Source organism: Hypanus sabinus, chromosome 4, assembly GCF_030144855.1.
Source record: "Hypanus sabinus isolate sHypSab1 chromosome 4, sHypSab1.hap1, whole genome shotgun sequence".
Classification (NCBI taxonomy): Eukaryota; Metazoa; Chordata; class Chondrichthyes; order Myliobatiformes; family Dasyatidae; genus Hypanus; species Hypanus sabinus.
In genome coordinates this window covers 185,394,468-185,971,183 of record NC_082709.1, presented here as the reverse complement: position 1 = coordinate 185,971,183, position 576,716 = coordinate 185,394,468, and the positions used below count along the sequence as shown (strand labels likewise).

Sequence of the window (576,716 nt, the reverse complement as noted above, 5' to 3'; positions counted from 1 at the left end):
GACTCAACCTGCAAACTTACTTTTAAGGAATCCTGCATGAGCACTCCCAAATTCTTTGCACCTATATTTTTGAGTTTTCTCTCCATCTAGAATATAGTCAACTCTTTCATTTCTTCTACTTCTGACACTGTATCCTATCTGCCACTTCTTTGCCCTTTCTCCAAATCTGCCCAAGTTCATCTGTGGCCTCTGTGCTTCCTCAATACTACCTGCCCCTCCATGTATCTTCATATTGTCTGTGAACTTGGCCACAAAGTCATCAATTCCATCATCCACTATATAAAGGATGTAGAGCCTTTTGAGAGGATGCCGAAGAAGCTCAGCTGGTGTTGTCTGGATTAGTGAACGTGTGCTATACAGAGAGGTTGGACAAACATGGGTTATTTTCTCTGGAGCAGTCGAGGCTGAGGGAAGATCTGATAGAAGTTTATAAGGTTATCTGAGGCATCGATTGAATAGATAGACCGTATCTTTTTCCCAGGGTTAAAAAAAGCTAATAATGTGTTTAAGATGAAAGGGAGAAATTTAAAAGGAGATATCTGAGACAAGTATTTTCAGAGAGTTGTGGGGGCCTAGAAATGCACTCCCTAGCGTGGTAGGTGGGACAAGTCAGATAGAGGCATCAAGGGACTCTTAGAAAGGCGCATGAATGTGTAAATGTGAACATTGTGCAGACAGAAGGATTGGTTTAGTCAGGAGTTCATTGCTAGTTTGAGTAGGTTAGCACCTGAAGGGTTTCAGAATCAGGTTTATTATCACTGACATATGTTGTGAAATTTGTTGTTTTAATGCAATATTTAAAGAGATAAATAAAAAATTTTAAAAAGTGGTGAAAAAGAGAGTAAATTAGTGAGGTAGTGGGCTCATGGTCCATTCAAACCAAAAGATGAACAGTTCCTTTCCTCCCACAGGTGCTGCTTGACCTGCTGAGTACCTCCAGCAGACTATAGGCCAAAGGACCTGTTCCTGTGCCGTACTGTTCTATCTTCAAAGCAGACTAGGTTCAAGCTCACAATTGGAAATGTTTTTTTATGAAGTTAATTAGGAGAAATGTGCCTCTGTGGCCAGTGGAGATATCAGGTGATCGGGGGAAGAATAGATGAGAAGAAATTGTTTACACAGTAATTAGTTATAATCTCAGACTCGGTGCCAGAAAGGGTGGTGGAAGCAGATGCAATAATAACAGCATTAATAACACCCATTTTGTATATTGCATTTAACCTAGTTATGTGTCACAAGGCATTTAGCAGGAGATTTATCAGGCAGATGCTTTTTAGCAGCCACAGGAGATGTTAACAATTGTGATTAATAGAGCATAGTACATTGAATGGTACTGCTCAGAATAGGCCCTTCAGCCCACAATATTGTGCTGATCTTTTAACCTACTCTACGGTCAATCTAACCCTTCCCTCCCGCAAGCCTTCCATTTTTCTACCATTCACGTGCCTATCTAAAGCATCTCCTAAATGTCCCTAATGAATCTGCCTTTGGCAGGGTATTCCACACACCTACCACTTTCTGGAAATAAAACTTACCGATGACACTCTCCCTTTACGTTCCTGCAATCACTTTAAAATTATGCCCCTGGTATTAGCCATTTCTGCCCTGGGAAAATGTCTCTGGCTGATCACTCTATCTATGCCTCTTATGATTTGTAGAAACTCATCTCTCATCCTCCAGTGGACCTATTAAACTTCACGTCTTTGGGATATGGGAAGGGACAGGAAGCCCTGGAGGAAAGCAAACTTATTCACCCAGAGATCATGCAAACTCCACACAGACAGTGCCAGAGGTCAGAGGCAAATCCTCTCTGTGTCCCCATCCTTCTTATAAATGAAGCAACCAGAGCTGGACACAATACTCCAAGTGTGGTCTGACCAGAGTTTTATAGAGCCGCAACATTGCCTCACAGCTCTTGAACTCAATCCCCCAACTATTGAAATCCATCACAACGTAGGCCTTCCTAACCATCCTATCAACTTGCATAGCAGCTTTGAGGGATCTATGGATGGATGTGAGCCCCAGGAACCCCTCTGTTCCTCCACACTGCTAAGAATCCTGCCATTAACCCTGTAATCTGCCTCCACATTCGGCCTTTCAAAGTGTCGCTGTCTCATTGTAACATCCACAACGCCACCAGCCTTTGTGTCATTTGCAAACTTGCCAACGCCCGCCCCCCCCCAATCTTCCGTCCACTCTAGAAGGTCAAGTGTGTGTGCGTGGTAATTTTATAACTGCCACGTGTACTGAGGCGCAGTGCAAGAGCTTTGCTTACATGTCATCCAGATGGATTATTCCATAAATAAGTGTGAGATACATAGAAAAGAAAACAATGCAGAATATAATTACAGAGAAAGTGCAGAGCAGGTAGACAGATAAGGTGCAAGGGCTGTGCTGAAGCAGGTTGAGAGAGTGCAAGGGATTATGGCAAAGGAGTGCATGGGACTGGCACAGATGGTAGTGCTTGCTAGTAGGGGTCAGACTGATCTTCCTCAGAAATGCCAGCTTTTAACCTCCGTGTCCTTGTTCCCACAGAGTGAAGAAGAACTGATCCTGAGAATCAGCGTTGCGAGCCCCACCTTGTCGTTGCCATGGCACCTGTGTGGTGCAAAGAACCTCTTCCTTATTTAATGTATTATGACAGAACCTGTAAATGTGATGTAAAGTCCGAGATACCACAGCCACATGTGTACCCCTTCACCCCACCATGGTCTTTCAGTACATTGTCCATGTACACCCTCCTCTCACCTCACCACGTCTCCATCACTCCCCTTTCCTTCTTCCAAATCCCACCCCTTCTTCTCTGTACGCCCATCACACCCTACTGGGGCATACGCTACCGACAGCAGCTCACTCGAGTCCTCTGCCCTGGGCAGATAGAAGGTTGGTCAGCCCTGTGGCTTCCAGTTTCACCACATGACCTTGTACATCTTCTGGGCGAAGAGTCTTCCTCTCCCAGAAATGAGGACTTTGGAGCTTCTGCTGCCGTTTCTGTAGCTCTGGGTTTTTTTATGGGATGGCATTGCTAGCCCCAGGCCCAACCCCCTTCCTTTCATAGCCAGGCTTGGGACCGTCCATGGCAGGGTTAAATCCCACCCACAAAATAGAAATGTGACAAGGAAGGATAAAAATATGAGAAGTGTAGTTGGTATAATGTAAGAGAGAAGGGGGGAGAGAAGGGGATTTCTTGTGTAAATACTTTTTGTTGCATTGTTAAACAAAACTCACCTTGTTCTTTGACTTTGCATCTTGTAATGTTATTACATTTTTTTATTGGTCTATTGTACTATATTGTCGATTGACTGGGCAGAAATGCCATTAAAAACAGGAACACACAAAAATATGTATTTTTAACATTGTTACTGCATTACTTTCTGTTTGTTTAATGTTGTGTTTTTTGAAGTTTGCACTGATGATTTTGTTTTAGTGATAAGCACAAAAGTTTAAAGCTCCTGAGAAAATGCTGAAGAGTGCGAAGTTGGTCGGATGGGAAGAGAGGGGGATTTAGCTCACCGCGTGTGTGAGCGAATGTGCGTGTGATGCGTGTGCGCTGTTGTGTGGATGAGTGATGGAGGTAAGTGTGGTTGCCTGAGCATACACTTACTGGCCACTTTATCTGATACCTCCTGTACCTAATAAAGTGGCCACTGTGTGTACTTTTGTAGTCTTCCGCCGCTGTAGCCCACCCACTTCAAGATTCGACGTGTAGTGTGTTCAGAAATGCTTTTCTGTGCACCACTGTTGTAACGTGGGGTTATCTGAGTTACAGCCACCTGCCTGTCAGCTTGAACCTGCCTGGCCATTCTCCTCTGACCTCTCTCAAAAACAAAGCGTTTTTGCCCACAGAGCTGCTGCTGCTTACTGGTTGTTTGTTTTTCACACCATTCTGTGTAACCGTTGTGTGTGAAACCCCAGGAGATCAGCAGTTTCTGAGATACTCAAACCACCCTGTCTGGCACCAACAATCATTCTACGGTCAAAGTCGCATTTCTTCCCCATTCTAACGTTTGCTCCGAACAACATTTGAATCTCTTGACCATATCTGCATACTTTTATGCATTGAGCTGCTGCCACGTGATTGGCTGATTTCATATTTGCATTAATGTATAGGTGTACCTAATAAAGTGGCCACTGAGTGTACATCATGTGTGTGCGTGCGCGTGTTGCAAGTGAGCGCACATGGGCATGTGTATGGTATGTGTGTGTGTGGTGTGTCTGCGCGTGTGTAGGGGCACAGGAAAATGCTGCATTCTTCTGGGACCTTGTGACCTTTGAACAGCACAACCAGAAATGGTGTCGAAGTGGGTCTGAGGCTGTTGCAGAGAGAGTCCCTTCACATGTCACTCTGGGACACAGTGCTGGAAAGCCAGCCTTGGAGGACTGAACAGCAGGCAACATCAAGCAGGCCGAAAAAGCGAGGCATTGCCATTCCCCCAGAGGATGCCCTCTGTCCCCGATTACCCCTTGCCCTCTCATAATTATTTAAGACTTTTTCCTTCTTTCTTAATATAAAAAAAAGGCAGCCCATTTCCCACCCGCCCTCCCCCACCACTTTAAATCCGAAAAGACATCACCTTGTTCTGCCAGGAAGCGGCAGCTTTCCAAATTCGCCACTGCTGACCAAGGAGAGTTTCAAAGGATGCTTGATGTCAAATATAGTCTTAAACATTAATCTTAAAGCAAGGTCAGGAGCCTTGTTAACGCTGTTAACGGTAAAATAAAGTGTGTGTCAGTATTAAGGAAAGTTGTTCATGGGTCTATAGTATATTGATTAAAGGCTTGATGTTTTTATGCTACATTGCCTGTCGTGATCTCTACCTGACTGTCTTACCTGGATTTTGAGGCAACACGTACTCCACATCCAAGTTCAGGTTCAACTTTAACTGTCTTTCAACCATATACCTGAATACAGCCACACGAAACAGGGCCAAAACACAGTACCAACAGCCACACACAGCACAGGTCACTCGAAGGCCTCTGTTGGACAGGGACGACCATGGATGTTGCATCCTAGCTGTCTAGATGTGCAAAGCCAGTGCAGCACATTCTCGAGAGCAAGCTCCTGCCCATTTACGTGGATGGTAAGGGTATGGAGGACCAGATGCAGGTCGATTGAACAGACTAGATGGACTGAATGGCCTGTTTCTGTACTATACTTTTCTATGATTTTATGACTTGATGTAGCAAGCTCCCCATCTCCACGCATCTGACGAACCCAAAGGAAAGCAGAGGCCAATACGGTTTGGTACCAGCAGCATCGCAGCAGTTGTCAGTCATCGTTGCACTCAATATAGGACTGTCTTAGTTCCAGACTTTTCCTTGGAGTTTACTCCCAAAGTCTTCCGTATGAGTGGGTATAGACATAAGGCAATGGATGTTTGAGATCAGAGTTTTCCTTCTCCAAGATGGCTGATGTACCCGATCTGCCCCAAGCGACTGGTTTTAAGGTGCCAGTAACCCACCTTTGCTCCTTCTCCTGTCAGTAGAAATGTTTGCACAGGGCTTAGTAGCTAAGCCACATGTGTAGGCCTGGAACTGGAATTGGTTATCAGAAGCTATTTGAGATGAATGCCATTGAGGTAGTGGGAGATTATCCATTATCCTCATTATGGCCTCGCTCCCCCCCCCCCACCCCACTATGACAACCTTAAGGAACAGTTAATCACTATAGCAGAAAAACACACAGTTACAAAAAAATTTAAAATGAATAATATAGCCCTTGGCCTGTAGATTGATGGTACATGGATGCTGGTCTGGATCCACGTTTCTGCAAGAACAAGCAAAAGCACTGCTCATCTCAACTCAATCCAGTTTGACTGCCGCCGTGTAAGTACAGGAAGGGCTCAACTCCCAGCTCCAGCATCTCCTTCCCTGGCCGCTGCAACAGGTAACCCTGAGGCACGGTCCACCCCACAACCAAGGCCACGCAGCTCCCTGCCATCGCTGTCACCAACGCACCAGTAAACCCCAAACCCTAAATTCCAAACACAAGAGATGCTAGAAATCCAGAGCAACACACTAGGGTGTTGACCAGAAACGTTCTTTATTACTTTCCATAGGGGGATCCTAAATTTCTCTCCATCTACAATACAAATAGAAAGTGCTGGGAAAACAACAGCGGGGCAGGAATCATCTGTGGAAGGAAAGCAATTAAAATTTCTAATGAAGGATATGGGCCCAAAATGCCGACTCTTTATTCCTCTCCATAGATACTGCCTGACGTGTTGAGTTCCTCAGGATTTTCAGCAACTACAGAATCTCTGATGTTTCTCAAGCTTCAGTAGTGTGTTGTTTTCCATTCCTGACTCATGCAACATGGCATCTTCTTCTGCCTTCTCTAGACTCCATGAGCTGTTTATCTAAAACCTGTCCTGCAATGCAGCATCCACCCTGCTTGGGCATGCCTGGACAAGGTAGAAAAGATTTCAACTTAAACTATGTGCAATTTTTTAATTAACCTGAATTATAGGAGATTTAAAATATTGGTACATGATAGAGAAATTTCATGGTGATTTTCATGATCAGCAGCCCAAAATCCATAAAATACACCCAAAAGTATTCAGGATGCAAAACCTTTGCTGTCCAATGTATTTAGTGTGGGACAGGCCCTTTTGGCCCAACAGTCACACTGCCCAGCAATCCACCTAGTCACAAGACAATTTACAGTGACCAATTAACATCTTTGGACTGTGAGAGGAGACTGGAGCATCTGGAGGAAACCCATGCACACATGGAGTGGAATGTACAAACGTGCTTACAGAGGATGCAGGAATTGTGCTCTGAGCTGTAACAGCGAACCGCAGCACTACCATATTCCCTTAGACTATCTCTCAACAACGTTACACTGACTCTGAACACACACACACACACACACACTCTCACACACACACACACACACACACACACAGACACACACACACACACACACGCACACACACAGACACACACACTCACACACACACGCGCACACACACACACACACACACACACGCACGCACACACACGCACGCACGCACGCACACACGCACGCACACACACACACACACACACACACACACACACACACACACTCACACTCACTCACCACCAACGCCCCCCCCCCCCCAATATATTTAAGGCGGATGTTGATATTTTCCTGATCGGTCAGTGCATCAAAGGAGGGCGAGAAAGCAGGTGTGTGGGGTTGATTGGAATCTGGGATTCTGGGATCAGCCATGATGGAATGGTGGTGCAGACTCGATGGGCTGAATGGCCTAATTCTGCTTCTATGTCTTACAGTCTTGTGGGCTAAACTATACACACACACAAACACACAGACAGACAGACACACACACACAAAATACATGTATAAACATAAAAGATTTGTTTTATTAGTCACATGTTAATTGAAACATACAGTAAAGTGCATTGTTTTGATTCAATGACCAGCATAATCCAAATACGTGTTGGGGGCAGCCCGCAAGTGTCACCCTGCTGCCGGTGCCATCATGACATGCCTGCTACTCACTAACCATAACCCAGATGCCCTTTTGGAGTGTGGGAGGACAACGGAGCACCCAAAGGACACCCATGCAGTCACAGGGAGAATGTACAAACTCCTCACAGACAACGGTGGAACCGAAACCAGAGCACTGGCACTGAAATAGCATTACAGTAACCACTACACCACCGTAATATCTGCACCTCACCATTTCACACTCTTGTGATGATCAGTTTTACACTCACTTTTTTTCATACAGCAAGCTGAACTTCCCCACTCCAGACCACTTAGGAACTACCTGACCCAGTGAGTCAACTGAAGTCAGGAAAGGTGTCCCCTCTCAAGGAGGCCCATAGTGACCACACTGTTGCTAAACTGATGTACTGGTTGAGTCAGGAAATGAATACTTGAAAGGAAGTAGCTGATCCTGAACCTGGTGGTGTGGGACTTGAAGCTTCCAATGGGAGCTGAAAGAAGATCACTTGTCCAGATGGACGGGATCTTTGATGATGGATGTTTCTTTCTTGGGACGGTGTTTCCTATAGATACTGTGGCGAGCCATTTCCTGGCACATCCGAACTGGCTCACAATTAGATAGCCTACGGGGGTTTGAGAGCACAGAGCTTTGGAGCCGCTGCGCCACGGGGGGCAGGTTGAGGGAGGCTTAAAAGTGAGGCTGAGGATTTCGAATAAAGTTTTTTCCTTCGACTGCAGTTACCGACTCCGTGCCGTAATTTTAGCGCTGCGTGTAGCACACCGCTACAATTGGTGACCCCGACGGTCCAAATGATTTTTGGACCAGAAATGACCAACGCCGCCTCTGTTCATGCGGTTTCGTTGAAACTGCCGGGTTTCTGGACACAGTGACCAAACCTATGGTTCCAGCAAGCCGAAGCCCTATTCCACGTTCGCCAGATCACCTCAGAAGACACCCGCTACTACTACGTGGTGAGCTCCCTCGACCAGGACACAGCAGCCCAGGTCGCGGAGTTCGTACAGTCGCCCCCGGCAGACGGCAAGTACACGGAATTCAAAGCCCTGCTCCTCAGGACTTTCGGACTCTCACGGCACGAGTGGGCTGCCCGTTTACTGCACCTGGAAGGCTTGGGCGACAGACCTCCATCGGCTTTAATGAATGAGATGTTGTCTCTAGCCGACGGACACACACCCTGCCTCATGTTTGAGCAGGCATTCCTGGAGCAGCTGCCCGAGGACATACGCCTGCTGCAGTCCAATGCGGATTTCAGTGACCCCCGGAAGGTGGCAGCCCGGGCGGACTTGCTGTGGAACGCCAAAAAGGTGAGCGGGGCGTCCATCGCACAGATCTCCCAGCCACGCTCCCAGCAGCAAACCAGTCCAGGCCCTGCCGCAGAGCCCACCAACCCCCGGCCCAATGAACACTGGTGCTTCTACCACCAGTGGTGGGGCGCAGAAGCCCACCGTTGTCGCCCGCCCTGCAAGTTCCCGGGAAACGCCAGGGCCAGCCGCCGCTGATGGCTACGGCGGCTGGCCATCGGGATAGCCTCCTGTATGTGTGGGATAGAAGGTCGGGACGCCGGTTTTTGGTCGATACTGGTGCCGAGATCAGCGTTTTACCTCCGACGAGTTACGACACCCGCAGCAGGGCACCGGGTCCCCCCCCCCCCCCCCCCCCCCGAGGGCTGTGAATGGCAGCACAGTAAGGACCTATGGCACCCGTCAGGTGCAGCTACAGTTCGGCTCCAGCCAGTTCACGTGGGACTTTACACTGGCCGCCGTAGCCCAACCGCTTCTGGGTGCAGATTTTTTGCGGGCTCACAGCCTACTGGTCAACCTGCCCAGGAAGAGACTGGTACACGCCGAGACCTATCAGACGTTCTCCCTGGGTACAGCCCAGTTGCCAGCCCCTCACCTCGGCTCCATCACGCTGTCCGACAATGACTTCACCAGGGTCCTGGCGGATTTCCCATCGGTTCTGGCACCGCAGTTCACAGCGGCCATGCTCAGGCACGGCGTACAGCACCACATCCCGACCCAGGGACCACCCCTCCATGCCCGCGCTCGGCGGCTTCCCCCCCCCGGACAAGCTCCGACTGGTGAAGGAGGAGTTCCAGAGGATGGAGGAATTGGGGATCATCCGGCGGTCCGACAGCCCATGGGCCTCCCCCCTGCACATGGTGCCCAAAGCGATGGGAGGCTGGAGACCGTGTGGCGACTACCGCAGGCTGAACGAGGCCACCACACCGGACCGCTACCCTGTGCCGCACATTCAGGACTTTGCAGCAAACCTGCACGGCGCACGGATCTTCTCCAAGGTAGACCTCGTCCAAGGGTACCATCAAATCCCGATGCATCCTGACGACGTCCCCAAAACGGCTCTCATCACCCCGTTTGGCCTTTTCGAGTTCCTCCGCATGCCGTTCGGCCTGAAGAATGCCGCACAGACGTTCCAGCGGTTAATGGACGCGGTGGGACGGGACCTGGACTTCGCGTTCATCTATTTGGACAACATCCTCAGAGCCAGCAGCAGTCATCAGGAGCATCTGTCCCACCTCCGTCAACTCTGCACCCGACTGAGTGAGTACGGTCTTACAATCAACCCCGCCAAATGCCAGTTCGGACTCGATACCATTGACGTCCTGGGCCACAGGATTACTAAAGACGGGGCAACCCCTCTGCCCGCTAAGGTAGATGCGGTCCGCCACTTCCCCCGACCCACCACGATCAAAGGCCTTCAGGAATTCGTAGGTATGGTCAATTTCTACCACCGCTTCCTCCCTTCTGCTGCCCGGATCATGCGCCCCCTGTTCGCCCTGATGTCAGGTCCGAGCAAGGACATTACCTGGGAGAAGGAGTCTGCTGCCGCTTTCGTTCAAACGAAGGAAGCTTTGGCGAATGCCACAATGCTAGTACATCCAAGAATGGACGCCCCTACCGCCCTCACAGTGGACGCATCTAACACGGCAGTCGGTGGGGTGCTGGAGCAACTCATCGCAGGTCGCTGGCAACCCCTGGCGTTTTTCAGCAAACACCTGCGGCCACCCGAGCTCAAGTACAGTACTTTCGACCGGGAACTGTTGGCGCTCTACCTGGCAATCCGGCATTTCAGGTACTTCCTAGAAGGTCGGCCCTTCACCGCGTTCACGGACCACAAACCGCTTACCTTTGCGTTTACGAAAGCGTCGGACCTCTGGTCGTCCCGCCAGCAACGCCACCTGTCCTACATCTCTGAATACACGACGGATGTCTGGCACGTCTCGGGTAAGGACAATGTCGTGGCGGATGCGCTCTCTCGCCCTACCGTTCATTCCCTTTCCCAAGGGGTAGACTTTGAGGCACTGGCAGAGGCGCAGCAGGCAGATGAGGAGATTCCGAGTTACAGAACCGCAGTCTCCGGTTTGCAGCTCCAGGACCTCCCAGTAGGCCCGGGTGAGAGGACCCTACTCTGTGACGTCGCCACCGGCCAGCCCTGTCCCGTCGTCCCGACAGCCTGCGGCGCCGTGTTTTCGACTCCATTCATAACTTGGCGCATCCCTCCATCCGGACAACTGTCCGGATGGTTTCCAGCAGGTTCATTTGGCACGGACTCCGCAAACAGGTCAGTGAATGGGCCAAAACGTGCATGCACTGCCAGACGGCCAAGGTGCAGCGGCACACCAAAGCCTCACCGCAGCAGTTCCATCCCGCCCACCGGCGTTTCGACCACATTCATGTGGATATTGTGGGCCCCCTGCCAGTGTCGCGCGGAGCGTGGCACCTCCTGACTATCGTGGACCGGTTCACAAGATGGCCAGAGGTGGTCCTGCTCACCGACACCACCTCCGAATCTTGCGCCCGAGCCCTGCTCGCCACCTGGATATCCCGCTTTGGTGTACCAGCCCACATTACCTCCGACAGAGGCGCCCAGTTCACCTCCAGGCTGTGGTCAGCTATGGCCAGCCTTTTGGGGACTCAGCTACACCACACAACTGCCTACCACCCACAGTCGAACGGGCTAGTGGAGCGTCTCCACCGTCACCTGAAGTCGGCCCTCATGGCCCGCCTGCGAGGAGCCAACTGGGCGGACGAGCTTCCCTGGGTCCTACTCGGCATCCGCAGAATGCCCAAGGACGACCTGCACGCCTCGTCGGCCGAGTTGGTATACGGCGCGCCCCTGGTCGACCCGGGGAGTTCCTAACAGCCCCACGGGGGCAAGAGGAAGATCCCGCAGCAGTCCTGGGCAGACTACGCGAGAAGCTCAGTAACCTGGCCCCCTTACCCACTTCACAGCACGGGCGGAACCCGACCTGCATACCCAAAGACCTACGGAACTGTAAGTTTGTGTTTGTACGAAGGGGCGGGCATCGGCCACCGCTGCAGCGGCCATACGAGGGGCCGTTTATGGTGCTCCGGAACAACAGGTCCACGTTCGTGCTGGACGTTGGGGGGAAGGAGGAGGTTTTCACGGTAGACCGCCTCAAACCGGCCCATGTGGACCTGGCACAACCGGCCGAGTTTCCTGCACCTCGGCGCAGAGGCCGACCTCCCAAGCAGGTTCTGGCCCAGACTGTGGACATTGGGGGGTGTATTGCCGGTTCTGAGGGGGGGGGGGTTATGTGGCGACCCATTTCCTGGCACATCCGAACCGGCTCACAATTAGATAGCCTACGGGGGTTTGCGAGCACAGAGCTTTGGAGCCTCTGCGCCACGGGGGGCAGGTTGAGGGAGGCTTAAAAGTGAGGCTGAGGATTTCGAATAAAGTTTTTTCCTTCGACTGCAGTTACCGACTCCGTGTCGTAATTTTAGCGCTGCGTGTAGCACACCGCTACAATACTACCAATGGTGAGGAAGGCTGTGCCCATGATGGACAGAGTCCACTACTCTCTACAGCTTCTTTATGTTCCTAGGCTTTCAAGTTGCTGGAACAGACCATGATGCAACCAAAGTTCAAAGTTCAACGTAAAATTTATTATCAGGGTTCATACATACCACCACATGAGATTCTTTTTCAGCGGACATACTTAGCAACAGTAACTATAAACAGGATCTGTAAACTGTAAGCAAACTGTGCAAAGACAGAAACAAGTGAATAGCAATAAATAACAAGCATAAAATAAGATAAAAGAGTCCTTTAATGATTAGATTAGATTATATTAGATTAGATTCAACTTTATTGTTATTGTGCCAATTACAGATACAAAGCCAATGAAATGCAGTTAGCATCTATCCAGAAATGCAAAGAATAGTGTTATTTACAAAATAACTGCGAATAAAAAGTAAGTGCTACAGCAAACAAATATAAAAGTACTGAGACAGTACAATATGGGTGCAATACTGCTTAGCGCTGTGATGTGAGGTTAAGCAGGGTCACAGCCTCAGGGAAGAAGCTTTTCCTGAGCCTGCTGGTGCGGGAGCGGAGGCTCCTGTAGCGCCTACCGGATGGGAGGAGAGTAAAAAGTTCATGGTTGGGGTGAGATGCATCCTTGATAATGCTTTTCGCCCTGCCCAAGGCAGCGTTTATGGTAGATGTTCTTAATGGTGGGCAATTGGGTGCCAATAATCCGCTGGGCAGTTTTCACCACCTGGTGGAGTGCTTTACGCTCTGATATGGGACAATTGCCATACCACACTGAGATGTAGTTGGTGAGTCTGCTCTCAATGGTACAGCAGTAAAAGTCCATCAGTATCCTCAGCCAGAGGTGAGCTTTCTTGATGCTCCTCAGGAAATAAAGTGTAGTTATCCCCTTTTGTTCAAAAGCCTGATGGTTGAGGGGTAGTAACTGTTCTTGAACTGTTCCTGAGACACTTGTACCTCTACCTGATGGCAGCAGTGAGAAAAGGGCATGGCCTGGGTGATGAGGATCTTTGATCAAAGATGCTACCTTTGTATGGCAATCTTTCATGTAGATGTGCTCAATGGTAGGGAGGTATTCACCTGTGATGTACTGGGCTGAATCCACGACCTTTCACAGGATTTTCTGCCGGACAGTGGTGTTCCCACACCAGGCCGTAATGCAGCCAGTTATCACATGTTCCACCTCACATCTTGCTAATGTTTTTGATGACGTACCAAATCTCCACAGACTCCTGAGAAAGCAGAGGTGCTGTTGTACTTACTTGGCAATTATATTTATATACTGTAATGGGTCCAGGACAGGTCCTCTACGATAGTGACACCCAAGAGCTTATGTTACTGACTCTCTGCACCTCTGATCCTCTGATAAGTACTGGCTCATGGACCTCTGGTTTCCCTCTCTTGAAGTCTACAATCAGTTCCTTGGTCTTATTGACATTGAGTGAGGGGTTTTTGTTATTACACCACTCAGCCAAGTTTTCAATCTGACTTTTGTATCGTCACCCCCTTTGGTACAGCCCACAACAGTGGTGTCCTCAGCAAACTTGTGTATGGTATTGGAGCCACTCAGTCATAGGTGTAAGGTGAGTAGGACAGAGGGGCTAAGCACACCATTCTTATGGTGCTCCTGTGCTGATGGAGATCGTGGAGATGTTTTTTGCCAATCTGAACTGACTGAGGTCCACAAGAGAAGAAATCCAGGATCCAGTTGCAAAAAGGGGGTATTGAGGCCCAGGCTTTGGAATTTACTGATTAGCTTAGAAGGGATGATGGTACTGAATGCTGAGCTGGTATCGATAAAGAGCATCCTGATGTATGCACCTTTGTTGTCCAGATGTTCCAGGGTTGTGTAAAGGGCCAACGAGATGGCAATTGCTTTAGACCTGTTGCTTCGGTAGGTGAATCGGAGCGAATCCAAGTCACCATTCAGACAGGAGCTGATATGCTTCAGTATCAGCTTCTCAAAACACTTCATCACTGTGGATGTAAGTGACACTGGGTGATAGTCAATTAGGCAGGCTACCACGATCTTCTTGGGCACCGGTATGACTGAAGCCTGCTTGAAGCAGGTGAGTACCACACAAGAGGTTGAAGATACCCGTGTATACACCAGCCAGTTGGTCAGCACAGGTCTTCAATACTTAGTCGGGTACTCATTCCGGACCAGATGCTTTCCTTGGATTCACTCTCTTGAAGGCAGAACGCACGTCATCTTCAGATACTGAGACCAAAGGATCATTGGGAGACACGGGGATGTGCAGTGGTTCCTCCCTGTTCTCAAAGTAAGCATAAAAGGCATTGAGCTCATCTGGGAGCAAAGCTCTGCTGTCCCCCATGTTGCAAGATTTAGCTTTGTAGGAGGTTATGATATTCAAACCCTGCCACAGCTCGTTGATTCTGGTCTAGTCCAGAATTTCCACTTCGCCCGAGAGATGGCTTTCCGGAGATCATACCTGCACCTCTTGTAGCATTCTTGATTTCCAGACTTGCATGCCTCTGATCTGGGTCTCAGCAGATTCTGGATTCCGTTGTTCATTCAGGGCTTCTGATGGGGGAAATTCTTGAATGATGTTGTGGGGACACTCTCATCCACGGCTGTTTTAATAAAGTCTGTAACGAGCCTGGTGTAGTCATTCAGGTCCTCAGATGAGGTCTTGGCCATGGCCCAGTCCACTGACTCAAGGCAATCCTGTAACTGTTCCTCAGGCTCCCATGACCACCTCCTGGTAGTCTTACTCTCTGGAGCCTTGTTCTTTGCCCTCTGTCAGTATGCCGGTAGTAGGAGTACAGCCAAGTGATCCAAGTTGCCAAAATTCAGTCTCAGGAAGGAACAATGGGCATTCCTTATCGTAGTGTAGCAGTGGTCTAGTGTGTTGGGACCGCTGATGCTGGCGATAGTTGGGCAGGGGTTTCTTAAAACAGGCCAGCTTAACACCACCAACTATAATTTGAAATATAATAGGTTGAGCTGTTTCTCAGAACAGATCCCTGAGGCATACCACTGGTGACCGACCTCCATGCACAACATGACCTGTCTACGACAACTTTTTGCGTTCTGTGGGTAAGCCAATTCTGGATCCACAAAGTAATGTCTCCTTGGATCCCACGTCTCCTTACTTTCTCAATAAGCCTTGCATGGGGTACCTTATCAAATGCCTTGCTGAAATCCATATACACTACATCTACTGCTCCACCTTCATCAATGTGTTTAGTTACATCCTCAAAAACTTCAGTCAGGCCCATAAGGTACGACCTGCTTTGACAAAGCCATGCTGACTATTCCTAATCATATTATACCTCTCCAAATGTTCATATGTCCTGCCTCTCAGGGTCTTTTCCATCAACTTAAGAACCACTGAAGTAAGTCTATAATTTCCTGGGCTATCTCTACTCCCTTTCCTGAATAAAGGAACAACATCTGCAACCCTCCAGTCCTCTGGAATCTCTCCTGGCCCCATTAATGATGCAAAGATCATTGCCAGAGGCTCAACAATTTCCTTCCTTGCTTCCCTGGGGTACATCTCGTCTGGTCCCGGTGACTTACCCAACTTGATGCTTTGCAAAAGTTCCAGCAAATCCTCTTTTTTAATATCTATATGCACAAGCTTTTCAGTCCACTTCAGTCATCCATACAATCGCCAAGATCCTTTTCCGTAGTGAATACTGAAGCAAAGTATTCATTAAGTACCTCTGCCATCTCCTCCGGTTCCATACACACTTTTGCACTGTCATACTTGATAGGTCCTATTCTCTCATGTCTTATCCTCTTGCTCTTCGCATACTTGTAGAATGCCTTGGGGTTTTCCTTAATCTTCTCTGCCAAGGCCTTCTTATGGCCCTTTCCGGCTCTCCTAATTTCGTTCTTAAGCTCCTTCCTGCTAGCCTTATAACCTTGTAGATCTCTATCATTACCTAGTTTTTTGAACCTTTTGTAAGCTCTTCTTTCCTTTTTGATTAGATTTACAACAGCCTTTGAACACCACGATTTCTGTACCCTACCATCCTTTCCGTCTCATTGGAATGTACCTATGCAGAACTCCACGCAAATATCCCCTGAACATTTGCCACATTTCTTCCATACATTTCCCTGAGAACATCTGTTCTCAATTTATGCTTCCAAGTTCCTGCCTGTTAGCCTCATATTTCCTCTTACTCCAATGAAACACTTTCCTAACTTGTCTGTTCCTATCCCTCTCCAATGCTATGGTAAAGGAGATAGAATTGTGATCACTATCTCCAAAATGCCCCCCACTGAGAGATCTGACATTTGACCAGGTTTATTTCCCAATAATAGATCAAGTACAGCCTCTCCTCTTTTAGGCTTATCTACATATTGTGACAAGAAACCTTCCTGAACACAGCTAACAAATTCCACCCCATCTAAACCCCTTGTTCTAGGGTGATTCCAATCAATATTTTGGAAATTAAAATCTCCCACCATGACAACCCTGTTATTATTACACTTTTCCAGATCTGTCTCCCTATCTGCTCTTTGATGTCCCTGTTACTATTGGGTGGTCTATCAAAAACACCCAGTAGAGTTATTGTTCCCTTCCTGTTCCTAACTTCCACCCAGAGAGACTTCGTAGACAATCCCTCCATGAGGTCCACCTTTTCTGCAGCTGTGACACTATCTCTGATCAACAGTGCCACACACACACCTCTTTTACCTCCCTCCCTGAACTTTCTGAAGCATCTAATGCCTGGCACTCGAAGTAACCGCTCCTGCCCCTGAGCCATCCACATCTCCATAATGGCCACAACATCATAGCTCCAAGTACTGATCCACGCTTTAAGCTCATCCACTTTGTTCATAATACTCCTCGCATTAAAATAGACACACCTCAAACCACCGGTCTGAATGCGTCCCTTCTCTTTCACCTGCCTATCCTCCCTTGCACTGTCTCCAAGCTTTCTCTATTTGTGAGCCAACCGCCTCTTCCTCATCTCTTCAGTTCGGTTCCCACCCCCCAGTAATTCTAGTTTAAACTCTCCCCAGTAGCCTTAGCAAATTATAGACAACATCATGCAGTTTTGCGGCTGCTTGCTTACAATCAGCCGCTAGTGGCATGTAAACTGCGGTCAGGATCACAGATGAGAACTCCTGAAGCAAATAGAATGCTCTGCATTTAATTGTTAAATGTTCTAAGTCAGAAGAACAAGAAGCTGACATAACCCCAACGTCCGTGCACCAATGAGAACTGACTGAACAGCATACGCAGCCACCTCTTTTCTTACCAGAGTTCATAGTTTGATCCATTTTGAAACTGTAAAACCTTCTAGTCGTACCACTGAATCCTCATTGAACCAAGTTTCAGTGTACAAATCATTGAGATCAGCCTCATCTGCCTCTGAGACAGCAGCCTTGTCCTGAGATCATCAATCTTATTTTCCAGTGACTGCACATTCACCAACAAGATGCTGGGTGGAGGAGGCCTCATCTCTCTACACTTCAGCCTGGTTTTTATTCTGCCTGTCCTGCTGCATTCTCAGCCAATCCATTGACCCACCCATAATGGCACCACGCTTAACTGCTTCACATTTAACCAACGAATGTGAGATCTGAAGATCATTGATGTAATATCATAGTCCGTTGTTAGAGGAAATTTACATGCAGCAGATTGCAGTGAAAGTCGTTCAAAAGAGGTACGATTTCCTGCAGCCGGCAGAGGGTCATGCATCTACACCAGCACCATCTTGAACCAGAATACTTTCGGCAGTATATCTGTAGATGCTGGAGTGTTTGATAACAAGCTGATCCTCAATTTCCAAAGAAAGTAAAGACACTGGTGTAATTCCTTATTATTAAATCTGTGTTCTAGGCCCAGGACTGGTTGTCCAATATGTTAAGAATCTCCTTTGGTTGGGGTTGCCCATGGATGTTGTGTTTATGTGTCAGTCTATACACAAGCCAGGGCAGTATGATATGGAGAGGAAGCTGCTGCCCATGCACCAGGCTCCTCTCTGCGCGCAGCTGATAAATCCAAGGGAATGGCAGAGACCGATACTGTTTGGCACCAGTGGTGTCGCAAGAGTTGTCAGTCAGTGTTGAACTCAACATCAGAGTGCCTCAGGGACTCCAGCTTTGGATTTTCCCTCGGGGTTACTCCCGAAGCCCTCCCCATGAGTGGGTATAGCCGCAAGGCAGCGGAGGTTTGAGATCAGCATCTTCCTTCCAGGTGAGCTGCCAACCACGGCTGACGAGCCCATCTACCTAAAGCAAGGGGCTTTAAGGTATCAGTAACCCTCCTTTACCCCTTCTCCTGCCAGTTGAAATGGTTCTGCTGGGCTTAGAAGCTAAGCCACAGGTGAAGGCCAGGAGCTGGACTTGGTTTTCAGAGGCTACTTGAGATGTTGGGAGTATTGAATAGGTCATGGGAGCTTATCCCCACTCTCACCCCAGGCTATAACAAGTTTAAGGAACTTCTGATATATTGGCATCCAGGAATTTAAAGCTGATGTCCCACTTCCATCAGACTTGTTTAAAACCTTCCTGAACCCAACAATCAGTTCTTTAGTTTTACAGACATTGAGCAAGAGCTTGTTATCATGGCACCATTCAACCTTGTTGTCACTCTCATGGTCTGAAGAACTATTGGAAGGACAGGGCCTTGGACTCATTGTCCATTGGGTGGCATCGTGGTGTAGAAGTGAGCGTAAAGCTCTACAGCATCAGTGATTGGAAGATTCGGGTTCAATTCCCAATGAGTTTGTACTTCCCCCTGTGACCCTATGGGTTTCCTTCAGGTTCTCTGGTTCCGTCCCACCCCACAAAGACATACAGGTAGGGGTTAGTAAGTTGTGGACGTCTTATGTTTGCACAAGAAGCGTGGCGACACCTTGGGGTTGCCCTAGCACTTCCTCGGACTGTGTTGTTCTTTGTGCAAAATGACACATTTCACTGCATGTTTTGATATCTTAAGGTACATGTCACAAACAAAGCTAATCTTTTCTTTGATCTTTATGATCGATTTGCCAATGACGGAATTTAAGTAATGTAAAGATTCAAGGAAACTTTAATTACAATCTAAACGAGGAGGTGTTTGACTGAATTCAGAAAAGCTGTATTTCCTTGTTGCACTTGGAATGAGTTTTGAAAATGTCTTTGAAGCAGGCCAGGCACACAGCTGAGTTCTGTAACTCAAAAGACTTGCAGACCATTGCTGTGCAGCAACTAGTCGGAAGAAAGGTAGTGATTGAAAACGGTTAAAGGATTTCTCATCTAAACCAGAACACAAAGGATGCCTGGTTAAAAGGGCAATGATTCATTGTCGAGTCACACTGCAGAAAGACAGGCACTTCAGCTCATCCTATTCCAAGCAGACCATCGGGTAACCACCAAAATGTTCTAATTTACAAATGCCTAATCTGTACCCTTCTGTGCCTTGGTGATTCGATTGTTTGTCCAAGTAGTTTTTTAAATGTTGAACATGTCTCAGTTTCTGTGTTTGTGCATGTGTGAGTGTGTGTGTGAGAGAGAGTGACTGTGTGTGTGTCTGTCTGTCTTTATGTGTGTGTGTGTGTGTGAGAGAGAGTGACTGTGTGTGTGTCTGTCTGTCTTTATGTGTGTGTGTGTGTGTGAGAGAGAGTGACTGTGTGTGTGTCTGTCTGTCTTTATGTGTGTGTGAGAGAGAGTGACTGTGTGTGTGTCTGTCTGTCTTTATGTGTGTGTGTGTGTGTGAGAGAGAGTGACTGTGTGTGTGTCTGTCTGTCTTTATGTGTGTGTGTGTGTGTGTGTGTGAGAGAGAGTGACTGTGTGTGTGTCTGTCTGTCTTTATGTGTGTGTGTGTGTGTGTGTGTGTGTGAGAGAGAGTGACTGTGTGTGTGTCTGTCTGTCTTTGTGTGTGTGTGTGTGTGTGAGTAACTGTGTCTGTATGTATGTGTGTGTGTGCGCCTGTCTGTCTATATATGTGTGTGTGTGTGTGTGTGTGTGTGTGTGTGTGTGTGTGAGAGAGTAACTGTGTCTGTATGTATGTGTGTGCGTGCGCCTGTCTGTCTATATATGTGTGTGTGTGTGTGTGACTGTGTGTCTGTTTATGTGGCTCTGTGTGTGTGTGTGTGTGTGTGTGTGTGTGTGTGAGAGTAACTGTGTCTGTATGTATGTGTGTGTGTGTGAGTAACTGTGTCTGTATGTATGTGTGTGTGTGCGCCTGTCTGTCTATATATGTGTGTGTGTGTGTGTGTGTGTGTGTGTGCCTGTCTGTCTATATATGTGTGTGTGTGTGAGCATTGCCTCCTGTACACCCTCTGTGTGTGTTCTCAGTGTCAGCTCTGATAAATTCAGATTGAGATTCATTTATTTATCGCCATACATTGACACACACAGTGAAATGTGCCGTTTCTCTTAGCAACGAACTCAGCCTCAGGATGTGTGGGGGACAACCCACAAGAGTCACTACACATTCTGACACCGCCATAGCAAGTCCACCATATTCAGCAGAACAATACAAGCAACAACAACAATAACAAAATAAGCATTAGCAGCAAATCAAGCCCCTTATTACCTTCCCATCCACTCACACACATAGGAAGGCCTACAAGCCCAGGACTGGCCATTTCCAGGTCTCTCACCTGCAGCCCTTGACCCCAGACTCACGGACATCAGGTCTCCAACTACCAGCCCCTGGCTTGGACTTGCAGACATCGGGCTTCCAACCTCTAGACATGCCAACCCAGGGGCTTCAAACTTCGGGCCTCAAACTCCAAATTTTCCAACTTTTGTCTTCAATCATTCACACTTGGCCTTTGACCTCCAATCTCACTGATTGCTGGATTTCAATCCCCAGCTTCGACCTCAGGATCTGAATAGCAACATTTCACTTTCTCTTGTGTAAGGCTTAAAATTCAAAGTAAATTTGTTATCAAAATTTGCCTGTGTCACCATATACAACTTGCATTGGTGAAATTCCATCAGGGTAATCTCCAATCTGAAGGCATGAATTTCTCTTTCCAGTGAAAAAATTTCCCATCCCCTCCCCTCTTCTTCTAATCTTCACTCTGGCCTCTTGCCTCTTTCTCATCTGCTTATCACCTCCCCCTGGTTTCCCTCCTGCTTCCCTTTCTCCAATGGTCTACTCGCCTCTCCTATCAAGTTTCTTCTTCTCCAGCCCATTAACTTTCCTAGCCACCAGGCTTCACCTAGCACCTTCTAGCTATCTTCCCTCCTCTCATCTTCCCCCTTCCTTTAAGTCCTGATGAATGTTCACAGCCCAAACCATCGACTGTTTATTCATTTCCATAGATGTTGGTTGACCTGCTGAGTTCCTCCAGCATTTTGTGTGTGTGTGTTGCTCTGGATTTCCAGCATCTGCAGACTTTCCTACACATACATCTCCATATACCTCTCTGAGATTCATTTTCTTGCAGGCATTCACAGTAGAACAAGAAACACAATAGAATCAATGAAAAACTACACACAAAGACAACAAACAATCAATGTGCAAAGGACAAACGGTCAAATAGAAAAAATACAAATAATAATAAATAAATACTAATACTGAGAACACGAGTTTAGCGTCTTTGAAAGTGAGTCTATAGGTTGTGGAATTAGTTTGGAGTTGAGGTGAGTGAAGTTATTCACACCGGTTCAGGAGCCTGATGGTTGAGGGTAATAAATGTTCCTGAACTTGTTGCTGTGGGATCAAGGCTCCTGTGACTCCTTCCCAATGGCAGTAGCAAGAAGAGAGCATGGGCTGGATGGTGGGGGTCCTTGATAAAGAATGCCACTTGTAGATGTACTCAGTGTATCAGAATTAACTCCAGTAAGTGTTGAAAAACAGAGCACATTGGCATATGGATTGGCACATTGGAATATAAATGCCACGAAGCCTACAGAACGAACAAGCTCTTCTTTTTTAACAATGGTCAGTCCACACTTTTGAGTATTGTGAGATGTTTTGGGCCCCTTATCTAAGAAAGGATGTGCTGGCATCTGAGAGGGTCCAGAGGATCACGAGAATGATCCTAGGAATGTAAAGGCTTGTGAATGAGAAGTGTTTTATGGTTCTGGGCCCGTCTGTCTGAGGATTCTATCAGTCAGAGCTGACCATGGCTTTTGCCTCCTAGCTGTCCAGAAATGCAAGCCAGGGCAGTATGATATGGAGAGCAAGTTGTGTCCCATGTAGCAAGCTCCCCCTCTCCAGGCAACTGATGAACCCAAAGGAAATGCAGACACTGATACTGTTTGGTACCAGCAACACCACAGGACTGCCTCTGGGCCTGTACTCACTGGAGTTTAGAAGAATGAGGGGTCTCACCGAAACCTATAGAATATTGAAAGGCCTAGACAGAGTGAATGTGGAGAGGACGGTTCCTATAGTGGGGGAGTCTAGGACCAGAGGACACAGATAGAGTGGATGTGGAGAGGATGTTTCCTATAGTGGGGGAGTCTAGGACCAGAGGGCACAGATAGAGTGGATGTGGAGAGGATGTTTCCTATAGTTGGGGAGTCAAGAACCACAGGGCACAGATAGAGTGGATGTGGAGAGGATGTTTCCTATAGTGGGGGAGTCTAGGACCAGAGGACACAGATAGAGTGGATGGGGAGAGGATGTTTCCTATAGTGGGGGAGACTAGGACCAGAGGACACAGATAGAGTGGATGGGGAGAGGATGTTTCCTATAGTGGGGGAGTCTAGGACCAGAGGACACAGATAGAGTGGATGTGGAGAGGATGTTTCCTATAGTGGGGGAGTCTAGGACCAGAGGGCACAGATAGAGTGGATGTGGAGAGGATGTTTCCTATAGTTGGGGAGTCAAGAACCACAGGGCACAGATAGAGTGGATGTGGAGAGGATGTTTCCTATAGTTGGGGAGTCTAGGACCAGAGGACACTGATAGAGTGGATGTGGAGAGGATGTTTCCTATAGTTGGGGAGTCTAGGACCAGAGGACACAGATAGAGTGGATGTGGAGAGGATGTTTCCAATAGTGGGGGAGTCTAGGACCAGAGGGCACAGATAGAGTGGATGTGGAGAGGATGTTTCCTATAGTTGGGGAGTCAAGAACCACAGGGCACAGATAGAGTGGATGTGGAGAGGATGTTTCCTATAGTGGGGAGTCTAGGACCAGAGGACACAGATAGAGTGGATGTGGAGAGGATGTTTCCTATAGTGGGGAGTCTAGGACCAGAGGGCACAGATAGAGTGGATGGGGAGAGGATGTTTCCTATAGTGGGGGAGTCTAGGACCAGAGGACACAGATAGAGTGGATGTGGAGAGGATGTTTCCTATAGTGGGGGAGTCTAGGACCAGAGGGCACAGATAGAGTGGATGTGGAGAGGATGTTTCCTATAGTTGGGGAGTCAAGAACCACAGGGCACAGATAGAGTGGATGTGGAGAGGATGTTTCCTATAGTTGGGGAGTCTAGGACCAGAGGACACTGATAGAGTGGATGTGGAGAGGATGTTTCCTATAGTGGGGAGTCTAGGACCAGAGGACACAGATAGAGTGGATGTGGAGAGGATGTTTCCAATAGTGGGGGAGTCTAGGACCAGAGGGCACAGATAGAGTGGATGTGGAGAGGATGTTTCCTATAGTTGGGGAGTCAAGAACCACAGGGCACAGATAGAGTGGATGTGGAGAGGATGTTTCCTATAGTTGGGGAGTCTAGGACCAGAGGACACTGATAGAGTGGATGTGGAGAGGATGTTTCCTATAGTGGGGAGTCTAGGACCAGAGGACACAGATAGAGTGGATGTGGAGAGGATGTTTCCTATAGTGGGGAGTCTAGGACCAGAGGACACAGATAGAGTGGATGGGGAGAGGATGTTTCCTATAGTGGGGGAGTCTAGGACCAGAGGACACAGATAGAGTGGATGTGGAGAGGATGTTTCCTATAGTGGGGGAGTCTAGGACCAGAGGGCACAGATAGAGTGGATGTGGAGAGGATGTTTCCTATAGTTGGGGAGTCTAGGACCAGAGGACACTGATAGAGTGGATGTGGAGAGGATGTTTCCTATAGTGGGGAGTCTAGGACCAGAGGACACAGATAGAGTGGATGTGGAGAGGATGTTTCCAATAATGGGGGAGTCTAGGACCAGAGGGCACAGATAGAGTGGATGTGGAGAGGATGTTTCCTATAGTTGGGGAGTCAAGAACCACAGGGCACAGATAGAGTGGATGTGGAGAGGATGTTTCCTATAGTTGGGGAGTCTAGGACCAGAGGACACTGATAGAGTGGATGTGGAGAGGATGTTTCCTATAGTGGGGAGTCTAGGACCAGAGGACACAGATAGAGTGGATGTGGAGAGGATGTTTCCTATAGTGGGGAGTCTAGGATCAGAGGACACAGATAGAGTGGATGTGGAGAGGATGTTTCCTGTAGTGGGGGAGTCTAGGACCACAGGGCACAGATAGAGTGGATGTGGAGAGGATGTTTCCTATAGTGGGGGAGTCTAGGACCAGAGGGCACAGATAGAGTGGATGTGGAGAGGATGTTTCCTATAGTTGGGGAGTCGAGAACCACAGGGCACAGATAGAGTGGATGTGGAGAGGATGTTTCCTAAAGTGGGGAGTCTAGGATCAGAGGACACAGATAGAGTGGATGTGGAGAGGATGTTTCCTGTAGTGGGGGAGTCTCGGACCAGAGGACACAGATAGAGTGGATGTGGAGAGGATGTTTCCTGTAGTGGGGGAGTCTCGGACCAGAGGACACAGATACACTGGATGTGCAGAGGATGTTTCCTGTAGTGGGGGAATCTAAGACCAGAGAACACAGATAGAGTGGACGTGGAGAGGATATTTCCTATAGTGGGGAGTCTAGGACCAGAGGGCACAGATAGAGTGGATGTGGAGAGGATGTTTCCTATAGTGGGGGAGTCTAGGACCAAAGGGCACAGATAGAGTGGATGTGGAGAGGATGCTTCCTATAGTGGGGGAGTCTAGGACCAGAGGACACAGATAGAGTGGATGGGGAGAGGATGTTTCCTATAGTGGGGGAGTCTAGGACCAGAGGACACAGATAGAGTGGATGGGGAGAGGATGTTTCCTATAGTGGGGGAGTCTAGGACCAGAGGTCACAGCCTCAGAATAGAGAAGCATCCATTTAGAACAGATATGAGATGCAGAGGATTAAGAAATCAACCATGATGAAATGGTGGAACAGACTCAATGGGGCCAATGGCCTAATTTTGCTCCTATTTCTTGTGGTCTTATGGTCTAAACAGTGATATTAAAAACCTCTCCATGAAATTAGCTATTTAACAAAAATTCTGTCTTGAAGCAGCATTAAAATGATCAAACTGAGGCAATATTTTTCGGAACATAATCCCAAACTTTGGGATTATTAACCCAGTAACATAACCACACTCTAAGGGAGAGAAAGAATCTCAGGGGCATAGGGAAAGGGGCAGCAGAGACCTTGAAATGCTTAAGTCAGAATCATGACCGAAAGAGTTATGTTACTTGTTTAAGAAGAACAACTTTGAGTTAAATGCTGGAGGACGATTTTCCGCTTTTGAAAATTGTCCAGACTCTGTTCTGAATTGATCTGCCACAGGTCACCATGTGTTTGGGAAGCCGGGATATGTAAGTGTTTGGTAGAGTTGTACAATCAGACCATTCATGGAGAGGGAAAAGCTTCATCAGTCACTTCGTTAAAACCTGACTACCTCCTACCATAAATATTTCAACATTTCCTCTCATCTTCCCCGTTTTCTCCCCAGAGCATTTTTCCCTTTCCTGGCATCTCCTGGGGTTTGGAGTTCAGTGAAGTATCGAGTGACGGAATGCAGGGTTGCAGGAGCAATCCAGCCTGAGCAAAACAGACCGTTTCTTGTGTTCACCTCAAATTGTGCCTGTAATCGGTTTAACCTCTGCTTTGGCACAGGCTAGGCTTGTTATCCACTGAACACCTGTCGGGCGATGTGTTAGAAATCGTCCTCATTCAACATGGGATTGATTCCAGTTGAACTCCCTCTGCGGCCCCTTCTACATTCCTGAAACTACATTCCTAAAGAATTTTGGTTATGAACGCACACGAATCCTTGCTGTTTGAGAACTTAAAGTTATAAATGCTTGGTGATAGTAGTGCAATCACTCAAGTTGAACGTGATGATCTCTTAAGGGCTTGTCTGTTGGTGGGTCTATAAAACCATAGAATATAGGAGCAGAATTAAGCCATTTGGCCCATCGAGTCTGCTCCACCATTTCATCATGGCTGATCCATTTCCCTCTCAGCTCCAATCTCCTGCCTTCTCCCTGTATCCCTTCATGTCCTAACTAATCAAGAATTTATCAACCTCTTTCTTAAATACACCCAGTGACTTGGCCCCCGCACCCATCTGTAGCAGCAAATTCCACAGATTCACTACTGTCTTGTTAAAAAAAATCCTCCTCATCTTTGTTCTAAAGGGACACCTCTCTATTCTGAAGCTGTGTCTGCTGGTCCTAGACTCCCCCACCATAGGAAACATCCTCTCCATATCCACTCTACTGAGGCCTTTCAACATTCAATAGGTCCTCTGGTGCCTGTAGAGGCCAACCCAGGATCCACCTATTCTGGGGCAGTGTGGGTAGGAGGAAGTGGTGGCTACGGATAGTGTTTGGGTCTTTTGGCCGTTCACTCTCTCCTTTCACAGCTGCTGTTTGTTTTCCGCAGCAGACTGGAGGTCGTTCTCATGTAGTGCATTTCTCCCTTGAACAAATTTCCTCTAAGTGCGATGACTTCCCAGTTTTTAGATATAATGTTGAATTTCTTCAGGCTGATTTTGATTTTACCTTTGGAACGTTTCCTTTCCCCACCAGAGGCTCGTTGACCTTCTCTCAAATGGGAGTAAAGGATCTGTTTGGGGAGATGTGAGTTATACATCGGATGATGTAACCTCTCCATTGGAGAGGTTATGAGGTTTATCAGGGTGGGGGTTCTGTTCATGTTGGCCTCCTCCACTACACTGGTGGGAATGTGCCTGCCCTTCCAGATGATGCTCAAAGTCTTTGGTTAAGTACACTCACTCTCCTTCCCCTCACTGGGGGCTCTAGAGAGAATGCAGAGGAGATTTACCAGGATGCTCTCTGGATTAGAGAGGGTGTCTTTTGAGGAAATGTTGAGCAAGCTAGGGCCTTTTTCTTTAAAATGAAGAGGGAAGAGGGGTGACTTGATAGAAGTGTACAAAAATGATAGGAGGTATAGATTAAGCTTTTTTTTAATTTGCGCAATATAAAGTGAAAAGTCTAGTTTTAGAACATAAAGAACCACAAAGCGGTACCAGCCCTTTGACCCACAATGTTGTAACCTATTCTCTGATCAATCTATCCCTTCCCTCCGACAAAACCCCCAACTTTCCTATAATCCAGGTGCTTATCTAAGAATCTCTTAAATATTTCAAATATATCCGCCTCTATGGCCACCCCTAACAGCGCATCCAAAACACCCACCCTTCTCTGTGTAAAATTCCTATCTCTGACAGCCCCCCCCCCCCCACCATACTTTACTTCAATCTCCTTAAAATAGTGTCTCTGTATCAGCTATTTCCTCCCTGGGAAAAGGTCACTCAATCTATGCCTCTTATCATCTTGTACAGTTAACGTGCCATGGTAATGTAGCAGTGAGCTCACCATTACATCCCGAGGCGTTCAGGAGTTTGGAGCTCAACATTACATCCCGAGGCGTTCAGGAGTTTGGAGTTCAACATTACATCCCGAGGCGTTCAGGAGTTTGGAGCTCAACATTACATCCCGAGGCGTTCAGGAGTTTGGAGTTCAATTCCAGTGCCATTCTGTAAGGAGTCTCTGGACATCCATCCCCATGGAATGCATGTGCTTTGTCCGGCTGCTCAGCCAGACTTTTTCCCAGGCCATAAATGGCTAATACGAAAAGGCATAGTTCAAGGTGATTGGAGGGAAGTATGGTGGGTGTGGGGTTTGTCAGCGGTATTTTTTTCAAACAAAGAGTTGGTGCGTGTGTGGAACACACTGCCAGGGTGGTGGTGGAGGCAGATGCATTAGGGGCATTTAGATAGGCACGTGGATAAAAGGAAAATGGAGGTAGATATGGGAGATAGATTAATCTTGGAGTAGGTTAATGGCTATGTACAACATTGTGGGCCAAAGGGACTGTACTGTACAGTACAGTACTATGCAAAAGCCATAGGCTCATATATATATATAGCTAGGGTGCCTGAGAACTTTGCACAGTATTGTAGTAATTTTATGTATTGCACTGTACTGCTGCCACAAAAAAAAAACAAATTTCATGACATATGCAACTGATGATAAACCTGATTCTGATATTGTGGACAGAGAGAGGGGAATCATAGTTGGGAAAAGGGGAAGGGAGAAGGGAGGGAGCAGGACACACCAGAGAGACATTCTGTAATGATCAAAAACCAATTGATTGGAATCAAATGACATTTCCTGGTGTCTCAGGGTTGGGTGTGTCTGCATCCATGCCAATGCCTGCCTAGGCACTCCTTCTGTGCCATCTGTCCCACACCTCTCCTGCGATGTTCCACCCATGCCATTCTCAATGTCTTTTGCTCCGTCTCTGCCCCACATTGACAAATACAGTACTGTCCAAATGTCTTAGGCGCCCTAGCTATATATACATGCCTAAGAGTTTTGCAGAGTTCTGTATGTTAATTTAAACAACAATACCTGGTACTAAAGACAATGCTCAAAATATTCTGGAGGAACTCAGTGAGTCAGGCTGATCTGTGCAGGGAAATGGACAGTGGATGTTTCAGCCTTCATCAGGGCTGGAAAGATGGAGGGAAGCCACGTAACAAGAGCTGGGGGGAGGGTGATAGGCAGGTGAGGAACTGCTGACAATGGGAATGATGTACGAAGCTGGGATGTGATAGCCAGAAGTGACAAAGGGCTGAAGAAGATGGAATTTGATAGGACCATGAAATAGAGGGAAGGAGGTGGGGAGAGAACCCATTAGTTCCAATATCAGCTGCCTATAAAAAAGGGGCTGGATGCACATTTGATCATTCAGGAGCAGAGAGGCTTGGAAGAATGGCACAGAGCTGTCAGCACATGACAAAGTAGGGAACAGATGGATACAGATCTAGTCTGTTCTTGACTCTATTGTCATATTCTTAAGCACACGTCTGCACAAATACAGTGAAAATCTGATTTACTGCAGCATCACAGGCACCGAGCATCAGATAATCAGCTTTCACAAGAAAAATATCAACTAAATATAAATTACACAAGTTTTTTACAAGAAAGAACATAATTATGACTAAAAAAGCCCATTTTGTTGCAAATGATTTTAGTGTTGCTGAACTGTAGTGGTGAGGATTTTTGTGAGTTAGTTCAAGAACTGAATGGTTGAAAGGAAGTAGCTGTTCCTGAACCTGGTGATGTGGGACTTCAGGCTTCTGTACCTACTGCCCGATGTTCAGGCAGAAGGAATTAATTTAAGATTCAAGATTGTTCAATGTCATTTCCAGTACACAAGTGTAAAGGAGAACAAAAGAATTCTTACTCTGGATCTGATGCAGCACAAAAAACACACAATGAGATAAAGAATATAATAATAATAAAACAACACAATAAACATATATATAACTTATAGACATATAGATTAGTATTTCCATAAAGTGACACTCGGTACATGAGTGTCTAAATAAGTTGACTCTGCAGGAGATGATAAAATAGTGGAAATTGGGGGTGTGGAGAGGTGGGTTAGAGGGTGGAGTGTTGATCAGCCTTACTTCTTGTGTAAGGTATCTGTTTTTGTGTCTAGAGGTCCTGGTGTGGATGCTACATAACCTTCTTCCTGATGGGAGTGGGACAAACAGACCACGAGCAGGGTGGGTGATTAAATTTTGCATCATACAGGTTCTTTGGCCTATCTAGTCCATGATAATCTGATCTACTGCCTAGCCACATCTGCTTGCATCTGAACCATAGTACTTCATACCCGTCCCATCCATGTACCCATCTAAACTTCTCTTAAATTTAAAAGATGAACCCCCATTCACCTGACAGCACTCTCACTACCCTCTGAGTGAAGAAGTTTGGCCTTGTCTTACACTTCAATATTTCACCTTTCACCCTAAGGCAATGAGCACTCATTCCAGTCTCACCCAAGTTCAGTAGCGAAGGGCTGCATGCATTCACCCTCATAACCTTATACCTGTGTACTTGTACATCCCTCATTTTGCATACAAATGATCTGCATGCACTTTTCTGCATTCTAGGAAATGAAAATGAGGGGGAGATCCTGGTCAACACAGATACTGCAGCCCTCAAAAAGGCAGCATCCATCAATAAGGATCTCCGTCTCCCAGGGAATGCCCTCTTCTCTTTGGTACAGGAGCCTGAAGACACACATTCAGCATTTCAGAAACAGCTTCTTTCCCTCTACCATCAGATTTCTGAATGGACAATGAACCTGTGGTGAACTACATATACCTGTCTGGACATGCCCCCCCCGCCCCCCCCCCCCCCCCCCGCTGACTGCTCCCGTGGCTCCTCCCACAGACCCCAGTATAAAAGGCAATTGGAGGCACAGACCCTCCCTCAGTCTCCAGGATGTTGTGTGGTGGTCACTTGCTGCTTGTGCTTTCTTCCAGCCAATAAAAACCTACCTTAACTCACGTCTCAGAGTTATTGATGGTGCATCAGAACCCACGAACACGACCTCACTATTTTATCCCTCTCCTTTAGCACTACTCATTTAATTTAATTTGCTTTTTTATATAAACCTTATTGTGATTTATAGTTTTTATTACTACAGTATTTCAATGTCATGAGGTAGAAATACATCTCTACCAAAGGAGATGTAAGGTGCTCCTTCCCTCCGCTACCCTGCAGGTCACCCTTGGCCAAGGTGTAGCACCTGCTTAGCCCCACAATCAGGGTCATGTGAAGCCACGGGAACAGGTGATGGATGGTCGTATGAGCTGCTGGCACATATCACAAGTCCTTGTTATACGACCACTGACACCAGGCAGACGATCTCTGAAGAGTATTGATAATGGCTGGGGTCACCTGTCTTGTAGAGACACTGCCCAGAAGAACCACTTCTGTAGAAAAACTTGCCAAGAACAATCATGGTCATGGGACTATGATCGCTCACATCTTACAACATGGCAGATGGTGATGATGATACTTCTGACTGTAACATACTGCTTCTGCAAAACAACATACTGTATTTCACAAGGTATGCCAGTGAAATTAAACTTGATTCTGAATTCTGAAGGGTCTTTTCCTGTGCTATACTGTTCAATTTTCCTGACCCCTGTAAGATGTCCTGAAATGCTTTTCAGCCATTGAAGACCCTGTAGTTCCTGACACAATACAGGGTACTTTAAATACAGAGACAATGGAATTGGTTTGGTGGAGGTTTGGGAGTATGGGTGATGAGGAATGTAAGGCCAGGGTCAGATGAAGCATACTCCCCTAGCCTGATCTGAGATTCAGGCAGGATGAAAGAAGGGAGGGAGAGGGAGAGGGAGAGAGGGGGAGAGAGAGGGGGAGAGAGAGGGAGAGAGAGAGGGAGAGAGAGGGAGAGAGAGAGAGAGAGGGAGAGAGGGAGAGAGGGAGAGAGGGAGAGGGAGAGAGGGAGAGGGAGAGAGGGAGAGGGAGAGAGAGAGGGAGAGAGAGAGAGAGAGAGAGAGAGAGAGAGAGAGAGAGAGAGAGAGAGAGAGAGAGAACCCCACAGTGTAAATTTTAAGCAGCTGGCTTAACACATTTGTTGTTGTAAACGTACACCAAAAATGCAAGTCAAGTGTGCATTCAATTGCTATGGGATTTGCTGTTACTGTTAGCATCATAGAGTGATAGAGCACTGCAGTGGAGGGAAAGGCTTCTGGCCCACCTAGTCTATATCAAACATGGATGGCAAATTCGAGGGATCTTTGGATGTGAGCCCCAAGATCCCTCTGTTTCACACTGCTAAGAATCTTGCCATTAACTCTGTACTCTACCTTTAATTTTGACCTTTCAAACTCTTTACACTTTTCTGTATAGAACTCCATCTGTCACTTCTCTTCCTGACTCTGCAACCTGTCAATGGCAACCTTCTACACTATCTACTATACCACCATTGCTAGTTTCATCGTTAGTCATTTCCTCCTCCTCTCACACCCCCTATGACAAAGGAACAAATCAGACCATTTGGCCCATTGAGTCTGCATTGGCCATTAAATGTGTGGTGTCACTTATGGCCTGCTTCCCAGAACATCCTCGTGTATTTTGGTTGTTAACACAAACACAACACATTTGTCGTATGTTTTGATGTACAAAATTGTTAAGCACATATATATATATCTAGGGTGCCTAAGACCTTTGCACAATACTGTAGTAATTTTATGTATTGCACTGTACTGCTGCTGCAAAAGCAAATTTCATGACATTTGTGAGTGATGATAAACCTGATTCTGATATGGGTCTCTATTGTGGACTGAGAGTGGGAAGGGGACGGGGGAGGGGAATCATGGTTGGAGAAAGGGGAAAGGAGAGGAGGTAGGGAGCAGAAAATGTCAGAGAGACATTCTATTTTGATCAATGAATCAATTGTTTGGAATTAAATGGCCTTACCTGGTGTCTCAGGGCTGGGTGTGACTGCACCTCTGGCCCTCCTTCTCTGCCACCTGTTCCACACCCCTCCCGTGATGCTCACCCTCACAAATCCCAACATCCTTTGCTCCCAATAGATTTACAAACTCACTCTCCACTCCACATTGACAAATACAGGACTGCATAAAAGTCTTAGGCACCCTAGCTATATATATGTGCCTAAGACTTTTGCACAGTATTGTATATGTGACAAGTAAATCTGAATCTGAACCTGAGAGGGGTGGATGGAGTTAGTTCAGTTCCTCTGCCATTAATTCTAGTACCTATTTGATGGGCTGAATGGCTCTTTCCTCTTTCTGACTGCAGGAGTTGACAAGAGCTATTTGTCACTCTGCGCATTAATTGCAACACCCTGAAAGGAAAAGAAAGGGTTGAAGATCAAAGGCACCTCTCGAGGAATACTTGATGACCCTTGCTATCAAAATATGACTAATGTTGGTCTCGTTATCAGTTGAACACCAGACTGTGTGTGACTGAAGAAAAATTGATGGCACTTTCATTGTAGGGTCGAGAGCCTTTGCAGCTTTACCTGGTAGAGCCCAAATATAACAACAAGACAGGGACACAATTCACTGTTCACGTATAGTGCTACGTGTACGTTTGACTTTCAAATGAGAATCCATTGTTCCCTATTTAGTCAATTCCTTTGTACAATAGAAGTGCTGAGATGAATGACTCCTCTGATATCTGGTCACCGTCCTACCCATTAATCAACAGATTTGACAGCCGTTGAGGGGAGATAGACGTCAGGACTTGAAGATGCTTTTCAACCTCCCTTGATGTGTCTTGCGATTTTTCTCGTCTTATGGTAAATTGGATTATTATTATCACATGTACCGAGATACAAGTCTAGCTCCTGGCCTTCATGGGAAGCTTTGCTACTAAGTCCGGTAGAACTGTTTCTTCTGACAGAAGAAGGCAGCTCACTCGTGCCTTAAAATCATTCACTTCTGGCAGATGGGGCTTAACATCCGTGTTTGACAGCTCATCTAGGAGAAGGAAAACTCTGATCTCAAACCTCCACTACCTTGCGGCTATACCCACTCATGGGAAAGGTTTCAGGAGTAAACCCTGAGGAAACATCAGGAGCTGGAGTCCCTAAGGCTGGTGCTAAGCTATATCAGTCTCTGCTGTTCCTTTGGATTCATCATCTGTGTGGAGAGGGGGAACCTGTGACATGGGCATCTCCCACTATTGTACCGACCTGGCTTGTTTGTGTACTGGTTTGCATTGACAGCTAAGGGTGGAACATTGATACAGTAAAGAACTATGTCATCCATACAGATCATTTGAGAAGGCAATGTCATTGAGGTAGTACAAGGGAAAACAGTAAACAGAATAAAGTGCTGTAAGCATGCAGAAAATGCAGTGCTGGCTGACAATAAGGTGCAAAGTCATAACATGGTAAATTGAGGTCAGGAGACCCTCGTATTGTACTAGGGAAAGAGTCCAGTAACTGAGCAGGTTGAGTTCATGGTGAGGAAGGCAAATACAATCTTAGCATTCATTTTAAGAGGACCTGAATATAAATTCAGAAGTGTAATGTTGAAGTTTTAAAAGGCACTGGTCAGACCATACTTGAAGTATTATGATCAGTTTTGGAGCTCTTTATTTAAGAAAGGATGTGCGGCATACGAGAGAGTCCAGAGGAGGTTCACGAGAATGACCCTGGGAATGAAAAAGTACGAGAAGTGTTTGATGGCTCTGGGCCTGTGCTCGCTGTAGTTTAGAAAAATGGGGGAATCTTACTGAAACCTACTAAACATTGAGAAATCTAGATAAAGTGAATGTGGAGTGAATGTTTCCTTCAGTGAGGGAGTCTAGGACCAGAGGGCACAGCCTCAGAATACAAGGAAATCCCTTCGGGAGAGAGATGAGGAGGAATTTCTTAAGCCGAAGGATGGGGAATCTGTGAATCAGTCTTTGGGTGTATTTAACATGGAGTTTGATGGGTTCGTGATTAACGAAGATGGGCAATGTTACATAACATTGTAGGTTTTTTGCAAAATAAATGAAGTGAGGCATTTTATGTTTAATGAAACCTGTGACATATTTTATGGAACTCCAAAGCCTACACACAAAAGAGTGTTAAAAATCTTAACATAACAACACCATCACGGCAGACCAGCTTCTTAAAGAGAAACCCCAACTGAATGTCAGTGGTTGCAAATTATGTACACTTCTCCATGGGTTCCAGCTGCCAGGGTCGTCTACTGTTCATTATGGACACCCTTTCAGGGTGACTCTTCCTGTGCGACACGGGCGCTCAAGTGAGTGTGTTGCCAGCATTGCTTATTGATGGGGAAGGCAAGGAGCAATGAGACCTTGCTGCAGGCCACCAACGGCAGCAGGAATCAGACTTACAGGACACCATGAGTGGCACTCTGCTTCAGTGGGTGATGTTACACGTGGAAATTCTTTTTGTCTTTAGACCTCCGCTCGTGCAGATTTCCTGTGTGCCTAAGGGCTGTTAGTCAACCTTAAGAGAGGCCAGCAAGTGAGTGTCAAGAACATTGGTTCACCAACCTGCTTCCCCACAATAACTCTGTCAAGTGCATGCACCATTTACTCGACTGCTAGATGAATTCCTAGACCCCACCAAGCCCACATGTTTCACTAGTCACAAACCTGGGGCAAGCACCACATTCCCACAACTGGCCCGCCAGCCCATGGCAGACGATCGTGCCAAGACTTATCAGTCAGGGAAGTCCTCAGAGCAGCCTTTAAGGAGCAGTGACACCACTTGCATAGGCCATTAGACTGTGAGTGACACACTGGGGTGTGATGTAGCCTAATGCCAAGATCTGGGTCTTCACATTCCAGAGATCTGAAATAAATTGGGGACGAGAGTCATAGATGGGGATGCTACAATGAGCAACCCAATTGCTGATGAACTCCCAAGCCACACCTGTGGCCATCATTGATACTAGAGGGATGACCTCTGGTCACCGGGTGGTACCGTTCACCATGGTAAGAAGGTACATGAAACAGCAGGGGTGGGGAGGGAGAATGGAAGAGAACTAACAAGTCCACATTAACATGGTCATACCATCACTCAGGGACCTCAGAAGGTGCCAATGGCACCTGAACATGATGGCTAATTTTTTCCCACTGACTCTGCACACAGGCTGCAGCTAAATCACGTATGTCCTTTCTGAGGCCGTGCCATACAAACTTTAGTGCAACCAGTTTCTGTGAGGCCCTCTAGCCCGGATGCAAGATTCCACGTAAATGTCAAAAACAGTCCATCTCCTGTTTACGGGCAACCGGTTGAGACATCACACAGGAGAAAATCCCAGCTTCCCCAAACTTAATGTCAGCCAACTGCAGGCCTGTGACTGCTGTTCTGTAAACCTGGATCTCTGAGTCAGAAACCTGGTCAGCTGCCCTACCGGCAGAGTCAACCCCTATGTGTACAGCCTCAATGGCTGTCCATGACAGGCAATCAGCCACGGAATTATTTTCCCCCTTGATATGTTGTATATCAGTTGTGAACTCGGTCATGTAGGCCAGGTGGCATTGCTGTTGTGCAGACCAAGAGTCTGACACTTTGGCCATCATGTGCATGAGGGGTTTGTGGTCAATGAACGTTGTGAAATGGCGACCGTTTATACGAAAACGAAAATGGCAGTCTGGCAGATAGAGACTGAGAAGCTCACAGTCAAACGAGCAGCACTTCCATTTGTGGGGTGGGGGGGGGGTTGTGTGGAGCTATTTGGCTGAAGGAGGAAAGTGGCTGCCATGCCCTTGACCAGCTGTTCACGCACAGCACCTACCGCGTAGTCCGAAGCATCAGTAGTAACAGCCAAATGTGCGCTGGGGAGCAGGTGCACCACTAGGGTTGCTTTAGGAAGAGCTCCTTTGGTATCATCAAAAGGCCCGGTCGTGCCCGCTGACCAGTCAAGCACTTGATTAGGGGTATTGCCTTTAAGCACACTGTACAGCGAGAGCATAATTTCAGCAGCTCACGGAATACATCATGTCTAAAAACTACTGTTGTTTTTTAGCAGTGTGGGCAGTGGGAAATCAATAACACAAGCCACTTTTGATGGGAGCGGTTTTGCACCTTCTGCAGAGATGTGATAGCTGAGAAAGTCAATTGTTGACAACCCAAACTGGCATTTAGCAGGTTAATAATCAACTTGTGTTGCCTTAGTCACTTGAAAAGTGTGTGAAGGTGAGATGCGTGCATAGATTTGGACACACAGGTGACAAGTACATCAGCCAGGTAAACAAAAAGAAAATCTAAGTCTTTCAATACAGAGTGCATCAGCCGTTGGAAAGTCTGTGCTTCATTTCTCAGTCCAAACAGCACGCATAGAAACTCAGAAAGGCTGGACAGGGTTATCACAGCTGATTTGGGAACATCCTCTGAGCACACGGGCACCTGATGGTAGCCCTTAGCTAAATCAACTTAGGAAGTAATTCATTTTCCGTTTAACATGCTGAAAAATCCTGGATGAGTGAGACTTGGTAATGAATGGGGGTGGTAACCCAATTAAGGCGTTGGTAAACGCCACATGGGCGGCAACCACCATCAGACTTAGGGACCATGTGGAGAGGCAAAGCCCAGGAGCTATTCGACCGGCATACGGTTCCAAGCCTTTCCACTGTTGCCAGCTTTTCTGGGTTGAGTCTACGTGCGTGGGCATGGATTGGCAGGCCAGTTGTGGGAATGCGGTGCTCAACCCAATGTTTTGTGACTGTAGTGGAGAGTGTGGGCTTGGTGAGGTGAGTGGTGATGTATTCACTTGACAAAGTCACGGGGAACTTACTAGGGAGTAGGGTAACAACCCAAAGTCCTAGACATCCACAAGCTGGCAGTTCTTAAGTTCAACTAACAGTCCTCAGGCACACTGGAAATCTGCACCGAGCAGAGGTCTGGCCACTATGATCAGGATGAAGTCCCATGTGGAATGGTGCCCATTGAAGCAGAGTGTCACCTGTTGCGTCCATCAGTTTAGACCCTGCTGCCATTGGTGGCCTCCAGCGAGGTTTCGTCACTCTTTGCCTTCCGATCAATAGGAGATGTTGGCAGCACACTCATTTGAGCACCCGTGCCTCACAAGAAAGGGTGTCCAGGAGGAACAGTAGACGATCCTGGCAGCTGGAACCCACGGTGTTCACAAACCTCTGCCCAGTGCACTGGCACTGTGGAAGCTGGAAGGTGGTCAGCAGTCCCTGGTGTTCATACCAAAGCGAGCATGGTGAAAACATAGGCTCAGCGTCATCTGTCTCGTAGCAGTCCTCATGTTGGGTGCCTTGCTGCCCAGGCTTATTGAAGTTGAGAAAGGAGGAGGAATGATGCACCGCTGCCTAGCTGAGTGTAGACCATCAGCCATTTTAGCAAGCTGCCTATAGTCCTTTACGGTTGCATTAGCAAGGGCTATGTAAACTTAATCAGACATTTGCTTCATGGATGGTGATCTCCCAGGAGAGACGGCATGTGGTCCATTAGCTCTGGTGGCTTAGCATCACCGAGACCAGGCAAATTAGCTCTGGTGGCTTAGCATCACCGAGACCAGGCAAAGAGAGCAACTGTTCGGTGTGCTTAGACTGTGGTAGCCCAAAAGTCCGTAGAAGGTGAGTTTTCAGTGATTGGTATTTATCACGTTCAGTCTGCTGTCACCACTCTTACAGCCATGGAGTCAGTGAGTGACACTACCACATAATAGAATTTGGTGTTGGTGGGGATTTCTCACAGAGAAAATTGGGAATTGGGCTTCAGATTGTACAAATCAAGCGACTGCATTTTACCCCCCACAACTCCAGCAATTTCAAAACAACTGTGTTGGCCAACACATTCAATAACTCTGGAATCATCCAGAGCACTGGGGATCACCAGTGTGGGTTTCATAAATTAAACAAAGTGAGGTACGTTATGTTTAATGAAACCCATAACACATTTTATTGAACTCCAAGAACTGAACACAACAGCACACTAAAAATCTTTATGCAACAATGTCGTCACATCAGACCATCCTCTTCAAGTGAAACCACACCTCAATGCCCAGTGGTTGTGAATTGTAAACATTTATGTAATCTCCCAAGTGCATTACCCTACAGTGTTTTGTGGTGACTACTATGTTCCCCTGGAGCCCACCAGTGGAAGGGGAAGAGAGCCTGTTAAGCTCGAGGGTGAGAGACTCCTGATGGACTGTGGTATAGAGGGATAGTGGAGTTGACTTCAGATGCTGCAGATCAGTTCGATATATCTGGGCAGAGAAATGGCAGAATTTCATCCAAGTAAGTGTGAGGTGTTGTACTTTGATCGATCAAATGTAAAGAGAAAGTACACAGTTTATTTTTTAATCACGGGACAGACCCTTTAAACTATGCTTCCCAGCAATCCTCCCATTTAACCCTTGCCAAATTATGGGACAATTTACAATGACCAATTTACCTACTAACTGGTCATCTTTGGACTGTGGACATGGGACAAACGTATCAACTTTCTTTCAGAGGATGCCGGAATTACCCAGATAAATGTGAGTTGGTTCATTTTGGTAGGTTAAATATGATGGCAGAATATAGAAATAATGGTAAGACTCTTGGCAGTGTGGAGGATCAGAGGGATCTTGGGGTCTGTCTCCATAGGACACCCAAAGCTGCTGCGCAGGTTGACTCTGTGGTTAAGAAGGTATACGGTGTATTGGCCTTCATCAACCATGGGTTTGAATTTGAGCCGAGAGATAATGTTACAGCTGTATAAGACCATGGTCAGACCCCACTTGGAGTACTGCGCTCAGTTCTGGTCGCCTCATTACAGGAAGGATGTGGAAACCATAGAAAGGATGCAGAGGAGATTTACAAAGATGTTGTCTGGATTGAGGAGCATGCCTTATGAGAATAGGTTGACTGAACTCGGCCTTTTCTCCTTGGAGTGATGGAGGATGAGAGATGACCTGATAGAGGTGTATAAGATGATAAGAAGCATTGATCATGTGGATAGTCAGAGGCCTTTTCCCAGGGCTGATAGGGTGAACACGAGAAGGCACGGTTTAAGGTGCTTGAAAGTAGGTACGGAGGAGACGTCAGGGTTAAGTTTTTTACACAGAGAGTGGTGAGTGCGTGGAATGGGCTGCCGGCGATGGTGCTGGAGGGTCTTTTAAGAGACTCCTGGATAGGTGCATGGAGCTTAGAAAAATAGAGGGCTATGGGTAACCCTGGGTGATTTCTGAAGTAAGTACATGCTCTGCACAGTATTGTGGGCTGAAGGGCTGTAGGTTTTCTATGTTTCTAATTGAACTCTGTACTCCGATGACTCGAGTTGTAATAGCTTTGCACTAACTGCTACATTACTGTGGAATGCTAGTGTCACTATCTTTAACAGCACTGACGTACAGTAGGTCCATAGTTTCCTGAAAGTGGCTGCACAAATCGATAGGCCAGTAAAGAAGGTGTATGGCATGCTTCATCAGGACTCCTGATGAAGGGTCTCAGCCCAAAGTGTCAACTGCTTACACATTTCCATAGATGCTGCCTGGCCTGCTGAGCTCCTCCAGCGTTTGGTGTGTGTAGCTTTGGATTTCTGGCACATGTACGCTTTTATTAGTCGTTCCATTAAGTTCAAGAATAAGGAAGTTAGGGTGGAGTCTCGATAAATTGTCATGTGCTTTCCACCGACGTCTCATTCCACGATCCACATTTGAGAAATTCCCTCTCAAATTCCCCTTATATATTTCACCTTTCATCCTTAACATGTGACCTCTACTTCCAGTCTCACCCACCCTCAGTGAAAAAAGCCTGCTTGCATTTACCCTTTCTATATACTTTACAATTTTGTATACCTCTATCAAATCTCCTCTTATTCTCCCATGCTCCATGGAACATATATCATGAAATGTGTTGCTTGTAGCAGCCCTGCAGTGTAATACATAAAATACACTACAAATTGCACTAAGAAATATATATAAAAAGATAAATAATTAGTGCAGAAAGAGAGCAAAACATTGAGGATTCATGGACCATTCTGAAAACAGATGACAGAGGGAAAGAAACTGTTTCTAAAGCATTGAGTGTCTCCTGTACCTCCTCACTGATGGTAATAATGAGAAGAGGGCATGTCCTGGATAGTGGGGGTCCTTTATGATGGATGTCACCTTCTTGTGGCATCGCCATTTCAGAATCAGAATCAGGTTTATTATCACCGGCACGTGACATGAAATTTGTTAACTTAGCAGCAGCAGTTCAACACAATATATAATCTAGCAGAGAGAAAAAAATAAATAAAACAATATAATAAATAAACAAGTAAATCGATTATGTATATTGAATAGATTCTTAAAAAACATGCAAAAACAGAAATATGGTATTTTAAAAATTGAGGTAGTGTCCAAAGCTTCAATGTCCCTTTAGGAATCAGATGGCAGAGGGGAAGAAGCTGTTCCTGAATCGCTGAGTGTGTGCCTTCAGGCTTCTGTACCTCCTACCTGATAGTAAGAGTTGAAGATGTCCTCGATGGTGGGGAGGCTAGTGCCCAGGATGGAGCTGACTGAGTCCACAAACCTCTGCTGCTTGTTCTGATCCTCTGCATGGGAGATGGTGATGCCACCGGTTAAAGTACAGTCTACGTCACATCTGTAGGAAGATTTGGTGACATACCAAATTTGCTCCAGCAGAAATGGGCGACAGAGAGAAATTGAGGCAAGAATAGATTTATCTTACAGCATTTTGCAATTGCAAGAACCAAGTTGATGCAAAATGCTTGCGGTGACGTGTTCCAGAAGACCAGAGGCTGACTTCAAAAGCAAGAATAATTCATTGTATACAAATCACTGTGAGATGTTGGAGAGAGGCGGGAAGTGGTTCCATAAATCACCTGCTGATGGGAGGAGAGAGGGCAGTGCACTCACATTTATTTTACTTGTCCAGTGGCAGCATTCCCAGGTGCAGGAATATTTCTCATCGTATCCCAGTGAACAGGTGCCAGGTTTGGTTGGTCACACCAACAAACTCAAAGACCGCAATGAAAAATAGTTTGCATAGGGTTTATGCAGAACTATTAATCACTCTAGAAAGGGATTTGAAAACAAAATCTCTTTGCGGCATTTTATCACAGCTGTTGTGAGGAGAAGATTAAGCAGTGCTCAGCAAACAGTAACTTATCTGTTGAAATAATGGATCAAAATAATAACAGAAAGATTGCAATGAGTTAATAAAAGGATCACATCATAATTTTTCTGTCATTGGCCATACTTAGGATTTTGCAAAATAGCTCAAATTGGAGACATCTTCCTCTCATTGCCCCTATTCTTTCCTCTCTGTGTATATATAATTTATTGAGCTGCATTGCAGAATAGACCCTTTCAGCCCTTTGAGCTGCGCCACTCATCAATCCCCAATTTAATCCTGCCTAATCACAGGATAGACTTGGCAGGTTGGAGATATGTCTCCACCAAAGGAGGTGTAAGCTGCTCCTTACCTCCACTAGCCTGCAGGCCACCCTTGGGCGAGGTGTAGCATCTGCTTAGCCCCCTTTTTCCCTGGATCAGAGTCACATGAGGCCATGGGACAAGTTGTGGATGGCGTATGAGCTGTTGGTGCTCATCACAAGTCCTGTTTCTGTGACTGCTGATGTCAGGCATACAATCTCTGAAGAGTATTGATAGTTGTTGGTGTTATCCATCTTGTAAAGACACTGGCCAGAAGAAGCCAGTGGCAAACCACTTCCGTAGAATAATTTGCCAAGAGCGATCGCACACATCATATGACATGGCACATAACAATGAATCACAAGACAATTTACAACAAGCAATTAACCTACTAATCAATACGTCTTTGGACCGTGGAAGGAAGCCAGAGCACCTGGAGGAAACCCATGTAGTCACGGGGAGAACGTACAAACCCCTTTCAGGCATGGCGGGAAATACACCTGGGTCGCTGGTACTGTAAAGCATTGTGCCAACCACTACGTTAGTGAGCTGTTCTTTTATTTAGAGGTACAGTACGGTAACAGACCGTTCCGGCCCAACGAGCCCACACAGCACAGTCCCACCACACGACCAATTAAACTACTAACCCATCTGTCTTTGAACGGTGGGAGGAAACTAGAGCACCCAGAGGAAACCTACAGGTTCAGAGGGAGAAAATATTAACTCCTTATAGAGAACAGCAGGAACATCTCCTTGAAGCGACAGAGGATGAGTGGTGTCCTGATAGAGGTGTATAAGATAATGAGAGGCATTGATCATGTGGATAATCAGAGGCTTTTTTCCCAGGGCTGAAATGGCTAACATGAAAGGGCACAATTTTAAGGTTCTTGGAAGTAGGTACAGAGGAGATGTCAGGGGTAAGTTTTTTATGCAGAGAGTGGTGAGTGCTTGGAATGGGCTGCCAGTGATGGTTTTTTAGGAGACTCTTGAATAAGTACATGGAGCTTAGAAAAATAGAGGGCTATGGGTAACCCTGGGTAATTTCTAAAGGAAGTACATGTTCAGCAGAGCATTGTGGGCCGAAGGGCCTGTTTGTGCTGTAGATTTTCTGTGTTTCTATCTTTCTAAATGAATGCTGGTCATTAATACTGTAATAGTGCTACACTGACCACTACACTACCATACTAGCCCGAGATCCCTCAAACACGACAGCAAACAAACATTAACCATCAGGTAGTTCAAACGTCATCTTTAAAATTGCCAATAAACCACTGTTGCTGGAAAAACCACAGATGGTGATGTTGCATACAGGAATGAGACAGATCAGCTAATGATCAATGGTGTTCCACCAACAACCTTTCACTCAATGTCTGCAAGGATGAGGAACTGATTGTGGATTTCAGGAAGGGGAGGAACACACACCAGTCCTCATCAAGGGGTCGGTAGTGGAAAGCGAAAGCTGCTTCAAGCTCCCTGGCATCAGCACCTTGGAGGAATTGTCCTGGGCCCAACATATAGATACAGTTGTGAGGAAGGCACGCGAGTGTCTCTATTAGGAATTTGAGGAGATTTGTTATGTTACCAAAGACATACAAGATCTTTAGATGTCTGAAGAAGAACATTCTGACGGGCTGCATCACAGCCTGGTGTGGAGGCTCCAGAGGGGTGTAGGTTCAGCTGGCTCCATCACAGGGGCACAACCTTCTTCATCATCGAGCACATCCTCAGGATGCAGTTCATCAAGAAGCTGGCATCCAGCACCTAAGGACCCTTACCATCCAGGACATGCTCTCTTCTCATTACTACTTTCAGACAGGAGCTACAGGATTCAAAGATTCAAAGTACATCTAATATTAAAGTATGTATACAGTACGCAAGCCTGGGATTCAGCCTCCCACAGACAGTCGCGACACAAAGAAACACCAGACAACTTGTTCAATGAAAGTAACAAAACCCAATGTGCAAAAAAAACAAATCGATCAAATGGCAAAATATGAGCAAATAATACACAGAATATTGAACATCAAACTGCGGAGTCCCCGAAGCGCTCTAGGAATGTTCAGATCAGTCCAGTCCAGTTCAACGTAGCGCTGTGTCGTTCATTGGCTGCAGGCCACAGAGCCTGTCTGCCCCGATCAAAATTACAAAAATAGCAATATGAGAAAGGAGTAACCAGAAACTACAAAACATATCATGACATGAACAGCAGCATCCCCTGAAAACAAGTCCAGTCCACAAACGGTGCTGATTAAATCCTGCCCACGAACCAAGACTCTGGCAGCAGTGAGGGAGAGGGAGAGGGAGAGGGTGAGGGGGAGGGAGAGGGAGAGGGTGAGGGGGAGGGAGAGGGGGAGGGAGAGGGAGAGGGAGAGGAGAGGGAGAGGGAGAGGGAGAGGGAGGGGGAGGGGGAGGGAGAGGGAGAGGGAGAGGGTGAGGGGGAGGGGGAGAGGGAGAGGGAGAGGGAGAGGGTGAGGGAGAGGGAGAGGGAGAGGGGGAGGGGAGGGAGAGGGAGAGGGTGAGGGGGAGGGAGAGGGTGAGGGAGAGGGAGAGGGAGAGGGAGAGGGGGACCGGTCAAACGCAGGCCAACAGCACTGAGCATCTGCTTTCTTTCCACTCTCGCCCACATTAACCAACATTCACTGATTCAGAAACAGCTTCTTCCCCTCTGCCTTCAGATTTCTGAACAGCCGTTAAACCCTTGAACACTACCTCACTATTCCACTTTGGTACTAATTATCTTATGTAATAATTTTATTTATTTGCTCTGTATTGCTGCCACAAAACAAGTATTTTCACCTTGTATAAATCAGATTCAGATTAGACCTGCAGGCCAGCTTTTAATCCTGCAGATGGGTGATATTTCACTTCACTGAAAACAAGCGTCCAAGTGCGAGTCAAAGTCCAGATTATTGCCAAATGCCCAAGTGCTTTGAAAACTGTATTTACAAGTACATCCCCAGTACACAGTATCAGATAAGAAGCATTCAAATGATTTCAATTCACTTCCCATTCTGACATACTGGTCCATGCCTTTGTCGAGCTCTTTTGCTCCATCCTCAACAAGCAGGATTTCTCGCTGTCCAACAATTTTAATTCCACGCCCCATTCTGATTCCAACATGTCAGTCCATGCCCTCCTGTACCCCCACAATGTGGTCACTCTCAGGTTGGAGGAGCAACAGCTCATATTCTGGCTAGGTGGCCTGCAACCTGATGGCATGAAGATTGATTTCTCCAACTTCCAGTAATTTCACCCCCCCATCCCTTTTTCCATTCCCCATTCTGGCACCCTATTTCCTCTTCTCTCCTCCTCATCCATGGTCCACTGTCCTCTCCTATCAGATTCCTTTTTCTTCAGCCCATTGTCTCTTTTCACCTGTCACCTCCCAGCTTCATTTCCCTCCACCACCCACCCACCTTCCTCTTCACCTGGTCTCACCTATCACCTGCCAACTTCTACTCTTTCCCCCTCTCCCCCCCACCACCACTTTCTTATTCTGGCTTCTGCTTCCTCCCTTTCCAGTCCTGATGGAGAGTCTTGACTCAAACCATCAACTCTTCATTCCTTTCCTTTCCATACAGCCTGACATATCTATGTCATTCTGGATTTCCAGCATCTGCAGAATCTCTTGTGTATACAAATATGTAGAGAGCACAGATGGCAAAAGGGAGCACACACATACACTCATGGCCACATCAGTAAGTCCTGATGTGGTCTTCTGCTGCTGTAGCCATCATGTCTTGAGTTTGGAGATGCTCTTCCACACACCACTGTTGCAATGTGAGGTTATTTGAGTTACTGTCGCCTTCCTGTCAGCTTGAACCAGTCTGGCCATTCTCCTCTGACCTCTCTCATTAACAAGGCCTTTTCACCCATAGAACTGCCACTTGCTGGGTGTTTTTGTTGTTAAAACATTCTCTGTAAGCTCTAGGGACTGTTGTGCATGAAAATCCCAGGCGTTCAGCAGTTTCTAAGACACGCAAACTACCCCATCTGGCACCAACAGTCACTTAGATCACATTTTCTCCCCATTCTGATGTTTGGTCTGAACAACAACTGTGTTGCTGCCACCTGATTGGCTGCTTAGATATTTACATTAAGTTCAAAATACATTGATTATCAAAATCTCCTATCAGGCAGCCACAAAACAAGGAAACCCAAGAAAAGCATAAAAAGTAGGACTGTCAAACACTCAATGTGCAAAGAGAAAAAAACAAGTCATTAACAAACAAGAGTACAGGTGTACCTAATAAGGTGGCCATTGTGCATGTCGAGAGCCCAGAGGACAAGATGAAACACACAAATATTTGGGAAAGGGTTGTGGAGAGAAGGGAGACGTCACAGATGAGAGCGCTGAGCAGGGAGACTGAGAGAGAGAAGGGAGCAGGCTTGAGAGAGGAAGGGGAAGGTGGCTGTAGTCGGCTGGAACAGAAATGATACACATGAAAGATACCATAAGGAGTGGGGAGGAGAGAACAAGAAATAGCTGTGTGGCAGGAGACAATTGCATGCCCTCAACAAGGGTTGGCTGGGCTCCAAACTCACAGCGTTAGGTTGAGGACATCAGTTAAGCTCAGACAAGCTGGTCAAACTGAGCCAGGCCACCTCCTTAAAACTGAACGTTTTGCTTGGGAAGTTCCAATATGGTATCCCAGATGTAGTGGAGACATTCAATCAAATTCTGCCAATTACGTGCAACTCTATTGTGCCAGAATAAAAGTCTCTACAAGCAGGAATCACTCCAAGACCGGACAGATAAATCCCACAATCCAGTCGGTGCTTTGAACTGATGTACTGTTAAAATCTCAGGTGGATAGAAAAGATTCCCTGTAGAACAATTTTAAGAATATCAGAGAGCACAGGGCCCTGTGGCACAGTATTATTTTGTTCTTTTGCAGAAACAGTGTGAAATAAGCCCTTCTCCTCAGACACCACCTACTTAACCCTAGCTTAATTACGGGACAACTTACAATGATGAATAAACCTTCTTACTGGTACGTCTTTGGAATGTGGGAGGAAACCGGGACACCCGAAGGAAACCCATGTGCTCACGGGAAGAATGTACAAAATTCTTACAGACAGTGACGTAACTGAGCTCTGAACTCTGACAGCCTGGCTGTAATAGAGTCACGCCAATCACTAGGCTACTGTGACACCCTAACAATATGTATGAGACCTTTAGATGGGCACATGGATGTATGAAAAATGGAGGGTGACACTCCGTGAAGGAGGGAGAGGTTAGATCGATCCTGGTGCAGGTTGGCACAACTTTTTAGACTGAAGGCCCCACCCTGTGCTCTACTGTTCTATAGATATATAGTGGAGAACATTCTGACAGGTTGCACGGTGTGGAGCCTCCAATGCACCCAATTGCAGGAGACTGCAGAGGGTTATGGGCTCAGCCAGCTCCATAATGGGCACAGCTCTCCCCACCATCAAGAACACCTTCAGTAGGCTGAAGGCGGCATCCATCACTAAGGATCCTCACCAGCTGGGACACACCCTTTTTTGTTTCTATAATCAGAGACGGGGGACAGGAACCTGAAGACACATACTCAGTGATTCAGCAATAGCTTCTTCCCTCCGCCAGCATATTTCTAAACCGCCCACAAACTGTTGACGAAGGATCTCGGCTTGAAATATTGACTGTTTAATCCCCTGCATAACTGCTGCCTGAACTGCAGAGTTCCTCCGTTATGTTGTGCCTGTTGTTTGTGATTCCTTTTCCTTTTGCACTGTTTATTCACGTTTGTAATTTATAGTCATTTTATGTCTTGCCGCCACAAAACAACAAACTTCCTGTTATACGTCTGTGATAATAAGCCTGATAAATCTGATTCTGAGATGTTCCTGTTGTGCTGTTGTGGGATTTAGGCTCAGTGACAACGAAGAAACAATGATATATTTCCAAGTTCGGAAAGCGTGGAACTTGGGAATCAGCATATGTTGCTATATCACACAAGCAAGACAGCTAATGCTACTTGAGAAGGTCCGAGAACAAGCAGGCAAACAGGTATGCATAACCAAGCTCAGTCAGCTCTCTGTGCACAGTGAACAATGTAGTTGGTAAACACCAGGGGAAATCAAGATGTGAGACTCTACAACAGATTGGTTGTTACTGGATGGGCACCTGGAGGATCAGGCTATTGATTGGGAGACATAGAATTCCAGTTCTATATGGGAACTTGCGTTCAAGTTACAAGATAAATCTGGAATTAAAAAAACTAACAGTACTGATGGTGAACATGAAATGAAGTCTGTCATGAAAAGACATCTGCTTCACAGAACTAATATGGATAAGAGCATTGGGAGGAGGAGCAGAATTAGGCCCTTCAGCCCATTGAGTCTGCTCCACCATTCCATCATGGCCAATTTATACTCTCTCTCAACGCCATTCCCTGTAATTCTTTTGGTCTTATTAATCAGGAACCTATTAGCCTCTGTTTAAAATTTACCTGATGACTTGTCCTCTGAGACTATCAGTAGCAATGAATTACCACCCTCTAGCTAGAGCAATTCCTCCTCCTCTCTGTTCTAAATGGACGACCTTGAATTCTGAGGCTCTGCCCTCTGTTCGTGGACTCCCTACGATTGGAAACATCCTATCTATGTCCACTCTATACAGGCTTTTCAACAGTCAGTAGCTTTAAATAAGAACCCACCCTCATTCTTCTGAACTCCAGAGAGAACAGGCCCAGAGCCATCAAATACTTCTCATACATTAACCCTTTCATTCCCAGAATAATTCTTGCAGACCTCCTCTGGACCCCTCCAATGCCAGCGCATGCTTTCTTAGATACATTACCCAAAACTGCTCACAATACTCCAGATGCAGTCTGACCAATGCCTTATAAAGCCTCAGCATTATATCTTTGATTTTATATTTCAGTCCTCTGGAAATGAATGCTAGCATTCTGTTTGCTCTCCTTAATGCTGACTCAACCTGCAAGTTAACATTCAGGGAATCGTGCACAGTGTTGCACTTTGTGAAGACAGATGCGCGTTTGAGTTTCACAGTGAATAGCAAGGCACAGTGGAGTGTTGTAGATTAGAGAGACTTACGAATCTTCGTTCATGGTTCCCTAAATGTGGAGTCACAAGTATACAGGGTGGTGAAGAGTGCTTTTGGTAATCTGGCTTTCTTTAGTCAAGGCGGTGAGTGTAGAAAGCATCGCACACAAAATGCTGGAGGAACTCAGCAGGTCAAGCAGCATCTATGGAGGGGAATAAACAGCTGACATTTTGGCCCAAGTCCCTTCTTCAGGATTGATAAGGAGGGAGAAAGATGCCAGAATAAAAAAGTTGGGGTTGGAGGAAGGAGGCTAGCTGGAAGCTGATAGGTGAGGCCAAGTGGGAGGGAAAGGTCAATGACTAGAGAAGGAGGAGGGGACCAGGGGGAAGGAATAGCCAAGTGAGAAGAGGTAAAAGCTCAGAGGAAGGGGGAAGTCTGTTTACCAGAAGGGGAAATCAATAATCATGTCATTAGGTTGGAGGCTACCCAGATGGAATACAAGGTGTTGCTCCTCCACCCTTGATCTTCGCACAAGAGGAGGCCATGGACCAACATATCGGAAAGGGAATGGGAATAGGAATTAAAATGCTTAGCCTCTGGGACATCTGGCTTGTGATGGATGGTGAAGAAGGTGCTTAACAAAGCGGTCCCCCAACTTACAACGGGTCTCACTGATGTAGAGGAAGCCACATCAGGAGCACTGGACACAATGCATGATCTCAGCAGATTCGCAGATGAAGTCCTGCCTCACCTGGAAGGACTGTCTGGGGCCCTGAATGGAGATGAGGAAGTAGGTGAATAGGCAGGGATCAGTGTCGGGAGGGAGGAAGATTAGTAGTGAGGGACAATTGGAAAAGGGATTCGTGGAGGGAGCAATCCCTGTGGAAAGCGGAGGGGCAGGGGGAAGCCAAAGATGAGTTTAGTGGTAGGATCCCTTTGGAGGAGGCGGTAGCTGCAGAGATATTGTGCTGGATGCGTCGGCTGAAGGGTGGTAGGTAAGGACAGGAGGAACTGTCACTGTAAGGTGATGAAAAGATGGGATGAGCATGGATGTTCAGGAAATGGAGGAGGTGCAGGTGAGGGCAGTATCAATAGTGGAGGGAGAGAAACCCCATTCTTTAAATAAGAAGGTGTCCTGGAATGGAAAGCAGCAGAGGCAGAGAAATTGAGAAAAGGCAAAAGCATTTTCGCAGGAGTTAGGTGAGAAGAGATATAATTAAGGTAACCATGGGAATCAGTAGGTTTATAAAAGATGTTGGTTGACAGTTTGTCTCCAGAGATGGAAATAGACACATCAAAAAATGGGTGGGAGGTGTCTGAATGAATTTAAGGGCATGTTGATTAAATTGACAAACTCAGCAAGGATGCATGAAGCAGTGCCAATGTGGTCATCAATGTAGCGGAGGAAGAGTGGGGAAGGCTTTGAACATGGACCGTTCTACCTAGTGGGCTCAACCACAAGTTGTTCTAAAAAGCCATCTCATAAACATTCTGAACGTTCACTCTCTTGGGATCTAGTACCAAGCTGATTTTCCCAGTCTACCTGCAAATTGAAATCCCCAACAATTATCACAGCATCACCCTTTTTACATGCCTTTTCTATCTCCATTGTAATTTGTATCCCATATCCTGCCTAGTGTTCAGAGGCCTGTATATAACTCCCATTTGGCTCTTCTTATCCTTGCAGTTTCTTAAATCTACTCAAAAAGATTCGAAATCCCCTGATCCTATGTCACTTCTTTCAAAGGATTTGATTTAATATCAATAGAGCCCCCTCACCCCTTCTTCCTACCTGCCTGTATTGTTAACAGCTCTAATCACTGTTTCCTTTCGCCAACCCGTCCATAAGCAATGCGGCACCTCAGAAATGATGCAGTACCTGAGAAGTTACTTTCAAAAAGGACAATATATAGGGAAAACAAGCTTGAAATATTGTGTTCACTTCTGGCCGTTTCATAATAGGAAGTATGCAGAAGCTTTGGAGAGGAGATTTACCAGGATGCTGCCTGGATTCAAGAGCATGTCTCATGAGATCAGGTTGAGTTAGCTAGGGCTTTTCCCTTTGGAGTGAAGGAGCATGGAGAGGTGACGTGATGGACGTGCACAAGATGATAAGAGACGTAGATCGAGTGTACAGCCAAAGACTTTTTTTTCCTCCAGGCTGGAAATAGCTAATACAAGGGGGCATCATTTTAAGGTGCTTGGAGGGTGCATGTCAGAAGTAAGTATTTTACACGAAGATTGGTGAGTGTATGGTAGAGACAGACACATTAGGGACATTTAAGAAGCAAATAGATAGGCACATGGGGGACATAAAAATAGAGGGCTATGTGAAAGGGAAGGGTTAGATTGATTTTAGAGTAGGCTTAAAGGTTAGCACAACATTTGTGGGTTGAAGAGCCCGTACTGTTCTATGGTCTATGATCTTTAATACATTCCCTTACCATGTGTTAGAATTCTCCTCCCTACAGTGATTGGTTGACATTGAATACCATCATTGCCCACTGTCCAGATTGTAAGATTGGATTACATCTATTTCCTTTTGAAAATAATGCATTGTGACAATCCTGCGTTTTGTCTGCAGGGTTATAAAGCACACACTATTCTGAAGGAAAGCTGTGACTGTCTTGTGACGGGATAATTGTGATATCAGTGTCACTTTCCTCACCGGTTCCCCACCCCCTCCCTACTGCAACATTCCTCTGTGTTCCACACTCACTCACCATCTTTTTCTCCACAATTCAATTCACAGCACGAGCAGGTCACCACCACTACAAAAGAACTCTTCATTGAAACGAACAAAATCTCACTACCTGGCAGTTTTTACCAACCCTTGCAAGGGAGATTTACATTTCTATAGTGCCAGACATTATGGGATAACGAGCAAGGTTTCACTTCTGCGTCGCTCTACGCCATGGCAAGCATGCCTTGGTGTGTGCCAAAACGCTAGCTGGCGGTGGGGTTTCTATGCCACTGTGTTGAGTTTCTTCGCTGAGAAACATGGACAAGGAAATGCATTTCAAGCATTTTTTCATGTCAGCAGGTAGATTTGACAATTTGGTTCATCTATTTCGCATTGGAGTACAGACATGGCGGAGAAGAAGCAACCGGAAATATGATGCTACCAAGTGGACCAATCACAGTTGTTGCGGTCTGCATCATGTGACATGTGAGTGAGTTTTTTGGGGAGGTGCACGTTACCCTACGGCGTAGGGTACATGGCACCTACGGTGCAGATGCAACACAGAAGTATAAATCAGGCTTTAGAGTTTCTGTGTGTGTTTGTAGGTGCATGTGCATGTGAGTGTGAGACTGTGAATTAAGTGAATGAGTGTGTGTATGTGTGAATATGTGAGTGTAAGTGTGGGTGTGAGTATGTGTGAGTGTGAGTGTGAGTGTGTGTGTGTGTATACATCCTCTACCAGTACATCACCAAGGCCTGGACTGACGAGAACATCCCACAGCAATGGAGAAATGCAAACATCACTGTCATTCATAAGAACAAGGGTGACAAGGCCATCTGTGGCACTAGTCGGGGCATATCACTCCTTTCTGTTGCCGGAAAGGTCCTGGCTAAGGTGATGCTTCAGAGGCTCATCAGCAACATCACCGAGTCGATGCTGCCTGAATCGCATTGTGGATTTAGGAAGAACAGGAGCACGATCGACATGATCTTCACAGCCCGGCAACTTCAGGAAAAGTGCCGGGAGCAACATCAAGACCTGTTTATGGCCTTTGTCGACCTCCCCAAAACATTCGACACTGCAAAGAGAGCTCTTACGGGATGTCCTCCTCAGGTTTGGCTGCCCCAATAAATTTGTAAACATCCTCCATGAGTTCCACACTGGGATGACTGCTTGGGTGACCATAGGAGGACAAGAGTCCGAGCCCTCCCTTGTACACACAGGGGTGAGGCAGGGGTGTGTGCTAGCGCGAGTGCTCTTTAACATCTTCCTCTTGTGTGTTACCAAGCTTCTCCACAATGAGATTGAGGACAGCAGCGGTGTGGCAGTGGGCGTCAGATTAGATGGCAACCCCTTTGACATCGGGAGGCTCCACACAACCACCAAACTCCATAGAGAGCGGGTCCTGGAGCTGCAGTATGCAGACAACTGTGCTCTTGTGGCCCAATCTCCGGAGGATCTTCAGGCAGGTGAGAGCGTACAGCAGGATGGGGCTGACTGTCAATACAGAAGTGGTTTGCCAATGGAGTACCAGTGACCCACCCACCCTACCTGCCTTCACTGTTGGTGATGAAAAGCTGTCAGTGGTGCCATCTTTCAAATATTTGGGGAGCATTCTCTCTGGGGATAGCGGCATTGACAACGACACCCAGAGCCGCATTAAACAGGCATCAGCTGCCTTTGGGAGACTTCGGCGTAGAGTCTTTCAGAACAGGAGCCTTCGTCCCTCCACAAAGGTCACTGTATACCAAGTGGTCTGTGTCACCACCCTCCTTTATGGCTGTGAAGCTTGGGTAACCTACAGCCGTCACATCAAGTCCTTGGAGCACTTCCACATAAGCTGCCTTCAGTGCATCCTGGGAATCACTTGGCATGACACTCAGCTGGAGGGCCGAAGAAACACTATAAGAATCAGATGAAGAATGCTATAAGGAATTGCATGATCAGACCCGAGGACCTGGAGGATGTTGCTGCTGACCGTAACACTTGGCGACAGCTGTGTAAGGATGGGGTTTGTATTCTGGAGATGGAAAGAACAACCAGAAGTCAGCAGAAGAGAGCCAGGAGAAATGCAGCCATGGTTGCCATCACTACCACATATACATGTCCCACCTGCAATAGAGCTTGTGGGTCCAGGATAGGACTGTATAGTCATCAAAGATCTCACCGTTAAAGGAGTGGACGTCGTCATCGGATTCCGATGGACAACCGAAGAGGAACTCAGGTCAGGCAGCATCTATGGAAATGAATATTTCGGGCATCTGGGGCAGAGACCCTTCTTGAGGACTCAAGCTTTGATGTTGTCATCTTGTCTTGGTGTTGTTCTGTGAACATTGTGAGCACCCTGTGTTGGTACTAGAATGTGTGACCATGCTTCGGGCTGATCCCAGCATATCCTGAGTGTGTTGGTTGTTAAAGCAAACAACACATTTCACTTGCTGCTTCCATGGACATTTGATGAATAAATCTGAAGCTGTATGTGACTGCTTCTGCTCTCTAAGGTGAGCACGGAACATCTTACAGTATAATTTGGAGAAGGAGAGTGCTCTTGGGGCCCTGATCAATATTTAGACCAGAAGTTTTAAAACTGAAACTTACTGCAGGTTATTTGTTTGAGCTGTCATTTTGTGTGGATTTGCTTCTGCAATTCTAAATTTCCAACAGTGTTTCAGGATGATGAAGAGATTTAACAGTAAAACACAGGACATAGAACACTACATCACAGTCCAGGCCTTCAGCCCACAATGTTGTGCCAACCATTTATGTTACTCTAATATCAATCTAACCCTTCCCACCTACATGTCCCTCCATGTTTTCTATCATCCATGTGCCTATGTGCTTACTCACTGCCCATTACCCGCTGACATTTAGGGCAGTGATGAACTTCCTCCATCTCTGGTGGTGTTCAGGGCTTCCTTCATCATGTCAGTAGTTGGCTGGTTTTCACCAGCGGTCGGTCATACAAACCCCGGGTGGAGACTCAGGAATACCATCACACTCAGATGTAGAAGGATTCTTCATTGCTGATTTACCAGTCCAGGTTTTTAGCCCTGAGCTGAGCCCCCGAACCTGGGCAGGTTCGTAGTCTGGCCTCACCTCCTTGACCTGTTTGACTTGGATGATCCTACCAAGAGCCAAAGCATAAAGCCCTGACTCCAGCCAACATGGCTCTCCAGGTCATTGAGGCAGCACAAGGTTGTGGTCCTCTTATAGGATGCGCCTATCTGGGAGTCTCTTAAATGTCCCTAATACACAGCAGCTGCCTCTACCACCGCCCCTTCAGCACGTTCATGCACCCGCCTTTCTCTGTGTAAAAAAACATACCTCTGACATTTTTTCCTCCAAGCAGCTTATCATTTTGAATTATCCCCTATATATTAGCCACTTCCACCCTGGGAAAAGTCTCTGGTTGTCCACTCGATCTGTGCCTCTTATCATCTTGTACATCTCTATCACGTCGCCTCTCCTCCTCCTCCTCTCCAAAGGGAAAAGCCCTCGCTCGCTCAACCTTTCCTTGTATGTTTTAAATGAAAAGGATTTTTAATATCTCACTTTGTAGAAAGAAAGATAGTAATCTGTCTCTGAACCAGCTGCCTTTCTCCCTCTCTGCACAACTTCACAGAAATCTGATACGGTAAGTTGATCTCAGATTTACCCAGCTCCACAACGGAGAATTAGTTGTCCATGGGATAATGCGTTCCCTTCACGCAGAGTGAAAGAATTACAGACAGAAAGGCAAATAGAGGAGAAGAGAATGAGAAATGGGAAAGAACCACAGCGGGGTGCCATGGCAGCATAGTGGCTAGCATCTCGCTACATACAGTTTGGGCCTTCGATGCTTGGAGTTCAATTCCAGTGTTCTCTGTAAGCAAGCTTGTATCTACTTCTCACGCCAGAGTCAGAATCAGGTTTAATATCACCGTGAAATCTGTTAACTTTTCAGCAGCAGTATAATGCAATACATGATAATAGAGAGAAAAAAACTGTGAATTACAGTAAGTATATATTTATGAAATAGTTAAATAAGTAATGCAAAAATAGAAATAAAAAAAAATTGTGAGGTTGTGTTCAGGTATTCATTGTACATACAGAAATCGGATGGCAGAGGGGAAGAAGCTGTTCCTGAAACGGTAAGTGTGTGACTTCAAGCTTCTGCACCTCATTCCTGCTGGTACGCGTGGGTTTCCTCCGGGTGCTCCCCTTCCCTCCCACAATCCAAAGACATGCCAGTTGTTAGGTTAATTGGTCACTGGAAATTGTCCTGTGATTAGGCTGGGGTTAAATCGGTGGGTTGCTGGGCAGCACGGCTCGGTTCTTTCTCATTCACTGTTCCGTACTGTCTCGTAAAACAAAATAAATAAATGAATAAATAAATAAATAGGTTAAAAGGTTATCCCAGACCTGCTTAAGCTGCAGCAATTTAGAGGGCCAGGAGAGTCAGTGAAATCAAAATCTGGTTCATTATCACTGACATATATTGCGAAGTCTGTTGTTTTGTGGCAGCAGTACCATGCAAGACATAACATATTACAATAAGTTGCAATAGGAAACATAAAAAAGAATAAACACGAGATTTTGCAGATGCTGGAAATCCAGGACAACACACACACAAACAAAAGACTGGAGGAACTCAGCAGGTCAGACAGCATCAACTAAGCAAGCTGAAACCCTACTTCAGGATTGGAAAAGAAGTGGGAAGATGCCAGAGTACAAAGGCAGGGGGAGGAGAAGGAGGATTGTAGAAGGTGATAGGTGATAGGTGAAGCCAAGTGGGTAGGAAAGGTAAAGAATTGGAGAGGAAGGAATCTAATCGGAGAGGAGAGTGGATCATAGGGGAAAGGGAAGGAGGAGGGCACCCAGGAGGTGGTGATAGCCAGATGAGAAGAGGTAAGAGGCCAGAGTGGGAAACAGAAGATGAGGGGAGGGGGAGGGAAATTTTCTAATACCATACGGAAAAAATTGATGTTCATGTCTTCGGGATAGAGGCCACCCAGAAAGAATAATGTGGTAGAGTTCATGGCTTCATAGATCGTTCAGAAATCGAATGGCAAAGGGAAAGAAGAGATATGGTTGACCCTTTGGGTGAGTCCCTATATCAGGTTCTTGAATCAAGTTGCACAACCCTAACCCTTACTAGAATTTAGAAGAATAACGGGGGATCTCATTGAAACCTATCAAATATTTAAAGGCTAAGATAGAGTGGATGTGGAGAGGACATTTCCTATAGTGGGGGAGTCTAGGACCAGAGGGCACAGATAGAGTGGATGTGGAGAGGACGTTTCCTATAGTGGGGGAGTCTGGGACCAGAGGGCACAGATAGAGTGGATGTGGAGAGGACGTTTCCTATAGGAGGGATGTCTAGGACCAGAGGGCACAGCCTCAGAATTTACAACAACCAATTAACCTTCCCGGTACATCTTTGGACTCTGGGAGGGAACAAGAACACCTGCAAAAAGCCTAGGGGTTCCATGGGGAAGATATTCCTTACAGAATTGTGTTGGAATTGAACTTCAAACTCTAGAATGTCCTGAGCTGTAATTGCATTAAACAAACTGCTATGCAACTGTGGCACCATACAAGTGTAGAGTAAGCTCTATTAATCTTAACAGCGCTTTGGGGGTGGGGGCTTTGAATGTTGTAGGTTCAAATCGATACCAACAGAGAAACTATTTAAGGTAAAGCTGAAGATTAGCTTTACTTGTTAGGCAGCCCAAAGGGTCGTCATGATTCTGGCGCTAACAGAGCATGCCCACCACTCACGGACCCTAACCCATACATCTTTGGAATGTGGGAAGAAACTGGAGCACCCAAGGAAACCCACACGGTCACGGGGAAAACATACAAACTCCCTACAGACAGCAGCTGGAATTGAGCCCTGGTCGGTGATGCTACACATTTCATTACATGTAATGTGTAACTCCATGTAACTTTACTGCTGGAATCATAAAGCAAGATCTCACCTTCTGCAGATTGATCAACATATCCCATTGTCCATCTTACACTTAAGTTGGTTTATTGTTGTCACATGTACAGGTTAGGGCAACATTTTACAGTAGCACTGATCCGGGTTCAATTCCCACCACTTTCTGTACATTCTCCCCGTGACCACATAGGTTTCCTCTCACAGTCCATGGGAGTACTGGTTGGAAGGTTAATTGGTCATTGTAAATTGTCTCATGACTAGGGCAGGGTTACAGGGCAGCTTGGCTCAAAAGGCCAGAAGAGCCTATTCCACACTGTATCTTAATGAATAAATAAATAAAAATAAAAACTTTGTTTTGCATGTCACCCATACAAATCAATTAATCACATCAGTGCATTGGGGCAGTACCAGGGGAAACAATAACAATAAAAATAGTGGAGTGATGTGGTAGTATAACACAATGCCAGTGACGGGTTCAAATCCGCCTCTGTAAGGAGCTTATACATTCTCTACGACTGTGTGGGGTTCCCTGGGTGCTCCAGTTTTACCCCACATTCCAATGACATACAGGTCGATGCTCTTGGCTGACACTCAGTGGAATTTAGAAGAATCTCATTGAAGCTTATCAAATATTGGAAGCCTAGATAAAATCGACTTGGAGAGATATTTCCTATAGTGGGGGAAGGTCATTTGTGTCAGTGCGAATATTGGATCAGTACAGCTGGCAAGTGTCACTATGTTTCCAAGCCAATATTGCATGCACAGAACTTACTAACCCTAAGCAAACACAAAGTGCACTGCAGATGCTGTGGTCAAATCAAGACGTACAAAAAAGCTGGATGAACTCAGCAGGTCGGGCAGCATCCGTTAAAAGAAGCAGTCAACACGAAGGGTTTTGACCCGAAACATTGACTGCTTCTTTCAACGGATGCTGCCCGACCTGCTGAGTTCATCCAGCTTTTTTTATACAACTTACTAACCCTAACCTGCGTGCCTTTGGAATATGGGAGGAAACAGTAACACCCAGAGGAAGCCCACACAGTCAAGGGGAAATTGAATGAACAAACTCGTTTCAGGCAGCAGTAGGAATTGAAAGCCAGTCATATTGTACATAATAGCTTTATGCTAAGCACTGCACTATGATAACTTTTAAAAGGTACTTGGACAAATACATCAACAGGAAAGGTTTCAGGCCAAACACAGGCAACTGGGACTAGCTGTCAGACTGAGTCAGAATGGACTAGTTAGGCTGAAAGTCCTGTTGTTTTCATGTCGTATGGCTCTATTACGAAAGGAAGAGAAAGCTGTGGTCTTTACCCAGACTAATTTATAAGGGAAAAAGTTTAAAATGTATTGGAAGACAATTAATATGAACCTTGAGGAGGGGGAAACATTTTCACCCAGATGGTGATGGGTATATGGAATGAGCTGCCAGAGGAAGGGGTTGAGGAAGGTGCATTAACAACATTTAAGAGGTACTTGGACAGGGACAAGGATAAGAAAGGTTTACAGTGATATGGGCCAAATGTGGGTAATGGGACTAGCGTAGACGGGATTCTTGGTTGGCATAGAGCATTTGGGCCAAAGGGTCTGTTTTTCATTCTGTATGACTCTATGTCTAAGGAAGAAAAATATCTATGATTTCTTTTGAAATATCCCTATGAACATATGACTATAACTGTCTCTATGAGAGAAATCGTCATGGCTGTGACTAATCTCAGAGTGAAATCTCTGTGGCTATAACTCTCTATCTCTGAGAGAAATCTCTGTGACTATGACTGTGACCCACTGGAGAAGCCAAACATTATTCTGCTTTGGATAGTGGATTTCTTTGAAAGCATATTTTTTAAACCCAAATTCAACTTAAGCAATTCATCAGCTGTTTCCGTCAGGCACATCCAACTAGACACCAGGTCCCAACAGATGGCAGGCTCTCCAAATGATGGACAAATTGTTTTTCAAGGTAATTTTTCACAAATTATTCCCAGTTGTTAATTATGATCTGGGACTCGATAGATTTACCTTCAAATAAACAATGATTAATCTTGAATCTGGTTGTGATGGTGTGAACCACGGTACATCACCTGTCTCTTTGACAGGCTGGCCTTGTTTTCCCTGGAGCAAAGGACACTGAAATCTGGAGCAGCACACAGTATACTGGAGAAGCTCCGTAGGTCAGGTAGTATTTATGAAGAGAAATGGGACCATTTCCCTCCAATACACACAAAATACTGAGCTCCTCCAGCATTTTGTGCGCGTTGCTCGGATTTCCAGCATCTGCAGATTTTCTCTTGTTTATGATTGGCCTCCTTCCCTCCACCTCTTTATAGTGGCTGCCTCCCCTTTGACAAACCTCTATAGATGTGAGGTGGAGAGTATATTAACTGGCTGCATGACAGCCTGGTATGAAAATACCAATGCCCTTGAACAGAAAATCCTACAAAAAAATCATGGATACCGCCCAGTCTATCAGGGATAAAGCCCCCCCAACCACTGAGCATATTTACATAGAGTGTCATTACAGGAAAAAGTATTTTAAGAGACTCTTAGATAGGTACATTGAGCTTAGAAAAATAGAGGGCTATGTGGTAGAGAAATTCTAGGCAATTTCTCAAGTAGGTTACATGGTCGGTGCAACATCGTGGGCCGATGGACCTGTAATGTGCTGTAGATTTCTGTGTTCTATGTTCTGTGAAAGAAGCAGCCATCTTCAGGGACCCCACGAGCCAGGATATGCTCTGTTCTCACTCCTGCCATCAGGAAGATAGTACAGGAGCCTTCGGACACAAACCACTAGGTTCAGGAACAGCTACTAACTCTCAGCTATCAGGCTCTTGAACCAAAGGGGATAAATTCACCCAACTTAACTTGCTCATGCAGTGAAATGTTCACACAACCAATGGACTCACTTTCAAGGACTCTGTATCTCAAATTATTGATATTTATTGCTTATTTATTAATAATTATTATTTCTTCTTTTGTATTTTAATTCAGGAATGGTTATTATTCTATAGAGTTCTTGAGTATGCCCATAAAGAATGAATCCCAGGATTGTGTATGGTGATATACTGTATACACACTTTATTAATAAAATTTACTTTGAACCTTCTTTCAGTCTTTCAATTCAGATGAAGGGTCTCAATGCAAAATTTCAACTGTCCATTTCTTTCCTGCTACATTGAGTTCCTCCAGCAGTATGCATTTTTCATATGTCTATGTTAAACTCCATCAGCCAGTTTCTTGACCCATGAGCTGATTTATATCCTGTCGTAAATTTGGACAGCCTCCTGCAATGTCCACAATACCCATTGCCAACTCACTAATCATGAAACATACGTTCTATTCCAAATATTAAAAAAACAATTCCCAACATGAAGCTATTGTTTTTAGAATCAACACATCACTGGCACCAGTCTGCCGGTCATCAAGGGCATATATACAGAAAGATGCTGAAAAAAGGCCATCAAAATCAGAAAATATCCTACCACCCTGCTCATGGACTGTCTGTCCCACTCCCATCAGGGAGGAGGCTACGTAGCAACCACACCAGGACCACCAGACATAAAAACAGTTACTTTCCCCAAGCAGTAAGGCTGATCAACACCTCCACCCACCAACCCACCCCTCCACAACCCCCGTCACCACTATGTTATCATTCCCTGTCAGTCGCTTTATGTATAGACACTCCTGTGCATAGCGGGTCACACTGTATACATAATCAATCTATGTCTTTCAACCTTGTCGTGGTTTGGAGGCTCGTGTGCCTCAGTGACCCGGAGTGCTATGTTATCTGAAGTCAGGGCTTTATGCTTTGATTCCTGTAGGGCCACCCATGATAAACAGGTCAAGGGGTAGAGGCCACATTAAGAGTGGTCCATCCAATCCCCTGTGTCTGGGGTTCAGCTCAGAGACAACAACCCTGACTGGATAAGCAAAATTATTATCGAAACAACAATGAAGAATCCTTCTACATCTGAGTGTGAGAGTATTCCTGAGTCTCCACCTGGGACTTGTATGAATGACAGCAGCAGAAACTGAAAGGAAGCTACTGACGTGATAAAGGAAGCCCTGAACACCCCCAGAGATGTAGGACCTTCGTTGCTGCCGTAAGTGCCAGTGGAGTAACAGGCAGGGATCTTCAATATATCTTTAAGCTATATTATGTATTTTTATTTGTTCAGCTTTTGTTAATTATTGTGTTCATTACCTTATTGTAATTTTTTGTGCTGCATTGGATCCAGAGTAACGATTAATGCATTCTCCTTTACACTTGTGTGCTGGAAGTGACATCAAGCAATCTTGTAACTTGACTCATATCAGTGTACTGAGGTAGTACGAGGGAAAGCTGGCTTGGTGTGAGGAAGCAGAAGGTGGTGGTGGAGAAGTGTTTTTCACAGTGGAGACCTGTAAACAGTGGTGTGTCGCAGGAATCTGTGCTAGATTCTTTATTTTTCTTCATTTGTAGTAAATACTTGTTAATGATATTGGTTTCATGTCAGTGAAAAGCTTGTCTGACGTAAAGTTCATAAATCTCAAATCATACACAGTCCCATTAGTCAGAATAAAATAAAACAATTACAATGCAGAATAAAGTGTAAAAACAGAGCAGTAAATGCAAGATCACGACTTTTATTATTATTTAGAGATGCAGTATAGTAACAGGCCCTTCCAGTACAACAAGCTGTGCTACAAAATTACACCCATGAGGCCAATTAACCTCCTACTCCGTATCTCTTTGGAATGTGGGAGAAAACTGGAGCACCCAGAAGAAACCCATATGGTCACAGACAGAATGTACAATCTCCTTAAGGACCGTGGCACGAATTGAACCTGGGTCGTTGGTGACGCAATAGCTATACAAATGTGATACTCATCGAATGAAGTAGATGGTGGTTGCCAAGAGTCCATCTTGTTTTACAAGAGATACATTCAGGGTCTGATAACAGGGAACAATCCTGGGATTCGGTGCCTAAATATTGATGGGTTCTGCACACGGCCCTGTGTTGAAGATGATGGAGAGGGAGGAGCGGTTGTGTATCCTGACTATCTGAAGTCTGTTCTCTAGGAATACCCAGTTGCACAGTGTAGATTTGTATGGATGGCATGCCAAACCATACCACGGTACATGTGACAATAATAATACAACTTGCAAATTTAATTTAGATTATTCAGGTGCACATCAAAACATACAGTGAAATGCGTTATTTGTGTTAACAACCAATACAGTCTAGGGATGTGCTGGGGGCAACTTGCAAGTGTAGCCACACTTCCGATGACAACATAGCTGCCTTAACCAGTATGTGTTTGGAATGTGCAAGGAAACCGAGGCAACCAGCTCAAACCGACTGCAGTCACAAAGAGAAAGTACACACTCCTTACAGACAGCAGCGGGAGATGGTGACGAGAATCAAACCACTATCAGTGATAACACAACACACACAAAGTGCTGGTGGAACGCAGCAGGCCAGGCAGCATCTACAGGAAGAAGCACTGTCAACGTTTTGGGCCAAGACCCTTCGTCAGGACTGAAGGGAGTCCTGACGAAGGGTCTCGGCCCGAAACGGCGATAGCGCTTCTCCCTATAGATGCTGCCTGGCCTGCTGTGTTCCACCAGCATTTTGTGTGTGTTGCTTGAATTTCCAGCATCTGCAGATTTCCCCGTTTGCAGAAAATGGATGTCACTGAGAAGGCCTGTTTTTATCACCCTGGAATTCAGCAGGGTGGGGGTATTGAAGGGTTAACGAAAACACTGATCTGGAGACACTATGGGCTGGACTGGTTAAGGATGGCAGGTTCCATTTCCCTCAAGGACATTGGTAAACCAGATGGACTTTTATGACAATTCAGTAGTTTCATGGTCTCCGTTACTGTTGCAACCTCATTATTTGTTTGATTTAATTAATTCTCCAGCTGTCAAGATATAACTGAAATCTGAGACCGTCAGTCCGAACTTCCGAAGCATTGGCCGAGACACTTAACAACAGTGACACTGTGTGCCTTAATAAATAAACTAAACCTCGGTTGAACTGCAGCTGGAACACAAAACTCCATTCTGGTCCACAAATTGCAAATTCATATTCAGATTTATTTATCACGTGTACTTTGACAAATTGCACAAAATTTCTACAAACGTACCAAGGAGCGCATTCTAGCTGGCTGTATTGCTGTCTGAGTGCTGGAGGTGGGGTGGGGGGCCACTGCGCAGGATCAAAATAAACTGCAGAAAGTTCTGAACTCAGTCAGCTCCGTCGTGGGCACTGGCATCCCAGATGCCTTCAAGGAGCAGAGCCCAGGCAGCAGAAAGGAAATTATATACCAGCTAGACTGATCTCTGTGGTTGGGAAGATGTTGGAGTCAATTGTTAAGGATGGGATTATGGAGTACTTGCTGACACAGGACAAGATAGGATAAAGTCTTTAAGGGAAAACCTTGCTTGACAAACTTGTTGGAATTCTTTCAAGAGATTACAAGTAGAATAAAAGAGTGACCAAATATTGTATATTTGGATATTTTCAGCAGGTCTTTGACAAGCTGCCACAGATGAGGCTGCTTACCAAGGTAAGCGCCTATGGTACTGTATGGAAGTTACTAGCATGGTTAGAGCATTGGCTGATTGTTAGGAGGCAGTGAATGGAAATAAAAGGATCCTTTTCTGGTTGACTGCCAGTGACTAGTGGTGTTCTGCAGAGGTCAGTATAGGGACCTCTTCTTTTTATGCAGTATATTAATGATTTAGATTATTTAAATGATGGAATAGGCAGCTTTGTTGCCAAGTTCGCAGATGATATGAAGATTGTTGGTGGGGCAGGTGGTGTTGGGGAAACAGGAAGGCTGCAGAAGGAATTAGACAGATTAGGAGAATGGGCAAGAGAGTGGCAAATGGAAAATGCATGCTTATGCACTTTGGTAGAAGAAATAAATGTGCAGGCTATTTTCCTAATGGGGAGAAAAAAATCCAAAAATCTGAGATGCCAAGGGACTTGGGAGTTCTTGTGCAGAACACCCGGAAGGTTACTTTGCAGGTTGAATCAGCGGTGTGGAAGAGGTCTAAAATACAAGAGCAGGGATGTGATGCTGGGTCTTTATTAGGCACTGGTGAGGCCTCGCCTTGAGTATTGTGAACAGTTTTGGGCTCCTCATCTAAGAAAAGATGTGCTGGCATTAGAGAGGGTCCAGAGGTGGTTCACAAAGATGATTCTGGGAATGAAAGGGTTATCATAAGAGGAATGTTTGATGGCTCTGGGCTTGTAGATGCTGGAACTTAGAAGAATGGGGCGGGGGGGTGGATTCGTTGAAACCTTTCAAATGTTGAAAGGACTAGAGATTGTAGATGTGGAAAGGATGTTTCCTATGTTGGGAAGTCTAGGACAAGAGGACACAGCCTCAGGATAGATGGGTGTCCATTTGAAACAGAGATGAAGAAACATTTCTTTAGCCAGAGAGTGGTGAATTTGAGGAACTTGTTACCATAGGTAGCTGTGGAGCCCAGGTTGTTGGGTGCCATGAGCAGATTTGATGGGCCAAATGGCCTAACTCTGCTCCTATGTTTTATGGTCTTATGTTTAAGGAGTGATGCCTCATGAAGGCAGCATCCATCATTAAGGACCCCCATCATTCGGGGCATGCAGTCTTCTCATTGCTACCATCAGGGAGGAGGTACAGGAGGCTGAATACACACTCTCATCGACTCAGGAGCAGCTTCTTCCCCTCAATGTACTGCTAGTGCAAAACAACAAATTTCACAATCTATCGAGTAGTAATAACCCTGATTCTGAAACATTCAGTGAGATGTGTAGGGGGCCGCCCCAAGTGTCACCACACATTCAGGCACCAGCACAGCACACCCACAATGTTCAGCAGGACAACACAAGCAGCAGTAACAACAAAACCAAACAACACCAAAGCAATGTCCTTTCGTGCTCTCCCACCTACTCACACACACAGACAGACCTACGGTATATACAACCATAGAACAGGCTGCCTCTGGGCCTCCTGGCACTCTCAGACACAGATATTGGGTCTCTAACCTCCAGTCCCTGTCCTGCACCCAAGACTTTGCGCCTCTGACCTGCAGACAAACCGACCCAGGGGCCCCGGGCCTCTATCTATGGACTTCAAGCTTCCGCCTGGCTGACCTCTGGACTTTGATGTCTGGCTCTTCAGACTTTGTCGACTTTTGAGAATCAACACCAGGACTCTCTGCTCACGAACTTGACCTTCAGCCCTCGATCAAAACATTTCACAAAGCACAAAAAAGGGTAACATCAGAGATCAGAGCTATCCAAATTTAGAAAAGAGAAATGCTCTGATTGTGGTCGTTAAGATAATGTGATTCCCCCATCAGACAGGAATAAATGTTCCCACTCCTGCAAAATAAAACTAGAGGTTATATAGGTACAAGATATTATGCAGATGCTGGAAATCTTAAGCAACACACAAAATGGAGGAGGATTTCTGCAGGTCAGGCAGCAAGTACGAAGGGACATAAACAATTGACATTTCAGTCCGAGATCTTTCATCAAGACTGGAAAGAAGGGGGGCAGAAGCAAGAATAAGAATTTTGAGGGTGGGGGAAGGGAAGGAAGACCGTAAGATCATAAGACACAGAAGCAGAATCAGGCCATTTGGCCCATCAAGTCTGTTCTGCCATTTAATCATGGCTGATCCCAGATCCCACTCAACCCCATACACCTGCCTTTCACCATATCCTTTGTTGCTCTGCCGGATCAGAAAATAATCAACTTCCACCGTAAGTATATGTACGGACTTGATCTCCACCGCAGTCTGTGGTAGAGCATTCCACAGATGTGCTATTCTCTGGCTAAAACAATTCCTCCTTACCCCTGTTGTGAAGTTGTGCCCTCTAGTTCTGGATACCCCCACCATAGGAAACATCCTGTCCACATCCACCTATCTAGTTCTTTCAACATTTGGTAGGTTTCCATGAGACCCCCCCTGCATTCTTCCAGATTCCAGTGAGTACAGGCCCAAAGCTGCCAAACTCTCCTCATATGTTAACTCCTTCATTCCCAGAATCATCCTCATGAACCTCCTCTGGACTCTCCCCAATGACAACACATTCTTTCTGAGTTATGAGGCCCACAACTGTTGACAAGACTCCAAGTGCAGCCTGACTAGTGTCTTATAAAGGCTTAGCATTGTCTCCTTGCTTTTAAATTCTATTTCCCTTGAAATAAATACTAACATTGCATTTGCCTTCTTTAGCACAGACTCAACTGGTAAATTAACTTTCCAGGAGTCTTGCACGAGGAATCCTAAGTCCCTCTGCATCTCTGATGTTTGAACCTTCTCCCCATTTAGTCCGCACTATTGTTCTTTTTACCAAAATGCATTATTGTACATTTCCCAACACTGTATTCCATCTGACACATTTTTGCTCATTCTTCCAATTTGTCTAAGTCTTGCTGCAATCGCATTTCTTCATCAGCACTACCTACCCCTCCACCTGTATTCGTGTCATCCATAAACTTTGCCACAAAGCCATTAATTCCATTATCCAAATCATTGACAATGTGAAAAATAGCAGTCCCGATACTGATCTTGAGTTCACCACTAGTCACTGGCAGCCAACCAGAAAAGGCCTCTTTTATCCCCACTTGCTGCCTCCTGCCTGTCAGCCATTCCTCTATCCATGTCAGCATCTTTCTTGCAACGCCTCAGGATTTTATCTTGTTAAACAGCCTCTTGTGTAGCACCTTATCAAAGACTGTTGTCTATTTAATATTTCAGTAAAATTGTTTGAAGATAGAGCATAGAACAGCTCAGCACAGGAATGAGCAATCTGGCCCACAATGTTGTGCCAAACCAGCCAGAAAGCAAATCTAAAAACCCAGACACTAATCCCTCCTACCTACACCATGTCCATATCCCTCCACCTTCCTTACATCCATGTGCCTATCTGAATGTCTCTTAAAAGCCTCCATTCTATTTGTCTCTACCCCCATACTGGGCAAAATTGCAGCATCTAAGTAACAACCTGTCTGGCCAACCAAATTGCATTACCATTGCGGCAGGGGCTCACATACATACAATGCAGGCTTAAAGGTGAAACTTGCACCAAATGCGACAAAATAGAACATATAAAGGACATGTCAGGCACACAAAAGTAAATGGAATTCACAGGGAAGAGAAAAAGAAAAAAAGTCAAATTGCAGTTTCAAAAAGAGCATGAATCTGCATACTGTTGATGAAAAATCTGATAATGATGGGATTGACACACGACTGCGTAGCCTTGAGATTTACAATGTGAAGACAAAAAAGAGATCAGCAATATAGCTTACACCAGAAGTGAATAGCAAAATAATTAAAATGGAATTCAACACTGGCTCGGCTTTTTCAGTCATTCCACAAAATCAGTTTGAAAGTTATTTCAAAGATACTGAACAGAAACTTATAGATATCCAATGAAGAACTTATACTGGAAACAGAGATAACTCCTGTGGGAATGACATTCATGGCAGTGAAATACAACAACCAACAAGTCACATTGGGCTTGTATGTGGTAAAAGCAGGAGGGCCAGCATTGTGGAGTCACAACTTGATTGGAGATCTATCTATCATTTGCATGCCACATCCCCTCCAATCAAGTCAACAGAAAGTGGATTAAAGAAGGTTCTGGATGATGCCACAGCAGTGTTCAGGGACAATACTGGAAAACTCAAACATATCAAGGGTAAAATAGTATAATATGAAATTGCCACGGCCAAGTTTTACACAGCCCATCCCTACTACAGCATAGATGAGGCAAAGGGAAACCAGAAAAGACAATACATGGTCTCAGGTGTTTATGGTCACCTAAAATGGCTGGAATATGCAGCAGAAATCCAATCTTTACCAGCAATGGGATGAATCTACCCTTGACGGGGTTGCCTTATGTAGGGAATGAGAGTTGTTGTACCATCCAAGCTGAGAACTAAAGTGTTGGAGGAGGTACATGCCTGACATCTGAGCATGGTCAACTTGACAGGATTGGCTCAAAGGTTTCTCTGGTGGCCTGGCATAGATCAGCAGATTGGGCAGCTTGCCATGCACTGTATGGGATGCCAACACATTCAGAAGATGCCAAGAGCAGTGCTTCTCCATCCCTGGAAATGGCTTGCATTCCCCTGGCAGAGATATCATGAAGGTTTTGCCAACCACTCATGGGCACACATTTCTTGGTAGTAGTGGATGAAGCTACAAAGTGGCCAGAAATGTTCCCAATGGCTTCCACTACAGCCTCAAACACTGTTGAAATGTTGAGAAAGCCTTTTCTCAAGGACAGGTACTTCCAGAATACCTCATCAGTGACAATGGACCACAGTTTGTTACACAGCAGCTTTGGTCATTTCTAAAATGAATGGAATAAGTCATATTACTTCTGCACTGTACTACACAGCTACAAACAGCTTGGCCGAAAGGCTTGCCCAGAGTCTAAAGAACACACTGCAAGCAATGTCAACTGAACACACTACACCAACACTGAATCAGAAGCTCACCAACTTCCTCCTTGCATATCACAATGCAGCGCACTCCACAACCAGCAACTCACCAGCTATGCTATTCCTGGCTTGCCCCTTATGCTCATGCTTGGATCTCCTCAGTAGCATGCAGGACAGACAGCTGGGATAAATTGAAGGTTCCTGAAGCAAGGAGGTTTGAGGTTTCACTCCTTGACAAGCAGTCCTGGTGAGGGAATACAGAGATGATCAAAAGTGAATTCTTGGAAAGATCTAGGACAGAACTGGTCCACTTTCCTACACACTGATGATTGTGTCTGTTGTCATCTGGAGAAGATAGATCACTCAGTTAAGGAGACCAAAGTCAATTGCTGGATAAGAACTGTCAGAACCACTTCTTGCAGTCCCAGAGTCAGCTCCTACAACCACCACGGAGGAGGCCCCAGAACCTGAGATTGTTTCACAGCCACAAGGCACACCTGCCAAGCAGAGTGAACCCACACCCCACTTACCTTGTCAGGAAAGACTAACCCATAAGAGGAAGAAATCTTCCACAGTGATGAAATCTTTGGGCTGAAAGAAACAATTTAAAATTGACTATGCTGTGTGGATGTCTGTATAGTAGTTGCATTATCTAATATACTGTGGTTTTATATATAATAGATGACTAGTGAGCTATACTTTGCATATTTGAATTGAGTTGCATTCTATACTGAGTTGGAATTTATTGCTAAGCAGGGAGGAGTGTAGTGTATTTAACATTTGAGTAATATTGAAAATGTATTGTCTGATTAAGCATTCTTTGGTTGTTTATGTAATTCATTATGGGTTACACGAAGTACGTGAGTGGCATATGACATTACACACTGCATCATATACAAGTGTCTCTCTAAAGATAAACTCAGTATACCCGTTTCTGGCTCCCGTCTTTTTCTTTCAGTTGGTTTCTGGAGTTATAAATCTTTGCAAGGGCAAGCTGGCAGGTGATTGGAGGAAAGTATAGGTGGATGTCAGAGATAATTCTTTTACCTCTGAGAGAGATGGGTGTCTGAGACACATTGCCAGGGGTTTAGGTAAAGGCAGATATATTGGGGGCATTTGTGAGACTCGGGGGTAGATTGATCTTAAAGTAGATTAAAAGTTTGATACAACATAAAGGGCCTGTACTGTGCTGTATTGCTCTATGTTTGACGTCCCTCTCTGCTAAGAGAATCCACCCTAAAATCCTGGTTATGTGGATCGCAGATCAGCCTCAATAGCTACCTGAGGATAAACTGATTGACAACCCCTTTAGAGAACATCATACTCGACTTGCATAAAAAGACCACAAAACTATAAGATCTAGGAGCAGAATTAGACCATTTGTACCATTCAGTCTTTGCCATTCCTTCTTGCCTTTCAACCCCATTCTCCTGACTTCTCCTCATCACCTTTGCTGCCCTGATTAATGAAGGACCTATCAACCTTTGCCTTAAATATACCCAATGATTTGGCCTGCATGGCCGTCTGTAGCAAAGAATTCCACAGATTCAGCATTCTCTGGCAAAAGAAAATTTTCTTCTTCTGTATTCTAAATGGATGACCTTCAATTCTGAGACTGTGTCCTCTGGTCCTAGACTCCCCCACTATGGAAACATCCTCTCCACACCCACTCTATCCGGACCTTTCAATATTAGATAGGTTTCAATGAGATTCTCCCTCATTCTTATAAACTCTAGTGAGTACAGGCCCAAAGCCAAAAAACACTTCTCATATGTTAACTCTTCCATTCCTGTGATATTTTTCAAGAACATCCTCTGGACTCTCTCAAACACCAGGACATACTTTCATAGTTATGGAAAACAGTACAGTTGATGTTTCGGACTGAGACCCTTCAGCAGGACAAGTGATACCCTCTCTCTATCCTCTACCTTTCCAATTATTAGTTCTGTAGTATATAGCCTCTCTTTTGCTTTTATGCTGTCATTGACTTCCCATGTCAGCCATGCTTGCCTCATCCTCCCTTTAGAATACTTCTACATCTTTGGGATGTATCTTTCCTGTGCCTACCAAATTTCCACAGAAACCCCAGCCATTGTTGTTCTTCTGCCATCCCTGTTAATGCCCCCTTGCAATTAGCTTTGGCCAGCTTCTCTCTCATGCCTCTGTAATTTCCTTTACTCCACTGTAATACTGATACATCTGATTTTAGCTTCTCCTTCTTAAATTTCCAGATGAATTCTATCAGATTATAATCACTTTCTCCTAAGTAATAAAAAAAAGGGCTCCTTTACCTTAAGCTTCTTAAACAAATCTGAGTCACAACATAACACCCAATCCAAAATTACCATTCCCCTGGTGGGCACAACCTCAAGTTGCTCCAAAAAATCATCTCATGGCCATTCTATAGATCCCCTTGTTGGGGATCCAGCAACAACTGAATTTTCCCAATACCTGCATATTAAAATCCCCCAAATCACAACATTGCCCTTTCTACATATCTTTTCTCTCTAACATTGTAATTTGTAGTCCACGTCCTGGCTGCTATTCAGAGGGCTGTATATAACTCCCATCATGGTCATTTTACACTTGCAGTTTCTTAACTCCACCCAGAAGTGTGGGTTCACATTCCAATCCTATGTCACCTCTTTCTAAGGATTTAGAAACATAGAAAACCTACAGCACAATACTGGCCCTTCGATCCACAGTGCTGTGCCGAACACGTCTTTACCTTAGAAATTACTAGGGTTACCCATAGCCCTCTATTTTTCTAAGCTCCATGTACCTATCCAAAAGTCTCTTAAAAGACCCTATCGTATCCGCGTCCACCACCGTTGCTGGCAGCTCATTCCACACACTCACCACTCTCTGTGTAAAAAACTTACCCGACATCTCCTCTGTACCTACTCCCCAGCACCTGTGTCCTCTCATTTTCATTTTTTCCCAACAGAGCCATGCCACCCCCTCTGCCTTCCTGCCTGTCCTTTAATACAATATACACCTTTGCACGTTAAGCTCCCAATTATAATCTTCTTTCAGCCGTGACTCAATGATGCCCATAATGTCATATCTGTCAATCTCAAACTGTGCTGCAAGATGATCTGTATACTATGTACAGCTTGCATTCAAGTATAACACCTTCAGCTCTGAATTCCATCATCCTTTTTGATTTTGGCTCTCTGTTACACTTTAACTCATCCCACTGACTGCAATTTTGCCTGATCATCTGCCTGTCCTTCCTCACAGCCTCATTACGCACTGCATCGGCTTGTATGCCAAATGCCCCATACTCAGCACTATCTCTCCAGTTCCCATCCCTCTGTCAAATTAGATTTAACTCTCCCTTACAGTTCTAGCAAACCTGCCCACAAGGAAATTGGTCTCCCTCAGGTTCAAATGTAACCCATTCTTTTTGCACAGGTTACTCCTTCCCAGAAGAGATCCCAATGATCTATAAATCTGAAAACCTGCCCCTTGCACCAATTTCTCAACCACACATTCATCTGCCAATTCACCTGCCAAATCATCCTATTCTTACCCTCACTGGCACATGGCATAGACAGTAATCCAGAAATTACTACCCAGGAGGACCTGTTTTTCAACTTTCTGCCTAACCCCCATATTCTCTCTTCAGGACCTGCTCTTTTTTTCTATCTAGGTCATCAGTACCATGACTTCTAGCTGTTCTCCCTCCCCCTTTAGATTGCCATGGATCTGATCCAAGACATCGCTGATCCTAGATCCTGGGGGGCCAACATACCAGCCGGGTGCCTCTTTCAATACACAGAATCTGCTTTCTGCTCCACTAATTATGATATCCCCTGTCAATAGGGCATTCCTCTTCTCCCTCTTCCCTTCAGAGCCAGGAGCCAGACTCAGTACCAGAGCCAGAGGGGTCCCCCCTCCTAACAGTATACTGGTTATTGTGGGGAACAGCCACAATAGTATTCTGTAATGGATGTCTATTCCCTTTCCCTCTCCTCACAATCACTTGCCTCCTGCAACTTAGGCATGATTACTTCCCTGTAGCTCCTACCTGTATCCCGCATCATTCTCCCATATGAGCTGCATCTCCAACTCCTTAATATGGCCTCTAAGGAGCAGCAGTTTGGTGCAGATGTAGATATCAGGAAGGCTGGAGGTCTCCCAAAGTTCCCACATCTCACACAAGGAACATACTGCGAACTCTAGATCCATTCTCAATTCATTAATACTAACAGAAAAAAAACTTACAAGAAACTTTCTTACTGTGTCTGTGCTGTGCTGTGTCTCACCTAAGACTGTTGAGTCAAGATCAGACCACTCTAACAATGCCCTATTCCAACAAAGGCCATTCTGCTCCTTTCATTTTATTGGCCCTGTGCTGATTGCCACCTGCTGAGAAAAAGTCAAAATTCAACCAAGCTCTTTTTAAACCTCACACCGCATCACCAACCAATGACTTCTCAGACTGATTGGCACCTGCTGAGAAAAAGCCAAAAGCCCCTGAGCTCCTTTTAAACCTTGTGCTGCATCACTAGTGAATGACCTAACATGCTGATTGCTGCCCATTGATGTTTAAAAGCATTAATCAGACTTCTATGTTTAAAGGCACTAGCTCACGCATCTTTCCTCATAAGCAGTAAGGCTGATCAACACCTCCACACACTAACCCAATCCTCCGCACCCCCAACCACCACTACTTTATCATTTCATGTCAGTCACCTTATGTGCCTTGTGTCACTTTATGGATGTACAATCAATCTATCCATTTAAGCTATTCTATGCATTTATATTTATTGTGTCTTTTTTACTATTGTTGTGTTCTTTATCTTATTGTGTTTAGTTTTTGCTATATCAGATGTAACAATTATTTTGTTCTCCTTTACACAACAACTTCTATATGGAGAGCATTCTGACTGGTTGCATCACTGTCTGGTATGGGGCAGCTACTGCACAGGACCGAAAGGAGCTACGGAGAGTTGTAAAATTACTCAGCTCCATCACGGGTACTAGCATCTGTAGTATCCAAGACATCTTCAAGGGGCAGTGCCTCAGGAAGGCAGAGTTCATCAGCAAGAGCCCCACTACCCAGGACTGGCTCTTTCTCATTGTTACCATCAGGGAGGTGGTACAGAAGCCTGAAGGCACACACTCAACGATTCAAGAATGGATTCTTCCCCTCTACCATCCAATTTCAAAATTGATATTGAACCCATGAACACTACTCTTTTATTTTTGCACTATTTATTTTAATTTAACTATTTAATACACACATATATATTTACCGTAATTCATTTTTCTATATTTATCAAGTGTTGCATTGTACTGCTGCCACAAGTTAACAAGTTTCATGACATGTACCAGTGTTATTTAACCTGATTCTGATTGTGTACAAGAAATTACATGTAACCGTCTTGAATTGTTCTATTTGAAGCAGTATCCTGTTGAAGAAGGATACTGCTTCTAAAAGGTATTTCAGAAAAAGTTTGTTTCACTCTGCGGGTCTTTGCAATCTGGAATGCATCACTGAGAAGAATTTTTTAAAGAAAATTGATAAATACTTTGTGAAACACTATCTGCAGAGCTGTGGTGAGAATGCAGGAGAGTGGGACTAGTTGGAAAATTCCTTCAAGAATTCCAACATGGCTTCGTCCTGTGTCTGAGGGTACAACAGGTAATTTTTCGCTCTGGGTCTAAACAGACTTGTTCACTTTACTCGAAAACAACTTGACTCTCCTCTTAATGGCTTGTGTTGGATTGGAGCCTAGAGAAACAGCACTCTGTGAAAAGTTAGTGGAGTTTTTTTATCTGGCCCCAGAAAGAGCAATTAATTACCAGCACTGCACACGGACTATAGGAGTTTTGTCTGCTTGTGAGTGTGTCTACAAAGCTGGCCAGAGAAACAGATGAAGAATCTGGGATTTTTTTTTGCAATTCACAAGGGCTGGGAATTTTGTTCTACGTTGACTAAGTTCTTACAAAAACATTACACAATATCTTGAAACTCTTTGTGCTAAAGGTTAAAATTCTAGCATCCATGCTGAGATTTTATGCCGGCTGCCATGTTGAAGAAAACCCCATTAACAGTAACACGAGAAAAGAAGTGCCTTCAATTTGAAAGAGGCTGGGTGGTTTTTGATTCTTATGTGAACTTTGGGTTCCATGTCCAACAATACTCTTACTTCTGAGTTTGAGAGTTCTGGGCTGAAATCCCACTCAAAAATCCAGGCAACCATGCAGCGAGGCACAACTCTTGGAAAGCACAGCCTTACCCATTTATTCATTACCTTGGTGCCAGCTAGCACTCAGTGGCCACCTCCTGTAACTAACAAAGTAGTCACTGAGTGTATGTCCATGGTCTCTGCTGACGTAGCTCATCCAGGTCATTTCTATACATCACGAACAGCACAGATCCCTGCAGAACACAACTAACTACAGAGCTCCAGCTCAAATATATCCCTTCAGCCATTACCCGCTGACTTCTATGCACAGGCTAGATCTGAATCCGAACAGGAAATTCGCCATGGACTCCATGCATCTTAATCTTCTGGATTAGCTTCCTGTGATGGACTTCGTCAAATGCCTTAATAAAATCCATATCAACAACATCCACTACAATCTCGCTCATCACTTTGTCAAAAAAATCAATCATGTTGGTAACGCATAACCTGCCACATACAAAGGCAAGCTGGCCCTCCCTAATTGGGCCATAGGTTCCCAAATGCTCATAGATCTTATCCCTGAGAATTTTCTCCAGCAATTTCCCCACAACTGACACTTACTGCAAGTTTATTTGTTAAACCTCTAAATTTCTCCTTTAAAGATTTGTTGGTCTGGTGTATGTGCCACAACAGTAACATAATTTGTTCAGGCAGCCCGGTTTCTGTTTAGGCATTGCAATTTTGTTCATGCTCACTTTCATTCCTGACTGCAACTCAATATCATCTCTGCTGCAGTTTCAGCGCTCTTTTAAATGTGAGTTGTGCTTCAGTTAGGAGCTGTGTTTGAATGTTTCCTTGCAAGATTCCACCAACTCAACATCTCTCAGTGCATCATTAAATCCATTACTGAACTGGCAATAGTCATAGAATCATAGAAATGTACAGCACAGAAGCAGGCCTTTTGGCCCATCTAGACTGTACTGAATCATTTAAATGTCCTGCTCTCATCGATCTGCACCGGTCCTCCATGCCCTTACCATTCATATACCTAGCCAAGCTTCTCTTAAACGTTGAAATTAGGCTCACTTGCACCACTTGCACTGGCAGCTCATTCCACACTCTCATAATCCTCTGTGTGAAGAAATTTCCCCTCATGTTCCTCTTAAACTTTTCACCTTTCACCTGCAACCCATGATCTGTGGTTTTAGTCTCACACAACCACAGTGGAGAAAGCCTGCTTGCATTTACCCGATCTACTGTATATAGAACCATAGAATATTACAGCACAGAAACAGGCCTTTTGGCCCTTCGTGGCTATGCCGAACCATTTTTCTGCCTAGTCCCATTGACCTGCACCTAGACCATATTCCTCCATACCCCTCTCATCTATGTACCTGTCCAAGTTTTTCTTAAATGTTAAAAGTGAGCCTGCATTCACCACTTCAACTGGCAGCTCATTCCACACCCCCACCACTCTCTGTGTGAAGAAGCTCCCCCTAATGTTCCCTTTAAACATCCCTTTTCACCCTTAACCCATGACCTCTGTTTTTTTTCTCCCCTCGCCTCAGTGGAAAAAGCCTGCTTGCATTCACTCTATCTATACCCATCATAATTTTATACACCTCTATCAAATCTCCCCTCATTCTCCTACGCTCCAGGGAATGAAGTCCTAATCTATTCAACCTCTCTCTGTAACTCAGTTTCTCAAGTCCCGGCAACATCCTTGTAAACTTTCTTTGCATTCTTTCAACCTTATTAATATCCTTCCTGTAATTAGGTGACCAAAACTGCTCACAATACTCTAAGTTCGGCCTCACCAATGTCTTATACAACCTCACTATAACATTCCAACTCTTATACTCAATACTTCAATTTATAAAGGCCAATGTGCCAAAAGCTCTCTTTATGACCCTATCTACCTGTGACACCACTTTTAGGGAATTTTGTATCTGTATTCCCAGATCCCTCTGTTCTACTGCACTCCTCAGTGTCCTATCATTTACCTTGTATGTTCTACCTTGGTTTGTCCTTCCGAAGTGCAATACCTCACACTATCCTTCATAATTTTCTATACCTTTATCAACAATCCTCTCAATCTTCTACATTCCAGAGAGTAAAGTCTTAAGCTATTCAATCTTTCCATATAACTCAGGTCCTCCAGTCCCAGCAACATCCTTGTAAATTTTCTCTGTACCCTTTCACAATTATTTGCCCCTTTCCTGTAGGTTGGTAACCAAATCTGCAAACAATATTTGGCCTCTCAATGCTTGGATAATTTCTTCAGTTCAGTCACAAATGCTGAAATGAAATCCCCTCCTGTTAAGTTCGCTTATGAAACTTGAAGTATTTAGCAATCAACAATGGTTTTGGTTCTGAATGTTCCTGCCTTATGTTCACAATATCAGCAAAGTTAATTTTGCCTGGTTTGGTTGGAGTAGTTAAACTTCTAAGCAAACTGTATGCTCCTCCACCAACTGCACTCAGCAAAACTGGCACTTACTTCTCATCAGCTATTCCATTTTCTTTAAAATACTATTCAATTTGTTCAGTATACATCACCCAGTTATCTGTTGTGCAATTGAATGCTGCTATCTTTCCAATGTGGTGAGCCATCTCTGCATTTATTTATTTATTATTATTATCATTTGGTACTCACTGTTATGAATCCATGAATTTCATCCATTTTGTGCCATTTTAACTTAAATGTCTGTCTTTCCCCCTTGCTATGAAAAAAAATGCTGTGCTCCAACAGGTCGGTAATCATGTCAATTTCATTTAAAGTTTCCTTGTCGCCACTGTTATGTTTTGTAACTCCAAAGCATAAGACTATTTACAAGAAGAACACCGAGCCAGGGATAACTTACATACGTTTCAGTTTTCCTTCAGTGACATATGATGTGGTAGCGTAATGACGAATGCCAAACATGTACGGTACTTCTTAGATAGAACCCATGACGAATTATGTAAAGAAATAAAGAATGCTTAATTCACAATATATTTACTCAAATATTACTGAAACATTAAATACACTATAATAACAAGGTAAATTGTGAGGTCAGTGCTTTGTATTTAATATTTCAGTAGTATTTAAGTATTGCTGTAAAATTGTTGTTTGATTATATAATTGATTATGGTAACTAAAAATACGTGAACTGCGTATGTCGCCATGTGATAAGTGTGTGCCTCAGTTAAAGTAAAGAACCAACTTATGACTCACTTTTCTCAGCTCTCTTGCTTTCCTTTGAATTAGATTAACGTTATTGTACTGAGAGACTGATGACAGTGGGATAGAAGCTCTCCTTGAGCCTGCTGGTACTTGCGTCAGGTTTTTGTATCTTCTGCCCGATGGGAGAGGGGAGAGGAAAGAATATCTGGGCTGGGTGGAGGCTTTGATTATGCTGGTTGCTTCACTGAAGCAGCAAGAAGGTACATTCCATTGGTGATTGCACTTTCTCAAAATGAACTTTGAAATATTTGGAAAATGATTTAATTGTTGCTTTAACAATGCATATTTCCTCATTTGAATGTTGCTCCTTGGCAGATCTCCAAAGCTAATTGTCTAGTGGTATCAAAAGGAATAACATATTGACGACAGAGCCGAGACAAACTGGTTTGCGCTTCTTCGGACATGGCGGGTCCTGGAAGAAGGAAAGTAATGAGTGAAACCGAGGAAATAAACTTTCAGCATGATGAATATGTTCATTCGTTCAGAAGGCTTTGGCAAGGGCAGTGGATAGGTTCTGAAGAGAGAACTTAGAGAGCTAAGGAGAAAGCTGAGAAGCAGGACTTCCATTTTGCTGCATATTGCACACACCAGTGAGGTTAGAAACAGACTGATTTAGCAGACAAATGCATGGCCGTGAAGCTGGTGAAGGGAGCGGGGGCAGGGCTTTAGGTTCTTAGATCACTGGGATCTCTTCTGGGGAAGGTATGACCTGTTCAAAAGGGATGGGTTACACCTAGACCCAAGGGGTCTAATATTTGATAGAGGTTTGTTACAGCTGTTGGGGAGGGTTTAAACTAATTTGGCAGGGGGTTGGGAACCAGAGTGAAGGTGCTAAGTTAGGATGGATGGTAAAAGAGCAAAGATAGCATGCAGTCAAACTGTCAGGAAGGGCCAGCAGATGATCAGGCAAAGCTGCAGCCAACAGGGTGAGTATCAATTTGGGATACAGGATCAAGAAGGGTAGCAAATACAGCACTCAAAGTGTTATATCTCCATGCATAGAGTATTAAAAAAAAGGTGGATGATCTCATTGCAATATTACAGATTGTCAGGTGTGATGTTGTGGCTATCACTGAATCGTGGCTGAAGGATGGTTGTAGTTGGGAGCTGAATGGCCAAGGTTACACATTGTACCGGAGGGATAGGAAGGTAGGCAGAGGGGGTGGCGTGGCTCTACTGGTAAAGAATGGCATCAAATCATTAGGAAGATGTGATATAGATGTCACATGTTGAATCATTGGAAGATGTTGAATCCCTGTGGGTTGATTTAAGGAAGTGCAAGGGTAAAAGGACCCTGATGGCAGTTATGTACAGGCCCCCAAACAGTAGCTGGGATGTGGACTACACATTACAATGGGAATTCGAAAAGGTGTGTCTAAAGGGCCATGTTATGGTAGTCATGGGAGATTTTAGCATGCAGTTAGATTGGGAAAATGAGGTTGGTAATGGATCTCAAGAGAGTAAATTTGTTGAATGCCTACCAGATGACTTTTTAGAGCAGTTTGTCTTTGAGCCCACCAGGGGATCAGCTATACCGAAATGGGTGTTATGTAATGAACCAGAGGTGATTAGGGAGCTTAAGGTAAAGCAATCTTTCGAAGGGAGAGATCATGATATGATTGAGTTCAACTTGAAATTTGATAGGGAGAAAGTAAAATCTGAAGTAGCAGTATTTAAGTGTAGAAAAGAAAATTACAGTGGTATGAAAGAGGTTTTGGCCAAAGTAAACTGGAATGAGGTGCTGGCAAGGATTACAGCAGAGCAGCAATGGCTTAAGTTCCTGGGAAAAATGAAGAAGCTGCAGGATAAATATATTCCAAAAACAAACAAATACCCAAATGGCAAAATACTACAATTGTTGCTGACAAGGGAAGCCAACACTAATGTGAAAGCAAAAGAGAGAGCATACAACAAAGTAAAAATTAACAGGAAGATAGAAGATTGGAAAGCTTTTAAAAACCTACAGAAAACAACTAAAAGAATCATTAGGCGGGAAAAAGATGAAATACGAGGGGTGATTGATAAGTTTGTGGCCTACAGTAAAGGAGTAAATTTAGAAATCCTAGCACATTTGTTTTTCAACATAGTTCCCTCCTACATTTACACACTTAGACAAGCGGTCGTGGAGCATACGGATCTTGGACCTCCAGAACATGTCCACAGATGGGTGATTGATAAGTTTGTGGCCTAAGGTAAAAAGAGATTAGTTATACAGCTCTTGTTACATGCACATGCAGTTCAACTCTTTGAGTGATTAGGCAGAAAGTTTGAAGGTAATAACTCATCAAGGGTGATTGATAAGTTCATGGCCTAAGGTGGAACGAGATGAGTTATTAACTTCAAAAGAGTTGAACTGCATGTGCATGCAACGAGAGCTGTATAACTCATCTCCTTCTACCTTAGGCCACAAACATATCCACTACCCATCTGTGGACACTTTCTGGAGGTCCAAGATCCGTATGCTCCACGACCGCTGGACTAAGTGTGTAAATGTAGGAGGGGACTATGTTGAAAAATAATTGTGCTAGGTTTTTTAAAACTGACTCCTTTACCTTAAACTTATCACCCCTCGTATGAAAGTAAGCTAGCAGATAACATCAAAGTGGATAGAAAAAGAGATGAGATTGGATATAAGTCCCCTAGAAAATGAGGCCAGAGAAATAATAAAGGGGAACAAGAAGATGGCAGATGAACTAACTGAGTATTTTGCATGAGTATTTTCCTCGTTACTTATTTCTATTTGTTTATATTTGCACTTGCTCAGTTTGTTATCCATGACCCTGTTTACATTTACTGTTTTATAGACTTGCTAAGTGTGCCTACAGGAAAAGAATCACAGGAGTGCATGTGGTGATGTGTATGTACTCTGATAATAAATTTTACATCTCTCAATAAACTCAGTCTGAGATTTACAAGGACGCTCCCTGGACTGGTGTCCGAGTTATGGGGAGAGGCTGGCCAGACTGGATCTTCCTTCCTTGGAGCATGGGAAAATGAGGGGTGACCTTACAAATGACTCAGGATAGGGATTAGATGGACGGTCATTGTCTTTTCCACAGGGCTGGGCAGTCCAAAACTAGAGGGCACAGATACAAGATAAGCAGGGGAGAAAATTAAAAAGAAACCGAGAGTTAACTTCTTTACACAAGGGTTGTGAGCTGCTGGACTGGAGGACGTGGTTGAGATGGGTACAATTACAATGCTTAAGAGGCATTTGGATGAAGGGGAAGGGCTGGAGAGTTATTGGCTGAACGTGGGCAACTGGGATGAGAAGGGAGAATGCTGTGATCAGCATAGATCAGATTGGCTGAAGGGCCTGTTTCCAAGCTGTATTATTCCATCCTCCACAAAAGTTGGACTTTCCCAGTGACCATCATTTTAACTCAACTGCCCATTCACATTCTGACGGGTCCATGGCCTCCTGAACTGTCACAATGGGGCCATTCTCAGGATGGAAAAGCAACACCACATATTCTGTCTGAGTAGCTTCCAACCTGTCAGCATGAACATTGATTTCTCAAACGTCTGGTAATTCTTCCCCTCCCTCCCCTTTCTCTGCTTTAGAATTTTCCATTCTGGCTTCTTTTTGCACCTTCACCTGCCCATCACCTCCCCCTGGTGCATCACCTCCTTCTCTTTCTCCCATGCTCAACTTTCCTCTCATAAAATTCCTTCTTCTTCAGCCCTTTACCTCTTCCATCTATCACCTCCCAAATTCTTACTTCATTTCCCCTCTCCCACCCACCCACCTATCCCCTCACCTGATCTCACCTATCACCTGCCACCTTCCCCAACTACTGGCTTCTTCCACTTTCCAGTCCTAATGAAGGGACTCAAATTGAAATGTCAGCTGTTTATTCCCCTCCATAGATGCTGCCTGGTTCCTTGTCCCATCTGGTGGTGGTAGTGGGGGTAAGCTCCCTTTACCTATTAAATGTTCCCAACGCCATGCATCTCAAATAGCCTCTGATAACCAAGTCCAGCTCCCGGTCTTCACGCGTGCCTTAGCTACTAAGTCTGGCGGAAACATTTCGACTGATAGGAGAAGGGACAAGCGCGGATTACTGGCACTTAAAACCAGTCACTTCGGGCAGATGGGGCTCTTCAGCTGTGGTTGGCAGCTCAGCTAGGAGAAGGAAAACTCTGATCTCAAACCTCCACTACCTTGTGACTGTACCCACTCATGGAGAAGGCTTCAGGAGTAAATCCTGAGGGAAAAATTGGAGCTGGAATCCCTCAGGGAGTCCTACATGGAGTTCGGTACTGACTGGCAACTCCTGCATTGCTGCTGATACCAAACTGTATTGCTCTCTGCCGTTCCTTTGGATTTATTAGATGGTGGAGAGGGGGAGCTTGCTACATGGGTAACACTTGTTCTCCATATGGTACTGCACTGGCTTGCATATCTAGACAGATGGATCATAATGTCCACTGTCGGCTCTGACTACAGACAGATAGATTCTGCCTGACCTGCTGAGTTAGGGTCATAGTGTCATAGAAAAGTACAGCACAGGAACAGACTCATCTAGTCCACGCCAAACCATTTAAGCTGCCTACTCCCATCGACCTACTGAGTTCCTCCAGTACTTTACGTGTGTTGCTCTGGATTTCCGGCATCTGCACAATCTCCTTTGTTTCTGTATGGCTGTCAATACTCTTTATTCCAAAGACATGTGAATTAATTCCTAGCGCATCAAATCATTCTTGCAGAGGTAACAGCTATGAAATAAACTGTATGACTCTAAATAGAGAGGCTGCTTTTGGAGCTGACACCTACGCACAAAGGACTACACCTCTATTTAACAGACCACTGTGTTTCTCAATTATAGGTAATATTTCACCATAAACAATTTATTTAATTGCTTCTTTTAATGTCTGACACAATGACTGCTCTTTGGATCCACTGCAGTCACACCCCTGTAGGCATGGCTGAATCTGCACAAAGACTTATTGTTGACAAAACAAACATAATTACTTTCTGCTGTCTGAGAAAGGAGAAATTGTATTTCTAATGCACCTTTGGGAAGTTTCAGCACTTTTCACAGCCAATGAATTACTCTCCTGAAAATTGTTCACTGTAAGGACTTAGGAAACAGGGCACCGATATCCCCTCTGCAAGATCCCCGGCAATAGACACAAAATGCTAGCGGAGCTCAATCGGCCAGGCAGTATCCATGGAAAAGAGTACAATCAACATTTCAGACCGAGATTCTCATTCAGGATTCGGGTCCTGATGAAGGGTCTTAGCCTGCAACGTCGACTGTTTGCTCATTTCCATAGATGCTGCCTGACCTGCTGAGTTCCTCCAGCATTTTGTGTCTCTGTGATCTCTGTCTCAGAGGCCATGTTAGGCTGTTTTTAAAGAGAGTGAACCCTCGCAAGGCAGAAGTTCCCGATGGAGTACCTGGTAAGGCTCTGAAAACCTGTGCCAACCAACTAGTGGGAGTATTCAAGGACATTTTCAAACTCTCATTTCTATGGGCGGAAGTTCCCAATTGTTTCAAAAAGGCAACGATTATACCCGTGCCGAAGAAGAATAATGTGTGTCCGCCTTAATGGCTATAGCCAGGTAGCACTCACATTGTGATAAATGCTTTGAGAGGTTGGTCATGACTAGACTGAACTCCTGCCTCAGCAAGGACCTGGACCCATTGTAATTTGCCTATCACCACAATAGGTCAACAGCAGACGCAACCTCAATGGCTTTCCCCACAGCTTTAGACCACCTGGACAACACAAACTCCTCCGTCAGGATGCTGTTCATCGACTATAACTCAACATTTAACACCATCATTCCCACAACCCTGATTGAGAAGTTACAGAACCTGGGCCTCTGTACCTCCATCTGCAATTGGACCTTTTACTTCCTGACTGTAAGACCACAATCTGTGCGGATTGGTGATAACATATCCTCCTAGCTGATGATTAACATTGGCACACTCAGGGGTGTGTGCTTAGCCCACTGCTCTACTCTTTATATACCCATGACTATGTGGCTAGGCATAGGTCAAATACCATCTATAAATTTGCTGATGATACAACCATTGTTGGTAGAATCTCAGGTGGTGACGAGAGGGCGTACAGGATTGAGATATACCAACTAGTGGAGTGGTGTCACAGTAACAACCTGGCACTCAATGTCAGTAAGATGAAAGAGCTGATTGTGGACTTCAGGAAGGGTAAGATGAAGGAACACAGGCCAATCCTTATAGAGGGATCAGAAGTGGAGAGAGTGAGCAGCTTCAAGTTCCTGGGTGTCAAGATTTCTGAGGATCTAACCTGGTCCCAATATATCAATGTAGCTATAAAGAAGGCAAGACAGCGGCTATACTTCATTAGGAGTTTGAAGAGATTTGGCATGTCAACAGATACACTCAAAACCTTCTATAATTGTACTGCAGAGAGCATTCTGACAGGCTGCATCACTGTCTGGTATGGGGGGAGGGGTGCTACTGCCCAGGACTAAAAGAAGCTGCAGCAGGTTGTAAATCTAGTCAGCTCCATCTTGGATAGTAGCCTACAAAGTACCCAGGACATCTTCAAGGAGCGGTGTCCCAGAAAAGCAGCATCCACTATTAAGGACCTCCAGCACCGAGGGCATGCTCTTTTCTCACCGTTACCGTCAAGTAGGAGGTATAGAAGCCTGAAGGCACACACTCAGTGATTCGGGAACAGCTTCTTCCCCTCTGCCATCAGGGAGGGGGTACAGAAGCCTGAAGGCACACAGTCAACGATTCGGGAACAGCTTCTTCCCCTTCTGCCATCCGATTCCTAAATGGGCATTGAACCCATGAACACTGCCTCACTTTTTTAAAATATACAGTATTTCTGTTTTTTTGCACATTTTTTAATCTCTTCAATTTATGTATGTATACTGTAATTTATTTATGTATTTATATTATTTTTATTTGATTTATTATTAATATTTTTCTCTTCTAGATTATGTATTGCATTGAACTGCTGCTGCTCGGTTAACAAATTTCACATCCCAGGCAGGTGATAATAAACCTGATTCTGATTCTCTTAGATAGGCACATTGGTGATAGAAAAATAGAGGGCTTAGTGGGGGGAAGGGTCAGATTGATCTTTGAGTTGGTTCAAAGGTTGACACAACATCGTGGTCTAAAGGGCTTGTACTGTGCTGCATGTTTTATGTGCTGTGGCAAGCTTGTAATTGTTTTATTTTATTTATGTAAAAGTACAACATGGCACGGGTTCTTTGAGCCGTGCTGACCAGCAACACACCAATTTAACCCTTGCCTAATCACAGGACAATTTACAATGGCCAATTAAGCTACTAACTGGTACACGTTTAGCATGTGGGAGGAAACCCATGCACGCACGGGAAGAAAGGTACAAGCTTACTAACAGGGGACACCAGAACGGAATTCCAAACTCCGGCGCCCCCGAGCCGTAATAGCGACATGATTATCACTACAGTACATTCTGGTACCAAAGTAGCATGCTCACATGTTCCACAAAACGTCCCCATATCTGTCCAAATGTTGTCAGGATTATAATTGTACCCACACCTACCACTTCCTCTGGCAGCTCATTCCATATACTCATCACCTTCTGAGTGAAAAAATCGTCCCTCAGCGCTCTTTTAAATCTTCCCCCAGTCACAATAAACCTTTGCCCTGTTTTCCCCAACCTGTGAAAATAACTGTGACCGTCATCTTGTCCAGCCTCACAAGAATTCACAAGTCACTATCAGGTCATTCCCTGTCCACCTTTCACTTCAGGAAAAGACATTCCGGTCTATCCAGTCTCTCCTAATAACTCAAACCCTACAGTGCTGGAAAGATTCGTGTGAATCTACGTTCTCTGGCATGGTAGCCCAGCGGTTAGCACAACGCTCTGCAGTGCCAGCAGTTATCGATCAGCAATCAGGGTTCAGTTCTCACCACTGTCTGTAAGGCATTGGTACACTCCCTCTTTGGCCATGTGGTTTTCCTCTGTGTGCTGAAGTTTTCTCCCTCATTCCAAAGATGTACGGGTTAGTGTTAGTAAGTTGGGGCATGCAATGGTGGTGGGGAAACTTGCGTGGCTGTCCCCTGCACATCCTCGGTCTGCGGGTATTTCACTGTACATGTGTCATCCGAAGCTAATCTCTTCATCTCTAATTCCTTTCTAGCCTAATCACACCCTTCACCGTGGAGACCAGGATCAACATAAAGACTTAGTGACAATCAAAAATCATTGTGGTGGAGGAGTCTATTGAAACCACACCAAACTGATGGGCAAATTCACATTTCAAGATTCAAGACATTCAATATTGTTTAATGTAATTTCCAGTACGTAAGTGTAAAGGGGAATTGAAATAATTGTTACTCTGGATCTGCTGTAGCACAAAAAATGCAAAGAACACAATAATAATTCAATATACAATACATATAAATAGATGCGATAGCTTATATATATGGATTGATTGTATGGCCTAATTCTGCTCCTATATTTTATGGTCTTAAAGTGATGCTGGGTGCAGAAGTGTCTGTAATTAAGGTGACTCTGACAGGAAATGATGGTGTAGTGGTGGTTGGGGGTGAGGAGAGGTGGCTTAGTGGATGGAGGTGTTGATCAGCCTTACTGCTAGAGGATGGTTTTGGAGTCTGGTGGTCCTGGTGTGGATGTTACGTAGCCTTCTCCCTGATGGGAGTGGAATAATCAGTTCATGAGGAGGGTGGGTGGGATCCTTCATGATGCTACTGGCTTTTTTTTTTAGCACCTTTCTGTATATTTGTCCTTGGTGGCAGGTACGCTGGTGCCAGTGATGTATGGGTCAGTTTCAGCAAGTACTTCTGGTGCCTCATGCCCCTTGTAACCCAGCTTCAGACCTGACCATTGGTGTGAAGTTTGCCTGATCTCCCTGTGACTGAGTTTTCCCCCATGTGTTCTGATTCTCTGCAATATTCCAAAGATATATGGGTCAGAGGGTAACTGCCAGCTGTAAAACATCTGTGGTGGGTGGTTGAATGGTGCAATAAGGGAGATATAGGGAGAATATGAGGCAAAATGCTCACTGAACATACACACACAAGCACATTATCCTCTCTCTCACTCTCTCTCTGTCTCTCCCTCTTCCTCTCCCCCACTCCCTCTCTCCCACTCCCTCTCTCCGTTTCCCTTTTCCTCTCCCCCTCTCCAACTTCATCTGACAGTCTCTCTCTCCCTCTCCCCCTCTCCCTTTCCCCTCCATCTCTCTCTCCCTTTGTCCCTCGTTCCCTCTCTCTAACTCCGAGGTGTATAAGACATTGATGAGGCTTAATTTGGAGAATTGTGTGCAGATTTGGTCACTACCTACAGGAAAGAGTGCAGAGAAGAGTTACTACGATGTTGCTGAGTCTGGAGGACCTGAGTTATAAGGGAAGGCTGTATCAGTTAGGATTTTATTCCTTGGAATGTAGAAGGTGTTCAAAATTATGAGGGTATAGATGGAGTAAATGCAAGCAAACTTTTTTCACTGAGGTTGGGTGGGACTACGACTACAGATCATGAGTTAATGGTGAAAGGTGAGAAATTTAAGGGGAACATAAGGGGAAACTTCTTCACTCAAAGGGTTGTAAGAGTGTGGAATGAGCTGCCTGCAGAAGTGGTGCATGCAAGCTCGATTTCAATGTTTAAGAGAAGTTTGGATAGGTACATGGATGGTTGGGGTATGGGAGCAGGCAGTTTCACTGGTTACTAAATGAGCTAAAGGGCCTGTTTCTGAGCTGTACTTTCCTGTGACTATGATTCCATCGCTCTCTCTCCCTCTTTGGTGACAGCGTCTCTCCTCTGGGGCTCAGTTAACAGCAGCAGGAACTGTGCCGTAGTGTCCTTGCCCTGGAATGTGCTTCAGGGAGCAGGAAGAATAACTCATTTGTTAGTATGGGTGTGTCATGAGGAAGCTGGCACCCACAACAGCACTGGCAGTGAGTCAGTGACTCTCATTCCTGGTGGCAATGCCAGGTTCTTGTGTGACAGACATAGTATCATTGGATTCTGAATTGACTTTCTTCAATAAATTAAACACTTATGCTGAAAAATGCAGATAACCACAAACAGATGAATTGTTCAACGAGGAAGCTGAGGAAGGACACCTTTAGCTAAAGGGTGGTGATTCTCTTAAATATCCAGAATGTATCTGCCCCTAAATCAGCATCCTAGGACAGCCCAACATCCACGAATGTCCTTCATCACCCGTTCACATTCCCGGCCTTCAAATGCAGAGCAAAGGCCTGACCTCTATCTCCCCTACATCATGGCCCCTGAACCCTTAACTCCCCTCTCTGAGCCAAAAACCATCCCTGTGAACCTAAAGCACAACTATCTCCCAGCCACAACTTTGATGGAGACCACAGGTCAAAGGTTCTGCTTCCAGACTGTACTTCGTGGTAGCAAATTCCACACACTCACCATTCTCTGTGTAAAACACCTACATCCACATACAAAGAGATCTAGGAGTCCTTGTTCATCAGTCACTGAAGGTGAATGAGCAAGTGCAGCAGGCAGTGAAGAAGGCTAATGGAATGTTGGCCTTTATTACAAAGGGAATTGAGTACAAGAGCAAGGAAATCCTCTTGCATTTGTACAGGGCCCTGGTGAGACCACACCTGGAGTATTGTGTACAGTTTTGGTCTCCAGGGTCAAGGAAGGACATCCTGGCTGTAGAGGAAGTGCAGTGTAGATTCACAAGGTTAATTCCTGTGATGTCCGGACTGTCTTACGCAGAGAGGTGAGAGAGACTGGGCTTGTACACGCTGGAATTAAGGAAATTGAGAGAGGATCTGATTGCAACATATAAGATTATTAAGGGATTGGACAAGACAGAGGCAGGAAATATGTTCCAGATGCTGGGAGAGTCCAGTACCAGAGGGCATGGTTTGAGAATAAGGGGTAGGTCATTTAGGACAGAATTAAGGAAAAACGTCTTCTCCCAGAGAGTTGTGGGGGTCTGGAATGCACAGCCTCAGAAGGCAGTGGAGGCCAATTCTCTGGATGCTTTCAAGAAGGAGCTAGATAGGTATCTTATGGATAGGGGAATCAAGGGATATGGGGACTAGGCAGGAACTGGGTATTGATAGTAGATGATCAGCCATGTTCTCAAAATGACGGTGCAGGCTCGAAGGGCCGAATGGTTTACTTCTGTGTCTATTGTCTATTGTCTATTATCTAGCAGCCTCTATACATCCCTCAAATCACTTTAAAATTATGTTCTCTCGTAATAGCAGCATCCATCTTCAGTGACCCCCACCACCCAGACCACGCTCTCTTTTCACTGCTACCATCAGGAAGAAGGTACAGGAGCCAGAGGAATCACACCAACAGGTTCAGGAACAGTTACTACCCCTTAACCATCAGGCTCGTGAACCAAAGTGTGTACATTCTCAAGCCAAAAGCCATGGATGAACAAGGAGGCCCATCGTCTGCTGAGGGCTAGATCATTGGCATTTAAGTCTGGTGACCCAGGTCTGCACAAGAAAACCAGATACGACTTGCAGAGGGCTATTTCAAGGGTGAAGAAACAATCCCAAACGAGGTTAGAGGAGACATTGTATGCACGTCAACTCTGGCAAGGTGTGTAGGACATCAAAACGAAACCCAACATCATAAATGGCAGTGTTACTTCACTGCCAGATGAGCTCAATACCTTTTATGGCCACTTTGAAAGGGGGAATAAAACTTCAGCTGTGAGGATCCAGTCACCCTGTGGTCTCTGCCTTGGAGGCCTACATCAGGCTGTCTTTCAGGAAGGCAGCAGTCCCTGGTAAGGCTCTGAAAACTTGCATCAACCTACTGGTGGGTGTATTCAGAAGCATTTTTGAACTCTCACTGCTATGGTTGGAAGTCTCCACCTGCTTCAAAAGGGCAACAAATATATCAGTGCCCAAGAAGAGCAGTGTGAACTGCCTCAACAACTATTGACCAGTAGCACTCGCATCTATGACGATGAAATGCTTCGAGAGGTTGGTCTCAACTCCTGCCTCAGCAAGGATCTGGACCCACTGCAATTTGCCTATCACCACAATAGGTCTACAGCAGGTAAGATCTCAATGGCTCTCCATGCGATCTTTGATCACCTGGACAATACAAATTCCCATGTCAGAATGCTGCTTATTGACTATAGGTCATCATTCCTACAGTCCTGATTGAAAAGCTACAGAACTTGGGCCTCTCCAACTGGAACCTCAAATTCCTAACTGGAAGACCACAATCTATGCGGATTGGTAATAACATCTCCACTTTGCTGATAATCAACGCTGGAGTTCTCCTGTCTCTATACCCATGACTATGTGGTTAGTCATAGCTCAAATGCCATCTATAAATTTGCTGATGATACAACCATTGTCATCAGAATCTCAGATGGAGATGAGAAGATGTACAGGAGTAAGATATATCAGCTAGTTGAGTGGTGTCACAGCAACAACCTTGCACTCAATGTCAGTGAAACCAAAAAGCTGACTGTAGACTTCAGAAAGGGTAAGTCAAGGGAATACGAACCATCCTTATAGAGTGATCAGAAGTGGAGAGAGAGAGAGCAGTTTCAAATTCCTGGATGTCAATATCTCTGAGGATCTAACCTCACTGTAACATATCAATGCAGCTATAAAGAAGTCAAGACAGCAGTTTCATTGCATTAGGATTTGAGGAGATTTGGTTTGTCACCTAAAACACTTGAAAACTTCAACAGATACATTGTAGAGTGCACTCTGACTGGTTGCATCTCCATCTGGTATTGGGAGCTGGGGGTGGGGGCAGGATTGAAATAAGCTGCAGAAAATTGTAAACTCAGTCAGCTCCATCATGGGTGCTAGCCTCCACAGTCTCCAAGACATCTTCAGGGAGTGATCAGAAAGACAGCATTCATCATTAAGGACACCCATCACCCAGGGCATGCCCCCTTCTCACTGCTACCATCAGGAAGGAGGTACAGAAACCTAAAGGCAGACACTTAGCAATTCAGGAACAGCTTCTTCCACTCTGCCATCCAATTCCTAAATGGACAATGAACACACGACCACTACCCCACTACACTACATTTTTATTACTGTTTTTTTCACTACATATTTTAATTCAACTATTTTATTTATATGTATATATATATATATATATATATATATATGTGTGTGTGTGTGTGTGTGTGTGTGTGTGTGTGTATATATATATATATATATATATACACATACGTACACACACTGACTGTAATTCAGTTTTTACTCTATTAATCATGCATTGCAATGTATGCTGCTGCAAAGTTAACAGATTTCACAACATATGCCAGAGATATTAAACCAGATACTGATTCTGAACCTCACTCAGCTGCATCACAGTCTTGTATGGAAACACTGATGCCCTCAAACAGAAAAATCTTACAAAAAGTAGTGGATAGGACCCAGACCATCACAGGCAAAGCCCTCCCCATCACTGAGCACATCTACATGAAATGCTGTTGCAGGAAAGCAGCACCTATCATTAAGGACCCCCACCACCCAGGCCATGCTCTCTTTTCACTGCTGTCATCACCAAGAAGTTACAGGAGCCTCAGGACCCACACCACCAGGTTCAGGAACAGTTACTACCCCACAACCATCAGGCTCTTAAACCAAAAGGGATAACTTCACTCAGCTTCACTTTCCCATCGTTGAAATGTTCCCACAACCTATGGACTCACTTTCAAAGATTCTTCATCTCATGTTCTCAATATTTATTGCTTGATTATTTATTATTATTTCTTTCTTTTGGTATTTGCACAGTTTGTTGTCTTTTGCACATTGGTTGAATGCCCAAGTTGGTGTGGTCTTTCATTAATTCTGTAATGGTTATTTTGGTTTTATTGAGTATGCCCATAAGAAAATGAATCTCAGGTTTGTATATGACTTATATGTACTTTGATAATAAATTTACCTTTAACTTTGAAATTTGAATAAGTCTGGGGCTGTCCACTCTAACTATGCCTCCTACATTCTTCTACACCTCTGTCAAGTCATCTCTCATCCTCCTTCACTCTAAAGAGAGAAGCCCAAGCTCACTCAACCTATCCTCATTAGACATGCTGTCTAATCCAGGCAGCATCCTGGTAGATCTCCTCTGCCCCCTCTAAAGTTCCCACATGAGGGGTGATTTCATAGAGGTATACAAAATTTTGAGGGGTATAGATAGGACAAGTGCAAGCAGACTTTTTCCACTGAGACTGGGTGGCACTACAACTAGAGGTCATGGGTTAAGGGTGATAGGTAATATGTTTAAGGAGAACAAAAAGGAAAACTTCTACACTCAGATGGTTATGAGAGTGTGGAACAAGCTGCCAGCACAAGTGGTGTAGGCTAGTGGCTAGTGGCCAGTGGCATACCACAGGGATTTGTGCTGTGTCCTTTGTAGTTTGTCATCTATATCAATGATATGGATGATAATGTGGTTAACTGGATGAGCAAGTATGTGGATAACACCAAGATTGGAGGCATAATGGACAGTGATGAAGGCTATTATGGCTTACAGAGGGATTTGCATCAGCTAGAAAAATGGGCTGAAAAACAGCAGATGGAATTTAATGCAAACAACTCTGAGGTGTTGCACTTCGGTAGGACCAACCAGGATAGGGCATTGAGGAGTGTGGTAGAACAGGGGGATCTGGGAATACAAGTCCATAATTCATTGAAAGTGGCGTCACTGATAGATAGGGTTGTAAGGAAAGCTTTGGGTACATTGGCCTGAGCAATTTGATGTATTGAGTGCAGGAGATGGGATGTTATGTTGAAGTTGTATAAGACGTTGGTGAGGCCTAATTTGGAGTAAAGTGTGCAGTTTTGGTCACCTATCTACCAGAAAGATGTAAATAAAGTTGAAAGAGTATAGAGAAAATTTACAAGGATGTTGCCGGATCTGGAGGACCTGAGTTATGGAGAAAGATTGAATAGGTTTGGACTGTATTCTTTAGAACGCAGAAAATTAAGAGAAGAGTTGATAGAGATACAGATAAGGTAAATGTGAGCAGGCTTTTCCCACTGAAGATGGGTGGAGCTACAACCAGGGGTCATGGGTTAAAGGTGAAAGATGAGGTATGAGGGGGAAAAGAGGGCCTTTTGTGCTTGGCTGCCAGTGACTAGTGGTGTTCCTCAGGGGTGAGTATTGGGACCGCTACTTTTCACGTTGTCACTGATTTAGATAATGGAATTGATGACTTTGTGGCAAAGTTTGCAGATGATATGCAGATAGGTGGAGGGGTAGGTAGTGCTGAGGAAGCAATGCGATTGCAGCAGGACTTAGACAAATTGGAAGAATGGGCAATAAAGTGGCTGATGGAATACAGTATTGGGAAATGTATGATAATGCATTTTGATAAAAGGAACAATAGTGCAGACTATTATCTAAATGGGAAGATAATTCAAACATCAGAGATGCAGAGGGACTTGGGAGTCTTCATGCAAGTCTCCCAGAAAGTTAATTTAAAGGATGAGGCCGTGGTGAAAAACGCAAATGCAATGTTGGCATTTATTTCAAGGGAAATAGAATATTAAAGCAAGGAGATAATGCTGAGCATTATACACAAAATGCTGGAGGAACTCAACCTGCAATATCGACTGTACTTTTTTCCACAGATGCTGCCTGGACTGCTGAATTCCTCCAGCATTTTGTGAGTGTTGCTTGGGTTTCCAGCATCTGCAGATTTTCTCTAGTTTATGGGATAATGCTGAAGCTTTTTAAGATGCCAGTCAGGCCGCACTTGGAGTATTATCAACAGTTTTGGCTTCATATCTCAGAAAGAATCTATTGTCATTGGAGAGTGTTCAGAAGAGGTTCACAAGGATGATTCCAGAAATGAAAGGGTTAACCTATTTGGAGTATTTGGCAGATTTGGGCCTGTACTCACTGGAATTCAGAAGAATGCAGGATAATCTCATTGAAACCTACCAAATGTTGAAAGGACTAGATAAGGTGGGTGTGGAGAGGATTTTTCCTAAGGTTCAGGTATCCAGAACTAGAGGGCACAGCCTCCAAATTGAGGAGGGACCTTCTAGACCGAAGGTAGGGAGGATTTTTTTTCAACCAGAGAGCAGTGAATCTGTGGAATGCTCTGCCATGGGGACTGCAGTGGAGGCCAAGTCCGTAGGTATATTTGAAGCGGAAGTTGATAATTTTGTGATTGGCAAGGATATGGCAAGAAGGCAGGTGTATGGGGTTGAGTGGGATCTGGGATCAGCCATGATGGATTGTCAGAGCAGACTTGATGGGCTGAATGGCCTAATTCTGTTCCTCTGACCATCCACCACTTGCTCCATAGGAACAGAATTAAGTTGGACGTGTCACTGGTCAGAGGTTAAGCAGGTGCTACACCTTGCCCAAGGGTGACCTGCAGGCCAGCAAAGGGAAGGAGCACCTTACACCCCCTTTGGTAGAGACATAGCTCTGCCCTGCCCGCTACACTGCATATAGCACATATAACACTGCACGTAGAACATACGGAGTTATGATAGCAGAAAGGCATAGAGTCATAAAGAAATACTATAGCCCAAGTGCACAGCCTGTAGACTGGTGATGTATGGGATGTTGTCTGGGAGCTACATTTCTGCAAGAAGAAGCAGACAGCATTTCTCTTTTGTTCAAGTGCAGCTGCAGAGGAATGCGATCCAGTTTCCACTGAGTGAACACTGGAGAGCAGCACTGACAGGAGGAGCCAGCCCCCAGCCCAGGACGGAATCCAGTGGCACGCCACCAACTCTGGCGGCCCCTTCCCCGGAGGCCACAATGGATGACCGCAAGGCTAAATAAGGGATTACTGTAGGATCAGTGTTAATGGTCAGCATGGACTCAGAGGTCGAGTGGCCTGCTTCTGTGCTGAATGACTCTGGCACTCAGTGACTCTCTCAAACTGCTGACTTGGGAATCAAAACAAGTGAACATAAAGGGTGAGTCACATGTGGGGAAAAGTTTCACAACTATACTGGCACCAAGGTGACAAGAGCACAAAATCATTCTTAATGACAGGAAGCTGACAAAATTGAAGGTTTCCAAACTGCATTCCAGTACTCAAATCTTTAGCTCCCATCATGCCAGCCAGACTGACTGGAGTCCAAGTGCTTATAAGCACCTAAGTGTGGGCCAAAACAATTAAATGTACAGAATAGTTTGTGTTTTTCCATTTTCTATCCTTCCCTCTTGGGCCACTTGTGCGTTTCACTTTGACAAAAGCCATTAGCTTGGCTGGGAGGGTCGGCAGACCTTCAATGTAAGTCCAAGTGGGCTATTCAACTGCTAGAGGCTTCACAAATAAGATTAAAGGCTAGTGTCCTCTCTGGTTCTCATAAGCTGACTTAGGTTTATAAACAGAGGCCGAAAGCCTGGCCGGTGAACCTCCTCTCAGGCCTAAGTAGCCAAATGGTAATTTCTCCTTTGTCAGAAACATCCCCTTTGCCAGGATGTGCTCACAATGAGCAGCTTTAATGACTAATGTACACAAAATGCCAGAGGAACCCAAAAGGTCAGAAAGCATGAATGGAAGGTAATAAACAGTCCACATTTCAGCCAAAAACATTTCATCCGAACTGGAAAGGAGGGGCACAGAAGTCAAAATAAGAAGGGGGAGGAGTACAAGCTGGCAGGTGATATGTGAGACCAGGTAAGGGGGAAGACATGTGGGTGATGGCAGGGAGTGAAGTAAGAAGCTTGGAGGAGATGGGTGGAAGAGGTAAAGGATTGAGGAAGAAAGAATCTGATAGGAGAGCAGAGTGGACCATGAGAGACATGGAAGGAAGAAGGGAACCAGGGCGAAGTGATGGGCGGGAAAAAAAGGTGTGAGAGGGTCACTAGAACAGAGAAAGGAAGAGACAGAAGGAGGGATAATGCAGTAATTCCTGGAAATTAAAGTAATTAAAATTCATGCCGTGAGATTTGAGGCTACCAAACAAAACATGAGGTGTTGCTCCTCTGACCTGAATTTACCTCATCGTGATGGTAGAGAAGTTTCAATGTTGCCCACACCTTGCCCGGATTGGCTTCTGATAGGGCACAAGGCAGAAAACGCTACAGAGAATTGTAAACTCAGCCAGCATATGACAATAAACTTTACATGACTCATTAATGTAATTTAATTAGACTGTTAATGTTTATTACTGTATTCGGGAAATCAAAAGAATGTTCAATGCCTTTTGTAAGTGATGGCTAGTGACCCCATTCATATGAATCCATGTAGACCAGGTATGGCTGGTTTGTAATGATATTTCTGAAGAGTAACTAGTCCCCTCAGCTCAGTCAGCTAAAGAACATTTGTCGAGCAACTTTGCTCCATCTACAGCAAGCTGGAACCTCCAGTGGCCAACCATTTTAATTCCAATCACATTCCCATTCTGACATCCCTGTCCATGGCCTTCTCTACTGCCACAATGAGACCACTGTCATGCTGGAGGAACAATATCTCATATTCCATCTGGGTAGCCTCCAACTTCATGGAACGAACAGTGATTTCTCTAACTTGTGGCAATTTCCCCCCTCCCCCTCCCCTTTCCCTTGTCCTCTATTCTCCACTCTGGCACTTCTCTTACCTCTTCAATTCTCCTCACCTGCCTATCCCCCCAGTGCCCCTCCTCCTTTCTCTCATCATTCACTCTCCTCTCCTGTCAGATTCCTTCCTCTTCAGCCCTTTACCTTTCCTATTTATCAACTCTCAGCTTCTCACTTCATACCCCCCTACCCCACCCACCTGGCTTCACCTATCACCTTCTAGCTTGTCCTCCTTCCCCTCCCTCCACTTTCTTATTCTGGCTTCTTCCTTTCCAGTCCTTATGGAAGGTGTCAACCCAAAACGTGTATTCCTCTCCATAGATGCTGCCCGGCCTGCTGAGTTCGTCCGACATTTTGTGAGAGTTACTACAGCTGGCGAACCAACCCTGGGCTCAGCCGACATCAGGTGAGACCCAGCGCATTCCAGACGTCTGAGTCACTGAGCAACAGCTCAGAACACAACGCCCCACTGCAGTTCCTCGACATCAGCCCCATCCAGTTCAACGTTTCTGGTCAACAGGAAATCCAAAGATGGAGAAATTTTGGGAAAAGAGGTGCAAATAAAGTGAAGAGATTATGGTAATATTAAGAGATTAAGGTGTATAAAATTAAGAGGGATATAGATAGGTACATGTAAGCATGCTTGTTCCAATGAGGTTGGATGGGATTATAACCAGAGGTCATGGGTAAACATAGAAATATAGAAAATAGGAGCAGGAGTAGGCCATTCGGCCCTTCGAGCCTGCACCACCATTCAGTATGATCATGGCTGATCGTCCAACTCAAACCCTGTACCTGCTTTCTCTCCATACCCCCTGATCCCTTTAGCCACAAAGGCCATATCTAACTTCCTCTTAAATATAGCCAATGAACTGGCCTCAACTGTTTCCTGTGGCAGAGAATTCCACAGATTCACCACTCTCTGTGTGAAGAAGTTTTTCCTCATCTCTGTCCTAAAAGGCTTCCCCTTTATCCTTAAATTGTGACCCCTCGTTCTGGACTTCCCCAACATCAGAAACAATCTTCCTGCATCTAGTCTGTCCAATCCCTTTAGAGTTTTATACTTTTCAATAAGATCCAAATCTTCCAAATTCCAGTGAGTATAAGCCTAGTTGATCCAATCTTTCTTCATATGAAAGTCCTGCCACCCCAGGAATCAATCTGGTGAACCTGTACTCCCTCTATGGCACGAATGTCTTTCCTCAGATTAGGGGACCAAAACTGCACACAATACTCTAGGTGCGGTCTCACCAAGGCCTTGTACAACTGCAGTAGAACCTCCCTGCTCCTGTACTCAAATCCTTTTGCTATGAATGCCAACATACCATTTGCCTTTTTCTGTACCTACATGCCCACCTTCAATGACTGGTGTGCAATGACACCCAGGTCTTGTTGCGTCTCCCCTTTTCTTAATCGGCCACTGTTCAGATAATAATCTGTTTTCCGGTTCTTGCAACCAAAGTAGATGACCTCACATTTATCCACATTAAATTGCATCTGCCATGAATTTGCCCACTCACTTAACCTATCCAAGTCACCTTGCATCCTCTTAGCATCCTCTTCACAGCTAACACCGCCGCCCAGCTTCATCTGCAAACTTGGAGATGCTGCATTTAATTCCCTTGTCTAAATCATTAATATATATTGTAAACAGCTGGGGTCCCAGCACTGAGCCCTGCGGTACCCCACTAGTCACTGCCTGCCATTCTGAAAAGGTCCCATTTACTCCCACTCTTTGCTTCCTGTCTGCCAACCAATTCTCTATCCACATCAATACCATACCCCCAATACCGTGCGCTTTAAGTTTGCACACTAATCTCCCATGTGGGACCTTGTCAAAAGCCTTTTGAAAATCTAAATATACCACACCCACTGGCTCTCCCCTATCCACTCTACTACATCTTCAAAAAATTCTAGGAGATTCGTCAGACATGATTTTCCTTTCACAAATCAATGCTGACTTTGTCCGATGATTTCACCTCTTTCCAAATGTGCTGTTATCACATCTTTGATAACTGACTCTAGCATTTTCCCCACCACCGATGTCAGACTAACAGGTCTATAATTCCCTGGTTTCTCTCTCCCTCCTTTTTTAAAAAGTGGGCTTACATTAACCACCCTCCAATCCTCAGGAAGTAATCCAGAATCTAATGAGTTTTGAAAAATTATCACTAATGCATCCATTATTTCTTGGGCTACTTCCTTAAGCACTCTGGGATGCAGACCATCTGGCCCTGGGGATTCATCTGCCTTTAATCCCTTCAATTTACCTAACACCACTTCCCTACTAACATGTATTTCCCTCAGTTCCTCCATCTCACTAGACCCTCGGTCCCTTACTATTTCCGGAAGATTATTTATGTCCTCCTTAGTGAAGACAGAACCAAAGTAGTTATTCAATTGGTCTGCCATGTCTTTGTTCCCTATGATCAATTCATAAAGGATGAACAGTGAAATATTTTTAGAGAACATGAGGGAGAAATTCTTCACTCAGAGGGTGGTGAGAGTGAGGCCAGCAGAAGTGGTGGATGTGAGTTTGATTCCAACATTTAAGAGAAATTTGGAGAGGTAAATGGATGGCAGGGGTACAGAGGGCTATGGTTTGGTGCAGGCCAATGGGGCTAGGCAGATTAATGGTTCAGCATTGGCTGAAGGGCCTGTTGTAGTGTTCTATTACTCTAAATGGAGTGGTTCACAAGCCAAAAGGGGTAATGGACCAACAAATGAAAGGGGAGGTGCATCACAGTAGGCTTGGCAGAAGATGTACTTCTTGTGACAGTTGGTAAAATTCCATCTGTGCCAGAACATACTGGTTCAATTCTTCACTTTACACTGGCATCAGAGAGAGCATCCTCACATCAGCTATTAGCATTTGGTTTGCTGCAGCACCCTCTCACAATATATGAACTGTCAGTTCAGCATAAAAGGTTACTGGCTGCAGTCCACCATCACTGCAAGACTTGGATGTACCCAGGACAAAGAAACGGGCAGGAATAATCACTGCGGACACTACCCACCCTGCAAACTGCCTTTTTGAAAAACTTACTCCTGGAAGCATTATAGAGCAGTTAAACCAAAAAACTTCATACCATTTTAAAAGCTTCTTCCCCCGGCAGTTCAACTGATCAACCATTCCCATTACACACCTGTGGCACCCTTCATCTATTACCCCAGTCACTGGTTTAGCCTCCCACACCCCCTCTATTAACCCCATCACTGCACTGCACCCATATCATAACGCTCTTTACGTGGTAAACACGTACTTGCTGATATGTATGTATCTAGGCTCATTTTATTCCTATCTCTACTTCAATCTCTAAATTTAAATCTTATATACTATTTTATTCTTACAATTGTTGAATGTTGTTTTTTGTTGCATGACACACCAACACACCACAGTAAATTTCTAATACACGTAAATGTATATGGCAACTAAAATTGATCCTTGAGGATCAAGGATCAGCAGAATCTTCAGCTAGAGAAAGACACTTGGACAAGGAACATGGAGAGGAAAGACTGAGAGACAGGTGGACCTAGTGGTGGCAAATGGGATTATGTAGATCAGCATCTTGGTCAGTACAGTTCAAAGTAAGTCAACATATGCATATGTCACCATATAAAACCATGAGTTCATTTTCTTGCAGGTGTTCACAGTAGAACAAACAAATACAAGAAATCAATGAAAAACTACATATAAAAACTGACAAACAACCAATGTGCAAAAGAAGACAAACAGTAAAAATACAAAAAAAACTAATGATAAGAATTTATAAAGAAAGAAAGAATACTGAGAACATGAGTTGCAGACTCTGTCAAAGTGAGGCTGCTGATTCTGGAATTAGTTCATTGTTGAAGTGAGTGAAGTTATCCCTGCTGGTTCAGGAGCCTGATAAAAGGGTAAAAACTTTTCCTGAGCTTGGTGGTTTACAATGTAGGGCTCCTGCACTTCATGCGCAATGGTTGTAGCGAGAAGAGAGCATGGCGTGGAACATGGGAGTTTTTGATGAAGGGTGCTACTTTCTTGGGGTAGTGCTCCTTGTAAGAGTGTTCAATGGTGAAGCTGAAGGATCTGTTTCTGTGCCGCCAGCTATGAATCTGCATGAAATAACCAAACTCACTGTAGAGTTTAGAAGGCAGTCCAGAGAAAATGAGGTTTTGCTCCACAAGATTAGGAAGAGCTTCAGTGGAATAGAATAAGAGGCCAGAGAGGGAGATGAGGAGCTCAGGATAATGCTTGCGGATGGAATGAACTCACAAAGTTACAAAGGGATACAGCATAGAATCAGCCTACAATCCTAAATTAATCTGATTTCACATGATCCCCACATTCTCGTCAAAGCCCCATACATTTCTACCCATCACCTACACTCTAGGCACACATTACTTTGGCCAATTAACCAACCAACCAACCCACATGTCTTCGGAACACGTGAGGAATTTCTTTTGTCTCATTTATGTCCAGATAGAGTATGGTAACAAGCTACCTATGCTACTCTGCCGCTTCAAATTCTGTTTCTTTTTTACTGTAACCATACATAACCATATAACAATTACAGCACAGAAACGGGCCATCTCAGCCCTTCTAGTCCGTGCCAAATGCTTACTCTCACCTAGTCCCACTGACCTGCACTCAGCCCATAACCCTCCATTCCTTTCCTGTCCATATACCGATCCAATTTTGCTTTAAATGACAAAATCAAACCTGCCTTTACCACTTCTACTGGAAGCTCGTTCCACACAGCTACCACTCTCTAAGTAAAGAAGTCCCCCTCGATTTACCCCTAAACTTTTGCCCCCTAACTCTCAACTCATGTCCTCTTGTTTGAATCTCCCCTACTCTCAAAGGAAAAAGCCCTTCCACGTCAACTCTATCTATCCCCCTCATTATTTTAAATACCTCTATCAAGTCCCCCCTCAACCTTGTACACTCCAAAGAATAAAGACCTAACTTATTCAACCTTTCTCTGTAACTTAGGTGCTGAAACCCTGGAAACATTCTAGTAAATCTCCTCTGTACTCTCTCTATTTTGTTGACATCTTTCCTATAATTCGGTGACCAGAACAGTATACAATACTCCAAATTTGGCCTCACCAATGCCTTGTGCAATTTTAACATCACATCCCAACTCCTATACTCAATGCTCTGATTTATAAAGGCCAACATACCAAAAGCTTTCTTCACCACCCTATCCCCATGAGATTCCACCTTCAGGGAACTATGCACCATTATTCCTAGATCACTCTGTTCTACTGCATTCTTCAATGCCCTACCATTTACCATGTATGTCCTATTTTGATTAGTCCTACCAAAATGTAGCATCTCACACTTATCAGCATTAAATTCCATCTGCCATCTTTCAGCTCACTCTTCTAACTGGCCTAAATCTCTCTGCAAACTTTGAAAACCTACTTCATTATCCACAACACCACCTATCTTAGCATCATCTGCATACTTACTAATCCAATTTACCACCCCAACATCCAGATCATTAATATATATGACAAACAACATTGGACCCAGTACAGATCCCTGAGGCACACCACTAGTCACCGGCCTCCAACCTGACAAACAGTTATCCACCACTACTCTCTGGCATTTCCCATCCAGCTACTGTTGAATCCATTTTACTATATCAAAATTAATACCTAATGATTGCACCTTCCTAATTATCCTTCCATGTGGAACCTTGTCAAAGGCCTTACTGAAGTCCATATAGACAACATCCACTGCTTTACCCTTGTCAACATTCCTAGTAACGTCTTCAAAAAATTCAATAAGATCTGTCAAACATGACTTTCCACACGAAAATCCATGTTGTCTGTTCCTAATCAGACCCTGTCTATCCAGATAATGATATATACCATCTCTAAGAATACTTTCCATTAATTTACCCACCACTGATGTCAAACTTACAGGCTGATAATTGCTAGGTTTACCGTAAGCAACACACACAAAATGTTATAGGATCTCAGCAAGCCAGGCAGCATCTATGGAAATGAATAGGCAGTCAATGTTTCAGTTTGAGACCATTCTCCAGGACTTGAAAGGAAAGGAGTAAAATGTCAGACTAAAAAGGTGGGGAGAGTGGAAGGAAGATATGCTATAAGGTGATAGGTGAAGCCAGGTGGGTAGGGAAGGTAAAGGGCTGGAGAGGAACAAATCTAGTAGGAGAGGAGAGTGGACCATAGGAGAAAGGGAAAGAAGAGGGGACCTGGGAGGAGGGGTTCCGGAGGAGGTGATAGGCAGGTGAGAAGAGGTAAAATGCCAGAGTGGTGAATAGAAGAAGAAGGGACAGGGAGGAATATTTTTTACCAGAAGGAGAAATTAATATTCAAGCTATCAGGTTGGAGTCTACCCAGATGGAATATAAGGTGTTGCTCCTCCACCCTGAGGGTGGCCTCATCTTGGCACAAGAGGAGGACATGAACTGACATGTTGGAAAGGTAATCGGATTTCCAACATCTGAAGACTTACTTGTGTTTATGTTTCACTGTACCTTGTTGGATGTGACAAAAATCAATCAATTAGCAATACCAAGCAGAGCACCTGATACAAACCCATGCAATCATGAGCAAACTTTACAGAGACAGCACTGAAGCTGCATCTCTGTAGCTGTGAGCCAGGAACTCTAATAGCTCTGCCATTTTGGAACAAGCCACACATATAGGTTGTGCGAGCTAGGGCTTTGCTCTTTGGAGTGACAGAGGATGGGAGATGACTTGAAAGGCTAATACATTTAAAATATCCTCTGATAGTCACATGGATGTATGAAAACTAAATAGGAATTATTGTGTATTTAATATTTCAGTGATATTTGAGTATTATCATAAATATATTTCTTGATTAAGCATTCTTTGCTGTTTACATAGTGGATGTTGGGTTATATATAAAAGTACATGAATGACATATGTCATTACACTGCATTTGTGCACCTCACTAAAGTAGAAACATAGACATGTTATCCCTGGCTTCACGTTTTTCTTTTGATTAGTTATGAGGGGTGATTGATAAGTTCGTGGCCTAAAGTAGAAGGAGTCAACTTTAGAAAACCTAGCACAGTTATTTTTCCCACGTTTACACACTTACTTCAGTGGTCATGGAGCACACGGATCCCTTCTAAGTAAAAGTCGGCATCTTGGACCTCCAGAAGTGGTCCACAGCAGGGGTGATTGATAAGTTCGTGGCCTAAAGTAGAAAGAGATGAGGAGAAGTGTCAAACTTGCTGCATTTTCATTCAAAGAGTTGAACTGCACATGCATGGAAAGGGAGCTGTATAACATCTCCTTCTACCTTAGGCCACGAACTTATCAATCACCCCTGTTGTCGTCCACCTGGAGGCCCAAGATGCTCTTGTTACATGCACGTGCAGTTCAACTCTTTGAGTGATAATGCAGAAAGTTTGAAGTTAATAACTCATTTCATTCTACCTTAGGCCACAAACTTATCAATCACCCTGCTGTGGACCATTTCTACAAAGAAGGGATCTGTATGCGCCACCACTGCTGGACTAAGTGTGTAAATGTAGGAGGGGCTATGTTGAAAATAAATGTGCTAGGTTTTCTAAAATGGACTCCTTCTACCTTAGGCCACAAACTTATCAATCACCCCTTGTAAATGTTTCAGAGTTATAAAACATAACAGAAGCAATGAGTAAGTTTTAAAATGAACCCAAGATGATTAATGACCTGTTGAAGCACAGCACGTTATTTTTTTCTTTAGAAGCTCAGCAATACAATTGAGTTAAAAAAGACAGAAAACAGACAAAGTTCATTGATTCATAAATAGAGAATGATAACAAATGGTGATAATAATCATTAATTTAAAGAGCAGATATGGACAGCTATATCAGAAAGATAGATGTGGTTGATTGTATGAAAGATATCTGGATATTGTAGACTGAATGAATTGAGACATATTTTGGAGCGAACGAAATAGCCAATGAAAATCAAGTGCCAGTTTTCCTGAGTGCAAATGGTGAAAGAGCATACAGTTTGTTTCGGTTTGATTGCTCCAACCAAACCCGCTGAAACAAGCTTTCCCAGGCAAGAGAAAATCTGCAGATACTGGAATTCCAAGTAATACACACTCCTGATGAAGGGTCTCGGCCCAAAACATCGACTGTACTCTTTTCTATAAATACTGCCTAGCCTACTGAGTTCCTCCAGCATTTTATGAAACACGCTTTGCTGATATCATGAAAGTAATGCAGGAACATTTAGAATTGAAATTGTCGATTACAGATTGTTTTAGGTTTGATAATCGGAATTAAAAGGAAGAAAAGTCTATTTCAGCTTCCTTGATTGAATTGAAAAAAAAATACCTGAGCAGTGTCAGTTTGGTAATGGTTTTAATGATGTGCAAGATATTGTTTAGTTTGTGGAATCTTACAAGAACACTTTCAAAAATTGCTCCTAACTGAAGCTCAACTCAAGTTTAAAAGAGCAGTTGAAATCATTGTATCAATGGAACTGCAGCCAGAGATATAACTGAGTTGCAGTCAGGAATGAAAGTGAAAATGAACAAAATTGCAATGTCTAATTAGAAACTGACCTGGCTGAGCAAATTCTGTTACACTGTGGCAGGGGGTTCACAAACAGCAGATCAATGCAGACTCAAAGGTGAAACTTGCAGAAAGTGCAGCAAAGTACAGACACAGACAAAATCATGTCAGACTGCACAGGGAGGAGAAAAAACATAAAAGGTCAAGTTGCAGTTTCAAAAAGAGCATTAATTTGCATGCTGCTGGTGGAAAATCTGACAATGACAAGACTGACAAAGGATTGTGTAGCCTTGTGATTTACAATGTGATAAATAACAACAGACAAGCGATATGGCTCCCATCAGAAGTGAACAGCAAACTTCATAAAATGGAATTGGACACTGACTCAGCTGCTTCAACCATTCCACAAACACAGTTTGAATGACATTTCAAAGATACTGAACTGAAGCCTGCAGATATCCATCTAAGAACCTACACTGGAGAGAAGGTAACTCCTGTGGGAATGACCGTAACAGCGAGATACAGCAACAAAGAAGCCACATTGGGCTAGTATGTGGTAAAAACAGGAGGGCCAGCATTATGGGGATGTGATTAGCTGAGACAACTACAACCTAATTGAGGATCCATCCACCATTTGCATACCACATCTCCTGCAATAGAATCAACTGAAAGGTAATGGATTATACCACAGCAGCGTTTAAGGATAGCATTGGAAAAATCAAAAAGTGTAAAATGAAAATGCCACACCAAGGTTTTACAAAGCCCATCCAGTTTCTTACACCATCCATGATAAATAGCCAGTAAGCTAGAGTGGATGCAGGCTGAAACAATTTTTCCCAAGGCTGATTGGAACCCTTGGGCAACAGCAGTGGAGCCAGCAGCTAAGAAGAATGAGGATCTGTGTTGATTTTAAAGTCACTATCAATCCAATACTGAAGTAGATCAATACTCTCTGCTCAAACCTTTCCAGAGGGAAACACTTCAGCAAAGTGGACATAACTGAGGTGACAGAAGAAGAGGTATAAATGTCAGGTGTTGCAACTTGGTAGGGCAAAAGTAAGGGCTGAGCAGAGAGACCTTGGGATCTAAGTTTATTGATCCTTGAAGGTAGCTACACAGGTGATTAAGAAGGCTAATGAAATGTTTGCTTTTATTAGTCGAGGCACTGAGTTCAAAAGTCAGGAGGTTATATTGCAACTTTATAGGCCACATCTGGAGTATTGCATATAGTTCTGGTTGCCCCACTATAGGAAGGATGTTGAGGTTTTGGAGAGGGTGTTTTCTCTGGAGTGCCGGAGGCTGAGTGGGGGGGGGGGGGGGCGGGGTCTGATGGAGGTTTACAAATGATCAGAGACATAGATAGAGTGGACAGAGAGTATCTGTTTCCCAGGGTTGAAATGTCTAATACTAGAGGGCATGAGGGCATGCGTTGAGGTGAGAAGGGAATAGGTTCAAGGTCGATGTGAGGGTTAAGTATTTTAATCAGAGAGGCTTGGATGCCTGGAATATGAAGCCTGGTATGGTGGTCGAGGCAAATACATTAGAGGCTTTTAAGAGACATTTCAATAGGCACACGGATGTAAGGAAGATGGAGGGATATGGACATGGTGTTCGTAGGAGGGATTAATGTTTTGGTGTTCTTGATTTGCTTTTTGACTGGTTTGGCACACCATTGTGGGCCAAATGGCCTGTTCCTGTGCTGTACTGTTCTATGTTCGAAGAGTCCAAAGCGTTTCTCACTATAAACATTCAGAAAGGGCTTCATTGTCGTTCGGCTGATTTTTGGAGTAGCATTTACATTTGTACACTGTCAGCAAGCTATGGACCAGGTGATGCAAGGCTACCTGGCACTCAGCGTTACCTGGATTACATCTTTGTTACCAGTAAGGGTGACAAGAAAAATCTCAAAGCAGTATTAAAAAGAGTAGATTATGGGCTCAGAGAATGACACAAGAAGTGTGAATTCTTTAAACCAAGCATTACTTACTGTGGTATGGAGGGGCTACTGCACAGGACAAAAAGAAGCTGCTGAAGGTTGTAAATCTAGTCGGCTCCATCTTGGGCACTTAACTGCTGCTACTGAGTTAACAAATTTTATGTCACATGCCGGTGATAATAAACCTGACTCTGATTCTGGTCATACCATTGATGCCCAAGGATTACACAAGTGTGCTGTAAAAATTAAAGTGGGGGTGGATGCCCCAAGGCCAAAGGATGTGTCACAGCTATGGTCCTTTTTAGGATTTGTCAATTACTCGACCAGTTTCCTGCCAAACCTAGCTAATGTGCTCCACCCCTGAACTCATTACTACAGGTGGGAAAGAAATAGCACTGGACAAAGCAGTGTAAAGTGGCTTATCAAAAAGGTAAAGGAAATGGTGACATCTGGCATGTACTCACACATTATGATTTACTTTGTCCAGTGAAGCTTGCCCATGATGCCTTGTCTTATGGTATGGGTACACTCACTTTCCCTTACCAAGGCAGAGAAAAATTATGCACAAGTAGACAGAGAGGTCTTAAATTTGGTTCGGAGTGTAAGATGTCCCAACCAGTTCTTATATGGGAGAGATTTTACCCTCATTACTGATCATCAGCCACTGGTGTCCATTTTCTGAGGGATTGTCCCATTTACCAGGTTATTCTCGAGAGGGAGGGCAAGAATCCAGATGTTGTGGTCCATGTAGGGAACAATGACGTGGGTAGGATGAGTGAGGGGGTCCTGCGTAGGGAGCTCAGGGAGTTAGGTGCGAAGCTGAAGAGCAGGACCACCAGGGTAACAATCTCAGGATTGCTACCTGTGCCACGTGCGAGTGAGGCAAGGAACAGAAAGATTATAAAGATTAATACATGGCTGAGAGGATGGTGCAGGAGGGACGGCTTCAGGTTTTTAGATAATTGTGCTTTGTTCCAGGGAAGGTGGGATCTGTTCCGAAGGGACGGTTTACACTTGAACTGGAGCGGTACTAACATTCTTGCAGGAAAGTTTGCTAGTGCTTCTAGAGGGGGTTTAAACTAAATTTGCAGGGGGCGAGGATCCAGAATGTGAGAGAGGATAGCGAGAGGAAGAATAAAGGACAGGTGGGGACTATCTGGAATATTAAGTGTACAGTAGAGAAAGGTGAGGTGGAACAAGTGATAAGGAGGACACATGTACAGAGGGATGGTCTGATGGAACATGGAGTTAAATGTGCAGAAAGAGTAAGTAAATTTAGGAAGGACAACAAAATTCTTGGGGCGTATAGCCCGATGGGAGTTCAGGGAGCTGGGTTAAGCACAATAGGCAGAGATTCAAACAGAGAGAAAAGAAATGGGTTAAAAATTCTATATCTGAATGCACAAGTGTCAGAAATAAGGCGGATGAGCTTGAAGCCCAGGTGCGAATGGGTAACTATGATGTTGTTGGGATAACGGAGACATGGCTGCAGGGAGATCAGACCTGGGAAATGAATGTACAAGGGTATACGTGCTATCGTAGGGACAGAAATGTGGGCAGAGGGGGTGGGGTGGCCCTGTTGGTGAGGAATGAGATTCAGTCCTTTGCAAGGGGGGGACACAGGATCAGGAGAAGTGGAGTCTGTGTGGATAGAATTGAGGAACAGTAAGGGCAAAAGCTTTTATAGATACGTGAAAAGAAAAAGATTGGTCAAGACAAATGTAGGTCTTTTACGGTGAGAAGCAGGTGAATTGATTATAGGGAACAAAGACATGGCAGACCAATTGAATAACTACTTTGGTTCTGTCTTCACTAAGGAGGACATAAATGATCTTCTGGAAATAGTAAGGGTCCGAAGGTCTAGTGAGATGGAAGAACTGAGGGAAATACATGTCAGTAGGGAAGTGGTGTTAGGTAAGTTGAAGGGATTAAAGGTAGATAAATCCCCAGGGCCAGATGGTCTGCATCCCAGAGTGCTTAAGGAAATAACCCAAGAAATAGTGGATGCATTAGTGACAATTTTTCAAAACTCCTTAGATTCTGGATTAGTTCCTGAGGATTGGAGGGTGGCTAATGTAACCCCACTTTTTAAAAAAGGAGGGAGAGAGAAACCGGGGAATTATAGACCGGTTAGTCTGACAACGGTGGTGGGGAAAATGCTAGAGTTGGTTATCAAAGATGTGATAACAGCACATTTGGAAAGAGGTGAAATCATCGGACAAAGTCAATGACTTAGGTGAAGGACGTCAACGATTTAGATGAAGGCATTGAGAATAACATCAGCAAGTTTGCTGATGATACTAAGCTGGGTGGCAGTGTGACATGTGATGAGGATGTTAGAATTCAGGGTGACTTGGATAGGCTGGGTGAGTGGGCAGATACTTGGCAGATGATGTTTAATGTGAATAAGTGTGAGGTTATCCTCTTTGGGAGTAAGAACAGGAAGGCAGATTATTATCTGAATGGTGTAAAGTTAGGTAAGGGAGAAATACAAAGGGATCTAGGAGTCCTTGTTCATCAGTCACTGAAGGTGAATGAGCAAGTGCAGCAGGCAGTGAAGAAGGCTAATGGAATGTTGGCCTTTATTACAAAGGGAATTGAGTACAAGAACAAGGAAATCCTCTTGCATTTGTACAGGGCCCTGGTGAGACCACACCTGGAGTATTGTGTACAGTTTTGGTCTCCAGGGTTAAGGAAGGACATCCTGGCTGTAGAGGAAGTGCAGCATAGATTCACAAGGTTAATTCCTGGGATGTCAGGACTGTCTTATGCAGAGAGATTAGAGAGACTGGGCGTGTACACACTGGAATTAAGGAGATTGAGAGGGGATCTGATTGCAACATATAAGATTATTAAGGGATTGGACAAGATAGAGGCAGGAAATATGTTCCAGATGCTGGGAGAGTCCAGTACCAGAGGGCATGGTTTGTGAATAAGGGGTAGGTAATTTAGGACAGAGTTAAGGAAAAACTTTTTCTCCCAGAGAGTTGTGGGGGTCTGGAATGCACTGCCTCGGAAGGCAGTGGAGGCCAATTCTCTGGATGCTTTCAAGAAGGAGCTAGGTAGGTATCTTATGGATAGGGGAATCAAGGGATATGGGGACAAGGCAGGAACCGGGTATTAATAGTAGATGATCAGCCATGATCTCAAAATGGCGGTGCAGGCTCGAAGGGCCAAACGGTCTACTTCTGCACCTATTGTCTATTACCGTTGGAAAAGAAATACCTGAAAAATTTACAAAATTTCTCTCTTGATGCACTCTCCTGAATGCAAAGCTGATCCAGCTAAAGAAATTTGTCCTCATCTCTGTTCTAAAAGGACACCCCTTTATTCTGAAGCTGTGTCCTCTGGTCTTAGACTCTCCCATCAAAGGAAACATCCTCTCTACATCCACTCTGTCAAAGCCTTTCACCATTCGATAGGTGTCAATGAGGTCACCCCAGAAGATGGCCAGAAGTGTTCCCAATGGGCTCAGCCGCACACACTGTCAAAGTGTTGAGAGGCCTCTTCTCAGACACTAGTCTTCCTGAACACTTAGTCAGTGACAACGAACCATAGTTTGTTGTGGCCAGTGTCATTCCTTCCTGAAAATGAATGAAATAAGACATATTACATATACAGCATACCAACCAGGTACAAATGGCTTGTCCAAAGTCTAAATAGCACACTGCGAGCAACGCCAGCGGAACACACTACACCGACACTGAATCAGAAGCTCATCAACTTCCTCCTTGCATATCACAGTGCAGCGCACTCCACAATAACAACTCACCAGATACGCTGTTCCTGGGTCATCACGTGCTTATGCTTGGATCTCCTCAAACCCAGTCTCAGAAGGAGTATTCAGGACAAACAGCTTAGACAAATTAATGGCTACTGAAGCAAGGAGGATCGCTGTTTTTCTCTCCTGGACAAGCAGTTCTGGTGAGAGACAAGAGAAGTGATCAAAAGTGGGCACTTGGAAAGATTAAGGACAACACTGGACCACTTTGGTACACAGTGGAGGTTGTGTCTGATGTCATCTGGAGACAACATTATCAATCAGTTGAGGAGAGCAGAGTCAAAAGTTAGAGATTAAGGATAGCCAGAGCTGTCAGAACAACTTCCTGCGGTTCCAGACTCAATTCCGACAACCACCATTTGTAAGCTCCAGAACCTATGATTGTTTCGCAGTCAAAAGTACCCCCCCCCCCCCCCAATCAGGAAAGACATTATCCCATAAGAGTAAGAAATCCTCCACAGCAATTAAATCTTTAGGCCTGAATGGGGCAGTTTAAAATTTACAATGCAGTGGATGCCTATATGGTGTCATAGAAAAGTACAGCACAGACACAGGCTCTTTGGCCCATCTAGTCTGTGCTGAATGATTTAAACTGTCTACTCCTGTGTGGCTAGGCATAGCTCAAGTACCATCTATAAATTTGCTGATGATATAACCATTATTGACAGAATCTTAGTTGGAGATAAGAGGGTTTGCAGGTGTGAGATATACCAGCTAATTGAGTGCTGTTGCCTCAATTAGATTAGATTAGATTCGATTCAACTTTATTGTCATTGTGTCGAGTACAGATACAAAGCCAATAAATGCAGTTAGCACCTGACCAGAAATGGAAAAGAATACTGTTATTTACAAAATAACTGTGAGTAAAAAGTAAGTGCTATAGCACACAGATATAAAAGTACTGAGACAGTACTATGTGGGTACAATACTGCTTAGCGCTGTGATGTGAGGTTCAGCAGGGTCACAGCCTCAGGGAAGAAGCTCTTCCTTTGCCTGCTGGTGTGGGAGCGGAGGCTCCTGTAGCACCTACTGGATGGGAGGAGAGTAAAAAGTCCATGGTTAGGGTGAGTTGCATCCTTGATAATGCTTTTTGCCCTGCCCAGGCAGCGTTTATGGTAGATGTTCTCAATGGTAGGCAATTGAGTGCCAATAACTCACCGGGCAGTTTTCACCATCTGCTGGAGTGCTTTGTGGTCCGATACAGGACAATTGCCATACCACACTGAGATGCAGTTGATGAGTATACTCTCAATGTCACTGTGACCTTGCATTCAACATCATTAAGACCAAAGAGCTGATTGTGGACTTCAGAAAGGGTAAGACGAGGGAACACAAACACAATCCTCATAGATGGATCAGCAGTGGAGAGAGTGAGCAATTTTAGGTTACTGGGTGTCAAGGTCTCTGGGGATCTAACCTGGTCTCAAGATATCAATGTAGCTGTAAAGAAGGCAAGACAATGGCTATGTTTCATTAGGAGTTTGAGGAGATTTGGTTTGTCACCTAAAACCTCTACAGATGGACCATGCATTGCATTCTGACTGGCTGCATTACTGTCTAGTATGGGGCTCTACTGCATAGCATCGAAGTAAGCTGTGGAGAGTTGTCAGCTTCACCCAGGTACTAGCCTTCGTAGTATCCAAGACATATTTAAGGAGCGGTACCTCAGGAAGGCTGTGTCCATCATTAAGGATTTCCACCATGCAGAACATGCCCTCTTCTCATTGTCACTATCAGGTAGGAGATACAGAAGAAGGCACACAGTCAATGATTCAGGAACAGCTTCTTCCCCTCTGCCATCCAATTTTTAAATGGACGTTGAACCCACAAACACTACCCCACTACTTTTTTAATTTCTGTTTTTGCATGCCTTATTTAATTTAACTACTTAATATTCATATAGAGTATATACTAGTGTAATTCAGTGTTTTTCTCTATACTTATGTATTGTACTGCTGCCACAAAGTTAACAAATTTCACAACATATGCCGGTGATATTAATGCTGATACTGACTCCCCTCGACCTGCACGTGCACCAGAGAACTAAGAACTTTCTACAGGGACACAACTGAGAGCATCCTGACTGGCTGCATCACTGCCTGGTATGGAAACTGTACTTCTCTCAACTGCAGGACTCTGCAGAGAGTGGTGCGGACAGCCCAGTGCATCTGTATATGTGAACTTCCCATGATTCAGGAGATTTACAAAGGCAGGTGTGTAAAAAGGACCCAAAAGATCATTAGGGACCTGTGTCACCTCAACCACAAACTGTTCCAGCTGCTACCATTCGGGAAATGGTATCGCAGCATAAAAGCCAGGCCCAACAGGTTCTGGGACAACTCCTTCCACCAGGCCATCAGACTGATAAATTCATGCTGATACAATTATATTTCTATGTTTTATTGGCTGTCCTGTTGTACATATTATTTATTATAAATTACTATGAGTTGCACATTGCACATTCAGCCGGAGACATAACAAAGATTTTTACTCCTCATGTATGTGAAGGATATAAGTAACAAAGTCAATTCAATTCATACCTCAACCATCCATGTACCTACTTAAACTTCTCTTAAACACAAGGCCAATGTCTAACCCACAACTTTCTACCTCTTGAATGCCAAGCATCTGAATCTTCTTGACCAGCCTCTGATGCTGGACCTTGTCAAATGCCTTACCAAGTTCCAAATAGGCAACAGCCACTGTCTTATCTTCATCAACTTTTTTGGTAATTTCCTCAAAAAACTCTGTAAGATTGTTCAGACACTACTTACCATACACAAAGCCATGCAGACTATCCTGAATCCATGTCTATTCAATTATTCATGTATCCAGTCCCTTAAAATACCGTCCGTTAACTTTCCCACTACTAATGTCACGCTCACTGGCCAATAGTTCACTGGTTTAATTTTAAAGCCTTTCTTAAACAGTGAAACAACATTGGCTGTCCTCCAATCCTCTGGTACCTCACCTCTGATAAATCTCAAATTACAGGTATTCATCCACCCTAATTAGCCTCAAAACAGTAAGCACCTCCTCCTCTGTAATCTGCATGGAATCCATGAAGTTGATGTTGTTTTGCCTTGCTTCCATAGACTCTGTGTCCATCTCCTGATTCAATACAGATGCAAAAATAAATGCATTTAAGATCTCCCCATCTCTTTTGGCTCCACACACAGATTACCATTCTGATCTTGCAGAGGACCAGTTTTGTCTTTTGCAATCCTTTTGTTCTCACCATACCTGTAGAATCTCTCAGGATTGTCCTTCACCTTGTCTGCTAAGGCAAACACATGCCTTCTTTTAGCCTTCCTAATTTCTTTTTTAAATGTTCTCTTGCATTTCTTATACTCCATAAGCACCTCATTTGTTCCTATCTGCTTATATCTAAAACACACCTTTCTTTTTTCTTTCTTAACCGGGGCCTCAACATCTCTTGAAAACCAAAGTTCCCTACACCTGTTAACTTTACCTTTTATTCTGGCAGGCACATCCAAGCTTTTCACTCTCAAAATTTCTCTTTTGAAGGCCTCCCACTTACCAAGTACACCTTTGCCAGAAAACAGCCTGTCTCAATCCACACTTGCCAGATATAGTATACTCTCTCTCTTAATATGTATTTAGAAGTTGATGTGCATTCAATAGAGTTGGAGTTTATAAGTAAGAAGTGAAGAGCGTAGTGTATTTAATATTTCACTAATATTTGAGTAATATGGAAAATATATTGTTTGATAAGTATTCTACATTGCTTGCATACTTTATTATGGGTTGTGTATAGATGTATGTGAATGGCAATAGTCATTATGCCATGTCATAAGTGAGCGCCTCACTAAAGTAAAAATGTACAGGTCTGCACATTATCCCTTACACTGTGTTTTACTTTTGCTTGGTTTTATATTTTGGAGTTACACAGCGGAACTGAAATGTGGGAAAGAAGGGTTAGCTTGGTTTTGGAGTAGGTTTCTACAGATCGGCATGACATCGTGGGTCAAAGGATTCGTAATGTGCCATACTGTTCTATGTTCCACATTGAAGCATCCAGCATCAAGGGCCCACCATCCAGGCCATACTCTCTTCTTGCTGCTACCATCAGGAAGGAGATAGAGGAGCCGTAGGTTACAGACTATCAGGTTCAGGAACAGTTATCACAATCATCCGGCTCCTGAGCCAGCATGGATAACTTTACTCACCACAACCCTGAATTGAATCCACAACCTACAGACTCACTTTTGAAGACTCTGCAACTCATGTTCTCAGTATTTTTTTTATTCTTAAGCATAAATTCTATTGTATTTCTTTATTTTCCAGTAAATGAATCTCGACATAGTATATAGTGACGTATACATACAGTACTGTGCAAAAATCTTGGGAGTGTGTGTGTGTGTACGAGCCTGAGACTTTTGCACAGTACTATAGTAGTTTTATGTACTGCACTGTACTGTTGCTGCAAAACAAATACGTATTTCATTAACATATGTGAGTGATGATAAACCTGATTCTGATAATGGTCTTTATTGTGGACAAAGAGTGAGAATGGGGAACACCTCCGTCTCCTTTATTATGGAGAGAGAGAGAGAGAACCTGTGGGCTGCCAAATGCCGGATGAATTGCGATAGCCTTTGGGGGGACTGCAAGGTCTGTGTCCTTGCTATCGCTTAGCTCACGGCTGTGCTAGGTAGCAGGTGCGCTTTTTGCTTTGCCGGTGGGCAGAGGGGGGATTGTTGCAATTGTGGTTGGGAAAAGGGAAAGGGAGAGGGAAGCACCAGACAGACGTTCTGTGATGATCAATAAAACAAATGTCCTTTCCTGGTGTCTCAGGCCTGAGCATGTGTGCACCTGCGCCACCCTGCCCCGGCACTCTTTCTCCACCACCCGTCCCACACGCCACCCTCGCCATTCCCCACATACTTTGCTCCCGCTAGATTTACAAACTCACTCTCCACTCCGCTTTGACAAATGCAGCACTGTGCAAAATTCTTAGGCACTCTCGCTATATTTATGTGTCTCAGACTCTCGTACAATACTGTACTTTGATAATAAATTTATTTCGACTTGACTTGGATATTCATTACATCTGCAGAGCAGATCATAGTCAACGTATCCTGTGGAAAGCTATCCCTGATTTATACCATCAGCAAGGCACAAGTCAGTAACCCACTGGAAAGTGCTCTGCTTTTCAGGATGAGTGCAATGCAATATTAGTTGCAAAAGAATAATGCACCATTTACTGCAACAATGCTGCATGTGTCACCAGTTTACAAGGGGCTACGCTCTGAACAACCTATAAGGTGTATTGTATTTTCATACCCTGATACCACTTGCCAATGCAGATGGCATGAAGTTTGGTGGAGTTGTAGAAGGGACATTGACAGGATTTAGAGCTGGGCTGAGAAGTGGCAAATGAAGTTCAACCTGGAAAAGTGAGCAAAGATTTACTTTGGTACATCATCTGATTAATTGCGTGTCTTTTAGCAGTGTATAGGGATCTTGCATTTATCATCCATAGATCCCTCAAAATTGTTAAGAAAGTGTATGATGTGCTGGCCTTCATTAGATGGGCCAAAGGCTGTGAGGTAATGTTTCAGTTCCATAAAACTGTGCATAGAGCAATCCTGGAGTACTGTGTTCAATTCTGACTGCCTCATTATAGGAAGAAAGTGGTAGTTTTAGAGAGGCTGTAGAGATTTACCAGTATGCTGCCTGGATTAGAGAACATGCCTTTAGAGGATAGGTTGAGTGCATGAGAGCTTTTCTCTTTGGAGTGAAGAAGGATGAGAGGCAACTTGATAGAGATGTAGATGATGAAGTTCTTGATTAGTAATGGCACCAAAGGTTGTGGGCAGAAGGCAAGAGAATGGTTTGATGGAATGGTGGAGCTGACTCGATGGACTAAATGGCCTAATTCTGCTCCTACATCTTATGGTCTTATGGGTCCAAATCTTGGAAATCTCTCTCCAACAGCACTCTGTGATGGTCTTCACCAGCTGGTCTGCTATGGTCCAAGACGGCCACTCATCAGTGTCTCCGAGAGGCAGGCAGAAATGGGCAACTGGTGTTGGTCTTGCCAGCAACACCTATGTGATGTGAATATCCTGCCACCACTAAGTTCTTGTCACGAGGATGGCGAGGTGTTTCCCTGTCCTACATGCATTTTTGAATTGTATATTATTAACTTATTTATGGTAATATTTTGATTTATGTGTTGTGTGTGATATATATTTTGTGGGTGCACCATGTTCTGGAGGAACATTGTTTCGTTTGGTTGTATATATGTACAGTCAACTGACAATAAACTTGAACTTGAATGAAGAAAAAATAGTTAAGTATTCTTAAGATCCTGCTCAGCCTTGATGGAACAGGTGCAAAGAGATGAATGGTTTCCTATCAATCTTACGTTGTCTCCTTGTAAGACAACAAACTTGCTCAAATTAAGACTGAGACACAAGAGAGTGCAGATGCTGGAATCTGGAACAACAAACTACCAGCTGGAGGAACTCAGCAGGTTGAGCAGCATCTGTGGGGAGAAAGGGAATGTCAATGCTTTGAGTCCTCATCCTGAACCAGGACTGGGGACACAACGTGCAATGTTCACAATTCTTTTCTCTCTGCAGATGCAGCTTGGAACTCCAGGCCCCTGGAACTCCTCCAGTGCTTTTTGTATTTCTTGCACAAATTGAAAGCTTTATTCAAAGGAACAATCATGATCAATATTCTGCTTTTCTTAAAGAAAAGTCTCTGACACAATGTATCGTGTTTGTGATCTTGAGGAGAATTTTTAATAAATAATGTGGCAGGGAAATTATACGTTCAGGGTTATTAAATCCTCAAATATGTAAATTCATGACTACAGAAAAGAATTCTTACATAAAAAATACCAAGACAATGAGGACAAATTGTCTTAGCACAATACACTGTTGCCCTTGGTAACCACACGAGTGGTTGACAAGAAGTTCAACTTGAACCATCCGTCCGGTGACATGGGTCATCACAGTAGATTCGGGAGGTGTCTAAGGGTGGTCGTTCTGAATGTTTTCCTATAAAGGAAGGCATCCTTGTTGATTGAAGTGTTAAGTAAGCTCCTTCCAATCAGAACCCAGTTTTTCAACATCTGTGCCCTGATCAGCACAGACAAGTCAGTCCAGAGGCCAGAGGTACTTGTGTAAGTTGCATCAGCAAGCATAACAAGGTACTGTACTTTTATTAAGTCGGGTTTGCAGCTGTGGAGATGGAACAGGATCTATGCAGATCAGAAAGTCTTTGTATCTTTGTAAACTGCCACAGGTCCCATCAACATTCTTCACCTTGGCAAGAAATATTTTTTTCATCTTACTAGAGAGAGGTGAATTAAAGGATTGATTCTTCCACTCGCTTCTGCCCAAGTGTGCAGATTCTTCCCAACCCCTCCCAAGAGTTCCCCACCAATCATCCCGATCCCTCCCTCACTCCCCCCAATAAAAAAAACCATCATCTCAATCTCAGATGGCAAAAAAGCTCAGACATTTCTCCATTTTGCTTCCCCTCTGTCACACGTAATACTCCACTAAGATGTTGGAGATTAAACCATTAAAAATGTTTTTTTTTCTTTCCAAATTATAAAGTTTAGTGATTGTGCTTTTGAAACCAAGAAATTAAAAAAAATTAAACAGTGCATTACAACGACACAAAAAAAAAACAATTATATATATTATTAAAAACAATTCCACTTTTTTGCCAGAACAGCCATTCTTTGGAGGGTGTTGATAGAACATGTTACTTATATACAACAGGGCCAATGGGAGGTTGTTGGACTAACAGGGTGTGACAAAGAACTCCAATATGTATTTACAATATGAATCACCCTGTTTCAATGAACTATAGAAAAGTTGACAGGTATAAGTTACAATTGAAAGCTAAGTTCATCCCAACCTCCCCTCTCTCAAAACAAAAGATTCAAAAGTCAAATGAAAAAACAAAAAACTTAACTGATGTGGTCAATCAACATGATGCAAACATTTATAATTTACACAATCCCCTCATTGAACCAGACATTACATCTGGCATCAAATATCTTCCACGGGTAAGGAGTTTTACAAAAACTGGCATAGAGCTCTCCAGAGTTTGATCGGAGTTAATTGCTTGAAATTATCTTCTTTCCTTTAGTTTTCCATATCCTGTGGAGGGAAGAACAAGGAGTCAGCAACCGAAAGCACCAATGTTTTGTTTCTCATATTCATTTTCTACCTCTCTGCCTCATCAGCTCCACTTCAAATGCAATAGCTTGCCAATGGTGGAAATGAATCATACCATCTGGTATGGAAGGACTACTGCACAGATTTGGAAAAAGCTGCAGAAAGTTGTACGCTCAGTCAGCTCAATCATGGCCACTAACCTCCACAGCATCAAGGACACCTTCAAAAGGTGATGCCTCTAGCAGGCAGCATCCATCATCAAGGACCCCCCATCATCCAGAACATTGCTACCATCAGGGAGGAGGTACAGGAGCCCGAAGACACCCACTCAAAGTTTTAGGAACAGCTTCTTCCCCTCCTATTAGATTTCTAAATGGACAATGAATCCATGAACACTTCCTCAATATTTTTTCTTTATTTTTGCTCTTTTTTGCACTACACTTTTGATTGAATTTTTAACGTATAGTTCTTACTGTAATTAATATTTTTTATTATTATATATTGCTGCTGCAAATCAAAAAGATTCATGACATATGCCGGTGATATTAAACCTGATTCTGATAGAAATAGTCAGAGACACAAGAGACAAGAGCAGGAATCTAGAGCAGCAACACACAAAATGCTGGAGTAACTCAGTTGTTTGAGTAATATCTTTGTACCCAGAACATCTCATATTGAAACAGCGACTTCCCATTTCCCTCTGTACCACTGGTTCCCTTTCACCGTTCCCCTTCTACCCCTGATGATTAGGGTGGCATGGCAGTGTAGTGGGTAGCACAATCACTTCACAAAGCCAGTGATGGGGTTCATTCCCCCCGCTGTCTGGAAGGAGTTAGCACATTCTCCCTGTGACCGTCTGGGTTGCCTCTTGGTGCTCTGGTTTCTTCCACATTTCAAAGGCACATAGGTCAGAGTTAGGGAGTCATGGGCATGCTACGTTAATGGAGGAAGCCACTTGCAGACTGCCCCCAGCACAATCCTCGCATATCTGAATTGACACAAACAAGGCATTTCACCGTGTACAATGATATATATTTGACAAATAAAGCTAATCTTTTATTTATCTATAAAGGGTCTAGACCCCAAACCTTGACTGTCCATTTCCCCTATAGATGCTATCTGACTTGTTGAGTTCCTCTATCTCCATGACATGTCCGAATGTGGACCATCTGTTTTGTATTTATTATTTTCAGTAACATTTGAGTAGTCTTGTATATATATATTGTTTGATTAAGCATTTTTGTTCAGTTAAATAATTCATTGTGGTTTATATGAATAAATACATGAATTGCATCACTCTACCATGTGATACCAGTGCACCTCGCTTGAAGTAAATTAGAAGATAGACTCACATTTCAGACCCCTGTGTCTTCCTTTGAATTAGTTTAATGTTTTGAAGTTACAAACCATAACCCCCTCGTGGAAGGGAATCAGATATAAGGGAAAATGACACTTTCCATCTGCCCTCAAAGTCGCAATTTGTTACTGCTTGGAAGTGTATCACCTTCCTTTCATTACTGGGTCTAAAATCCCAAATTCTCTCCCCAGCACAGGACTCTACTGAAACACCAGCACAGGAGCACCTTCTCTAAAAGACAGCAGAAGGTCAAGAAGGGGAGGGGTCTCCTTAGGAAGCCGTGGTAGTGTAGTGGTTAGTGCAAAGCTAGTAGATTGGGCATGTTCAACTTTGGTGCCCTCAGTAAGGAATTTGTACTTTCCACCTGGTGAAAAGTATGGGTTTTCTTTGGGTGCCCTGTTCATCTCCCACATTTCAAAGATGTTCTGGTTAGTAGTTTTATGGTTTATTCTACATTGTCCTGTGATTAGGCTTGGGTGCTGGCTGGCACAGCTCAATGGGTTGGGAGGACCTACACAGTGTTGTATCTCTACATAAATAAATAAACGTGGGTCATTGTCACTTTCTCAAAGGGAAGCGAATTTCAGTATAAATCCTCATCAAGCTCAGATCCCCCACCACAATCTCTGCCCCAAAACCATTCCTCTGGAGGCTCTAAGATTGAATTCTATGACTGCACCCCACCAACTTCACCTGTCCCCAACCCTGCCCCCCCACCCTACTCTTACCCCCATGCACCCAGAATTCACCTCGAACTCTTCCTCTTCGCACTCGGGCATTCCCATCTCCAGCAGACCAGCTTCGGATGCCAATCGACGGGATGAGGCTGGGGCAGTTCCCGGCACCACCTGCTCTCCTCTACGCCGTCCGCCGGACCCTCTCGATGACACGGAGCTGGAGGAGCTGGGCTCCCGGGGGTTCTGCGCCGATGGAAACGTCGGGCGGCTGTAGGGAAGGACATCCTCCACACCTGCACGACACGGGGAAGTTAAGCCCATAAGACAGACGATTCGACCCATCTAGTCTGACCTGCCACTCCATCTTGGCTGATTTATTATCTCTCTCAACCCTTTTCTCTGCCCTCTTCCTGAAACCTTTGGATGCCCTTACTGATTAAGAACCTTTAAATATACTCAGTGACTTGGCCTCCACAGCTGTCTGCGGCAATGAATTTTACAGATTCACCACCACCTAGCTAAAGAAACTCCTCCTCATCTCTGTTCTAAAGACTCCCCCAATTTAGAAAACTTTCTCTCCACATCCTTTCTATCTAGGACTTCTAATATTTGACAGGGTTCAATGGGATGCCCCCCTCATTCTTCTAAATTCCTGTTAAAATGCTCCTCGCATGTTAACCCTTTCACTCCCAGGATCATTCTCATGAACCTTCTCTGAACCCTGTCCAACCCCAGCACAATCTTTTCTTAGACAAGGGGCCTGACCAGTGGTTAAACCCAGGACTCTCACCAGACATGCACTCCCATTACTTAACACTCTGGTGGAACAGGCATGAAATGGTTAACCATTGCCCTACCTTGGATGGGAATTTTAACCCGTCATCTCCTCTGACCCTTGGCAATCTTTGGAAATGGTCACAGCTCCAGAGTCTTAACTATTGACCCCTGTTCACCCAAATCCAAACTAACGGTGGGACCATTTCAGAGAGTTGAGAACAATATGGAGGGAGTGTTATGGAGAGGAGTGAGGATTATAGAGATGATGGATCCGTGTAGAGAGGAGAGAATGTTTTGGAGAGCAGGGATTCCTATGGAGAGGAGAAAGCATAGAGGTATTTAAGAGAATCTTAAATAGGCACATGAATATATTGAGAAAGGAGGTATGTGGGCCTTGTGCAGGTGTCATTAGCATAGTCAGTTTGGAGCAACATTATGTTCCTATGCTGTAATGTTCGATGTTCCATGCTCTTTATCCCAATGTTTTATGTTCAGTTTTCTACGTTCTGTGTTCTAAAGATTAAAGATAAAGATTAGCGTTACTTGTCACTTGTACATCGAAACCCTGAGACATAAAGTGAAGTGTGTCACTTGCATCAGCAACTAACACAGTCTGAGATGTGCTGGGGTCTGTCCACAAATGCCACCATGTTTCCAGGGCCAACATAGCCTGCCTGCAACTTAATACCCATACGTCTTTGGAATGTGGGAGAAAAGCAGAGCACCCAGAGGAAACCCACATGGTCACAGTGGATCATAGTGGTTACAAAGTCATTACAGACAGTGGCAGGAATTGAACGCTGATCATAGCTGTTCTGCTAACCACACTGTCACCGCTATGTTGTGTGTTCTGTGTTACAGAGGAGAGGCTGCTATGACAGGAATGACATTCTAGCCCTTACCTTGAGGAAGCCGTGCTTTGGCTTGGGAGCTCTCACGCTTGCCAGCCTTGTTCAGACGCTGCCTGGCTCCGTGGACCTCGTTTGGCCAATGCTCCGGGGGTTCCCGGCACTCTCCTGGGTTCAGGCGGCCTTCCGCCAGGTGTTGGGGCTCGCTGCCCTCCCTCCCCCGATGGCCTCCTGCCTTCCTGTCTCCGGCTCGCTCTGCCTTCTGCTCTGCACCGTGGGGCCTCGGCACCACCGAGTGCCAGGACTCCATTTGGGTCTTTGTCTGGATGTTGGGAGATTTGATGGCGGGAGGCGGGACTGGCGGTGGAGGCAGCTCTAGGGTGAGGAAAAACACAAAATATATTGCCTTTCCCAATTACATCCCTGAACTTTAACAAGTTTCCTACAACACCTCTTATCCTCAATAATAAGCGTGCATTTATATCATAACTTTAGTGTGAAAAAGTAATTATTTAACATTTATTTAGAGATACAGCCCTTCTATCCACGTTGCCCAGCAACCCACTAGCCTGAGGGAAGAAATCAGAGCAGCAAAAACTTCACACACACAGTAAAAACAGACAAGCTTGCTTACAGAGGACATTGGAATTGAACTCCAAAACCCGATGCCCTGAGCTGTAATAGCATTGCGCTAACTGCTACGCTACAATGGCGCTCCAGATCAATCATCATCACAATTATGTGCTGTGTCGTATGACATGGGTGATTATGGTCTGGACTAGATGGGCCAAAGGGCCTGTTCCTGTGCAGTTTCAACAATATGAATATGAAAATCAAGTCTTGATCCAAATTGGTGAAAACCTCTGTACATTACAGAGCTAGAACAAATCCCACCCACAAAATCCGGGTCAGCCATTTAAAGCACTCCCACCACAATGCTGCATTTCAAATACTTGAAATATTTCTGACTGTCACTGATAGCCAAATACATTCCCAACCTATTAAATATGAATGAATCAATTAAAAATGTAATCAAAAATAATTAAAAGGAATAAATCACTTGAAATGCCTTTAAATAATTAATATCAGTACAGCAAATACAATTAATTTGAAGACATATACCCTCAGTGGCCACTTTATTAGGTACACCTGCTTGTTAATGCAAATATCTGATCAGCTAATTATGTGGCAGCAACTCAGTGCATAAAAGCATGCAGACATGGTCAAGAGGTTCAGTTGTCATCAAGGCCAACATCAGAATGGGGAAGAAATGTGATCTAAGTGATTTTGATTGTGGAATGCTTGTTGGTGCCAGATGGGGTGGTTTGAGTATCTCAGAAACTGCTGATCTCCTGGGATTTTCATGCACAACGGTCTCTAGAGTTTACAGGGGATGGTCTGAGAAACAAAGAAAAACATCCAGTGAGTGGGCGGAAATGCTTTGTTAATGAGAGAGGTCAGAGGGGAATAGCCAGACTGGTTCAAGGTGACAGCAACTCAGACAACCATCGCTACAACAGTGGTGTGCAGAAGAGCATTTCTAAGCACACAACACGTCGAACCTTGAAGTGGACGGGCTACAGCAGCTGAAGACCATGAACATACACTCTGTGGTCACTTTATTAGATACAGGAGGCATTGAATAAAGCGGCCACTGTGTGTAGATAGGATCTCATGCTAAACTGGATCCAGTCATCACCTTGGAACAGTTAGGGCTTTCCTGTACCAATTCTAAGTCATGGGAGTAGGTTCATCAGGATGAGCATGAGGAAGTGAGATGGCAGCTATTAGACCTCAGATCTGGAGCACAGCCTGGACAACGGCAGCAGAGTCTATCCAATAATCTCGGGATGCCTAGAGCAAATCCCAGATATTTACCGCATAGTTGCAGGGATTTACCAGCAAGCTCCAGCCCATGGAGAGGGTCACAATCATATGGAATGTAGAATATAGAACAAAATCAGGTTTAACATCACTGGCATATGTCATAAAATATGTTATTTTGTGGCAGCAGTACATTGCAAATACACGATAATAAAACACTATACATTACAATAGGAGAAGATAATATTACAAATTGAATTAAATAAGTAGTGCAAAAAGAGAGCAAAAAAGAAAAAAATGTTTTATGTTCTAAAACTGCTCCTTTACTCTGGTTGCATCATTGTCTGGTATGGGGACCACTGCACAGGACTGGAAAAAGCTGCAGGAAGTTGTAAAAGGTAGTGTACATGGATTTATTGTCCATTCAGAAATCTGATGGCTAAGGGGAAGAATTAGTTCCTGAAATGTTGAGTGTGTGTCTTCAGGCTCCTGTACCTCCTCCCTGATGGGGGCAATGAGAAGAGGGCACGTCCTGGGTGATGGGGTTCCTTAATGATGGAGCTGCCCTTTTGAGGCATCGCCTTTTGAAGGTATCCCAGATGCGGGGGGAGGGGGTGCTGGGCAAGTGCCCAGGATGGATCTGCCTGTGTTTACAACTTCCTGCAGCTATTCCCAATCCTGTGCAGTGGTCCCTCTGTGCCAATTGGTGATGCAACCAGAGTAAAGGAGCAGTTTTAGAACATAGAACATTGAGCAGAACAGAACAATAAAGACCTTTCGACCCACAATGTTATGCTGACATCTTTACATGCCCCAAAATCAATCTAATCCTTCCCTCCTATACAGCCTATAAACCGCCATTTATCTAACCCAATGGTCTATCTAAGAGTCTTTCAAACACCTGAATTGTATCTTCCTCCACCACCATCCCCACCAGTCTCTGTAAAACATTTACCTCTGACATCTCCCCTAAACTTTTCTCCACTCACCTTAAGCAGATGCCCTCTAGTATTGGCCATTTCTGCCCTGGGAAAAAGTCCCTAGCTGTTCCTCTCACTCACTGCCTTTTATAATTTTGTACATCTCTATCAAGTGTTACGAATCCCGTAACTGGATAACGTACCAGCAAAGATAGAGAGGTCTGTTGAAGTCTGGTGTCACTATTTTCAAACGTTTTTATTTATAAAGGGACACAAAAGTAAGGTTAATACATACATTCAGATAGTGCACATCGTCAACATTCAATCTAAAGCGCGGGGATAGTAATAATCATCATTAAGAAGTGAGCTCTGCTGGTGTCTAGGGGTTAATAGATTGTCCATTGGAAATATAAAAGTCACTCTGAAAGTCTGCAGGCCTCAGCCCTTTGAAAATCGCTGGGTTTTGCGTGGGGCGACCGAGAGAGAGAGATTGGGGGAGAAGAGAAAGAACTTGCCGAGTCTTGATGAATCTTCCGTGAAATCAGGGGAGCGTTGGTTTCCTCTCCCCAATGTTAGTTAAAGCGGTTTTCTGTGATTCCAGCCACAGATTCCAATCCCGGAATCTAATGCACGTGGCTTCCTTCAGAATGGCTTCCCGCTGCTGCGGGATCACTCTCTCGTGTCTTCTTGGTGCGTCTAAGGGGCTGTCCCCCTGAGACTCTCCTTTATACTTCCTCACGGGGTCGCAGGTGTCAATCAGGTTGGGATGATGCAATCTCTCTCTCAACCAGCCCACCTTGCCCGAGGGCTTTTCACGTGGTCTCCATGAGACAATAGTTACTGGCATCTTATTCTGTATCCCTGGTGGGACGTGCAATTTTTCACGTTTCTCTCTCTCTCACTTCCTGGGTCTACTGACCCCCCCCCCCCCCTCAACTGGTGCTCTTGCGATTCTCACAAAGGAGGGGGCTGGGATCATAACACAAGTCACCTCTCATCCTCCTTTGCTCCAAAGAGAAAAGCCCAAGCTCGCTCAACCTAACCTCATAAGACATACATCCTGTTACACTGATTCCACATCCTTTTCATAATGAGGCAGCCAGAACTGAACAGAATACTCCAACTGTGGTCTAACCAGAGATTTATAGAGCTGCAATGTTACCTCATGGTTCTTGAACTCAATCCCCCAACTGACAAAGGCCAACACACCCTACACCTCCTTAACCACCCTATCAACTTGAACAGCAATTTTGAGGGATGTGTGGATCTGCAGCCCAAGAGCATTCTGTCTCACCACACTGCTAAGAATCTTGCCATTAACCTTGTACCCTGCCTTCAAGTTTGACCTTCCAAAGTGAATCACTTCACACTTTTACTGGAATGAACTCCATCTGCCATTTGTCAGCCCAACTCTGCATCCTGTTGACGTCCCATCGTAACCTGTGACAACCTTCTACACTATCCACAACACCACCAACCTCCGTGTCATCTGAAAACCTAGTAACCCACTCCTCCACCCTTCTACTTAATCATACCAGTCATTTAGAAAAATCACAAAGAGCAAGGCTCCGAGAGCAGATCGTAGAGGGGTCACTTCCAGAGTCAGGGTTAATTGATAAGCTTGCAAACTAAAAACACGAGAAAATCTGCAGATGCTGGAAATCCAGAGCAACACAAGCAGGACACTGGAGGAATGCAGCTGGTCAGGCATGATTTTGTGGAAAAGAGTAAGTAGCTTTGGGCTGAGACCCTTCTTCACGACCGAGATGGAATGGGGGAGATGCCAGAATAAAAAGGTGGGGGAGGGGAAGGAGACTAGGTGGAAGGTGATGGGTGAAGCCAGGTGGGTGGGGAAGGTCAAGAGCTGGAGAGGAAGGAATCTGAAAGGAGAGGAGAGGGAACCTTTGGAGAAAGGGAAGGAGGGGACCCAGGGGGAAGTAATAGGTAGATGTGAAAGGTCAGAGTACCAATTTCTTCTCCTGGGTACCCTCCTTCTTCTCGTTTTCCTACGGTCCACTCTCCTCTATCAGATTCTTTATTCTCCAGCCCTTGACCTTTCCCACCCACCTATCACCTTCCAGCTAACCTCCTTCTGTCGAAAATGGCAAACCACTTCTGTAGAAAGACTTGCCAAGCACGATCAAGAAAATTCAAAGACATTGATCGCCCACATCATACGACATGGCACATAATGAATGAATAAATCACAGGACAATTTACAATGGCAAATTAACCTACCAACCGGTACGTCTCTAGATTGTGGGTGGAAACCAGGGCACCCGGAGGAAATCCACACAGTCACAGGAAGGGACACTGGAATTGAACTCCAAACTCTGGTGCTCCGAGCGTCACACTAATCACTGGACTACATAGCGACCCAAGAGTGCAAATCATCTCCGCTGCTCTGCTTTTTGGTCAAGCCTCCTCTACATTCCCTACAGCTGTGAAAGGCAGGACAGGAAAACAGGTCTCTCGGTCTCATTTACACACGCCATACTCCACCTACTGCAAGCTATCCACTATGTGATTGAAGCAGCATTAACAGGATGAGGAAGAAACAATGGAAATATTCCAGAATATTCCAGCAATCCTGCTGGAAGCGTTTAATATTCATCAAAGAAGTCTATGGCTTTATGTCTTTATGCCTGCATCCTTTTTAATTCAAAACATCTGGATTATGAGGTGACCTGGTAAAATGACCTCTAATTAAATACCCTGTTCTTTTTCAATCTAATTTACCTCAGACAAAACCACACTGCATTCCCTGTCCACCCAATCAGATTTTTCATTACACCATCACCTCTGGCAATGAATTCCTAATATCAGGGGTTTAAGCACACAAACCCCCGATCTATTTTAATCTTCCGTTTGATTATTGCTGTTCTCTCAGCCCAATCCTAGCCTGAAGGTCCACTTCTGTGGCGATTAAATCTGGAAATGAAACACATTAAAGTACTTTGGATCTGTCTCTAAATGGCCCTTCCAATGTTTAAAATCTCTGTAGTGCTTGCATTTATATTAAGACCATAAGATAGAAGAACAGAATTAGGCCATTTGGCCCTTTGCATCTGCCCTGCCATTTCATCATTGCTGATCTACTTACCCTCTTAGCCTTTTCCCTGTATCCTTTCATGCCCTGACCAATCAAGAATCTATCAGTCCCTGCCTTAAATATATATAAAGACTTGGTCTCCACGGCTGCCTGTGGCAATGAATTCCTTAGATTCACTACTTTCTGATTAAAGAAATTCCTCCACATCTCTGTTCTGGAAAGATGCTCCAGTCTTCTGAGGCTATGTCCTCTGGCCTTAAGAGTCACCCACCATAGGAAACATCCTTTCCGCATCCACTCTATTCAGGCCTTTCAGCTTTCGATTGAGGTGACATGAGGTCACCCCTCATTTTTCTGAATTTCAGTGTGTAGATGCCCAACAAATGCACTTCATATGACAAGCCTTTCAATCCCAGAAACATTTTCGTGAACTCCCTTTGAACCCTCTCCAGTGTCGGCGCATCCTTTCATAGATAAGGAACCCAAAACTGCTCTCAATACACAAAGTGAGGCCTCACCAGTGCTTTATAAAGCCTCAACGTTATATCCTTGCCTTTATATTCTTTATGATCACTGCTAAGAACGAAATATACCAGGTACATGGATAGGAAAAGCTTCAGAGAGACATAGGCCAAACACAGGCGAACGGGAAAAGCTCAGGTAGGCATTGGCGAGATGGGCAGAAGGGCCTGATTCTGAGCTGGATGACTCTTCCTGTGCTGTTCAAAGTTCAAAGTAAATTTATTATCAAAGTACGTATATGTCACCATATACTATTCTGAGATACATTGTCTTGCAGACATTCACAGTAGAACAAAGAAATACAATAGGATCAATGAAAAACTGCACACAAAGATGGCCAAATAATCGATGTGCAAAAAAGTACAAACTGTGCTAATACAAAAAGAACAAATATAACAACAAAAATAATAATAATAAAATGAAGAAATACTACTAAGAACATGGGTTGTAGAGTCTTTGAAGGGGAGTCAGATGGATACGAAAGGTTTAGAGGGGATATGGGCCGAATTCAGACAAATAGGGTTATAGCAACACACCCAACGTGCTGGAGGAACTCAGCAGGTCAGGCCGTATAATGGATGGAAACAGTGGATTTGACAGGAGTGGCTTAGTTGGGTATCTTGGTTAGCATGGGCTTAAGGGCTGAGTAGCCAGGGAGTTCCTCCCATGCTCCAAAGGTTTGGGCTATGGTTAGTAAGTTCTACGCCTGCTATTTTGGTGTTGGAAGCCTCAGATTGTTCTGGTTGTTGATGCAAATGATGCTTTTCACTGTAAATTTCAATGTTTTGATGTACATGTGACCAATAAAGCTAACCTTAAACATAAGAGATATTGCTGGTGCTGGAAATCCAAAGCAACAAACATAAAATGCTTGAGGAGTTCCTGGCTGACTGACACCCTGGCTTTTCAGTCTATCTGGACTGGAGCTTAAACTAACAAACAACGGAACAGCAAAAGGCTGTGGCACCATGGAGAGAGGAGAGAAGATTGCGGGGAGCGAGCTAAATTGGTTCCCGGACCTACAATCTGGGTTTAAATTGTCTAAACAGCTTATCGTACCTCGGACTAGGACCCTGCTGCAATGAAAGGCTCTAGGCCTACAACCATGCTGCCCAATGACTCACTCCGGGCCCAGATTTTGCCACCCAGCAACTTGCTCTGGGCCCAGATTTCATTGCCCAGTCCCAAGCTGCTTTCAACCTCTTCAAATCATCTTGGCTCCCAGAGCAATCCAACCTCACACACAGGCCAGTTGTATGGATACCGAATCTCCTCTGCCCGGGCCCTGACTGCTCCTTTTGACACCTAGAGCAATCCAATCTTGCACCCAAGCCAGTTGCACGGGCTTTTTATTATGTGCCTCCAAGTACCCCAAAACCTCATCCTTAATAATGGACTCCAACTCTTCCCAACCACCGAATTCAGGCTAACTGGCCTATAATTAACTTTCTTCTGCCTCCCTCTCTTCTTAAAAAGAGGAGTGACATTTGCAATTTCCTGTCCTCTGGAACCATTTTAAAATCTACTCATGCCTCCACAATCTCTTCAGCTACCTCTTTCTGAACCCCGGGATGTAGTCCATCTGGCCCACATGCCTCATCTACCTTCAGAACATTCAGCTTTCCAAGCACTTTCTGCTTAGTAAAGGCAAGTACACTCACTTCTGTTCCCTGACACACTGCTGGTGTCACCCACAGTAAAGATTGTTGCAAAATACTTATTCAGTTTTGCCACCATTTCTTTGTTCCCAGTTACTACCTCTCTAGCGTCACTTTCCAGCGGACCATTATCTACTCCCACCTCTCTTTTACTCTTCATATACCTGAAAAAAATTGGTATCCTCTTTTACATTATTGGTTAGCTTACTTTCATTTTTCAGCTTTGCACTCCTTATAGGTTTTCAGTTGCCTTCTGTTGGTGTTTAAAAGCTTCCTGAACCTCTTTCTCGCTGATCTTTGCTACATTATATGCCTCTTTTTCCTTTTCTGCTGTCTTTGACTTTCCTTGTCAGCTATGGTTGCCTCATTCTCCCACTAGAAAACTTCTTCATCCTTGAGATGTATCCACCCCATGCCTTCCAAATTGCTCCCAGAAACTCCAGCCTTTGCTCTTCTGCCGTCATCGCTGTGAGTGACTCCTTTCAATCAATGTTGGACAGCTCCTCTCTAATGCTTCCCCTTAACTCCACCATAATACTGATACATCTGATTTTATCTTCTCCTCAAACTGCAAGGTAAATTCTATCATATTATGATCACTGCCTCTTAAGGGTTCATTTACCTTAAGCTCCCTAATCCAGTCTGTTTCACTACACAGCACCCAATCCAGAATTTCCTTTCCTCCAGTGGGCTCAACCACAAGCTGCTCTAAAAAGTCACCTTGGAAGTATTTTACAAATTCCCTCTCTTGGGACCCCATACCAACCTGATCTTCCAAGTCCAGCTCCATATTGAAATCCACCATGACTGTAGTCACATTCCCCTTATACATGACTTTTCTTTCTCCCATTGTAATTTATAAGCCACGTCCTGGCTATTGTTCGAGTGACTGGATATAACACCCATCTGGGTCTTTCTACCCTTGCAGTTTCTACCCTGCTCACAAGGATTCCACACCTTCTGATTTTTTGTCAGCTCTTTCAAAGGATTTGACTTGATTTTTTTAAATCCCCTCTGCCTAACTGCCTATCCTTTCGATACAATCTCTATCCTTGGATGTTAAACTCCCTATATGGGTGAAACTGTGGAAAAAGAAAGGGATAACCATATTAATAGGGTATTATAGATCACTCAATGGACAGGGGATTTAGAGGAGCAAATTTGTAGAGAGATTGCAGGCAGTTGCAAGAAACATAAAGTTGTGATAGTAGATGATATTAACTTTTGATATATTGGAGGAAACCAGAGCACCCAGATTAAATTTGCAGAGTCATGGGGAGAATGTAAACAGTGGTGGGAATTGAACCCAGATCTTAATCGTGGGCAGTATGCAAACTGCTATGCTACTGTGCTGGCCATTGTAGTCACTATGGTTGCAGAAACAGAAAATGCTGGTAACACTCAGCAGGTCAGGCAGCTTCTGTGGAAGGTTGGAACAGAATCTAGAACATGTAATCAGAAACACAGGAGATCCTGCAGATGCTGAAAATCCAGAGCAACACACACAAAATTCTGGAGAAGCTCAGCAGGTCAGGCAGCATCAATGAAGAGAAATAAATAGTTGACATTTTGGGTCGAGACCCTTCATCAGAACTAATGGAGGGTCTTGACCTGCAATGTTGGACAAACTTGGATTCTTTCCTCATTAGCTGACGGTTGAAAATTATGAGAGGCATAGTTAGAGTTGGTTGTCAGCCCTTTTCCAGGCTGTAAGTGTCAAATACAAGAGGACAGAACTTTAAAATATCTATTTATATTGTGCTGGCTGAGCTCTTGTTTCTGAGGAAGTTGTGAATTATGAGTTTAGTCTCAGATGGGGATTATTTCCCTAGCTCATATTAAGTTTTTCACACACAGGAGATCCTGTAGGTGCTGGAAATCCAGAGTAACACACACACAATGCTGGAGGCTTGGCAGCATCTATGGAGAGGAATGAACAGTTAACATTTTGGTCCAAGACTCTTCCTGATGAACTCCTACAGCATTTTATGTGTTACCCATCATCAAAACTAGGAATGTGGAGTGCCACAGTAGCGCAGCAGTAAGCATGACGCTGTTACGGCTTGGGCTGAATAAATCTGGAACTCAAATCCAGCGTCCTCTGCAAGCAAGCTTGTACATTCGTGCTGTGACCGCGTGGGTTTCCTCCAGGTGCTCCAGTTTCCTCCCACAGTCTAAAGACCTTCTGGTTAGTACTTGACTGTACTTTTTTTTCCGTAGATGCTGCCTGGCCTGCCAAGTTCCTCCAGCATTTTGTGTGTGTTGCTTTAATTTCTCGCATCTGCAGATTTTCTTTAGTTTGTGGTTAGTAAGTTAATAGGTCATTGTAAATTGTCCTGTGATTAGGCTAGGGTTAAGTAGGTGGGGTGCTGGATGCTGTGGCTGGTTGGGCTGAAAGGGTCTGTTTCACACTGTGTCTCTAAATAAATAAATAATATTAACAAGTTAACAATAAATAGGAGAGATTCTGCAGATACTGGAAATCCAAAGCAACACACACAAAATGCTGGAAAAACTCAGCTGGTCAGGCCGTGTCTATGGAAAGGAATAAACAGTTGATGTTTTGGGGTGAGATCCTTCTTCAGGATTGGAAAGGAAGAGGGAAGATGCCAGATTCGTAGAGAAGGTTGTGGAAAGGTGGAGAAGACAAACTGAACATCTGTGACATGGTGAGGACAGGTCAAATGGGTTAATGAGGTTCTGGTTTGCTTTGCTAATTACAGGTCAGGTGGAGAAATCATGAGCCAACATCACAGATGGATGACTTTCAGTGCCAATGCTACCGAGATAATTACACAGGAACAAGATTCAGGTTCAGTTGAAGTTCAGTGGTTATGGAGGTGACTCTCTCTCCGAGCTTAAAGGTCGTGGGCTCAAAGGAAGCGGAGACGTGAAGTACACGTACACTTCCCAGGGCAGTTAATAAACATAGAAGCTAGCACAGTACCCCACGATGTTGTGCTGACCTTTTAACCTACTCTAAGATGAATCTAATCCTTCCCTCCCACGTAGTTAGCTAGATCTGCTCTCCGCCTTATAGCGACAACCTTGCCATTTCTTCAGCATTTGTCGGTGCTTTTTACGAGGCTGAGTAACTAGTTCAATGTTCAACTTACCCTACCACAGATGGAAAGAGTGCAAGGAGCCGACCGGATTTGAACCCAGGAGCACTTGCCTCGATGTCCGCTGTGGATGCCACTACACCACCCACACATCCCTCCAATCTCCTTCCATCCATTGCTTATCTATGAGTCTCTTAAATGTCCCTGGCGTATCGCCACTGTGACAGCACGTTCCATGCACCCACCAGTCTCCGCATCTGACATGCCTTCTAAACTCTCCTCTAATCACTTTCAAACTACAGCCCTTGTATCAGCCATTTTTGTACTGGGGAGAAGTCCACTCAATCTATACATCTTATCATCTTACACACCTCTCTGCAGTCAACCTCATCCTCCTTTGTTTCAAAGACATAACCCCTAGCTCACCCAACCATTCCTCATCAGACGTGGTAGGGTGCCACGGTAGCATAGCCATTAGTGTAACGCCATTACAGCTCGAGGCACTGGAGTTCAGAGTTCAATTTCAATGGTGTCTATAAGGAGTTTGTAGTGTGTGTGTGTGTGTGTGTGTGTGTGTGTGTGTGTGAGTGAGTGTGTGTGTGTGTGTGTGTGTGTGTGTGTGTGAGAGCATGTGTGTGTGTGCGTATGTGTTTGTGTGTGTGTGCGTGTGAGTGAATGAGTGAGTGAGTGAGTGTGTGTGTGTGTGTGTGAGCATGTGTGTGTGTGAGTGTGTGTGTGCGTGTGAGTGAGAGAGAGAGTGTGTGTGTGTGTGTGTGTGTGTGTGCGCGTGTGTGTAGGTTTCCACTGGTGCTCTGGTGTCCTCTCACGTTCCAAAGATGTACCGGTTAGTAGGTTAACTAGTCATTATGAATTGTCCTATGATTAGGCTTGGCTCAGGTTAAAAAGTGGGTTGCAGGGCGGTGCAGCTTGTTGGCAAGGAAAAGTCTGATCCACGGTTTATCTCTAAGTAAACAAAAACACATAAGGCATGCTCTCTAATCCAGGCAGCACCCTGAGAAATCTCCCCTGCAATTTCTCGAAAGCTTCCACATCTTTCCTACAATGAGACAACCAGAAATGAACACAATACTCCAAGTACGGTTGAATCAGAGTTTTGTAGAGTTGCAAGATGACCTATGACTCCTCTAGTCAATCCCCCAACAAACAAAGGCCAACACATCATGCATCTTTTCAACCTGTGTGTCACCTTTGAGGGATCTACAGACATGGACCCCAACATCCCTCTGTTCTTCAGGAAAGCTGAAGTGATGACTAGTTTGGACAGTGTTAACAGATCTTTATTTCGAGATACTGTGTGGAACTGGCCTTTCGGCCCAGTGAACTGCACTGCCAGCAGCCCCCCAATTAATCCGAACCTAATCACAGGACAATTTACAATCACCAATTAACCTGCTCACAGGAAACCGGAGCACCCGGAGGAAGCCCACACGGTCACGGGAAGAACAGACAATGGGGAATTCAACACTTAAGCAGAAAGACATACTGAATAAAACATGGGCTCCCAAGCTCCCTTCAGAGCCCGATCATGTCATAGAGGCACAGATTCATACAGCACAGAAACAAGCCTTTTGGCCCATCTTGCCCATGCTGACCCAGTCGACGAACTGATTGTGGAGAGCATTTAAACTGGCTGCATCACTGTCTGGTATGGGGGAGGGGTGCTGCTGCACAGGATCGAAATATGTTGCAGAGAGTTGTAAGATTAGTCACCTCCATCGTGGGCACTGGCCCCTGGAGTATCCAGGACACCTTCAAGGCCGATGCCTCAAAAAGGCCGTGTCCCTCATTAAGGCCCCCATCACCCAGGGCATGCCCTCTTCTCATTACTACCATCAGGGAGGAGATACTGAAGACACACATTTAATGATTCAGGAACAGCTTCTTCCCCGTCATCAGATTTTTGAATGGACATTGAACCCATGAACACTGCCTCACTACACTTCAATTTTTTATTTTTGTACTATTTATTTAACTGTTTATATACACACACACACACACACACATTCATACCATACTGTAATTCAGCTTTCTTCTCTATTATTGTGTATTGCATTGTAGGCTGCTGCAAAGTCAACAAATTTCATGATGTATGCTGGTGATAATTAAAGCTGATTCAGTTAGTTGCATTTGCCTGTGTTTGGCCTATACCCCTCTAAACCTTTCCTACCTATGCAACTGACCAAAGCCTTTGTAATTGTACCCACTTCTACTACCTCCTCTGGCAGCCTGTTCCATATACACACCCCCAGCATATAAAAATACCCCCTCAGGTCCTTTTTAAACCTTTCCCCTCTCACCTTCAACAGCTGTGTGTTTTTCTCAAGTGCATAAATTATCTCATACTTTCAGTATGGAACTACCAGGAAAATAAAAGAAGAAATTAATGTAAAAATACTGAATTCCACCATAGAATTATGTGGCTTTAAACTGTGTAATTTAGCATGTAACAAGTGAATTCTCCCTTATAACAATAATTCAGCTCCACACACTTCATAGTTGGGTACATTTCAAAGAAAACAGCTAATGTTACACTGGTACCTCGTAAAAGCCTTACAATTAAAATGCCAGAGCTTTATGTCCTATCAAACGTTCAGAATCCATTTAGTGAGATTTTCAAAAGAATTTAAGTGAAACTTCAGTTGTGATTTAGCCGCCTTGTCAACTTGGAAAGAGAAGGATGCATTCCCTCTGTACCGATAACCACCCCAGTTCAGCATTCATTTAAGTGTCAGCAGTGATCGAAAAATAGAAACGTAATGAGATAGAAAATGGGTTATCAGCAGGGAGGAAGGTGCACAGAGAGAGAGAAGGGGGTGGAAGAGCGGGAGAGGGGGAACGAGGTGGAGGGAGGGAGAGAGACAGAGAGAGGGAGACAAATAGACAGACAGGGAGAGAGAGAGAGTGAGATGGAGAAGAGGGAGGCAGAGAAAGATGGGTGAGAGAGTGCAAGAGAGGGACAAGGAGGGAGGGAGAGAAGGGGACAGGGGAGGGAGATTTATTAGCACTCATTTCAAGAGGACCTGAATATAAAAGTGACGACTCACCCAGAGATACATATGACAAATGACATATACCGATCAGGCAGCAATGAATGAAGTGTAGAGAGATGGGAATGAAGGAAGAGGGAGTTACAGGAAAACTAAGGGATAGGGATAATCTGATGAAGGGAGGGACATACTCTCTCTTACATATACACACACACAAACACACACACACCCACAAACACACACACCCACAAACACACACACCCACACCCACAAACACACACACACCCACACACACTCACTCACTCACACACACACACACACTCACACACACACACACACTCACTCACTCACACACACACACACACTCACACACACACACACACACTCACTCACTCACACACACACACACACTCACTCACTCACACACACACACACACTCACACACACACACACACACACTCACTCACTCACACACACACACACACACACACACACACACACACACACTCACACACACTCACTTACAAACACAAACGGAATAACAACTAACCGATAGTCAGACGAAGGCACATACATAGAAGCCGAGACAATCCTCAGGGAGGCACAGATGGACAGAGGCCGGCAGAGAAAGACGGAAAACAGATGAGATGCTGCGAGAGATAGCAGACACTAGCGGGTATTGCCACACCAAACACTGATATTAGAGATGATGGTTATCTGTAATTAAATGCACTTTTATGCCATTTGTCTATGACAACCCTTACTAGTTGACATGAGGGAAATAATTTCAATACCTTATTAGTTACTTGGCAAACAAAACTAATTTTCCTGGGACACTTATCTTCACCCCTTCATTCAAAGCTTTCTGATTGTACTGTTATCTGATATTGGGCCCTGGCCAAGGCTTGCACCTGGGTCACGTTGGCTTCCACCCAGTAATCATGGAACTCAGGGGTTCCTGCAGTTAGATCTGTCTCCAGGTTGCTGGTGTGTGTGTGTGTGTGTGTGTGTGTGTGTGTGTGTGTGTGTGTGTGTGTGTGTGTGTGTGTGTGTGTGTGTGTGTGTGTGTGTGTGTGTGTGTGTGTGTGTGTGTGTGTGTGTGTGTGTGTGTGTGTGTGTGTGTGTGAGAGAGTGTGTGTGTGTGGTGTGTGTGTGTGTGTGTGTGTGAGAGAGTGTGTGTGTGTGTGAGTGTGTGTGTGTATGTGTGTGTGTATGTGTGTTTGTGTGTGTGTGTGTGTGTGTGTGTGTGTGAGAGAGTGTGTGGTGTGTATGTGTGTGTCAGTGTGTGGTGTGTGTGTCGGTGTGTGTGTGTGTGTGTGTGTGTGTGTGTGTGTACGTGCATGCTGTAGAGAAATTCTGGTATTTCAAGACCTACTTTCCTTTTGTGCTTTCCCTATAATCAATCCTTTACAATAAGATCATAAAACTTAGAGTTAGGCCATTCGGCCCATCAATTAAGCTCTGCTATTCCATTCTGACTGATATATTATCCCTGTCAACTCCATTCTCCTGTGCTTTCCCATAACCTTTGATGCTCTTACTAATCAAGAACCTATCAGTCTCTGCTTCAAATACACCCAATGACTTGGCCTCCACAGCTGTCTGTAGCAATAAATTCTACTGATCCACCATCCGCCGGTGAAAGAAATTCCTCCTTTTCTATGTTCTAAAGGTATGTCCTTCTATTCTGAGGGTGCCTTCTGGACCTAGACTCACACTTTAGGAAACATCCTCCTTATGACCATTCTATCGAGGCCTTCAATATTTCATTGGTTTCAATGAGATCCCCTCATTCTTCTAAATGCCAGTGAGTACAGGCTCAGAGCAATCAAATGCTTCTCATATGTTAACTCTCTCATTCCTTGGATCATTCTCGTGAACTTTCTCTGGATCCTCTCCAATGGCAGCATATCTTTTCTTAGATAAGGGGTCCAAAACTGTTCACAATACTCCAAATGCGATCTGACCAATGCCTTATCAAGCCTCAGCAATATATCTTTGTTTTTATATTCTAGTCCTCTCAAAATGAATGCTAGCATGACATTTGCCTTCCTTACCATTGACTCAACCCGCAAGTTAACTAGATTACTCAGCCCAGATGCTCCATACCAAGCTTCTGGACCTCAAGACCATCTCAGCCCTCTTCATCTCACATCACAACATTTCCTGTTCCTTGCTCCCTTAGTGGTTTATCTAAACTTCCCATAAATCCTTCTCACTCCTTGAGTCAATCATTTCAAGAAAGAAGAATGTTCCATATTCTCATTCTCTGAGGTAAGATGTTTCCAATTGGATTTATTAGCTATTATCTAAGTCCACTAGCTTTGAGTTCTTCCTCAAGTGAAATTGTTTTTCTGGCATAACAGCAGAAGAATTAGGACATTTTCAAGAAGATAGCATTCATCACTAGTGCCTCTCACCAACTGGGACATAGAGAAATAGAAAGGAAAAATGCATACGTTTAGAAAATAGAAATGTAGACTGCAAGGGAGCGATGTGTATATGATTCTATGATAACACACACAAAAGGCTGGAAGTACTCAGCAGGTCAGACAGCACATATGGAAATAAATTTCTGGTGTCTTCCTCTTTCCTTGCCAGTCCTGTCAAAGGGCTTTGACCCACAACATCACCTGTTTACTCTTTTCCGTAGATGCTGCCTGACCTGCTGAGTTCCCCCATCATTTTGTATGTTGCTTTGGATTTCCAGCATTTGCAGTATCTCTTTTGCTTTTGATTCTATGATTCTGTTTAGGCAGACAAACTGTTGATTGGTGACCTGGCCTAAACCTACTCACAATATCTGAAACCTTAACATTACTAAAAAAAAATTAATCATTGTATCATATGAGTAGAAAGTTGCTGTGGAAGACAGCTGACCTATTTAAAAAATTACATCACTTAGGATTACTAAAGGACGCATAATCCAAGTTTTTTTATTGATGTAATTTCTCTCGCCAAAGATTGAAGTTAAACGGTCAGAACAACATTGTGGCTAAAGGGCCAGTACTGGGAAGGACAGTTATATAAAAACACAAAATCCCTGCAAAGGTTAGAGTGGCTTATTGGTTAACTACAAGTTCAAGTTCAGGTTTATTGTCATCTGTCTGTACATATATACAACCAAACAACGCTCCTCCAGACCACAGTGCGCCCACAAAACATATATTACACACAGCATATAAAGCAAAATATTACCATAAATGTTAATAAAATATAGTTCAAAGTGCACAGCAGAGGTAAGCAATAAACTGTATGTTGTCGGACTCATGCTCTGAAGCCTGGACCATTGATCCAGAGACAATGAGCTCAAATCCCATCACATCGCCTGGAAATGTAAATACAACTAATTAACTAAATCTAAAGTTAAAAGCTGTGTCAATAGTGGTGACCTTGAATTAGTGGATTCCCATAAGTAGACATCAGATTTATCAATGTTCTTGATGAAAGGAGGTTTGCCTTCCCTATTTTACCAGGTCTATTTCTGTCTCAAGACACCACTGCCGTTAACTCCTAACAGTGCTTTGCGTCGTGCTTGGAATATAAATGTTGGCTTTGCATACTCCCTTCCAAATTGCTCACCATCCTAATGCAGAAAACATATTGCCTTTTCTTCTGGATCACTGAGTCCCTCCTCAATACCAGTGAGGAAATAACTACAGGCTGGAATGGTTGAGAGCAATACTGTAGGAACGTAAGACATCGGAGCAGAATTGGGGACATTCAGCTCATCTAGTCTACTTCCCCATTCAATCATGGCTGATTTGTTTTCCATCTCAATTACATTCTCTAACTTTTTACCTTACTGTGACACCCTTGGCAGTGTGGCTTTCCTCCCACATCCCAAAGGGGTTAGGGTTAGTAAGTGGTGTGCAAGCTATGTTGGTGCCAGAATTCAGTCAGCTCCATCATGGCACCAGCCTCCCCAGCATCCAGGACATCTTCAAGGAGTGATGCCTCAAAAAGATGGCATCCATCATTATCACCCAGGATGTGCCCTCTTTTCATTGTCACCATCAAGCCAGGGGTTCAGGAGCCTGAGGACACACATTCAATGATTCAGGAACAGCTTCTTCCCCTCTGACATCAGATTTCTGAATGGACATTGAACCCATGAACACAACCTCACTACTTTTCCCTTTTTTCCCTATTTTTCCATTAATTGTTTAACCTCTAAAATGTTATATATTATTTTATATAATTATCTCTCTCTCTCTCCCCTTCGGTTGTCCATTGGAATCTGATGACAACGTTCACTCCTTTAACGGTGAGATCTTTGATGACTATACAGTCCTATCCTGGACCCATACACACTTCTTACTGTAATTCACAGTTTTTATTATTATGTATTGCATTGTATGGCTGCCACATAGCAACAAATTTCACAACCATATGCCAGAGATATTAAATCTGATTCTAATTCAGATGCTGGAACATCAGTGTTAAGAGCTAATTTTAACTGCATTATCATATCACACTGGGGAGCATGCAGCAGGATAACAGAAATTGTACTTCCTAAATCATAACATCATTTCCAAAATTATGAAAGGTTCAATGTATTTGGCAGCATTTGCTAACTGCTACACTATCCTTCCACCTCTAAATTGGAGAGCCATGTAGAAACACATTCCCATGTTTGAACTCAGCATCTCTCGCCCCATCATTGAAATGTTCCCACAACCAATGGACTCTCTTTCAAAGACTCTTCATTTCATGTTCTTGACATTTAGTTCTTATTTATTTATTTTAGCATTTGCACAGTTTGTTGTCTTTTGCACACTGTTGGAGCATCCAAGTTGGTGTGGTCTTTCATCGATTCAATTATGGTTATTATTCTATTATGGATTTGTTGAGTATGCCAGCAAGAAAATTAATCTCTGAGTTGTACATGGTGACATATATGTACTTCGATAATCAATTTACTCTGAACACACACAAATTTGCAATATTGTGTACGGTTCTGGTCACCTCATTCCAGGATGGATGTAAAAGTTTTAGAGAGTGTGCAGAGGTTTACCAGAATGCTGTCTGGATGAGACAGCATGTCCTGTGAGGGCAGGCCATGTGAGCTAGGGCCTTTCTCCTTGGAGTGAAGGAGAATGTGAAGTAACTTGACAGAGGTGTACAAGATGATAAGAGGCACAGATTGTGTGGACAGTCATCAGAGACTTTTTCCCAGGGTGGAAATGGCTTTTACCAAGGGGCATAATTTTAAGGTAATTGGAGGAAAGTAGGGGGTGGGGAGTGTCAGAGGTAGGTTTTTTTACACAGGGAATGGTGGGTGCATGGAACACACTGCCAGAGGTGGTGATAGAGACAGATATATAGAGACAGACAAATAAGAAACTCTTAGATAGGTACATGGATGTTTGAAAAATGGAGGGCTATGTGGGAGGGTTGATCGCAGAGTAGGTTAAAATATCAGTACTGTATTCAGATGTTATGTTCTGTTTTTTGTGATCTAGGGATCAGTGGCCTGTTTGAATGTGAAGGTGTCACACATAGCAACCCCATCTGGCGAGGTCTCTTTACTGCTTTGCTCTAAGCTACTTTTGGGGATGAGAAGCTCCTGGACCCAATATATTAATGTAACTGTGAAGAAGGAGTGCCAGTAGCTATATTCCATTAGAAATTTGAAGAGGTCTGGTATATCACCAAAGACTCCGGCAAATTTTATGGATGTACTGTGGAGCTCATTCTGATTGTTACATCACAACCTGGTGCAGAGGCTCCACTGCACAGCACAGGACAGTTGCAAGCTTAGCCATCATGGACATCTTCAAAAGGCAATACCTCAAGAAGGTGACATCCATCATGAAGGACCCTCTCCATCCAGGACATGCTCTCTCCTCATCACTACCATCAGGCAGGAGGTACAGGAGCCTGAAGACACACACTCAACATTTTAGGAACAGCTTCTTCCTCTCTGTCATCAGATTTTTGAATGGTTTATGAACCCATGAACACAACTTCACTACTTTGCTCTCATTTTGCACACAATTATTTTTTATATTTCTTATTGTAACTCTTAGAAAGATTTTTTTAATTATTAAGTATTACACTGTACCACTGCTGCAAAACAACAAATTTGACTCCATATGTCAGTGATAATAAACCTGATTCTGATGAGAAGAGTGCATGTTGTGGATGCTGAGAGTCCTTAATGATGGATTCCACCTTCCTGATGCGCCACCATTTGGAGATGTTCTCGATGGAGTGGATTGTGCCTGTGATGGAGCTGGCTGAGTCTACAACACTCTGAAGCTTTTTTGCCAATGCTGTGCATTGGAGCTTCTGTAGCAGGTGGTGATGCAACCAGTCAGATATACATCTCAAGGACCCTCACCATCCAGACCATGCTTCTTGCTGCTACCATCAGGAAAGGGGTACAGGAGCCTTGGGCCCCACACCACCAGGTTCAGGAATGATTATTACCCAACAACCATCAGGCCCTTGAACCAGTGTGGATAACTTCACTCACCTCAACCCCATACTGATTCCACAACCTACAGACTCACTTTCAAGGACTCCACAACTCATGTTCTCAATATTTACTGGTGCTTCTCTGCCTTTGTTTGTGTGCAGATTCTCATCGGTTCTGTTATGTTTCTTTTGTATTTGCTGTGAATACTCTCGGGCAGGATATGGTGACAGTATACGTATTTCAATAATAAATTTACTTTGAACTTTGATAGAACCTTTGGTGACATACCAAATCTCCTCAAACTCCCAAGGATATAGCCACTGCTCTTTTTTGTGATTCCCTAAAGGGTAACTTGCAGGCTGAGTTGGTGGTAAGGAAGACAAAAACAATGCTAGCATTCATTTTAAGAGGACTAGAACATAAAGCCATAAGATACAGGAGCAGAATTAGGCCATTTGGCCCATCGCATCTGCTCCATCATTTCATCATGGCTGATCTATTTCCCTCTCAGCCCCAATCCCCTGCCTTCCCCAAATATTCCTACATGTCATAACTAATCAAGAATCTATCAACTTCAGTCTTAAACATACCCAATAGCTTGGCCTCCACACCAGCCTGTGTCAAAAAATTCTTCAGATTCATCACTGGTTCACAAGAATGATCGCAAGTATGAAAGGGCGAATCCCTGAGGAGTGTTTGATGGCTCTGGGCCTTTGCTCACTGGAGTTTAGACAAATGGGGGGAGGAATGTCATTGAAACCCATCAAATATTTAAACGCCTAGAGAGAGCGGATGAGGAGAGGTTATTTCCTATGGTGGGAGAGTCTGGGAACAGAGGGCACAACCTCAGAATAGAGAGTCATCTATTTAGAACAAAGAAGAGGAAGAATTTCTTAAAACAGAGGGTGGAGAATCTGTGGAATTTAATGCTACAGTCAGCTGTGTAGGTTAAATCACCGGGTATATTTAACGTGAAGGTTGATAGGTTCTTAACTAATCATGGTATCAAAGGCTATGGGGAGAAGGCAGGAGAATGGGGTTGAGAGGATTAATAAATCAGCCAGATCAGCCTCGATGGGCTAGATAGCCTAATTCTGCTCCGATATCTCATAATGCTATGATGATTGCAACAGTATGTCACACATACCATCAGTGAAGATCTCTCGACGCATATGTCCTTGCACCTGTTTCTGTTTCCTCATAGGGCGAGACTTCTGCAGCATGGCCGCACTGGCATTGCTGTCCGTGGAGAATGGGCTTGTTGGCCGAGGACAGTGAGATGTCGGGAGGTGCCGTTGCCCTGTGGAAAGGGTTAAACAAGACATGAAATGGAATGACAATGGATCCATTAGTAACTCAATAACCAAGAGGCAGGTACATTATGGGCTTTTCAGAGACTCTTTGATAGGTGCATGGATGAAAGAAAGTAGAAGATTATGAAAAGATACAGCACTATACACCACATATACATCAAAATATACAGAGAAATGTGTCATCTGTGAAGAATCAAATCAGTGAGGGCAGCCTGCAAATGTCACCATGCTTCTGGCAGTTACATAACATGGTCTCAACTCATTAACCCGATTCCATACATCTTCGTATGTGGGAGAAAACAGGAACACCCGGGGAAAATGGAGGGCTCTGGAGGAGGCAAGGGTTAGATTACATTGATCTTGGAGTAGGTTCAAAGGTGGGCACAACATTGTGGGCCAAAGAGCCTGCACTGTGCTGTAGTGTCCTGTGTTCTATGAGTTTGACACAACCACTTTCCACCAGGTAAAATTTGTCGCCTCAGACTGTCTCGGTCAAAAGTAGGCACTTAGTGGGAGGCAGGAAACTAACGAGGCGAAATTAAACAGTATCTGGTATATCACCATAACACATGTCCAGGCAGCAATCTTTTCCTTGTTTCCCAGAGTAACCTATGGCATATCCTGTAGGTCTCTGGCCCAGTACATCATGGGCAAAGCCTACCCAGCCACTGAGCACAGCTACATGAAACACCATCATAAGTGTCCATCATCTGAGACCCTCACCACCCAGGCCATGTTCTTTTCTCGCTGCTGCCGTCAGGTAAAAGGTACAGGAGTCTCAGGACTTGCACCCCCAGGTTGAAGAACTGTTACTACTCCTCAACCATCAGACTCTTGAACAAAAGAGAATAACTACACTCATTTATTGAGATGTTCCCACAACAACTGATCTCATATTAAGGCCTCTTTATCTTGTTATTTTATGCTCTCACTGGTTTTTGCTATTTATTTATAATTGCATTTTCACAGTTTGTTGTCCTCCATGCTCTACTTGACCTTTCATTGATCCTGTTTACAGTTACTATTCTATAGATTTGCTGAGTATGTTCACAGGAAAATGGATCTCAGGGTTGTATATGGTGACATATATGTTCTCTGATAAAATTTACTTTTAACTTTGATTTTTCTATTCTAATGTTTGCAAAGGCTCCAGTGCATCCTTTTTTGACACCAACACGTTGTACCATATTAGCCTCTTATTTCCCAAGATCCATCTTACTGGTGAAAACTGAAACAAGATATTCATTAAGGAACTTCTATGCCTCCTCTGACTCTAGGCACATTTTTCCACTTTTATCCAGATCAGTCCTAAACTCACTCTAGTCAACCTCCTGTTCTTCATGTACAGTATGTGTAGAATGCCTTGTGGTCTTCTTTAATCCTCCTCAGCAAAGCCTTCTCATGCTTCTTTTTAGCTCTCTTAGTTTCATTCCTAAACTCCTTCGTGGCTACCTTATAACTCTTAAGAACCTCGTGAGGCTTGATTTCTAAAGTTAAAGTAAATCTCCTTCTTTTCTATATGGGCAACTATAGGCGAGTTAGCTTAACATTTATAGTCGGGAAAATGCTTGAAGCTGTCATTAAGGAAGAGGCAGTGAAACGTTTAGAAAGTCATGGCTCCATTTGACAGATGCAGCATGATTCAGAAAGGGCAGGTCCTGTCTGACAAACTTTCTGGAGTTCTTTGAGGACATAATGAGTGCAGTGGATAGAGGGGAACAGGTGGATGTCATATACTTGGATTACCAGAAGGTGTTCGATAAGGTGCCGCACAAGAGACTTATAAATAAGATACGGTTGTATGGAGTTGGAGGAAGTGTATTGGTATGGATAGTGGATTGGTTAACCAATAGAAGGTAGAGTTGGTATAAATGGGTGTTTCGCTGGTTGGCAGTCAGTGGTGAGTTGGGTGCTGCAGGGGTCGGTGCTGGGCCCGCAGCTGTTTACCATTTACATTGATGATTTGGAAGAGGGGACTGAGTATAGTGTAGCAAAATTTGCTGATGACGCTAAACTGAGTGGAAAAGCAAATTGTACAGAGGATGTGGAGAGTCTGCAGAGGGATATAGATAGGTTAAGTGAGTGGGCCAAGGTCTGGCAGATGGAATACAAACATTGGTAAATGTGAGGTCATCCACTTTGGAAGGAATAATAGAAGAGCAGATTATTATTTAAATAGTGAAAGATTGCAGCATGCTGTTGTGCAGAGGGACTTGGGTGTGCTTGTTCATGAATCGGAAAATGTTGGCTTGCAGGTACAACGGGTTATTAAGAAGGCAAACAGAATGTTGGCCTTCATTGCTAGAGGGATTGAATTCAAGAGTAGGGAGGTTATGCTGCAACTGTACAGGGTACTGGTGAGGCCACACCTGGAGCACTGTGTGCAGTTCTGGTCTCCTTACTTGAGGAAGGATATACTGGCTTTGGAAGCAGTGCAGAAGAGGTTCACCAGCTTGATTCCAGAGATGAAAGGGTTAACCTATGAGGAGAGATTGAGTGGCCTGCGACAAAACTCTCGGGAATTTAGAAGAATGAGAGTAGATCTTATAGAAACATACAAAATTTTGAAAGGGATAGATAAAATGTTTCCATTGGTAGGTGAGACTAGAACTAGAGGACATTGCCTCAAGATTCAGGGGAGAAGATTTAGGATGGAGATGAGGAGAAACTGTTTTTCCCTGAGAGTGGTGAATCTGTGGAATTGTCTCTCCATGGAAGCAGTTGAGGCTTCCTTACCAAATATATTTAAGATACAGTTAGATAGATTTTTAAGTAGTAGGGGTACTAAGGGTTATGGGGAAAAGGCAGGTAAATGGAGCTGAGTTTATGGACAGATCAGCTATGATCTTATTGAATGGCAGGGCAGGCTTGATGGGCCAGATGGCCTACCCCTGCTCCTGTTTCTTATGTCCTTATGCTCCCTCTTAACTTATAGATGGAGCTTCACTCTGTATCTGACAGTCCCTGTCCTGGGAGTGTGTGATGGGACAGTGTAGAGGGAGCTTCACTCTGTATCTGACTGTCCCTGCCCTGGGAGTGTGTGATGGAACAGTGTAGAGGGAGCCTCACTCTGTATCTGACTGTCCCTGTCCTGGGAGTGTGTGATGGGACAGTGTGGAGGCAGCTTCACTCTGTATCTGACTGTCCTTGCTCTGGGAGTGTGTGATGGGACAGTGTAGAGGGAGCTTCACTCTGTATCTGACTGTCCCTGCCCTGAGAGTGTGTGATGGGACAGGGTAGAGGGAGCTTCACTCTGTATCTGACTGTCCCTGTCCTGGGAGTGTGTGATGGGACAGTGTAGAGGGAGCTTCATTCTGTATCTGACTGTCCCTGCCCTGGGAGTGTGTGATGGGACAGTGTCGAGGGAGCTTCACTCAGTATCTGACTGTCCCTGCCCTGGGAGTGTGTGATGGGACAGTGTAGAGGGAGCTTCACTCTGTATCTGACTGTCCCTGCCCTTTTTTTTTACAAAATCCTTTATTACAAATTTCGGTGCTATACAATATATACAAAACAGTGGCAAACACAATTACTGCACTACAAATAGGCAATAGACATTACACCAGAATGTTGCCATCCCTATCCACGATGGCATTTACACCCCGTGGAGCCCAACGGTCACGAAACTCCTCCAAGGCCGCTGTGGACTGTGCGTGTTCCTTTTCAATAGTTACCCGGGCACGAACATACCCCCTAAACATTGCCAGGCAGTCTGCCCATGGAGATCCTCCCGCCACCCGTTTCCAAGACCCACAGATGGCGTGTGACGGGACAGTGTAGAGGGAGCTTCACTCTGTATCTAACTGTCCCTGTCCCGGGAGTGTGTGATAGGACAGTGTAGAGGGAGCTTCACTCTGTATCTGACTGTCCTAGGGAGGGTGTGATGGACAGTGTCTGCACTCTGTATCTGACTGAATTGTACGTACCTGCTGCTCCATCCTGTGTGTGGTGCCGAGCCACCTTCAGCCCTGCATATTCAGCTGCCGCAGCCACGGCATGCGCAAAGTCGGCGTCAGTGAAGAAGGAGCCATCGGAGGAACTGACAGCACTGGAGCGCCCGCTCGAGCTGTTACCATCCTCCTCGGAGGCCGAGCCCCACCCATTGATCATGGAGCCTGTGACAGAACTCTCCAGGTCCCCCACGCTCGAAGCTGGGGTCTGCTCCAGGCCCTGTAGCAGTAGGCGGTGTGTGTGCATCTTAGCCACTTCTACTTCCTCTTCTTCCTCCTCCTCCTCCTCCTCCTCTTCCTCTTCCTCCTCCTCCTCTTCAGGTGCATCTGTGTCCATGTCAGAGACCAACTGTCCCGAAATGTAGCCGTATGTGTGTGGGGGGGAGATGGGGCGTGGGGGAGGGGGAGGACTGATCGGGTGCCTCCTTGTACAAGAAAGAAACTCGTGTTAGACAAAACCAATAACAGTACTGCTCTGGAATACACCCTTCAACACAACACGTTGTACTATCAAAACCAGAGGGCAGGCATTTAAGGTGAGGGGGGTATTTGCAAAGGAGATGTGAGGGGTAAGTTTTTTTACACAGAGAGTGGTGGGTGCCTGGGGTGGTGGTAGAGCAGATACAACAGGGATTTTTAAGACACAATCAGACAGGCACATGGATGTGAGGAAATGGAAGGATATGGACATTGTGTAGGCAGAAGGGATCAGTTTGGTTGCCCATTTAATTACTAATTTATTGGGTTCAGTACAACACTGTGGGCTGAAGGGCCTTTTCCTGTGCTGTACTGTTCCATTTCAAGATTCAACATTGTTTGTCATCATCTTTCAGTACACATGTGTAAAGTTGAACAAAATGATTGTTACTCTGGATCTGATACAGCACAAAAATAACCGTGGCCGTGTATACATACAATTAGCTTATATACCTAGGCTACATGAAGTGGTATCCATCATTAAGGATCTCCATTCCACAGGAATGCCCTCTTCTCATTGTTAGCATCAAGGAGGAGGTACACTAGGACAGTGAGGTATGGTGTAAAGTGCCTGTGTAGGGAAAGATCAAGGCTGCTGAGTAATCAAATGGCCAACTGAGCTATACAGCATCCATCGAGGAGAATAAACTGCTGAAATTTCAGGACTGTAAAGGAAGGGGGCAGAAACCAAAATAAGAAGGTGGGGGAGGGGAAGGAGTAAAAGCTGGCAGGTAACAGGTGAGACCAGCTGAGGGGGAAGGTGAGGGAAGGAAGTAATGTAAGAAGCTGGAAGGTGAGGGGTGGAAGGGATAAAGGGCTGAAGAAGAGGGAATCTGATAGGAGAGGAGCGTGGACATGGAGGAGAGTGAGGGAGAAGGAGCATCAGAGGGAGACGATGGGCAGGTAAGGAGAATGGGTAAGGGTGGAACCAGAACAGGTAACGGAAAAAGAGAGAAGGGGAAGGTTTAGTAATTACTAGAAGGTCAGGTTGGCAGCTTCCCAGGAGGATTATAAGGTGTTCCTCCAACCAGATGTGTCAGGTTGCAACAGGTGAGACCAAGTGAAGGGAAAATTGACTTATCATCCACAGTTGATGCCTGACTTGCTGAATTCCTCCAGCATTTTGTGTGTTACTCAAGATTTCCAGCATCTGCAGAGTCTCTTGTCTTTATGCCCAACTAATCTAATCCTTCTGCATGTGCAATATCCATATCCCTCCATTTTCTGCACATTCATGTGCCTTATCTAGAACCTCTAATGTTTATCTAGAACCTCCACTACCCCTCCTGGCAGTGCAGTCCACTCACTGTGTGGAAAAAAGCTTACTCTGTACATCTCCTTTGAATTTACCTGCTTTCATTGTAAATAATAGCCCCAGTATTACACATTCTGGAGGCCCCAAGACCGCCCGCCATTGGGTTGGAGGTGCATGTGCGTGCGTGTGCGTGTGCATAAGAGTACATCTGTCAGTGTGTGTGTGAGTGTGAGTGCGTGTGTGAGTGTGAGTGTGAGTGTGTGTGTGTGTGTGTGCGTATGTATGTGTGCGTGTGTGTGTGAGTGTGTGTGTGTGTGTGTGTGTGTGTGAGTGTGAGTGTGCGTATGTATATGTGTGTGTGTGTGTATATGCGTGCGTGTGTGTGCGCTCCAGTATGGGGTGTGCCCCCCCAGGGTAACACTGTTTACCTGCGGTCACTGGCGGAGGGGATGAGGGCCAGGCTCTCCTGACTGTCCTGCAGCATGGGAACCAGTTCCTCCTGGGGCGAGGGTGTCAGGGTGGCAGTGGACTGGTGGCTGTAAGACACAGCTGCCGGTGACGAGGCCGCCCCTCGGATAGGTGGCGTGGGGCCCCGTTCATCCTCCTCCACCTCCTCCAGTTCATCCTGTTCTATGTACATCCTGGCTGGTGGCAGCGGGCACATCCCATCCCGATCATAACTGGAAAGCGTAAGCACATTATGTAGCGAGTAGCACACAGTAGTATAGCAGTTATTATAATAATCACCAATTAGGGCTCAATTCATAAGCTGTCTGTAAGGAGCTTGTACACTCTCTGCGTGCTTCAGTTTCCTCCCTTATTGAAAAAACATGGCAGAAGGAAGACGGGACGAGGGCAGATGAGACCACAACAGAGACAGAATTCCTCTTATCCTTACCTACCACTCCATAAGCCTCCGCATCCAGCACATCAATCTCTGCAACCTTCGCTATCTTCAATGGGGACTACCACTACCATATCGTTACCGTCCCTCCCAATCTCTACTTTCCTCAGGGTTTGCTCTCTCTGTGATTCACTCATCCATTTGCCCCTTCCACTAATCCCACTCCCTGCAAGAGGCCAAAGAGCCACACCTGCCCATTCACCTCCTCCCTTCAGGGTCCCAAACAGTCCTTTGAGGTGAGGCAACACTTCATCTGTTGGGGTCATCTACTGTATCTGATGTTCCTGGTGTGGCCTCCCCTACATTGGTGAGACCCGACATAGATTGGCTTTGTTGAGCAATTTGGCTCCAATGGACAACCACTTTCATTTCACAGCCCATTTCCATTCTGCCTTGTCAGCCCGTGGCTTCCTCTATGCCACAATGAGGCCACTATCAGGATTCATCAGCCTCCAAACTCCGATTGGTGAGCCTCCAACCTCACAGAACGAACATCGATTTCTCTCACTTCTAGTAATTATCCCCATCCTCTTTTCTCATTCTCTATTCTGGCTTCCCTTTTACCCCTTCTCTTCTGCTCACCTGCCCATCACCTCCCTCTAGTGCTCCTCCTCCTTCCCTTTCTCCCATGCTCCAGTCTCGTCTCCTACCAGATTCCTTCTTCTTCAGCTCTTTACCTTTTGTAGCTATCACCTCCTCGTTTCTTAATTGATCTCCACCCATCACCTTCCTCCTCGTCTGGCTTCACCTATCACCTGCCAGTTTGTGTCCCCCCCACCATGTTAATCTGGCTTCCTCCCCCTTCCTTTCCAGTCCCGATGGAGGGCCTCCGCCTGAAACGTTGACTGTTTACTCCTATCCAGAGATGCTGCTTACACTGCTGAATCCCTCCAGCACGTTGTGTGTGTTACTCTGGATTTCCAGCAGCTGCAGAATCCCTTGTGTTTGGAGGTTTAATAGGGACCTGTGGGATCATGTGCAGGCAGATGAAGCTAACAGCAGTGTGACTGATATGTTACTGACTCAGCAAATAGCAGACTTGGGAGAGCTGGTGAGGAGCACTGCCCAGTGCACACGACTGCTTACCTGTCATCAACGGCGACACTGTATTCCTCAGGATTACTCATGTTGGGAGGCGGGTGTGTTGGAGGTGGCGGCAAGAGATCTGCCCAATTCATGCCACCCTGTTTAGGCACCTTCGGAGTCCGCGCACTCTTTTTGTGACCCTGGCTTCCTGGATAAAAAACAGAGAGTTCTACTGTAATTGATATATTTTACTGCGTCTCCCTGTAAATGCCAGCAAGAAAATGAATTTCAAGGTGTACTCGCACCACAGTAACTAGCGATTAATGCAAGGCTATTACAGCTCAGGGCATCAGAGTTCAGAGTTCAATTCTGTTGTCCTCTGTAAGAAAGTTTTACAGAGTCCCGAGTATGTGGATTTCCTACGGGTGCTCTGGTTTCTTCCCACAGTACGTTAATTAGTCACTGTAAGTTGTCCAGCTAGAGTTAAATAGGTGGGTTTTTGGGCTGGTAGGGCTAGTTTCATGTTGTATCTTTAAATAAATGTATTTACTTTGATTGTGGCAGTGAAGGTTTGTGGGCTTCAGTGAGGATATCGGGCCAGAACTGTTCCTTCAACTTCCTGCAAGATTAATATTCTGAAGATGCAGAACTTAGCTACGCATTAGATGCACAGAATAGTTGCCAGGAAAGAGAGACAGGGCAAACAGGGTCAGAATCAGATTTATCATCATTGTTGTATGTCGCAAAATTTGTTGTTGTGCACCAGCAGTACATTGAATTGAATCGCCTTTATTACTTACATCCTTCATATACATGAGGAGTAAAAATCTTTACATTACGTCTCCGGCTAAATGTGCAATTTATAGTAATTTATAATAAATAGTATGTACAACAGGACAGTCAATATAACATAGGAATACTATTGTCTCAGCATGAGATAATCAGTCTGATGGCCTGGTGGAAGAAGCTGTCCCGGAGCCTGTTCCTGGCTTTTATTCTGCGGTACTTTTTCCCTGATGGTAGCAGCTGGAACAGTTTGTGGTTGGGTTGACTTGGGGCCCCAATGATCCATTGGGCCATTTTTACACACCTGTCTTTGTAAATGTCCTGAATAATGGGAAGTTCACATCTACAGATGTGCTGGGCTGTCCACACCACTCTCTGTGGAGTCCTGTGACTGAGGGAGGTACAGTTCCCATACCAGGCAGTGATGCAGCCTGTCAAGATGCTCTCAATTGTGCCCCTGTTCTTAGGAATTGGGGATCCACACCAAGCTTCTTCAAATGTCTGAGGTGAAAGAGGTGCTGTTGTGCCTTTTTCACCACACAGTCAGTATGTACAGACCACGTGAGATCCTTGGTGATGTGGATGCCAAGGAACTTAAAGCTGTTCACCCTCTCAACCCCAGATCCATTGATGTCTATAGGGGTTAGCCTGTCTCCATTTGTCCTGTAGTCCACAACCAGCTCCTTTGTTTCTGCAACATTGAGGGAGAGGTTGTTTTCTTGACACCATTGTGTCAAGGAGATGACTTCTTCTCCGTAGGCTGCCTTGTTATTATTTGAGATTAGGCAAATCAATGTAGTGCCATCAGCAAATTTAATTAGCAGATTGAAGCTGTTGCTGGTGACACAGTCATGGGTATACAAAGAGTAAAGGAGGGGGCTTAGGACACAGCTCTGAGGGCTGCCTGTGTTGAGGATCAGTGGGGCAGATGTGAGGGAGCCCACTCTTACCACCAGCTGGAGATCTGACAGGCAGTCCAGGATCCAGCTACATGAGGTAGAGTGAAGGCCGAGGTACATTTCAGTACATATTCATAAAAACTCTACATTACAGTAGGAAATATATATTGAATTAAACAATTAATACAAAAAAAAAGCAGTGAGGTAGTGTTCATGGGTTCATGAACTGTTCGTAAATCTGATGACAGAGGGGAAGAAGCTGTTCTGGATTTGTTGAGTGAGGCTCTTGTATTTCCTCCTTGATGGTAGCAATGAGAAAAGAACATCTTATGGGTCCTTAATGATGGATGCTGTCTTTTTGAGGCAACGCTCGTTGAAGATGTCCTAGATGCTGGGGAGGCTGGTGCCCCTGACATAGCTGACTGAATTTGCAATTTTCTGCAGATTTTTCTGATCCTGTGCAGTGCACTCTCCCCCCAACCCCCTTACCAGACTGATGCAGCCAGTTAGAACGCTCTCCACAGTACATCTGTAGAAATCTGTGTCTTTGGTGTCATACCAAATCTCCTCAAACTCCTCATGAAATATAGCTGTTGTGCCTTCTTTGTAACTCCATCGATATGTTGGCCCCAGGATAGATCCTCAGAGAGGTCAACACCCACAAACCTGAAATCGTTCACCTTCTCCACTTCCGATCCCTCGATGAGGACTGCTGTGCGTTCCTTTGTCTTACCCATTCCGAAGTCCCCAAGCAGCTCTTTGGTCTTACTGACATTGAGTGCAAGACTGCTGCTGTGACACCACTCAGCTGAAGATGGAATAGCATTATGGCTGCTTTGGAGATTTGGAGATCTTGGAGATACTGGATTCCAGGTGGCTGAGAGGTGATTGAAGATTTTAAACCTCTGAGTTGGACAAATCAGATTAAATGTGCAGAGAAGTATGAACCACGAACAGAATTGGGATTAGTTTATTATTCTCAGATCTACTGAGGTTCTCTAAAAAAAACCTGTCTTGCTTAATGTTCATACAGGTCATATTAATATAAAATATTAAACAGAGAGCGTAACATAGCTGAGTTAGCAGCTTAGCCTAGTTTCCTCTCTGCCATGATCTAAGTGGCTTAGAACATGGGAACATGAATAGGCCATTCAGCCCATCGAGTCTGCTCCAATAATTGATCTGGCCATGGACTCAGCTCCCCCTTCCTCCTTTTTGGGGAGATGATCCCTTAATGGGGAGAAGCAGCAGAATGGGGTTTGGGAGGGAAAATAAATCAGCCATGATCAAATGATGGAACCAAAGTTCAAAATAATTTATTATCAAAGTACATATATGTCAGCATACACAACCCCGAGATTTCTTTTCATCTGGGCATACTCAGTAAATCCACGAACCATAGTAAGTTCAATGAAAGGCTGCACCCACCAGAGAGGGCAAACTACCAACGTGGAAAAGTCAACAAACTGTTCAAATACAGAAGATAAAAGGAATACATCCAGGTACAAAATAGACCACAGAAAACTACACACGTACACCCTGTACGTCCCCCAGTGCAGAGCAAGTCGTGGTGCTCCACGCCATCCCACAAATAGATAGCTGGCAATATAGTTCTCCAGAATAGCCACTCCCCTAGGTGTCCAGGCAAAGACTTTCCCCTCCAGCCCCCTCTCTCTCTGCCAGTTCTCTCTCTCCTTCAGCCCCTCCCTCCCATTGTCTCCCCTCCCCTCCAACCTTTCCTCTATCCCCTCAAGCCCTTCTTCTCTCCCTTCCAACCCCTCCTCTCTCTCTCCAGCCACCCCCACTTTCTCTCACTCCTCCTGTACCCCCTTCCGTCCTCCAGCACCCTCTCACTGGCCCCATCTCTCCTGTTGCCCCCTCCCTCTCCACACCAAGTGCCCCTTTCTCTCCTACAGCCACCCTCTCTCTCCTCCACTCCATTCTCTTTTCTCCAGCAGCCCCTCCCTCCGTCAGGCCAAATGGCCTAAGTCTGCCCTTAGGTCACCTGGTCCAAATAATCACACACCAGGAGAGGCTGCCTCCAGGCCTGCAGTCCTTGGCCCTGGACTCTCTGAGAAACAGGCATCAAGCCTCCAACCTCCAGTCCCTGGTATGGACTCACAGAATCTGACTGAGTTTTGCCCCTGTACCCCATTCTCACTCAACAGTGAGCCTGCTTGCTGTTGATCAGGATCTCTCAAGTCTACAACTTTCCTCCTTCAAATCTGTCCGATAGCCCACGGCTATTCCAGAGAATCTGGCTAAGGCCAGTTGGTCACTAACCAGATGTGTTACTGCCTCTGTCCGAACTGTTGTACGACCCTCCTGTCCCATGGTCACTCGACTGGTTGTAAGGAATCGTAGGAACGCCGCTTGTCTCAACAAGTCGATAATCTGGAAGCAAACATGGGGATCAACAATCAGAGCAGGGTGAACCCGGGAATTAAAGGGTTAACACATGAGGAGCATTTGGAGGCTCTGGGTCTATATTTGCAGGAATTTAAAGGAATGGGGGGGGGGGACCTCATTGAAACCTATCAAATATTGAAAGGCCTACACTGAGCAGAAGGGAGAGGATGTTTCCAATTGTGAGGATGTCAAGAACTAGAGGGCACAGCCTCAGAACAGAGGGACGTCCAATTGGAACAGAGATAAGGAGGAATTTCTTAGCCAGAGGATGCTGAAAGTGTGAAATTCATTGCCATAGATAGCTGTGCAATCCAAGTCATTGGGTAAATTTGAAGTGGATGGTGAAAGGTTCCAGGTTAGTAGGGGTGTCAAAGGTTACGGCGAGAAGGCAGGAGAATGGGGTTGAAACGAATAATAAATCAGTCATGATGGAATGGTGGAGCAGACTCGATGGGCCCAGTGGCCTAATTCTGCTCCTATGTCAACTGAGGACTCCCTCTACTTTGGCATCTGGCTGTTAGGAAAGGTTTTTGTTATCCCAAAGGCATTAGCTATCCCCAGGGCAGGGACAGTCAGATACAGAGTGAAGCTCCCTCTACACTGTCCCATCACACACTCCCAGGACAGGGACAGTCAGATACAGTGAAGCTCCCTCTACACTGTCCCATCACACACTCCCAGGGCAGATACAGTTAGATACAGAGTGAAGCTCCCTCTACACTGTCCCATCACACACTCCCAGGACAGGGACAGTCAGATACAGAGTGAAGCTCCCTCTACCCTGTCCCATCACACACTCCCAGGGCAGGGACAGTCAGATACTGAGTGAAGCTCCCTCGACACTGTCCCATCACACACTCCCAGGGCAGGGACAGTCAGATACAGAATGAAGCTCCCTCTACACTGTCCCATCACACACTCCTGGAGCAGGGACTGTTAGATACAGAGTGAAACTCCCTTCACACAAAGGGGTTCACTATCAGGTATCTGTGGACCCCTCAGTTAATAGTAAGGCTCCATGGTGTAAGGTATAAAATAGTTGGGAACCCCAGATCTACACCGTCCCTCCAATTCTGACCCCTATGTTTCATGATCTTACCCTTGTTGAGTTTGTTCTGTTCCATGATGTTGTACTGTAAGGGAGATATGTCTTGCTTGCTCTGGAGGGCCTGTTTCCAGTGCTTATCATTCATGTCCATGCCACTGCTGTTCATGTTGTTTCCCAGGGTGGTCTGGATGAGTTGCGTGGTGGCATATGGGGTGGGCTGTGCCGTCTGGTTCACACACCGGCCCTCTTTCAGGTTGGGGCTATTGAAGGTCTTCATTTCATTCATCTTATTGCTGAGGTCCATGTCACCATAAACGGCCGTCTCCGGGAGCATCAGGTTACTCTGCTTGTTATCCAGCTGGTTGTTGTAGTTGGCGATGCAGTCAGCTGGCCAGAGGGAGATGGAGAGAACCAGAGTGAGATTTAAAGAATCAGAATCAGGATACTATCACTGGTATGTGTCAGGAAATTCGCTGTTTTGCGGCAGCAGGACATTGCAACACAGAACAATAAAAAATAGATCAACGTTTCGAATGCAGGAGTTGGGACGTTATGTTGAAGTTTCATAGGATATTAGTGAGGTCTAATTTGGAGTACTCTGTGCAGTTCTGGTCACCTACCTACAGGAAAGATGCCAATAATTGAAAAACTGCAGGGAAAATTTATAAGCATGTTGTCAGTATTTGAAGACGTGAGTTATAGGGAAAGGTTAAGTTAGGGCTGTATTCCCTGGGGCACAGGAGAATGAGGGGAGATTTGATAAAGGTATACTTTACAATGAGGAGCATAGATAGTGTAAATGTGAGCCGTCTATCTCCACTGAGGTTGAATGAGACGAAATCTAGAGGTCATGGGTTAAAGGTGAATGTTAAGGGCGTGATTCTTCACTCTGAGAACAGTGTGAGTGTGGAATGAGCTGCCAGCGGAAGTGGTGGATACAGGTTTGAGTTCAACATTTAACAGAAGTTTTGATAGGTACAAGGGCAGAAGGGGTGGGAGGGCTTTAAACCGGGCAGGTAGATGGGTCAGGATGGAATAATACATGGTATGGACTAGATGAGCCAAAAGTCCTCTTTCTGTGCTATAGTGTTCTGTGTCTCGAGGGTCTGTACTGCACTGTGGTGTTCTGTGTCTCGAGGGGTCAGTACTGTACTGTGGTGTTCTGTGTCTCGACGGGTCTGTACCGTACTGTGGTGTTCTGTGTCTCGAGGGGTCAGTACTGTACTGTGGTGTTCTGTGTCTCGATGGGTCTGTACCGTACTGTAGTGTTCTGTGTCTCGATGGGTCAGTACTGTACTGTAGTGTTCTGTGTCTCGAGGGGTCAGTACTGTACTGTAGTGTTCTGTGTCTCGAGGGGTCAGTACTGTACTGTGGTGTTCTGTGTCTCGACGGATCAGTACTGTACTGTGGTGTTCTGTGTCTCGATGGGTCTGTACCGTACTGTAGTGTTCTGTGTCTCGATGGGTCAGTACTGTACTGTAGTGTTCTGTGTCTCCAGGGGTCAGTACTGTACTGTAGTGTTCTGTGTCTCGACGGGTCTGTACTGTACTGTGGTGTTCTGTGTCTCGATGGGTCTGTATTGTACTGTGGTGTTCTGTGTCTCAACGGGTCTGTACTGCACTGTGGTGTTCTGTGTCTCGATGGGTCTGTACTGTACTGTGGTGTTCTGTGTCTCGATGGGTCAGTACTGTACTGTGGTGTTCTGTGTCTCGAGGGGTCAGTACTGTACTGTGGTGTTCTGTGTCTCGAGGGGTCAGTACTGTACTGTGATGTTCTGTGTCTCAACGGGTCAGTACTGTACTGTGGTGTTCTGTGTCTCGATGGGTCTGTACCGTACTGTAGTGTTCTGTGTCTCGAACGGTCTCTACTGCACTGTGTTCTGTGTCTCGATGGGTCTGCACTGTGGTGTTCTGTGTCTCGATGGATCTGTACTAGTGTACTGTGTCTCGACGGGTCTGTACTGTACTGTGGTGCTCTGTGTATCGATGGGTCAGTACTGTACTGTACTGTGGTGTTCTGTGTCTTGATGGGTTAGTACTGCACTGTAGTGTTCTGTGTATCGATGGGTCAGTACTGTACTGTAGTGTTCTGTGTCTCGATGGATCTGTACTGTAGTGTTCTGCGTCTCGACGGGTCTGTACTGTACTGTGGTGTTCTGTGTCTCGACGGGTCTGTACTGTACTGTGGTGTTCTGTGTCTCGATGGGTCAGTACTGCACTGTGGTGTTCTGTGTCTCGAGGGGTCAGTACTGTACTGTGATGTTCTGTGTCTCAACGGGTCAGTACTGTACTGTGGTGTTCTGTGTCTCGATGGGTCTGTACCGTACTGTAGTGTTCTGTGTCTCGAACGGTCTCTACTGCACTGTGTTCTGTGTCTCGATGGGTCTGCACTGTGGTGTTCTGTGTCTCGATGGATCTGTACTAGTGTACTGTGTCTCGACGGGTCTGTACTGTACTGTGGTGCTCTGTGTATCGATGGGTCAGTACTGTACTGTACTGTGGTGTTCTGTGTCTTGATGGGTTAGTACTGCACTGTAGTGTTCTGTGTATCGATGGGTCAGTACTGTACTGTAGTGTTCTGTGTCTCGATGGATCTGTACTGTAGTGTTCTGCGTCTCGACGGGTCTGTACTGTACTGTGGTGTTCTGTGTCTCGACGGGTCTGTACTGTACTGTGGTGTTCTGTGTCTCGATGGGTCAGTACTGCACTGTGGTGTTCTGTGTCTTGAGGGGTCAGTACTGTACTGTGGTGTTCTGTGTCTTGACGGGTCTGTACTGTACTGTGGTGTTCTGTGTCTCGATGGGTCTGTACTGCACTGTGGTGTTCTGTGTCTCGATGGGTCAGTACTGTACTGTGGTGTTCTGTGTCTCGATGGGTCTGTACCGTACTGTAGTGTTCTGTGTCTCGAACGGTCTCTACTGCACTGTGTTCTGTGTCTCGATGGGTCTGCACTGTGGTGTTCTGTGTCTCGATGGATCTGTACTAGTGTACTGTGTCTCGACGGGTCTGTACTGTACTGTGGTGCTCTGTGTATCGATGGGTCAGTACTGTACTGTACTGTGGTGTTCTGTGTCTTGATGGGTTAGTACTGCACTGTAGTGTTCTGTGTATCGATGGGTCAGTACTGTACTGTAGTGTTCTGTGTCTCGATGGATCTGTACTGTAGTGTTCTGCGTCTCGACGGGTCTGTACTGTACTGTGGTGTTCTGTGTCTCGACGGGTCTGTACTGTACTGTGGTGTTCTGTGTCTCGATGGGTCAGTACTGCACTGTGGTGTTCTGTGTCTTGAGGGGTCAGTACTGTACTGTGGTGTTCTGTGTCTTGACGGGTCTGTACTGTACTGTGGTGTTCTGTGTCTCGATGGGTCTGTACTGCACTGTGGTGTTCTGTGTCTCGATGGGTCTGTACTGTACTGTGGTGTTCTGTGTCTCGATGGGTCTGTACTGTACTGTGGTGTTCTGTGTCTCGATGGGTCTGTACTGTACTGTGGTGTTCTGTGTCTCGATGGGTCTGTACTGTACTGTGGTGTTCTGTGTCTCGATGGGTCTGTACTGTACTGTGGTGTTCTGTGTCTCGATGGGTCTGTACTGTACTGTGGTGTTCTGTGTCTCGACGGGTCTGTACTGTACTGTAGTGTTCTGTGTCTTGACGGGTCTGTACTGTACTGTGGTGTTCTGTGTCTCGATGGGTCTGTACTGTACTGTGGTGTTCTGTGTCTTGACAGGTCTATACTGTACTGTAGTGTTCTGTGTCTCGATGGGTCAGTACTGTACTGTGGTGTTCTGTGTCTCGATGGGTCAGTACTGTACTGTTGTGTTCTGTGTCTCAGCGGGTCAGTACTGCACTGTGGTGTTCTGTGTCTCGATGGGTCAGTACTGCACTGTGGTGTTCTGTGTCTTGAGGGGTCAGTACTGTACTGTGGTGTTCTGTGTCTTGACGGGTCTGTACTGTACTGTGGTGTTCTGTGTCTCGATGGGTCTGTACTGCACTGTGGTGTTCTGTGTCTCGACGGGTCTGTACTGTACTGTGGTGTTCTGTGTCTTGATGGGTTAGTACTGCACTGTAGTGTTCTGTGTATCGATGGGTCAGTACTGTACTGTAGTGTTCTGTGTCTCGATGGATCTGTACTGTGGTGTTCTGTGTCTCGACGGGTCAGTACTGTACTGTGGTGTTCTGTGTCTTGACAGGTCTGTACTGTACTGTGGTGTTCTGTGTCTCGACGGGTCTGTACTGTACTGTGGTGTTCTGTGTCTCGATGGGTCTGTACTGCACTGTGGTGTTCTGTGTCTCGACGGGTCTGTACTGTACTGTGGTGTTCTGTGTCTCGACGGGTCTGTACTGTACTGTGGTGTTCTGTGTCTCGATGGGTCTGTACTGCACTGTGGTGTTCTGTGTCTCGACGGGTCTGTACTGTACTGTGGTGTTCTGTGTCTTGATGGGTTAGTACTGCACTGTAGTGTTCTGTGTATCGATGGGTCAGTACTGTACTGTGGTGTTCTGTGTCTCGATGGGTCAGTACTGTACTGTGGTGTTCTGTGTCTCGATGGGTCAGTACTGTACTGTGGTGTTCTGTGTCTCGACGGGTCTGTACTGTACTGTGGTGTTCTGTGTCTCGATGGGTCTGTACTGTACTGTGGTGTTCTGTGTCTCAATGAGTCTGTACTGTACTGTGGTGTTCTGTGTCTCGAAAGGTCTCTACTGCACTGTGTTCTGTGTCTTGACAGGTCTGTACTGTACTGTGGTGTTCTGTGTCTCGATGGGTCTGTACTGTACTGTGGTGTTCTGTGTCTTGACAGGTCTGTACTGTACTGTAGTGTTCTGTGTCTCGATGGGTCAGTACTGTACTGTTGTGTTCTGTGTCTCGATGGGTCAGTACTGTACTGTTGTGTTCTGTGTCTCGACGGGTCTGTACTGTACTGTGGTGTTCTGTGTCTCGAGGGGTCAGTACTGTACTGTGGTGTTCTGTGTCTCGACGGGTCTGTACCGTACTGTGGTGTTCTGTGAATCGATGGGTCAGTACTGTACTGTGGTGTTCTGTGTCTCGACGGGTCTGTACTGTACTGTGGTGTTCTGTGTCTCGATGGGTCTGTACCCATGGTGCATTTTACAATGACCAATTCACTTCTCCTGTCTGCCCTCATATCTACAGTGGGAAGTGAACAGTTGACAGTTTGAGCTGTGACCCTTCATCTGGGAAGAATGGAGGGAAACAGTCCCAATGGAAGGCTGGTGGAAGAACAGGAATATCTTCTGCTCCCTGTCCAGTGCAATCATATCCTTCTGACAGATGCCAAGCAGAACTGCACAAAGCACTCCAGCTGTAGCTCTGCTTCCAAACATGTATTGACAAAGTCATGATCATCAGACCATGAGACACAGGAGTAGAAAGCGACCATTCAGCCCATCGAACCTACTCTGCATTTCATCAATTCCTTCTCAACCCCATTCTCCTGTCTTCTCCCCATAACTTTTCACACGTTGTCGCATCAATAACCTAACAACATCTGCCTTAAATGCACAGTGACTTAACCTCTTCTGCCACCTTTCAGCATTCGATAGGTTTCCATGAGATCCACCAGTGTTATTAGTGGGATCGGCTTAAAGATGCCCTAAAACACAGCATACCATGAAATTTCCCAGTTCATTCCCATCAGTCTCACCTCCTGTAGAGGCCAAGGCACTTGAAAGGCCTAAACAGAGTGGATGTGGAAAGATGTTTCTGATAGCAGATGAGTCTCGGACCAGAGGGCACAGCCTCAGGATAGAGGGACGTCCATTTAAAACAAAGAAGAGAAGGAAGTTCTTTCACCATGGGTGGTGAACCTGTGGAATTCTTTGCCACAGGCAACTGTGGAGACCAAGTCATTGAGTATTTTTAAAGCAGAGCTTGTTAGGTTCTTGATTAGTCAGGGTGTCAAAGGTTACAGGGAGAAGGCAGGAGAATGGGTTTAAGGGGATAATAAATCATCCATGATGGTATGGCGGATCAGACTCAATATGCCTAATGGCCTAATTCTGCTTCTCTGCCTTGTGGTCATTAAACTCCAGCCCATTGGGAAAGCTGGAAGAGAGGCCACCACGTGCATTAAATTCCTGCTCATTAGCATGGGTGCTGAGAGAACCACACCTGGCCGGCTGTAGGTGGTAAGGTTGCTGTCGCTGTTCCCGTGTGTAGAGGTACAGCAGTTGATGCTACAGTCGTTGTGTTCGGTTCCTGTGTTGGGCCATGTGTCTGCCAACCATGGCTGGTTCGAATCTCCAATGTTTAGCAAACCTGGTCTGGTGCAGAGGACAAACAAAAATGAGATGTAGTTTATCACAAGTATTAGAGATCAAAGTGTTTGAGTGTTTTGGTCCCGGTCACTCAGCCTGACACAACACACACAAAATTCTGGAGGCACTGAGCACATCATGCAGCATCAATGGAGAGGGATAAATAGCCTATGTTTTGGACTGATACCCTTCACCAGGACAGGAAAGGAAGGGGGAAGAAGCTGGAATGTGGAAGTGGGGATAAGGGGGAGGAGTACATAATGACAGGTGATGTGAGACTGGGGTGGGGGAGATGAGAGAAGCTGGGAGAAATTAGGTGGAAGAGGTAAAGGGCTGGAGCAGATGAAATCTGATTGGAGAGGACAGTGGACTAGAGGAACTGGAGTGAAAAGATGGGTAGGGCATGAGGAAGAGAGATCAACATTTTGGGCCAATGTCCCTCATCAGGACTGGAAAGGAAGGGGCAGAATCCTGAATAAGAAGGTGTGGAAGGATGCGAGGTGACTCGATAGATGTGCACAAAATGATAAGAAGCACAGATCAAACGTACAGCCAAAAACCTTTCTCCCAGGGCAGAAGTGGCTAATACAGGGGAGCATAATTTTAAGGTGATTGCTAAAAAGTGTAGGGGAGGGTGTCAAAGGTAAGTTTTTTTACACAGAGAGTTTTAAATGCTTGGAATGTACTGCCAAGGGTGATGATAGAGGGAGAAACATTATGGACATATAAGAATGGGCAGGAATGAAGAAAAAAAAGGAGGGAAGGGTCAGATCGATCTTTGACCAGGTCAAAAGGTCAGTACAACCTTGTGGGCTGAAGGGCCGGTATTGTGCTGTAATGTTCTGTGTACGTTTGTCAGATGTGCAATTTAATTATAAGATGGGAACTCGTTTGTATGCATGGGTGTCTGGAAGTCACACATTCTCAACCTGGGGCAGCTGAGAATCCTCCAGTTGATTGAAACCTGAAGCTCTGACCAAGGTGTGCTGGGTTTAACAGTCTCATTCCCTCGCCATGTTCCTCCTTCCCAGGAGGCAGCTTACCTTGCTCCGCCGCTCACACTTTCTCCCCCTCTCTGATAAGCCACTGCAATTAAACACAAATATTTCTTGTTACTTAGCACCCAGCTCGACACATAGACGCAAATTCCATATCCCTCAAATTCCCAGTTGTTCCTCCCCCGTGAAATTTCTCTCGGAATAGCTTTCAGGAAATTTATGCCTCCCACCATTCCCCTACCTTGTTATGGTGAGACAGTTTACTATTTCTCCCAAATACTTCCCACATGGTCCAAGCGGATTCTGGGGACAAGCAGTCTTGTTCCCTATCAGCAACCTCTCTGGAGAAGTCATATGGAACCACATGCATTGCTGGTGAATCGGCATCTGATGCCCTAAAGCCCGTCTGCCATCTACAAAGCACATCGGAACATGGAAGAGTTCAGTTCAGTACAGGACCTACGGCCCACGATGTTGAGCCGAACTTGTAACCTCCTCTAATTTCAATGTAACTCTTCCCTCACACATTTTTTTTCATCCATGTGTCTATCTAAGAGTCTCTTAAATGTCCCAATGCGTCCAGCACAATCACCACCCCTGCAGGACATTTCATACACCTACCACTCTCTGTGTAAAGTCACCTCTCGTCCTCCGTCGTTCCAAAGTGAGAAGCCTTTGCTCACTCAGCCATTCCTCACTAAGATGTACAAACAAGCTGGATGAACTCAGCAGTTCGGGCAGGATCCGTTGAAACGAGCAGTCAACGTTTCGGGCCGAGACCCTTTGTCAGGACTGCCTGCTCTCTAATCCAGGCATCCTCCTATAAAGAGGTGACCAGAACAGAACTGTGCACTTGTTGCTAAGTGTGTTCCAGTCCTAACTACTCTCACAGAGCACAGATGGAACGTTGACCATTGAACGTAGAATAGTACAGCATGTGCACAACTCCTATCCTGCACACTTTTGGATTGAGAGTGGAACCTTGAGCACCTGGAGGAAGCCCACGCAGTTATGAGGAAAATGGATAAACTCTTTACAGAGAGTGGTGGGAACTGAACCGCAATTATGATCATCGCTTCTGAAAATCATTATAGAACATAGAACATTACAGCACAGGCCCTTTGGCCCATGATATTGAGCTGATCTCTTAACTCCTCTGAGGTTAACCTAACCTTTCCTTCCTATGTAGCTCTCCATTTTTCTATCAGTCCAACAAGAGTTTTATAGAATTTAATCCCCGTCTAATGAAAGCCAACACACCACATAGCTTCTTAACCACCCTATCAACTTGCACCGCAATTCTGAGGGATCTATATATAGACATGGACCCAAGATCCCTCCGTTTCTCCATCCTGCCATTAACCTTGCACTCTGATTTTAAGTTCAATCTTTCAGAAGGAATCACCTCACACTTCTCTCGGTTGAACTCCATCTGCCACTTCTCTGCCCAGCTCTGCATCCTCAATGTTCCTTTGTAACCTGCGACAACCTTCTGCATTATCCACAATCCCACCAACCTAATCTACCAACCTGCTCTTGGTAAAGGGGTGTGGAGGATGTCAGAAGTAGGTCCTTTACACAGAGCGTGGAACGATCTGCCGAGGATGGTGGATGAGTCAGATATATTGGGGGATATAAGAGACTTTTAGATAGGCAAATGGATGAATGAAAAACGTGGTAGGGAAGAGTTAGGTTGATCTTAGGATAAATGAATAATCCAAAGGTTAGATAGAATAGGTTGAAATGTTTGCACATTATTGACCACAGGACCTCTACTGTGAGACACTATTCTATGTTGTATTTTTCCTTCAGTGAAAGGCCTCGGATCAATGCCCTCTTGCTGTCTTTCTTTTATTTCAGGTTTTCAGCATCTGCACTATTTAGTTCCTTGTTGCAACGCTATAATTAATGCCCCTTCCTCGCTCTGTTTCAGCCTCAAAAAAGCGGCATCCATTATTAAGGGCCCCTATCACCCAGGACATGCCCTCTCCTCATTGCTACCAACAAGGAGGAAATACAAGAGCCTGAAGACACACGCTCAATGTTTCAGGAACAGCTTCTTCCCCTTCACCATCAGATTTGTGCATGGACAATAAACTCATTAACACTAGCTCATGTTTTCCCCTCTCTTTTTGCACTGCCACTTTTGTTTAATTTTCTTTTTTTAATATTTATTATAATTGATGGATTTATTACTATGTATTGCAATACTACAGAACAACACATTTCAAATCAAATACCAGTGATATTAAACCTGATTTTGATTCTAAAATGCCCACATTCTTGTTATCCAGTCACCCCTGGTTTCCATCTCCTTGCATCTCCCCAGTCCTTGTCCTTCACTACACCTATTATGCCCTGTTTCTCTTTGCCTACCTCTGAAATAAAGTCCATTGTGGTGAAACCTTACTCTCTTTCTCTAAGGACACTTCTCTCTCACAGACGAGAATGTGCTGCTTCACATCAGATAGCAAACATATTTTCTTTTGCTTTCTGATGTAATTAGACTAAAATAATAACATCTCTCTCAAAATCCCTTCAATGCATCAAATAACACAAGACCTTTATTTATTTACAGACGCAGCACAGAACAGGCTCTTCCAGCCAGACAAGCCACGCCACCCAACACCTCATCTATTTAACACTAGCATTTACAATGAACAATTAATATACTAACTGTTACATCTTTGGATTGTGGATGGAAACCGGAGGAAACCCACATGGTTCACGGGGAGAATGTCGAAACCGCTTCCAGACAATGCCGGAATTGAACTCCAAACTCTGTCAGCTAGAGCTGTAATCTCATTGTGCTGTTGTGTCACAATGGTGCCCGGTATCCATCACAGAAGCACAGCAGAGAGAGGGGCAGAGCACACTGAAACCTTGGCAATACAGTGGACAAGTGCAAAGGTTCAAACAGTAGTTCTTTTGGAAAATTGTGATGGTGAAAATGTCCTTCTTCTGTGCAGCCTGATTCCAATAGCAGGCCATTCACCCCTGACTGTCCTTCAAAAGCACAGAGCTGGAGAAACACTAAAATTCCAAGTGCTTTGGTGTGTCACCAAAGACGGGCAAATTTCTACAGATGCACCATGGAGAGCATTCTAACTGGTTGCATCTCTGTCTGGTGTGGACGGGCCACTGCACTGGATTGGAAAAAGCTGCAGAAAGTTGTAAACTCAGCCTGATTCATCATGAGCACTAGTCTCCCCAGCATCTAGGGCATTTTCAAAAGGCCATGCTTCGAGAAGGTGGCAATCATTATTAAAGAGCTCCACTACCCAGGGGATGCCATTTTACCCTCAGGGAGGAGCCTGAGGACACACACTCAGCGTAATAGGAACAGCTTCTTCCCCTCCACCATCAGATTTCTGAATGGTCTATGAACTCATGCACTTTTTTTCCTCTTTTGGGATAACCTATTTATTTATTATTGTAACATAGTATATTTTATGTATTAGAATATACTGCTGCCATAAACAACATATTTCACGGTATACTGTATGTCAATAATAATAAACTTAATTCTGATTTATTTGACCAAGCTCCCATGAGGGAGTCTGACCAACTAAGACCCACCAATATTTTTGTGGCACCATCATCGTGCTTTGGGCAACTGGAGCAAGGGTTTGGCTATCAAAAGCGTGGGGTGCGTCCTCAGACTCCGGGGGTGGGGGCAGAAGTGGAAGGAAGGGGGAAGACACAAACATCACAGTGCATGCAGGAAGGTGGCACATGGGGATATTTACCTGTTGGTGTAAAGGTGAAAGAAGGGACTGAAAGAAAGAAGCAAAAGAGAGGTTATCAGATAGCAGAGAGCAAGGAGAACAGACCCACAAATCACCGGCTGTAAGATCAGTTACCGAGAAAGACTGTCAGCCCTGTCCATGTTTCCTTAACATCAAACCTATTCACCCTGAGTTCAAAGTAAATTTATTATCAAAGTACATGTACGTCACCAAATACAACCCTGAGATTCATTTTCCTGTAGGCATTCACAGTAAATTACAAAGAAACACAATAGAATCAATGAAAGACCTCAACCAACATGACAAACACCCAAAGACAACAAACTGTGCAAATACAAAGAGAAGGAGAAAAAAGAAATACAAATAATAAATAAATAAGGAATAATATTAAGATCATGAGATGAAGAGTCCTTGAAAATTAGTCCATTGATTGTGGGAACAGCCCAGTGATGGAACAAGTGAAGTTGAGTGAAGTTGTCCCCCTGGTTCAAGAGCCTGATAGTTGAGGGGTAAAAACTGTTTCTGAACCTGTAGATTTGGGTCCCAAGGCTCCTGTATCTCCTTCCATATAAAGACCAGAGGGTGGTCTGGGTATGGAAAAATCTGCCCGAGGGAAGCGGTTCAGGCAGGTACATTAACAATATTCACCAGATACTTGGACGGGTACATCAACAGGTTTAGAGGGTGGACAGATGGAACTAGCTCAAGTGGAAATCTTGGCCAGCAAGGTCCAGTTGGATGGAAGGTCCAACTTTCATTCTGTGTAACTTAGTGACCTTCTCTCTCCTCTACCTCCTTGACCATCCTTCTCCCAATGAAGCCACATAGAACTATGTGACTCTCCCTCTCCACTCCAGCGAACTCTCTCCCCACCTTTCTCCCAATGAAGCCACAATTGTTTTGTGATCATATTAAACATCCAAGCTTCCACTGTCTTGCTTTATTTTTCCCCACGCCCTTCCATGAATTAACGGCTTGTGGCCAAGTACATGGACAATGTGAAGATAGGTAGAGGAGCAGGTAATGTTGAGGAAGCAGGGAGTTTGCAGGACTCGGACAGAGTTTAGGAAGTCTATGCTCGTGCATGTTGGTAGAAGGAAGAGAGACGCTGCCTGGACTAGAGGGCATGTCTTACAAAGATAAGTTGAGTGAGCGAGGGTATTCTCTTTGGAGGGAAGGAGGATGATAGGTAACGTGACAGAGGTGTACAGCTAGAGACTTTTTTCCAAGAATGGAAATGACTAACATAAGGGGGCCGTAATTTTGAGGTGATTGGTGGAAAATATCTGGTGGAATACAACTGGTAGGTTTTTTACACAGAGGGTGGTGGGTGCGTGGAATGCCCTTCCAAGGGTGGTGGTAGAGGCAGAAACATTAGGGGCATTTAAGAGACTCTTAGAGAGGTACATGGATGCTAGAAAAATGGAGGACTGTGTAGGTGGCAATGATTAGATTGATCTTAGAATAGGTTAAAAGGTCGGCACAACATTGTGGGCCAAAGGGCCTGTACTGTGCAGTGACGTTTTATGTTTTACATTCTGTGTTCTAGAAGGGTATATGCCAAATGCAGGGAAATGGGACCAGCTCAGCAAGGCACCTATGTTAGCATGGACAAGATGGGTAGAAGGGCCTACACTACTCCTACAGTAAACCTTCATAAGATCTCAGGTGGTGGAGTGGTGTCACAACAACAACCTTGCACCTAATGTCAATAAGACCAAGGAATTTTTTGTGGACTTTCAGAAAGGGAAGTTGAGGGAACACACACCAGTCCTCATCAACGGGTCAGCAGTGGAAAGGGTGAGCAGTTTCAAGTTCCTGGGGGTCAACATCTCTGAGGATCTATGCTGGGTCCAACATTTTGAAGCAATTATATAGAAGGCACGTCAGCGGCTGTATTCCAGGAGATTTAGCATGTCACCAACAACTCCAGCAAATTTCTGCAGATGCACAGTGGAGAGCATTCAGAGTGGTTGCATCACCATTTGATATGGAGGGGCCACTGCACAGGAAATTCTACAGAGGATTGTAAACTCAGCCAGCTCCATCACAGGCACTCGCCTCTCCAGAATCCAGGACAGCTTCAAAATGCAATGCCTCGAAAAGGTGACACCCTTCATTAAGGATCCCCATCACCCTGGAGGTGCCCTCTTCTCAATGCCTCCATCATCGAGGAGGTACAGGAGCTTGAAGACCACAATCTCTGCTTTTCAGGAACATTTATTCCTCTCCACCATTAGATTGACTTTGATTCTCAATCATAAAGAGAGCTACAGGGTAATTCAAGGACAGAAGTACAAACCCTGTGCAAATGCCCAGTAAATCGAACCTTCCTTTGAAAACCTACACCCATCCATTTGACCCATTTACATGGATGGGAGGGGTGTAGGGGTGCATGGTCCGAGGCTGAGAGGAGTCAATGTCCATGTATATATGGAGCATGAGAGGTTGCAGCCCCTAATCGAATACCCGAAGGGGCTGCTCTTCAGCTTCTGGTTGCAATTCAGCCCTCTGCTCCTGTGCCCAGGTGTCCTCGGAGAAGGAGCATGTGGTCCCAATGGGTACAGTGAGGGAGAACTGAGAACGGTGCCCCCTACCAGGGAATTGGGTGCTTTGTAGATGATTGCAACCGTATTTCAATTTGAAATGGTATATACTTCTGAAAATTCCTGATCATTGTGTGTATTAGGGTGGCAAAAGCTTCTGTAGGTCCAGGTGTGGGCAGTGGGACAAGGTAGCATAGCAGTTTGGCATGGACTAGATGGGCTGAAGGGTCTGTATCTGTGCTGTAGTACTCTGTGACTATTCCCCATGCCCCATACCAGCTGTTTAATGCCACAGTGTGAATATAACCCAACCCTGCTACCCCATCAACAGTGACTCAGTCTCCCGAGCACCCCAGCCTTTCTCAGTTGTCTCCCATGGCCAGGAGCCCAGTTTGATTCTCCAACTGAGCTGAGAGGCCACAGACCTCATTAACCAGCTCCCTTTGTTAGCCGTCCTCCAAGCCCCCTCTCAGAGCGTGACAGCGTATTTATCAAAAGAAACAACAAAACAGTAACCATAGTTACACGATTTCCAGGAGGACTGGGAAAGCAGAACGCACTGAAGAATTCTAAAACATGGTGGGGGTTGGAGGCGAGAGACAAAGAGATTGCCCTGCACAGGTACGAGTCGGAAACAATTAACGATGTATCTGCAAAGAGAGAGACTGGAGCAGTCAGCTCCAGGGAATGGAAAAGCCACAAGAAGTGGTGAATGCAGCCCAGTCCATCACAGCAAAAAACCTTTTCCACCAATGAGCGGATCTGTAAGGAGCACTGTTGCAAGAAAGCAGCATCCATCATTAAGAAACCCCACCACCCTGGCCATGCTCTCTTCTTGCTGCTGCCATCAGGAAGGAGGCACAGGAGCCTCAGGTTCCACACCAGCAGGTTCAGGAACAGTTATTACCCCTCAACCATCAGGCTCCTGAACCAGTGAGGATAACCTCAACTCTGAACTGATTCCATCGGGAAGGAGGTACAGGAGCCTCAGGTCCCACACCAGCAGGTTCAGGAACAGTTATTACCCCTTAAGCATCAGGCTTCTGAACCAGCGTGGATAATTACACACACCTCAACACTGAACTGATTCCACAACCTACAGACTCACTTTCCTGACTCTGCAACTCACATTCTCAGTATTATTTACAACTCTACAATTCTTCACTTATCATCTCAAAATTATTTATTACTTATTTATTATTATTTTGTATTTGCACAGTTTGTCTTCTTTTGCACATCTTGCACAAGTTTGTCCATCTTTGTATGTAGTTTTTCCAATGATTCTATTGTGTTTCTTCGTATTTACTGTAAATGCCTGCAAGAAAATGAATCTCATGGTAATGTATATGTACTTTGATAATAAATTTATTTTGAACATTGCGGACCAGCAGTCTGAGGCTTCTGAACTCAGGTGACACTGAGCAGAGTGAGAGGAGGTCAAGGTTCACAGGAAAGGAGGACAAATCTCCGCTGGCTGACCTGCACTCTGACAATGGGCCTAGGCAGGTCACTCACTCAGGTGTGGGTCTAGTTACACAAATGAAGAGCCTCGATTATTATGGCTATTTTATCGAGGCAGTGATAAACTGCCTACTGTTGGGAATAGCTTCCTTCTTCCTTCGTATTTAAATCTATCCTAACCTATGTCTATAAGGCAACATCCATCATTAAGGATCTTCAGCACCCACGCAATGCCCCTTCTCATTGCTACCACCAGGGAAGAGGTACAAGAGCCTGAAGACCCACACTCACTGTTTTAGGAACAGCTTCTTTCCCTCCACAATCAGGTTTCTGAATGGACATTGAACCCATGAACACTATCTCAGTATTTATTCTCTTTTTGCATTACTTTTTAAAATTCTTTCTTATATAGTGATTTTAGTTTTTCACATTTTACCACAAAACAACAAAATACACAATATACGGTAGTATGTCTGTGATAATAAACCTGATTCTGCTTCAGATTCTGATTCCCTCTCAGCCCCTTTTACTTCAAACAAGATGCTGCAGGAACTCAACAGGTCAGCCAGCCTTTGTGGAGAGAATCAGACTGTTTAGGTTCTCAATTCCTCTCGACTGCAAGATATAGGGGAGGCAGGCAGCATAAAGAGGTGGAAGGAGGATGTGGAGCAAGATTTTCCACTCTAGGTCTCCTCAAATGAGAGGTATAGATAGAGTGAAATCTATTCAATTATTTTTCCCATAGTTGGGAAACAACAACTGGATGCCAAAGGGTTAAGTTTAGATACAAAAGACAGAATCAGAACTCAATGGACAACTTTTGATTCACAAAGAGAAATCAATATGTGGAATGAGCTGCCAGAGGAAATGATTCAGGCAGGAACATCAACAAACTTTTTTCTATAGGTCACATGCCAACTGCCGCCAAATGAGACTATCTCGGTTGGGACTTTGCTGGCATGGACCAGTTGGGCCAAAGGGCCTGTTTCCATGGTGATAATCAATGGGGCTCAGAGGGATAATAAATCAAACATGATGGCATGGCAGAAAGACTTGATGGGCTGAATGGCCGAATTCGGCTCCTTTGTCTTTGATGAAGCACAAACAGAAGGAACTGAAGCTCGTACTGTGCACAGCAGTGTCCCAGTCCTCGTGGGGAACTGCAGAGTGTGGTTCTTGATCCCATCTCTGTACATCACCCCAGGGGTGCAGAAGCCGTGCAAGGAACTTTGTCCAATAGGACATTACAATTACATACAATCAATTACATACAATTACATACATACACATACAATCAGCCACACGCACATGAACAATCACACACACGGAGACTCACAGAAAAACATGCACATGGGCGTGTGCACACACACACACTCACCAGGGGCTGTGCATTTGCTGTGATTAACAAGACCTTTAGCCAAGGAGGCTCCTAAAGCACCACCCAAAACCTGAGACCTCCAGAAGGACAAAGGCAGTGGAAAAATGGGGACACCACCATCAGCAGGTCCCACTGGGAGTTGCATACCATTCTGACTTAGAATGATGTTTCACTGTCACTCTGCCTAAATGCAGGACTTCACAACTGTGGGGAACCATCACTAAAGGACTGCAGTGGATTATTTCAGAATAAAATTCCCCAACCACAGTCTCATCACACAAAGCAAGTATGACAAGGGTTAGGTACAGAGTGAGGCTCCCTCCACACTGTCGCATCACACACTCCCAGGGCAGGGACAGTCAGATACAGAGTGAAGCTCCCTCTACACTGTCCCATCACACACTCCCAGGGCAGGGACAGTCAGATACAGAGTGAAGCTCCCTCGACACTGTCCCATCACACACTCCCAGGGCAGGGACAGTCAGATACAGAGTGAAGCTCCCTCTACACTGTCCCATCACACACTCCCAGGACAGGGACAGTTAGATACAGAGTGAAGCTCCCTCTACACTCTCCCATCACACACTCCCAGGACAGGGACAGTCAGATACAGGGTGAAGCTCCCTCTACACTGTCCCATCACACACTCCCAGGGCAGGGACAGTCAGATACAGAGTGAAGCTCCCTCTACACTGTCCCACCACACACTCCCAGGGCAGGGACAGTCAGATACAGAGTGAAGCTCCCTCTACATTGTCCCATCACATACTCCCAGGGCAGGGACAGTCAGATACAGAGTGAAGCTCCCTCTACACTGTCCCATCACACACTCCCAGGGCAGGGACAGTCAGATACAGAGTGAAGCTCCCTCTACACTGTCCCATCACACACTCCCAGGGAGGGACAGTCCGATACAGAGTGAAGCTCCCTCTACACTGTCCCATCACACACTCCCAGGGAGGGACAGATAGATACAGAGTGAAGCTCCCTCTACACTGTCCCATCACACACTCCCAGGGCAGGGACAGTCAGATACAGAGTGAAGCTCCCTCTACACTGTCCCATCACACACTCCCAGGGAGGGACAGTCCGATACAGAGTGAAGCTCCCTCTACACTGTCCCATCACACACTCCCAGGGAGGGACAGATAGATACAGAGTGAAGCTCCCTCTACACTGTCCCATCACACACTCCCAGGGAGGGACAGATAGATACAGAGTGAAGCTCCCTCTACACTGTCTCATCACACACTCCCAGGGAGGGACAGTCCGATACAGAGTGAAGCTCCCTCTACACTGTCCCATCACACACTCCCAGGGAGGGACAGATAGATGAGAAGAGGGGAACACAACACCTTTCCTCATACCAGCGTAGCTGGTGGTTAGACCGGACCGCTTCTTCCTGTGTCGATACAGCCAGATACTGAAGACCATCAGGATAATCCAGCAAGCTGCGCCAATCCCTGCAATGAATGCCGGCTGCTTTACCACGTCCGAGATCTGTTGTGCCAGGCTGACCTGTCCCTCGTGCTCCGGCGTCAGCCTCCCCAAGGAATCTGCAAAGAGAACGAATCACCCGTGAGTGGCTTGGAAGCCTCAAGATCAGCGACTCTCTACAAAGCACCTGCTTACCCCTGGTCATCTAGCCCCAGCAGTTGCTGACAATCCACATGAGATTTGCAGAGTCCTCTGCCCACATCCTGATTGGATGTCTCTCCGATCCCACACTGACCCGTTTGACCTCAACTCTACCCACAGCCGGTGTGAGGCTCGACTTAAACCCAAAGGCCATCTTTATACAAACGTTTGTAAATTCTTTATGTTTTATATAATTTAGGGTGGCATGGTAGAGCTTTATGGTACAGACGACATGGTTATGGTTCAATTCCCACTGCTGTCTGTAAGGACTTTGTACGTTCTTCCCATGACCACGTGGGTTTCCACTTGGTGCTCTGGTTTCCTCCCACCGTCCAAAGACCTGCTGGTTTGTAGGTCTTGAAAATTGGAAACCGTCCCATGATTAGGCGAGGATTAAATCAGGGGATTGTTGGGCAGCGTGGCTCAAAGGGCTGGAAGGGTCTGGTCCATGCCTTAGCTCAATAAATAAAAATCGTAATTCTTTATAACTGTTGAATGTTGTTGCTTTTTTGTTGCATGTCACACACTGACCAACACATCACAGCAAATTCCTAACAGAAATAAAATCGATTCTTGATTGTTGATTACATTTACCAGCCCAACTAGCCTGTGCCGCTAAATTACATCCAGGTGACCAGTTAACCTACCAGCTGGTACGTCAGTTTTGGAATGTGGGAGAAACTGGAGCACCCACGTGCAGAATGTATAAGCTCCATGGTGGGAATTGAACCTGAGTCGCTGATGTAATAAGTGTTATGTTAAACGCTACTCCACAAGGTAGCAGTGCTCTGGGGCTCCGTGTGCATCCCAAGATTTCGGTTGCAGACCAGTGCATCACCCCTCCTCAATTCCACACTGACATGACTGTCCTCAACCCTTCCCACTCCCAGCTTGAGATCCAGTGCAGACCAGTGAATATCTGCCTAATGTCCTATGAAACTTCCGAATTCAGCTTAACTCCTGTCTCCTATGTTTCACCCACACCATGAAGGGCTCTCACCGTCTAGAATGCCCTCTTGTCATTACCATCATCAGGGAGACACACACTCTCAGGTTTCTTCGCCTCCTGCATTGACTTCTGAATGGAACATTTGTCAGGGGAAGAGAGAGGCTAGGAGGGTGAGGTAGAAGGAGTTGTGGGAAGGGGGTGAGAGGGAAATAGGAGGGTTGGCAGAAGGGATAATAAAATGGGTAGTGAGTAGGACTGATTGTAGATTGGGGTAAAGGGGCTAGAGGTAGGAGGGTTGTGGAATGGAGGAGAGGGGGTAGAAGGAGAGAGAAGAGGGAGTAGGAGAGGGGATGTAGATAAGAGGACGGGGTGATGGTAGGTGAGGGAGGAGAGGGAGGAAGGAGAGTTGCTGGAGGTGGAGGAGGGTTTATTGATAGGTAAGTCAGGGGGAGCTGAGTGGGGACAGGAAAGATGGGAAGGAGATGGGGTAGAAGGAGAGTTGGGAGAAGAGCAGCACGGAATACAGTCAATGAGGAGAGGATGCGGGAGTACAACCACTCACCCAGTTGGACGTAGCGGGGCTCACTCCGGGCTCCCTCTCCGGCGGAGTTAGCCGCTGACACCTCAACACGGTAGCGGAGCCCCGGGGTGAGGTGAGGGATGGTCACAGATAGGGCAGGAGCCACCACTGTTCTGTTGATGTGGAAGCGACTTTCGTTGGCTAGACACCAGACCTAGAGCGGGAGAGGAGGCAGGGGTGAGGCAGGCACTGCCAGAGAGGTGGGGGAGCGGATGGCAGGAAGAGGGTCCCCATCGTAGGAAGGGCAAGGAGACACAATGTGTACTTACATAGGGTCAGACAGACTATCACTGTATATACAGATATGTAAATCTGCATATATACATACATATATTTATACACATGCACACAGAGGTACTTAAACACACTTACAAATGCACAGATACACACACTCACTCACATGCACATTCATAAGTGGAACAATATGCACATACAGACTCAACCCCCAAAAGCAACCCACACGTGCTGGCAGACACAATACACACACACACACAAACACACATCATCCTCCAACACTAGAACTCAGCATTTAGATTTCCATCATCTGTATTTTGAACTTACATAATCTTGAACACCTCTGCTAAGCTTTACAGTGACCCAGACTCCCACCACTTTCTCCCCTTCCTGCTTTCTACCCATAGCCTGAGGTCCTGAGGGCAAAAGTCCTGATATCGAAATAATAGAATCTAAACCTATCAGTTTCTCTGAGAACCAGCAGCCATAAAGACAGTCCAAGGTGCAGGGATGACTTACGACTGTTAATTGGCCTTGGAAGCTGTTTCAGCCACCGCCTCATGAAAGGAGAGGCGAAGGTTATCTGGTCAGTGGAGATAAATAAAGGACGGTGAGCCCCAACCACAAGCGAGAGACCCAGCGATTAACACCTGCAACACTTGCCCTGTCCAGCAGATGGGGATATATCCCCACCAACAAGAGTCCATTCCCAGAGCCCAGAGAGAACAAGCCGAACTGCATGAGATAAAGGGGAGGCGAGATTTGGGGTCGTAGGGGGAAGGATATCGGCAATGTTGACAAAGTGCTGGGTGCGTGAAATGCACTGCCAACAACGGTGGTAGGGGTGGATACAATAGGGTCTTTGAAGAGACTCTTAAGTAGGTACATGAAGCTTAGAAAAACAGAGGGAGGAAAATTCTAGGCAGTTTCTAGAGTAGGTTACGTGGTCAGGCCAACATGGGCCGAAGGGCCTGTAATGTACGGTAGATTTCTGTGTTCTATGTTCTAATATTGAACTATCAGAAGGACTTGGCTCAAGAGATCAAGGCCACTGTGACGATCAAATACTTGGGGGCTTCTCAGGAAATGATAAGTATAGATAGGGTAAATCTAAGCAGGCTTTTTTCCACCGAGTATGGGAGAGACTAGAACTAGAGGTCATATGGTTAAGGGTGAAAGATGAATTGTTTAAGGGGAACCTGAAAGAGAACTTCTTCATTCAGAGGGAGGTGAGGGTGTGGAATAAGCCGCCAGTGGAAATGGCAGATGCAGATTCGATTATAATATTTATAAGAAGTTTGGATAGATACTTGCATAGGAGGGGTATGGTCCAGGTGCTGTTCAATGAGACTAGGCATAGACTAGATGGGCCAAAGGGCATGTTCCTTTGCTGCAGTGTTCTATGGCTCTACGACTCAACAGAACAACAAATAATACAGCACTGGCCAAGCCACGTGGCCCAGAAGATAGCGCCAATCTTAATCTCAATTTATACTAAATGTTCTCCTGCCTATCATCCATAATCCTTCCATTCCCTGCATATTCACGTGTTTATCTAAAAACCTCTCAAACTCCAACACAAGAAATTCTGTAAATGTCAGAAATCTTGAGGAACACACTCAAAACGCTGAAGGAACTCAGCTCAGTCGGGCAGCATCTATGCAGAGGAATAAACAGCTGATGTTTCAGACCAACAATCTTCATTAGGGCCTTATGAAATTCCCCTCTCCCACCTCTCAGATTTAGCCTGACTTGCTGCGTTCCTGCGGCGTTGTGTATTAAACTTCACCAGACTGCCTGCTTCCAGTAGCACCCCTGGTCACCAGTTCCAGGTACCCACCACTTTGCACCAACAACTTGCTGCTCACGTAAGCTTTGAAATTCCCCCTTGCCAGCCTTAAAAACATGTCCTCTGGTGTCTGATATTTCTACCCCGGAAAACAGAGATTCTGACTATTTTCTCTATCAAGGTCCTTCACAATTTAAAAATCTTCTTAAGTCTCCTTTCAGTCCCTGATACTCTAGGAAGAATAACCCAAAGTTGTCCAACCTTGTAGCTCATGATCTCTAATCCGGCAACATCCTGGTGAACTACTTCTGCATCTTCTCCAGTGTCCACCTCCTACTAGAACTACAAACTGATAAACAATGTATACACAACTCTTCAAAGCAGTGATTGCAGGATCATGCACATTCCCGTGAGGGAGAGGCGGGGCTCAGATTATCAGCTGGTGCACTGCAGATAGTCCTATCCCTCTCAGATGTGGTGGCAATTGTACTATTCCACTCTCTAATGCAGGGGTGCCAAACACTTTTTATGCAATGAACCTTGACCATTAACCAAGAACCCAGGTTGGGAACCCCTGCAACCTCATAGCCCACAGAGATACTATGAGCTTTGCCAATGTTAACATCAATAGAAATGATGTACTGGTCTTAGACCAAGAGAAACATCATAGGTGCATTTACTTAAAAGAAGGCAGATTGTAGGAGAGTTTGCAGAGGGTTGTAGACTCAGCCAGCCCCATCATGGGCACAGCCCTCCCTACCATCCAGGATATCTTCAAGAAACCATATTCTTCCCGCTTCCTTTCCATTCCTAACGAAGGATCCTGGCCCAAAATGTCGACTGTTTGTTCATTTCCATACATGCTGCCTGACCTGCTGAGTTCCTCCAGCATTTTATATGTGTTGCTCTGGATTTCCAGCATCTACAGAATATCTTGTGTTTATAAGACCAGGACACATAAGAGCAAAATCAGGTGCTTAAGAAAGTGGCATCCATCATGAAGGATCCTCACCATCCAGGACAAGCCTCTTCTCATCACTAACATCAGGGAAGAAGTACAGGAGTCTGACGACCCCCAGTCAATGATTCTGGGACAGGTTCCTCCTCTCTGCCATCACATTTCAGAATGGTTCATGAACCTCAGAAGAATCGTTTCTTTTGCACTATTTATATTTATTTTTTCTATCATATGTTTAACATATGAACATCTTCTTGTTGCTCAAGGCCTGTACTTGCTGGAGTCCAGAAAAATGAAGAGGGATCACATTGAAGCCTACTGACTATTGAAAGGCATAGATAGAGTGGATGTGGAGAAGATGTTTCCAACTTCCAATCATCTAAGAGCAGAGAGGACAGCCTCAGGTTAGGGGGACATTCCTTTAGAATAGAGAGTTTCTTTAGCAAAGGGTGGTGAATCTGCCAAGTACAGTGTGGCTGTGGACATCAAGTCATTGGGTATTTTTAAAATGAAGTTTGATAGATTTTTGATCAGTCAGAGCATCAAAGATTATGGAGAGAAGGTGTGAGGATGCGTTTGAGAAGGATAAGTGATCATACATCAATGAAAATAAATTAGATATTGATTCTGAACCCTTAGATCAATCAAAGACAGGATCTAAAAGGTTTAGACCACAAGACCGCGAGTAATAGGAGCAGAATGAGGCCATCCAGCCCACTGAGTCTGCTCCACCTTTCCATCATGGCTGACTTGTTATCCTTCTTAACCAGCTTCTGCCTTCTTCACATAACCTTCGGCACCCTTACTTTCAAGAACCTTTCAACCTCTCTTTTTAAGCGTGAAGTTTATGGACCAGTACTGGAAGTTCAGTGATAGGGCTTTACCTTGTACTCCTGTAGGTCACCATTCAGAGAGTCTTCAGGAGGAGGTTGCCAAGAAACGATGATTCCAGTTCCGTTACCATTGTTCAGTGTGACTGTGATGTCCTGGGGTGGTGCGCTTGGCACTGTTCAGAGGGAAATGAGAGCTGGAGTTAGCATCATGTAACCATGCACAAAACTGTGAACTCTACAACTAATGACACATTATGAAGCCAAGGTCCCTTCCCAAATTTCATCACCAGGTTACAGCTAGTTTCTGTTTCTGTGAACTTCCTGACTTAAGCCAGCATTACGTTCTTGAAAACTGCTTGAAACATGGAAAATCCATGAGTCAGAAATACCAAAGTTCAAAATATTTTTATTAGCCATTTTATTTGGTACACCTGTACACCTCCTCACCAATGTAAATATTTAATTTACCAATAACATGGTGGTCCTCAATGCATAAAAGCACGCGGACATGGTCAAGAGGTTTAGGTGTTGTTCAGACCAGACAGCAGAATGGGGGAGAAATCTCTTTGACAGTTGGTGCCAGATGGGATGATTCAAGTATCTCAGAAACTGCTGATCTCCTGGGTTTTCACACACACAAGTCTCTGGAGTTTACAGAGAATGGTGTGAAAAACAAAAAACATCCAGTGATTGGCAGTTTTGTGGGTGAAAATGCACTGTTAATGAGAGAGTTCAGTGGGGAATAGCCAGACTGGTTCAATCTGACAGGAAGGTGACAGTAACTCAGATAACCACGTGTTACAACAGTGGTGTGCAGAAGAGCATCTCTGAACGCATGAAGTGGATGAGCTACAGCAACAAAAGACAAAACTATACACTCATTGGCCACTTTACTGAGTAGAGGAGGCACCTAATAACGTGACCACTGAGTCTGTACCTTAAGTTTAATTTCAGGAAGTTCACTACAGCACAAAAACAGGATAAATGGCCCACATAGACCGCGCCAATCTATTATACTGTCTAGTCCCAGCAGGACGGAAACCTCAGATTGGAAAGCAAGGATGGAACAGTGAGGGCTTTTGGGAGGAGAGGTAGGAACGTGAGGAGGAGAGAGAGACCAGATCAAAGGCAAAAGGATTCGATTTTCACCTTCCTCCAGAGTCTTGGCATACTTCACGTCGCTGTCTGCACCCTGGAACTCGTTGAAGAATGGCCTCACTTTGACGTCATAGCCCAGCCCCTTGCGGAGTCTGGGCACCACGGCGCTTCGATCCGTGGCCGACTTCACCTCGAAGGTGGCCCAGTCGGATTCCGGCCGCACCTCCGGTGAAACTGGCCTGTAGAGGATCCGGTATCCCTGGATGTACTGCGACGGCTGGTCAACCTGAGGGTGGGGGTGGAGAGACCAGAAGGCCTTAAGTACGCAAGTCACAGAAGCAGAATTAGGCCATTCGGTCCATCGAGTCTGCTCCAGCATTTGATCATGGCTGATGTATTTCCACTCTCAACCCCATTCTCCTGCCTTCTCTCCATAACCTTTGAAGCTCTTACTAATCAAGAACCTATCAACCACGGCTTTATATATACCCAATGATTTGGCCTCGACAGCCGTCTATAACAACAAATTCCACAGATTCACCACCCTGGCTAAAGAAATTTCTCCTCATGTTCTAAAGGGGCTTCCCTCTGTTCTGAGACTATGTCTTCAGGTCCTAGACTTCCCCACCAGTGGAGACTTCCTCTCCATGTCCACTGTACCCAGGCCGTTGTTTAAACACCAGCGAGTACAAGCACAGAGCCATCAAAAGCTCTTCATATATTAACCCTTTCCAGATCTTATTTATTTCATTGAAGGCATCAGTCTTCAGTGGAGAGAAGCCAGTCCCATCCAACGTTGCCTCACAGAGCAACCTACCTATTCCAGTAAACATTCCCTGAAATGCTCCCAGTACATTAAAATAGGGAGACCAATACTGAACACAGTGGACATTTCACTCCAATGCTCCTTTAGCTTATAAACTCCAAATCAGAATCAGACTCAGGTTTATTATCACTCACATATGCTGTGAAATGTGTTGTTTTATAGCCGTGCAATACATTAAAAATAACAAATTACTGTAAGAAATATACATATATTAATAATACAATAATGTATTAATAATATATTAACATAAAATAATATAATGAGTTAATATAATAATTTGTTGCTTTTAATAACATTATATAATAATATATTATTTATATCAATGCATCATTATGCCACTATATTAAATAGTTGTAGTATTTTTACACATATATACATGTAAATTAAATAAGTAGTGCAAAAAGTAATAAGGTAGAATTGATGGATTCATGCACCATTCAGAAATTGAATGGTGGAGGGGATAAATCTGTTCCTAAAACACTGAGTGTGCATCTTCATGCTCCTGTAACTCCTCCTTGAAGGTAATCATTGATGAAAGTATGTCCTGGGTTGTGAGGATCCTCCATCAAAACGCCCATCGTGATGAACCACTTTTAATTCTGTTCATCTCTGTTGGAGTTGGCTATCGAGTTAGGCATTGGGGAATAAAGAATATTCAGCCTCTCTTGCCAAGAGACAGTATGGACTTGATGGGCTGAGTGGCCCCCTCCTGTTCAGGATTGATCCACGTTTCAACATTACATCTTGCCAGTTGCTGATTACAGGCAGTGAAGGAATGTCTTCAGTAGGGAATGAAAGGACAGTTGTAGATTGAACGGGCGGCAGTACAATGTCCCTGAACCACCCGATAACTTGTTCTTCATTCCCTAACTTGGCTCAGAGTCATCTAGCCGTTAACGCAACATCCTGTGTGGGAGATGGTGTGCATTCTTTGCCTGCTCTGTTTCCAACTTTAGAACATTGAAACAACCTCACCTTGAAAAGTTCTGAGATTCACTTCCTGATAGAAGTTAATTGAATTACGAGAGGCCTAGATCTAGTAGGCGGTCAGAATTGATTTCTAACCATAGAAACGGCAAGTACCAGAGGGCATGCACTTAAATTGAGAGTGGAAAAGTTCAAAGGAGATGTGAGGGCCACGAGAGTGAGGGGTAACTGGAATATGCTAGCTGGGGTAGTGATGTTAGAAGATACATTAGTGGGGCTTAAGAGGCTGCTTGATAAAAGCAATGTAATAAAATGTACTGTCGCTGACTCACACATGAAATTTGTTTTGTGGCAGCAAAGAAGTACAAAACTAAAAATTATCGTAACTTACAAAATATCTCACAGAAAAGGAAGACACCTGAACATGCAGGGAATGGAGGAATGTGGACCTCGAGTGATTTCATTCGGCATCGTTTTCGGCAAAGTAGTTCACAGGGACTGTACCTGCTCGGTGTCCTGTGATCCAAATGCATATTCTTCTCAATTTACCCAGACAAGCGACCTGCCCACCAACCCAGCAATGAACTCAAGATGAGGGCCATCGATTAGAGACTCACTGTGTCCAACAATGATCTCACTGCGACCAACAATGATCTCACTGCGACCAATAATGATCTCACTGTGTTCAACAAAACTTCAGAGCACCCAACATGACCTCACTGAAACCAATAACGACCTCACTTTGCCCAATTACCTCACTACACCCAATAAGGACCTCACCCATGACCAACAATATCTCACTGGGCCAACAATGACCTCGCCGTGCCCAAAAGCTACCTCACTATTCAGCTTCAAGCACTACATAAATTGAAAGGAAACAGCAAAATGTAGAGTCACAACTTACTGTCCAGTGAAGCTGGATGGAGGATGAGGAGAGGGTGATGGGATTGTGGAGATGGACAACCACTTCGCCGAGCTCCCGCTGTACCTGCTTGTGGTCCACTCCCTGGCCAGTTGGAGGAACATCTGCAGAAAATAAACAACTTAACATTCAGTACCAGTCAAAGTACAACACCCCCAACAGAGCTCTCATCTTCAGCACCCAGCCATCACACACCCAGCAGACAGACAGTCCTACTTGATGTCATAGCTGAACTGTCTCTATGGCCAGGGACAGTTAGATATAGAGTGAAGCTCCCTCCACACTGTCCCATCACACACTCCCAGGGCACGGACAGTCAGATACAGAGTGAAGCTCCCTCCACACTGTCCCATCACACACGCCCAGGGCAGGGACAGTCAGATGCACAGTGAAGCTCCCTCTACATTGTCCCATCACACACTCCCAGGGCAGGGACAGTTAATACAGAGTGAAGCTCCCTCTACACTGTCCCATCACACACTCCCAGGGCAGGGACAGTTAGACACAGAGTGAAGCTCCCTCTACAGTGTCCCATCACACACTCACAGGGCAGGGACAGTTAGACACAGAGTGAAGCTTCCTCTACACTGTCCCATCACACACTCCCAGGGCAGGGACAGTTAGATACAGAGTGAAGCTCCCTCTACACTGTCCCATCACACACTCCCAGGGCAGGGACAGTTAGATACAGAGTGAAGCTCCCTCTACACTGTCCCATCACACACTTCCAGGGCAGGGACAGTCAGATACAGTGAAGCTCCCTCTACACTGTCCCATCACACACTCCCAGGACAGGGACAGTTAGATACAGAGGGAAGCTCCCTCTACACTGTCTCATCACACACTCCCAGGGCAGGGACAGTTAGACACAGAGTGAAGCTCCCTCTACAGTGTCCCATCACACACTCCCGGGGCAGGGACAGTCAGATACAGAGTGAAGCTTCCTCTACACTGTCCCATCACACACTGCCAGGGCAGGGACAGTCAGACACAGAGTGAAGCTTCCTCTACACTGTCACATCACACACTCCCAGGACAGGGACAGTCAGACACAGAGTGAAGCTTCCTCTACACTGTCCCATCACGCACTCCCAGGGCAGGGACAGTCAGATACAGAGTGAAGCTCCCTCTACACTGTCCCATCACACACTCCCAGGACAGGGACAGTCAGATACAGAGTGAAGCTCCCTCTACACTGTCCCATCACACACTTCCAGGGCAGGGACAGTTAGACACAGAGTGAAGCTCCCTCTACACTGTCTCAACATGCACTCCCCATGGCAAGACACCACACATTAGATAGAGAATGAAGGTCTCTCTACAAACACTCTCATGAATGCAAACCACATTGCTTTTTGCAGTCCTTGTTCTTACCTTGTGTTTTGACGGGGTCCGAGATTGGACTGGGATCGCTGATACCATAGGCATTGACAGCACGGATGAGAAATAGGTAGACAGCGTTTGATCTCAGGCTCTTGACGGAGTAGGTTTCAGCCTTCACCCGCTCTGCCACAGTTCGCCAACTGCTCCCCGCAGCGTGGCTGTGAGAGGTAACCACAAGGACTGAGTGAGACCACAGAACATTGCGAGAACCCAAACACTGAAACAACCTCCCTCAAACCGCTTGACTACGGAAGTGTGCAGTGTGCTGGCCTTCACTAGGCAGTGAATTGAGTTCAAGAGTCATGAGGTAATATTGCAGATCTATAACAGCCTGGTTAGAGCACACTTGGATTGCTGGGTTCAATTCTGGTTTCATTATAGGAATGAAGTAGAGTTTCAGAGTTAGTGCAGAGGAGATTTATCTGGAAACTGCCTGGATTGGAGATCATGTCTTATGAAGATAGGTTGAGGGTGCTAAGGCTTTTCTCTTTGGAGTGACGGAGTATGAGAGGTGACTTGATAGAGGTGTACAAGATGGTAAGATGCATAGATCAAGTGGACAGCCAGAGACTTTTTCCCAGGATTTAAATAGCTAGTATAGGGGCACATGATTTTAAGGTGATTGGAGGAAAGAACTGTCAGGGGGAATGTCAGAAGTAAGTTGTTTTTACACGGAGAGTGCTGAGTGTATGGAACACAGTAAAAGGGGTGGTGGTAGTATAGATGAGGGACATTTAACCAACCCTCAGATAGGCACAGACGGTGTGCTCCACTTGGGCTGGCGTGGCTCAGCCCTTGGGCAGGAGTTGGTGCTACCCCCACACCCCACCCCAGTGTTTGCTCAGCAGAAGACAAGCTCTGTTGTGGTTGTTTGCAGATTTCTGCAGTGTTGGATAGCTTCAAGCCTCTCTTTCAAAAGCTGTGCGCCAGCTAATAAAATACTTTGAACTCTCCAATCCAGGCGCTGGGCTCACTTGTTTGATCCTTTCACCTTCCTGCACATGCATTCCATACACCGCTGACAGACAATGGCAACAGTCAGGTTCAGGAACCGTTATTACCTGAGAATGTCAGGCTCCTGAACCAGTGGGGACAACTTCACTCAGCTCAACTCTGAACTGATTCTACGACCTACGGGACTCTATAACTGATGCTCTCTGTGGTATTTATTTATTTGCTCTCTTCGTTTGCATATTGGTTGTTCATCAGTTTTTATGTATATTTTAAATCAATTCTATTATATTTCTTTATCGCCTGCAAGAAAGTAAGTCTTGAGGTAGCGTATGGTAACATACGTGTAGTTTGATCGCACAAACAAGAGAAAATCTGCAGATGCTGGAAATCCAAGCAACACATTAAAAAGTGCTGGAGGAGCTCAGCAGGCCAGGCACCGTCTATGGAAATATACATACAGTTGAAATTTCAGGCCGAGACCCTTCAGCTGGCGTAAAAAGAAGAGGTCAGAGTAAGAGAGGAGGAAAAAACACAAGGTAATAGGTGAAACCTACAGGGGGGGAGGGTGAAGTAAAGAGCTGGGAAGTTGATTGGTGAGAGAGATACAGGGCTGGAGAAGGGGGAATCTAATAGGAGAGGACAGAAGGCCATGGAAAAAACGGGAGGAGGAGTAGCACCAGATGGAGGTGATCAGCGTACAAGGAGATCAGGTGAGAGAGGGAAATGGGAATGGGGACTGGTGGGAGGGATTTGAGAAATCGGTGTTCATGCCATCGAGTTGGATGCTACCTAGATAAGGTTTTGCTCTTCCAAGCTCAGTTGAGCCTCACTGGGTCCAGTCATCAACTGACATGCCAAAAGGGAATGGGAAGTAGAATTGAAATGGATGGCCACTGGGAGATCCAGCTTTTTCTGGTGGATGGAGCATAGGTGCTCGGCAAAGTGGTTTCCCAATCGACATTGAGTCTCACTGATATACAGGAGGCCACACTGGTAGTTTGATGGTTAAATTTATCACCATAAGACATAGGAGCAGCATTAGGCCATTCAACCCATCAAGCCTGCTCTGCTATTTGATCGTGGCTGATTTATTATCCCTCTCAAACCCATTCTCCTGCCTTCTCCCCATATCCTGACTAATCGAGAACCTCTCAACCAATGCTTTAAATTTTACTTTGACCTTTGACCCACAATTAGCATTCGCTCCTTACCAAGGCTGCTCGAAAGCTTCCAATCTCATTCACCATGAAGGACGAAGCTAGCAGATAAATGGGGACACCGTCACATGCAGATTCCCTGCCCAATCCAACACTGTCTGTGGTCTCAGAAATTTAACATCATTGCTTTGTCACGGATGGGTCTGACTCACAGGACCTCCTCTCCTCCAACACCGTCTGAGCTGGCTCAAGGAGGCCAGGCTGCATCTCATAAATAGTTCAATCGGAGCAAATGTGAGGCGCTTCATGTTGGGAGGTGACATTGAGTGGAAAAGTACAGAGCTAATGGCAGAAGCCTTCACAGTACTGATGTACAGAGACAGCGATCTTGGCATCTAAGTTCAGAGCTCCCAGCAACTGGTCAGCGGAAATGACTAATACAAGGGGGAATCTTTTCGAGGTGTTTGGAGGAAAGTGTAAGGGGGGTGTCAGAGAGTCGTGGTTGTGTGGAGTGCCCTGCCACAGACGGTAGTCAGAGGCAGATACACCAGAGCAGAGGTTCCCAACCCATTTCAAGCCATGAACCCCTACCAGTAACTGAGGACTCTCTGGAACACAGGGTGGGAACCACAGAATTAGGGATATTTAAGAGACTCTTTGTTTGACACACGGATGACAGCACAGTAGAGGGCCTTGTAGGAGGGAAGGGTTAGATTGATCTGACAGTAGGCTGAAAGGGTGGCATAACTTTGTGAGCTGAGGTGTTTCTACCGTGCTGTAATGGTCTATGTTATATGTTCTATAAGCAAGTAGACAGGGTGGTGAGAAGACGTGGCACGCTGCCTTCATTGGTTAGGCATAGAATGAGAATCAGGTTTATAATTACTGGGGTTGAGAGGGTTAATAAATCAGCCATGCTGCTCCTATGATCATGATCTTATGGTCTTATTGACATATATCATGAAACTTGCAGGTTTGTAGCTGCAGGATAGTGTCATGCGTAAAAAGATACCACGTTATCATCAGAAATGTATAAAAAATAAATAAATAGCGCAAAATGAGAGCAAAATAGGGAGCAAGTGTTGACGGGTTCATTGTCTGTTTAGAAATCTGATGGCAGAGGGGACTATGCTGTTCGTAAAACATTGAGTGTGGGTCTTTAGGCTCCTGTGCCTCCTCCCTGATGGCAGTAAAGCGAATATGTTGCAAATACACAAAACTTTGGTTGGGTTACACTTCAGACCACAAGACATAGAAACAGAGTTAGGCCCATCGAGTCTGCTTCACCATTTCATATTTACCCTCTCAATCTGCTTCTCCTGCCTTCTCCCCATAACCTTTGACACTCTTGACGAATCAAGAAGCCATCAAAGTCCACTTTGAATATACCCAATGACTTGTCTCCCAGTGTCATCCATGACAATGAATTCCACATATTCACCACCCTTTGGCTAAAGAAATTCATCATCATCTCTGTTCTAAATGGGCGTCCCTCTATTCTGAGGGTGAATATTCAATAACTGGAGCATTGCATGGGGGTTTTGGTTACTCCAATGCAGAGGATTTGGATACTTTAGAGAGGGTACCGAAGAGGTTTAGATTAGAGGGCATGATCTATCAGGAGAGTCTGGACAATCTGGGGTTGTATTCTCTGGAGCATCGGAAGCTGAGGGGAGACCTTAAAGAGGTTTACAAAATTATCAGAGAATAGATACAGGAGAGATAGAGGCAGTCAAAAATTTTTCTTGCAGAATGGAAATGTCACAAACTAGCGGGCATGCACTCTAAGGTGAGGGGAAAAGTTAAAAGTAGATGTGCAGGGTCAGTTTTTTTTTCACAAAGAGTGTTGCATGCCTGGAAAGTACTGCTAGAGGGGGCAGTGAAAGTGGATATAATAGAATCTGAATCAGATTTATTACCACTGACGTAAGCCATGACATTTGCTGTTTTGCACCAGCAATACGGTGTAATGTGTAAAAAATTACTGTAAGTTATGAAAAGGCACTCCCCAGCGTGCTTCCTTCCCCTCCCCCCACCTCTTTATTCTGGTATCTCCCCTTTCCTTCTCAGTCCTGAAGAAAGGTCTCGGCCGTATCCAGAGTGGCTGCCTGGCCTGTTGAGTTCCTCCAGCACTTTGCGTGTGTTGCTGTATGACAAAATAGGTTGTGTGAAAAGACAGCAAATCGTGAGTGAAGTAATGTTCATGCACCATGCAGAAATCTGATGGCTGAGAGGGAAAAGTTATGTGTTTAAGGAGCTCCTACATACAAAAGTACAAGGAAAGGTGGGATGTGGATCATGTGCAAGCCGAAGAGATTTAGTTTAATTTGGCATCAATTTTAGCCAGACATTGTGGGCCGAAAAGTCTCTTTCTGTGCTGTACTGTCTGACATTTTGTGCTTTAAATAATTAAAAACATCATGAAGAACATTTGTTGTCAAATGAATGACACTTGACCCGTGACCAACACAGGACTATGGTCACACGGGATGCTGGAGAAGGGGAAGGGCTTCCATTATCAGTACAACTCTGCAGCAATAGTAGGCAGCACCTTCTAGACAGGCAGTGAAACACGATGGCAAATCTGAGGTGAAACTGACCTGAAGGCCTCGATGACGTAGGAGGTAGGGGTGGCTCCCACCTTCAGGTTTGGTTGCCACATCAATGTGACCCCATTTTTGCTGACGTCCGTTACTTCCGGCTTGGAGGGCATGCCAGGGATTAGATTGGGATCCGGCAGTCGGAGAGGTGGAACTGGCACCCCAAACTCTGAGACAAAGGGAAGGGTAAAAGTAACATGAACAAACACCTCCATTTACATAGCTCCTTTTTTTATGAAATAAAGAACTTCAGAGGTGCTAAGCAGGACATTTATTGGACAAGATTAGAGTTATCAAACATGAAACCTTCTGGCCCATGATGTAAACCTACTCTAACCCTTCCTTCACAAATAGCTCTCCATTTTTCTATTATTCTTATTCCTACCAAAGAGTCCCTTAAATACCAGTAATATGTCTGCCTCCACCACCACCCATGACAACATATTCCATGCACCCACTACTCTCTATGCAAAAGAAAACATACAGTCTAAATCAAAAGTCTTAGGCACATATACAGCTGTGTGTGTGTATATATATATATATATATATATATATATATATGTTTGTATCTACACACACACACACACACACACACACACACTCACTCAAAGCTGTTGTGCAGGTTGACTCTGTGGTTAAGGAGGCATACGGGGCATTTGCCTTCATCAATCATGGAATTGAGTTTTAAGAGCCGAGAGGTAATGTTGCAGCTATATAGGACCCTGGTCAGACCCCACTTGGAGTACTGTGCTCAGTTCTGGTCGCCTCACTATAGGAAGGACGTGGAAACCATAGAAAGGGAGCAGAGGAGATTTACAAGGATGTTGCCTGGATTGGGGAGCATGTCTTATGAGAATAGGTTGAGTGAACTGGGCCTTTTCTCCTTGGAGCGACAGAGGGTGAGAGGTGACCTGACAGAGGTGTACAAGATAAAGAGAGGCATTGATTGTGTGAATAGTCAGAGGCTTTTTCCCAGGGCTGAAATGGGTAACACGAGAGGGCATAGTTTTAAGGTACTTGGAAGTAGGTACAGAGGAGATGTCAGGGGTAAGTTTTTTATGCAGAGAGTGGTGAGTGCGTGGAATGGGCTGCTGGCAACGGTAGTGGAGGTGGATACAATAGGGTCTTTTAAAAGATTCCTGGACAGGTAAATGGAACCTGGAAAAATGAGGGCTATGGGTAACCCTAGGTAATTTCTAAGGTAGGGACATGTTCGGCACAACTTTGTATCATGTGGGGCAGACAGCAAGTTTATAAATCTAGTGGAGGCAAAAGATGTCGGAAGTGGCGAGGTTGGAGCATCGGGGAGGGGTGTGGGACAGGTGATGGAAGGATTGTCTGGGGCATTGGGTGGTGCAGGTGCAGACACACCCAGCCCTGAGACACCAGGCAAGATCATTTGATTCCAAGCAATTAGTTGATTGAGCATTAATGAATGGCTGTCTGGTGCTCCTTGCTCCCTCCCCTCTCCCTTCCCCTTTTCCCAACCCTTATTCCCCTCCCCCGCCCCCTTCTCACTCTCAGTCCACAATAGAGACCCATATTAGAATCAGGTCTATCATCACTCACATATGTCATGAAATTTGTTTTTTGCTTACAGCAGCAGTACAGTGCAATACATAAAGTTACTACAGTTCAGTGCAAAAGTCATTGTCTCCCCGGCTATAAATACATGCCCAAGACTTTTGCACAGAATTATACCTCTAATATCCCCAATTCACTTTCCTTCAATCACCTTAAAGTTGTGCCCTTGTACTTGGCATTTTCACCCGGGAAAAATATCTTTTTGTCCACTCGTTCTAAGCCTCTGATCATCTTGTACACCTCTATAAAGTCGCTTAGCTCCAAACAGAAAAGCCCTGGTTCACTCAATCTTTCTTATGTGTTTTAAATGAAAAGGATTTTTAAATCCTCACTTTGTCGAAAGAATGATAGTAATCTGTCTCTGAATCAGCTGCTTTTCTCAGTCTCTGCACAACGTCATAGAAATCTGATACGGTAAATTGATCTCCGCAATGGAGAATTAGCTGTCCATGGGATAATGTATTTCCTTCACGCAGAGTGAAAGAAGATGGGAAACTATGCAAGGGTTCGAAGAAATAGAAAATGTGGAAGGGCAATGCATCAAGTTATCCCAAGCTAATAGCTATGAAACCGGCCATCAAATATCATGGCTTAACATGGATCGTAACACAGAGCAGTTATGTTTCATGGCCTCTTTCTCAGCCGTTTGCTTGGTCTAACGAGACCATGTCAGATGTGTCATCAGGAGTCTGAAGACCTGCACTCAACGATTTAGGAACAGCTTCTTCTACTCCATCATCACATATCTGACTGATCCATGAATACTATCTCACTATTTATTTACTTTTTGTCATGTAGAGTAATTTGTATGATTTTACATTGTATTGCTGCCACAAAACAAATCTGATGAAATAGAATGAAGAACATAGAACACTATAGTACAGGCCATTGGGCCAACAACACTGAGCCGAGCTTTTAACCTACTCTCGGATCAGATTAATTAACCCACCCCTCCTACATTACCCTCCATTTATTTTTATTATCCTTGTGACTATGAAAGTTTCTTAAATGTCATTAATGTATCTGCCTGTACCAGCACACCTGGCAGGGCGTGCCCAACACCCACCATTTTGTATAAAGAACTTCCTCCCCCCTTACAATCACCTAAAAGTTATGCCCTCACGTATTAGCCATTTCTACCCTGGCATAAAGACATCTCCAAATATGACGAAGTGTGAACATAGGCAAGATGCCACACAGAGCACACGAGTAGGAGAGCACTAAAGAAAACATTCAGTGTAACTCCTATGCAGCAGAAGATTGGAAAATACACGAGACTTAGAAGAAATAGAAGATATGGCGGGACATTGTGCCAAGTTACTATCTCAGAAAGAGACCACTGAGCAGCACAGCTTTGTGGGGATTGTGACCTTGGTGTCTGCTGTCTCAGCTGTTTGCTTTAATGCAACGTCAAATGATGACCATCAAGGAAGTACAGCAGCCTGAAGACACATACTCAATACTTCCCCTCTGCCATCAGAATTTCCACTGCTCCATAAAACCATGAACACGACCTCACTATTCCTCTTTCTAACTATTTCCTCATGTTTTGTAAGATGTGGTACTTTTTGTCTTGCACCGTACTGCTGCTGCAAAACAACAAATTTCACAACGTACCGTACGTCAGATTATTACTCCACAGGGACCAATCATGAAACTCACTCTGGAAGGTTGTCATGGGTTAACATCCGATTGGAGATGGACGAGAATTTATAAACTTCTGCAAAGTTGTAAACGGATTTCCACTCTGTATCTGACTGTCCCTGTCCTGGGAGTGTGTGATGGGACAGTGTAGAGGGAGTTTCACTCTGTATCTAACTGTCCCTGTCCTGGGAGTGTGTGATGGGACAGTGTAGAGGGAGCTTCACTCTGTATCTGACTGTCCCTGCCCTGGGAGTGTGTGATGGGACAGTGTAGAGGGAGTTTCACTCTGTATCTAACTGTCCCTGCCCTGGGAGTGTGTGACGGGACAGTGTAGAGGGAGCTTCACTCTGTATCTTTTTTTTTTATTACAAAATCCTTTATTACAAATTTCGGTGCTATACAATATATACAAAACAGTGGCAAACACAATTACTGCACTACAAATAGACAATAGACATTACACCAGAATGTTGCCATCCCTATCCACGATGGCATTTACACCCCGCGGAGCCCAACGGTCTCGAAACTCCTCCAAGGCCGCTATGGACTGCGCGTGTTCTTTTTCAATAGTTACCCGGGCACGAACATACCCCCTAAACATTGCCAGGCAGTCTGCCCGGAGAGATCCTCCCGCCACCCGTTTCCAAGACCCTCGGATGGCGGATTTCGCCAGCCCCAGGAGCAAGTTGACTAGGACATCCTCATCCCTCCGTGCCCCCTTCCTTACTGGATGACCATATATAAACAGGGTGGGACTAAAATGCAGCCAGAAGGCGAGAATTACTGTCCCTGCCCTGGGAGTGTGTGATGGGACAGTGTAGAGGGAGCTTCACTCTGTATCTGACTGTCCCTGCCCTGGGAGTGTGTGATGGGACAGTGTAGAGGGAGTTTCACTCTGTATCCAACTGTCCCTGTCCTGGGAGTGTGTGATGGGACAGTGCAGAGGGAACTTCACTCTGTATTTGACTGTCCCTCTCCTGGGAGTGTGTGATGGGACAGTGTAGAGGGAACTTCACTCTGTATCTGACTGTCCCTGCCCTGGGAGTGTGTGATGGGACAGTGTAGAGGGAGCTTCACTCTGCATCTGACTGTCCCTGCCCTGGGAGTGTGTGATGGGACAGTGTAGAGGGAGTTTCACTCTGTATCCAACTGTCCCTGCCCTGGGAGTGTGTGATGGGACAGTGTAGAGGGAGTTTCACTCTGTATCCAACTGTCCCTGTCCTGGGAGTGTGTGATGGGACAGTGCAGAGGGAGCTTCACTCTGTATCTGACTGTCCCTGTCCTGGGAGTGTGTGATGGGACAGTGCAGAGGGAGCTTCACTCTGTATCTGACTGTCCCTGTCCTGGGAGTGTGTGATGGGACAGTGCAGAGGGAGCTTCACTCTGCATCTGACTGTCCCTGCCCTGGGAGTGTGTGATGGGACAGTGTAGAGGGAGTTTCACTCTGTATCCAACTGTCCCTGTCCTGGGAGTGTGTGATGGGACAGTGCAGAGGGAACTTCACTCTGTATTTGACTGTCCCTCTCCTGGGAGTGTGTGATGGGACAGTGTAGAGGGAACTTCACTCTGTATCTGACTGTCCCTGCCCTGGGAGTGTGTGATGGGACAGTGTAGAGGGAGCTTCACTCTGCATCTGACTGTCCCTGCCCTGGGAGTGTGTGATGGGACAGTGTAGAGGGAGTTTCACTCTGTATCCAACTGTCCCTGCCCTGGGAGTGTGTGATGGGACAGTGTAGAGGGAGTTTCACTCTGTATCCAACTGTCCCTGTCCTGGGAGTGTGTGATGGGACAGTGCAGAGGGAGCTTCACTCTGTATCTGACTGTCCCTGTCCTGGGAGTGTGTGATGGGACAGTGCAGAGGGAGCTTCACTCTGTATCTGACTGTCCCTGTCCTGGGAGTGTGTGATGGGACAGTGCAGAGGGAGCTTCACTCTGTATCTGACTGTCCCTGCCCTGGGAGTGTGTGATGGGACACCGTAGATGAGCAATGCTCTGGATCTAGCACTTGCTGAAGATACTTTTCCTGAAACATGGAAGGGTTATATTCCCACCCCCGGTTGCTGTCTACTTGATCTGCAGGAAGATGTGGTATTTCAGAGTGAGAGGAGACTCTTTACCTTGAACTTCAAGGCGTGCACTCCAGGAAGCTTCACCACTTGGTGTCGATACGATGCAGGTGTAGATACCTGAATCACCCAGCTGTAGGGACAGAAGATAAAGATTACCTTTACTTTTCAGATGTACATCAATACATCAAAACAATCACTGAGATGCATTGTTTGTGTTAATGACCAACCCAGGGCAAGGATATGTTGGGGCAGCCTGTAAGTGTCACCATGTTTCTGGTGGCAAAACAGCATGCCCACAACTTACTAATCTAACCGATACGCCTTTGAGAACTGGAGAAACCCGCGTGGTGACAGGGAGAACTCTTTACTGATTGCAGCGGGAATTAAGCTCAAGTTGGTGGTACTGTAATGCATTATGCTGGCCGCTATGCTACCTTACCTTCCCAAAGGAAAAATCAGATCAAAAGTCAACTGAGATTAACAGTCTGAAGTTATGGACTGTGCTTTAAGTTTAATCGTTAACCCTTAGCTCACCCAGCTCTATCACGGGCACTAGACTCCCCACCATCAGCTCAAGAAAGTACCATCACCATCCAAAACATAACCTCTACTCATTACTACCATCAGGGAGGAGGTACAAGGGCCTGAAGACCCAAATTCAATGTTAAGGAATAGCTTCCTCCTCTCTGTTGTCAGATTTTTGAATGGTCTTTGAACCCATGAATGCTACTTCACTATTCCTCTATGCACTGTCCATCTCTTTCTCTCTCTCTCTCTCTCTCTCTTTTATATATATATATATATATATAACCATTTATTTATCTATCTATTGCAAGTTCAGTATTTGTTATGCACTACACTGTACTGCCACCGTAAAACAACACATTTCACGACAGCATTAATAAACCTGATTCTGGTTCAATGGGGAGGAAGTGGTTCTTTCGACCAGAGGTCTGTTAACCAGAATTTCAGGTAGTTCTCAGCTCCCAGTGCCCTCTTTCACTCACACACAATCGGCTGTCTGCCTTGTGCTCTTTCCCTTTGTTCAACACTCCCATCTCCTTCCCCAATGGAAGGCTTTCCCCACTGAGTTATCTTCATGTACTGATGTAATAATCCACATGGATGGCATCACAAACAGCTTCTCGCTGTGCTTTTGCTGTTCCAATTCCAAAGTCAGAAACTGTACAGGAAACAGGAGCAGGAGGTTGTCCGTAGGTCCTCTGTACCTTCTTGTTTTTCCCTTGTTCTCTTGTGCACTGTTGTAATGATTTGATCTGTATTAACTGTATACAAGATAAATATTTCACCATATCTCACTACATGAGACAATAATAAGCAAACTTCAAGTCAAATTCCAATGTAATTTTTTTCTCAACTCCCATCCTTAACATGGATGAGGCAGCTTCATGCTATGAGAAATCATGACTCAGCCCGTATACTAGGAAAATGCAAACCTTTCATAATTTTGAGCGTCACCTGAACTGCCACGGACAATCGGTGCACATCACAGGCAACTAGGACTCCAGAGCCAATGAGATACCCTCACACAGAATGCCGCGTACCTTGGCATAGCGAATCTGCAGTGCCCCCATCTCTTGCTGCTTAATGCGTGAGTCATGGGTGGAGACCAAGACCCCATCCTTCCGCCACAGAATGGTGGGTGGGGGGGAGCCACTGGCCAGGCAACCGAGGGTAACTGTGCTGTCCACGGCAACCGTCTGATTGATGGGGCCCTGACGAATAACAGGTGGAGGCCGGTCCGAAATGACTGGAAGGAAATGATTTGAAGAAAGCTTTAACAAGTTGAATCAACTAAGACCAGAAGACGTGGGAACAGAATTAGACACAAGAGGTACTGCAGATGCTGTAAATCTAGAGCAACACACACAATGTGCTGGAGGAGCTCAGCAGATCAGGTAGCATCTGTGGATGGAAATAAAGAGTTAACGTTTTGTGCCGAGATCAGTCCTGGTGAAGGGTCTCAGTTTGAACTGATGACTATCTATTCCCGTCCATCGATGCCTGACCTGCTGAGCTCCTCCAGCACATTGTGTGTACTGGAATGGAATTAGGCCATTTGGCCCATTGAGCTTGCTCTGCCATTCCATCATGGCTGACTTATTATCCCTCCCAAACCCATTCTCCTTCCTTCTCCATGTAACCTTTGATGCTCCGACGAAACAAGAAATCTTTAGTATTCAAAAGCAACACTCACAATTACCTCCAGTGGTCCCACCAACAATGCCACTCCTCAGCCAGAAGACAGCCCTGCAAGTCTGTCCCGTTGCGGACTTTGCGAACCTTCATTTGGGCAATATTAGTAATTAATCCAACCCTTCCCTTCTATGCAGCCCATACCCTCCATTTATCTGACATTCGTGTGCTGATCTAAGAGTCTCTGAAATGCCCCAGCCTCTGCCACAGTCCCTGGCAGTGAATTCCAGGCACCCACCACCCTCTGTGTAAAAAAACCTGTCTCCTGCATACTTCCCTCCACTCACTTTGAACAGCTGTCCTCCAGGACATTGCTGGGAAATGCCTGGGAAAACGGGCCTGGCTGTCTATTCCATCTCCCATAATCCTACACATTCAGTTTTAATTTTTTTTTATAAATGACACAAATAGCAATGTCAAACAGCTGTTGCACAGACATGCCTGTAATTACTGGACTAATTGTTACTGGTACATCCCAGTTTGGAGTAAATGTAAACAGATGTGGAAGAATCTACCCGCACACTGACTTAACAATGAACAGGCACACAGCTGTTGTTCACCTGGAACCAATAAAGAGCAGCAGGACAAAATTATTCAGGCTTACCTGCCTGATGAGCACTGCGTTGATCAGTCAAAGTTGGTAAGAGTCAAGCCTACGTGCAGCGGACAGCAGAACAGCACACAAACTGCTGGAGCAGGGGTTCCCAATCTTTTCTTCACGCCATGGACCCTTATCATTAACTAAGAGGTCTGTGGACACCAGGTTGGGAACCCAGGTGGAACTCAGCAGGGTGGGAAGCATCTGTGGAGGGAAGTGGTCATTTGACATCTTGGGTCAAGTCTCTTCCTGTGGACTTCACTTGTCCCAAAACTTTGACTGTCCATTTTTCTCCACAGATGCCTCCTGACCCATCGAGTTCCTCCAGTGTTTTGTGTGTGACCCTGGATTCCAGCACCTGCAGTGTCTTGAACCAGCTGGTACAATCCTAATCACTGCAGTTTAGCAACACCAGGACCACTTTGAACACCTTGCACAAAAACGGACACTTTATTTTAAATTCTAGTTTTGTTCTCTCTTGTAAAAACTGCTCAATTTATGCATTTCTTGTGAATGCTGTGTACCTGAAGCCCCGTGCCTGTGATGCTGCTGCAGGTAAGTTCTTCATTGCACCTGTGTGCACGCACATGACAATAAACTTGACTTTGACTTTGCTGATTTCTAGGCAGCTGAAATCAGTTTGGCTGTACTTGTTAGGCTGCCCAGTGAAATTCAGTTAAATCAGGGATTCCCAACCTCTTTTATGCCATGAACCAACTGTGAACCAACTCCGGAGTTAAACTAATGGCATTTAGTCTTCAAGACCAATAGACACAGGAGCAGAATTAGCCATTCAGCCCATTGAGCCATTCCATCATGGCTGATTTATTATCCCTCTCAACCCCATTCTCTTGACTTCTCCCCGTAACCTTTGACCACCAGATTAATCAAGAACCCATCAACCTCCACCTTCTAGCTAGAGAAATTTTTCATCTCTGTTCTAAATGTACATCCGTCAATTTTGAGGCTGTGCTCTCTGATCCCAGACTCACCCGCTATAGAAAACATCCTCTCCACATCCACTCTAACCAGGCCTTTCAATATACAATTGGTTTCAAAGTGATACTCCCTCATTCTTCTAAACTCCAGCGAGTACAGCCCCAGAGCCATTAAATGCTCTTCATTCCTGGGATACCTCTTGTGAACCTCCTCTGCGATGCTAGCACATCTTTTCTTAGGTTAATGGACCCAAAACTGCTCACAACACTCCAAGTGTATTCTGACCTATGCCTTATAAAGCCTCAGCATTATATCCTTGCTTTTATATTCTAGTTCTCTTGAAATGAATGATAACATTGCATTTGCCTTCCTTACAACCATCTCAACCTGCAGGTTAATCTTTTGGGAATTCTACACAGGACTCCCAGTTTCCTTTGTTTTTTGAATTTTCTTCCCTTTTAAAAAGTCGTCTATGCTTTTATTCCTTCTACCAAGCGACATGACCATGTCCACTATATTGCATCTGCCAGTTCTTTGCTCATTCTCCCAATCTGTCCAAGTCCTTCCGCAGACTCCCTGCTTTCTCTACACTACCTGCCCTTCCACCTATTTTTGTATAATCCGCAAAGATTCTTGCATCTTCGAGAAACTTACTGAGTCTCTGATAAGAAGCACTACAGGTTTTCAAGAACCAATAGAGTCTCTGAGAATCTACCCTATCATGGAGCCATAAAGCTGTATAACACAGAAACAGGCCCTTTGGTCCAACACATATAAGCTGATTATCATGCATATCGATACTAATCCCACTTAGATCATAAGACAGAGGAGAAGAATTAGGCCATTTGGCCCATCAAGTATGCTCCACCTTTCGATTATAGCTCATTTATTTTCTCTCTCAGCCCCATTCGCCAGCCTTCTCCCCTTATACAGAGTCACAGACACATAGAAAAGTTGGCCCATCCAATCTGTACGCATCTATTTAAACTCCCTACTTCCATCGACGTGCTCTGAGACTGTAACCCTCCATACTCTCTACTCTTTATGTACCTAACCAAACTTCCTTTAAATTGAGCTCGCATGCACCACTTGCACTGGCAACTCATTCCTCACTCTCACCACCCTCTGAGTGAAGGAGTTTCCTCTCATGTTCCTCTTAAACATTTCACCTTTCTCCCTTAACCCACGTCCTCTAGTCCCACCCCTTCAGTGGAACAAGCCTGCTTGCATTTACCCTATATATACCCCTCATAATTTTGTATATCTCTATCAAATTTTCTCTCAATCTTCTATAAAGTTCTAACCTATTCAATCTTTCCTTATAATTCAGGTCTTCCAGACCCAGCAACATCCTTGTAAATTTCCTCGGTACTATTTCAAACATTATTTACATCTTTCCTGTAGGTAGGTGACCTTTCATGCTTTGACTAGTCAACATATTAACCTTCACTTTTAATATACTCAGTGACTTGGCCTCCACAGCTGTCTGTGGCAATGAATTCCACAAATTCACCAGCCTCTGGCTAAAGAAATTCCTCTTCATCTCTGTTCTAAAGGGACATCATTGTATTCTGCCGTTTCAACGTTAATTCAATATTCCCCTATACGCTGTTGATTCAAGAAACCAGCCCAGATGTCTTGTAAATGTTGTTAAGAGCAAACAATGAAATGCGTTGTTTGTACTCATGATCAACCGAGTATGTGCCACCATTTTAATTCCAACCTTCATTCCCATTCCCAGTCCATAGCCTCCTCTACTGCCATGATGAGGCCACTCTCAGGTTGGAGGAGCAACACCTCATATTTTGTCTGGGTAGCTTCCAAAATAACATCATGAACACTGATTTTCCCAACTTCCAATAATTTCAACCCCTCCCTCCTGCCCATCACCTCCTACATGGGTCCCTCCTCCCTCCCTTTCTCCTATGGTCCACACTCCTCTCCTATGAGTTCCTTCTGCCCCTTACATTTTTCACCCACCCTCTCACTTACTCACCTGGCTCACATATCACCTTCTAACTTGTATTTCTTCCTCTCCCCTCACTGTTTTCCAGCTCCTCATTCCTTTCCAGTCCTGATGAAGGCCCTTGGACTGAAATAACAACTCTTTCTTCCTCTCCATAGATGTTGAGCTCCTCCAGTGTTTTGTGTGTGTTCCCGTCACCACCACCTCCTCTTACAGCTCATTCCAGGCACCAATCAACTGTGTAAAAAATCTACCCTTCAGGTTCCCTTTAAACTTCCTCCCTCTAAACCTATGTCCTTTAGATTTTGTCACCTTACCACAGGAAACAATCTCTAGATATCTGCTTATGAATGCCTTTCCCAGTCCCTCTTCTTTAAACATGTCCCCTAGTCTTAGTCACCTCTTATCACAGAAAATAGACTCTACTAACCTACCTTTCACAATTTTATGAATCTCTTTTACGTCGCCTCTAAGCCTCCTTCCCTCCACGGCAAACTGACCCAGCCCAGCCAATCTCTGGCTCAGGCCAGATTCCTGTGAACCTTTTCAGCAAGCTTAATTGCATTCTACACAATCAGGAAAGCTCCATCAATGCCTCTACTTTCGGAGGAGGCTAAAGAGAGCTGGACTTTTCCATATCCATACTAACATCATTTCACAGATGTGCAACAGGGAGCATCCTAACACGCTGCATCACTGCACGGTACGGAAACTGTCCTGTGTGAGACAGGAAGGCTCTACAATGGTGGCCAAAACTGTCCAGCACATGACTGACACCAACCTACCCACCAGGAAAGGACCAATAACATTGTGAAGGATTCCATCCATCCTGCTCATGGACTGTTTGTTCCACTCCCATCAGGGAGGAGGCTATGTAGCATCTACACCAGGACCACCAGACTCAAAAACAGTTACTTCCCACAAGCAGTAAGGCTGATCAACACCTCCACCCACTAACCCACCCCTCCACACCCAACCACCACTACACCATCATTTCCTGACAAAGCCACCTTCTGTGTCTACTGTCACTTTATGGACATACAGTCATCTATGGATATGTCACTTTATGTATTTATATTTATTGTGCTTTTATCGTTATTATGTTCTTTACCTCACTGTGTTTGTTTTTTGTGCTGCATCAGATCTGGAGTAACAACTATTTCATTTTCCTTTATAATTGTGTCCTGGAAATGACATCAAATGTTCTTGAATGTTGAATCTCAAGCCTGCTGGTCCAGGGCTACACTGCTGTGAATCTTCTCTGCACCCTCTCTTGTGTAATCACAGCCTTCCTTTCAAGTCTGGCCTAACTGATGTTTCATGCATGTAATGTCCCAACTCTCAATGCCATGAAAGATGAAGGCAAGCATTTTTCTCCTCCCTATCTCTCTGTTCTACCACTCGCAGGAGACTACTCAGAGATGTTGACAGAAGTTGATGGACAGAGCTACAGGGAGAGTTTGAGCAGGCTGGGACTCATTCACTGGAGAGTAGGAGACTTGAGGGGCGATCTTATAGAAGTTTATAAAATCATAAGGAGAGCAGGTAAGGAGAATGTGCAGTTTTTTTTCTCCAACATTGGGGAACCAGAAACTACAGGGAATGAATTTAAGGTGAGAGGGGAATGATTGAATTGGAGCCTGAAGTTCTCCATTTTCACTCAGAGATTGCTCAGTATACAGAATAAATGGTTAAGGTAGAAACATTTTCAACATTTAAAACAGGAATCTACAGACCCCTTGGTTATGGTAGGGATTCATGGCATAAAAAGGGCTGGGAGCCCCTGATTAAAAATGTATCTGGATAGGGACATGGAGAGGAAAGATTTAGAGGAATTTGGGCAAACCACAGGCAAATGGGAGATGAGCATTATTGAGATGAAATAAGATGAATGTTGGCTTAATTTGTCATAGGTACATTGTAACACTGAAACAAGCAGTGAAATGTGTTGTTTGTATCAACGACCAAAACCGGCTGAATATGTGCTAGGAGGTGTCGCCAGCATAGTATGCCTGCCACTCACTGACCCTAAGGAACGTGGGAGAAAACCAGAGCAGCTGGAGGAAGCCAACACAGTCACGGGGAATACATAAAAACTCCTTCCAGACAGTGGGGGTAAATGAGCCCGACTGGTGTTGCTGTGAAGCGATACGTTATTTCCTACGCTACTGTGCTGCTGCTCAGGGACAGCCTTAGCTGGGGGTCTTGGTCAGCTGGCTACATGAGGCTGTAAGCCAGTTTAGTTAGTCACTGAGGTCCAGCACGGAATAGGTCCTCAAGTCCTTGGAGCCACGCTGCCCAACAACCCCCCAATTACACTCTAGACTAAATACGGGACAATTTACAATGACCAATTAACCTAGCAACTTGAACATCTTTGGAATGTGGGGAGAAACTGTTGCACCTGGAAGAAACCCACAGAGTCATGGGAAGAAGGCACAAACTGCTTACAGACTCCGCTGTGCTAACCACCATGCCCAGTTGTGGCTGAGAGGCTCTCCATCACAGAGCGCTGGACCTCGCCTGCATCTCTCCCATTAACCCTTAAATGCTTACTGTCTGTCACTTCCAGGAAGGCTTTGATGATGACGCTCCCGGCTACGTTGAGAGCCTGACAACTGTAGTAACCCACATCGGACCGCTGGACATTGGTGATGGTCAGGTCCCCCACCTGTGACACTGAAAACCTGCTGGAAGGTTCCGGAGGCTGATAGGAGAAGAGGAGGTTCTGAAAAGAGAAGGACACACAAGGTAGAAAGGTAAACGGCTGAGCAATGAGCTATCCATACCCAGAGCACATTTAGACCCAAGTCCTGGAAAGCCCCGGGGGTACTGTGTGCTTCTTCTCCAAGGACACAGGGGTATGGACGTAACTGCACCGTATCCGATTGATTGTGAGAAAGTAGCAGGTGCACACATGGCCATTTGCAAGCGTGGTAAATCAGTCAGGTTTCCAATGCATGGGGGGGCTCACGTCTGCGTGCAAGCTTTTGAGTGCTCATGCTTTTTGTCTCGGTGGGTCCGGTTCACCGCTCCCACACTGTAAGTTGCCCAGTGTGTATCATTACTATCTCGACTCGGTAAAAATGTTTAACCATAGAACTCTGCTGACACTTTTGTTCTGCCTATATGTAGCAGTGAACACAGCAGGCAGTCAGCTCGAATGTAGTGCGTCCCCATAACCTCCCACACCCCCCCCAACATCTTCTACTCCACTGCCCCCACTGCAGTTTTGGGAAACCAGAAGTGTGGAGAGGTCCATTCCCTCCATGCACCCACCTGGCTGCCCTCCCTCTGCCAGAAGATGGCGGGCTGTGGGTTACCCGTCGCCTCGCACATGAAGGTCACCGTCCGGCCGACTGCGACCATCTGGTCCCGGGGCTTCACCACAAACTGCGGCGGGGCTACCGAGGAGGAAAAGAAGCAGACTGTTAGCAAGGAGGCATCATAAGCTATCACACACAAATGCAGCCCAGGAATGAGGCCACTCCACCTATCCTGCTAGTGCTTGCCCATTGGGAGAACTCAAGAATCAGTCCCACTCCCCACACTTTACAAAATCTCACCATTTAAGGACCTGGGTTTTAAATTCACTTTACTATTCACTTTACTATCTTAGATGATGTGAAACTTGTGTTGTGACATAAAATTACAAATAAATAAGATTGCCTTCATTTATCACATGTACATCAGCACAGCAGTGAGATGTGTTGTTTGTAATGTGCTGGGGGCAGGTTGCAAGTGTCAGCAACATAGCATGTCCACAAGTTGCTAATCCTAACCTGTCCGTCTTTGGACTGGGGGAGGAAACCGCAGTATCCGGAGAAAACGCGCAGAGCATACAAACTCCTCAGACGGCATAAACAAAAATAATAAGGTGAAAATTCCTTGTTGAATCTCTTCTACCCTCCTGTCAGGATTTTGATGACAGAATATAACAGAAAAAAATATGTATTTATATTAATTTATTTATAGCGAGAGAGAGAGAGAGAGAGAGAGAGAGAGAGAGAGAGAGAGAGAGAGAGAGAGAGAGAGAGGGAGGGAGGGAGGGGTGGACATACACACAGTGAAACTGAGAGATATAGAAAGACTCACACACACACATTGAGAGAGCGAGAGAAAGAAAGAGACAGAGATACACATACAAACACTAAGAAAGGCAGACAGAGACAGGCATACTGAGAAAGAGAGATATTTAGAGACAGAGACACACCCACACTAAGAGAGAGAGTGAGAGACAGGGACAGAACACACACACACACACACACACACACACACACACACATGCTGAGAGAGAGACAGAGACAGACAGAGAGATAGACATTAAATTGGTTTACTACTGTCTCATGCAATCTTCAGGGCAGAGGTGCAGGAGCCGGAAGGTGCATACTCAATGATTCTGAAACAGTTTCATTCCCCCTGAAATCAGATTTCTAAGTGGTCCATGAACATTACCTTGTTACTGAGTTTTCCAGAATTATTTATTTATTTACTGTAATTTACATTGGTTTATGCTTGCACTGTACCAATGGCACAAAACAACAGATTTCACATCATCTGCGTCAGTGATAATAAATCTGATTCCATTGAGTACTTGGAAATGCTCGGGAATTTTTCAACAGTGGGATCTCCCTGACGGTTACAGATAGATTGGATCTCCCCATCAAGGTTACAGGCAGAGTGGGAATGGGATTTCTCTGTCAGGGTTTCAGGCAACGTGGGAATGGGATTTTCCTGCCAGGGTTACAGGCAAGGTGGGAGTGGGATCTCCTTGTCAGGGTTACAGTTGGAATGGGAGCGTGATTTCCCTGCCAGGGTTACAGGCGGAGTGGGAGTAGGATCTCCAGGTCAAAATTACAGGTGGTGGGGGTGGGATTCCACAACAGGGTTACAGGCGGAGTGGGAGTGGGAACTCCATGACAGGTTTACAGGCAGAGTGGGAGTGGGAACTCCATGTCAGGTTTACAGGCGAGTGGGAGTGGGAACTCCATGTCAGGTTTACAGGCGAGTGGGAGTGGGAACTCCATGTCAGGTTTACAGGCGAGTGGGGGTAGGATCTCCAGGTCAGAATTACAGGCGGAGTGGGAGTGGGAACTCCATGTCAGGGCTACAGGCGGAGTGGGAACTCCATGTCAAGGTTACAGGCGGAGTGGGAGTGGGAACTCCATGTCAGGTTTACAGGCGGAGTGAGAGTGGGAACTCCATGTCAGGGTTACAGGCGGAGTGGGAGTGGGAACTCCATGTCTGGTTTACAGGCGAGTGGGAGTGGGAACTCCATGTCAGGTTTACAGGCGAGTGGGGGTAGGATCTCCAGGTCAGAATTACAGGCGGAGTGGGAGTGGGAACTCCATGTCAGGGCTACAGGCGGAGTGGGAGTGGGAACTCCATGTCAAGGTTACAGGCGGAGTGGGAGTGGGAACTCCATGTCAGGTTTACAGGCGGAGTGAGAGTGGGAACTCCATGTCAGGGTTACAGGCGGAGTGGGAGTGGGAACTCCATGTCAGGATTACAGGCGGAGTGAGAGTGGGAACTCCATGTCAGGGTTACAGGCGGAGTGGAAGTGGGAACTCCATGATAGGTTTACAGGCGGAGTGGGAGTGGGAACTCCATGTCAGGTTTACAGGCGAGTGGGGGTAGGATCTCCAGGTCAGAATTACAGGCAGAGTGGGACCTCCATGTCAGGTTTACAGGCGGAATGAGAGTGGGAACTCCATGTCAGGTTTACAGGCAGAGTGGGAGTGGGAACTCCATGTCAGGTTTACAGGCGGAGTGAGAGTGGGAACTCCATGTCAGGTTTACAGGCGGAGTGAGAGTGGGAACTCCATGTCAGGGTTACAGGCGGAGTGAGAGTGGGAACTCCATGTCAGGTTTACAGGCGGAGTGAGAGTGGGAACTCCATGTCAGGTTTACAGGCGAGTGGGAGTGGGAACTCCATGTCAGGTTTACAGGCGAGTGGGAGTGGGAACTCCATGTCAGGGTTACAGGCGGAGTGGGAGTGGGAACTCCATGTCAGGTTTACAGGCGGAGTGGGAGTGGGAACTCCATGTCAGGTTTACAGGCGGAGTGAGAGTGGGAACTCCATGTCAGGGTTACAGGCGGAGTGGGAGTGGGAACTCCATGTCAGGTTTACAGGCGGAGTGGGAGTGGGAACTCCATGTCAGGTTTACAGGCAGAGTGGGAGTGGGAACTCCATGTCAGGTTTACAGGCGGAGTGAGAGTGGGAACTCCATGTCAGGGTTACAGGCGGAGTGGAAGTGGGAACTCCATGATAGGTTTACAGGCGGAGTGGGAGTGGGAACTCCATGTCAGGTTTACAGGCAAGTAGGGGTAGGATCTCCAGGTCAGAATTACAGGCGGAGTGGGAGTGGGAACTCCATGTCAGGGCTACAGGCGGAGTGGGAGTGGGAACTCCATGTCAGGTTTACAGGCGAGTGGGAGTGGGAACTCCTTGTCAGGTTTACAGGCAAGTGGGGGTAGGATCTCCAGGTCAGAATTACAGGCGGACTGGGGGTGGGATTGCACATCAGGGTTACTGGTGGCTAAGGAGACGACACTGCCGAATATGTCTCTTCAGTCACCGCCATTAGCACACACCATCCAGACAGAATCGCATTGCCTATGTCAGAGCTCATTGGATGTAAATAACTGCTAGTTTTCCGTTTTGCAGCAGATTTGTAAAAACACTTCATTGATTACAAAGCTGGAAATGTATGTTGAAGGCATGAAAAACAGAACAAACCCTTTATATGCACGGACCCCTACCATTAAACAGGGGTCCATGGAATGGGAGAGGGACCCCTGCTTAGAAAGCTGTCTGTCTCAAATCCAACAATCCTACTGTAAAGCCACTCTAACTATCAAAAAATGGACCCTCCCCAAAAACACCAAATACTACTTCAAACTTCCACTTACCTGTCTGTCAAAACCTGTGGAGCAACATTTTAAGTGACAGAAGATATATTTTACCTTATCTCTCGGCTCAACATTACCCATACTCCCCTCTCAGATTTTTGTTTGCTTAAATGGACTTCCTGTTGCCTGACCTTGTTACCAACGACAACAGGACCAAGTGAGCATGTTGGTTGGTTGGTTGATGGAGGATGGAGGGTTTGGATGGATGAAACACGGCAGCATGAAGCACAGAGAATGGCGGATGAGATTTCAACTTACCAACTGAACCAACTGGAACAAAACAAAACAGGTAACAGTAAATCAATTAACTGACCGGGTGACTCACAACAGTGTCAATCACAATGCAGAAATGGGAATCAGTGCCACCACACAACCTTCACACATGACACTTGCCATTTGGCCTTTCCTGTCCATGCAGGCTTTAAAAGTACAACTGGGACTAATCCCATGTCCTTGGTTGCTCGGTTGCCAAGGGGGGTTAAAGGAGAAGGCAGAAGAATGGGGTTGAGAAAAGAATCCACTATGACTGAATGGCAGAGCAGACTTGACAGGCCAAATGGCCTAATTCTGCTCCTATATCTTTTGGTTGTATGTCATTGCCTCTTCTAAGAAGAGCCCACCCACCCTGATCATTCCCTCTCCTCCCCTTTCACATTGGGTGGAAGCCTGAACCCACACATCATCAGGTTCAAGGACAAATTCTATCCCACTATTATCAGACACTTGAATGGACCCCTTGTATAATAAAATGGACACTTGATCTCACAATCTACCTCATTATCATTTTACACCTTATTACTTACCTGCACTACACTTTCTCTGGAGCTGTTACCCTTTATTCTGCATCGTTATTGTTTTACTTTGCTCTATTTCAAGGCACTATGTGATGATTTAATCTGTATGAACAATACACAAGACAAGCTTTTCCCTGTCTCTCCAAACATGTGACAATAATAAACTAATTCAAATTCTCTCCTCAAATTCCCTCAAATCCTTCCACCAATAAAGTTCTGTGGAAAAGCGTTGAAGAAGAAATGCTTCTTCAAGAAAGGGAGAAAGGGAAGTAGGGGGGACCCAGAGGGAGGTGATGGGCAGGTAAGGAGAAAAGAAGGGGTGAAGGGTAACCAGAATGGGGAATGGGAAAAGAGAGAAATTACTCAACTTTGAAATCAATGTTCAAGTTGAAGGCTAATTGTTGAAATTGATGTTCATGTCATCAGGTTGAAGGCTACCTAGAATACACATGAGGAGTTGCTCCACCAGGCTGAGTTTGGCCTCATTATGGTCGTAGAGAAGGCCATGGACAGACATGCCAGAATAGGAACAGACAATAGACAGTAGGTGCAGGAGTAGGCCATTCGGCCCTTCTAGCCAGCACTGCCATTTACTGTGATCATGGCTGATCATACACAATCGGTACCCCATTCCTGCCCTCTCCCCATATCCCTTGACCCCGCTATCTATAAGAGCTCTATCTAACTCTCTCTTGAATGCGTCCAGAGACTTGGCCTCCACTGCCTTCTGGGGTAGAGCATTCCACATATCCACCACTCTCTGGGTGAAAAAGTTTTTCCGCATCTCTGTTCTAAATGGCCTACCCCTTATTCTTAAACTGTGGCCTCTAGTTCTGGACTCACCCATCAGCGGGAACATGCTTCCTACCTCCTGTGTGTCCAATCCCTTAATAATCTTACATGTTTCAATCAGATCCCCTCTCATCCTTCTAAATTCCAGTGTATACAAGCCCAGTCGCTCCAATCTTTCAACATATGACAATTCCGCCATTCTGGGAATTAATCTTGTGAACCTACGCTGCACTCCCTTAATAGCAAGAATGTCCTTCCTCAAATTTGGAGACCAAAACTGCACACAGTACTCCAGGTGGGGGTCTCACCAGGGCCTGTACAGCTGCAGAAGGACCTCTTTACTCCTATACTCAATTCCTCTTGTTATAAAGGCCAGCATGCCATTAGCTTTCTTCACTGCCTGCTGTACCTGCATGCTTGCTTTCATTGACTGATGTACAAGAATACCTAGATCTCGTTGTACTTCCCCTTTTCTTAACTTGACTCCATTTAGATAGTAATCCGCCTTCCTGTTCTTGCCACCAAAGTGGATAACCTCTTATTTATCCACGTTAAACTGCACCTGCCATACATTTGCCCACTTACCCAACCTGTCCCAGTCACCCTGCATTGTCATAACATCCTCCTGCCATTTCACACTGCCTCCCAGCTTTGTGTCATCAGCAAATTTGCTGTTACTTTTAATCCCTTCATCTAAATCATTAATGTATATTATAAACAGCTGCAGTCCCAGCACCAAACCTTGCGGTACCCCACTGGTCACAGCCTGCCATTCCGAAAGGGACCCATTAATCGCTATTCTTTGTTTCCTGTCAGCCAGCCAATTTTCAATCCATGTCAGTACTCTGCCCCCAATACCATGTGCCCTAATTTTGCTCACTAAAATCCTATGTGGGACTTTATCAAAAGCTTTCTGGAAGTCCAGGTACACTACATCCACTGGCTCTCCCTTGTCCATTTTCATAGTTACATCCTCAAAAAACTCCAGAAGATTAGTCAAGCATGATTTTCCCTTCATAAATCCATGCTGACTCAGACTGATCCTTCTACTGCTATCCAAATGTGTTGTAATTTCCTCTTTTATAATTGACTCCAGCATCTTTCCCACTACTGACGTCAGGCTAACCAGTCTATAATTCCCTGTTTTCTCTCTCCCTCCTTTCTTGAAAAGTGGGGCAACATTAATCACCCTCCAATCAGCAGGAACTGTTCCTGAATCTATAGAACATTGGAAAATGATTACCAATGCGTCCACAATTTCTAGAGCCACTTCTTTAAGTACCCTGGGATGCAGACCATCAGGTCCCGGGGACTTATCAGCCTTCAGACTCAACACCGTTTCTTGCCTAATATAAATCTCCTTCAGTTCATCCTTTACCCTAGTTCCTTTGGAATGGGAAGACTGATTAAGCAGAAGGTTTATAAAGGGCAGTACACTGGAAGCCAAGGGGCCCACACTGTCCTGAACTGTTTGGCACTCTAGGTTTCTCTCCACAGTTTATGACCCACTCCCCTAATGCCTCACGTGACGTTGATGGACTGATGCAATCAAGCTGACAGTTAGGACCACTGATATTTCTGCATGATTGTGGGATTGGAGTCACAAAGGGAGGGTTTGGCTGGCTTCCCTCCCTCAATGAAATCACCATGACAATTTGACAACCTCCATCACTGTTAAAGATGGAAAAATTCAAGGTCCACAGAAATGGAATGTCCATTTACACTCCCTGAATTTCTGTCCACTGGTGTAATCAATACATCACTCTCCATACAGAGCAGTATGTGTTCTAATGCCCATTTTATTAGGTACGTCCTGTGTTAGAGCATATTCCGGACTTTGGATGTATAGCAAAATTAACTTCAGCCAGCCCTCTTCAGATCTGAACATGGACTGTAGATTAAATTTAAAATGTAGCTCTGGACAATGTGTTCCTAAAAGCCGTCAGCCACTGTTATATGGAAGGCCAAACAATGCTGATTTAAAATGCATTTGTGTGTCTGTGGTGTGGGTACAAAGTCAAGTCAAGTCGCTTTTTATTGTCGGGAGATCAGCAGTTTCTGAAATACTCAAACCAGCCCATCTGGCACCAACAATCCATAGTCAAAGTCACTTAGACCACATGTCATCCTCATTCTGATGTTTGGTCTGAACAGCAACTGAACCTCTTGACCATGTCTGAATGTTTTTGTGCATTGAGTTGCTGCCAGACGATTGGCATTAATGAGCGGGTGTACGGGTGAACCTAATAAAGCGGCCACTAAGTGTCCCGAACGTTCCTGACGGGAGTGCATCACAGGCTCACTGAAGGTGAGATAGATACTGAGGACAATTTGCACAGGTTGATGCAGCTGGTAGAGTCGCCACCTCATGCTGTCAACCCTGTCACCATCCATGTGGGGTTTTCATGCTCTCCCCATGACTGCGTGTGATTCTCTTGCACGCTCCCGTTTCTTCCCACATCCCAATGGCTTGCAGGTTGGTAAGTTAACTGGCCATTGTAAATTGCCCTTAGAGTGTAGGCAAAGGGTAAAATCTGGGGCAAGTGGACAGGATTGTCAGGAGGATTCAAAATGAAATTACGTAGAATTGGTTTAAACAGATAGTTGATAGTCGGCATGGATGAAGGGCCTGTTTCTGCACAGTATGTCTCTCTCCAGATTCTTCAGGTCTACATTTGGCATTAAAAAATCACCTGTGATTAAATAAACAACTGAGAAGTCAACAGGTCAGGTGGCACCTGTGGAGAAAGGAAGAGGCCAGTTCCATGCAGGCAGGAAGGCGAGTTCCGATGACCCCCTGGGTTCATGAATTGCTGAGACCAATGTTCAAAGCCAGGTGTTTGGTGATCAGTATGTCCTGGGATCGAAGCTGAGAATCGAGGCCTGAGGGTCGAACTGTAAGTTTGGAATTCAAGGCCCGTTGGCCGGAACAGAATCCAAGAAATTCTTAGAGTCTGCTGGGGAAATCAAAGGCTAGTGCCTGCAGGCCACTGAGGCTAGAGCTGGAGGCCTGTCCTGTTTAGAGGGCTGTGTTTGGGCAGTGGTAGGAGGGAGGAATGGGGCTTGTTTTGCTGTTGTTGTGTTCTGCGGAGCATGGCGGATAGGCTATGTTGGCACCGGAACGTGCCCCCAGCGCAACCTTGGTTAACACATACGATGCATTTCACTGTAAGTTTCAATGAACACATGAAAAAAATCTGAATCTTGAGACATTTCTTTCAGCAGTGTTTGTTTAAAAGGGAGAGGGAGAGGGGGAGAGAGAGGGGGAGAGAGAGAGAGAGAGAGAGAGAGAGAGAGAGAGAGAGAGAGAGAGAGAGAGAGATGCCATAGCTGAACATTTTTGTTGGCAGTGTGTGGTTGGGGTATTGATTGCACTGCCAGAGTCAGGAGTTGAGATCCTGGGAGCAGGATGCTTATTGGTGTAACCTTCACCCAATAACGTGGCTTGGTCCAGGCAGGTAGACACCACAGCCGAGAAAGCTCAACACTATCTCTACCCCCCCCCCCCCCTTCAGACAGCTAAGAACACCTCGTAAGTCCCCGCTGATCCTCGCCAAGCTTTATAGACGCAATATCAAAGGTGTCCTATTAGAATGCATCACGGGTTGGTGCAGCAACTGCTCTGTCTATGACCGCAAGAAAATGCAGGGAGCTGTGGACACAGCTCTACACACCATGGAAACCACCATCACATCACCATACTCTCTGTCTACACTTCCCACTACCTCAGTGAGGTAGCCAGCATAACCAAAGGCCCCATCTACCCTATAGTACATCCTCTCGTCTCTCCGCTCTCATCAGGCAGAAGATACAAAAGTTAGGGAACATGTACCACCAGGATCAAGGGCAGACTCAAGCTTGCTGTTATTAGACTCTTGAAAGGACCTCCTGAAGGAAACCCAACAGGATGCTTCACAGCTTGGTCCAGCACTGCTCTCTCTGAGACTCAAGACATTCCACAGAGTTGTGAGCACAGCCCAGTCCATCAGGAAAACTAGCCTCACCTTCATAGATCGTAAAAGTAAGGAGATGATGCTGAGATGGTAAGACACTGGCCAGGCCGCACTTGGAGTTATGTTAACAGTTTTGGGCTCCATATCTCAGAAAGGATGTGTTTTCACTGGAGAGAGTCCAGAGGAGGTTCACAAGGATGAATCTGGGAATGTAGGGGTTAACATATCAGGAGCATTTCGCAGCTTTGGGCCTGTACTCACTGGAATCTGGAAGAATGCTGGGGGGTGGGAGGTCTCACTGAAACCTACAGAATGTTGAAAGGACTAGATAGGGTGGATGTGGAGATGATGTTTCCTCTTGTGGGGTGTCCAGAACTAGAGGGCACAGCCCCCAAATTGAGGGGCGACCTTTTAGAACAGAGGTAAGGAGGAATTTTTTTAGCCAGAGAGTAGTAAATCTGTACAATGCTCTTTCACAGACTGTGGTGGAGGCCAAGTCTGTGGGTTTATTTAAAGCAGATGTTGATAAGATCCCTGATTGGTCAGGGCATCAATGGATATGGTGAGAAGGCAGGTGTATGGGGTTGAGTGGGATCTGGGATCAGCCGTGATGGAATAGCGGAGCAGACTCAATGAGCCTAATTCTGCTCCTATGTCTTATGGACTCTGTTTATACTTCCCACTGAATTGGGAAAGCAGTCAACATAATCAAGGGCCTCCCTCACTCTGGTCATTCTCTCTTCTCTGCCTTCTCATCAGGCAGAGGATACATAAACTTGGGAACATACACCCCCAGGCTCAGTGACTGCCTATGTGATGAAAATGAAACTGTGATCTCTCATTCTACCTTGTCATGGCCCTTGCTGCTTATTTGTCTCCCTGCAATGCATTTCTCTGTAAATGCAGCAGTATATTCTGCATTGTGTTTTCATTTTGACGACCTCTATGTACTTTTGTATGGAATAACGTGTCTGGTGAATGGCGGGGTGGAGTGGTGTCTCTACCAGAGGAGGCGTAAGGCACTTCTTCACTCCACCAGCCGGTAAGTGAAGCTATGGGAGCAGGTGGTGGATAACACAAGTCCTGGTTATGCGACCACTGAAGACATGCAGACAATCCCTGAAGAGTATTGATAATGACTGGGGTCACCCGTCTTGTAAAGACACTGCCCAGAAGACGGCAATGGCAAACCATTTCTGTAGAAAAATTTGCCTAGAGTAATCATGGTCATGAAAAAACCATGATTGCCCACATCATATGACATGACAAATAATGATGATGATGAATGTGTCTGGATTACATGTAAGCAAGTCATTTCACTGTATCTCTGTATGAGACAATAATAAACCAATTACCCACGTGTATGTGAAGGGAAAGAATTTGAGGGGATAACGTCACTCAACTCCACTGACGCCAACACTGAACTGTTCCCATAACCTTTGGACTCACTTTCAAGGGCAAGTTCTCAATATCTATTATTATTTTTTTTCTTTTTTCACCTTTTTTTCTCTTTTTGTACTTGCAGTTTGTTGCCTTTTGCACGTTGGTTGTTGTGTGAGGTTTTTCACTGATTCTACTGTGCTTCTTTGTACTTACTGTGGCTGCCCACGAAAGACAAATCTCAAGGTTGTATTTGGTGACATATATGTACTTTGATAATAAATTTGCTTTGAACAGATATTAGTATTAGAATTGGAATTGGTTTGTCATTACACGGAATGTAGTACAGCCCATTTGGCCCACAATGTTTTGCCAACCTTTTAACCTACTCTATGATCAATCTAGCCTTTTCCTCCTGCATAGCCCTCTGTTTTACTGTCCTCCGTGTGCTTCTCCAAGAGTCGATTGCATGTCACTGATGTATCTGCCTCTACCACCACTCCTGGCAGCACATTCTACACGCTCACCACTCTCTCTCTGTAAAGACCTCTACCTTTTAAATCCCCCGTATTCTTTACTCCAATCACCTTAAAAACACACCTTCTCATATATTGTCCTGTGTACTGAGATACAGCGAAAAGCTTGTCTTGCCTACGGTTCATACGGATTAAATCATCACGCAGTGCCTCAAGACAGAACAAGGTAAAATAAGAAACAAGGGTACAGAATAAGGTATAACAGCTACAGAGAAAGTGCAATGCAGGTAGACAATAAAATGAAAGATCACAACAAGGTTCAATTGAGAAGTCAAGTGTCTATCTTATCATGTTCGGAAACCATTTAATAGTCTTATATAGCAAGATAGAGGATGTCCTTGAGCCTAGTGGTACATGCTTTCAGGCTTTTCTGGTAGCCAGCTCCATCGTGGTCCCCATCAATAAGGACATCTTCAAAAGGCGGTGCCTCCAAAAAGTGGCATCCATCATTAAGGACTCTCTTCATCCAGGACATGCCCTCTTCTCATTGCTACCCTCTGGGAGGAGGTACAAGAGCCTGAAGACACACAGTCAATGTTTCTAGAACAGCTTCTTCCCCTATGCCATCAGATTTCTAAATGGACAATGGACCCATGAACATTACCTCACTATCTTTCTGTCTAATGCCCTTCCCTTGGACAACATTGGTGGGGTGGAGAGGGGTGACTTGCAGCTTGGGCAACTGCCAGTCTTACATTAAAAAAACCTTGCCCAGGCTAGCGCCCTGGAAACTTTCCAAGGTGCAAATCCATGGTCTATCAAGACAAACGGACGACTACATCTTTCTCTCTTTTTGCAGTACCTACTTAATTTTTTATTAATATTTATTTCTTATTGTAATTTATAGTTTTTTATCAAATACTTAATAATGCTTTTTATTAACAACATTATTTCATGACTAATGTCAGTGATAATGAAACTGATTCTTATTCTAATTATGGTAAATGGGATTGGAAGGACTCTTCCTAGATAGGGCCAGCATAGAAAGGATGGACTGGTTGGCCTCCTTCCATGCCACAACCGTTCTGTGATACCAAAAGAAAATAAATAAGAAAAATTCCTGAGAGAATTTGCTGATTGATTTTGCGCTGCACATTCCTTTCACCGGTTTGAGTGCTTGGCCTGACTGCACACACTCGGGGTGAAGATTCCTGTTTAAAATCGTGTTGCCAGTAAGTTGTTGAACAGGAGCCAATCTCTGAGCGGTGACAGGGCTTCAGTGAAGGATCAGTGGATGCACATGGGCTCTTTTCATGCCCCTTCCTTTCTGGCCTGAAACTGTCAGCAGTTCGGAGGCCCTGAAGGTTTGGCAGGTTGGAATATGGTCACGTGTAATTAGACTTATAAGTGGCAGCACTGACTCAACAAAGCAAAAAAACAAAATCAAACATGTAACTTTAATGGTTATGAGACAGAGGTGTCCTTTCTTTCACCAGCAACACACCGTTTGTAGCACTTAGAATAACGACCGTTCAATCGCTTGTGATCAATGTCTGTTCAGGCTAGCCCCTGCATGCCCTCCAAGACTACGGTTGATACAAGCATCTTTTCCTGAGGTCATAGCACGCTGATAACTATGCAGCTCATTTCTGTACTCAGTTTTGAGCTTTCCAGTTTCTTTGTCAATGAAGAATAGCTATAAATTGGCTGTGTCTGTCCTGCTGAATGATTGCAACGAGGTGAATTTAAAAGCATGTGTGTTGTGCAAATGCGTGCCGCTTTTTGCCTTTGTTTGTTTGTCTATGTGCATCTTCATACCCATGTGTGTAAATTCACAGAGTTTTTGTGTGTGAATTTTTACATACATGTAGACTTTCCATTTGAGCGTATTACCATGCTTTACTGTGTGTAGTGTGGGGCTGTACATATTCATTAATCAATTCAAGATTCTTTTATGTCATTTCCAGTAGACAAGAGTATAGGAGAATGAAATAAATTGTTACTCTGGATCTGATGCAGCACAAAAAACACAATAAATAAATATATCAAACATATTCCTCAAGCTTTTACTTGTTTTAAAGCTCTGAATGGTCAGGGACCAGAGTACATCAGAGAATCATTTTTGTTTTATAATCCCGCTTGAGCTCTCAGGTCTTCTGCTGCCAGTCTCTTAAATTTAAACTATCTCCCTCTAAAGATAATTGACAGGTCAGCTTTTTTGAAGGAACTCAATACCTAAAACCATAAGCGATGTAGACTCAGTTGACACTTTCAAACACCAGCTCAAAACCTATTTATTTAACCTTGCTTTTAATTAACACCTTTTTGATTTTCACATTTATTTTTATTTTATTTTATTTTCATATCTGTATTTATCCCATTGTAAAGCACTTTCAGCTACATCATCTGTATGAAAAGTACTCTATTAGTAATAAAGTTATTATTATCGTCGTATTTTTATTTTTCCTCAGCTCAACCTGTAAAACCTGAGGTATGAGCATAGCCAAGCTGATTTCTCAACTGCTAGGAACCTTCAGTCTATTCTAGTGGCGTTTAATTTTGTGGGCATTTGGAGATTTACATAAGCATTGCTGTGTAGACCTAATTGTTTAATGCTATTGTGCAGAGAATTTCAATTTCCTTTTAATCTCAATCTATAATAATGGATCTGTTGTAATATAATTTGTAGGACTCCGACTCTATAACTGGATCAGATTTGTATTTATTGGTGTCTTTTATAAGTTTGAATTCTAAAGCAAAATTTTGTTGAATGATGATTGCTAGTTGATTTTGCCTGTGCAAGTAATCAGATTGAGTTAAGCTGCTGCAGGATCCTGTGATGTATTGGATTGTTTCTGGTTCCTCTTGGCATTTTCTGCATTTATCATCTTGAATTTGTTGGCCTTTTATTATGTATTTTTGATCAGTTTTTGTGTTAACTACCTGAACCTGTATTGACACAAGAAACCCCTCTGTTTCTGGCAAGAGGTGAGCCAGGCGAGAGGAGAGTGGACCATAGGAGAAAGGGAAGGACAAGTGGACCTGGGGGGGAAGTAGTTGGCAGATGAGAAGAGATAAGAGGACAGGATGGGGAAATGGGGAATGGGGGGAATTTGTTTTCCTGAAGGAGAAATCGAGATTTATGCCATCAGGTTGGACGCTACCTCAAGCAGCAACAATGAAACAGTTATTTATGTTACCAGACACAGAAATGAGCAATGTAAGATGTATTTACACCCACACTGCCTAGAGACACCCCTCATTACACTGCAGAATGACAATCAGTCTGTCCATGAATGACCCGCTTGGTATCAATAGCCACTGTTAGGTTAATTTCAGGAAACTACAATGTCAGATTCAATATAGACAGACTTGATACAATCCATTATCTGACTTAAAATGTTGGGGAGGTGGTAATCCAATTTTCAGTAGAAACCATTTTGCCAAACCACTGTCTTTGGACTAATAGTTCCCCCAGTTCTCCATGAGGAGTTTGAGGAGAATTGCTACGTCACAAGTTTCTACTGATGCACGGTGGAGAGTATTCTGACTGATATGGAGATTCCAACACACAGGATTGCAAGAGGGGTGATAGACTCAGCCAGCTCCATCACAGGCAGAATCCTCCACACCATCGAGGATGTCTTCGAAAGGCAATGCCTAAAGAACCTGGCATCCATCGCTGAGAAACCTCACCAGCTGGGCCAGGGCTCCCAACCCTGTGGTAGGGAGCCATGGCAAATAAAAGGTTAGGGATCCCTGATCTAGGCCATGCCTTAGTATTAACATTATTACCAGAAGAGTGAAGATACACACTCAATGATTCAGAAACAGTTTCTTCCCCTCCACTATCAGATTTCTGAACAGTCCATGAATCCATCTTTTTATTCCTTTGCATGTATGAAATATTTACTGTATTTATGCAATTTATAGATTTTTTTTGTCTTTTCACTTTTCTCCTGTGGCAAATCAACACATTTCATACTATACATCAGTGATAATACACCTGATTCTCATTCATTCCCTCCATCAGCCCCAGTTATTACTAAACTAGCCAGTACTCCTTTGCTGATGATGAGAGAGCAAGTCATTGGCACTTTAGGAGGAGACTACAAAGCACAATGGGTCAACTGGACAGGGTGTTGGGAGAGGATAAATTAATGCAAACATGGGGACTAGAAGCTGGAGTTAGCCACTCGGTCCTTGAATGTGCTCACTCATAGTAAGAACTCACATCTAATCTCGTTGCAACCATAACACATTCTGGCCGATCAATGGGTTGATGGCATTGTGGATAGTGCAGGAGATGGCACTGGCCAATGTGAGACATTGTCACCATGCAGGGCTGGACTGAGAAGTGGCAGCTGGAGTTCAACGTAGAAAAGTGTGAAATGATTCACTTTGGAAGTTTGAATTTGAAGGCAGAATACAAGGCTCATGGCAGTATATACATCTTGGGGTTCACATCCATAGATCCCTCAAAGTTGCTGTGCATGTTGACAGGGCTGTTAAGAAGGCCTGTGCTGTGTTGGTCTTCATTAGTCAGGGGATTGAGTTCAAAGGCCGTGAGGTAATGTTGCAGTGCGATCAAACCCTGGTTAGACCACGCTTGGAATATTGTGTTCATTTCTGGCTGCCTCATTATAGGAAGGGTGCAGAAGCATTAAAGAGGGTGGAGAGAAGATTTACCAGGATGCTGCATGGATCAGAGAGCATGTCTTATGAGGATAGACTAAGCAAACTAGGGCTTTTCTTTTTGGAGCAAAGGAGGGTGCACAAGATGATATGAGGCATGGACAGACTGGACAGCCATTGACTTTTTCCAGGGTGGAAGTGGCTAATAGGAAGGGGCACGGCTTTCAAGTGATTGCAAGGGGATGACAGCTGTAGTTTCTTTACACAGAGAATGGAGAAGGTGTGGAACACCTCCCAGGGGTGGTGGTAGAGGCAGATACATTAGGAACATTTACAGCAAAAGACTCTTAAATGAAAAAAAGAATGGAAGACTATGTAGAAGGAAATGGCTATATTGACCTTAGAGTAGGTTGATAGGTTGCCACAGTATCGTAAGCTGAAAGACCTGTACTGTGCTGTAGTGTTCTGGGCTCTATATTCCAGGACCACTTGTATCCCACCCAGGAGATAGAAGATGTTTAACAGAACATACCACTAGGCTCTATCTTGCTGTTATAACCAATCTCTTAAACAGTAAATATTAATTCTTGTCCTCAAACCTACCTTGTCATGGCCCTTACCCCTTATTTGAGTGTCTGCACTGCACTTCCTCTGTAATTTTAATGGTATATTTAAAGCAGAGGCTGATGGATTCTTGATTGGTCAGGGTATGAAGGGATACAGGGAGAAGGCAGGAGACTGGGGCTGAGAGGGAAAATAGATCAGCCACGATGAAAGGGCAGAGCAGACTTGCAGGGCCGAATGGCCTAATTCTGCTTCTATATTGTATGGTCTAATGCTCTTATATTCTGTATTCTGTGCTCATCCTCTTTCTGCACACAATCTCAAAGTACTTTTTTCTTCAGTGATCTGTCTGGATGGCATGTAAACAACAGCACTTCACTGTTTCTTCATAACGAGATGTAAAGATTAGCTTTATTTGTCATGTGTACATCAAAAACATAGAGTAAAATACGCTGTTTGAGTCAAATCAAATCAGTGGGGTTGTGCTGGGGGCAGCCCGCAAGTGTTGCCATGCCTCTGGCACCAGCACCGCTTGCCCACAACTTACTAACCCTAACACTTACATCTTTGGACTGTGGGAGGAAACCGGAGCACCTGGAGGAAACCCACGCGGTCACGGGGAGGACGCAGAAACTCCTCAGACAGCAGCAAAGTGCTGTGCTTACTGCTACGCTACCCTGCTGCCCTCTGCTACTCTTTGACAATGTAGCTCTAGGCTTGTGTTTTGCGTTTGTGTGCGTGATGCCGCCTGCTTTCTCCCCTATGCAGGGAGCTGAAGGCTAATTTAACGAAAGTTCATAGACCCGAGCTGCCTGTTGAACTGTCTGCGTTATGAGGACAGGCACCTGGTTGACTAATCGAGTAACATAATCATGGCACCAGCGCTCACAGCACTAAAGGAGAAGTCCATGACCTCTGTGTCAAGGCCCATTTGTTCTCAGTGAGGCAACGTGCAGGCTCCGAGATCATGAATTCTAGCCTGCAGAAGGTGTGGAGACGGCAGATCATGAATATTTCCAAATCAGCTCCCAGGAATGGAATGAATTGTTTATGTGTTTCGGCCGCTTTCTTATCAGCCCTGATCTAAAGTCTTGTGTATTCACAAGGGTCAAAGTTATCAGTCAGTTAAGCGCTGTTATGTCTCATTTCCTTTGAGAGGAATAGAGGAAGCTGTAAATAAACAGACAAATAAATCTCTGCAACAGGCTAGCACTGCAGCTTTTTTTTCTGAGGAGCGTGATAGGGTTGGAGATCTGAACTGGAATGCAGGAGATTGGAACTGGAATTGGTTTATTATTGTCACGTGTACCAAGATACAGTGTCTTGCATACTGTCCGTACAGATCAAATCTTTACACAGTGCATTGAGGTAGAACAAGGTAAAAAAAACACAAGTGGAACAGCCAGAGAGAAAGTGCAGTGCAGGTAACAATAGTGACAGGAAAATGGAGAGCTACGTGGGAGGGAAAGGTTCTATTGATCTTAGAGTAGGTTAAAGGATCGTCACAACATTGTAGGCTAAAGGGCCAGCACAGTGCTGTACTGTTTTGTGCTCTGTGTAACTATTCCCCTCTGCCTACGCAATGTCCATATCCTTCCATTTCCCTCACACTCATCAGCTTATCTAAATGTGTCTTAAAAATCTCTAATACTTCTGCCCCTACCACCACACAAGACAGCACATTCCAGGCACCCACACTCTCTGTGTAAAAAGCTTGGCCCTCACCTCTCCTTTGAAATTACCCCCTCTCACTTTAAATGCATGCCCTCTGGTATTAGACATTTCAACCCTTGAGAAAAGATACCTTTTGTACACTCTTATCTATGCCACAATACAAAAAATAATAATAGTAATTAATAAATAAATAATATTGAGAACAAGGTTTAGAGTGCTTGAAAGTGAGTCCGTAGGTTGTGGAATCAGTTCAGTGTTCACAGGAAACTGAGGAGTAACCTTACATAGGAATTGGAATTGGTTTATTGATAATGCTCGTACTGTATGATGTTCCAGTGAAAAGCTTGTTCTGAATATTGTTCATGCAGATCAAATCTTTACACAGTCCATTGAGGTAGAACAAGGTAAAACAATATCAATGCAGTAGAAAGATTAGTATTATTTGTCACATGTACATCGAAATATCCAGCACAATTAATTGTAACAGCAACAGGGGAAGTGCTGTGCAGCTAGACAATACCATGCAAGGTCATAGATTGTGAGGTCAAGAGTCCATCTAGGAGACCGTTCAAATAGTCTTAGAAAGAAGGTATTTCTTTTTCCAGAGGGTGGTGAATCTGTAGAATTCATTGCCATAGACAGCTGTGGAGGCCAAGTCATTGGGAGGTTAAAATGGAGGTTGATAGGTTCTTGGATATAAGGATGTCAAAGCTTATGGAAGAAGGCAGGAGAGGGAAAATAAATCAGCCACACAGAGCAGACTCGATGGGCTGAAAGGAGTAATTCTACTCCTATACCTTATATTATTATGGCCACTGTTATTATGGCCTTATAACAGTGGCGTAGAAGTTCTCGTTGACCCTGGTGCTACTGCTAACAGTTTAGGTGCATTGGGATCTGCTGGGATGTCCTCATAAAGGTAAGAAAATTAGGGGCATAGACAGCGTGAAAGCACATAATGTTCCTTTCCAAGGGAGGGGTTGCTAAAAAGAAGAGGGCAGTGGTTTAAGATTAGAGCCAAGAGATTTAAAACAGCTAACAGGCAATTTCCTTTCTTAGAGAGCGGTGTGTCTTTGGAATGATCTGCCAGAAATAGTGGTTGAGGCAGCCACACCAGCAACATTTTTAAACCACCTTGATAATCCCCGTGGCCAGAGAGGGTAGAAACAGGATGATTTGGCAGATAAATGTGTGACTGAGAAGCTGTTGCAAGGGGCAGGGCTTCAGATTCCTGGATCATTGGGATCTCTTCTGGGGGATGGGTCACACCTGAACCTGAGGGGGGGGGGGTCAATATCCTCAGGGGCAGGTTTGTTACAGCAGTTAGGGAGGGGTTAAATTAATTTGGCAGAGGCCTGTGAACCTAAGTGAAGGGACTCAGGTTTGGACGGATGGTAAGAAAACGAAGATAGCGTGCAGTCGTACTGTCAGGAAGGACAGACAGATGATAAGACATATTGCAGCTGGCAGGGTGAGTATCAGTGCATTAGGGATGCAGAATCAAAAAGGGTAGCAAATACAGTGTTATATCTCAATGCATGGACTGTAAAAAATAAGGAGGATGATCTTGTTGCACTTTTACAGATTGTCAGGTATGATGTTGTGGCCATCACTGAACGGTGGCTGAGGAATGGCTGTAGTTGGGAGCTGAATGTCCCTCTGATACATCGTATCAGAGGGATAGGAAGGTAGGCAGAGGGGGTAGCATGGCTCTGCTGGTAAAGAATGGCAGATGAAAGATGTGACAAAGGATCGGAAGATGTTGAATCCTTGTGGGTTGAGTTAAGAAACTGCAAGGATAAAAGGACCCTGTTGGCAGTTATATACAGGCCTCCAAACAGTAGCTGGGATGAGGACTACAGATTACAATGGGAAATAGAAAAGGCATGTCAAAAGGTTAATATTATGCGAGATTTCAACATACAGGCAAATTGGGAAAATCAGGTTGGTAATTGATCTCAGGAGAGTGAATTTGTTGAATGCATTCAAGATCGTTTTTTAGAGCAGTTTGTTGTTGAGCCTAGTAGGGGATCAACTATACTGAATTGGGTGTTAAGTAATGAACCGAAGGCAATTAGAGAGCTTAAGGTAAAGTAACCCTTCGGTCACGGTGATCACAACATGATTGTGTTCAACTTGGAACTTGATAGGGGGAAAGTAAAGTCTGATGTAGCAGTATTTCAGTGGAGTAAAGGAAATTACAGTGGTATGGGAGAGGAGTTGGCCAAAGTAAATTGGAAGGAGATGCTGGCTGGGATGACAGCAGAACAGCTTGAGTTTCTGGGAAAAATGAGGAAGGTACAGGATAGATGTATTCCAAAAACAAAGAAATACTCAAATTGCAAAATAGTACAACTGTGGCTGACAACAGAAGTCAAACCTAATGTAAAAACAAAAGAGAGGGCATACAACAAAGCAAAAATTAACAGGAAGATGGAGGTTGGGAAGTGTTTAAAAACCTACAGAAAGCAATTAGAAGAATCATTAGGAGGGAAAAGATGAAACATGGAAGCAAGCTAGCAAACAATATCAAGATGGATAGAAAAAAAAAGCTTTTTCAAGTACATTATAATAAAAGAGAGATGAGAGAGGATATAGGCCCACTAGAAAATGAGGTCGGAAAAATAATAACGAGAAGGAGGAGATGGCATATGAACTAAATGAGTATTTTGCATTAGTTTTCCCTGGCAGTGTGCCAGGTGTTGAAGGGTGTGAGGGAAGAGAAGTGAGTGCAGTTGCTGTTACAAGGGAGAAGATGCTCAAAAAGCTGAAAGACCTCAGGGCACATAAGCCACCTGGACCAGATGAACTGCACCCCAGGGTTCTGAAAAAGGTAGCAATAGAGATTGTGGAGGCATCAGTAAGTTTCCACATCCTTCCTGTAATGAGGCGACCTGAAGTGGACACATTACTCCACATAGTCCTTGCTTTGGACTTGCTGGAATTGTTCCTGCTAATTTAATCCTTGGAATCCAGTGATCTTTTGCTAAACCTCCTTTGCTCTCCATCAAGGCCAAGATATTCTCTAGATGAAGGGTCTCATCGGAAAACATCAACAGACTAAGAGTGGTCCACTGGTTCTCCAGCTTTGGGTATTTAGTTCAGGGCCAACAACCATGACTGATCAAAAACAAAAGTGTTATGGAAACAGCAATGAAGAATCCTTCTACATTTGTATGTGACGGTATTCCTGAGTCTCCTTCCAGGACCTACACAGCTGACAGTAGTGAAAACTGAAAGGAAGCTACTGACATATTGAAGGAAGCCCAGAGATGGAGGACTTCATTGGTGCCTTCAATGCCAGCGGTGTAATGGGCAGTATGTAACTAAGTACAATATATCTTTGGAACATCAGAGCATGTGGGGTAAAACCCACACGGTAACAGGGGGCAGCACTGGGGATTGGGAACAAACTCAGGATACTGGATCTGTGAAGTAGCGGCTCCACCCACCGTGTGACAGTGCCATTCTATACATGCACAGCAGAACATAAAAACGTTATCACATACACACACTAACTCAGTGATATGCTCACAATCACAAACAGACAGATGTAACACTTGCAACGTGCTGGAGGAACTCAGCAGGTCAGGCCACATTGATGGAGGGGAATAAGCAGTCAACGTTTCAGGCTGAGACCCTTCACCAGGACTGGAAAGGAAGGGGGAAGAAGCCAGAAATAGAAGTTGGCGGGAGGGGAAGAAGTGCAAGTGAGAAGGTAATAGGTCAAAGCAGGTGGGTAGGGGTGGGGGAGAGCAGACAAATGCATATATTCTTCTTGTTCTCAGGAAGAAGGTAGAGCAGCCTGAAGACCCACACTCAATGCTTTAGGAACAGCTTGTACCATTTTAGGCAGCACAGTGGCATAGGGGTTAGCACAATGCTTTACAGTAGAAGTGACCAGGGTTCAATTCCCAATGTTTGTACTTTGTCCCTGTTTGCTACAGGTGATCCGATTTCTTCCCACTTTCCAAAGATGGACTGCTTGCTAGGTTACTTGGTCGTTGCAAATTGTCCCATGATTAAATCAGGGGATTGCTGGGCATCGCAGCTCGAAGGTCGGGAAGGACTTATTCCATTCTGTATCTCAATAAGTAAAGTTTCTTCCCTGCCACTATCAGATTTCTGAACGGTCCATGAACCCACAAACACTACCTCAATATTTACCCTCTTTTTTTGCATTTTTCTGTATTTATTTATATACTATATTATCTTCTGTATTTATGCCTTGCGCTGTACTGCTGCCACAATGCATTTCACGACAGCTGTCAGTGATAAATCGATTCTGATAGAGACACGCAGTTGGAAGGGAACTGGGATGAGTGTTGCGTGGTTGTTGAATGAGATCACACCTGTAATCAGAGCTGATTACCACCTGGGATAAATGGGAGTTGATCACAGGAAACTGCAGGACAAGGACTTTGATAATAATCTGCACTCTCAAACACAGATCAAGGTTAAAATGCTTTAAAACCTGCCCTGCCCTACTTCATTGTAAGTCCCGCTGCCTCACCCACGTCTACCTGTCTATTCTGTTTAGATTTGTCCCAAAGAGACTGTCCAAAACATCTGGCAGAACACTTCATTGCCAGAACTCACTAACAAAATTAGATCTGCTTTTACTTGTCACATACATCAAAACATACAGTGAAATGCCTCATTTGTGTCAACGACCAACACGTTCTGAGGATGTCCGGGGGGGGGGTAGCAGACTGCTTATGCCAACACAGCATTCCCACATTTCACTAACCCTAACCTGTAGAAACCGGAGAACCCAGAGGAAACAGGTAAGGATAACCTCACTCACCTTAACTCTGAAATTATTCCACAACCTATGGACTCACTTTCAAGGATTCTACATTTCATGTTCTTAGAAATATTTATTTGTTTATTTGCACAATTTGAATTTTTTGCACCTTTGGTTATTTGCCCTTCTTTGGTTATGTGTAGTTTTCCATAAGTTGTGTTGTATTTCTTATTTTCCTGTAAATGTCTGCAAGAAATGCATCTCAAGATTGTATATGGTGACATCTTCATGCTTTGATAATAAATTTATTTTGAAATTTGACTCGAACATATGTCATGGGTAGAATGAAGAAGCTCTTTCCAGAGAACTCCAGAATTAATTTTGGTGTTGTAAACTGTTACGCTAACTGCTACCTTACTTGTCAGCCAAGCACCAAAACCTCCTTAGATTGGCAGTGACAGGGGTCCTCCCAGTCAGATCCTTCCTCACATCCAACCACTGTTCCCTCTAAGCTGTGTGGGTGTGCAGTCACGCAGTAACCAAAATACTCCCACGCACATACCCTTTGTGATTGTGCAGCTGGAATTTATTTTAGATAATGTTAATATAATTTTGAAATCTATGCTAATATGAATATGGGATACCCTGTAATTAGTTATGTTAAAAATATAATCCATAAATTTTCCAAATAATGAATGTACCACAACTTTTACTTTAAAGCATTTTAGAGTTTCAATGTATTTACATTGTCAGTGTTTCAAGTTACAACATTGTTAAAAATTGTAACAATAAACACAGAATGGAAGTTGATAGCTCATTGTTAATAAACCACCCACCAGCCGAACACCAATGCTGTCTAGTCAATTTTCATAATATGCATTCATATTACAAGACAAACATTTAAAGAGCCGTGCAGTTTTCAGGCCATGTAAAAATTTCCTGCTCAGAGCAACGGATGGTCCACGGAGCTGTAAAAAAAATCTTGCGGGAATCTAGAAAAAAAATCAGGAAGACCAGCACTGCTCCCAACGCCAATTGTGCTGACGAAGAACCCACCTCTTTGCAAATAGTGTATTTGCAGACAAGGTCTGGAGAAGGATGCTAAGCACTTTGTCAGGATCTGCGGGCTTCTATTAGGGTCACACACACTGAGAAAGGCATCAACTTGGTGAAAGTCACTGTCACCTGCCGGAAACTTGTTGGTCTCCCAGCACAGTGAGATACCAATCAAGGATCGCTGCAGAATGGCGGGGGCACATGCAGAGGGGCACACTGAAGCTCAGTGCAGCCAGTCCAGTGTGGATAATGACTGCACTGCACTCTGAGTTCCTTCCACCAATGCAGACTGGGAGGCTGGAGGACACACAATCACTTCAAATGTGTATCATACAGGAAGGTGACATGAGTGATAATGATGCCAACTACAAAACTGAAACTGACTGGTATCTAGAACAGATAACACTGTTTATGTAAATGTAAACACTAAGAATGTAGTGAGCCTTGCACTGTAGTTTTTGTACTTGTACATATTTTTGACGGATAAAGTTTATTTTTGAAGTTAGAAGTCCTATCTGCTTCACTCTTTTTATGTTTACAACCCTCATCACTGGCGACACTGTAACTACCTTGCACTGAACTTGTTCTAATTGGGTTCTTTCTTAGAACTGTTTTTCATTAATGCTGACGTTTAGTCTGTGAATGCTGCTTATCTGATGCTCTGTCTGTGACTCTGCTGCAAGTAAGTTTGTCATTGCACCTGTACACACACGGATGTACAGAGATGATAATAAACTCGTCTCTGAATTTCAATCTCTCCATTTTCCACATCCTTCATTCTCTCATCCCCTCTTTTTGCTATTTACCTTGTTCTCTTCCTCTCCATTTCCCCTTCTCAGTCCTTCCTTCTCTCAGTCTCTCTCTGTATCTTCATTTTCTTTCCACATTTTATGTAGAGTCATAGATCTACAGTACACTACAATACAGAAACAGGCCCGTTGTCCCATCTAGTCCATGCCTAACCATTATTCTGCCTAGATCCATCCCTACACCCCTCCCATCCATGTATCTATCCTAATTTCTCTCAAATGTTGCAATGAAATCCGTAATCACCACTTCCACAGGCAGCTCATTCCACACTCTCACCACTCACTGAGTCAAAAAATTCTCCCTCATGTTCCCCTTAAGTATTTCATCTTTCACCCTTAACCTATGACCTCTAGTCGCAGAGTCACCCAACATCAGTGGAAACACCAGCTTACATTTACCCTATCTAAACCCCTCATTCCTTTATCATCTCCCTTTCTCCACCCCCTCCATTCTATTACCCTCTCCTGCTTCACCCTCCATCTCTCTGTCAGCTCCTCCCTCAGTGTAATGAGCAGGCAATATTTACTCACCGTGCACCGTCAATGTGACTGAGGTCTCCGTTTTCCCCACAATGTTCTCGGCCACACAGCTATATGTCCCCACGTCAGCAGCCGTCACATGTTGAATGATCAGTGTGTTACCTCCTTGGATCTCAGACCTGGGGAGGAGATCGGCACCGATTAGGGAGGCTGGCTGCAGTCAACAAATAGGAACCCGGGGACAACATTCCGGAAGGGATAAGGACATCCAGCTGTGGCAGGTGGGTAGAAATGGTGTGGAAGGTGGAGACACCATTCAATCAGAAAGAGGGGCTGCAGCAACTCTCTGGGCAAACGGAACAAGGACTTTGCAACTTCAGAAGCTCCAAACTGCTACACCCAGAAAGTTTGAGAATTTAGACCTAATCGAAGTGTAGAGGCACAGGCAGAGGAAACAGAATGGGAATCAGGTTTAATATCACAGGCACATGTTGCGAATTTGTTGTTTTGTGGCAGAGGAGTGTGTGTGTGTGTATAAAATTTAAATTAAATAAGTAGTGTAAAAAGAGAGAAAAAAAGTAGTAAGGCAGTGTTCATGGGTTCATTGTCAGAGTGGAAGAAGCTGTTACTGAAACGTTGAGTATGTGCTGGTATCTTTAACACATAAAATGCTGGAGGAACTCAGCAGATCAGGCAGTATCTGTGGAGAGGAATTAACAATTAACGTCTTGGGCCAAAGCTTGATCTGAAAAGCTGGTATCTTTGTCCCAGGGCCAAAATGCCTAATACCACATGGCATGCACTTACAGTGAGATGGGGTGAGTTCAAATGGAGATGTGTGGGGCAAGTTTTTCTACATAGTGCTGGGTGCATAGAAAGCGCTGCCAGGGGTGGCGGTGGAGACATATACGAGAGAAATGTTTAAGAGGCCGTTAGATACATATGAATATACAGGGAATGGTGGGATATGGCCAATATTCAGGCAGAAGGGGCTGATGTAAATAGGGATTAGTCCAGCACAGCGTTGTGGGCCAAAGGGCCTGTGCTACTGTTCTATGTCTTTATTGTAATCAGTCTGATAAGGAGGAAATAAAGCAGCATTTTAAGCACAGGAATGAAAGACTAAGATGAATTTTATTTCATTTTTTTACTTAGTGATACTGTTTGGAATAGGCACTAGCCATTCGAGCAACCACCGCCCCCCCACCCCCGATTTAACCCTAGCCAAATCATCGGCCAATTAACCTACCAACTAGTACACCTTTGGACTGCGGAAGGACATGGAGCACCCAGAGGAAACCCATGCAGTCACAGGGTGAACATACAAACTCTTCACAGGCAGCGGCAGGAATTGAACCCAAGTCACCTGTACTGTAAAGTGTTGTGCTAATCACTACACTACAATGACGCCCATTATTTATCACATTTTCATCAAAGTACACAGCAAATCATTGAGGATTGTGTCAGGGCAGCCTGCAAGTGTCCCTATGCTTCCGGTGCCACGACTTACTAACCCTAACCCATACACCTTCGGAATGTGTGAGGAAACCGGAGCACCTGAGAAAACTCACACGGTTACAGGAGGAAGATGCCTGGAGGGATTATGAGTGAGAGAAGGGATTTAGAGTAAGAGAAAGGATTGCGAGGGAGGGAAGGGGAAAGAAGGACTGTTGACAGAGTGAGGAAAAGGTAAACGGAAATACGTTGATTCATTGCAAATCCTATGTCAATGGTCTCACTTCTGCTGATCGAGTGGCAATCCCTTCAGTCCATCCACACTAGAAATCGTGCCCACTTACCTACCCCTTTTAATTCTTCCTAAATACCCAAATCACCTCAACCCCTCCCTCAATTCTATCACTCACTCCACACTGGAGTGTGCCATGTGCCTTTTGGATGTGGGAGGGAACCAGAGCACCCAGGGGAAACCTACACGGTCACAGGGAGAAGGTGCATATTCCACAAAGGAATTTGGAATTGAACTAGCATTGCAAGAGTCAGAAATCCCACTGCCGGGACCTTAGTACAGAATTCTGAACTGACTCTTCAGGGTAGAGCTACCTTGACATACAAACATGCTTTCTTTCAATAACATCTTGTGCAGTTAAAACCCCAACCATATTTGAAAGAGCAGCAGGTTCTCCCTGGAGTCCAGAGCCAGATCAGCCGCAACCTTATTGAAGGGTGGAGCAGACTTGATGGGCTATTTCTTATGTCCATTTATCCTACCTATAGTTAACCCCAAATCAAGGAGATGGAGCTCATCAGACAACTCATCTAGGAGAAGGAAATCTCCAATCTTCAACCTCCACTGCCTTGATGCTATACTCATTATTGGGAAAGGTTTTGGGAGTAAACCCTGGAAAAATCTAGAGCTGGAGTCCCTAAAGGCAGTCCTACATTTAGTTCAGTGTTGACTGGCAACTCCTGAATGTTGCAAGGGCCAAACTGTACCAGTCTCTCCCATTCCTTTGGGTTCATCAGCTGCGCGGAGAGGGCAGCCTGCTGCATGCTGTCCATATGGCTCTGCCCTGACCTATGTACTAGCTTGCATATTGACTATATACTGTAGATAGCAGGGAAGCAGCATCCGTGCTCAACCCCAGCCAGCGGAGGTCTCACATCACTGAAAAAAACAATAAAACAATTTTTTGTCAAGGCGGTGTGCTGAGCCCATTGCTGTTCACTCAGCTCACACGTCACTGCACAGCCAAACATCCCAGTAATCACATGGTCAAGTCAGCTGAAGAAACAACAGTGATGGGGTGGGGGTTCATCACCAACAATGAAGAGACAGTCTACAGAGAGGAGGTGCAACAACCTCTTCCTCAACATTAAGACATTCAGTTGCACTTACGTCCACAGTGATGATATGTTTTGAGAGGCAGGTGTTGAAATATACCAACTGCTGCCCGAGAAGTGACTTGGAACCACTCTAGTTTGCCTACCAGCACAACAGGTCCACAGCAGATACTATCTCATTGGCTCTTTACTCAACTCTCGAACATTTGGACAGCAAAGACGCATGCATCAGGATGCTCTTTATTGACTACAGCTTGACATTCAGTACTATCATCCCCTCAACACTGATCAATAAGCTCCCACACATTGGCCTCAATATCTCCTTGTGCAATTGAATCCTGGATTTCCTCACTTGCAGACCCAGTCTGTTCAGATTAGCAGCAACATCTCCTCCATGACCTCCATCAGCACAGGTGCCCACAAGGCTGTGTGCTTAGCCCCCTGTTCTACTCACTTTACACTTCTGACTGTGTGGCTAAGCACAGCTCCAAGTTTGCTGACGACACCACTGTTGTTGGCTGAATCAAAGGTGGTGACAAATCCACATATAGGAGGGAGATTGAAAAGCTGGCAGGATGAGGCCACAAAAACCTCTTACTCAATGTCATCAAGACTGAGGAGCTGATATTTACTTCAGGAGGATGAAACTGGAGCCCTCGTTTGGGGATCACAGGTGAAGGTCAGCAACTTTAAATTCCTTGGTGTTATCATTTCAGAGTAATTCTCCTGGGCCCAGCATGAAAGTGCAATTACAAAGAAAGCACAACACCACCTATACTTCCTTAGGATTTTGTGAAGATTCGGCAGAACATCTACAACTTTGACAAACTTTTATAGATGTATAGTGGAGAGTATACAGACTGGCTTACAGCCTGGTATGGAAACACCAATGCCCTTGAATAGAAATTCCTACAATAAAGTAGCAGATATGGCCCAGTCCATCACAGGTATAGCCCTCCCTACCTACCTAGAAGGAGTGTTGTCACAGGAAAGCAGCATCCATCATCAGGGACCCCCACCACCCAGGTCATGCTCTTTGCACTCTACTGCCATCAGGAAGAAGGTATCGGAGCCTCAGGACTCACCCCAGCAGGTTCAGGAACAGTTATTACCCCTCAACCAGCAGGCTCCTGACTTCCCCAACTTCACCTGCCCCTTCAACTGAATCATTTCCGCAAGCTTTGGACACTTTCAAGAACTCCTCATGTTCTCAGTATTTATTTCTTATTTTTTATCATTATTATTTATTTTTTTCTATGTTTTTGTGTTAGCACAGTGTGTTGTCTTTTGCACACTGGTTGTCCATCCTGGTGGCACAGTCTTTCTATTAGATAGTTATTGGATTTATTGAGAAAAAGAAAATGAATCTCAGGGTTGCATATGGTGACATACACAGGATATACATGGTATATAAATTTACCTTGAACTTTGAAGACAAAAGAGATAGTTATTAACTTCAGGTGAACTCGTACCACTCTTTACGTAGGCACCACAGTATTGGAAAATGGGAGCTGTTTCAAACTCCTGAGAGTCCACATCTCACACAATCTCTCATGGTTCTAGAACACATCACACAGAATCAAGAAAGCTCACCTACACCTCTGCTTTCTGAGCAGGCTGAAAAGAGCCGAACTGTGCACTTCTATACTCACATCATTCTACAGGCGTCCTTCCAAGCTGCATCACTACATAGTACAGAAACGGCACAATGGCAGACAGGATGTCTCTACAACGGTTCAACAAAACAGCCCAACGCACCATCGGTTTCAGCCTACCCTCCATCATGGAAATGTATACAGAAAGATGCCAGCAAGAGGCCAGTAACATTGTGAAGGATCCCACCCACCCCACTCGTGGACTGTTTGTCCCACTCCCATCAGGGAGGAGGCTATGCAGCATCCACACCAGGACCACCAGACTCAAAAACAGTTACTTCCCCCAAGCAGTAAGGCTGATCAACACCTCCACCCACTAAGCCACCCCCCACCACCATGACTACATCCACATTACCTAGCCCTAGCGTTTTGGGAGATATCAAGAGGCAGTAATGCCAGTGCTGTCCCAGGCCTGTGCGTGCCTCCTGCAGGTCACCCGGCATGCCCAGCGCAGACCCTTGGTACCTGAGTTTCGGCAGCTGTCCATCTTCCTTCCTCCAGTGCACAGTGGGCGTGGGATCTCCTCGAGCCTCACACCTGAACTCCACCGTCTCGTCCACCAGCAAAACCTGGCTATTTGGTTTCTTCACAAAGGATGGCCGCTCTGGTGGGGGAGGGGAGAGACAAGAGAGGTAGAGAAGACGATCAACGGAGATGAGGGCTTCATTTTTAAGTACATCCTCATCCCACCATTGACCTCCCATTCATTCATCTGTCAGAAACCTTCTTCAATGCCACTATCATATCTGCTCCCACCACCAGCCCTGCCATCCCACTCCCAGCAGCCAGTACTCTCTTACCAAAACTTACCCTCCACACCGCCTTCAAGCTTTCCGAATCAGAATCAGATTTAATGTCACTGGAACATGTCAAGTAATCTGTTGTTTTGTGGCACATTGCAATACATGATCATTATAAAAACTATAAATTACAATAACATATATAAATTAAATAAATAGTACAGAATGAAAGCAAAAAATAAGTGATTCATTGTCCATTCAGAAATCTGACGATAGAGGTGAAAAGCTGTTCCTGAAATGCCAAGTGTATCTCTTCTCACCTTAAAGCTATGCCGCATTTGACTTCCCCATCAGGGACAAAAATTCTATTTACCGTATCTATGTCTCTCATAATTTTATAACCTTCTATCAGCCTCCGATGCTCCCAAAAAGCAATTGAAGTTTGTCCAACATGTCCTCACAGCTAACATTCGCTGATGCATGAACATCCTGGTGAGCCTCTTTTACACCTATCCCTATGTCTTGACATGTTTCCTACAATGAGAAGACCAGAACTAAAAACAACATTATGCATAAATTGAGCACAGTTGCTGTTGCGGTGGGATTTGAACTCCGGGCTCTGGATTAGACAATAAACCATAAGGTCAGGAGTAGAATTTAGATCATTTGGCCCATTGTGTCTACACCATTTAAGATCCATTATGGCTGATTTCGTTTTTCCAACTTAATTTGCTTACATTCTCCCCATAACCAATTTAAAACTCGTCAACTTTGGCTTAAGTATATTCAAAGACTTGCTGTCTACAGCCCCTGTGGAAGCAACATCCCTTTATTCTGAGACTGTTCCTCTGTTTCTAGACTCCACTGTCAATAGAAACAGCCTCTCTATGTCCACTCAATCCAGGCGTTTCAGTATCTGGCAGGTTTCAATGAGATGCCCCCTCATTCTTTGGTGTTGTTCCTCCTGGTTCCTTAATTACTGGTCAGGTACTAAAATATCTGTGCCACCACTTCACCACGGACCATAGGCATCACCAATATCACACTCACCCAAGACTGTCAGTTCTGCCACCTCACTCTCGCGCTCGCCCACCATGTTGGTTCCTACACAGACGTACGTCCCTGCATCGCTCTTTCGAGTGTTGGTGATCATCAGCTTTCCTCCTCGGATCTGCATGGATTCAGAAAGGATATCAGTCAGATCAGTTAGCTTGAGCCACGTGGGATGGTACGGTAGCGTGGCAGTTAGCGCAATCGCTTTGCAGCACCGGCAGTCACCCATCAGGGTAAGATTCCTGTGACTTTCTGAAAGGAGCTTGGATATTTTCCCCAATTCTGTGTGAGTTTCCTCAGGGTACTCTGGTTTCCTCCCACATTCCACAGACGTAGAGATAGTGTTAATCTTAGTTGACATGACAAGCTATGTTGGTGGCAGAAGCACACTGACACTTGTGGGCTGGCATCAGCCCAATCCTTGGTGTTCAGATTTGACACAACAACACACATTTCACTGTACGTTTCAATGCTTTGATGAACATGTGACAAATAAAGTTGATATATCTAAAATATCTCTGAACTAGAGAGAGAGGTAAGCCAGGCTCGGAAGAGCAGGATTATCTCTGCCCAATGCATCATCAGAACCTCCCTCCCCATCATCAGTAGTATCCAGAGGAAACGCTGCCTCAACAATATTCATCATCAAAGATCCCCACCATCTGGGCCATCTTCTCAGATCTGCCATTGGACAGGAAGTTCAGAAACCTGAAGACCCACATCTCCAGGTTCATACTAAAACACGTGGGGATTCCCAGTGTAACTGGAGAGAGGCATCCATCAGTTTATCTCAATTTCCCTGCGTGTAAAATGGTTGGCAAGCGTAATTTAACACTCACCATGCCCAGAAAAACTCTATGAAAGGCAAATTCTTCCTTATAAAGTGCCTCAGGATGAAGGATCCTCTTTCCTCATGTCAGCAATGTGGTTCCTTGGATGTCAATGATTATACAGGAATGGATGTGTTCTGGGCACAGGAAGGGGGAAGGTACTGTTGAGATGACAAGGCTCAGATCTTGCAGTGTATGGCATTTGGCTTTGGGCTAAGCTAACAGCATTTCAGCTGGTTTCTGAGTTTTCAGTTCAAATGGATTTTTAAGGTTCTGTAGTTTGAAAGTACAGTGGATTCTGGTTAATTGGACCATCAATTAATCGAGGCAGCCACTATTTGGAGGTTATGGAGGAAGTTAAGGTGGGGGGGTTATATGGGAGGCAGGGTTTAAGGGTCGGCACAAAATTGTGGGCAGAAAGGCCTGTACTATGCTGTACTATTCTAATTTCTAAAAAAAACAAAAACTATTTGAGAAAATCACTGGGATTACTTGCGTTTATTTGGGACACTATGCCACTTAATTGGGACAGAAGACTGTTGCCAAACAGTTTCTAGTTAGTGTCAGTTGGCAGTTAGACTCTACACTGTGCTTAAAGTGAAGTGTTTTAGATAGTGTCACTGATGGTTGGTGAGAAATAAGCAGCAAGACAATTCAGAACTGTTTTACTCTCTGCGGTTTCAAGCATTCAGGCTTGGAGATGCCAGAAGTGGCCTTTAGGCATCACAGAGTGAACAGTTTTTAAATAGCGTCAGTTGCATGTGTTTGTGTTCAAGGAGCAGTGATTTGTGTTGCTGGTAGTTGGCAAGGAATAAGCAGTAAGACAATAAGCAGTAAGTTCAAAGTATATTTTATTATCAAAGTGTGTATATTTTATACAACTTTGAGATTTATCTCCTTACAGGCAGCCACAAAACAAAGAACCCACATGAATCCATTAAAAACAAAAGAAGACTGTCAAACATCCTGTGTGCAGAGAGAGAGAAGAAAACAAAACTGTTTTGCTCACTTTTGTTTCAAGCATTCAGGCTTGGAGATGCCAGATATGGACATTAGACATCACTGAGCGAACAGTTTTAAATAGCATCAGTTGCGCGTGCTCGTGTTATCTATCGGGGCTGATGGCCGCCAATTCAAAAAGCAGTCATTTTTGATAATATTGCTTTTATTTTGACTTTATGCAGGAGTGCTATCAAGACAGTCCATTATCTGTACTAGATATCTGTGCTGATTTTGTTAATTTACAGTGCATCGATAAATATTAGGAACTAATACACAGTTTTATATTACTGTAGTAGTATTGGTAATGTTTCAAGTTGGTCTGTATTTAATTTAAATATGTAACTTGTTACTCAGTTAAACAGTAGTTTGTTTTTTTTATGCCTTTTAACTATTTCTATGAAACCTCATATAATTGGGACAGCTGCTAAATTGGACCAAAATGTACTGGTCCTGATGTGTCCCAGTTGACCGGGATCCACAGTATTTGCATTTCCCTCCCTTCCATGGACTCTGTCGACAGCTCTCAATGTCTTGTCAGACCACCCACCCACCCCAGACATTCTCTATTCTCCCCTCCCCATTGACCATAAGACATATCGTAGGAGCAGAATTAGGCCACTTGGCCCATCAAGCCTGCTCCACCATTCCATCATGACTGATTCATTATCCCTCTCAACTCCATAGCCACCTGTGGCAATTCCCCAGGTTTACCACTCGCTGGCTAAAAAAAAATTCTCTTCATCCGTGCTCTAAAGGGACTTCCTTCTATTCTGAAGTTGTGCCCTCTGGTCTAAGACTCCTCCTCTACAGGAAACATCCTCTCAACATCCACTCTGTATAGGCATTTCAATATTCAATAGGTTTCAATAAGTCCCCCTCATTCTTCTAAACTCCAGCAGGTACAGGCCAGGGAATTATTGGGCAGAAGATACAAGAGCCTAAGAACACATACCACAGGCTCAAGTTTACAGGGAGAGGAAGAGTGTAGGTGGGGCACAGGGTTGGGTCTGCGGGGAGAGAATGGGTGGGGCAGGGCGGGTGCAGGGCAGCGGGTAGAGAATGGGCGTGAGATATTGGGGATGCGCAGAAGGGAGGGGGAGATGTGGTTAGATATTAATAGAAGAGTGCAGTTCTGGATATGTGGAGATGGTGGTTGTTTGGCGGGGTCTATTAGGAGAATGAGGAGAACATGAGGGATTGATAGGGTAGACAGTGAGAAACGGTTTCCCAGAGTAGAAATGTCAAATACTAAAGAACATGCATTTGAAGTGAGAAGGGCAAAGTTTAAAAGAGATGTGCACAGCAAGGTTTTCACACGGATGGTGCTGGGTGCTTTTAACAGACTGCTAACTTGGTGGAGGAAATATATCATTAAGGCATTTAAAAGGCTGTTAGACAGACACATGAATATTCTGAGGATGGAAAAATATTGATCAGGTTCAGGCAGAAGAGATTTAATTTCATTTAGCTTTGAGTCTGGAGCAGACATTGTGGGCCAAATGGCCTGTTCCTGTGGTGTACTAGAGGGTGGGCAGGTGAGGGATCTATGTGAAGTGGGTAAGTGGAGTTTGGATGAAGGGCAGTAGTCCATCAGGAGAGGGCAAGCAGGAGTGGCTGGGGATATGTGGAGAAGGGAACCATGATATATCCCTCCAAAAGAAACTGCAGGAAACTAAGAACTGTTCTGCATTTCTCTGGGGGATAAAAAGCGAAAAACAGAAAGACAGCAGTGCCCAGAGGGTGGGAAATGACAAGATGCAGGAGTTGACGTCATTGGAATCGACAGAACGTTGCAGCAGAGAAGAACAAGCTTACTCATTAGTTGGGAATCACAGCCCTCACAGAAGTCAACAAGACCTACCAGGCGTCAGTGTGAGAGGCAGGTCATGCAATGTCTCGCTCCCATGCCTTTTGTTTTAGCAAAGCTCCTCCTGGGCCAAATTAAACACCAATTCCTTCTTCATTCAGAGATCAATGAACACAGGGAATGAGATCAAATCTGGCTTGGTTCAATAGCAGATGTCAATAGCCATCTTTTCCCCTAACCACTATATGCCATCGATGGCGCCAGATTCTCTAAAGGTTAACTTGCAGGTTGAGTCAGTGGTAAGGAAGGCAAATGCAATGTTAGCATTCATTTCAAGAGGTCTAGAATATAAAGGTAAGACTATAATGCTAAGGCTTAAAACATTGGTCGGACCACATGGAGTATTGAGTACAGTTTTGGGCCCCTTATCTAGGAAAGGGTGTGCCAGCATTCGGGAGGGTCCAGAGGAGGTTGACAAGATTGATCCCGGGAAAGACAAGGTTAACTATGAGGAGCTTTTGATAGCTCTGGCCTTGTACTCACTGAAGTTAGGAAAAATGAGGGGGAAATCTCATTTAAACCTACCAGATACCAAAAGGCCCAGATAGAATGGGCAAGGAGTGAACGTTCTGAGTAGTGGGAGAGTCCTGGACCAGAAGGCACAGCCTCAAGAGTACAAGGATGATCCCATTAGAACAGACAGGAGGAGGAATTTCTTTAGCTAAAGGGTAGTGAATCTGTGGAATTCATGGCCACAGAAGATTGTGAAGGCCAGGTCACTGAGTATACATAAAAAGTAGGTTGATAGGCTCTTGATTAATCAGGGTGTCAAGGGTTCCAAGGAGAAGGCAGAAGAATGGGGTTGAGAAGGAAATAAATCAGGCCTGATGGGATGACAGAGCAGACTCAATGGGCTGAACAGACTAATTCTGCTCCTACGTCTCATGATTTTATGGAGAATGAATATCCAAACAGTGTGGTTGAAATGCAGTCAAATTTCTTGACAGAAAATCTTTAAACCAACAGACAACTATGCTCACCTAGCTTTTACCTCGTGTACCTAATAAAGTAGCCACTAACATTATGTTCATGGTCTTTTGCTGCTGTAGCCCGTCCACTTCAAGGTTTAACATACTGTGCATTCAGAGATGCTCTTCTGCACACCATTGTTGTGGTGTGTGGTTATCTGGGGCTAAGTCCACACTAGACCGGATAATTTTGAAAATGCCTGTTTCACATAAAAACGATAGGCACCCACACTATCTGTTTTTAAAAATATCTCTATCCACATTGAAATGGAGATTTCGGCAAATCTCCTCCTCCTGCGCATGCGCAGGACACATCTACCGAAAACAAGCGACATGTTTGGTGTTGAATCTCACTGTAAAAGTGCGCGTTTGTGTAGTTACAGAATAGAAAAACTTGAAACGACGGACAGCTGTTGGCTTTTGCACAGGATAACTTAAAAGCTAAAAAAAAAACAAATACTAGAGCATACAGAGGCAACCGACGGGGGTGCACGGACAGATTGACCCGGCTGACGACAAACATTGAAAAACTGACCAACTCTGTTGCGCTAATAAAGCACCTTTATCAATGTATAAAACACGTCTGCATCAGTGTTCTCTTGTATTTCCATACAATGTTACATTAGGCTGTTAGACATCTATTGTCAGAGAAGTACTTGCATAAATAGGTAAACCAGCTTCATACAAGCGAGGACAGAAAGCAGGGCAAAGTGAGTTTTCATATTTATTCAGTAAGTTATGGGTCAAAGTATTTGGTGAGTACATTTCTAACTCTTCTGGCTTCAGTCTCATTGCCGTCTGTTCTGAAATTGTGAGGTTGCGTTCAAGAAAACAATGAAATAGCGCACTGCCATCTGACAGTGTTTTCAGAAGTCTCCGGTTACCCTGTCCACACTGATCTGCCCGAGCAGCATTTTCAAAAATACACACTTTGGAGAGCGTTCCTGAAAAGCTCCGGTTTTGGGGGACGAAAATGCCGTTTTAGTGTGGATGAAGTTTAAAAATGAAGAGAAAAAGCTTTGGTTACAGATTTATCCGGCATAGTGTGGACAGCCTGAGTTACTGTCAGTTTAAACAAGTCTGACCATTCTCCTCTCTCATTAACAAGTCATTTTCGCCCACAGAACAGCAACTCACAGGATGTTTTTTTGATTCTCACACCATTCTCTGTAAACTCTAGAGATTGATGTGCATGAAAATCCCAGGAAATCTGCAGTTTATGAAATACTCAACCCACGCTGTCTGGCATCAACAATGATTCCACAGTCAAAGTCACTTAGATCACATTTCTTTGTCCATTCTGAAGTTTGGTCTGCACAACAACTGAACCTCTTGAGCACTGAGTTGCTACCATATGATTGACTGATTAGATATTCGCACTAAAGAGCAGGTGTACCTAATAAATTGGTGACCGAGTACACATCAATTGACAAACTCTTTATTACCTGCCCTCTCAGTCCAAGCAAGAGAGGCTGATTAAGATTTTATTATCTTCAGCTGTCCAACTACCATTTTGCAGTTTGTTCTCAGTACCTTGGGTGTGAATGAATGTTTCTTGACTGAGCTTCAGAACAGGGAACCACTTCACAGATCAAAGATCATCCGACATTCACATCTTGATACATACTTCCTTCCATTGCCTTGATGCTTCAAGTGAGAATCACATTGGTTTGACAGTGAGAGGGAGCTAGGTCAACATGGGGAGATATGTAAGTGAACAAGTTCAAAGTAAGTCTATTATCAATGTACATATATGTCTCATATCCAACCCTGAGATTCATTTTCTTGTGGGCATTCAGAATGAGTACAAAGAAACACAATAGGATCAATGGAAACTGCACATAACAAGACAAACAACCAATGTGCAAAAGACAAAAGAAAAAAAATCAAAAAATAAGCAATGTATCAATTTAATGAGTAAGTCAGGGGTTTCCAACCTTTTTAATGCAATGGACCCCTACCATTAACCGAGGGATTGGGAACCTGGGAGTAAGGGCAAACCAAAAAAAAATACCGCAGAAGCTGGAAATCTGAAATGAAAACAGAAAATGCTAGAAAAGCTCAGCAGGTCTAAGATTGGGAGGTGCAATGAACAGCTAGGAAGCCCATCAGAGTTTGCAGTGGGACCTGGACCAGCTGGAAAAATGGGTTGGTAAATGGCAGATGGAATTTAATGCAGACAAGTGTAAGATGTTGCACTTCGGGAGCACCAAGCAGGATAGGTCTGACACAGTGAATGGCTCCGAGGAGTGCGGTAGAAGAGAGAGGGATCGGGGAATACAGATCCAGAATTCCTTGACAGTGCCATCATAGGTAGATCAGGTCGCAAAGAAGGTTTCTGGTACCTTGGCCTTCATAAATCAATGCATTCAGTACAATAGTTGGGAGGTTATGTTGAAATTGTATATGATGTTGATGGGGCCTAATTTGGAGTATTGAGTGCAGTTTTGGTCACCTACCTACAGGAAAGATGCAAACAAGGTTGGAAGGGTACGGAGAAAATTTACAAGGATGTTGTTGGATCTCGAGGGCCAGAGTTATAGGGAAAGGTTGAACATATTAGGACTTTATTCCCTCAAACGTAGAAGATTGAGGGCAAAGTTGACAGAGATATAAAAACTTATAGGTTCAATGCATGCCCATCTTTTCCACAGTGGTTGGGTGAAACTAAACCAGAGATCATGGGTTAAGGGTGAAAGATGAAATGTTTAATGGGTATATGAGGGGGAAGTTCTTCACTCACAGGGTAGTGAGAGTCTGGAACAAGCTGCCAGCAGAAGTGGTGGATTTCAACATTTCAGAGGAATTTGGTTAAGTAGCTGGATGGAGGGGTATGGAGGGCTATGGTCTGGGCTGGTCAATGGGACTATGCAGATTAATGGTTTGCCAATGGTAAGCCAAAGGGCCTGTTTCTGTGCTATACTGTTCTATGACTCTATGAGGAGGTCAGGGTGCATCTGTCTCAAGAGAAAGATTTAACATTTCAAAACCAGGAGACCTGATGAATGTTTCTGCTGTCATTACCAAGCTATAGGTGCAGGAGCTGGATTAATATTGAAGTACATGGAACATAGAGGAGTATAGCCCTGTTCAGGCCCTTTGGCCTACAATGTTGTGCTGACCTAAGATGAATATAACACTTCCTTCTCTCACAGCTCTCCATTTTACTTTCATCCATGTAAGAGTTTCTTAAATATCTATAAGATCTAAAGACATAGGAGCAAAATTGAGCAATTTGACCTATCAAATCTCCTCTGCCATTCCATCATGGATGACTTATTATCCCTCTCAACCCCATACTGCTGCCTTCTCCCTATAACCTTTGATGCCCTGACTAAGCAAGAACTTATTATCCTTCGCTTTAAATTCTATGAACTTTATTGCCACAGATTCACCTCACTCTAGCTAAAGAAATTCCTCTTCATCTCTGTTCTAAAGGGACATCTTTTCGTTCTGAGGGTGTGCCTTCTGGTCCTAGATTCCCCCTTTATAGAAACATCCTCTCCACATCCACTCTATCTAGAGTTACCCTGCAGAACTCTGTATATAAAAAGTATGGGCTTTTTATTCGATCCAATTGTGCATCTGCTGAGAGCACTCATCAGTCGGTGAGTCTCTGTCAACACACACACACACACACACACACACACACACACACACACACACACACACACACACACACACACACACACACACACACACACACACACACACACACACACACACACACACTCACTCACTCCAGACCAATGCCTTGACCTACAAACCCCAGAGCAGAGGACAAACATAATCATCTTTTTAATTTCAAAGTGAGTGAAAACTTTGTCAAAATGATCCATTTCACGAGAAGTGCTGAAATGTTGCAGCATTCCTCAGACAGGTGAGCAGTGAAGTACTAGCGCTTGGACAGGGGTCTTTTCAGGTGTCAGAGAGTGTCCTTCAAACGAGACCTTGGTAGGTGATGTTTTAAGTGGCCGGAGATTAGGAGGAGTGGGAGTGGCAGGGAGGGGACTTCAAAGATCACAAGAGTGGGCACACTGTCTTCAAAAGGCCCTATGCTCTTTCCCTCAGACCAAAAAGAAGTGAAGGGAAAAAAGATTAGCTTTATTAATCACAGGCACATTGAAACATACTGTGAAATCTGCCATCTGTGGCAGATCAAGTCAGCAAGGATTGTACTAGGGGCAGCCCCCAAGTGTCTGTGATGTGCTGAGCTACACTCACAGTTCTCTGCAGTTTGTGGTCACATGCGGAGCAGTTGACCCCATTGCACAGCGCTCAGTCTCCAGCGCTCTTTGCCTCCCCGCAGTGCCTATGCAAACACCTCTTAACTACCGTCAATGATTCTGCCTCCACTACTCTAAAAGAGGGGCCCTCAGATTCTCTCTAAATCCCTTAATCCTACATCAATGTCTTCCAGTCATAACTGCCTCTGATGCAGAGAAACATATGCTGTCATCCCCCCAAATTATATCACTTAAAATTTTATATACCTCTATCAAATATCAAGCTTCAAAGTAAATTTATTATCAATTTACATATAGGTCACCATATACCACCCTGAAATTCATTTTCTTGCAGGCAATCACAGAAAATACAAGGAAACACAATAGAATCAATGCAAACAACAAATTGTGCAAAAATTATAATTAATAAATAAGCAATAAACTTTGAAAATATGAGATGAAGAGTCCTTGAAAGTGAATCTGTATATTGTGGGAACAGTCAGTGTTGGGGTGGGAGAGTGAAGTTATCCTCCCGGTTCAAGAACCTGATGGTTGAGGGGGTAATAACGGTTCCAGAACGTGGTGGTATAAGTCCATAGTATTTCCTCCCTGATGGCAGCAGCGAGAAGAGAGCACGGCCTGGATGATGGCCATCCACCAGCATGGTACATGGTACTTGGTTTAGAGGAGTATGGACTGAATGCAGGCAAACGGGATGAGCTCAGATAGGCAGCCTGGACTAGATGGGCTGAAGGGCCTGTTGCCATGTTGTGACTGAATGAAACTCAGAGGAAACCCACATGGTTGCAGGGAGAAGTTGCAAATGCCACACAGACAGCAACTAGCAGTATGGTGGAAGTTCCAGGTGTCAGGGGGTATGAAGTGTGTGAAGTTACCATCACCAAAGAGAAGGTCCTTGGGAAACTGAAAGGTCTGATAAGTCACCTGGACTAGATGGTATATACCCAAGAGTTCTGAAAAAGCTGGCTGAATAGACTGTGGGGGTATTAGTAATGATCTTTCAAGAATCACTAGATTCAAGGATGGTTCCATAAGTCTGGAAAATTGCAAATGTCACTCCACTCTTCAAGATGGGAGAGAGGCAGAAGGAAGAAAAGTATAGGCCAGTTAGTCTGACCTCAGTGGTTGGGAAGACACTGGAGTCAATTATTAAGGATGAGGTCTAGGAGTACATGGAGGCACATGATAGGCCGCAGTCAGCATGGTTTTCTTGGGAAATCTTATCTGACAAAACTGTTGGAATTCTTTGACGAAATACCAAGCAGGATAGACAAAGGAGAATCAGTTGATGTTGTGTACTTGGATTTTCAGAAGGCCTTTGACAAGGTGCTACACATGAGGCAGCTTAACGAGCTATGAGCCCAGACTACTGCAGGGAAAGATTCTAGCATGGATAAGGCAGTGGCTGGTTAGCAGGAGGCAAGGAGTGGGAATAAAGGGAGCCTTTTCAGACTGATTGCTGGTGACTAGTGGTGTTCCACTGGGGTTTGAGTTGAGACCAATTCTTTTTACATTATATCTCAATGATTTGGATGATGGAATTGATGGTTTTGTTGCAAAGTTTGCAGATGATATGAAGATAGGTGTAGGGGCAGGTAGATTTGTCCTGTGGGAGCGTGCCTTATTCTGACTGTTGAAAGTTGCTTCCATTGTGAATGGTTAGTTTAAAAGCAGCAGGTGCTTTTCCCATTGGATAGCTGCCTGGTGTCCAGCTTCAAATATCCTGGGTATTTAGAATAGCATGTGGAAGGGGCCTGCTCTCTTCATCCTTTGTTTAAGGCAAGGGCGCACACGCCAATTGGGAAGGTATGCACTTTTATCTAAGTATGCTTGTTGAATTTTCAGATTTGTTGTGTCTATGTCTTGGGGATCATGAATATTTGGTCAAATTTGTACTGTTTGTAAATAAATTGGTAATATACCTATTCGAAGCCAATGCATTTCCTGTCTCACTTGCCAGATCTGGTTCAACATTACATTTGGCACTGCGAGCAGGTATAGATTTTTGAGCAGAAATGCATTTATTAAAAGGCTTATCTAAAAGAGAAGACCCTCAATGTGCGAGATGCAGAGTGTCAGGGTAGACAGATTATAGAGGAAGCTTTGGAAATCTCGCTAACTTACTGATGGGTTGTGTGATGCTGGTAGATTGGTCAGACCTGTTAGATTTCACCAGGGTCGAAATGGGACATCACATTAAAATCATTAATCATTATTTAAATAATTTGAGTTTTCCTAGGAGGAAAGCAATCTACCAGAATGCTTTCTGGCTGTTTGCAACAATTGTAAGACTTCAGTATAAAATAATAGCGAGACTTAAGAATGAATTGGAAGATCTCAGGCAGCGCTGTATTATTTTGAATGAATCATTATTGATGGCTCAGAGTAGGGCTACAAAGTTAGAAGATTTAAATATACAGATAGCCTGTCAGCTAATGAAAGTACAAAATTTAAAGGTGGCTCGAAGGGTTAATGGGAACCTGATAGAACATTACAAGTTTTAAGGAAGTAGAAATGCTACTGAAGGACTTAGATAGATTAGGCGAATGGACAAAGAAATGGCAGATGGAATACTGTCTTGGGAAGTGTATGGTCATGCACTCTGGTGGAAGAAATGAAAGGGCTATTTTCTAAATGGACAGAAAATACAAAAATACAAAAAACTGAGGAGCAAGTGGACCTGGGAACCCTTGTGCAGGATTTCCTAAAGGTTAATTTCCAGGTGGTGAGGAAGGCAAATACAATGTCAGCATTCATTTCAAGAGGAGTAGCATATAAAAGCAAGGATATAATATAGAAACTTCATAAAGTATTGATAAGTCCTTGCATGGAGTATCATGAGCAGGTTTGAGCCCTAAGACAGGATGTGCTCCAACTGGACAGAGTTCAAAAGGGGGTTCACAAAAATGATTCCAAGATTGGGCGGCTTGTCTTATGAAGAACGTTTAATGGCTCTGGTCCTGTATTTACAAGAATTCAGAAGAATGAGGAAATACCTCATTGAAACCTATCGAAGGGTGAAAGGCCTTAATAGAGTGAATGTGGAGAGGATGTTTCCTTTGGTGGCAGAGGCTAAGACCAGTGGATACATTTAGCCAGAGAGTGGAGAATCTGTAGAGGCCAAGTCTTCATGGATATTTAAGGCAGAAGTTGGTAAGATTCTTGATTGGTCAGGCCATGAAGGGATACAGGGAGAGAGCAGGAGATTGGGGCTGAGAGGAAAATTGGATCAGCCATGATGAAATGGCAGTTCAGACTTGTTGGGCCAAATGGCCTAATTTTACTCTTATATCTTATGGTCTTACGAAACGGGACAGTTACAGAAATATAGAAACAAAAACAAACAGCACAATACAGGCCCTTCATCCCACAAAGCTGTGCTGAACATGTCCTGACGTTAGAACTACCTTGGCTTTACCCTTAGCCCTCTATTTTTCTAAGTTCCATGTAGTCATCCAGGACTCTCTTAAAAGAACCTATCGTTTCCACCTCCACCACTGCTGCTGGCAGCCCATTCTGCCCACTCACCACTCTGCGTAAAAAACACCCCTGACATCTCCTCTGTATCTACTTCCAAGTACCTTAAAACTATGCCCTCTCGTGCTACCCATTTCAGCCCTGCGGAAAAGCCTCTGACTAACCACATAATCAATGCCTCTCTTTATCTTGTACACCTCTATCAGGTCACCTCTCACCCTCTGTCGCTCCAAGGAGAAAAGGCCGAGTTCACTCAACCTATTCTCATAAGACATGCTCCCCAATCCAGGCAACATCCTTGTAAGTCTCCTCTGCACCCTTTCTATGGTTTCCACATCCTTCCTGTAGTGAGGTGACCAGAACTGAGCACTGTACTCCAAGTGGGGTCTGACCAGGGTCCTATATGGCTGCAACATTACCTCTCGGCTCCTAAACTCAATCCCACAATTGATGAAGGCTAATGCACCGTATGCCTTCTTAACCACACAGTCAACCTGTGCAGCAGCTTTGAGCGTCCTATGGACTCGGACCCCAAGATCCCTCTGATCCTCCACACTGCCAAGAGTCTTACCATTAATGCTGTATTAATGCTTTGCGATGATATACAGGTGGCCCCCACTTTTTGAACGTTTACTTTATGACAACTCACTGTTACGAAAGACCTACATTAGTACCTGTTTTCGCTAACCAAAGAGGACTTTCGCTTTTACGATAAAAAGACGCCCGCTTTATACTTGTGTTTACCCCAAGAAAGACTACAATAACCATGAAGCCTTGGGTAGGCAGTTGTTTGCGCATGTGTGTACGTGCGTATGCGTGTACGTATACGAGCTGATTTTTTTTCTCCAAATCGATTTTGGCTTGCTGCCTTCCCGAGTTTGATAAAACTACACAGTACCTACAATATTTCTACTTTATATAGGGTGTAAATTTATCATATCATTCCTACTTTTACTATATGTTAGTGTTATTTTGGGTTTTACGTGTTATTTGGTATGATTTGGTAGGTTAGTTTTTTGGGGTCTGGGAACGCTCAAAAATTTTTCCCACATAAATTAATGCTTCTTCTTCGATTTACGACATTTCAGCTTATGAAGGTTTCATGGGAATGCTCTACCTTCAGATAGCGGGGGAAACCTGCATTCTGCCATCATGTTTCTAGCATGCTCTCAACAGACGTCTTTTGGAACATGAAAGGAAACTGGAGAACCTGGAGGAAAGCATGTGGTCATAGGTACAAACTCCTTACAAAGAGTGATGGGAAGTCAACCCCGATCTTCTGATCAATCGTACTGTAAAGTACCAAACATTATTCTACTGCACTATCTCTAGAATTGGGAAAGAAAGGGTCTTTTCGTCAATACATTGTCTCCTCAGTGGGGTGAATAATTTCCTCGTCAAGGAAGAGAACGGCATTCAGTCTTTGCCAATCTACAGCATCTTCTCTGGCTGACCACTGAGCATCAGAACAAGAGGACCAAGGGTTCGCTGACAGACAATAAGTGTTTCTCTATCTTACCGTGATCCTTTCATCCCGATCATCCAGTCGGGCACCGTTCTTTTTCCAGGAGATGGTGGGCTCCGGATGTCCGCGAGGTGGTTGGCATTCCATGACAGCAGGCTCGCCGGCAGCGACCATGACATCGGAAGGGTTCTGCCTGAAGTCATCCCGGAGGACTTGGAGAAGAAAAAAAATGAAAGGGTTAATATATGAGAAGTATTTGATGGCCCTGGACCCATACTCTGAGAGTTTACAAGAATGAGAGGGAATCCCAGTAAAACCTCAGTAGAATCTCAGAATATTGAAAGCCACCGATAGAGTGGGCGTGAAAAAGATGTTTCCCATAGTAGGGGAGTCTAGAACCAGAGGGCACAACTTCAATATACAAGGATGTCCCTTTAGAACAGAGATGAGGAGGAATTCCTTTAGCCAGAGGGTGGAGTTCATTGTCACAGACAGCTGTGGAGGCGGAGTCATTGGGTGTATTTAAAATGGAGGATGATAGGTTCTTGATTAGTAAGGGCATCCAAACTAATGGAGAGAAGGCAAGAGAATGGATTTAAGAGGTATAATAAATCAGCCATGATTGAATGGTGGAGCAGATTCAACGGGCTGAATGGCCCAATTTTGCTCCTATGACTTAGGGTCTTATGGTGAGCAAGGCACCTCGACACACTAGTTCAGAGAAGACACCAAAAAGACAATGGCATAGGGCATCTGACCACAAGTCCCTTCAAAGGATTGCAAGGACTGCTGTAGGGATCAGCTGGGTCTCTCTTCCACCATTAGAGATATGTATCAAGAGTGCTATGTATGCAGGGCCCTAAGCATCTTCAATGTTCCCTCTCATCCATCCACCAATCTCTTTGAACCCACTACCATCAGGTAGGAGGTACCGTAGCATTAGGACAAGAACTGTTATGATGGGAAACAGCTTCTTCTCCTAGGACTTATGACAACTAAACTCCCAGCCACCATCCAGGTCTCATCATGCATGAAGTGCAAATGGCATTTTACTGTTGACTTATTAACTTGTTTCATAAATGGACATTATTATTTGTCAATTTATTTATGGTAATATTACCTCATGTGCTGTGTGTGTGAGTTGCACGTACTGTTCTGTGCACCTTGGTCCGGAGGATCGTTTCTTTGTTTGGCGGTATACATGTGTATGGTTGAATGACAATGAGCTGAACTTGAAGGGCACAATTAACCCAGTGTCTCATCAGAGAGTCAGTTTAGAGCAGCAATCACAAGGAGGATGGTGGGTAGGGAAAGAGCATAGTTAGCAAGGAGTCTTGTCACAGAGTTAGATCAGGGTAGTGATCAGAGGGAAGATGGTGGACAGAAGATCAGATAACCCAGCAACTTGTCACACAGTTCCTTCAAAGCAGTCATGGAGATAGCTAGAAGAAGCTTGACATAATGGAGGGGTTTCAATGTCAGAAACCCCCTTACATCAACCTACACACTAACCAAGCACTAGAGTCCATAATTTATTACAGATCATCTCAGTTCAGATTAACTGGAGAAACAATGCATTCCCTGAAGTCTTTTTAGTCCCTGCTTTCAAACAGACCAGCCCCTACCAGTCTGCCACCGGTATGTAGAGACAGACACTGTACCCAGAAGGCATTATGATACAGACCCGTCCCCATCAGTACTGTACCCCGGTGTTATACAGCGACAGACCCGTCCCCACCGGTACCATACCCCGGTGTTATACAGTGACAGACCCGTCCCCACCGGTACCGTACCCCGGTGTTATACAGTGACAGACCCATCCCTACCGGTACCGTACCCCGGTGTTATACAGCGACAGACCCGTCCCCACCTGTACCGTACCCCGGTGTTATACAGTGACAGACCCGTCCCCACCGGTACCGTACCCCGGTGTTATACAGTGACAGACCCATCCCCACCGGTACCGTACCCCGGTGTGATACAGTGATAGACCCGTCCCCAATGGTACTGTACCCCGGTGTTACACAGCGACAGACCCGTCCCCAACGATACTGTACCCCGGTGTTATACAGTGACTGATCCAACCTAATGAATTGATGTCAACTCTTATTAGCATCATATAGTAAATATTAACTCTAAATGAAAAGAAACAATATGGACAATGGAAAGAGCGAGAGAGAGAGCGAGAGAGAACATGGAGAGAATATGAAAGGTGGGGAGTGTGTGAGAGAGAGAGGAGGGAATAGAGAGTGAGAAAGAGAGAGAGAAAGCAAGTATGAGAGAAAGGGGAGAGAGAGAAAGAGAGAGAAATGAGCAAGATTACAAGACATGGGGAGGGAGAGGGGACAGAGAGACCAAATGGCAAAGTGTAAGACACAGAATGACAGTGAACGAGGGATGATGTAGAAACAGTGAGGATCGTTCAGTGTGAGTAATGCTTTTCAAAGAGACACCAAGAGATAGCGATGGAAATTATGAGCTGAGCAAAATGGAAATGACAGATTCAGGGTGATGTGGAGTGAAAGAATGTGAGAACAGAGTGGAGTGGACAGAATGAGAGGGACTAAACATAGTTGCTGGTGATACCGCATCTTGCATCCATCTTAATGCAACTCCTATTTAAATGAAAGCCGGAGTGGAGTGAACATCAGTCAGGGATTGTGGGAGAGCCCATTACAAGACTCGAGCTAATAACAGCCTGGTATATAACCTACCCTGAGATTAATACCATTAGGGAGGAAAATGACTGTCTGTAAAGAGTCGGAACTTCTGAAGTGGCCCACTCCTTGAGCGATTAGCTGGCGTTTGAGCACTGGGCAATTAGTGTCTCACTAACTACACAGCAACTTCCAACATTGTCAATCCAACAATATGATTAAACATCTTAAAACAGGTCAAACACTCTGCAGATCAAACAGCAGCAAAGGAGGAGGAGGGAGGGCTGTAATTAACCAGGAAAAGGTCAGGCTCATGTTTCTCAATGAGCTAACCGTCAAACACCGAAAGCCTCCGGCAGAAAAGGCCAGAGAGGAGAAGTTCAGGTGGGGGGGGGGGGGGGTGCTGGAAGCTGGGAGGCACTGTGTAAGGTACTGTGAAGGAGGACCAAAGGGAAACTTCCTGTGTGACTATCTGCCAGGGTCCTTCATTGATCTCCCCAGAGCATTCAAAATCGCCCACCCACCCTGAACATCTGGTGGATCCCAGCTCTTCCAGATTTCAAGGATAGAAGGCTGGCTGAGCCAACTTCTCAAATCAGTCAAATCCAAATGGATAGCAGCTGCAAGACTGGTGTTCAGTTCCCACTGATGTCAGTAAGGAGTTTATACATTCTCCGTTTGACCACGTGGGTTTCCTCTGGGTGCTCCGATTTCCTCTCGCATTCCAAAGAGATGTACGGGTTAGGGTTAGTAAGTTGTGGGTTGCTCAGCACAATCCTCGCTGATTTCATTTGACTCAAAATGATGCATTTCACTGTATATTTTGATGTACCTGTTATGAATAAAGCTAATCTCTATCTTTAAATGGTGGCACAGTGGTTCAGTCCATGTGGTCTAACCAGAGTTTATAGAGCTGCAATTTTATCTCGTGGTTCTTGAACACAATCCCCTGACTAGTGAAGGCTAACACACTAATGAGAAAAGTTCTAGCTCGCTCAACCTTTCCTCATACTTCAGCATCTGGTTCCTGTCTTTTCCTTCTCCTGTTCTGAAACGTCAGCTGTCCATTTCCCTCCAGAGATGTTGCCTGACCCGAATCTCTTGGGTTTAAAATTTGACGACATCTGTGCATGCTGTCTATGTGGACTTTTCCTCATGTTCTCTGGTGGGGTCACACATATTCCTAAATTAATTGAACTTTAGGTGGGGGGGGGGGAGTTGATGGGAAAGTGGTGAGAAGAAAACGAGATTAGTACAAATGTGAATAGATACCTGATGGTAAGGGTAGACTTGGCCCGAAATGTCAACTCTTCATTTCCCTCCAAAGGTGCTGACTGACTTGCTGAGTTTCTCCAGTGTTTTGTGTGTGTTGCTCTGGATTTCCAGCATCTGCAGTCTGGCTCGTTTCTCCAGATTGGTAGGTTTCTCCTAGTCATCCAAATTCTTGGACCATAAATTGTGGATTGTCAGCTGGTTGTTGCTCCTTGGAGTTCAGATCATTTCAGATGATTCAACCATGTACTCCCCCCAGGCCTCAAACACCCTTTGCAAGATATTGTTGCAAAAACTGCTTCGACAGCTTTCGTTTGCCTTTGAGCTACTCAAAGCTCAAACAGGAGAGTATATTGCCAAACCAAATAACTTGCACCAAATTTAATGTGACATATATTGGCTTACTCTTTCAATTGAGTTATTAATTATGCTAATGTAAATATTTTAATATCCTTGTTAATACCCCACCTACTTGAATATTAGAAAAATACTTTGTACGTTGTCAGACATCCACATATTCTTTGATGTTAATTTTACAAATTATTCTAAGGACTTTATTTCTCGAAGATACTTTATTTTGCCTTAATTATTGATTGTATGGTTCCTTAAGGTTGTTATAGCTGGGGGAGGTAGAGGGGATAAGCTCCCACTACTTATTAAATTCTAAAAATGGCATGGATCTCTAATAAACTCTGATAACCATGTCCAGCTCATGGCCTTTTTGTGTGCTAAGCTTGGCAGAACTGTTTATACCAGGGGTAGGCAACCTTAAGCACAAGTAATTTTCTAGCATGCGTTATTCATTAATTTGAGGCAATACATAACTAGATGTATTTAAATGGAAAATCCCAAATTTCAAGTTTTTTATGGCATTTATCTGGCCCACCGTCCGCTCATTAATACGCGATCCAGCCCACAGAGGCAAAAAAGTTGCTGACCCCTGGTTTATACTGACAGGTGAAGGGACAAAGGCAGGTTACAGCAGCTTAAAACCAGTCGCTTCAGGCAGATGGGGATAACCTGCTGTGGTAGACAGCTCATCGAGGAGAAGGAAACCTCTGATCTCAAACATCTGTGGCCTTGTGGCTATACCTACTCATGGAGAAAGCTTCAGGTGTAAACCCTGAGGGAAAAATCTGGAGATGGAGTCCCCAAGGCAGTCCAATGTTGAGTTCAACGCTGACTAGCAACTGCTACGATGCTGCTGGTACCAAGTTGTATCAGTCTGTGCCCTTCCTTTGGGCTCATCTTATCATATGACCATTGGAGCAAAACTAGGCCATTTGACCCATTGAGTCTGCTCCACCATTCCATTATGACTCATTATTTCCCCTCTCAAACCCATTCTCCTTTCTTCAACTCGTAACCTTTGATGCATTGACTAACCAAGAACTTATCAACCTCCACTTCAAATGTATCCAATGACTTGTTCTCTGCAGCCGTCTGTGGCAATGAATTCCACAGATTCAACACTATCTGGGTAAAGAAATTCCTCCTCATCTCTGTTCTAAAATGACGCCTCTGTATTCTGAGGCTGTGCCTTCTGGTCCTAGACTCACCAACTATAAGAAACAATCTCTCCATATCCACTCTATTTGAGGCCTTTCAATATTCATTAGGTTTCAATGCGATCCTCCCCCAATCTTCTAAACTCCAGTGGGTACAGGCCCAGCGCCTATGCATTAACTCGTTCCCAGATTTGCAACGTGACAGTTACTGGACTTGGTGCCCTGACTGACGAAAGGCTTCTTCATCACTTTGTCTATGTGCATCACCACATGTTGCACCTGTGCCCCCAGGTCCCTTTGTTCTACAATGCTGTCCAGGGGCCTTGGCTTTTCTCTGGGTGAGGGGCGACTTGATAAATGTGTACAAGCTGATCAGAGGCATAGCTAGAGTGGACAGCCAGAGACCTTTTCCTAGGGTGGAACAGGCTAAAGCAAGGGTATTATTTAATGAGGATTGGAGGAAAGCATAAGGGGGAGGGGGCGTGGAGAGATTTTATTTATTTATTCTGACATAATGTGGAATGGGCCATTCCAGCCCTTCAAGCAGGGCCACCCAGCGACCCCCAATTTAATCATGGGACAATTTGCAATGATCAATTAATCTACCAGTCGGTACATCTTTGGACTGTGGGAGGAAACTGGAGCAGCTGAAGAAAACCCACATGGTCACAGGGAGAACACAGAAACTATTTGCACACAGTGTGGGATGTCAGATGTAAGTTCTGATTCAGGATCAAAAAAAGTTCATTGTATATTTATTATCAAAGTATATATACAATGTGATAAGGGGTATACATCAGATAAACGCAAACAGGCTTTTTCTACTGAGGCTGGGTGAGATTAAAACTAGAGGTCGTGGGTTAAGAATGAAAGGTGAATTGTTTGAGGGAAACAAGAGGGGGAACTGAGAGAGTGTGGAATGAGCTACCAGTGGAAGTGGTGGACTCAATTTTGATTTCAAAGTTTAAGAGAAGTTTAGATCAGTATATGTGTGAGAGGGGTATGGAGGGCTATGGTCTGGGTGCAGATTGATGGGAAGAAACAGTTTAAATGGTTCAGCAGTGACTAGATGGGCTGAAGGGCCTGTTCCTGTGCTCTATTTTCCTATGACTCTGTGACTATTATCACAGTATGTATACCATCTAGAACCTTGAGATTCATCTTCTTGCAGACAGCCACAAAATAAAGAAAGACAATAGAATCCACGAGAAAACCACGGACAACAAAGACCAACAAACATCTAAAGAGAGAAAAAGGAACAAATTGTGCAAACAATAAAGTAAATATATAATACACAAAACATGAATCTCAAGAGTCTGGGATAGTGAGCCAGGCACAACCACAGAAGCATCTGACTACATACATACAGCCAAATAAAACAACGTTCTTCCGGACACACAGTGCACCAACAAAACACTTATCACACACAGTACATAAACCAAAATTTTATCACACATATGTTAATAAAATATAATTCAACACACATGTAGTTCACAGTACAGGTAAACAGTAAGCAGCTTGCTGAATGTCCTAGTTATGAAACCTCTGTGGCGGCAGGCTGAGTGAAAAAGCAGTTACCCAGTCTGACAGCCCTGGTCCTAATGCCCCTGGTAGTGAGTCAAAGAGATAGTGGGATGGGTGTTCGGGACCCTCAACAATGTTTCAGGACCTTTGTCCTCAACGTTCCTGCTAAATGTCCTGAATGGTGGGGAACCCTGATGATCCTCTTGGCAGACTTTACTCTGCTCTTTAGAGTCTCGTGGACCAATGCCTTGCAGCTTCCATACGCCAAGTGATGCAGCCAGGACAGGACACTCTTGACCGTGCTCCTTCGAAATCTGTTTGAATAGGGGTGGGAAGTGTTGTACGCCTCAGTCTCCTCTGTAAGTGTGGACTCTGCTGTGCCTTCTTGACTAATGAGGGGCTGTTGTGTCCAGGTTAGATCGTCTGTGATTCTTTCCACAGAGAGTGGTTGGTGCATGGAATGTCATGCCAGGAGAGGTGGTAGAGGCAGATACATTAGGGACATTTAAGATACTCTTAGATAAGCATGTGGATGATAGAAAAATGGAAGGCTATGTAGGAGGGAAGAGTTAAGATTTATTCTGGAGTCATTTAAAGGTCTGCACAATGTTATGGGGTGAAGGGCCTACACTGTGCTCCAGCTGCTATGTTATGTTTGTGTGTGAGTCCTGCCCTGGTTTAACTAAGCATTCAGTACATTTAAGGTTGGTGGGGGGGGGGGGGGGAGTTCAAAGGAGATGTGGGGGGGTGGAGTTCTTTTCCACAGGAAGTGGTGGGTGCCGGAATGGGCTGCCAGGAGTGGTGGTGGAGACAGATATGGTAGAGGCATTCTAGAGGTTCTAAGATACGTACATGACTATGCAGAGAGTGGAGAAATGCACATTAGGTGTAATTACTTTAATTAGATTGGCACAACATTGCATTGTGGGCCAAAGGACCTGTTTCTGTGCTGTACTGTGCTACCATGGGGCTTCATCTGACATGTAACATCAGGGGAACTGTTTGTGCCTCAAGTTTTATTTATATAAATCTCAATCTCTACACCCTTCCTAGGAGACTCGTGATTTATTTCTGCAATGCTGTAGTTAGTGGCAATCAGAAATTCCCTAATGTAACATAAAAATGATGATGAATGTCTGTTTAATGCTAATAATTCTTGAACTCTGCATGCTGAGACTCATCTTGCACTGGTTCCATTGCCCTTTGAATGCCACATGGGTGGACTGTCTTCTGTGGAATTGCCCGAGTCTCCCACAGATGATGTCACGCACATTGACAGCTGGCTCTTTGCACGGAGCCGAATCTCCTGGAGATACCTGGGGAAACGCAATTCTCTTTCTCTCTCTCTCCCCATTCTCCCTTTATTGCATCATGGCCTGGTACGGAAACACCAATGCCTCTAAACAGAATAGCCTACAAAAACAGAATCCATCACGGGTAAAGTCCTCCCCACCACTGAGCACATCCACAAGGAGTGCTGTCGCAGGAAAGCAGTGTCTATCATAAGACCGTAAGAATTTAAGAGAAGAAGAATTAGACAACTTGGCCCATCGAGTCTGCTCTGCCATTTCATCATGGCTGATCCATTTTCCCTCTCAGCCCCAATCTCCTGCTTTCTCCCTGTAACCCTTCACACCCTGACTAATCAAGAATCTATCAACCCCTTCCATGAATGTACCCTACTACTTGGCCTGTACAGCCGTCTGTGGCAATGAATCTCACAGATTCACCGCCCTCACGCTAAAGAAGGACTCCTGCCATCTAGGCCATGCACTCTTCTTGCTGGTGCCATCAGCAAGGAGCCTCAGGACCCACACCACCAGGTTTAGGAACAGTTATTACTCCTCAGCCATCAGGCTCCTGAATCAGCATGGATAACTTCACTCACATCAACACTGAACTTTCAAAGATTCTTCATCTCATGTTCTCGATATTTACTGCTTATTTATTATTTTTCTCTCTGTGTCTTTGTATTTACTGAGTACCTGCAATCTCTGAGTTGTATATGGTGAGATATATGTACTTTGATAATAAATTTACTTTGATCTTTGAACTTAAACCTTCCTTACTTTGAACAAATGCTGAGTCACCTGTCCAAACATGCAGCTCAGTGCCAAGTGAAGTGTCCTTGAGAGGGTTTACACAGTATCATTATCTCACAATCTACATGTTTACCAACAGACTATTTAGTTATTACTATTCTGACCTTGTGGCATCTTCCTGTGCACAGACCCACTCCCACATTGCCCTCAGTCCTCCACTTCACAGGTGCTCCCTCGGCTGGCAGCTACGTTGGACACTCTGAGATTGTTACTGTGCCTTCATGAAGGTAAAAGAAAATGACCTACTGGAGAAATGCAACGGGCCAGGCAGAACCAGTGATAAAAAGATGGACAGTCAATGGTTTGGGCCTAGACTGGAGTCCAGATGAAAAGAGAGATTGAGCAGGCTTGGATCCAAAGTTCCCACCTGCTTTAAGCCCATCATCATCCTGATACCAACTTAAAGAAGCTAATGTGCTTTAATGACTACCTCCCAGATGCTCTGCTATCTACCATCAATAAGGGCTTCAAGAGGCTGGTCATGGCACGCATTAACTCAGTCTCCCAGATGACCTCGGGCCTCTGCAATTTCTACAGCAGACACCACCTCCCTGGCCTTACACTCACCTCTGGAGCTTCTGGTCAATAAAGACACACATGTTAGACTATCAATTATTGCTACAACTCAGTGTTCAGTACTATAACTCCAAGCAAACGCATCTCCAAACTCCTAGACCTGGGATTCAACACCTCCCTCTGGAACTGGATCCCTGACTTCCTGACCAACAGACCGAAGTCAGGAACGACAGCAAGCAAGCCCTCCACCAGAAACATTCTAAACACTGGTACTACACAAGGTTAAGTTCTCAGGTCCCTCCTCTACTCCCTGTACCCTCACGAGTGAGTGGCCAGATTCTGCTCTAACTCCATCTACAAGTTTGCAGATGACCCCACACCTCAAATAATGATGAGTTAGAGTAAAGGATGGAGACAGAGGGCCTAGCGGCATGGTGTCATGGCAACAACAACGGGCACCACGGTAGCGTGACGCTATTACAGCTCAGGCTGTTGGAGTACGGAGCTCAATCCTGGAATCTCTTTGTCATTGTGGAATGCATAGCTTTTCTCCAGGGGCTTATAGTGGTTAGTGCAACGCTATTACAGCTTTGGAGTTCATTCAATCCCGACACCCTCCGGTAAGGAGCTCCTGTACATCCACCATGGGTTTTCTCCGGGTGTTCCCTTTTCCTCCCACAGTCCGAGTACACGCACCAAGTAAGTTAATTGGTCTTTGTAAATTGTCATGAGTTTGGGTTTGGGTTAATTTGGGGCAATCGGGTGTGGCTGGGAAGTGTAGAAGGGCCTGTTCTGCACTGTATAAATAAATAAATAACCTTTCCCTCAATGTCATCAAAAGAACTGATCATTGCCTTCAAGAAGGGTGTGGGGAGGGGGAGGGAGGAGGGGGAATGCAGTGGTGGGCTTGTAGAGCACATGCTCCTACTAACATTACAGCCTGGTATGGAGGCTCCAACACAGGAGTACAGAGGGTTGTAGACTTAGCTAGTTCCACCAGGGTCATAACTCTACCCACCATTAAGAGATTGGGCCTCAAGAAGGTGGCATCCAACATTTGGTTTGGCATGGCCTAGATGGGACAAAGGGCTTGTTTCTGAGCTGCACTTTTCCGTGAAGCTGATAATGACCCTCACCATCTGGGACATGCCCTCTTTTTTGCTACTACCATCAGGGAGGAGGTCCCGGAGCCTGAAGACACACACTGTATGTTTGAAGAAAAGCTTCTTCCTCTCCACAGTCAGATTAGTGAATAGTCATGAATCCATTAACACTTTCACATTACTGGTCTTTTGTACTAATTATTTTTGCAGCATATTAATTTTTATGACTTACACAGTACTGCTGCAGAACAGCAAATTTTTTGACGTATGTCAGTGATAATAAACCTGATTATGATTCTGATACATCAACAGTGCTGAGGTTAGGACGGTTGAGAGCTTTATTGCCCCGGGGTGAACATCACCTCTGGCCTGTCCAGGTTCAACCCCAAAGATGTCACAACGAAGAAAGCTCACCAACAACTCCACTTCCTCAAGAGGCTAAACAAATTTGGCATGTCCGCACTCGCCCTCACTAATTTCTGCTGAAGCAGCATAAAAAGGTACATCTTGTGGGAACAGCTCAGTGATAGGGCAAGTGAAGCTGAGAGCAGTTTGGTTCAAGAGCCTGATGGTTGAGGGGTAACTGTTCCTGAATCTGGCGTTGTGGGCCTGAGGCTCCTTTACCTCCTTCCTGACGGCAACAGCGAGAAGACGGCATGGCCTGGGTGGTTTTAGTACGGCTTTGTCCACCTTAATATGCAAATGGAATGGAATATCAATCTGGTGATGGCAGAGGGAATGGGAGAGGCTCGGGAGATTAGGGTTAGGGTTAGGGTTAGGGTTAGTGTCGATCTAGTGACGGCAGAGGGAATGGGAGAGGCTCGGGAGATTAGGCACGAAACAGCATTGAACTGAAGCCCTGTGATCTCTCGCTGAGATAATTGCATTGGATTCAGAAACAGCTCAGCCCATTGACTTTGTTAATAGGCTACGGTGCTGTGACATTTCATCCTGTGACTGCGAGGAGGAGATTAAAGCGCTGTTGGAATTAACCGCCTTTCCCTTCTCTTTTATTTCAGTCCAATCACTGGAACAGTTTGCACACATTCGCCCAGCTCATTGCTGAGTTTACTGAGATATAATTTACGCTGGAGGGAAAAGTGGCATTGCAATGATCAGATACTGTCAGAATCCTTGAATTCCTTTACAATCACATGGAGGCTGAACAGATTCTGGGTTCAAACCCCACTCCAGAAGCTTGGATCTCTCCGATATTGACTAATTTTGCTCATTAGGGGATTGCAGGTGGAGAGGGTCAGTAGCTTTACATTCCTAGGTGTTAAAATTTCAGAGAATCTGTCCTGGGACCAGCCTGTAGCTGCCATTACAAAGAAGACCATAAGACAGAGGAGTAGAATTAGACCATTCAGCCCATCAAGTCTGCTCTGCCATTCCATCAAGGCTGATTTATTATCCTCTCATCAGATACTCCTACCTTCTCCCCATAACCTTTGACGCCTTGACTAATCAAGAACCTATCAACCTCTATTTTAAATATATTCATTGGCTTGGCCATGATGGAAATTACTTCCACAGATTCACTACCCTCTGGTTAAAGAAATTCTTCTGCATCTCTGTTCTAAAGGGACGTCTATCCATTCTTAGGCTGTGCCTTCTGGTCCTAGACTCCCACTATAGGAAACATGCTCTCCATATCCACTCTATCGAGGTTCACTGTGATTAAGTGGTCATTGATCACTCAATTGGTGAACAGATTGTGGATTCAAACTCCACTCCAAAGACATGGATATTACAAATTTCTCTCAGATACTTTCTGATTATCTTTCTTAGGTATTGGAGGTGGAAAGGGTGAGTAGGTTTAAACTGACCAGCACAAAGAAGGCATGTTATCAAAAACTCCAACAACCTTCTATAGATGCACAGTGGAGAGTATCCTGACTGCTTGATCACAGCCTAGTACAAAAACACCAATGCCCAGCAATGGAAACAAAAACCACAAAGAGTGGTGGGTACAGCCCAGACGGTCACAGGAAAGCATTCCCAACCAGTGACATGGAAGGCTACCACAAGAAAGAAGCATCCATCATCAAGGATCCCCATCATGCAGGCCATACTCTCTTCTTGCAACTACCATCGGACAGGAGGTGCAAGAGACTTGTGTCCCACACCACCAGATTCAGGAACAGTTATTACTCTTCATCCATCAGGCTCCTGAATCAATGTGGATAACTTCACTCAACCCAACTCTGAACTGATTCCACAAACTGCTGACTCACTTTCAAGAACCCATGTTCTCAGTTTTTTTTTACAGTTTGTCTTCTCTTGCACATGGGTTTCTTGTCAGTCTTAGTTTCTGTAGGATTTATGGCAGATTCTATTATATTTCTTTATTTTTCCTTTAAATATCTGCAAAAAATGTTTCTCCAAATGGTATATGGCAACATATAAATACTTTGATTATAAATTTACTGTGGATTTTGATTCATCACGTTCTAGAGAGCATTGGAACTGGACTGGAATCATTGTGTGATTGCCACGTGTAGCAAGATACAAAGAGAAACCTCTGTGTGCTGTTTATGCACATGGTGACATACATAAGCACATCGAGGCAGTAAACAGAAAAAAATCGTAGCTACAGGGAAAGCAGTATTGGATAACCAAGAGAAGGTGGTAGATGTTGGTAGAGAGAAATGAGGTCCAAAAGTGAGGGCAGAAGAGAGAACTTGTGGTTTGTCTCATCCTGACGATGATCTTGTTTTCCATCAGTTCACTCCATTGTCAGTTTACCTCCATCTCTCTCATGGCTAAAACTGTCCGACATTAGTTTTAACGAGAGGGAGAGAGGAAGAGGGGGAGAGGGAGTGGGAGAGGGGAGAGGGGGAGTGAGGGGGGAGAGGGGGAGGGGAGTGGGAGAGGGGAGAAGGAGGGGGAGAGGGAGAGGGGAGAGAGAGGGGGAGAGAGTGTGTCTGTGTGGGTGGTGCTGTGTGAGTGAGATAGATAGCATGAATGTATATAGAGATAAAGACAGGAGAGAGAGATGGCTAGAAAACTCAGTACATTAGTGAGTCCTGTTATGACCAGCAAAGATATGTTACATTCCATCAAACACCACAGTAAGCAATTTCCTGCATCCCACAGGTAATCATGATGTTATCCGTGTTATCTCAGGAAGAGTGAGACTGCTCGGATCCTGTTACAGATCAAACAGTCATGCAAGCATGGGTAACCAAAGCCATTCCCAAGGATCTGCTAGGCACTCATGGGAAAGGTGGATCATTCCCATCAATGAGGGATCATCCGGACAGATCACCACCAACTTTATGCTGCTACTCACCCAAGCAACTCCAACAATGCCTCCCAGACACAAGCATTACACCACCAAGAGGAAAAGAGCTTCAGGAATATCACTAACTACAGATACGCTACCAAGTCTCACATGAAGCTGATCTGGAAATTATTGCTGCTTCAATATCACTGGGTCTATTCTTTCATCTGAAGATGTCTGCCTTTCAGAGCCTGCGAGAGTGCTGGTGGCAGGCAGAAACTCCACTAGAATAACAATGAGATGTCTGCTTGAGATAAATGAAGTCCAAAGGGTGAGGGTGCAGAAAGGGAAAGGGAGGGAGAGGGAGAGGGGAGAGGAGAAGGAGATACTGAGGGCTAGAGAAGGAGAGGGAGAGAAAGTGAGTGACAGAGAGAAAGGGAGAGAGAGAGAGAGAAAGAATTTCATAAAGTGTTTAAATCAGAAGGTGTTTAAGCAACTCTTCGACGTTTTATTTTAAGGGCTATGACCTGCAGTATTGGGCAGCACTAAGCCTGAGGAGATGCTTCCGTTGATCATTACAGACACTATAGGCTAAATAATCTTTATCTGTGTGTCCCATTTTCTGTGACTGTTAAGGAGTGTCCTGTGCTTCAGGAAGGTGGATCGCCATCAACTTCTCAAGGTCGAATAGAGGTGAGCCATACACTCTGGCCTTGTCAGCGACACTCACACCCTATGAATGAACAAATAAAAAAAACCCCACAGGCGATAAAAGCTTTTTAAGAGTGTACTGAATATGGAATGTTTGCAGCATTCTCCCTTTATCTGGATTACAAATTAATTGCATTTGGAAAAAAAACGTTTCGGTGAACAAACTACCTGGACTGAAATCAAAACCTGCTTCCAACAATGAGACTCGGCCAGATCCAAATGGGTTTGTTCTGCTTCAGTTTAAGAAAAGTTCCATTCTGTGCCAAATCCGATAAATCTCTGCCAAAATCTCTTCCATTCTTTACTAACTAGTCTGCTCATTAAATGCCTTGAATAGTATCAATAGGAAAACAGTCATAAAAACCAAATTATCAGCACTCCTATACCAGACACCCTGCTACTTCAGGTATTAATGTGCAATTGTTATAAATTCTACATTACACAACTGTCCCTGATTTAAACTTAGTTTTCTTTCTTCCTTTCTTGACCTTGTATCAGGACAGGGCACTTGTAGTAAACTCCAGTTTAATGATATTCCAAAATCTAGTCTAACTCCAGCTCACGGAAACATGGAGTAACACAACGTAGAAACAGGCCCTTTGGCCCAAACTGCCCATAACAACCAAGCTAGTCCCATTTCCTTCAGACTGAGCAGCAGCTCTTCATATTCTGCCTAAGTAGCCTCCAACCTACAATATGAACATCGATTTCCCCTTCTGGTAATTTTTTCCTCCCCTTCCAGCTACTTCTATTCCCTCTCTGGCCTCTTACACCTTCCCCTGACTTGCCTCCTGCCTATCATCTGCCCCTGGTGCCCCTCCTTCCCCCCCCCCCCCCATGATCCACCCACAAAGTTCAAAGTACATTTGTTATCAAAGTATGTATATATTATACAACCTTCAGATTTGTCTCCCTACAGGCAGCCACAAGACACCCGAAAGAGCCCAATAAAAAAAACACTCAATGCAGAGTGAGAAGAAATAAAATCGTGCAAACTAGAAAAGCGAGCAAACAGCATTCAGAATGAGAGCGAGTCCACAGACACAAAGCCCGAAGGAGAAGCCTGATTAGGCCTACAGCCTCAGCACAGTGAAAATCAGAGGAAACGTCACAGAGCAGCGAGAAGCGAGCAGCACCAGCCTGACCCGCGACTCCAGTCCCAATACAGCACGGAAACAGGCCGTCTCGGCCCTTCTAGTCCGTGCCGAATACTTACTCTCACCTAGTCCCACTGACCTACCCTCAGCCCATAACCCTCCATTCCTAAGGCAATCCGTCCAGCCCAGCATTTAAATTGCCCAAACACTGGGTCATTCCTCGCTCTAGGACCTGGGCCCTGTCATATCGATACGCTCTCGGCCTCAACCTGACCCATACCCAACCATTCCAAATCGGCTGGCACTTAGATCGACCACAACTCGCTCTCGGTTTAGGTGGATGGGCTCCAAAACTCCATCGCTTCACAACGCATGCCTACTCCTTTCGACCATACCTCGACCTTGCTCCGACCACTTCTCCGCGAACGTGGGTTGACTTGCATTGACTCTCGAGTCAGCCTCACTTTCGCTTGCCCCTTCATTTATTGCGGTCATTGTTCACCATAATTTTTACAAAAAAAGTGAGTTCAAGAGCTGTGAGGTAATGTTGAAGCTATATAAGACCTTAGTTAGACCCCACTTGGAGTACAGTGCACAGTTCTAGTCACCTCACTACAGGAAGGATGTGGATACTACAGAGAGAGTGCACAGGAGATTTACAAGAATGTTGCCTGGATTGGGGAGCATGCCTTGTGAGAATAGGTTGAGTGAACTTGGTCTTTTCTCCTTGGAGCGATGGAGGATCAGAGGTGACCTGATAGAGGTGTATAAGATAACAAGAGGCATAGATTGTGTAGATAGTCAGAGGCTTTTCCCAGGGCTGAAATGGCTGACATAAGGGAACAGTTTTTTTAAATATTTTTTATTAGTTTTTTTATACATTTTACAAATTAAAAAAACCCAAATCAAAATGAGGAACATTAATACAGTGCAAAATTAAGCATACAATGACAATATGATACAAAGAAAGAGAATTTTTTAAAAAAGCACCTAAATTGAAGACAAGTAAACTTAGTTTCCTCCCCAAGCCCCACAACATAAAAAAAAACTCCAGACCAACCACAACACAATATAGAGAATATAAATCAGGACAATCAAACTCCCAAACTGTGAATACACTTAACAACAGAGGATAGTAATGCCTACTACCAGAAAAAAAAGGGAGCTGAAAGCAAGGGACCGAAAAGAAAAAAACCCCAGTCAAGAGGAAGGTTATGAAAGTACTCGATAAAAGGTCCCCAGACCTTATGGAACTTCAGATCCGAATTAAGAACGGAATAATGAATTTTTTTCGAGGTCTGGAACATAGTTTTAAGGTGCTTGGAAGCAGATACAAGGGGGATGTCAGGGATAAGTTTTTTTACACAGAGTGGTGGGTGCACTGCCGGCAGTGGTGGTGGAGGTGAATCCTACAGGGTCTTTTAAGAGATTCTTAGACAGGTACATGGAGCTTAGAAAAATAGAAGGCTATGTGGTAGGGAAACTCTAAGCAGTTTCTAGAGTAGGTTACATGGTCGGCACAACATTGTGGGCCGAAGGGCCTGTACTGTGCTGTAGATTTCTGTGTCTATGAAGGTGTTATTGATGAAGTATTTAGTTGAATTTCTTGCTTTGGGAGCCGTCAATGAGTTGTTGCTCATCCTCAGTTGCGCCACCTTAAACTCTCCTCTCCTATCAGAGTCCTTCTTCTCCAGCCCTTTACTTTTTCTACCCACCTGGCTTCACCTATCACCTTCTAGCTATCCTCCTTCCCCTTCCCCTCACCTTTTTATTCTGGCATCTTCCCCCTTCCTTTCTAGTGCAATCCTTTTCTCCCATGGTCCACTCTTCTCTCCTATCAGACTATTTCTTTTTAAGGCCTTTACCTCCTCTACCTATTGTTGCTCAGCTTCTTACTTCACCCTCCCTCCCCCCTCACCTGTTCTTACCTATCTCCATCTTGCTTGTACTCCTTCCCCTCTCCCAACCACCTTATTCTGGCTTCTTTCCTCTTTCCATCCTGATGAAGGGTCTTAGCCTGAAACATTAACTGTTTATTCCCCTTGATAGATGCAGCCTGACCCTGAGCTCCCCCAGCATTTGTGTGTGTCGCTCAGGAGTTCTCATTTGCTTCTGCTTGGTCCATATCCTTCTATCCATTTATTGATCAGTTCAGCCGTTAGCACAATGCTTTACAGCACAGGCGACGGGTTCAATTCCCACCACTGCCTGTAAGTCTAACTCTCCCCGTGCCCTCATGGGTTTCCCCTGGGTGCTCCGATTTCCTCCCGCAGTCCACAGACATACTGGTCGGTAGGTTAATTGGGCATTGTAAATTGTCTCATGGTTAGGCTAGGGTTAAATTGGGGGATTGCTGGGCAGCACAGCTAGAAGGGCTAGAAAGGCCTATTGTACACTGTATCGCAATCAATCAATCAGCAAATAAAAGTCTTTTAACGTCTGTTAATGCACCTCCCTCAACCAAATTCTCTGGCAGTTTGTTCCACATAGCCACCACACTCATATTCACATACTCTGAGAGAAACATTGACTGGAAGGGAGTAAGTGAGTGCCTGAGAAAGAGAGGGCACGAAAGAGAGTGGATGTAAGGGGAAGAGTACGTGAAATAAAGTGAGAGAAGGAAATTGTGCGTGGCAGAGAGAGAGCATGAAAAAAGAGAGGAGGTAAAGAGGAGGAGTAAACATTCGGCACGGACTAGAAGGGGCGAGATGGCCTGTTTCCGTGCTGTAATTGTTATGTGGTTATGGTTAAAAGAGAGATAAAGAGTTCCATCAGAGGTATTATCCTCCCCAGCATCCAGGACACCTTCAAAAGGTGATGCCTCAAAAAGGCAGTTTCTATCATTCAGGACCGGCATCACCAAGGACATGCCCTTTTCTCATTGCTGCCATCGAGGAGGAGGTATAAAGGCACATGCAACTGTGATTCAGGAACAGCTTCTTCCCCTCCGCCACCAGATTTCTGAATGGACATTGAACCCATGAACACCTCCTCACTAATTTTTCTCTCTTTTGCACTGTTCATTTAATTTAATATTTTAATGCATATTTCTTGTAATTTATAGATTTGCGTTCTGTATTGCAAGGTACCGCTGTTGCAAATCAACAAATTTCACTAATATGCCAGTGATATTAAACCTGATTTTGATTCTGAGAAAGGGAGGGAGAGCTAACAGTCTACATTCCTTAACCCTCAGTAGAATCAGGACAAATAACTTGGAAGGAACCTGAGAGATTAAAAACTCAAGGTTTGAATAAAGGTTTTCTTTACAATCATATTGCAGGAGCTCTCTACTAATTTTAGATGCAGGAAATGGATATATCCCAGTTAAAACAGATGATGTCATGATTTCTGTGGAACTGCACAGATGGACGTTCCTTAGTCCACACGGCTGGGTAGTGAGGTCATTGTGTCCAGGAGGATTGAAGAGAGCTCATGAACCCAACCACTGACTAAAAACCACCCTTCTGGGAAGGTTTCCCTGTAATAAATACAAGAGATTTTGCAGATTCTGGAAATCCAGCAACATGCACAAAATGCTGGGGAACTCCGCAGGTCTGGTTTTGGGGGTGGTGGGGGGGTTTGGTGGGGCTACTGCACAGGACTGAAAGAAGCTGCAGAGGGTTGTAAATTTATTTGGCTCCATCTTGGGTACCTGCCTACAAAGCACCCAGCACATCTTCAGGGAGCGGTGTCTCAGAAAGGCAGCGTCCATTATTAAGGACCTCCTGCACCCAGGACATGCCCTTTTCTCACTGTTACCATCAGGTAGGAGGTACAGAAGCCTGAAGGCACACAGTCAATGATTCTGGAACGGATTCTTCCCCTCTGCCATCCGATTCCTAAATGGACATTGAACCCGTGAACACTACCTCACTTTTTAAATATATATTATTTCTGATTTTGCACAATTTTTAATCTGTTCAATATACATATACTGCAATTTATTTATTTTTCTTCAACGTTATGTATTCATTGAACTGCTGCTGCTAAGTTAACAAATTTCACGACACATGCCGGTGATAATAAACCTGATTCTGAGGTCAGGCAGCATCTATGGAGAGGAACTAACAGTCAATATTTCAGGCCGAGACCCTTCTTCTGGACTGGAAAGGAAGGGGGAAGAAGCCAGAATAGGGAGAGGGGAAGGAGTACAAGCTAGATGGAGATAGGTGGGACCAGGAAGGTGGGTGGGTGAGGGAGGGAGAGTGAATTAAGAGGCTGAGAGCTGATAGGTAGAAGAGATAAAGGGCTGAAGAAGTAGTACTAACCTGATAGGACAGAAAGTGGACCATGGGTGAAAGGGAAGGAGGGGCACCGGAAGGAGGTGAGAAGAGAAAAGGAGAGACATGAGAGAGATGGGGAATCTAAAGGCCTGTTCCTGCGCTTTAGTCCTTAAGTGACTAAAGATTATTTCCATAAATGATTAAGGACTAGTACAGGAGAGGCTGAGAAACCTTTGCTGCCTGCCTGCCGAGTTCTTCCAGCATTTTGTAGGTGGAGGAGGAGGAGTACAAACTAGCATGTGAGAAGCAAAGTCAGCTGAGAGGGGTGGCTGGGTCAGTGAGGGGAGATGAAGTAAGAAGCTGGGAGGAGATAGAAGGATAGGGCGAAAGGGAAGGAGGAAAGAGGAGATGGGCAACACATGAGAAGTTCCCATTGATTGCCATTCAGTCCAGTCCGGCTTGAGGATTTTGTATCTCTGCTGTATGAAACTAATCTCAATCAGAAGCCTGTCTTCCTTGCTACAATTAACCATTCACGCTTCAAAGTTATTTATTGTCATTTTACCGTATATGAGTGTAAAGGAGAAGAATATGATTGTTACTCTGTTGTCTGCACAAATAAACACACAAAAAGGATAAAGAACACAATAAATATGAATATCACATAATGATGATGGTGGTCCTGGCCTGGCTGTCTAGCTTTGTTCCCGATCGGGGTGGGACAAACAGTCCATGAGCAGGGTGGGTATCATCCTTTGTGATATTGCTGGCCTTTCTTCAGCATCTTTCTCTATGTACGTCCTTCGTGGTGGGTAGGCCGGTGCCAATGGGCAGTTTAATATCCATTGTAGAGCCTTCCATGAGTATGGATGTGCATAGAGCATCTTTCTTTAGCCTCCTCTGAAAGTAGAGGCAATTCCCAAATTGTGCATAGTTCTGCCTTGGAACAGCGGCTCCTGATGGAAGTATTCCAAGCGGGTTATAATTACACTGATGACGTGAAGCTGAGATGTAAGGTTTGCCATTGCAAGGATTAGCTCATTGGTTTTAACAGTGCAACCCTTTGAACACAGCTGCAATTACTTTAAACACACTTGGCTCAAATGCCGGTCACGGGCCTCCTTTCCTGACTCGCAGAAAGCCAGATTGTGTTGCTGAAGTGGAGCTAAAATGAATGCCTTTTTGCAATCACAGACCTCCAGAGAGGCAGTTTACGGCATGAGCCACTGCAAGCCAGCAGTGATGGATCTGAAGTTTCAATGATAATAATAATAGTAACTAATTTACAGAGCACTTTCCATACAGACGATGTAGTCAAAGTGCTTTAAAATGGGATAAAGTACAAACATGAAAATAAAATAAAAAATAAAAATAAACATGAAAATAAAAGACAAATAAAATGTTAATTAAAAGTGAGGCTAAATAAATAGGTTTTGGGCTGGCATTTAAAGTATCAATTGAGTCTGCATTTCTTATAGTTTTCGGTATTGAGTTCCACAGTTCAGGCGCGTAGTTCAAAAAAGCTGACCTGCCGATTATTTTTTGAGGGAGATTGTTTACATTTAAAGATGGTGGAAGGAGACCTGAGAATTTGAGTAGGATTACGAGTCTGTGATGCACCCCACTGCCAGACCATTATAAAAACAAGGAAGAAAATTTCAAAATCAATTCTGGAAGCCAATGCAATGCAGCCTGGATGGGAGTGCGACGTTCCCTCCCCCGACTTCAGTTAGGGTCTAGCGGCCTATTTCACAGGCTGCTAGAGTTGCATTTCTGAAGCGCCTTCACATCCATTCCAGGAACCATGTGTGACTCACACCTGATGAAATACTGATGTAGGTGAACACAATAAAATAATTTCCACACATTGAACTCCCACAGGGTGTAATATGATAACGACCAGATAATCTGCTATAATTATGGTGATTAAAGGTTAATGCAACCGACCCTCTACTTCAACAGGATGTAGACAAGTCCTTTCACATCCATCAGGGTCTTGGAGTCATGGAGCACTACAGCACAGAAACAGGCCCTTCTGCCCACCTAGATCCTGCTGAACTATTAATCTGCTAGTCCCATCGACTATAGCCCTCCACACATCTTCCATCCATATACATCCAAATTTCTCTTAAATGTTGAAATCAAAGCCATATTTGTGACTTCCGTTGGCAGCTCGGTACACACTCTCATCACCCCCTCATGTTCCCCTCTAATATTTCACCTTTCACCCTTAACCCATGATCTCTAGTTGTAGTCTTTATATCCCACCGATAGAGTACTTTACCTACAAAAAGTGTAGCATATCTTTCATAAACATGAGAGATTCTGCAGATGCTGGAAATCCTGAACAACACATACACAGCATGATAGAGGAACTCAGCATGCCAGGTAGCATCAATGGAAAAGAGTAAACAGCTGGCGTTTTGGGACGAGACCCTGTTTTTTTTCCTGAAGAAGGGTCTTGGCCCGAAACGTTGACTGCTTACTCTTTTCTATAGGTGCCGCCTGACATGCTGAGTTCTGTCAGCATTTTGCGTGAGTTACTCTGGAATTCCAGCATCTGCAGGTTTCCTCATACTTGAAGAACTCAGCATGTCAGGCAACATCTATGGAGGGAAGTGAACAGTTGACGATTTGGACTGAGACCCCTCAAAAGCACTAGAAAGGAAGGGAAGACACACCAGAACAAAAACATGGGGGTGGGGAGTAGAAACCAGGTGAGGGGGGAGAAAGAAGTAAGAAGCTGGAAGATGATAGGTGCAAGTGGTAAAGGGCTGAAGAAGAAGGAATCTGACAGGAGAGCAGATTGCACCTGGAGAAAAAGGGGAGGAGGAGGGCACCAGGGAGAGATGATGGGCTGGGAAAGAGAAGAGACGGTATGAGAGGGGAGACAAAATGGGGAATTGTCAAAGAGAGAAAAGGGAGGGAAAGAAATCATCTCCTTCCTATTGGGGCCCAGAACAGTAGTACTGTTGTAATGTGAGTATTATTAAAAGTAAGTTAATAGTAATCGGGGAGCTGTTGGTAGCAAGAGGCAGGATTCAGGGTTGGCGGGGTTTTTACTTCAGCTCTTTTACTCCCAGTACACATTGTACATAGTTCCTCCACCCAGGCCGCACGAGGTACCTGGAAGCCTCTGTATTGTAAATATCATTTGCTGTCTCAGATAAAGATGCTCTTTTGGCTATCAAGTTGTCGAGTGGTCTTTTTGTAAAGTAGAAGTTACCACAGTGAGCAGAATCGATGCCTTTTGGTGCCACACACCTGGATTTGATGCTAACTTCGGGCACTGTGGAGTTTACATGTTCTCCCCACGACTGTGCAGGTTTCCTCCGGGTGCCACAGAGTCACCCAGCACGGAAACAGGCCTCTCCGCCTAACTGCTCCATGCTGACAGGGTTGCCCAGTGAGCTGGTCCCATCTGCACAAGTTGGGCCTGTAGCCCTCCAAACCTCTCTGATCCATGCAGCTATCTACATGGCTTTCAAATGGTTCTGATGTTCCAGCCTCAACCACAACTTCAGGCAGCATTCCAAACATCTGCCAGTGTGAAGAAATTGCCCCTGATGTCCCTTTACAATATTTCACCTCGGATCTTAAATCTTTGTCCCCTTGTGGTTTGCTTATATATTTAGAGTATCTATTGAGATTCTGCATGGAACTGGCCCTTCCAGACCTACAAGCCACCCACCAATCCTTGTATTTAATCCTAGCCTAATCATGGGACAATATACGATGACCAACCTACCAACTGGTACATCTTTGAACTGTGGGAGAAAACTGAAACATCTGGAAGAAACCCAAATGATCATGGGGAGAACATGCAAACTCCTTTCAGACAGTGGTGGAAATAGAACCTGGGCTGCCTGTACTCTAAAGCATTGTGCTGACTACTACACCACCAGGCTGTCCTAACTCCATCTCTAGCAGCATCTCCCTTGGGAAAAATACTGTGTCCGTTCACCCTGGCTGCACAAGCTCTCCTTGTAACTCAGGACCCCCGAGACAACATTCCCCTCTTTGTTCCTCCATCATCATGCAGGTTGGTGGGTTAATTGGCCGCCGTAAATTGCCTGCAAAAGGTAGGTAACTGATAGAATATGGGGGAGGTGGTGGGAATGTGGGGAGAATCAAAAATGGGATCAGTATTACCTCCTTCCCCTCTTCTTCAATTACCCACTCTGGTCCCCCGTTTACCTCGTCTCTTCTCACCTGCTGATCACCTCCTTCTGGCGGCCCTCCACCTTCTCTTTCTCCCATGGTCCACTCTACTCTCCTCTAAGATTCCTTCTTCTCCAGCCCTTTTACCTCTTCCACCTGTCACATCCCAGTTTCCTACATCATTCCCCCGTTTCCCCACACACCTATCACCTTCCAGCTTGGAATCCTTCCCCTCCACCCCCTACCTTCTTATTCCAGCTTGCCCCCCCCCCCTTCCTTTCCAGTCCCGATGAAGGGTCTCAGCCTGAAACGTTGACTGTCCATAGATGTAGCCCTACCTGCTGTGTTTCTCCGGCAATTTGTGTGTGTTGCTCTGGATTTCCAGCATCTGCAGAATCTTGTGTTCGTGTAGCATTATTCTTACTGGGCAATTGATAGTTGACATGTCATCAGTGGGCCCAAGGGTCTGTTTCAGTTCTGTATTTCCCTCTCTGGCTTTCTGAGTATTGTATTAGAGTGTCAGCATATATTCTTGTCTCTGGAATGGAAGATCTCCACCATCTCCCACTGACATCTGCATGTCATTTACTGTAGGTACCAAAACTGTGGGTAGTTTGGGATAGTGATCAGTGTAAAAGGGGCCATTGGGTCACTGATTCAGTTGCTGAGTTACCTCTTGTGTGGGGCAGTGGGGCAAGGTAGGAGTATGACATTACTCATAAGCAAGACGTTTCCACTGCTGCCTGACCTGCTGAGTTTGTCCAGGACCCTGCCACAATGAGCTGTGAAATGATTTCATCTGTACGAACAACATGCGAGACAAGTTTTACACTGTATCTCAGTAAGCACGTGACAATAATGAACCATCTTCAATTCCAAAACTGTACCAGAATCTCACAGTAGATGTAGGGATGACATTTCGATTGACAGTAGTGTATCCCACCAATGGTCACCATCCAGCCATTCAGAACTGAGATAAGACACGTCCTCACCCAGAGAATGAGAAAACTTGGCACTGTCTACCCAAGAGGTCCTTTGAACCTCACTTGCTGAGTATATTCAAAATAATATTCTGGGAATCAAAGGACATGGGGTCAGATATTAAGATATTTTAACTGGTGAGAGAATCTCAAACAAGGGGATTCAGGATTCAAGATTCAAAGATTTGGAGTACACTTATTTCACAGTATTTATGCCGTGTACAACTCTGAGACTCATCTTCCACAGACAGCCACAAAAGAAAGAAAGAAAACCATGGAACCCATTCAAAGACATCAAATGCCCAACGTGCAAACAAAATATCAAATCGCATAAACGACAGAAAAATGTAGAAAACACAGAATACAAAACAACAAACCACAAGTCATCAAACCATTCCTGGCATATTCAGTTCAGTTCAATCGAGCTCTGTGTCATTTGTTAACCGCCAGCCAATTTCACCTGAACGTAGGAACAAAGTTATAAATTCCTGGGTGTTTACACATTAGATGGCCTACCAAAGTCTAGCACACAGAAGCAATTATAAGGAAATTGCACCAGTTTTAAGGAAGTTCAGCTTGTCACTGAACACTTTAACACACTTCTACAGACACACCACTGAAAGCATCCTGCCTGGCTGTACCACGGTCTGATACAGCAACTCAACTGCGCAGGAATGAATGAAGCTGCAGAGAGTGGCAGGCCCTCCCTCCATTGATCAGGGTCGGTTCATCAGGGACTGTACCCTGGGGAGAGTTGGTTCATCAGGGACTGTACCCCGGGGAGAGTCGGTTCATCAGGGACTGTACCCAGGGGAGAGTAATTTATCACGGACAGTACCCCGGGGAGAGTCGGTACATCAGGGACTGTATCCTGGGGAGAGTCGGTTCATCAGGGACTGTACCCCGGGGAGAGTCGGTTCATCAGGGATTGTACCCCGGGGAGTGTCGGTTCATCAGGAACTGTACCCCAGGGAGAGTCGGTTCATCAGGGACTGTACCCAGGGTAGAGTAATTTATCACGGACTGTACCCCGGGGAGAGTCGGTTCATCAGGGACTGTACCCAGGGGAGAGTCGGTTCATCAGGGACTGTACCCTGGGGAGAGTTGATACTTTCAGGGGCGGCACTGCAGAGACAGTCAACACTGTCATGAACTGTGTCCGTTGAAGAGACGAGAGAAAGATCAGAGGAGGGGAACAAAATGCCTGTGTAATTTCTGCTGGTTCCGTACTGAATGTTGTGATGAGATAAGTTACCCAGCCGCCCAGGATTTAATCACAATCTTCATTTCTCAGGCTGACGACTGGTAGTTTTCCTTGCTTCGGATGAATGTGACAATTGTCAGGCCTACTGAGCAATTAAACTTCAGAAAATTCCAGTTAGATGAAAGAATTGGAAAGGGTGTAAAAGGAGAAATTGCAATTAAAGGCCCGTTACAATCTGAGCCCTCTGCCACTCTGTCTCTCTGCCAATCTCCCTCCCCCTTCACAGTCCTCACCAGATGCTTTTAAAACGTTAACAGATGTGTTTGTGTGCATGCGCGCACACAACACACACACACACACACACACACACACACACACACACACACACACACACACACACACACACACACACACACACACACACACACACACACACACACACACACACACACACACACACACACACACACACACACACACACACACACACGTAAACTCAGTTAGCTCCATCATGGACAATAGCCTGCATAGTATCCAGGACATCTTCAAGAAGCGATGCCTCAAAAAAATGCCTCCATCATTAAGGATCCCCATCACCCAGGTCATGTCCTGCTCTGATTGTTATAATTAGGGATGAGGTACAGAATTCTGAAGGCACACATTCGATTCAGAAACAGCTTTTTACCCTCTGCAATTAGATTTCTGAATGGACATTGAAACCATTATTACCTCACTATTTTTTTCACTACTTATTTAATTTAACTATTTTATAAATATACTTACTATAATTCAGTTTCTTTCTCTATTACTGTGGGTATTGCATTGTACAGCTGCCACAAAATCAACAAATTTCACGACATATGCCAGTGATCTTATACTTGATTCTGACACACACTCTCACTCATGCACACTCGCATTCATACACTCACTCACAGAAATACTGCACAATACACACGCATATACTCTATACAGACATGCACATAAACACCCTGACACACACATTCAAACACATTTGCATGAATACACATAATTCTACACACACACACACACACACACACACACGTCAAAATGCAGGACTGGACTTCATTTATTTGTTTAGAGACAGCACGGAACAGTCCTTTTCTTCCCAAAGAGCATCGCCACTCAGAAACTCACCTATTTAAGCCAAGCCAAATTGGAGGACAATTCACAATAAGCAATTAAATTACTAACTGGTGCACCTTTGGAATGTGGGAGGAAACCCATGCAGTCACAGGGAGAACGTACACAGTCCTTGAAGACAGCACTGGAATTGAACCCTGAACTCTGGAACACCCCGAGCTGTAATAGTGTCGTATTAACCACTACGCTACAGTGGGGTGTCATGATTGCGTACAGCAAGTTTTAGGGAAAAGTAAGGACTTTATTTCGTGGCATAAAGGAAAATCAGGAGCAATTTGATAGAGGCATGCAAAAATATCGATAGGGTAAATCCTCCAAGAGGACTGCAACCTTGTCGTGGTTTGGAGGCTTGTGTGCCTCAGTGACCTGGAGAGCTCTGCTAGCTGCAGTCAGGGCTTTGTGCTTTGGCTCTTGGTAGAATCACCCGTGCCAAACAGGTCAGACTAAGATGGTCCACCGGTCCTCCAGGTTCAGGAGCTCATCTCAGGGCTAACAGCAATGACTGGTCAAACAAAGCTGCTACAGAAACAGCAACAAAGAATCCTTCTACATCTGAGTGTAATGTTATTCCTGAGTCTTCTCCAGGACTTACGTGACTGACAGAAGTAAAAACCGGGTTATTGACACGAGGAATGAAGTCTGAACACCACCAGAGAAGGAAGACCTTCATGTTAGATATGGTCCTTGTGGCTAAAGGGATCAGGGGGTATGGAGAGAAAGCAGGTACAGGGTTCTGAGTTGGATGATCAGCCATGATCATACTGAATGGCGGTGCAGGCTCGAAGGGCTGAATGGCCTACTCCTGCACCTATTTTCTATCTTTCTATGTTTCATTGCTGTCATAAACACCAGCAGCACAATGGGCAGTGGAGAGATAAGATTTATACAAGCAGGCTTTTCCCCCTAAGGTAGGGAGAGAATAGAACCAGAGATCATGGGTTAAGGGTGAAAGGTGAAATATTTAAAGGGAGCATGACGAGGAACTTTTTCACTCAGAGGGTGGTACGAGTGTGGAATGAGCTGCCAGTGGAAATGGTGGATACGGGTGTGATTGCAACATTTAAGAGAAATTTGGATAAGTACTAGGTGGGAGGGGTATGGAGGGCTATTGTCCAGGTGCAGGTCGATGAGGCTAGGTAGAAGAATAGTTCGGCATGGACTAGACGGAGAAAGGGCCTGTTTCTGTGTTGAGGTGCTCTTTGACTCAATGGTACACATGCATACATGCATACACATGTTGCATACAGTATACCCACATGCACACACGTAAACCAATATACAGAGGCTAAAGAGATATATAGCATGGGTGGACAGAAGAGATTACTGCAGCACTATGTTTTAGTCATTCCATAATATCAGAATCAGGTTTATTGTCGCTGACATATGTCATGAAATTTGTTGTTTTGTGGCAGCAATACAATGCAATAGATAAAAAATTACTATCAGTTCCAATCATCATCATCACGCGCCATGTCGTATGACATGGGCGATCATAATCTTTGACCATGATTGTTCTTGGCAAGTTTTCCCACAGAAGTGGTTTGCCATTGCCTTCTTCTGGGCAGTGTCTTTACAAGACGGGTGACCCCAGTCATTATCAATACTCTTCAGAGATTGTCTGCTTGGCATCAATGGTCACATAACCAGAATTTGTGATATGCACCAGCTTCTCATACAACCATCCACAACCTGCTCCATTGGCTTCACAAGACCCTGATTGAGTTGGGAAGTGGGGGGGGGGGGTAATCAGGTGCTACACCTTGCCCAAGGGTGACCTGCAGGCTAGTGGAGGGAAGGAGCACCTTACCCCTCCTTTGGTAGAGATGTATCTCTACTCTAACACCTGCATAGGTTACTATAAGGAATATAAATAAGTACACAAATAAATAAACAGTGTACGAAGAGAGCAAAGTAGCGAGGTGGTGTTCATGGCACAGGGGAAGAAGAATTAACACCAAAGAGTCTGCTCCTGAGCTGTATGTTCTGAAAGATTATGGCACAGGTACAGGATGATAAAGGATTAAGCATGTATATTGGAACATACACTGAAGTGTGTTGATTGCATCAATGACCAACACAGTCCGTGGATGTGCTGAGGGTGGCCTGCAAGTGTCACCATGTTTCCGCGCCATAACCGCACACCCACAACCTACATAAGTCTCGGGAATGTGGCAGAAAACCAGAGCAAACAACACATTCCTGGAGACAGTGGTGGCAATTGAACCCCGATCGCTGACACTGTAACTCATTACAGTAACTGTTATACTACCATGTTGCCCTGTGTATGTACACACACACACACACAATCAAGCAGTGTTTCATCCATTCAGTTAGATGGGGGAGTACTGGGAAAATTTCTCCAACACACTGATCGGTGACTTTATAGAAGTTTATTCAGTCCTACAGGTTATGGATGAGTTGGCCAGTCTTACTCTTAATTCAGGGTTAGGTTGGGGAGTCCATAGGTCACAGGTAAGGTCTTATGACATAGGAGCTGAAGTAGACGATTTGGCCCATTGAGTCTGCTCCACCATTTCATCATGGTTGATTTACTATTCCTTTCAACCCCATTCCCCTGCCTTCTCCCTGTAACCTTTGATGCCCTGACTAATCAAGTACCTATCATCCTCCAAGACACACAGAGGGCAGTGAAAATCTGGAATGAGCTGCCGGAGGAAGTGATTGATGCAGTTACCATTGCAACATTTAAAAGGCATTTGGGTAGGTACATGGAGGGAAGGGCCTTGGAGTGTTGTGGGCCGAATGCGGGCAACTGGGACCAATGGAGGATGTCGTGGTTGGCATGAACCAGTTGGGCCAAAAGGCCTTTTCTCTGTTGTGTTACACTATGACTATGGTTTCCTTCCAGAAGGATGCATGGTGTTACTGAAGGTTGGGAAGGGGTGCATGGAGATCCTGACAGGCAGCAGTGTGAGAGGAACAGAGAGTGAACCTTGGCATATCAGAGGCCACGGAAGGAGTACCGTGGAATGAGCAGGGGTGTGGTGGGGCAGCAGGGGCAGGTAGGCACTATGTGCTGGCATTGAATTGACTTTATTACTTACAGCCTTCATCTACATGAGGAGTAAAAATCTTTATGTTACATCTCTGTCTAAATGTGCGATGTGCAATTTATAGTAATTTATAATAAATAGTATGTACAACAGGACAGTCAATATAACAGAAATACAATCGTATCAGCATGAATTAATCGGTCTGATGGCCTGGTGGAAGAAGCTGTCCTCTGTACAGGCTCCAGAGGAAGTTCATGAGAATGCTTCCAGGCATGGAAGAGTTAACATATGACGATTGTTAGATGGCTCCAGGCCTGTACTTGCTGGAGTTCAGAAAATGTAGGGGGATCTTAATGAAACCTATCAAATATTGAAAGAACTAGATAGAGGAGATGTGGAGAGGATGCTTCCTACGGTGGGGGAGTCTCGGACCAGAGGGCACAGCCTCAGGATACGAAGACGTCAATTCAGAACAGAGGAGAAGAAGAATTTCTTTAGCCAGAGGGTTGTGAACCTGTTGCCACAGACAGCTGTGGAGGCCTAGTCATTGAGTATGTTTAAATCAGAAGTTGATAGCTTCCTGATTAGTCAGGGTGTCAAAGATTACAGAGAAAAGGCAGGAGAATGGGTCTGAGAGAGATAATAAATCAGCCATAATGAAATGGCAGAGCAGACTCGATGGGCCAAATGGCCTGATTCTGCTCCTACATCTTATGGGAGTGGAGATGGCGGTAGGTGGGCAGGAAGGGGTTAAAGGCACTTGACCCTGTGGGCAGCAGGATGAATTTGGACAGTTTACTGAAGAACTGACACCAGTGTGCGGTAATCTAATCACACTGTGTACATATCTAGAAACTGATTACACACAACCTTGACAGGAAGAACTGGAGGATCCCATTGGCCTTTCAATGAGGCTGTAGAGATGAACATCACCAGCCCTCACAGTCCCCACTGACCCTCACCTATTGTGACCAATTTTATACCACATACAGAACATAGAACAATATAACAAGTACAGGCCCTTCAATCCCACAACAATAGAAATCTACTCTGGTGCCCCCCCCCCACCCCTTCTTTCTCCCGAGGCCTCCCATCCCATGATCCTTTCCCTTCTCCAGCTCTGTATCACTTTCACCAATCACCTTTCCAGCTCTTAGCTTCATCCCACCCCCTCCGGTCTTCTATCGTTTCGCATTTCCCTCTCCCCCCAATACTTTCAAATCTCTTAGTACCTCTCCTTTCAGTTAGTCCTGATGACGGGTCTCAGCCCAAAACATCGACAGTGCTTCTTCCTATAGATGCTGCCTGGCCTGCTGTGTTCCACCAGCATTTTGAGTGTGTTGTTTGAATTTCCAGCATCTGCAGATTTCCTCGTATTTACTCTATGTCTATCTCACCTTTCCTCAATCCCCACCCACTTAATCTAAGCCCCAACTCTCCCCCACCCTCATCTTATCCACACTCATTCGCAGCACTTTCCCCTCATCACACACTAACTCATCCTCCTGGTCTCCATTCTTAGTTCCACAGTCTCCTCTCTCCACCAGCTTCCGCACCTCAATGCTTGCCGCTCACTTCCCAACCACTTGTCACCTTCTCCACACACCCCTCTGTGGAGCACGATGTTCCGTCCACCCTGAGATTCCGGTGTCAGAATTCTCCATTCCACTCCCAATTTGTCAATCTGTTTGCTGTTCCATACCACATCCACCAAGTTTTTAGGATAGGGAGAGTTGAGAGCAGGCATTCCCAATCTTTATTTATCCATGAAGCCTTATCATTTACCAAGGGGTCTGTGGACCCAGATTAGGAACCCCCTAGTGTAGAGGTTCATGGACCAAATGTCTGTAAATGGGTCTAGCTTAGATGAGCATCTTAGTTGGCTTGGATGAGTAACATATGTTACTACTAAATGTTTCTGTCTTGTCAATGTCAAACCCTCTATAATCTTGGCCATTGATATGATATTGTCATAAGTAGCAAAAAAAAAGCTATTGGCTGCATGACATCCATACAGAGAACAAGCAGCAGCTGTGAAAGGAGAAAATGAGCAACCAGAATACATTGGCATGGTATTTTGTGACGATCAATAGGGATAGGAGAAGTACCAGAGGATTGGAGGGTTGTTCCCTTGTCCAAGAAAGGGAGTAGAGATAACCCAGGAAATTATAGACCAGTGAGTATGACTTCAGTGGTGGGCAAGTTGTTGGAGAAGATCCTGAGAGGCATTTGGAGAGACAGAATCTGATGACATGGCTTTGTTAAGGGCAGGTTGTGCCTTACAAGCCTGATTGAATTTTTGGAGGATGTAAAACTTATTGATGAAGGTAGAGCAGTAGATGTAGTGTATATGGATTTCAGCAAGGTACTTGATAAGGTTCCCCATGCAAGGCTCCTTCAGAAAGTAAGGAGGCATGGAATCCAAGGAGACCTTCCTTTGCGGATCCAGAATTGGCTTGTCCACAGAAGGCAAAGGGTTGTTGTAGATGGTTTGTATTCTGCATGGAAGTCAGTGACCAATGGTGTTCTGCAGGGATCTGTTCTGGGACCCCTCCTCTTTGTGATTTTTATAAGCGACCTAGATGAAGAAGTAGAAGGGTGGGTAAAAAAGTTTGCTGATGATACAAAAGGCTGGGGGTGTTGTGGATAGTCTGGAGAGTTGTCGAAGGTTACAGTGGGACATTGATAGGATGCAGAACTTGGCTGAGAAGTGGCAGATGGACTTCAACCCAGAAAAGTGTGATGTGGTTCAATTTGGTAGGTCCAATTTGAAGACAGAATATAATATAAATGGTAAGACTCTTGGCAGTGTGGAAGATTTGAGAGATCTTGGGATCACTGAAAGCTGCTGTGCAGGTTGACGGTGTTGTTAAGAAGGCGTATGGTGTGTTGGTCATCAACCATGAGATTGAATTCAAGAGCCGTGAGGTAATGTTATAGATATACAAGATATTGGTCAGACCCCACTTGGAGTACTGTGCTCAGTTCTGGTCACCTCACTACAGGAAGGGTGTTGATACTATAGAGAAAGTGCAGAGGAGATCTGCAAGGATGTTGCCTGGATTGGAGGGTGTACCTTATGAGAATAGGTTGAGTGAACTTGGCTTTTTTCTGCTTGGAGTGACAGAGGATGAGAGGTGACCTGTTAGAGGTGTATAAGATGATGAGGGGCATTGATCACACTGATCACCAGAGGCTTTTTCTCAGAGGTGAAATGGCTAACATGAAGGGGCATAGTTTTAAGGTGCTTGAAAATAGGTAGTCAGGGGATATCAAGAGTAAGTTTCTCACACAGTGGTGGGAACGTGGAGTGCGCTGCTGGTGGAAGTGGTGGAAGCGGATACAATAGGGTCTTTTAAGAGCCTCTGAGATAGGTACATGAAACTTAGAAAAATAGAGGGCAATGCGCTCGGGAAATTCTAGGCAGAGGCCAGGTCTTTACAAATATTTAAGGCAGAGGTTGATAGATTCTTGATTGGTCAAGGCAGGAAGGGATACAGGGTGAAGGCAAAAGATTGGGGCTGAGAAGAAAATGGATCGATTTGTCATGATGAAGGGATGGAGCAAATTATGGTTTTATGGCCTAAACAGTGCACAAGAGGAATTGTGAGGTAGAGTTACCAACCACTCAGAAATCTGAAGCTGTTTTTGAATCATTGAGTGGAGTCTTCAGGCTCTTATACCTCCTCCAAGTTGGTAGGATTGAGGTGAGGGCATGTTCTAGGTGGTGAGAGTCCTTCGTAACGGATGCTGCCTTCTTGATTCACCACCTTTTGACGATTCAGCGGCCCAGTCAAATTCAGTTTTCTAAACTTCCTCTGGACACCAAGGGTGCTTTAGAGATGCAGTTATTGCTGGTGATGTACGAGTGTGATTGCCCTGTCCGAAACCTTCAGAGCCTCTGCCACATGGCAACCCAGCTGTGGGTTCATGGCTGAAGAGCATATTCAGATACGCTGGAGACCTTGAAAGGGCCTCCAATTTAAAGGCAGCCTGGCTGAAACATTTCATTCAAGTTTACACCATCTGTTTGGAATTGCATTGGCATATTTAGACATGCTACTCTAAACAATGGTGGTCAGTAACAAACGAAAGACTCAGAGAGGCAGAACCATGGTCTTGTTTACTTAGACAGGCCTGGAGAGCAAGCCACCGCTTTGCTTTCCTGTTTATGTAGGGATGACAGCTCCTTGACATACCGATCCCTCCGCGAGCTTTCAAGAATCTGTCTGTGTGGAACCGAAGGCCATAAATAAACAGACAGCTATTCAGGATTGGAGACCTGCTCGTGTCTCTGACCTCCGCTATGGCCTTTTGACCACACCGAACCCTCGTCCACTGTGTGGAGATGTAGCTCAGTTGATGGAACGTGTGCGTTCCTTTGGGTGTGATTCCAATTCCTCCCACGAGCACAACAACAGCTATATTTCATTAAGAGTTCGAGGAGATCTGGTATGTCACCTAAAACACTTGCAAATTTCTACAGATGTACCGTGGAGAGCATTCTAACTGGCTGCATCACCATCTGGTATGGGGGTGGGGGTTGCTATGGCACAGGATTGAAGTAAGCTGCAGAGAGTTGTAAACTTAGTCAGCTCCGTCAAGGGAACTAACCTCGACAATATCCAATACATCTTCAAGAAGCAATGCCTCAAAAAGGCGGCACCCATCACTAAGGAACCCCATCACCCAGGTCATGCCTTGTTCCACTGCTACCATCATGAAGGGGGTACAGAATTCTGAAAGCACACACTCACAATTCAGGAATAGCTTCTTCTCCTCCGCCAAGCGATTTCTGAATGGACATTGAACCCAAGAACACTACCTCACTACTTCTTTCATTTCTGTTTAGTTTAACTATTAAATATATATATAAACAAATTTCACAACATATGTTGGTGATATTAACCTGATTCTGCTTCTGATGACACTAATTTCTATCCCAGATTCTGAATTGCACCTACATACCGAGGACAATTTAGCAGATGTCGATAGCTTAATTGGCCACAGTAAATTACCATAAGACATAAGAACATAACTAGGCCATTTGGCCCATCAGTTCTGTGCTGCAATTCAATCATGGTTGATTTATTATCATGTGATTGCACTTTCAGATAACCATACACCTGTCCTCCAGTGTCCCGCTCTTTGACAACATTTCCTGGGTCCATGGAATAAAGTGTCGATCTGGTGACGGCAGAGGGAATGGGAGAGGCTCGGGAGATTAGGCACGAAACAGCATTGAACTGCAGCCCTGTGATCTCTCGCTGAGATAATTGCATTGGATTCAGAAACAGCTCAGCCCATTGACTTTGTTAATAGGCTACGGTGCTGTGACATTTCATCCTGTGACTGCGAGGAGGAGATTAAAGCGCTGTTGGAATTAACCGCCTTTCCCTTCTCTTTTATTTCAGTCCAATCACTGGAACAGTTTGCACACATTCGCCCAGCTCATTGCTGAGTTTACTGAGATATAATTTACGCTGGAGGAAAAATTGGCATTGCAATGATCAGATACTGTCAGAATCCTTGAATTCCTTTACATTCACACGGAGGCTGAACAGATTCTGGGTTCAAACCCCACTCCAGAAGCTTGGATTTTACAAATATCTCTCAGATATTTACTAATTTTCCTCATTAGGGGATTGCAGGTGGAGAGGGTCAGTAGGTGTTAAAATTTCAGAGAATCTGTCCTGGGACATCCTGAGGCATCACAAAGAAGGCCATTAGTTACGGGGGGTGCGGGGTCTAAGATTATGGCGAGAAGGCAGAAAAATGGGGTTAAGAAGGATAATACATCAGCCATGATGGAACGAAGGAGCAGACTCAATGGGCTGAATGGCCTAATTCTTCAATTGCTTATGATCTTATGTTACCACAAAACAACAAATATTATGCCATACAAGACAATGATAATAAATTAGATTCTGATTCTTAAAAGTGTTTGAACCTCCATCTGCTTCATTTGCTGATATTCCTTGTAAATCTTCATCAGAGCAAAACCCTAGGGATGGGTGGGGTGATCAAGTGTCTGATGCTTGGAGTTACGTTGGAAAGACGAGACATCCTTCAGAAACTTTATAGCTGTCACCAAAAATGGACTCAGAGTGGGAAGGAGGAAGTGAAAAGTTGGGAGAGAGGGGAGGGAGCAGGAAGCGCCAGAGGGACATTTTGTAATGATCAAAAAAACAATTGTTTGGAATCAAATGACCCGTTGCCTTGTTTCTCAGGGATGGGTGTGCCCACCCACACTTGGCATTCTTTATCTGCCACCTGACCCACACCCCTCCTGTGGGGCTCCATCCTCGCCATTCCCAACACCTTTTACTCCTGCTAGATTTATAAACTGACTCTCCACTCCACGTTGACAAACACAGTGCTGTGCACAAGTCTTAGTCATCCCAGCTATATATGTGCGCCAAGGACTTTTGCACAATAGAAGAACTTTTCAAAGATGCTGTTTGGATTGAGTATTAGCTACAAGGATTGGTTGGACAAACTTACAGTGGAGTCTCAGAGGCTGAGGTGAGACCTGATTGAAGTTTGTAAAATTGTAGGAGGCATAAAAAGGGCCAACAGTCAGAATTGTTTTCCCAGGATAGAAAATTCAAATACTTGAGGGAATAGGTTAAGTTGAGAAGGTGAAAGGTCAAAGGCAATGTGTGGGTCACATTTCTTTTTACTTAGGGACTGGAGCTGGAACCAGATACTAAACAATAATGTAAGAACAGCTCGGAACAGGCTGTTATACTAAAATACATCGATGTTAAGAAAGAGGGTGTGCTGGAACCTTTGAAAAACATTAGACTGTTTATTCATTTCCACAGTTGCTGCCTGAGCTGCTGAGCTCCTCCAACATTTAATGTGTGTTGCTTAGACCCTGAGGCCGAATAGTATATACATGCCCTAGGTTACTATGGGATGCAAGGGAAGGATGTGGAAGCTTAACAGAGGATGCAGAGGAGATTTAGACCATAAGAAATAAGAGAATTAGGCCATTCAGTCTATGAGTCTGCTCCGCCATTCCATCATGGCTGATCCCGGATTCCACTCAAGCCCATACACCTGCCTTCTCCTTTGATAACCAATCAGGAAATGATCAACTTCCGTCTTAAATGTACACACGGATTTGGCCTCTACCAGTCTGTGGCAGAGCATTCCACAGATTTACTACTCTCTGGCTAAAACAATTCCTCCTTAGCTCTCTTCTAAAGGAATAACCTTCAATTTTGAGGCTGTGCCCTCTGGTTCTGTATACCCCTACCATAGGAAACATCTTCTCTACATCCACCCTATTTGATCCTTACAACATTTGGTAGGTTTCAATGAGATCTCCCCCCAACATTGTTCTAAATTCCAGTGAGTACAGGCCCAAAGCTGCTGAACATTCCTCATATGTTAACCCCTTCATTCCTGGAATCATCCTCATGAACCTCCTTTGGACTTTCTCCAATGACAATGCATATTTTCTGACATGTGGAGCCCAAAACTGTTGACAATACTCTAAGTTTCAATGAGGTCACCCCTCATTTTTCTAAATTCTAGTGAATACAGGCCCATAGCCATCAAATGCTCTTCATATGAATGGCAAGGAAACAGGCCCTTCGGCCCAAAATGGTCCATGCTGACTAAGATGCTGTTCAATCCTGGAATCATTTTTGTGAATCTCCTTTGAACTCTCTCCAGTTTTAGCAAATCCTTTCTAAGATAAGAGCCCCAAAGCTACTCACATTACTCCAAGTGAGGACTCACCAATGCTTTAGAAAGTTTCAACATCACATCCTTGCTTTTATATTCTAGTCCTCTTGAAATGAATGCTAACATTGTATTTGCCTTCCTCACCACAGACACAGCCTGCAAATTAACCTTTAGGGAATCCTGCTCGAGGACTCCCAAGTCCCTTTGCACCTCAGTTATTTTGTATTTTGCATTGGCTGTTAGTTGGTCATTTTTTAATGGATTCTTTTGGGTTTCTTGTTTTGTGCCTGCCTTCAAGGAGATGAATCTCAAGGTTGTATAATTTATACTTACATACTTTGATGATAAATGTACTTTAAACTTTGGTAAAGACAAATACATTGGGGACACTTAATGAAAGTCTGAGATAAGCACATGGACAAAAGAAAATCAAAGGTTATGAGGGAGGGAAGGGTTAGATTGATCTTGGAGTAGGTTAAAAGATCAACACAACATTGTGAACGTGTAGGGTTCCTAGTACTCCTGTATCACAGTATGTTCAGTATGGAAAAGCACCCAGGACTTATCAAACATAATTCCAATGCAAAAGAGAGCCCAGAATAGGTTTCCTAGAATAGTGTCATAGTCAACAAATCATAGAGCCATTTGGCAAGGAAACAGGCCCTTCGGCCCAAAATGGCCCATGCTGACTAAGATGCCCACTCAAGCTAGTCCCACTTGCCTGCACTTAGCTGATATCCCTCAAAACCTTTCCTTTCCATATACCCATCCATGTATCTTATCAATGTCCCTGCAATAACCATTCCCTCTGGGAGCCTGTTCCATATAGGGATCATCCTCTGGGTGAAAAAGTTGCCCCTCAAGTTCTGATCAAACCTCTCCCCTCTCACCTTAAAACTATACCCTTGAGCCCTTGAAAAGTAATTGGAATTGGTCTAGTATTGTCATGTGCATTGAGGCAGAGTGAAAAGCTTGTCCTGTGTACTGTTCATATACATCAATTCATTAAAACAACAGCAGAACGCAGAGTAAAGTGTAACAGTCACACACAAAGTACAGTAAGGTGCAAGGCCATAATGAGGTAGATTGTGAGATCAACAGTTCAACTTGATTCCCAACCCTGAGAAAATGTGTCCTCAGTGACCTTGGAGAACTGGATGAAAGGAATTAGGTGGGTTGAAGAAAGGAGAGCGGTGGGTTGACGTAGGGAAGGGTCGGGATCATAAAAACCAAACCCTTTCCTCAGCCTAGTCCCAGGGTTGTGTGTTGAGAATGACATTTGAAAGCGGGTGGAAGTGCCTGGAACGGAGCCACAGAATCCAGCTCTGAAACTTACTCCTGAGAGGGTTATCCACGTAGACTGAGCTCAGTCTGTGATCGGCATGTGTTTCTATTTAAGATCGCGAGCCTTTGCAGAGGGGTGGTTTCTCTTTTTTATTCACTCCACCACTGCCACCTGTGCCCAGATCCTTAGCTCCGGGATTTCCTCTCCATCCCTCTCTCAGAATCAGAATCAGCTTTAATGTCACCAGCATATGTTTGTTCCTTCCAAACACCTTTCAAAAAGCTTTCAGACTCGCACACTGATCACCATGTCTCATATTTCCTCTACACTGGCCATTCAGCCCAGTATTCCAGCAACTAGGGCAATGCTAACAACCCCCTAACTTCCACAAAAACGTTGCACAGCACCCAAATTAAGGACGGACTCTAGGGGGAATTCAGAAAAGAGTCACCTGATCATCTCGTGGGTGAGCCAGTGAGCCGAGGGTGTGAGTTTAGTTCACACAAAGGCACTTGTGTAATCTGTACTCACACCCTTGGGTGGAGACGGCAATGCACAAGATGACGAGAGGTGGCACAGGGTTGTAGACTCAGCCAGCTGTATCATGGCTGCATCACTCCCAGCCATCAAGGACATCTTCAAGAGGCACTGCCTCAAGATGTCATGAAGGACCATTTCCATCTGGGGCATCCCCTCATCAGCGAGGTGGTGAAGGAGTATGATGATACACACTCAACATTTTAGGAGCAACTTCTTCCCCTCCGCCTTCAGATTTCTGAAGGTCCATGAACATCATCTCATCGCTCCTCTTTTGCACTAATCACTTATTCAAAGTTCAAAAGTTCAAAGTAAATTTATTATTGTTTTTGCGACCTGGGTCCAATTTCTGCTACTCCGGTAAGGAGTTTCTACGTTCTCCCCATGACTGTGTGGGTTTCTTCCAGGTGCGCTGGTTTCCTCCCACAGTTCAAACATGTACTGGTTGGTAGCACATAGTAAATTGTCCCAAGATTAGGCTAGAGTTAAATTCGGGCTTGCTGGGTGGCATGACTCAAAGGGCTGACAGGGTCTATTCCGCACTGCATGTCAATGAACAATAAATAGTAAAGTAAATGGTTTTCTTCAGTGGTTTTATTTAACATCAGAGAACGTATACAGTATGCAACCGGAAATTCTGACTCTCCGCTGACATCCACAAAACAGAAGAAAATCCCAAAGAATGAATAGAACCCCAAAGCCCCCCTCCCCCCACGCTCAAGCAGCAGCAAACCAACAACCCTCCCCTCTCCCCCTCAGGAAATTTCCGTTAAATAATGAAATGCAATAGAATTTATGAAAAAACGATACATAAATGAACACCGACAAACAACTAATATTACAGATGATAGTTTTCTTGTCTTTTACTGTCACAAAAACAACAAACCTCATAAAGTACATATGTTGCTGATATGTTGGAGGAAGTCAGCAAATTAGGCAGCATCCATGGAAATGAATAGTCGACATTTTGGGCCAAACCCTTCTCTAGGACTGAAAAAGGGGGAAGACAACAGAATAAAATGGTGGGGTAGGGGAAAGGAGGATGATCTCGGTGATATGTGAAGCCATGTGGATGGGGAATAAATTAACAAGCTGGGAGGTGATAGGGTCTCTCTTCTCTCTTGGCGGCCTCAGGCCTAGTCCTCGCTACGACTGAGGACACACAATTCCCCCTGCCATCCGCTAGTAAATCATACTTACAGCATTCCACATTAACAATGTCCAACAGGGTCTTGCAATCTCAAGAAAACCGACGAGGACGATCATTCGCTGTTATACAGCAAACCCTTCTTGCACCGATTCCTCCGTAGCCTCTCCGATACACGCAGCATCACAATCTGCAGCAAGACTAGTTCGTTAAGCTTCTCCCACCAATCAGCAGCTTGCTGGTGGGGTAAACCTTTAAGTTCTTACTGTCTAGCAGGATCTTGTGATCGTAAAAAAATACTTTAAAAACTGATAGTAGCACCCTTTGTCAAACCTGTAGTAGCCGCCATCTTACCAGAAGCAACAAAATATAAAAATACTTTCTTTTGGCAGTCTCTTCTGTAAGTTTGATGCAACTTCTTTCCAAGTTGCTAACTATTCCTTGGTGGAGTGATATTCAAAGCTACAACCTTCTGTTTCATAAGGCAAGTGCCTTAGCCATAAGTTACAATTCACACCTAATAAAAGCAGCAGTACTGCACAATTTGAAGGATGCACGACTCTCCTGGGCCAAGAAGTCACTGAGATGATTACTTTCTGATTTATTTCAATGGCTCCTTCCCCCTGTGGAGTGTGGTGCTAACAGTCAGAGTTCTGGGTCATTGATTGTGGGTTTGAGCCCCTCAGCAACAGATGAGGACATTCAGTTGCAATAATTAAACAAAACCTAGAAATATGAAAAATAAATCCAGTCTCAGTAACTGTGAAACTAGTGGATTGTTGCAAAAAAAATATTCCAATCTGGTTCAGTCACACCTTGCAGAGAATGAATCCTGTGACTTACTGAGAGATACCTCACAGAAGTAGACACTTTGGCCCACTTTGTCTATGCTAAACATTAACCACCCATTTACGCCAATCCCACACTGGTACTATTTTCCTCTTCTTCAAGCTGCATCTCAATCAATCGATAAATAAATTATTCACTCCCCACTTTGGCCTCTTACCTCTTCTCCTCACCTGCCTAACACCTCCCTCTGGTGCCCTTCCTCCTCTCCTTTTTCCCATGGTCTACTTTCATCTCCTATTAGATTCTTCCTTCTTCAGCCATTTGCCTTTTCCACGTATCACCTCCCACCTTCTTACTTTATGTCAACTGTTTATTCATTTCCATGGAATCTGCCTGACCTGCTGAGTTCTTCCAGCATTTTGTGTGTGTTGCCCTGGATTTCCAGCATCTGCAGAGTCTCTTCTGTTTACCACATTAATCCTATTTTGTTCTCCCCAGAAGTGAGAGCACTGTGCTTGCGTGTGGGTAGGTGAGTAAAGGGGGAAGGAGGACCATGACTTGTTTGCTCTTGTTGTCTTGCTGTCTGTTGTGTTCTGTGTTGTTCTGCCAAGCATTGTGGGATAGCTATGTTAGCACGAGAATATGTGGGCTGCTCCAGAGCAACCTTGGGTACGTTGGTTATTAACACAAACGATGGATTTCACTGTATGGTTTGATGTACATATGATAAATAAATCTAAATCCAAATTCCTATCGATTCTGCCCCCCCCCCTCAAGATTTTGCTTCTCTCCTACACTCTCAGGGGAAACTTACAGCGACCAATGGCCCATGACCCATGTGTCTTTGAAATTTTGGGGAACGTGGAGCACCTGGAGGAAACTCACAGGGAGAACATAGAAACTCCACAAAGACAGCGGCCCGGTCAACAAGGAACCCGCATCACTGGAGCTGTCAGGCAGCGGCTGTAGAGGCTGCACAACTGCTCTGGTATGATGAGGGATCCAGAGAATCGCCCTCCAATGTCAACAGTGGGTTTAGAGGCAATTATGATTTGACAATAAACACCCACGTCCCTGTGAAAGACCAAAATACAATCACAAAAAGAAACCTCTAGGAATCTGGTTCATCCCTTTTGACCCTCTCCATTTTAATTGATGCACCAGAAACAGCATCCTATCCAGATGCATCACGGCAGGTATGGTGACAGCTCGTTCCAAGAGTGCAAGAAACTACAGAGAGCTGTGGACACACAGCTCAGCACATCACAGAAACCAGCATCCTTTCCACAGACTCGGTTTACACCTCGCTGCCCAAGTATAACAGCCAACATAATCAAAGATTCCAAGCACCTCAGACATTCCACCTTCTACCCACCCACCCCACTCCCATTGGACAGAGGATACAAAAGCCCAAAGGCACTTACCACCTCAAGGACAACTTCTATCCCACTGTTACTGAATGGTCCCCTAGTGTGATAAGATAGACTGGTGCACATTACTGTCTGCCAGCACTGCACTTTCTCAAACAGCAACATGGTGCGGCACAGTAACAAAACAGTTAACTCAATGCTTCACAGCACCAGATGCACGGAAGTTCCCCATTGGTGTCTCCGGGCACTTGGGCTTCCTCCCACATCCCAAAAAGACGTATCATTAGTGTTACAAGATGTGAGCATCCTATGTTGGTCGTGGAAACATGGCGACAGGTGCTAGCTGCCTGGCACGACCCTCACTGATTTGATTTGACACACACAAAACATTTCACTCTACATTTTGTTATTCAAAGTAAATTTATTATCAAAGTATACATATGTCTCCATATATATCCCTTTTCTTTTGGGCATACTCAGTTACTCCAATAACAATAATAAAATCAACGACTAGTGTGCAAAAGACAACAAAATGTGCAAATACAGAAAGAAATAAGTCTCTACAAAGTGATCCAAATTAATTACAAATATAAAACAGAAAATAACCGATTGCATAAGTATTCACACCCCTTTAATATGACACACTAAATCATCACTGGTGCAGCCAATTGGTTTAGAAGTCACATAATTAGTTAAATGGAGGTCACCTGTGTGCAGTCAAGGTGTTTCAATTGATTATAGTAAAAATATGCCCTTGTCTGGAAGGTCTAACTGCTGGTGAGTCAGTATCCTGGCAAAAACTGCACCATGAAGACAAAAGAACCTCCATGAAAAGGTTATTGAAATAAAATTCAGGAGATGGACACAGGAAAACGTTTAAGTCACTGAATATCCCTTGGAACACACACAAAATGCTGGAGGAACTCAGCAGGCAGCTTCTATGGAAAAGAGTACTATCAATATTTTGGGCTGAGACCCTTTAGCAAGGTGTGTGTGTGTTTTGCTTGGATTTCTAGCATCTGCAGATTTTCTCTTGTTTGTGGGTGAATATCCCTTAGAATACAGTTAAGTCAATCATCAAGAAATGGAAAGAATATGGCACAGCTGTAAATCTGCCTAGAGCAGGCCATCTTCAAAAACTGACTGACCGTACAAGAAGGGGACTACTGAGGGAGGCCACTGAGAGACTTATGGAGAAGTTACAAGCTTCAGTAGCTGAGATGGGAGAGACTGCATGCAACAACTATTGCTTGGGTGCTTCACCAATCATAGCTTTATGGGAGAGTGGCAAAGAGAAAGCCACCATTGGGGGGGAAAAAAAAACACACGTGAAATCTTGACTAGAACTTGCCAGAAGACGTGGGAGACTCTGAAATCAGCTGGATGAAGGTTCTATGGTCTGATGAAACCAAAATTCAGCTTTATGACCATCAGATGAAACACCATGTTTGGTGTAAGCCAAATGCCCACATCATCAAAAACACACTATCCCCACTGTGAAACATGGTGTGGCTGCATCATGCCATAGGGATTCTTCACTGCAGCAGGCCCTGGAAGTCTTGTGAAGGTAGAGGGTACAATGAATACAAGGAAATCCTGGAGGAAAACCTGATGCAGTCTGCAAGAGAACTGATACTTGGGAGAAGATTTGTTTTTCAGCAAGATAATGACCTCAAGCATAAAGCCAAAGCTACACAGGAATGGCTTAAAAGCAACACAGTTAATGACCTGGAGTGGCCAAGTCAGAGTCCAGACATCAATCCAAATGAGAATTTGTGGCTGGACTTGAAAAGGGCTGTTCACTCATGGTCCCCGTGCAATCTGACAGAGCTTGAGCAGTTTTATAAAGAATGTGGAAAATTGCAGTATCCAGATGTGTAAAGCTGATAGAGACCTATCCACATAGGCTCAAGGCTGTAATTACTGCCAAAGGTGCATCTGCTAAATACTTTCTTGAAGGGGGTGAGTAATTATGCAATCAATTATTTTGTGTTTAATAATTGTAATAAATTTAGACCAATTTGTAAAAATTTGTTTTCACTTTGATGTGTAAGAGTCTTTTCTGTCGATCAGTATCAAAATAGCCAAATTAAATCCACGGTGATTTAATGTTGTAAAACATTAAACAATTCCAAGGGGAGCGAATACTTTACATAAGAACATAAGAAATAGGAGCAGGAGTCGGCCATCTGGCCCGTCGAGCCTGCTCCGCCATTCAATAAGATCACGGCTGATCTTATTGGCTGATCACGGACTCATCTCCACCTACCTGCCTTCTCCCATAACCCTTAATTCCCCTACTATGCAAAAATCTATTGAACCTTTTCTTAAATATATTTACTGAGGGAGCTTCCACTGCTTCCCTGGGCAGAGAATTCCACTGATTCACCACTCTCTGGGGAAAAACAATTCCTCTTCATCTCAATCCTAAATCTACTTCCCTGAGCCTTGAGGCTATGTCCCCTAGTTCTAGTCTCACCTACCAATGGAAACAATTTCTTGCCTCTATCTTATCTACCCCTTTCATAGTATTATATGTTTATATAGGCACTGTAACTGTTCCTGAACCTGGTGGTGTGGGTCCTGAGGTTCCTGTACCACCTTCCTGATGAAAGTACATGTTAAGTAAAGTTGTTGTTAAGTAAAATCTTAAAAATTTTCACTGCCCCTTAGTACATGTAACAATAAAAAAATCAATTTGCCAATTTATCAAGGGCAGCTACATCTCCCTTCTCTTCCTCTCTGAGTCATAAACCATTCCAGTTTTATACACAAGTTTGCTGATGACACTGCTGTTTTGGGCTGTATCAAAGGTGCTGATGAATTGGCATGCAGGAGGGAGATTGAAAATTTGGCAGAGTGGTGTAATAACAACAACCTCTCAGTCAATGTCAGTAAGACCAAGGAATTGACAGTAGACTTCAGGAGAGGGAAACCAGAGGTCTGTGAGCCTGTAATCATTGGAGGATCAGAGGTGGACAGGGTCAGTAACTTTAAATTCCTGGATGTCACTATCTCAGAGGACCTGTACTGGACCCAACATATAAATATTACTGTGAAGAAAGCACAACAGCAGCTCTACTTCCTCAGGAGTCTGCGAAGGTTCAGCATGTCATCAAAAACCTTGGCAAACTTCTATATGTATGTGGCGGAAAGTGTGCTGACCGGCTGCATTACAGCCCGATATGGGAACACCAAAGCCTTTGAGCGGAAAAACCTACAAAAGGTACTGGATTCAGTCCAGTACATCATGGATAATACCCTCCCAACCATTGAGCACATCTACATGAAACTTTGCCATAGAAAAACAACATCCATCATCAAATATCCTCATCACCCAGGTCGTGCTCTTTTCTCAGTGCCGCCATCAGGCAGGAGGTACAAGTGCCTCAGGAACAGGTTCCAGAACAGTTTGTGCCCCTCAGCCATCAGGCTCTTGAACAAAAGGGGATAACTACACTCATTCTATTTCTAGTGTTCCTACAGCCGATGGTCTCTCTTTAAAGAATCTTTATATTATTATTTCATGCTCTTGTTATTTATTGCTATTTATTTATATTTGCATTTGCACAGTTTGTTGTCCATTGATCCTGTTTACAGTTACTGTTCTATAGATTTGCTAAGAATGCCAGCAGGAAGAGAATCTCCGGGTTGTATGTGGTGACATGTATGTACCCTGGTAATAAACTTTACTTGAACTTTGAACTTGGAAATACATATACTGACGTTCTACACCCTCAATACCTTCACTAGAAGGACTGCAGCAGGCCACTAACTGAGATCAGTTCACCTCCTTAAGGGGTAAATAGAGATAGGTAGTAAATGCTGGTCTGGGTCACCATCCTCAGATCTCTCTCGACATCTTGAAAAGATGGTGCCTCAAGAAGGTGGCATTCATCATTAAGAACCCTCACTACCTGGGACAAGCCCTCTTCTCATTACTACTATTGGGGAGGAGTTACAGGAGCCTGAAGACCCAAACTCTTCACTTTCAGAACAACCTCTATCTGATTTCTGAACAATCCTTAAACCTACCCCTTTGTTCCTCTTTTGCACCTTTTCTTTTGTAACTTGCAGTAAAATTTTAATGTCTTGCAGTGTACAGCAGCCACAAAACAAATTTCACAAAACCTGTCAGTGATAACCACACACACAATGCTGGAGGAACTCAGCAGATCAGGTAGCAAACAATGGAAAGAAATAATCCATATCTTGGGCTGAGACCCTTCAACCAGACCAGAGAAGTCTGCAGTTTGTCAAGAATAATGAGCGGAAGATCATTGTTAATGAGCTACACACATTCAAGGTTCCAGATTTAAAATTGTTTAATGTCATTTCCAGTATACAAATGTAAAATAGAACAAAATAATTGTTACTCCAGATCTTAAGTGGCACAAAAAAAAGTAAGATAAACAAACACAGTGAGCTAAAATAGCCTATAATCTGATAGTATGAATATCGATTTCTCCTCCCAGTAAAACAAATTTCACCTCCTCACTTTGACCTCTTACCTCTTCCCATCTATCTGTCACCTCCTCCTTCCCATCCTCTTATGGTCCACTCTCCTCTCCTATCGGATTCCTTCCTCTCCAGTCCTTTAATTTTCCCACCCACCTGACTTCACCTCTCAACTTTTAGCTAGCCTCTTTAATTATCCTATGTATTTATATTTATTGTGTTTTTTTCTGTTTTTTATTTTATTGTAACACACACAAAATGCTGGAGGAACTCAGCAGGTCAGGCAGCATTTACGGAAATGAATAAACAATCAGTGTTTCACGCAGAGACCCTTCACCAGAATTGGAAAGGAAGGGGGCAGATGTCAGAACAAAAAGGTGGGTTGAGGAGGTGGAAGGAGGACAGACAGAATGTGAGAGGTGAAGTCACATGGGTTAGAAAGGTTAAGGACTGGAGAAGAAGGAATCTGATTGGAGAGGAGAGTTGACCATAGGAGAAAGGGAGGGAGGGTGACAGGCAGAGGAGAAGAGTCAAGAGGTAAATTAATTGTATGTCCATAAAATAATGCTAGGCACAGGAGTGCCTGTACAGAAGGTGCCTTGGACAGGAAATGATGGTGTAGTGGTGGTTGAAGGTTTGGAGGGGTGGGACAGTGGGTGGAGGTGTTGATCAACCTTACTGCATGGGTAAGTAACTGTTTCTGAGTCTGGTGGTCCAGGTATACATAGCCTCCTCCCTGATGGGAGTGTGACAGTCTATGAGCAGGGTGGGTGATCCTTCACGATGTTACTGGCCCTTTCTCTATATGTATATGTCCTTGATGGTTATTGTTGGTGATGCATTGGGCAGTTTTGACTACCTGTTGCAAATCCTTCCTGTCCACATACACATGCAAATGTGAAAGTGCAGACTCAAATATCAAACTCCCAGCTCTAACCACAGGCTATAATTGTTAAATTTCTGTACAATAGAGCCTTTCTTAATCTCACTCAGTTCTCATGTTATAACGCACCCAGTTTCCTCCCGTTTTGCCATCACGCAGCACAACTTGGTGAAACATGAAGCCAAATGTCCTGCTTCACTGCAATTTCCTTTTTGCACACATTTTCCAAAGTTCCATAGTTTTACAGATCAGGCCAACAATTCCTCTATTCTGTGAGAGTGGCAATTCCCCAAGCCCTGCTGTCTTCAATCAAACCTTGCCCAACAACAAGAGCAACAGCCAAACTCTAAACATTTCACTGCAACAGGCTGGAAGCACAGACACAACGGAATTTATTTGACCTTATTAAGGCCATTTAAAAAAATGGCTTGTTCTTAAAGTGGTAAATCAGCCAGGCAATCTGTTCTTGCATGATGAGGGATCATCATAGAAAACCTACAGCACAATACAGGCCATCATGGAGTGAAAAAAATGAAATCAGGCCATTCGACTCTACTGATCAATGCCATCGAACATTTACATCTGAGTCAGTCCCATCTGACCATGTTTGACTTAGAACAGAACATTACAACAACTGTACAGGCATTTAGGCCCACAACGTTGTGCTGACCTCTTAAGCTAGTCCAAGATCAATCTAACCCTTCCCTCCTTCATAGCCCTTCATTTCTCCATCATTCATGTGCCTATCTATTTCCAGTTGACCATTTAGAAATCATTCGGTACAAGGGAAGAAGCTGTTCCTGAATTGTTGAGTGTGTGCCTTCAGGCTTCTGTGCCTCCTACCTGACAGTAACCTTGCTCACTCTCTCCACTTGTGATCCCTCTATGAGGATTGAGAAGAGGGCATATCCTTGCTGATGAGGGTCCTTAATAATGGAGACCTCCTTTCTGAAGCACCACTCCTTAAAGATGTTTTGTATACTATGGAGGCTAGTACCCATCATGGAGCTGACTAACTTTACAATTTTCTGTAGCTTCTTTCGATCCTGTGCAGTTGTTCCCACCCCACCCCCCCCCCCCCCCACCATATCAGACAGTGACACAGCCTGTCAGATTGCTCTCCACAGATCCACAGCACATCTATAGAACTTTTCCAGTGACAAGCCAAATCTCCTTAAACTCCTAATGAAATATAGCCGTTGATTTGTTTTCTTTATAGCTGCATCAATATGCTGGGACCAGGTTAGATCCCTCAGAGATCCAGACACCCAGGAACTTGAAATTGCTCACTCTCTCCACTTGTGATATCTCTATGAGGATTGGTGTGTGTTCCCTCTCCCTACCCATCTACAATCAGCTCTTTGGTCTTACTGATGTTGAATGCAATGTTGGTGCTGCAACACCACTCAACCAGCTGGTATATCTCGCTGCTGAATGCCCTCTCATTGTCATCTGAGTTTCTGCCAACAATGGTTGCATCATCAGCATATTTATAGATGGCATTTGAGCTACGCCTAGTTACACAGCATAGAGAGAGTAGAGCTGTGGGCTAAGTACATCTTGTACACCTCTACCAAATCACCACATCTCTCTGATCAAATCCTATCCATTTACCTTTCCAATAGCCTTTAAATATTATTAATGTATTGTATCTTCCTCAACCACTTCCTCTGGCAGTTCATTCTATGTACAGACCACTCTCTGCATCAAGATGATGCCCCTCAAATTCACGTTTAGTCTTTCCACTTTCACCTTAACCCTTAAAGTACTTGATTGCCCAGCTCTGGAAAATATCTGTGCACGTTTACCCTATCTCATAATTTTTTACATTCTATACCCTCATGTCTTAATTTTATACCCTTATATTTGGGAGGCAGAGTGGAGATACATCTCTACTAAGGGAGGTGTAAGGCGCGCCTTCCCTTTGCTGGCCTGCAGGACACCCTTGGACAAGGTGTAGCATTTGCTTAGTCTCCCGTTCAAAGTCACGGGAAGCATGGGAGCAGGTGGTGGGTGTCACAAGTCCTGGTTATCTGACCACTGACACCAGGCAGAGAATCTCCGAAGTGTATTGATAATGGCTGGAGTCAAACACCTTGCAAAGACACTGTCTAAAAGAAGGTAATGGAAAACCACTTCTGCTGAAAATTTGCCAAGAACAATCATGGTCAGCTTGATCGTCCACGTTATGTGACAGGGCACACGATGAAGATGGTGACCCTTGTATATCTTTATAAGCACATTGAACAGTATAGGACAGCAAAAGGCCCTACGGCTCACAGTTTTGTCCAAACCAATTAAATTAATAATCAAATGCCCAAGTAAACTAATTTTGTCTATCTACACAATGTCCCTCTCCCTCTGTTCCCGCACTGTTATGTGCCTATATAAGCCCCTGTATCGTACTTGCTTCTACCACCTTTGTTTGCAGCGTATTCCAGGCACCCACCACTCTGTGTTAAAGAACAACTTGCCACTCGTATATCTCTTGAATTTATCCTTTTCCACCTGAAGCGGTCAGAGACATAGAAAAATTACAGCACAGAAACAGACACTTTGGTTCATCCAGTCTTTGCCGAATCATTTAAATTGCCTAGTCCCGACAACCTGCACCCAAACCAGAGTCCTGACGTATGACATTTCTGCTTGGGATAATGATATCTGGTCTTCCTGTGCCTCTCATAACCTATAAATCTCTCTTTATAAGAGAGTGGCATGGTCGCACAGCATTTAGCGTAACGCCTTACAACACCAGCAACTGGAGTTCATTTCCTGCTGCTGTATGTCCTTCCTGTGACTGCAGGGGTATATTCTGGGTGCTCCTGCTTCCTCTCACATACTAAAGTCAGACAGTACAAGTTAGGATTAGTGAGTTGTGGGTGGGATATACATTTCCAGCATCTGCACATTTTTTCATGTTTCTGGGCAGTTTCCGGCTGCCCCAGCACGTCCTTGGACTGTGCTGACCGTTGGCTCAAATGACACCTTTCATTGTATGTTTCAATGCACACGTGACAAATAAAGAAAATCTTTTATCTCTTTCCTTATCTCAATATTTATTCCTCAAGCGTTTCACCGTATGTTTCAATGTACAAGTGACAAATGAACCCAATCTCTAATCATCTCCATCCTGAGCCTTCACCACTCCAGAGAAAACAGGGTTAAGAATAAACTGTGGATAAGTCCCTTGCCTCACAGTGGCAGTCATGGGAACTTTAAATTCGCCAGGAAGCACAGACACCGGCTAGGTTTATGCAAAATAGTGCATTGGATAGGACAGCACTCCCTCAGTACCAACAACGGGAGGCGCAACCTGGATCTATGACCTTCAACTGAAAGGAGAGAATGCTTGTGAAGTCTGCATTACATCCCCACCCGCAAGGACCCACTCCCACGAACAACAGAGTGAACAAACTTGTAACAAGAACGGCGCAGCTCTTCCCCCAGAGTAATCCAACGTGGCTCCAGTTGCAGTTGGGCTGTCTTACATCAGCTCAACGACTGTAAATTAATACTGACAACCATACATGCTGAATCAGTGATCACCCCGCAGTTACAGTAATAGTATCGCACAAACAAAGCTCGGACACAAGTTGTGTCTGCTGCCTAATTCCCTCAGCCCATAGCTCAACTTCTAATGATGTGCTGAAGAAAAAAGCCGGACTTTAACTCCGCTCCCTGCCATTCAGACAGCACAGTAGTACAGTGGTGAGTTTACTGCGCTGCTTGTAAGATCAGGGTTCGATTCCTGCTGTTGTCTGGAGGGAGTCTGTATGTTCTCCCCGTGACTGTCTATGGGTTAGTAAGGGTTAATAAATTGTGGGAATGCTGTGTTGGTGTTTGAAACATAGGGACACATGCAGGCAGACCTCAGCACATTCTCGGACTGTTTTGGTCATTAATGCAAAAAATTTATTTCACTGTGTGTTTTGATGTACATTTAACAAATAAAGCTAATCTTTCAATAGTCATATAACACTGCAGCGCAGAAACAGGGCCTTCAGCCCATCTAGTTTATGCTGAACTACTCTCCTGCCTAGTCCCATTGACCCTCACTGGGACCACAGCCCTCCGTACCCCTCCCATCCATGTACCTATTCAAACTTCTCTTAACTGTTGAAATCAAACCCAAATGTTCCACTTCCACTGGCAGTTTGTTCCACACTCTCACCACCTTCTGAGTGAAGAAGTTTCCCCTCATGTTCTCCTTAAACATTTCATCTTTCACCTTTAACCCATGACCTCCAGTTCTAGTCTCACCCAATCTCAGTGGATAAAGCGTAGTTGCATTTACCGTCTATTCCTCTCATAGTTTTGTATACCTCTATTGATCGCACAAAATTTCCCCTCATTCTTCAATGTTCCAGGAATAAAGTCCTGACCTATTCGACCTTTCCCTATAACTCAAGTCCTCAAATCCCAGCACCATCCTTGTAGATGTTCCCTGTACCCTTTCAGCCCTATTGATATCTTTTATATCATAATCCATTTTCACATTAATTACAAATGCAAAATGCTAAACATGATCATTTTGGTTAATTACAGTCACATGGCCTTTTCTTGTTGTCTCCTTTGGGGAGGTGAGGACCGACAGTCAAGGATTCAGGAACAGCTTCTTCCCCTCTGCTACTGGACTTCTGAACGGTCCATGAACAACGCCTCATTATATACCTTTCTTCTTACTATTTCTTTAATTTGTAATATATAGTCCTTGCACTAGTCTGTTGCAAACCAACAAATTTCACATCATACAAGTCAGTGATGATAAATGTGATTTTTATTTTGGGGTTCAGTGAAATGTTTGGATTTGCATGCCATCTAGATGAGTCATTTTATCACATCAGTGCAAGGACGAGCCATTAGAGAACCCAGAATGCTGTGCTACAGTTACCGAGAAGTGCTCTGCAGACTGGCGGTAAGGTGTGAGGCTGTAATGAGGTAGACTGTGAGGTCAAGAGCCCATTTTATTGTACAAGGGGACCATTCAATAGACTGATAGCAGCAGGACAGAAGCTGTCCTTGAGGTGCTGAAAGCAGGGAATTTAGATGGAAACTGTCGGTTTCAACGTAAAGCATCACTTGTGAAGAGCAGCATGTGCAGAGACATCCATCACGAAGGACCTTCACCATCCAGCACATGCCCTCTTCTCATTACTACCATCAGGGAGGAAGTAGCAAAGCCTGAAGGCCCACACTCAATGCTTGCTGCTCTCCACCGTCAGATTTCTAAACAGACAATGAAGTCATGAACACTACCTAACTAATTTTTCTCTATCTTTCCACTATTTTTTTTAATAAATTTCTTTTATATATATATATATATATCTTTGTAGTTTGTAGAATATTTTATGCACAATACTGCTGCTGCAAAACAACAAATTTTGCAACGTATATATAAGTGTTAATAAACCAGATTCTGAGAGTATTTAAAAAACCTAGACAGAACTGATGGAGTTTCTTCATTGGCAGAGGGGCAAAGAACCAGAGGTCATTGAATGAATGATGAGAGTGATGGGAAAAAAAGTGGCATGTGTTTGAAAAAAACACAGCAAATGGCTGGGTCTGCAGTGAACTGTCAGCATGTAGTGGAGGTGATTGGTGATTAAGTTAATGAAATAAAATGAGAGGACATGCTCTCTTCTCGCTGCTGCCATTAGGAAGTTGTTACTGGAGCCTCAGGTCCCACACCCACACCACCAGGTTCAATTATTACCCCTCAACCATCAGGCTCTGAAAGCAGAGGAGATAACTTCACTCACACCCCATCACTAAAATGTTCCCACAACCTGTGGACTCACTTTCAAGGACTCTGCATCTCATGTTCTCGACACTTATTGCTTTTTATTTATTAAGGTTGGTTTCTTAAGTTTGTGGGGCTGGGGGTGGGGGTGGGGGGGAGGGAGATGGAATAAGTTCTCACTACCTATCAAATGCTCCCAATGGTGTGTGTCTCAAATAGCCTCTGACAACCAAGTCCAGATCCTGGCCTTCACGTGTGGCTTAGCTACTAAGCCCAGCGGAACCGTTTCTCCTGACAGGAGAAGGTTACTGGTTGCTTCAGGCAGATGGGGCTCATCAGCTGTAGTTGGCAGCCCATCTGGAAGGAATACTCTGATCTCAAACCTCTTCTGCCTTCATGAGGAAAGCTTTGGAAGTAAACCCCGAGGGAAAAATCCAAACTGAGTCCCTAAGACAGTTCTACGTTGAGTTTATTGCTGATTGGCAACTCCTGCGATCGCTGGTGCCTATCTGTATCAGTCTCTGCCGTTCCTTTGGATTCATTAGCTGTATGGAGAGGGGGAGCCTGCTACGTGAGCGATAGCTTGGTCTCCGTGATGTACTACCCTGGCTTGAATATCACATAGACAACGAGGAAGCAACGTCCATGGGTGACCTACATTTATTTTTTATCATATGTAAATGTCACCATGTCCTACTGTGAGATTCATTTACTTGTAGGAACTTACAGTAGACACCTACGAATCATTGAGAAAACATACAAGGACTGACAAACAACCAACTGTGCAAATACAAAAGCAACATACAAACTCATAAAAGACACACCTCACTAAAAATACAAGTCTGATACAGTTTTAGAATCGGAGTCCCACAAATTATATTACGACTGATCAAATTGGACAATTCATAATAACCATCAGCATATAACAATACAGGATAAACAAGCAAGAACCACTCACTTAACAGATATAGACATTACAAACACACAACGTACAGAAATCAATACGTGAAAAACTCAGAAAAATAAGCTGAATTAAAAGAGGAAATTGAAAGACTATGGAGCATGAACAGGGTATATACATTGTCCCAGTAATAACATTAAACAATTATGGCTACACAGCAATATTTATGTAAATCTCCAGAAAGCCACAATACTAAACACTACTAAAATAGTCCGAAAGTTCCTGGCAATTGAGAAATGAGTGTGTTTGGCTATGCCCGTACCTCAGGTTTTACCAACTTGAGCCGGAAAAAAATAATAAATAATATCAAGAACATGAGATGTAGATTCCTTGAAAATGAGTCCATAGCTAATGGAGGAGTTCAGTGTTGTGGTCAGTAAAGTTTCCATAATGTGCTGAGCTGTGTCCACAACTCTTTGCTCTCCCTTATGATTTTGGACAGAGCAAGCTGCGTTGCATCTGGATAGAATACTTTTTATGGGTAGATGCAGTTATGATGTTCAAAAGAAAACTGTACTGGTAATTGAAAGAGAAGAGGGTAGCCGTGTGGGACTATCTGAATTACTCTGGCAAAAGCCAGCATCTACTCGATTGGCCAAATACCCTTTGTCAATGTTATAATTTTTTTGTGTTGGTTGTTACATTTGACTCTAGGTTTCAATGTACGAATGACAAATAAACTTGATTTGGAACAGAAAATCTCACATGTTTAAATGAGGGATACAGATTTTCTTCTGAGGTTGGGTGAGATGAGAACTAGAGGTCATGGGTTAAAGGTAAAAAGTGAATGAGGGGGGAAATTCTTCACTGAGATGGAGGTGAAAATGTGGAATGAGCTGCCAGTGGAAGTGGTGAGTGCGTGTTTGATTGGAACATTTAAGGTAAGTACATAGATGGGAGGTGTATGGAGGGCTGTGGGCCAGGAGCAGGCTGATGGGAATCAGAATCAGGTTTTAACAACCCTGGCCAATGTCGTGAAATGTGTTATTTTGCAGCAGTGGTACAGTGTAATACACAAAAAAATTTATAAATCACTTCATTCCGGTTGATTGGGACATAGTGGGACTGATACATTTTGGCCTAATTAGCCAAAGTTTCATGGAAATAGTTAAAAAGAGATAAAAAAAAAGACAAACTACCATTTAACTGAGTAACAAATTATGCATTTAGATGAAAAATATAACAAATTAGAACATCAGCAGTACTATGACTGTGTATCAGCTCCATAAAACTGTATATTAGTTCCTAATAGTTATCGACGGAGGAATTGCCTCCGCCTCCTTTTGATTGACTGTAAATGAACAAGATCAGCTCAGACACCTAGCGTAGATAATGGACTGCCTTCAAACAGCGTGTTTGAAGATTGCATCCTTAAAATCTTCATTTTCACTGTCACATTCAAGATGATTGTCAATACTTTCAAATTCTTACATTGCCTAACTTGATGAATTAGTGAAATTGTTTCATTTTCACTGCTGGCCGTTTCTGGCACCTCCAGGCCTGTTGCTTGAAACCGCAGAGAGCAAAATAGTTGCGAATTGCCTTACTGTTTATCTCTCGCCAACTACCAGTGAGAAAAATCACTTCTTTTTAAACACAAGCACATACAACTGACGTTATTTAAAAACTGTTTACTCTAATGTCCACACAAGTGCATGTGTTTGACGTTAATTAGATACTGTTCGGCAACAGACTTCTGCCACTATTAAACAGCATTTTGCCTCAAATAAACAAAGGGAATCCTGGCTATTTTCTCAACTAGTTTTTGTTCTTTGAGCGTTGTCCCAAATAAGTGGCTGTCCCGATTAATTGATGGGCTAATTAACCAGAATCCACTGTATTTAAAGAGTTAAGTTAAAGCAAAATGACTGAGATAGTATTTATGGATTGGTTCATTGTCCATCCAGAATCTAAGGGCAGAGGGAAAGATGCTTATTTAAGGCAGAGATAGACAGGTTTTTGATTACCCAGGGTATCAAAAGGTATGGGGAGAAAGCAGGGGAGAGGGGATGACTGGAAGAAATGAATCAGCCCATGATTGAACAGCAAAGCAGACTCGATGGGCCAAATGGCCTACCTTATGGTCTAAGCTGTTCCTAAAACATTGAATGTGGCGAAGCAGATTAAGTGTGACTTTGCAGGTTAATAGTTTGGGGGACTAGATGGGCCGAAGGGTCAGTTTCTGTGCTGTAGTGTTCTACAATACTATTCTATGTACTGAGAAAAGCAATATATACATTTCTCAATCTGAGAACCCTCATTCTTTAGGGGGAATCTCTGATCTCTCTCTAATTCATGATTTTTCCATTCAGGGAAACAGTGGTTCTGCGCCTGCGTCGTTAAAAAGCCAAGGCTGCCACTGATGGTGGGTTTGGAATTTACTCAGGCTTAGCTGTGGTCAACTGGAATGAGAAGAATGAGTCTGTGTACTCCCATCGTTGTAGGAGGGGAGGTATCGAGAGAGGGGAAACCATGTTATCCTGCATTCCCTCTTTCAGTTACAACAATGTTGCCTGATAAAGAATTACTTTGCAACTGTTGTCTTTGGCTGCAGTTGATCACAGCAACTCAATTTGCCAGGAATGCACCAGTAATAAAGAAGGCTCACACTCCACAAGGACACAGCACAAACTCCAGCTTCATGTACTCATGTTACCCATTGTAAATTGGTGGGGCCTCTTCATCGAGCACCTCTGCTCCATCTGCCAAAAGCAGAAGTTCCCAGTGGCTAAACATTTTAATTCTGATTCCCGTTCCCATTTGGACATGTCAGTCCACGGCCTCCTCTTGTGCCACGATGAGGCCACCCTCAGGGTGGAGGAGCAACACCTTATATGCCATCTGGGTAGCCTCCAACTTGATGGTATGAATATTGATTTTTCCATCCAGTTAAAAACGGATTTCCTATGCCTAACCCCTCTTCTTCTGTTCTCCACTCTAGCCTCTTATCTCCTCTCACCTGACGATCAACTACCCTTAGAACTCCTCCTCCTTCTGTTTCTCCCATGATCCACTCTCCAGTTCTTTAGTTTTCTCACCCACCTGACTTCACCTATCACCTTCTAGCTAACCTCGTCCCACTCCACCCAAGTTTTTATTCTAGCATCTTCCCCCTTCCTTTCCAGCCTTGAAGAAGTGTTTCGGTGTGAAACATCAACTATTTATTAATTTCCATTCTTGCTGCCTAACCTGCTGAGTTTCTCCAGCATTTTCTCTGTGTTGCTAGTGGAATGTGAGGCCATTTGACTCAGTGAGGTGCTCCACAAGATCAAGGTCAACTTTACTCACCAAATAAACTCAGTGGCCACTTTATTAGGTATATCTTGTGCTCAGAGATGCTGTTCTGCAAACCACTGTTGTATTTGAGTTACTGCCGCCTTCCTGTCACCAGTCTGGCCATTCCCTTCAGACCTATCTCATTAACAAGGCATTTTCACCCACAGAACTCACTAAATAGTTTTTGCTTCTTGCACCATTCTCTGTAAATTCCAGAGACCGTTCTGCGTGAAAATCCCAGAGGTTCAGCAGTCTTTGAGATGCTCAGACTGCCCCATCTGGCACCAATAATCATTTTCCGGTCAAAGCCACTTTGACAATATTTCTTTCCCCATTCTGATGTTTAGCTTGAACCGCTTGACCACATCTGCATACTTTTATGCATTGAGTTGCTGCCAAATTGATTGACTGATTAGATATTTGCATTAATGAGCAGGTGTACCTAATAAAGTGGTCATTGAGTGGGAACTAGTTGTGGTGTGCTGGTCAGGATATGATACGCAACAAAAAAATAACATTCCGTATTTATAAAGAGTTGTAAGAAAACTAAAGTTAGAGTTTAACAGGAATAAAATGTGCATATATACATAAATATCAGCATGAATTCGTAATGTAAGTAGCATCTTAAAAAGTGGTTTGAAGTTTTTCCAGTATAGTGTAGTGATTTGTGTAATAGATAATAGAAGGGTGGGAGGAGGGGGCTAACTGGATTGGCTGATCTGATTAACTGCCTGGGGGATAACATTTTGAAGATGGTGTGTTTTTTGTTTAATAGCCATATAGTATTTTCCAGCAGGGAGCTTTTGGGAAAGGCAGTTTGGCACATTGGTTGTTTGTCAGTCTTTGTGTGTAATTTCCCTTCCTGTAAATGCCTGCATGAAAATGAATCTCAAGGTAGAAGATGTAACGTACTTTGATAATAAACTTGGAACTTTGATTTTTATTTTATTATATTTAGAGGTTACAGTGTGGAACTATCCCTTCTGGACCAATGAGTGTCACCTAGCAAGCCAGCAATTTAACCCTAACTTGATTATGGGACAATTTACAATGACCGTTTAACCTACAGTCTTTGGACTGTGGGAAGAAAGCGGAGCACCCAGAGGAAACTCATATGGTCATAGGGGGAAACGTACATACTCCTTGCAGATCGTCTCAGAACTCCAATGCCCTGAACTGTGATAGTGTCACGCTAATTGCTGTGGTGGCCATTTTCTGTCTCCTATGTTCCAAGGAATAAGGTCCTAGCCTGCCCAGCCTCTCTGTAACTCAGGCCCCCAAGTTCTGGCAACATCTTTATATATATTACTTTGTGCTGTTTCCAGATGCCTGCAGCCCCATGGCAACCAACAAATCTGTTCCACCAATCTCCCGAACACTTATTTATATGAACGGATTGTCCATTAAGTCATACAACACTACGCACAGAAACAGGGCCTTCAGCCCATCTAGTCCATGCCAAACTATTAATCTACCTACATACCTGGACCCGGACCATAGCCCTCCATCCCCACCCCATCCATTTATCTATCCAAATTTCTCTTAAATGTTGAAAATGAACTCACATCAATCTCATGCGCTGGCATCTCATTCCACACTCTCACCACCTTCTGAGTGAAGAAATTCCCCCTCATGTTCCCCTTAAACATTTCACCTTTCACTCTTAGCCCATGACCCATGACCTCTAGTTGTAGTCATACCCAACCTTAGTGGAAAGTTGTGCATTTGTAGCCAAGGAGAATCGGTAACAGCTTTCCTTTTACTGAGGGTGCTTACGATCTGGATGTCATACACAGAATTAATCCAGCCTTGTGAAAATAAACTGTAAGAAAATCATCTGTGCAGTAGAAAACAGAGCAATAGTTCTTCTGGCTTAGTTTTTAAAAAATACTCTCTCTCTTAGTTTGCCTCCATCTATCATTCACATGCCACAGTACTCCAACTCTATTCCTGTTCCCCACTCCTCCTCAGCGTGCACCCCTTGTCAGTAAATCGATTACCTCAGACGCACCTCTCACCATGTCCCCTCTCCTCTTTATACCGACCATCCCTCTCTCTCCCACTCCCAGTCCTCATGCAGTTTCAATTGTAAACGCCAACAATTCCTTTGCCCCACTGATGTTGCCTGGATGTTAAGCTCAACCACGAGATGGTTCATTATTCCAGATTTCCAGCATCTAAAGTACTGCTTCCCCTGCACCATCCACCACAAGTGGAACTTCCCGCTGGCCAAACATTTTAATTCCTATTCCCATTCTCATTCCGACGTGTTAAGTCCATGGCCTTTTCTTGTGCTAAGATGAGACCACCCTCAGGATGGAGGAGAAACTACTTATATTCCATCTGGGTAGCCTCCAACCTGATGGGATGAATATCAATTTCTCCTTCCGGTGAACAAATCTCACCCCACCCCCTTCTCCATTCCCCTCTCTGACCTTTCACTTCCTCTCACCTGCTTATTACTTCGCCCTGGGTCCCCTCCTCCTCCCCTTTCTCCTATTGTGCACACTCCTCCCCTATCGGATTCTTTCTTCTCCAGCCATTGACCTTCCTCACTTACCTGGCTTCACCTATCACCTTCCAGCTAGCCCCTTTCTCCTCCCCCCACCTTTTTATTTTGGCATCTTCCCCCTTCCAATTCAGTTCTGAAGATGGGCCTTGGCCCGAAACGTCGACTGTTTACTCTTTGCCATAGATACTGCCTGACCTGCTGAGCACGTTGTGTTTGTGCTTTAGATTTCTAGCATCTGCGGAATTTCTTCTTGTTTATGAGTTCCTCCAGCAGATTACTTTTTGCTCTAGATTACAACATCTGCCTTCTCTGGTGTCTCCTTCTGGCTTATTTGCTTAGGAGCTGAAACAGGATTAATGGGCTGAGTGGCCTCTCTCTACATTGCTGTAGTTCTATGATTTGACAGGTCAGCATCAGAGATGGAGTCAGGTTTGTTATCACTGATACAGTAAATGCCATAAAGTGCCTTGCTTTGCAGCAGCACGACTGTATAAATTATTGTAATAATTTTTCACAAAAATACTTCAACTTACAAAGTAAATAAATAGTACTAAAAGGGAGTAATGGTCCATGGCAGTGGTTCCCAATCTTTTTTATGCCATGGACCAATACCATTATGCAAGGGGTCCGTGGACCACAGGTTGGGAACCCCTTGCCTATGGGTTCATGGGCTGTTTAGAAAGCTAATGGTAGAGGGGAAGAAACAGTTTCTGAAGAGTTGAGTGTGAATCTTCAGGCTCCTGTAGAAGAGGTCATGTACCCAGGTGGTGAGGGTCCTCCATAATGGATACCACTTTCCTGAGGCACTGCCACTTGGAGATTTCCTTGATAGTGGGGAGGGTTGTGTCTGTGATGGAGCTGGCAGAGTCTACAACCCTCTGCCAGAACAGAAGCCAGCCAAAGGTTTCCAACACAACTCCAGGGAAATCACAGTATAAGAGACAGTATTTACTTGGAAAATTCCCAGAGAAATGCTAAGTCTGGTCCTATTAATTGTAGTCTGCAGCCTGCTGAGTTACAACTGAGTCTCAATTGTACAGTGGGCCAGTTATTCTGTTTGGCGTTTCAATCCAGAATGTTCTCATGAGTGAACAAAACCATGAAAAATCGATTGGATGATGGAGCCAGTGGAAGTTTATTCCTGCTGTGTGGCTGCAGGGAAACACTGGTTATTTCAGTCCATGATCACATTAGAGTGAACAGAAAATGTAAGAACCAAAGGTAGGAGGAGTTTGCAGAGCCATTCAGTAAAGTCAAGGCCGTATCTGTATCTCAATCAAACTTTATGCTGGAACTCTGTACCTCTTGACCACCACCATCCCCACCATTGGCTGCATTACTGGAGGTATCACATCAAGAAGGTAATATCTGCTGTCGAACTTATCCACTATCCATGCGGTAACATCTTTTGAAAACACCCCAAAATGCTGGAGGAGCTCAGTAGACAGGCAGCATCCATGGAAATGAAGAAACAGGCAACATTTCTGGCCAAGACCATCAGTTCTGAAAAACCCTGGAATATTGTGTTCAGTTCTGATTGTCTCATCATAGGAAGGATGGGTAAGCTCTAGGGAGGGCGCAGAGGAGATTTACCAGGATGCTGCCTGCATTAGAGAGCATGTCTTATGAGGATGGGTTAAGTGTTTTTCTCTTTGGAACAAAGGAGGGTGACAGGTGACTTGGGATAGAGGTATATATGATGCTAAGAGGTATAGATCAAGTGGACAGCCAGGTATTTTTTCCCAGGCTGATACAAGGGGCACAATTTTAAGGTGATTGGAGGACAGTCTAGGGGCTGTGTACCCAGAGTGTGGTGAGTGTGTGGGAAACACTGCTGAGGATGGTGGTAGAGGTAGTTTTTTTTATACAGAGAGTGGTAGGTTAGTGGAATGTTCTGCCGGGGTGTTGGAAGAGGCAGATACTTTAGGGACATATAAGAAACTCTAGAGATGCACATGGATGAATCAGTAATGGAAGGCGATGTTGGCAGGAAGAGTGAGATAATCTTAGAGTAGGTTTAAAGGGCGAGGGCTGAAGGGCTTGTAAAGTGCTCTGATGCTCTATCGATAATGCTATGCACTACACACAATACAACAGCTGAGGGGTGAAGGGAATGTGTTTGATGAGAGAGAAGGAAACAAGAACCAATGGAATCCCAAAAGTTATACAGCATTGAAACAGGCCATTCAGCCTAAACTGTCTGTGCTGACCAAGTTATCTAACTGATCTAGTCCCATTCGCCAGTGTTTACCGCATATTCCTCTAAACCAGGGGTCCCCACCCTTTTTCATGCCATGGACCCCTACCATTAACTGAGAGGGTTCACAGATCCCAGGTTAGGAAACCCTGCTCTAAACCTTCTGCATCTATGTGCCCATCCAAATGGCATTTAAACAAACCCCATGAGAGGGGGTAATTTCGAAGCAAATGTGAGGGGCAAGTTTTTTTAATATACAGAGTGGTGTGTGCCTAGAATGAGCTGCCTGGGGTGGTGGAAGAGGCAGAAACATTAGAGATTCTTAAGAGACATTTAGACAGGCACATGAATGTGAGGGAAATGGAAGGATATGGACATGGTGTAGGCAGGTTAGTTTAGCTATCTATTTGATTATTAATTTAATTGTTCTCAACACAACCTTGTAGACCAAAGGGCCTGTCCTGCACTGTTCTATCTTCTCTGTTCTCATACCACCGTACCCACACCTACACAGTTTCCTCTGCCATATCAACTCCAGGCTCTGTGTGACAATGTCCTCTGAAATCCTTCTCCTCCCACCTTAAACCTGTTCTCTCTAGTTTTACTCTGGGAAAATAAATCACTAGACTATTCACCTTATCGATGCTCCTTGTAATTTTATACACACTATACGGTTACCCTCATAAGCATAAGAGATCCTGAAGGTGACTAAAAGCCAGAGCAATGCACACAAAATGCTGGAGGAACACAGCAGGTCAGACATCAACTATGGAGAGGAATACAAAGTCAACGTTTCAGAACAAGACCTTCATCAGGAAAGTATGTGCCAACAGTGGAGAGGGTCCAGAAGAGGTTTGCAAGAATAATCACTGGAATGTAAGGGTTAACGTAAGAGGTGTGTTTGATGGCTCTGGGCTGAGTTAGGATGCAGTGAGGGGATTGCGCAGGTCTGGTTTGAGTGGATGTGGAGAAGATGTTTCCTATATTCGAGGAGTCTAAGACCAGACGCCACTGCCTTAGAGTAGAAGGACATCCCTTTAGAACAGCGATGACGAGAAATTTTGGTAGCCAGAGAGGTGAACCTATGGAATTCATTGCTACGGATGGCTATGGAGGCTAGGTCATTGGGTATATTGGGTTGATAGATTCTTGATTAGTAAGGGCATCAAAGGTTATGAAGAAAGGGGCTGAGAGGAAAAATAAATCTCTTGGTATGGTAGCGTAATGGTCAGTGTAACGCCAGTACAGTGCCAGCTGTAAGATCGGAGTTCAATTCCGTCACAGTCTGTAGGGAATCTGTGCCTTCTCCCCTTAACCACCTTGTTTTTAATCCAGGTGAGTAGCTTAATTGGTCACACGTGGATGTAATTGGACAGGGTGGGCTCATTGGGTCAGAAGAGCCTGTTACTGTGTTGTCGCTCCAAATAAATAATAAACCAGACATGATGGAACGGCAGGAGCAGACTTAATGGGCCAAATGGCCTAATTCTGCTGCTAAGGCAGAGTGGTCTTAAGGTCATATTCCTTTCAACAAGCCCTTGTGCTTTGAAGTCCAGCCATTTACTAAAAACATCTGCAAACAACAGTAAAATGCTCGCTAATAAGGAACTGTCATTCTCTTTATAACTTGGAAGTGCTTGCGAAGGCACAAGTTCAAAATGTTAGCTGCAAAAACATGCATCCCAAGTGCAAGCTGCAGAGCAAACCATTTCTGGGCAGGTAACTACCTGCCACGAGGATGAGAGTAAATACAAAGGCAACACATTTTCTTTTCCAGAGGAGTATAAATGAATGGGGAACGTATTGACAGTACACAATGCTGTGGAGAGGAGTTCTTTCAAGATTCAAGATTGTTTAATGTCATTTTCACTACATACGTTTAAAGGAGAATGAAATTGTTGTTTCTCCGCATTCAATGCAACACCGAAAAAAAGCACAATAAGATAAAGAACTCATTAAGAATTTAAAAACCCAATAAGTATAAATAGTGTTCCCAGTGTGGCCTCCTGTATATCAGTGGGACCCAATGTAGATTGAGAGACTGCTTCACCAAGCACCCTCGCTCCATCTGCCAGAAAAACCGGGATCTCCCAGTGGCCACACATTTTAATTTCACTTTCCATTGCCGTTCTGATATGTCTGTCCATGGCCTCCTCCAGTGTCGTGATGAGGCCACACTCAGGTTGCAGGAACAACACCTACGATAGGGTCTTTTAAGAGACTTTTGGATAGGTACATGGAGCTTAGAAAAATAGAGGGCTATGGGTAACCCTAGTAATTTCTAAAGTAGGGACATGTTCGGCACAGCTTTGTGGGCCAAAGGGCCTGTATTGTGCTGTAGGTTTTCTATGTTTCTATCAGATCACTTACATACATTGATTGATTGTTAGTGTGATGCTGGGCGCAGGAGTGTCTGTACATAAGGTGAAGAACAGGAAATGATAAAGTAGTGGTGTTTTGGGGGTGTGGTTGGAGGTGTTGATCAGCTGTACTGCTTGGGAAAGTAACTGTTTTTGAGTCTGGTGCTCCTGGTGTGGATTATGTGTAGCCTCCTCCCTGATGCGAGTGGGTGTGAGTAGGGTGGCTGGATCCTTCATGATATCGCTGGCCCTTTTTGGGCATCATTCTGTATATGTATCTTTGATGGCAGGAAGGCCGGTGCTAGCAATCGGTTGGGCAGTTTGACCACAATGATTTTACTGGCCCTTTTTGGAAATTTTTAATTTCTAAAACTGATGTGAGCTCACTGATTCTTGCCAGTAAGACTGCAAATTCTCAGACTTGCCCCAGATAGAGTTGAACTCTGGTTTCACATGTCAAGATATCATTATTGTCATCTGCACTTCAGGCTTCTGTCCTTCTTGCCTGACAGTAAGAGCAAGAAGAGGACATAGCCCAGATTCTAAAGTATTAATCCAGTAAGAGAACTGTTACTAGATTTGAGTAATTAAGTATTAGGCGTGGAATTGCACATGAGTTGCTCCAAATTTAAGCAAACATGCTGAGCTTTGGAGACCGAGCAGGAAGGAACAAAAGGGGAAAAATCTACTTGATGTGAATATCGTATCCAAGAACGGCCACTGCTTGCTCAGAAAGATGAAGAAACTTGGTGTGTCCTCCTTAATCTTCACTGACTTTGTATAGATGCTCTGTAGAAGGCATCCTATCCAAATTGAGGGGAATCAAAGGATATGGGGACAAAGCAGGAACCGGGTATTGATAATAGATGATCAGCCATGATCTCAAAATGGCGGTGTAGGTGCGAAAGGCCGAATGGTCTACTTCTGCACCTATTGTCTATTGTCAAATGTACCACAGCTTAGTACGGCAACTGCTCTGCCTGAGACCACAAGGAACTGCAGAGTTGTGGACACTGCTCAGCTCATCATGGAAACAGGCTTCACCTCTGTGTACTCTTTCTATACCTCGCTCTCTCACTGAAGCAGCCTGCATAACGAAAGACCCTAACCATCCTATATATTCTATATTCTCTCCCCTCCCATCCAACAAAAGATATAAAGGCCTGAAATTACATAACAACATGTTCAAGGACAGCTTCTGCCCTGCCATTATAAGTCTATTGAATAGTCCCCTAGTATGATAGGTTAGACTCTTGACCTCACAATATAACTCTTTGGAGAGAAGAAGGATGAGAGGAGACATGATAAAGGTACACAAGAGGTATACAAGATATTAAGAGGAATAGATAGAGTGGACAGCCAGTGCCTCTTCCCCAGGGCGCTACTGCTCAATACAAAAGGACATGGCTTTAAGGTAAGGGGAGGGAAGTTCAAGGGGGATATTAGAGGAAGGTTTTTCACTCAGAGGGTGGTTGGTGTGTGGAATGCACTGCCTGAGTCAGTGGTGGAGGCAGATACACTAGTGAAATTTAAGAGACTACTAGACAGGTATATAGAGGAATTTGAGGTGGCGGGGTTATATGGGAGGCGGGGTTTAAGGGTTGGCACATCATTGTGGGCCGAAGGGCCTATACTGTACTGTACTATTCTATGTTCACAATCTACAACATCTCATCATGTCCCTTGCACCTACTGTCTACCTGCACCATACTTCCCCTGTAACTGTGACACTTAATCCAGAGTTCTGTTATTGCTTTTGTTGTACTACCTCAATACACTGACATACTGCACTGACCTGTATGGACGACATACAAAACCAAAAAAAAAATATTTTTCCATTTTTATATTTCAAGATCAGGTTTTCTTTTCTTTTCTTCAGCTTTATTAATTGTATGCATATTAATCTGTTAAAGTTTTGTATCATTTTATAGCTGTTGATGATTACGTATCAATAAAAAGATTCTAAAAATGACATACAAATACAAGTTTATCACTGTACATCAGTACGAGACAATAATAAAACAGTTTACTGTATCCATCATTCTGGATTCATCAGTCTGCGAGCATAACTGAACATTTAGAAATGTAGGCAGAATGAATTAGTTGAGTTGGCCATTTGATTACTAATGAATTCAGCATAATGATATGGGCCGAAGAGCTTGTTTCTGGATTGTACTGCTCTTGCGTTCTAGATACTACTACAGACGGTAGTAATGAACAGTTTCTTAATTTAGAGATACAGCACAGTAACAGACCGTCCTGGCCCAATGAGCCTGTGCTGTCCAATTACACCAATGTCACCAATTAACCTGTTAACCAATCACTAACAAGAGAAAATCTGCAGATGCCGCAAATCTAAGCAACAACACAAAATGCTGGATTGACCTATTCACCAGTACATCTTTGGGATGTGGGAAGAAACCGGAGCAGCCAAAGGAAACCCGTGTGGTCACGGGGGGAATGTACAACCTCTTTAGAGAGAGCAGTGGGAGTCGAACCCATGTCACTGGTGCTGTAATAATGTACCGTTCTTAGTGATGGTGAGCCATCACCTTCTCAAGGGGCAACTAGGGCATGGACGGTAAGTGCAGGCATTGCCGAGGTGCCAGGGATGCAAAAATTCCACTCAATGGGATTCCTCAACCGCACAGATTGAGTTGTGGGAACTCAAGTTAAAAATAAAGTTCAAAGTAAATTTATTATCAAAGTTCATACATGTCACTATGTATTACCTGCGATTCATTCTCTTGTGGGCATTTTACAGTAAACACAAAGAAACACAATAGAATCAATGAAAAAATGTACACAAGATGGACAAACAAGGAAAGTGTAAAAGAGAACAGACTGAAAATACAAAAAGAAAAAAATCAAACAAACTAATTAATAATAAATAAACAAGCATTAAAGATTGAGAACATGAAATAACGAGTCCTTGAAAATGTGTCCATTGGTTCTGGGAACAGTTCAGTGTTGGAGTGAGTGAAGTTATCTACACTGGTTCATGAACCTGATGGTTGAAAGGTAATAACTATTGCTGAACCTAGTGGTATGGGACCTGAGGCTCCTGTGTTTTCTTCTTGGTGGCAGCAGTGAGAAGTGAGCATGTCTTGTATGGTGGGGGCCCTTGATAATGGATGTTGCTTTCCTGCAATCGGGTCTGTGTTTAACAGTGGGTAGGTTTTACCCCATGATGGACTAGGCTGCATCCACCACTTTTTGAAGGATTTTCTGATCAAGGGCTCAACATAAAAGCCACAGCACGTTGCTCTGTTTGAATTAAGCAGATTTTAATCTTGTTTCATTCAGGACGTGATTAAGCTTTTAGCATCTGATACCAGAACTGGTACCCCGAGGTCTCAACAAGACTCCGGGGGGGGGGGGGGGGGGGGGGGGGAGAGGCATCAATCATTCATCTCCTGGGATCTGGGGAGTTTGTGGCAATCCTAGTGGGCAATATGCTGCAGCCTGATAATGACAGCAGTTAAAATTAGTCCTCCTTAATTAAATGTGGAAGCAATCAGCCCACCCTCTTCATCTCTAGTACACTGCCATAGTTCTCTAAGGAGTGCAGGGCACAAAACCTTCAGGGAATTTCAGGAATCTGCTGGTACTACCCTTCCATTCTGATGATTTGCCCCTTGTTAGATGCCGGTATGCAGTTAACATAATGCTATTACAATGCCAGTGACCTCGGTTCAGTTCCGCTGTCTTTAAGGAGCTTGTACCTACTCTCCAAGACTGTGTGGGTTTCCTCTGGTTGCTCGGGTTCCCTCCCACAACCCAGAGATGTACGGGTTGGTAGTCTAATGATCACATGGGTGTAGCTCATTGGGCTGGAAGGGCCTGTTACTGTGCTGTAATTTCAACTCCCCTTCTCAGAGGATCATTGCCTTGTCATGGTGGAGATATGTGTGCGTGGTTTGGTCAGAGTCATAGAGGTAATGAAAAGTACAGTACAGAAGCAGGCCCTTCAGTATCTGTAGTCCATGCCAAACCATTAATCTGTCTGCTCTCATCAATCTGCACTGGAGCATAGCCCTCCATAGCCCTACCATCCTTGCTCACTGTGACAGAGTGCTCTCTTGCTGCTCTTCTGCGTTCGCGTGATCTCTGTCTCCATCGATGTTCCGCAATTCATGGATTGGACTGTGGAGTGTATGTGAATTGTTAGCTATTTTGTGTGGGTGGCGGGTCTGACGTTCTTGCCATTTGCATGATTTATTTTGCTCAGGAAGTTGGGGTTGATGATCGTGTTGCCCTTTGTGCGATGTTTTTTCGCATGGGGAGGATTGATGATTGCGTTGATGTTTGTGAGATTCGTTTTTTTTTTGTGCGAGGGGGGTTGATGTATTTATTTGAATGAATTCCATGGTTTTCCTTCCTTCATTTCATGGTGATCTGGAGAAGACAGGTCTCAAGAGATATGTACTGCATACACACTTTAAAACTTTGAACCTATCCAAACTTCTTTTAAATGTTGAAATCGAGCATGCATGCACCACTTACGCTAGCAGCTCATCCCACACTCTCAACATCCTCTGAGTGACGAAGTTTCATCTTTTATCTTTAACCCATGACATCTAGATGTATTCTCACCAACCTCAGTGGAAAAAGCCTGCTTGTATTTACTCTACCTGTACCCCTCATAATTTTGTATACCTCTATCAAATCCCCCCTCTATCTTCTATGTTCTGGGGAATAACCTTCCCAATCTATTCAATCTTTCCTTTTAACTCAGGTCCTCCAGACCTGGCAACACCCATGTAAATTTTCTCTGCACTCTTTCAACCTTGTTTACATCTTTCCTGTAGGTAGGTGACCAAAACTGCACACAACACTCCAAATTAGGCCACACCAATGTATTATACAACTTCAACATTACATCCCATCATTTTTTGTACTTAATAGTTTGATTTATGAAGGCCAATGTGCCAAAAGTTTTCTTTATGACATTATGAACCTTTGCCAACACTTTCAATGAATTATAGACCTATATTCACAGATCACTTTGTTTGACCACACTCCTCAGTGCTCAACCGTATCGCAACATAAATGTCATACCTCAACTCACTACTTCAGAAGCATATCCAAACTTCAAAGTCTGCAGATGGTGTAGAAGGTGCAGATGCCACCTGTTCTGCTGAGTTCCTCCACCAATTGGTATGGGTTGCTCACTACCTCGGTAGAGTTTCTACAATATGCTGGGGGTAGGGTGGAGAGATGCAACATTCACCCCTCAGCTGATTGCTTTCAGAGTCAGAATCAGGTTTAATATCACTGGCATATGTTGCGAAATTTGTTGTTTTGTGGCAGCATTATATTGCAATACAGAATTTTAAAAATTATAATTTACAATACTAAATATATAAATAAAAATTAAATTAAATAGGTAGTGCAAAAAGACACCAATGAAAATTTAAAAAATAATCAGCTAGTGTTCATGGGTTCATTGTCCATTCAGAAATCTGATGGTGGAGAGGCACAAACTATTCCTGAATCATTGAGAATTTGCCTTCAAGCTTCAGGCTCTCTGATGGTAGCAATGAGAAGACATGTCCTAGGTGATGGAGGTCCTTAACAATGGATTCCACCTTTTGGAGGCATTGCTCCTTAAAGATGTACGTCCTGGATGCTGGGGAGACTAGAGCCCATGATGGAGCTGGCTGAGTTTACAATTTTCTGCAAACACGAGGAAACCTGCAGATGCTGGAAATTCAAACAACACACACAAAGTGCTGGTGGAACACAGCAGGCCAGGCAGCGTCTATAAGGAGAAGCACTGTCGACGTTTTGGGCCGAGACCCTTCGTCAGGACTAAATGAAATGACACATTTCCCCCTCCCCCCACTACTTTCAAATCACTTAGCATCTCTCCTTTCAGCTAGTCTTGACGAAGGGTCTCGGCCTGAAACGTCAACAGTGCTTCTCCCTATAGATGCTGCCTGGCCTGTTACGTTCCACCAGCATTTTGTGTGTGTTTTTACAACTTTCTGCAGCTTGTTCTGATCCTGTGCAGTGGCCTCTCCATACCAGACAGTGATGCAACCAGTTAGAACGGAAATGAGGAGAAATTTCTTTAGCCAGAGAGTGCTGAATCTGTGTAAATCTTTGACACAGGCAGCTGTGGAGGCCAAATATTTCTGTATATTTAATTTAGAGGTTGATAGGTTCTTGATTGGTCTGGGCATGAAGGGATCCGGGGGGAAGGCACGAGATTGGGGCTGAGAGGAAAATTGGATTAGCCATGATGAAATGGTGGAGTAGACTCTTATTTGTAGAAATTTGCAAGAGTCTTCGGTGACATACCAAGTCTCCTTAAACTCCAACTTGTTCACAAAAAAGGATAATCAGATCTCTACTGAAAGCCCACCAGTGGGATCTTACAGTGCAATAACTAGCAGCTGGTGTAGTGCTATACAGCACCATCGGGATCAGGGTTCAATACCTGCCTGCCACTGTGTAGTTCTATGTTCTCCCTGTGACCACGTGGGTTTCCTCCCACATTCTAAAGCTGTACAGATTAGTAAGTGTATATGGTAAATTTTGGGCAGGCAATGTTGATTCTGAAAGATACTGACATTTGCAGGCTGCCCCAGTACATATCTAGATGACGTGATTGACACAAATTGATGTGTCCAGGTTGACGCAAGTCCCACATTTGTCTCTGTGTTTTAATGTTTCAATGTACACTTGTACAGAAACTGCACTACAGCGGACAGGAAGGCTTTCCAACGGGTAGTCAAAACTGCCCAATGTGTCATCGGCACCAACCTACCTGCTATCGAGGACACATACAGAAGAGGGCCAGTAACATTATAAAGGATCCTACCCACCCCCTCATGAACTGTTTTGTCCCACTCCCATCAGGGAGGAAGCTACGTAAAATCCACGCCAGGACCTCCAGAATCAAAAACAGTTACTTTCCCCAAGAAACACACACAAAATGCTGGTGGAACACAGCAGGCCAGGCAGCATCTATAGAAAGAAGTACAGTCGACGTCTCGGCCCGAAACGGCAACAGCGCTTCTCCCTATAGATGCTGCCTGGCCTGCTGTGTTCCACCAGCATTTTGTGTGTGTTGCTTGAATTTCCAGCATCTGCAGATTTCCTCCTGTTTGCGTTTTTACTTTCCCCAGGCTGATCAACATGCCCATCCACTAACCCACCCTTTCACACCCCCAACCACCACTACTTTATCATTTCCTGGCAGTCATTTTACGTACAGACACTCCTGAGCCCAGCGTCACACAATGGACATATATGTTACCTTATGTATTTGTATTTATTGGGTTTTTTGAGCTGCATCTGGTCTGGACTAACAATTATTTTGTTCTCTTTTGTACTTGTGAACTGGGAATGACATTGAACAATCTTGAATCTAGGGCATGTTATAATAATGTGGATTTCTTTCTTTAATAGTTAACAGAATGGAAACTAAATCCTTTTTTCTCCTCACATGATGGGTTTTCACGTCGCTGAGGTTACAAATACCTCACAGGAGGTGAACGAAGGCTTTCTAGCCTTGCAAAGAGCCTCCCCTTTACAGGAGCTATCAGATCTATCTCCACAGCCCTGGGAATGGGAATGGGATTGGCCTTCTAGGTCAGCAGGTCAAACCTTCAGGATCAATAGCATTGCCCTTCAGGTAATTGTAGCCGGGGCTGAGATTGAATTAAGTTTCAACAGCCCTGTGAAAGAGACAGGTCCCCTGAGAGGTCAGAGCAACCTCCCGGGTCAAAACTGCCGTCAATGTGAAGTTAGGGCTTACAGTCCTGATGGTTTAATAACTCTGGATGTCTAACTTGGATCAAAGTCCTCAGCTGCAAGTGTGGGGGGTGGAGCTCGGTGTCCTTTACTTCACAAAGCAAGCTCTCGAAAATGCTTACACTAGGTCTCCACGTCTGTTAGCTTACACAGAGAGGAGAGCAGTGACTCAACAATGTCAAGGCTGCCCTTTGTTCAGAGTCAGGATGGAGTGCTGTGTGCGTCCCACATGCAGTTGACAACTAAAAATACTTCATCAATTGGAAATGATAGGGAAAGTTCAATGGAGCAATTCTACACACAGTGCAGAATGGATGAAGGACTGAATGTTTATTCCTCCCGATGTACTGCATGTTGCCTGACCTGCTGAGTTCCTCCAGCATTTTGTGTGTGTTACTCTGGACTTGTGACCTCCTTCCCATTACTCCATGGCCCATTCTCCATTGTGGTCATACTCCTTCAGCGACTTACTGCTTTCTTCACACATCATCCCCACTCACCTTTGCCCTCATCTGCCAGCTTGTGCTCCTTCCCCTGCCCACACTTTTTTTTATTATCCTCCTTTCCTTCCCAGTCCTGTTGAAGGGTCTCAGCCCAAAAGGTCAACTGTTTATTTCCCTGCAAAGATGTTCCCCCAGAATTTTGAGTGTGTCCCTCAAGATTTCCAGCATCTGCAGAATCTCTAGTGTTTTAGAATATTTTGTGCAGTTCTCATCACCTACTGACAGGAAAGATATGAATACGCTTGAAAGAGTGCAGAGAAAATTTACAAGGAGGTTCCTGGGACCTGAGTTATAGGGAAGGTTGAATAGGATAGTACTTTATTCTCTGAAGTATAGGAGAATGAAGAGGGGTTTGATAGTAATTTATCCACTCTCACTCTTTTTCTATTCTCCTTTCTCTATCCCTTCTCATCTTCTCTTCTCCTCACCTGCATACCACCACCCTCTGGTTCCCCTCTTCCTTCCCTTTCTCCCATGGTCCATTGTCTTCTCCAGTCAGGTTCCTACTTCTTCAGCCCTTTCCCTCTTCGACCTATCACCCCCAAGCTTGTTACTTCATCCTCCCTTCCCCCTCTCACCTATCACCTGCCAGTTTATACTCCTTCCCCTCCCACCATTTTCTTATTCTGGTTTCTGCATCCCACCCCCCATCCTTTCTAGTTCTGATGAAGAGTTTCAGCCTGAAACGTCAATTGCTCACTTCCCTTCATAGATGACTTTGACCCTCTGTGACCCCCAGTATTTTGTGTGTTCTGCTCATGGGTGTTTGTTTCCAAGGGTGTTGTCACAGGCATTGTGAACTAGATTAATGTTACTTCTGGAGACAGAAGGGATTTTTTTGGGGGTGGGGTAGTAAAGTGTTATGCTAAGCACGACGCTACCATGTTGCGCTAGTATAAAGAGAGGTTTACAAGATTATGAGAGGCACAGACAGTGGTGGAGCTGAAGCTGGGTTTCTGGTGCTGTAATAACGTTATGCTAACCACTAGGTGACTGAGCCACCCATTTACTATGAGCCTATGCTAATCCCAGTTCATCCTCCCCACACTCCCATGATCTTCCCTCCCTTTCACCCAGTTTCCACCACTCACCTGCACACTGGGGGCAATTTTCTAGATAATACACCTGCTGGCGTGCAATTCATTGGGATGTGAGAGGAAACCAGAATAGCTGGGGAAATCACAGGGTCACAGGGGTGTGGGAGGGGGGTGGGGAATGTGCAAACTCCACACCCACAGTGCCCAAGGTCAGGATTGAACCTGCATCTCTGGTGCTACGAAGCAGCAGCTCAGCCTGCTGTATCAACAGGCCTCCTCCCACATCAGAGGTGTCACCTTTCAGATAAGGCACGAAAGCAGGCCACGTCTCTCCTGGCAGCAAAGATCCCATGTGTTGCCATGGTACCTAAGGGACAGAGTTTAGGGATATGCACCCCTTTAACACTCCCTGTCCTGTACAAGAAGCCCAACCCCCTGCATTCATTTCCCCTTTCCACTCCCTGATCGTACATAACAACACGATAGCATAGCGGTTAGTGCCATGCTATTCCAACTCGCGGCATTGGGAGTTCCGCGTTCAGTCTGGGCGTCTTCTACATGGAGTTTGTACATTCTCCCAATGAAATGAGTTGGCCTTCCCCAGGAGCTCCAGATTCCTCCCACAGCCCAAAGGTGTACCAGGTGGGTTCATCAGTCATTGTAAATTGTCCCATGCTTTGGCTAGGGTTAAATCAGGGTTGCTTGAACAGCCAGAAGGGCTTATTCCGAACTGTATTTCTAAATAAATACATTTTCTGAATTACTTCATGGATGACAAATACTCCACAATAGAACTTAGAACATTCCAACACAGTATCACTGGGAGACCGTTTCGCTGAACACCTACGCTCGGTCCGCCAGAGAAAGCAGGATCTCCCAGTGGCCACACATTTTAATTCCACGTCCCATTCCAATTCTGATATGTCTATCCATGGCCTCCTCTACTGTCAAGATGAAGCCACTCTCAGGTTGGAGGAACAACAACTTATATACCGGCTGGGTAGCCTCCAACCTGATGGCATGAACATCGACTTCTCTAACTTCCGTTAATGCCCCTCCTCCCCTTCTTATCCCATCCCTGACATATTTAGTTGTTTGTTTTTTCTCTCTCTCTCTCTCTCTGCCCATCACCCTGCCTGTTCTCCATCTCCCTCTGGTGCTCCCCCCTCCCCCTTTCTTTCTCCTGAGGCCTCCCGTCCCATGATCCTTTCCCTTCTCCAGCTCTGTATCACTTTCGCCAATCACCTTTCCAGCTCTTAGCTTCATCCCACCCTCTCCGGTCTTCTATCATTTCACATTTCCCCCTCCCCCCACTACTTTCAAATCTCTTAGTATTTCTCCTTTCAGTTAGTCCTGACGAAGGGTCTCGGCCCGAAACATCGACAGTGCTTCTCCCTATAGATGCTGCCTGGCCTGCTGTGTTCCACCAGCATTTTGTGTGTGTTGTTTGAATTTCCAGCATCTGCAGATTTCCTCATGTTTACAGTATAGCCCCTTTGGCACATGAAATTCTGCTGACCATTTAACCTACTCTAATAATCTAACCCTTCCCTCTCCATTTTTCTATCATCCTATCTAGCTGGCTGGTGGTGTAGTAGTATCCGTAACAGACCTTAGGAGAGTGGTCCAGGGCTTGAAGCCGGCTGGCTCCTTGTATGCTTTCAATAGACAATAGACAATAGACCAATCGGCCCTTCGAGCCTGCACCACCATTCTGAGATCATGGCTGATCATCTGCTATCAATATCCGGTTCCTGCCTTGTCCCCATATCTCTTGATTCCCCTATCCATAAGATACCTATCTAGCTCCTTCTTGAAAGCATCCAGAGAATTGGCCTCCACTGCCTTCCGAGGCAGTGCATTCCAGACCCCCACAACTCTCTGGGAGAAGAAGATTTTCCTTAACTCTGTCCTAAATGACCTACCCCTTATTTTTAAACCATGCCCTCTGGTACTGGACTCTCCCAGCATCTGGAACATATTTCCTGCCTCTATCTTGTCCAATCCCTTAATAACCTTATATGTTGCAATCAGATCCCCTCTCAATCTCCTTAATTCCAGTGTGTACAAGCCCAGTCTCTCTAACCTTTCTGCGTAAGACAGTCCGGACATCCCAGGAATTAACCTTGTGAATCTACACTGCACTTCCTCTATAGCCAGGATGTCCTTCCTTAACCCTGGAGACCAAAACTGTACACAATACTCCAGGTGTGGTCTCACCAGGGCCCTGTACAAATGCAAAAGGATTTCCTTGCTCTTGTACTCAATTCCCTTTGTAATAAAGGCCAACATTCCATTAGCCTTCTTCACTGCCTGCTGCACTTGCTCATTCACCTTCAGTGACTGATGAACAAGGACTCCTAGATCTCTTTGTATTTCTCCCTTACCTAACTCTACACCGTTCAGATAATAATCTGCCTTCCTGTTCTTACTCCCAAAGTGGATAACCTCACACTTATTCACATTAAAAGTCATCTGCCAAGTATCTGCCCACTCACCCAACCTATCCAAGTCACCCTGAATTCTCCCAACATTCTCATCACATGTCACACTGCCACCCAGCTTAGTATCATCTGCAAACTTGCTGATGTTATTCTCAATGCCTTCATCTAAATCGTTGATGTAAATCATAAACAGCTGTGGTCCCAACACCGAGCCCTGTGGCACCTCACTAGTCACCACCTGCCATTCCGAGAAACACCCATTCACCGTTACCCTTTGCTTTCTATCTGCCAACCAGTTTTCTATCCATGTCAATATCTTCCCCCCAATGCCATGAGCTTTGATTTTACCCACCAATCTCCTATGTGGGACCTTATCAAATGCCTTCTGAAAATCAAGGTACACTACATCCACTGGATCTCCCTTGTCTAACTTCCTGGTTACATCCTCAAAAAACTCCAATAGATTAGTCAAGCATGATTTACCCTTGGTAAATCCATGCTGGCTTGGCCCAATCCTATCACTGCTATCCCGATATGCCACTATTTCATCTTTAATAAAGGACTCTAGCATCTTCCCCACTACTGATGTTAGGCTCCATCCGTGCTGGGTTTAATGTTGAGCTAGTAACTCGGCCACATTTTAAAAAACGTGGCTGAGAAATGGCAAAGCGCCGCCTGATACATCACAAGGCATGGGAAGAACAACGTCATGTGCTTATCTGAGTTCCTTAAATGTCCCTAATCTATCTACCTCCACCACCACCCCTGACAGTGTTCCACACATCCACTATTGTCTGTGTAAAATCTTACTTCTGGCAAACCCCCCCCCCCATACTTTCCTCCAAACTTCTTAAAGTTATGCCCCCGCATTTGTATGAAGATTATGAGGACAGGTTGAAGTGAGCTTGGGCTTTTCTCTTTAGAGTGACAGAGGATGAGAGGTGACTGGATAACGGTGTACAAGGTGATAAGAGGCAGAAAACAAGTGGGCAGCCAGTGCTTGTTCCCCAGGGTTTGACTAATCTGTTAGTGAGTATGAGTGAGTGGGTGGGTGGTAGAGTTGGAAAGGGGCTTATCTTGTTTCTGTTGTTTTATTTAAGTGTAGTGCACTGTGGTTGTTGCTTGTGTTGTTCTACTGAGCAGAATGGGTATGCTAGTTTGGTACTGGAATATGTGGCCAGACTCGCAGGCTGCCCCACCATATTCTTTGGTTGTTAACTCAAATAACTCATTTCAGTCTATGTTTTGATGTATTTGTGATAAATAAATTAATCTGAACCTGAATCTGAATGTATAGGGTGGAGTTTTTTTTACACAGAGAGTGGTAGGTGCATAGAATGCATTACCAGAGGCGTGTAGAAGAGGTAGATACATCGGGGACATTTAGGTAGAACATTCCACAATGGGTTCAGAGGCAATGACACAGAGAGCTAAGTTGGCTGGAGTCAGGGCATGGTGCTTTGGCTCTTGGTAGGGTCACCCTCGCCAAACAGGTCAAAAGGTAAGAGTGGCCCACCAGTCCTCCAGGTATGGGGATTTACGTCAGCGCCAGCAACCCTGACTGGTCCAAAAAAATTGTTACAGGAACAACAATGAAGAATCAGTCTATTAACTGTGTGCGATAGTATCAAGGACAGAGAGAGATGCAGGACTTTCACTGCTGCCCAAAATGCCAATGGCGTAATAGGCATTAAATAATTGGTAGGTGGATGAATGAAAAATGGAGGGCAATGAAGGAGGGAATGGGTAGATTGATTTTGGAGTAGGTTTAAAAGGACAGCAAAACATAGTGGGCCAAAGGGTCTGCACTGTGCTGCACCGTTGTTCCATGTTCTAAGTAACTTAAGTCAGCTTCTTCACTTTTAGTTTCATTTGGCATGAGTGGGTCAAAGGACAATGGAGAGTGTTATTAACCCATCCTGTGGAGAAGTCTGCTGCCCTCTATTCCAAGAATTTCTTCGAAGGTCGAGGAATTCTAATCCCCAATTACTCCTTAGCGTTTCTGGTGTGACCTGGAATGATGTATGGAGACAGGTGGTCATGCAAGGAAAAGCAAACAGGAAAGGTATAATATGGTCTAGGCGGGGAGGGTCAGAAAGAGCTGGGTGAAGGGAGTCAGAGGTCATGAAGACATCCGAGGAAATCTTTTATTACTCTGTCTTTCAACTGTTTGTCTGCAACGGTTGTAATTAAACCTCAGAGGATCGTCTCTTTGGTAAAAACCTAAATTGTTAACAGCCATGAGGCTGAAAAGGTCACATGACTCCACGCTCATCATCTCTGTACACTAGCCTCAATGTCACATCCCCAAACCCAAGTCCCACAAATCGTCAGGTGTCCTACCTCTGATCTTATTGTTTCCTATCATGAAGGAGTCTAGGGCCAGAGGGCACACCCTCAGAATACAAGGATGTCACTTTTGAACAGAGATGAGGAGGAATTTCTTTAGCCAGAGGGTGGTGAATATGTGGAATTCATTCCCACGGGCGGCTGTGGTGCCCAAGTTATTGGGTATATTGAAAGTAGAGGTTGATAGGTTCTTGAAGCCCCCTCAGTCCCTTTGAACTTATCCCCTCGTGCCTTAAATGCATTGCCTCTGATATTAGACATTTTAACCCTGACATTTTAAAATGCCTCCAGATTTTATCGCTCACCCACAAGTCTCCAAAACTTTTCCATGTTCTCATTTCCTCTCAATACCATTCCGGTCTGATGTAACTGTGTAAATGCTGTCTAAATCTCCTTCTCGATGGGAAAGAGGAACAATGTAATACTCTGATGACTCTCTGTCCTGACCAACACCGGTGCATACTCACTGGTTGTCTTTCCCAGAACATTTAATTGTGACCAGTTCCCAACTCCTCTCCCTTCCCACAACACAGACAGTAATTACTGTACAACAAATTACTTCCTTAAGCCAGACAATTCCTTCAGAATTAATCACCTCGGGCCAGACATCCCACTGTTATCTGCCTTACTCAATCAGAGCAGTAGGGATTGGCCAACCCGGGCTTTGGAGTGACCGTCTCTGTCTCACGTTATCCTGTCCTCCTTCATCACTGTAAACCCATTTCTTTGGCTTCACCACTCCTCCATCCGATGTCCCCCACCAAACTCAAAGCTTTCAAGTGAATTGACCCAGATTCAGAGCTGGCAGTTATCTCAAAGTTAGGACCCTACAACGTGTCTATTGTTTGTTGCATCAAAGTTAACAGAAAATCAAAATGGATATTTTGGTCGCCTAATCTGAGGAAAGACATTCTTGCATAGAGGGAGTACAAAGAAGCTTCACCAGATTGATTCCTGGGATGTCAGGACTTTCATATGAAGGAAGATTGGATCGACTAGTTTTATACTCACTGGAATTTAGAAGATTGAGGGTGGGATCTTATTGAAACGTATAAAATTCTAAAGGGATTGGACAGGCTAGATGCAGGAAGATTATTCCCGATGTTGGGGAAGTCCAGAACGAGGGGTCACAGTTTAAGGATAAAGGGGAAGCCTTTTAGGACCGAGATGAGGAAAAACTTCTTCATACAGGGAGTGATGAATCTGTGGAATTCTCTGCCATAGGAAACAGTTGAGGCCAGTTCATTGGCTATATTTAAGAGGGAGTTAGATATGGCCCTTGTGGCTAAAGGGATCAGGGGGTATGGAGAGAAAGCAGGTACAGGGTTCTGAGTTGGATGATCAGCCATGATCATACTGAATGGCAGTGCAGGCTCGAAGGGCCGAATGGCCAACTCCCGCACCTATTTTCTATGTTTCTATGATACTTCTGATCACAAACACAAGAGATTATGTGGATTAACATACACATAAAATGTTGGAGGAACTTTGGAGGCTAGGCAACACCTATGAAGGGGAATGAACAGTCACCATTTCCGGCCAAGACCCTTCAACAGGACTGGAAAGGAAGGGGGATAAAGCAGCAGAGATCATAGTGGAGCATATCTGCCCATAGAGGGTCTCACTGAACTACCGTCAATGAGAAGATTCAAATTTCTTCAGGGTAGGCATATCTCGAAGAGCAGCAAATCAGAAATACCACAGATTCTGCAAATGTTGGAAATCCAAAGCAACACACAGAAAATGCACCTATGGAGGAGAATGAACACTTGATGTTTCCGGACAAGAGCCTTTATTAGGATTGCTATGGAAGACAGAAGAAGCCAGAATAAGAAGGTGGAGAGAGAGGAAGGAGGACAAGCTGGCAGGTGATAGGTGAGACCAGGTGAGGAGGAAGGTGGTTGTGGGGGGCTGAGGTATGAATCAAGAAGCTGGTAGGTGACAGGTTGAAAGAGGCAAAGGGCTGAAGAAGGAGGAATCTGTTAAACCCTTGTGCCCACTTCCTTTCCAGTCCTGATGAAGGGTCTTGGCCTGAAATGCTGACTTGTTTAATTACCTCCATAGGTGCTGCCTGATCTGAGTATCTCTAGCATTTTGAGATTACTTATGAAGTCTTCTTCAATCAGGACAGGAACTGGTTCCCTTAAGTACGAGATGGAGATTTGTTTCAAGAGAGGTAGTATTTTGAGCCTTTATACAAATAAGACTACTTCACGGCTCTCTTGACTTCATGATGCCCTCTGTAAATTGGAAAATATGTAAAACTCCTTTGACCGTGTCTTACTTCAGAACAACTTCTCCCTGTCTACTGATCTAAACTGTTTCTCAATAAAATAGTATTTTGATTTTATAATTCTTCACCTCCTTTTCAAATTGTGTGCATTGCTTGATAGGACTAAGGAAACATGGAAAATGACTCTCTCTCATTATAGTAGTAAAGCCTTTGGTTGTATGAAATTTAAACACAGGAAATTCCTCCTTGAAATGGCTTGCTTCAATTTAAAGCTTCATTTGATGAAACCATCCCTAATTTACCTCGTGTGGCTAAGCACCAGTCTGGTTATCAAAGTTCAAATTAAATTTATTATCAAAGTGCATTTATTACCATATACTATCTTTAGATTTATTTTCTTGCAGGCATTTACAGGAAAAATAAAGGAATACAGAAGAGTTTATGAAAAACTATACACAAACACTGAAGTGCCTTCCATACATCACTGGAACAATATTTTTTGACAAATGGTTCAAAAAGCCAGTTTTTGTTGTTAATTCAATCCCCAGATCCCCAAACTGTCCTTCGATGTGAAGAAGTGATTCAGTTGGATTTTTCAAGTCTAGAGTAATGCACAACATAACAAACTCACAGAGTTCACCACACAATCAATCAGTGACGAGACTCCTCTCTATGTCACAACTGAGTTTCCGTAATGACGCCCAATCAGCAGATTGATATGTATACAAAGGCCAAGCATTCGGAAGACACCCCACAAGTGGATAGTGCACTGATGACAAACCATTTGCAAATGGATTGCCAAGATCGGAGATCAACTCAACCCAACTGTGTTTGGTCTTCTCAACGTGGTCTCCTCTACAGTGAGGAAAACAAATGCCAATTGAGTGACCGCTTTTCAGAGCCAGAGTTCTTTAGAGATACAGCTCAGAAACGGGCCCTTCTGGTCCAACGAGGTGCACTGCCTAACTACATCCATTTGACTAATGTACTAACCTGTACATCATTGGAATGTGGGAGGAAACCGGAGCACCCGGAGGAAGACCACGCGGTTAGGTAGAGAAGGTACGGATGCTTTATAGACAGCAGCAGAATTGAACCTCACCTGATTTTAGAACTGACACTGCATCTCACTGTGCTAGCCACTACACTACTGCACTGCGGTTCTGTTACTGCATTTCCTCTTGTGATACCTCAATGTCCTTTATATTGATTTAGAGATACAGCAAGGTAGCAGTCCCTTCCAGCCCAATGAGCCCGCACCGTCCAATTATACCCTGTGTTCAGGTAGTCTACTAACTCAGGATTTCCCAACCTGGGGTCCATGGATCCCTCTGTTAATGGTAGGTGTCCATGGCATAAAAAAGATTGAGAACCCCACACTAACATGTACATCTCTGGAATGTGGGAGGAAACCGGAGCACCCAGAGGAAATCCACACAGTCATGGGGAGAACACAAAAGTTCCTTACAGCTCAGTATAACATTATGGGCTGAATGGCCTGCACTGTGCTTTAATGTTCTATTTTTTATGTCAAAATCGGCAGCATGGTTGGCAACAAGGAATGGTACTCTAGACCCCGGGAATATGTCAGTGGAATAGCTAACTCAGCCAAACCACAGCCAATGAAAGTGCAAGGCTCAATGCCGTGCATTTGGGAAAAGAAGTGGAGAGAGATGCATGGTGGTGGTGGCATCCGTCGGTCTCGAGAGACCATGGATCTGCGCCTGGAGTTTCCAGGGCGCAGGCCTGGGCAGGGTTGTTTAGGGGACTGGCAGTTGCCCAAGCTGCAGGCCTTCCCCTCTCCAAGCCACCGATGTTGTCCAAGGGAAGGGCACTAGGACCCAAGCAGCTTGGCACTGGCGACGTTGCAGAGCAATGTGTGGTTAAGTGCCTTGCTCAAGGAAACAAACACGCTGCCTCAGCTGAGGCTCGAACCAGTGAAGGGGAGGGTGTGCAAAGGGATCATGCATTCATTCAAAGTTCAGAGTAAATTTATTATCAAAGTACATATATGTCACCATATACAACCCTAAGATTTATTTTTATTTTCTTGTGGGCATACTCAATAAATCTATAGAATAATTACCATGACAAAATCAATGAAAGACTACCTATCTAGGGTGTTCAACCAGAGTGCAGAAAACAACAAAATACAAATACAAAGATAAAGAAATAATAATAATAATAATAACAAACAAGCAATAGATAAGGAGAACAAAAGATGAAGAGTCCTTGAAAGTGAGTCCATAGGTTGTGGGAACAGTTCAGTGATGGGGCAAGTGAAGTTGAGTGAAGGTATCCCCATTGATTCAAGAGCCTGTTAAGGGATAATAACTGTTCCTAAACCTGGTGGTGTGAGTCCTGAGGCTCCTGTACCTTCTTCCTGATGACAACAGCGAGAAGAGAGCATGACCTGGATGGTGGGGTTCCCGTCCCTGATGATGGATTCTGTTTTCCTGTGACAACATTTCATGTAGGTGTGCTCAATGGTGGACAAGCCACCCCAAACAGGGCAGACATGGTGATTCATGAACACAAGAGATTCTGCAGATGCTGGAAAACCAGAGCAATACACACAAAGGAACTCAGCAGGTCAGGCAACATCTATACAGTTGACATTTCAGACCGAGACCCTTGATCAGGACTGGAAAGGAAGAGGGAAGAAGCCAGAATAAGAAGGTGGGGAGAAAGGGAGGAGCACAAACTGACAGCTGATAGGTGAGACCAGGTGAGGGGCAAGGTGGGTGGGTGGGGGATAGGGAATGATGTGAGAAGCAGGGAGGTCCCCTTCCCTCCAGTCCAGATGAAGGGTCTTGGCCTAAGAAGATTGTTTATTTCCCCACCCCCAACGGTGTCGCCTAGCTGGACAGGTGATCCAATGGCTTGTTAGATTATTGGCCAATACCCCAAATCTGAAAGCAGCAAAAGGCATTCTGCCTGAAGAATTCAGTGGGCCAGGCAGCACGTGTGGAGGGAAATGGACAGTCGACACTTTGATCAATCCCGATGGAGGGATTCAACCTAAAAGGTTGATTGTCCATTCGCCCACCCACTCGGAGATATTGCTCAGTCCACTCAGCTCCTCCAGATTCCATCATCTGCAGCCTTTTAATCAAAACCGTGGCACCACAGTCGCATAGTGATTAGTGCAATGCTATTACAGCTCTGAGCACCAGGAGTTCAGAGTCCAGTTTTGACGTCACCCCCATGGAATGCATGACTGGGTTGCCTCATCCAAGATGGAGGCCCTACTCATGGTCATGAGGGAGAAGTGAAGGGGCTTCTAGGAGGGAACTCCACAAATTGAGGAACCATACAAAAATGGCCAACTAATTAAAGTTTGGGGAAAGCCAATTGTTTAGAAGGATAGAGTAGTCTCTGTCAGGCTGGAGCGTTTTACAGATAATGGGAGGGGCAAGACCATCAGGCTACGAGACATAGGAGCAGAATTAAGCCATTTGGCCCATTGAGTCTGCGCCAGCATTCCATCGTGGCTGATTTATTACCTCGCAACCATATTCACCTGCCTTTTCCCCATATCCTTTGACACCCTGACCATGGAGGAACCATCTGAGAGTTTTCAAGACTAGGTTTTACTGGGCCACGTGCCAATATAGGTTAATGTTCACAGAAGTTGGTAAGATTAATCGTTGTATCTGTCAAACTGAGGTGTTGAAAGTGGAAGGGAAGGTTTAAAAAACTAGGTTCCTCTTACTGCAGTTCAATTGTAGCATTTCATGCACAGGGCATAAATCTTCCAGGTGATGCCGTGAATCGGCAGACTCGGCCTATACATAACTCTGGCCTACAGGCTGTGGCTGTATCCCTTCACCCAGAATAGTTCGCCTGGCAGCCAGACACCGCTTGCCTGATGTACATCACAGAGAGACAGGTCCGAGACCCTGGGGCTGAGTGATTTAGTTCCTGGTTAAATGAGTCACAGTGTCCCTGACAAGATACTATCAGTCATGGGCAATTGTCCATGTCAAAGGATGTGCTTGCATTGTGTGGCACCTCATTATTTCTCTCCCGTTTGAGAGAGCTCATGGAATGAAGCAGACAAACCATTTCACCTTCCTTAAGCCCTGCGCGGGGAATTTGGTTGTTTTCTCGCTCTCTTCTGACTCCTCGTGCTTTCTTTTTTAATGACTCCTCAGTCTAGTCAAACTGTACGATGCGGAGCTGGTCCTTGTTACCTGCTCAATTCATATGGGACGATGGCAGCCAGAAGTCATGATTCGTAGCGTCATACAGGATGTAAAACAGGCCATTCAGCCCACCCAGTTCAAGCTAAGCAAGAAACCCCATCTAATCTGAAATATTTCTCTGAATATTTCCTATCCATGTACCTGACTATATTCCTTTTAAATCTATTTATTTATTCAGCAATACAGTGTTCCAGCCCATGTGGTCATGGGAAGGACTTGCAGGCTCTCTTACAAAGAACACTGGTACTGATCTCTGATTTGTGATGGGGAGAACGCACAAGCTCCTTACAGAAGATGTTGGAATCAAACTTCGAAGTGCAACACAAGCTGTTAATAACATTGCACTAACTGCTATACTACCATGGTGCCCATAAATGCTGATAATGTACCTGCCTTAACCAAAACTTGTTCTGTACATAGACCACCCTCTTGATGAATAATTTATCCATTAAGTTCCTATTAAATCTCTGTGCTCTCAGCCTAAGCCAGCTAGTCCTTGATTCCCCAACTCATTCAGCCTATCTATATCTCTCATTTTATGTAGATAGAGCTGTCCACTTATCTATGCTCTTATCATCTTATACATCTCTATCAAGTCACCTCTCATCCTCCTTTGCACCACAGAAAAAAGCCCTATCTCACTCAAACTATCCTCATGCTCTCTAATCCAGGCAGCATCCTGGTAAATCACTTCTGCACCCTCTCTAAAGCTTACACATCCTTCCTATAATGAGGCAACCAAAACTGAGCACAATTCTCAAAATGTGGTCAAACCAGGATTTTATAGAGCTGCAATATTACTTCATGGCTCTTGCATGTGTCCCTAATGTTACTTGATGGACATACAATCAATCTATGTAAATAAACTGTCTATGTATTTATATTTATTGTGTTTTTATTATTGTGTTCTTTATCTTATTTTGTCTTTTTTGTGCTGCATTGGATCTGGAGTAACAATTATTTTGTTCTCCTTTAGTCTTGCTATACTGTAAATGACACTACACTACCTGAAATCTTGAATTCAGTCCCCTAATTCATGAAAGCCAACACACCATACGTCTTCCTAACCATCCTATCAACTGGTACAGCAGCTTTGAGGAATCTATGGATGGATGTGAACCCCAAGATCCCTCTGTTCCTCCTCACAGCTAAGAATCCTGCTGTTGGTCTTGTAGTCTGCAGCTCAGAAATCTGCTGATGGAAGAGAAGAAGTCACAAGTCGCGAGGGAATTCCAAAATAGCTGAAATGGTGATGTAGTAATGGGAAGGAGGGATGCACGAAAGGCCAGGATTGGGGTAGGGCAGTGACCTCTGGGAACTGTGGGGTACATAGATACAATGGAAAGATGTGAGTGACCCACAAATCAAAAATACCTTTATGAGGGGATTATGAGGGGCATGGATAGAGTAAATGCAAGCAGGCTTTTTCTATTGAGCTTGGGTGTGATGAGAATAGGGGAATCATAGGTTGAGGGTGAAAAGTGAAATGTTTAAAGGGAACATGAAGGCAGACTTCTTCACTCAGAGGGTGGTGAGAGTGTGGAACAAACCGCCAGCGAAAGCCATGGGTGTGTGTTCAATTTCAACATTTAAGAGAAATTTGGAAAGGTACATGGATGGGAGGGGTATGGAGGGCTGTGGTCTGGGTGTGATTAACGTTTCGGCATTGACTAGATGGACTGTAGGGCCTGTTTCTGTGCTAGTGCTCTATGAATCTATGTCTTCAACCTGTTCACTACTTTCATGTGCCCTTACACAACAGCAGCCCCAGGCCCACAGCAGTCAGTCTCCTGCCTGGAGAGTTCCTCTGACTCAGGAAGGTTGTGGTGGAGTTGACAGAGGGGGTTAGCGAGGAGGAGGAGGCTCAGCATTGCTCGCAAGGCTGTGGCCGCCTGCTGCTGAATGCTGCGGACAGCTGTACCATCTGTGACACATCCCCAGATCCCACATAACATGTTACTTTCATCTCCTTTGCTGCCTACATCTGCCCGGGACCTTGGCAACAGGAAGAGAGCCAGCCTTTATCCCAAACCCAGTTCAAAGCAGGCTCCCAGCAGCTGAGAGAGAGTTCCCAAAACCACAGAATACTTTGCTTTAAACTAAGGAGGGCAAACTATGTCCCTACCTTCAATGAGAGGATTGTACCTGAAACACATGCTTTTCACAAGATGCGACTCATCTACCATCAATGAAAGGCACATTTTTCTCACTTTGTGTACCAGTGATGCTGAGGTGGAACTGATAGAAAACTTCAAGCTCCCAGGAGCAAACGTCTCCAACATAAACACAAGAGATCCTGCAGATGCTGGAAATCCAGAGCAGCACACACAAAGTGCTGGAGGAATTCAGCAGCTCAGGCAGCAATGGAGGAAAATGAGTAAAACAGTTGAGGCTTTGGGCCGAGACTCCACAACCCTCTGGACTTCTGCCAGCTCTTCCTTGGCTGCTTTCAAAAGGTTCAAAGTTCAAAGTAAATTTATTATCAAAGCCCAGATACTGTATACCACCATATCCAACCCTGAGATTCATGTTTTTGGGGGCATACACACAGACATCCAAGAAACACAGTAGAACCAATGAAAGACCACCTGACAGGGTGGACAAACAGCCAATGTGCAAAAGACAATAAACTGTGCAAATACAAAAGAAAAAATAAAATAAGCAATAAATAGAGAACACGTGATGAAGTGTCCTTGAAAATGAGTTCATCGGCTGTGGGAACAATTCAGTGATGGGATGAGTGCAGTTATCGCCACTGGTTCAAGAAGCTGTAGACTATTAATGCAATCGATGCAAGTCACTGTGTGTTTTGATGTGTCTGTAAATCTGAACCCGGGCCTGAGGGAGGACTGTACCCTGGGCCTGGTCTCCACACCAGCAGACAAACAGGCTGTGTAGGAGTCACTATTAGAAACTGCAGGAATATCAGAAGAGATGGAAGGGTAAGAGATAGATAGGGAGCCACATCCAATTAGTCCGCTTTGAGAATAACCATTTCCACTTTATTCACTTCCAGCCCCACGCATTCCCAAGTACTGGCTTAAACAAGCTAATAACTTCAAGGAATCTCAAGGTTCCTGTACAGTATCACATCAGGGAGACCTTCACTGTCAAATCACCAGACATCTCTTTCTTGGATTGCTGGCTTGCTCTGTGATACTGATCTCAACCTGGTGCACAATCTTCCATATTCCTAGTTTATTGTCATAGTCACAGAGTAACAGAAACTGGCTCTTCAAAGTTCGCATCCAATTTGTTTTTTTATATATACACATTTATCACCATATACGACTCTGATATTCATTTTCCTGTAGGCAGACAAACTGTATAAGCACAAGAAAAAACAAATAATAAATAAATAATACCGAGGATATAGGTTTTAAAGTCCTTAAAAGTGAGTCGATAGGCTATGGAATCAGTTCAGAGTTGAGGTGAGTGAAGTTAACCATGCTGGTTCAGGATCCTGATTGTTAAGGGGTAATAACTGTTCCTGAACCTGGTATTGTGAGGTGAGACCCAAGGCTCCTGTCCCTCCTTCCCAGTGGCAGCAGTGAGAAGCATGGCTCACTAGATGCATGCTGACCATCAACAGAGGGTGGTGAATCTGTGAAATCCATTGCCAAAGATGGCTGTGGAGGCCCAGTTACTGGATATATTTAAAGTAGAGGTTGATACTTGACTAGTCAGGGCATCAAAGATTACAGGGTTAAGAGGGAAAATAAATCAGCCATGATCAAATGGTGGAACAGACTTGATGGGAAAATGGCCTAATGATGTAAAAGGCTCTAATTCTGGCAACGTCCTGTTGGATTGCCACTGCATCCTCTCCAAAGCAATCACATTCTTCCTGCAGCCTGGCAACCAAAACTCTACACAAAACTGGCCCGGGTAACATTTTTGAAAGTTGTACCGCGACATGCCGGCTCCAAGACACCTTTTCTTCCATTCCCATTGGCAGGTTGGTGACTCCATTTGAAAGGTATGTTGCTTTCAGGATTGTGAGGTGTCTGCTGTAACTGAAGCCTGAACACTTCTCACTGACACATGACTCCTTCACACGGCTGATACGCCCTGGGGAGGCGTTGGTGGAAGGGGAGATTATGTGGAGTCCTATCTCCAGGACCTGACAGATTGTGATGGATATATTACGGCACTGAAACACCCCAGGGAGATCATCTCTGCAAGTAGTTAATATTACACTATTAGAAGGGGAAAACTCACCTCACAACTCATTTAACAGCCTCTTAGGACATGATTGTGCACTGGTCTCATCAGAAAGCTTCATAAGGTAGAATTCTCAGACTAAGTGCCCCATGAACATGCCCAATTTACCCCTTCAGTGAGTAAAATACCATATAGTGGCAGTATTGACTGCTGGAGTACTCTCAAATCTATACTTTTTGACTAAAGTACGCCATATCACCTCTCAGCTTCTTACTGTATTCCCCCTCCCCCACCTACCGCCTTCTCCATCACCTGCCAACTTGTATTTCTCCCTTTCAACCCCACCTTTTTATTCTGGATTCTGCCCCTTTCTTTTACAGATCTGATGAAGGTTCTTGGCCTGAACCATTGACTGTTTATTCCCCTCCATAGAATCAAGATTCAAGACTGTTTATTGTCCTTTGTCAGTACGAGTGTAAAAGAGAACAAGATGATTGTTACTCTGGATCTGATGTGACAAAAAAAACCCAGAAAAAACATAAAGAACACAATAAAACGGAATAAATACAAAATGTACATAGATTGATTGTGTATACATAAAGTGGCGCTAGGTACAGGAGTGTCTGTTCATAAGGTGGCTCTGACAGGAAATTGTAAAGCAGTGGTGGTTTGGGGGTGTGCAGGGGAAGGTTAGTAGGTGGACATGCTGATCAGCCTGGTTTTGAGTGTGGTGATTCTGGCATAGAAGCTATGAAGCTTCCTCCCTGACAGAAATGGGATAAACAGTCCACGAGCAGGGTAGGTAGGATGTCCAATGTGTTACTGGCCATTTTCCAACAACTTTCTGTACATATGCACATTTATTATCAAAGTACCTTTGCAGTGCACAATGCTGAGATACATCTTTCCCACAGGCAGCCTCGAAACAAAGCAGCACCATGGAACCCGTTCAAAGGAAACATCAAACACCCAACGTACAAGCAAAGAACAAATCGCACAAACGGCAAAAAGCTAGTGAGGCATCTATTGAAGAGGCAGTCTAGGAATGTCCCGTTCAATTTAGCCACCACGTGTCGCTCGTCGACGGCAGCTCACAGAGACAGATGCACTGAAGCACCCCAATCAAATTGCACAATCAGCAAAACAAAAAGCAACCAACATGAACCACAGGGTCCTCCAAAACCAGTCCGAAGCCACATACACTAACCGCAGAGTCCTGTCACCATCTTGTGTGCATTGCTCTGGATTTTCAGCATCTGCAGAACCTCTTGTGTTTAAAATGACCTGCTTATTTATTTCAGTCTGGAGATCGTCTGAGTGATCCGGCACTTACTGTCTTCAAGAAGATTCCAGGAAGCGAGTGTGTACTCAGACAGCCTCGAGGTGAGAAACCTTCGAGACAGGCCCACAAGCCAATGTTCAACTCCATTTTGCTGATTAAGGCATCGAGGAAGATTGAGACATTGAGGCAAATGGGGAAGGCCAGTGAGAGTTCAGCACCGACTGCCCTCATTTTGATTGATGTCGCAGGAGGGATCTGCCAGTGGGCTATCACTGTATGGCAGGTTGGTAGGCCTCTTCGCTCATGTGGTGTCCCTCTCTTTCGATGATGAAGGATGTTACCATGGTTCTGCATTAAGGATTGCTCTATTGTGTTTACGGACAGTGGACTTTTCAGATTTACGGTTTTTATATTCAGTGTTTCTCGCCCATTCCTTTTCTGATTTGTCGTGCGAAGGGAAAGAGCTTGGGGTTGATGTTAACTTTTTTGTGCGAGGAGGGGATGTTTGGGGGCCAAAGTCCTTGTTCCATTTTGTGTGGGGGAGGAGGGGTTTAGGGTTAATGTTCTTGTTGTCTTTTGCACATTGGTTGTTTGTCCATCTTTGTGTGTAGTTTTTCATTGATTCCATTGTTTACTTTGTTCGTGTGTGTGTGTGTGTGTGTGTGTGTGTGTGTGTATTTTGATAATACACTTACTTTGAACTTTTATTGACGCATCATAGAAAGTATCCAATCTAGATAAATCAGGTCTTGGTATGGCAACTGCTCCATCCACGATGGCAAGAAAATCCAGAGAGTTGTGGACTCCACTCAGCACATTGCAGACACTCCCCTCCCCTCCAGGGACTCTGTCTACACTCCCTGCTGCCTCAGTAAAGAAGCCAACATTTTCAAATACCTCATCAACCCAGACATGTTTCTATCCGGGGAAAGCTACTCCCTCAAAGAAAGATCCCGTCCGCCCTATCAACGTCTCTCCTGAAAGCAGACGATCCGGATAGATCAAAGCTCGGTATGGCAACTGCTCTGCTCATGACCACAAGAAACTGTAGAGAGTTTTTCACACAGCTCAGCACATTACAGAAACCAGCCTCCCTTCCACGGGCTCTGTCATTACTTCTCACTGCCTCGATACCGCAAACTGCATATCAAACACCCCACGCACCCCAGTCTTTCTCACTACTCCTCTCTCCCATCATCACAACATTATCACTCTCATATATTGTGAAATTTGCTTGCTTTGCTGCAGCAAGACAGAATTTTTACTGAAAACTACAATGATAAAATAATAAAAAAAAGTTAGATCATGCAGGACTGACAAAATCCTGAAAGCAAGTGTCAACCAAGCTGAAGAACAGCCACTGTCCTGTTATTTTAAGACTATTAAACTGTATATTGAGGACTCGTCTTTACAATCTACCTCATTATTGTCTTGCACCTTCTTTCATTGTGCACTACACTTTCTCTGTAACTGTAACACTTTATTCTGCATTGATATTGTTTTACTACCTCAATGTACTGTTATAATGAATTGAATTGTATGAACAGAATGCAAGGAAAATCTTCCACTGAACCTCAGTACAAGCCACAATAATAAACTAATTTACCAATTTAGCTCTTAGACGATAAGAAGCAGACTCAGGCCAATCAGCCCATCGCATCCTCCACAATTCCATCATGGCTAATTTACTATCCCTCTCAACCCCATTCTCCTGCCTTCTCCCCATAACCTTTGACACCTTTCTAATCAAGTAACTATCAACCTCTGCTTTAAATAAGCAGAATGACTTGGCCTCCACAGCTGTCTGTGACTATGAATTCCACAGGTTCACCAGCCTCTTGCTAAAAAAATTCCTGCTCATCTCTGTTCCAAAGGAATATCCTATTCTGAGGCTTTGCCCTCTGGTCCTAGACTCCACCGCTATAGGAAACATCTTCTCCACATCCTCCTTATCTAGGCCTTTTAGTGTTCAACAGGTTTCAATTACATTTCCCCTCATTCTTTCAAACTCCAGAGAGTATAGGCCCAGAGCCATAAAATGCTCTTCATACATTAACCCTCTGATTCCTAGAATCATTGTTGTGAATCTCCTCTGATACCAGTACATCCTTTCTTAGATACAGGGTACAAAACTGCTCACAATACTCCAAGTATAGACTGACAATGCCCTATAAAGCCTCAGCATTACAATTTTGCTTTAATATTCCAGTCCTAGTCAAGTCAGGAGAATGGCTTCCTGCCGACTTGGTCAGGTTGATGTGAAATCTCTGCCGAGGGAGGCTGTCAACTAAAGCAGCATCGCATCAGTTCATTGGTGCGTTTATCAGTGCTGGATCTGTGCCAGGCCTCCGCCTGTTTCCTCGATGCTCTGCGAGCCCAGCAGTAGCAGAAGCAGCTTTGCCCACTCATCAGCTGCCGTCCCCACTTCAGCCCCATGGCTCTCGCATTGGAACAGCATTGACATGGGCTTATGGCCGGCAAAGCCACACATGTCTGAGGCATTTCACAGGAGAATCATTCAACCCTTCCTGAAGTCCCTGAGCTAATATCTTTTATTCCCCTTTTCCATCATCCCTCTCTCAGATATGAGTCCCTCAGGAGAGCTTCCTCCTCAAAAAGAAACCAGGCAAAGTTTGGCTCCGAGCTCCCTGGACTTTTGAAGAATGACTTTACACTAACATGCCACATCTGAAAGAGGCTTGAAAAGGGTGGTTAGCACAGGAAGAGGGGCTTTGGCCCATCTGGTCCATACTAGCCTGGTTTTCTGCCTAGTCCCATCTATCTATACCCATAGCATATACAATACATTCAAACCACTCTCATCCATGTACCTATCCAAACTCTCTTAAATGTTAGAATCGAACCCACATCCACCACTTCCACTCTCGTTCCACACTCTCACCACCCTCAGATTCCCCTTAAATATTTTACCGTCAGCCTTAAATCTTTAGTCCTTGTCTCACCCAGTCTCAGGGGAAAAAGTCTGCCTGCATTTACCCTGTCAATACCCATCATAATTTTGTATACCTTTATCAAATCTCCCCTCATTCTCCCAGATGGGAGAATAATTTAGTGATGGGTATTACATTACAAGCCTCACTTTCCTGTTCAACACACACACACACACACACACACACACACAGAGGCACACATGCACAAATACACACACATACACACACAAAGAGGCACACATGCACAAATACACACACACACACACAGAGGCACACATGCACAAATACACACACATACACACACACAGAGGCACACATGCACAAATACACACACATACACACACAAAGAGGCACACATGCACAAATACACACACACACACACACACACACACAGAGGCACACATGCACAAATACACACACATACACACACAAAGAGGCACACATGCATAAATACACACACACACACACACACACACACACACACACCATAACCACAAACTCAAAAGCCCCCCACTAAACCTGCCGCACGTGTTCATTCTCCCCCAATCACTCTGTAGCAATACACAGCACATATGTTAAACATTCAGTCTTCTTTCTGAAGCGACGGGAGCCTGAGACCCATCTGCCCTCTCAGGTGGACACAGTTCATTCCTGCTGTGGCGGCTGCAGAGTCACTGTTGTCTCTACCCCTCACACACTGCAGGTTACTGTACGCCTCCCCTTCAGATCTCCCATCACCCAGGGCTGCAGCTGTGAGCCAGAGTCAGGTGGCGTCTCATCTGACGCTGGGCTTGTGCTGGGGGAGCGAGAGACTGCCAGTTACAGGTCAGACACTGAATGGAACCTGTATCAGGGAAACAAATCTCAGCTGCTGCACGTTACACGCAGATTTTCATTCCCCCGAGTGAGTGGGAAGTTAAAGCTGTGAGCTGGGGGCAGTATAAGTGTCTCAGGGTGGCGGTGAACAAAAAGTAACCCTCGCTATTTGACCTGGAGAATTTGGAGGAGGAGGGGAAGGGTCAGCTGCAATCTACACTCTACCCAGTAAGCAGATAAAACTGTGCCCAGTATCACTGCTCTGGATAGATGATAGTCAACCTCAGCCAATTACTCTAAATCAAGGGTTCCCAACCTTATGCAATGGACCAATTGCATTAAGCAAGGGGTCCATGGATGCCAGGTTGGGAACCCCCGTTCTGGATGAATGATCACAGGGTTGCAACTCAACACTTTACAATACCAGTGTTCAAAAGACTGGGGTTCAATTCCCGCCATTGTCAGTAAGGAGATTACACCTTCTTCCCTTGACCAGGAGGGTTTCCTCCCACATTCCAAAGATGATGGGTTAGGGTTAGTAAGTTGTGAGCATGCTACGCAGGCATTGGAGGTGTGGTGAGACTTGTGGACTGCCCCCCAGCTCTCGGTCGTAGTTTTGATATTTCGATTTATGTGTGACAAATAAAACTAATCTCGTTAACTTTGTTTATAAAAGGAACGGCAGGGCATTCCTCCCAACACAGAGTCACACAGCACAGAAACAGGCCCTATCATCCAACTAGATCATGCCCAAATAAGCTAGTCTGATTTGCTTCCAATTGTCTTCTATCCCTCAAAAGCAGGGGTCTAAACCTGAGGTCCACAGACTCCCCGGTTAATGATGAGGGTCCATGACATAAAACAGATTGGGAAACACTGCTCTAAGCCTTTCCTAGCCATGTATCTTTTAAGTGTTGTTGAGCTTAAGTGGTTCAATTTAATATCAGAGCGCATATACAGTATACAGTCTGAAATTTTTACTCTTCACAGACATCGGTGAAACAAGAGACCCTATAGAATGAATGATAGAACATCAAAACCCCGAAGTACCCCTCCCCTCTCCCCACTCCCACCTTCCCACAATGTAAGTAACAGCAAAAGCCCCCAAAAGACATTGATCTAGAGTCCATAAAAATTATAGTCCAGGCATCTCAGACAGGTTCCCTCTCCATCGAGGAAGTTAAAGATTAAAGATTAGCTTTATTTGTCACATGTACATTGAAATACACAATGAAATGCGTTATTTGCATCAAAGACCAACACAGTCTTGAAGGTGTGCTGAAGGCAGCCCACAAAGGTTGCCACACATTCCTGTGCCAACATAGCATGCCCAAAATTCTCAGCAGAATAACACAGAACCCAACAAGCAACAAAACAGCAACAGCAAAGCAAGCCCCTTTCCTCTCGGAGAGCAGTTAACATGCTGCTCTGCAGCAACAATCGGGGTTTCATTCCTGCCTGCAGATTTATGTTCTCCCTGGGACCACATGTGCTCCTCTGAGTGTTCTGGTTTCCTCCCATCTTCCAAGGGCCTACAGGTTAGGGTCATGCTGGACTGGTGCAAGAATCATGATGAAACCTGTGGTCTGTCCTTAGCTCAATCCTCACTGCTTTGATTTGATGTAAATTGTCTGTTTTGATGTCCGTCAGCAAGAAATGAACGTGTTATCTTTTCAGAGGATCTGTCCTGCGACCAGCACATAAATGCAATTACAAAGAAAGTACAGCAGTGCCTCTACTTCCTTAAAAATTTGTGAAGATTTAGCAAAACTTTGACAGGCTAGTTGTGTGGTGGAGAGTATATTAACTGGTTGCACCACATGAAAACACCAATGCCCTTGGGTAGAAAATTGAACTAGAGGATCCACCACGAGTACAGTCCTCCCCACCATTGAGAACATCTACACAAAATGCTTCGCAGGAAAGCAGCATCAGGATCCACCACCACCCAGGCCATGCTCTCTTCTCACTGCTGCTGTCTGGAAGAAGGCACAGGAGCCTCAGAACTCATACCACCAGATTCAGGAATAGTTGTTACTTTTCATCCATCAGGCTCCTGAACCAGTGGCGATAACTTCACTTGGCCCATCACTGAACTGTTCCCACAACCTGTAGACTCACTTTCAAAGGCTCTTCATCTTTACTTTTTTATTGAGATACTGCGTGGAATAATCTCTTCTGGCCCTTCGAGCCATGCCACTCAGCAATCCCTCAATTTAATCCTAACCTAATCACAGGATAATTTACAATGACCAATTAACCTACCAACCAGCACATCTTTGGACTGTGGGAGGAAACCTACACAGTGACGGGAAAAACGTACAAATCCCTCACAGGCAGTGGTGGGAATTGAACCCAAGTTGCCTGTATTGTAAAGGGTTGTGCTAAACTGTGTGGTACCTTGCCACTACACCATGTTCTCGATATTTATTTATTATTATTATTATTTCTTTTTTTGTCTTGTATTTGCATAGTCTGTTGTCTGTTGCACACTAGTTGTCTGTCCTGTTGGGTGTGGGCTTTCAATGGTTCTATTATGTTCCATGGACTTATTGACTATGCCCACAAGAAAACAGTGCTGTTTATGGTAACATATCTGTAGTTTCTTTTTAATAAATTTACTTCGAACTTTTAATTTGAAATAAAGCTCATCTCGATCATCTCCTTAGCTGACTGAAATCGAGCCCTCTGTTTCCTCATTCTCCCACCCTGCGTCTCTAGCAGAGAATGTTGGAAGCAGGTGAAAGGAACATTGTTTTCTTTAACGCTTATATGAGTTTCTCTTCTGAGTTTTGCTTAAAGCAGCATTGGTGAAATTAATCTCTCGGCGTTAGAAAGTTCACGTCCATTAAATGGTGACTTCTAGCCAGTTCAGGTAGGAAGCGAGTCACATTCACACCCCTGCTTACAGACATGTGGAAGCAGCAGGAATGAGTTCAGTTCCAACGATTCTGACAAAGCTGGACGTCATTCAGGACAAGAACTTCTGGTCCAGGACGAGAAGTTTGGGCAGATTCAGGATATCATTAAAAACTTTGAAAGCTTCCATAGTTACACAGTGGAGAGTCTCCACACTGGTTGCATCACAGCCTCATATGGAAACACCAATGCCCAGGAATGGAAAAGACTACAGAAAGCAGTGGACACAGCCTGGTCCATCACAGGAAAAGCCCTCCCCATCATTGAGCACTTTTTCAAGGAGCACTGGCATGAGAAAGCAGCATCTATCATGAGGGACCCCACCATCCAGGCCACGCTCTCTTCACACTGGAAAGGAGGTACAAGAGCCTTCAGTCCCACTCCACCCACTCAGGAACAGTTAGAATCTTACAACCACCAGGCACATGGATAACTTCACTCATCTCAACTCTGAACTGATACCACAACCTCGAGACTCACTTTCAAGCACCCTACAACTCATCTTCTCAGTATTATTTACTGAACATTAGGCATTGACCAGACTGCTTGTGAGCAGTTTTGGCCCTCTTCTCTAAGGAAGGTTGTGCTGGTGTGGAAGTTGAGGAAAGGGAAGGGATAAAGACAATATCCATGCTAGGAGAGCCGGTGGCAGTTGTAGTCAAGTGGGAGCTTTGAAGTGAGACCACTGGGGACACCTCTGCTTACTACAGATGAGATAGTCTGGGGTGACTGTGGCTTCAGAACTCAAGCCTCTGAAGTGAGACCTTTTCTAGAAAGATCTTCCTAAAACACAGTGCACCCTGATACAATATGAGGTGCCCAAACCAGACGAGATAGGAATAATGGAAGGATGTGAAATACAATCAACAACTAAGGGACAACTGCTTTACTAACTTCACAATACCATCGGTTGTCTGCTTGAAGTTTTGGTTGACTTTAAACACCTCTATTGTTCTCGCAAGTAAGGGATTCAAACATAAACATAGCAGTTTTGTGTCCTGGCTTCAGCACCATGTGGGTGACAGGGGCATGTTGTTCTCCTTGTGCAGAAGTAAAATAAAAAGAATGCTTGAGTTGCAGGAGTGCATGTGCTCTGGGCTCAGTTATTTCAGCTTTTACTGCTATTTTAGTAACGGCAATGACTGTTGCATCAGAGAGGGTTCAGAAGAGGTTCACAAAATGATCCCAGGAATAAAAGGGTTAACGTATCAGGAGGGTTTGAAGGCTCTGGGTCTGTACTCAAAGTTTAGAGTTCACTTTGCAAAGTACATTTATTATTAAAGTATGTATACATTAGACAACCTTGAAATTCTTCTCCTTACAGGCTGCCGCAAAACAAAGAAACCCCAAAAAAAATTTAAAAGAAGACCGTCAGACACCTTATGTACAAAAAACAAATCGTGCAAATAATAAAAGTAAGTAAATAATATTTGGAAGGAAGCTGGATCCTTGGATGTGAGGCCCAGAGCAGCCAGAGCAGGCCCTAAGCCTCAGCCTCAATTCAGCACAGAGCGGAGCAAATGTCATGCGGCCTGCGGGCACGGAGCCCAGAACAGGCCCCAGCACGGAGAGGAGTAACTGTTGAGGAGTCACGAGCAGAATCAGCCAAATCCTTGCCTCTGGTCCCGGCACCCTGCCTTTTCAGTCTCACTGGCTCAGTATTTAAATTGTCCAATCATCAGGTCAGTTCTTGCTCTAAGACTAGGGTCACGTTGCATTAATATGCTCTGGGCCTGGACCCCGCTGCCACCTTTCACATAAACTTGCTGGAGTTTAGAAGAACATGAGGTATCTCATCAAAACTTATCGAATATTGAAAGGCATAGATAGAGTGGACGTAGAGAGGATGTTTCCTATAAGGAGGGAGTCATAAAACACTAGAGTATAGATACAGGCCCTTTGACCCATCTTAATCTGTGACAAACTATTCTGCCCAGTCTCACTGACCTGCACCCAGACCTGCATACCCCTCCCATCCATGTAGTTATCCAAACTTCTCTTAAATGTTGAAATCGAACCCACATCCATCACTTACACTAGCATCTCATTCCACAGTCTAAAACATTTCACTTTTCACCTTGGTTAAGGAGAAGGTGGCAAGTGGGGTCGAGGTTAAAATATTATCGGCCCCCAGCACGTCGATAATATTAAATGCTCAACTCGAATAAGACATGGAGACAGAGAGTCACATGGCCAATCGACACAAGAACAGGCCCTTCGGCCCATCTCATCCATGCTGATTTTGTTGTCCAGTGAACTAGTCCCACCTGCCCACGTTTGACCCACAGCCTTCTAAACCTCTCCTATCCATCAGTCTCAGACCAGAGGGCACAACCTCAGAAAAGGACGTCCCTATAGAATAGAGATGAGGGGAAATGCTTTTTTAGACAGAGAGTGGTGAAACTGTGCAATTCATTGCACAGACAGCTGCAGAGACCAAGTCACTGGGTATATTTAAAGCCAAGCTTGATAGGTTCTTGATTAGTAAGTGCTATAAAGGTTATGGGGGGTGGAGCTGGGAGAAGGGGATAATAATATCAGCCATGTTGGAATGGTGGAGCAAACCTGATGTGCTAATTTGGCTCCTATGTCTTGCGGTCTATTTTCTTATTTCCACAGTTTCTTTCCTTTTGCACATTGGTTGATTGTCAGTCTATGTGCATAGTTTTTCATTGATTCGGTTGTAATTCTTTGTATTACTATGAATTCCTGCAAGAAAATGAATCTCACTGTAGTATATGGTGACATATACACACTTCTATAATAAATTTACTTTGAACTTTGGACAAAGCAGTCTGCATGAAATATACCCCATTGACCAGCACACGCTTGCAAGGATGCTACCAGGACTCGATGGAGCCAGAGGGAAAGATTGGACATTTGGGATGGCACGATAGCACAATGCTTTACACAGCAGCCATCACTGAACAGGGTTTGTCCATTCTGTATTTCTTGGTTTCCTCCAGGTGCTCCGGTTTCATCCCACCGTCCAAAGACATACGGGTTAGGTAGAGTTGCTACGTTAAGGCCACTGGACCAGTAGACATGGGAGATGAGTCAGGCCATTCAGCCCATCAAATCTGATCCACCATTCCATCATGACTGATATTATCCATCTTAACTCTATTCTCCTGCCTTCTCCTCCTAATATTTGCTGCCCTGACTAATTAAAAACCTATCAACCTCTGTTTTAAATATACCCTCCTCAGCCATCAGTGGCAATGAATTGCATACTCAGGCTAAAGAACTTCCTCCTCACCACTGTTCTAAAAGAACGTCCTTGTATTCTGAGTCTGTGTCCTCTGGTCCTTGACTCCCCTACCATAGGAAACATCCTCTCCACATCCACTCTATCTGTGCCCTCTGGTCCTAGACTCCCCTACCATAGGAAACACCCTCTCCACATCCACTCTATCTGTGTCCTCTGGTCCTAGACTCCCCCACTATAGGAAACATCCTCTCCACATTTACTCTATCTGTGTCCTCTGGTCCTAGACTCCCCCACTATAGGAAACATCCTCTCCATACCCACTCTATCTGTGTCCTCTGGTCCTAGACTCCCCACTACAGGAAACATCCTCTCCACATCCACTCTATCTGTGTCCTCTGGTCCTAGACTCCCCCACTATAGGAAACATCCTCTCCACACCCACTCTATCTGTGTCCTCTGGTCCTAGACAGGAAACATCCTCTCCACACCCACTCTATCTGTGTCCTCTGGTCCTAGACAGGAAACATCCTCTCCACATCCACTCTACCTAGGTCTTTCATTGAGATATCCCATCATGCTGCTGAACTCAGGAAGGGATTGAGGCAGGAAGCACGGCAATGCTCGGACTAGGCTGGTTGTTGACACAAATGACTCACTTCACTGTACGCTGCGATGTTTGGATGTACATGTGATAAATAAAGCTAATCTTTATCTTTAGTTAAATAATCTTCTGTGATTTCAGCAGTATCAACTCTAATGTGGCTCACAGAGATGGGAAACGACACAGCCGGGGAGTTAATTTACCTTACCTAAAGTGATTTGAATCCTCTCACTAAATGCCAAATAAGAAAGAATATTATTTAATCTTGCTGATCAACAGTAAGGTCGTTCAAAACCCCCAGCACTTATTTGACAGACAGCTGCAAAGAGGCTGTAAATATTGGATTCCCTTTGAGGCCTCCCCTCCCAGCAGACTCCAAAGCCTAAATCACTCCCAACTTGTGGGGATAATTGCCTGATGCCAGGGAAAGTCTTCGGGAAGCTGGGTGTTATGCAGATTAATTGTGTGAATAATTTAGTTTTCTGAGGGTCTTGGGGATGTCTGGGCTGACAAAGAGCCTGAGGGGGAATCTCATTTTCCACCACCCCCTCCTGTACAATTACTGACAGGCTGCTCCAATGTCGATTCGCGTCAGCAACTTCCTATGCCCACCTTTTGACTCTGCGCGCACAGAAGCATGCTTGCCGCATCGGAAGAATGAGATAATTGCCTGGTTAAAATTGAGAGGGGTCGCGATTATTGGAGAATAAGGGTGCATTAGCAGACTGGTGGGGTGGAGTGGGTGGGGGGGTGGGTGGGGTTTGTTGCCGACAGAACAGACCCGCGCATGTGGAGGACTTTTCTCAGACTGACGAGGCTGTGACTCTTTGCTTTACTGGAAGATAAATTGATTTATTCAATTTCAAGTTCATTATCATTCAACCATATCGGTGGACAGCTAAATGGAACACCACTCCTCTGAGGCAAAGATGCAAAACGTAGTACATATAGTTACGATCCAGCACATACAGTCCCAAAATAATATTAGCACAAGTCCCTGAGTGCTATGGTCTGAAGAGTGACAGGTTGACATGAAGTGTGAGGTGTATGTTTATATAAGACAGTACAGCGTTACTGACACTGTTATAATAAAACAAGCAGTCGTATAGATATGTGAAACGGTTGAATAAAGGACGCAGAGAGTGCAGTGCAGGATGAGCGTGTGTCTGTGAGATGGGGTGTGGGGAGCACGAGCAACAGAGCATTCAGGTACATGTGTACGTGTGTCCTATTATGTTACGTTACAGATGGTATTCTTGTCGTCTGTACCAAGGCACAGTGCAAAACCTGTCTGCATACTGTTCGTACTGATCAATTCACTACAACATATGGGGAAAAAACACTAAGAATGCAAAATAAAGACTCGCAGGTACAGAGAAAGTACAGTGCAGGTCGACAATAAGGTGCGAGGTCACAAAGAGATGGATCGTGAGGTAAGAGTCCATCTTGTCGAAGTAGGGGACTGTTCAATAGTGAAGGGCTATTACAGCGGCACTGTTCAGCGATCAGTGTTCAATTCTGGAGCTGTCCAGCCAGGGGAAGCGTTACTTTTTGAATGACAAACCTCTCCAGCAATGAATCTAATGAACTTTTGTTTGCTCTTGTTTATGGCAGGTGTATCCCTCCCTCATCAGAGAAATCAAACCTGCAGACCTTTCCTGAGCAACACACACAAAATACAGGAGGAACTAGCACATCAGGCTGCATCTATGGAGAGGAATAAGCAGTTGAGCTTCAGACAGAAACCCTTTATCAGACTGGTCTCGTATGTTTACTCCTCTCCATAGTCGGACCTGCTGAACTCCTCCACTCTGGTTTACTCCTGCATTCCAAAGACCTAGGGTTAGTCAACTGTAGGCATGCTAGGTTGGTGTCGGAAGTGCCTGTACTCTTCTATGTTTTATGTTTGTTCTGTGCTGGCTGCTTACTGAGACAATGACAAGTACAGAGTCCATGGAGGGGAGGCTGGTTTCTGTGACATGCTGGGCTGTGCCCACAACACCCTGCAGCTCACCGCAGCCTCGAGCACAGCAACCCAGGGTTTACTCAGGGTGTTGAACTTATCTGATCTTGTGAGCAAGAAAGATTCCTTTTCCCTAACTCGGGGAACGAGGGATTTAAGTTGATGGAAATATTCAAAGGGAGTTGAGGAATTTTTTTTACACCTAAATAATTTTCCCATTAGTTGCTTGTGATTCTGAGCCCAATGCATTGATGCAATCACATAGGAGTTTGAGGAGGCTTGGTACAAATTTCTACAGAAGTACAGTGGAGAGCATTTGGACTGAGTGCGTCACAACTTGATACAGACGGTCCAATGTGGACTGTCAACTCAGTCCGCCCCATCATAGGCCCAACTCCCCACCACTGAGGACATAAGACTATAAGATATAGAAGCAGAATTAGCCATTTGGCCCATCAAGTCTGCTCCACCATCCCACCATGGCTCATCCATTTCCCTCCCAGGCCAATCTCCTGCCTTCTTCCCATATCACTTCACACCCTGACCAATCAAGAATCTATCAACCTCTGCACTAAATATACCCAAAGACGTGGCCTCCACAGCCACCTGTGGCAAGAAATACCACGGACGCACCACCCTCTGGAACAGAAATTCCTCCTCATCCCAGTTCTAAATGAATATCCCTGTATTGTGTCCTCTAGTCTTAGACTCCCCCACCACTGGGGACGTCCTCTTCACATTCAGTCTTTCAACACGCACTGAGATCACCCCTCGTTCGTCTGGAGCCATCAAACACTACTCATGTGGTAACCTTTTCAATCCCAGAATCATTTCCGTGAACCTCCTTTGAACTATCTCCAGTTTCAGCACATCCTTTCTAAAATAAGGAACCCAAAACTGCACACAATACCCCAGTGCCTTTCCAAGCCTCAACATTACGTCCTTGATTCAGAAACAGCTTCTTCCCATTAGCCATCAGATTTCTGAATGGTCCGTGAATCCATGAACACCATCTCATTACTCCTTTGTTTGCGCTATTTATTTATTTTGTAAATTATTGTAAGTTTAATGCCTTTGCACTGTACTGTTGCAACAAAAGAACAAATTCTGCATCACCTAAGTCAGTAATAATAAATCTGATTCCGATTCTGATCTTGAAAGACTTACTTGCAGTGAGGTGGAGGATGACAGTCTATGATTTCTTTTAAAGTGCGCTGGCCGTAGCCCAACTTGGCAGAGTCGGGTCTTTCTCCAGTGACATGGAGGCTCTGGACAATTGGAGAGCAAGTTCTGCAGCACAGACTTCACAGACGCGCTGTGCACACCACCCCATGCGTGCACACACACACACCACACGCATACACACAGGCACGCCACCAGATGCAAAACCCACACCACACACATGCAAACAGACACGCACGCACGTGGGCGGATCGCACATGCATATGAATACACGCGTGCACACAAACAAGAATCTGAAGAGATTTAGTATGTCACCAAATATAGATGTACCTCCACTGTTATATTGTTCGATTAAGTTTTCTTGTTTGCTTAAATAATTCATCACGATCATTTGTAAAAATATGTGAATTGCATACATCATAACACTACCATGTCATACCTGCGCACCTTGCTTAAATTAAAGGCAAAGTCACACCCATATTTCAGGCTCCCTGCACCTTCCTTTGAATTAATTTAATGTTTTGAAGTTACAAAACATAACACCACCCTCCCCCCACACCACTGAGGCCATCTTCAAAAGTCAATGCCTCAAGAATGCAGCATCCATCACTAAAATCCCTCACCATCCACAAAATCCCTCTTGTCATTATTCCCAGCAAGGAGGAAATATAGGACCCTAAAGTCACCCATTCTACATTTTAGTACCAGCTTCTTCCCTTCTACCTTTTGTGTGTGTGTGTGTGTTTGTATTAAATCCACGTCTCACTCTGTGGCCACTCCTCGTGGGTCTCCAATGGACCTGACTATCACCTCCCCCTGTTGTACTGCCTCCTACCCTTTCTCCCATGGTTCACTCTCCTCTCCTATCAGATTCCTTCTTCTTCAGCCCTTTATCTTTTCCACCTATCCCCTTCCAGCTTCTTACTTCATCCTCCCTCCGCCACCTACTCACCTTCCCCTCACCCGGTCTCACTTATCACCCACCAGCTCGTACGGCTCCCCCTCCACCCATCGGCCCGAAATGTCAGCTATTCATTCCACTCCATAGATGCTGCCTGACCAGCTGGGTTTCTCCAGAAATTTTTGTGTGTTTTTCACAGTGTAATTTAGATGCTGAACAAATAATCCAGTGAATCAAATCCAAGTAGCAGCAGTTTGGGATTTGATTTCCTCATGGAACATGCAGCAAAGATATCTTTGACACTTCTGGTTTGTATTAAAAATCATTCTGATTAATTTCCTTTTGGAAAGTAAATCTGCTGTCCTCAGCTAATCTGGTCTCTACCTTGTCTTCCTTTCTTTAGATCAGGGGTTCCCAAACTTTCTTATGCCATGGCGCCTTACCATTAACCGAGGGGTCTGTGGGCTCCAGGTAGGGGAGCCCTGCTTTAAAGAGCATGGAGCAGACCCTTCCGGCCGAACGAGCCTCTCCGCTCAGCAACCCACCTAGTTAACCCGAGCCTAATCACAGGACAATTTACAATCACCAGTTAACCCTCTAGCCGGTCCGTCTTTGAACTGTGAGATGAATCCAGAGCACCCAGAGGAATTCCAGGCAGTTCACGGGGAGGATGTGCAAATTCCTTACAGATTGTTCTGGAATTGAACCCCTAACTCCGGGGGGCTCTGAGCTGTGACAGGTTGCACTAACCACTATGCTGCCATGGCACCACCTTGTTCAGGCAGTCGAGGGTGATTGAGGGTGATTTGCTCGCACTCTGTTCAATAGATTCTAAGATGGCTGATGAGGAAATGACAGACTTTTCCCCAGATAGGGTAGGAGAGTAGGGAGGGGTGGGGTGCAGGGTTCATGTCCTCCAGGTTCTGAATGACGATGCTGTTGCAATAAGGTCACCGGTCATTCTTCTAAACTCTAGCAAGCGCAGGTGCACAGCCATCAAACGTTGTGCATACATTGATCAGAAGTCAGAGGCCCCATCTCTCTGACATCTGCGAGGCTGGGCCAGGGAGCGGAGGTCAGTGGCTCAGAGGTGGCCTGTTCTGGGGTTTGGAGGCCTGTCTTTGTGTCTGAGTTGGGAGGAAAGACTAGATGTCGTTGCTTTGCTTCATTGCTGCTGCTTGCGTTGTTTTATCAAACATGGTGGGCATACTATGTTGGTGCCGACTATGTGGCAACTCTTGAGGGCTGTTCCCAGCACATCCTTGGTTGTGTTGGATGTTATGGACTTATGAGGAATTTCTTTATCCATAGACTAGTGAATCTGTGGAATTCATTGCCACAGGCAGCTGTGGAGGCCACGTCCTTGGCTATATTTAAGACAGAGGTTGGATATTTGATTAGTCAGGACATGAAGGTTTAGAGGGAAGGCAGAAGACTGGAACTGAGAGGGAAATGGATCAGATATGATGAAATGGCGGAGCAGAATTGATGAGCCAAATGGTCTAATTCTGCTCTGATATCCTAGGTCTTGTGGTCTAAATAGAAAAGACATATTTCACTGTCAGGGTAGCCACAGTAATATCACAGTTAGTGTAACACTTTATAGTGCCAGTGATCACCAGTCACGGTTCAAATCCCACCACAATCTCTAAGGATTTTGTACATTCTCCCCACGACCTCCAGGTGCTCTGGTTTCCTCCAATATTCCAAAGGTGTATGAATTGTAAGGCTCGGAGTGCAGACATGTTATATTTGCACGGGTGCAACAGTAGCAAGCTGCCACTGTACATCACTGGGCTGTGTAGGTCGATGTCACAAAGGCTGCATTTCACAAAATGTTCTGATGTTCTTGTGACAAACATATCTAATCTTTGTATACACAGGGTGAATAAATGAATCCAAATCTGTGGAGGTGAGCTTCCATCTCAACTTTCCTCTAAAGACACAGCGAAAGAGGCCTTGTGCTGTCGCCCAAGGGAAACCAGGTCCACTCTCTCAGTGCAGCAGCACACAACCTCGAGGCGGCAGATCACATTGAGGGCTCACCTACATCGTGAGGAACAAGCAGCCCAGGGGGCGGCGGAAACCAAGAAAGGAACGAACAATCACCGCCGTGTAAACCTCCCGATAATCCAATTAAACGTGTCCTCAATTAGTCCCAACGTTCAAACGGGTCCCTATTCACAACAGGCTCCCAAAGCCTGCAGCCACTAATTACTCACAGCTCCTTAACTATAATTAATGCTGAAAGATGCTGGATTGAAAAGCCTATTGATCAGAGGAAAATAAAGCAGCAAGAGTGGGAGGGGGTGGGGAAAGCGGAGGTGGTGGGGGGGGGGAGGAATGGAGAGTGAGGTTGCGGGGCCACGGTGTTATTATAGAGTAACTTGAGACGGAAGGCTTGATGTTTAATATAATAGGAAAATATTTCAACAATGCTGCACTCCACCACTAGTGAACAGGAGAATTTCACTTCTGGCAGCCCTTGTCTTTCACCCTGTTTCAGGCAATTATCCCATCAAAACAGCTTAATGTAGCAACCAGAGCCAATCGGAGGCACTCACTGTGCAGACAGAGTTTATCAGGAGTGTAAATAAAAGGTATGTTTAGATTTTTTTTAGCTGCGAGAGTTTGGAATTCAAATCCTTTTCCTATCGCTGCCTGTCAGTGCTCAGTCTTTGTTCTCAGCTATTGTTCATCTTTTTCCTTCTAATTAAAGAGGATTTTTTTTGTATGGAGCTCCAAACAGATTCCTCCTTCTCCTTAATTAACCACTCCATGTCTGACATTGATTCACACTCATTTTTTCATCTCGCCTCCCTTCACGTTCACTCCGGCTAGAAGTCCCCCGCCTCACAAAATCCCAAAGCACCCCACACCCAAAGGAGATTAACATGAAGTTCAGCTTCATTTGTCATGTGTGCATCGAAACAGCAAAACGTACAATGAAGTGAGTCGCTATGCGTACCAACTCAGCATGAGGAGGCGCTGGGGGTAGCCCACAAGTCTCACCGTGCTTCTGGTGCCAATATCGCATGCCTACACCTTGCGTACATTTTTGGACTGTGGGAGGAAACCCACACCTGAGCACCTGAAGGAAACGCATACAGTCACATGGAGAACGTGCAAACTCCTCACAGGCAGCCACGAGAACTGACCGCTGATCACTGGTATAACCGTGTCGCAAAGGAAGAGTGTCCTTGCCGTCACAAGAGATGGACCATCAGCCTGCCCTCCTGTTCAATGTGATGCTGAACACCGGCTCATCTCTCTTCCCATGCTTCCCTCGCAGTTCAAACATCTGTTAATCTGCACCCTAAAAAGATTCAGTACCCCCGGGTTGGTGGAATGGAAAATTCCAACACTCAGCAGCCTCAGACAGAATTCCCTCTCACCTCCATTTGAAATTGGGAGACCTCTTCTTTCTAAACTGTGTCACCTGGTTCTAGATCATTCTGACAAGGAGAAGTACATCTCAGTACCTACCTTGATGGATTGTCATACTGAAGTCGCATAAGACGCTGTTGGGGCAGAATCTGGTGTGTTGTGTGCAGTTTTGGTCACTAAGCCACAGGAAAGAAGTAATCAGGTTGAAAAGTGACAGAGAAAATTTACAAGGATGTTGCCAGGACTTGAGGACCTGGTTTATAGGGAAAGTCAGAATAGATTAGGACTTTATTTCTTAGAGTTTAAGAGAGTGAGGGGAGACCCGATATACAAATTACGAGAAGGTCAATAGAGTAAATGCTGTTCCACTGACACTTGGTGAGACTAGAACTACAGGTGATGGTTTAAGGATGAAAGGTGAGATGTTTAAGAGGAACGTGAGGAGGAACTTCTTCACTCAGAGAGTGGTGAGAGTGTGGAACGAGCTGCCAGTGGAAGAGAGAGAATGGATGCAGGTTCACTTTGAACATTTAAGAGGAATTTGGGTGGGTACATGATACGACAGGTGTGGAGACTATGGTCCAGCTGCAGGTTGATGAGGTTAAGCAGAATAATAACTTGACATGTACGAGATGGGCCGAGCCTGTAGCAATCTTTAACTCTACGCTTCAGTAAGATCTGGAGGTAAAAGGCCAACAGCAGAGACGAGGTGAGAGTTAGAGATAGCTTCTCATTTGACACCTCAACTTTACATCCAAGCACGGCTACTGTTTCCCAAGCACCAACCATCCCTCATTTAACGTGGTGGCAAGTGGCTTGTTTTGGTGTGCAAAACGATAAGAGGAATGGATAAGTGGACCGCCAGGGTAGATGTGGCTAATATGAGGGGGAGAAACTTTACGGTAATTGGAGGAAAGAAGGGCGGCCGGGTGGTGGCGTAGTGGCATCAGCACTGGACGTTGGGGAGAGAGGTCCCGAGTTCGAATTCAGCTGGCTCCCGTTAAGAGCTGGTGACCTCTTTAAAGAAAAACTCACTTGGCAGAAGGCAATGGCAAGCCACTGTTGTAACTTGTTAACTTGCCTAGTACGGGATTTCCCAATACATCAGAGTGGTGTGGAAGGAAATCATCCACTACCTGGAAATAATCCTGGATGCGACATACCTACCTATAAGAAGGGCATGGAAGCATTAGAGCGGGTACAGAGGAGATTTACCAGGATGCTGACTGGATTAGACAGGATCCTGACATCCAGCACTGTCTGTGTGGAGTTTGCACATTCTCTCTGTGACAGAGTTTGTTTTCCTCCAAGGATTCCCATCCCCTCCCACATCCCAAAGATGCGATGTTTAATAGGCTGATTGGAGGATGAGAGGTGACTCAATAGGTGGACAAGAGGCGTAGCTAGAGTGAACAGCTAGAGACTTTGTCCCAGGGTGGAAACCAGGGGGAATAACTTAAAGATGATTGGTAGAAAGTATTGGGGAAATATCAGGTGAACTTTCTCACACAGAGAGAAGAGGGTGTGCAGAACGCCCTGCCTGGGGTGACGGTGGTGGCAGATACATAAGTGGCATTTAAGAAACTCTTAAATAGGCACATGGGTGATAGAAAAATGGAGGGTTATGTGCAATGGAAGGGTTAGATTATTGTTAGAGTAGTAGATTAAACGGTCAGCGCAACATTGTGGGCCGAAGGACCTGTACTGTGCTGTAATGCCCAGAGTTTGAAATCTCTCCTGAGCTTCTACCGCTCTCAAGAAAACAACTCAAGTACATTCAGCTTCTCCTTATAGCTGAAACATAAACTTCTGTCAGGTTAAAAAAAAATGCAAATCGAACCAAGATTGGGAAAATTCTGGAGATTAATGGCATGAAGTGATATTGGGATGGTGCAGGGAAACAGCGGTTGAGGAAGATTATCCACAACCTGATTGAATGGCAGAGCAGGCTCCCGATTTCCAAGGTGCTCATAAGCTGCTGTAAATGTCAGCTGCCGTGGTAGCGGGGCGAGAACACGCATGGGGACCCTCACCATCCCCCGAAGCACGGACAGTAAATTGCCTCCCAATCACTCTCCTGGCGGTGCACAATCTGGGTCAGAGGTCACGGGGCTCAGAGAGCTGAGCCCTGCTCCCCAGAGAACATCGATGCACTCAATAGATTGCAGTCAACTGCGTTAATTGTGGGAAATTGCTCTTTAAAAACATACTGCAAATGGCTGAATGTGTGCACCAGGGATTCCGGCTGCACAAAGGACGACTTGTTGCCTTTCTACATCTTGCAGATGAGATGTTAAAACCTCAGGCCCACATTTCACTGTCAAACGTGGAAGATCTTAAAAAAAATCCCTGAACACTTCATCAAAGAGGAACAAGGTCTGCCCCAATTTTCTGCCCAGTGTCACTGAAAAGTTTCATGAATGTGCTCATATTTTGGAATGGGAATTGGTTATTACTGAAGATAGAACAGAACATTACAGCATAGAACAGGCCATTTAGCCGCTGACGTTGTGCCGACTTTTTACCCTAATCCAAGATCAATCTAACCCTTCTCATGTACGTATCCCTTCATTGTTTTTATCATCTAGCTGCCTAACTCAGTCTCTTCAATGTATCTGCCAAATGTCCCATGTACCAAGTCACATGTACTGAGATACAATAAAGTGCTTGCCTTGCAACCTGTTCTTACAGATCACTGCTTACTTTTAGTTCTTTTTTTTAGATACTAGTATTAGTTTATTATTGTCACATGGACTGCAATACAGTGACGCAGTTTGTCTTCCATACTGTTCAAAGAGATCACAGATCAGGGGTTCCCATCTTTTTTTTACATCATGGAGCTTTTTACTATTAACCGAGGGGTCTGTGTACCCCAAGTTGGGAATATCTTCAGTGCGTTGAAACAGAACCAGGTAAAGCAATAACAGAACACAGAATAAAGTGTTACAGTTACAGAGAACGTGCAATGCAGGCAGACAGTAAGGTGCAAGATCATGCCCGTTTCCCAGGGCGGAAATGTTTAAATGAGAAGATGTCGTTTTAAGGTGAGGGGACGAAAACAGTGGGGTTGTCAGAGGTAGCAACTTTTTAGAGAGTGGTAGCTGTGCGTAATCAGGGTTGTGGTAGAGGCAGATACATTAGGGACATTTATGAGACTTACGTAGACACATGGATGTTTGAAAAATGGCGGGAAGGGTTAGATTGATCTTAAGGTCAGCATAACATGGTGGGCTGAAGGGCCTGGACTGTGCTGTACTGTTCTATGTTCTATAATAAGGGAGTCTGTGAAGTCAAAACTGCAAACTACCATACAAGGGAACTATTTATTAGTTTTATAACAATGGAGTGAGTAGAAGCTGTCCTTTGAGCCTGGTGGTATGTGCTTTCAAGCTTTTGTATCTTCCTCCTGATGACATAGGGGTGAAGAGAGATTGTCTGGGGTGGGTGCGGTCTTTGATAATGCTGGCTGCTTTACTGAGGCAGCAGAAACTATAGACTCTCTCTACGTTCCTGCTGCCGCAGGGAAGCAGCCATCATAACGACCCAACCCTCCCGAAACATTCTCTCTTCTCTCCCCTTCCACTGGGCATTGGAAAGCACAAAGCACCAGGTTCAAAGGCAGCTCCTATCCCACTGTTATCAGACTCTTGACATGTGATTAACTCTTGATCTCCCAATCTATCTCGTCGTGACCCTTGCACTTAATTTGTCTGCCTGCACTGCACACTTTCTGTAACCGTAACACTTAATTCTACATTGTTTTCTTTTTCTTTGTACTAACTCAATGTATGGAATGATCTGTATGGGTAACCTTTCAGAGTAATAAACCAATTGATAATTAGCACTGTAAATTAAGGGGAGGCATAGACAGACCAGACACTGTCTTTTTCCCATGTTGGGAGTGCCGAATCTTACAGGGCGAAGTATTAAGGAAAGAGGGAGAATGCTTAAAGAGAAGTTATTAAGTGTTATTTTAGTCAGAGTCTTCTGTCTGGGTAGCCTCAAATCTGATGACACAAACACCAATTTCTCTAACTTCCAGTAATTTCTTCCCTTTTTCTCTTTTCCATTCCGGCTCCCCTCTTACCCCTTCTCCTCTCCTCACCTGCCTACCACCTCTGCCTGGTGACCCTCATCCTTCCCATGGCCCACCCTCCTCTCCTATCAGATTCTTACTTCTTCAGCCCTTTACCTTTTCCACCGATCATCTCCCAGATTTTTACTTCATCCCCTGTTCCCCATCTTCCCTCTCACCTGGTTTCACTTACCACCTGTCAGATTGTATTCCTCCTCCCCTCCATATTGAAATCTTCCCTCTTCCTTTCCAGTCCTGATGAAGGGTCTTGGCCCGACACATTGACTGTTTATTCCTCTCCACAGATACTGCCCGGCCTGCTGAGTTCCTACAGCATTTTGTGTGTGTTGCTCTGGATTTCTAGCATCTACAGAATCTCTTGTGTTTAGAGAAGAGGTTCCCAAGCATAGGTGCACTGACCCTTTAGTTAATGGTAGGGGTCCTTGCCATAAAAAAGGTTGGGAACAGCTGGTTTGGAGAGAGGTGGGTGCCTGGAATGTACTGCCTCGGGAGGTGAGGAAGACAGATGTAACTGTTACATTTAACACACATTTAGACAGGTAAATAGACAGGCAGCGGATGCAGGGATGGTCTGTGTGCAGGTACACAGGGCTAATTTAATTCGGCATTGTGGTCTGCTGGGCCGAAGAGCCAGTTCCTGTACTGTAGTGTTCTATGTAACAAACACAAAATGCTGGGGGAACTCAGCAGATCAGGCAGCATCTACGAAGGGGAATAAAGAGTCACGACCCCTCAAGATTCAAGACTGTTTGTTGTCAATCTTCAGTGCACGAGTGTAAAGGAGAACAAAATGATTGTTACTCTGGATCTGATAAAACACAAAAAACCACAATAAATACAAATATAAAAGCAATCCTATAAAACACAATGTACAGTCACTGTTTTGAGCGTGGCCGTACATACATAAGATTAGCTTCTATGCATAAACTGTATGTACACACAGTGATACAGGATGCATAAGGTGACTGACAGGAAATGATAAAGTGGCAAAGTAGCAGGCGTATGGAAACACAATAGGTCAGTGACTGCGCCAGTGTAGGTGTGAGGTATGCATTGTAAGGGTATAGCAGCACTGAAACGTAAAGTGATCGTCAAGCGTAGAACTCCAATCTACACTCAGTGGACACTTTATTAGATGCCTCTTGTACCTAATAAAAGTGATTGCTGAGTGTGCGTTCATGGTCTTCTGCTGCTGTAGCCCGTCCACTTCAAGGTTTGATGTGCTATACATTCAGAGATGCTGCTCTGCACACCCCTGTTGTAACGTGTGGTTATTTGAGTTATTGTCACCTTCCTGTCAGCTTGAACCAGCCTGGCCATTCTCCTCTGAACGCTCTCATTAACAAGGCATTTTCGCCCACAGAACTGCTGCTCACTGAATGTTTTCTTTTGTTGTTTGCTCTATTTTCCATAAACTCCAGGCTGCTGTGTGTGAAAATCCCAGGAGATCAGCAGTTTCTGAGATACTCAAACCACCCAGTCTGGCACCAACAATCATTCTACAGTCAAAGTCACCTAAGATCACCTTTCTTCCCCATTCTGATGTTTAGTCTGAACCCCTTGACCATGTCTGTATGCTTCTGTGCACTGAGTTGCTGCCACATAATTGGCTGATTAGATATTTGCATTAAAGTCCAGGTGTACCTAATAAAGTGGCCACAGAATGTATTTTCTTCTGCTGGTCTGTCAGAAGAACAGAGCAGACAGGGGAAATAAAGGGCCAACGAGCTTATGAAAATTCATGATAGCCAATACCACATGGGTCCTGCATAAATCACATTCAAGTACCATCTGTATGGACTGCATAATGAGAGGATTAGGATTTCAAGCAACCGCGGGTGTAGCTCCAAGTTCTGAATCGCATGGGGTTAATTTTACTTTCCATTCAGTCCAGATCACTGGTTGTTGGATCAATGAAAGTGTAAATCACCCTCCCTACTGCTACCCCCCTCTACCACACCCCAAAGCATTCACAGCTCCCACATAAGACTTCAGCGACACTCCCCAGCCTGGTTGGTTAATGCGGACAGAGGGGAATGGGGGGGGGGGGGGGCGGAGGATAGAGAAGGGAGAATCCTTTGGGATTAACTATGCAGTTACAGTCCTGAGTAAGCAGACAGGGTTGGCACTGTTTAATCGTTCTACTTGGCACAGCATGAATCACACTCGAACAGAGAGGGAAGAACACAAATGAAAATACGCCACCCCAAGAACAAAAAGGCATGTATCTTGCTCTCAAAACCCTTAACATCCGGCAGCTATATGATGCTTTCTCTGGCTTGTTCCCCTTTCATTTTCAGTCCCAATGAATTGTCTCGGCCTGAAACACTGACTGTTTATTCAATGCTGCCTGACCTGCTGAGCTCCTCCAACATTTTGTGTGTGTTGCTTTGGATTTCCAGCATCTGCAGAATTGCAAGTGTTTACAACTTTCTGTTCCACTGTAAAGTCTCTGAAGAAGTTCAAATATTCTCTTCAATGGAAGTTCATTGAAACCCTCTCTCACTGCTCCCCTCGAGATCTCTGCTGCCAGCTTCAACTTCCCCACACCTTCTTATCTGGCATTTGCACCCGATGAAGGATTGTGGCCTGAAACGTCAATTGTTTATTCCCCTCCATAGATGTTGCTGACCTGTTGAGTTCCTGCAGCATTTTGTGTGTGTGTGTGGCTACAAGATAAATTGCAGATTGTTAAGTAAATACACTTTTATATTACAGAAGAATGGATATTATTCAGCCCATCTTTCAATAAAATCATAGCCAATCTCAATCATCGTATTCCTCTTCCCTCCATTTTCCCCATAACTTTGGCACTGTAACCCAAAAATCAACTTCAGCATTGACTTCCTGGACATTATCTTTTATTTACCCTCACCCATCAGGCAGAATATACAAAAACCTGAAAGCATGTACCACCAGGCTCAAGACAGCTTCAATTCTGCTGTTATAAGACTACTGAATCATCACAAGAATGATAAAATGTGTTCATTCTCGCATTCTCCATCATTATCACCTTGCACTTTATCTGCATGACATACAAACAAGCTGGATGAACTCAGCAGGTCGGGCAGCATCCGTTGAAAGGAGCAGTCAACATTTTGGGTTGAGACCCTTCGTCATGTACAGTCCTGACGAAGGGTCTCGACCCGAAACGTTGACTGCTCCTTTCAACGGATGCTGCCCGACCTGCTGAGTTCAGCCAGCTTGTTTGTACGTCTTGATTTGACCACAGCATCTGCAGTGTACTTTGTGTTTATTATCTGTGTGCACTGCACTTTAACTGCAACTTTAACACTCTGCACTCTGTCATCATTTTTCCTACCTCAATGCACCATTGCTATGAATCATATACACGAGGAGAGTTTGCACTGTATGAATGGTTTACACGAGGAGAGTTTGCACTTTATGAACAGTTTACACCAGGAGATGTTGCAAATACAAGAAGTTCTGCAAATGCTGCAAGTTTGGTGAAGCACATACATAAAATGTTGGAGGAACTCAGCAAGTTAGGCAGAACCAAATGTGGGAAATGGACAGTCAACATTTGGAGCCAAAGCCCTTTGTCAGAACTGGGAAGGGGACAAAGGGAGAAGCTGAACAAAAGGCTAGGGAGAGGAGGAGGAATATTGGTAAATCCAGTTTCTGTCCTCTTTCTCTTCCCAGTCCTAAACCTTGTCCTTACTCACTGATGGAATCGACTATAGGACACCTGATCTCTAGGCACAGATTCATTCATCTATGGTTGTCACACTGACAATCTAGTCAACCCTTCTATTAACCCCAGTGTCAAATTCCATCTGATAACTCTCCTGCAAAATGTCATGAGTTTTATTTAGTTAAAGGTGCCCGACAAACTCATTCCTTCCCCCATGACTTCCCACCCTTCCTCTTTTGTCTTCTCCTCCCAGTCCCCCGAAGCCTTCTCTGCATAGAACAGTACAGCACAGTGCAGGCCCTTTGGCCCAGGATGTTGTGCTGAATCTTTAACCTATTCAATAAAGAGGCTGCTGGAACTGAACATGATAACTAAGTGTGATCTAACCAGCATCAGGGTGCCACGGTACTGTAGCGGTTTGTGTGATGCTATTACAGTTCAAGGCGCTGGAGTTCAGAGTAATTCCAATGCCTTCTGGAAGTTTGTGCGTCCTTCACGTGAGTGCGTGAGTTTCGTCTTGGTGCTCTGGTTTCCTCGCACAGTCCAAAGGTGTACCAGTTAATAGGTTAGTTGGCCATTGTAAATTGTCTCATGCTTATGCTAGGGTTAAATAGCTGGGCTGTTTAGCAGTGTGGCTCGTTAAGCCGGAAGGCCCTGTTCCGCATTCTCTTTCCCTATTGAGCTGCAACATGGATCTTGAAGTCAATCCTCTCCCCACCCCCAACATACACCTTTCTAGCTGCCATATTAGCTTGCGCGGTAACCGTGATAGAGATCTACAGATGTGGCATCATGAAACTGTGAACTCTTTCTAACCTGCTGACAGGTCATTGGCCTGAGGCAGTGCTCCTCCCTCTCCAAGGATGCTGCCTGACCCGCAGAGAATCTCCAAAGTGGCCTGCTTTTACTTCAGCAACATCTTCTCTCTGCTTGCCATGCACCTGGCGGAACGTGGCAATCGCTGGCAAGGCACCGCTGCCTCATTTATGAAAGTTGTGTCAAGCAGTCGTGGGGTGCCCTGTTAGACACTGTGAACATTTCAAATGTGTGCTGCATTCGCCACCTTTGACTGCATTATACGCGGGAACTGTCAGTCAAACACAGCCACGTACGACACAAAAGCCAAGCAGCTGCAGACAATAGCTTTACACACAAGTTATCAATTTTTTTTTGTAAAATGCCATTCGCCTGAGATACTTCCGTCAGGTCCAACAGGAGAACTCACCAGTCGCATATCCTTGGACAAAGTAGTGACAAATTAGGCGACTGGAATGCAAATTAAATTCTGCTTTTGGGGGATGGGAACCAGCTCGGTCCGGTGTTATATTGTACGTGAGAAACATGTTCAATTCTGGTCACTTCATTATCAGAAGGATGTGGAAGTTGTAGAGAAAGTGCAGAGGAGATTTGCAGCATACTGCCTGGATTAGAAAGCATGTCTTTAAGATGAAGGGTCTCAGCCTGAAATATCAACTGTATATTCATCTCCGGATATGCTGCCTGACTTGCTGAGTTCCTCCAGCATTTTGTGTGCTTAACTCCGGATTTCCAGCATCTGCGGAATCTCTTGTGTTTGTGAGGATGAAAGGTGATCTGATAGAGATGTACAAGATGATAAGGGGCACAGATCGAGTGGACAGCCAGAGACTTTCTCCCAGGGTGGAAATGGCTAACACAAGGGGCATAATTTTCAGGTGGTTAGAGGAAAGTGTAGGTGGGATGTAAAATGCAAGCTTTTTATACAGAAAGTAGTGGATGTATGGAACATCCTGCCCATGGTGGTGGTAGAGGGAGATACATTAGGGGTATTTAAGACACTCAGATAAGTACATAGATTTTTGAATGTATTTATTTAGGTATGGTGCAGTGCAGAGCAGAGCAGGCCTTTTCAGCTCTTCAAATTATTCCACCCAACAATACTCCGACTTAATCCAAGCCTAATCATGGGACAATTTGTAATTAGCCTACCAACCCAGTATGTTTTTAGATAGTGGAGGGAAACGAGAGCACCTGGAGGAAACCCACAGGGAGAATGTACTAACTCCTTACAGGCAGCAACAGAAATGGAACCCAAGTCGCTAGCACTGTAAGGCAGTGTGCTAACTGCTATGTTACCTCGCCATCCCATTGGAGGCCTATGTGTGATGGAGGGGTCAGACTGATCTTAGGGTGGGTTAAAATGCAGAACATCCTGGGCTGCAGTGCCTGTACTGTTACTGTAATGGTCTATGTTCCATGTCTGCGTTGTAAATAGGGTGAGTTTTCTTTTCCCCAAGGGCTGCTGAATCAAAAAATAGAAGACACAGATTTTGAGTGTGAGGGGAGAGATTTAATAGGAACTCGAGGGTAATTTATTTCGACAGAAGGTGGTCAGTTTATAGAATGAGCTGCCAGAGGAAGTAGTTGAGGTGGGTATATTAACAACATTTAAAAGGCACTTGGACAGGTACACAGATAAGAAAAAAATTAGAGCAGAGGGTCCCAACCTGGGATCCATGGACCCTTTGGTTAATGATAAGGCTCTATGGCTTTAAATAGGTTGGGAATCCCTGGTTTAGAAGGATATGGACCTACTGGGCTGAAAGGCCTATTTCAATAATGTGTAGGACTCTAAAAAATTTACAGTTTGTTTATTTTTATGTTAGCATCTAATTAACCCCACCATGTACGGTCCCAAGCCCTGCTGCAAAAGGAGGATGGTTGGGGATGGGGCTAGCGACCCGATTCCATTAGAACGCAGTGATAGAGAAGCTCCAAAGACCTTATCCCTGGGAGAGCAAGAATCTTCACTGGGCTATACCTGCGGGCCAGGAAAGACTGGCCCAGGATACAGAACGCTGGTGAGCTGCTGTCAGCAGTCTATGCTGCAGTACGGGTGATTGGCTTAAAGAAGAAGAAATAAGTAGGCAATTGCTGTTCCCATTGTGTCTATAACCAACCACCCTTCCGCATCACAATGCATCATCTTAAAGAAAACGCATCTTCACCCTCTCCGAATTAATTGCCTGAGACTAAACTCAGCCGTGTTGAAAGAATGGACCATAATATTTCTTTGACAGGATATTTTCACTGACGAGCTGCGCTTCAGGATCAGAGAATTTGCTTATTTGAATCTCTGACCCCTGCTCTGGGACTGCTGTCAATCATACACTTAGAATCCAGGGTCAAAGAGCAGGGGTCGCTCAGAGCACCATTGAAAGCACGTGTTGCTGAAACGGAATTAAATTTCATCAATAAGGTAATTATTTTATCCTTCCCCAAACAGAAGGGATCCATCAGCCTTGTGGAGCCCGGGATTCTGAAAGGAATTAGTCATTCTAAGTGCAACAAGGCAGTAAGTTTGCCTGCTTCATGCGGAGAGAGTCTATACTCCATAGAGCCATACCACATGGAAATAGGACCTTTGGCCCGACTCACCCACGCTGACCGTGTTGTCTAGCCCCATCTGTCCACATAACTCTCGAAATCTCTCCTATCCACCTATGTATGTATTGTATATGGATGGCTTTTACATGTTGCTAACACAGCCCCCTGAATGACTATTTCTGGTAGCTTATTCCAAATACTCACCACCCTTTGAACAGTCGTAGTTATAGAACACTATAGTACAGAAACAGGCCCTTCAGCCCATCTAGTCCATGCCAAATAATTATTCTGCCTAGTTCCCTCAACCTGCACCGGACCATAACCCTCCACACCCCTCCTATCCATGTACCTATCCAAACTTCTCTTCAATGCTGAAATCAAACCCACATCCACCACTTCTGCTGGGAGCTCATTCCACACTTTCACCACCCTCTCAGTGATGTTCCCCTTAAATATTTCACTTTCACCCTTAACCCATGACCTCTAGATCTAATTTCACTCAACCTCAGTGGAAAAAGTCTGTTTGTATTTACCCTATCTATACAGCTTTGTGTGAAGAAACTGTCTCTGACGCCCCCTTTAAATCTTTGTAACATCTTCAAGTGTCACGGGCTGTTCTTGGTTAAGGAGGAGATGGTGAGTGGGTCCAGGCTAAAGTATCATCAGCTCCCAGCATGTTGATGTTATTAAATGTTCAACTTGAATAAGTCATGGAGACGGAGAGTCACATGGTCAATCAACACAAGAACAGGCCCTTCGGCCCATTTTGTCCATGCTGATTTTGTTGTGGATCCTTGCGTGTGTTGGTTGTTAACGTACCAACGCATTTCCCTGTATGTTTCAATGTACACAAGATAAGCAAATCTGAATGTGAAAGCCAGGCTCTCCTGGTGTGTACCGATCAATTGCATGCCACGCCATGGAGACAGGCTCCAAGCTATTAAATGTTCCACAGTCTGGTGTGAATAACTAGCATCTGAATGCTAACCAAGGCTGTGTAATCCCCTTGAAACTCCAGCGAGCGAGACTGAGTGATACCTTGCACCCATCAACTGCATTCCAGACATAATAGTGGTGTAATGAGAGTGTTCACTGACACTGTCGTCACACAGCGGAGCGCCGAGCCACTGATCTCCTCACCCAAGGAAATTGACCCGCTCAGCCACAGCGTCCACTCCAATCATGAATAATGTCAAAGTCGCTCCCTCAGCACCAGCTTTAATATCACTCTATGCTGTGAAACATGTTGTTTTTGCAGCAGCAGTGCATTGTAATAGATTGCTTGTACACCACCTCATTATTTTTTATGCTCCCTTTTTGCATTACTGATTTAATTTAAATTTTATATGTATAGTACTGTGCAAAAGCTTTATATATATATAGGGATCTGGGATGCCAAAGACTTTTGCACAGTACTGCAGTAATTTTATGTATTGTTTTGTACTACTGCCGCAAAAAAAACAAGTTTCATGAGAGTGATGATAAACCTGATTCAGGATTTCAAGTGGGAGGGGGGAGGGAGAGGGGAATTGTGGTTGGGAAAAGGGGAAGGGAGAGGGGAGGGAGCAGAAAGCACCAGAGAGACATTCTGTAATGATCAATAAACCCATTGTTTGGAAGCAAATGATCTTGTCCAGTGTCTCAGCGTTTGATGTGTCTGCGTCGACGCACCCCCCTCTGCCCTGGCATTCCTTCTCTGCCACCTATCCCACACCCCTCCTGCGGCGCTCCACCCTCGCCACTCCCAACATCTTTTGCTCCGGCCAGGTTTACAAACTGACTTGCCGTTCCACATCGACAAATACCAGAACTGTGAAAAAGTCTTAGGCACCCTGCCTTATAGATATGTGCCTAAGATTTTTACACAATACTGTATAAGCATTTTATATATTATTTATAAAAATAAATTAAATTAGTAGTGTAAAATGAGATTTAAAAATAGTGTGTTAGTGTACGTGGTGTCGTTTCCCCTCCAGTGAGCTGGGTTTATGATGTTAGCCCTGGCCCTTTGGCCTTGCGTCTGTACTCCATTGAGGGCAGGGTCCGGTGCAGCCCATGTTTACAGTGATGGAGGGAGAGGGAAGGAGGGTGCAGGAAAAGACAGCAGCCAGCTGCTTGAAGCAGGGCGCTCTCTGCATTTCCTGCCAATTGCTCAGCCCTCTAACAAAATGGTTAACAGAGAATAGATGATATTACATTACTCCTTGTGGGGTTATGTTGCTATCATATTAATGGCCACATCACACTGCAGCAGTTCAGTGGCTGGTGGACTTGCTAGGGCAGAGAGATGACGTACCTGTGGGACAGAGTCCCGGGCCATTATCAAAGGCGCTGAGGTTTAAACTTAAAGATGAGCTTTATCTGTACATAAAACACACAGTGAAACATGTTGTTTTTGTCAACAACCAACACATTCTGAGGATTTGCTGGGGACAGCAAATGGCACCATGCTTCTGGCGCCAACAGAATATGCAACAAATGACTAACCCTGACCTGTACAAATCAGTAGAGTTGGAGGGACCCGAAGCACCCGACTGAAACCCACGTAGTCACAGGGAGAATGCACGGAGTCCACGTGGACAGCGGCAGGAATTGAACCCAGGTCGCTGGTTACACGACCTGCTACACTACTGTGCTGCCCCAGCATTTGAGCGCCGTACATTGGTGCAGGAGAACAGGGTCCCGAATATCTGAGAGGGGAGTCTACTTAAGTCCCCTCTCACCCTGATGATTTGCCGACTTGAAGCCCAAGTCAGAAGACGGCTAGACAACAGACCTCCACTTGAGTTAGGGTAGTGAGCTTGGCCCATCGTTTTCATGCCGGCTTTTTAGCTGCACCAAGCCGTAAGATTCCGTAGGGTAGTTGTTACCGTACTGCTCTTACAGCACCAGAGATCCAGGTTCAATTCTGCCACTGTCTGTAAGACACTTCTACATTCTTATTGTGACTGTGTGTGTTTCCTCCAGGTGCGCTGTTTTCCTCCCACATAGGGGTTATTAGGCTAATCGGTCACATAGGCATAACGGGAGGTGTGTGGAGTCATAAGGTCTTGTTACTGTGCCATATCTCTGCATAAAATAACCAAAGCTGAGGACTTCAGTGTGCTGACCTTTTAACCTACTCTAAGATCAATCTAACCCATAGCTATGGATCTATCATTCCATGTGCTCTCCTCAGAGCTTCTTAAATACCTCTAATGTATCTGCCTCTTCCACCACCCCTGGCAGGGTGTTTCACACACCCACCACTCTCTGTGTAAAGAAACGGCTTCTGATACTCCCCTATAACTTCCTCCAATCACTTTGAATCATTTCTGCCCTGGGAAGAAGTTTCTGGCTATCCCTCAATCTATGCTTCTTATCATCTAAAACATCCCTATCAAGTCACCTCTCATCCTTCTTCACTGCAAAGAGGAAAACCCTGGCTTACTCAACCTATCATCATAAAAGGTGCTCTCTAATCCGGGCAGCATCCAAGAACCCTCTGCTCCTCAATACTGTTAAGAATCCTGTCGTTAACCTTGTGCTCTGCCTTCAAATTGGACCTTCCAAAGTAAATCACTTCACACTTTACTGGATTAAAGTGCCGCACTCAGCCCAGCTCTGCATTCTCAATGTCCCATTGTGACCTGTGACAACCTTCTACACTATCCATAACGCCAACAACCTTTGCGTCATCCACCCTGCCATTTCTTTATCCATATCAGTTATGAAAATCACCAGGTCCCAGAACAGATCCCCCGCAGACCACTGGTCCATGATGCACAACTTTCACAAGAAAGAACATAATCAGAACAAAAAGAAGTCCAGCCTAGTGAAAAGCGATCAAAATGGCCATGGTGTTATTGATTCTGCAGATGCTGGAAATCCAGAGCAACACACACAAAGTGCTGGAAGAACGCAGCAGGTCAGGCAGCATCTAGAGCAGGGGATTCCCAACCTTTGTCACGCCTTGGACACCTACCATTAACCGACGGGTCCGTGGACCCCGGCTTGGAAACCCCATGATCCACAGGAGCTAACATTTATGCCTCTCCATCGATGCTGACTGACTTGTGAATTCCTCCAGCATTTTGTGTGTGTTAGTCATGGTGTGGCTGAACTGTAGCGATCAAGGTTTTGCTAGTTACTTCAAGGCTGAATGGTTGAAGGGAACCAACTGTTCCTGAACGTGGTGGTGTGGGATTTCAGGCTTCTGCATAAATTATCCATAAAATTCTGCGGTGTAATGAAAATAAAGGTTGCCTTCCTGGGCTTCAGAGGCACCCTACGTCAGACCATCAGGCTGGACTCTGTCCACACGGATCAGGGCCGCTCTCCGTGTGAACGGCTGTTCTGTGTAGCATGCCGAGGAACCCCGCCTGCTGTGACATTGCGAGGAATGCGCTGCTGAAATTCTCCCTTTGTCTCAGTCTGAGCATCCCTCTGGAGATGTGTGCCCAGACTGGCTGCCGATCAATTAATCAGCAGCAAGATAAAAAGGTACAAATTACACATTCAGATGGGGTAATTAATTTAGAAAAATCGAGGCAGGTGGAGATAAATGGGCAAGGTCTCTCACTGCAAACACTTGTATTGGGGTCACTGGGTGAGATCTGATACAACACAGTGGCTGTGAGATTTAAACCGTTAAGAAGATCTGCATTTACGTTGGAGCAAACAGCTATATATATTCAAATGTACACACAAACTCCTCCTTACGACACAGGCGCATGTAGAATGTGATAATCAGCACGGCAGCAGGTGACAGGTACGCAGTACAGGGAACACACACACAGACACACCCACACACATACATTCTTGGTCTGGCGTAATGCAAGCACATAGCACAGATACACATATACACACACAGACAAATAGACCCGTAAACACATGCATACGCACACACACACGTGAATTAAATACAGTCACTGATACACAAATGTGCATACACACAACACAGATGCACACACAGCAGAACACATGCATGCACACAGATACTCAAACAAATTGTGGAAATGATTTCACAACCTATAGACTCACTTTCAATGACTCTACAACTCATGTTTTCTGTCTAAATTACCTATCTAACTATGTATCTATTTTTCTGTATTTGCCCAGTTTCTTTTCCACGTTGGTTGGTTGTCAGTCTTTGTGTGTAGTTTTTCACTGATTCTATGGTATTTCTGTTTTACTGTGAATGCCTGCAAGGGAATGAATCTCAGCATCACCTATAGTGACATATCTCTACATTAATAATAAATTTACATTGAATGTCTTGAAGCTTGAATTAGATACACTCACAGATACACAAATCTGCAAACATGCAACACAGAAAGGATCCAACAACACATGGACTCTGACACAATGAGTACCAACGTACACACTGATGTAAGTACACATATAAACACATACACTATGTTTACAGTACAGAAACAGGAATGTGTGCGCACACACACACAGCAGCTGTGTGGGAAAAGACAGACAGACAGACTGGGAAAGGAAGAAATGGATGGACAGAGGTATATGGTCTGAGGCACAGGCAGAGACAAAGAAATGAAAACAGACAGTTCTGGAACTACTCAGTATCTGCGGGTGAGGAAGAGAGGTCACGTTGTAAACCTGTCTCCAGGGACACTGCCTGACCAGTTCAGGGTCTCAGTACTGACTGCCTTTAGTTCAAATTCCTGACATCTACTGCTTTCCATTTTAGCGCACACACACACACACAACACATGCGTATACACAAACACACAGACACAAAAGCAGAATGCTTAAATATACATACAAATAAACATATAAATACAAACACACACACACACACAGACAAATGCACACATAGATTCACAAACACACACAAATTCAAACATTTGGACACACACACACACACACACGTACAAACACAAACACACACACATAGATAAACATTCATGCACAAATGTTCGCCTATAAGACACACAAATACAAACACACAGACAGACAACTCGCATACTAATACAAACACACGGACACAAGGGAGAAGATGGACACAGGCAGCTCAATGCCAAATTCTGGGCAACACAGCTTGTTGCCATGAACTATCTTTTTTTTCCACAAATTAGTCTGAATGCAGATTAAGGAGAAGTGGTAATTGGCAGTTGGCGCCCGATGGCGAGGCACATGGAGGGGGAGAGCCGTGTGCCAAACTAAACAAAACGCCAAGCTGTACGGAGGGGACAGAGCTATAAATCACAGTGGTGAATTTGTTTATAGAACAGAGGCTCTCTGTGACCTGCTGTTGAACGTCACAGGTGCAGAAATAGAGAAGCACGGCCGGGTTGTGAGAGAAATGATGGAAATCAGGACTTTTACGTTTCCTGGTACATCAGCAGCTGATGTTCTCATGGCAACCAAACGCAAAACCCGCAGCAGCGAAACAAAGCAGCGGAACACCTTCTGCTGACGAAGCGGGTCTCACCCTGGTTGCCACGCACCCTTTGGTGCTCAGACGATTAACTACTCACGTCTGTGTCCCTTAACACCCACCCCCGACTTCAGGGCCTGCTTAAAGTTCTCAGTCTGACAGTGGGGAGTGCAGACGAGCCTGCGCGTGCCTGGGCACTAACACTATCACGGGTTCAATTCTGCTACTGCCTGTAAGGAGTTAGTACCTTCTCCCCGTGACCACGTGGATTTCCTTCCACAGCCCAAAGATGTATGGTTTAGTAGGGTAATTGGTCACATGGGTGTAACTGGGCGACACAGGCTCGTTGGGCCAGAAGGGCCTGTTACTGTGCTATATCTCTGATTAAATAAGATAGATTTTGGGAGATCAAATCAGGGTAGGACAGAAAATATTGAAAGTACGGTACATTTATTTGCAAAGTATGTGTGCAGTATACAACCCTGAAATTCGTCTTTCCCACAGAAGAACCAGGGAACCAACTTGTTCAAAGAAAACCTATCATACATCAAATGCCTCACCCCCCCATGTGCAAAAACTTGCACAAGCAGCAACAAAAAAAGAGTGAAAACACAAAATCAAAAAGCAAACTTCAGTTCAGCTCAGTGTTGTCTGTAAGATCACAAATCTACAGCCTGCGTCGACTAACCCTTGCTCCAGCACTATCCACCGACAGTATTGAGGGGGAGGGAGGGAGGGAGGGAGAGGGAGAGAGGGAGAGAGAGAGAGAGAGAGAGAGAGAGAGAGGGAGAGAGGGAGAGAGAGAGGGAGAGAGAGAGGGAGAGAGAGAGGGAGAGAGAGAGGGAGAGAGAGAGGGAGAGAGAGAGGGAGAGAGAGAGGGAGAGAGAGAGGGAGAGAGAGAGGGAGAGAGAGAGGGAGAGAGAGAGGGAGAGAGAGAGGGAGAGAGGGAGAGAGGGAGAGAGGGAGAGAGGGAGAGAGGGAGAGAGGGAGAGAGGGAGAGAGGGAGAGAGGGAGAGAGGGAGAGAGGAGAGAGAGAGAGAGAGAGAGAGAGAGAGAGAGAGAGAGAGAGAGAGAGAGAGAGAGAGAGAGAGAGAGAGAGAGAGAGAGAGAGAGATTATATAATGAACGGTTGAACCATGTGGAGTATTAACTGAACAGAGAGTCCTCACAGTAAGGGTGCATAGTAAGGGTGATGTTTGAAAGTAGAATCACAGGGGGGCAAGTTAGCCAAGAAGGGATTAGGTAAACAGGACGCTGAGTATAGGAATTGGGAAGTGAGGTTGCAATTGTATGATGCATGGGTTCAATTTAGATTAATTTATTTCAAATGTACATCGGAACATGTAATGAAATGAGTTATTTGCGTTAACAACCAACATAGTGGCTAGCACAACGCTCTACAGTACCAGCAACCCACAAACGATTCCTGCCGCTACCTGTAAGGAGTTTACATGACTGTGTGGGCTTCCTCCGGGTGCTCCGGTTTCCTCCCACAGTCCAAAGACATACCAGTTGGTAGGTTAATTGGTCATTTCAAATACTCCCATGATTAGGCTAGGATTAAACCAGGGAGAAGGGCCTATTCCGCACTGTATCTCAATAAGTAAAATACTCTAATAAGGTGATGGTCTCACTTTCTGGTGTCACAGTTCCAGTGCGCGGTGGTGAGACCGCACAGAGTGGTGTGTGCTGCTCTGTTTGCCCAGTCATAGGAAGGATGTTATTAAACTAGAAAGAGTGCAGAAAAGGACGTTGCTTGAGTTGAGGGCCTGAGTTACAAGGAGAGGATGCACAGACCAGGAATTTACTCCTTGTAATGTAGGAGATTGAAGGGTGACCTGATAGACGTATACTGTATATAAGATCATGAGGGCATGTTCAATAAATGTATGGGTTACGGTTAGTAAGCTGTGGGCATGCTGTGTTAGTACCAGAAGCATGCGACTCTTATGGGTTGCCCATCCTCGATGCAAACAATACATGTCACTGTAGGTTTCAATGTACATGTGACAAACTAAGATAATCTTTAAATCTACATTGACAATGCTTCTTCAACTGTAAAATGCTTCAGGCAGTCCTGAAGCGGTGAACGATGCAAAGAAAGTGGGAGAGATAACTGGTGGGAAGAAGGCAGGAAGATTTTTTAAAGTATTGACTGAGAAAGAAATCCTGTTGTCCACGTGTGGCCAGCTTCTGACCCACTTCAGCTTTTGGACTGGGAACAGGAGCCTCCAGGTTCCCACGCATAATCGGTTCCTCTTGAAGGCAAACTTAAGCCTCACATAATCGTCGACTATCAAAAATAGAAGTGAGAGTCTGGCGAAGAACATGGAACGGGGCATACACACATTCAGGTTTACTTATCGCGTGCACATCGAAACATACAGTAAAATGTGGCAAATGAGTTAACAACCAACACAACCTAGGGATGTGCTAGGGGCAGCCCACAAGTTTCACCACATATTCTGGTGCCAACATAGCATGCTTACAATGTTCAGCAGAACACAATAGACAACAAAACAAACCCTGTTCCTTCTTCCCACCCAGCCACACAGACAGACCTCCAACCCCAGGACAGGCCTCCTACCCTGGTCACATCAGCTGTTACGCACTTAAGCACAGCATTGGAACAGGCCCTTCAGCATACGGTTGAACACGATGTTGAATTAAACTAAATCTCTTTTGCCTGTACACAACCCAGCATTATGATGTTCTATATCCATCTCAATCCCGGCATATGCTTGTGTGAAACAGCCTTTTAAATACCTCTATTGAATCTGCCTCCATCACCAACAGTCCATTCCAAGTACCCATCACTCTCTCCCTGAAACTAATTGTCCCATACATCTCCTTTAAACTCCCACCCCCCCATTAAATCCATATACTCTCGTGTTTGATCTTTCTACCTTGGGTAAGGAGATTGCGACTGTCTATCTAACTACAAGAGATTCTGCAGATGCTGGAAATCTAGAGCAATGCATACAAAATTCTGGAGGAACTCAGCAGGTTAGGCAACAGCTCTGGAGGGGCAGAGACAGCCAATGACAGCCTAAGCCCTTTATCAGGAGTGAAAGGGAAGGAGACAGAAACCAGGCAAGAAGGTGAGGGGTGGGAAAGGAGGGGGGAGAAATTATTGTAAGTTATGGAAATCGATGCTTATACCAGCAGGTTAGAGGTTACCCAAACAGAATACGAAGTGTTACTCCTCCATGTGACAGTACAGGAGACCCTGGACAGACATGTCAGAATGGGAATGGGCACACAGAAATGGTTGACCATCAAGAAATCCCAGCTACTAACCAGTAAGTTTTTGGACTGTGGGGAAAACCAGGGCACCCGCAGGAAACCCATACACACACAGGAAGAACATACAAGCTTCCTTACAGAGGACTCTGGAATTGAACTCCAATGCCCTGAGCGGTAACGGCATCACGCTAACTACTACACTACAGTGGGGCCCAGAGATTTGTCAAACGTAAAGGACATCAAAACATCGGAGCATACCATAAAGTGTGATGCCCGTACCAACAGCTAACACAGTCTGAGGATTTACTACAGACCACCCCCAAGTGTTGCCATGCTTCCAGCATCAACGTAGCATGTCTCTCGAATGTCGGAGGATACATGCACAGTCACAGGGAGAATGTACAAACTCCTTACAGACAACAGTGGGAATTGAACCCCTATCGCTGATGCTGTAAGGTGATTTTAAACCCATGGTGTTGGAATATAGTCAAGTTTATCATCATTTAACAATATACATGTGCAACATCAAATGAAACATTCCTCCATACCAAAATGAAAAATAGAGTACTACTCAAAACACATAATAGCTTAAGAAAGTAAGAATTAAATCTACAAATGAATTATGCATAGGTTAACAAAGTGAAGTGTATAAATTGTAAGGTACAGTGCAAATTATCCAGTGACACTTCAAATACAATGTGTAGGGATTTAGAAGCCTAATGGACTGAGAGAAGAAGCTGATCCCTATCGTGACTGTTCTTGCCTTTACGCATTGGAGTCCCCTGCATGATGATAGAAAGATAGAGGATACTGGATGGATGGGTGGGACCCTTGATAATACTAAGGGCCCTGCATACACAGCACTCCTGATAAATGTCCCCGATGGACAGTAGGAAAATCCCAATGATCCTCTTGGCCACTCTCAATTCCTGAGGGGTATTGGAGGCAGAGTACCGAGATCACCAACACATTGAAATCTATGGATTGTGTTTTGTTAAATGGGCTTAGTATTGGAATTGTAATTGGTTTATTATTGTCCATGGAGGAGAGCTAGTTTCCATCATGAGCTGAGCTGTGTCCACAAGACTCTGCAGTTCCCTGTGGTCACAGGCAATACAGTTGCTGCACCAAGCAGTGATGCATTTGGTGAGGGGAGGCTGGTTTCCATGACTGCTAGCCTGTGTGGAACTAGATGCCAGATTCAAATTTATTTATCATGTATATATTGAAAAATACGTGAACTGCATCATTTGTGTTAATAACCAACTCTTGCTAGGGACGTGCTGGGGATAGGCCGCAAATGCGTCCACACATTCAGGTGCCAATTTAGCTCGCAACCAACTATCCAATGAACCCTGCAAATATTGCCCTTTTCAGTATGTACCCACTTTGCCTCAGGAAACTTATAACAGAGTCCACCTCGATTGCTCTCTGCGGCACTGCGTTCCAGCCCCCAACAAGTCTGGGGATGTGCAACAGACGCAGAGATTAGTATTCAGAGTGAGAGGCTTGGGAATAGCAGACATTGAGGAGCTCAGTGCAACACACAGCCGGGACGAGAGTTAAATCTGTATCCCCTGTGAAGCCAGCATCGATCGTAGCAGCTGTGTGAGTCAGGCAGAAGGCAACAGATCCCAGACACTAATTGCACTCCAAGGCACTGTCTTCTTGGCTCTCCGGAAGGGAGGGAGTGGGGTCGGTGGGAATGGGTGAGTGGAAGGGAGGATGAAAGCAGTGACAGCTGAATACATCTGTGTCATCCTCAGGCAAACCAGCCACAAGTCCTTCAGTGTCCAATTTTACCCCCTTTCTCCTCCCTTGATCTGAGGAGATCTGGTTTGTCACCAAAGACTCTAGCAAAAGTACCGTGGAGAGCATTCTAAATGGTTGCAGCATCATCAGGCGTGGAGGGGCCTCTGCACAGGATCGGAAAAAACTGCAGAAAGTTGTAAACTCAGCCAGCTTCATCATGGGCACTAGCCTCTTCTGTAGTGATGATACTTTCAACAGGCAATGCTTTGAAAAGACAGCGTCCATCATTAAGGGCCCCGCACCCCCCATCATGCCCTCATCTCATTGCTACATCAAGGTGGAGGATGTTTCAGGCACAACTTCTACTCCTATGCCATCAGATTTCTGAATGGACAATGAACCAACTCATAGACACTGCCTCACTGCTTCTTGCACTACTTATTTAATGTATTTATAAGTAACTTAAATAAGACAGCAACAGATAGATATATATCTTATTGTAATTTATAGTATTTTTATGTACTGCTGCTGCAAAACAACAAATTTCACGACAGATGCCAGTGATAGTAAACCTGCTGAAGGCAGGGCTGGAGACATTGTTACCAGTCTGGGACAACGCGCAGTTGAAGGGGCAGGCCGTATTGAGGAAGCAGGGAGTCTGCAGAAGGACCACCGTCCGAGAAAGGGCATAGTCATTGTACTTTGCTCGAAGGAATAAAGACGTAGACCAGGGGTTCCAACATTTTATGCCATAGGCCGCTACCATTAACTGAGGGGTCCACGTGCCCCGAGTTGAAAACCCCTGGCATAGACTATTTTCCAAATGGTGAGCAAATTCAGAAATCAGAGGTGCAAAGTGACTTTGGAATCCTGAGGCAGGATTCCCTGAAGGGTAACTTGCAGGTTCACTTGATAATGAGGAAGGCAATACAATGGTAGCATTCATTTTGAGAGGACTAAAAGCAATGATCTATGCCCCTATTACCCTAATGTCGAGGCTTCATAAGACATTGATCGGACCGCAGTTGGAGCACTCTGAGTAGTTTTAGGCCTCTTATCTAAGAAAAGGTGTGCTGGCATTGGAGAGGGCCCAGAGGAGGTTGTGAAGAGCAGTAATGCCCTTTCAGAGGGATCTAGACAGGTACTTGAATAAGAAAGGCATAGAGGGATAGGGAATTATTACAGGCAAGTGGAATTAATAAAGATTATGGTAATCTCAGACATAGTGGGCTCAATGGCCTATTTCTGTGCTGTATGATTGTACGATTCTATAACTGTGTTACTATAACACAAAAAGGTGCTATTCAGTCTTCTGAATCCTTGCTTGCTCCCAGCAGAGGAAACCCACCCTTCACTTACTTTTCCCTGGACCTGTAACTAATTCTTCTCACATGTAATCATGAACTTCTCTTTGATTCCTTCAAACAGCCACTTAAACAAGGGGTAACTTATAATAACCAATTACGGTTCAAGGTACATTTATCATCAAAGTACGTATACAGTACACAACTCTGAGATTCGTCTCCTCCAGACAGCCATGAACCAAAGAGAAACAAGGAAGCTATTCAAAGAAAAACAACCCTCCCACACACAAAAAACAAATCGTGCAAATGGCAACAAGGAAATCAACCCACGTGCACAAAAATCGGAACAATGGCAACAAGAAGATCAACTCCCCAGCACGTGCAAAAACAAACAGTGCAAACAGTAACAAGAACATCAACCCCCACTCCCCACCAGTATACCTTTGGAGCACTGGAGCACTGAGCATTGTCAAATGTATACAGGAAAAGTTTTGTCCTGCGGACTGTTCACACAGGTCAGATCATGACACAGTGGATTGAGGCAGGACAAGGCAAGACTATAATAATCTGAAATAAAGTGTAACAACTACAGAGAAAATGAAGTGAGGCTGAATAGTGCAGATCATAATAGTGAGGTTTAGAGTCTATCTTATTGTACTAGGGAATCATTCAATCATTGTTTAAAGTGGGGGAAACACCATAAAGAAACTGTCCTTGTTCCAGCAGTACGTGCTTTATGGGCTTGTCCATTTTTCGCTTTACTGAGTCAGCGAGAAGTGCAGATGGAGGAAACTGGAGCTCGCAGGGGAAACTCCATGTGGCCACTAGGTTAACTTGCAGTCTCTACAAAGACAGCACCAGAAACCTGGATCAAACCTGGTGCTGTGAGGAGGCAGCACCAACTACCACGAGACCGTGCCCGCCCTAATCTTCACTTCTAAACAAGAAGGGAAGGAAGAACTCATAAACCCTACCCAGAGAGACTGCAGATGCTGGAATCACTTCCGGTTCGTTTCTCACCGGCATCTATAAGGAGTTTGCACCTTCTCCTGTGACTGCCTGGGTTTCCTGAGTGTTCCAGGTTCCCTCCACATTCCAAAGACATACTGGTTAGGGATACTACGTTGGTACCAGAGGCAAGGCAACGCTTATGGGCTGTCCCCACAACATCTCACTCAATGTCAGCAAACTAAAGAGCTGATTATTGACTTCAGGAAGAGGAAATCAGAGGTCCATGAGCCAGTCCTCATCAGGTATCAGAGATGGAAAAGGTCAGCAACTTTAACTTCTTCAGTGTTATCATTGCAAAGGGCCTGTTCTGGATCGAGCACATAAGTGCAATTACGAAGAAATCACAACGGTGTCTCTACTTCCTTAGATATTTGTAAAGATACAGCGTGACATCTAAACCTCTGACAAACTTCTATAGATGTGTAGTGGAGAAAACATCAACTGGCTGCATCACAGCCTAGTACAGGAACACCAATGCCCTTGAATGAAAAATCCTACAAAAAGTAATGGACGCTGGTCAGTCCAACACGGGTAATGCCTGGCCCGCCATTGAGCACATCTACTGTAGCAGGAAAACAGCATCCATCATCAGGGACCACCACCACCCAGGCCATGTTCCCCTCTCACTGCTGCCATCAGAAAGAAGGCACAGGAGCCTCAGGACTCACATCACCAGGTTCAGGAACAATTATTACCCCTCAACCATCAGGCTCTTCAATCAGAGGGGATAACTTCACTTGCCCCAACACTGAACTATTCCCACAACTGATGGACACTCTTTCATCTGATATTCATGATATTTATTGCTTATTTATTTATTATTGTTATTTCTTTTTTCCTTTAGAATTCGCATTTGGGTCTTATTTGCACATTGATAGTTTGTTCATCCTATTGGGTGGTCTTTCACTAGTTCTATTATGGTTCTTGGATTTACTGAGCTTGCCCACAAATAAACAAGCCTCAGGATTGTATGTGGTGACATTCATGCACTTCGATAATAAATTTACTCTGAAACTTCAATTTTGAACAGTCCTCGGACAGTGTTGACCATTAGTACAAAACAACACATTTTACTCGGTATTTCGGTGTTTCAATTTACATGTGACAAATAAAGCCAATCTAATCCTTTTGCCTCCACAGATGCTGCTGGACCTGCTGAGCTTCTCCAGCAGATTGTTCATTGTTCCAGATTCCCTGCACCTGCTGTCTCTCGTGTGTCTGGGAGCATCTGAGATAAGGGAGAAAAATCTCAGAGACGTGGATTTGTTTGGGGAGAGAATTCCTGCACTAGGACCTACGCACAATTGAAAATCCTGGGATGAACGACAGACCAGAATAGAAGGAACATATGACAACTGAGGTTCAAAACAAAAGAGATGCTGGAAATCCAGAGAAATACACACAAATTGCTAGAGGAACTCAGCAGAAACAAGAAAAAATCTGCAGATGCTTTCTCTTCCATTTCACACACATCTGCTATCATCCCATCTTCCTGCCACACTACCAGGTTCCTCTTGTGCTCACCTACCACCCCACCAGCCTCCTCGCCCAGCACATAATTCTCCACAACTTCCGCCATCTCCAACGGGATCCCACCACCAAGCATATCTTTCCCTCCCCCCCACTTTCTGCTTTCCGCAGGGATTGCACCCTACGCCACTCCCTTGTTCATTCGACCCCCCGGTGATCTCCATCCTGGTACTTATCCTTGGAAACGGAACAAATGCTGCACCTGCTCCTACACTTCCTCCCCTACTACCATTCAGAGCCCCAAACAGTCCTTTTCAGGTGAGGTGACGCTTCATCTATGAGTCTTTTGGGGTCACCTTCTGTGTATGCAGCTCCCGATGTGGCCTCCTGTATATCTGTGAGACCCGACGTAGATAGGAAACCGCTTCTCTAAGCACCTATGCTCCATCCGACAGAGGAAGCTGGCTCTCCCAGAGGCCACCCATATTAATTCTACTTCTCATTCCCATTCTGATATGTCTATCCACGGCCTCCTCTACTGTTGCGATGAGGCCACACTCAGGCTGGAGGAAGAGCACTTTATATTCTGCCTGCAACCGGATGGCATGAACATCAATTTCTCCAGCTTCCAGTAATGCCCCCCCACCCCCTTCACCATTTATCATCCCCCTTTCCCTCTCTTACCTTATCTCCTTGCCTGCCCATTGCCTCCATCTAGTGCTCCTCTCCCCCCCACTTTTCTTTTTTCCATGGCCTCTGTCCTGTCCTATCAGATTCCCCCTTCTCCAGCCCTGTATGTCTTTCGCCAATGAACTTCTCAGCTCTTTAACTTCACCCTTCCCCAGCTCCCAGTTTCACCTATCACCTTGTGCTTCTCTCTTCCCTTCCCCACCTGTTAAATCTACTCCTCATCTTTTTTTCTCCTAAGGTCTCAGCCCGAAATATTGACTGTATGCTTTTCAATCAATGCTGCCTGGCCTGCAGAGTTCCTCCAGCATCTTGTGCGTGTTGCTCGGAACTCAGCAAGTCAGGCAGCATATGTGGAAAGAAATAAATAGTTGACATTTAGGGCCAACACCCTTCATGAAGACTTTGCCCCGCACAAAATGTTGACTCTTTATTCTTCTCCATAGATGCTGCCTGACTTGCTGAGTTCCACCGGCATTTTCTGTGTGAGTTACTTCATCGCTCCACCCCAGCCCTACCACTCACCTACCTTCCCCCTCACCTACCTGGTCTCACCCATCAGCTGCCAGCTAATACACACTCTGTGCTGATGAAGTGTCTCGGGGCAAAACATATCCGGTATATTCCTCTCCATAGATACTGCTTGACCTGCTGAGTTCCTCCAGCATTTTGTGTCTGCTGCTATAGGAAACAAGTGGATTATAGAGATGTTGATATGGATTTGATAACAAGGAGTACAATTTTCAGACTGATTTCAAGGCATAAACCTCACATTATTTACCTAATGAATGAGTGAAGCTCAAGCTGAAAAGCAGTTAATTGGGTAGAAAGAGGAAATGCAAATGATCTCATTAAGAAAGAATAGCATTTTTGATTCTGCCCTCAAGGCACAGGCGATGGATGACAAGCTGTGATCTAAAAAACAATGCAGAGATGAAAGAATTTTAACTGAACAGTTACTGCGGGACAGGAGTGTGAAGATCAAGGGTGTGAGAAGAGGAGAAGGGATGGGGAAGAGGAAAGGGAACAGGGAGGGGAAGGGGATGGGGATGGGAAGAGGAAACAGGATGGGACAGGGAAGAGGAAAAGGGTGGGAAGAGGAGAGGAAGCAGAAAGGGGAAGAGGAAAGGGATGGGAAAAGGTAACAGGATGCGGAGGAAGAGGAAGCAGAATGGGAAGAGTAAGGGAAGAAGAAAGGGGATGGGGAGAGGGGCAGAGAAAAGGGAATGGGGAGCAGTGGGGAGTGGCCAGTGCTGAAAGATAAAGGACAGGTAAGCAGGAAGGAGAGATGAGGAGGAACTAGAAGCAGGCAGAAGGGAGGTGGTAAGAGAAGAACTATCACACATAGAAGCTATCAACGTCAATCCATGATCCATCACTGGTCCTTAATTTATTCCAGTTTAATTGTTTGCGCGATATGCTGATCTAATCCCAGGCAGCGTCAAGCTGACAGGCCTCATCAGTTAAGCCCCCTCCCCAGTTTTGGAGTCGAGAACGCTGCTCATTAATTGCTGAACTGTGACTCTGGGGAACTGGTGGGGGTGGAATGGGGGGGGGGTACAGTTTGGAAAGATATGTTAAAAAATAAAAGCAAATACGATCTCTGCCGTCTTCAAGGTGTACTGAAGCAGCAGTGTGCAGGAGGCAGGTAGACAAACAGACACACCACTTGTTCTTGCAGGTTTCTACAGATCTACAGTGGAGAGCATTGTGACTGGTTGCAGCACCGTCTGGTACGGAGTCTCCAATGCACAGGATTGGAAAAAGCTGCAAAGGGTTGGAGGCTCAGCTAGCCCCATCATTGGCACAACACTCCCACCAACCAGGATGTACTGCAATGTACTGCTGACGCAAAACAACATATTGCAGGACCTGTGCCAGTGACATCGAACCCAATTCTGATCATCAATAGGTGATGTCGGAAGGAGGAGGCATCTCTCAGTAAGGATCCTCACCTTCGAAGACATACCCTCTTCTCATTACTATTATCAGGGAGGAGGTGTGGGAGCCTGAAGACCCCCACTCAATGTTTCCAGAACAGCTTCTCCTCTGCCATCAGATTTCAGAATGGTCTATGAACCCATAAACACCACCTCACTACTTTGCTCTGCTTTTGCATGACTTATTTTTTAAATACATTTCTTTTTGTAATTTTAAGAAGGGCATTAAAAGTTTTGTGGAGGTATGGAGGGCCCCAATGCAGGTCGATGGGAGTCGGCAGCTGAAATGGTTTCAGCACGGACGAGATGAGCCTGTTTCTGTGCTGTACTTCTCTACGACTCTGTAAATTGTCCTATGATTAGGCCAGGGTTAATTGATGGGTAGCTCGGCTGGAAGGGTCTGTCCCATGTTTATTTCTAAATAAATAAATAAACCTGAACATGAAGTTCTGCAGATGCTGGGAATCCACACAAAATACTGGAGGAACTCAGCAGGTCAGGCAGCTTCTATGGAAAGGAATAAACTGGTGATATTTTGGGCAGAGACCCTTCATCAGAAGGTGCCCCTGAGTCTAGTTGTATGTGCTTTCAGGTATTTGTACTTTCTGCCTTATGTGTGCGGGATGGGGTGGTGGAATGAGGGAATGCCTAGAGAGAGTGGTGTCTCGGATTTTGCTTTACTGAGGCAGTGAGCAGTTTAGGCAGAGTGCATGGAGGAGAGGCTGGTTTCTGTGATGTGCTAGATGGTTAACACAGGTTGAATGGCCTATACCTGTGACGTACGACTCTCTGACTAATCCAGACGCCAAACCCAGGTTATTCGGTCATGTTCTGATGTTGGGCTTGTACATAGGAGAATATCAAAGCAAGGTTTTTGGCTGAATACAGCTGTTTATCATTGTTTAGGCCTAAACTGAGATAGATAGCTTATCTAACAAGACACTGCTCCGAGACATCCGGCTGTGTCACGTTTCCAACCCTTCATCCATCCAGTGCACTCGCTCTCAAGTCTCAACGTGTCTCCTCTGTTGAATGTTGATTCTGATAGAATTACCTTAAATATCTCAGCCTTAGGGTCCCTTGTAGCTTATGCCCTTCAGTGAGCACGAAAGAGGTAATAATTCAGATTCATTATTTATTTTATGACAATGACATCAAAACATATAGTGAAGTGTGTTGTTTACATTAACAACCAGCTCAACATATGGATATACATACAAAATGCTGGAGAAACTCAGCGGTTGAGGCTGAAATTTCTATGGAAATAAATGAACAGTTTACGTTTCCAACTGAGACTGGAAAAAGGGGGAAGACGGTGGCACAACACTTTACAATACCAGCGATATGGGTTTAATTCCTACCACTGTTTGTAAGGAGTTTGTATGCTCTTCCCATGACCACATGGGTTTCCTCCGGATGCTCTGGTTTCCTCCCACAGTCCAATGATGCACTGGTTGGTAGGTTAATTGGTTGTTGTAAATTGTCTCCTAATTAGGCGAGAGCAGTGCAGCTTAAAGGACTGGAAGGCCCTATTCTGCTCTGTATCTCAATAAATAAGCTGGTATAAGAAGGTGGGGGGGGAGGGGGAGGAGGGCAAATTAGAAGGTGGTAGGTGACACTAGGTGGGTGGGGGACGGAGGATGAAGTAAGAAGCTGGGAGATGATAGGTGGAAAAGGTAAAAGGCTGAAGAATGAGGAATCTGATAGGAGGTGAACCTAGCAATATGCCTGCAAGTTCCAGCACCAACATAGCATGCCCGGAATAACAAGCAGTAGCAACAAGAAGAACACAACAATGTCTCTTTCGAATCTCAGCTTAGCCAGGCCAGGCTCAATCACCTTTCAAGCCTTACCTCCTTTCCTCCACCTACTCTACTCATTTCTGTAATCTTTAATCTCCTTTGTCAAAGATATGTAATTGGTATATTATTGTCACATGTACCAAGATACAGTGCGGAACTTTTGACTGCATTTGATTCAGGCAGATCATTCCAGCTTTATCATGTATACAAGAAGTACAAGGGACAGCAGTGTCACAGTTACAGAGAATAACCAATAAGATGCAAGGCCATAACGACGTACCCTGTGAAGTCAAAACATACCATTCAGCAGACCAAACATTGAAGTTCTAAGTAAATGTATTATCGAAGTAAATATATGTCACCATATACAACCCTGAAATTCATTGTCTTGTGGGCATACTCAATAAATCCAATAACCATAATAAAATCAATAAAAGATCTCACCAACTGTGTGAAGGGACAACAAACTTTGCAAACACAAAAAGAAAGAAATAAAGAAATATTATTATTATCAGCTTGTGCTGAAGAAAAAACAATAGTAAATAAATAAACAATAAATATCGAGAAGATCAGACAAAGAATCTTTGAAGGTAAGTCCATAGGTTGTGAGAACCTTTCGATGATGGGGCAAGTGAAGTTGAGTGAAGTTATCCTCTCTGGTTCAGGTGCCGGGTGACTGAGGGGTAATAACTGTTCCTGAACCTGGTGATATGGGTCCTGAGACTCCTGTACCTTCTTCATAAACAACAGGGTAGACTCTGTCCTTGAGCCTGGTGGTACATGCTTTTAGTGTTTTATATTTTCTGCCTTAGGGGACACGGGAAAAGAGAAAATGTCTGGGGTGGGAGAGGCATTTGACTATGCTCGTAAGTAATAAGAGAATCTGCCGATGCTGAAAATCATCCTCATTCCTTTCCAGTATTGAAGGGGATCGGCCTAAAATGTTGACTGTTTAATTCTATCCATAGATATTGCCTGACTTGCTGAGTTTCTCCAGCATTTTGTGCACATTATTTGATTATGCTGACTGTTTTAATTGAGTATTATGGACTGCATGAAGGACTTTGGTTCCTGTAACGGACAGCTCTCTGCAATTCCTTGTGCTGATGGGAGGAGTAGTTGCCGTACCAAGTTGTGATCCATCCAGACAGAATGGTTTCTAAATTGCATCGATATGGGTCAATGGGGACATTCTGGTTTTCCTGCGCCGCTCATTCTTCACGTCACCTCCCTGGCCACTGTGCTGTGTCCAGGACAGACAGCTTCATATTTCCATCGTACTTCACACGAGGAGCTGCGTCCTGTCTTCTCTTGGAAAAATCTGGTTCTCATCCAAGGATCAAGCTGTCAGTTGGCACAATGCTAAGAGTTTGCTCTCCGAACAAAGTTAAACCGTCCTTCCACGCTCAAAAAACCTCACACCTGACAACTTGAACAGGAAAGGCACGACTTCATTCAGGGTCCATTGTCTATCTGCCAGTACAGTCGTATCACTAACTTGGCTAATTAAATCCGTTGGATCACAACAGCACCAGCCTGTGCCAGTGTTCTTTCACCTTTGTCTCTGCCTCATTAACACTTCTAATGATAAACAGATTACTTCAGTGGTGCTTTTCCATAAATTGGCTGCTTCACTTCTTTTGTTACACTTCAATGGTACTTTGCTGGTAGAACAGTACAGCGCAGTACAGGCCCTTCAGCCCTGTTGTGCTGTCCTATCTAAAGCTCCTCCACAATCAAACTGACATCCAGAAACATCAATTTTTCTTACATCCATGTGCCAATCAAAGAGTCTCTGAAATGTTCCTATTATTTCAAAGTTCAATGTAAATTTAATATCAAAGCACATACACGCCACTATATACAACCCTGCGATACACTGTCTTGGGGATGTACTCAATAAATCTAATAGCCATAATAGAATCAAGGAAAGACTGCACCAACCAGGAAAGTAAATTTTATTATCAAAGTACATATATGTTATCACAAGTAACCTTGAGATTCATTTTCTTATGGGCATTTCAATAAATTTATTGAATAGCAACTATTCTCTAGTAATCTACAGAACAGTAACAATAACAGGATCAGAGAAAGACTGCCCAACTAGAGCTTTCAATCAACTATAGAAGACAGCAGACTGAGTAAATGCACAAAGAAGAAACAATAATATAAATAAATATTGCAAAACATGAGATGAAGTGTCCTTGAAAGTGAGTCCATGGGTTGTGGAGCTTTACCTGTGATGGACTCTCCCACCTCCGCTGGTAGTCATCAACTTCTGTGTAAAGAAACCTACCTCTGACACCTCCCCTCTAATTTGCTTCACTCTCTTTGAACAGATGACCTCTGGTTTTGGCTGTTGCCACGCTAGAAAAAGTGATGTGGCAGTCCATTCCATCTCTCATAATCCATAGGCATCTATCAAGTGACCTCTTTTCCGCTCTAAAGAAAAATGCCTCATCTCCCTCGTAAGACATGCTGTCTAGTTCAGGCAGGGTCCTAGTAACTCTCTTCCACACCCTCTCTAAAGCTTACACATCCTTCCTCTAAGTGTGGTTAGTGAGAGTTTTACAGAGCTGCAACATTACCTTGGCTTCCTGAACTCAGTCCTCCCACTACTGAAGGCCAGTACTGCATACCCCTTCGCTGCCACTCTTATGGGGCAACTTTGAGAGCTCTGTGGACTTACACCCCAAGATGGGTGACACAGTAGCGTAGCGGTTAGCACAACGTTTTTCAGTACGGATGACATGGGTTCAATTCCCGCTGCTGCCTGTAAGGAATTTGTACGTTCTCCCTGTGACTGTGTGGTTTGTATCTGGGTGCTTTGGTGTCCTCCCACAGTCCAAAGACATACTGGTTGGTAGTTTGTAGTTTAATTGGTTGTTGTAAATTATCCCATGATTAGGCTATGGTTAAATCAAGGGACTGCCGGGTGGTGTGGCCTGAACGGACTACTCTTTGCTGTATCTCAATAAATAAATAAATTTCTCCATTCCTCAACGCTGCTAAGATTCCTGCCGTTAACCTTACACCTTCCCCTCAAGCTTGACCTTTAAAAGTGTCTCACATCACAGTTTTTGGGATTGAAGTGCACTTGCCTCTTCTCAGCCCAACTCAGTGAAGACAGAGAGAAAAAGGGAGATAAAGAGAAAGAGAGAGGGGGAAGGGAGTGAGAGAGGGAGGACACTTGCTTGTTGCAGTCTACATTGGAAGAGCTGTTCTTTGCGAGATCCCCGATACTCATCAAAGCAGCTCTTGCAAGGAATGTTACTTAAAACGGCAAGGTGAGTGTAGGAGACAGGAACAGGGAGAGAAATGTGGGCCTTATCGGTGCCATCAGCCCTGCCAGTTAGGCGGCTTTTACAATCCAGGCCTGATTACTCTGTGAACGAAGGAAGGAGATGGTAATCAGACACCTAGGGTAACCCGTGTGAGCTCCACAGTGCCTGACTCGGGGCCTTTTGTCAGTCCAGGGGTGGGTGTGGGGAGGAAAATGAGAAAGGAAAGTAGGTGTCTCATTAAGCAAGGCTTCATTACATGTATCTGATCCTGTAATTTAACCAACACAGAAGGGATCATCTCTGACCTGTCATGCGAGGCCTCTTATAGCTGCCCCAGACAATGCAGTATAGCTGCAGGTTATGTGCGGCTATGGACAATGTACAAAGCTTTGATCAAAGTTCCCTGCTGAGCAGCTGCACTCTCTTGTGCCTTTCCCATTGGATCCCGTTACAGGAGGCAATGGGCACACTTTCAATGTGCACTCAGTGGCCACTTTATTAGGTACACCGGTACACCTGCTCGCTAATGCAAATACCTAATCAGCCAATCATGTGAAAGCACCTCAATGCACAAAAGCATGCAGACACGGTCAAGAGGTTCAGTTGCTGTTCAGCCCAAACATCAGAATGGAGAAGACATGTAATCTAAGTGATTTTGACGGTGGAATGATTGTTGGTGCCAAATGGGGTGGTCTGCATATCTCAAAACAAACATAAAGCAAATAACAGTACAGCACAGGAAGGGTCAATCCAATTTAATTAATATTCCAAAAGGTAACCTTACTAATCCCCTCTGCCTACACAATGTCCATATCCTTCCATTTTCTCACATCGACGCGCCTATCTAAATGTCTCTTAAAAGTCTCTAATCTTTCTGTCTCTACCAGCACCCCAGGCAGTGCATTCCAGGCACCCACACTCTCTGTATAAAAATCTTTCCCCTCACATCTCCTTTGAAATTGTCCCCTCTTGCCTTAAATAGATGCCTGTTAGTAATAGATATGTCAACTGTTGGAAAAAGGTACTATCTGTTTATTCGATTTATGCCTTTCAGAATCTTATAAACCTCTATCAGATCTCCTCTCAGCCTCCACCGCTCCATAGAAAACAAGGTAAGTTTGTCCAGACAGCATGCTGCTGAACCTCTTCTGCACCCTCTCCAAAGCCTCAACATCCTTCCTATAGTGGGGCAACCAGATCTGTACCCAATACCCCAGGAGCAGCCTCATCAGAGTTTTATAAAGCCGCAACATAACTTGCTGACTTTAGAACTCAATGCCTCAACTAATAAAGGCAAGTGTGCCGTATGCCTTCTGAACCACCCCGTCAAACTGTGTGGAAAGTGTTGATCTCCTGGGAGATCACACACAACAGGTTACAGAGAACGGTACAAAAACATAGCCACAGCCGAAGGGTGGTAGTGGGGAAGAGCTCCCACTGCTAAACAAATGCTCTTCACGGCGTCCGTCTCAGACAGCCTCTGACAACCAAGTCCAGCTCCTGGCCTTCACGTGTGGCAGAGTTCTTATGCCCAGCGGAGCTGTTTCACTGACAGGAGAAGGGGCAAAGGTGGCTGACTGCTGTACCCAGCACTGGCACGGCCACTCCTGCGATGCTGCTGGCACCAAACTGTACCGACCTCCGTCGTTCCTTTGGCCCTGTCATCAGCGTGGAGAGGGGGGTCCCACTGCATGGGCAACAGACGGATCTCCATATCAACTCTGCCCTGGCTTGGGCCCTGAAGAAGCCACTCCCATGCCTCGTTAATGAGAGAGGTCAGAGAAGAATGGCCAGACTGGTTCAAGCTGACAGGAAGGGGACAGTAACTCAAATAGCCACGTGTAACAACAGTGGTGTGCAGAAGAACATCAAACCTTGAAATAGACAGCAGAAGAAGACCATGAATAAAGACTCAGTGGCCACTCTATTAGGTACATACCTAATCCTCTTCTCCCCTGCACCCTCTCTAATATGTACCTAATTCAGTGGTCCCTGAGTGTATTTCCTTGCGGTGCCCACTGCAGAAGCAAGGTTCCCCTCAGCAACCCCTCAGCACAGTGAGAGAAAACAAAAGGGCAGTGGAGGGGTGAGAGGTCAGCATATCAAAGTAACACACCTCATCAATGGGTCCCTTGAATCTGCCTACGACAGGTTTCTCCCCACAGTCTCCGGAGCTGCGAAGTCTCTCGGGGTACAAAAACAATCTGAATCAGATTTGTTATCACTGATACACCTTGTGGAATTTGCTGTGCAGTGGCACACTGCAAACCCTAAAAAACTAGAAGTTACAGTAAGGCAGATAAAAATAAGTAAGTAGCGCAAAAAGAGTCCAAAAGTGGACTCACGGATCGTTCAGAAATCTGATGGTGGATTTTAGAAGCTGTTTCTAAAATATTGTGTGTGTGTCTTCAGGCTCCTATACCTTCTTCCTGATGGTTGTAATAACAAGGCATGTCCTGGATGGTGAGGGCCTTTAACAATGGATGCTGCCTTCTTGAGGCATTGATTACTGAAGATGCCCTCGATGGTGAGGAGGCTAGTGGCACCTTTGCTCCATCCACCGTGGTAGTCTGGAATTCATGAATGCCAGCCATTTTGATTCTCCTTCCCATTCAAAGTCACATTACATTCATTATCAAGGTATGTATACTACGTACAACCTTGAAATTCATCTCCTTACAGGCAGCCACAAAACAAAGAAACCCAATAGAACCCATTAAAAAAAGACAGTCAGGCACACAACATGCAGGGAACAAAAAGCGAATCATGCAAACCACTGAAGCTCGTGAAAGTGAGTCCCAGCCATGAAGCCAATCATCGCTGCAGCTGATCCAGGAGCGCTTTAGCTGCAAGCCACAGTCTGTGAAGAGATCACCCTGACTTTTCAATCTGGCCCAGCGCTCAGACCAAACAAACCTCAGGCCCCACTGCTTTGATATGCTCTCAGGCCCACACTGTCATGTCTGTCCGTGTCATTGCCATGTGGAGGCTAAATGCAAACCAGAGGGACAGCCACCTCATATTCTGCTTATTCAGTCCACATCCTGGCAGCGTGAATTTTTTTTAGCTTAGAGGTACATCACAATAATTGGAAAATGGGAATAGCTGGATGGTGAGCATGGTCAGCATAGATTAGTTGGGCCGAAGGGCCTGTATCTATGCTGTATTGCCCTGTGACTCAAATTTATTATCACAGACATATGATGTGAAATTTGTTGTTTTGCAGCAGGAATACAGTGCAAAGACATAAAATGACTATAAATTACAAATATGCCCTCAGTGACCACTTTATTAGCTATAATACAGATATCAACTCAGCCAATTACATGGTAACAACTCAATGCATAAAAACGTGTAGCCATGGTCAAGAAGTTCAGATATTGTTCAGACCAAACATCAGAATGGGGAAGAAATGTGATCCAAGTGGCTTTGACTGTGGAATGATTGTTGGTGCCAGACAGGGTGGTTTGAGTATCTCAGAAATTGCTGATCTCCTGGGATTTTCACACAAAACTGTCTCTGGAGTTGACAGAGATTGAATACCAAAAAACATCCAATGAGCGGCCAGCCTGGGGTCCACAGACCGCTCGTTAATGGTAGGGGTCCCAAGGCATTAAAAAAAAGGCTGGAAAGTCCTGCCTCGCTGAGAATGGTGTGAAAACAAATTAACACTCAGTGAGCAGCAGTTCTGTGGGCAAAAATACCTTGTTAATGAGGAAGGTTAGAGGAGAATGTGCAGTCCGGTTCAACCTGACAGAAAGGCAAAAATAACTCAATAACCAGGTATTACAACAGTGGTGTTCCTCTGAATGCATAACACATCAAACCTTAAATAGAACGTGCTACTGCGGCAGAAGACCACACCGAGTTCCACTCCTCTACCCTGTAAAGAGGACACTGACTGTAAATTCTTTTAAACTGGAATGGGAGTTGTAACCACAGCAACTCAGTTCCAGAGGCAAGATGGTTCACAGTACTGAGAAATGTAGATGGGACAAAAAAGCAAAATGCAGCAGATGCTGGAACACTGAACTAAAAACAGGAAACACTGGAAGATCACTGTAGGTCACACAGCATCTGTGGAGAGAGAAGCAGATTTAAAGTCAGGTATGAAAAACGGTGTGGTTTTGTTTACAGAGGGAAGGGAGTGCCATTGATCAGTGTGACCAGGTTGGCCACATGACAGGATACCTCCTTTTACTGCTGAGTTAACAGATGACGGCTATGGACAGAAAGCTTGGAACTGTGACAGACAGAACTCACCAGTGGCTGTGAACGTATGATAAAGGAGAATTCTGGAAATTCCAGCATTTGGTGATTGAGATTTCCAGCATCTGCAGAATCTCTTGTGTCTCAATTGCCAAGGAGATGGCTAAGTGGCTTATATTGTGAGGAAGAAGCTTATGGGCACAAGTCAGCTTCTGATAGCAGTATACCTAGCCCCAAGCACAATTCAGATATTAAATAACTGTCATATGTTAGTGCCCCAGTTAAGTCTTGCCCTCTTGAGGTAATTTAAAATATGCTCTTTACAAGAACCATTGCTGTTGGCATATTAACAGCTATAGTGGAATTAGTTGTGTAACCTGTTAAAAATCTGTCAAATTAGCACAAATGGTTGTGCCTCAAGATAGGAAAAGTGATGGAACACTGTATCTAGTTTTCACTTCTATCCTGCTGGGGATCAGAGTGCTGTTGGGGAGTTCTGGGCAAAACTGTCAACGTGAAACTCACCACGTCGAGCTGGCCTTTTCTCCCCGCGAGCTGCCAAGGTTTGGTGCTACTTCAGCTCCATGCTTCCTGCAGAGACTCATCATCTTCCAGCAGGTCGGCTTTTGGAAGTCACAACACCAGAGAACCACGTTCAATCGTGACCTTGGGTGCTGTTTGTGTGGAGTTTGTCACGTTCTCCCTGTGACCATATGGGTAATAACCCTGTGTGCTCTTGTTTTGTCCCACATCCCAAAGGCATGCACATCAGGAGGTTATCTGGCTACTGGATCGATCGTCAACGTTCCCCACGGTCTGGGCCATGCCACCTTCTTGCAGCTGCCTTCGGGGTCTATGGGGTGTCCAGGGATGGGAAGCACCTCTGGTGAGGGGCTTGTTGTGTCCATTCCAGGGCAGCTCACTCAACCTTGGTCCCCACCGGACACTCAGCTCTCTCACCCGTGGCTCCATGTAGGTGTTCGCATGCAACAGCGCCACATCCCGGTACTTCACTTTGACTGCCGGGCTAATCTATGTATGGAAAGCCGGCAGCCTCATACCCTGGTGAGATAGGGATATGCCTGTCCCAGCATGCGACGACTGGACTGGGCGGATGAGATCTACAGGCGGTTCCATGGAGACCGAAGGCACAGAAAATGTCATGGTCATCCACCTCAATCAAGGAAGACCCCAGTTTTGAGGCTTCTTCGTACAACTGGACCTGGACTTTAGAGATCTAGAAAGTGGAACTGTTCCAGTGCAACGGCTTTTGCACTTTAAACCTCTACCACACAGTTTTTACCATCATTGCACAGGACAGACAACCACCACTGTTGGGCAGGAGGCACAGAAGCCTATAGTCTAAACCACCAGATTCAAGAACAGCTACTGTACGTCTTTTCATTCAGAATAGGAATCAAGTTTATTGCCACTTACATTCATAGAATCATAGAACACTGCAGCACAGTACAGGCCCTTCAGCCCTCCATGTTGTGCCGACCCATCATATCCTTAAAAAAAAGTACTAAACCCACACTGCCCCATAACTCTCCATTTTTCTTTCAACCGTGTGCCTGTCCAAGAGGCTCTTAAATACCCCTAATGTCTTAGCCTCCACCACCATCCCTGGCAAGTCATTCCAGGCACTCACAACCCTCTGTGTAAAAAACTCACCCCTGATGTCTCCCCTAAACTTCCCTCCCTTAATTTTGTACATATGCTATTGGTGCCTTGGGAAACAGGTACTGACTATCCACCCTATCAATGCCTCTCATAATCTTGTAGACCTCTGTCAAGTCCCCTCTCATTCTTCTACGCGCCAAAGAGAAAAGTTCCAGCTCTGCTAACCTTGCTTCATATGACTTGTTCTCCAAACTAGGCACCATCCTGGTAAATCTCCTCTGTACCCTCTCCATAGTGTCATGAAATTTGTTACTTTGCGGCAGCAGTACAATGCAATTTATTAAAAATCACTGTAAGTTATAATAAGACATATATAAAAACTAAATAAGTGGTGCAAAAAGAGAATAAAATAATGATGAAGTGTTCATGGGGTTATGCACCATTCAGAAATCTGATAGTGGAGCGGAATACCGCCACCATGGTATTGTAGCGGCTAGTGCAATGCTATTATAGCTCAGGGCATCAGAGTTCAGAGGTCAGTTCTGGTATTCTCTGAAAGGAGTTTCTTTATATCCTCCATGTGGAATGCATGGGTTTCCCCCAGGTGCTCCAGCTCCTCCCACAGTCCAGAGATGTACCAGTCACTAGGTTGATTGGACATTGCAATTTGTCCCATTCTGGTCGCCCCACTATAGGAAGGATGCAGAGGGTGCAGAAGATGTTTAGCAGGATGCTGCCTGGTTTAGGTGGCAAGTACTTTCACGAGAGACTGAACAAACTTGGGTTGGTTTTCTTTTTCTGAAGCAGCAAACGATGAGGGAACATCTGATAGAGCATAGAGTAGACAGGGAGGATCTTGTTTTCCCACAGTAGAAATGCCTAATACCCGAGGGCATGCATTGAAGGTGAGGGGGGTAGGTTCAAGGGGGATATGAGAGTCAGTTCTTCACAGAGTGATGGATGCCTGGAATCTGCAGCCTGGTATGGTGGTTGAGGTAAATACATTTTTTGTCTTTCAAGAGACGTTTAGGTAGGCACATGAACATGAGGAAGATGGAGGGATATGGACATTGTGTAGGTAGGAAGGATGAGTGTTTGGGAGGTTTTAGCTGGTTTAGCACAACATTGCAGGCCAAAGGGCCTGTACCTGTACTAGACTGTTCTGTGATTAGATTAGGGTCAAATCCAGTTTATTGGGGATTGTTGGGTAACGTGGCTCAAAGGACTGGGACAGCCTATTCCACAATGTATCTCTAAATTAAAATTTTTAAAAATTAAAAGTGGTCTTGCCTTTCTTTTTCTCATTTCCACCCACAACGCTTCACTAAACAAGTTCTCCAGTCTGTTCTGATTGAGCACTGCCGTGACAGTTTCCCTGACTAGTAATGCCACCCCTCCCCCTATAATGTCTCTGCCACCCCTCCCCCTTTAATCTCTTCCATCCTATCACGTCTAAAACAACGGAATCCCGGGACATCAAGCTGCCGGTCAGCCAGTCCCGCACCATCTCATTAATGGCTGCAATGTCATAAATCCACAGGCTGATCCATGCCCTCAGCTCATCCACCTTTCCTATGTTACTTCTTGAATTGAAATATATGCAGCTTAGAACATTAGTCCCATCGTGCTCAATCTTTTGATTCCATACCTTGTATGAAGGCTTAACATCCTTTTCCACAACCACTCCATTATCTGTTCTGGCTCTCTGGTTCCCATCCCCCTTCAACCCCAGTTTAAACCACCCTCCCCTCCATGCATATACGTACTTTGATAATAAATTTACTTTGAACTTTTGACCAGAATCACCAGAGCGGGTGACGTTGAATGTTATTTCATTCCTGCCTGTGGAATCTTGTTGTACACTGTTTGTCTGCTGAATCTCCAGCTCTGTAACGGTGATTACTCTTCACCAGCAGCGTGGAACTTTGGGGGAATCTCTTCAGGTCATGAAAGGTGTTATATTAAGGATTTTGTTTGAAAGCAAGCGGTGGAGAGTGTCAATCTTTCAACAAATCGGGCACAGTTTAATCATTTAAGCTCGCACATTCTAAGTTACTAATCCTCCTCAGGAATGGAAACAAACCCCTTTCATAAACACAAGAGATTCTGCAGATGCTGGAAATCCAGAGAAACACACACAGTTGCTGGTAGAACTCGGCAGTTCAGGTAATATCTATGGAAACGAACACACAGTCGATGTTTCAAGACGAGACGCTTCATCAGGACAAGCTAGAAGGTGATCAATGAAGCTAGGTGGGTGAGGGAGTGGGGGATGATGTAAGAAGCTGGGAAGTGATGGGTGGAAGAGGGAATCTGCTAGGATTGGAGAGTAGACCATAGGAGAAAGGGAAGGAGGAGGGCACCCGGGAGAAGGTGAGGAGAAGTGGGAAATAGAAGGGTGATTGAAAAAATAGTGGAAGGAGAATTTCCGTCATGCCACCAGTTTGGAGGCTACCCAGACACAATATGAGGTGTTGTTCCTCTACTCTGAGTGTCCTCATTGTGGCAAAAAAGGAGGCCAGGGACTGACATATCAAAACGGGAATGGGGAAAGAAATTAAAGTGATTGGCCACCAAGAAATTCCCCTCTTGGCAGATGGAGCAGAGGTGCTCAATAAAGCAGTCCCCAATTTATGTTGGGTCTCACCAATGTCGAAGAGGCTGCATCGGATACAATAGAAACCCCAACAGATTCACGTCTCTTGGTCTAGATAACTCTGCAAACGGGAGGAAACTGTAGATCCAAGCGTTCTTTTAACAGCATTTCCACTGAGGCTGGGTGGGACTAACTAGAGGTCATGGGTTAAGGGTGAAAGATGAAATATGGAAGGGGAATATGAGGGGAACTTCTTCACTCAAGGGGTGGTGAGAGTGTGAACAGGCAAGCGGTGAATGTGGGTTCAATTTCAACATGGAAGAGAAATTTGGATAGATACATGGATGGGAGGGGAATGGAGGGCTATGGTTCCAGTGCAAGTCAATGGGACAAGGTAGAGTGATAGCTTGGCATGGACTAGGTGAGTCAAAGGGCTTGTCACTTTGCTCTAGTACCCTATAACATTTAAATCAAGTACAGTTTGAGGTTTGCATGAGGATTTAAAATTGCTAAAGCTAGCCTGAAGTGGCTTCTATCATAGCATTCATTGGAGTCCACATTCCATTCTAACCTACAATATCAACTCTCCAAACACAAAGGGTCCCAAGCTGAACTTTCCACCCAGACAAGAGATCAGAACACAAATGAAACACTTGTTTTCGTTTCCTGCCTCTCTCCCCTGATCCCTGGAGTCCAAATATTTGTCTCAGACTTAATTCAAAACTCTCTGAGGGAATAAATTCCTTCTTTTGTTCTTGATAAACAGAAAACCCCTGACTGTGGAATTATGCCCCTCAGTTCTAGACTGGGCTTCGTCATGAGCGAAAACGGATGCATAGAAGGTGATGGATGCTGCCTAGTCCATCACAGGAAAAGCCCTCCCCATCGCTGAGCACATTTACAAAGCACACAAAAGAGGAGCATCCATCATAAACCACCCACTCCCACGCAGGCCTCGCTCTCTTCTCCTTGCTACCATCAGGAAGGAGGTAGAGTGATATAAAAATATATAAAAATACAGCATAGAAACAGGTCCTTCAGCCCATCTAGTCCATGCTGAGCCTTTTAAACTGCCTACTCCTATCAACCTCAGCCTTCCATATCGCTACCAACCATATTCCTATCCAAACTTCTCTTAAATGTTAAAATCAAGCTTGGCCAAGTAATTAAAATGTTGGTCTAGTGAACTGAAGGTCGCTAGTTCGAGCCTTAGCTGAGGCAGTGTGTTGTGTCCTTGAGCAAGGCACTTAACCACACATTGCTCTGCGACGACACCAGTGCCAAGCTGTATGGGTCCTAATGCCCTTCCCTTGGACAACATCAGTGGCGTGGAGAGGGGAGACTTGCTGCATGGGCAACCGCAGGTCTTCCATACGACCTTGCCCAGGCCTCAGCCATCATCGAAAATCGATGGACAGCCAAAGAAGAAAATCGAGCTTGCATTCACCGCATGCTGGCAGCTCATTCCACACTCTCACAATCTTCTGAGTGAAGAAGTTTCCCCTCATATTCCCCTTTCACCCTTAACCCGTGTCTTTTGACTGCAGTCCCATCCAACTTTAGTGGGAAATGCCTGGTTGCACTTACTGTACCTATACAGGAACCTCAGGTCCCACATTATCAAATTCAGGAACAGTCATTATCCCTCAGCTCCAAAACCAGCTTCACTCGCCTCAACTCTGAAATAATTCCACAACCTATGGACTCGTTTTCAACGAATCTACAACTTACGTTCTCAGTATTATGTACAGTCTTTACTTATTTATTATTATTATTTGTTTTCTTTTTGTATTTGCACAGTTTGTCTTCTTTTGCCTATTGGCTGTTGGTCAGTGTGTGTAGTTTTTCATTGACTCTCTTTGTTCTACTGTGAATACCTGCAAGAAAATAAACCTCAGGGTTGTATGTGGGGACATATCCGTACTTTGATAATAAATTTAATTTGAAATTTGGACTTACCTTACAGCAAGAAACCAAAATTGTCACTGATACTACACCATCTGCCTACATTTCGTGCGTACTTTTGGTTGCCCTGTTACAGGAAAGATGTTACTGAACTGGAAAGAGTGCAGAAAAGACTTTTTTCCCAGGAATTTGCCCAGATTTGGAGGTCCAAGTTGAGTAGTCTAGGACTTTATTCCCTGGAATGTGGCAGATCCAGATAATATCAGGAAGGAGAAACATTTCCCTTTCAGTGTTGTACTCCCCACACTGTCACACGCAAGGACTATCCCGAGTGAATCACCCCTCATAGCCATTGTATAACATGTACTGTAACAGATCATACAGCTCTGAGCCAGGGTGAATCATCTCTTTTTACCCAGCATAATCAGTGGAAAGAATATCACATTTAGAACATACTTCGCTTGAATTAAAATCAGATCCATTATCAAGAATAACAAAAGACGCACAAATTACTCCAATCACACAGGAACATCTTTTGGATCAAAACCAGCAAGTCTGCTTTTCCAGCTTCTAACCACACAGAAAACGGGTTCAACAGCCAACAGTTACCAAGTGAAATGAGAGTGAGGAGATGCCAACCAGACAGTCACAAGAAGACTCGATGCTTCCATTTGAACAGTTTATAAGAAACACACCGTCAAGCTGATTGGCTGGCTTGCAAGTGATTTTCCCTCACAAACTCAGACCACTTTCCCTCCAGACCGCTCGTACTTTCCCTCCAGACCGCTCGTACTTTCCCTCCAGACCGCTCGTACTTTCCCTCCAGACCGCTCGTACTTTCCCTCCAGACCGCTCGTACTTTCCCTCCAGACTCCTCGTACTTTCCCTCCAGACTCCTCGTACTTTCCCTCCAGACTCCTCATACTTTCCCTCCAGACTCCTCATACTTTCCCTCCAGACTCCTCGTACTTTCCCTCCAGACCGCTCGTACTTTCCCTCCAGACCGCTCGTACTTTCCCTCCAGACCGCTCGTATTTCCCTCCAGACCGCTCGTATTTCCCTCCAGACTCCTCGTACTTTCCCTCCAGACCGCTCGTACTTTCCCTCCAGACCGCTCGTACTTTCCCTCCAGACCGCTCGTACTTTCCCTCCAGACCGCTCGTACTTTCCCTCCAGACCGCTCGTACTTTCCCTCCAGACCGCTCGTACTTTCCCTCCAGACTCCTCGTACTTTCCCTCCAGACCGCTCGTACTTTCCCTCCAGACTCCTCGTACTTTCCCTCCAGACCGCTCGTACTTTCCCTCCAGACCGCTCGTACTTTCCCTCCAGACCGCTCGTACTTTCCCTCCAGACCGCTCGTACTTTCCCTCCAGACTCCTCGTACTTTCCCTCCAGACCGCTCGTACTTTCTCTCCAGACCGATCGTAATTTCCCTCCAGACCGCTCGTACTTTCCCTCCAGACCGCTCGTAATTTCCCTCCAGACCGCTCGTACTTTCTCTCCAGACCGCTCGTACTTTCCCTCCAGACTCCTCGTACTTTCCCTCCAGACCGCTCGTACTTTCCCTCCAGACCGCTCGTACTTTCCCTCCAGACAGCTCGTACTTTCCCTCCAGACCGCTCGTAATTTCCCTCCAGACCGCTCGTACTTTCCCTCCAGACCGCTCGTACTTTCCCTCCAGACCGCTCGTACTTTCCCTCCAGACCGCTCGTACTTTCCCTCCAGACCGCTCGTACTTTCCCTCCAGACTCCTCGTACTTTCCCTCCAGACCGCTCGTACTTTCCCTCCAGACTCCTCGTACTTTCCCTCCAGACCGCTCGTACTTTCCCTCCAGACTCCTCGTACTTTCCCTCCAGACCGCTCGTACTTTCCCTCCAGACCGCTCGTACTTTCCCTCCAGACCGCTCGTACTTTCCCTCCAGACCGCTCGTACTTTCCCTCCAGACCGCTCGTACTTTCCCTCCAGACTCCTCGTACTTTCCCTCCAGACCGCTCGTACTTTCTCTCCAGACCGATCGTAATTTCCCTCCAGACCGCTCGTACTTTCCCTCCAGACCGCTCGTAATTTCCCTCCAGACCGCTCGTACTTTCCCTCCAGACCGCTCGTACTTTCCCTCCAGACCGCTAGTACTTTCCCTCCAGACCGCTCGTACTTTCCTTCCAGACCGCTCGTACTTTCCCTCCAGACCGCTCGTACTTTCCCTCCAGACCGCTCGTAATTTCCCTCCAGACTCCTCGTACTTTCCCTCCAGACTCCTCGTACTTTCCCTCCAGACCGCTCGTACTTTCCCTCCAGACCGCTCGTACTTTCCCTCCAGACCGATCGTACTTTCCCTCCAGACCGCTCGTACTTTCCCTCCAGACTCCTCGTACTTTCCCTCCAGACCGCTCGTACTTTCCCTCCAGACCGCTCGTACTTTCCCTCCAGACTGCTCGTACTTTCCCTCCAGACTCCTCGTACTTTCCCTCCAGACCGCTCGTACTTTCCCTCCAGACTCCTCGTACTTTCCCTCCAGACCGCTCGTACTTTCCCTCCAGACTCCTCGTACTTTCCCTCCAGACTCCTCGTACTTTCCCTCCAGACCGCTCGTACTTTCCCTCCAGACCGCTCGTACTTTCCCTCCAGACCGCTAGTACTTTCCCTCCAGACCGATCGTAATTTCCCTCCAGACTCCTCGTACTTTCCCTCCAGACTCCTCGTACTTTCCCTCCAGACTCCTCGTACTTTCCCTCCAGACCGCTAGTACTTTCCCTCCAGACCGCTCGTACTTTCCCTCCAGACTGCTCGTACTTTCCCTCCAGACTCCTCGTACTTTCCCTCCAGACTCCTCGTACTTTCCCTCCAGACCGCTCGTACTTTCCCTCCAGACCGCTCGTACTTTCCCTCCAGACCGCTCGTACTTTCCCTCCAGACTCCTCGTACTTTCCCTCCAGACTCCTCGTACTTTCCCTCCAGACCGCTCGTACTTTCCCTCCAGACCGCTCGTACTTTCCCTCCAGACTCCTCGTACTTTCCCTCCAGACCGCTCGTACTTTCCCTCCAGACCGCTCGTACTTTCCCTCCAGACCGCTCGTACTTTCCCTCCAGACCGCTCGTACTTTCCCTCCAGACCGCTCGTACTTTCCCTCCAGACCGCTCGTACTTTCCCTCCAGACTCCTCGTACTTTCCCTCCAGACCGCTCGTACTTTCCCTCCAGACCGCTCGTACTTTCTCTCCAGACCGATCGTAATTTCCCTCCAGACCGCTCGTACTTTCCCTCCAGACCGCTCGTAATTTCCCTCCAGACCGCTCGTACTTTCCCTCCAGACCGCTCGTACTTTCCCTCCAGACCGCTAGTAATTTCCCTCCAGACCGCTCGTACTTTCCCTCCAGACCGCTCGTACTTTCCCTCCAGACCGCTCGTACTTTCCCTCCAGACCGCTCGTAATTTCCCTCCAGACTCCTCGTACTTTCCCTCCAGACTCCTCGTACTTTCCCTCCAGACCGCTCGTACTTTCCCTCCAGACCGCTCGTACTTTCCCTCCAGACCGATCGTACTTTCCCTCCAGACCGCTCGTACTTTCCCTCCAGACTCCTCGTACTTTCCCTCCAGACCGCTCGTACTTTCCCTCCAGACTGCTCGTACTTTCCCTCCAGACTCCTCGTACTTTCCCTCCAGACTCCTCGTACTTTCCCTCCAGACCGCTCGTACTTTCCCTCCAGACCGCTTGTACTTTCCCTCCAGACCGCTAGTACTTTCCCTCCAGACCGATCGTAATTTCCCTCCAGACTCCTCGTACTTTCCCTCCAGACTCCTCGTACTTTCCCTCCAGACTCCTCGTACTTTCCCTCCAGACCGCTAGTACTTTCCCTCCAGACCGCTCGTACTTTCCCTCCAGACTGCTCGTACTTTCCCTCCAGACTCCTCGTACTTTCCCTCCAGACTCCTCGTACTTTCCCTCCAGACCGCTCGTACTTTCCCTCCAGACCGCTCGTACTTTCCCTCCAGACCGCTCGTACTTTCCCTCCAGACTCCTCGTACTTTCCCTCCAGACTCCTCGTACTTTCCCTCCAGACCGCTCGTACTTTCCCTCCAGACCGCTCGTACTTTCCCTCCAGACCGCTCGTACTTTCCCTCCAGACTCCTCGTACTTTCCCTCCAGACTCCTCGTACTTTCCCTCCAGACCGCTCGTACTTTCCCTCCAGACCACTCGTACTTTCCCTCCAGACCGATCGTAATTTCCCTCCAGACAGCTCGTAATTTCCCTCCAGACCGATCGTACTTTCCCTCCAGACTCCTCGTACTTTCCCTCCAGACCGCTCGTACTTTCCCTCCAGACCGCTCGTACTTTCCCTCCAGACTGCTCGTACTTTCCCTCCAGACCGCTCGTACTTTCCCTCCAGACTGCTCGTACTTTCCCTCCAGACCGCTCGTACTTTCCCTCCAGACCGCTCGTACTTTCCCTCCAGACCGATCGTAATTTCCCTCCAGACTCCTCGTACTTTCCCTCCAGACCGATCGTAATTTCCCTCCAGACTCCTCGTACTTTCCCTCCAGACCGATCGTAATTTCCCTCCAGACTCCTCGTACTTTCCCTCCAGACCGCTCGTACTTTCCCTCCAGACCGCTCGTACTTTCCCTCCAGACTCCTCGTACTTTCCCTCCAGACCGCTCGTACTTTCCCTCCAGACCGCTCGTACTTTCCCTCCAGACCGCTCGTACTTTCCCTCCAGACCGCTCGTACTTTCCCTCCAGACCGCTCGTACTTTCCCTCCAGACTCCTCGTACTTTCCCTCCAGACTCCTCGTACTTTCCCTCCAGACCGCTCGTACTTTCCCTCCAGACCGCTCGTACTTTCCCTCCAGACCGCTCGTACTTTCCCTCCAGACTCCTCGTACTTTCCCTCCAGACCGCTCGTACTTTCCCTCCAGACCGATCGTACTTTCCCTCCAGACCGATCGTACTTTCCCTCCAGACTCCTCGTACTTTCCCTCCAGACCGCTCGTACTTTCCCTCCAGACTCCTCGTACTTTCCCTCCAGACCGCTCGTACTTTCCCTCCAGACCGATCGTACTTTCCCTCCAGACCGCTCGTACTTTCCCTCCAGACCGCTCGTACTTTCCCTCCAGACCGCTCGTACTTTCCCTCCAGACTCCTCGTACTTTCCCTCCAGACCGCTCGTACTTTCCCTCCAGACCGCTCGTACTTTCCCTCCAGACCGCTCGTACTTTCCCTCCAGACTCCTCGTACTTTCCCTCCAGACCGCTCGTACTTTCCCTCCAGACCGCTCGTACTTTCCCTCCAGACCGCTCGTACTTTCCCTCCAGACCGCTCGTACTTTCCCTCCAGACTCCTCGTACTTTCCCTCCAGACCGCTCGTAATTTCCCTCCAGACCGCTCGTACTTTCCCTCCAGACCGCTCGTACTTTCCCTCCAGACCGCTCGTACTTTCCCTCCAGACTGCTCGTACTTTCCCTCCAGACTCCTCGTACTTTCCCTCCAGACCGCTCGTACTTTCCCTCCAGACCGCTCGTACTTTCCCTCCAGACCGCTCGTACTTTCCCTCCAGACTCCTCGTACTTTCCCTCCAGACTCCTCGTACTTTCCCTCCAGACCGCTCGTACTTTCCCTCCAGACCGCTCGTACTTTCCCTCCAGACCGATCGTACTTTCCCTCCAGACCGATCGTAATTTCCCTCCAGACTCCTCGTACTTTCCCTCCAGACCGCTCGTACTTTCCCTCCAGACCGCTCGTACTTTCCCTCCAGACCGCTCGTACTTTCCCTCCAGACCGCTCGTAATTTCCCTCCAGACTCCTCGTACTTTCCCTCCAGACCGCTCGTACTTTCCCTCCAGACCGCTCGTACTTTCCCTCCAGACCGCTCGTACTTTCCCTCCAGACTCCTCGTACTTTCCCTCCAGACCGCTCGTACTTTCCCTCCAGACCGCTCGTACTTTCCCTCCAGACCGCTCGTACTTTCCCTCCAGACCGCTCGTACTTTCCCTCCAGACTCCTCGTACTTTCCCTCCAGACCGCTCGTAATTTCCCTCCAGACCGCTCGTACTTTCCCTCCAGACCGCTCGTACTTTCCCTCCAGACCGCTCGTACTTTCCCTCCAGACCGCTCGTACTTTCCCTCCAGACTCCTCGTACTTTCCCTCCAGACCGCTCGTACTTTCCCTCCAGACCGCTCGTACTTTCCCTCCAGACCGCTCGTACTTTCCCTCCAGACTCCTCGTACTTTCCCTCCAGACTCCTCGTACTTTCCCTCCAGACCGCTCGTACTTTCCCTCCAGACCGCTCGTACTTTCCCTCCAGACCGCTCGTACTTTCCCTCCAGACCGCTCGTACTTTCCCTCCAGACCGATCGTAATTTCCCTCCAGACTCCTCGTACTTTCCCTCCAGACCGCTCGTACTTTCCCTCCAGACCGCTCGTACTTTCCCTCCAGACCGATCGTAATTTCCCTCCAGACTCCTCGTACTTTCCCTCCAGACCGCTCGTACTTTCCCTCCAGACCGCTCGTAATTTCCCTCCAGACCGCTCGTACTTTCCCTCCAGACCGCTCGTACTTTCCCTCCAGACTCCTCGTACTTTCCCTCCAGACCGCTCGTACTTTCCCTCCAGACCGATCGTACTTTCCCTCCAGACCGATCGTACTTTCCCTCCAGACTCCTCGTACTTTCCCTCCAGACCGCTCGTACTTTCCCTCCAGACCGATCGTACTTTCCCTCCAGACCGCTCGTACTTTCCCTCCAGACTCCTCGTACTTTCCCTCCAGACCGCTCGTACTTTCCCTCCAGACCGATCGTACTTTCCCTCCAGACCGCTCGTACTTTCCCTCCAGACCGCTCGTACTTTCCCTCCAGACCGCTCGTACTTTCCCTCCAGACCGCTCGTACTTTCCCTCCAGACTCCTCGTACTTTCCCTCCAGACCGCTCGTAATTTCCCTCCAGACCGCTCGTACTTTCCCTCCAGACCGCTCGTACTTTCCCTCCAGACCGCTCGTACTTTCCCTCCAGACCGCTCGTACTTTCCCTCCAGACTCCTCGTACTTTCCCTCCAGACCGCTCGTACTTTCCCTCCAGACCGCTCGTACTTTCCCTCCAGACCGCTCGTACTTTCCCTCCAGACTCCTCGTACTTTCCCTCCAGACTCCTCGTACTTTCCCTCCAGACCGCTCGTACTTTCCCTCCAGACCGCTCGTACTTTCCCTCCAGACCGCTCGTACTTTCCCTCCAGACCGATCGTAATTTCCCTCCAGACTCCTCGTACTTTCCCTCCAGACCGCTCGTACTTTCCCTCCAGACCGCTCGTACTTTCCCTCCAGACCGCTCGTACTTTCCCTCCAGACCGATCGTAATTTCCCTCCAGACCGCTCGTACTTTCCCTCCAGACCGCTCGTACTTTCCCTCCAGACCGCTCGTACTTTCCCTCCAGACCGCTCGTACTTTCCCTCCAGACTCCTCGTACTTTCCCTCCAGACCGCTCGTACTTTCCCTCCAGACCGATCGTACTTTCCCTCCAGACCGATCGTACTTTCCCTCCAGACTCCTCGTACTTTCCCTCCAGATCGCTCGTACTTTCCCTCCAGACTCCTCGTACTTTCCCTCCAGACCGCTCGTACTTTCCCTCCAGACCGATCGTACTTTCCCTCCAGACCGCTCGTACTTTCCCTCCAGACCGCTCGTACTTTCCCTCCAGACCGCTCGTACTTTCCCTCCAGACCGCTCGTACTTTCCCTCCAGACTCCTCGTACTTTCCCTCCAGACCGCTCGTAATTTCCCTCCAGACCGCTCGTACTTTCCCTCCAGACTCCTCGTACTTTCCCTCCAGACTCCTCGTACTTTCCCTCCAGACCGCTCGTACTTTCCCTCCAGACCGCTCGTACTTTCCCTCCAGACCGCTCGTACTTTCCCTCCAGACCGCTTGTACTTTCCCTCCAGACCGATCGTAATTTCCCTCCAGACTCCTCGTACTTTCCCTCCAGACCGCTCGTACTTTCCCTCCAGACCGCTTGTACTTTCCCTCCAGACCGCTTGTACTTTCCCTCCAGACCGCTAGTACTTTCCCTCCAGACCGCTCGTAATTTCCCTCCAGACCGCTCGTACTTTCCCTCCAGACCGCTTGTACTTTCCCTCCAGACTCCTCGTACTTTCCCTCCAGACCGCTCGTACTTTCCCTCCAGACCGCTCGTACTTTCCCTCCAGACTCCTCGTACTTTCCCTCCAGACTCCTCGTACTTTCCCTCCAGACCGCTCGTACTTTCCCTCCAGACCGCTCGTACTTTCCCTCCAGACCGCCAGCGCCAAGCTTTGACAAGAGTCCTTTCAGCACACATGCCAACTCCAGAAGCAAATGTCTCACATACTAAGACATGAAACTGGCTTGGACACCTCCGTCATTCAGTGACCAGCAACAGCTAGGTGGCCACAGTGAAAAATCATCACCAAACATCGTACTAACAGAAGGTGGAATTTCACCAGCAGCCCATCCATGTACAGAGGTCAAATCTCCCAATGATAGCATCCATTAAGAGTTGTTACTTCCATTAAGCAGTCATTGGTCTCACTGGGACATGGACAACACAAGCCACAACGGAGGCCCAAATCTCACACCAAAGCAATTCAAATGACCCACAGTGAAGCAACAACGACAACATGGATTATCAAGTGTCCATGAAGAAGAACCATCATCTACTTACTTGCCACCTCCAGCGAGGCATTGTGGCTGACGGCCTCCCCCAGGTAGTTCCTGGCCACGCAGACGTAGCTGCCCTCGTCCGGCTTGCTCCGGCGCCCGTGGACGATGCGCAGGAAGAACAGGGAGCCACTGGGCAGCAGCATGCGGTGGGAGCGGGAGTCGTCCTTGTCCGTCTCCACCCGCTCCCCATCCTTGTACCACTCGATGGTGGGGCTCGGCTTCCCCTCCGCCTTGCAGTTCAGCGTGGCCGGCTCCCCCTTGGAGACGATCAGGTCGGAGGGGTGTTCTGCGATGCGGGGCGGGAAGTCCTCCTGGCGGAGTCGGGATCCTGGGCGAGACGGGAACAAAAACGATTAGATTCAAGGTTCAACATTCCTTCATTATATTATACAACCTTGAGATTTGTTTGCTCACAGGTAGCCACAAAGCAGGAAACCCAAAGGAACTCAATTAAAAAATATTTAAAGACTAACACAATGCGCAAGAGAAGGGAAAAAAAAACATGTAAACAACTGAGGCGAACAACAGCATTCCGAACCAGAAATCGGAATTTGATTTTTGTTTCCCATCCCACTGCTGTAGAACGTCAGCTGCCCTCAATTCCACCTATACCTCATCTCAACTGTACCTGCCCCTCCACCTACCTTTACATCATCTGCAAACTTTGCAACTAAGCCATCAATTTCATTATCTGAATCATTGACATATAATGTGAAAAGAATCAGTCCCAACACAGACCCTCATGGAACACCACCAGTCATCGGCAGCTAGTCAGAAAACCCAAAACCCCCTTTATTCCCATTCTGTGCCTCCTGCCAATTAGCCACTGCCTTATCCATCCTAGTACCTTTCTTGTAATACCATCTTGTTAAGCAGCTTCATGTGCAGCACCTTGTCAAAGACCTGAAAATTCAAATAAACAGCCACTGACTCTCCTTTGTCTTTCGTGGCAGTTATTTCCTTAAAGAATTCCAACATATTTGTCAGGCGAGATTTCCCCTGAAGGAAATATAGCCTATTTTATCATGTGCCTCACAGTTCCCTGAAATCTCATTGTTAATAATGGTCTCCAGTACCTTCCCAGTCACTGAAGCCAGGCTAACTGGTCTACAATTTCCTTTCTTTGGCCTCTATCCCTTCTTAGAAAGTGGAGTGACATTTTCCAGTCCTTCAGAACCATTCCAGAATTTGGTGATTCTTGAAAGATTATTACTAATGATGAGATCTGGGGTGGACAGCTATGATCACGTTGAATGGCAAAGGGAGATTTGACAGGCCATGTGGCCTGCTCCTGCTCCTTGTTACACTTCCACCTCTGAGGGTGAGAGTGCCTCACAGCCACTCACTCGAGTCAGACACACAAAATACTGCAGTCAGGCAGCATCGATGGACAGGAATAAAGAGTCGACATATCAAGCTAAGACCCTTCACCAGAACAGGGTTGTATAATAATGCCCATTTGCCACCTCATAACGTCTTACAACTGGTGAAGCATGGTCAGTGTAGGAAATGGGTGCCCACCAAGGTTACACTAAAAACGAAATGATGATAACATGGTAGCACACTTGTTGCTGGACGGCAGTCAGAGTCTCCACTATTGACTGGAAGCTTTCACCAGAATCAAGCTGCGTCTGCTGTCCTTCAGTGCTCTGGTCCAGTTGATCAAGATCCCAATGTAATCTTCACTTAACCTTCTTCACTGTCCATTAGAACAACTATTTTAGAGTCAGCTACAAATGTACTAATCATGGGGAGAAAAAGAGAGATTGAGAAAGAGAAGAGATTGAAGGAGAAAGAGAGAGAGAGAGAGAGAGAGAGAGAGAGAGAGAGAACACAAACAGGAACACAGATACAGGCCAATTGGCCCGCAATGTCATGCCAAACCAGTTAAAAAGCAAATCAAAAACATTCAAACACTAATTCCTCCTTTCTACACAATGCTCATATCTCTCCCTCTTCCTTACATCAATCTGCCTATCCACACATCTCTTATAAGTTTCTAATGTATTTGCTTCTACCACCATACCAGGCAGCACGTTCCAGGCATCCATGATTCTCTGGGTAAAAAACTTACCCCTCACATTCCCCTTCAACTTACTCCCTCTCACCTTCTAGACATTTCAACCCTGGAGGAAGAGAAAGGATGGAGGGAGAGAGGGGAGAAGAGGGGGTAAGGGGGAGAGAGGGGGAGAGGGAGAGAAAGAAGGGGAGAGGGAGAGAAAGAAGGGGAGAGGGAGAGAAAGAAGGGGAGAGGGAACGAAAGAAGGGGAGAGAGAGGAAGAGAGGGAGAAAGAGAGAGAAAAAGAGTGAGAGACAAAAAGAAAGACAGACAATAAATGAGGTTTTCATTAAGGTATAGCCATCATATCTTTGGTCCCCATATCTAAAGAAAGATGTGCTGGTCCTGGCGCGGGTCCAGAGGAGGTTCACAAGTTGTCCCTGAACTTCAGCCCTCACTCACTGAGCCCCACATACAGGCAAAACAGGGATAAATTCAGGGAAATTCCTGTCATTCATAAATCCACTGGAGACTACGACCGCGTGGCATGGCACTGATGTTACTGGGTTAGTAATCCAGAGGCCTGGACCAATCAATTCAATTCCCAACACAGCAGCTGCTGTGAAATTTAAATGTAAATAAAGATTGAAATAAAAGCCAGACTCAGTGATAATGACTATTATGCCAGTGACTGATGGGAGAAGCTGCCTGACTCACTTTAAACCCCCTCCAGGCCTGTCTATAACTCAAGACCCATTCCTAAAGAAGACAAGAGTTAACCATTTTCATAGATGGCCTAGCGACCTTCCAGTTCGAAGCAGTAGACCTTAAGACTATTTGACAGAGGAATAGAATTAGGCCATTCAGCCCATTGAGTCTGCTCATCCATTCAATGATGGCTAATTTATTTGCCCTTTCAACTCCATTCTCTTGGCTTCTCCCCATCATCTTTGATGTCTTTACTTATCAGTCTCTGTTTTAAATACACCCGTTAAGTTAGACTTCACAGCCGTCTGTGGCAAGGAGTTCGACAGATTCACCACCCTCTTACTAAAGGGACATCGTTCTAATCTGACATTGTGCCCTCTGGGCCTAGACTGTCCCGCTATTGGAAAATGCTTGCCATGTCCAAAAATTAAATGCTAGCATAGGAATTAATAATAAAAAACAGCACATCGGTGGTCACAGGAGTGTGGGAAGAGAGTGGGTTTGAGTTTGGGTTTGAAAGTAAAAAGCCAAAGGCCTCCTCTTGTTGTGCAGGCCCTTTTGGGTCTCTGATGAACCTCAGAAGCAGGAGAACATACAGAGGAGCAGCATCACTGTTGACAAGGAATCAATATCTTCAAGGGAAACCCAACAGATTTCTACAGATGTACCATGGAGAGCACTCTGACTGGCTGAATTACTGCCTATTACGGAGGCCCCAACGCACAGTATCACAAGGAGCTGCAGACAGTTGTAGACCCAGCCAGTCCTGTTGCAGGTACAACCCTTTTTCCACTGACGAGGACATGACAGGAGGCTGTGCCTCAAGATGGTGGTATCCATTACTAAGGACCTCCCCCATCTGGGACATGCCCTCTTCTCATTGCTACCATCAGGGAGGAGGCACAGGAGCCGGAAGACACACTCAATGTTTTAGGAACTCTTCTTCTCTCCACCATCAGATTCTGAACAGTTCATGGGCCTGTGAATGCCACCTCATTGTTTCACTTTATCACCATTTATCTTTGCAACTCTGTAGATTTTGGATCTCACACTACCTACCTATTTTACTAATTAAAGATACAGCGCAGTAACAACCTTCTGGTGCACCAAACCGGCGCTGCCCAAATACACCATGTGACCAATTAACATAATAACCTGTACATCTTTGGAATATGGGTGGAAACCAGAGCACCTGGAGGAAACTCACACGGTCATGGAAAGAACGTACAAACTCCTTACTGAAAGCAGTGGGAATTGAACCCGGGTCTCTGGCACTGTAATTATGTTAAGCTATTGAGATACCCCTAAACAACAAATTCGATGACGTTTGTCAGTGATAATAAACCTGATATGGGGGTAGAAGACTGTGTATGTGCATGGGTGGGAGGGAGGAATGGGGGTTGTTTTACTGCTGTTGTTACGTTGCTTGTGTTCCGTGTTGTCCTGCACAGCATGGTGGACATGCTATGTTGGCACCGTAAAGTGTGGCGGCACTTGTGGGCTGCCCCCAGCACACCCTTAGGTGCGTTAGTTGTTAACACAAGCGACATAATTCACCTGATTTATTCATTTATTGAGGTACACTGTGCAGCAGCTTCTTCGGCCCTAAATTCATCCCTAACCTAATCACGGTACAACGTAGAATGCCTAATTAACCTATTAACCACTACCTGTTTGGACTGTAGGAGGAAATCAGGGCACACAGGAAAAACCCACACAGTCTATGGGGAGGACACAACGAGACACCTTACATAGGGTGCTGGAATTGAACTCTGAACTCCGATGCCCTGAGCTTTAATAATGTTGCGCTTCCTGGCTACATGCCCCGTTTGTTTTTGGTTCGATGTATGTGTGATAAATAAGACAGAATCTGAATCTAAATCTGAGCCAGTGAGAAAGGCAGATTCAGGCTTGTCTGTGAAAGAGTTAACAGTAATTGAAGAGCTGTGTTGCCGAGAGCCTGGGAGTGATTTGGCAGATACTCTATACATTATGCTCATTGTTTAGTTTACAGTAAGTGCAGTGTCAGTCTCATTTTCCTTCAATTCGATTTAGTGGATTACAACAAAATAGAAATGTCACAGAGTTAATTAAGATAGTACGAGATGGTATAACCATCTGTAAACATCCCTGGTTTTTGAACTTCCAGTGAAGCTACACAAGGTCCAAAGCATTCTGGAGACATTAGATTTTTTGTCCTCTCAGTCATACAACACCAGAGCACAGAGAGAGGCCCTTCAGCCCATCTAGTCCATGCCTATTATTCTGCTATTCCCATCAACTGGAACATAGTCCTCAATAACCTCGCACATGAACTTATCCAAAGTTCTCTTAAATGTGGAAATTGAATTGAACTCCACTACTCCCACTCAAGTCCCCCCTTAAATAGTTTCACTTTCACCCTTGCACCTGTGACCTGAAGTTCTAGTCTCAACCAACCTCAGGACAAAAAGCCTAGATTTAACCTATCAATACTATTCATAATTTTGTATACCTTTATTAAACTTACCCTTATTCTCCTGCGTTCAGGGAACAAAGTTCTACTCTATTCTACCTTTCCCTGTAACTCAGGACCTCAAGGCCCCGCAACATCCTCGTAAATTTTCTCAACTCTCTTTCAGTCTTATTGATAATTTTCTTGAAGGTAGATGATTCAAGCTGCACACAGTATTTGTATTCAGTACTTTGATTTGTGAAGGCCAATGTTTCAAAAGCTCACTTTACGACCCAATCTACCTGAGACACCACCAATCAATAACAATAGCAACTGGGTCATATGATCAGCTAATGGGTGCTAGCTGTGCTCAAATTATCTGAAGCACTTACTGTTTTCTATTGTCTGTTGAATCCGTTGGGGAATTTCTTGGTAGTACAATTTCTTGGAAGCTTTAAAGAGGAGGCAGAGATTGACCAGGAACCTGCCTGGATTAGAGAGCATGTTTTATGAGGATAGGTTGAGTGAGCTAGGGCTTGTGAAGGAGAATGTGAGACGTGGCTTGATAGAGGTATACAAGATGATAAGAGGCACATATTGAGTGGACAGTCAGAGACATTTTCCAAGGATAGGAATGTCTAATACACAGGGGCATAATTTTAAGGTGACTGGATGAAAGTATAGGGGGGAATGTCAGAGGTAAGATTTTTACAAACAATGCCCTGTCTTAGTTCGGCAGATGGATAATAGAAAATGGAGGGCTATGTGGGAGGGAAGGGTTAGATTGATCATGGAGCAGGTTAAATGTTTGGCACAATATCATGGGCTGAAGGGCCTGTACTGAACTCTAATATTCTATGTTCAACAAGGCAGGATTTGACTGTCTGTTTACAATTTCTCCTCAAATTTGGCAATTCATAGAGCGACCAAGACAAATGATGAGTAATTGTGATTCTCAATCAACATATCAGCACATTTTCAAAGCCTGGTTAATTCCCATTGTGATGGCTGCAGAGCTACAAAAGCACTTACATCACATCCCTGCCTAGCTACAACACCCACACGTGCTGCAATCAAAATCACAGAGGAAAAATCAGCAGGCCTACCACCTCAAACGTTACTTTTGTTCCTCTCTTCACAGATGCTGTCTGACCTGCTGAAACTATATTGTTTTTTAAAATTCAGGTTTCAGCACTTAGAGATTTTTTTTACATTCATGTATAGATGGTAACGGGTCTGTTGTTGTATGACACTGGGTTATGGTACTGGTGGAGACGAGTCTGTCGCTGTATGACACCGGGGTACGGTACTGGTGGGGACGGGTCTGTCACTGTATGACACTGGGGTACAGTACCGGTGGGGACGAGTCTGTCGCTGTATGACACCGGGGTACGGTACTGGTGGGGACGGGTCTGTCACTGTATGACACTGGGGTACAGTACCGGTGGGGACGAGTCTGTCGTTGTATGACACCGGGGTACGGTACTGGTGGGGACGGGTCTGTCACTGTATGACACTGGGGTACAGTACCGGTGGGGACGAGTCTGTCGTTGTATGACACCGGGGTACGGGTCTGTCACTGTATAACACCGGGGTACAGTACCGGTGGGGACAGGTCTGTCGCTGTATAACACTGGGGTACGGTACTGGTGGGGACGGGTCTGTTGCTGTATGACACCGGGGTATGGTACCAATGGGGATGGGTCTGTCGCTGTTTGACACTGGGGTACAGTACCGGTGGGGACGAGTCTGTCGTTGTATGACACCGGGGTACGGTATAACACCGGGGTACGGGTCTGTCACTGTATAACACCGGGGTACAGTACCGGTGGGGACAGGTCTGTCGCTGTATAACACTGGGGTACGGTACTGGTGGGGACGGGTCTGTCGCTGTATGACACCGGGGTATGGTACCAATGGGGACGGGTCTGTCACTGTATAACACCGGGGTATGGTACCGATGGGGATGGGTCTGTCGCTGTATAACACCGGGGTACGGTACCGGTGGGGACGGGTCTGTCACTGTATGACACCGGGGTACGGTACCGGTGGGGACGGGTCTGTCACTGTATGACACCGGGGTATGGTACCGATGGGGATGGGTCTGTCGCTGTATGACACTGGGGTATGGTACCGGTGGGGACGGGTCTGTCACTGTATAACATCAAGGTACAATACCAGTGGGGACAGGTCTATCACTGCATGACACTAAGGTACAATACCAGTGGGGACAGGTCTATCACTGTATGACACTAAGGTACAATACCAGTGGGGACGGGTCTGTCACTGTATAACACCAGGGTATGGTACTGGTGGGGACGGGTCTGTCACTGTGTAACACCAGGGTACGGTACCGATGGGGATGGGTCTGTCACTGTATAACACCAAGGTACAATACCAGTGGGGACAGGTCTATCACTGTATGACACTAAGGTACAATACCAGTGGGGACGGGTCTGTCGCTGTATGACACCGGGGTACGGTACCGGTGGGGACGGGTCTGTCACTGTATAACACCAAGGTACAATACCAGTGGGGACAGGTCTATCACTGTATAACACTAAGGTACAATACCAGTGGGGACGGGTCTGTCACTGTATGACACTAAGGTACAATACCAGTGGGGACGGGTCTATCACTGTATGACACTAAGGTACAATACCAGTGGGGACGGGTCTATCACTGTATGACACTAAGATACAATACCAGTGGGGACGGGTCTATCACTGTATGACACTAAGGTACAATACCAGTGGGGACGGGTCTATCACTGTATGACACTAAGGTACAATACCGGTGGGGACGGGTCTGTCACTGTATGACACCGGGGTATGGTACCGATGGGGACGGGTCTGTTGCTGTATGACACTGGGGTACGGGTCTGTCACTGTATAACACCAAGGTACAATACCAGTGGGGACGGGTCTATCACTGTATGACACTAAGGTACAATACCAGTGGGGACAGGTCTATCACTGTATGACACTAAGGTACAATACCAGTGGGGACGGGTCTGTCACTGTATAACACCAAGGTACAATACCAGTGGGGACAGGTCTATCACTGTATGACACTAAGGTACAATACCAGTGGGGACAGGTCTATCACTGTATAACACCAAGGTACAATACCAGTGGGGACAGGTCTATCACTGTATGACACTAAGGTACAATACCAGTGGGGACAGGTCTATCACTGCATGACACTAAGGTACAATACCAGTGGGGACGGGTCTGTCACTGTATAACACCAAGGTACAATACCAGTGGGGACAGGTCTATCACTGTATGACACTAAGGTACAATACCAGTGGGGACGGGTCTGTCACTGTGTAACACCGGGGTACGGTACTGGTGGGGACGGGTCTGTCACTGTATGACACTAAGGTACAATACCAGTGGGGACAGGTCTATCACTGTATGACACTAAGGTACAATACCAGTGGGGACAGGTCTATCACTGTATAACACCAAGGTACAATACCAGTGGGGACAGGTCTATCACTGTATGACACTAAGGTACAATACCAGTGGGGACAGGTCTATCACTGCATGACACTAAGGTACAATACCAGTGGGGACGGGTCTGTCACTGTATAACACCAAGGTACAATACCAGTGGGGACAGGTCTATCACTGTATGACACTAAGGTACAATACCAGTGGGGACGGGTCTGTCACTGTGTAACACCGGGGTACGGTACTGGTGGGGACGGATCTGTCACTGTATAACACCGGGGTACAGTACCGATGGGGATGGGTCTGTCACTGTATAACACCGGGGTACGGTACCGATGGGGACGGGTCTGTCACTGTATAACACTAAGGTACAATACCGATGGGGATGGGTCTATCACTGTATGACACCAAGGTACAATACCAGTGGGGACGGGTCTATCACTGTATGACACCAAGGTACAATACCAGTGGGGACGGGTCTGTCACTGTGTAACACCGGGGTACGGTACTGGTGGGGACGGGTCTGTCGCTGTATGACACCGGGGTACGGTACCGATGGGGATGGGTCTGTCACTGTATAACACCAAGGTACAATACCAGTGGGGATGTGTCTATCACTGTATAACACCAAGGTACAATACCAGTGGGGACAGGTCTATCACTGTATGACACTAAGGTACAATACCGATGGGGATGGGTCTGTCACTGTATAACATCAAGGTACAATACCGGTGGGGACGGGTCTGTCACTGCATGACACTAAGGTACAATACCGGTGGGTACGGGTCTGTCGCTGTATGACACTAAGGTACAATACCAGTGGGGACGGATCTGTCACTGTATAACACCGGGGTACAGTACCGATGGGGATGGGTCTGTCACTGTATAACACCGGGGTACGGTACCGATGGGGACGGGTCTGTCACTGTATAACACTAAGGTACAATACCGATGGGGATGGGTCTATCACTGTATGACACCAAGGTACAATACCAGTGGGGACAGGTCTGTCACTGTATGACACTAAGGTACAAAACCAGTGGGGACGGGTCTGTCATTTGCTGCTTATTCGTACAAACCCCGGAGTTACATTGCTTCATTTATTTCACACATGTATGTACACAGGAACACCCACCGAAAGGACGTGCTGGAGGCAATGCACAAGTGTCACCTCACATTCCATCACCAACATACCATGTCCACCATGTCACAGAACTACCCAAGCAGCAACAAGAGAATAGCAAAAAGCCCCATTCCGCTCTCCCACCCAGACTGTCAGTCCTCCAGTCCCAGGGCAGGCTGGCTTTGTCCTCCACCCTCCAGCAGACTTCTAAAGTCGCAGATCCAAGACTCCTGTCATCAAGTCTCAACTTCAGGAGTCTAATCATCCTTTGGGCCTCGATCTTCAGTATTGACCCAGTACTCACCGATGATGATGAGTGAGGAAACTGGATGTGGATACTGAATACTAAGCCTTGAACTCCAGTGTAGCCAATTCATGTAGCAAGGCAGTCAATGGCTCGTGTTTCTCCTGCCTGCACGGAAGTCCAATCACAGAATCAACTGGTGACTCACTGACCCTGGGGAAATACCATCCATTTTCCTTGCTGGTCTGCTGGCCCAACATCTGATCACAAATGTCCTTTACTGCACATCCACGTTACTGGTATAGAGTGGAGGCCGAGACTCCATCCTGACCTCAAATTCTACCACGTCCCTGTCCCTAAACCCTAACCTAACCTCTACTCCCCTCTCTGTTCTGCAAACCATTCCTTTATTGGATCAGGCTAACCCTAATGTATAACTAAAAAACACAAAATACTGGCAGAACTCAGCAGGCCAGACAGCATCTATGGGAGGAGGTAATAACGACTTTTCGGGCCGAAACCCTTCATCAGGAGTGAAGAAACATGGGATGGTAGAGCAGGGGGTGGGGGATAAGAAGTGGGGGGAGGGATGAAGTAGAGAGCTGGGAAGTAATAGACTGGAGGGAAATGGGCTGGGGGGGGAAGGTGGAGAATTATGGGAAATAAAAGAGAAAGAAAGGTAGGGCTGGGGGGGGGGGGAGAGATTAAAGTAAGGGGGGGGGGGGAAGAGAGAGAAAGAGAACCAGACTAAAATAATAGATAGGTATGGGGGTAAGGGTGGGGGGCAGGGGTATCAATGGAGGCCAGTGAGTTGGACGTTCATGCCAGCAGGAAGGAAGCTACCTAGGTGGGAGATCAGGTATTGCCTAATGTATAACTATTTTTTCTTTGCAGTCTAACAACCTATGCTTGCTAGTATTTTTAGAACTCTTTATATGCATGAGGCTGTTTAGTAGGTTTCCTAGTGGTCACAGTACGTATATGCAATTGTTCAACGTATCTCCTAGTGGTTACAGTTGTTTGATTCTGCTTCTCCGGTATTGTATTATTTGAATAGAGTCTATCTGATTGGTTAACTCTTATCTATAAATTTGAACGGAACGTTTCTTATCTATGGTATAAGGAGGACTGCACACGCTGCCTTGCAGTCTTTTTCTGTTCTTTGTTCTTAGCTTCTTGACTCCTGCCTGTATGTTTCCAATTCTCTTTGTTCTCCTTGTGCTTAATAAAATGAACATAAAGTTTTATGCCTCTTGCTTGACCTTCTAAAGAATTTTGGCTCAAATATATTAGAATCCAACAGCTATGAACATAAACAACAACTAAGGGTGAGCGATGACCATGATGGAGATCGCAGAACGGCATCTTCTTGACTGCAGATCTTCCTGCCTCTGAATAGACCATAGAACTTAGTACATAGAAACTTACAGTACAGGCCCTTTAGCCCACAATTTTGTGCCGACCACATAACCTACTCTAGAAACTGACTAGAATTTCTCTAGTGCACAGCCCTCTATTTTTCTGAGCTCCATGTACCTATCTAAGAGGCTCTTAAAAGACCCTATTGTATCCACTTCCACCACCACCGCTGGGAGTGCAAACCACACACCCACCACCCTGTGAGAAGAACTTACCCCTGACATCCCCTTGGTACCTATTTACAAGCACCTTAAAACTACGCTCCCTGGTATTAGCTAATTCAGCCCTGGGAAAAAGGCTGCTATCCACATGATCAATGCCTTTCATCACCTTATATACCTACTTTTCCACTTTTAATCACTTTACTCTTGGTTGCGATATCTTCAGTTGTATGAAACCCAAACTTCTCTCCTCTTTAAAACAGACTTTTACAAAGACTTTGGCTATGATTCTCCACATCTCCTTAGAAATAACTTGGGACAAATTCCCTTCAAATTAATAAATTCAATTGCTTATTTGTAACTCACTTCCGCATTCCAGTGGCAAAAACCACAAAAGATGATGAACAGCAACATCTGTTTACAAAGGATAGGAAAATCAAGTACTATTAGACTTAATAAAAAATATTTGGCAATAGACTGATGGAGCGGAAATGAGAAGACACTTTCTCTTCTCCATTCAAAAGGCTGTTGGAATCTTGGTTTGCTCTCTGTAAGCACGGTGCCCTCAGATTGCACGAGAAACATCAAAAGACAATTTTTGGGTCACAGCATTTAAGTGGGAGTGTGGCATTACAGGACAAAGTACCTGCATTTTGATATCTCATTTTAAATGTCTCTCTGCACCTCCAAGGCATTTGTACAGGAAAGGCAATAGCTTTCAAGTGTCATAAGAGCATAAGACACAGGATTAGAATTCGGCCATTCAGACCATCTGGTCTGTTCTGTCATTCAGTCATGGCTGATTTATATTCCCTCTCAACCCCGTTCTCCTGCTTTCTGCCTGTAACCTCTGACACCCTGAAAAATCAAGAATTTATCAACCACCCATTTAAATATACCCAATGACTTGGCCACCACTGGTGGCTGTGCAACGAATTTCCCAGATTCACCAGCCTCTGGCTAAAGAAATTCCCCTCCAGCTCCATTCTAAAGGGACATCCCTCTATTCTGAGGCTGTGTCCTCTGGTCCTAAACTCCCCACTATAGGAAACATCCTCTCCACATCCACTCTATCTGTGTCCTCTGGTCCCAGACTCCCCCACTATAGGAAACATCCTCTCCACAGCCACTCTATCTGTGTCCTCTGGTCCTAGACTCCCCCACTATAGGAAACATCCTCTCCACATCCACTCTATCTGTGCCCTCTGGTCCTAGACTGCCCCACTATGGGAAACATCCTCTCCACATCCACTCTATCTGTACCCTCTGGTCCTAGACTCCCCACTATAGGAAACATCCTCTCCACATCCACTCTATCTGTGTCCTCTGGTCCCAGACTCCCCCACTATAGGAAACATCCTCTCCACATCCACTCTATCTGTGCCCTCTGGTCCTAGACTACCCCACTATAGGAAACATCCTCTCCACATCCACTCTATCTGTGTCTTCTGGTCCTAGACTCCCCCACTATAGGAAACATCCTCTCCACATCCACTCTATTTGTGCCCTCTGGTCCTAGACTGTCCCACTATAGGAAACATCCTCTCCACATCCACTCTATCTGTACCCTCTGGTCCTAGACTCGCCACTATAGGAAACATCCTCTCCACATCCACTCTATCTGTGCCCTCTGGTCCTAGACTGCCCCACTATGGGAAACATCCTCTCCACATCCACTCTATCTGTACCCTCTGGTCCTAGACTCCCCACTATAGGAAACATCCTCTCCACATCCACTCTATCTGTGTCCTCTGGTCCCAGACTCCCCCACTATAGGAAACATCCTCTCCACATCCACTCTATCTGTGCCCTCTGGTCCTAGACTCCCCCACTATAGGAAACATCCTCTCCACATCCACTCTATCTGTGTCTTCTGGTCCTAGACTCCCCCACTATAGGAAACATCCTCTCCACATCCACTCTATTTGTGCCCTCTGGTCCTAGACTGTCCCACTATAAGAAACATCCTCTCCACATCCACTCTATCTGAGTCCTCTGGTCCTAGACTCCCCCACTATAGGAAACATCCTCTCCACATCCACTCTATCTGTGTCCTCTGGTCCTAGACTCCCCCACTATAGGAAACATCCTCTCCACATCCACTCTATCTGCGTCCTCTGGTCCTAGACTCCCCCACTACAGGAAACATCCTCTCCACATCCACTCTATCTGTGTCCTCTGGTCCTAGACTCCCCACTATAGGAAACATCCTCTCCACATCCACTCTATCTGTGTCCTCTGGTCCTAGACTCCCCCACTACAGGAAACATCCTCTCCACATCCACTCTCTCTGTGTCCTCTGGTCCTAGACTCGCCACTATAGGAAACATTCTCTCCACATCCACTCTATCTGTGTCCTCTGGTCCTAGACTCCCCCACTATAGGAAACATCCTCTCCACATCCACTCTATCTGCGTCCTCTGGTCCTAGACTCCCCCACTACAGGAAACATCCTCTCCACATCCACTCTATCTGTGTCCTCTGGTCCTAGACTCCCCCACTACAGGAAACATCCTCTCCACATCCACTCTCTCTGTGTCCTCTGGTCCTAGACTCGCCACTATAGGAAACATTCTCTCCACATCCACTCTATCTAGGCCTTTCGAGTCGAGTCAAGTCACTTTTTATTGTCATTTCAACCATAACTGCTGGTACAGTACATAGTAAAAATGTGACAACGTTTTCCAGGACCATGGTGTTACATAACATAGTACAAAAACTAGACTGAACTACGTAAAAAACAACACAGAAAAAAACTACACTAGACTACAGACTTACCCAGGACTGCATAACGTGCACAAAACAGTGCAGGCATTACAATAAATAATAAACAAGACAATAGGGCAGTAAGGTGTCAGTCCAGGCTCTGGGTACTGAGGAGTCTGATTGCTTGGGGGAAGAAACGGTTACACAGTCTGGTCATGAGAGCCCAAATGCTTCGGTGCCTCTTCCCAAATGGCAGGAGGGAGAAGAGATTGTATGAGGGGTGCGGGGGTCCTTCAAAATGCTGTTTGCTTTGCGGATGCAGCGTGTAGTGTAGATGTCCGTGATGGCGGAAAGAGAGACCCCGATGATCTTCTCAGCTGACCTCACTATCCGTTGCAGGGTCTTGCGATCCGAGATCGTGCAATTTCCAAACCAGGCAGTGATGCAGCTGCTCAGGATGTCAATACAACCCCTGTAGAATGTGGTGATGATGGGAGGTGGGAGACGGACTTTCCTCAGGCTTCGCAGAAAGCAGAGACACTGCTGGGCTTTCTTTGTAATGGAGCTGGTGTTGAGGGACCAGGTGAGATTCTCCGCCAGGTGAACACCAAGATTTAGTAGGTTTCAGTGAAGTTCCTCCTCATTCTTCTCAAGCACCTTCACTTTCTTCAGAGGTTAAGTCTATCATCAAACACTCTTAACAAAGACTAGCAGATGTACTGTCAATAAAGTCATACACCATTCAACCCACTCTGCCTGTGCTAACAACCCATATTAATTTCAACTTCCAACATTTTGGCCTGCAGGCAACTATAGTACTGTGCAAAAGTCTTAGGCACATATATATAGGGAGGGAGGATCAGACTTTGGCGCAGTACTGTATTTGTGAATGTGGAGCAGAGAGTGAGGTTGTAAATCTGATGGGAGCAAAGGATATTAGGAATGGCGAAGGTACAGTGCCGCGGGAAGGGTGTGGGACAGGTGGCAGAGAGGGAGTGCCAGGTGCAGAGTTTGGTACTGGTCCAGACACACCCAGCCAAAGTCATTTGATTCCAAACTCAGCAGGCCAAGCAGCCTCTGTGGAAAAGAATAAACAGTCGATGCTTCAGTCCAAGACCCTTCATCAGGAGTGGAAAGAAAGATGAGAAGTCAGGGTATGAAGGTGGCGGAGAGGAGGAAGAAGTTCAAAGTGATGGGTGACAGGTGAAACCAGGAGAAGCGGAGGGGATTTATTGATAATTTCAGAATGTCTCTCTGGTGCTTCCTGCTCCCTCCATTCTTGCTTCTCCTTTTCCCAACTATGATTCACCTCTTGCTGCAGTCCACAATAGAGACCCATATCAGAATCAGCTTTATCATCATCACTCACATACTGTATACCATGAAATTTGTTTTTTTTCATGGCAGCAGTACAGGACAATACATAAAATTACTGCAATACTGTGCAAAGCTCTTAGGCACCTAAGTACATGGACCCAAGACATTTACACAGTACTAAATGCCTGGACAATTCAGTGGTCATCTGGACGCTCCTTAAACGCTGTCAGTGACTCTGTCTGCACCACTCTCTCTGGCAGTGTGGCCTGGGTAGTCACCGCTGTCAGTTCTCTCTAAGTATCTTACACTTTACCTTAAATCCATGTGATCAAGTTGTATATACTCCGGCTTCAGTGAAATTTTCTCCAGTCTACCCTCTCCATATCCCTTCTAAATTTATACAGCTCAGTCATGTCCCCTCTTAAACTCCTCTGCTCCAAGCCTAGTCTCTCCAGCCTCTCCTCATTGGGGCACAGGAAGATCCCACAAACAGCACCGTGTGGTTGATAGGATCATCTGCTTTGATTGATGTTCGGTGTGGGATGAGTATTGGCTCAGAGCACTTGGGACAAATCCCTGCTTTTCAGATTCAAATTCAGATTTATTTATCACCTGTACATTGGAACACACAGTAAAATGTGCTGTTTGCATTAACGGCCAACACAACCTACGGATGTGCTGGGGGCAGCCTGCAAGTGCCACCACACATTCCTCAGGCATCTCAGCAATCCCATAATGCTCAGGAGAACAACATAAACAACAACAACAAAACCAAACAACAACGGCAGAACAAGTCCATTTTCTCCTTCCTACACACTAACAGGCCTCCAACTGCAGGACAAGCTGCCTCTGGGCCTCAACCATGCCTTAGAAGTAATCTCATTACATCCCCAACAGGGCAGACACAGCCTTGGTATAATTCTTCCCAGAATGTCATACGCTTCAATGGCACAGAAACCCTTCAAAATGGCCCAAAGAATTTACGAAGGCACTGCAAACGCAGAAACTGGAAGCAATGCACAAACTGCTGAAGGAACTCAAGTTGCAGTTCAAGTTTAACTGTCATTCACCCATACATGAATGCCCGTGAAACAGCGTTCCTCTAGGGCCAAGGTGCAAAACACAACACCAACAGTCACAAACAGCACAAAGCACATATAACATAGTAGTAAACATACAAAACTATACATGACATGGTCTTGTATAATATTCACCTTAAGCTCAATAACAAAACACAAAGCTAATATAATATACCCAAGTCCCTGAGTCCATTAACGTTGTCGGCAAGAGCAAGCCTCAGCTGTATGCAGACGAATGCAATCCAACTTGTCTTTCACCAAGTGAGCAATAGAGGATAGCACTGACAGGATGGGCTAGCCCCCAATCTAGCATGGACGCTGCCTCCAGTCACCTCTCCTGGTGGCTGCAACAGGTGACATTGTGGCATAAGGCCTGGTTTGTACTGCATCCGAGGTCACACAGATCCCCCAATGTCAGTCCTGCCATCAAGTACCTTAGGGTGTGCCCGGATGACAGAATGGAGTGCCAACACAGAGGCTGTGTACAAGAAGGCCAGAGTCACCTCTGCTTCCTGAGGAGACTGAGGTCCTTTGGAGTATACAGGCCTCACATTCACAGGTTCCACCAGTCTGTTGTCACCCATACAATCTTCTATGCAGTGGTGTGCTGGGGCAATGACATCAACGTGGGTGATGCCAACAGGCTCAATAAACTGATTAGAAAGGCTGGCTCTGTTGCAGGAGTCAATCTGGACACACTGGAGGCTGAAGAATCCTACAGAAGACCTGGGCAATTCTAGACAATGTTTCTCAGCCTCTGCATACCACCTGGGCTAAACAGAGGAGCACTTTTAATAGTAGACTAAGAAAACTGCGCTTCTCCTAAAAGCGCTATAAGAGGTTATTCTTACCCTAGGCCATTAGGCTCTATAATGAGTCAACCTTTAACTGGGGAAGTGATGCCCCCCCCCCCAGTTAAGACTGTTTGAGGTAACTTATTCTTTATTCATTCTTACTTCTCTTCAAATATTTGTATATTAAGGGTGATTGATAAGTTTGTGGCCTAAGGTAGAAGGAGATGAGTTAATAACTTCAAACTTTCTGCATAATCACTCAAAGAGTTGAACTGCATGAGCATGTAACGAGAGCTGTATAACTCATCTCCTTCTACCATAGGCCATGAACTTATCAAACACCCATGCTGTAGACACTTTCTGGAGGTCCAAGATCCGTATGCTCCACGACCACTGGACTAAGTGTGTAAATGTAGGAGAGGACTATGTTGAAAAATAAATGTGCTAGGTGTTCTAAAATTGACTCCTTCTACCTTAGGCCATAAACTTATCAATCACCCCTTGTATGTGTATATCTGTGCACTTGCAATGTTACAGTGAGACTGCAGATTCCTTTGGGATCCATAAAGTATCTACCTAAAGCAGCCAACCAGACTTGCAGCATTCGACATTATCAATGTCCAGCACAGCCTTGCAACCACAAGAAAAGTGACTAAGACAATCATTTGCTGTTTGACTGCACACCAACTCTGATACCTCTCTGCACCAAGCAGCAACACGATTCACACCAAGACCAGCTCCTCCAACAATGATGATCTCATTGATGGGACAGACACACAGTACCTGAAGTTCTTAATGTCCAGCATTTTCTTGCAACCGTAATAAAGATAAATCACCTTTGGGTTGGCCCAGGAAAGGCTGCTGTTTCCAAGCACGCTGTCATCTTACCAAAAACTCAGTGGGAAGTTCATTCAGATGAATGAGGGGAGCTCTCACTGAAAGGCTGCAGTAGAGTGGACATGATGTGGATGTTTTCTGTAGTGGGAGAATCTCACACTGGAGGGCACAGAATGTCTCTTTGGAACAGAGATGAGGAGGAAGTTTTATAGCCAGAGGGTTGTGAATTTGTGGAATTGATTGCAGTGGAGGCTGAGTCACTGGGTATACTTAAGGCAGAGGTCGATTGGTTCTTGACCAGTCGGGATATGAACAGTTAGGTGGAGAAGGTAGAAGATTGGGGGTGTGAGAGGGAAATAGATCAACCGTGATGAAATGGCAGAGCAGAATCTGCTCCTTCATCTTATGACCAGGCAACATAGGTAGATGGGAAATGGATTGTTGATGTTTGGGTCAAGACCCTTCAAATGACTTTAGTGGATCTGAGTACAGAAGTACTGGTGATTTCTAAGCTCTTTTGCTTTAGAGGAAGAAGCAATGAAGGGAAGGATATGGACAATGTGTGGAGAAGTGGAATTATTAGGAGGCCTTGGTTTAATTAGTTCATCGTGAGTCAAAGGTGCTGTTCTGTGCTGTACTATGCTGTACGTGCTTTGATCTCCATTCCATGATCTATATTCTGTGTTCTATATTTGTGTTCAACACAGAAACCTGCTGCTACCCACAAAGGCTTCGAACCAGAGCAGCAACCCACATTGCCAGCACAGTAGACCCAGTTGTTGCGAAGGCCCCTGATTGCAGGATACCACCTGACTGCTGAGAAGCTCAAAACACAGTCGTCCCAATGGCTGCAGGCAGCTCCAAGCTCTGTAAACTACCTTCCGATCCCAGGCAAAAATGGTTCTACTTAAAGCAAAAAAGAAACGGGAAACAATTTAAAACAGACTACCAAATAAAACTGAAATAAAGGAGTGAATACACTTCACTATTTATTATACAATCCCTGAGTGTAAGGGTAAACACAATTCTAAGGTCTAAACAGCTGAATGGTTTACAGCAGTAACTATTTCCTGGATTTATTAGGCTAATTATACTGTGCTCTATTCACCTATTCACTGGCTGAGTTTAATATCAGTGTCTGCAATTGGGTATTTAAGGGATTAAGGCTGAACAAATTTCTTTGAGAATGGAATGTATCCAGACTTATTTGTTTTCTGTCAAGAAGTCTGGAGCTTTTTTCAACCATTTTCACTAACCTGGTCATATTGGTCCAGGGTATTTAGACCTACCAAGCTGTTCCTCCGAGAAATTTTGTCTGCAAATTTGACAAACTCCTCGCTTCACCTTCGATTCCCATCAATTCCCCCAATTCCCAACTATGTAGATTTCTATTTATTTATTTAGAGGTACAGTATGGGGCAAGTACTTCCAGCCCTTCGAGCTGCGCCACCCACCTATTTAACCCGACCTAATCACAGGACCAATGAACCTTCTAACCAGTATGTCCTTGGACTGTGGGAGGAAACCTGATTACCAAGAGAAAACCCATGCATTCCATGGGGAGGATGTATACACACTGGAATTGAACTCTGAACTCCAAAGCCCTGAGCCGTATTAGTACTAATTGCTCCTCTACCATGGTGCAGATTGATCCCAGACAGCATCGCAACCGAATGCATCACTGTTTGGTGCCACAACTTCTCTGCTCAAGACTGCAAGAAATTGCAAAGAGTTAAGGACGCAGCCGAGACCAGATTCCCCTCCAGTGACTCCGTCTGCACTTCCCACTTCCTCTGGAAAACGTCCATTATATTCAAGCAACACACACAAAAAGCTGGAGGAACTCAGCATGGCAGGCAACACACAAGGAGATGAATAAACAGCTAATATTTCCAGCCAAGACCCTTCATCAGGATGGAAGGGAGAAGAAGGGGGAAAGATGCCAGAATAAGAAGATGGGGGAGGGGAAGGAGGAAATGCTAGGTGACAGGTGAAAGTACTGGCGGTGGGTGGGGGAGGGGTGAAGTAAATTGGGGGGGTGATAAGTGGAAAAGTTAAGGGCTGAACAATAAAGAACATGATAGTAGTGAAGAGTGGATTATAGGAGAAAGGGGAAGAGGAGGGGCACCAGGGGGAGGTGATAGGCAGGTGAGGAGAAGAGGTGGGGAATTAAAAAGGTGGAAAAAAATAACAGAACTTGGAGAAATCAATGTCTGTCTCATCAGATTAGAGGCTACCTAGACGGAATATGAGGTGTTGCTCTTTCAACTTGAGAGTGGCTATATCCATTCACCCAGTATGTACCCGGTCATTCTCTCTGCTCCACCTTCATGTCCAACAGAAAAATCAAAAGCACTGGAAGATGTACCACCAGCTAGCTCAAGGACAGAATTTATCCAGCTGCTATAACATTCTTGAACAGATCTCTAATTTGATAAAGATGAACTGTTGGCCTCACAGTCTATCTCGTCATGACCATTGCAGTTTATTTGTCATTTGCACTCTTCTTTCTCTATAACATTATATGTAATACAACTGCACCACTTTACAATAAAAATTGTTTGTTTTAATTGTGCTTTTTTTTGTAAAGCTTACGTACAATTCACAGCAATTGAAAAAGATCCAATGTTATGTAATGGATGTAATGTTGAGGTTTTATAAAGCACTGGGGAGGCCTCACATGGAGTATTGTGCACATTTTTGGGCCCCTTATTTAAGGAAGGATGTGCTGACACTGGAGAGGGTTCAAAGGAGACTCACGAGAATAGTTCCAGGATTGAAAGGCTTGTCATATGAGGAACGTTTAATGGCACTGGCTCTGCACTCACTGCAAATCAGAAGAATGAGGGGTAGTCTGATTGAAACCGATCGAATGCTGAAAGGCCTCGATAGAGAGGATGTTTCTTATGCTGGGAAAGTTGAAGACCAGAGGACACAGCTACAGAAAAGAGGAACATCCTTTTAGAATGTAGACGAGGAAGAACTTTAGCTAGAGAGTGATTAATTTGTGGCAACAGAAGGCTGTTGAGGACAAGTCATTGAGTATATTTAAGGTTGATACATTCTTGATTAATCAGGGCGTGAAGGGATACAGGGAGAGGGCAGGAGATAACAGCTGAGAGAGAAAATTGATCAGCTTTGATGGAAGGGCAGCCTCAATGAGCCAAAAGACCTAATTCTACTCCTATATCTTATGGTCTATGTGCCTGGAGATAGGGGTTGTTGAAGGGTAACAGGGAGATTGAACCAATTATCACATCTTTCATCTCCAGTCCTCTTCTTTTCCTCTTCTTCTGTCCATCGTTCTTCATCGTTCATCGTCCTTCCCAATCAATCCACCATTCACCGAGCTCTTGTCTCACCCCTCCTCATTATACCATCCATCTCCCTCTCTCCACTCTCCGTCCTGACTTATCTGAAACATCGATATTTCTTCCCCCTACCCACCCCCCACAGATGCTGCTCGATCCACTGAGTTCAGCCCTGTCGTTTGATGCCCCCCTTATCCCCTCCCCTGGTCATACATGTCACATCTCCCAGTAGAGCAAGTCACACATTGGGGTGGCATAGTGGCTAGTCTAACACTCTACAGAACCAGTGATCAGAGTTCAATTCCCACCCCTGCCGGTAAGGAGTGTGTAAATTCGCCCAGCGACCGTGTGGGTTTTTTTCCAGGTGTTCTGGTTTCCTCCCACATTCCAAAGACGTAAGGGTTAAGGTTGTGGGCATGACAGTGACCCTTGCAGAGCATACCCCAGCACATCCTTAGACTGCGCTGTCTGTTGACACGATCGAGACATCTCACTGAATGTTTCAATGTACACGTATGTAACATCTTTAATCTCTTTCATTCTCCAAGATCCCCCACTGGATTTACTACTCTGCCACTATGGTAACGCCGTGGTTAGCACGATACCATTGTGGCTTCAGAGTTCAACTCCTTTCTCAAAAAGTCCGCATATCCTTCCCATGTGCTTGGATTCCCTCCAGGTGCTCTGGTTTCCTCTCACAGTCTAAAGATGTACCACTTAGTAGGTTAACTGATCCTTGTGAATTGCCCTGTGATTAGGCTCGGGTTAAAGTCAGTGGGTTGCTGGCAGCACAGCTTGTTGGGCTGGAAGGGTCCGTTCTGTGCTGTGGGTAAATATTCACAGTGATAAAGCACTGAAAAAGGACACTCAACACAACTCACCCATGCCCAGCTAGCCACACCCATCTGCCTGAGCCAATCAAACCTCTCCTATCCATGTACTAAATCTAAGCGGCTTACTGAGAACACATGGCAAATAAAGAGCGTTATTAATATCTACGCACAAATAAGGGAAAATATGCAGATGCTGGAAATCTCTGCAACACAAGCAAAATGTTGGAGGAGCTCGGCCAGCCAGGCAGCATCTATGGAAAAGAGTACAGTTGATGATTTGGGCTGAAACCTTTCGGCAGGACTGGAGAAAAAAGATGAGGAGCAGATTTAAAAGGTGGTGGGGAGGGGAGGGAGCAATACAAGGTGATGGGTGAAACTTGGAGGCGAAGGGATGAAGTAAAGAGCTGGGAAGTTGATTGGTGAAAGAGACAGAAGACCATGGAAGAAAGAACAGGGGGAGGCAATGGGTAGGCAAGGAGATAAGGTGAGAGAGGAAAAAAGGGACGAGAAATAGTGAAGGAGAGGGGAGTGGGGGGCATTACCAGAAGTTTGAGAAATCGATGTTCATGCCATCAGGCTGGAGGTTACCCAAATGGAATATAAGGTGTTGTTCCTCCAAAACTTCCACAATCTCTAACAGAGTTCCACCACCAAGCATATCTTTCCCTCACACACCCCCCCCCCCCCCCCCACTCTCTGCTTTCCACAGGGTTCATTCCCTACATGACTTCCTTGTTCATTCATCCCTCCCCACTGATCTCCCTCCTGGCACTTATCCTTGCAAACAGAACAAGTACTACACCTGCCCCATGCATCCTCGCTCACTGCCATTCAGGGTCCTAAACAGTCCCTCCAGGTGAGGCGACATTTCACATGTCAGTCTGTTGGGGTCAAACACTGCTCCCACTGTGGTCTCATGTATATCAGTAAGACCCAGTGTAGATTGGGAGACGGCTTCACTGAGCATCTTGGCTTTCTCTGCCAGAAAAACCAGGATCTCCCAGTGGCCACTCACTTTAATTCCACTTCCCATTCCGATATGTCCACCCATGGCTTCCTCCACTGTCGTGATAAGGCCACACTTAAGTTGGAGGAACAACACCTTATATTCCTTCTGGATAGCCTCCAACCTGATGGCATGAACACTGATTTCTCAAACTTCCAGTAATGTCCCCCACACCCAACTTCATCATTTCCCATCCTTCTTACCTCTCTCACCTTATCTCTTTGCCCGCCCATCACCTCCCTCCGGTGCTCCTCCCCCTTTCTTTCTTCCATTGCTTTCTGCCTCTTTTACCAGTCAACTTCCCAGATCTTTACTTCATCCCTCCCCCTCCAGGTTTCATCTGTCACTTTATTTTTCTTTCTCCCCTCCCCCACCTCTTAAATCTACTCTTCAGCTTTTTTTTCTCCAGTCCTGCCAAAGGGTTTTGGCCTGAAACGTTGACTGTATTTTTTCTATAGATGCTACCTAGCCTGCTGAGCTCCTCCAGCATTTTGAGTGTGTTATTAACATCTAGATCAGGGACTTCCCATGAATGGAAACATTATCCAATGTTCACCCTAATTAAAGGTCCCAGTCACCTCAACTGTCCCATTGGTGAGAAGACCACAACTAACTACCCTAGTTTATAAATTTTCAAACAGGATTGAGGCCTTCTGTTGCTTGGGGTCAACCATGGATGTTGAGTCCCAGCTTACAGACAAGCCAGGGCAGTACGCTATGGGGATCAAGCTGTTGCCTATGCAGCAGCATCCCACCCCCGACACACAGCTGATAAATCCAAAGGAATGACAGAGACCGATACCGTTTGGCACCAGCAGCATCACAGGAGTTGCCAGACACTGTTAAATTCAACATGGGGCTGCCTTAGGGACTCCCGCTCTGGATTTTTCCTCAGGGTTTAGTTCCAAAGCCTTCTCCAGGAGTGTGCCCAGACACAAGGCCGTGGAGGTTTCAGATCAGAGTTTCCTTCTCCTGGATGAGCTGCCAACTATGGCTGATGAGGCCCATCTACCCGAAGCAACTGGTTTTAAGGCACTGCTTTACCCCTTCTCTTGTCAGTAGAAACGGTTCCACTGGATTAGTAGCTAAGCCACACATGAAGGCCAGGAGCAGGGGCAACTTGAGGTTCATGCCATTGGGAGCATTTCATAGGCAGTGGGAGTGCATCTCCACTAGCACCACCAGCTATAACAATCTTAAAAAACCCACCCACAATTATTAACAAAGTGAATTAGTTTAACATCTGCAAACACACACAATGTCTGTTGGATGACTGAAGCTTTTCCTGTAGAAACAATTTACAGATCTATTCCACTTTTTGTGGATTTCTGGTTATATTGTGGTCAGACTGAACTGTGACTGACCTTCAAATGGGGAACACTAATACTGGATGGAATGAACGTTCACAGATATGGCACGACATTCCTCCTGCTGAGCTAAAAGTCTCCTACAGCAGTATGCATCGTCACTTCATTGGACAAAGATGGACTGAGAATAGAAAATGTGGAAACACAAAACCAGGCAGCAGCTGTGAGTGAGAGCAACAACAATGATCTAAACTCTGTCTCTCACTCTGCGGATGCTGTCTGATCTGCTGTGTGTTTCTAGCATCCATTATGGACTTGGTGATCCTTGACCTCCATTAAGGATCCCTCACCATCCAGGCCATACTCCCTACTCACCGCTGGCATCAGGAAGGAGGTTCTAGAACCTTAGGTCCCATACCTCCAGGGTTAGGAACAGTTATAATGCTACAACTATCAGGCTTCTAAACCAGCATGGATAACTTCACTCACCACAACACTGAACTGATTCTACAAGGTACGACTCACTTTCAAGGACTCTACAACTCGTGTAGACAGAGAGATAGTTAGTTTTATTTATTGCTTTTGCACAGCTTGTCTTTAGCACATTGGTTTTGTTTGTCAGTCTTATGTGTAGTTAGAAACATAGAAAACCTACAGTTGTTCATTAATTCTGTTATATTTCTTTCTCGCTGTAAATGTCCACAAGAAAACAAATCTCAAGGTTGTATGTGGTGACATATACATACCTTCGATAATAAATTTACTTTGAATTTTGTGTATTTCCTGTTTTCTTTGTCGGTCAATTAAATTGACCTGTAATTAGGCCCTCTGTCATTTTGTAATTTGACTTTACTGTTTTGTAATTTGGTTTTCATTACCGACAAGATTTCACATATTGCTGGACTTTCCTGTCTTAAACCATGAAGCATGTGGTAACAGAATGACACAGCTGGCAAAGCTGCTGCCTCGCCAATCTTGAGTTGTTCCTTTTTCAGCTCGTGGAACATCAGGCGGCATTTTTTGCTGTTTCCTTAGCACTCGTCTGTTTTTTACGAGGCCGAGGTGCTGGCTCGACATTCAACCCAGCACAGATGGAAAGTTTGCAAGGAGCTGGCCAGACTCGAAGCCGGGACCATTGGCCCCAAAGTCCGGTGCTGATGCCTGTTCCAGAGGCACTGACCTTGGGCGCTGTCTGTGTGGAGTCTGCTCGTTCTCCCTGTCTGTCACGTATCGGGTTTCTCCCGTATCTCGAAGACATGGAGTGGGTGGGTGGATTGATTGTGAACTGCCCCTAGTGAGTGGGTTAGTGGGGGAAGTTTATGCCAATGTGGGTGGGGTGGGGGGAGGAATAAAACATGATATAAGACATCCTATCTGGATGTATCAAAGCAATTGCTCTGCACAAGTCTACAAAAACTTGCAGAGTTGTGAACACAGCCCAGTCTATTCCAAAACCAACCCCTCTTCTATTGATTCTGTCTACAATTCTCTCTGCTTCAGGAAAGCAGCAACCAAGAACCCCTCGCTGCCTTTTCATTCTCTGTTTTACACCCTCCCGTCAGACAGATGATACTGTTGCTTTGGATAATTGAGGCAAATATGGAAAGAATTGAAAATTCAGGCAATAAAGGGTTCAGGCAGGGGAACTTTACTGAGGCCAAGGCATAAACTTCCATGAAATTCTTCAGATTTTCAAAACAGTGCAACTCTAAGGGCTTTTGGACCAGTTTCTCTTTGGCCACTCAGATTCAGGATGGCCATCATCCAAGACGACAGGAGGCAAGTTCAGAACCTGCAATCTTGTGGAATCTTGAAATTCCACCAGCATTGAGAGAGGCATCACAGGGCATGGCCCAGGAAAAACAGTGTTGGATTGGGCTGTAGAATTGTTATTTTTGTTGTAGTTTAACTTTCCTATGCTTGTTTGTATTCTTAAAGAATCACCTCTATACATGTAATTGTTCAGTGAATTTTCCAGCAATTACAGGACCGATCTTCCTGTATTTTCTCACTTTTCAGTAGCCGGTGTCACACCACCTGAATCTGACTATTTTATAGGTTCATTGTTATCATTGGAATTTGTGTTATCTTTAATCTGATTATGGGATGTCCATGACTGCTTTTACATTCGTATTTATTTTTTCCTCTTAACTCCTCTTTCTTTTCCATTTTTGTTCTTGTGACACTTAATACAATGGCATTAGGCAGCAATTTTTATGCTTCATTTTTGTCTTCCAAAGAACTTTTGGATCACAAAAGCAACAGATCCAAAAAGGGAGAAGGGTGAATTTGGGTGTGGAGTTAAGGGATGATCTTAACCTGCAATTACTGGCAACATCATGGACTCTGCCTTAGTAGAAAGGACTCTGTGTGGTTGATTGCATCCAGAAGACTTGGCTTATTTGTGTTCCAAGATTCAACCCAGACATTGCAGCTTCTATAAGAAGACTCCATAGAGAAACAAGAATAGGTTGTATGGCTTCTTGTGACTGCTCCCACCATTGAGTAAGAATTAGCTGATTAGTTAGCTCAGTGTTTCTTCCTTATTGAAAACACACCCCATTTTCTTTCTTCAGATCTGAAGAAACTCTCCCAGTGTCTTGCCTTGCATTCATTCAATGACTGACAGCCCTGTCCATTTGGGTAGAGGACAAAGTTTCACTACACATAGGGCAGAGAAATTCCCTGGAATCTCAAGAGAGATACAGATCAGTAAAAGACCCATCAGCCCACTCAACTCCTGCTAATCTGCCAAGCAGAACAAGGGGTAGGCAGAGGCAGAGTGTACAGCTGGTGGCTATTTTCCCCAAGGCAGAAATGGCTAAAACAGGAGGGCATAATCTTAATGTGATTGAAGGAAGGCACAGAGGACACATCAGAGTTAAGTTTATTACGCAGACTATGGGAGCGTGGAACATTCTGCCCAGGGTGGTAGTAGAGGCAGATACATTAGGGACTTCTACGAGACTCTTAGATAGGTACATGTTTCCAGTAAGATGGCAACATGTTCAGATGCAATGGTCTCACCAAGGCCAACCAAAGGTGTTCCTGTAATTTTTTAAATGTCTTACTTACAATCACATGACAATGCTGGACGTTAAGAATTTCAGGTACTGCAGGTCGACTCCATCAGCAAGCTGCTCGTGGGTGGAGAGGGTGAAAGAGCTGGACTTGGTGCGGACTGTTACAGAAAGGCATTGGAGTCAGAGCATGAAGGCAATGTGCAGTCTCATAGAGAGTGATTGTCTTGGACATTGTTCTTGCAATTACAAGACACTGCTGGACAGCGGTAATGTAAAATAGTGCAAGTCCATTTCCCTTGTTTATTGGTGAAGGAGGTAGCAGGAGAGCAGTGTGGCCTTGCTTGCTGCAGCAGTCCAGAAGGGGAGACGCTGGAGCTGGTCCAGCACAGTGTCCATTGCTGGGTTGGAAACTGGCCTTTCGCGATAGTGCTGCAGTCCAGTATTCGATGGTGGAATGACAAACTGAATTGTGTGCATGCGTGAGTACGTTTATCTGTGGGACACTGAGAATTGCTTGTTCTTGCCGATAACACCCATGCACCATCAACTTACAAGATGTATCACTTGGGGACTTGGGTTCCATACGACCAATTAACCTACCTATCAGTACATATTTGGACTTTGGGAGGAAACTGAAGCACCCGGAGGAAACTCACACCATCAAGGGGAGAACGTACAAGGCAGGGCAGGAAATGAACCCAGATCGCTGGCACAGTAAAGTTCTGTGCTAACCAACATGCTACTGTCCCACCCCAAAAATGATGGGCTATGTAGGAGGGAAGGATGAGGTTGAATCTAGACCAATCACAAACAAGAGAAAATCTGCAGATTCTGGAAATCCAAGCAACACACACAAAACACTGGAGGAACTCAGCAGGCCAGGCAGCATCTATGGAAAAGAGTCCAGTCAATGTTTCAGGCTCAGTGAGACCTTTCATCAGGATTGAACATAGAGTGGGTTAAAAGCTTGACACAAATCATTGGCCAAAGAGCCTGTAATGTTCTACATTGGTATGGACATGGTGAGCCACATTCTCTGCCATGTGACTTTACAAAATTTCTAGGATTGAGTCTACACCTCCGCACAGCCCGTCTTTTGTAGAAAAAAATAAAGGTGTAGACTATATACTAAACAGGGAGCAAATTCAGACATCAGAAGTGCAAAGGGACTTGGTAGTCGTTGTGCAGAATTCTCTAAAGGTTAACTTGCAGGTTGAGTCAGTGGTAAGGAAGGGAAATGCAATGTTAGCATTCATTTCGAGAGGAGTAGAATATAAAAACAAGGATGTATTTATAAGGCACTGGCTAGACAGCACTTGGAAGCACTGTAAGCCACTTTGGGCACTTTGTCTAAGAAAGGGTATGCCAACATTGGACAGGATCCAGAGGAGGATCATGAGAGTTAATCTGGGAATAAAAGGGTTAACATATGATGATTGTTTGATGGCTCTGGGACTATACTTGGTGGAGTTTAGAAGAATGAGGTGGGGGTTCTCATTGGAACCTATCAAATATAGAAAGGCTTAGAGAGAGTGGGTGTGCAGAAGATCCTTCTTATAATGGGTGAGTCTAGGACCATAGGGCTCAGCCTTACAATGGGGATGAGGAGGAATTTCTTTAGCCAGAGGGTGGTGAATCTGTGGAATTCAGTGCCACGGATGGCTATGGAGGTCAAGCCTTTTAGTGTACTTGAAGTGGAGGTTGATAGGTTCTTGATTACTAAGGGTGTCAAAGGAAAAAGACAGGACAGTGGGTCTGAGAAGGAAAGTTAATCATTCATGACCGAATGGCAGAGCAGACTTGCTGGGCTGAATGGCCCAATTCTGCCCCTATGTCTTAAGTCTTATGGATTGACCAGGGATTTTCTGCACGGTCCAGTACTTCCCATCACTCGTTAATCTCTCACGGGCCTCTGCTCCTGACCAGTAACCTCACCCCCACCCAGAACACACTACCCCCATCCTGCCAAACCTTTTTGTCATTGACAAGACTAAGCTTGAGAGAGTTTTCTCCAGGCCTGAGTAAGGTGCAGCTGACGTCCATCACTCCCTACACGGGCCCATTTAATGCGGGATGTGCTTAAATCCTCGGCCTCGCTTTCAGGAAATGGATCATTGCAACCCAACGCAAAGCGTATCCCAGGGAGCCTGTCAGTTAAGGAGAAAGGAGTGAGCGAGAGAGAGCTGATGGAGCGTGAAAGGCATTGCTGAGAGACGTACATAAAGGCACTCTACCCGAGGATTTAGCTCTGAGACCTCTCTTGTTGAGCGGAGAATCTCCAATCTCCCAGAGGTATCGTTTCATCTGATGTGGTATCACACCACAGCAGCAAACGCACACACTACCTGCCAACACTGCTCGAGAACTGAGACGATAAATCCCTGCTGGCCTGCTGTAAGGTTATCGTTAGATCCACAGACCATCCCCAGGAAGGCACTCAAATTTGTTCTGCCAGTCACACCCATCTCTTTTTTTTTGAAATAGGTTATCTTTATTTGTCACAGGTACATCAAAGCATTGTAACATACAGTGACATTTCTGTCAACGACCAACAAATTTCAAGGACGGGTCACCTTGTGTCCGGTTCCAACATCGCACACCCACAAGTCACTAATCCTAACTCATATGTCTTTGGAACGTGGGAGGATACCGGAAAATCCGGAGAAAACCTTCTCATTCACGGGGAGAACAAACCCTTTACAGACAGGGAATTGAACCCCGATTGGTGATTGCCAGCAGAGTAAAGCATTGCACTAACCACAAGGCCACTGTTCTACCTTTTTAAAATTAGTTGTCAACCCTAAACATCCATGGCTAAATATGGTTGCCATGGTAGCGTAGTGGCTAGCGTGATTCTATTATGGCTAGGGGCGCTGAAGGTCAGAGTTTAATTCCGGCGTCCTCTGCAAGCAAGTTTTTACATTCCTTCCCCAGTGCTCATAGCTTTCCACCCACAGTCCAAGGATGTGCCAGTAGGCAGGTTAATTGGTCATTGTAAATTGTCCTGTGTTTAGGCTAGATTAAATTCGCTGTGTTGCTGGGCACGGCTCATTGGGCTAGAAGGACCTGTTCTGTGCTGTATCTCTAAATAAATAAATAAACCCTAAACTCTCAAATAAGAAGGTTTTAATTCACCCTGGATTCTTAAATAGGCAGAGATAGTGGGAATCAGTTCAGAATTGTGGTGAGTGAAATTATCTATGCTGGTTCAGGATCCTTGTGTTTTGGGACCCAAGCCTCTTGTACCACCTTCCCAATGGTCATAGTGAGAAGAGAACATAGCCATTTATTGGGCCTCTAAATCCAATTCAGTAGCTTAAAGAGAGGTTGCAAAAAGAAAGCTGCCTAGCAGTCCCTGGGAATTCCCAGGAGAGTTCTAACTCCTTAAATGAAATAGCCCGTGACATCGTCAGAATTTTACTGAGGAAGAGTAGTACTCACAAAAAACAAACGAGACCTTTGGATAAGTACATGGATGAGAGGGGTATGCAGAGCTATGTCCCAGTTGTGGGCAGAATTACAGTTCAGCATGGGCTGGATGGGCCAAAGGGCCTGTTCTATGACTCTACATGTTACAATAATAAATCAATTACCAATCCATAAACAATACAACACAAAACGCTGGAGGAACAGCAATCAGGCAGCATCTGTGGAAATGAAGGACAGCTTGGCCATTTCCATAGATGCTGCATCTTGTGTGTGTTGCTGTGTATTTCCAAAATCTCGTGTTTATTATCCTCTGTTACCTTGTTCCTTTCTAGACTAGCTCCATACTTTCCATTCAGCCCAACACATTATGTTAGCTCACACGGCAATTCCATTCTCACAAATTCCCTCCCCATTCCGCCCATCAATCTGATTTTGTACATAATCCTATTATTCTCTCTCTCCTGTTATATTCTGTCATTCTCTTTCCTCTCTCCATCCTTTCTAGATCATTTAATCCCCCACTCTTCTCTCTCACACTCTTCCTCTCTGTCCCTCTCCCCATTCTCTCGCTCTCTATATCTCTCTTTATCCGTCTCCCCTTCTCTCTCTCCTCCCACCTGTATCTCTCTCACACACTCTCTCTCTCCTGCCATTTTTTGTCGTTTCTCATCCTCAATCACACTCTTTATATATTCTACCCACTTCCTCCAATCTGACTTCTCCTTCCTCTAACCTCTTTATTTCTGTTTCCCTGCCTTTCTCATTCTTTCTCTCCCTGCCCAGCTTTCTCTCTCTGCCTCTCACCCCTTTGTGTCTTCTCACAGCCCTCCATCCCTTCCTGTCTTTCACTGCCCCTCTCTCTGACCCCTCCATTTATCTCTCTTTCATCTGATTCTCCACCTTTCCTCTTTCGACCTCTTATCTCTTTCTCTGTTTCTCTCATTTCTTGACTGTCTTTCATACACATATCTTTCTGTCACCCTGCTTTTCCTTTCATGATTTTCTCTGCCTCTCTCTCTCTCTCTCTCACTGCCCCCTCTCCGTCTCGGTCTCTCATTGTCTCTCTCTTATATTCACATCGCAGCTCCATGCCTGAATACAAGGCCTCCTGCTACCCACCTCACTACTCGCTCCCCCCATGATCTCTCACCAGACTAATTAATGGTTTTAATCCCCTTCAGACAATTGAAAGGGGTTTGAATGTGAAAACAGCAGAGTTTAGGTTGGCCATTTTTCACACACAATGCTCTCAGGGAAATACAAAGGCAGTCAGTGCCTGCTTCGACAAAATCAAAGTCACTGCGTTTCCAATGCTGACTCTCTGCCCGTATGTCTTGGTGGAAGGTAAAACACTAATTAAAGGCCAGTTGCCAGTGCTTTGCCTATAAGCGTCTTTACCCTTTCTCCTAATAAGGTAACAAAGAACCCTTTAAGCATTGGGCTAAACAATGATCTGACTTCACAAGGCCTGGGTTGTGCAGGAGTCATTTCCACAGCAATACTCTCACTCAAGAAGGCCTTTCATGCAGCTTAAACTCTCGTGCTGTCAAACCCAGCACCGGAATTCAACAGAGCATCCACACTAACACAAAAGACAGCTTCACCCGTTTCACGGCGGGCATCAATGGATTCATCCTTTCCTGCCTCGGTGAATGCCTCTGCCCCACAGAACACCAACATTTCAGTGCTCCTATCTGGATGCATACTTTCAAAGTACATTTATTACCAAAGTACGCACATGTAATATGAGGTTTGTTTCTTGTGGGCATTCACAGAAGAATGGAAAAACATTATAGAATCAATGGAAAACTGCAAAGTCTGACAGACCATCGATATGCAAAAGACAAACTGTGTAAACAAACAAACAAATGAATAAATAAAGTTGAGAACATGAGTTGTATGGTCATTGAAAGTGAGTCCGTAGGTTGTGGAATCAGTTCAGAGTTGAGGTGAGTGAAGTTATCCACACTGGTTCAAGAGCCTGATGTTTGCAGGGTAATAACTGTTCCTAATCCAGGTGGCGTGGGTCCAGAACTCCTGTACCCCCTTCCTGACGGCAACAGCGAGAAGAGAGCATGGCCTGGATGGTGGGAGACCTTGATGATGGATGCTGCTTTCTTGTGGCAGCATTCTTTGTAGATAGGCTCAGCGGTGGGGAGGGCTTCGCCTGTGGTGGACTGGCAGCACTTCTTCAGGCTTCAATAGCCAATCGATTTCAAAGAAATTTCAAAGAAAGTAGAGGGACTGTTGTGCCTTCTTTGTGATGGCTTGATTGGGAACCGGTCTGTCCAAGGCCGCAAGAAACTGCAGCGACTTGTAGACATGGCTCAGCACATGAGGGAAACCAACGTCCCCTCCATGGACTCTGTCTACACTCCTCACTACCTCAGTAAAGCAGCTAGCATAATCAAAGACCCCACCCACCCATACATTCTTCACCCCTCTCCCATCGAGCAGAAGATGAAAAAAAGCCTGAAAACATGTACCACTAGGCTCAAGGGCAGTTTCTACCTTGCTCTTATGGGACCATCAAAAACACAAGATATTGCAATTGAGTCCTGATGAAAGATCTTGGCCCAAGACGTCGACTGTTCATTCTTCCCCTCTACCAACCAATTCCTAAATGGACCCATGAACACTAACTCACTTTTTAAAAATTATTTCTCTTTTTGCACTATTTTAATTTAACTATTTAAGTTACATACATACTTACTGTAATTGATTTACATTTTTTCTATGTTATCATGCATTGCATAGTACTGCTGCCTCTAAGTTAAAAAATTTCTCGACATATGCTGGTGATACTAAACCTGACTCTGATGCTCATTCTCTCCACAGATGCTGCCTCATCTGTTGAGTTCCTCCAACACTTTGAGTTTTGCTCTGGATTTCCAGCATCTGCAGAATCTTTTGAGTTTCTGACTTTTTAAAATAGTTCCCTATTCTTGACCTCACAATCTATCTTGCTATGATCTTGTACCTTAGTGCCTGCCTGCACTGCACTTTCTGTGTAGCTGTTACACTTTATTCTGCCTTCTGTTATTGTTTTGACTTGTTCTGCTCTGTAATGATATGATCTGTATGAACAAAATTCAAAGTAATTATTAAGGTACACCTATGTCACCACATACAACCCTGAGATTCATTTTCTTGCAGGCATTTACAGTAAATGCAAAGAAGCACGATAGAATCAATGAAAAACTGCACACAACAAAGACAAACGAACTATGTGCAAAAGAAAATAAACCATACCAATACAAAAAGAAAACAAAACAAATTTATAATAATAAATAAATAATAAACGTTGAGAACATGAGTTGAGGACTCCTTGAAAGTGAGTCTAAAGGTTGTGGGTTCAGTGTTGGGATGTGTGAAGCTGAGTGAAATTATCCCCTTTGGTTCAAGACCCTGATGGTTGAGGGGTAATAACTGTTCCTGAACACCGTGTTGTGATTCCTGAGACTCCTCTAGCTCCTTCCCGATGGCAGCAGCAAGAAGAGAGCATGGCCTGGAGGACAAGCATTTCACTGTATCTTAGTACATGTGACAATAATGAAACAATTCCAATTCCAGTTGCTCCATTTCTGGCCTCTGGCCATCGTCCAGCACCGTGGCTACCAAGGGTGGATGGCGACTACAATAAAGAGAATACAGAAGACATTTACTGGGACCTCCAGATGAATCAGAATCAGGTTTGACAACACCGGCCTGTTTCATGACATTTGTTGTTTTGTGGCAGTAGTTCAAAGCAATATACAAATATTTTTTTTAAAAACAATAAATATCAGCAAATAAATAAATAAATATTAAATAAGTAGTGCAAAAAAAGAGCAAAAAATAAGTTAGAGAGTGTTCATGTGTTCAATGCCCATTCAGAAATTAAAAGGTGGAGGGAAAGAATTTATTACTAAAATGTTGATTATGTCTTCAGGCTCCTATACTTTGTTCTTGATGGTAGTAATAAAAAGAAGGCATGTTCTGCGTGATGGGAGTCCTTAATGATGGATGCATTGCCTTTTGAAGATGTCCTGGATGCTGGGGAGTCTAATGTCCATGATGGAGATCACTGTTTATAACTTTCTGCAGCTCTTTCCAATCCTGCGCAATGACCCTTCCAAACCAGATGATGATGCAACCAGTTAGAACGCTCTCCACGTTAGAGTCATAGGACAAAAGAAGCACAGACACAGGCCTTTTGGCCCATATGAGTTCATGCTGCCATGGTACTCACCCAGCCAGTCCCAATTTCCTGCAATCCGATTATATCCCTATTTGCCCCACCCCTGCAGATGCCTAATCAAGTGCTCCCTATCATTGTACTTCTCTCAACCACTTTCTCCCTAGGCACACCACCCTCTGTGTGAAAGTTGCCACTCATATCCCTTGTAAATGTTTCCACTGCACTCACTCTACTGTGTGCTTGGGACCTGAGCTTTCTACAGTTGCTCCAAAAGCTGGAGAAACTCAGCTGGTCAGTCAGCATCTGTGGAGGGAAGTGGGAAGTTGATGATTCAGGTCAAGACCCTTCATCTGCACTCTTAAGTCTCCATTTCCCTCCGCAGGTTTGGCACCGTACTCTTGTGGTTAGCATTTCCTTTACAGCACTAGCTGCCCGGGATCAATTCCTGCCGCTATCTGTACGGGGTTTGTAGGTTCTCCCCGAGATCGCGTGGGTTTCCTCTGGGTGGTCCGGTTTCCTCCCACAGGTGTACTGGTTAGTAGGTTAATTACTCGTATAGGTGTAAATGGGTGGTGCAGGTTCCTCGGGCTGGAAGGTCCTGTTACAGTGCTGTATTTCTAAATTAAAATTAAAGTTGCTGCCACTCCTTATACTTACTGTACTTCCAATTACCTTAAAATTATGCCTCCGATATTAGCCATTGAAAATGTCTCTGGCTGTCCTCCCAATCTGGATCTTATATAGTTGATCAAGCCACCTCTCATCCTCCTTCATTCCAAAGAGAAAACCCTTAGCTTGCTCAACCTACCCTTATAAAACCTGCTCTCTAATCCAGGCAGCATCCTGGTAAATCTCCTCTGCACCCTCTCGAAAACTTCCACCTCCTTCTGGTAATGAGCTGAGCGCAACTGAACACAATGCTCAATTGTGCTCTAAACCAGTTCTAGCAGTGTTTTCAGTTACTTTACACCTTGCTACTAATGAGTTTCATACAGCCAAAATGGATATTCTTCCCATAGTTCCCACTGGCTTCCGTGGAAGCCACAAGAACCCTGCAGCAGTACACACCCAGCATTCATTTAGAAGTTCCCACCACATCACAGGGATCAAATAAATTCCTGTGCTTTTTAAGAACTGGTTAATCGGGGAATAATTTTGAACGAGTACTTGCACAGGACTTCTCAATCATTCTGTGCGAGTCTCAGCTCCCTTTAATCTGCTTTCTACCTTCAATCTTTATTTGGTGTCTCACACAACTTGTGACAATCCACTGTTTGTTCAGTGGAATGGGGCTTAGAGGATGCGGGGCAAAAAGTGGGGGAGGGATATATATACACACACATATACACACACTTGTTGCTGCAAAACAAATTTCATGATATTTGCCAGTGGTATTAAACCTGAGTCTGAGATTCTCGAATGAATAATGGCACAATAACGAAGGCAGAGGAGTGACCTTTCAGAGGATTAGAAAATTGTAAGGGGTACTCCACCATGGATGGTCCCAAGCCCTTCTGTGAAAGGAAGAAGGCTGGACGTAGGGCTAGCGACCCCATCCTGTAAAAACCCAGAGCTACAGAAATGTCAAGGACTTCATCCCTGAGAGAGGAAGGATCATCTAGAAGATGAATGAAAGATGGGCTATACCTGGGGTCAGCAGGAACTCAATAGGGTTCAATGTTCACTCAAGGTTCATTTCCCACCACTTTGTGTAAGGAATTTGTAGTGTACGTTCTCCCCATGGCCGTGTGGGTTTCCTCCGGGTGCACCAGTTTCCTGCCACATCCCATAGTACCTTATTTGGTCACATGGGTGTAACTGGGCTCCTTGGCCGTTAGGGCCTGTTACTGTGATGTACCCCTAAACAAATAAATAGAACTACAAGTATCTGTGTGTGAGTGCCTGACCTGCTGAGCTCCCCCGTGTTGCTCTGGTTTCCAGCATCTGCAGAAACCCTTTAGCTCAGCTCCCGTAGGCGCCTTGGTCGAGTTGCACCTCAGTCTGCCTCTGCGCTGTGTCACTCCATGACTCTAGGAGGTGACAACTTGTTCAAGGGCCTTGAAAAGGGAAGAGGGTATGGAGATAAATGTCGTTTTGCTCTCCACCCTGGCCCTGTCTTTAATCTCGAGCAAAGATAAAGGGTTTAACACAGCAAGGCAAAGCCAAACAGTGCTTAATCGCTGCTAATCCCTCCCTATCTTGATGCTCACCTACCTTTCCCCAATTTATTGCCAGTTAAGATTATTAAATACTGAAGAAGGAAAGAGGTGTGATATTTGATCAAGCTATAGTGTGATTCTGATCAGATAGATTGTTTTAAATATGTGGAGTGTGAAATAAATATTGGCCCAGGGCATCCTGGAGAATGGGTTGAAATAGAGATAAGAGAGAGGGGGGGAGGGGGAGAGAAGGGGGGAGAGAAGGGGGGACAGGGGGGAGAGGGGGGAGAGAAGGGGGGAGAGAAGGGGGGAGAGAAGGGGGGAGAGAAGGGGGGAGAGAAGGGGGGAGAGGGGGGAGAGGGGGGAGAGAAGTGGGGAGAGGGGGGAGAGAAGGGGGGAGAGGGGGGAGAGAGGGGGGGGAGAGGGGGGGAGAGGGGGGGGAGAGGGGGGGAGAGGGGGGGAGAGGGGGGGAGAGGGGGGGAGAGGGGGGGAGAGGGGGGGAGAGAAGGGGGAGAGAAGGGGGAGAGAAGGGGGAGAGGGGGAGAGGGGGAGAGGGGGAGAGGGGGAGAGGGGGAGAGGGGGAGAGGGGGAGAGGGGGAGAGGGGGAGAGGGGGAGAGGGGGGAGAGAGGAGAGAGAGAAGGGGGGAGAGAAGGGGGGAGAGAAAGAGAGTGTGTGTTTGAGCATGTATAAGTGTGTGTGTATGTGTGTGTTAGGGACAAGTTGTCAGTATGATCAATTACATCAAGATAAAGAATAATAATATAACAGATAATGTGTTCTGTGGCTCGGATTCAGGACAATTAATGGAATCTGGAGAGCTGAAATGTGGCTTTGCCAAGCTCAGTGCTGTAGTTCAAGTGGCCTATCATATGTGAGAGGAGGAGGAGAAATAACAATGGAGAGCATTTTTCTAGTAACACTACAATGCAACCCCAATAACACAAATGTATGAGGAGCATGTGATAGCTCTGGGCCTGAACTCAACTGGAGTTTAGAAGAATGAGGGTGAATCTCATTGAAACAGATTGAGTACTAAAAGACCTAGATAGAGTGGATGTGGAGAGGATATTTCCTATAGTGGGGGAGTCTAGGACCAGAGGGCATGGACAGAGTGGATGTGGAGAGGATGTTTCCTATAGTGACAGAGTCTAAGACTAAACGGTACAAGCTCAGAATAGAGGGACGTCCATTTAAAACAGAGATGAGGAGGTAATTCTTTAGCCAGAAGTGGTGAATCTGTGGAATTCATTGCCACAGATGGCTGTGGAGGCCAAGTTATTGAGTATATTTAAAGTGAAGGATGAGTAATGGAGTCAAAGGTTACGGGGAGAAGGCAGGAGAACGGGGTTGAGAGATAATACATCAGCCACGATGGAATGGCAGAGCAGATTAGAGGAGTTGAATAGCACAATCCTGTTCCATGTCTTAATGTAGATGTGAGAGGCAGATACATAAACAACATTTAAAACAAACTTGGACTGATAGATAGGGAAGGTTTGGATATGAATCAAATACAGCTACGTCAGGCAACACACACAAAATGCTGGTGGAACACAGCAGGCCAGGCAGCATCTACAGGGAGCAGTGCTGTCGACATTTTGGGCCGAGACCCTTCGTCAGGACTAACTGAAAGGAAAGATATTCATCTACCCTTTCAGAAAAGAAAAATTACTATCTTTCCTTTCAGTTAGTCCTGACAAAGGGTCTCAGCCCGAAACGTCGACAGCGCTTCTCCCAATAGATGCTGCCAGGCCTGCTGTGTTCCACCAGCATTTTGTATGTGTTGCTTGAATTTCCAGCATCTGCAGATTTCCTTGTGTTTGACAGCTACATCAAAATCAGTTTTTTTTAAAATCAAGGACATATGTCATGAAATTTTCATGAAATCTTCAAAGAACAGGGTTTCCTTTCCTCTACCATTGATGCTGCTCTCACCTGCATCTCCTCTATTTTCCGGACATCTGCCCTCACCCCATCTTCCCACCACCACAACAGGGACAGAGTTCCTCTTGTCCTTAGCTACCACCCTGTGAATCTCCACATCCAGCACAACTTCCCATCTTCAATGGGATCCTACCACTAAACACAACTTTATCTTCCATCCCACCCCACTCTCGGCTTTCTGTAACGACTGCACCCTTTGTGATTCCCTTGTCCACCATCTCCCTCCTGGCACTTACTCCTGCAAGCAGGACAAGTGTTACATCTGCCCATTCACCTCCAATCAGGGCACCAAAACAGCCCTTCCAGGTGAGGCAACACTTCACCTGCGAGTCTGTCAGGATCATCTACTGTATCTGGTGCTCCCGATGCGGCCTTCTCTACATTGGTCGGACTCGACGTAGTTTTGGAGACCACGTTCCTGGGCACCTCCTCTCCATCTGCAACAAGCAGGATTTGCTGGTAGCCAACCATTTTAATTCCACTCTCTAATCCCATTTTAACATGTTGGTCCATGGCATCCTCTACTGCCATGATGAGGCCACGCTCAGAATGGAGGAGCAACACTTTATATTCATACATTTTCATTTATTTTCTGGTTTTTTATTGGTAGTCGAACTATTTGAGAATTAATACATCTTGTTCCAAAATTAAATACAAGGAAAAGCAAGATCCCCCAGTGGCCACCCACTTCAATTCTGCTTCCCATTCCCATTTTGTGTGTGTTGCAATGATTAAATACAAGAGATTCTGCAAATGCTGGAAATCTAGAGAAATACACACAAAGCACTGGAGGAACGCACCAGAGCAAGCAGCATCTAGGAAAGGAATAAAGAGTCGACATTTAGTTTGAAACTCTTCAACAATACGCACTCCAGGTCTGAAATGTTAACTACTTATTCCTCTCCATAGATGCTGCCTGACATGCAGAGTTCCTCCAGCGTTTGTATTGTTCCAATCTTTCTCCATTTCCCACTCTCCATTTCTGTCATCTCTCTCTTCTCCACTGTCTGTGTGTTCTAACTCTCTCCTTCCGCGTGTTCTCTCGCTCTCTCTCTTCCCTTAACATTCTAACTCGGCTGCAACTTCCAGGAATATTGAAACAATTTGAGGGGTTCTCTCAAGACTGGACGTTTCCTGTCATTTATTTTCTGAACTTGACGCTTCACTTCAGTTATTAGTGAAAACCACAAGTGCTTTCATCTGTCCTCCAGGCAGGGTCTGCCACATGTGGAACAGACAGACTTTTACCAACATAACAGACTGCATCCATTCTCACCATCTTAACTCTTAGTGATAGCTTTCTTACTCACTTTGTAGTGTTATATGTTATATAATGAATCAAATATGCCCAGGATAAGGACAGCATGGGCTAGGTTCAGGGCAAAGCTCCCTCCACACTGTCCCATCACACACTCACAGAGCAGAGACAGTCAGATACAGAGTGAAGCTCCCTCTACACTGTCCCATCACACACTCCCAGGGCAGGGACAGTTAGATACAGAGTGAAGCTCCCTCTACACTGTCCCATCACACACTCCCAGGGCAGGGACAGTCAGATACAGAATGAAGCTCCCTCTACACTGTCCCATCACACACTCCCAGAACAGGGACAGTCAGATACAGAGTGAAGCTCCCTCTCCACTGTCCCATCACACAGTCCCAGAGCAGGGACAGTCAGATACAGAGTGAAGCTCCTTCTACAGTGTCCCATCACACACTCCCAGGGCAGGGACAGTCAGATACAGAGTGAAGCTCCCTCTACACTGTCCCAACACACACTCCCAGGGCAGGGACAGTCAGATACAGAGTGAAGCTCCCTCTACACTGTCCCGTCACACACTCCCAGGGCAGGGACACCCTGTTTATATATGGTCATCCAGTAAGGAAGGGGGCATGGAGGGATGAGGATGTCCTAGTCAACTTGCTCCTGGGGCTGGCGAAATCCGCCATCCGAGGGTCTTGGAAACGGGTGGCGGGAGGATCTCCCCGGGCAGACTGCCTGGCAATGTTTAGGGGGTATGTTCGTGCTCGGGTAACTATTGAAAAGGAACACGCGCAGTCCACAGTGGCCTTGGAGGAGTTTTGAGACCGTTGGGCTCCGCGGGGTGTAAATGCCATCGTGGATAGAGATGGCAACATTCTGGTGTAATGTCTATTGTCTATTTGTAGTGCAGTAATTGTGTTTGCCACTGTTTTGTATATATTGTATAGCACTGAAATTTGTAATAAAGGATTTTGTAAAAAAAAAAGATACAGAGTGAAGCTCTCTCTACACTGTCCCATCACACACTCCCAGGGCAGGGACAGTCAGGTACAGAGTGAAGCTCCCTCTACACTGTCCCATCACACACTCCCAGGGCAGGGACAGTTAGATACAGAGTGAAGCTCCCTCTACACTGTCCTATCATATACTCCCAGGGCAGGGACTATCAGATACAGAGTGAATCTCCCTCGACACTGTCCCATCACACACTCACAGAGCAGGGACAGTTAGATACAGAGTGAAGCTCCCTCTACACTGTCCCATCACACACTCCAGGGGCAGGGACAGTTAGATACAGAGTGAAGCTCCCTCTATACTGTCCCATCACACACTCCCAGGGCAGGGACAGTCAGATACAGAGTGAAGCTCCCTCTACACTGTCCCATCACACACTCCCAGGGCAGGGACAGTTAGATACAGAGTGAAGCTCCCTCTACACTGTCCTATCATATACTCCCAGGGCAGGGACTATCAGATACAGAGTGAATCTCCCTCGACACTGTCCCATCACACACTCACAGAGCAGGGACAGTTAGATACAGAGTGAAGCTCCCTCTACACTGTCCCATCACACACTCCAGGGGCAGGGACAGTTAGATACAGAGTGAAGCTCCCTCTATACTGTCCCATCACACACTCCCAGGGCAGGGACAGTCAGATACAGAGTGAAGCTCCCTCTACACTGTCCCATCACACACTCCCAGGGCAGGGACAGTCAGATACAGAGTGAAGCTCCCTCTACACTGTCCCATCACACACTCCCAGGGCAGGGACAGTTAGACACAGAGTGAAGCTCCCTCTACACTGTCCCATCACACACTTCCAGGGCAGGGACAGTCAGATACAGAGTGAAGCTCCCTCTACACTGTCCCATCACACACTCCCAGGGCAGGGACAGTCAGATACAGGGTGAAGCTCCCTCTACACTGTCCCATCAGACACTCCCAGGGCAGGGACAGTCAGATACAGAGTGAAGCTCCCTCTACACTGTCCCATCACACACTCCCAGGGCAGGGACAGTTAGATACAGAGTGAAGCTCCCTCTACACTGTCCTATCATACACTCCCAGGGCAGGGACTATCAGATACAGAGTGAATCTCCCTCGACACTGTCCCATCACACACTCCCAGGGCAGGGACAGTTAGATACAGAGAGAAGCTCCCTCTACACTGTCCTCTGAATGTGTTTTACCCTCTGAACAGAAACTCCTAATGTGCAAGTGTTACATTTCCTCTCTGGTTGTCCTGACATCTCTCAAGTGTACTGCTGCCCATTGCTGACATGAGCCTCCTGTTCAGCTGGTGACAGCAGGAAACATTCCTGCGGTTAAGGAGACTGTATTTTATTTGTCTTCCTGATGAGACAATGGCACCTCAGTGCTGCCACCAGCTGTGCCAATGAACTTCTGCCTTAGTGATCAGTTAGTTCTGCTCGTGTGCCCAGTCACTCACACACACACACACAAACATACATACACAAACGCATACACCCTCAACTGCGCACTAATGATGGCTTCTCGATTGGAGCCAAAACGGCTTGGTGATCAACCGAACTTCCATACGTGCACACACACTCACAATATCACAAGGTGGTATCACTGTAATGTGCACTTGAATGACAAAGTTTGAGATAATTTGACCAGAAGCATCGACTCTGGTTAGGACACGTGCAAGGATCCTGAAGGTAAAAAGTTCACAAAATCGAGGAAAAGAGCAGCCTCAGTGACTGGACTGGGAGAGACAAGAGAGCCCTGGTCAATTCTCTGCAGAACTGACCGTAGTCTCAATGCAAGGATACTCGGCCTGACTCCTTGTGCCTCCATCATTCAATAAGTTCTTAGCTGATCTACTATCTCTGTGCCAACATTCCACATTGATTCCTTTAATTCCCATAATTCAATTGACCTGCAATTATGGACAATGGAGCCGAGTGCCAGATCTGTGATCAAACGCCAGGGTTTGACCAGGTCAAAGGTCATGTTCTGGTGACACAGACATTAAAAGGGGGGAGAAGGGGAGGGAGAGGGGGTTAGAGGGGTTGGGGGAGAGGGTGGAGGGGGAGGGGCAGTGGAGAGAGGGGGAAGGGGGGGGAACAGACAAGCAGACAGACACAAGGTGACGAAGACAGAGGCTAAGAGAGAAACGTGTTACTATCAAGGTGCCAGAAGACAAACCCGAAATTTCAGGAGCTGGCTCTTCCCCTCTGCCATCAGATTTCTGAATGGGCACTGAACCCATGAACACCACCTCACTATCTTTGCCTCTCTTTTTGCACTACTTACAGTATTTAATTTAATTATATATTATTCTTATTTTAATCTATAGTTTTTATTATGTATTGCGCTGTACTGCTGCCACAAATCAACAAATTTCACAACATATATTTGTGATTTTAGTCTTGATTCTGATTCTGAGGGAGAATGAGAAACAGAGTGGGAGGGGAAAGGTAGAGAGGGAGAAGGGGTGGGGGGTGAGAGACTGAGTGAGGAAGAGACACAGCGAAGAAGCACAATGGGAGAGGAGATGCAAGGGAACGTGTCGGGTGTACAGTGACAAAAAGAAACGGTGAAGGACAATGTCCAAGGCACGGACAACAGCTCACAGAGGTCGTGGTCAGAGAAACTGGCAGATAATAATAGAGGGGCAAATGATCAAACAGACACAAACACAGAAAGAGTGACTGATGTCAGTGAAATAGAGATAGAACAGCCACATACAGAGGATTAAAAAAAACAGAGAGAGAACAAAAGGAGTTTATAAAACCCTAACAAAATATGCCAAGGTGCTTCACCAGAGAATAAGAAAGACAGAAGGGGGCAAAGGCTTGGCCAGAGTAGTGGGTGCCATAGAAAATCTGAGAAGTATACAGGGAGAAGGCAAGAGAATGGGCTTGAGTGCAATAATAAATCAGCCATGATGAATGGTAGAGCAGGCTGGATGGGCTGAATGGCCTAATTCTGCTCCTAAGTCTTATGGTTTTATATTGCTGGAATTCCCAAACCTGTGGCTCAGGCAGCCAAATGCACAGACACCAGTTGTACAACAATGGAAATCGAGGGTGTTCAGCGGCCAGAGATCTCCAGAGGAATGAGGAGGAAGGTCCTGGCACAGGGGTAAAACATGGTGCATTTGTGGTTTTACCAGCCACAGAACCAATGCAGGTCAGTCAGTACAGAGGCAATGAGTGAGTGGAGATAGGGACAGATCTGGGCAGCAGGCAAGAGATTACGAGAGGCATAGATAGAGTAGACACACTGTATCCCTTTCCAAAGGTTGAAATGTCTAATACCAGAGGGCAGGCATTTAAGGTGAGAGGGGCTAATTTCAAAGGAGATTTGAGGGCAAGTTTTTTTAAACAGGAATGCTGGGGGCCTGGGGTGGTGGGAGAGGAGGATACATTCGGAACTGTTAAGAGATGTTTAGAAAGGCACATGAAAGTGAGGAAAATAGAAGGATATGAACATTAAAGCAACACACACAAAATGCTGGAGGAACTCGGCAGGCCAGGCAGCGTCTCTGGGAAAGTTTCTCCCTATAGATGCTGCCTGGCCTGCCGAGCTCCTCCAGCATTTTGTGTGTGTTGCTCAGATTTCCAGCATCTGCAGATTTTCTCTTGTTTAAGATATGGATGTTGTGTAGGCAGAAGGGATTATTTTAATTTGCCATTCAATTTCTAATGAATTGGTTCAATACAACATTGTGGGCTGAAGGGAGCATCCTGTGCTGTACTGTTCTATGTTCCAACGGCAGAGAGAGATCACTGGAAACAACACTCAGAGAGGGAGAGCCAGGGGAAAACAGGCACTCTACAAGGAAGGAGGGAGGAACATTCCCAAAAACAGGGGATGGGGGGGAGAGAGAGGGGGAGGTGGGGGAGAGAGGGGGGTGAGAGAGAGGGGGAGAGAGAGGGGTGAGAGAGAGGGGTGAGAGAGAGGAGGTGGGGGGAGAGGGAGGGGGGTGAGAGAGGGTGAGGTGGGGGGAGGTGGGGGTGAGAGAGAGGGGTGAGAGAGTGGGGTGAGAGACAGAAGACAAAGAGAACTGAAGGGAGAGGCAGAGTATAACAGTGAGAGTGGGTGAGTAGTGTAGTAGAATGAGAGAGGGAGAAAGAGACAAAGACAGAGTGAGAGAGGCTGAAAGAGAACTAAAGAGGGGAACAAAGACAGTAAGAGTGACAGAGAAGAAAGAAAGAGTTAGAGAGACACACATGGACAATGAGGGTAGCAGTGAGAAGAGTGCAGTGTGGAGGGAGAGGGAGAGGAGAAAAATCCTGGTAGAGAAAGAAAAACAATCAGAGAAAAAGACTGGATCACAAATAGATCAAGAATCAGAGACAGAGGTATTGATGGTGAGAGAGAGAGAGAGAGAGGTGGTGGAGAGAGGGGGCAGGGAGAGAGGGTGAGAAACAGTGGTAGGGAGAGAAAGGGGGACTAGAGACAGAGAGAGTGAGAGAGAATGAGAGAGAGATGGGATGGAGAGGGCAGAGAGAGGAAGGGAGAGAGACAGAGGTAGGGAAGGATGCGAGAGCGACCGAGAGAAAGAGAGAGGGGAAACAGAGGGGCAGGGGCAGGCCCAATACGGGAAGGACGGAGGGAGAACAGCGAGTGTCAGAGAAAGGTGGACACAGGAAACAGAGAGTCGGACACCTCCACTTACACACACACACACACACACACAATCTGTTGTCTGGGGTCGCTGCTGGGATCGAAATCGCACGCATCCGGACCGAACTGGGTCGGGGATCAGCAAAGTTTCCTCACACAGGAAGAGGGTCGTGGAGACCCGGGAGGAGACTGGGGGTAGTTTTACAGTCCGTGCCCTTAGCAGCGACACACAATAATGAGGTGTTTTTGAAAGGAGATCTATTATTCATAAACCAGCCGCTTCATTACCACCCCGATCGACCAAAGTAGAAGCAGATAACATGCGCCACTCGGAAGCTCGCAAATCCGAATTATTTTCGTCTCAGGATGCGAGGGGCTGCTTTCTAAAGTTAATCACTGAATCGCAAGCAGACGGTACAGCATTCCAGGCAACAATAAAATGCATCAAATATAAACTAATATATACTCAGATTCCAATTCAAAACTAGAAGCTGAACTAGAGAGAGAAAAAATCAGTTTAAACATAGTTTGCGGCTAGTTTTTTTTTGTTACCGTCTTTTGACATTTCTTGCTGTCGAGTGAATCTAAAATGTGAAGTATTTATAAAAATGAAGACAGACCTGAGCTGAGAGACAGTAATCCGAGGGCGAGAGAGACACAGAAGAGTTGCGTGGTCATGGTAAGTCTCGAAGCTGCAAGATTGTGGAGAAACGGACGGAGTTCCGCAGTCCCGGAGAGAATTAGGATCCAAACCCGAACCGAAAGCACACACGCCGACTACAATCTGCTGGAGCCGGCGTTATACCCGGCCATAGTTAATGGTCAAAAGCTTTCTCTCCATGCGAATTCCGTGCCGCAATAAAACTTCGGTGAGGTTTTAAAAGTAGAGAGCAAGGGAGAAGAGATTTTCCCGAGTGGGTCCTCCCTTGTGAAACTAACCTCGGGCGCTTTATTGTCCAAAAAATATTCTCCCTTAGTTCTCTGGTCCCCTGCTGCCCGGCGTCGTGTCTCCTGGATGTTGTCTCCTCTTTTTTTGCTTTAAGAGAAACTAGGAAATATACTTCTACACGAGTTCCCGTAGAATTTGGTTCATTATCCGCAGTAGGTTTTGTGTGTGAGGAGCGAGCGATCCTCAGAGGCACGGATCTCTCCAACAAGACGCCTCAATTTGTTTTTGCTGTTTGTGTGAGTGTGTTAGGCTGGTGTTAAACTTGCTTTGAAATTCCCGACACACGAGTCTTGGGTCGGTCTGAAATAAATAATTAGTAACAAGATCCCTGGTATGTGATCACATACAAAACGCCATTTGGTACCAACTTTTCCCCCTCCGCCGACTCTGGGTACTCCATTCCATCTCGCCCTTCTCCTGTCTTCCGTCTGGGGGGGGGGGGGGCTAGGTGGGGTGGTGTTTGAGTCCCGATCTCCCCCCCTTTCCTCCGTCTGTCGGGTAGCAAGAGGAGCGACTGGGAGAGTTGAGGTCGGAGCAGATCAATAGGGGAGCCGCCTGTTCCTCCCCTCGGACCCGGCACCAATCCGAGGCGGCGGCGCGTTGAAATACCGCGGGAGGCAGAGCCGGGAGCCGCACGGGCTCGGAGCGTACACACTCAGTCACCCATACCACACTCACGCGATTTACACACTCAGTCACCCATACCACACTCACGCGATTTACACACTCAGTCACCCATACCACACTCACGCGATTTACACACTCAGTCACCCATACCACACTCACGCGATTTACACACAGTCACCCATACCACACTCACGCGATTAACACACTCAGTCACCCATACCACACTCACGCGATTAACACACTCAGTCACCCATACCACACTCACGCGATTAACACACTCAGTCACCCATACCACACTCACGCGATTTACACACTCAGTCACCCATACCACACTCACGCGATTTACACACTCAGTCACCCATACCACACTCACGCGATTTACACACTCAGTCACCCATACCACACTCACGCGATTTACACACTCAGTCACCCATACCACACTCACGCGATTTACACACACAGTCACCCATACCACACTCACGCGATTAACACACTCAGTCACCCATACCACACTCACGCGATTTACACACTCAGTCACCCATACCACACTCACGCGATTTACACACTCAGTCACCCATACCACACTCACGCGATTTACACACTCAGTCACTCATACCACACTCACGCGATTTACACACAGTCACCCATACCACACTCACGCGATTTACACACTCAGTCACCCATACCACACTCACGCGATTTACACACAGTCACCCATACCACACTCACGCGATTTACACACTCAGTCACCCATACCACACTCACGCGATTTACACACTCAGTCACCCATACCACACTCACGCGATTTACACACTCAGTCACCCATACCACACTCACGCGATTTACACACAGTCACCCATACCACACTCACGCGATTTACACACTCAGTCACCCATACCACACTCACGCGATTAACACACTCAGTCACCCTTACCACACTCACGCGATTTACACACTCAGTCACCCATACCACACTCACGCGATTTACACACTCAGTCACCCATACCACACTCACGCGATTTACACAGTCACCCATACCACACTCACGCGATTTACACACTCAGTCACCCATACCACACTCACGCGATTTACACAGTCACCCATACCACACTCACGCGATTTACACACTCAGTCACCCATACCACACTCACGCGATTTACACACTCAGTCACCCATACCACACTCACGCGATTTACACACTCAGTCACCCATACCACACTCACGCGATTTACACACAGTCACCCATACCACACTCACACAATTTACCCACTCAGTCACCCGTACTGCACTCGCACAATTTACACACTCAGTCACCCGTACTGCACTCGCACAATTTACACACTCACAGTCACACTGCACACAAACTTCACACACTCATACTGCACACTTCCACGTTCATGCAGATTACACCCTCGCATATTCACACACATACAACAGACTTACACATTCCACCCACACCCATACACCAAACTACATTCACACTACACCATTCACATACACACACAGGACACTAACACTCACTCACACACCCTCACAACACACTATACACACCACATACTCACACACTCACTACAGACTTACAACACACCACACACTCGCAACTAACTAACACCCATTTATTCACAATACACTACACACACTCAATCACACTACACACTTACAACCCCCTGATGTACTAACTCCCCCTGGGTTACACTCCCCAATGTACCGACTCTCCCTGGGATTATTTAACAACACAGCAGAGTCACACACTACACTCTCACATTTACACTCATTCCATACACTCATTTGCACACTCAGGTGGTCACAATCACATATGTACACTCTCACTCAGAAAACTCACCCTTACTCCACATTTATTCACTATACTCCGCACACCAACCCACACTCATTCTGTGCACTGTAGCTCACTTGTGATTCACACTCACTGTTCATACCCATCCCACACTCATTTCTGACCCATCACTCCACAAACTCAAACATTCCCTTCGCTGATACTCCTTCAACAAATACTGTTTCTCTCTCTCTCTCTCTCACACACACACACACTCACACACAGGCATTCTCTAAATGCAGATCCATGCTTCTTTCAAAATCATATGTGTATGCACACTAAGAAAACCATTAGCACACCCATGCACCAGTCCATCTCAAACATAATGACACAATGTATCCACTCAGTTTCTAAGTACAAACAGCAACAATGCCAAAAGTTAAAAAAATATATTATCAGGAACTTGGTAGTGAATGTGTGAAATACTGGAAGTGAAAATAAATATAAACAAAATCTCTCTTTAAGAAGTAAGCAATGTCTATCCCCGATGTACTGACTCTCCCCGGAGCACTGTCCCTTATGCATTGACTCTCCCCGGAGTACAGTCCCTGATGTCCCAATTCTCCCCGGGATAAAGTCCCTGATGTACTGACTCTCCCAGGAGTACTGTCCCTGATGTACTGACTCTTTCCAATAGAGTCAATGATGTACTGTCTCTCCCCAGGGTACATTCCCCATTGTACTGACTCTCCCCAGGGTACAGTCCCTGATGTCCCAATTCTCATGGGGTCCAGTCCCTGATGTACTGACTCTCCCCGGGATAAAGTCCCTGATGTACTGACTCTCTCCAGGGTACAGTCACAGAAGTACTGACTCTCACCAGGGTACAGTCACAGATGTACTGACTCTCTCCAGGGTACAGTCACAGATGTACTGACTCTCACCAGGGTACAGTCAATGATGTACTGTCTCTCCCCAGGGTGCATTCCCCATTGTACTGACTCTCCCCAGGGTACAGTCCCTGATGTCCCAATTCTGATGGGGTCCAGTCCCTGATGTACTGACTCTCCCCGGGATAAAGTCCCTGATGTACTGACTCCCTCCAGGGTACAGTCACAGATGTACTGACTCTCTCCAGGGTACAGTCACAGATGTACTGACTCTCTCCAGGGTACAGTCACAGATATACTGACTCTCCCCAGGGTACAGTCACAGAAGTACTGACTCTCCCCAGGGTACAGTCACAGATGTACTGACTCTCTCCAGGGTACAGTCACAGATGTACTGACTCTCCCCGGGATAAAGTCCCTGATGTACTGACTCTCACCAGGGTACAGTCACAGATGTACTGACTCTCTCCAGGGTACAGTCACAGATGTACTGACTCTCTCCAGGGTACAGTCACAGATATACTGACTCTCTCCAGGGTACAGTCACAGAAGTACTGACTCTCCCCAGGGTACAGTCACAGAAGTACTGACTCTCCCCAGGGTACAGTCACAGATGTACTGACTCTCACCAGGGTACAGTCACAGATGTACTGACTCTCTCCAGGGTACAGTCACAGATATACTGACTCTCTCCAGGGTACAGTCACAGAAGTACTGACTCTCACCAGGGTACAGTCACAGATGTACTGACTCTCCCCAGGGTACAGTCACAGATGTACTGACTCTCTCCAGGGTACAGTCACAGATATACTGACTCTCTCCAGGGTACAGTCACAGAAGTACTGACTCTCCCCAGGGTACAGCCACAGATGTACTGACTCTCTCCAGGGTACAGTCACAGAAGTACTGACTCTCTCCAGGGTACAGTCACAGATGTACTGACTCTCTCCAGGGTACAGTCACAGATGTACTGACTCTCTCCAGTACGTTCCTGAAGGTACCAACATTTAGACAGGGCATATTATTCAACTATATTGGCAACACAGAAGGGAAATATCCAAACCAAGTTTCACACATACTTCCCAGTGGTGTAATGACCAGAAAGAAACATAATGATCCTTCCTCGGAGTCAATCTCTTGTGCTGAATCTTAAAGCAACAATCAAACCCTGAAGAATGGGGGGCAGATTGTTCTCAGATATGGTTATCCTCACATTTCTGTATCCTACTTAATGAGGTCTCCTCAGTCACAGACCCCATTAACATTACATCCAGTGCTGAGAATTTTTTCTCTATGTCAGTGTAATTACAAATAAATGCAGATCACAACCCGTGATAAATTGTCTCTGGCCAGCACCAGCAGAGTGCTGTGAAAAGCTCTCATCTCCATCAACGTCCTTAAAACCACAATTTGTGACCGATATATTTTCATCCATTTATTTAACATCTCATTTTCTTCACAAACATTCCGTCTCTTTTGAAGGCAGGGAGAACAAGTAAATCACACATTCACTCCTTTGGTTATGACCTCTGGGATAAATTAGGAGATAGTTCATCCCTGTTAGTACTGCTCTTTGTTCAGTACCACCCCTCCCTACCTGTGACCCTCCCTCAGTACCACCGCTCCCTTCATGTGCCCCTCCCTCAGTACCACCCCTCCCTTTCTGTGACTATCCCTTAGTACCTCCCCTCCCACAGTGTGACCCTCCCTCGGTACCTACCCTCCCACAGTGTGACCCTCCCTCAGTACCACCCCTCCCACAGTGTGACCCCCCCTCAGTACCACCTCTCCCTCAGTACCACCCCTCCCACAGTGTGACCCTCCCTCAGTACCACCCCTCCCACAGTGTGACCCTCCCTCAGTACCACCCCTCCCTTCCTGTGACCCTCCCTTAGTACCAACCCTCCCACAGTGTGACCCTCCCTCAGTACCACCCCTCCCACAGTGACCCTCCCTCAGTACCACCCCTCCCTTCCTGTGACCCTCCCTTAGTACCAACCCTCCCACAGTGTGACCCTCCCTCAGTACCATCCCTCCCACAGTGTGACCCTCCCTCAGTACCACCCCTCCCACAGTGTTACCCTCCCTCAGTACCACCTCTCCCATTGTGTGACTCTCCCTCAGTACCACCCCTCCCTTCCTGTGACCCTCCCTCAGTACCACCTCTCCCACAATGTGACCCTCCCTCAGTACCACCTCTGTCATTGTGTGACTCTCCCTCAGTACCACCCCTCCACAGTGTGACCCTCCCTCAGTACCACCCCTCCCACAGTGTGACCCTCCCTCAGTATTGCCCCTCCCACAGTGTGACCCTCCCTCAGTACCACCTCTCCCATTGTGTGACTCTCCCTCAGTACCACCTCTCCCATTGTGTGACTCTCCCTCAGTACCACCTCTCCCATTGTGTGACTCTCCCTCAGTACCATCCCTCCCACAGTGTGACCCTCCCTCATTGCCACCTCTCCCATTGTGTGACTCTCCCTCAGTACCACCTCTCCCACAGTGTGACCCTCCCTCAGTACCACCTCTCCCATTGTGTGACTCTCCCTCAGTACCACCCCTCCCACAGTAACCCTCCCTCAGTACCACCCCTCCCACAGTGTGACCCTCCCTCAGTACCACCTCTCCCATTGTGTGACTCTCCCTCAGTACCACCCCTCCCACAGTGTGACCCTCCCTCAATTCCACCCCTCCCATTGTGTGACCCTCCCTCAGCACCACCCCTCCCACAGTGACCCTCCCTCAGTACCACCTCTCCCATTGTGTGACTCTTCCTCAGTACTACCCTTCCCTCAGTGTGACTCTCCCTCAGTACCACCCCTCCCACAGTGTGACTCTCCCTCAGTACCACCCCTCCCACAGTGTGACCCTCCCTCAGAGTTTTAATTTGGACTACCTGAATTTCTATCGCGGTGAAGTTTCTCACTGGGCTCTTCTCAAGGTGTTACACAAATACACGTTGTTGAGAGGAGGTATCCCATCAACAACTGAGGTAGGAGCAAGAATGTCTCCCACTGAAACCACTCAAAATGGGAAAGTGAGAGGGAAAGAGAGTGGGAGGGAGGAAGAGTGACGGAGGAAAGGGAAGTACAAGGCTGTGATAGTGAGAGAGCACGTGAAACACACACCCTGAACCCTGAACTCTGACCCCCACCGGTTGCCAGCCACAGAGCAGTCCCCACTAAAACACTGCACCAGGTTATGGCCACGGTATTAGATATGTTTGTACTCTTAATCCTTGGGTATCCACTGGATTGAAAGATACCGACTAAATAGGCTGTTAAAAGGCACTCTCAAAGTGCTTATGTGTGATGTGAAACCATTAAAATGCATTCTCAGTGTAGTAATGAGTACAGAATCCTTGGAGCCAAGAGTTAGTACAGGTGACATAGACCATAAGACACAGGAGCAGAATCAGGCCATTCAGCCCATCGAGTTTGCTCTACCATTCCATCATGACTGATTGATTGTCCCCCTCAGCTTCATTCTCCTGCTTTCCCCCTGTAACTTCTCACAGACTAACTAATCAAGAGCCTATAAACTTCCACTTTAAATATACCCAATGACTTTGCTTCCTCAGCCGTCTGTGGCAATAAATTCCACAGATTCACCACCCTCTGGCTAAAGAAATTCCTCCTCATCTCTGTTCTAAAAGGACATCCTTGTATTCTGAAGATGAACTTTCTGGTCCTAGGCCCCCCCGCGAGAGGAAAGATCCACTATATCTGGGCCTCTCAATATTCGACTGGTTGTAATGAGAGCCCTTCCTTAGCCATTGACCCACAGAATACAGTCCTAGCCCCATTCCTTCTTCACCCTCCCCTCTTGCTGCCGCAAGTTGCTTTCCCAATGGCTACACTGCGAAAGGACTGTTGTGCTCGGGGGGGGGGGGGGGGGAGTGACTCCATTCAATGATGGGCTCGCCACCAGCAACAGTCTGCATTTATTTAGCAGTCTGAAGCAGTCCGAGCCATGCACGGGACTGTGACTCAGCAACTTGCTATCCGCAGTCCAGGACATTGTGAAAGGAGGCACCAGTCCAGTGTCATAGAGTCAAAGCGCTACAGCATTGAAACAGCCCTTTCACCCTCTCGTCTGCACCCGGGACCACAACCCTCCATACCCCTCCCATCCATGTACTTATCCAAACTTGTCAAATGTTGAAATCGAACCCGCACCCACCACCACTACTGACATCCCGTTCCACACTCTCACCACCTTCCGAGTGAAGAAATTCCCCCCTCATGTTCCCCTTAAACATTCCACTGCCTCCACCCACCCACCCTCCACCTTACCTATCACCTGCCCGCTCCTTCCCTTCACCCCTACCTTTTGCTGGCACCCACCCCCACCCGTTCCAGTCCTGATGGAAGGTCCTGGCCCAAAACGGCAACTGTTTGTTCTCCTCCACAGATGCTGCCTGACCTGTCGAGTTCCTCCACCATTTTGAGTGTGTTACTCAAGATCTCCAGAATCTCCTGAGATAGGGGATCGAAGCTGCTTAGCTTATGGAGTCAGTACTCTAGTCTGTCCCAGTGAAGGTTTGAAAGGCCTCTGATTAGTGTACTCTGAAGAATGCATCAATAGACACATGGTTTTGTTTCTCCTTTGGAATTGGCTTCCAGTGTTACTATTACATGTACTCAGATACCTATCTTGTACCCTCTCCATACCCATCAAGTCATTACACAGTTTATCGAGATAGAACAAAGTCAAACAATAACAAAATGCAGAATAATACTTCTAGTAAATAATAATAATAGTTCTAGTAAATATTAGTGTGCAAGATCATAGCAAGGTGGATTATGAGGTCACGAGCCTATCATATTGTATAGGACCCTGATAACAGTGGGGTAGAAGATGTCCTTGAGCATTCGGGCTTTTGTATCTTAAACACGAGATTCTGCAGATGCTGGAAATCCAAAGTAACACAGTTAATCCTTCCCAATTAACAGGGTAATAAGACCATAGAGCCATAAGATATAGGAGCAGGATTGGGCCATTTGACCCATAGAGTGTGCTCCACTATTTCATCATGGCTGATCCATTTTCCCTCTCAGATCCAATCTCCCGCCTTCTCCCCGTATCCCTTCACGCCCTGACCAATCAAGAACTTATCAACATCTGCTTTAAATATACCCAATGACTTGGCCTCCATAGTCAACAAATTCCACAGGTTCATTGCTCTTATCTCCATATGAAACAGACGTCCCTCCATTCTGAGGCTGTGTCCTCTGGTCTTAGGCTCTCCCACCATAGGAAACATCCTCTCCACATCCACCCTATCAAGGTCTTTTAAAACTTGAAAGGTTTCAATGAGACCTCCCTCATTCTTCTGAATTCCAGTGAGTACAGGCCACAATGCTGCTGTGAGGCAGGTTTTCATTTCACCTGTGTAGACACGTACTTGTGCAGATGACAATAAACCCGACTTTGACCTGACACACTCCTCGTTAGGTGGGGTTGGCGATGGACAGGATTTGACAATGGGATAACAACAAGCAGGATGACATGTTAACGTAGTATTGCACCACCAGCAATCCAGGTTCGTTTTGGAATTCTGTGTTCAGTTCTGGTCACCTCATTATAAGAAAAAGGAAGAAACTTTAGAGAGAGTACAGAGAGGTTACCTGGGTGCTGCCTAGAGTAAAGAGCATGTCTTATGAGGACAGACTGAGCGCATTAGGGGGTTTCTATCACGCATGTGCTTATCAAAGAGTTTCTTAAGTGTCTCTGATGTATCTGCCTTGACCAACGCCCCCGGCAAATTGTATCATGCACCCACCACTCCCTGTGTAAAGAACTCACCTCTGACATCCCACCTGTACTTTCCTCTAATCACATTAAAATTATGCCCCCTTGTATCAGCCATTCCTGCCCTGGGAGAAAGTCTCTGGCTGTCCACTCGATCTATGACTGTTACCATCTTGTACTCTCTATCATGTCACCTCTCATCCTCCTTCGCTCCAGAGAGGAAAGCCCTGACTTGCTCAGCCTATCCTCATCAGACATGCTGTCTACTCCAGGCAGCATCCTGGAAAATCTCTCTGTACCCTCTCCAAAGCTTCTGCATCTTTCTTACAATGAGGCAACCAGAACTCAACACAGTATTCCAAGTATGCTCTAACCAGAGTTTTACAGAGCTGCAACATTGCCTCATGGCTCCTGAACTCAATCTCCTCGACTCATGAAGACAAACACACCATACCACACCACCATTCCATCATGGCTAATTTATTATCCCTCTCTCCTGCCCATTCTCCTGCCTTCTCTCCATAGCCTTTGATGCCCTTACTAATCAAGTAAAGGGTTTTAAATATACCCAAAGACTTGGCTTCCACAACCACATGTGGCAATGAATTCCTCAGATACACCACCCTCTGGCTGAAGAAATTCCTCTTCATCTCTGTTCTAAATGGACGTTTCTCTATTCTGAGGTTGTGCCCTCTGGTCCTAGACTCCCCCACTATAGGAAACATCCTCTCCACACCCACTCTATCTGTGTCCTCTGATCCTGAACTCCCCCACTATAGGAAACATCCTCTCCACACCCACTCTATCTGTGTCCTCTGATCCTGGACTCCCCCACTATAGGAAACATCCTCTCCACACCCACTCTATCTGTGTCCTCTGGTCCTAGACTCCCCCACTATAGGAAACATCCTCTCCACACCCACTCTATCTGTGTCCTCTGATCCTGAACTCCCCCACTATAGGAAACATCCTCTCCACACCCACTCTATCTGTGTCCTCTGATCCTGGACTCCCCCACTATAGGAAACATCCTCTCCACACCCACTCTATCTGTGTCCTCTGGTCCTAGACTCCCCCACTATAGGAAACATCCTCTCCACATCCACTCTATCTGTGTCCTCTGATCCTGGACTCCCCCACTATAGGAAACATCCTCTCCACACCCACTCTATCTGTGTCCTCTGATCCTGGACTCCCCCACTATAGGAAACATCCTCTCCACACCCACTCTATCTGTGTCCTCTGATCCTGGACTCCCCCACTATAGGAAACATCCTCTCCACACCCACTCTATCTGTGTCCTCTGATCCTGGACTCCCCCACTATAGGAAACATCCTCTCCTCACCCACTCTATCTGTGCCCTCTGGTCCTAGACTCCCCACTATAGGAAACATCCTCTCCACATCCACTCTATCTGTGCCCTCTGGTCCTAGACTCCCCCACTATAGGAACCATCCTCTCCACATCCACTCTATCTGTGCCCTCTGATCCTAGACTCCCCACTATAGGAAACATCCTCTCCACATCCACTCTATCTGTGCCCTCTGGTCCTAGACTCCCCCACTATAGGAAACATCCTCTCCACATCCACTCTATCTGTGTCCTCTGATCCTAGACTCCCCCACTATAGGAAACATCCTCTCCACATCCACTCTATCTGTGTCCTCTGGTCCTAGACTCCCCCACTACAGGAAACATCCTCTCCACATCCAGTCTATCTGTGTCCTCTGGTCCTAGACTCCCCCACTATAGGAAACGTCCTCTCCACATCCACTCTATCTGTGCCCTCTGGTCCTAGACTCCCCCACTATAGGAAACATCCTCTCCATATCCACTCTATCTGTGTCCTCTGATCCTAGACTCCCCCACTATAGGAAACATCCTCTCCACATCCACTCTATCTGTGTCCTCTGGTCCTAGACTCCCCCACTACAGGAAACATCCTCTCCACACCCACTCTATCTGTGTCCTCTGGTCCTAGACTCCCCACTATAGGAAATATCCTCTCCACACCCACTCTATCTGTGTCCTCTGGTCCTAGACTCCCCCACTATAGGAAACATCCTCTCCACATCCACTCTATCTGTGTCCTCTGGTCCTAGACTCCCCCACTACAGGAAACATCCTCTCCACATCCACTCTATCTGTGTCCTCTGGTCCTAGACACCCCCACTATAGGAAACATCCTCTTCACATCCACTCTATCTGTGTCCTCTGGTCCTAGACTCCCCCACTACAGGAAACATCCTCTTCACATCCACTCTAGCTGTGTCCTCTGGTCCTAGACTCCCCCACTATAGGAAACATCCTCTCCACATCCACTCTATCTGTGTCCTCTGGTCCTAGACACCCCCACTATAGGAAACATCCTCTTCACATCCACTCTATCTGTGTCCTCTGGTCCTAGACTCCCCCACTACAGGAAACATCCTCTTCACATCCACTCTAGCTGTGTCCTCTGGTCCTAGACTCCCCCACTATAGGAAACATCCTCTCCACATCCACTCTATCTGTGTCCTCTGGTCCTAGACTCCCCCACTACAGGAAACATTCTCTTCACATCCACTCTATCTGTGTCCTCTGGTCCTAGACTCCCCCACGATAGGAAACATCCTCTCCACATCTACTCTATCTGTGCCCTCTGGTCCTAGACTCCCCCACTATAGGAAACATCCTCTCCACATCCACTCTATCTAGGCCTTTCAATATTTGAATGGATTCAATGAGATCCCCTCTTATTCGTCTCCAGGCTCAGGGTCATCAAACATACCCCATATGTCAGTCCTTTCATTCCTGGAATCATTCTTGTGAATCTCCTCTGAAAATGATACCAGGAAAGAAAGGATTAACATATGAGGAGTTAATCTTCAGACCCAAATCTCGTCCCGATTTACTCCTTCCCTTTCCCCTGGTTATTCAACTCTCCCCTTCTGCTTCCATCCTCCAATCTCTCCACATTGTAAATTGCACAATTATTATTCCTGTTTCTCTGCCCAGAACTCATTGGGGGGAGCAGAGGTGGGGAGGGTCACTAACTTTAAATTCCTTGGTGACCGGCATGCAAATGCCATCACAAAGAAAGCACGGCAGTGCCTTTACTTTCTTAGAAGTTTGCTCAGATTTGGCATGTCAGTTAAAATTTTAACAAAATTCTGTAGACACACGGTGGGGAGCATCCTGACTGGTTGCATCATTGTCTGGTATGGAAATGCCAATGCCCAGGAATGGAAAAGTCTGCAGAAACTGGTGGATGCAGCCCAGCCCTCCCCACCAGTGAGCAGGTTTACAAGGAGCACTGCCACAAGAAAGTAACATCGATGATCAAGAACTTCCACTTTCCAGGATACGCTCTCGTCTCACCATCGGAAAGGAGGTACAGGAGCCTTAGGCCCCACACCGCCGAGTTCAGGAACAGTTATTACCCTTCAACTATCACATCCTTGAACCAGTGTGGATAACTTCACTCAACTCGACTCTGAACTGATTCCACAACCTACGGACTCACTTTCAAGGACTCCACAACTCATGTTCTCAGTGTTATTTATTTATTTTTATTTGCAGTTAGTCTACATTGGTTATTTGTCTGTCTTTGCTTATGTGTAGTTTTTTTTCCCATTTATCCTATTGTATTTCTTTGTTCCACAGTGAATGCCTGTAAGAAAATAAGTCTCAAGGTAGTATATGATGATACTTTGATTATAAATTTACTTTGAATTCTGTATTTTGATACACAATGGACAATGCCTGTGCTCTGTCTGCCCTCTGGTGGTCAGTCACTGTTATTGTTGCCAAAGGAATCTCGACCATTGCTCCTGAATTTGGGCACACATCTCCCTCTGTGAATTCTACCCAGGGTAACGAGTATGTATATTCATTGACATGAGGGAGCGTTCCTTAGCACGTTCTCAGGTTGTGTTTGTTGTTAACACAAACAATGCATATCACTGTCTGTTTAGATGTACATGCCATTGAGGCATGTAGCACTACAAAGAAACAAGCCCTTCGACCCATCTAGTCTGTGCCAAACCATGGTAGAGACATAGAGCATTACAGCACAGAAACAGGCCCTTTCCTTTGCCACATCTAGTTCAGGATGAACTGATATTCAGCTTGGTCTCATTGGCACACCTGGACCATGGACCACCACACCCCTCCCATCCATGTACTTATCCAAACTTCTCTTAAATGTTGAAATCAAACCTTCACAGGGTAGCTGGCAGCTCGTTCCACTTTCACACCCCCGTCTGAGTGAATCATTTCCTGTTAAACAGTTCACCTTTCACCCTTAACCCATGACCTCTCGTTCTAGTTTCACAGCTTGGGAGAATGAACTCAGTGCACCAGACTGAATCTGTGGGGGAGAAAGGTATTGGCGACATTTGACAAGGTGCCACACACGAGGCTGCTAAACAAGGTAAGAGCTCATGGTATTGCAGGAAAGATACTAGCATGGATAGAAGATGGGCTGATTGGCAGGAGGCAAAGAGTAGGAAGAAAGATGGCCTTTTATTAGTTGGCGGTCGCTGACTAGTGTTGTTCCACTTGGATCGGTGTTGGGATCAGTTCTTTTTACGTTGTATGTCAATGATCTGGATGACGGATTTGATGACATTGTGGCCAAGATTGTGGATGATAGGTGGAATCTAAGACCAGAGGACACAGCCTCAGGATATAGGGACGTCCCTTTAAGAGGTGAGGAGGAGTTTCTTTAGCTCGAGGATGATGATTCTGTGGAATTCGTTGACACAGAATGCAGTCAAGGCCAAGTTATTGGGCATATTTAAATCAGAGATTAATAGGTGCATTAGTAATGGAATCAAAGGTTACAGGGAAAGGCAGCAGAATGCTGTTGAGAGGGATAATACATCAGCCATGATGGAATGACACAGCAGATTTGATGGGCTGAATGGCTTAACTCTGTGCCTATGTCTTACGGTTTTCCTGTCTCATGAAATGATGGTGCAGGCTCAAAGAGCAGTTGGCCTTGTTCCTATTTTATAAATTTGTAAATCTCTCCCTTGGATGGTCTGAGGCCATGAAGACTGCTGCGGAAATCACATCCTCTTTAATTCCATTGACACAGAGAGAACTTCAGTGTCAGGGACCACGCCAGGGGGGTAATTGTTGATTATGTCATGTTGTGGAGAGAACCAAGCAGAGGTGAGGGCTAATCATCTATTTATAGAACACTCGGCTTCCTTGCTACCCCGATTACTATTGGTAACCTGTTTCCAATTAAGCGAAGCTGAGTGAGGACTGGGAGTGTGGGGCAGAATACGAGAATACGGCGCGGGAGAGAGAGTGCGTGCTGGGCTGACAGGGAGCAAGGGATCAGGCCTTGTTTAACACAGTGTGTGATGTCTTGCAGTGTACAGGACACCAGTGATCTATGGGGTGCCACAGTGGTTAGCAGAACTCTATTACAGCTGAGCTCATCGTCGTTTGCAATTCAATTCCACCACAGTCTGTACCTTCTCGCCATACACGCGTGGGTTTCCTCCGGGTGCTCCGGTTTCCTCCCACAGAGCAAAGGCATACGGGTTAGTAGGTTAATTGGTCATTGTAAATTACCCCGTGATTAGGCTGGGGTTAAACCGGTGTGTTTCTGGATGGTGTGGCTCACTAGGCCAGAAGGGCCTGTCCTGTTCACTCTTTTCCACAGACGCTGCCTGACCCGCTGAGTTCCTCCAGCATTTTGATGTGCGATGCTCGGATTTCCAGCATCTGCAGATTTTCTCCTGTCTGGACCTGTTAAAATAGGTGTTCAATTCACGCTGCTGTCTCTAAGGAGTTTGTACCCTCTCCTTGTAACCGCATGGGTTTCCTCCGGGTACTGCGGTTACCTCCCACATTCCAACAACATGTGGGTCAGGATTAGTGAGTTGTGGGAATGCCATGCTAATACCAGAAGAATCTGAATCTGAAGATTTAATATCACGGGCATACTTGCAAAATGAAATTTGTTGTTTTGCAGCAGCAGTATATATATTAATAAAAATATAAATAACAATAAAAAGTACCTATTGTGGATTTCAGCTGCAGTCGACCTAATTGGCAATATTTGATCATTCCCAGCAGAGCAGCACACAAAAAGGTGCCATTCTGTCTTCAGTGTGGCGATACTTGCGGGCTGCCCCCAGCACATCCTCGGACTGTGTTGGTTGTCGATGCAAGCGACGTACACGTGACAAATAAAGCTAATCTTTATTTGTATCTTTGAAATTTATACTCAGTGGCCACCTCCTGTACCTAGTAAGGTGGCCACTGAGTGTGCATTGGTGGTCTCTGCTGGTGTAGTCCATCCACTTCGAGGTCCGACGTACTGTGCATTCAGAGATGCTCTTCTGCGCACCACTGTGGTAACATGAGGTTATTTGAGTTACTGTCACCTTCCTGTCAGCTTGAACCAGTCTGGCCTCTCTCCTCTGACCTCTCTCGTTAACAAGTAATTTTCACCCGCAGAAGTACCACTTACTGGACTTTTAAATTGTGTTTCTCACACCATTCTCTGTAAACTCTAGAGACTGGTGTGTGTGAAAATCCCAGGAGATCAGCAGTTTCTGAGATACTCAAACCACCCCATCTGGCACCAACAATCATTCCAGGGTCAAATTCACTTCGATCACATTTCTTTCCCCCTGTGATGTTTGCTCTGAACAACAACTGAACCTCTTGACCATGTCTGCATGCTTTTATGCATTGCGTTTCTGCCACATGATTGGCTGATTAGATATTTGCACTAATGAGCAGGTGTACAGGTGTACCTAATAAAGTGGCCACTGAGTGAACACTCAGTTAATAGCATCCTGAGCCACACATCACAGAAATAGGCCGTTCAACTCACAGAGTCCCTGCTGACCATCAATCACCCATTTACATAAATCCTACATTAATCCCATTCACTCCTCTCCCCCGGGGTCCTACCTCTCTCCGTCAATTAAACCACCAACTCCACACGTCCTTTGGATGTGGGAGAAAACTGGAGCAACCGAAGAAACTCCACATGCTTCAAAGTTCAAAGTAAATTTGTTATCAAAATACATACATGTCACCATATACAACCCTGAAATGTATTTTCTGTGAGCGTGCTCACAAAATCCACAAAAGAATAATAACCATTACAGAATCAATGAAGGGCCACACCAACTTGGGCAGACAACTGGCATGCAAAGGACAACAAACTGTGCAAATACAAAGATAAAGAAATAATAATAATTAATAATTAAGCAATAGATATCAAGAACATGAGACGAAGAGTCCTTGAAAGTGAATTCAAAGGTTATGGGAACAGTTTAGTGTTGGGGGTGACTGAATTTATCCCCTCTGGTTCAAGAGCCTGATGGTTGAGGGGTAATAACTGTTCCTGAAGCTGGTGGGGTGAGTCCTGAGGCTCCTGTACCTTCTTTCTGATGGCAGCAGCGAGAAGAGAGCACGGCCTGGGTGGTGGGGGGGTCCCTGATGATGGATGTTGCTTTCCTGCGACAACACTTCCTGTAGATTTGCTCAATGGTGGGGAGGGTTTACCCATGATGGCCTGGGCCACTGTATCACAGGGAGAATGTACAAATTAATGTGAAAAGAATTTTTTTTGCCAGGGTTGGGGAATAAAGAACTAGAGGGCATATGTGTAAGGTGAAAGGGAAGAGGATTTAATTTCACCAGAGGATAGTCTATACATGGAACAAGGAAGTGTTTCAGGCAGGTATATTTAGCAGTTTAAAAGGTACTTGGACAGGGACATGGATAAGAAAGGTTAAGAACGATATAAGGTGAAGCACTGTGTGCAGGAGTTGGGATGTCATATTGAATTTGTATAAGATGTTGGTGAGGCCTAATTTGGAGTATTGTGTGCAGTCCTGGTCACCTACCTACAGGAAGGATAGAAATAAGATTGAAAGAGTGCAGTGAAAATTTTGCCAGGACTTGAGGTCCTGAATTAGGGAAAATGTTGAATTGGTTAGAACTTTATTCCCTGGTGAGTAGGAGACTGGGGGTGGGGGGGAGATTTAATAGAGATATACAATATTGTGAGGGGTATAGATAGGGTAAATGCAAGCAGGCTTTTTCCACTGAGGTTGGATGAGACTAGAACTAGAGGTCAAAGGTTAAGGGTGAAAGGTGAAATATTTAAGAGGAATCTGAGGGGGAATTTTTTCACTCAGAGGGTTGTGCCAATGAAATAGGTTGGAATGCAATATTTAAGTACTTGAATGGGAGGGGTATGGAGAGCTATGGACAAGGTGCAGGTCAATGGGACTAGGCAGTATAATAGTTTGGCAGGGACTAGATGGGCCGAAGGGCCTGTTTCTGTGTTGTAGTGTTCTATGACTCTTACTGTGGCTGCTTCAATAACAGCCCCATCACAGGCACAAGCCTCCTCACATAAAGGACATCTTTAAGAGACAGTCTTAGCAGACTCATTCAATGGGCGGAATGGCCTAATTCTGCTCCTATTTTTTATGGCATTATTAGAGGTGGGGAGGTATGGGAGCCTATGACAGAGGAGCATTTTTTCCCCACAATTTTTAAAGATGTTTCAGTTTGTTGGGGATGACCAAAGCCCGAGGCTATAGATTTAACATAGTCCTTGATAAACCAATATAATTTTTATCTTTGGAGAGTCAGGAGAGTATGGAACTCACTTCATGGTGTAGAGGAGACAGACATCAAAGAAATGTTTTCAGGGAAGCTAGATGAACAGGAAATGATGGAGAGAGATGAAATGTGATCCCACGTCTCCCCCTGCTGGCAAGTACAAGGTAGTGCACAATGAACTCTCCACATCAGCTGGAGAGCTAACCTGAGAAAGATGAAAGGGTCTTGACAAGGGTCTCAGCCCGAAACGTCGACGGCGCTTCTCCCTATAGATGCTGCCTGGCCTGCTGTGTTCCACCAGCACTTTGTGTGTGTTGCAAAGATGAAAGAAATTGCACTTGTATAGGAGCCCAGAGCGATGTTATTCTATTGTAAAACTGAGGTGGAACACATTTTGTTAGGTGTAAATGCATTAGTATATCAAGTTGCTTATTGACATGAATGCTTTGGAGAGAATACAGCAGAACTTCACCAGTCTGCTCCTAAATTAGAGGGCCTGTTCTATCAGGAGAGGTTGGACAAATTTGGGTTGTTTTCTCTGAGGGGAGACCTGATAGAGGTTCATAAATTTATGAGAGGCATAGACACAGAATATAATCTTTTTCTACCCTAGGGCGGCACAGTAGCGTAGTGCAGCGCTTTACCGTGTTAGCTGCAAGGTCAGGTTTCAGTTCCTGGCACGGTCTGTGATGAGTTTGTACATCCTCCCCATAACTGCACTGGTTCCCAGTTCCCTGCCACATTCCAAAGACGTACGGTTAGGGTCAGTATGTTGTGGGCATGCTACGTTGGCAACACTTGTGGGCTGTCCTCAGCACATTCTCGCACTGTGTTGGTTGTTGACGCAAGCAACGCATTTCACTGTGTGGTTCAATATATATGTAACAAATAAAGTTAACCATAACACAAGAGATTGTGCAGTTGCTGGAAATCCAAAGCAGCACACACAAAATGTTGGAGGAACTCAGCAAGTCAGGCAGCATCCATAGAAATGAACAGACAGCTGCTGTTTTGGGCCAAGACACTTCTTCAGGACTAAGGAAAGAGGGAGACACCAGAATAAAACGATAGGGAGGGGGACGGGAAGGAGGCTTGCTGGAAGGTGACGGGTGAAGCCAGGAGGTGGGGGCTGGAGAAGAAAGAATCTGATAGGAGAGGAGCGTGGACCATTAGAGAAAGGGAAGGAGTGGGGGGGACCCGGGGGAAGTAACAATTCATTGAAAATGGTGTCACAAGTCATAAAGAAAGCTTTTAGCACATTGACCTTCATAACTCTAAGTACTGAGTACAGGAGAATCGATATGTTGAACTTGCAGAAGACATTGGTGAGGCCTGTTTTGGGTATTGTGTGCCTAGAGGAAAGACGTAAATAAGATTGAAAAAGTGCAGAGAAAATTCACAAGGATAGTTCTGGGGCTGGAAGACCTGAGTTATAGTGAATAGTTGAATAGGTTGGAACTATATTCCTTAGAATGTAGAATGAGGGAGATTTGATAGAGGTATACAACATTATGAGGGGTATAGATAGGGTAAATGCAAGCAGCTTTTGTCCACTGAGGTTGGGCATTCAAGATGTGGTAGTAAATTGGATTAGACATTGGCTTTATGGAAGAAGCCAAAAGAGTGACTGTAGATGGTTGCCTTTCTGACTGGAGGCCTGTGACCAGTGGTGCGTTGCAAGGATCATGGGTTAAGAGTGAAAGGTGAAATATTTAAAAAAAAACCCGAGGGGGAACTTCTTCACTCAGAAGTGGAACAAGCTGCAAGTGGAAGTGGTAGATGCTGGTTTGATTTCAACATTTAAGAGGAAGTTGGATATGTACATGAATGGGAAGGCTATGGGGGCGGGGGGCATGGTCTGAATGCAGGTTGATGGGACAAAATAACTTAATGGTTTGAAGACTAGATAGGCATAAAGCCCGTTTCTGTCCTGCAGTGTTCTATCAATCCATATAGGGAATATGTGAGAAGTGAGGTGGAGATACGTCTCTACAATTGAGGTGTAAGGTGCTCCTTCCCTCTGCTAGTCTGCAGGTCACCCTTGGTCATGTGAAGCCATGGGAGCATCTGGTGGATGGTCGGATGAGCAGCACAAGTTCTGGTTATGCAACCACTGACTCCCGGCAGACAATCTCTGAAGAGTATTGATAATGGCTGGGGTCACCCGTCTTGTAAAAACACTGTCCAGAAGAAGGCAATGGCAACCCACTACTTTGGAAACATTTGCCAAGAACTATCATGGACATGGATAGAGCAAAGAAGACCATGATTACTCATGTCATACGACATGACACGTATTGATGATGATGATGATATATATAGATTAATTGTCTTCCTTTGCACAATTGTTGTTTGTCAAAGTTTATAAATAGTTTTTCATAAATTATCCTGTACTTCTTTATTTTCCTGTAAACAGTGTGAATTTCAGGGTTGTATATGGTGACATGTATATACTTCGACAATAAACGTACTTTGAGGTTTCATGATAGTGTTTCAAAAGCTACTTGGACAGGCACGTGGAGAGGCAGGGTATGTAGGGACATTTACAGGTGCAGGCAGATGGAATTAGTTTAATTTGGCATCATGGTCAGCAGAAGCATTGTGGGGTGAAGGGCCTGTTCCTGTGCTGTACTGTTCTCCGTCCATGGTGCAGTGACAGGCACAAGGCTGTCCAGGGAATGGAGATTGTGTAAGCAGGAGAGATTAGTTTCATTAGCTTGACATAATGTGGGACAAAGAGCTGCGCTGTTGTATGTTCCTCCATACGTTCTAATTTTAAAAGCACTGAATTTTCCCTGTTGGCCATGGATTCCTTTGGGGAGATGTCCCAGATTTCTGCACCCTTTGAAGTCTGCTCCCTGCTCTCATCTTGAAATGATTCGCTCTATCAAATGAATAGGCAACAATCTTTCCTCACGGAGTTTCTATCACCTCAGCAATCGGTCTGGTGAACATTTCTTACACCCCCTCCTTAGCAAGCACATCCTTCCTCAGAGTGGCCACACACTGTGCGGTCTCAAAGTTCAAAGGAACATTTATTATCCGAGTGCATACACGTCCCCATATCCAACCCTGAGATTCATTTCTTATGGGCATTCACAGGGAAACACAAACATACACCACCATTTCTGAAAAAATATGCATCAACCAAGAATGACAAACAGCCAAAGTGCAAAAAAAGATAAGCTGCAGAGATTGTTCAAACCCACTAACCAAAACTTGAAGGCAAGTGAGGGAGCAGGGACGGAGAGAGGGAGAGGGATGGAGAGGGGGAGAGAGGAATGGAGGAGAGAGAGATGGCGGGGGTAAAGGGATAGAGGGGGGCAGGCTCGGGGGGAGAGGAATGGAGGGAGAGCAGGATGGAGGGGAGAGGCATGCGGGGGTAGAGGGGGTTGTAGGGGAAGAGGAGGGTGGAGGGGTGGGAGGTGGAGAGGAGACGACAGGACGGTAGGAGGGGAGGCGGGGTTGAAGAAGACCCTTGCAGTCTCTGATGCCTCCGTGTGCAGAGTGTGGATCACTCCCTCGAGGTTGGAGAGATGAAGCTCTCAGGGAGGCCAAGAAATTCCTGGCTAATAAATTCCAAACCGTCAACACCCTCACAATCTCAACAAGACGCAATTAACTTCTCAGTCAGCAAGAACACTCTGCTAAACTTCAACACCAGCTCAAGAGCGTCAGGGACAAGCCAGCGATGCCAGAGGTCAAAGGGCAGGGAGCGGGGTGGGCGGGACAGCTGAAGGAAATCCTGACAGGGAACGAGGAAGGGAGCAAAGCAGCAACTATTGATAGGGAGGGGATGACTGGCTACTGGGGAGGTTCCCTCACCATCTTCTGGCAGTTATCACTCACCAGGCCCTTCACCCTCTTTCTCCCGAAGATCTTCCCTTTTTTCTTCCTGCAAATCCCCGTGAGTCCAGCAGGAAAGCTGAAGGCCCAAGGTTTGCGAATCTAGCAGGCCGCTGGAGGCCAAAGTAGGCTGCCTGTCCTGGCGGGGGGGGTGGGGGGGTGTGTCCAAAGAAGATGGCCTGTTAGTGGGTTAGACTGTGTGTGGGTGGGTGACGGGAAGGAACAGGGCTTGTTTGCTGTCGGTTCCATTTTGTTGAGTTCGGAGTTGTTCACTATGTTCTTGCCAGAATACGTGCCCACACTTGCAGACTGTCCCCAGCACATCATTAGGTGTATTGGTTGACACATTCACTCTCCATTTCGATGTTTGGTACAGTGGAAAAGTCCCAGGTATATATATATAGGGTGGTCTATATATATTGGTGACTACTCCAAGGGTAGCCACAGCCGAAGGGTGGTAGTGGGGAAGAGCTCCCACTGCTAAACAAATGCTCTTCATGGCGTCCATCTCAGACAGCCTCTGACAACCCAGTCCAGCTCCTGGCCTCACGTGTGGCATAGTTCTTATGCCCAGCGGAGCTGTTTCACTGACAGGAGAAGGGGCAAAGGCGGGCCACTGGCACCTTATAACCAGTTGCTCTGGGCAGATGGGGCTCGTTAATCACGGATGGTAGCTCACCTAGGAGAGGGAAAACTCCAATTTCAAACCCCTGCTGCCTTGCAGCTGTACCCGCTCACGGGAAAGGCTTTGGGAGTAAACCCCGAGGAAAAATCTGGAGTCGGAGTCCCGAAGCCGGCTGACTGCTGTACCCAGCACCGGCACGGCAACTCCTGCGATGCTGCTGGCACCAAACTGTATCGACTCTCGTCGTTCCTTTGGACCCGTCATCAGCGTGGGGGGGGGGGGGGGGGTCCCAATGCATGGGCAACAGACGGATCTCCATATCAACTCTGCCCTGGCTTGCGCCCTGGAGAGGCCACTCCCAGTGGCTACCAGGGGAGCAGTACCCATGGTTGACCATGACCGACGGAAGCCACATATATATAGCTCGACAGTGTGGAGCTGAGACGACTTTGTAAATCTGGCACACACAAAGGATGTTGGGAATGGTGCTGTGAGAGGGGTGTGGTGCAGGTGGCAGAGAAGGAGTGCCAGGAGCATGCCAGAGCATGTGTGGATGCAGACCCAGGTCAGAGACACTAGGCAAGGTCATTTGCCAAACAATTGGTATATTGACCTTTACAGAATGTCTCTCCGGTGCTTTCTGCTACCTGTCCTGTCCCTTCCCCTTTTTCCCAACCAAGATTCCCCTCTCCCTGCCCCCTTCCCACTCAATGGAGTCCCCAATTGAGACCCAGATCAGAATCAAGTTTACCATCACTCACATATATCATGAAATCTATTTTTTTTTGTTGTGGCAGCAGTTGAGTGCACACATGAAATTACTGTAGTTCAGTACAGGCACCCTAGCCTATATATACGTGCCTAGGACCTTTGCGCAGTTCTCTAGACGTGATAAATGAGACTGAATCTCCTCACTGTCTGCCTCTTTCTTGAACACTTTGAGACCCTAGAGCTATAGAAGCAGGTTGTCTAATCCTGTTCGTCGAGTCTAAAACTGTCATCACTTCAAACACCTCAGCATTCTCTCGCAGTCTCAGACTCACACTTAGAGTCGCATTTCACTGTGTTTCAATTTATGTCATAGAGACACGGAGCACTGCTACACAGAAACAGGCCCTTTGGCCCATCGAGCCCAAGCCGAACTATTATTATCCCGAATCACTACGACCCTCCCCTCCCACCTGGAACATAGCCCTCCATACCCCTCCCATGCCTGTGAGCTCGATGCTATTGTAGCTCGGGGGTCAGAGTTTGGAGTTCAATTCCAGCAGCTTCTATAAGGAGTTTGTAAATCCCTCTCCATGAACCGCGTGGGTTTCCTCTGGGTGTTCCAGCTTTCTCCCACCGTCCAAAGATATACTGGTTGGTCATTGTAAATTGTCCTGTGACTAGTCCAGGGGAAAATAGGTGGGTTGCTGGACGCTGGGGTTCATTGGGCTGTTCTGCATTGTATCTTGAAATAAAATAAATAAATATATGTTGCAATCGATTTTGCATCAAACATTTCCACACTCCCACCATCCTCTGAGCTGAGTTTCCCTTAAATATTTCACCTTTCACCATTAATCTATGACCTCTAGTTCTAGTCTCACCCAACCTGAGAGGAAAAAGCCTCCTTCCATTTACCCTTTCTACACCTCTCATAATTTTGTACACCTCTATCAAATCTCCCTTTATTCTCCAACACTTCAGGGTATAAAGCCCCAACCTATTCCACCTTTCCCTATAACTCAGGTCCTCCGGTCCCGGCAATATCCTTGTTGTGAACGTGGAATAGATTCAGAATCAGAGTCAGATTTAATATCTCTGACGTATGTTGTGAAATGTGTTGTTTTTCAGCAGCCGTACAGTAGACCTACAGGGTCTTGTGATCGTAAGAGAAAGGTCCAAGATGATCACCCACTGTTACACTGCACACTGCTTTTGCGTACCATCTCCGATGCTTTCAATGTAGCAGGCAAAAACACGGTCCACACCAAGACCAGCTCCTCCACCAACGAGTACCTCACTGATGGGACAGACCTGCAGAATCCAAAGATCTTAATGTCCAGCATTGTCTTGCGATTGTTAAAAAGATGTTTTAAAAAAGACAAAAAGCACTTGTATATGGACTCCAGGCTCCAGACCCATGACAGGCTCTATATGGTCTCCAGCATCCAATCCCATGACAGGCTCTATATGGTCTCCAGCATCCAATCCCATGACAGGCTCTATATGGTCTCCAGTGTCCAATCCCATGACAGGTTGTATATGGTCTCCAGCATCCAATCCCATGACAGGTTGTATATGGTCTCCAGTGTTCAATCCCATAACAGGTTGTATATGGTCTCCAGTGTCCAATCCCATGACAGGTTGTATATGGTCTCCAGTGTCCAATCCCATGACAGGTTGTATATGGTCTCCAGTGTCCAATCCCATGACAGGCTCTATATGGTCTCCAGTGTCCAATCCCATGACAGGCTCTATATGGTCTCCAGTGTCCAATCCCATGACAGGTTATATATGGTCTCCAGCATCCAATCCCATGACAGGTTGTATATGGTCTCCAGTGTCCAATCCCATGACAGGTTGTGTATGGTCTCCAGTGTCCAATCCCATGACAGGCTCTATATGGTCTCCAGTGTCCAATCCCATGATAGGTTGTATATGGTCTCCAGCATCCAATCCCATGACAGGTTGTATATGGACTCCGGCAAACTCAGACTCACAGGCATCACGCCCTTGACCTCTACAGTGGATTCACTGAAATGCAGATTCAGGACTTCGGCCATCGTGCCTCAACTCCTGGTCTTCCAATCGAACTTCGGGCTTCGATCTTCAGTATCGATCGCTGGACTCGCTGACGTCAATGAATGAGGAACCTCAAACTCTGGACTTGCTGATGATGGGACCCCAGACACTAGGCCTGAAACGCCTGAATTGCTGAATGGTGTATCAAGAGCAGGGGTTTTTGTGCCACGAACTCTTACCATTAACTAAGGATTCCGTGAACCCCAGGTTGGGAACAGCTGACCTAGAGGGTCACCGCTGTTCATGACTCCTGCCCACACCGAACTCCGATCCCAGAACCTGCCAATGAACCGCTGACCTGGGGGTTGGGAGACACCATCCCTCATCGTCACTGCTCTGTTGGCCTGACATCTGATTTCCTAAGCGACTCTGTGACTCAGTGGGCTAACAGAGACAGTTATTGGTAAAGAGTTTGGTGGAGATTTACTCAGGTTTGACAAAGGTTGGAGAGTTGGTGTTATGCAATTTTCATTTGCATCTATGCGTGTGAACTCACCTTTAATGAAGCACCCCGTAGTGGCCCAAATTCTGTTGCTCGTTGTACGGGTAAGAATGTATGAATAGACTTACGAACACAAATAGAGGTGAGAGTAATTCATCCTGCCTTCTGTACGGTGGAGGGCATTGTGAGTGGTTGCATCACAGTCTAGTACGGAGGGGCCACTGCACTGGATTGGAAAAGAATGCAGAAAGCTCCATCTTGGGCTCTCCTCCCCAGCATCCAGGACACCTTCAAAAGTCGATGCCTCAAAAAGGTGGCATCCATCTGCCAGGACAAGCCCTCTTCTTATTACAACCATCAGCGAGGAGGTAGAGGAGCCTGAAGACACCCACTAAACTTTTTCAGAACAGATTCTTTCCCTCCTCCCTCAGATTTCTGAATGGACAATGAACCCATGAACACTTCCTCACTTTTTTTTTACCTTCCTTTTGCACTGCTTACTTAATTTACTATTTATTCAAAGTTTATTGTCAGAGTACATTCACATCACCACGTGAGATTCTTTTTCTGCAGACATACTTAGCAAATCTATAGAACAGTAACTATAAGCAGGATCCGTAAACTGTAAACGTCAGAAACTGTAAACTAACTGCAAATGCAGATAATAAATAAGCACTAAGGAGATGCTATTGTAATGCTTGTTGTAATTTATAGTTTTTTATAAATAGAGCGAGTCAGCCTCCCTTGTTTGTTGGGGAGCTGGATGGCCTCGGCTTTCGTGGGGATGAGGACTCAGGCCGTGGGCTTGCCTGTTGCTGCAGTCCAGGAGTTGAGATGCCCGAGGCGGTGTAGCTGGGCTGGGGGCTGGCCCTTTCCATTGGTGCTGCCGTCCGTGTCCGATTGGTGGAATGACAAGATGGATTTCATGCTTGCATTCCTACACAGACTGCTGGGAACTGCACCATCAAATTGCAGGACATATCACACAGGGTTCTGGGTGATATATATGTAGTTTTTGAGGGGCTGTATGTTTGCTCCCTATCCTGAAAGGTGTGTACTGTAGGTTTTGCACCTTGGCCCCAGAAGAATGCTGCCTCGTTTGGCTGTGTTCATGTAGGGTTGGATGATGATTAAACTTGAACTTGAATGTCTATGTTGGTTGTTTAACACAAATGACATATTTTACTGTAGTGGGAGAAGGGTCATAGGCAAGTTCACAAAAGTGATTCCAGGATTGAATGGACTGTTATATGAAGAGCATCGGAAGGTTCTGGGCCTGTATTCACTGGAATTCAGAAGAATGAGGGGTGACCTCATTGAAACCCATCGAATGGTGAAAGGTCTCTCGAGAGTGGAAGTGGAGAGGACATTTCCTATGGTGGCAGAGTCTGAAATCAGAAGATATAGCCTCAGAATAGAAGGACGCCCATTTAGAACGGAGATGAGGAGGAACTTCTTCAGACAGAGTGGTGGATCTGTGGTATTCAGTGCCACAGGCAGCTGTGGAGGCCAACCCTTTATGTACATTTAAGGTGCAGTTTTTTTTCTGCACTTTGTGTGTTTGAGAGTCTTTTTACTTAATAGGTTCATTTGGGTTTCTCTATTTTATGACAGGCTATAAGGAGACGAACTTCAACATTTTATATAGTGTACATCAATAATAAATGTATTTTGAAATTTCTCTTAAATGTTGAAATCTACCCCATTCCACACTCTGACCACCTCTCTAAATAACCCAAATACAGAACAGTACAGCACAGGAACAGGCCCTTCGGCCCACAATGTTGTATTGGATTAATTAAACTAGTAAATGAATGCCCAAGTTCAGAGGAGAATAGGCAGACTGGTTCAAGCTGACAGGAAGGTGACAGTAACTCAGATAACCACATGTTACAACAGTGGTGTGCAGAAGAGCATCTCTGAACACACAACACATTGAACCTTGCAGTGGAAGGGCTACAGCAGCAGAAGACCATGAACATAATAAAGTGGCCACTTTATTAGGTACAGGAGGTACACTCCAAGTAAACAAAGAAAATAAAAGTTTGGAATAGCCACAGTATTATCAAATGTCAGGGCAGATTTACGGGGCTACATCATTGACTCTTTCTCCTGCTTCATATGCACTCACATCCAATAGTAAAAATTCTGTCTCCGGTTTTTGCTCGATACACAGTCTCAGAGATTAATCTTTCAATCCCTGAATCTCTGGGGCAATTCTGGATCAGCCGTACATTGTGGAATATTCACAGTGCATAATTGCATAAAGGTTTTTTAAGTGCAGAAGAATTGTCTGCAAAGCCAAGAATGGGAAAAAAAAGCTTTTTAATAGCCCCCATTTCATCCCCTCCCTCTGCTGCCAGTTCCTTATCACTGTGAACACCTGCTGTATCTGAGTGAATTGCGAGTAATTACCAACGTTTAAAGATAAGCCCATGCAGGCCGAGCACAGCAGTGCCTCTTGTCATCCTGCAGAAATTCCTGCACACCCCAGCAATCCCATTCACCACAACCTCATCCTTTTAAATATTACATACAGGCTGTAAATGCTCTTGTTACCATCTCATTCCCCCTCTTCACCAGCACCACTGGCCCACCTGATTATCCATTTTGCAGACACTGTGTGGCTAACTGCTGGCCAAGCCCAAGTGGGTGATTACAGGTGATTCCCTTAATCTCTTCTAGACCAATTTTTACCGGCAGTGATTTTAATAGAATCAGAAGGCAGGAGGAATTTGACGCAGGCTAGAAGTAGATGGGTTTACACTGCTTCACGTCAGCAGAATCACAGACTATTCAGCCCTCTGAACCCCCTGACTGAGTCTCACAGCCATACACATGGGTGTGCATGCACACACACACACACACACACACACAGACACATACACACACTAAACAATCAAAACAATCACATATCATTACCTAAGTACTCACACGCCCACACCATTTCTCTCTCACACACAGTAAGGTAAGCACACAAACACATACAGTACAGAGAAACACAAACCTCACACAAACATGCACAAAGATACATGCATCCACAGACACAAAAAGATACACAGATACATATGCATACATACACGAAGCTACAGGGCTAAACAGACACAAAGAGACACACAAAGAACCAGAAATGGACACATATGAATACCACAGATACACACAGAGAAATACACACACACTACACACACACTCACACAAATACACACACACGCACACTTACGAATACACTCACCCCTCAAAGACACACACATACACTCTGTTAGATACAAAAACAATGTTCCACATAATCACATATCATTACCTGATATATTAAGTACTCACACACTCACACCCCCTTTTTCACACACACAGATTTTCTTACAATGTTCTCGTACACAAATGCACATACATGTAGACATATGGACACACATATACATAAATTCACAGACAAGTACATGCTCATGAATGCTATACCACATTCCCTCTTACAAAATCGATCACATAAATTCTCTCTTATATTCACAATACATACAATCTCTCTCGCACACACAGGCAAACTCACACTCCCTTATTAATTCTCACAATTACCCAACATCTCACTTTTACACACACATGCAAATAGGCATAAACATACACTCACAGACTCAAAAGAACAAAGACACAAATACACAGACACAGACTCTTTGTGTTACAATATACATATTCTGCTTTACAGAGAATTTCCCCCACACATTCAATCCCTCCCTCTGGTCTATCACTCTCACCTTTTCTGTCTCCTCTTCTTTCCTCTCTCTCCCATCCCTGACTGTGTCTTTCTCTTCCCTTCCTGTTTCTGTCTTTCTCTCCTCTCTCTTTCTATCCTTCCTTCTCTCTCTGTCCCCATCTCTCTCTCTGTCTCTCTCCTCCCTCTCTCCCCCCCCTCCTTTGATGTCCAAGTGCAATACAAATCCAATGCAACAACATTCACAGCTGTAACTGAGTGACCCTCAACACATCCCATGTACAATCAGCTCACTTATCGAACACTGCTCCATCCGCCCTCCCCTCTACGCGTACTACACACCACAGCTGCCGTGTTCGTCACCTACTGTGGCTACTTACCTAGGCTTACAGCACCTGCTGAACTCCATCCCCCCAACCCCTGTCTCCCCCTGAGGACAAGAGAATGAAACGTAGAAGGAACTTCTCAGTGTACAGTATCTATAGTCCGAATCTAAACCAGAACATCTCCCCCAATTGTCCGCTTCATTTTATTTATTTAGTGATACAGCAAATAGTAGGCACTTCCAGCCCATTAAGCTGCAAACCCCGACAACCCTGATTTCACCCTAAACTAATCACGAGACAACTTACAATGACCAATTAACCTACCTGGTACATCGTTGGACTGTGGGAGGAAACCAGAGCACTCGGGGAAAACCCACACATTCCACAGGGGAGGACACACAGCCTCCTTACAGCAGACAGCAGGATTGGATTCCGAGTATGGACGGCACGCGAAAGGCTTTGCCACAGATCCTCGGTACACACCAGAATCTGAATCAGGTTTATCATTGACGTATGTTGTGTATGTGGATCAACCTGGGACCCATGCAGTAGAGTTTTGGCTCGTGTGTTTGTTTAATGGAGCCTGCAGATGTTAGGGACTGGTAACTGTCATTCGTTGAGTGCCAGATTAAGTGTGTCTGATGGAAGTAAATTATGCAGAGAAAATTTACAAGGATGTTGCTGGGATTTGAGGTCCTGAGTTATAGGGAAAGTTTGAATTTGAAGAAAGAGGTTGTGCTGGAGCTTTTGGAAAGCATCAAGTTGGATAAGTCACTGGGACCAGATGAGATGTACCTCAGGCTACTGTGGGAGGCGAGGGAGGAGATTGCTGAGCCTCTGACAATGATCTTTGCATCATCAATGGGAAGGGGAGAGGTTCCCGAGGATTGGAGGGTTGTGGATGTTGTTCTCTTATTCAAGAAACGGAGTACAGATAGCCCAGGAAAATATAAACTGGTGAGACTTACCTCAGTGGTTGGTAAGTCGATGGAGAAGATCCTGAGAGGCAAGATTTATGAGCATTTGGAGAGGTATTGTATGATTAGGAATAGTCAATGTGGCTCTGTGAAAGGCAGGTTGTGCCTTACGAGCCTGATTGAATTTTTTGAGGATATGACTAAACACATTGATGAAGGTAGACCAGTAGATGTAGTATATATGGATTTCAGCAAGGCATTTGATAAGGGACATTGCTTTGTGGATCCAGAACTGGCTTGCCCACAGAAGGGAAAGTGTGGTTGTAGACGGGTCATATTCTATATGGAGGTCAGTGACCAGCGGTGTGCCTCAAGGATCTGTTCTGGGACCCTTACTCTTCATGATTTTTATAAAAGACATGGATAAGGAAGTGGAGGGATGGGTTAGTAAGTTTGCTGATGAAACAAAGGTTGGGGGTGTTGTGGATAGTGTGGAGAGCTGTCAGAGGTTACAGTGGGACATTGATAGGATGCAAAACTGGGCTGAGAAGTGGCAGATGGAGTTCAACCCAGATAAGTGTGAAGTGGTTCATTTTGGCAGGTCAAATATGATGGCAGACTGTAGATTTAATGGTAAGACTCTTGGCAGTGTGGAGGAGCAGAGAGATCTCGAGGTCTAAGTCCATAGGACGCTCAAAGCTGCTATGCAGGTTGACTGTGTGGTTAAGAAGGCATACAGTGTATTGGCCTTCATCAATTGTGGAACTGAATTTAGGAGCCGAGAGGTAATGTAGCTATATAGGACCCTGGTCAGACCCCACATGGGAGTACTGTGCTCAGTTCTGACCGCCTCACTACAGGAAGGATGTGGAAACCATAGAAAGGGTGCAGAGGAGATTTACAAGGATGTTGTCTGGATTGGGGAGCATGCCTTATGAGAAAAGGTTGAATGAATTCAGCCTTTTCTCCTTGGAGTGACAGAGGATGAGAGGAGACCTGATAGAGGTGTATAAGATGATGAGAGGCGTTGATCGTGTGGATAGTCAGAGGCTTTTTCCCAAGGCTGAAATAGCTAACACAAGAGGGCACAGGTTTAAGGTGCTGGGGAGTAGGTACAGAGGAGATGTCAAGGGTAAGCTTCTTTATGCAAAGGGTGGTGAGTGCGTGGAATGTGCTGCTGGCAATGGTGGTGGGGGCAGATAAGATATGGTAGGAGACTTTTGGATAGGTACATGGAGCTTAGAAAAATAGAGGGCTATTGGTAACCCTTGTAATTTCTAAGGTAGGGACATGTTCGGCACAACTTTATGGGCCGAAGGGCCTGTATTTTGCTGTAAGTTTTCTATGTTTCTATGTTGAAGGCTGTATACAGAGGCCTAGAAGCATTGATGAGGATCCCTACCACCCATCCCACAATCCCTCTGACCCACTACCATCAGGAAGGAGTTACAGGAATATCAGGACCAGGACTGTCAGACTGGGTAACAGCTTCTTCCCTCAGGCTAATGAATAGCCATTTACTGTTTACCTGTGCTGTGCACTACATGCATTTTTAATTATATGTTATTAACTTACTTGTGGTAATATTTTGTTTTATGAGCTGTGTGTGATATATGTTTCGTGGGTGCATGGTGGTCCAGAGAAATGTTGTTTAATTTGGCCGTACATTTGTATACGAGCATCTATGTGCAAGTACGAAGGAGGCATGGCAGCACCTCTGTTTCCTTAGGAGTCTGGCGAGATTTGGCATGACATCTAAAACTCTGACAAACCTCTTCAGCTGTGTAGTGGAGAGCACATACATTGACTGGCTGCATCACAGCCTGGTATACAATCACCAAAGCACTTGAATGGAAAACTCTACAAAAGCTGTGGATTCAGCCCTCCCAACCACTGAAATCATGAAACCACATCTACATGAAATGTTGTCGCAGGAAAGCAGCATCCATCATCAGGGACCCCACCACCCAGGCCATGCTCTCTTCTCACTGCTGCCATCAGCAAGAAGGTACAGGAGCCTCAGGACTCACCCCACCAGGTTGAGGAACAGTTATTACCAAAGGAGCTAACTTCATTTGCCCCATCATTGAAATGTTCCCACAACCAAAGGGCTCACTTTCAAGGACTCTTCATCTCATGTTCTTGATATTTATTTATATTATTATTTCTTCTTTGTGTATTTGTATAGTTTATTGTCTTCTGCACTCTGGGTGAATGCCCTGGTTGGGCAGTCTTTCATTGATTCTGTTCTAGTTACTATCCTACAGATTTGTTGGGTACGCCCACAAGGAAATCAATCTCAGTATTGTATATGGTGACATATATGAAATTAGATAATAAAATTACTTTGAATTTTGTTTAGTCAGATGACAATAAACTTGAGCTTGAGTAGGTTAGGACTGTATTCCCTGGAGCGCAAGGAATAAGGGGAGATCTTTTTGATGTATGCAAGATTATGAGGGGTATAGATAGGATAAATGCAGACAGGTTTTTTCCACTGAGGTTGGACGAGACTAAAACAGTGGTCAGACTGCATCTGAAATATGAAATCTGTATGGGGAATCTGAAGAAGGAACTCAGAGGGTATGTGAGAGTGTGGAAGGAGCTGCCAATGGAAGAGGTGGATGCAGGTTCAATCACAACATTTAAGAGAGATTTAGGTAAGTACATGAATGGGAGGGGTTTTGGAGGACGATGGTGTGGGTGCAGGTCGGTGGGACTAGGCAGAAAAATAGATCAGCATGGAGTAGATGGGTCGAAGAGCCTGTTTCTGTACTGTAGAGCTCTGTGCCTATGACCCTAACTGAACTCCTCAATGCCCAGCCTGTTCAGTTGCCTGGTGGGACTCCTCCTTCAAGTGCAAAGGGGGGACACAGATCCCAATGCCTTTAAAACAGACACTGACCATTCTCAAAGTGAGAGATATACAACATTACCGTGACAACATTTTGCCAAGGATTGAACGTCTCAGCATGACTTAAAGAAAAACAGCATAATTTTCATCATATTGCCTTGCTAAGAGAGAGATATCCATGCCTATAATCATTCAAACAAGTTGTGAATCAACACTATGTGGCTGTAACATGAGCCATGGGTTGGAGCCAATTCTGAGCATGGATCAGGGTTAATGTCCAGTGGGCTTCACTGGGCAAGATGAGGGTGGACAAATGGACAGAGACAAGGGGAAGGAAGTAGGGCAACCATGATGATAGGGTGAAGAAGGGTGAAATGTCACCATGGTGTTGAAAAAGCAGCGGAGGGTAACAATGGAGTCATCAGAAATGGAGAATGAAAGGTATCCATGGTGGTTTTGAGGAGGAGACGGAAATGTTTGTAACTATAGCAATAAGATGCTGAAGGGTAACCTTGGTATTATGGAGAAGAAAGGGAGGATATCAATGATGACGGGGAACCTGTGGAGGATAAACATGGTGATAAAGAGGAGAAGGGGGAGGAAGTCAAAGGTAACATGACAACAAGGAAGAGGAGGAGGATGTGGGATGGTAACCATGACAATGGGGGGAAGGTAGTGAGTGGTAACCATGACAATGGGGAGGGGGGTGGAGGAATTGTATGCTGGAAGGTGGTCAATTGAGAGCAGGTACTACCTGTGTAGCCAAATGAAGTGTCATCATTCTCAGCGGTGGGGACTGGCGTTCCACTGTCGTTCCCCCTCTCCAGGCTGATGGGGTCTGTCGGGAGAAACATCAATACTACTGAGGGGTTCAAGATGGCAGACATATTTGGTACATGGAGCACAGAGTTCCCAGACACAGACGGGGACAAGACAGAGACACAGAAACACTGTGAAACAACCCCAGGACAGATCTGCAACCGCTGCCAACCTGGGCAGGACCAAGTTTGCCCTTTCCCTATCACTCCAACACTTGTCCTTTTCTGTGCTTTCAGGATTAAAACACTCCTTACGTAACTTCATACAATTGGGTCGAAGGGGATTCAGTATGTCAGCAAAGACTCTTACAGATGTAGTGTGCATTCCATCTGGTTGCAGCACAGCCTCTTACGGACGTTCTAACGGATAGGAGGGTTCCAGACTCAGCCAGTTCAATCATCGGTATAACTCTCCCCACCATTGAAGACATTGTCACTAGGCGATGGCTTAAGAAGATGGCCACCATCATTAAGGACCCCCAACATCTGGAACATGCCCTCTTCTCATCAACATCTGTAAGGAGGAGGAACAGGAGCCTGATGACCCACACCCAACAATTCAGGAATAAGCTTCTTCCCCTCTGCCATCTGACTTCTGAATGGTCCATGAAAACTACCTTGTTATTCCATTCATTTTGATTACTTGTTTCTGTAATTTACAATTTTTTTATGTCTTTGCAATAAAGTACTGCCACCAAACAAGTTCTTGTATCAGTGATAATAAATCTTATTCCAAGTCTAAATGAGGGCATACTTCCTCAATGAACTGCATACTGCCAATGGAATTCTGTGAGATACTGTCTGTGTGACAGCAACAGTAATCTGAATAGTCAAAGTTCAAAGGAAATTTATTATCAAAGTACATGTACCCAGTGCCCACTTTATTAGGTAACCTGTACACCTGCTCATTAATGGAAATACCTATTCAGCCTATCATGTGACAGCAACTCAATGCATAAAAGCATGCAAACAGGGCCAAAAGTTTCACTTGTTGCTCAGACCAAATGTCAGAATGGGGGAAGAAATGTGAACTAATTGACTTTGATTGTGGAATGATTGTTGGTGCCAGACTGGTCATTTGAGTATCTCAGAAACTGCTGATATCCTGGGAATTTCATATACAACAGAGCTTCCAGAGAATAGTATGAATAACAAAAAAAAAATCCAGTGAGTGGTAGATCTGTGGGTGATAATGCCTCGTTGATGATCGAGGTCAGAATGGTTCAAACTGACAGGAAGGTGACAGTTACTCAAATAACCACACATTACAATAGTGATGTGCAGAAGAGCAAATCTGAACATATGGCACATCAGAAATTGAAGTGGATGGGCTACAGCAGCAGAAGACCATAAGACAACAAAATATAGAAGCACAAGTAGGACATTCGGCCCATTGAGTCTGCTCCGCCATTCAGTCATGGGCTGATCCAATTCTTCCAGTCATTCCCCACTCCCCTGCCTTCTCCCCATACCCTTTGATGCCCTGGCTAATCAAGAACCTATCTACCTCTGCCTTAAATCACCCAATGACTTGGCCTCCACAGCTGCTCATGGCAACAAATTCCACAGATTTACCACCCTCTGACTAAAGTAATTTCTCCACATCTCAGTTCCAAAATGTCGTCCTTCAAACCTGAAGTTGTGCCCTCTTGTCCTAGACTCCCCTACAATGGGAAATAACTTTGCCATATCTGTTCAAGCCTTTTTAACATTCAGAATGTTTCTATGAGATTCCCCATAATTCTGAGCTCCAGGGAATACAGCTCGAGCTGTCTGACGTTCTTCATACGGTAACCCTTTCATTCCTGGAATCATTCTCATGAATCTTCTCTGAACCCTCTCCAACGTCAGCATATCCTCTCTAAAATAAGGAGCCCAAAACTGCACACAGTACTCCAAGTGTGGTCTCACGAGTGCCTTATAGAGCCTCAACATCACATCCCTGTTCTTATATTCTATACCTCTAGAAATGAATGCCAACATTGCATTCACCTTCTTCACAACCGACTCAACCTGGAGGTTAACCTTTAGGGTATCCTGCACAAGGACTCCCAAGTCCCTTTGCACCTCTGCATTTTGAATTCTCTCCCCATCTAAATAATAGACTGCCCATTTATTTCTTCCACCAAAGTGCACGACCATAGACTTTCCAACATTGTATTTCATTTGCCACTTTGCCCATTCCACTAAAGTATCCAAGTCTCTCTGCAGGCTCTCTGTTTCCTCAACACTACTGCAGAGTCAGCAAACGCTCCTCAAACATTATAGGCAATGGAGGGACTGCGGATGCTGGAAATCTAGAGCAATAAACACAGCGTGCTGGAGGAACTCAGTAGGTCAGACAGCATTTGTGGATGGGAATAAACAGCTGCCATTTTGGGCCGAGGCCCTTCTGATGAAGTCTCACATTCAGATGTGGCTGTGAGCTATTTTGGAGGCATTTTGGTGTCAGAAGAATTCACAAGTGAAGAACTAAAATGATATTTTACTACTAAAATGTTACTTCAGATTTAGCAACTTATAGATCTAAAATGTTATTTTAGAACTGAAAGAACAAAAATGAAGCAATGTAATCAAAATGAGTGCACAGTAATAGATAACACTCTTCTGTTTTCAGGCCTAAGATAAATAAAGAACATTGAACTCTACAGCACAGTACAGGCCCTTCGGCCTACAATGTTGTGCCGACCTTTTAAACTACTCTTAAGATGAATCTAACCCTTTTCTCCTGCATAACTCTTCATTATTCTATCATCCATGTCTCCGTCTAAAAGTTTCTTAAATGCCAACTGAGATATATTAATTTCTTAAACATTAACTGAGAACACACTGCCACGGGAGTGACAAAGGTAATTATTCATAGATATTGTACCCAGGCAAGGTTTGGATTAAGATCTACAGAGCCTGGCCGGTTGATATATTATCAGTTGGCAGTGCTAATCCACTGAATTTAGACACCATTGCAAGTGTAGATGTGGCTGAAGAAACCTTTCCAACAAGTGGTGATAAATCTTCGCAAAAAGGTATGTAATAATTTCCTGACACCAATTGACAGGAATTCAAAGCAGCTCCTGGGATCTCTGTCATCACTGTGCAGTACACTGTACAGTGCAGTAGCTTGTGGAGTCACTACCGGTTCGATTCTGACCTTGGGCACTGTGACAGTTTACACGTCCGTGGGCTTCCTCCAGCTGCTCTGATTCCCCACCCCCACCTCCCAAAGACCTGTGAGCTTTTAGTTTATTTCTATTTATTTAAAGATACAACGCAGCATAAGCCCTTCTGACACTCTGAGCAGCATCGCCAGCAACCCCCAATAACGCCGGTTTAATCCTGACCCAATTACAGGACAATTTATAATGAATAATTAACCTCTCGCGACTGTGGGGGGAAACCGGAGCACCGGGGGGAAACCGGAGCACCTGGAGAAAACCATGGGGTTGGGAGGAGAGGGGGGGACACAAAAAATCTCCTTACAGAAGGTGCCAGGATTCAACTCGGAACTCCGACACCCTGAGCTAAAATAGCTTCGTCCTAACCACTATGCTACTGTGACGCCCCACAGCAGGGTTAGTGAAATGGCCATTAAAAAGTGCCCCTAGTGTGTGGGTGAGGGGTAGAATGTAAGGAATGTGGATGAGGTTTTGGGGGGGGGGGAATGGGATTAGTATAATAGGGTACTTGAGGGTTGGTATAAACTGGATGGGCAAAGGACCTGGTTCAGTGTTGTATTTAACAATCTACCAGCATTAGTGGATGGGAGGAGGGAAACGGAATTGCCAATATTTTGGGCTTAAACACGGCCCACTATGTTGTGATGCTGCTGCAAGGAAGCTTTTTAATTGCATCCATGCAAATATGTACTTGTGCAGATGGCAATACATTCCACTCGGATGAGGTGACATCCCTCCCACCATAGGTAGCACTTACACAAGGCACTACCTAACGATGCCCACCACCCAGGACATGCCATCTTCTCACATCTACCATCAGGCAGGAGGTACAGAAACCTGAACTCCCACACCCGCAGGTTCAAGAACGGCTCCTTCCCTTCAACCATTCAGTTCTTGAACCAACTGGCACAACCCAATCACTAGTTTAGCAACACTATTGACCACTTTGCACTCAAGCTGACTGATGCACCATCAATAACTCACACTGAGATGTAGGCGAGATATCGGCTTTTATTGACTGGAAGAAGGAACCAGGAGTGAGTGTCTATCATACAAGGTCCTGGAGACTGAGGCCGATCTTCAGGCCGCAGGTCTCCTTTATACAGGGGCCTGTGGGAGGAGCCACAGGAGCAGTCAGCAGGGGCGTGTCCCGACAGGCACATAGTTCACCACATTCACCCCCCCTTCGTTTGAAAAAGTCCTCATGTAGCGAAGGTTCTTACAAGTCAAGCCGATCAGGCGGTCGAATCTGTCGCTGCGATCTACGTAGCACCGGCTGTGACCGCATAGGTGCCGGCAACATTGGCGATTGCACAGGGGACGGGGGTTGCGCGTGTTCTTGCCCACTAGGCGCCGGTGATCCCTCATGCATGTGCGAGGCGCCTGGTATAAATGCGTACGAAACACCCGGTATACAAGTGTCGTGAGGAGTCTGTGTAGGGCCTGGTGAGTACGGTGTCACCTCTGGTGCAGGGTTCACAGTTACCGGAGAGCCTTCAGGGTAGTGGTCTGCTGCACCTGCGGGTGCCAGGTCGCGGATGGAGACCGTGTACTCCCGCCCATCAGGTAAGACCACGTAAGCATACTGGGGGTTCGCATGGAGAAGGTGAACCCTCTCCACCAGCGGGGAGTATTTATTGCTCCTCACATGTTTCCGGAGCAGCACTGGCCCCGGGGACGTCAGCCAAACTGGTAGAGTGGTCCCAGTGACAGACTTCCTGGGAAAAGAGAATAGGCGTTCGTGAGGGGTGGCATTGGTGGACGTACATAACAGAGAGCGGATAGAGTGCAGTGCCTCAGGGAGGACCTCCTGCCATCGAGAGACCGGCAACCCTTTGGACTTAAGGGCTAAAAGTGTGGCCTTCCACACTGTGGCATTCTCCCGCTGTACCTGGCCATTACCCCGGGGATTATAACTCGTGGTCCGACTGGTAGCAATGCCCCTAGCTAGCAAGTACTGGCGCAGCTCCTCACTCATAAAGGAGGACCCTCTATCACTGTGGATATAGCAGGGATACCCGAACAGAGTGAAGAGCTGGCGCAGGGCTTTTATGACGGACGTGGCAGTGGTGTCGGGGCAGGGGATGGCAAAGGGGAACCGTGAGAACTCGTCAATAACACTGAGAAAATAGACATTGCGGTCAGTGGAGGGAAGGGGGCCCTTAAAGTCAACACTCAGGCGTTCAAAAGGGCGGGTGGCCTTGACAAGTTGTGCCGTGTCAGGACAGTAGAAGTGCGGTTTGCACTCGGCACAAATTTGGCAGTCCCTGGTCATCGTCCTGATGTCCTCCAGGGAGTACGGCAGGTTCCGAGCTTTCACAAAATGGTAAAATCGGGTGACCCCCGGATGGCAAAGTTGTGCATGAAGGGCGTACAGCTGGTCGAGCTGTGTGCTAGCACATGTTCCCCGGGATAGGGCATCAGGGGGCTCATTGAGTCTGCCAGGCCGGTACAGGATATCATAGGTGTAGGTGGAGAGTTCTATCCTCCACCGCAAAATCTTATCATTTTTGATCTTGCCCCGCTGTTGGTTGCTGAACAGGAACGCAACCGAGCGCTGGTCGGTCAGCACAGTGAATCTTTTGCCAGCAAGATAGTGCCTCCAGTGCCTAACAGCCTCCACTATGGCCTGGGCTTCTTTCTCCACCGCGGAGTGCCGAATTTCAGAGCCTTGGAGGGTGCGAGAAAAGAATGCTACTGGTCTGCCTTCCTGATTAAGGGTAGCAGCCAGAGCGAAATCGGAGGCATCACACTCCACTTGGAAGGGAGCGGTCTCGTCCACTGCATGCATCGTAGCTTTGGCAATGTCCGCTTTAATGCAGTTGAAGGCCGCGCAGGCCTCAGCAGAGAGGGGAAACGAGGTAGACTTGACCAGGGGGCGAGCCTTGTCTGCGTAATGGGGGACCCATTGGGCGTAATAGGAAAAAAACCCCAGGCACCGTCTGAGGGCCTTGAGAGTGGTGGGAAGAGGGAGCTCTAACAGGGGGCGCATACGTTCGGGATCAGGCCCAATAACCCCGTTTTCCACGACATACCCAAGTATAGCAAGGCGGGTGGTACCAAAAACACACTTGTCCCTGTTATAAGTAAGGTTCAGAGCTGCAGCCACTTGGAGAAACCGTTGGAGGTTGGCGTCGTGATCTGGCCTGTCATGACCACAGATGGTGATGTTATCCAGATAGGGAAATGTGGCCTGCAGTTGGTACTGGTCCACCATCCGGTCCATTTCCCTCTGGAAGACAGAGACACCATTCGTGACACCGAAAGGGACGCGCAGGAAGTGATAGAGCCGGCCGCCCGCCTCGAAGGCGGTGTAGGGGCGGTCCTCTGGGCAGATGGGGAGCTGGTGATAAGCGGATTTCAGATCTATTGTCGAGTACACCTTATACTGAGCAATCTGGTTGACCATATCCGCGATGCGGGGTAGGGGGTATGCGTCAAGCTGCGTAAACCTATTGATGGTTTGACTATAGTCCACCACCATCCTATTTTTCTGCCCAGTCCGAACAACAACCACCTGGGCCCTCCAAGGGCTTGTGCTCGGCTCAATGATCCCCTCCCTGAGCAGCCGCTGCACCTCCGACTGAATGAAGGCCCGGTCCCCTGCGCTGTACCTCCTGCTTTTGGTTGCCACAGGTTTACAGTCGGGGGTCAGGTTGGCGAACAGCGGTAGGGGAGGGATCTTGAGAGTGGAGAGGCTGCAAGTGTCGGTAGCGCAGCTGTTGGCCTGGTTCTGGATGGGATGTGTGTGTCCGTGTGTGTGTGTGGTCAGTAGCGGGGTATGTGAAGAAGTCCCACAAAACTGAGGATTCTTGACAGTGAGTGGTGGGAGGGGCCCGTCGTATACCATCGTCACACTTTCGAGATGGCTCTGGAAGTCCAGCCCCAATAGCACAGGTGCACACAGATTAGGCATGACCAGCAGTTCAAAGTCCCGATATACTGTGCCTTGCACCACCAAAGTCGCTACACAACCCGCCCGGATGTCTGCGGACTGCGACCCAGAGGCCAAATGGAACCTCCGACTGACCGGCCGCGTTGCAAGTCCGCAGCGTTGCACTGTGTCCGGGTGAATAAAACTCCCAGTGCTGCCCGTGTCAAACAGGCATCCAGTCCAGTGCCCCTCCACCTGGATGTCCATCATGGACCTTGCAAGCTGGTGTGGGGCGCTTTGGTCGAGAGTCACAGTGGCCAGAGTTGGATCGCCGTCGGGGTACCCGGTCAGCATCCGAGGATCGGGGGCGGGGCGTGCTGACGTCGACAAAGATGGCCGCCCACATCCCGGCATGCAAGATGGTGGCCCCCACGTTTCACCCGCAGTGCTGCACTCCGCTCGAGGTTGAGACTTACAGACCTTGGCGAAGTGGCCCCGCTTTCCGCAGCTGGAGCAGGTCGCTTCTCGCGCTGGACAGCGTTGTCGAGGATGTTTCTTTTGGCCACAGAAATAACAAAGCACGAGTTTCTTACGGGCCACAGCCGTGGTCTGGGTCGGGGAGCTCGTGGAATCGCGACTGGCGGCGGCGTTGGCGAATTCGCTCGCGGGAGCCGGCTGTGGCGGGGTCTGAGGCGTCCACGAAACCGGCGGGGAATCGCGCGACTGGACAGCGTCGGCGTTATGCCGCGCAGCTTCTAGAGCGTTGGCCTTCTCTATCGCCGAGCTTAAGGTAAGATCCGAGTTCTCCAGCAGCCGCTGGCGCATGTACACTGACCTCAGTCCCGTCACAAAGGCGTCTCGCACCAGCAGCTCCGCATGCTGTTCTGCCGTGAGCGTCTTGCAGTCACAAGCTCGGACGAGTGTCTGTAGTGCTCGGAGAAACTCAGCGCACGATTCGCCAGGCCGCTGTTGCCGGGTAGCTAAGCGATGTCTTGCGTAGACGGTGTTCACCGGCCGCAGGTACTGTCGTTTGAGGGCGTCCAGTGCCCCTTCGTAGGTCGGCAGGTCCCGGATAAAGGAGTAAACTTTGGAGGAGACCCTCGAGAGTAGGATTCTGTGCATAACGGCGGGTTCAGTCGCACGAAGCTCCGCCAAGTACGATTGGAAGCATGCAAGCCAGTGTTCAAAAGCGAGAGCTGCGTCAGGGTCTTGAGGGTCCAAATCCAACCGGTCCGGACGCAAAACGGGTTCCATGTTTTAAAACTTCCAGTCAATAAAATTGATGCACCATCAATAACTCACACTGAGACGTAGGCGAGATATCGGCTTTTATTGACTGGAAGAAGGAACCAGGAGTGAGTGTCTATCATACAAGGTCCTGGAGACTGAGGCCGATCTTCAGGCCGCAGGTCTCCTTTATACAGGGGCCTGTGGGAGGAGCCACAGGAGCAGTCAGCAGGGGCGTGTCCCGACAGGCACATAGTTCACCACACTGACTTTAGTTTTGTTCTAGTTTTGTTTTCTTGTAAAACGCTGTACTGTTTGTTTATGTTTTTCCTGTGCATGTTGTGTATCTGACGCTGTCTGCCCGTGATGCTGCTGTAAGGAAGCTTTTCATGGCACCTGTAAACACATGGACTTGTGCAGATGACTTTGAATCACAGACATTTCCTTCCCTCCCAGATTCCTAAGACGCACGGGTTAGGGGAGCTACACTGGCACCAGCGGCATGGCGACAGAGCACAATCCTCAGATTCTGTTGGCTATTAACACAAAACAACACGTGTCACTGTAAAATCATTAACACAATAAAGTCTGCAGACACAAACTCCAAAGCAACACACAAAATGCTGGCAGAACTCAGCAGGTCAGGCTGTGGTAATGAATAGATAGTCGATGTTTTGGGCTGAAACCCTTCATCAGGACTGTACTTCAATATGTTTCAATTTACATGTTACAAATGAAGCCAGTCTAAAACATTTTCCTGCACAGATGCTGATCGACCCACTGAGCTCCTCCAGCAGATTACTTGTTGCTCCAGATTTACAGTATCTGCAGCCTTGTGCCTCGCATCTCATTAGGGCTTTCTGTGTAGTTGACAGAGACCAGAGCATCTGGGGGTCCACGGTTGCAAAACGGTTAGGACAACGGTATTACAGCTAGAGGCGTCAGAGTTCGGAGTTCGATTTCGACGTCACCTGTAAGGAGTTTGTACGTTCTCCCTGTGAACTAAGTGTTTTTCTCCGGGTGCTCCAGTTTCCTCCCACAGTCCAAAGATGTACTGGTTAGTAGGTTAATCAGTCATTGTAAATTACTTGTGATTAGGCTAGGGTTAAATAGGTGGGTTGCTGGTCACTGCGGCTCACTGGGTCTGTTCTAATATCTCTAAACAGACAATAAATAAGTAAACTTGCTTTTGACCATCAGAGTGTACTGGAGGAAGTCATCTTTGACAATAGGCTATGGTTTTGTTCATGCCAATTTAATCAATACTTCATGGGCACTTCCCTCCCCCCCATCGACAGTATCTCTAGGGGCACTGTCTCAAGATGGAAAAGACACCATCAACATTCCCCACCGTCTGGGCCTTGCCATCTTCTCACAGCCACCATCGGGCAGGAGATGCTGAATCTTCGAGTCCCACATGACCAGGTTCAATGAGAGCTGCTTCCCTTCAACCATTCAGTTTTTGAACCAACCAACACAACTCTAATCAATACTTCCGTACAGTAACATTATGACCATATTGATCACTTTGCAAAAAAATTAGACTTCTTTTTGTACCAATTTTGTTTTTCATATAAAAATGTGCATAATTTATGTTTGATTTGTGTATTTATTGTGATTGCTCTGTGCCTGTGATGTTACTGTAAGAAAGTTTTTCATTGCACCTGTGCACACATGGACTTGTGCAGATGACAATAAACTCAGCTCTGACCATTCAGTACAAGAGAAGGCATCAAACCCAGCCTTCATCCACTGATTATCTATCAGAGTTTTCAAAGCTATAAGGTAACACAAGATTTCTCTCCACAGCACAGCAAGCTCTCTGCTCAGACATGAAACAACAGCAAGCAGCATTCAGGCCAGTAGGACTGTTCAGGAGCAGACGGTTGTGAATGAGACCAAGGTCATTAAACCAAACTTCACTGCAGAGAAACACAATTGTCACAACGACCAGATCAAGTCAGGTTTGAGAGAGAGAGGGAGAAAGAGAGAAAGAAAGAAAGAGTGGGGAGAAAGATGGGGAGGGAGAGGGGAAGGGATAGAGGGAGAAAGAGGGAGAGGAAGAGAGAAAGGAGAGAGGGGAAAAAGGTGGGAATATCTGTTTGAGTATACATGCGTGTCTGTGTGTCTCTGTATATTTGTGTCTACATACAGTGTCTATAAAAAGTATTCACCCCCCCAGAAGGTTTTCATGTTTTATTGTTTTACAACACTGAATCACAGTGGATTTAATTTTTCTTTTTTGACACAGATCAACAGAAAAGACCCTTTCATGTCAAAGTGAAAACAGATCTCTGCAAAGTGATAACAATTAATGACAAATATTAAACACAAAATAATTGATTGCATAAGTATTCACCCCTTTAATATGACACACCAAATCATCACTGGTGCAGCCAACTAGTTTTAGAAGTCACATAATTAGTTAAGTGGAGATCTGTTTTTGCAGACCTGTGTGTAGTCAAGATGTTTCAATTGATTGTGGTAAAAATACACCTGTATCTGGAAGATACAACTACTGGTGAGTCAGTATCCTGCCAAAAACTACACCGTGAAGATGAAAGAACAGTCCAAGCAAGTTTGCGAAAAGTTTATTGAGAAGTCAAGTCAGGAGATGGATACAAGAAAATTTCCAAGTCACTGAATACCTCTTGGAGTACAGTTAAGTCAATCATCAAGAAATGGAAAGAATAGGAAACAGCTGTAAATCTGCCTAGAGCAAACCATCCTCAAAAACTGAGTGACCGTGCAAGAAAAGGACCAGTGATGGTGGCCACCAAGAGACCTATGACAACTCTGGAGGAGTTCAAGCTTCAGTGGCTGAGATAGGAGAGACCATGCATACAACAACTGTTGCCTGGATGCTTCACCAGTTGCAGCAAAGAGAAAGCCACTGTTGAAAAAAAAACTCACATGGAATCTTGGCTAGAGTTTGCCAGAAGGCATGTGGGAGACTCTGGAGTCAGCTGGATGAAACCAAAATTGAGCTCTTTGTGGCCATCAGACTAAACACTATGTCGAGTCAAACACTGCACGTCATCCCTACTATGAAGCATAGTGGTGGCTACATCATGCTGTGGGGATGCTTCACTGCAACAGGCCCTGGAAGGCTCGTGAAGTTAGAGGGCAAAATGAATGCAGCCAAATGGTTTAAAAACAACAAATTTAATGTCCTGGAGTGGTCAAGTCAGAATCCAGATCTCAATCCAATTGAGAATTTGTGGCTGGACTTGAGAAAGACTGTTTACCCAATATCCCCAATACAATCTGACAGAGCTTGAGCAGTTTTGTAAAGAAGAAAGGGGAAAAATTGCAGTGTCCTGATGTGTAAAGCTGATAGAGACCTATCCACACAGGCTAGAGGCTGTAACTGCAGCTAAAGGTGCATCTACCAAATACTGGCTTGAAGGGGGTGAATACTTAAGCAATCAATTATTTTGTGTCTTATATTTATAATTAATTTAGATCACATTGTAGAGATCTGTTTTCACTTTAACATGAAAGTCTTTTTCTGTTCATCAGTTTCAAAAAGGGCAAACTAAATCCACTGTGATTCAATGTTGTAAATCAATAAATTAAAACTTTCAAGGGGTGAATACTTTTTATAGGCACTGTATAGACTCGAGGGGCCGAATGGTCTACTTCTGCACCTATTGTCTATTGTATACAGTATGTGTGCTTTTGTGTCTATATACACCCTTCTGTGTGTGTGAGTGAGTGTGTGTGTGTGTGTGTGTGAGTGAGTGCGTGTGTGTGTGTGTGTGAGTGAGTGTGTGTGTGTATGTGTGTGTGTGTGTGTGAGAGTGTGTGTGAGAGTGAGTGTGTGTGTGTATGTGTGTGAGAGTGAGTGAGTGAGTGAGTGAGTGTGAGTGTGTGAGTGTGTGACTATGTGTATGCCTCTCACTGTTCATTGAAGGCACACACCTGTGTGTTTGCCTTTATACCTTAATCCAACAATAGTGATTCATGGGGAGCAGAGGTATTTCTGTGATACGTTTGTTTTCCCTTGCAGTATATCACCAACAGCACATCACACTGGTGAACTGCAAGCCACTATTTCAGATTCCGTTAACATATATTTTACTGCAGAACGCAGCAGATATTTGACTGAATTTTTTTCTATTTTTAACTCTCTTTGTGCATTTTTCACATCCAGCAACGCCCTGTGTGAAGACTAAATCCCTCTGGAAAAGACAGTAGCAGGCCCTGGACGGCTGGTAAACACCCAAACCTTCTGTCTAAACCCCTCAGGGGAACACCAATCCCCCCGCCTAAACCCCTCAGGTGAACACCAATCCCCCCGTCTAAACCCATCAGGTGAACACCAATCCCTCTGTCTAAATCCCACAGGGGAACACCAATCCCTCTGTCTAAACCCCTCAGGGGAACACCAATACCCCCATCTGAATCCCTCAGGGGAACACCAATCCCTCTGTCTAAACCCCTCAGGTGAACACCAATCCCTCTGTCTAAACCCCTCAGGTGAACACCAATCCCCCCGTCTAAACCCCTCAGGGGAACACCAATCCCTCTGTCTAAACCCCTCAGGTGAACACCAATCCCCCCGTCTAAACCCCTCAGGGGAACACCAATCCCTCTGTCTAAACCCCTCAGGTGAACACCAATCCCTCTATCTAAACCCCTCAGGGGAACACCAATCCCTCTGTCTAAACCCCTCAGGGGAACACCAATCCCTCTGTCTAAATCCCTCAGGGGAACACCAATCCCCCCGTCTAAACCCCTCAGGGGAACACCAATCCCTCTGTCTAACCCCTCAGGTGAACACCAATCCCCCCAGTCTAAACCCCTCAGGGGAACACGAATCCCTCTGTCTAAATCCCACAGGGGAACACCAATCCCCCCGTCTAAACCCCTCAGGTGAACACCAATCCCTCTGTCTAAATCCCACAGGGGAACACCAATCCCTCTGTCTAAACCCCTCAGGGGAACACCAATCCCCCCGTCTAAACCCCTCAGGGGAACATCAATCCCTCTGTCTAAACCCCTCAGGTGAACACCAATCCCTCTGTCTAAACCCCTCAGGGGAACACCAATCCCTCTGTCTAAACCCCTCAGGGGAACACCAATCCCCCCATCTGAATCCCTCAGGGGAACACCAATCCCCCCATCTGAATCCCTCAGGGGAACACCAATCCCTCTGTCTAAACCCCTCAAGGGAACACAAATCCCTCTGTCTAAACCCCTCAGGGGAACACCAATACCCCCATCTGAATCCCTCAGGGGAACACCAATCCCTCTGTCTAAACCCCTCAGGTGAACACCAATCCCTCTGTCTAAATCCCTCAGGTGAACACCAATCCCCCCGTCTAAACCCCTCAGGCGAACACCAATCCCTATGTCTAAACCCCTCAGATGAACACCAATCCCCCCGTCTAAACACCTCAGGGGAACATCAATCCCCCCGTCTAAACCCCTCAGGTGAACACCAATCCCTCTGTCTAAACCCCTCAGGGGAACACCAATCCCCCCATCTAAACCCCTCAGGTGAGCACCAATCCCCCCGTCTAAACCCCTCAGGGGAACACCAATCCCTCTGTCTAACCCCTCAGGTGTACACCAATCCCCCCGTCTAAACCCCTCAGGTGAACACCAATCCCCCCGTCTAAACCCCTCAGGGGAACACCAATCCCCCCATCTGAATCCCTCAGGGGAACACCAATCCCCCCGTCTAAACCCCTCAGGTGAGCACCAATCCCCCCATCTAAACCCCACAGGTGAGCACCAATCCCCCCATCTAAATCCCTCAGGGGAACACCAATCCCTCTGTCTAACCCCTCAGGTGTACACCAATCCCCCCGTCTAAACCCCTCAGGTGAACACCAATCCCCCCGTCTGAACCCCTCAGGTGAACACCAATCCCTCTGTCTAAACCCCTCAGGGGAACACCAATCCCCCCCGTCTAAACCCCTCAGGTGAACACCAATCCCCCCCGTCAAAAACCCCTCAGGTGAACACCAATCCCTCTGTCTAAACCCCTCAGGTGAACACCAATCCCCCCCGTCTAAACCCCTCAGGTGAACACCAATCCCTCTGTCTAAACCCCTCAGGTGAACACCAATCCCCCCGTCTAAACCCCTCAGGGGAACACCAATCCCCCCGTCTAAACCCCTCAGGTGAACACCAATCCCCCCGTCTAAACCCCTCAGGGGAACACCAATCCCTCTGTCTAAACCACTCAGGGGAACACCAATCCCTCTGTCTAAATCCCTCAGGGGAAACCAATCCCTCTGTCTAAACCCCTCAGGGGAACACCAATCCCCCCGTCTAAACACCTCAGGGGAACACCAATCCCCCCGTCTAAACCCCTCAAGTGAACACCAATCCCTCTGTCTAAACCCCTCAGGTGAACACCAATCCCCCCGTCTAAATCCCTCAGGTGAACACCAATCCCCCCGTCTAAACCCCTCAGGGGAACACCAATCCCCCCGTCTAAACACCTCAGGGGAACACCAATCCCCCCGTCTAAACCCCTCAGGTGAACACCAATCCCTCTGTCTAAATCCCTCAGGTGAACACCAATCCCCCCGTCTAAACCCCTCAGGTGAACACCAATCCCCCCGTCTAAACCCCTCAGGTGAACACCTATCCCCCCGTCTAAACCCCTCAGGTGAACACCAATCCCCCCGTCTAAACCCCTCAGGTGAACACCAATCCATCTGACTAAACCCCTCAGGGGAACACCAATCCCCCTGTCTAAACCACTCAGGTGAACACCAATCCCCCCGTCTAAACCCCTCAGGGGAACACCAATCCCTCTGTCTAAACCCCTCAGGTGAACACCAATCCCTCTGTCTAACCCCCTCAGGGGAACACCAATCCCCCCCGTCTAAACCCCTCAGGTGAACACCAATCCCTCTGTCTAACCCCCTCAGGTGAACACCAATCCCCCTGTCTAAACCCCTCAGGGGAACACCAATCCCTCTGTCTAAACCCCTCAGGTGAACACCAATCCCCCCGTCTAAACCCCTCAGGTGAACACCAATCCCCCCATCTGAATCCCTCAGGTGAACACCAATCCCCCCGTCTAAACCACTCAGGTGAACACCAATCCCCCCGTCTAAACCCCTCAGGTGAACACCAATCCCCCCGTCTAAACCCCTCAGGTGAACACCAATCCCTCTGTCTAAACCCCTCAGGGGAACACCAATCCCCCCGTCTAAACCCCTCAGGGGAACACCAATCCCCCCGTCTAAACCCCTCAGGTGAACACCAATCCCTCTGTCTAAACCCCTCAGGGGAACACCAATCCCTCCGTCTAAACCCCTCAGGTGAACACCAATAGCTCTTTCTAAACCCCTCAGGGGAACACCAATCCCCCTGTCTAAACCCCTCAGGGGAACACCAATCCCTCTGTCTAAACCCCTTAGGTGAACACCAATCCCTCTGTCTAACCCCCTCAGGTGAACACCAATCCCCCCGTCTAAACCCCTCAGGTGAACACCAATCCCCCCGTCTAAACCCTTCAGGTGAACACCAATCCTTCTGTCTAAACCCCTCAGGTGAACACCAATCCCCCCGTCTAAACCCCTCAGGGGAACACCAATCCCTCTGTCTAAACCCCTCAGGTGAACACCAATCCCCCCGTCTAAACTCCTCAGGTGAACACCAATCCCTCTGTCTAAACCCCTCAGGTGAACACCAATCCCTCTGTCTAAACCCCTCAGGTGAACACCAATCCCCCCGTCTAAACCCCTCAGGGGAACACCAATCCCTCTGTCTAAACCCCTCAGGTGAACACCAATCCCCCCGTCTAAACCCCTCAGGGGAACACCAATCCCTCTGTCTAAACCCCTCAGGTGAACACCAATCCCTCTATCTAAACCCCTCAGGGGAACACCAATCCCTCTGTCTAAACCCCTCAGGGGAACACCAATCCCTCTGTCTAAATCCCTCAGGGGAACACCAATCCCCCCGTCTAAACCCCTCAGGGGAACACCAATCCCTCTGTCTAACCCCTCAGGTGAACACAAATCCCCCCAGTCTAAACCCCTCAGGGGAACACGAATCCCTCTGTCTAAATCCCACAGGGGAACACCAATCCCCCCGTCTAAACCCCTCAGGTGAACACCAATCCCTCTGTCTAAATCCCACAGGGGAACACCAATCCCTCTGTCTAAACCCCTCAGGGGAACACCAATCCCCCCGTCTAAACCCCTCAGGGGAACATCAATCCCTCTGTCTAAACCCCTCAGGTGAACACCAATCCCTCTGTCTAAACCCCTCAGGGGAACACCAATCCCTCTGTCTAAACCCCTCAGGGGAACACCAATCCCCCCATCTGAATCCCTCAGGGGAACACCAATCCCCCCATCTGAATCCCTCAGGGGAACACCAATCCCTCTGTCTAAACCCCTCAAGGGAACACGAATCCCTCTGTCTAAACCCCTCAGGGGAACACCAATCACCCCATCTGAATCCCTCAGGGGAACACCAATCCCTCTGTCTAAATCCCTCAGGTGAACACCAATCCCCCCGTCTAAACCCCTCAGGTGAACACCAATCCCTCTGTCTAAACCCCTCAGATGAACACCAATCCCCCCGTCTAAACACCTCAGGGGAACACCAATCACCCCGTCTAAACCCCTCAGGTGAACACCAATCCCCCCGTCTAAACCCCTCAGGTGAACACCAATCCCTCTGTCTAAACCCCTCAGGTGAACACCAATCCCTCTGTCTAAACCCCTCAGGTGAACACCAATCCCCCCGTCTAAACCCCTCAGGGGAACACCAATCCCTCTGTCTAAACCCCTCAGGTGAACACCAATCCCCCTGTCTAAACCCCTCAGGTGAAAACCAATCCCCCCGTCTAACCCCCTCAGGGGAACACCAATCCCTCTGTCTAAACCCCTCAGGTGAACACCAATCCCTCTGTCTAAACCCCTCAGGTGAACACCAATCCCCCTGTCTAAACCCCTCAGGTGAAAACCAATCCCCCCGTCTAACCCCCTCAGGGGAACACCAATCCCTCTGTCTAACCCCTCAGGTGTACACCAATACCCCCGTCTAAACCCCTCAAGTGAACACCAATCCCCCTGTCCAAACCCCTCAGGGGAACACCAATCCCCCCGTCTAAACCCCTCAGGGGAACACCAATCCCTCTGTCTAAACCCCTTAGGTGAACACAAATCCCTCTGTCTAAACCCCTCAGGGGAACACCAATCCCCCTGTCTAAATCCCTCAGGGGAACACCAATCCCTCTGTCTAAACCCCTCAGGTGAACACCAATCCCTCTGTCTAAACCCCTCAGGTGAACACCAATCCCTCTGTCTAAACCCCTCAGGGGAACACCAATCCCCCTGTCTAAACCCCTCAGGTGAACACCAATCCCCCCGTCTAAACCCCTCAGGGGAACACCAATCCCTCTGTCTAACCCCTCAGGTGTATACCAATCCCCCTGTCTAAACCCCTCAGGGGAACACCAATCCCTCTGTCTAACCCCTCAGGTGTACACCAATCCCCCTGTCTAAACCCCTCAGGGGAACACCAATCCCTCTGTCTAACCCCTCAGGTGAACACCAATCCCTCTGTCTAAACCCCTCAGGGGAACACCAATCCCCCCGTCTAAACCCCTCAGGTGAACACCAATCCCTCTGTCTAAATCCCTGAGGTGAACACCAATCCCTCTGTCTGAATCCCTCAGGGGAACACCAATCCCTCTGTCTAAACCCCTCAGGTGAACACCAATCACTCTGTCTAAACCCCTCAGGTGAACACCAATCCCTCTGTCTAAACCCCTCAGGGGAACACCAATCCCTCTGTCTAAACCCCTCAGGTGAACACCAATCCCCCCGTCTAAACCCCTCAGGGGAACACCAATCCCTCTGTCTAAACCCCTCAGGTGAACACTAATCCCCCCGTCTAAACCCCTCAGGGGAACACCAATCCCCCCGTCTAAACCCTCAGGTGAACATCAATCCCTCTGTCTGACCCCTCAGGGGAACACCAATCCCTCTGTCTAAATCCCTCAGGGGAACACCAATCCCTCTGTCTAAACCCCTCAGGGGAACACCAATCCCTCTGTCTAAACCCCTCAGGGGAACACCAATCCCTCTGTCTAAACCCCTCAGGGGAACACCAATCCCTCTGTCTAAACCCCTCAGGTGAACACCAATCCCCCTGTCTAAACCCCTCAGGTGAACACCAATCCCCCCGTCTAAACCCCTCAGGGGAACAACAATCCCTCTGTCTAAACCCCTCAGGTGAACACCAATCCCCCCATCTGAATCCCTCAGGTGAACACCAATCCCTCTGTCTAAACCCCTCAGGGGAACAACAATCCCTCTGTCTAAACCCCTCAGGTGAACACCAATCCCCCCGTCTAAACCCCTCAGGGGAACACCAATCCCCCTGTCTAAATCCCTCAGGTGAACACCAATCCCTCTGTCTAAACCCCTCAGGTGAACACCAATCCCTCTGTCTAAACCCCTCAGGTGAACACCAATCCCCCCGTCTAAACCCCTCAGGGGAACACCAATCCCTCTGTCTAAACCCCTCAGGTGAACACCAATCCCCCCGTCTAAACCCCTCAGGGGAACACCAATCCCTCTGTCTAAACCCCTCAGTGAACACCAATCCCCCCGTCTAAACCCCTCAGGGGAACACCAATCCCCCCGTCTAAACCCCTCAGGGGAACACCAATCCCTCTGTCTAAACCCCTCAGGGGAACACCAATCCCTCTGTCTAAACCCCTCAGGCGAACAACAATCCCCCCGTCTAAACCCCTCAGGGGAACACCAATCCCCCGGTCTAAACCCCTCAGGTGAACTTCAATCCCTCTGTCTAAATCCCTCAGGTGAACACCAATCCCCCCGTCTAAACCCCTCAGGTGAACACCAATCCCTCTGTCTAACCCCCTCAGATGAACACCAATCCCCCCGTCTAAACACCTCAGGGGAACACCAATCCCCCCGTCTAAACCCCTCAGGTGAACACCAATCCCTCTGTCTAAACCCCTCAGGTGAACACCAATCCCTCTGTCTAAACCCCTCAGGGGAACACCAATCCCTCTGTCTAAACCCCTCAGGTGAACACCAATCCCTCTGTCTAAACCCCTCAGGGGAACACCAATCCCCCCGTCTAAACCCCTCAGGGGAACACCAATCCCTCTGTCTAAACCCCTCAGGTGAACACCAATCCCTCTGTCTAAACCCCTCAGGGGAACACCAATCCCCCCGTCTAAACCCCTCAGGTGAACACCAATCCCTCTGTCTAAACCCCTCAGGGGAACACCAATCCCTCTGTCTAAACCCCTCAGGTGAACACCAATCCCTCTGTCTAAACCCCTCAGGTGAACACCAATCCCCCTGTCTAAACCCCTCAGGTGAACACCAATCCCCCCGTCTAACCCCCTCAGGGGAACACCAATCCCCCCATCTAAACCCCTCAGGTGAGCACCAATCCCCCCGTCTAAACCCCTCAGGGGAACACCAATCCCTCTGTCTAACCCCTCAGGTGTACACCAATCCCCCCGTCTAAACCCCTCAGGTGAACACCAATCCCCCCGTCTAAACCCCTCAGGGGAACACCAATCCCCCCCATCTGAATCCCTCAGGGGAACACCAATCCCCCCGTCTAAACCCCTCAGGTGAGCACCAATCCCCCCGTCTAAACCCCTCAGGTGAGCACCAATCCCCCCGTCTAAACCCCTCAGGTGAACACCAATCCCCCCGTCTAAACACCTCAGGGGAACACCAATCCCCCCGTCTAAACACCTCAGGGGAACACCAATCCCCCCGTCTAAACCCCTCAAGTGAACACCAATCCCTCTGTCTAAATCCCTCAGGTGAACACCAATCCCCCCGTCTAAACCCCTCAGGTGAACACCAATCCCCCCGTCTAAACCCCTCAGGTGAACACCAATCCCCCCGTCTAAATCCCTCAGGTGAACACCAATCCCCCCGTCTAAACCCCTCAGGGGAACACCAATCCCCCCGTCTAAACACCTCAGGGGAACACCAATCCCCCCGTCTAAACCCCTCAGGTGAACACCAATCCCTCTGTCTAAATCCCTCAGGTGAACTCCAATCCCCCCGTCTAAACCCCTCAGGTGAACACCAATCCCCCCGTCTAAACCCCTCAGGTGAACACCAATCCCCCCCGTCTAAATCCCTCAGGTGAACACCAATCCCCCCGTCTAAACCCCTCAGGGGAACACCAATCCCTCTGTCTAAACCCCTCAGGGGAACACCAATCCCTCTGTCTAAACCCCTCAGGGGAACAACAATCCCCCCGTCTAAACCCCTCAGGGGAACACCAATCCCCCCGTCTAAACCCCTCAGGTGAACACCAATCCCCCCGTCTAAACCCCTCAGGGGAACACCAATCCCCCCGTCTAAACCACTCAGGGGAACACCAATCCCCCCGTCTAAACCCCTCAGGGGAACACCAATCCCTCTGTCTAAACCCCTCAGGTGAACACGAATCCCTCTGTCTAAACCCCTCAGGTGAACACCAATCCCTCTGTCTAAACCCCTCAGGTGAACACCAATCCCTCTGTCTAAACCCCTCAGGGGAACACCAATCCCTCTGTCTAAACCCCTCAGGTGAACACCAATCCCTCTGTCTAAACCCCTCAGGGGAACACCAATCCCCCCGTCTAAACCCCTCAAGTGAACACCAATCCCTCTGTCTAAATCCCTCAGGTGAACACCAATCCCCCCGTCTAAACCCCTCAGGTGAACACCAATCCCCCCGTCTAAACCCCTCAGGTGAACACCAATCCCCCCGTCTAAATCCCTCAGGTGAACACCAATCCCCCCGTCTAAACCCCTCAGGGGAACACCAATCCCCCCGTCTAAACACCTCAGGGGAACACCAATCCCCCCGTCTAAACCCCTCAGGTGAACACCAATCCCTCTGTCTAAATCCCTCAGGTGAACTCCAATCCCCCCGTCTAAACCCCTCAGGTGAACACCAATCCCCCCGTCTAAACCCCTCAGGTGAACACCAATCCCCCCCGTCTAAATCCCTCAGGTGAACACCAATCCCCCCGTCTAAACCCCTCAGGGGAACACCAATCCCTCTGTCTAAACCCCTCAGGGGAACACCAATCCCTCTGTCTAAACCCCTCAGGGGAACAACAATCCCCCCGTCTAAACCCCTCAGGGGAACACCAATCCCCCCGTCTAAACCCCTCAGGTGAACACCAATCCCCCCGTCTAAACCCCTCAGGGGAACACCAATCCCCCCGTCTAAACCACTCAGGGGAACACCAATCCCCCCGTCTAAACCCCTCAGGGGAACACCAATCCCTCTGTCTAAACCCCTCAGGTGAACACGAATCCCTCTGTCTAAACCCCTCAGGTGAACACCAATCCCTCTGTCTAAACCCCTCAGGTGAACACCAATCCCTCTGTCTAAACCCCTCAGGGGAACACCAATCCCCCTGTCTAAACCCCTCAGGTGAACACCAATCCCCCCGTCTAAACCCCTCAGGGGAACACCAATCCCTCTGTCTAACCCCTCAGGTGTATACCAATCCCCCTGTCTAAACCCCTCAGGTGAACACCAATCCCTCTGTCTAAACCCCTCAGGTGAACACCAATCCCTCTGTCTAAACCCCTCAGGTGAACACCAATCCCCCCGTCTAAACCCCTCAGGGGAACACCAATCCCTCTGTCTAAACCCCTCAGGTGAACACCAATCCCCCTGTCTAAACCCCTCAGGTGAAAACCAATCCCCCCGTCTAACCCCCTCAGGGGAACACCAATCCCTCTGTCTAAACCCCTCAGGTGAACACCAATCCCTCTGTCTAAACCCCTCAGGTGAACACCAATCCCCCTGTCTAAACCCCTCAGGTGAAAACCAATCCCCCCGTCTAACCCCCTCAGGGGAACACCAATCCCTCTGTCTAACCCCTCAGGTGTACACCAATACCCCCGTCTAAACCCCTCAAGTGAACACCAATCCCCCTGTCCAAACCCCTCAGGGGAACACCAATCCCCCCGTCTAAACCCCTCAGGGGAACACCAATCCCTCTGTCTAAACCCCTTAGGTGAACACAAATCCCTCTGTCTAAACCCCTCAGGGGAACACCAATCCCCCTGTCTAAATCCCTCAGGGGAACACCAATCCCTCTGTCTAAACCCCTCAGGTGAACACCAATCCCTCTGTCTAAACCCCTCAGGTGAACACCAATCCCTCTGTCTAAACCCCTCAGGGGAACACCAATCCCCCTGTCTAAACCCCTCAGGTGAACACCAATCCCCCCGTCTAAACCCCTCAGGGGAACACCAATCCCTCTGTCTAACCCCTCAGGTGTATACCAATCCCCCTGTCTAAACCCCTCAGGGGAACACCAATCCCTCTGTCTAACCCCTCAGGTGTACACCAATCCCCCTGTCTAAACCCCTCAGGGGAACACCAATCCCTCTGTCTAACCCCTCAGGTGAACACCAATCCCTCTGTCTAAACCCCTCAGGGGAACACCAATCCCCCCGTCTAAACCCCTCAGGTGAACACCAATCCCTCTGTCTAAATCCCTGAGGTGAACACCAATCCCTCTGTCTGAATCCCTCAGGGGAACACCAATCCCTCTGTCTAAACCCCTCAGGTGAACACCAATCACTCTGTCTAAACCCCTCAGGTGAACACCAATCCCTCTGTCTAAACCCCTCAGGGGAACACCAATCCCTCTGTCTAAACCCCTCAGGTGAACACCAATCCCCCCGTCTAAACCCCTCAGGGGAACACCAATCCCTCTGTCTAAACCCCTCAGGTGAACACTAATCCCCCCGTCTAAACCCCTCAGGGGAACACCAATCCCCCCGTCTAAACCCTCAGGTGAACATCAATCCCTCTGTCTGACCCCTCAGGGGAACACCAATCCCTCTGTCTAAATCCCTCAGGGGAACACCAATCCCTCTGTCTAAACCCCTCAGGGGAACACCAATCCCTCTGTCTAAACCCCTCAGGGGAACACCAATCCCTCTGTCTAAACCCCTCAGGGGAACACCAATCCCTCTGTCTAAACCCCTCAGGTGAACACCAATCCCCCTGTCTAAACCCCTCAGGTGAACACCAATCCCCCCGTCTAAACCCCTCAGGGGAACAACAATCCCTCTGTCTAAACCCCTCAGGTGAACACCAATCCCCCCATCTGAATCCCTCAGGTGAACACCAATCCCTCTGTCTAAACCCCTCAGGGGAACAACAATCCCTCTGTCTAAACCCCTCAGGTGAACACCAATCCCCCCGTCTAAACCCCTCAGGGGAACACCAATCCCCCTGTCTAAATCCCTCAGGTGAACACCAATCCCTCTGTCTAAACCCCTCAGGTGAACACCAATCCCTCTGTCTAAACCCCTCAGGTGAACACCAATCCCCCCGTCTAAACCCCTCAGGGGAACACCAATCCCTCTGTCTAAACCCCTCAGGTGAACACCAATCCCCCCGTCTAAACCCCTCAGGGGAACACCAATCCCTCTGTCTAAACCCCTCAGTGAACACCAATCCCCCCGTCTAAACCCCTCAGGGGAACACCAATCCCCCCGTCTAAACCCCTCAGGGGAACACCAATCCCTCTGTCTAAACCCCTCAGGGGAACACCAATCCCTCTGTCTAAACCCCTCAGGCGAACAACAATCCCCCCGTCTAAACCCCTCAGGGGAACACCAATCCCCCGGTCTAAACCCCTCAGGTGAACTTCAATCCCTCTGTCTAAATCCCTCAGGTGAACACCAATCCCCCCGTCTAAACCCCTCAGGTGAACACCAATCCCTCTGTCTAACCCCCTCAGATGAACACCAATCCCCCCGTCTAAACACCTCAGGGGAACACCAATCCCCCCGTCTAAACCCCTCAGGTGAACACCAATCCCTCTGTCTAAACCCCTCAGGTGAACACCAATCCCTCTGTCTAAACCCCTCAGGGGAACACCAATCCCTCTGTCTAAACCCCTCAGGTGAACACCAATCCCTCTGTCTAAACCCCTCAGGGGAACACCAATCCCCCCGTCTAAACCCCTCAGGGGAACACCAATCCCTCTGTCTAAACCCCTCAGGTGAACACCAATCCCTCTGTCTAAACCCCTCAGGGGAACACCAATCCCCCCGTCTAAACCCCTCAGGTGAACACCAATCCCTCTGTCTAAACCCCTCAGGGGAACACCAATCCCTCTGTCTAAACCCCTCAGGTGAACACCAATCCCTCTGTCTAAACCCCTCAGGTGAACACCAATCCCCCTGTCTAAACCCCTCAGGTGAACACCAATCCCCCCGTCTAACCCCCTCAGGGGAACACCAATCCCCCCATCTAAACCCCTCAGGTGAGCACCAATCCCCCCGTCTAAACCCCTCAGGGGAACACCAATCCCTCTGTCTAACCCCTCAGGTGTACACCAATCCCCCCGTCTAAACCCCTCAGGTGAACACCAATCCCCCCGTCTAAACCCCTCAGGGGAACACCAATCCCCCCCATCTGAATCCCTCAGGGGAACACCAATCCCCCCGTCTAAACCCCTCAGGTGAGCACCAATCCCCCCGTCTAAACCCCTCAGGTGAGCACCAATCCCCCCGTCTAAACCCCTCAGGTGAACACCAATCCCCCCGTCTAAACACCTCAGGGGAACACCAATCCCCCCGTCTAAACACCTCAGGGGAACACCAATCCCCCCGTCTAAACCCCTCAAGTGAACACCAATCCCTCTGTCTAAATCCCTCAGGTGAACACCAATCCCCCCGTCTAAACCCCTCAGGTGAACACCAATCCCCCCGTCTAAACCCCTCAGGTGAACACCAATCCCCCCGTCTAAATCCCTCAGGTGAACACCAATCCCCCCGTCTAAACCCCTCAGGGGAACACCAATCCCCCCGTCTAAACACCTCAGGGGAACACCAATCCCCCCGTCTAAACCCCTCAGGTGAACACCAATCCCTCTGTCTAAATCCCTCAGGTGAACTCCAATCCCCCCGTCTAAACCCCTCAGGTGAACACCAATCCCCCCGTCTAAACCCCTCAGGTGAACACCAATCCCCCCCGTCTAAATCCCTCAGGTGAACACCAATCCCCCCGTCTAAACCCCTCAGGGGAACACCAATCCCTCTGTCTAAACCCCTCAGGGGAACACCAATCCCTCTGTCTAAACCCCTCAGGGGAACAACAATCCCCCCGTCTAAACCCCTCAGGGGAACACCAATCCCCCCGTCTAAACCCCTCAGGTGAACACCAATCCCCCCGTCTAAACCCCTCAGGGGAACACCAATCCCCCCGTCTAAACCACTCAGGGGAACACCAATCCCCCCGTCTAAACCCCTCAGGGGAACACCAATCCCTCTGTCTAAACCCCTCAGGTGAACACGAATCCCTCTGTCTAAACCCCTCAGGTGAACACCAATCCCTCTGTCTAAACCCCTCAGGTGAACACCAATCCCTCTGTCTAAACCCCTCAGGGGAACACCAATCCCTCTGTCTAAACCCCTCAGGTGAACACCAATCCCTCTGTCTAAACCCCTCAGGGGAACACCAATCCCCCCGTCTAAACCCCTCAAGTGAACACCAATCCCTCTGTCTAAATCCCTCAGGTGAACACCAATCCCCCCGTCTAAACCCCTCAGGTGAACACCAATCCCCCCGTCTAAACCCCTCAGGTGAACACCAATCCCCCCGTCTAAATCCCTCAGGTGAACACCAATCCCCCCGTCTAAACCCCTCAGGGGAACACCAATCCCCCCGTCTAAACACCTCAGGGGAACACCAATCCCCCCGTCTAAACCCCTCAGGTGAACACCAATCCCTCTGTCTAAATCCCTCAGGTGAACTCCAATCCCCCCGTCTAAACCCCTCAGGTGAACACCAATCCCCCCGTCTAAACCCCTCAGGTGAACACCAATCCCCCCCGTCTAAATCCCTCAGGTGAACACCAATCCCCCCGTCTAAACCCCTCAGGGGAACACCAATCCCTCTGTCTAAACCCCTCAGGGGAACACCAATCCCTCTGTCTAAACCCCTCAGGGGAACAACAATCCCCCCGTCTAAACCCCTCAGGGGAACACCAATCCCCCCGTCTAAACCCCTCAGGTGAACACCAATCCCCCCGTCTAAACCCCTCAGGGGAACACCAATCCCCCCGTCTAAACCACTCAGGGGAACACCAATCCCCCCGTCTAAACCCCTCAGGGGAACACCAATCCCTCTGTCTAAACCCCTCAGGTGAACACGAATCCCTCTGTCTAAACCCCTCAGGTGAACACCAATCCCTCTGTCTAAACCCCTCAGGTGAACACCAATCCCTCTGTCTAAACCCCTCAGGGGAACACCAATCCCCCTGTCTAAACCCCTCAGGTGAACACCAATCCCCCCGTCTAAACCCCTCAGGGGAACACCAATCCCTCTGTCTAACCCCTCAGGTGTATACCAATCCCCCTGTCTAAACCCCTCAGGGGAACACCAATCCCTCTGTCTAACCCCTCAGGTGTACACCAATCCCCCTGTCTAAACCCCTCAGGGGAACACCAATCCCTCCGTCTAAACCCCTCAGGGGAACACCAATCCCTCTGTCTAAACCCCTCAGGGGAACACCAATCCCTCTGTCTAAATCCCTCAGGTGAACACCAATCCCTCTGTCTAAACCCCTCAGGGGAACACCAATCCCTCTGTCTAAATCCCTCAGGTGAACACCAATCCCCCCGTCTAAACCCCTCAGGTGAACACCAATCCCTCTGTCTAACCCCCTCAGATGAACACCAATCCCCCCGTCTAAACACCTCAGGGGAACACCAATCCCCCCGTCTAAACCCCTCAGGTGAACACCAATCCCCCTGTCTAAACCCATCAGGTGAACACCAATCCCCCCGTCTAAACCCCTCAGGTGAACACCAATCCCCCTGTCTAAACCCCTCAGGTGAACACCAATCCCCCCGTCTAACCCCCTCAGGGGAACACCAATCCCCCCATCTAAACCCCTCAGGTGAGCACCAATCCCCCCGTCTAAACCCCTCAGGGGAACACCAATCCCTCTGTCTAACCCCTCAGGTGTACACCAATCCCCCCGTCTAAACCCCTCAGGTGAACACCAATCCCCCCGTCTAAACCCCTCAGGGGAACACCAATCCCCCCATCTGAATCCCTCAGGGGAACACCAATCCCCCCGTCTAAACACCTCAGGGGAACACCAATCCCCCCGTCTAAACCCCTCAGGTGAACACCAATCCCTCTGTCTAAACCCCTCAGGTGAACACCAATCCCCCTGTCTAAACCCCTCAGGTGAACACCAATCCCCCCGTCTAACCCCCTCAGGGGAACACCAATCCCCCCATCTAAACCCCTCAGGTGAGCACCAATCCCCCCGTCTAAACCCCTCAGGGGAACACCAATCCCTCTGTCTAACCCCTCAGGTGTACGCCAATCCCCCCGTCTAAACCCCTCAGGTGAACACCAATCCCCCTGTCTAAACCCCTCAGGGGAACACCAATCCCCCCATCTGAATCCCTCAGGGGAACACCAATCCCCCCGTCTAAACCCCTCAGGTGAGCACCAATCCCCCCGTCTAAACCCCTCAGGGGAACACCAATCCCTCTGTCTAACCCCTCAGGTGTACACCAATCCCCCCATCTAAACCCCTCAGGTGAACACCAATCCCCCCGTCTGAACCCCTCAGGTGAACACCAATCCCTCTGTCTAAACCCCTCAGGGGAACACCAATCCCCCCGTCTAAACCCCTCAGGTGAACACCAATCCCCCCGTCTAAACCCCTCAGGTGAACACCAATCCCTCTGTCTAAACCCCTCAGGTGAACACCAATCCCTCTGTCTAAACCCCTCAGGTGAACACCAATCCCCCCGTCTAAACCCCTCAGGGGAACACCAATCCCTCTGTCTAAACCCCTCAGGTGAACACCAATCCCCCCGTCTAAACCCCTCAGGTGAACACCAATCCCCCCGTCTAAACCCCTCAGGGGAACACCAATCCCTCTGTCTAAACCCCTCAGGTGAACACCAATCCCCCCGTCTAAACCCCTCAGGGGAACACCAATCCCCCCGTCTAATCCCCTCAGGGGAACACCAATCCCTCTGTCTAAACCCCTCAGGTGAACACCAAAAGCATTTGATGAAGACTAAATCCTTCTGGCAAAAGCTAAATGTCTCTGGTGAAGACAAAAACCATCACACTATGTCCTTTATTTCTAGTCTCACCTACCAGTGGAAACAGCTTTCCTGCCTCTATCTTGTCTCTCCCTGTCAGAAGTGTGTGTGTGTGTGTGTGTGTGTGTGTGTGTGTGTGTGTGTGTGTGTGTGTGTGTGTGTGTGTGTGGTGTGTGTGTGAGTGTGTGTGTGTGGTGTGTGTGTGTGTGTGTGTGTGTGTGTGTGTGTGTGTGTGTGTGGTGTGTGAGTGTGAGTGTGTGTGTGTGGTGTGTGAGAGTGAGTGTGTGTGTGTGTGTGGTGTGTGAGTGTGAGTGTGAGTGTGTGTGAGAGTGAGTGTGTGTGTGTGTGTGTGTGTGTGAGAGAGAGTGTGTGTGAGTGAGTGTGTGTGTGTGTGTGTGTGTGTGTGTGTGAGAGTGAGTGTGTGTGTGTGTGTGTGTGTGTGTGTGTGTGTGTGAGAGTGAGTGTGTGTGAGTGTGAGTGTGTGTGTGTGTGTGTGTGTGTGTGTGTGTGTGTGTGTGTGTGTGTGTGTGTGTGTGTGTGTGTGTGTGTGTGTGTGTGTGTGTGTGTGTGTGTGTGTGTGTGTCTTTCTCTGTATAATGAAATTTTTTCTAGTTTTAACTCTCTTTGGGTATTTTTCACCTCCAGCACCTCCCTGTGGTGAAGAGTACAACCCTCTGCCTAAAACACTCTGGTAAAGACCAAAACCCTCTGATGAAGACCAAAAGCCTCCATCTAAAACCCTCTGGTGAAGACTAAGTTCCTCTGCTGAAGACTAAAACACTGCAGTATCTCTGTCTCTTTCTGATGATTTTTTTTTGTGTGTGGTCTGTTTATTGCCCAGCCTGAGCTGCACTTCAAATGGTGGTGGGCAGTGTTATCGAGTTATACAGCTCGGAAGGACAACTCAGAGAGAGCAGTTGCCAGAATCCAGAGCAACAAACTATCTGGCAGAAGAACTCAGTGTGTCAAGCAGCATTTCTGAAATTGGGAGGGAGAGGAGTGTGGAAACCTTTGACACTTTGGCTCAGAACCTTGTATCCAGTCTGAAAACAGAAAGGGGAGAACACTCCCGATTCCTGTTCTACTCTGCAGACTATAAGATATAGGAGGTTCGTAAAGTTGTCATAGCCGGGGGTGGTAGTGGGGATAAGCTCCCACTACCTATAAAGTGCTCCAATTGGCGTGTGACTCAAACAGCCTCTGACAACCAAGTCCAACTCTTGGTCTTCACGTGTGGCTTAGCTACTAGGCCCGGTGGAACTTTTTCTACCGACAAGAGAAGGGGCAAAGGCGGACCACTGCTTCAGGCAGGTAGGGCTCATCAGCCTTGGACAGCAGCCTGCTTAGGTAAAAGAAAACTCTGATTTTAAACCTCTGCTGCTTTGCGGCCATACCCACCCATGGAAAAGCCTTCGGGACTAAACCCTGAGGAAGAATTCTGGAGATGAGGCCCCTAAGGCAGTTTGATATTGTTTACAACTTCACTCTGGCAACCTCTGCGGCGACTCTGGTGCCAAGCTGTATCAGCGCTTGCCCTTCCCTTGGACTACGTCAATAACATGGAGAGGGGGAGCCCGCTGCCTGAGCAACAGCCGGTTCTTCAAACCTTCCTGCCTCGGCTTCACCCTGGAGAGGACACAGTCCATCAGAGGCGCAAACCCATGATCCCCTGGGATCGACAGCTGCCGACTATCTTAAGAGATAGAAGATTTTCTAAGAATTCCTTAAATGTCCCAAATGTACCTGCCTTTACTACCATTCCTGGCAGTATGTTCCATGCACTCACCACCCTCTGTGTAAAAAACCTACCCGACATCCTCCCTATACTTTCCTCTAATCACCTTAAAGTTATGTCCCCTTGTCATTTCAAAATGATTCAGACAAACCAGCAACTCAGGCTAAAAATCCGCACCCTTTTCTTCAAACCCTTCAAGCGTCTTGTCCCCTCCACCCGCCTTCCCCTCCCTGTTTCTGTAACGTGAACCCTTCAGCCGTTCAAGGTAGCTTGCTCCTTCAGTTCCCAGCAGGCCAACCAGCATCTATGGAAAAGAGTGAGCAGTTGACGCTTCAGGTTGAGACCTTTCTTCAGGACTGAGAGGGAAAGGGTGAGATGCCCAAATTAAAATGTGGGGGAGAGGGGAAAAAAATCTAGGTGGAAAGTGATAGGTGAAGCCAAGTGAGTGGGGAAGGCCAAGGGTTGGAGAAGGAAGAATCTTCATTTTCCACTTGGTACCATGGCACAGTAGCATAGCCATTAGCACAATTGATCTACAGCACCTGATTGGAATTCAATCCTCCCTGCTGCCCGTGACCACGTAGGTTTCCTCCCACGTTTCAAAAGGACGCACGGTTAGGTTTACTGAATTGTGGGCATGATATGTTGGTGCCTGAAGCCTGGTAACACTTGCAGTCCCACCCTTGCTGATTTGATTTGACACAAAACAATGTATTTCACTGTCTATTTTAATATACAGTACTGTACAGAAGTCTTATATATATAAACAAGTGTGCCTAATACATTATCACACTACTGTAGTAATTTCATCTATTGCACTATACTGCTGCTGTAAAAAAAATGCAAATTTCATGACATATGTGAATGATGACAAACCTGATTCTGATATGGGTCTCTATTGTGGACTGAGAGTGGGAAGGAGGAAGGGAGAGTGCAGGGAGTGGGAAGCACCAGAGAAACATTTTGTAATGATCAATAAACCAATTGTTTGAAATCAATTGACCTTGGGTGGTGTCTCAGGGCTGGGTGTGACTGTGCCTGCACCACCTCCACTTCCACAGCACTCCTTCTCTCACCTGTCCCACACCCCTCCCACGGCGCTTCACCCTCGCCACTCCCAACATCCTTTCCTCCTGCCAGATCTACAAATTTGCTCTCTGCTCCACAGGACTGTGCAAAAGTCTTAGCACCCTAGCTACAAGTGCTTAAGACTTTTGCACAGTACTGTACGTGTGACAAATAGAGTTAATTTTATCTTCTTTCTTTCACTGAGCATAGAACAGAGCAGCTTAGAAACAGGAGCTTCAGACCACAATGCCTGTGCCTACCATAATGCCAATTAAACAAAGACCAAATCCTACATATGGTCCATATGTCTCCACTCCCTACATTCATACGCCTGTCCATATGTGTCCTAAACATTCATTTCATATTAGCTACAACCACAAAATTTGGCAGTGCATTCCTGGCATGCACTCCACTCTGTGTAAAAAAGCAACTTGGCTCTCGCATCTCCTTTAGACTTTCCCACTCTTAGCTTAAAGCTATGCCCTCAACTATTTTTTCTTTTCACTGAACTTCTTTTCCTCCTTTCCACTGCTGATCCCTCGATGAGGACTGGCGTGGGTTCTCCCAACTTCTCTTTCCTGAAGTCTACAAACAATTCCTTGGTCTTACTGATGTTGAGTGCAAGGTAGTTGATGTGACAGCACCTAACTAGCCAGTCTATCTCACTCTGGTACACCCGCAGAGTGTTACACGGCCAGCTACATCATGGTCGATGCTCAGCTGGAGGGCCGAGGAAGCATTATAAGGATCAGATGAAGAATGCTTTAAGGAAGTGCAAGATCAGACCTGAGGACCTGGAGGATGTCGCTGCTGACCGTAAAACTTGTAGGGATAGGGTTCGTATTCTGGAGATGGAAAGAACAACCAGAAGAGAGCCAGGAGAAATGCAGCCATGGTTGCCATCACTACCACAAATACATGTCCCACCTGCAAAAGAGCTTGTGGGTCCAGAATAGAACTGTACAGTCATCAAAGATCTCACCGTTAAAGGAGTGGACGTTTCAATGGACAACCGAAGAGGAAAGGTACAGGTACCCACCCTCTTCACCATCTGATGAGGTACCTAAATCCCAAACTCTAGGTTTCCCTCACCAAACTGTTCCATCCTTCTTAAAGCCTCATCTTTGACAGGTCATCTGACCTACCATGTCACATGGTATCAATTATTCTCCAGTGAAGAACTAGGGGATCTTTTGCAATGTTAACAACATTACATCAATGCAACATCATTCATTTCAACAAATCAATAATTAGAAAGGTGGTGGAGGGAGGGAAATAAAAGATAAAAACATGAACTAAAGGTTAAGGGTGAAAGGTGAAATATTCAAGAGAAAACCGAGGGGCAATTTCTTCACCCAGAGGGTGGTGAGAGTGTGGAATGAGCTACATGTGAAAGTGGCGGATGCAGATTCAATTTCAACATTTAAGAGAAATTTGGATAGGTAAATGGATGGGAGGGATATGGAGGGCTATGGTCCAGCTGAGGGCTGATGAGACGAGGCAGGATCCCTTTACCAAGTCTCTTTGCCTCTACCGGCCATCACCTCCCTATGGGTCCCCTCCTCCTTTCCATTATCTCTTGCTCCACTCCCCTCTCCCATCAGATTCCTTCTTCTTCAACCTTTTCCACCTACTATCTTCCAGCATCTTACTCATCCCTTTCCTCCCCAGTCCACCCATGTTTCCCTTCACCTGGTCTCACCTATCACCTGCCAGCTTGTATTCCTTCCCCTCTCCCCAACTTCCTTATTATGGATTCTTCCCCTTTCCTTTCCAGTCCCAATGAAAGGTCTTGGCCCAAAACACTGACTGTTTATTTCCCTCCATAGATGCTGCTTGACCTGCTGAGTTCCTCCAGCATTTTGTGTTGTGCAGAATAACATTTTGGCATAGACTAGATGGGCTGAAAGGCTTGTTTCTGTACTATAGTACTCCTTGACTCTATTTGAAACAAACATTCTGAAAATGTTGGATTTTAACAGCATCATAATTAGTTCTCTGTGGAATTAAAAATAAAAGCTGAGTGTTTTCACAGCTTGCTCTATGGCACAGGATATAGAAAGTACTAAAATTACCACCTCATTTGCAACTGTAATGTTGATCTCCAAATATGCTGTGCTACGATATCTCATCTAGAATGTTAACCAGAGAGTATTGACAATACAAACTTCGGCTTACTACTGTGATGAATATCTGAGATACAAAAGAGAAAAGAAAGCAGCCATGATGAAATGGCAGACCAGGCTTGATGGGCCAAATGGCCTAATTCTGCTCCTATATCTTATGGCACTACTTGATGTCATGCTCAGCAGGGGATTACAGGAGAATTTTGTTGGGGGAAAAAGGGAGAGAGGCAGAAAGCTTCAGGATGGGCAATCCGGAGATCCGGATTCGGGTTGCCAATGCACAACTGCCAAGGGGGACTGCAGCTGTCGGGCTCCTGGACCGGCTTCACTCATCCCTCTGATTTCCGACTGTGGTTCTTGCTCTAAGTATTAATTAGTTACTTTTTTATTGTTTGCATGACTTGTTGTTTTGCACATTGGATGCTTGGTTGTTTGTACTTTTTCATGGATTCTATTATGGTTTTGTGGCTGCCTGCAAGTAGAGAATCTGTATATGGTTTTCATACTTTGATAATAAATTTACATTGAACTTTGTTCTAGATGGAGAGGGTCCTTAGTGATGGATATCATCTTCCTGAGGTAATGACTCTTGAAGGTAACTCAATAGCAGCAAGTGTTGCGTCTGTGATGGAGCTAGTGAGTTGGCAGCCTCTTGAGGCCCTGTATGTTGGCAGGGGTAGGGAAGTTATACCACTGGAGTCAGTGGGCTCGACCATTGGAGAGAGAGTGAGAAAAATCAAGGTATTGGCCGAAACAAAGGTGGTGACAAATCGGCAGATAGGAGGGAAATTGAAAATCTAGCTGAGTGGTGCCACCACAACAACCTGTCATCAACATCAGCTAAACCAAAGAGCTGATCATTAGGAGGAAAAAACTGGAGATTCATGAGCCTGTCTTTGTCAGGCAATTGGCAGTGGAGAGGGTCAGTAACTTTAAATCCCTTGGCATTAACATACCGGAGTCTCTGTACTGGGACCAGTACACAAAGACACAACAGAGCTTCTAATTTCTCAGAAGGTTGTGTAGATTCGACATGTCATCTATAGCTTTGACTAACTTCTATAGATGCACAGTGGAGAGAACACAGCCTGGCAGGAAAACACCAGTGCCTAAGAACAGAAAAGACTACAAAAAATATTGGATACAGCCCAGTCCACCATAGGTAAAGCCCTCCCCACCATTGAACTCAATGACAAGGAGTGCTGCTACGAGAAAGCAGCATCCATTATTAAGGACCCTGCCAGCCAGGTTATGCTCTCTTCTCACTACTACCATTGGGAAGGAGGTACAGGAGCCTTGGGTCCTCCACCACTAGGTTCAGGAACAGCTACTACTGTTCAAACCATCTGGCTCCTGAACCAGTATGGATAACTTCACTCACCTCAACAACGAACTGATTTCACAACCAGTGGTCTCACTTTCAAGGTCTCTACAACTCATCCTCTCAGTATTATTGATCTTTTTAGTTGCAGTTTGTCTTTTGCACGTTGGTTGTTTGTGTAGAAATTTTCATCGATTCCATTATATTTCTTTATTCTGCCATGAATATTTGCAGGAAAGTGAATCCCAAGGCAGTATACGGTGATATATACATATCTTGATAATAAATTTACTTTGAACGTTGAACTTCATTCAAGTTGTAGTAAAAGAAGAGACTTCCTGATGGTACCTTTTGTTGCTGATGAGATACCATCTACTTAAGTTGTCAAGATGACAAGATAGTTTAATGTCATTTTCAGGACACAAGTGTAAAGGAGAACTAAATAATTGTTACTCCAGATTCAATGCAGCACAAAAATAAACACAAAATGGTAAAATATACAATAACAAATATATATAACTACATTAAGTATATACTGTACATTGATTGATTACATGTCCTTAAGGTGATGCTAGGCACAGGAGCGTCTGTACATTTCCTGTTCACAATGACAGGAAGAGGTGGAGGGGTGGGCTAGTGGGTGGAGGTGTTGATCAGCCTTATTGCTTGGGGAAAGTATTTATGGAATGGAAACAAATGGATTATGGATTATGGGAGTGGGTGTCTAAGCATTTCAAATATTGATTTCCTGAATTGAAAATGGGAATATTTTCTTTGTCTACAGATGTACTGTGTGTGGGGAATTGCAAAGGAGCAGTTTACGATGGCTCAATTGTCAGAAAAGGTCAATTCTTATCTGAAGTCAGGAAGGAAGAACAGCCTACCAAATGAGGCAGCCAGGAGGCCATTTGGCCCATCACCTTATGCTGATATATCTGTCCTTCCCACCTCTCTACGTCTCACCTCATCAGCATATTGGTATGGATATTGCTATTCCTGATTCTCTCCCCACAGATGCCGCCTGACCTGTTGGGCATTGCCAGCAATTTTAGTTCAGAGTCTCAGAGCCTATAATTTTTTTGATATTGGAACTGGAATTAGTTTATTATCATCGCATGTATATACACTGAAAAGCTTGTCTTGTATGCGGTTCATAAAGGTCAAATCATTACGCAGTGGATTGCGGTAGAGCACTGACTGCAGAATGAAGAGTAACAGGCTCAGAGAAAGTGCAGTGCAGGCAGACGATAAAGTGTGAGATCATAACAAGGTCGACTGTAAGGTTAAGAGCCACCTTAAGAGACAAAGTAAACCTATTACTAATGTACATATATGCTATCTTGAGATTCATTTTCTTGCGGCATTTACTGGAAAATAAAAAAATACAATAGTACACTCTGAAATCAAGCAACCATCTTATCATACAAGAGGTTCATCTATGAGTCTGATAATGATGGGGTAGAAGCTCAAAGTCAAAGTATATTTATTATGAAGCTACGTACACTCAGTAGCCAATTTATTAGCTAGACCTGTTCTTTAATACAGGTATCGACTCAGCCAATCACGTGGCAGCAACTCATTGTATAAAAACATGTAGCTATGGTCAAGAGGTTCAGTTGTTATTCAAACATCAGAATGTGGAAGAAGTCTGACCTCAGTGACTTTGACCGTGGAATGATTGTTGGTGCCAGATGGGGTGGTTTGGGTATCTCAGAAACTGCTGATCTCCTGGGATTTTCACACACAGCAATCTCTGGAGTTTACAGAGGATGGTGTGAGAAACAAAAAGCCTCCAGTGAGTGGCAGTTCTGTTGCTGAAAATGCCTTGATAATGAGAGAGGTCGGAGCTGACAGGAAGGCGGCCATATCTCAAAATAACTGCACATTACAACCATGGTGTGCAGAAGAGATTCTTTGAATATGTCGAAGCTTGGAGTAGACGGGCTACAGCAGCAGAAGGCCACAGACATACACTCAGCGGCCACTTCTTTAGGTATGGGATCTATCTAATAAAATGGCCTCTGGGTGTAATGTCACCATATAAAGTAGCTTGAGATTCATTTTCTTGCAGGAAAATAAAGACATACAATAGAATTTATGAAAAACCATGCATAAGCTGACACTGGTGTTTCCTAACAAACCTTTCCGTACATAAGACAAACAAAGCTGTCCTTGAGCCTGGAGGTACATACTTCCAGGCTCATCTCTTTCTATCAAGTCACACTTTCACCCTGTCGAAGTAGACAGACTAGGACCCAGAGGGTCAGGGAGCATCTTTGGTGGGTAAAGGACAGTCAGCGTTTCAGATTGACACCCTTCATCTGGCCTGAAAGATAGACAGGAGGTGGCCAGCACAAAGGGGTGAAGGGAGGGGTTGTTAGATCCGACTGTTTAATTATGATTTTCTTTGTAGGATTTTCTGTGTGCGTGTGCGTGGCTGTACAATGACTGGAATGCTCCCATGCACATAGCCTTTGTTGCTGCCCAGCTAGAACATTCTTAATAACTAAATATTTAAAGGGCCATGCAGTTTTCAGGCCATGTAAACATTTCAGAGCAATGGTTGTCCATGCAGCTGTAAAGAAAATAGAAGAAATGTTGAGCTCCAGATTCAATCATCTTTGGCATCTACAAAGGGATTCAAGACTGCTCTAGTCAGACCGGAGCCAGGTATGTGGTATGTAGCCTAGATAATTCAATAATAGGTCTTACACAGTGGGCAGTGGTACTGAGTACAGGCGTTGGAATGTTATGTTGACCTTATATAAGATTTTGGTGAGGTCTAATATGGAGTATTGTGTGTAGTTCTGGTCACCTACCTACAGGAAAGATGTAAACAAGGTTGAAAGAGTGCAGAGAAAATTTACATGGGTGTTGCTGGGACTGGAGGACTCCAGTTATAGGGAAAGATTGAATAGGCTTGGACTTTATTCTTTACAACATAGGAAAATGAAAGGAAATCTGATAAAGTTATAAAAATTATGAGAGGTATCGATTGGGTAAATGCAAGCAGGATTTTTCCACTGATGTCAGTTAAGACTAGAACTAGAGGTGATAAGTTAAGGGTGAAAGGTGAAATGTTTAAGGGGAACATGAGGAGAAACTTCTTCATTCAGAGGGTGGTGGGAGTGTGGAATGAGCTGACTGTCTAAGTGGGGAATGAGGTTTTGACTTCAACACTTAAGACAGAGTTTGGATAGGTACATGACTAACAGAGGTATGGAGGTCCATGGTCCAGGTGCAGGTTGATGGGACACAACCGATTAATAGACCAGCATGGACTAGATGGGCTGAAGTGCCTGTTCCCATGATGCAAGAACCGATGACTCCATGTCCGTAGGAATTTATCAGGATGCTGCATCAATCAGAGAGTTTGTGCTACAAGGAGAGATTGGACAAACTGGGCTATTTTCTCTGGAGTGCCAGAGGCTGGGGAGATCCAATAGAAGTTATAAGACTACAAAAGGCATAGGGTCAACATGTCTAATGCTAGAGGGCACGTGTTTCAAAGTCCTAGCTACAGTCAACGTAAATATATTACTAAAGTAGATACAGTAAGTACCACCATATACTATACCTGAGATTCATTGTCTTGCAGGAAAGTAAAGAAGTACGATAAAACTTATGAAAAAATATTCATAAACAAAGGCTGACACATAACGAACTGTGCAAGTGAAAAACACTGCTCTTGAAAGTGAGCCCATAGGTTGTGGAATCAGTTCAGTGAAGAGGTGAGTGAAGTTATCCACGCTGGTTCTGGAACATGATGTTTGAAGGGTAATGACTGTTCCTGAGCCTGGTAGTGAGAAGTGAGCTTAGCCTGAACAGTGCACGTGGGCGAGAGAGAGCAAGTCAAAGAGGACGTGCAGCCCGGTGTGGAGATAGAAGCAGGAATGATCATGGCGGTTAAGAGGCTCCTGGATAGGCACGAGAATGTTCAGATAGTGGAGCAGTCGGTCATTGCGTAGGCAGAGATTATTCCTTTACAAGAGACACAAGAAGTTCTGCCGATGCTGGAAACCTTGAGCAACACACACACAATGCTGGAGGAACTCAGTAAATCAGGCAGCATCTACGGAGGGAAATGGACAGTGATATTTGAGGCCAAGCCCCTTCATCAAGGATTAGTTCAGTTAGGATTTTAATTACTAGTTTAATTAGATCAGGCAGTATCTCAGGACAAAGAGCATGTTCCTGTGATGTTATATGTCGGCCACGTTCTGAGCAGTCATGACCTGCAGCGATTGGCACTCGTCTACTCGTCTCAGCACTGAACTGGCTCCATCGTTCCGGACTCACCTCCGCAAGACGCTGCACTTCCGTTATTATCTGTCATTCATTATGTGTCATTTGTTCATTTTTTTATTGTCTGAGTGATTTGTTCTTTTATTCACACACTGGATGCCTGCCGGTCTTTGTTGTGTGGGATTTTCATGGATCCTATTGTGCGTCTTTCCCTGCCTACAAGAAGATGAATGGCAAGGTTGTATATAATATACATACTCTGATAATAAATGTACTGGAAATGTTGAAATTTGAACACTGTTCCCACACAGATCAATCTTAATGTATTTAAAGTTTCCGCGGGAAGCCCTCTCCATCAACAGTTATGGCAGACAATTTGATTCCCTTGTAATGACTATTGACTAAATGTCAGACATGACAAATGCCACTCGTGGTGGTAATGTACGGGGGGTAAAAGAGTCAATCCCAACATCTATGTAATGGCCAGGAACACCAACTGTATTGGTGTCAGTTACATTGCTGAAAACAGAACAGAAAATAAAACTCTCACCAGCGAGAGATAACATTCCGCTCAGGATTTGGTCTCCTATCAAATCTCTCGTTCTCCTCCAATGAAATCCAAAACTAGGCAAACTTCCCTAATAACTCTGGCCCTCAAATCCCAGCAACACCCTTTCTGTGCTCCTTTAATCTTATTCAGATCTTTCTTGCAGGTAGGTGACGTGAAATGTACACCATATTCCAAATTACAGTGGTGCTAGAAAGTTTGCAAGTGCTGTCGAATTTTCTCTATTTCTGCCCAAGTATGACCTGGGATCTGGGAATACAGGTTTATAGTTCATTGAAAGTGGCGGCACAGGTTGATCGGGTCATAAGGTAAGCTTTTGGACATCGGCCTTCAGAAATCAATGCATTGAGCTATGTTGAAATTGTACAAGACGATGGTGAGGCCTAATTTGGAGTATTGTGTATTGTTCTGGTCACCACCTGCAGGAAAGATGTAAACGAGGTTGAAAGAGTGCAGAGAAAATTTACAAGGTTGTTGCTGTTTACAAGCAAGGACCTGAGATAGATGGAAAGATTGAATAGGTTTGGACTTTATTCCCCGGAATGTAGAAGGTTGAGGGGAGATTTAATAGAGGTATACAAAATTATGAGGTGCATATATAGGGTAAGTACAAGCAGGGTTTTCCACTGAGGTTGGGTAGGACTACAACCAGAGGTCATGGGTTAAGGGTGAAAGGTGAAAAGATTAAGGGGAGCATGAGGGGAAACTTCTTCACTCAGAGGGTCATGAGAGTGTGGAACGAGGTGCCAGTACAATTGGTGCATGCAAGCTCAATTTCAATGTTTAAGAGAAGTTTGGTTAGGTAACATGGATGGTCGGGGTACAGAGGGCTATGGTTCCAATGCAGATTGATGCAGTTTAAATGGTTTGCCATGGAGTAGATGACTCGAAAGGCCTGCTTCTGTGCTGTACTTTTCCGTGACTCGATAGGATAAATACATGCAGACTTTTTCCACTGAGGGTGGGTAACACTAGAACTAGAGGTCATGGGATAAGGGCGAAATGTTTAAGGGGAAGATGAGGGGTACCTTCTTCAGTCAGAGGGTGGTGAGGATAGGGAACGAGCTGCCAGCACAAGGGTGGATGTGGTGTCGATTCCAACACATAAGAGAAGTCTGGATGGAAGGGGCACAAAGTGCTCTGCTCCGGGTGCAGGTCGTGGTCGAGGGAGAATAACAGTTCAGACAGACTAGATGGGCGAGGGGCCTGTTTTGTGCGGTAGTGTCTTGTTTTGTGATTCCCTTCTACGGTGTACGTGGCTCCAGCCACACCTCTTGCTGCTTCAGTAAAGCAGCTGCCCCACCTAGCCCAGATATTCTCTCTTCCCATGTCCAGGGGTATAATATGATAAAAGGCATTGACAGAGTGGACAGCCAGCACTTTTGTCCCAGAGTAGAACTGGCTAATATCAGGGGGGCTCAATTTTAAGGTGGGTGGAAGAAAGTATGGGGGGGGGGGGGCAGGCTGTCATAAGTAATTTTTTCTTACAGAGAGTGGTAGGTGCATGGAGTGCCCTTCCAGAGGCATTTAAGAGTCTCTTAGATAGAAAACTGGAGGACTATGCAGGAGGGAAGGCTTAGATTGATCTTAGAGTAGGTTAAAGGGTCGGCACAACATTGTGGGCCGAAGGGCCTGTACTGAGCTGAAATGATCTGTCCTCTTCCTTCCCATTGGGCAGAAGATACAAAACCCTGAACACACATAACCAGCAGGCTCAAAAACAGCTCCTATTCCACTGTTATATGAGTCCTCACACACATCTCCTCCACTTCCTGCGTGTCTTCACTCTCCCCACTCTCCAAGACAGAGTTCCACAGTTCTCACCTTTCACCCCCACTACCCTCTGCATCCTGCATGTCATCCTTTTCCAATTCCCTGAAATAAAAGAAGCTTCCAATTACTTCTTTAACACATTTGCTTTTTTGACTTTTTGAAGCCAAAAAAAAATGTGTGCAATTCTTCCCTTCCAAGGAATGCAGACAGCAAACACATCCATCTGTCTGTCTCCCCTCTCCTTCCTTTCAGCGTGGAATAGGCCCATCTGGCCCTTTGAGCCCCACAGCCCAGCAACCCCAATTTCACTCTAACCGAATCAGGACACCTTACAAATGATCGATTAACCTATCCTGCACGCCTTTCGACTGTGAGAGGAAACTGGAGGAAACCCACGCTTTCAATGGGGAGGATGCACAGACTCCTTACAGAGGACGCCATGATTGAACTCTGAAGTCCAAGCTATGATAATGTTGCGCTAAGCGCTGTGCTGCCGTGTACTGGTTAGGGTTAGAAAGTTCTGGGTGCATATATAACGCTGGAAGCATGTTGATATTTGGGGCGGCCCCCAGCTCATCCATATCATTGATGCAAAATGACCCACTTCACTTTGCACCCGCAAAGCAAACAGCATAATGAAGGACCCCCCGCACCCCTCATACAAACTCTTCTCCCTCCTGCCGTCTGGGAAAAGGCACTGAAGCATTCGGGCTCTCACGACCAGACTATGCAACAGTTTCTTCCCCCAAGCTATCAGACTCCTCAATACCCAGAGCCTGGACTGACACCTTACTGCCCTATTGTCCTGTTTATTATTTATTGTAATGCCTGCACTGTTTTGTGCACTTTATGCAGCCCTGGGTAGGTCTGTAGGCTAATGTAGATTTTTTTTCTCTCTTTGTGTTGTTTTTTACGTAGTTCAGTCTAGTTTTTGTACTGCGTTATGTAACACCATGGTACTGAAAAACATCTCATTTTTACTACGTACTGTACATAGCAGATATGGTCGAAATGACAATAAAAGTGACTTGATGTGATTTTCTTATAAATAGTAAACTTCAATTTGAAGCTGACGTTGGTTTTCACTGTGCAAGATGTCTGGGAGAGATGCAGCCAGAGCACCAGATAGGAAAAGTGGCCTCCCTCCACCTCACCCTCATCGGTTGAGGTTTCACTCATCGACGAATAAATGACAACGGGCTGCAGTAACAAAGCACGGCCACTGGAGGGCAGACAGAGACTGCAATTTTTCTCTCCATAAACAAGAGATTCTGCAGATGCTGGGACACAACGTGCTACAGGAACTCAGCAGATCAGGAGGGGACTGAATAGTTGACATTTCGGGCCAAGACCCTTCATTAGGACTAAAAGATTAAAGATTAGATTTGTTTGTCACACATACACCGATGGCCTTCGAATGGATATAATGGATTATAATGGATATTTACTGTGTCTCCCCCCCCCCCCCCGCCACCGTGAATTGTCCCCCTCAATAACATCTAGTTCTATACTTACTATTGAGGGGAATGGTCACAGTGTACTCTGCATTAGCTCTTTCTCCTGACAACCACTCAGTTACCTGCCTCCTACAAGCTAAGGATAACTACCTCCCTATAGTTCCTGTCTATCACCTCCTCATTCTCCTGTATGAGTCAAAGGTCAGCAGGCTGCAGCTCCATTTATTTAGTACGGTCTCTTAGGAGCTGCAGCTCAATAAACTCGGTGCAAGTGTGTTAATCTGAGGGGACGGAGGTCTCCCAGACTTCCCACATCGCACACAGAGTACAAAACACTGCCCCGGAGCCATTCTCACTGTACTAAGCATTAGCAGATGAGGAATGAAAAAAAGTAAGAACAGAGAGAGAGCAACACACCCAAAATGTTGCAGGAACTCAGCAGGCCAGGCAGCATCTATGGAAAAAAGTACAGTCGACGTTTCGGGCCGAGATCCTTCGGCAGGACTGGAGGAAAAAAGCTGAGGAGATAGGTGAAACTTGGAGGGGGAAGGATGAGGTAAAGAAGTGGGAAGTTGAATTGAGTTGACTTTATTTCTTAGATCCTTCACATACATGAGGAGTAAAAATCTGTACGTTATGTCTCCATCTAAATGTGCGATGTGCAATCATAGTAATTTACAATACTTTCTAATAAATAGAACAGTCAATGTAACATCGAGTATGCTCCAATCAGCATGAGATCATCAGTCTGATGGCCTGGTGGAAGAAGTTGATTGGTAAAAAAGACAAAAGGCCGCGGAAGAAAGAAAAGGGGGAGAAGCACCAGCGAGAGGTGATGGGTAGTCAAGGAGATAAGGTGAGAGAGGGAAAGGGGATGGTGAATGATGTGGGGGGAGAGGGTTGGGGGGCAATACCGGAATTTTGAGAAACTGATGTTTATGCCATCAGGTTGGAGGCTGTCCAAACAGAATATAAGGTGTTGTCCCTCCAACAGTAGAGGTGGCCATGGGTGGGTATATTGGAACGGGAATGGGAAGTGGAACTAAAATGGGCGGCCACTGGGAGATCCCACATTTTCTAGTGGATGGAGCATAGGTGCTCGGCGATGCAGTCTCCCAATCTCACCAAAATACAGGAGGCCACACCGAGAGCATTCGGCACAGTATACGACCCCAACAGACTTACAGGTGAAGTGTCGCCTCACCAGGAAGGCCTGTTTAGAGACCCGATACAGGAGTATGGAATAGAGAGAGTACAGAGGAGATTTACTAGAATGTTTCCTGGGTTTCAGCTCCTAAGTTACAGGGAAAGGTTGAACAAGTTAGGTCTTTACTCTTTGGAGCGTAGAAGGTTGAGGGGGGACTTGATAGAGGTATTTAAAATAATGAGGGGGATAGATAGAGTTGACGTGGATAGGCTTTTTCCATTGAGGGTAGGGGAGATTCAAATAAGAGGACATGAGTTGTGAGTTAAGGGGCAAAAGTTTAGGGTGTAACACGAGGGGGAATTTCTTTACTCAGAGAGTGGTAGCTGTGTAGAACGAGCTTCCAGTAGAAGTGGTAGAGGCAGGTTCGATATTGTCATTTAAAGTAAAATCGGATAGGTATATGGACAGGAAAGGAATGGAGGGTTATGTTCTGAGTGTGGGTCAGTGGGACTCGGTGAGAGTAAGTGTTCGGCACAGACTAGAAGGGCCAAGATGGCCTGTTTCCGTGCTGTAATTGCTATATGGTTATTTTGACAAAATTGAATCACAGTGGATTTAATATGGCTTTTTGACACCGATCAACAGAAAAGACTCTTTCGTATCAAAGTGAAAGCAAACATCTTTATTTTTTCAGTCCGGCTGAAGGGTCTTGGCCCGAAACATTGACTGTATTCTTTTCCATGGATGCTGCCTGGCCTGCTAAGTTCCTCTAACATGTTGTGTGTGTTTGCTTGGACTTCCAGCATCTGCAGATTTTCCCTTGTCACAGAGAGAGAGTAACTGTCAAGGCAATCTGCCCCACCCATGCTTGATCCTGCCTAAGCCTGATGAGTCCAAGCCACTCCACAAAGGCACACTCCAAGACTGGCTGCTCCGATTGCACCTGAATTATTCTTATTGGCCCTTTCTAATGAATCCCTTTTGCTGATTGGCTGTTCTCAACTCTGGAAAATTGGCGCGAAACTGCCTTCAGAATCTTGATCGCCGCCCTGATTAAAAAGTAGATCTTTTCACACACCGCTGGTTGGGATCGTCCAGCTCCATTAGTAATGGATAAAAGTGGGGGGATGGGAACCGGAGTGATAGTGCTGAGGATGAGGTAGCTGGTTTACAAACAGAGGCAATGTGCTGTGAGATACCTAGTGAGGAGGCTGATGGTAGGGCAAAATTGCATGAGTTGCAACATAAAAGGTGGACAAAATTGAAAAGGGTGAATACAGGACTGAAGGTGTTATATTTGAATGTGCGCAGGATATGGAATAAGATTGATGAACTTGTAGCGCAGTTATAGATAGGTATGTATGATGTTGTAGGCATCAGTGAATCATGGCAGAAGGAAGAGTAGAATGGGGAGCCTAATGTCACATTTCATGGAAGTCACCGGCAGGAAGGCTGAGGGAGTGGCATGGCTCTGTTGGTTAAAAAAAATGAAGTCAAATCATTAAGAAAAGGTAACATAGGGTCAGAAGGTGTTGAATCATTGTGGATAGAGATAGGATCTGTAAGGGTATAAAGACCCTGATGGGAGTAAGGATGAGATCTAGAAGTTATAATGGGAGATAGAAAATGCATGCCAAAAGTGCTAAGACAATAGTCATGGGGGATTTCAATATGCAAGTTCAAGATTGAGAAAATCAGGCTAGTGCGGGATTCGAGGAGGAGCAATTTCTAGAATGCCTACCAGGTGGCTTTTTAGGGCAGCTCGTAGTTGAGCCCGCTACAGGGTCAACTATTCCGGATTGGGCACTGCGTCACGAACCAGAATTGATCAGAGACCTCAAGGTAAAAGATCCCTTCAGGGCAAGTGATTGTAATATGATCAAATTCACCCTGAAGTTTGAAAAGGAGAAGCTAAAGTCAGATGTATCAGTATTTCAGTGGAGTAAAGGGAATTACAGAGGCGTGAGAGAGGAGTTGGCCAGAACTGATTGGAAAAGAACACTGGCAGGGATGACAGCAGAGCAGCAATGGCTGGAATTTCTGGATGCGATTCAGAAGGCGCAGGATATATACATCCCAAAGAGGAAGAAGTATTCTAAAGGAAAGATGACACAACTGTGGCTGACAAGAGAAGTCAAAGTCAACATAAAAGCCAAAGAGAGGGCATATAATAGAGCAAAAATCAGTGGGAAATTAGAAGATTGGCAAAATTGGGAAGCTTTTAAATACCAACAGAAGGCAATTAAAAAGTCATTGAGAAGGTAACGATGGAATATGAAATTAAGCTCACCAATAATATTAAAGAGGACACCAAAAATTTCTTCAGGTACACGAAGTGTAAAACAGAGGCAAGAATGCTGGAGAGGCAGTGCTGGGGGACAATGAAATAGTGGATGAACTGAACAAGTATTTTGCATCAGTCTTCCCTGTGGAAGACACCAGTAGTATGGTGGAAATTCCAGGTGCCAGGGGTCATGAAGTGTGTGAAGTTACCATTACTGGAGAGAAGATTCTTGGGAAATTGAAAGGTCTGAAGGTAGTTAAGTCACCTGGACCAGATGGACTACACCCCAGAGTCCTGAAAGAGGTGGCTGAAGAGATTGTGAGGGCATTAGTACTGATCTTTCAAGAACCACTAGATTCTGGAATGGTTGTGGAAAACTAGAAGATTGCAAAAGTCACTCCACACTTCAAGAAGGGAGAGAGGCAAGAGAAAGGAAATTATAGCCAGTTAGTCTGATATTAGTGGTTGGGAAGATGTTGTAGTCAATTGTTTTGGGGTACTTGGAGGCACATGATGAATTAGGCCGTAATCAGCAAGGTTTCCTCAAGGAAAAATCTTGCCTGACAGATCTTTTGGAATTCGTTGAAGGAACAACAAGCAAGATAGGCAAGGGAGAATCGCTTGATGCCATGTCCTTGGATTTTCAGAAAGCCTTTGGACAAGGTGTCACACATGAGGTTAACGAGCTACAACCCCATGGTATTACTGGAAAGATTCTTGCGCGGATAAAGAAGTGGTTGATTGGCGGGTGGCAAAGAGTGGGACTAAAAAGAGCCTCTTCTCATTCACTGCCAGTGACTAGTGGCAATCCACAAGGGTCTGTGTTGGTACTGATTTTTTTTATGTTATAAGTCAATTATTTGGATGATGGAACTGACGGATTTGTTGCAAAGTTTGTAGATGATATGAAGATAGGTGGAGGGGCAGGTAGTTTTGAGAAAGTAGAGATGCTACAGAACTACTTAGATTAGGAGAATGGGCAAAAAAGTGGTGAATGCAATACAGTGTCATGAACTATATGGTCATGCATTTTGGGAGAAGAAATGAAAGAGTTGGCTATTTTCTAAAAGAATACAAAACTGTGAGCTGCAAAGGGACTTGGGAGTCCTTCTGCAGGATTCCTTAAAGGTTAATTTGCAGGCTAAGTCTGTGCTGAGGAAGGCAAATGTGGTTTCAGCATTCATTTCAGGGGGAACTAGAATATAAAAGCAAGGATATAATGTTGAGATTTTATTAAGCAGTGGTGAGGCCTCACTTGGAGTATTGTGAACAGTTTTGGGCTCCTTATCTTAGAAAGAATGTGCTGAAACTAGAGAGAGTCCAAAGTAGAGGGTTTACAAAAATGATTCCAGGATTAAATGGTTTGTTTTATGAAGAACGTTTGATGGCTCTGGGTCTGTATTCATTAGAATTCAGAAGAATGAGGGGTGACCTAATTGAAACCTATTGAATGGTGAAAGGCCTTGATAGAGTGGATGTGGAGAGGATGTTTCCTATAGTGGGGAGTCTAGGATCAGAGGGCACAGATAGAGTGGATGTGGAGAGGATGTTTCCTATAGTGGGGGAGTCTAGGACCAGAGGGCACAAATAGAGTGGATGTGGAGAGGATGTTTCCTATGGTGGGAGAGTCTAGGACCACAGATAGAGTGGATGTGGAGAGGTTGTTTCCTATAGTGGGGGAGTCTAGGACCAGAGGACACAGATAGAGTGGATGTGGAGAGGATGTTTCCTATAGTGGGGGAGTCTAGGACCAGAGGATGCAGATAGAGTGGATGTGGAGAGGATGTTTCCTGTAGTGGGGGAGTTTAGGACTAGGGGACACAGATAGAGTGGATGTGGAGAGGATGTTTCCTATAGTGGGGGAGTCTAGGACCAGAGGGCACAGATAGAGTGGATGTGGAGAGGATGTTTCCTATAGTGGGGGAGTCTAGGACCAGAGGGCACAGATAGAGTGGATGTGGAGAGGATGTTTCCTATAGTGGGGGAGTCTAGGACCACAGATAGAGTGGATGTGGAGAGGATGTTTCCTGTAGTGGGGGAGTTTAGGACTAGGGGACACAGATAGAGTGGATGTGGAGAGGATGTTTCCTATAGTGGGGGAGTCTAGGACCAGAGGGCACAGATAGAGTGGATGTGGAGAGGATGTTTCCTATAGTGGGGGAGTCTAGGACCAGAGGGCACAAATAGAGTGGATGTGGAGAGGATGTTTCCTATGGTGGGAGAGTCTAGGACCACAGATAGAGTGGATGTGGAGAGGATGTTTCCTATGGTGGGAGAGTCTAGGACCACAGATAGAGTGGATGTGGAGAGGATGTTTCCTATAGTGGGGGAGTCTAGGACCAGAGGACACAGATAGAGTGGATGTGGAGAGGATGTTTCCTATAGTGGGGGAGTCTAGCACCAGAGGACACAGATAGAGTGGATGTGGAGAGGATGTTTCCTATAGTGGGGGAGTCTAGGACCAGAGGACGCAGATAGAGTGGATGTGGAGAGGATGTTTCCTATAGTGGGGAGTCTAGGACCAGAGGACTCAGATAGAGTGGATGTGGAGAGGATGTTTCCTATAGTGGGGAGTCTAGGACCAGAGGATGCAGCCTCAGAATAGAGGGGTGTCCTTTTAGAATGAATGAGGAGGAATTTCTTTTGCCAGAGAGTAGTGAATCTGTGGAATTCATTGTCACAGGCAGTTGTAGGGGCCAAGTCTTCATGTATGTTTAAGGCAGAGATTGATAAGATTCTTGATTGGTCAGGGCACGATGGGGCACAGGGAGAAGTTAGGAGATTGGAGCCAAGGAGAAAACTGAATCAGCTGTCTCAGGAAAGCACCAGCCATCATCAAGGATACCCCACTCCCCTTTCAGGCCATGTTCTCTTCTCACTGCTGCTATCAGGAAGAGGTACAGGAGCCTCAGGACTCAGACCACCAGATTCAGGAACATTTATTACCCCTCAACCATCAGGCGCTTGAAGCAAAGGGGATGACTTCACTTGCCCCATCATTGAAATGCTCCCACAACCAATGGGCTCACTTTCAAGGACTCTTCATCTCATGTTCTCAATATTAATTGCTTATTTTTTATTATTAATTCTTTCTTTTATAGTTGCTCAGTTTGTTGCCCTCTGCACACTGGTTGAATGCCCAAGTCTTTCATTGATTCTGTTATTTTTATTATTCTACAAATCTATTGAGTTAGTTCACAAAAATGGATCTCACACAGTGAAATGGATCATTCTGCGTCAAAATGAAAGAGAAAATCTGCAGATGGTGAAAATCCATAAGATGCCGGAGGAGCTCAGTGGGCCAGGCAGCATCTGTGGAAAACGTAGTCTGAAATTGGTGAGGATTGTACTGGGAAGACAGCGACTATCACCATGCTTCCAGATCCAACACGGCATGCCCAGAACTCGCTAACCCTAAATGTACGTCTTTCGAATGTGGGAGGAAACCGGAGCACCTGGAGGAAACTCACACCCATGGGAGAATGTACGAAACTTTCTTATAGACCGTGGCAGGAATCAAACTTCAATCTTACAGCTGGAGTGACTCACTACCTGGCTGTCAATAGTGGCATTTAAATAACATGAGGTGATTAGATGGGGAAGAAAGGGATGAGGTCTGTATACCAGCAGACAGGATGATTAGATTGGCAACATGGTTGATACAGGCATAGTGGGCTGAAGGGCTGGTCACATGCCATACTCTGCCATCAATTTCCATCCAACAGGTACTGATCTAAATGTACTGTACTTAAATGCACACAGCATTAGAAATAAAGTGGATGACCTTGATGTACAGCTACAGGTTAAAAGATATGACATTGTGGCCATCACTGAGTCATGGCTAAATGATGGATGTGATTGGGAGCTGAATGTTCAAGGATACACCGTGTATGGGAAAGATAGGAAGTTGGGTAAAGGGGGTGTCGTGGCCCTGATGGTAAACAATGATATCAAATCACTAGAAAGAAGGGACATAGGATCAGAAGAGGTAGGGTCGAGTTAGGAAATGGCAAGGGTAAAAAGACTCTAATAGCAGTTATATACAGGCCTCCAAACAGCAGCTGGGATGCGGACTACAAGTTACAGCTGGAAATAGGAAAAGTGTGTCAGAAGGAAAATGTCAAGATAATTATGGGGGATTTTAATATGAAAGTGGATTGGGAAAGTCAGGAAGGTACTGGATCTCAGGAGAGGGGGTTTATAGAATGCCTACTGGGCGGCTTTTTGGAGCAGCTTGTCCATAAGCCCACCAGGGGATCGGCTGTTTTGGATTGGGTGCCGTGTAATGAACCTGAGGCAATTAGGGAGCTAGAGGTAATGGAACCCCTTGGAAACAGTGATCATAATATGATTGAGTTCAGTTTTAAATTTGAAAAGGAGAAGCTGGTATCAGGTGTATCGATATTTCAGTGGAACAAAGGAAATTACAGTGGTATGAGAGAGGAACTGGCCCAAGCTGATTGGAAAAGTAAGCTATATGGAGGGACGGTAGAGCAGAATTAGTTGAAATTCCTACAAGAAATAAGTGCAGGAAAAATATATTCCAAGAAAAGAGAAAATCATGAATGGAAAAATGGCACAAATGTGGCTAATGAGAGAGGTTAAAGCTAAAATAAAAGCAAAAGAGATGGCGTACAAGGAAGCAAAAATTAGCGGGAAAATTGAGGACTGGATGACTTTTAAAAACTTATAGAAGGAAACTAAGAATCATTAGGAAAGAAAAGATGAATTATGAAAGGAAGTTGGCAATTAACATAAAAAAGGATACCAAGAGTTTTCTTAAATATATGAAGAGTAAAAGAGTGACACGGGTAGATATAGGACCGATTGAAAATGATGCTGGAGAAATTATAATGGGTAACAAAGAGATGGCAGAGGAACTAAATGAGTATTTTGCATCAGTCTTCACAGTGGAAGACATTAACAACATACCTGACGGCCAGAGGTCTCAGGGAATAGAATTAGGTACAGTCAAGATTACTAGAGAGAAAGTGTGTGGGAAGCTAAATGGACGAAGGATAGATAAGTCTCCCGGACCGGATGAGGTGCACCCACGGGTTCTGAAGGAGGTGGCTTTAGAGATTGTGGAGGCATTGGAAATGATCCTCCAGGAATCAATAGACTCTGTCATGGTTCCAGAGGACTGGAAAGTCGCAAATGTAGTTCCGCTGTTGAAGAAAGGAGGGAGGCAGCAAAAAGAAAATTACAGACCTATTAGTCTGACATCGGTAGTTGGAAAGTTATTGGAGTCGATCCTCAAGGACGAGGTTATGAAATACCTCAAGGTGCATGACAAGATCGGCCCAAGCCAGCATTGTTTCACGAAGGGAAGATCCTGTCTCACCAACCTATTGGAATTTTTTGAGGTAATCCCAAATAAGATCAACAAAGGAGAGGCTGTGGATGTTGAGTATTTGGATTTTCAAAAGGCTTTCGATAAAGTGCCGCATAAGAGGCTGCTTAATCAGATGAGAGCCCATGGAATTACAGGAAAGATATTGGAATGGGTGGAGCATTGGCTGATAGGCAGAAAGCAAAGGGTGGGAATAAAGAGTTCCTATTCTGATTGGTTGCCGGTTACTAGTGGTGTTCCGCAGGGGTCGGTGTTGGGGCCGCTTCTTTTTACACTGTATATCAATGATTTAGATTATGGATTAAATGGTTTTGTGGCTAAGTTTGTGGATGACACCAAGATAGGTGGAGGAGCAGGAAATGTTGAAGAAACAGAAAGGTTACAGAAAGACTTGGTCAGTTTAGGAGAGTGGGCAAAGAAATGGCAGATGAGATACAATGTTGAGAAATGTACAGTTGTACTTTTTGGAAGAAGAAATAATCTGGCAGATTATTATTTAGATGGGGAGAAAATTCAAAAATCAGAAGTGCTAAGGGACTTGGGGGTCCTCGTGCAGGATACCTTAAAGGTTAACCACCAGGTTGGATCGGCAGTAAGGAAAGCGAATGCTATGTTGGCATTCATTTCAAGAAGAATAGTGTATAAGAGTAAGGAGGTGTTGATGAGGCTCTATGGGGCACTGGTAAGACCTCATTTGGAACACTGTGTGCAGTTTTGGGCCCCCTATCTTAGAAGGGATGTACAGATGTTGGAGAGTCCAGAGAAGATTTACGAGGATGATTCCTGGAATGCAGGGGCTAACATATCAGGAGCATTTGTCGGCTCTTGGACTGTATTCATTAGAGTATAAAAGAATGAGAGGGGATCTCATAGAAACATTTTGAATGTTGAAAGGCTTGGACAGAGTAGATGTGGAAGGGCTGTTTCCCTTGGTGTTTGAATCGAGGACAATAGGCCACAGTTTTAGAATTAGAGGGTACCCATTAAAAACAAAGATGAGGAGAAATTTTTCTAGCCAGATGTTCATGGATTTATGGAATTCGTTACCACATACATCTCTGGAGGCCTGATCATTGAGGGTGTTTAAGGAGGAGATTGACAAGTATCTAATTAATCAGGGCATCAAGGGATATGGAGAAAAAGCCAGAAATTGGAACTAAATGGGAGAACAGTTTAGGTCGTGATGGAGTGGCACAGCAGACTCGATGGGCCGAATGGCCTACTTCTGCTCCTTTGTCTTGTGATCTTGTAAAACAAAAGGAATATTCCCAAACTCAATGATGTTATTTAGTCTGTCCTGTCAAGCTTTCAGGATATGGCCAGCAGATGGCAGGCGAACACCACAAGACCATCGGCCTGATGTCAGCAGTCAGAAGGGAGTAAGTCATCACAGCTCCTTCTCTGCGAGTGTCCCGGTCTCTACTAATGTCCTGTAGCTTGTGGCTGTTCAAGCACTGCAGCCAGTGCTCCCTCTACACTCCCAGGGCAGGGACAGTCAGATACAGAGTGAATCTCCCTCTACACTGTCCCATCACACACTCCCAGGACAGGGACAGTCAGATACAGAGTGAATCTCCCTCGACACTGTCCCATCACACACTCCCAGGGCAGGGACAGTTAGATACAGAGTGAAGCTCCCTCTACACTGTCCCATCACACACTCCCAGGACAGGGACAGTCAGATACTGAATGAAGCTCCCTCTACACTGTCCCATCACACACTCCCAGGGCAGGGACAGTCAGATACTGAGTGAAGCTCCCTCTACACTGTCCCATCACACACTCCCAGGACAAGGACCGTTAGATACAGTGAAGCTCCCTCACACTGTCCCATCACACACTCCCAGGGCATGGTCGCCTCAGGCCGGGAATCCCCTCCTCAGGCGGAGGGCGGGGTCCTGGCCGACCCTTGCCCTACCTCAGTGGCTGTCGGTGCGGCTCAGTTGTGTGGATCGACTCAGGCCGAGCTGCTGGTGGGGCCCAGACCCCGCAATCTGCTCCGGGAGCCGTGTCCACACAACTTGAGCCGTCTCTCATCAATACCCACAGTCCCATTCAGGGATGCAAGTAGGAGGTATCTGTATGGGCTGCTACTCCACATCCTCCACTTCCTTGCCCTTGTACACCGTCCCGACACGCCATGGCGGTCGGTCCTTCCACCCAGAGGTGAGGAGGGTCCCCACTGGAAGTCCCTTTACGCCGGGGTTCTTCCCATGCACCCGGGGGATCTCGGCTGGAGGGTACTGCATAGGGCAGTGCCCTGCAATAAGTTTTTCAGTTTGTACATGGACTTCCCACCCACATGCCACTTCTGTGGGCTGGAGGAGACCATGTACCACATGTACATGGAGTGTGTGAGGCTGCAGCCTCTTTTTGCATATTTGCGTGGGCTGCTTCTCGCCTTCTGGCTGCATTTTAGTCCCACCCTGTTTATATATGGTCATCCAGTAAGGAAGGGGGCAAGGAGGGATGAGGATGTCCTAGTCAACTTGCTCCTGGGGCTGGCGAAATCCGCCATCCGTGGGTCTTGCAAACGGGTGGCGGGAGGATCTCCCCGGGCAGACTGCCTGGCAATGTTTAGGGGGTATGTTCGTGCCCGGGTAACTATTGAAAAGGAACACGCGCAGTCAACAGCGGCCTTGGAGGAGTTTCGAGACCGTTGGGCTCCGCGGGGTGTAAATGCCATCGTGGATAGGGATGGCAACATTCTGGTGTAATGTCTATTGTCTATTTGTAGTGCAGTAATTGTGTTTGCCACTGTTTTGTATATATTGTATAGCACCGAAATTTGTAATAAAGGATTTTGTAATATAAAAAAAAGGGCAGGGACAGTCAGATACAGAGTGAAGCTCCCTCTACACTGTCCCATCACACACTCCCAGGGCAGGGATCGTTAGATACAGAGTGAAGCTCCCTCTACACTGTCCCATCACACACTCCCAGGGCAGGGACAGTCAGATACAGAGTGAAGCTCCCTCTACACTGTCCCATCACACACTCCCAGGGCAGGGATCGTTAGATACAGAGTGAAGCTCCCTCTACACTGTCCCATCACACACTCCCAGGACAGGGATCGTTAGATACAGAGTGAAGCTCTCTCTACACTGTCCAGATCTCTAACCCTGCAAACTGAGACCTTCCCAGCACTCCTCTAACCCCAGCCTCCTGTCTATTCTTAGTGTCATCACAGCCAGCCTTTAGAGAGGAGGTGTCAGAGCCTGAATACGTCCACTCACTGGCTCACGAAAAGCTTCTGCCCTTTTGCCATCAGATTTCTGAATGGAGAGTGAACCGATCAGAATTAGAATCAGGTTTAATGTCTCCAGCATATGTCATGAAATTTGTTGTTATTGCAATACATAATAAAAACAGCAACTTACAGTAATTATATAGTATAAACATTTAAAAAAATTAAATATCGCAAAAGAACAAAAATAAATTTGAGAGGTTATGTTCATGGGTTCAATGTCCATTTAGAGATCTGAGACAGAGGGAAAGAAGGTGTTCCTGACTCATCTAGTGTGTGTCTTCAGGCTCCTGTATCTCCTACCCAACGGTAGCAAGGAGAGCAGGGCATGTCCTGAATGATGGGTGCTGCCTTTTTGCAGCATCTCTCCTTGAAGACACCCTTGTTGGCCGGGAGGCTAGTGCCCATGATGGAGCTGACTGAGTTTACAACTTTCTGCAGCTTATTTTGATCTAGTTCAGTGTCCCCTACCCCATACCAGATGGTGATGCAGCCACTTAGAATGCTCTACACAGTGTATTTGTCGAAATTTGCGAGTGTTTTAGATGACATACGAAATCTCCTGAAACTCCTGGTGAAATGTAGCCACTGTCGTGCCTCCTCTGTAACCGCATCAATAGATCCTGGGCCCAACACCACTCCACTTCTTTTTCTCACTTTTTGCAGTGCATATTTAATTTAAAATTTGCTAATATATATTTCTTATTGTACTTTATAGATTTATTGTCATGTATTACACTGTACTGCTGCCCCAAAACAACAAATTTCACAACATATCTCTGTGGTATTAAACCTGATTCTAATTCCGATTCGTTTTGCTCTCCACCTCTCTATGTCAATTACTTTTCCCCACTGACACGAAGCAGACCAAAACACTTCTACTTTCCATTATGTTACGGACATTAATGCAATCTCTTCTTCAAGCACTGGATAGCACAATGAGTGTGGCAGCCTCCCAGATTCATAAGACCAGACATGGAAGCAGAATTAGGCTATTCGGCCCTTTGAGTTTGCTCTTTCTTTCCATTATGGCCCATTTATCATCCCTTTCAACTCCATTGCTCTCCTCCCCATAACCTTTGACACCATTACCAATCAACCTCCACCTTAAATATATGCATCCGGTACAGAGTCTGGTCCTGTGGATCAGAAAGCTAGGGAAGGGAAGAAGGCAGCAATAATAGGGGACTCTAGTTAGGGGGTCAGACAGACGATTCTGTGGATGCAGAAAAGAAACGCAGATGGTAGTTTGCCTCCCAGGTGCCAGGGTCCAGAATGTTTCTGATCGTGTCCACGATATCCTGAAGTGGGAAGAACAGCTAGAGGTTGTGCGACACATTGATACCAACTGCATAGGCAGGGAAAGGGAGGAGATCCTGAAAACAGACTACAGGGAGTTAGGAAGGAAGTTGAGAAGCAGGACCGCAAAGGTAGTAATCTCGGGATTACTGCCTGTGCCACGCAACAGCGAGAATAGGAATAGAATGAGGTGGAGGATAAATGGGTGACTGAGGGATTGGAGCAGGGGCAGGGATTCAGAATTCAGGATCATTGGGACCTCTTTTGGGGCAGGTGTGACCTATACCAAAAGGATGGGTTGCACTTGAATCACAGGGGAACCAATATCCTGGCAGGGAGGTTTGCTAAGGCTACTGGGGAGAGTTTAAAGTAGAATTGCTGGGGTGTGGGAACTGAACTGAAGTGAAGTGATGGAGGAAGGGGCTGTTGGCTCAGAAGTAGAGAAAGCTCGGGGACAGTGTGAGAGGGAGGATAGGAAGGTGATAGAGAAGGGACGTGCTCCGACGGATGGTTTGAGATGTGTCTATTTTAACACAAGGAATATTATGAATAAAGTGGATGAGCTTAGAGTGTGGATCAGCACTTGGAGCTATGATGTTGTGGCCATTGCAGAGAATTGGATGGCTCGGGAGCAGGAATGGTTACTTCAAGTGCCAAGCTTTAGATGTTTCAGAAAGGACAGGGAGGGAGGCAAAAGAGGTGGGGACATGGCACTGTTGATCAGGGATAGTGTCGTGGCTGCAGAAAAGATGAAGTCATGCAGTCTCTGTGGGTGCAAGTTAGGAACAGGAAGGGGTCAATAACTCTAGTGGGTGTTTTGGGTGTTGTGGATAGTGTAGAGGGCTGTCAGAGGTTACAGAGGGGCATTGATAGGATGCCCTGTGCTGGTGAAGTGGCAAATTCATTCCAGTTGGAGCACCCCTTATCCAAAAATCCAAAATGTTTTTGAGTGCTGGCAAGACACCACAAATGGAAAATTGCACAAGGCTCTGGAAGGTTCCCAGCTGCTGCACAGGTCTCTTTGCACCGTGGAGAGATCTGGCAAGTGACCTCATATAACAGTAGCACATAAATTCAGAGTCAGGAATGATGGCAATGCCAAACAGCCGCTGACTATCCACTTGGGTGACTGAGGTAGTGATGGTTCAATGTACGCATTATTGTTTCATGCAGAAAAATATCTCAAATGTTACTTAAAACTACCTTCAGGGTTTATGTATTATCTATGTACTGAAGAACAGCGTAGAATAAGCCCTTCTGGCTCTCGAGCTACACTGCTCGGCAATCCTCCGATTTAGCCTGATCACTGGACAATCTGCAATGAGGAATTAACATACTGACTGGTACGTCTTTGTCATATGGGTGGGAACTGGAGCACCCGGAGGATACCCACATGGTCACAGGGGAAGGTACAAACTCCCTACAAGCAGCAGCAGGAATTGAACCTGGGTCATTGGTACTGCAAAGAGCTGTGCCAGCCACTGCACGACTGTGCCTACTGCAAGTATAAGCTGTACATGTGATGTAAATAGATTTTCTGTTTAGACGCTTGCCATCCCCAGGCTATCTCATTATATAGATGCAAATCCCAAATCCCAAACACTTCCAGCCCCAAACATACCGATTAAGGGAACACAATCCGAACTGACGAGGGGAGGAGGGATAGGGATTAGAATCAGAATCAGGCTTATTGTCACTGACATACTGTAAGTTGTGAAATTTATTGTTTTGCCACAGTTGCACAGAGCAAACAGGCATAACAAATTATTCTCAATTACATTAAAATGTAAAAGTGGAATGATGTTCATGGGTACATGGGGCCTTTAGAAATCTGATGGCAGAGAGGAAGAAGCTGCTCCAAAAATGTTGAGTGTGTGTGTGCCTTTGGACTCCTGCATCATCTCCTTGATGGTAACAGTGAGAAGGAGGGCATGTCCCAGATGGTGAGGATCCTTAGTGATGGATGCCACTTTCCTGAGGCATCCTATTTTGAAGATGTCCTCAGTGGTGAGGAGGGTTGGGCTAGGTCTATAACCCTCTGTGGCTCTTGTGATCCTGTGCATTGGAGCCTCCATACCAGACAGGCAGAACACTCTCCACGGTACATCCTGTAGAAATTTGCCAGTGTCTCTGGTAACCGAGCCAATCTCCTGAAGACCCACACGTAGCGATTCAGAAACAGCTTCTTTCTGTCTGCCATCAGACTCCCAAATGGTCTATGAACCCATGAACACTACCTCACTGGTCCTTTTTTGTTTAATACTTTGGATGACTAATTTATAATCTTTTTGTGTATTGCATTGAACCTGTTCAAGAGGGACCCCACACTCTGCTGCAGAGAACAAGTGGCAGCCGTGAGGGGAGAAAATGAACAACCAAAAGACCAACCACTAACCACAGCCACAAATTACTCTTGCCCATAAGACATAGGAACAGAATAGAATCTGCTCCACTATTTCATCATGGCTGATCTATTTCCTTCTCAACCCTCATCCCCAATCCCCATATCCCTTTACGCTCTGACTAATAATGAATCCTCTTCCTTTAATAAACCCAATGACTTGGTCTCCACAACTGCCTGTGGCAACAGATTTCACCAACTCAACCTGGAAATTAACCTTCAAGGAGTCCTGTACAAGGACTTTCAAGTCCCTTTTTGTCTCAGTTTTTTGTATTTTCTCTCCATTTAGAAAATAGTCTCCCCTTTTATTTCTTCTACCAAAGTGCATGACCATACCCTTCCCGACACTGTATTCCATCTGTCACTTTGTTGCCCATTCTCTGAATCTAAGTCCTTCTATATCCTCGTTACTTCCTCAAAACTACCTGTCCCTCCACCTATCTTCACATTGTCCACAAACTTGCCCACAGTACCCCAGAATATGTGGATCCCAGACTGGCCTCTCCAGCCACCCAAGAACCCACCAACAGACAACCTCCTCAGAGAACATCGTACTCGCACTGCTACAGCTACTGCCACCACAATACAACAAATGTCACACCATCTAAATTGGTGGTAGTGGATCTGAGTCCGATTCTCACCTGGTATATACACAGTGGGCTCCCCTCAGTCTCAGGGAATTACAGTAGTACAGTCCTTCTTCATACCTCCAGAGATCCAGGTTCAATCCTGACTTGGGGCATTGCCCATGTGTGGACTTTGCATGTTCTCCATTAGAACTTCATCAGACCACTAGACATACCGGAGGTGCAGATTTAGGACATTCAGCTCATCAAGTTTGCTCCACCATTCCATCATGGCTGACTTATTATCCCCCTCAACCCCATTCTCCTGCCCTCTCCCATAACCTTTGACTCCCCTTTAGAGGCAGAAGGGATTGGTTTAGTTGGCCATTTGGTTGCTAATTTAATTGGCTCGGCACAACATAGTGGACCCAAGGGCCTGTTCCTGTGCTGTGCAGTTCCATGTTCTATAACCTGTTCTAATCAAGGACCTACCAGCCACCACCTTAAACACACTCAATGATGACCTCCACAGCCAACTGTTGCAATGAACTCCACAGATTCAGCACCCTCTGGCGAAAAAATTCCTCTTCATCTCTGTTCTACATGGACGTCTTTCTTTTGGGAAATGAAATGGCAGGGGTGGGGGTGTATGTGGGGGGGGGATATGATTGCTAGGAGCCAACTTTGACCGAGCGGACCAACTAGACTCTAACTGTGTCATAACAAGTAACAGCACGGATGAGATGTGTGTGTGTGTGGGAGACAAGACAAAGAGTATCATCGTGTTTGATGACAGACGGGGGAATATTAACTTAATGATGACAAGGAGAAAATAGTAATTTTTCTTCCAGTGACTGGCAGCTTGACAGCTTTCCCGCTGAGACCGCGGCCTCACTCCCCCCTCCCTCATCTTTTGGCTTCAATTTCAAACACCATCACCAGAGATGGAGAGGGTACCAATTAATTAACTGCCTTAATTATCAAAGTTCCCGCATCATAGATCGTAACTAATTCACTGCTCCATCTCCTTCAGAAATATGGCACCTATCAAACCCTGCCATATGCCTTATAGTTAGGCCTCAATCTGTGATCAGGCCTCACGTTACCAGTTACCGTGGCAACCAATGTAAAGTTCATCCCTTACATTCTAACAAGCCGATTTGCTTTCATTAATTTTCATTCCTTATTTAATTTGCAGCTGAAGGCACAGAGTGAACACAGAAGCGATTTGTTTAAAGGCGTGCAGTGTTGTCTCATGTAGTTTGAACATTGAAAGTGTAACCTCTCTAATTATAGACAGTTTATTTCTCTTAGTCACTCAGACGGATTTGCTCCTGGCACATGAATGACAATAAAGCAGTTTTCGTTTTCATTCTCTCTCTCTCTCTCTCTCTCTCTCTCCCCCTCTCTCTCCCTCCCTCCTTTATCTCTCTCTCTCTTGCTCTATCCAATCTCCCTTCCTCTACCTTTTTCTCTTTCCATCTCTTTGCTCCCTCTCTTCACCTTTTTGTCTCTCCCCATCTCTCTCACACTCACTCCCCCTATTTCTCTCACTCCATCTCTCTCTTGTTTCCTCTGTCTCTATCCAATCTCCCTCTCTCTCTCTTTCCTCTCCTACCTCCCCTTCTCTATCTCCTTCTTTTGCACCCTCCCTCTCTCCTCCCTTCTCTCCCTTTCTCCCTGTCTCCCTCCCCTGCCTATCCCTCTCAGTCTGACTCTTCCTTCTTTGTCCCCTTCTCTTTTCCTTTATCAGTCTCTCTCTCTTGCTCTGCTTGTTTCTCTTCCTTCTCCATTGTTTCTCTCTTCCTCGAGCTCTCTCTCCCCCTCTATCTCTCTCCCCTCCCTCTTGCTCTCTCTCCTTACCTGATTGTTGGTTTAATCTCCCTTTGCGAGACTCCTAGTGGGTTCTATTCCAGGGCATTGGCAACCTTCCTGAATCACTCCGGAGATACCCATGAAGCAGAACAGTGTGCCAACGAGCTGTTCGAGTGTGGAGGTGAACTCACGGATCGACATCTAGCCCTCCTTCTTCCTCACACAAACACTCCCTCACACCCACGTATACACACATGCACACACTCACTCAGACACACTCAGATATACATACAATGCACCACATGCATACATGCATATGCACACCCATATTCATACACATGTGCACTTTCAGATTAATGTGTAGATACATGCACAAACACTGGCTCACAGATACATGTGCAGGTACACACACAGGTGCTTGTATATACACATACACACACAGATATCCACACATGCCCACAGATAAAAGTACAAATACACACATGGGTTTTCTCCCTCTCCTCTCCTCTCCTCCCCTCCCCTCCCCTCTCCTCTCCTTTCCTCTCCTCTCCTCTCTCTCTCTCCTCTCTCTCTCTCCTCTCTCTCCTGTTAACTATGAGACACAACTGCTGTAAGCTATAGTTTTACAACTGGCCAGCAAAAACACATTTCCCCTTGCCGACTAGTTCCTCTGATTGAACATATCTAAGCAACTGTGTGTATATCTGGTCAGCACCAGCTTATTTTGGAAAGAAATACTCCAGGATCTTGCTCTGTATGAATTTTAACTGCGGCCATGGCTCAACGACAACCACTAAGAGATGAAAGATCGGCTTTGTTTGTTACAAGTATATTGAAATATACAGTGAAATGCGATATTTGTGTCAATGACCATCACAATCCAAGGATGTGCCGGGGGCAGCCACAAGTGTCACCCGCTTCTGGCACCAACACAGCATGTTCTAAAACTCACTAACCCTAACCCATCCATCTCTGGAATGTGGGAGGAAACCTATGTGGTCACGGGAGAATGTACAAACTGCTTACAGACATTCTTCTGATCACTACACCAACCTGTAAGCTACGTTGGCACCTGAGATTCTGGGAGCTTCCTGTGGGAAGTGTCACCGTATTGGGGATAGACTCTAGAACACAGAACAGTACAACACAGTACTGGCCCTTCATCTCACAATGTAGTGTCAACTTTTAAACTTACTCTAGGACCAATCTGACCTCTCTGCCTACTTCCCTCGAGCTGTCAATGTGCAAAATAACAGATGGGCGGAGATGGCCTTGGAAGTTTTGGTGTGAAATCAGGAAGTGTTTTCATAAGAGTTTCTTAGAATCATAGAGTCTGGACAGAAACAGGCCCTTTGGCCCATCTAGTCCATGCCAAACTATTTAAACGGCATACTTCTATCATTCTGCACCAGGATCATAGCATTCCCTAGCCCTACCATCCATATACCTATCCAAACTTCTGTTTAAATCAAGCTTGCATGCACAGGCGACTTGTGACACACTCTCGTGACCCTCTGAGTGAAGAAGTTTCCCCTGATATTCCCCGTAAACTTTTCACCTCTCACCCTTGATCCATGACCTATAGTTGTAGTCCCACTCAACCTCAGTGGAAAAGACCCCTCTATACCTCTCATAACTTTACATATTTCTATCAAATCTCCCCTTAATCTTCTATGTTCCAAAGAATCAAGTCCTAACCCATTGTATCTTTCCATATAACTCAGGTCCTCAAGTTCCAAAACCATCCTTATAAATTTTTTCTGTACTCTTTCAACCTTATTTACATCTTTGCTGTAGGTGGGTGACCAGAACTGAACACAATATTCCAATTTAGGCTTCACCAAAGTCTTGTACAACTGCAACATAACATCCCATCTCCTGTACTCAGTATTTTGATTTATGAAGGCCAATGTGCCAAAGGCTTTCTTTATGACCCTAAGAACATCAAAGTTCTTAAAAGTACAGGTTTTGAGGCTGGCCCTGTACAAGTAGATGGGATTATTAAGCAGAGGGGGAGATGTGAGCAGATCTGGTGTGGGACCGGTGGTGTTGAACCTTCTGGGCATTGAGTACAAGATCTGGAACATTATGGGGCAGCTTTGGATGTTGGTGAGCAGTTCTGAACACGTGGGTACTGGAAGGGTGTGATAAAGGTGCGGAAAGGATTCACAAAGAAGTTACTGGGATTGGGAAGCTTGAATATTAAAGCGAACACTGGACAGGCTGCAACTATTTACCTGCAGCATAGCAGAGGGGTAACCTTATAGAAGTTAAGGGGTGCGGACAACTGGCATCATAGAGAGCATCCTCACATCAGGTATTATTGTCTGCTTTGGGTTAGCATCCCCTGACAATGTACAAAAACAATACAGAACTTCCAGGTCAGCAGAAAATGTCATTGGCTGTGGTTTACCATCACTGCAGGACTTGTATTTGTCCAGGAGAGAGATGTGGGCAGGATAAATCATTGTGGACACTACCCACTCTTCAAAACGGCTTTTCCAAAGCTCTTTCCTGGAAAGCGCTAGGGAGCTATTAAGACAAAAACTTCACGCCATCTTAAAAGTTTCCTCCCTGAGCAGTTAATCTGATCTACCATTCCAGATAGCTTCACCCCCCCCCCCCACCGCCCTCTATCAATTACACCAGTGACTGCACCGTAAACACTTTTAAACCACTTTTTATAATGCTGGCAACATTACAAATACATACTGGTATTTAAATATTGATACACATTTCATTCCTCATCTGTACTTTTACCTCTAACTTTATAAGCTGTTTTGTATATGATTCCTTATTTTGTATATAATTATTACTTCTTTATAATTGTGGAAAGTTGTCTTTGTTGCATGTCACACACTGAGCAACACACCACAGCAACTACCTAATATGTCAAAGGTCAAAGTAAAATTACAATGCCTATAAAAAGTATTCCCCCCCCCAGGAAGTTTTCATGTTTTATTGTTTTACAACATTGAATCACAGTGGATTTCATTCAGCTTTTTTGACACTGATCAACAGAAAGAGACTCTTTCGTGTCAAAGAGAAAACAGATCTCTACAAAGCGATCTAAATTAATTACAAACATAAAACACAAAATAATAGATTGCATAGGTATTCACCCCTTTAATATTACACACCAAATCCTCACTGGTGCAGCCAGTTGGTTTTAGAAGTCACATAATTAGTTAAAAGGAGATCTGTTTTTGGAGACCTGTGTTTGAATTGATTGTAGTCAAAATGCACCTATAACTGGAGGGTCCAACTGCTGGTGAGTCAGTATCCTGGCAAAAACTACACTATGAAGACAAAAGAACACTCCACACAACTCCACAAAAAGGTTATTGAAAAGCACAAGTCAGGAGATGGATACAAAAATATTTCCAAATCACTGAATATCCCTTGGAGTACAGTTAAGGCAAAAATGGAAAGAATATGGCACATGTGTAAATCTGCCTAGAGCAGGCTGACCTAAAAAACCGAGTGTCTGTGCAAGAAAGAGACTGGTGAGGGAGGCCACCTAGAGACCTATGATAACTCTGGAGGAGTTAATACCTTCAATAACTGAGATGTGAGAGACTGCGCATACAACTGTTGCCCGGGTGCTTCACCAGTCGCAGCTTTATGAGACAGTGGCAAAGAGAAAGCCACTGTTGGAAAAAACTCACATGAAATCTCAGCTAGAGTTTGCCAGAAGGCATGTGTGAGACTCTGAAGTCAGCTGGAAGAGGGTTCTATGGTCTGATGCAACCAAAATTGAGCTTTTTGGCCATCAGACTAAATGCTATGTTTGGTGTAAGCCAAACGCTGCACAATATTATTATTTCTTTATTTCAGTATTTGCACAGTTTGTTATCTTTTACACACTGGTTGAACGCCCAAGTTGGTGCAGTCTCTCATTGATTCTATTATGGATTTATTGATTATGCCTGCAAGAAAATGAATCAGGGCTGTATATGATGACACGTATGTACTTCGGTAATAAATTTACTTTGAACTTTGAATTGATTGTTGTTCCAATCAACATCCTGAATGATCTTTTGGTAACCTATTTAAATAGTCCTGCTTTGGGATGTACAGTGGTTGTTTGAGATTTGTAGTTATGTGGATTACAGGAGAATTTCGAGTCCAGTATTGTCCTATCTCCTGGTCTCAGCAGCAGCAATAAACAAGTAAACACAACAAAGAGAAACTGCAAATACAAATAAATTAAGAAATAGGTAAATGAATATATAAACAAACAAATCATGTTGAGAACATGAGTTGTAGAGCTTTGAAAGTGAGTCGCTAGGTTGTGGCATCAGTTCATTGTTGAGGTGAGTAAAGTTATCCACACTGATTCAGGAGTCTGGCTTCTGATTCCTTGTTCTTATTGATTACAGAGTGCTGGAATGTCAGAGGTATACTGATCAATACCTTCCCTTCCCAAAGATTCATGGACTCAACCCAAACATCACAGGCACATGGACTCCCCACGACTGATACTATCTACAGGGGGTGCCATCTCAAGGACATCAACTATCCTCAGCGTCTAGGCCATGCCATCTTCATACAGCCACCACCAGACAGGAGGTACAGAAGCCTGAAGTCCCACACCACTAGGTTCAAAAACAGATATTTCCCAAAACCATTCTGTTCTTGAAATTACAAAATAAATTTATTATCAATGTACATACTACATATGCCACTATCTACTGCCCTGAGATTCATTTTCTTCCAGGCATTCACAACAGATATAAAATAGCACAATAGAATCAATGAAAAGCCACGTGCAGACAGACAAAAACCCAATGTGTAAAAGATGAAAATCTGTGCAAACACAAAATGAAAAAATGAATAATAATGATGATAAATAAACAAGTAATAAATCATATTGAGAACATCAGTTGTAAAGTCTTTGAAAGTTGTCATGCTGTGTGCTGGCAATGTTGGAACCCAAGACTGGAGGAGAGACAATGATTCTGATATTCTGAGATAGAGACGGCAACCAATGTTTATTCATAAGAACTCCATCAGAATATTGTGTGACCGACCTCACAATTTGTGCTAGTCAGGTGTTGAAATCACCAAGCCTATCAAAATAAACTGAACAGGTTTAAGCAAAAAGCAGCAGGAGATCATATTAACATCTCTTGTTAAACAGCAATTAACCAATTCAGGTGCTCTAAAAAACTCAGAGCTCAACGCTCTCCAGCTCTCCACACCAGCCCGAAGAGCTCGTTGCAGAAAGTGAGTCCAAAGGTTGTGGAATCAGTTCAGCGTTGAGGTAAGTGAAGGATATAAGTGTATCTGGCAAATAAAGTTGATCTGGATTCGAGAAGTCATCGTCTTTTATCTGGGATGAGGGAGTTTAAAACTAGAGGGCAACAGGTAATAGAGTAAAGATTTAAGGGGAACAGGAATAATTTTTTTTCCCCACAGAAAGTGTGCTGCATATGAATAAGGAGCCAGAGTAAATGTCAGGGGTGGTGGATACAATGATAATGTTTAATAGATATTTGGACAGAAAAGGTTTAGGGTAGGAGTTGCCAGCCTGGGTTCCATAGACCCCTTGGTTAATGGTTGAGGTCCATGGCACACAGAAGTTGGGAACCCTTGGTTTAGAGGGATATGGGCCATATCCAGGCAAGTGGGACCTGCATAAGGTCACAACTTGGGGTGCCATGGTATTGTAGTGGTTAGCACCCCCAATACTATTACAGCTTGGGGTGCTCGAGTTCAGAGTTCAACTCTGTACAATGTCCTCTGTAAGGAGTTTCCATGTTCCTCACCGTGAAGCCATGGGTGGTCTGGCTTTCTGGTAAGACATAGCAGTAATTGGTCATTGTAAATTATCCTGTGATTAGGCTAAGATTAAACAGGAGGGTTGCTGGGCAGCACGGCTTCATGGGGCAGAAAGGCCTGTCTGTGCTGTATAAATAAAATTAACTTGGTCAGCATAGGCAACTGGGGCCAAAGGGCCTATGAGTGACTTGAAACTTTGATTCTAATGACACGCTCCAGCAGGAAGGTGGAACTGAAGCTGAGAAATAGATTTCCTGTGGCTTGTGTCGATTTCAAAGGCCACAGATGGTGAAGATTTATCTTTCCAATCTGATAGATAGATTTCACTTGTCTCCCTGGTGATGGCCCTCCTATCTGCTGTGCTCTGGGACACAGTCTGTGTGTGACTCAGACAAATCAATCACACTTACTACTGAGTAATGTCCGACACTAACAGCAGTAACAAAACTGAAATTATGTAGTGCCTGCAGCCTCATAAAGCACCCCACTTATTTCATATTAAGACATATCAGAAGGTATTAAGCCAACCATTCACTTTGTCCACAGCTTATACTATCTATTGTAGCAGGACAGCTCTACAACAGGTCGTTAAATCTGCCCAGCGCATCACTGACACCAGCCTACCCGCCATGCAGGACATTTTTTTTTACAGAAACATGTAGTGGACAGTATATTGACTGGCTGTGTAAGAGCCTGGTACGGCAACATCAATGCCCTTGAATGGAAAATCTTATAAAAAGTAGTGGATACAGCCCAGTCTATCACAGGTAAAGCTTTCCACCAATGAGCACATCTACATGAGTGCTGTCGCAGGAAAGCAGCATCCATCATCAGGGACCCCCACCACCCAGGTCACACTCTCTTCTCCCTGCTGCTATGAGGAAGGAGGTACAGGAGCCTCAGGACTCACCCCACCAGGTTCAGGAACAGTTATTACTTCTCAACCAATAGGCTCTTTAACCAAAGGGGATAACTTCACTCATCTTCACTCAACCCATCATTGAAATACTCCTCAACCAATAGACTCACTTTCCAGGATTCTTCATCTCATGTTCTCATTATTTATTGTTTATTTATTATTTTTTTCTCTTTGTATTTGCATAGTTTGTTGTCTTTTGCACACTGGTTGAACGGCCAAACTGGGGCAGTCTTTCATTGATTCTGTTATGGTTATTATTCTTTTAATGATTTACTGCGTATGCTCACAAGAAAATGAATCTTAGGGCTGTATATGCTGACATTAATATACTTTGATAATAAATTTACTTTAAACTTTATGTACATACTGTCAGTCAATATACTGTATATACGTTACCTGTACATTGTAATATATAGGATTGCTTTTATTACGATTTATAAAAAATTGTTTTAATTGTGCTCTTTATGCTTATTATGTTTTTTTTATGTTGCATCGGATCCAGAGTAACAATCATTTTGTTCTCTTTTACACTTGTGTACTGAAGAATGACCAACAATCTTGAATCTTGAAGATGTTATTTATGGGATCACACAAAATGCTGGAGTAACTCACCAGGTCAGTCAGCAGCTATGGAAATGAATAAATCATTCTGGGCTAAGACCCCTCTTCAGGACTGGAAAAGATGAGGGAAAACACCAAAATACAAAGAGGAGAGAAAGGAGGAGAGCTAGAAAGTCATAGGTGAAGCCTGGTGGGTGGGAAAGGTCAAGGGCTGGAGAAGAAGGAATCTGATAGGAAGGAGAGTGGACCATGGGAGAAAGGGAAGGAGGACGGGACACTGTGAGATGGGAGTGGCAGATGAGGAGAAGAGTTAAGAGGCCAGAGTGGGGAACAGAGGAGAGAGGAGGGGGAGAGCAAAATCAAAAACAAATTACCCAAAGGATAAGTTAATGTTCATGACATCAGGTTGAAGGCTTCCGAGACAGAATATGAGGTGTTGGTCCTTCAACCTGGCATAATTGGTGGTCATAGATCAAGAGTTGGAACAGGAATGGGAACTAGCGTTAAAATGGTTGGCCCTTGAGAAATTCTGTTTTTGGTGGATGGAACGGAGTTGCTCAATGAAGTAGCCTCCCAACTCACCCAGGTAGAGGACGCTGTGTTAAGAGCACCAGACACAATAGATGACTCCAACAGATTCGCAAGTGAGAAGTTGCCTTACCTGGAAGGACTGTTTTGGAGCCCTGAATGGAGGTGAGGGAGGAGGTGAATTGGCAGGAGTAATATTTCCATTACTTGCAGGGGTAGGTGTCAGGAGGGAGATTGGTGGGAACGGGCAAATGTACAAGGGAATCACAGAGGGAGTGATCCCTGCAGAAAGTGGGGGGGGGGGGAGGTAAAGATCTGCACAGTATTAGGATCCCATTGATTATGGCGTAAGTGTTGGATTTGGAGGCTCATGGGGCGGTACGTACGGAAGAGAGGAACACTACCTCTGTTAAGGCAGCGGAAAGACTCATTTATATTTACTGAGATACAGTGTGGAATAGGCCCTTCCAACCCTTCAAGCCGTGTGGCTGGCGTTCTCCCAAATTAACCCTTTCTAATAGCAAGACAATTTACAATGACCAATTAACCTACCAACCGGTCAGTCTTTGGACTGTGGGTGGAAACTGGATCACCCAGAGGAAACCCATTCGGTCATGGGAAGAAAGCAGAAACTCTTCACAGACAGCCACGGGAATTGATCCTGGGTCACTAGTGCAGTAAGGTGTTGTGCTAACGACTATGCTACCACATCACCCAAAAGGGTGATTCCTCTGGATCACCCAGAGGAAACCTACATGGTCATGGAGAAAACGTATAAAACCCTTACAGACAATGCCAGAATTGAACTCTGAACTCCGAACTCCAACGCCCCAAGCTGCCATAGCGTTGCATTAACCGCCATGCTGTTGTGGTGCCCAGTGGAGGGTACCCTAGGCACTCCCCGATTAACCCTTGCTAAACCCCCACCAACCGGATATCCTATGTCGAGAGGGGCAAGATTCAACAAAGGCAAGTGTGGGACCTGGTTAATGAAGGCGTGGGCCAGATCAAAGTGGCAGGGTCAAGTGAAACGGAATCTCAAGTGAGGAGATCAAAAATCACAAGAGGGCATTTTAGCCCACTGCCCGCATAATCTCAACCTAACAGCATTAAGAGAGGTTTGGATAAGTATGGATCAGAGGGGGCATGTAGGATTATGGTCAAGTGCAGGTCAATGTCAGAACAACAGATAGGCACAGACTAGATGGGCCAAAGAGCCTGTTTCTGCGCTGTAGTGCTCTATGTCTCTGTAAATAGAGAGACAGCACAAAAGTGGGGAAAGCTACACTCTCAGGTTACATAAGCAACACCTTATGTTCCATTGAAATAGTCTCCAAACTGATGGCATGAACATCAATTTCTTCAATTACTGGTAATTCCCCCCCTTCTCATTTCCTCTTCTTCAGTTCCCCACTCTGGCTTCCCTCTTACCTCTCTTCTTCTCCTCACCTGCCCATCAGCTCTCTTGGTGACCCTCCTCCTTCCCTTTCTCTCATGGTCCACTCTCCGCTCCAATCAGATTCCTTTTCCACCTATCACTTTCCAGCTTCTTATTTCATCCCCTTCCTGGCTTCACCTCTCATCTTCAAACTTGTCCTCCTTCCCCTTATCACTCCGGCATCTCGTCCCTTCCTTTCCAGTTCTGATTAAGTCAGCCTGAAACATTGACTGCTTATTCATTTCCATAGATGCCCAGTTCCTCCAGCAATTCTACACAATTGGGAAGGCTCACCAATGCCTCTACTTTCTGAGGAGGCTGAAGCAAGCTGGACTATGAACATCTATACTCATGTCATTCTACAGGTGCACAAAAGCATAGTAGTGAGCATTTTAATAAGTTACGTTACTGCATGGCACAAATACTGCACTATGGTGGGCAGGAAGGCTTTACAAAACTGCCCAATGACACCATCGGCACTAGCCTAACCACCATATAGACAGAAAAGGGCCAGTATCATCATGAAGGATCCCAGCCACCTTGTTCAAGGACTGTCTGCCCCACTCCCATCAGGGAGGAGGCTGTGTAGCATCCACGCCAGGACCACCAGACTCAAAAGCAGTTACTTTCCCCAAGCAGTAAGGCCGATCAAAACCTCCACCCATTAACCCGCCCCTCCACATCCCCCATCACCACTACTTTATCATTTCCTGTCAGTCACCTTATGTACAGACACTCCCCTGTGCTTAGTGTCACTTTATGGAAATTCAAACAATATGTATATAAGCTATCTAATGTATTTTTATTTATTGTGTTTTTTATTATTATTGCTGTCCTCATCTCATTGTGTTTTTTTGTGCCGCATCAGATCCAATTATTTTGTTCTCCTTTACACATGTGTACTGGAAATGACGTTAAACAATCTTGAAACTTGAATTTGTGTGTGTTACTTTGCAATATCACCATCACATAAGGAAATTCAAGTCATTTTCCCTTCTGACTGGAAACAAGATTAGACAAGTGTTAGTGATGTTGGGGTTGAATACGGGATCAGGAAAGAGCTTCCCAGAGCCAGATATGATACTGAGATTGCAAGCAATCAGACAACGTTCAAACAATTAAGCAACAACATGGCCTAAGCAGTATCATCGTCAGCTGCCCTTCGTATCAAATGTCCTGGCTTGTCACATGCTTGTCATTTACAAACATCATCTGGAATGTATCAGCCAGGTTCACTAAGGTGAATAGAATTTTAATCGTTCAGTTGCCTTTGTTGATCTCAGTTGTCAAATAAAATCTATATAAACACATCTCATACTCATGGCATTAAACAACCTTTAAACTTCCCACACAAAGGACCAAAAGACATAGGAGCAGAATAAGGCCATTTGGCCCATCAAGTTTGCTCTACCATTTTATCATGGCTGATACATTTTCCCCTTCAGCCCCATTCTTCTGCCTTCTCCCCATAACTTTTGACAAACCTCACTAATCAAGAATCTAACAACCTCCGCTTTAAATATTCTCAATGACTTGGTCTCCCCAGCCATCCCTGGCAATGAATTCCAAAGATTTACCGTCTTCTGGCTGAAGGAATTCCTCCTCATCTCTGTCAATCTCACTGCTGAAATCACTTTAAACTTTAATGGCCTCATGGAACAGGATCATGCTATTAGCAGTGAATCCCCACCACCACCATCTCCATATCAGCCCCTCCCCTCTACAGCCCTTCAGCACCCTTCGCTCCCCATGCACTGTCACTGCACTTACTATCCAGAGTACTTGCCAAGCGTCACTTTGTCATTTCCATTCAGAGTCACCTTACGCACAGATACTCCTGCACATTGCATCCCTTCACGTCTGTACAATCAGTCTGTGTTAAGTTAATCTTACATTCAGTATTTAGTCGGTGCAGAGGAAGGCAAATACGATGTTGCATTCATTTCAAGAGGGCTAGAATATAAAAGAAAAAAATGCAAAGGATAAAAAGCACTGGTGAGCCCATCCTTGGAGTAATGTGAGCAGTTTTGGGCCCCTTATCTTAGAAAGAATGTGCTGACACTGGAGAGGGTTCAAAGAAGTTTCACAGGAATGATTTCAGGATTGAATGGCTTCAGGATATGAAGAACATCTGATGGGTCTGAGTCTGTATTCACTGGAGTTCAGGTGAATGAGGGGTGACCAAATTGAAACCTATTGAGTGTTGAAAGACCTCGACAGCTTGGATATGGAGAGAATGTTTCCTGTGGTGAGAAAGTCCAAGACCAGAGTACCCATCCTCAGAATAGAGGGTCGTCCTTTTAGAATGGAGATGAGGAGGAATTTCTTTAGTCAGAGAGTGGTGAATCTGTGGAATTCATTGTCACAGGAGACTGAGGAGGACAAATCTTTACGTATATTTAAGGCAGAAGTTGATAGATTCGTGACTAGTCAGGGCATGAAGGAACACAGGGAGATGGCAGGAGATTGGAACTGAAAGAGAAATGAATCAGCCACGATGAAATGGCAAAGCAGACTCAATGGGCCACATGGCCTTATACTTTACATATGGCCTCCTTCTGCTCCTATACCTTATATATGGCCACACTTAACAGTTACTTGTTCAGAGCATTTTAGAAAATTGTTTTTATATTTATTGTGTTTTGATTCAGTATTTGTGTTTTCTTATTCAGATTCAGTTCATTGTCATTTAGAAACCAGAAATGCAATGCAGTTAAAAAATGAGAAAATGTTCCTCCAGAATGATATCACAAAAGCACACGACAAAACAGACTACACCAGAAAATCCACATAACGTTTGGCAATCCCCAATCCAGAGTCCAGAGAGGCTGCTGCATATTAATATTGCGTTACCATCTTAACGCGTTCCCCGGAAAGGAGCTCCAAATCCACCAAACAAGACCAAAAACTAAAGCTACAAGACCTGCACAAAACCACATAGTTACAACAATGCAAACAATACCATAATTTCATAAAGAACAGACCATGGCACAGTAAAACTAGTCTAAAGATGTTAAAAGACTATAAGTTCGAAAGAAACCATCACACAGTTTCCAGAAGTCCTCAAGGTCCCGACAGACTCGTCATCCCACGCAGGCGGCAGAAGGGAATACCCCCACTATTGACTTCCACGGCGCCGCCAGACTCAGCCTCGCAGACGCAGCAAACAATGAAAGCTCCGTCAAACCCAGCCTCGCAGACACAGCACACAGTGAAAGCGACCTGACCGCAGCGGATTCCGAGTCCATCGAACCTCCGAGCCTCCGACCATCCCCTCTGGCACAGCTTCTCCGAGCACCATCCTCTGCCGAGAGCATTAAGACGCCCCCGCCAACGGCCACCGGCAACACGACCTCGAGGACTGTGGGCCTGTTCTTCCCAGCAGAGTCCCGGACCTCACAGCAGCAGCAGCAATGAAGTAGGTCTTCCTGGAGATTTCCAGATGTTCCTCCATGCTCCCACGTACATTTTTCATCAGATTAGGATTGTGCACAGCACTCTGCTTTTCATTGCGTCCAGAATAACATTTATTTTGTTCTCCATTACACTCATGCTCTGAAGAATGGCAATAAACAATCTTGAATCTTGAATTTTGAAATGAAGATGACCTCTGAAAGATGCCAGGAAGTCTCCTGGGACTATGACCATTCTCAAGCAACGTTTGCTCCCCAGATATTCAGGAACTTCACTGATCAAGTTGATAGGATGGCGCATTGGCCTTTATTAATCAGGGTACTGAATTCAAGAGTTGCGAGGTCAATGGCAGCTCTATAAACCTCTGGTTAGACCACTCTTGTGCTCAGCTCTGTTTGCCTCATTATAGGAAGGATGTTTAAGCTTCAGAGAGGAATGAGATAAATCATTCCATACATAAGTACGTTGAGTTTATGAAAAAAGAGAATAGAATGCAGAATAAAGATACAGAGCCGGTAGATAAATGAAGCGTTAGATTCATGGCAGGGTAGATTGGAAGATCATACTTCAGCGTTTCAAAGGTCCATTCTAATGTCTGCGAATAGCGGGATAAAAGTTGACTTTGAGTCTGGTGGCTCATGCACTCGTATTTTTATATCTTCTGCCCTCTCTTTCTCTAATTGTTCTGTTCAATCTATCAAATAGTTTCTTCAACAGTTTATCACTGCAGCACCCCTGATCTCAGCCTAAGATAGATATTACCCTCTTCCTATCCACCAGTACCTCCTCTGCTCTCCCTGAAACTTAAAGACCATAAGATATAGAAGCCCATCTACTTGGCTCTGCCATTCCATCACGGCTGGTTAAAACTTGCTTCTCTCATTCCCATTTTTTTTCTTTTCCCATGATGAATCGTCTCTACCCTGAAATGTTAAGACTGTTTCGTTTCTCTTTCCACATCTGTTCCCAGACCTGATGAGCAGTTCGGGCATTTTTTTTCTTTGATGTCAATCTGACTTATAAAATTATTTGATCCAATACAGCTCCTTCTGCTGGTGGAGTTCAACTATTTACTACTTTCCTCTGTGAATGTGTTATACACACAATGTGCTGAAGGAACTCAGCAGGTCAGGCAGCATCTATAGATGGAAATGAACAGTTGATGTTTCAGAACGAGACCCTTTGTCAGGATGTTCATTCCCATTCATAGATGCTGCCTGACCCGTTGAGATCCTCCAGCACGTTGTGCGAACAATGCACTCACAGATGGAAAGTAGTAAATAGTTAAACTCCCACAGCAGCAGGAGCACATTGTGAGTATTGCTCTAGATTTCCAGCAACAACAGTACCTCTTGTGTTTGGGAATGTGTTAGAGCAGAACACATTCTGGAAGAGCAAAATTAGGCCATTCGGCCCATCCAGTCTGCTCTGCCATTCCATCACGGCTGATCCATCCTGCTCTGCTGGGTGAGAAGCTGACAGGGATGCAGGTGGATGCTCCCCTGGTGTCATGGATTATTGATTACCTGACTGGCAGACCACAGTACGTGCGCTTGCAACACTGTGTGTCAGACAGAGTGGTCAGCAGCACTGGGGCTCCACAGGGGACTGTCCTGTCTCCCTTTCTCTTCACCATCTACACCTCGGACTTCAACTACTGCACAGAGTCTTGCCATCTTCAGAAGTTTTCTGATGACTCTGCCGTAGTTGGATGCATCAGCAAGGGAGATGAGGCTGAGTACAGGGCTATGGTGGGAAACTTTGTCACATGGTGCGAGCAGAATCATCTGTAGCTTAATGTGAAAAAGACTAAGGAGCTGGTGGTGGATCTGAGGAGGGCTGAGGACCCCTGTTTCCATCCATTGGGTCAGTGTGGACATGGTGGAGGATTACAAATACCCGGGGATAGGAATGGACAATAAACTGGACTGGTCAAAGAACACTGAGGCTGTCTACAAGAAGGGTCAGAGCCGTCTCTATTTCCTGAGGAGATTGAGGTCCTTTAACATCTGCCGGACGATGCTGAGGATGTTCTATGAGTCTGTGGTGGCCAGTGCTATCATGTTTGCTGTTGTGTGCTGGGGCAGCAGGCTGAGGGTAGCAGACACCAACAGAATCAACAAACTTATTCATAAGGCCAGTGATGTTGTGGGGTGGAACTGGACTCTCTGACAGTGGTGTCTGAAAAGAGGATGCTGTCCAAGTTGCATGCCATCTTGGACAATGACTCCCATCCACTCAATAATGTACTGGTTAGGCACAGGAGTACGTTCAGCCAGAGACTCATTCCACCGAGATGTAACACTGAGCGTCATAGGAAGTCATTCCTGCCTGTTACCATCAAACTTTACAACTCCTCCCTTGGAGTGTCAGACACCCTGAGCCAATAGGCTGGTCCTGGACTTATTTCCACTTGGCATAATTTACCTATTATTATTTAATTATTTATGGTTTTATATTGCTATACTTCTACACTGTTCTTGGTTGGTGCGACTGTAACGAAACCCAATTTCCTTTGGGATCAATAAAGTATGTCTGTCTGTCTGTTTATTTTCCCTCTCAACCTCATTCTTCTGGCTTCTCCCCATAACCTGTAGTGCCCTGACTAATCAAGAACCTATTAGCTTCCGTTTTAAATATACCCGATGACTTGGTCTCCATGGCCATCTGTAGCCATAAATTCCATTAATTCACCATTCTCTGGCTAAAGAAATTCTTCCTCATCTCAGTTCAAAATTGGCGTCCTTCTATTGAGGCTTACCTGCTAGTCTTAGACTCTTCCACTATAGAAAGCATTCTCTCCTTATCCACTTTCTTAATATTTTGTAGGTTTCAATGAGATTGGAAAAGCCTAGCTTTAATTCTTAAACAACTCCAGGTTTCCCCAAGAGGCATAGACGGTTTCTGTCTCCCCCATTCAATTTCTTAAACATCTTTAAAAGTCCAAATTTTCAAAGTTTATAGGGCATTTCAGCACAGATAGAGACCCTTTGGCCCATCTAATCCATGCCAACCTGTTTTTCTGTCTAGTCCCATCTATTCCCATAGCTCTCCAAACCCTCTCATCCATGTACTTATCCAAACTTCTCTTAAATATTATAAATAATTCTGCATCCACCACTTCTGCTGGCAGCTTGTTCCACTACCCTCTGAGTGAAGAAGTTTCCCCTCAGGTTCCCCTGAAATATTTCACCTTTTACAGTAAACCCATGACCTCCAGTTGTAGTTTCACCCATCTTGGTGCACATTTACCTCATCTATACCTCTCATTAGTTTGTATTCCACTACAAGATCTCCCCTCATTCTCCTGCATGCTAGGGAATAAAGTCTCAACTCCAGGAAATAAAATTCCAGAGGACAGAGATTTTGAGCTTTTATTTGATTATTTAGTGAACAGCCCTTCCAGTCCTTCGAGCCATTACAGTGACCAATTAACCTAACCCGTACATCTTTGAACTGTGGAAGGAAACTGGAGAAATTGGAGAAAACCCACGCATTCCACGGGGAAGACACACAGAGACTCCTTATAGAACAGCATCTGAATTGAACTATGAACTCCGGAACACCTTGAGCTGTAACAGCATCACGCTAATCATTATGCCACCACGGCACATGCAAGCTTAACACAATCTAGTTCAACTTTCAGGCCAAATCATGGTAAGGAAAAATGTTAAAAGTCCATAAATCTTTGCAAAACTTAAAACCACCAGCTGAACTGAATGATTCCCTTAAACCAATTCCTGCTGTCTAACCTTACCCAGTCTCTGTGGGGTTAAGTCCCACATTCTTACTGGACCTTCCCCCAAGGCATTTCTCTTGAAGTTCCTATTGGAGTCAATAGTTATTTACTAGCGCGTTGGTTGTGTATATCATCCAGTTCTGATCTTCTGCAGTCTATCGAACCGTTAATGAATCTGAAAGAGTTTATCACAGTCACCCTTCAGCTTCCTCTTATCTGGAAGGGACAGGCCAACACAGGACAGTTGCTCTTGATAAGAATATCTTCTTAGTCCAGATTCATTCCTACGAATCATTGTGCCACCCCTCATCCCAGGTGCCTTTTATAATAAAGCAAACAGAAGCATGCCTACTGCTCTAACTAGTCTGATTGCTCTAAAAATAAACCCTTTTTTGATTGATTACATATTTATAACCTCCTTGACATTCACAATCCTTCTATCCAGACCAGATGCTTCATGATTTTAATTATCTTCCCCTTTCTGTATTTATTGTTTATATTTATCACCCCTTCAAATATTCCTTTCTTGTTAACTTCTGTTAAATGCGCTAAGCTGCTAATTAATCTATATTTGCCACATAAGTCATAGAATTATACAGTGCAAAAACAGTCCCTTTGGCTTTGTCTGCACCATCCAAGAATCAGGACCAGGTTTAACACCACTGGCATATGCTGGGAAATTTCTTGACTTTGTGTCAGCCGTACATTGCAACACATAATAATAGAAAAGAACTGAATTACAGTAAGTATATACATATATATTAAATGGTTAAATTAAATAAGTAGGGAAAAATGTAAACAAAGAAGAAGTGAGGTGGTGTTCATGGATTCAACGTCCATTCGGAAATCTGATGGCAGAGGGGAAGGAGCTGCTCCTGAATCATTGAGTGTGTGTCTTCAGGTTCCTGTACCTCCTTGCTGATGGTGACAATGTGAACAGGGCATGACCTGGGTGATGGGGGTCCTTAATGATGGACGCTGACTTTTTGAGGCATCGCTCCTTGAAGATGCCCTGGATACTTCGAAGGCCAGTGTTCATCATGGAGCTGACTGAGTTTATCCATTTGCCCTATATCTGACACATAGATGACCATAAAATGTAGGGCTTTGTGGGAGTGGAAGTAAGACTGATCTTACAGTAGCTAAAAGGACATTGTGGACTGAAGTGTCCATACACCAAACTCACCACTTCCTCTCGCAGTGTATTCCATAGACGCATCAACTTCTGTGTGTCAATGTTTCTTCTCTCACCTTCAACCTACGCCCTCCAGTTTTCAATGTTCAAAGTGAATTTACTATCGAAGAACATTTATGTCACCATATACAACCCTGAGATCCATTCTGTCGTTGGCTTTCACAGTAAATACAAAATAATGGAAAGAAAAACAACAAATATCGAGAACATGAGAAGAAGAGCCTTTGAAAGTGAGTCCACAGGCCCTAACCTGGGAAAAAGACTGATAATTCACAAATTATACCCATCATAATTTTATAAAATCTTATATGCACACCCAAAATTTGCAGACTCCTACGCAGTGGGGAAAAACCGACCAACCTATCCAGTTTCTCCTTATAGCTCAACCCTTCCAATCCTGGTAACATCCTTTAAATCTTTTCTGTATTCTTTCCATCTTAGTGAGATCCTTTGTATAGCTGAACAAGCAGAATCCCACACAATTCTCCAAGTGTGGTCTCACCAACAACTTGTACAGTTGCAATACAATGTTGTCCAGCTTGTGTGCCTTGACCAGTGAGGGCAGGTCTGCCAAATGCCCTCTTCACCATCGTGCCCTCTATGTTGCCATTTTCAGGCAACTGAGATTCATCATATCCACAGTACTACATAGAAGTCTAAGGCACATATATATAGCTATGTTGCATAAGACTTTGCACAGTACTGCAGTAATTTTACGTATTTATGTATTTTATGTACTGCTGGCGCAAAAACCTCCCCCTAATATCATGACATATGTGAGTGACGATAAGCCCGATTCTGATATGGGTCTCTATTGTGCACTGAGTCTGGGAAGGGGGATGGGAGAGGGGAATCATGGTTGGTAAAAGGGGAAGGGAGAAAGGGAGCAGGAAGCACCAGAGAGACATTCTGTAATGATCAGCAAACTAATTGTTTGGAATCAAATGACCTTGCCTGGTGCCTCTGAGCTGGATGTGTCATCCCCCACCCTTGCCACTCCTTCTCTGCAACCTGACCCACACTCATCCTACAGTCCTCCACCCTCACTACTCCCAACATCCTTTGCTCAAGCCAGATTTACAACTTCATTCTCTGCTCCACGTTGACGAATACAGTACCGTGCAAAAGTCTTAGGCACTCAAACTATATATATTTGCCTAAGATTTTTGCAAAGTACTGTACATTGAAGCATACAGTGAAATGTGCCATTTGCAGTAACAGCCAGCCCATCTAAAGATGTGCTGGGGCAATCCATAGGCATCGCATGCCAGAATGCTGGCCTAGCTCAGCCGAGCAACACAGAGCAGAACACAACAAACACCAAAACAACAACACAAAACAAGCCCCGTTCCTTCCTCCTACCACCCTCCAACACAAATACATAGTCTTCTAATGCCAGGACAGGCCACCTTCAGCTTCCTGCCAACAGTGGACTGGTAGATACACAGACCCTGGGCCTTTAACTTTCCCAGTGGACTCGCAGAGATTTGCAGAAAGGAGAAAGATTAATCACAGTTCAAGGAGGAAGAGGGAATGGAGTGGTGAATGAAATTGGGTGAAGGGTCTGGTGTGGTGGTAACTGTCAGGAGATGGTGAACGACCCTCCCTATTTCTAGCTGCTGCCTTGCTCTCTCCCTCTTTTTGTACTTGCAGTTTCTTGTCTTCTGCATTCTGGTTGAACAACCAAGATGGTGTAGTCTTCCATTAATTTTGTTATGGTTATTATTCTATACATTCATTGAGTATGCCCACAAGAAAATGAATCTCAGAATTGTATATGGTGACATACAAGTACTTTGATGATAAATTTACTCTGAACTTCGGAACTTCGAATTTAGAAAGAAATAAAAACATCAAGAACATGAGATGAGGAGTCCTTGAAAGTGACTCCATAGGTTGTGGAAACATTTCAATGATGGGGCAAGTGAAGAGTTCTAGAGCCTGATGCTGAGGGGTAATAACTATTCCTGAACCTGGTGGGGTGAGTCCTGAGGCTCCTGTACCTTCTTCCAGATATCAGCAGTGAGAAGACAGCATGTCCTGGGTGGTGCAGGTCCCTAATGATGGATGCTGCTTTCCTGCGACATTTCATGTAGATGTGCTCAATGGTGGGGAGAGCTTTACCCGTGATGGACTGGGCTATATCCACTACTTTTTGTCATTCCATACCACCCAACCACTTGTCCATCAGGCATTTCCTGCCCAGCCTATGGAAGAATCTTTTGTTCCTATGGTAGCCTTATCAGCCAGCTCAAGAACCCACAGCACCAGACAGGAAATAAAATATCCTTGATCTCAGGGCATTGCTTAGGAAGACTATAAGTTCAGCATGTGGACCTACCCAATGCTGACTTTTATTTTGATATTTTTGTTCCTGTAGAATGGTTTCTTCTCATGCTAATCCCTTTGAGATATTCTGCCGCTATCTCTAAGGAGTTTGTAAGCTCTCCCCGTGACCATGAGTGTTTCCTACGGGCGTTCCAGTTTCCTCCCACAAAACAAACATGTACCATCTGGTAGGTTAATTGGCCATTGTAAATTGTCCCATGATTAGGCTGGGATTTAATTGGGAGTTAAAGGGCAGCATGGCTTGAAGGGCTGGAAGGCTTATTCTGTTCTGTATCTCAATGTGGGTTAGGGCTACTGAGTTGTGGGCATGTTATGTTGGTGCCGACAGCCTGGTAACCCTTGTGGGCTGCCACCATGACATCTTTAGATTTTATTGGTCTTTGATGTAAAATAATGCATTTCACTGTATGTTTTGATACGTTTGGCAAATAAGGCTAATCTTTGGTTCTAACCTAAAGGGGTGGTGGGTACAGAAACCTTCACGATATTTAAAGAGCATTGACCCCTTGGTCTGGCTAAAGTGTTGGTATGTCGGAATGGGCAGGTTGGCATGGCACAGTCTGCCGTGTGTCCTCCTTCAGTTCCGTCATTTTTTTATGATTCGTTCTATTCCCACTTCCTTTGTTCTCAGTTTGTACTTAAATATCACCTCTTAAATTCCTGAATGTTCAACGTTAAAAGCTTTGCATTTGCTCTCCATTCAAAGCAGCTCTCAACACTCTGTGGAAATCCGTCTGCAACAGTAATGCTTGAGAGTGATAAAATAGAACTGAGATCGGTGTCGGAGAACTCATTAAATTTTCAGACCACACTCTTGAAGGTGGGAGATGGAAGCACAATATGTAATTGAGTTTAAGACACGCCTAATCTATAAAGAAGACAGCCAGGACAGATTATACACATTCTGCAGCTTTTAAATCTCATTAAATAAATGTACGATAGGAATAAAACTTGATTAAATATTGCAGAAGGAATGTTAATATTTGAAACAGTACTGGAGCGATAATCTCCATTTATCAATAAGGCCCTTTAATCCTCTTTAAGTGGAACAATTAAGTCAAGGCCAGTGATAAAAATAGAAAATTTGTTGTTTCCTAGACTGCTCACATTATTAACAACATTATAATCCATTACAAATAACAGTTAGAATTTCAGCTGGAACCCTGTGGGCAAGTCTGAACACTACACTTCAGCAAGAGAGTCAAGGTCTTGGAGATGGTGTGGACACTTTCCATATTGGACCCAGAGATGAGAGACCCTTTAGCTGAAGAAATTCCTCCTCATCTCTATTCTAAAGGGATGTCCTTCTATTCTGAGGCCATGCCCTTTTGTTCTAGACTCACCCTGCAATCAGAAACACCTTCTCATTCTATCTAGGCCTTTCAGTATTCAGTCGGTTTCAATGAGATCCCCACCCCCCCCCCCCCCCCACCCCGTCTCCGGATTAAGATGGCACTAGTGAATCTCAGTGACTTCTGGCTAATGCTAATAAAACAAGGAAAACAACAAAATACTTGGTTAATCACACTTTTTCTGGCAAATGGTCATCACAAGCCCGTAACTTCCCTTTGGACTTGAAGGCAATTCAATGTGGCAGAAATGAGGCAGGGCAAGACAGCAGGCCTGTTGCCAAGAACAAAGAAGACCTGAGTTTCGATCACTTTAAGCACTGGGCTGAATTGGAAAGGTCAGGTACAGGCTGAATCGAGGCGGCAGGGTCCAGGCCTCAGAGCATACCAAGGCAACAAAGCCCAATGTTTGAACAATTTAGGCGTTGGACCAGATCGAAAAGGTTAGGGTGTGGGGCCCGGGTGAAGGATGGGCCAACTCAGC

At 45.5% G+C, this 576,716-nt stretch overlaps 2 protein-coding genes across 9 annotated transcripts in view; one reads left to right on the top strand and one right to left on the bottom strand.

The window, feature by feature from the left end:
- robo2 (roundabout, axon guidance receptor, homolog 2 (Drosophila)) overlaps positions 1-4,796 on the top strand; it is a 596,210-nt gene extending 591,414 nt beyond the window's left edge. For all 5 annotated transcript variants that reach the window (XM_059969002.1, XM_059969005.1, XM_059969004.1 and 2 more), the window contains one exon: positions 2,536-4,796. In XM_059969002.1, coding sequence (XP_059824985.1) covers positions 2,536-2,537 — 2 coding nt within the window. In that variant the 3' untranslated portion in view covers positions 2,538-4,796. The remainder of the gene's footprint in view (positions 1-2,535) is intronic.
- A 113,270-nt stretch (positions 4,797-118,066) lies between these two features.
- On the bottom strand, positions 118,067-460,663 carry robo1 (roundabout, axon guidance receptor, homolog 1 (Drosophila)). 4 transcript variants are annotated; one of them, XM_059968997.1, is made up of 28 exons: positions 459,891-460,661; positions 412,936-413,262; positions 250,384-250,541; positions 236,471-236,591; positions 235,146-235,284; positions 230,275-230,402; positions 205,231-205,355; positions 204,508-204,679; positions 197,797-198,002; positions 196,280-196,361; positions 190,935-191,103; positions 186,215-186,381; positions 184,823-184,944; positions 182,217-182,451; positions 181,119-181,240; positions 177,236-177,407; positions 175,442-175,642; positions 164,998-165,040; positions 163,809-163,960; positions 157,734-158,069; positions 156,509-156,619; positions 152,601-152,748; positions 151,039-151,290; positions 148,855-149,303; positions 144,763-144,915; positions 123,200-123,520; positions 121,593-121,813; positions 118,067-119,468 (listed from the first exon to the last, which is right to left on the bottom strand). In XM_059968997.1, the coding sequence occupies exons 1-28, from the start codon at positions 459,946-459,948 to the stop codon at positions 119,454-119,456; spliced, it is 4,905 nt and encodes a 1,634-aa protein (XP_059824980.1). In that variant the 5' UTR covers positions 459,949-460,661; the 3' UTR covers positions 118,067-119,453. The 4 variants fall into 4 exon arrangements, with proteins under 4 accessions (XP_059824980.1, XP_059824981.1, XP_059824982.1 ...); XM_059968998.1 differs by having other exon boundaries at positions 175,454-175,642; XM_059968999.1 differs by lacking the exon at positions 121,593-121,813 and having other exon boundaries at positions 459,891-460,663.
- Between the last annotated feature and the right edge of the window lie 116,053 nt (positions 460,664-576,716).

Excerpts from the sequence above, each read along its gene's own strand:
- robo1 (XM_059968997.1), bottom strand. The coding sequence starts at position 459,948 with ATGACCACGCAACTCTTCTGTGTCTCTCTCGCCCTCGGATTACTGTCT. Across the intron at positions 182,452-184,822 it reads CCATCCAGCTTCACTGGACA|GTTGACCAGCCGTCGCAGTA; the intron begins GTAAGTTGTGAC and ends CCCCACCCTCAG. Across the intron at positions 158,070-163,808 it reads TACCACCTACAGCCGGCCAG|CTGACTGCATCGCCAACTAC; the intron begins GTGTGGTTCTCT and ends CCCTCTGGCCAG.